At 42.3% G+C, this 576716-nt stretch overlaps 1 protein-coding gene, 1 non-coding gene and 1 pseudogene across 2 annotated transcripts; 2 read left to right on the top strand and 1 right to left on the bottom strand.

Moving 5' to 3' along the window:
* The first annotated feature begins 8416 nt into the window (after positions 1–8416).
* Positions 8417–8491, top strand: Trnas-cga. Its single transcript has one exon. It is a non-coding gene; the product is annotated as a tRNA-Ser (tRNA).
* Positions 8492–267029: 258538 nt separating this feature from the next.
* On the top strand, positions 267030–558126 carry LOC124779545 (Down syndrome cell adhesion molecule-like protein Dscam2). Its single transcript, XM_047253718.1, has 33 exons — positions 267030–267192; positions 289929–290049; positions 315933–316134; positions 332608–332839; positions 354678–354831; positions 371537–371688; positions 376043–376321; positions 379417–379562; positions 399861–399999; positions 400102–400221; positions 411124–411300; positions 418404–418545; positions 419975–420123; positions 426962–427172; positions 451587–451720; positions 451835–451905; positions 455784–455888; positions 455973–456111; positions 463165–463311; positions 472674–472835; positions 482049–482188; positions 494351–494501; positions 501454–501630; positions 505725–505913; positions 514627–514812; positions 520791–521081; positions 526245–526389; positions 526466–526638; positions 530879–531064; positions 537155–537328; positions 537761–537881; positions 547123–547263; positions 557579–558126. The coding sequence occupies exons 1-33, from the start codon at positions 267030–267032 to the stop codon at positions 557628–557630; spliced, it is 5271 nt and encodes a 1756-aa protein (XP_047109674.1). The 3' UTR covers positions 557631–558126.
* On the bottom strand, positions 349182–349299 carry LOC124722593 (annotated as a pseudogene).
* Positions 558127–576716: the final 18590 nt, after the last annotated feature.

The raw sequence follows: 576716 nt of genomic DNA, 5'->3' as shown, positions 1-576716 counted from the left end.
ATAATTCCAATCCCAAAGAAAGCAGGTGTTGACAGATGTGAAAATTACCGAACGATCAGTTTAATAAGTCACAGCTGCAAAATATTAACACGAACTCTTTACACACAAATGGAAAAACTAGTGGAAGCCAACCTCGGGGAAGATCAGTTTGGATTCCGTAGAAACACCGGAACACGTGAGGCAATACTCACCTTACGACTAATCTTAGAAGAAAGATTAAGGAAAGGCAAACCTAGGTTTCTAGCATTTGTAGACTTAGAGAAAGCTTTTGACAATGTTAACTGGAATACTCTCTTTCAAATTCTAAAGGTGGCAGGGGTAAAATACAGGGAGCGAAAGGCTATTTACAATTTGTACAGAAACCAGATGGCAGTTATAAGAGTCGAGGGACATGAAAGGGAAGCAGTGGTTGGGAAGGGAGTAAGACAGGGTTGTAGCCTCTCCCCGAAGTTGTTCAATCTGTATATTGAGCAAGCAGTAAAGGCAACAAAAGAAAAATTCGGAGTAGGTATTAAAATTCATGGAGAAGAAATAAAAACTTTGAGGTTCGCCGATGACACTGCAATTCTGTCAGAGACAGCAAAGGACTTGGAAGAGCAGTTGAATGGAATGGACAGGATATAAGATGAACATTCAACAAAAGCAAAACGAGGATAATGGAATGTAGTCTAATTAAGTCGGGTGATGCTGAGGGAATTAGATTAGGAAATGAGACTCTTAAAGTAGTAAAGGAGTTTTGCTATTTGGGGAGCAAAATAACTGATGATGGTCGAAGTAGAGAGGATATAAAATGTAGACTGGCAATGGCAAGGAAAGCGTTTCTGAAGAAGAGAAATTTGTTAACATCGAGTATAGATTTAAGTGTCAGGAAGTCATTTCTGAAAGTATTTGTATGGAGTGTAGCCATGTATGGAAGTGAAACATGGACGATAAATAGTTTGGACAAGAAGAGAATAGAAGCTTTCGAAATGTGGTGCTACAGAAGAATGCTGAAGATTAGATGGGTAGATCACATAACTAATGAGGAAGTATTGAATAGGATTTGGGAGAAGAGAAGTTTGTGGCACAACTTGACCAGAAGAAGGGATCGGTTGGTAGGACATGTTCTGAGGCATCAAGGGATCACCAATTTAGTATTGGAGGGCAGCGTGGAGGGTAAAAATTGTAGAGGGAGACCAAGAAATGAATAGACTAAGCAGATCCAGAAGGATGTAGGTTGCAGTAGGTACTGGGAGATGAAGAAGCTTGCACAGGATAGAGTAGCATGGAGAGCTGCATCAAACCAGTCTCAGGACTGAAGACCACAACAACAACAACAACAACAACAGTCCCGCAAGAATATAGTGTTTGTGAAGTGATAGAAAGTTCTGGCCCTAACCGGCAGACTTTACCAGAAATAGTTGATGATAATGGGGAGCACGAGCAAGATTCGTCACGTTTCGTCCCGCAGGAGTTGGATGTTGAAGTAGTAGCGGAAAGTTCTCGACCTGACTGGCAGACTTTACCGAAAGTTATAGTGATAGAAGTAGCCGACCCATCCGACGCAAAACTCCAGTTTAAACATTGCGAAAGTATTAAGGAGAAAGATCAAGGGAATTTTAGTGATAGCCGGACACGATTTGTAGAAAAGCACGTAGATTACAGCATGTATGAGGTTAGAGCTGACGTTACACGGTCAGACGGTAGCAGTGTGGGTTGCGCAGATGCAGAGGAAGTAATTGCACATACTACTGGGCACATTCCTCCAGGTAGATTGACAGATGAGATCAATCTGGCCAAAGAGGAATCAACGAAGGTGCCACTTAGTGAAGTGATAGCAAAGCAACACTCACTAGTTGACGAGTTACAGGAAAAGGTTTCGGTATTGGAGGCGAAACTACAGACTAAGCTTCAGGACAAACGTTTTGAAATTAAAACTGCATGTGAACAGAGGCTGAAAAAGCCGCCAGATAAGCCTGATTTAGGTTCAAAGCCGGATGTTTTTTCTGGAATGACTTGGATGTAGACGAGGATTTACTGTGGGAAAATAAAGAAACAATCGAGGACAAGTGTAGACAGATAGTAGTGCCTGTTAATAAGCACGACCTACAATTAAACGCATTGATTGACACCGGTGCAGAATTGAGTGCTGAATCTGGGAAAAATTATTGAGTTACTGATAGACAGACCTAGTATCGTAGTTATGCCAGGAACTGGAGTGAAAATTATCGGTGCTAATTGGAAGGCCAGTAAACCGGTCACAAACAGATTTTTGTCAACTTCGAGATATGTGGGGCACGATTTGAACAAGAGTTTGTCGTCGTGCCAGACTTAACTACGGAAGTAATTATCAGGTTAGATTGGCTATTAAAGTTCCGTGCAGTGATTAATTGCGGATGCAAAACTCTGACATGTACGTCACAAGATAAAACAATAGTAGTTAGTTCTGACGAGGCAGGAGACGGTGTGCATAGGCAATATCAGCCTATACACGTTGTTAACTGGCCGGATGCCACTGACGTAGGTGAATCTCGGCATTGACAGTAGTGTAGAAAGTGAATTGGAAAGTTTTGGTGTGAAAAAAGATCTTTTGCGAGAAATAATGAAGCTAAAAGCCGATGCTCGCATACGTCGTCATGACGCTAAAGCGCGTTTTGCTAAGTTTGCAGTTGGAGACTTACTACTTGTGAAAGCTCATGGGAAATCGAGCGAGACAGACAATGAAAATTCATGGAGAAGAAATAAAAACTTTGAGGTTCGCCGATGACATTGCAATTCTGTCAGAGACAGCAAAGGACTTGGAAGAGCAGTTGAATGGAATGGACAGGATATAAGATGAACATTCAACAAAAGGAAAACGAGGATAATGGAATGTAGTCTAATTAAGTCGGGTGATGCTGAGGGAATTAGATTAGGAAATGAGACTCTTAAAGTAGTAAAGGAGTTTTGCTATTTGGGGAGCAAAATAACTGATGATGGTCGAAGTAGAGAGGATATAAAATGTAGACTGGCAATGGCAAGGAAAGCGTTTCTGAAGAAGAGAAATTTGTTAACATCGAGTATAGATTTAAGTGTCAGGAAGTCATTTCTGAAAGTATTTGTATGGAGTGTAGCCATGTATGGAAGTGAAACATGGACGATAAATAGTTTGGACAAGAAGAGAATAGATGAGTAGATCACGTAACTAATGAGGAAGTATTGAATAGGATTGGGGAGAAGAAAACTTTGTGGCACAACTTGACCAGAAGAAGGGATCGGTTGGTAGGACATGTTCTGAGGCATCAAGGGATCACCAATTTAGTATTGGAGGGCAGCGTGGAGGGTAAAAATCGTAGAGGGAGACCAAGAGATGAATACACTAAGCAGATTCAGAAGGATGTAGGTTGCAGTAGGTACTGGGAGATGAAAAAGCTTGCACGGGATAGAGTAGCATGGAGAGCTGCATCAAACCAGTCTCAGGACTGAAGACCACAACAACAACAACATCATCGTCAAGCATCACAAACATGACGCTACGCTATACATGCATCCGTTATATTCTCCAACATCGCAGAGGTAAATATGCGTCATATCACTTCACTTATCCGCAGGGAGAGAGGTCACTGTGCACGAAGGAAGCTCATCCTTCCCGACAGGCAGCTGAATCCCTCCCAAGCATTTTACCAGGAAACTCTGTCATACGACATATATATTGTTCACTACACTTATGCATCTAGTTTCAGTCGTAGCATATCATGATCAGGTAGGAAACAATTTCATTGTCTGAACATCGTCGTAACTATGAATTAAAAAATTCACAATGGAAAGTCTAATAACTTTAAAAATAATCACAGTGTGATCCAAAAAGCTCCAGTGGGTCATCAGGTAGTTACGTTTTCAACAACTCTAGTCTTGCAACGGAACTGCTATATTTGAGTTACAAACCCTAGCTTTTGAAATATTAGTTGGACGGCCTCCTTTCTGTAATAGTTAAAAGACCTATAGTGTATAGAATTGTCTCTTGTATACAGGGTGGAGAAAAATTGTGTCACGAAATTTAAACCCTGGATAGCTGAACCAAAATTACTAATGTTGTGTAGGTTGACAACTCACCATTTTTAAACTGTGGAAACTTGGCGCCACGCGCTCCGATCGGCCGTGGGATTACCCTGTTGCCGTTCGTCGGTTGACAGGCAGCACTATGGTTCTCGGTTCACACATACAAACGTCCCTCGCCCCGTCACTGCCCCAACGTGATAAGCACACGTGTCGAACATGTCTTGCTGCTTCTCTCCATCTCACGTCAGAGGCATTCACACGTAAGCTCTGCTTCTGAGCACACACACACACACACACACACACCACTTGCAATTTGGTCATACAGTACACATGGCGGCACAGTACTCGTTTGAAGAAAATCGAAATATGGTTTTCGTTTATGGACTAGCGCGCATTAAGTTGGACGGTTGGATGAGGAACGGTACCCAGCAATACGCCCCCAACACCCACAAACGTTTATAGCAATTCACCGGTGACTTGGCGAAACAGCTTCGTTAGCAGGATATCATGGTGATGCTGGAAGACCTCAAACATGACGGGATGCTGCGTTTGAAGAGACCGTTCTAGAGCGCTTCGAGGAAGCACCTACAAGTACTAGAGCAGTTGGACACAACATGGGCGTCACTCATCACTTAGTCCAGAAGGTTTTGGGGGATGACGGCCAGTATCCTTTTAGTTTCCACCCTGTCCAAGACGTACAGCGTGGAAGAAGGGGCTCGTAAAACCATTACCTTCTGATTACAGGCCCATTTGCATTCTACCAGCACTGTCCAAGGCGCTAGAATACATAGTCCACGAACAGGTTGCCAATCATTTAACATTGAATAACCTCTTAGATGAATACCAGTCTGGTTTCCAGCAAAATCGCAGCACAACAACTGCTCTTATAAAAGTGACTGACGAATTAAAACACGCCATGGACAAACAACAGGCTACTATTATGTGCTTCCTGGACTTCAGCAAAGCTTTGGACACTGTTGACTTTGACATTCTGCTTACTAAAATGACCCGTCAAAATTTTTCTTCAAGTGCTGTACAGTGGTTACACTCATACCTTACATACCGCCAACAGTGTGTAATGGTAGGTACTAAAAGGTCTTAGTGGAAAGATGTTGTATCATGGGTCCCACAGGGATCAGTATTGGGCCCATTACTTTTCTCATTATATGTTAATGATGTGTCAACTATTCTCTCCCACTGTAGATACCACCTATACTCTGATGACCTTCAGTTATATCTCAGTGCAAGTCCAGCAAACTTACACACAGCCATCGATCATGTAAATGCTGAGTTACTTGCTTTGTCAGAATGGTCACAGAACTTAGGTCTGAAACTAAACCCTTTCTAAACGCAAGCTGTCTTAGTTGGCCACAAAAGACTTATTACAACTCAGCATAGAGAATCTCTTCCATGCTTGATTTTAAATGGCACCGAAATAACCTTTTCTCCTTCTGCAAAGAACTTGGGGATAATCGTGGACCATCTCTTAGACTGGGCTGAACACCCTGCAAGAAAGTTTCTGCATCCGTTCATTGTCCATAGAAATATAAAAAAGTAGTTCCATTAGAGCTTAAGAAGAAGCTCGCAGAATATCTATCACTCCCTATTCTCGACTATGGCGATGCTATTCTTCAAGGACTTTCGTACGAAAACTCTCGCAGGCTTGAGCTGACGATGAAACAGCCACTATTACTGTCATTCCAGTTTTCTTGTTCTTCATCCTTTCTTTTTCTGACAGTAATAAACATGATTTAAGTTGTTCCAAATTAGTCCATATTAATTTTAATGCACTTTGTTTTGTTATTACTGTTATTATTGCCATTTATCCCTACTTTCATTATAGCGAACTATTATTATTATTATTATTATTATTATTACTATTATTATCTCTAACATTATCATTTTTATGAATGTTTTGGTAATGCAGCGAGCACAGGACAATCAGCCTCATTTCACATGCAGCCAAAGTGATGTTAAGAATAATTAATAAAAGACTTGAAAAAGTAATAGAGGAGAATCTCAGCGAGGAGCAGTTTCGCTTTAGACGGAATACGGGCACCAGAGATGCAATAGGGCTCCTACGAATCTTGGGAGAAAGGTTTATTGAAAAAGGAAGAGACCTATATATGTGCTTCATCGATTTAGAAAAGGCATTTGACAATGTGGTTTGGGACAAGCTGGCGACTATTATGAGGGAAAAGAGAGTGGACTGGAAAACCAGAAGACTTATAAACTCATTGTATCTTAATCAAAAAGTTTCAGTTAAAGTGAGAGGAGAAAGTACAAACTGGATCAGACTAGGGAAAGGAGTAAGACAAGGATGTTGTTTATCACCTACTCTTTTCAACCTGTACTTGGAAAATATGATTGACCAATGCTCATTAGATGACAAAGGAGTAGAAATTGGAGGAAGAAGAGTAGGGTGCTTGAGATTTGCTGATGACATGGTCCTTCTAGCCACAGGGGAAAAAGAATTACAGGATTTGGTGGACACCATTGCAACTAACGGAAAAAAATATGGAATGAAAATTAACACAAATAAAACAAAAGTATTGGCAATAGGAGGAAATAAGGAACTAAAAATTGTGCTGAATGGAGAAAAACTAGAACAGGTGCAAAATTTTAAGTATCTTGGAAGCAGGATAGACACCGACGGGAAGTGCACCACAGAAATTAAAACGAGGATAGCAATGGCAAAAGAGGCGTTTTATAAGAAAAGGAGAATCTTCTGCAGCGGTATGGACAGGGAACTCAGAAAGAGACTCATAAAATGTCTTGTATGGAGTGTTCTTCTATATGGCGCTGAAACATGGACTATGAGGAAAAAAGACAGAGAAAGGCTGGAGGCTTTTGAGATCTGGACATGGCGGAAGATGGAAGGAATAAGTTGGATGGACAGAGTAAAAAATGAAGAGGTACTGAGAAGAGTGGGAGAGAAAAGGCAGTTACTAGATGTAATAAAGAGAAGAAAAAGAAATTGGATTGGGCATATATTAAGAAAGAATGACGGACTGATAAAAACAGTTTTAGCAGGTTATGTAGAAGGGAAAAGGAAGCGAGGAAGGAAGAGATTCGAGATACTGGATGACATGATGGACGGTACAACATACAGCAGCCTTAAGAAGGAAGCAATGCAGAAAATGGAGAGGCAAAGGACCTGCTAATATAGCAGATAACTGATGATGATGATGATCTGTATGTGTTGTTTCTGGTCAGATGTAAGAGAGGGCCTTAAGGCCCTAATCTGGTCAGGCTAAATAAGGAAATAAATAAATAAATCCTATGGTGAACTATGAACGCAGGCAGGGGTTTTCCCGATGGTTTCTGCAACGTGTTGCACGAGTTTCCGACTACCTCGCCATGTGTTTTTTACCGAAGAGTACATCTTTCATTGGGATGGGCTTTACAACACTCGAAACGTTCTTTATTGGGCAAGGAGAAATCCTCACGTCAGATACGTCCACAGACACCAGGAACGATTTTCGCTCAACATTGGGGGAGGCATTGTGGGTGACCATCGGATTGGACCCGTCCATCTACCTCCTCGCTTACTGGAGCAAATTACCTTCACTTTTTGCAAGGAACTCTACCTGGCCTGCTGAAAGATGTTCCACTGGACATACGGCTACGCATGTGGTTGCAGCACGAGGGGGCACTCGCGCATAACCGTCGGGCTGTGCGCGGATATTTAAATGAACTCTTCGACGGTCCTGTAATTGGCAGAGGTGTTCATAGGACATGGCCCCCGCGATTACCAGACCTCACACCACCGGACTTTTTCCTGTGGGAATCCTTCAATGTTCTAGTTCACCTATCTGGACGCGAACAACCTAGAAACGAAGAGGAATTAATGGATCGCATTCAGAATGCCGACAATCACATCAGGGCAATGCCAGGAATCTTTGAAAGAGTTCGGCAAAACACCTTTTGACGTTAGCAAGCTTGTGTCGCGTCCTGCTTTAAGTAAACAATGTCCTAGCTACAAAAAATGCCCTTTTTAGGTCCGACGCAATTTGTAAAAGACTTTCTGTACGTGAGCTGTTCCCAGTACGTCTTACGAAACTACAATGGATGTGAAACTTCCTGGCAGATTAAAACTGTGTGCCCGACCGAGACTCGAACTCGGGACCTTTGCCTTTCGCGGGCAAGTGCTCTACCAATTGAGCTACCGAAGCACGACTCACGCCCGGTACTCACAGCTTTACTTCTGCCAGTACCTCGTCTCCTACCTCTCATTCTGGAAACATCCCCCAGGCTGTGGCTAAGCCATGTCTCCGCAATATCCTTTCTTTCAGGAGTGCTAGTTCTGCAAGGTTCGCAGGAGAGCTTCTGTAAAGTTTGGAAGGTAGGAGACGAGGTACTGGCAGAAGTAAAGCTGTGAGTACCGGGCGTGAGTCGTGCTTCGGTAGCTCAGTTGGTAGAGCACTTGCCCGCGAAAGGCAAAGGTCCCGAGTTCGAGTCTCGGTCGGACACACAGTTTTAATCTGCCAGGAAGTTTCATAACAGCGTACACTCCGCTGCAGAGCGAAAATCTCATTCTGGGTACAATGGATGTGTTGTGACACCGGCGGATTCGCCCTCAGGCCTCCAGAGTGGAAGGCTGGTATGCTACCACCGAGCGTGCGGGCCACCTAGGATACATCGCGATCTCAGGCAAGCAAAGCATTCGCGGTCATGCGTTGTCCAGAACATCCGGCAACAGGGTAGTCGCGCGGCCAATCGGAGCGCGTGGCGCCAAGTTTCCATAGTTTAAAAATGGTGCGTTGTCGGCCCACACAACGTTAGTAATTTTGGTTCAGCTATCCAGGGTTTAAATTTCGTGACACAATTATCTCTGTCCTTATACTGCTATATTTTTCTGACGTTACGTGACCCAGTTGCTTCGTCTCGTAAGATCACCAGAGAGAGAGGAATCAAAAAATTAAAAAAATAGTATTTAGATAGCTACAGCTGTGTAAGAAAGGATGCTGTCAGTCAAGGTGTACGTTTTGCTCTTCCAGGCAGACCCTGAACAACGGCACGCTGTACTTCCCGCCGTTCCGCGCCGAAGACTACCGGGAGGAAGTGCACTCCGCCACATACCGCTGCAAGGCCTCCAACCAGGGCGGCGCGGTTCTCAGCAGGGACGTCATTGTCCGAGCCGGTGAGTAGCATGGTCCAGCTTCACACGAGTACAGATTCAGTGTAGCTGTTCGAAACCAGGCGCACACGATTCGAAGGAAGAAGAAAAGCAGATGACGTTTAAATTCTCATCGACAACGAAGTGGAAAACAATCTCGGAATGAGGGAAGAAATTTGTGGTGTCCTTTTAGGAGGAACCATGCTTGCCTTTGCCTTAAATGGTTTAGGTAAGCAAAGAAGAACCTAAGCCTAGATATGAACTCCTGTCCTCCTGAATACAAATCTAATCTCTTAGCCAGATAGGACGAGAGGAGAACACTACAGCCAAAGGTAATCACAAACCACCTAGTAGCTCTTAACATTTCACGGCGTGGTCTCCAAATTAATCTGTGTTTCTTCTACATCTAGCAGAATTGTATACAATTACAATGAAATGAACACCCTTAGTTGCTTACAGGCGTTGACATACGTCAACGGGGACAGATGAACATGTGTGCCCCGACCGGGACTCGAACCCGGGTTAATGGGTGGAGGCACTACGAATGTAGTGCGGGACAATACTTTGAGAATGTGGGTTTCGCGGGGGACGTGCCAGAGAAAAATCCCTGCAGTCGCGCTATCCTCTGTGTCCTCGGTGGCTCGGATGGATAGAACGTCTGCCATGTAAGCAGGAGATCCCTGGTTCGAGTCCCCGTCGGGGCACACATTTTCATCTGTCCCCGTTGACGTATGTCAACGCCTGTAAGTAGCTAAGTGTGTTAATTTCATTGTAATTTCATTCTAACGAGCTGCATGGTCACCGATGGTATCTGTTCTTTCGGACATGTCCGAAAGAACAGATACCATCTCAGTATATATAGAATTGTATATATTCTAGCTAACTTGGACATATTTAAACTGCATTCTTACATTTTAATACTTCATTACCAGCATTTGCCATTTTATATCCAAGGCCACTGGTCCATATTTTTCCACGTGTTGGTATCATCACTTTATGATGTACCTTTCGTTATACTCAATTTGTTTGGCAACTCGTACTTCTCTTCATTCTATTTTGTCGTAAAGAACTATGTTATTGGAATCGGAAAATTGATTTTACGGTCTTACACGAGGTTTCCGATTACTCTCATTGGTAATAACCTTTTACTGGTGCCGTTGGTTATTGCCATTGTAACTTAGCATCTTTGAGGATATAAGAAGAACATCAACAAAAGCAAAACGAGGATAATGTAACGTAGTCGAATTAAATTGGGTGATGCTGCGAAGTAGAGAGGATATAAAATGTAGACTGGAAATAGCGTGGAAAGCGTTTCTGAAGAAGAGAAATTTGTTAACATTGGGTATAGATTTGAGTGTCAGGTAGTCCTTTCTGAAAATATTTGTATGGAGTGTAGCCATGTATGGAAGCGAAACATGGACGATAAATAGTTTAGACAGGAAGAGAATAGGAGCTTTCGAAATGTGGTGCTACGGAAGAATTTTGCAAATTATATGGGTAGACAACGTAACTAATGGTTCTGAATAGAATTGGGGAGAAACGGAATTTGTGGCACAAGCTGACTAAAAGACGGGGTCGGTCGATAGGACACGCTCTGAGGCGTCAAGGGATCACCAGTTTAGTATTGGAAGGGAATGTGGAGGGTAAAATCCGTAGACGGAGACCCAGAGATGAATACACTAAGCAGATTCAGTAGTATGTAAGTTGCAGTAGTTGCTCGGAGATGAAGAAGCTTGCACACGAGAGAGTAGCATGGAGAGCTGCAGCAAACCAGTCTCTGGACTGAAGACGACAACAACGACAATCAAGCATCACTAAATACGATGCGCCACTGCTCTTAACTGAGCTGTATTATTAATTTTTTTAATGATACGCTGAAACGTTTCGGGCGATCAACATTCGTATCATCGAAAGACGAATAATTTCCAATTCTCGCGACCGACCTGTGTTACGACCGCTATGACCGCTCACTAACCTCTATGCCAACAGACACCTACTGCCGCGGCTCAAAGCAAAGGCCAAAGGCAACCCGCTCTTGTGATCAGAGAAATTGTTTTACTTACTCTCATAACTCACCGATGGTATCGCTCGCTATGCTAGAATGCACAAATCGATATTCAGACGAGCTGTAAGGCGGGTAACTTTAGAAGTTACATATGTGGCTGATGTTTCTTACGGACATAAACGTCTCCTATACATCTCCCATTCACAAAGCATTTCCTGCCTACATGTACTATCTGCCAGTATTTGTTACAGTAACTCGCAAGTTCCGATGCAGATTTGATATTTTTGAACCTGTCATCTAGCCAACGACCCACAGAATAGTACGGAAACACACAGTCGTCACCACACATCGTGCACAGTGACATCCTCAAAGGAAAGCAAAAAATTATGCTAGCAAACAATCTCTTGTTTATCACTGTTATTATTTAACTGGCTCCTTACATATTTTACCATTGTAAACAGGTCTGTTTCATAATATTTTTAGATAATCCGCTACGAATACAAATTTGTCACTACCCAACACCACAGAGCAATCAAAAATCATAAAATAAATCTTTGTTTGTATGCATTCTCGCGCGTAAAGCTGCCCAGCAACACGGAAAACAGGGAAAACTGTTATATGAAAACATATAAAATATTTTTTCATGAATTAATCTCCGACTTAAAGCGCGATGCTTCAACACAGATTTGGTATGGGCAGAGGCGCTTCATTACCTGCTCCTTTTTTTCTGGCAGTTAAAATGAAATACGTAAACCAAGATAAAATACATCTACAAAGCTGCACGCTTTCATAACTTCAGTTCTCAGATTGTATTTAGTTTCTTGGACGTTACCTAGACGATGATTCTGAAGAATCTTGTTATTATGATTTAAACCCGTAAAAATGAAATAATAAACATTCTTTGCTTGAAAATATTGAAACATAAATGTTCCATTTCTTCTAAATTACACATAATTTACTTCATTGTACACATTATCATTTCATTTGCAGTACAGGACGAATGGTGGGAATATCAGATTAAACAGTAATGCTATGAACAATATGTTCACGAAATTTCAAAAAAAATTAGTTATTCTTTTTTCAATTCTTGATGTCAATGATAGCTCAGTTATGCCTACGTTGTTCTGCCCAGAGCACTTTTTTTTTGTCATCAGGCTACTGACTGGTTTGATGTGGCCCGCCAAGAATTCCTTTCCTGTGCTAACCTCCTCATCTCAGAGTAGCACTTGCAACCTACGTCCTCAATTATTTGCTTGACGTATTCCAATCTCTGTCTTCCTCTACAGTTTTTGCCCTCTACAGCTCCCTCTAGTACCATGGAAGTCATTCCCTCATGTCTTAGCAGATGTCCTATCATCCTGTCCCTTCTCCTTATCAGTGTTTTCCACATATTCCTTTCCTCTCCGATTCTGCGTAGAACCTCCTCATTCTTTATCTTATCAGTCCACCTAATTTTCAACATTCGTCTGTAGCACCACATCTCAAATGCTTCGATTCTCTTCTGTTCCGGTTTTCCCACAGTCCATGTTTCACTACCATACAATGCTGTACTCCAGTCGTACATCCTCAGAAATTTCTCCCTCAAATTAAGGCCGGTATTTGATATTAGTAGACTTCTCTTGGCCAGAAATGCCTTTTTTGCCATAGCGAGAATGCTTTTGATGTCCTCCTTGCTCCGTCCGTCATTGATTATTTTACTGCCTAGGTAGTAGAATTCCTTAACTTCATTGACTTCGTGACCATCAATCCTGATGTTAAGTTTCTCGCTGTTCTCATTTCTACTACTTCTCATTACCTTCGTCTTTCTCCAACTTACTCTCAAACCATACTGTGTACTCATTAGACTGTTCATTCCGTTCAGCAGATCATTCAATTCTTCTTCACTTTCACTCAGCATAGCAATGTCATCAGAGAATCGTATCATTGATATCCTTTCACCTTGTATTTTAATTCCACTCCTGAACCTTTCTTTTATTTCCATCATTGCTTCCTCGATGTACAGATTGAAGAGTAGGGGCAAAAGGCTACAGCCTCCTCTTGTGATTCTTGAACAGGGTATTCGCTATTACTAGCTGAAACTTGTTACAGAACTCAATTAGTCTTTCTCCTCTTTCATTCCTTGTCCCAAGCCCATATTCTCCTGTAACCTTTTCTTCTACTCCTTCTTCTACAACTGCATTCCAGTCGCCCATGACTACTAGACTTTCGTCCCCCCTTACATACTGCATTACCCTTTCAATATCGTCATACACTTTCTCTATCTGTTCATCTTCAGCTTGCGACGTCGGCATGTATACCTGAACTATCGTTGTCGGTGTTGGTCTGCTGTCGATTCTGATTGGAACAACCCTGTCACTGAACTGTTCACAGTAACACACCCTCTGCCCTACCTTCCTATTCAGAGCACTATGGACGACAAACAACTAGAAATTTTCACAATACGCATCACTCACAGCCCAAACTTACTTCCTCTTACTAAGAATACTTGCAGTGCTTTACAATATTTCAATTAGTGCATGCAATTAAAATGGCATACTAACGATCCCTCTCCTTTTCCTTCGACATAACACACTACGCAACTACGAAATAATATTTTATAATATTAAATATACTCGTATATTTTACAATAAAACAAGGTAATTTTACTATTCAAATATGTTGATTTTGTTGATCAGTTCCTACTCATAATGGGTAAATTATGCAGTATTCTTTAAACATTTAGGAGATAATATTTTTTTCTGCTGGTTTACAGTCTTTTGAATTACAATAGTACACAGTCTTCTCATCTTTGTCAGTGAATTCCAATGTTCGCCGACATTACTGCCACTCGAGGCTACACCTCCCATTTCGTTCATCCAAAGGCAGGTTACACGGTGTTCATGTAAATAAACTGTGCACATATGAGCGTTTAGTCATATTACATTCAGTAGTATAGGTATGGACGTCCTGATCTTCATTGCCTACATATGTGAGGACACGTGACCTAGGTCATTGGCCTAGTGGCGTTATCTTCACAATCCGTGATATACTCTCTGCTACCAGTGATGTCATGCCCTCCTTATGTCCAGCCAATCACAGTACAGCATAAAAAATCAAGCTAGTGGAAATAGGGCAATTGCATTAGTGGAATGTTGTTGTTGTGGTCTTCAGTCCTGAGACTGGTTTGATGCAGCTCTCCATGCTACTCTATCCTGTGCAAGCTTTCTCATCTCCCAGTACCTACTGCAACCTACATCCTTCTGAATCTGCTTAGTGTATTCATCTCTTGGTCTCCCTCTACGATTTTTACCCTCCACGCTGCCCTCCAATACTAAATTGGTGATCCCTTGATGCCTCAGAACATGTCCTACCAACCGATCCCTTCTTCTGGTCAAGTTGTGCCACAAACTTCTCTTCTCCCCAATCCTATTCAATACTTCCTCATTAGTTATGTGATCTACCCATCTAACCTTCAGCATTCTTCTGTAGCACCACATTTCGAAAGCTTCTATTCTCTTCTTGTCCAAACTATTTATCGTCCATGTTTCACTTCCATACATGGCTGCACTCCATTCAAATACTTTCAGAAACGACTTCCTGACACTTAAATCAATACTGGATGTTAACAAATTTCTCTTCTTCAGAAACGCTTTCCTTGCCATTGCCAGTCTACATTTTATATCCTCTCTACTTCGACCATCATCAGTTATTTTGCTCCCCAAATAGCAAAACTCCTTTACTACTTTAAGTGCCTCATTTCCTAATCTAATTCCCTCAGCATCACCCGACTTAATTAGACTACATTCCATTATCCTTGTTTTGCATTTGTTGATGTTCATCTTATATCCTCCTTTCAAGACACTGTCCATTCCATTCAACTGCTCTTCCAAGTCCTTTGCTGTCTCTGACAGAATTACAATGTCATCGGCGAACCTCAAAGTTTTTATTTCTTCTCCACGAATTTTAATACCTACTCCGAATTTTTCTTTTGTTTCCTTTACTGCTTGCTCAATATACAGATTGAACAACATCGGAGAGAGGCTACAACCCTGTCTTACTCCCTTCCCAACCACTGCTTCCCTTTCATGTCCCTCGACTCTTATAACTGCCATTTGGTTTCTGTACAAATTGTAAATAGCCTTTCGCTCCCTATATTTTACCCCTGCCACCTTTAGAATTTGAAAGAGAGTATTCCAGTCAACATTGTCAAAAGCTTTCTCTAAGTCTACAAATGCTAGAAACGTAGGTTTGCCTTTCCTTAATCTTTCTTCTAAGATAAGTCGTAAGGTCAGTATTGCCTCACGTGTTCCAGTGTTTCTACGGAATCCAAACTGATCTTCCCCGAGGTTGGCTTCTACTAGTTTTTCCATTCGTCTGTAAAAAATTCGTGTTAGTATTTTGCAGCTGTGACTTATTAAGCTGATAGTTCGGTAATTTTCACATCTGTCAACACCTGCTTTCTTTGGGATTGGAATTATTATATTCTTCTTGAAGTCTGAGGGTATTTCGCCTGTTTCATACATCTTGCTCACCAGATGGTAGAGTTTTGTCAGGACTGGCTCTCCCACGGCCGTCAGTAGTTCCAATGGAATATTGTCTACTCCGGGGGCCTTGTTTCGACTCAGGTCTTTCAGTGCTCTGTCAAACTCTTCACGCAGTATCATATCTCCCGTTTCATCTTCATCTACATCCTCTTCCATTTCCATAATATTGTCCTCAAGTACATCGCCCTTGTATAGACCCTCTATATACTCCTTCCACCTTTCTGCTTTCCCTTCTTTGCTTAGAACTGGGTTTCCATCTGAGCTCTTGATATTTATACAAGTCGTTCTCTTATCTCCAAAGGTCTCTTTAATTTTCCTGTAGGCGGTATCTATCTTACCCCTAGTGAGATAGGCCTCTACATCCTTACATTTGTCCTCTAGCCATCCCTGCTTAGCCATTTTGCACTTCCTGTCGATCTCATTTTTGAGACGTTTGTATTCCTTTTTGCCTGTTTCACTTACTGCATTTTTATATTTTCTCCTTTCATCAATTAAATTCAATATTTATTCTGTTACCCAAGGATTTCTACTAGCCCTCGTCTTTTTACCTACTTGATCCTCTGCTGCCTTCACTACTTCATCCCTCAAGCCTACCCATTCTTCTTCTACTGTATTTATTTCCCCCATTCCTGTCAATTGCTCCCTTATGCTCTCCCTGAATCTCTGTACAACCTCTGGTTCTTTTAGTTTATCCAGGTCCCATCTCCTTAAATTCCCACCTTTTTGCAGTTTCTTCAGTTTTAATCTACAGGTCATAACCAATAGATTGTGGTCAGAGTCCACATCTGCCCCTGGAAATGTCTTACAATTTAAAAAATGGTTCCTAAATCTCTGTCTTACCATTATATAATCTATCTGATACCTTTTAGTATCTCCAGGGTTCTTCCATGTATACAACCTTCTTTCATGATTCTTAAACCAAGTGTTAGTTATGATTATGTTGTGCTCTGTGCAAAATTCGACCAGGCGGCTTCCTCTTTCATTTCTGTCCCCCAATCCATATTCACCTACTATGTTTCCTTCTCTCCCTTTTCCTACTGACGAATTCCAGTCACCCATGACTATTAAATTTTCGTCTCCCTTCACAATCTGAATAATTTCTTTTATTTCATCATACATTTCTTCAATTTCTTCGTCATCTGCAGAGCTAGTTGGCATATAAACTTGTACTACTGTAGTAGGCGTGGGCTTCGTTTCTATCTTGGCCACAATAATGCGTTCACTATGCTGTTTGTAGTAGCTTACCCGCATTCCTATTTTCCTATTCATTATTAAACCTACTCCTGCATTACCCCTATTTGATTTTGTGTTTATAACCCTGTAGTCACCTGACCAGAAGTCTTGTTCCTCCTGCCACCGAACTTCACTAATTCCCACTATATCTAACTTCAACCTATCCATTTCCCTTTTTAAATTTTCTAACCTACCTGCCCGATTAAGGGATCTGACATTCCACGCTCCGATCCGTAGAACGCCAGTTTTCTTTCTCCTGATAACGACATCCTCTTGAGTAGTCCCCGCCCGGAGATCCGAATGGGGGACTATTTTACCTCCGGAATATTTTACCAAGGGGACGTCATCATCATGTAATCATACAGTAAAGCTGCATGTCCTCGGGAAAAATTACGGCTGTAGTTTCCCCTTGCTTTCAGCCGTTCGCAGTACCAGCACAGCAAGGCCGTTCTGGTTATTGTTACAAGGCCAGATCAGTCAATCATCCAGACTGTTGCCCTTGCAACTACTGAAAAGGCTGCTGCCCCTCTTCAGGAACCACACGTTTGTCTGGCCTCTCAACATATACCCCTCCATTGTGGTTGCACTTACGGTATGGCTATCTGTATCGCTGAGGCACGCAAGCCTCCCCACCAACGGAAAGGTCCATGGTTCATGGGGGGGCATTAGTGGAAAAGAAAAAAAATCCTCTCCCATATCTGCCACCATTCACACATTGCAGTTCTCCTTATCTCCAACCAACTGTAACAATGTATTTAAAAAACCCAAGATGGTGGAAAAAGTTGCGTCACTGGAAAGAAATGAAAAAATCCCTTCCCTTATTTCCAAACAATCATACTGTGCAACACTCCTTATGCCCAGCCAATCTTAGGACAGTATTAAAAATCCAAGTTGATGGAAGTAGACCAGTTGTGTTTGTGTTATACACCATTCTTCCTCCTCTTTCCAACCAATCAGAGAGTAGTATTTAAATAATGTCAAATTACATTATTTCGAATTTACGCTTCCCTATCTCCAACGAGTCACAGAGTAGTATTGAAATAGTGCCAACTATGCAGTAAATGTTACCTATCTGTGTCACTAAAGTAAAAGATGTTCATTATCCCCAAAAGACATAAAAATACTGTTAAGTTACATTATACCTCTGTCACAGCTCCATCTGTGTGTTTTTAAAAGTATCTGAAATAATTTTCAGAAATATAGTAAAGTATCTGAATTAACTTAATACTGAATACGCTATCAACTATGTTTTCATTACTGATTTCCAAAACTTGGTTTATGGAGTGGCTCACCAGTCACACCAGTAAATTTCATTCGAAGGTACATATCATTCGCTATAGAATTTTAGAACAAGTATGCAACATATTTTCCGCAAATAAATTATTATAACATGTAAATAACGAATTAGGAATATTAAGTAGTTGAACATGAGTTTTACCTTATGTACTCCTCTGCAAACTGTGAAATCTGGAAAGAAAAATCAACTGCTCTTACAGATGGCTCCACTGTTCATAAGCGACAAAAGTTTGGTGACTGCATCACAAGTTGTTCTCACTTCACCAACAGGTGACTGTATTCACTAAAAACGATCATAGTTAGATCTATGAACTACACTTGGTTTAAGGCACATCTATCATGTCACAATATTTTAAAATGCTTGCAAAACATGTCGTAAATGCAAGAAGTACGTTGTTTACATCGTTAATCTGGGAATGCAGTTGGATTTAAGTACACGAAAAAACGCTTTAGGCTCAGATTAATTACTTTGCCTCTGTTATGATGTCACAATATATTCTAAAACGATTCAGAAAATGTAATGTGTAAATTGCAACAGTATGTACAGTGTGTTCAGCCTGGTAATGTGTGTGTGTGCGTGTATGTGTGTGTCTGTGTAGCATCATGATCTAACGTTTCTTTCTTTCAAAACCAGTTTAGGGACGTGGGTTAATGAAGCTAATACACCACAAGAAAACTTACAATCTATGACAAATATTACTAAAACAAACTGCTGCACCATCTTGGAATACTATAGATGTCTAAAATAAAACTTGTAGTCATCTGCACTAACATCTAATAAAAAGTACCACCACACATCAACATGATTTTCTTTAGGGAAGGAAGTAGCCACGTGATCGATTTTAGGAAGTTATCGGGTGTTTTATCACGATATATAACTTGAACTGTATAGCGATACGGGCTGTTTATAGTGACAATCATGAGTCAGATGACCGGAGATAATAAGAGCGAGAAATGTATCTCTAAACACAATGTGAGAGTCGATAGCCAGAAAATAAATAATATTATTTATCTTTTACTGTGAGATTTCTCTCGCTTTTAGCAATCATGAAATATTCACAAGTTGGTTATTAGCACTAGAGAGACGTGAAACTTGGTAGCCCAGTGTAGTGAGGACCTGAGTTTGTATGCACAGGCACTAGCAATGTTAACAGCTGTGAAGATGCAACAGAAATTATAGATCAAGTTAACACAGTTTTAATGGTATTTGATGCAATTTTGTATCACGGTGTTACAGTTCTTGGTCCTCCACTCTTATAATTCCATCTTGCCCCTTGTACATATGTATATTGCCAATCTCACCCTATAGCCTGCCCCTATTTTCCTCGGAACTTCGAACATCTTGCACCATTTTACATTGTCGGACACGTTTTCTGGGTCTGTAAATCCTATGAATGTGTTTTGATTTTTCTTTAGTCTTGCTTCCATTAGCAGCCGCAACAACAGAATTGCCACTCTGCTGCCATTTCTTTTCCTACAACCAAACAGATCGTCAACTAACATGTACTCGGTTTCCTTTTCCATTCTTCTGTATATCATTCTTGTTAGCAACTTGGATGCATGAGCTGTTAAGCTGACCATGCCATCATTCTCACGCTTGACAGCCTTTGCAATCCTCGGAATTGTGTGGATGATATTTCTCCGGAAGTCAGATGATATGTCGCCAGACACATTGTACACACCAACATGAATAGTCGTTTTTGTTATGACTTCCCCCAATGATTTTAGGAATTCTGATGTTATGTATCCCTTCTCCGTTATTTGGCCTTAAGTCCTTCAACGCTTTCTTAAATTCTAATACTGGATTCCTTACCTCCTCTAAATCGACTCTTGTGTCTTCTTCTGTCACGTCAGACATATCTTCCCCCTAATAGAGGTACTCAGTACCACCTATCGGCTCTCTCGTCTGCACTTAACGGTGGAATACCCATTGCAATTTTAATGTTACCATCCTTGTTCTTAACTTCACTAGATGTTGTTTTGACTTTCCTAAATGCTGAGTCCGCACCTCTGACATAATTTCTTTTCCGATTTTTTCACATTTTTTCATGCAGTCATTTCGCCTTAGCTTCCCGCACTACCTATTTATTTCATTCCACAGCGATTTGTATATCTGAGTTCCTGAGATTTCCTGAACATTTTTGTACTTCCTTCTTTCATCAGTCTATTGAAGTATTTGCTCCGTTACCCATGATTTCTTCGCTGTTACCTTCTTTGTACCTATATTTTTCTTTCCATCTTCCATGATTGTTCTTTTTAGAAATTTCCATTCCTCTTCAACTGTACAGCCTACTGAGCTACTCCTTATTGCTGTATCTATAGCCTTAGAGAACTTTAAGGGTCTCTCATCATTCCTTATCATTTCTGTATTCCACTAATTTGCATATTGATTCTTCCTGACTAGTCTCTTAAAGTTCAGCCTACTCTTCACCACCAGTACATTTTGATCAGAGTCTATATCTGCTACTGGGTACACCTTACAATCCAGTATCTGGTTTCGGAATCTCTGACTATGATATAATCTAACTGAAATCTTCCTGCATCACCCAGTACGTCCCATATATACCCCCTCCCCTCCTCCTGTGATTCTTGAACAGGGTATTTGCTGTTACCAGCTGAAATTTATTACAGAATTCAATGAGTCTTCCTCCACTATCATTCCTTGTCCGTATCCCATATTCTCCTGTAAACGTTTCTTCTACTCCTTCCCCTACAACTGTATTCCAGTACCCCATGGCTATTAGATTTTCGTCTCACTTTGGTACGGTATTACCCTTTCAATAACCTCATATACTTTCTCTATCTCTTCATCTTCAGCTTGCGATGTCGGTGTTGGTATGCTGTCGATTCTGATAAGAGCAACTCTATCACTGAACTGTTCACAGTGACACACTCTCTCTCCTAGATTCCTATTCATCCCAGTCCCGTTCTACCATTTTCTGCTGCTATTGATATTACCCTATAGTCATCTGACCCACTAACCCATACTATATCTAGATTTAGCCTTTCCATTTCACTTTTAAGATTTAATAGCTTCCTTACCATGTTCAAGCTTCTCACATTCCATACCCCGACTCGTAGAACCTTATTCTTTCGTTGGGTATTCAATCTTCTTCTCATGGTGACCTCCCCCTTGACAGTCCCCTGCTGGAGATAAGAATGGGGGACTATTCCAGAATATTTTGGCAATTTAGAGATCATCATGACACTTTTTCAGTTACACGCCACATATCTTGTGGAAACATATTACGTGTTTTTAATGCAGTGGTTTCCAATGCTTTCTGCGTCCTCATGCCGTCGATCATTGCTGGTTCTTCATCCTTTAGGGGCAGTTTCCCACCCCAAGGACAAGAGAGTGCCTTGACGCTCTGCTCGCTCCTCCGCCCTCTTTGAGAAGGCCGTCGACAGAATGAGGGTGACTTCTTATACCGGAAGTCTTCGGCAGCCTATGTTGATTATTAATCAAAATTAATCAGTAGCAGGTTTCAAACTCGGGACCGTGGACGTTTCAATTACGAATCAAAGACGCTGCCCCTAGACCATGCGTGAAAATCTGAATAGAGACAACTGATGTTTACTGATCAGCGGTGGTCAGTGGCCAATAACAGTCATCAATCAATGATGGTCAGTTGTCAATCATGTATTAGCCATTAGCCTTAAGGCAATAGTCATTAGGCGTTCAGGAGTAAGTATCAGCCATTAGGTGTCAGATATTAGCCATACTGCTTTACGACTTACACATTTCTATTATGTGTCAGGCATTAGGAGTTAGGCGTTGGGTGTTAAGTATTAGGCATTAGCCATTATACACTTTCCACATTAGGCATTAGACATTAAGCATCAGCAGTCAGCCATTAACGTTTAGGTATTAGGCCCTTAGCTATTAGGCGTTAGGTATACTGGAGGCCTCATTGTGCCTACAAAGAGTGAGAAATCTTTCATATCAAACAACTTCAGTTTCTCCAATTTTTGTAGAGGTCTGTCATATTATGATAAGCATTCAAGCTGTGTATATTGTAACAAGTTACATAGACAAGCGGAAAAGCTTTTAGTTTGAAGGTCCGTAGAGCCTGCAATTGTTGCCCATTTGTGTTGTATTGTCAATATGCAAGCTGTATTTATTGTAATGAGTAATACAGCAATTTGAAGCTACAGTGTGCTTGCTAAATTTCAGAAATCTCACATTAAACAGGAAATAATTTTATTTATTTCCGAAATATCGATTGTGGCACTGCCTTTGGAGATGTCAAATATCTAACTGTTACTGGCTTTGGTCGTCTTTGTTGTGAGTGCGTGGTCATTCTAAAGTTTAAAAGAAATAGCACAATAAAATACTTCATTACTTCCTAAAATCTAACATCTTATTCCTTCCTTCACTGCAAAAAATCATGCAGCGTTTTGATGGAACGTTTTATTAGATGTTGGTGATGTTTATTGTCGTATTCTTATTGTGGTGCATTATCTTCACTCTCTCTCCAAAACAGGTGATGAAAGGAGGAAATGTTTGGTTATGATAATACACACAAATTATCGGATTGAATACATGTTACTATTTAGATAGTGTTGCAACGTCTACATTGCACCATCTGCTACAATTTAAAATATATTATAACGTCATGGCTGTGATAAAGTAATTCATTTGAGCTTTATAGCCTTTTTTCTTGCACTTAAATTCAACTACATTTCCAAATAATCTATGTAAAGAAAGCACTTTTTGCAGTACCAACATATTTTGCGAAAAATTTAGGATTTTGTTTCATCATAGACGCGTAAAATAATTCTGACTGTGATATGTCTAAACGAAGTGTGGTTCCTGGATCGAAATACGAATTTTTATCCAGTACAGTCACCTGCTCGTAACAGAGAGAATGCTTTGTGGTACACAAACCAAATTTTGTCGCTTTTTAACAGTGGACGTATCTGTTGGTGACAGTAAGCAATGGCATCTGTTGGTGACAGCAAGCAATTGGGATGTGAGACTGGAGTTACTTATACTTCGAGTTTTCAGGGTTTACAGAACTGTATTTCAGTTAAAACTCATGTTCAACTACTATGTCTTCCTAATTCGTTAGTCATATATCATGAGAAAATTTGATGATTTATAGATATATGATTCAATATTCCATAGTGGATGATGTATACTGTAACTTAGAATGAAATTTAATGGTGAGACAGTCCATAAACTATATTTTGGAAGTAAAAAATGCAAACATGTTGATAACATTTTCGGCGTTTTACGCAATTCCCATACTTAATTATATTGTTTGATAATTATTTTGATACTTTAGAGAACATCCTAGATTGAGCTATGTCAGAGGTATATATACGTACATTGATAACATAATTTGACATTTTTATATCTTTCAGAAATAACGAAAATCTTTGACCTTAATGAAAGGGTTATGTAATTTTTACTGCATATTTGATAGTGTTTTTAATACCGCACCCTCTTTAGTTCGAGGTACGGCATTGTACCTCAGAAGTGATGTGAGCTTATGTTGTTTTTGAACTGCTCTCTGAGTGATTGGAAATAAGAAGAGGGGGGGGGGGAGGGTTTTAACAAGCAATATGTCTATTTCCATCAGCTTGGATTTTTAACACTGCACCAAGACTGGCTGGAGATAAGGAGTACTGCACTGTGTGATTTGTTGGAGATGTGGAGAGAAGAAGGTTTTTATAATTTTTTACGCTAATACAATTGACCTATTCCCTTATTAAAATTCAGCAAAACTTTTCGATCGCAACATATGGTTATTATGGTTGACAACTGGTTTCAGTCTGTGATTTAAATCATTTTTGAGCCATAAGCACCGTGATGGCTGGTGGTCGTGCTGGATGCAGCAAGAACCACAAGAACATGGACGATATCAACAGTTGTCATTCGTGTTCTTTGTTCATATTTATCTTATTTTATGCACCACAACCAGCCGCCATCATGGTGGTTATGGCTTGAAGATACTGTAAATTAGATACCGGAACTGGTTGTGAACTATAATAAACGTTTGTTGTGATGGAGATTGTTTTACTGAATTTTAATATTTTACGTCAATTGCTGTTAAAGCTCCTTTGAAAGAATGTTTTCTAAAACTTTAAGTGCCCTACTTCCTGTATCTCATATTTCTTTTTAATACTGCACTACGATTCGTTGAAGACAATAATACTGTATTATGTAACATGTTGGAGACTGAGGAAAGGTTTTTTTTGTAATTATTTCCACTAACATAATTGGACTACCTCCACCATCTTGAATTTTTTAATACTGTGCTATAATTGGTAGGGGATAAGGCAAACAGCACTGTGTGATTGGTTGGAGATAGGGGAAGGGGGAAGTTTCTTTTAATTTTCCACGAATGCAATTGGACTATCTCCTCTCTTGAATTTTTAACATTGCGCTATGATTGGCTGGAGATAAGTGATGGCTCTCGATCTTCCGCCATAATCGAGTCCATCAACATGAGGTGGCAAATATGAGGTAGCCAAGGAGGTGGAAACGTGTGTTCTACTATGCCAAGAATGCTTGGTAACTACAACAGGAAAACACAATTAATTAGCAGGGATACAAAATAAGAAAATACTTACTACTTAACTTTGCTGTAGTCCATGATCAGTTGGTTGACAATTATAGAAGACGCGACTACACTAAGCGTCTGTAGAATGACATAATGTACAAGTCACAAATCTTGCAGTGACGTAATCTTGAATGTCAAATCCGGTGAATTTGAAGACTAACTTGGAACGATGCTACAAAGACTTGATGGCGGCAATGACTGAGCTACAGACGATGACTAACATGGGCGCTTGCTGTCTACTGAGCGCGGCTACAAACTGTAGACTGGGACAACTGCACTACTCTCCGGCTGTACATGAAGTGGCCTAGCGGCGCCTCGCGGCGAGCGTAAGTACTGCGCCTGGCTGTGTACTCTTTGGCTAACACAGCCGTTCTTCTGTTCCGTTTATCGAGAGAATCGCATCCGGTGGATCGATCTCTCAGGCGGCGGTGTGGTCGTATGACTGAAGACATCACAATAAGGAGGGGCTTGGGCTTCCTACTGATTAGGATTAATACTGCACTATGAATGGCGGGAGACAAGGAGGGGGTTTGGCAGCCCACTGATAAGAACGATGACATCACTGAAAGTAGCAGTGACATCACTGATGGTATCACTGATAAGGATGATGATCCAACTAGATCAACGAAACAAAAGTGGGTATAAACATCAATATGCATGCTACTACATTCATTGTATAGGGTGTCCCAGATATCTTGCGACAGATTTCGAGGTGTTGTGGAGGGCGTCTTGAAGTACAAATCAAGGACAGGAACCCATGTCCAGAAATGTCGTTCAGTGACGCTACAGAGCGTTGAAGTTATAGGCGTCAGCGCCCGTCACTAGGCACCCCTTGGGCAGCAAATGTGACTGTACTCTGGCGTGCCATAGGTGGAACTTACCGCAACGTTGTTTGTTATTCATTGATCACAATCGATTGCCTTAACCGTCAGTGGAGAAGATGGAGCTAGCTGCTGAGGTGGAAAGACCTTGACTCCTGTGATTGCAAAATACTCTGTTGCCTGAGTGTCTGATGGTTTTCGACATTTGTTTCTATTTCAGGTTATTTTTCTCCTGTGTACCAAAAAGTATTCGTGATTTTACAGGGTTCCGGGAGAAAAAAAACACTGTGGGCGGAAGCCTGTGTCTAAAACCATCTACTGAGTTAACAGAGTATTACACTCATAGGAGACTAGGCATTTCCACACAGCAGCTAGTTCCTTTTCTCCAATGGCGATCATGGCAGTCAGTCGTGATCGAATAGGAAACAACATTGGAAAATGTTCCACCTGTGGTCCATCAGTGCACAAAGTCACATTTGCTGACGGATGGGTGGCGTAGTATCAGGAACCAGTGCTTATAACCTAGACGGTCTGTAGCTTCATTGGAATGACGTTTCCTTCTTATCAGCGAATAAGAGCATATGTATTATCCACAATATAAGAGAATAATGGCGGTCCCTTATATGTCCATTTGCCTGTCGACCTTCATTTCATTTTCATTGCTGTCGTAGTCATGTCTTCCTCGTGAGGCTGTTCCGTGACCCGTTTCCTTGTGTTATTTTCTCTTTTAGGTACAACGAAGAATTACCTCTCTGTTGCTCGCTGAATCACCATAGCTTTTTGAAAGGTTTCCTCATTGAAGTCCTTACCTGACTGCTGTAACTTATAACTGGAAGTACACACGTATTCCAAACTAATTGGAATCAGAGTTTTGAAAACAGGACTAAATATATCAAATAAATTTGGGGCTGTATCTTTACTCTTCAGTCGTTTTCTCTTTATAGAGACTTTTTTATTGTGAACGATGAATATTAGGTCGGTACATTAGTTCGGAACTGTTTTGTTTGCATGTTGGTATTCTGCTTGCTATGGATTTTTTTATCGAGTGTCATGTTTTAATTTTTTAGTTCACTGCTGCTATTTGATTTTACATGTTGTTATTTTGTCATATTCTTTAGAGTTCAATAGAGGCAACCAGCGGAGGCAACCACAAACATTTAGGCCGTGTATAGGGATAATGCCACTAGAAAGAGTGTAGCAAGTAAATGGGTCCCGCATTTTAAGGAGGACCGTTTTGTCGTTAGTGACTCTCCACGTTCCGGAAGATCTTCGGTTTAAACGCATTATTCCACAATGATCCGTGTCAGTTTACTCGAAAGCTGACAAACTTGATGAACTATGTTCATTCTACCATCGCGCGGCATTTTCAGGTACTGGGGAAGGTTCAAAAATCGGGTGTATTGGCACCGCATGCTCCTATCTAAATTTACAAAAATTAACGGCTGGCCATATGTGCATCTCTGCGGGGTCTTTAATTGACCTGTGACATACACCGTCCATCCTCACTCTTTATTGCTACTGGTGACGAGAAATTGCGTCTTTAGCTAACTTAAGGGAATGAATGAAATGATTTAGCCCAAACAAAGAACCAACTCCCTCTACAAAGACCTGCGCGTATCCACAGAACACAATGTTATGCGTCTGGTGGAACACCTACAGTGCGGTATCAACGAATTGCTTCCCCCAGGTGGCCCCATCAATGCTGTCACTTATTGTCAATGTGGTGTCACCGCCAGACACCACACTTGCTAGGTGGTAGTTTTTAAATCGGCCGCGGTCCGCTAGTATACGACGGACCTGCGTGTCGCCACTGTCAGTGATGGCAGACCGAGCGCCGCCACACTGCAGATCTAGAGAGACGTACTAGCACTCGCCCCAGTTGTACAGCCGACGTAGCTAGCAACAGACACTGACGAAGACTCTCTCATTTGCCGAGAAGATAGTTAGCATAGCCTTCAGCTAAGTCAATTGCTACGACCTAGCAAGGCGGCATCACCAAGTTATATTGAAATGATAATACTGTATCAACAAGACCAATGTTCCCCAATTGTGGATTAAAGTTAAGTATTCCAGCAGCTACGTACTATTCTTTATAGCATTCATTACGTATCCTGTTTCAGACCTCACGCCATCCTGCGTGAGCTTATAGCGTGCATTTCGGCTTCCTCTCATTGTGTCTAGACTGTCTTGTCTAGACACAACAGTCAACAACTGAGACGCCTTGTAGGAAGACTGCGTGAAGTGATGCTGCTGTACGATAATGCTCGCCCGCATTCTGCTAGACTGACAAAAACTCTATACAGGAGTTAGTTTGTGAAGTTGTTCCGCACCTACCTTATTCATGTGATCTGGCGCCCTCAGTTTTTCACCCTTCCCTCTATATCGAACAGCCTTCAAGGCACTTCCTCTCCGTATGAAAATGCGTCTCCAACATGGCTCTACGAGTTCTTCCCCCTCAAAACCGCGTGATTTCTACTGTTGCGGAATAGGTAAGTTGCCCCAGCAACGGCAGACTGTTGTAAATAGTGAAGGAGAATATATTATCGATAGCTAAAGTCTCTCTTATGTGTATCAGTTATGTTTGTTAAATTTATGGAAAGAGCTACGAACTTATTCACCAACCCAATAATTATCTTTCGCTAATTAGACACACCACATGGGTTGTACGTTATAATTCCGTATTCTAATTGTATGTAATGAAACGAAACGTTTTTGGAATAGAATATATGTGAATGGTTCGGTGTTATGAACAGAGAGATGGGTATACAACACAGCCCATCGTGATATTCGCACACAAGACAGCGAAGCAAGACACTACTGGCCTAACACCGTTCTTTCTGCTACACTGTATCGAGGCCGAACCGACAATGGGTACACTCCCATTTCAACCGGAAGATATTCAGAATGACTAAGTGAGACATCCCGTCACCAGGAGTGAAGAAGCAGGAAAACTGGACTCCCAGGAGAAAGACCAGAAACTCTATGACATCAGGCACCGGCCAGTGAGACAGGGCCTGGGAGACTTAATGTAGTTTTTTACGCCTATATGGAATGTGGTTCAGTCGGAAATGCACCAAAGATCTACTTTTTCACGTGTCGGATGTCACATATGAAGTCGAGCGCCATGATTATTACATGAAGGAGGCAAAAGCGGAGAGACGTCGTCCATGACCTTCACATGAAACCCTACTACAATCCAGACGTGCTGATCGACGATGGGAGGTTGAAGGAAACTGAAGACCCAGTCGACAGTAGCGAAGCTTCAACTGGAGGAGCTATCTTCGATGCTCATCATGGTGAAGAGGATGAAACAAAACGACCATAAAGTCATCGCCGCCATATGGAGAATTGACAAAGTCTAAATCTAGATGCTGCAGTTGGCTCCTAGGAGAAATTTTAAAACAGCGAGTGGGTATTTCTTCAAAAAAGAAGCAATGCCGCGAATTTTCGTGTCTGAAGCGTGGCGTATTGGATAGCGTCGCCGGTTGGCGTACTGCGCGTCGGCGGTTCTAACGAGACCACCAGCAATTAATTAATATTTCGTATTTATCACTTATGGAAGGTTCTTGAAGTATGTTACGTTTACAATGTTCGTATATTCTAGAGTATTCGATGTTTCTATAAATAGCTGCACTCTCCATGCTGGAGTTTGTTCTGTTGTGGCAGTAAGTTAGTGTTCATAATGAAAGTGCTTTCAGTTCTAAGTGTTGTACTTCATTGATCACTGTGCTTTCGGATTTGCACTTCAGTATGGTTGTAACGTGACAATATGGCCGGCCGGTGTGGCCGTGCGGTTAAAGGCGCTTCAGTCTGGAACCGCGTGACCGCTACGGTCGCAGGTTCGAATCCTGCCTCGGGCATGGATGTGTGTGATGTCCTTAGGTTAGTTAGGTTTAATTAGTTCTAAGTTCTAGGCGACTGATGACCTCAGAAGTTAAGTCGCATAGTGCTCAGAGCCATTTGAACCATTTTTGACAATATGTTTGACGCCATAGATTTTAATATCGACACATACAGAGGGATTTGACATTTTTGACTTACTACTAGTTGAAATGTATTGTATTTAAAACGTATGGAATGTCTGTGGCCTGTGGCGTGGAGTATTTGGATAGTTGGGCACATGGCATAATATCACTCATGTTGCAGATCGAGTCGTGAAAACTGTTGAACGATTAAATTTTCCACAGATTTTACAGCAATGAAACATTTCAGATTTGTGAGAAGGGATTTATTTATTGGATGAACAGCTGAGAACTACAAGGGTACGTATATTACAAGTTGTTTCTATGGGGCGCTTTGTACAGTATTGTCAAGATGCTTGAGATAAGATGGTCCGAGCAGAGACTGATTTCAGTTGTTACAATGAAAAACAGTACAGTTACGTGTTATATAACAAGTTTCAAAAATTAACGCAGTTGATACACAGAATGTTAAACACTATTACGCTTAATGATCTAAGAGGAATTCCATGCTGTAGAATGTCCAACTCGCAGAGTGACCACAATTCGTATGATGGAGTTTCACAAGTGATACTAGGGTGTAGCCATCTGTCAAACAACGCAGTAGGACTTAGGATGTGCACCGCAGAGTTGCATCGCACCCCTGCATCCGGGCCAAACCGTTCCTGCTTTGTGACGGCGTACCTCCATTGCTCCTGCTTACACTGTTGAATTATTCGCTCCCGCAGCCCGTTATACCGGCCAGTCCCATAATTCGAGCCTAATAGAAACGGCACTTAATGGTCCGCCGCAGAATCCTTTTATGAGCTATATTTCAGGAAAACAATAATAACAGTCCCATTGGCAAGCATTTATCGTAGGGACTCCGTTACTCTTCTTGCATTGTTTTCCTCTCTCCCTTCGATCCCGGCATCTCCTTGTATCGATCATTTTAGAGCGCGAATGGTGTACAATATATGGAGGTTGATGCTTTTGGTGAACCTATTTCTAATGAGACGACCTTACCGGATAGAATAAAGTACAACTTCCGGCTGTCCTTTCCAGCGAAAAGAAACAAAACTATTGGATACTCTCTGTGGAATGTACACTTAACTTTTCGACTATCGTTAAGTGAATTATTGATAAGGCCCATCTTTAAATTTTATTATCCAGAGTCCTAAACTCTTGCATACTTTTTTCATCAATATTATATTGTAATGCATCTGCCGCGATTTTATCTGCTATCGTTACCTCTTTATCTCAGAATAGCACACACAGTAAACTGCCTCAACTATTGGTTGTCATCCAAGTAGTCATTCTGCACCGATCTGTTTCTACACTTTACAGCTCACTCTATTATCATGGAATTCATTCCATTACATCTAAGTAAATGTTTCATCGTCTTATCCCTTATTTCAGTTGATGTTTTCCACATATTCTTTCGCTCACAGATTATGTGGCAAACCTCATTTCATCTTACTTGTAGCCTATATCTGTAACACCACACGCAGACTCTTTAATTCCGTTCTATTCCAGTTTTCTCGGTATCCATGATAGACATTTACACAGTTCTCTGTTACAGACCTTGCTTCTTAGTTTTTTCCCCAAATAAGCCGACGTTTGATAGTTTAGACCTCCTTCTGCTGGCTAATTCTCTCTTAGCTTGTGCTAGACTGCTTCTTAAGTCTTCCCTCCTTCGTCCATCATGTAGTATTTTGTTTCCATGGTAGGTGAAAGCCTTCACTTTGCCTGCAACGTAATACTCAGATTTAATAACTTTATCGTTCATTGCTGCTACTTCTCATTGTTTTCGTCTTTTTTTAGCTGTTCTCAGGCCATGTTCCGTGCTTATTAAATGGGCCATTGAACATTTCCAGTGCTTCTTCAGTTTCATTAACTCGAGCAATATTATCATAGAATCCTATTAGTGACGGACTTTCACTCTGAATTTTAATCATATTCCTCGATCTTTCTTTTATTTCCTTAATTAATCCTTCAATGTACAGCTTGAACAATATAGCACATACAATAGATACATATACTAACATCCATGTAATGGAAATCTGCTTATACTGCCACGCAGCATTACGTACCCTAAAATTAACATGCCTTTAGGTGCATTGAGAAATAACAACTAAGCAGCAAATATACATTATCAGACAAATAAGTCTGTTCCTTATACATATCATGGTATAACGTACGTAATTACTGATGGTGCATAAAACACAACGAGCTCTAACGAAAGTCAGCTGTCTTTTTAAGTGTATGTCAGTGCCACTAATGATGCTCCAGACGACACAAAAATATTCGAAAGTTTATAGGTCATGTCATAGCAAATCCTAAAAGCAATCCATGCATTTAATGTGAATTGAGAAAACATAGTATTCATTGATATGTAAGACAGAAAGCGAAAAGGGGCCTCTTCCCGAAAGTTTCGGATTTTGAGGCATTACAATTTTACGTCCAGCATTATTTTCTGAACAATTTTAAAAAGAAATAGATTTCCACCTGTAAATCTGAGTGAGTTATACAAGGTTTAATATTTGTGATGGAAAATAGGTATTTAATGTGTTTTAAAGTTTCATTTTATTGCCATTGTTTAACTGGACATACTTGAGAAACAGATTTTGCACACATATTCCACTTAAAATGTCTTTTTTTAAATGGTACGTAGTTTCTTAAGTGAACATTACATATTATGTATATGTAACGTACAGACATATAGTACATTGAAGTGTAAATAAATGTAAAAACCAGGTACTCCTAAATTGGAGCCAAATAGAGCGAAATTAGTGAATCCTGTGCTGCTTTCCATTGGCACAGTACTCTATGTTAATGGCAACTGCAAACTGACAATATCTGTAAGCATTTGTAACTCTAATGTAAAAGGGACCACTTTTCTTGTTTGGGGTTATTGTAATCAAAAAATGTTCGCCTTCTCTACGAAACCACTCTTATCTCCTTAAAAGCCTCTAAAATACAGGAGACGCTATTCTGTGAAGTACTGCATCCACAACTTCGAAATTTTGATAAACTACCTCTTATGGTGCCTATGTTTTTTCCCCTTAACGACAAGAGTTCCATTTTTAGAAGGTTGACATGCATTGCTTTTAACGATGTTATTGACTCCTGTTGGATTCAAACAACTGTTAAATTGACACAAGCTTCCACAAAATGAAGTAAATTATTATAATACACAAAAAAATCGAAAACGGTTATTTCAAACATTTTGCTTCTACTGAATATTTACTTCTACGATAAGAAGTCGGTTTTCGCTTTCCGTTTTACGTATATCGTTCCATAGAGACCATACTTGGCGACCAATTGAAACCTTGTGACTAACGTTTGATTCAAAACCAAAAAAATGTGCTTACTACATGCATTATAAATTACAAATTAAAATCATTAAAACATAACAGTTAGCAGGAGGTTAGGTTGATGGCTGCCTTTCCACAAGAACATCGCTAAAACAGGCCCTGAAAAACCTAGTGGAACTTAGGTGTTTCCGTTTAACAGGCGACAAGTTCATTCCTTAAACCGCAAAATATTTCTATTTCCTCTCAACTCGACAGCAACTAATAGTTTTCCTCTAAATGCAATATATTCAAGTTGTCCATGATGACCCCTAACGAGTGCTGCTATATTTTCACTATTACTTCTTTGAGCGTTATTTTAAAGTGTCTTCCTGTCAGACCCACGCAATTCATCTCACGACCTTGACATTTCATTTCATATACTTTCGCTTTTCCCATTTAGTTTTTACCTGTGCTTATGTTTCAGTTTTTCTTTGTTTTCTTTCCAGAGGGCATCTTTTACTTCTCTGCTGTTAAATAAGCTTGTCATTTTATATGAAGTAATTGCTCAAAATGGACGACACTGTATCTCTGCAGATTTCTCTCGTTGTGTCGGTTCCCATGTCCTGTCGTTGCATGAATAGTATGTACTACACCTCTGTCAGAACCATTTTCTACCACTATTCATCTACGTGTTTTCATAAAATTTTAAACATGGCTGCGTAGTCAGCGACCGTTTATAAATTAAAGTTAAAGCAATTACTGCCCTTGCTAACAAAATTTAAGTTTTTTGACCAGGTTTCGACACTTCTATCAGTGCCTTAATCAGAAATTATATATTCAAATTGGTCTACAATATAAATACAAAAGTTATGGGAATTTTTTTTATATAGAAGTGTAAGTACTGACTAACTGTACAGGAAAGGAACAGTACTTACATGTCACGTAGAAGATAAATACCAACCGAGAAAGGCTTTAGTCACAAAAATTTAAAAAAAGAATACATGAAGGCGAGCCACTATGGGCTGCCCATACATATAAAACCACAGGTAAAAACAGACTGAGGCACCCGCATCAGCAACTGCCCACAAAACAACCAACAGCAGTCAAACGTTCTGCCAGCCACTAAAAGGAAACAGGCAATCCCCGTCTTTGTTCTCTATACTACTTGTCAACGAGTCTGCTCTTTGCACCACATTTGGTGCAAGGTGCAATGGATGCTATTAAATACTTATACGTCTAAACTTTCTCTCTTATTTATCAAGGCACACATGACACTTCCGATGGTCTATCTCACAGGTTAAACTGCACTTGTCGACAAGCTTAGTTCGACCTTTGTACCACACTTGGTGTAAGACAGACTGGAGCCCAAAGTTAAACTGCATTTTTGTTGTGTAACAGTACACAGTAGACCCGTTGTCCACCAGTAGCGTCTCTGACAGATAATCAAAATGTCCTAGGTTCCAGGACAGAATCCATCTGCTGTTTAAATTTTGAATACTAATTCACCAGCGTTGTTGGCTGATGACTCTCGGTATAAGAAGTCACCCTGAACCTGCCAACGACATTGTCAAAGAAATCGGACGTGTGGATAAAGTTGAGGGCAACCTTTTGTCCTTTGAATGGGAAACTGCTACTAAGAAGTGAAATAATCGGCAAAGATCAGAGCCATGAGGATTCAGAAAGGAATGGAAATCACTCGATGAATTAAACGTAATGTGTATATTCACAACATGTATATGAAAATATGTTATGAGGATCCCTCCATAGGAAAAAGATTCCGCATTAGTCCCCTATTCCGATACCTGGAACGAGACTGTAAGGAAAATATGACCGTGGGGAAAAGTATAATCAACGAAAGGATAACATTCGAGTTGGAGGTTGGAGTATTAAATGTGCTAAAACGTGGAAGGCAAGCTAGAAAATTTGAAAAAGGAAATACAACGCCTCGGTCTGGATATAGCAGAGTCAGTGAAATGAAATGGAAAGAAGATAATGATTTCTGATGGGACGAATAGTGGATAATATCAACAGCAGCAGAAAATGGCATAACAGAAGTAAGATTCTGAAATAGTAGGGAGCCATTTGTTGAGATATTATGATCTGAATCGATTAACTGAAGCAATTTCAATTAATATAAATAGCAATGTAATCAAATATCAGAAACAACAAGAATTTTTAGCAAAGTCGAATACTTTAGAAAATCAGTTTTCACCCTGCTAACTTTTGCGCTCAGAATAATGAGAGCACAAGCAATAAAATATAAAAAAAAATTGCAACTATTATCCGTGTTTAAAGGCAAAGGAATAAAGAAAGACATTAATTAACTAAGAACCTTCAATGTGACCAATGTGCCTAAATGCAATTTTATAACAATCTCAGTTAACAGCTTGCCTAAGTCGGCAACCTAAGTCGGCAAACAAGATAAGCAAAATTTAAAAAAATAGCATTCACAACTAGCCGTTACAGCAGTCAGATTAAATCACCAGAACAAAGAACATCAGAATTTAACTATCTACATCAGGTGGAAAATTGACTTTCAGTTGACCTACCAAAGCATATGAAGCAGCTCGTGAATAGAAAACTTTTAGGAAGTGAGGCCCTCCATTGGGCTATCCTTTAATATTTTAAAATCTATACGATGTCAAGGTCCATAAACAGTAAGGGCTGCCTGAAATACACTAGAAGTGTTCCAGTTTTCGATACTAATACGACAAGCACAAAGCAGTTCAAATATTTAGTGTTTAGTGAGTAAAACAAAAAAAATAAGGAATGCACCAACAAGCAATCACCAAACGGCCAACAGCTTAGGAGGCCTCAAGAACCAAAACATATATACCAGTTAATGGCGAAACGGGACAGAAAAAGACAAAATTAAGCAATAATAAACGTGAGCAGTATATCTGTGTCACCTATTTCGTGCAATTTCATATATACCTAAACACAAATAAAATACAAGATTTTGAAGCCCTACATTGGACGGCTACTGCCTTTATATAATCTGTTTCAAATGGTGGTTCAGTGGATGACATCTACTAGACAGAGTCAACGTCTTCCACGTTGTCTGAAGGTAATGTTTTTTTGCCTACAATATTTTGCAAAGAAGGTGGTGTTAAAGGCGTCGAAACCGTGGGCAAGGTTTAATAAACCTGTACCTTGCAACTAGTTGGCTGTTATTTCTTATCCATTGAAACAAATAAAGTAGTTTACACCTGGACAATGTCCACCTGCCACCCTACTGCATTTACATTGACAAGGCAACCCACTGCCAAATGTGAGGCGGAACTGTATAAAAATTTAATGAGAAGTAACATACTTGCTTATTACTGGACCAGACCAGAACCAACGTGCTCACACAGGTCGTGACCACACAGTATTACAGCGGAACGTGTCTCGAATGAGAAAGAAGACTAAGTATCTGCTGGATGACGATTAGTTTGGCGTTCGGAAACGCAAGGGCCCAATAGAAGCAGTTCTGGAGCTGTAGTTGAAACAACACTTAAGAAAAACCATCACACATTTATGGAATTTGTCGAGCTCGAAGAGGCGTTCGACGTAAAATGTTCGAAATCCTGATCCAAATAGCAGAAGGCTATAGGGAAATACCGATAATATAGACTAAGTACAAGAACTAACAGGAAAGAATGAGAATGGTGACCGAGAAGGAAGTGATCGGAAGTAAAAAGAGTGTAAGACAGAAATGTAACCTGTTGCCCTCATTGTTCAATCTGTACATGGAAGAAGCAACAATGGAAATAAAAGGAAGGTTCAAGAGAGAGTTTAAAATCGAGGGCGAAAGTTATCAGTGACAAGATTCGCTCATGACGTTGCTATCCTTAGGAATGAAAAACCTAATGTCTACGGCAGGGCTGGCCAGAAACTCAGAACGCGAGCGGCTCTGTCTCTCGTCTCAGTGCACACTTCCCCCACCACCCCACGATGCTGTCTGAGCGGGAACTGCAAAGGCACTGCTCAGTTGGGGCAGCGCAGTCCCTCATGGGACACAGACCAGCTTGCGTGCGTCTTCGTTTCATACTGTGTTATATTAGGAAACTCGAAAAACAAACTTTGTAGAGTGAGGAACGGTTTGTAATGTAACTGACTGTTCGTACAAGAGACAATAAAAAATACAAATAAAATAGGGTTGAGTTTGTTGCTCCATTACACCAGTAATATTAGGCCAGCAACATTGTTCCATGTAAAATTGTTACAGTGTTTTATCTGAGGTATAGAAAAAGAGGCAAAAGCATATAGTCTCCATAGCAGGCCATTGAGAATGGAGTAAATTGTCATAGCTTCACGTGAAAGAAAAAAAAAATTATTATCTTGCACTTCTCTACTGACAGCGCCATGGCTACAGTTCTTAAGAAAATGTGTCACAAACAAAACAGTTTCATTATTGTATAATAACTTTTGGTTCACTGAAGATATAAAGTTGATATCTGGTTCAAACTGTTGGCACATTGACAGGCGCAAGCGTTTTATCAGACTGTCGTCACTGAGGCTGACTTGTAATCGTGACTTCTTTAGTTTCATTATCAGAAACAATCTTTCACAAATATAACTTGATCCAAGTATGAATTCACTTTTGCAGCCTTGTTATGCAGAGGTGGAAACTCTTCCCGTGGAAAAACTTGGTAGAACTCTTGGACAGACAGTGTCTTTTAATCTGGGGTTACACTGTAGCTCGATCAGTTCCATCTGCAAATGAATTGGGGCCCTTTAAAATGATACGACAAATGGATGCAAGTTTGGAAGTGTCCTGAAAACTATCTGAAAATTGTTCCTGTGTTTTTTTCCAACACCGAAATAAATTATTCAAAATTCATTTTCCTTAACACCAGAGAGCTTAGGGAAATGAGATTTTTATTTTAAATGCATCCACCTCTACCATTAAATCAGGTATTAACTGCTTCTCACCTTGCAACGTCTTAATGGGGATGTTTAAGTGAGCAGTTAAGTCATCTAAAAGTGCGAGGTCGGTAATCAATTCCGCATTCTTTAATGTTGATTCCTGTTTTCCTTTTTCCTTCGTAAACTGAACAATAGCAGGTCTTAGCTTGGCTGGTCGAAGTGGCCGAGCGGTTCTAGGCGCTACAGTCTGGAAGCAGGTTCGAATCCTGCCTCGGGCATGGATGTGTGTGATGTCCTTAGGTTAGTTAGGTTTAAGTAGTTCTAAGTTCTAGGGGACTGATGACCTCAGAAGTTAAGTCCCATAGTGCTCAGAGCCATTTGAACCATTTTCTTAGCTCGAAAAGTTGTTCCAGGCATGCCCCTCATCTTAACCTAACGTACTTCCCAGTAGTAAGCCACGTCTCCATACTGTTGCTGCAGTTCGATCAAAAACTGTTGACACTGACGATGTAATAACATATGTGACTTGTGAGTTTACTGCCAGTAGACGCCCTCTGTCAGCTATGCGGCGACTTATCGTTTGTCTTGAAACTTTAATTTTGGCAAACTTTGGTACTCCCAATGGTGTGACGAATTGCACTGCCTAAACAATGCACTTTTTAATGAACTCGCCACCGCTGAAATGCATCTGGGTATTTTGGACCCTATTTTGTAGCTTGCTTTTAATAACGGTACTCTACCGTTGGTTACTGGCTAAAAATAAGAAACAATAGAACAGACTGTAAACACACTGGACTTTTATAAGCAGATTTGCACGAGTAGGTACAAATAGAACAAATACAATGGTTTTCATGGAATACATACGCTGAGATCGCCTTGATGTACACCGCAACACCTTTTCAGGTCCCTCAACGGGGTTTTCCCTTTCATCGCCGACAAATTCATTAAATTCCTTGTGCGTTATGGTGTAACGCCGCTCTATAGCATATTTGTGGTGCCCGGCGATTATGCGAGTGCATAATAGACACTGAAAATTTTCATCCTTCTCGTCGAAAAACTGCTGTAATTCCCACTGATATTTGAATGGTCGTGACAATGCGTCGCTGCACTGCCTTTTGTTGAGTGTATGTGCCATTCCATCAACCACTGTTCTTTTACACTTCGCTTAAACCACAAGCAATTTTTGAGAAGAACCGACAAATCGGGGACGTACCGAGCCTTACCCGCACGTGGTCTGCACATCATGCACCCATACAGTTTTGCACCCCGTGGTTGCCCCTGGTCTACGAAATATTGGTTGAGAGTTAACCTAAGAATGAGGAGTATCAGGAATGACTTCAGCTGCAAACTTATCAATTTTAGGGACAACAAAGTAGGCTAAATGGCTCTGAGCACTATGAGACTTAACATCTGAGGTCATTAGTACCCTAGATCTTAGACCTACTTAAGCGTAAGTAACCTAAGGATATCACACACGTCCATGCCCGACGCAGGATTCGAACCCTCGACCGTAGCGGTTGCGCGGTTCCAGGCTGAAGCGCCTAGAGCGGCTCGGCCACACTGGCCGGCTCGACAAAGTAGACAAAGTTAAAGAAATCTGATAAATCGGAAAAAAGAACATACGGCGGAGGAAGCAAATAGGACATAAAACCAAAGAGTTTTAGAAGTGGTATTGCAGAAGTATGTTGAATATTAGGTGGGCTCACAAGACAACGAATGAGGTTCTCAACTCAACTGGCGAAGGAAGGAACAAAAGGAAACATTCAGATGAGGAAGGGACTGGATGATAGGATACCTATTAAGACATTATGGAATAGACATTATGATATAGCTTCCATGGTACTAGTGGGATCTGTAGAGGGTAAACACTATAGAGAAGACAGCAGCTGGAACGGATACAACGAATAATTAATGTAGCGTTGAGGGGCTGCTCCGATTGGATTGGATTGATTTAATGGAAGAGACCAAACAGGGAGGTCATCGGTCTCATCGTATTATTACCAAATCTTAATATCTGTTAGCAATACCTAATGGTGTTGACAATATTTAAAGAGTTTCCTAGTCTAAAATGTCTGTCTAAGAAATATAAGTACACACACAAGTTATTTACATGCCTAAAATGTCTGTCTAAAGTGCGTAAAGAGTGTAACTCACAGTATGTCCACCTGTGTACTAATTATCAGAAATACATACGCACAGTAGTTATGTAAATACTATTACCACACTTAAAAGGAATAATATCTCACCTATTCGTAGAGTGCAATTATTGTGAATCATCACTGTGCACTTTCAAATTAAATATTAGTATGGTATTTCCATCTGTAAGTTGTTCTATAACACTACAAACTACTTATGCCTAAGAGTAACATTTTAAAGAAGCAGTGCAGTAGTTATGTGGCAGCTCTTTCTAGGCATAAGTGAGACTAAGTCACTGGTAGTGTAGAAACGCTGGTCAAGCACAATTTTAAGGGTGGGTAGGAAGGAAGAAAATAATGTATAAAGGAAAACATAATTCATGTCACTGACTGTTTACTATATCTTCTGAATTTTAACTTAGTATGTTTATTCATTGATACATCATACCTATCATTTTGGTACAACAAACTGTACCAAAAATGGTGCGTTTCGACGAGACCATTAATGTGTTTTGTCACTTAAACTGCATGTTTTCATAATGCAGAGGAGAAACATCTTTTTTAAACCGCTAGTGCTTGGCGGCGAGTGGAGTTATTGACCTTTAGTGACAGTTGGCAGCCAGCTCAAATAACGCAGTTTCGGTCACTATGGAGCGTTGAACCGTAGAGCATCGTGTGTTTTCGGTCGAGTAATTCTTTGGAAACAACCCCTTTCCAATCGAATGTATCATATTGGACTTCTACGTGCAGCTCCAGATCGAAACACTACATCCCATTGTGTTGCAGCGTTTAGAAGCACTGGATCTGTGATGAAAAGAAACCACCTGGTCTTCCCAGTTCAGTTCGAACTTTGGAAAACGTAGACACTTTGACAATGGCAGTTCTTGCTAGTCAGAAACGATACACTAAGCGACAGGCTATGTCGCCGGTCGCCGGATATGTCAAGCCATGCAGTGCATCACATCTTACATGATTATCTCAAATTTCACTCGTACAAAATGCTTGTCCAGCAGCTACGTGAAACGTACTTTGTGCATCACAGAGAATTTTGTGACGTAATAGTTGCTTTTCTTCTGTAAGATGCAGATATCCTATTATTTATGAGTGATGCAGCTCATTTCCATCTGGATCGTCATAGTATTGTACAGAACTGTCGACAGCGGACGTTGGAGGACCCGCATGAATTACATGAAAAACCTCTTCCCACCTCAAATATAACAGTGCAGTACGGTATCTCCAAGACTAGGATTGTAGGACCTCAATTTTTGAAGAGGGAGGAAATCGCAGTTACTGTGACATCTGCTCATTCTTTTGAAATGTTAAACAGCTTTCCTCATCCAATACTCGGAAGGCGTCGAGTACACATGAGAGAAATGTGGTTCCAACAGGTGCCACAGCTCATTGAAGTGGTTCAACAAATATTTCCAGGACATGTCTTTCATGAAATGCTGATGTTCCTTATGTAAGTAGGCTGTTTATGTTTTCTCTATGTAAGTAGGCTGTTTATGTTTTCTCTATGTAAGTAGGCTGTTTATGTTTTCTTATTGGCAACGTTACGTAGCGCTCAATATGAAAATCACTGGCTGTGCTGTGTGCAGTCTGTGGCTGCTTTGCATTGTTGTAATACTCGCCATTGTAGTGTTAGGCAGCTGGTTGTGAACAGCGCGTAGCGTTGCGCAGTTGGAGGTGAGCCGCCAGCAGTGGTGGATGTGGGGAGAGAGATGGCGGAGATTTGTAATTTGTCATGAACTGGTATATTTATACATGATGATATCTAGGTAAATACATTGTTTGTTCTCTATTAATATCTTTCATTTGCTAACTATCCCTATCAGTAGTTAGTGCCTTCCATAGTTTGAATCTTTTATTTAGCTGGCAGTAGTGGCGCTCGCTGTATTGCAGTAGCTTGAGCAGCGAAGATTTTTGTGAGGTAAGTGATTTGTGAAACGTATAGTTTAATGTTAGTCAGGGCCATTCTTTAGTAGGGAATTTTGAAAGTCAGATACCTCACTGGAATCTTCTGATTTTTTTTCTTGTAGTTTGTGTAAGTAGTGTAGATTTTGTTTATTGATAGCGCGTAATCATAGAGAGAATTTCCTTTGTAGTTGTAGTTTTTCATTGTTGTACAGTAAAACAATTGTGGCATGCATGTAGATTTGCACCAAGTATTTCGCAGCTGCGCTGGCAATTAAGTAGACATTATTTCCATTGCTATGTTATTTTATTTTGCTCTTCAAATTGTGCTTTTCTGTGTTATCGTGTGAAATATTGTGACAATTATGGCGTGTGAAAAACGTAATACTAGGCTCCAAAGTAAACTGAGAAATGACAGTGAAGACGAAAGCAGTGTGTTAGCGCCGCAGAGTAATGAATTAACTGATGTTCAAAGTAGTAATTTGATAATTGTGCATAGGGAAATGGAGCGGGCGGCAAACAATGGCGTGGACAGTGAAACAATTAGTGAAGAGGGAAGCATATATGAAACGTCCCCTTTGAACAATTATACACGACTGTGCTTAAACTGACACACAATGTTTTTAGCGCAACGCAATCTGACTTTCAAAATTCCCTACTAAAGAATGGCCCCGACTAACATTAAACTATACGTTTCACAAATCACTTACCTCACAAAAATCTTCGCTGCTCAAGCTACTGCAATACAGCGAGCGCCACTACTGCCAGCTAAATAAAAGATTCAATCTATGGAAGGCACTAACTACTGATAGGGATAGTTAGCAAATGAAAGATATTAATAGAGAACAAACAATGTATTTACCTTGATATCATCATGTATAAATATACCAGTTCATGACAAATTACAAATCTCCGCCATCTCTCTCCCCACATCCACCACTGCTGGCGGCTCACCTCCAACTGCGCAACGCTACGCGCTGTTCACAACCAGCTGCCTAACACTACAATGGCGAGTATTACAACAATGCAAAGCAGCCACAGACTGCACACAGCACAGCCAGTGATTTTCATATTGAGCGCTACGTAACGTTGCCAATAAGAAAACATAAACAGCCTACTTACATAGAGAAAACATAAACAGCCTACTTACACTTTGGCCTCGACACTCATCCAATTTGTCGATCTGTAACTTCTTTCGTGGGGCTATTTTAAAGCAAGAGCGAACGTGAACAAGCTCCACACAACCGATGTCTTCATGATTTCCATTTGTCAGTAAACTGAAGATGTACCAAATGAAAATTTGGAGAGGGCCATGTGTAACTTTCAACAGAGGACCGAAATTTTTGTACCGATGTTATCTCAGTGACATTATTATCTCAACATAATTAAGGTATGTAGATTTCAAAACTGTAATAAAATACTATTATGGAAGGCAAGATGTTTTTAATAAAACCAGGTTTCAGTTATTCAGTAGCAAAAAATATACGTTTTCTCTGCTCTAACGTGTGACAAATATGACATGTAAACAGAACCTGGCTAAAGGCAATAAATGACAAAGTTCGAGAGAGGGAAGTTCAGTCTCTCAAACTTCAGTGTTTGCACCAAAGTAAAGACATTTATTGAAGTACATAAATATTTCTTCTATAACAGTACAAAACATGCACGTGTTGCTAATCATAATATGCAAGAGTAATTACGGATCTCTGATCATGAAAGAAATGTCAACGTCTTCCTGAACATAAAATCTTGTCTATTATTTATCAAGACATGTGGAGTTTTTTTCCGTAACAGTGTGAAACACATGTGACCTAAATGTTCTATAACAGTAAAAAATACTCATGCCTATTTGCACTACTGATCAGGTGCACTTGTCGAGAAGAAATTGCGAAATTTGAACCACACGTTAAAGGAACCAAAAATGGTGTCTATTATTTATCAATACATACACACATTTATTCTGTAAAATAACAAATCACATATAATGGTACTGATCTAACTTTCAGCTTAATGTGCACTTAGAGAGAACTGACTTTTCCTGTCGCACAGTGGAAACTACATGACTCTTCGACGAAACAGCATATTGGAAGTAGTAATATACATACATGTATGTATAAAATGAGGTTTGGGATGCTTTCAACTAGCCCGTTTCAATTATCTTTCAAATCCACTCCAACATTATAGTGACTCCAAGCCATGGTATTAACTATAGCCAGCAATGTTAAGCTGCGATCTTCTGCTGATACTGCTAAGTTACACCACTTCGTATTGGAGACTACATGACACTTCGCCATACTGTCAGTTGATGTGGTGACTGCCATGTTACTGCTCCAACCACTGCTCCAAATACATGATGAATACTATTGATGATATGATGGTCTTTTCACATGGTTACTGTCATTACCCATATCATGATGATTACCATTACCCCAAATGCATGATTTCATGAAAGAATTAAAAGGTAATTTGTTGACAGTCTATATCACCTAATGGATTTCAAATAGTATTCTAACCAGAAACTGGCAGTGTATGTGTCATAACCTGACAGTAAGTGAAGCTATGGGATCGTGAAACTATATAGTAACAGCAGAGGTTGAAAGTCTATGTGCCATAATCTGATTTTTAAAACAAATATTATCTCCATTATTTATCAAACTCTAGACTATGTGAAATTGTAACACCTTCTATGTGCATGTCCACATGTCAACAAATCTCGATTTGTCTGAGAAGTTGCTTGAGTATTTATCTTGACTAGAACATGACATGCCTGATGGCTGCATTAATGTGCATTTGTAGATGTTAGCATGTCTCATTGTGTCATCATTTCTGCTTACGCCTCCTAAATTTAGATCAGGCCTTGACTCATCTGAGAGCTCGCCGACGAAGCATACATATATATCCTAGCACGGTCCCCCTTGACGTCACGCTCATAATGAAAGATGGAGGGGATGTACACTAACGGGGAAAAAATCACAACATCAAAAAATAAGTAATGTAGGGTAATGAAATTTTGGAAGTACATTTGCCTAGGTAACATATTTAAGTGATTGACATTGTAAGATCATAAGTTAATGTAAGGAAATTTGAAATGCTGGTACATCAGTAACGGGTGTAGCTGCCAGAATATTAAATGTAAGCACGCAAATATGCATGCATTGCGTTGTACAGATTCCGGATGTCAGATTATGGGGTACAGTTCCATGCCTTTCGCACTTGTTGGTCAATAGTTGGACGGTTAATGCCGTTTGTAAATTACGCTGGAGTTTTTGTCCGATAATGTCCTGTATGTGCTCGATTGAAGACAGATATGGAGATCAGGCAGGCCAAGGCAACATTTCGTCACCCTGCGAAGTATGTAGAAATGAGAATAGCAAGAAACGTAACATCAAAATTAGACGAAGTTAAGAAATTCACGTACCTTGGAACCAAAATTAACCTATGATTGATGAAAGGAGGAGGACATAAGCAGCAGACTTGCACAGGCAAATAAGGCATTCCTGACCAATAGAAGCTTACTGGTATCAAACACAGGGCTTATTTTAAGGAAAAAAGCACATTTGAAGAACAATATTGTGGTAGTGAATCACAGGCAGTGTGAAAACCGGAACAGAAGAGAATCATAACGTTTGAAATGTAGTGTTTCAGAAGATTGTTGAAACTTTGGTAGTCTGATAACGAATGAGGAAGTTCTTCACATAATCGGTGAAGGAAGGAATACATGAAAAAAATTGCAAGATGAAGGGACAGGGTTGCAGACATGTGATAAGGTGTCAGGGAATAACTTCAATGGCCCTAGAGGGAGCTGAAGAGGGTAAATAATGTAGGTGCAGAAAAAGTTCGTAAGTATCCCTCAAATAAATGAGAAAGTAGCGTACAAATGCTGCTCTTAAATAAAGAGGGTGGTAGAGGGGAGAATTCATGCTAAGATACTACAATAACACATGGTTTTTTTACTGTTATAGAAGAAATCTGTGTGTATTTTGATAAATAATTTCATTTTGGTGCAAAAATCGAACTTTCGAGAGATCGAACTTTCCTCTCTCTGGAACTTTGTTCATCAATGGCTAATGACGTTGTGTTTACACATAGTATTTTGTGCATTTCGAAGCTGGACTTCCGTATTGCCAATAAATGCAGTTCAAGTGTTGAAAAACATTAAATAACTCACTAAAATGCAGTACTAGAGTGTTGGAAAACGCGCAGTTCATGAATAAACATCCCACCACAGGGATTCAAGTCCAAAGATATGTTAGGGAGTAGCAACATTATTCATACCTTTCTTGTTGTATTAATTTCCTTCCGAGCAAACATCGTGTTTGGTCAGTTCAGTTTATAATATCGGTACAGAGCATCATTTAGACATAGGAGGAGCATTTAAATATTATTATATTCCTTGCTTAACATCTTATTTTTAGCTACATGTGCGTAGTAATGTTATATAACGCTTTAGATGTGTAGATATCATTGTTTAACTTAATTTGAGATTATGCAGTGATGTTTTAGGTGTCAAGTGTAAGTGACATAAAAGTTGCAGTTTCCACTGATTGACAAATTATTTTAGCTAATCTGAGTTTCGTAGGACAATAACACAGATGTTTTTGACATGATATTACATTGCCATAACCACTGAGTGTGAGCTTATGTATTTTTGATAAATAATACAGAGGTGGAAATACTGTTAAGTTCCACCAGTATCGCCAATATACAATGCCTGGAAAAAATTAGTACACTCTTTTAGAAATATTCAATTCACTGAGAATTTACTCTTGCAGCTGTGCATTGATTACATTTACAGATCAATACCAGAAGCAGTCCTGAGGTACCAGGTATCGACCGAAGCTGAAACACCCATATAAGTACGTCGTGTAGCCTCCACGGGCGACGATTCAGGCACTGACTGGTATTCAGTCGATCGTACGAAAAATGGTTCAAATGGCTCTGACAAGGGAACCTCCCCATCGCACCCCCCTCAGATTTAGTTATAATTTGGCACAGTGGATAGGCCTTGAAAAACTGAACACAGATCAATCGAGGAAACAGGAAGAAGTTGTGTGGAACTATGAAAAAATAAGCAAAATATACAAACAGAATAGCCCATGCTCAAGATAAGCAACATCAAGGAAAGGGTGCATTCAGGAGCGCCGTGGTCCCGTGGGTAGCGTGAGCAGCTGCAGTACGGAAGGTCCTGGATTCAAGTCTTCCCTCGAGTGAAAATTTTACTTTCTTTATTTTCGCAAAGTTATGATTTGTCCGTTCGTTCATGGACGTCTCTGTTCACTGTAATAATTTTAGTGTCTGTGTTTTGCGACCGCACCGCAGTACTGTGCGATTAGTAGACGGAAGGACGTGCCTCTCCAATGGGAACGGAAAACATTTGATCTCAAGGTCATAGGTCAACCGATTCCTCCACAGGAAAACACGTCTGATATATTCTATACGACACTGGCGACGGCATGTGCGTCACATGACAGGAATATCTTGTCGACCCACCTAACTTATACACTTCACGAATGGGTAAAAAGATTCTTCTACCTTGCCCGATTTAGGTTTTCTTGTGGATGTGATAGTCACTCCCAAAAAAGTGATGAAAACATAAGGGTTTGTCATGTAAACCAGAAAATTAAAATTTTCGCACGAGGGAAGGCTTGAACCAAGGACCTCTCGCTCCGCAGCTGCTCACGCAAACCACGGGACCACAGCCCTCCTCTGTTCACATTTGCCTTGATATTGCCTATGTTGCACATGGACTACTCAGTTTGTATATTTTGCTTATTTTTTCATAGTTCCACACAACTTCTTCCTGTTTTCTCGATCGATTTGTGTTCAGTTTTTCAAGGCCTATCCACTGTGCCAAATTATAACTAAATCTGAGGGGGGTGCGATGGGGAGGTTCCCTTGTGAGCACTATGGGACTTCTGAGGCCATCAGTCCCCTAGAACTTAGAACTACTTAAACCTAACTAACCTAAGGGCGTCACACATATCCATGCCCGAGGCAGGATTCGAACCTGTGACCGTAGCGGTCGCGAGGTTCCAGACTGCAGCGCCTAGAACCGCTCGGCCACCCAGCCGGCAGTACTGTCCTGGGATACATTATTCCAAGCCCACTCGACCTCTTCACGTACTTCTGTAAGAGCTTTTGGCTGACGATCCGCACGAGGCACTTCTCGTCCCATCACGTCACCCACGTGCTCGTTTGCAGGCAAGTCGTAGGTCGTGCCGGCCAGGGAAGTTACTGCACGTTTTTCAGAGCACGTTGAGTTTCACGGACAGTGTGTGAGCGAGCATTATCCTTTTAGAACAACACATCAGCTTCCTGTTGCGAGAATGGCAAAAGAATGGGTCTAACAACATCCTGCAGGTACCTAGCGCTGGTTAGTATACCCTCCAGAAACACCAAAGGTGAACGAGGGTTGTAACTTATCGCACACTAGGTCACAAGGACTATGGTGGAGCGAGCGAGTCTTGGACGAATGCTCTTTATGAGACAGCGTTCACCTGGTCTACGTCATGCAGGCAGAATCTGCTTTCGGCGCTTAAGGTCATGGTGCGGCGTTCCATCTTCCAAGTAATCCTCTGACGCCATCAATCGAGCCGTTCACGTCGGTGGTGTGACGAGAGTGGAAGACGGGCTAGAGGTGTTCCTGCCTGCAGTCCCACTGCTAATAACTGATTCGCAACAGTTCCTGGTGATACATCTGGACTCACAAGCCCTCTTACCTATATTTATTTATTTATTTAACCGGGCAAGATTAGGGCCCTCAGGCCCTCTCTTACATCTAACCAGGCATTCAACTTATTTTACATTCATACGTTTTAGTAGGCATGTTAAACTACATCTAGTACAAAAAGTGAAATAAACAATTAGAAAGGTACACCTGGAAAAATACATACATATAGAGTTTATATTCGTAGATCATAAGTACTGTCATAATTAGACATTATTGAAGAGAGAAATTTTAGATAGGTGTGCTGGCAGCAGGGAGTATGAGGGAGACTCATGGTGAAGGGAGGAGAAGAATAGACATGATGAAACATAATTAAGGAAATATAAAGGAAAAGAAGATTGCCTGGCAAATAGAGATAGATGAATTGGAAGGCATCTCAGGAGCAAGATAGGAGACGCTAGCTTTGCTATTTGACAGATGAGGATTGGCCTGGTACATTAATTTTGTGGAGAACTTTATGAGGATGATAGAAGGAAATGCTTCAACTTCTTCTTAAAAGCAGCAGGAGACTGAATTTTGCGCAAGGTAAGGGGCAGTTTGTTCCAGAGGCGGACAGCGGCAACTGAGAAGGAGTTTGCAAAAGTTTTTGTTTTGTGAGTGGGCACAGTTAGGATACCAAATAAGAGTGACCTCGTGTTTCGATTATGATGGCATGACAGGTTTTTAACCTCTGAAGCAAGGTACTGGGGTGCTTGATCGACGAGGAGTCTGTGAAGTAGACATAGAGTGTGGTAGTCACGCAATTTGTCCGGCCGTAGCCACCCTAGCTCGGAGTATGAAGCACTAACATGATCATATCGGCGAATGTTGCAGGTGTAACGCACACAGGCATTCATGGTTAGCTCTAGCCGTCTTTTGTTTTCACTACTCGTGCCTTGTTGAATCACATCACAATAGTGGAGGTTCGGTAGAACGAGTGCTTGCACGAGCTGGCGTTTCAAGTCCTGTGGAAATATGTTCCGAAACTTTTTGAGAGCATAGAGACAAGCAGACGTCTTTCGGCACACTGCGACTGTATTCTCCGCCCAGTTGAGATGCTCATCCAAAGTTACACCCAAGTTCTTCACTGTTTTCTGATATGGTATTGGAGTACCGTCGAGCAGAATAGGAGGTAGCCGTTCGCGGAAATCTGAACTTATTAATTTCTGATGGGCTATTAAGATAACTTGCGTCTTTTTGCATTTAGTTTAAGCCCCAGGCTTTTCGCCCATGTCACTATCGAAGACAGATCATCATTCATATGAGCGATTGCAGTGTTTACGTCTTCATGTCTGACGCTTAGGTAGAGCTGGAGGTCGCCGGCATAGAAATGATATTTACAGGAGGACAGAACCGACGAAATATCGTTGACATATAAAGAAAACAAAAGTGGTCCTAAGACTGATCCTTGTGGCACACCTGAGGAAACATGTTTCCAGGAAGATTTTTCATTTACGCAGACAGCACATTGCTGTCTGTCTTTTAAGTAGCTTTCAAACCATCTCATTGCACTATCAGAGAAATTAAGCTGTTGCATTTTTCTGAGCAATATGTCAAAGTTAACAGTGTCAAAAGCTTTGCTGAAGTCCAGTAGCGTCAATATTGTTGCCTTTCGATTGTCGATGGCACATTTCAGGTCATCTGTTACTTTAATTAGAGCAGTGTTTGTGCTGTGATGTTTACGGAAACCGGATTGAAATTTGTCATATAGGCTGAATTCATGCAAGTGTTCAGTGATTTGGTCATGAGCAATATATTCGAGTGCTTTGGAAACAGCAGGCAGTATGATAATTGTTCGGTAATCACTAGGCAGTTGCGGGTTTTCGATCATAGGGATGGGTCGAATTATGCTTCTTTTCCATGCAGTGGGGTATATTCCGTTCACGAGGGAAAAATTAAATATGTCAGTTAAGACAGGTACCTATACTCTGGTAGCTGAACGACCTGCCACTACTAACCTTACTATACGACGATCCTGTCGGGCGTCTGTCCTAAGCTGACGTCCAGAACCTCGTCTACAGGTGTGAGGATCTCACGTGATCACTGATACCAGCACTGTGCACAACTACCGAGCATGTCCAATTTGTGTGGCATCACTCAGAAGATCTCCTTTCAAATTCGCTCAGTCGGCTGTAGGAAGCACGAGTGCCTTCTGGTTGTGAGCATTGCTTATTAATGGATTGACATAGACGGTGCTCTAGTAGCTTCGCCACTACGCTACCTGTTGGCGGACGACGCAGAAACCATTATCAGTACATCAACTCTAACATATGTTGCATATGCAGTCATCGGATCAAAATCGATGTCGTCTTTCCAGTTGAACTATTTTTTCCAGCGCTGTAGTTATGTATGGTACAATGATCGAACTATCGTCACTGGCAAGCGCAAAAAAAAAGGTTCAAATGGCTCTGAGCACTATGGGACTTAACATCCAAGGTCATGAGTCCCCTATAACTTAGAACCACTTAAACCTAACTAACCTAAGGACATCACACACATTCATGCCCGAGGCAGGATTCGAACCTGCGACCGTAGCGGCCGCGCGCTTCCAGACTGAAGCGCCTAGAACCGCTCGCCCACACCGGCCGGCACTGGCAAGTGCAGTTCAATCTTTAAGTTAGATTACTACTGCCTATAGGCGAGCTGTTTGGTGCGTGGTTAGATAATTCAGATGTGGAAATATTTAATCTAAAACTCCCTTGTTCATTACACCAGATGTGGTCGAACGATCAAATTAAGCTCCTCAACAATTGCAGCTTACTCTGTAAGTTAGATCAGTATCAGTGTCACATGTATTTTGATAAATAATACAGACATTTTAGACTTAAAATATATAATTTTAGCGTCCATTGTACTTTCTGCCAAGTGTGTTGAAAAGGTCGAACTATTGTCGTTGATAAATGAGAGATGCAGAGAAGAAACATGGGGGTTGGCTATTTTTCTTTATGGTCAGTAAAATACTTGGATTTAATTGGCTGTTTCAGTTTAGTGGCTGGTAAAATACTGCACTGTGACTGGGAAATCTAAAAATAGGTGTGTTGCCTTAGAAACTCTCTGATTGCTCTGTTTTCTACAGAGGGTTCGTGACTTAAGAAGATGGCATACTTCGGGTATGTGGCTAGAGGCACGGCTTAAGGGCATGGCTCCCCTCAGGTGCTGCTTACGTGGATTTACTACCAGCTGCCTGCTTCCCTCCTACTGAAGGTTCTTTTATTTATACTCTTCTAAACTTTACAGTCGAAGAATTAAATATAAATGTGCCTGAAATTAGATTACTGAACATGGAACAACGGCAGAAGTGTACGCTGCAGAATACCATTGATATTCTGTCCTCACACAGAACATTTTCAGTTTTCCTATAGTGCTCTTGAGTATGAAGAGATATGAAGATCTAGACAAAGTTGTAGGGAGAGCAATAGGAGGCTACTGTTCATTCGTAGGATACTGGGGATCTGTTGTTTGTCCACAGCCCGTTTACGGAACTCGTAATATGTATATCTACCATAGGATATAGAGCGCACCAAATATAAAGAAGGGTAGAGTCAAAAGGAAAGGCAAACCTACGTTTCTAGCATTTGTAGACCTAGAGAAAGCTTTTGACAATGTTGTCTGGTATTTTCTCTTTCAAATTATGAAGGTGGCAAGGATAAAATACAGGGAGCGAAAGGCTATTTACAATTTGTACAGAAACCAGGCGTCAATTATAAGAGTCGAGGGGCATGACAGGGAAGCAGTGGTTGGGAAGGGAGTGAGACAGGGTTGTAGCCTATCTCCAATGTTATTCAATATGTATATTGAGCAAGCAGTAAAGGAAATAAAAGTTCGGAGTAGGTACTAAAATCCATGGAGAAGAAATAAAAACTTTGAAGTTCGCCGATGACATTGTAATTCTGTCAGAGACAGCAAAGGACTTGGAAGAACAGTTGAACGGAATGGACAGTGTCTTGAAAGGAGGGTATAAGATGAACATCAACAAAAGCAAACGATGATAATGGAATGTAGTCGAATTAAGTCGGGTGATGCTGAGGGAATTAGATTAGGAAATGAGACAATTAAAGTAGTAAATGATTTTTGCTATTTGGGGAGCAAAATAACTGACGATGGTCGAAGTAGAGAGGATATAAAATGTAGACTGGCAATGGCAAGGAAAGCGTTTCTGAAGAAGAGAAATTTGTTAACATCGAATATAGATTTAAGTGTCAGGAAGTCCTTTCTGAAAGTATTTGTATGGAGTGTAGCCAGGTATGGAAGTGAAACGTGGACGATAAATAGTTTAGACAAGAAGAGAATAGAAGCTATCGAAATGTGGTGCTACAGAAGGATGCTGAAGATTAGATGGGTAGATCACATAACTAATGAGGAGGTATTGAATAGAACTGGGGAGAAGAGGAGCTTGTGGCACAACTTGACTAGAGGAAGGGATCGGTTGGTAGGACATATTCTGAGGCATCAAGGGATCACCAATTTAGTATTAGAGGGCAGCGTGGAGGGTAAAAATCGTAGAGGGAGACAAAGAGAAGAATACACTAAGAAGATTCAGAAGGATGTAGGCTGCAGTAGGTACTGGGAGATGAAGCAGCTTGCACCGGATAGAGTAGCATGGAGAGCTGCGTCAGACCAGTCTCTGGACTGAAGACCACAACAACAACAAACAGAGTCGAACGAAATTTCGAACCAGTTTCGTAACAACACTTGAAAAACCAAATGCAACATAATTGCATCGGCACAAAACTACGTAGTAGGTGCGTTACAGTTAGTCCACACTCTTTAGCGTTGAAACCCCAAATATTAGACGCTGTAACGAAGCCATACCGTGCTATGGGTTGATTTTGTGCCAACACCATGACATTAAGAAATACTTACTTCACGAACCGAATTCTACATTTACTAGATGATACATACGTTTAGCTTATAAACAAATAATTTGTTAAAAACTTCCTTAAAGACAATTTTTGAAGAAAACTTTCAGAACTGGCTCCGAATCACAACTATTTACGGTTCTCAACGAAGGATGGTGTGAATTGTCTCAGTCTTCTTCTTGACAGGAGACCCTGCAACAGAAATGTTACGAAATGTTGATAGGGATACACTCGTATAATGGTGTCGTATAGCTCGCGAGACCATGCGTCTAAAATATCGAGGTTCGTCTTTCACGATAGAAATTACGAATATTCTTCATTCCCTACGGATCTATCCGACAGACATGATCCAGATAAAACTTAGCAAGTAACAGCGTGGACAGAGACATACAGGCAGTCACTTTCCCTACTCACCAGCGGTGATAACGACAATAAACATTAACATGTGTTGCACTCAAATGGCACCCTCCGCACGCAGAGTAATGACGTAGATATAGACATACTGCGAACTGAGGACCCGAATTTCAGCTCGACACGTGAATAGTTTCCGCGTATGATGAGCCGCTCACACAGCTGTCCCTCTGACCGACCGGTCATAAATCACGGTCAGGGAGACAGAGACGCGGCACCGCCACACGCCAGTCACGCGCCGCGGATTTGACGAGCCTTCTGTCCGGGCTGACAGCCGGCCGCGTCACGCCGGAATTCCACCCACAGCAGCCCGGGTTACGGCGCTCCAAACCTGCCGCAGCTCGCCTCTTCGGGGCCGTAATCCCTCCTGGGAGGGATCAGCGACTCACCGCCATCACACTCAAGCTGCGAGGTCAGCCCGAGATAGGCTCATTTAAGCGAGAATCCCGACAGACGTGACTAGAGGAAAACCCAGCGTAAACATAAAAGGTCTGGTGGGAGTGGCCGACGAATCGCAGAGATGGGAATTCTGAGGAATACGAGCATTTGAAATGCAAATACAAAAGGCAAAATACCTATTTTTATTTTGCATTTGGAAAACGTTTTTTCGAATAGCACTTTCTACTTTATTTTAAATATTTAAAATGTATATATTTTGTATTTGTAATATGCAAAATGCTTCTCTTGAGTTTTTTTGTTTCATACTTCGTAATTTACATTCTGAAAAAGGTGGCAGGGGTAAAATACAGGGAGCGAAAAGGTATTTACAATTTGTACAGAAAACAGATTGCAGTTATAAGAGTCGAGGGCCATGAAAGGGAAGCAGTTGTTGGGAAGGGAGTAAGACAGGGTTGTAGCCTCTCCCCGATGTTATTCAATCTGTATATTGAGCAAGCGGTAAAGGAAACAAAAGAAAAATTCGGGGTAGGTATTAAAATCCATGGAGAAGAAATAAAAACTTTGATGTTCGCCGATGACATTGTAATTCTGTCAGAGACAGCAAAGGAATTGAAAGAGGAGTTGAACGGAATGGATAGCGTCTTGAAAGGAGGATATAAGATGAACATCAACAAAAGCAAAACGAGGACAATGGAATGTAGTCGAATTAAGTCGGGTGATGCTGAGGGAATTAGATTAGGAAATGAGACACTTAAAGTAGTAAAGGAGGTTTGCTATTTGCGGAGTAAAATAACTGATGATGGTCGAAGTAGAGAGGATATAAAATGTAGACTGGCAATGGCAAGGAAAGCGTCTCTGAAGAAGAGAAATTTGTTCACATCGAGTATAGATTTAAGTGTCAGGAAGTCTTTTCTGAAAGAATTTGTATGGAGTGTAGCCATGTATGGAAGTGAAACATGGACGATAAATAGTTTGCACAAGAAGAGAATAGAAGCATTCGAAATGTGGTCCTACAGAAGAATGCTGAAGATTAGATGGGTAGATCACATAACTAATGAGGAGGTATTGAATAGGATTGGGGAGAAGAGAAGTTTGTGGCACAACTTGACCAGAAGAAGGGATCGGTTGGTAGGACATGTTCTGAGGCACCAAGGGATCACCAATTTAGTATTGGAGGGCAGCGTGGAGGGTAAAAATCGTAGAGGGAGACCAAGAGATGAATACACTAATGAGATTCAGAAGGATGTAGGTTGCAGTGGGTACTGGGAGATGAAGAAGCTTGGACAGGATAGAGTAGCATGGAGAGCTGCATCAAACCAGTATCAGGACTGAAGACCACAACAACAATTTTCATTCATTTAATGAGCCACTTGTTTAAACAAAAATAGTTCCACAACGGATACAGATGGTTCAACAAGCGGCGATGGTATGCCGATACCTGTCAAGTAAATATCATCATGTCCTAATTCTTAGAAAAAGCAGTAAAACTTCGGTTTACCATTGTTATTTGCGTAATGTAAAATGTACCAGATGATCTGATAATGCCTATTAATGTCAGGAGGAAGTGAAGGAAGCTGGGAGCGAGGTCAATATAACATTTTTGTGAGGTCGCGAGTGTCCTCACGGGCAACACTAAAAGACTGCATTGAATACGGCAGTGACAGCTAGATCTTCGTCAACAGCGTATACATCTATGGAGTACTTCAAAAACTTTTTTTTTCTTTTCGCCTGTTAAATTAGAATAAGAAGTTATTCAATAAACATTACCTATCTAATCTAAAATAAAACTTCACCATTATAAATCTTCGTGCTTTACGTTTAAAATTACATTCAGAACTTTTTCATTTACGCAAGCTGGGGTCCCCAGAATTGCTCTTGAGTCTATGTTTTATGGACTTCATAACGTACCATATGAGTTTTTGAAGGTCAGTATTACAGCACCATCAGCTGTTTACAGTTCGCACGCGACAAGAAATCGCGTTGCCCCTAGTTCGTTTCGCTCCATGTCGGCACAGTTGGGAACATTTCTTCTGTTTTGAAGTTCTGCTCCTGTTGAACAAGTATTTTGTTAGGTGGAATGATCATGAGACCACATACGTTTGATATGAAAGATAAAATATGTGAATAATTATTGGTGTTAAAATCAGTGAAATAAAGGGAATATAAGACGTTCACTAATTGGAGGTGCTTTATTTGACTAAAGGTATTTTGAAAATGTGTATTTTGCATTTTTTATTCAAATGCTTTTAATTAAAACCATTTTGTATTTGCATTTCATATAGAATAAATAACCAAGAATTTGCGTTTCGTCTGCAAATACTTTTAATAAACTATTTAATCGCTGATGACTGAACTCCTTTCAAAGGCTCCTGTCATTCAAAATTGAAGGTAACTGATACATATCATGTTATCAACGAGTTATTACAACATCTTGAAATATCTAAACAGAGAAGGCAAGAGATGTGCAACGTTGAGTGTTATCGGACTGTTTCACCTTTCCTGTTCTTAAGCACGACGTGAGAATAAATCTATAAAAAGGACAATTTTCATTTCACAGACTGTGAATGCTCCAACTATGAACAATAATATTTGCAAATTCATACTATTAATTATCTACATTACACACTCATTATACAAACTTAGCTGATAATTTCGTTCGTCGAGAAATGTTGATGTTCCTAACTGATCGCTGCAGCGTTCTTGAGACCTTGCTCTATGAACGTGTTGGCATCTGATCTGCGATTCGAGTACGTTAACTTTTTAAATGAGAAGTCGAATTCAATGTAATAAATTATTTTATTTTAATCAACTTCGGAACTGCTCTTTAACGAAACTTCAGTGCGGCTGTCAGTCCCGAAATACAGAGACTACTTCCATTATGCAACTACCGTAATACAAATGCCGCTACTACTCCCTTATGGTCGCATCGAAAATTTTAACAATGTCATCAGCGTTAGACATTATTAGAAACAGAATTTTAATTAATTTACAATAACGAATGGCACATATAAATTTGTATACGCATAACATTGTGCTTAGTAGAAAATATATCTACAGGTTTAATAATCAATTTTATCAAATACAGATATATTCAATTCCAAAAATTATATTTTTAACAATTATCGCTGCAATACGTTAATTCCGAACAGAATTAAGCTAATCTTTCCGTTGTTTATAATTGAGGTAGCTCAATATGACAGTTCTTATAATTGTATACAAATTACTCAATTTAAAACTGTTGATTAGTACATGCCTACTTTTTATCAACAACTGTCTTTATCTTTTTGCATGTGCTTGTAGAGAATTTCTGTTAAAGTTGTGTCTCTATATTTCATTAAAATCCATTCAACAGTAACTGATTTTGGTAGAAAATAAAGGTCTGACCACAGATGTACATAAAGGAATTGTAGTGCATCGTGCTGTGTACTAGACAGGTGAATCGTCTGATTCGCGATCCACAGTCTGTTACATCACAACGGGAGAGACGGAAAAAATAGGTGGCGCATATACTGAGTTTTTCCTTTTTGCTTAAGAAGGGTGCGAAAATGTAACACGACATTGATAATGCTCCACTGAACTTTTTTTCAAGGGTAGGGAACCTGAGATCGGAGAAGGCAGCTTAAGGAAATGTGGAAATAAATTTGTCTACTGCTTTGTCTAACATTACTGTTTTCCAGCTAATTTACAGCTAACAGGCGCACACCTTTACACGTACTGCGATGTTCCTTTATGTTTACATTCTTCATTTCTCGCAATGAAACGAAGAGGACGAGTCCGATTACTAGAAAGTCATGACGCAGGTTTTGTTTACTTTACTAGATGGTGCACGGCCACACTTCAGTGTAAATGTCCGTAATAATATCAGTGCTGTATTTCCTGACCACTGAATTGGAAGGGAAAGTCCTATTCCATGGCCTGCAAGGTCACCTGACCTGAAATCCCCTTCATTATGTGCTATGGGGATATCTAAAGTCACTTGTGTATGAGACCCCAGTGGATATGGAGGTGGAATTAGTTGCCAGAATTGTATGTGCCTGTGATGTGATTCGAAAACACCAGGGATAATTGTCATGGTGCGTCAGAATCTTGTTCGCCGATGTCATGCTTGCATTGAGATTGATGGCTGCCAGTTTCAGCACATTTTGTAAGATACAGTACAAATAGTATGTTCGTTGTGTCAGAGATGGTATTTGCAGCAAACTGTAACTAATATAAATAAAAATGTACACAATAATGCGATTTTATTCCTGTTGTTGTTGTGGTCTTCAGTTCTGAGACAGGTTTGATGCAGTTCTCCATGTTTCTGAATCTGCTTAGTGTATTCATCTCTTGGTCTCCCTCTACGATTTTTACCCTCCACGCTGCCCTCCAATACTATATTGCTGATCCCTTGATGCATCAGAATATGTCCTACCAACCGATCCCTTCCTCTAGTCAGGTTGTGCCACAAGCTCCTCTTCTCCCCAGTTCTATTCAATACCTCTTCATTAGTTACGTGATCTGCCCATCTAATCTTCAGCTTTCTTCTGTAGCACCACATTTCGAAAGTTTCTATTCTCTTCTTGTCTAAACTATTTATCGCCCACGTTTCACTTCCATACCTGGCTATACTCCATACAAATACTTTCAGAAACGACTTCCTGACATTTAAATCTACACTCGATGTTAACAAATTTTTCTTCTTCAGAAACGCTTTCCTTGCCATTGCCAGTCTACATATTATATTCTCTCTACTTCGACCATCATCAGTTATTTTGCTACCCAAATAGCAACACTCCTTTACTACTTTAAGTGTGTCATTTCCCAATCTAATTCCCTCAGCATCACCCGACATAATTCGACTACATTCCATTATCCTCGTTTTGCTTTTGTTGATATTCATATTACATCCTCCTTTCAAGACACTGTCCATTCCGTTCAACTGCTCTTCCACGTCCTTTGCTGTCTGTGACAGAATTACAATGTCATCGGCGAACCTCAAAATTTTTATTTCTTCTCCATGGATTTTAGTACCTACTCCGAACTTTTCTTTTATTTCCTTTACTGCTCGCTCAATATACAGATTGAATAACATTGGAGATAGGCTACAACCCTGTCTCACTCCCGTCTCAACCACTGCTTCCCTTTCGTACCCCTCAACTCTTATAACTGCCATCTGCTTTCTGTACAAATTTTATTCCTATTATCTCCTTAAGCTGGCTTCTCGGGCTCCAGGTTCCCTACCTCAAATTGTTCAGTGGAGCATCCTCTACGTCCTGTTAAATTTTTACACGCTCTTCCGGAAGCACCCCGCTTACGGCCCTAGACACACATGGTTTTCTCTCAGCTACGCTAAAGAGAGACAGATGGCTGAAATAAAGCTGAGATCCTGTCAACAGGAGTGATGCCAGTCAGAGTTAACACTCACACTTTATCGCATTTATAGCTGATATCAAGCATCCATTTTAACAACTGAGCGACCTATTGCAGTAGTATTACATGCACAACATTAAATTAAGGTAATATATCTTCTGTACTCTTTTGTCTTCGAATTTTAGGCCGACGTTTGTATAATGATTTTTCTGACGTTTCACCACCACGAATAGCTGACATTGACAAATATTTATAGTGGCGGACTCGATCAGAGCGCGCGGCTGCAAATTGTGTGTATCTGTCGCTCTTATGTCTGAAGGCATTTCCCTTGTGCCCCCCTCCCTTGTTACTCGTAACTGTCATTCGCCGTAGCATGGGAATTCAGAATACATTTACCTTGAGGCTTTCTTCTTACTTGTAAACACTATTGTAATGTTTGTGAATTTTTATGGCTTTCCTGAACAATAGGGCTTGGTAGTTCTCTACAGCGAGAACTTAGATGTCGGTGGAGATTTTTTATATGGTCTGTTCAAACGGTACAGTAGTTTCCGCTCTATAAGCAGCAGGTTTCGCTGCTCGCTCGCACCGAGAAATACAAACAATTTTATTGCACGACTCGGTCGGCCGCGGGTGCAACAGAACCCATGTGGACGGGTGGAAAGAAATGTGTCTGGCTTCATAATACGTATTTATATGTGACGTGTATTATGCTTTTATTGTACGTGAATGTGAATCTGCACATGAACTTTCCTTATCCTCCTCACACCTTTCCGTAAAGCGTGGCCAAATCTTTGTTGGGAAGTAGTTCTGTAGTATAGTAGTGCCAACCTCACTACTGGGTAGGGGATCAGAGAGACAGCACAGGGAGGTAAAAGTCAAAGACGTTCCAGTGTCACAAGATTTGGGGTGGAGCGGTTGGTCACGGCCAAGTGGTTCGACCACCCCCTCCACCGGGGCCCAGGAAGACCTCCGGGTGCCCGCCATATTCTGGGAGTGTTACAGAAGACGGGTAAGTGAGCAGACGTGCCCTCAGTGCGTCTGTCTCAATGTTCACGCATGGAAGAGAGGTATTTGAATATTTGTACTAATTCTTTTATTTCCAGCTTCGGATTGTGTAAGGAAATGAATGTTCTCGTTTAATTTCGGAAATTTGACCCCCTGTGTTAATTTATCTGGTCCCCAGTTTGCCCGTTATCCTCCTCACGTAGTGGATGTCCTATGTAAAATATTTGGAGGTTTTGGTGGTATACATTTGGCCAACGCAATTCCGTCTTGCCCGTAGAAATATGCGTGCAGATTAGTATATAGTATACCCGAGCTATAAATTGTAAAATTGTAATATCTGTAAACTGGAACAATTGCTGCAGTCGCTGTAAAATCGAGTGATAATGTTTAAAATAAACAGGTAATCAGTTGTCGTCAATCTTTAACATACCTTAAAAATCACAAAGAAATCACGTTAAAAGAATTCATTTAAAATAAAAGATATAGAATGCAGGGACCCACATATCAGCGTGTGAGCCCCCCAGCCCCTTGCCTAGTATCATACAGAAAGGCCACACTGTCTAGGTAGCGCTCTCAAGCTCCCCTCCCCAGTTATCCGTTGCGCAATTTTCATCCAGGGCTCGACGACATCAACTTTCATCTGGCGTCCCTAGGCAAGGAGGGTAGGCGGTAAACATTCACTGTCCCACACAGTGCGTGCTCCGCCACAGCCGATTTTTCCATCTGTCCCAACATGCAATACCGTTTACGTTCGATGGTCCTGGCAATTTTATTCATAAATGTCCGTGAAGATCACATGTAACAATATAATAATGGCCCGTATTCTGAAGAACACTTTTAATGATCTGATAATGGCAGCAAGCCTAAATCATTGTGAATTATGTTGTTATACGTGATCAACACGGACATTTATGATTAATTATTAATTTCCCAAAGAAATATCTTCTAAGAGCCGCATATTTTCTGAAACTGTTTTATTTAAACTTTCAGTTTCGACATATCATAATGCCATCTTCAGGGTCCTATGCATTCCATCTATAGACAATCAGATGCATAGATGCATACATAACTGGAGGTATCAATATCTGGATTCCCTGAGTATTTTATGGTGTGTGTACTTGACAAGTCTTCGAAGTACACACTTCACAAAAAATTCACGGAATCCATATATTGATGCCTCCAGTTATGCATGCATCGATGTATCTGATTATCTATACATGGAGTGGATAGGGGCCTGAAGATGGCATTAATTAGATGCCGGAACTGTTCGTCTACATAAAATACGGCTGTTAGACGATTTTTCTTTGGTAAATATACTATGTGATCAAAAGTATCCGGACACACCCAGAACATAATTTTTCATATTAGGTGCATTGTGCTGCCACCTGCTGCCAGGTACTCCTTATCAGCGACCTCAGTAGTCATTAGACATCGTGAGAGAGCACAATGGGGCTCTCCGAGAACTCACGGACTTCGGACGTGGTCAGGTGATTGGGTGTCACTTGTGTCATACGTCTGTATGCGAGATTACCACACTCATAAACATATCTAGATCCACTGTTTCCAATGTGATAATGAAGTGGAAACGTGAAGGGACACGTATAGCACAAAAGCATACAGGCCGACCTCGTCTGTTGAGTTAAGGCTCACCGGCCATTTGATCATCTTATTCTATGCGGATGCACAAACAATGCCAGAACCCTTACGGGAATCGGCAGTTAAGCAGCGAGTAATGAGTATAATGGGCAGGGGCGCTATGAGCATAGTGCGGGACAATAAGTTGCGAATGTGGGTCTCACAGAAGGCGTGCCAGAGGTAAGTCCCAGCACTCGCACTATTCTCTGTGCCCTCGGTGGCTCAGATGGACAGAGCGTCTGCCATGTAAGCAGGAGATCTCGGGTTCTAGTGCCGGTCGGGGCACACTTTTAAACGGTTCCCGTTGAATTATATCAAAGCCTGTATACTGCTAGGGGTATTCATTTCATTGTAATTGCATTAGTATCCACTGCAAGTACTATGACAGTTAGGCGGGAGGTGAGAAAACTAGTTCATGGTCGAGCGCCTGCTAATTAGCCACACACCACGCCCGTAAATGCCAAGCGACGCCTCGCTTGGTGTAAGGAGCGTAAACATTGGACGATTGAACAGTTGTATAGATTGACGAATCACGGTACACAATGTGGCGATCCGATGGCAGGGTGTGGATATGGCGAATTCCGGGTGAACGTCATCTGCCAGCGTGTGCAGCACCAACAGTAAAAAATGGTTCAAATGGCTCTGAGCACTATGGGATTTAACTGCTGAGGTAATCAGTCCCCTAGAACTTAGAACTACTTAAACGTAACTAACGCAAGGACATCACACACATCCACGCCCAAGGCAGCATTCGAACCTGCGATCGTAGTGGTCGCGCGGTTCCAGACTGTAGCGCCTAGGACCGCTCGGCCACCCCGGCCGGAGCACCAACAGTAAAATCGGAGGTGGTGGTGTTATGGTGTGGTCTTGTTTTTCATGGAGAGGGCTTGCACCCCTTGTTGTTTTGCGTGGAACTATCACAGCTCAGGCCTATATTGATGTTTTAAGTACCTTCTTGCTTCTCACTGTTGAAGAGCAATTCGGGGATGGCGATTGCATCATTCAACACGATCAAGCACCTGTTCATAATGCACGGCCTGTGGGTGAGTGGTTACACAGCAATAACATCCCTGTAATGGACTGGCCTGCACAGAGTCCTGACATGAACCCTATAGAACACCTTTGGAATATTTTGGAACGCCGACTTCATGCCAGGCCTCAGCGACCGATATCGATACCTCTCCTCAGTGCAGCACTCCGGGAAGGACGGGCTGCCACTCACCAAGAAATCTTCCAGCAGCTGATTGAACGTATGTGTGCGAGAGTGGAAGCTGTCATCAAGGCTAAAGGTAGGCCAACACAATATTCAATTCCAGCATTACCGATGGAGGGCACCATGAACTTGTAAGTGATTTTCAGCCAGGTGTCCGAATACTTTTTATCACGTAGAGTATGTGACCGGCATCTGTCCCGTATCCACGATGGGCCAACGGAGATATATGAATAAAGAGTCAAACATGATCGCAGACTCTTTTACAGTTTTTACGTCTTTCATTGGTACATCTTAGTATTTATGGATCGTCCGACCTTTCCGACAGATAGGTTTCCACATGTACGCGGTATGTGGAACATTCCTGGCATTCTAAGTGGATTCAAATGGTTTAAATGGCTCTAAGCACTATGGAACTTAACATCTGAGGTCATCAGTCCCCTAGAACTTAGAACTACTTAAACCTAACTAACCTAAGAACTTCACACATATCCATGCCCGAGGCAGGATTCGATCCTGCGACCGTAGATGTCGCGCGGTTCCAGACTGTAGCCCCTAGAACCGCTCGGCCACATCAGCCGGCTCTCAGTGGATTAGTCTTGTCCTCTGCTGATCTAATCATCATGGTCGGTTTGTTCATAGTCTTTACACCGTGTTTTCTTAAGCCACTCATGCTGGCGAAACGCCAGCAAAATCATCATAAACTTCGGCAGAAGATCCTGAGACAAAAGTCAACAGACTCTACATTTTTATGGACAGCTGCATGCGTGTAGGCCGTGCAGCTGAGTCACTCTGGCACGCTAGGCCTTGTCCAGCAACTATTGTCCAGTTACTGTAGATACATAGCCCTAACTGAGTGGACCGAGCGAGGTGGCGCAGTAGTTAGACACTGGACTCGCATTCGGGAGGACGACGGTTCAATCCAGCGTCCGGCCATGCTGATTTAGGTCTTCCGTGATTTCCCTAAAATCGCTCCAGGCAAATGGCGGGATGGTTCCTTTCAAAGGGCACTGTCAACTTCCTTCCCCGTCCTTCCCTAATCCGGTGAGACCGATGACCTCGCTGTCTGGTCTCCTTGCCCAAACCAACCAACCCTAACTGAGTATCTTACTCCATTCCACAATCGATTTATGCTGAAATTGATGACTGACATCGGCTCAGATTGAGATGAACTTTAATTATGTTACGAACAACTCAACGAAATTTGATAACTATCGATTTGGTGCTTCATGGTGTAACACTTCCCATTTTGGTTAGTGTTTAGATGTTACTTTGTTACCACATACCCATGTATCTACATGTGCTATATCCAAAGCTTTTCCACAACAGTGTAGAGAGCGTGCAGTCACCGTACACCACCTCTTGCTTCTCCAGTGGACTGATGAAACAACCTTCTAACTCCCTCTCTATCCCTCTCTCTCTCACCTCGTCTTCCACCCCTCCTAGATCGGAGAGCGACGTGCGTGATTGGCAGTCAATTAACACGGGGCACACACCCCGGTGCAGGGCGCCTGTTGCCGTATCCGTCCGCTCGCCCCGAGCCTCTGCAGACGCCCTGCCTGGAGGGCAAAGAACAAGGGAGGAGGAAGAGCCATCAGTCTCGGCGCTGTTGACGCCTCTGGAGAACTGTTCCAACTTCGGCCGCCTCTCCGCCCGGTGTCCCCCGCCCTACAGCTCCTTCTAGGGTGCCACACCCTTGTTTTGGTGATGGATGACTGCAGCCGCTGCAAGATAGACGCATCTTCGTCGGACACGGTCCCGGTGCGACGTCTTCGATCACGCCGACATGTTACTCTGAGGTATTTATAGGCTGGCGAAGCACGCCACGCCGAGACAGCTAGGTACCTTCTAACACTAAAGAACAGCCGTGAGTTCTTTGAAAAGGGAGGGAGTGGGTTGGGAGAGTGATAAGTAACTGAGGCCAGGTAATATACACAATTTTAAACAAACAAACGTGATTACAGAACAATCCAGTAAGTAGCATGAAATAAAAATGCGATACAGGTAACACGTAAGACCCTCAACTACAGGTCAGTAGCACTAATAATCATTACTTACAGACAAGTAATCGTAGGAGCACATGTTAACATACTCTCAACCCCTGAATAGACACTTTAGTGTGTATAGGTAGATAAGGAAAAGCCCCGACACACTACGATAAAAGTTATTACCAATTGCGATAAATACTAGCGCGGCCACTGTAAGCGTCGGCAAAGAGATATTTTGCCACGCCGGAAGGTGAAGGACAAATGATGGAAAAATTTTTAATTTTTTTTTTTTTGGTGACTGTTATTATTGAGAGAAGGGATCGGTTGGTAGGACATGTTCTGAGGTATCAAGGGGTCACCAATTTAGTATTGGAGTGCAGCGTGGAGGGGAAAAATCGTAGAGGGAGACCAAGACATGAATACACCAAGCAGATTCAGGAGGATGTAGGCTGCAGTAGGTACTGGGAGATGAAGCAGGTTGCACAAGATAGAGTAGCATGGAGAACTGCATCAAACCAGTCTCAGGACTGAAGACCACAACAACAACAACATTATTGAGAGTCTGTCTTTAGTTCTCGTGGCGAGAAGACGTATTTCTTGTGGTACAGTATGGTGTCTCAATAATAATTTTATGAAAAATGAAGTCTGAGCGTTCGTTTTTGTGCAAAACCACGAAAGTTTTCTTTTCTTCCCCACATTATCCCAATGTCATGTCACTGTAGCTGCCTACATCAGAAGAGGAAGTCCCATTAAAAGTCAATATTGTACACACGATCAAGAACGAGAACTAGTTATGGCGGAAGGAGAACCACTTAACCAACTTCTGTAAAACTCAACAGCAAAACAAATACAGGAATCGATGTAATTTAAAAGTGAAAGACGCATTCGCTTAAAAATCTATATGGAATCAAAATGATAAAAGTGCGAAAAAATCTGTTTGTTTAATTAATTATTTTACATATTTTTATATAAATTTGCACAAGTGATAATGCAGAAAATGACAAAGCAACTGGACAAACATATCAACCTTCAAATGCATAACTTAACCTCTTCACTCCTGGGATTAAAAAAAAAATTCACAGGATTTTTTCTTTCAAAATTTTCCATTAAATTAATAAACAAGCATGATACAAATGCAAATCAAATACTTCTTTGATTATTCATAAGCTTTAATGGACCTAATCGTGAAAACGTACTAATCTTTACCATGTACTTTCTTCCCCATTGTTCAACACAAACATTTTATTCAAATATATATATATATATATATATATATATATATATATATAACGGTATTGTTAATATACAGAAAAAAGGGGATTCCAATATAAGGTTTTGTTTATGCCCTAAAGCAATTTCATGAATCCAAGTAGATAACAATCAGAGAGAATAATCAGACAACAATTTCTGGCAAGTAATAATTTGCTACTGCCAGTAAATGAATCTTTATGCTTCTTTTTATAATAGGCTTAAAAACAATTATTTTTCACAATACATAATTATGTTCCACATTTGACGCACATATCTCTCATCCTGGAATTGCAGCCAGGTTTTCTATATTTTAAGGACTTCTTCCCTCAACAAATTTTGGTAACTGGCCAACTTTGTAAAATCTAACTCCTGAAACTGGTTGCAACCCAGCTCTCCTTGGCTGTTTATTCTCATTTTCATCAATGTAGAGGAATTTATTGTACAAGGACTTCCTCTTCTCCTAACAACTGGCATGACATCTTATAGTTATTATTGTTTACCACTCAGTTTCTTCAAGCACAGCAAGACAATCTTCAGTCAAAAACTAGTATTCGTCAACTTCCCAATCAGATAATTCCATGTCGCTGTCGTTAAGAAGGGCTTCTAAGTGCTAATCATTTAACATATCATATATTGATGTAGAGTGTAGAGATAACGTTATTTCAGTTTCCATTATAGAAGTCCAAACTTAACTTGGCAAATTCTAAGATCCACGTACGAGGACATTCAGAAAATGGGTTATTTCATAGCAATGAACAAAATGTCTACAAACTAATTCTCATCATCTGGAACAGTTAGCAAATGTTTTCTAAAAGCACTGAATCTCAGCTGAATATTTAGGCCTAGTAATTATTTACATATCTTTCAATTTGTAGAAGTAATCATTTTCAACGTACGACTAGTTGTAAACAAACACACAAATCGTTCCTTGCACGGTATTGCGCCCTGGTTTTAAAACTAAGAATAATGACTGCAACGCTCGCGGACCGGTAGTCTGTAAGCGGAGAAATACTCGTATTTATGAAGAACAAAAATGATGAGCGAAAGTCCACTTGTGTGGACCGAGGGAACAAAGAAGTTAAACAAATGACGTGAGGCACCCAACACTGCCATTTATGGCAAAAGTGATTACAGTTTTTCACTTTTGAAGTTTGACTATAACTGTAAAGTACAAGGTACCAAATATAACGTGCAAGACGAGATTAAAATGAAAAGCTCCAAACATAGATTATTTGGACGTTCGTATTACCCGTAGTCCTTCAGATTACGCATCTGCATAATTTTCAATTTAACCACCACTATATTCAGCAGTTAAAGTTATTAACAACTTATTGACGACGATGAGATGCAAATACAAAATAAATCAATAAAGGCCAATTTGAATCCAAAATTTTCGCAGTAAATTGCAGTGCTGTAGAACAATAAATAAATAAAAACTTTCCATGAATAATAAAATTCATGAGACACTGACAACGTAATTAGACATAGTTAAGGTGAAACATCTCGTAACAATTTAATAAAAGAGTTAAATACTACTCGCGCACAAGCGTTTCTAGTCCATCGACAAGTAAAATTTTAAAGCCACAGTTTCAACGGCCAGCAAGTTCAGAATATTACAAATGGGAATGCTTAAAATCTTACCCCAAAAACAGACAAAACGGATAAACATGGTCATTTAACAACACAACTATCAACTCAAACAAAATGACTAAAACAATCACTTACCAAATTATAGTGGGACATGTCATTTTACTCAGCTGGCCATCTACACAAATCACTTAATAAATACGCCTAATGATCCAGTTCCTTCAAGTAATCAAAATGACTGTGAATATAGTTACTACTACCTGGATATAAACGATGTATAAATCACTCACACCGACTCATACTGGACTCGCATTTGGGAGGTCGACAATTCAAACCCACTTCCGGCCATCCTGATTTACGTTTTCCTTGATTTCCCTAAACCTCTTCAGAAAAATGCCGGAATGGTTCATTTGAAAGGGCCCATCCTTCCCTAATCACCGATGACCTCACTGTTTGGTCCCTTTCCCCAAATCAACCAACTAACCAAATCACTCGCAATAGTGATTCTAAGTACTGCATGCAACTCAATGAACTTCATTAACACATTTGCCATTCACAAAAGCTTGCGTGTTGCATACCTTAGAGAGCCTGTAAAAGAAGGGCAAACGAATGAACCGGACTCAGGGCATTACCTCAAAAGACTTGCACCAGGCGATCAGGTCTACCAGCCGGGAGGCCCTCACCACACGAATTTCATTTTACAGACCTACCATAGGGTATAACGGTCCTGGGAATCGTGCACTTCACAGATGATTTGAACAGGAAATTAAATACAAGTTGCTATCGGCTGGATCCATCACATAAACAGACATCAAGGAACAGCTTACGACGCCTATTTTCATTCATTGCCTGCATATGGCATCATATTTTGGGGTAATTCATCACTGAGGAATAAAGTATTCATTGCACAAAAGCGTGTAATCAGAATAATAGCTGAAGTCCACCCAAGATCATCCTGCAGACATTTATTTAAGGATCTAGGGATGTTCACAATAGCTTCTCAGTATATATTCTCTCTTATGAAATTTGTTATTAACAACCAAACCCAATTCAAAAGTAATAGCAGTGTACACAACTACAATACTAGGAGAAAGGATGATCTTCACTATTCAAGATTAAATCTAACTTTGGCACAGAAAGGGGTGAATTATACTGCCACTAAAGTCTTCGGTCACTTACCAAATAGTATCAAAAGTCTGACAGTAACCAACAAGTATTTAAGGAGAAATTAAAAGAATTTCTGAATGAGAACTCCTTCTACTCCATAGAGGAATTTTAACATATAAATTAATAAAAAAAAGGAAAAAAAACCAAACAAAATAATTATTAAAAAAACTTAAAAAATGTTGTTATATTTACTTAATATGTTGTTAAATTACCTTAATTATGTCATGTATTGGAAAATTTGGCTCGTTCCACATCATTACGAAATATCGTATTCATGATCCATGGAACTAGTATTAATCTAATCTAATCACATACATCGTGGTAACTGACTACTTAACATGACATGAACATTCTTGCACAGGCATACAAGTCTCATAATCGTGATTGCAGCTAGTACTTCAGAAAAACATTTAACAACTTTTGCAACCAAAAATTATGGACAGGTAACGCAAGGCGCATGCAACCAAGAATCCGGATAGCGAGAAACGTTGAGGAACAGACAGGAACTTTCAAATACTACTGACTCTCACCATTAACATTTGTACCGCTTTGAGAAAATTTCTGCCTCTGGATACGCCTTACAATACAGTATCTGATTTCTGAATCTCTTCCTGACCACGATGTAATCTAACTGAAATCTTCCAGTATCTCTCGCATTTTTCAAAGTGTACCTCTTCCTTTCACGGTCTTGAACAGAGCATCCACTATTACTAGCTGAAATTTATTGCATAACTTAGTCTTTCTCCTCTCTCTTTTCTACTACCGATCCCATAATCTCCCGTAACACTTTCTTTTATTCCTTCACTTACAACCATATTCCAGTTCCCCGTGACTATTAGATTTTCAACTCCCTTTACATCATGAATTACCTTTTCAATATCCCCATATATTTTCTCTATCTGTTCATCTTCTGCTTGCGACGTCAGGATTTATACCTGAATTATAGTTGTACGTCTACAGTACTATAGCTTAAATGCTAAAAAGGTTTTTGTTTCATTTTTTCCTATTAACCATGTTTCGCAGCCCTTAATCACCTTTTTCCGCGCCTCTCTGTGTCTAATCTTTACCCATGAACATTGGTTTTGCTTCTGTAGGTTTTACTTATTTACTTACTATTTTATTTTTATTTTTATTTTTATTTTATTTATTTATTTATTATTTCTTTTGTTTTTAGTTGACTCGCTTCCTTAATTCCTGTATCAAAGCATTCGTTTTATATCACTTCCCCTGATTTCAATGTTCATTTGTTCCTTCCTTGGAGCACAGGAATATTTTTGGCATTTTTCAGCTATTTTCCATTTTGTACTTATCGCTTAGTACTGTAAACATAGTTTCCAAGATGCTTTGCGATTTCTTCCATCTGGAACTACCACAGCAACGTCATCCGCAGACGTGAGTATTTGTATTCGCTCTCGATTTATTCTCGTAACAGTACAGCATCCTTTGCACTCTTTTATTGCACGTTCTGTGAAAGTGTTGTGTAAGGACGGGGATAGATTGCTTCCTTTCCTAGTCTGTTTAAGAATTGTAGCTTCTTTTTGTATTGTTCTTAGCTCCACTTCGGCTATTTGTTCTTTGTATAGTTCAGTAAGTACTCCCATGTCTCCGTATTCGAATCGTTTTTTTTAGAATTTCCATTAGTTTTTTCCAGGTGGCAGTGTCGAATGGTTTCCTGACATCTATAAAAGTTATACTTTTTTCAACTTACTCTAAAGCGTCGTTCGATTCTACTGTGTAGGCATGGAACAGCTTCTCCTGTGCCTCTGCCAACTCAGAAGCGAAATGGGTCTTCAACTAAACTGGCTTCGGTTTTGTTTTCAATGCTTCCGTGCACTGTTCTTGTTAACATTTTTGAAATGTGAGTTATGATGCTCATGGTCCCCTAGTCTCCACAAGTAACTGCTTTGTTGTTCTTTGGAATCGTCACCACGATACTCTTAAAATCGTCTAGGGTATTACCTCACCAGTGTTATATGAAATTGTATAAAATCTTACTGACAACAAATTTCGAGTACCCAAAGGGTACCTTGTGGCATATTAGGTTTGTTGTGTGTGTGTTTGTGTGTGTAGGTGTGTGTGTGTGTGTGTGTGTGTGTGTGTGTGTGTGTGTGTGTCCTACCGATAACTGTTAATTTTCTGTAGTTCAGTGTTTCTATTGCCGAAACTGTTACCGGTTTAGGAAGTCTCTGGTAAGCCATTAAGGAAAGTGGGACTGTTGCTGAGAGCGTAGTACTTGAATAAGGATAACACAACCAGCCGCTGTATTTGAATCTAACGTCGATTATTTTGTTAAACATGTGCTCCAGTTTCGACACCACTTGGTGTCATCTTCAGGCGCCGAATATAAACTGCCATCCGCAACCGTTTTCATGTGCAATGAATAGAATCACATGCAGCAGAGCAAAATTAACTGCATTCCGTACCTTCCGTGGCAACAAGCCCCTCTGCGTCTGATTTGGTTTTGGCTCTCTGTATATGATTCTGTTTATTGCACATGAAAACGGTTGTGGATGGCAGGTTACGTTCGGGGCCTGAAGATGGCACAATGTGGTGTTGAAACTGGTAGGGTCTTTTAAAAAGAATGAACGACGTTAGATTCGAATACAGTCGCTGGTTTTGCTGTCATTATTCAAGGGTTTAGTAAGTAGTTCAGCTTCGCAGCGCCCAGTTACTACGGCGCGTTATTCATGGAAAATAGGATTACGAGCGCCACAGAGACAGACACGCGGCGCGTGAAGCGCAGAATGCTTTGGTGTTAATCCAGCGGCGCCACAAAAGCAGAGCCGCGTGTAACGTGGAGCCCCCACACGCGGCTCCGCTGAAAAGCCGGCGCCCGGCCAGAGAATCTAATTACGCGGCGTGCTCCGCAAATTATGTGTCAGCCTCGGATCAGCTGGCACCTCGTTACACGCCGTGGCAATGCGCGGCCGCGGCGGCCGAGTTTCCGGCGGCGCGCAGGCGGGCGAGACAGGCAGCGCGTTACGGCCGCGACGGGCCGTCACTTCGTGGGGAAAAAGTAGCCAGTGGGACAGCTACCTGCGGTGCACCAGAACTGTGCCGTATATTACCAGAAATGTCGTAGGGACTTCCTGAGCCGTGGTAAAAATTGTTGTTTTGAAGTGCGCGCCGCAGCGCGTTGTGTGAAGCAGTCGCCCTCCGTTTCTGGCGGTGGCGCCGCTGTGGCAATCGCAGCTTTGGTGTCTCCCTCTGGTGGGAAAGGAGAATGGTTGCCTGTTCACGTGCATTTAAGGGGGCTATGAGCTCGCCAGTGGAGAACCTCCCCCTCCTGTTCATCTTCTCCAGTTCGCTGATGACACCGCCTTCCTAGCCCTTTATCCTACCCTTCAACGGTCCCAGCGTACCCTCCAAACCCACCTTGAGCAATTGACCGCTTGGTGCAACCAGTGGTTCCTCCGTGTCAATCCCTCCAAGACCCAGGCGATCATCATAGGCCACACCACCCGTTCCGCCTCCGTGATTTCTACCTCACCATTTATGGCCATCCTATCCACCTCACTCCTACCCTCGAATATCTTGGCCTCGCACTTGACCGCCACCTCACCTGGCCTGCACCACTCCTTACCATCCAAAACAAAGCTCACAACCGCCTCCGCCTCCTGAAACTCCTGTCCGGCCAGATGTGGGGTCCGCATCCTTCCACCATCCTTCACACCTACAAATCCTTGATCCGCCCCATCCTCTGTTATGCCAGCGTAGCTTGGATTTCCGCCACTCCCCGGTTCTATAACGCCCTCCAAATCCTCGAACGCCATGCGCTCCGCCTCGCCTTCCGCATCCGCCTTCCATCCCCCACATGCATCCTCTACGACCTCATCCCCTTCCCCCATATTCTCCTTTTCCTTGAACACATCCACACACTATATATTGCCCTCTGCCCTGATCCCCCTCAGCCCCTGGTGTCTCCCTTCCTCTCCACCCCCAATCCATTACCGCGCCTTTACCGCTCTGTCCCACCCTCTCTCCATCTCCACACCCTCCACCTCCTTTCCCAACACAACTTCCACCGTCTACCCCTCCCGGATGATGAGCTTCGCCCTGACATTTACCCTTCCTACCAACTCCAACCCCATCTTCCTGCCTCCTCCTCAGGGCTCCCTCTCCTCCCCCTCCCTTCTCCTGAGCAGCTTCTAGTCCCCCTCCCTCTCTTGTGCTTCAGTGTCTCTGCACTCCCACCTGCCCTGTCTTCCCTCTTCATCTCCCACCCCACGTATCTCCTGCCTCTTAGTGTACCTGCTGACGCCCCTCCTCTCTTCATCCCGCCGCTTCCCCTGCTGCCCCTTGCTCTCCCCATCCTTTTCCATCCTCTCTGCCCTTTCCCTCAGCAGGTCCCGCCTGGCAGTTCTATTCTTCATCGTGTGTGCTCCAAGTGGGTTTTAAGTGTGTTGTTCCAGAGTGTTTTTACTACTGTGGCCGACTTTTAATGTGTGCATGTCCATTTAGTGTCTTCTCTGGGTTTTGAAGAATCGCCAACTGTGTTTTTTAACTTTCAGGTGACTTTTTTCAACTGTCCTCCATGAATGTCTCCATGTTAGTCAATATTTTTTACCTATTTCTCCAATTATTCTGTTTTAAATTCCCCTTTATCGCCTTATGTATGTACCATTTTATTCTTATTTTAAGGGCATGTCACTCGGCTGAAGAGCGGTGGATGGTGCCGCTGACAGCCCTCCCATGCCCATATGGGGCAGAGGAATGAAATCACAATAAAGAAAAAAAAACAAAAATCGACAGTTGGTCAGTCTGGGTGAGCCTTGAGTCAGTTTGGGGTCAGTCTATCGTCCCCAACTTGCTAGTCTGTCTCTCGTCCGAATTTGTGAGGCAGTTAGTGTCTGTCGGTCGCCCGGAGTGTTAGTATGTCTTTCGTTCAGATCAATCGTTACAGCTGGATAAATGAGAGTCTTTCCACTCCGCCAGTAAGAGAACTCAGCGAGTGGTCGCCCAGTCAGGGCTTAGTTCCTGCATCTGAGTCTGCGCGTTAGGCCGCCAGTCTGCTCGAGTTGCTCAGGCAATAGTCATTGGCGGTTGGATCGATCGGTTGGTCGGTCGCCCACTGAGACGCAAGATGATTTGTCCGCCTTGAGCGTCGGCGCATGTGAGGTCGCCACCTGAGTCCTGTGGGCGGCGGCGTATAGCGAGGGGTAGTGGCTTTGCGGTCGACACGAGAGCAACGGGAGTCAACCCACGACATCGGTCTGGCCGGTGCGAGCTGCGACGCCGTGAGACGGGAGATCGGCGCGGTTTCTTGCGTTCGTTGAAGCGGCTGGCAGCGGACAGTTCAGGAGAGCGATTTGGGGGTGCTTGGCCAGGTCTCCTTGAGAAATCGCAGTTTACTAGAAGTTAAGTGATTGGTGATATGTTGTCTGATTTACTCTTGTTAAATTCTACCTGTTTTCTTGGTCAGTCTCTCGTCCCAAGCTTGCTCGTCTGTCTCTCGTCCGCATTTGTTAGGTAGTTAGTGTCCGTCTGTCTGTCGGTCTGCAGTTCATTAATAGCTGCCTCTGTCATGTTTGTCGGATTTGGCATGTTAACGAGTTAAATGCTTGGAGTGTAACGACCTAATTCCTGAAATATCGTTTGATCTTGCATATCATCTTGAGAGGCGGTATATGTGTACTGTAGAGCATGTTAACTCGTTTGACCAAACTTGTATAATTTTATATAAGATTGCATTTAATGGGCTTTTATTTAAATGGTCATTTTAGTATATAAAGTTGCCACCCACCATAAGACATTTCTTAGAAGTTAAAATCAAGTTGCACCTTCGGTGGCAAGTTAATATTTTAATTTTAGTGTTTTGTACCTTTCCCATCCCTCGTACAGGGTGCATAGTTTATGTGCTTGTGTGAATTGTTAAAACTTTTAGTTTTAAGTGATCTGGTGTGTTGTAGATTTGCACCAGTGTAGTCTTTCAAAGGTTGTTGTGAGTGGTCGTGACTACGGTCGTGTCGAAAGGGAGCGGCTAGGTTCTCAGCCCGAAAGCTCATACAGTCATAAATTTGTTCTTTCTGCCTCTGAATAAATTGTAACTTGATATTTAGAGCGTGCTTTCTGTTTATAATTTTAAATCTCTTCTTAAAAAAAACGCTTTTAGGAATAAAATTCCCATTTGTTAAAAGCAATTTGGTTATGATTTCCTCAGTTAATCCCTGGCAACTACTTCCACGCTCACATAGTGTGATTAAATGTGTTAATGCTCTTGATGAATCGCTAGTAAATAAAATAAATTTTTAAGAATATTCTTTGAAAATAAATTTCACGGTTCACTTCGGAGAAGCATAGCATGGACGCCTGCAAGTAAAATATGCTGGTGTCCAAAACTGAAGCAACAAACCGCTATTTCCTCGTCCTGTGTATAATTCACGATATAATCATACAAACTGTCAACAGATGTGCTTACGGTCGTGTCCTACACGGATTATGGCATTCCGGTCAAAGGACAACCATGCCAACGATGACGTCAGGGCACCTATCAAACGGGATAGGGTCTGTCGGGTAGTCCCACATACACAATCGCTGTGTACACTGTCACATACGGTATTGTGTGGCAGAGAGAAGAGGCCTACCACGCTCTCTGCTATGGAGGGCCTTGGCAAGAGTGACAGTAGGACAGTCGCAAACTGATGTGGCCCGATGGCTTAATGTGATTCGTTCTGTTTTTCGGATGTGGCGACAGTTATACACATCAGAGAATTATATCGAAGACCAGGGCGGGGCAGATCACATGTAACATCGGAAAGAAAGAACACTTAGGCCGACCGATGTGGCCGAGCGGTTCTAGGTGCATCAGTCTGGAACCGCGCGACCGCTACAGTCGCAGGTTCGAATCCTGCTTCGGGCATGGATGTGTGTGATGTCCTTAGGTTAGTGAGGTTTAAGTAGTTCTAAGTTCTGGGAGCTTAAGACCTTAGAAGTTAAGTCCCATAGTGCTCAGAGCCATTTGAACCATTTTGAAGAACATTTAATTGGATGTAAGGGCACGGTGGTACCGCCTTAGTCTTTTTTTTATTCCAGTTTTCTGACTGATTTGATGCGGCCAACCACGAATTCCTCCTCTGTGCCAAACTCTTCATCTCGGAGAGCACTTGCAACCTATGTCTTCAATTATTTGCTGAATGTATTCCAATCTCTGTCTTCCTCTACAGTTTTTGCCCTCCACAGCTCCCTCTAGTACCACTGAAGTCATTCACTGTTGTCTTAACAGATATCCTGTCATCCAGCGTCTTGTCCTTATATTCCTTTCCACTCCGATTCTGCGGAGAACCTCCACTACTCTTACCTAATCAGTCCAAATAATTTTCAACATTCGTCTGTAGCACCACAGCTCAAATGCTTCGCTTCTCTTCTGCGACGGTTTTCCCACAGTCTATGTTTCACAATCATCCAGTGTTGAGCTCCAAACGTACATTCTCAGAAACTTCTTCTTCAAATTAAGGCCTATTTTTGTTACTAGTAGACTTCGCTTGTCCAAGACTGCCCTTTCTGCCTTTGCTAGTCTGCTTTCCATGTCATCCTTGCTCCGTCCGCCATTGGTTATTTTACTGCCTAGGTACCTTAATTCCTTAACTTCATCTACTTTGTGACCACCAACCTTAATGTTAAACTTCTCGCTGTTCTTGTTTGTGCTACTTCTCGTTACTTTCGTCTTTCTTCGATTCACTCTCAATCGATATTTTGTATTCATTAGATTGTTCATTCCATTCGGCAGATCATGTAATTCTTCTTCACCTTCACTCAGGATAGCAATGTCATCAGCGAATCGTTTCATTGACATCCTTTCGCCTTGAATTTTAATTACAATCCTCAACCTGCTTTTATTTTACATCGTTGCTTCTTCGATGTAAAAATCATCAAAAGGGCGAAGGACTACATCCCTGTCTTAAACGCTTTTCAATCCAAACACTTCGTTCGTGGTAGTCCCATCTTATTATTCCCTCTTGGCTCTTTTATGTTTATTGTATATTACCCTTCTCTCCCTATAGCTCACCCCTATTTTGCTCAGAATTTCGAACATCTTGTACCATTGTACATTGTCGAACTTTTTTCCAGGCCGACAAATCCTATGAACGTGTTTTGAGTTTTCTGTAGTCTTGCTTCTATCATCAACCGGAACGTCAAAATTGCCTCTCTCGCAAGCCTCTCTCGCAAGCCAAACTGATCATCTAAAACATCCTCAATTTCCTTTTCCATTCTTCTGTACATTATTCTTGTCAGCAGCTTTGATGCATGAGCCGTTAAGCTGATTATGCGATAACTCTTGCAGTCTTCGGAATTGTGTGGATGATATTTTTCCGAAAGTCAGATGGGATGTCACTAGAATTATACACTCTACACACGAACGTGAACAGCCGTTTTGTTGCCACCGCCACCAACGACGTTAGACATTCTGATGGAATGTTATCACTTCTGCCTTTTTTGAACTTAAGTCCTCCAAAGCTCTTTTAAATTCTGGTTCTAATAATGGATTCCCTGTTGTTGTTGTTGTTGTGGTCTTCAGTCCTAAGACTGGTTTGATGCAGCTCTCCATGCTACTCTATCCTGTGCAAGCTTCTTCATCTCCCAGTACTTACTGCAACCTACATCCTTGTGAATCTGCTTAGTGTATTCATCTCTTGGTCTCCCTCTGCGATTTTTACCCTCCACACTGCCCTCCAATGCTAAATTGTTGATCCCTTGATGCCTCAGAACATGTCCTACCTATCTCTTCTAATTCGACTCCTGTTTCTTCCTGTATCACATAAGACAAATCTTCCCCTTCATAAAGGCTTTCAATGTATTCTTTCCACCTATCTGCTCTCTCCTCTGCATTTAACAGTGCAATTCTCGTTGCACTCTTAATGTTACCACCCTTGCTTTTAATTTCATCGAAGGTTGTTTTGACTTTCCTGTGCTTTCCTGTACTTTTCGGTTTCTTCACATTTTTCATGAAGCCATTTAGTCTTAGCTTCCCTGCACTCCCTGTTTCTTTCATTCCTCAGCGACTTGTATTTCTGTATTCCTGAGTTTCCCGGAACATTTTTGTGCTTCCTCCTTTCATCGATCAACTGAAGGATTTCTTGTGTTAGCCATGGTTTCTTCGCAGTTACCTTCTTTGTACCTATATTTTTCTTCCAACATCTGTGGTGGCCCTTTTTAGAGATATCTATTCCTCTTCAACTGTACTGCCTACTGAGCTATTCCTTATTGTTGTATCTGTAGCCTTAGAGAATTTCAAGCGTATCTCATCATTCACACTTATTTGCGTATTGATTTTTCCTGACTGATCTCTTAAACTTCAGCTTGCTCTTCATCACTACTATATTGTGATCTACATCTGCTCCTTGATACGCCTTACAATCCAATATCTGATTTCGGCATCAATACATGACTGAAAACTTCCTGTGTCACCTGGCCTTTCCCAGCTGTACCTGTTACTCTTGTGATTCTTGAACAGAATAATCGCTATTACTAGCTGAAATTTATTACAGTAATCAATTAGTCTCCGGCCACGGTGGTCGAGCGGTTCTAGGCGCTTCAGTCAGGAACCGCGCGACTGCTTGTGTCGCAGGTTCGAATCCTGCCTGGGGCATAGATGTGTGTGATCTCCTTAGGTTAGTTAGGTTTAAGTAGTTCTAAGTTCTAGATGACATCAGATGTTAAGTCCCAAAGTACCCAGAGCCATTTGAACCATCTTCATTTTCAGCTTGCGACGTCTGTATGTGTACCTGAACTAACGTTGTGCTTTTGGTTTGCTGTCGATTCTGATAAGAACAACCCTATTACTGAACTATTCACAATAACACTCTGTCCTATCTTCCTATTCATAACTGATCCTACACCCTTTATACCATTTTCTCCTGCTGTTGATGTTACCCGATGCTCGTCTGATCAGAAATCCGTGTATTCTTTCTATTTCACTTCACTGACTGAGTCTTTGCATTTCCCTTTCCAGTTTATCTAGTTTCCCTACCACTTTCAAGCTTCTGACATTCCACGCCCCGACTCGTAGAACGTTATCCTTTCGTTGATTATTCAATATTTTCTCATGGTCACTTCCCCCTTGGCAGTCCCCTCACAGAGATCCGAATGGGGGACTGTTCTGGAATCTTTTGCCAACTGTCATCACACTTTTTCAATTACAGGCCACATGTCCTGTGGATGCACGTTACGTCATTAATGCATTGGGTTCCATTGCCTTCTTATGCTGTTGATCATTACTGATTCTTCCACCTTTAGGGGCAGTTTCGCAACCCTGGGACAAGAGAGTGCCCTGAACCTCCGTCCGCTCATTCGTCCTCTTGACAAGGTCTTTGGCGTAATGAGGGCGACTCCTTATGCCGGATGTCTTCGGATACCAATCCTGATTATTAATCAAAATTTAAGCAGTGGCCGGATTGAAACCAGTGACCAAGGGCTTTTTGAATACTAATCAAAAATGCTATCCATAGACCACGGGGCGTAAGGTTTAGTACCGTACGGCAACAGAAGGCTTCGGCAGAGTGGCCTTTATTGTTGGAGACCTCCTGCATGTGTACTTCGCGTTTTCACAGAAGGGAGCGTACATAGTGGATCCGCCAACATGTCACCTGATCGGTCAAAAAGTGCGTCAATGTCCTTTTCACAGATGACTCCCGTTTTGGTTTGCACAGTGATTCTCGACGGATTGGCATCTGGAGGGAAAGTGAAACGCGGTTTCCGGACCCAACCATTACGGAACGGGACTGATATCGAGGAGAATCCCTAATGCTGTGGGCAGGAATTATGTTTACCACTCGAACACCTCTTCATGAAACTGTACGGTTAAATCGGCAAGGTTTAACTGTTACTTGTTGGAAACTGCAAGGTCTGCTGCAATTGGGCAGGGAAATTCCAATGTTGGCGGATACAGCTAAGAGTCAGAGAGTAAAGTAAGAGAACACGTGCTTCAATGGGGCCTGTCAAGTACACACCTGCTGCCGAGAGACTGAAGAAGACGCTTGCCTTAGGGGCGCTATCGATTACATCCTAGCTCCTGGGAGATAGAACAAAGCACTTTCTTCGAGGAGATCGATGAGTCATTGCAGACAACTGCACAGAGGAATGTCTCCAACTTAGAGCAGAGTACATAAGTTGTGACAGACTCACAACTTCCAATAGTTACTGCCGCTGTCTTCGACACTCACACCGTTTAAGAGTGGTAAGCATTACCTTGTGGGGAACTTCCCTTACCTGTGGACACCGGGGATTGCCCTAGCATGTTAGGGGTATGCTGAACAGCTCAACCAACATCTCACACATTTTGCATTCCATGTTGTCGTTCACGTTGTGACACCTCGTGCCACAAAGAATACGATCGTTAATCAAAGGTACATAACAGAACTGTTCCATTGTTTTGTCCGATTATAGCTTCCTCCTGCAGATCGCGTAATAAATACTTGTGACCATGTGGACGGCGTGCTTAACTACCCTAACTGACACCATCCAGACCCATTATCAATACCTTTGTGTCGAAATCGTAATATCCTGCAGAGCAGTGACACTCATTAAACCCTAATTTCTTTCATTAATTTGACCGTAATTGTCACCCGTAGTGATCTGGACTACAGAGTCTGTATAGAGAGTGTGTGACTCCTGACGCCGCCGCTAGTTGGTTGGCAGCTCACGACGCTGTGATTTACCGGTCTTGTGTTTATTTTAGCATCTGTACTACTTGTGGTACTGTTTTTAACGGGCCCAGTAGTTGTTCGGAGGTTAAGTGTGGTTGACTGTTGTGTGTCAAATTAACAGCAGTGATATCTGACTTACATTTTACAACAATTTTTGCGGACTAAATTGTAATTGAAGGTGAGTTCCTATATTTAACTAACATGTTACATGCCAGGTTATTCCGCACCGCTCTTCCCTTTGCACAGTATAGTTCTAAAATGAGTTGAAGCAGGAGGAAGTTATTCGACCCACAGTAAGCCATCTAAAATACACTGTCTGACAAAAAGAAACTGAACTCCCAGAGGACATGGTCGAATGACAATGTAACTTGGTACACGTAAACGTCTATGGCGGGTATGTAAATGATTAGTGTTACAATTCTATGTGACAGACTACATTGGTGTGCTTCATATTTAGTGCTATTACCAGGCCTGGTAGGGTGTATAACGGGCGTGAACAGTGTGAATTATTCAGTGATTGCTGTGAATGCCACGGAGATTTTGCGTACTCCCAGGAGACAGCATTATCAGTTTGAAAGACGCCTCATCATGTGCTTCCGTTTGTGGTGCATTCAGATGTGACAGTGGCCCGATGTTGGACCGCTTGGAAACGTGAAGGCAATACCCTAAGTTGTGATGTACCACATCAGATCACTACAAGAGAGCAACGTCGTACTGTGCAACAAGCCTATCGTTATCTCTTCACATTTGCTAATGTCGTCCGAGGACAAGTAATGGACTCCCTGCTACATTTTGTTTTATCCTGTATCACTGGTCGCAGACTAACAACTGCCGGTGTATGGAATCATCGTCCCTTTGGTAGGCTGCCACCACAACGCAAACCGCTGGGTTCGGTCTGGCGTCGTGACTGGGAAGCATGGACGGGTGATGAACGGCCTACTGTCATGGTTTCTTCGCAGTTACCTTGTGTGTACCTATGATTTTCTTTCCAAGCTCTGTGATTGCCCTTTCTCATTACTTGGTACTTCCGTATCGCACTTCTTTGCGCACTGTTTCTTCCTGACAAGTCCTTTAAACTTCACTCTACTCTTCATTACTACTAAACTGTCATCTGGATCTATGCCTGCTCCTGGGTACGCCTTACAGTATAGTATCTGATTTCGAATCTCTGTCTCATTATGATGTACACCTCCTCCTCTTGCAATTCTTGAGCAGAGTATTCGCAATTACTGGCTGAAATGGATTGCAGAACTCAATTAGTCTTTCTCCTCTCCCATTCCTAGTACCAAGCCCATAGTCTGCCATAACCATTTCTTCTGCTCCTTCCGCTACAACCTCATTCCAATCCCCCATCACTATTAAATTTTCATCTCTTTTTAGGTAATGAATTACCGTTCTATATCCTTGTTGTGTACATAGTCCCGGGTAGTCAGCGCGTACACAACTTTCCCACTAGAGAGCGCCCTGCTAAGCACAACAGCGCAGGCGCAGCGCTCGCCCATCTCCACACTACGAGATGGCGCTGTCTTAGAGACGGACCAAATTCTGCTTCCGCTGATCCGCGTATTAATATGTCACGCAGCCAATGAGATTGCTGTTGACGTAGAACCTTTTCTCCTCGTGGATCACACTCGCGCAGTGATACCTGAACGCTCGAGGTATTATAATGAGTGTGCAGACCTCCGATTAGTCAGTCTGCATTAGTCTGTAGTCAAGTTTCAGTCTGCGCCTAATAAAATTATCGTATTCCTGTACATAGCCATGAAGAGAAATGTATAGACACTTTGCCAAGTATCAGAGATGTGTGAGAATAAGATTAACGTACCAAGACCAAAGGAACTTCAGATTGTCAATTGTGAATAGCATCCAGAATCAAGTTACATAATGTCTATCCTTTTTATTATTTTAATAAATGTGTGTGAAAATTAATCAAGTTCTATTTAAAGTTGGTCACCGTCAATCGGCTACTCTAATCATGCAAGTGGCATTTCTATCGTCTGACCTAACGGCAGAAGATAAACACGCCACGATAAGACCACGAGACATGTTGCTGACACACGCGACAAATAATCTGATGGTGTGAATACTGAAGGTCTTACAGTACGCACACCACAATCCTCATATACTTTCTGTGTGACGTTGGCTTGTACACCTGAAATATAAATGTCGGTGTTGGTTTGCTGTCGAATCGGATGAGAACAGCCATATTACTGAACTGTTCACAGTAACTCTTTCTCCGCCTTACCTTCCAATTTATAAAGAGTGATACTCCCGTTATACCATTTTCTGCTGTTTATGTTAGCCTGTACTCATCTGACCATAAATTCTTTTCTTCTTTTCCACTTCACTAAACCCACTATATCTAGACTGAGCCTTTTTTTTGTCATCAGTCTACTGACTGGTTTGAAGCGCCCCGCCATTAATTCCTCTCTTGCGCCAACCTCTTCATCTCAGAGTAGCACTTGCAGCCCACATCCTCAAATACTTGCTTAATGTATTCCAATCTCTGTCTTCCTCTGCACTTTTGGCCTTCTACAGCTCCCTCTATTACCATGGAACTCATTCCCTCATTTCTTACCAGATGTCCTAACACCCTGTCCCTTCTCCTTATCAGTGGTTTCCACATATTCCTTTCCTCGCCGATTCTGCGTAGAACCTCCTCATTCCTTACCTTATCAGTCCACCTTGTTTTCAACATTCGTCTGCAGCATTCGACTGAACCTTACGGTTGCCATTTGCAGATTTTCTAACTTCCTGTCATCTTCAAACTTTTGACATTATATGTTTTTAAAGCAGCGGTTTCCATTGCCATCTGCGTCCTCATGCCGTTGATCATTGCTGGTTCTTCCGCCTCTAGGGGCAGTTTCCCACACCAAGGGCAAGCGAGTTCCCTGAACCCGTGTCCGCTCCTCCGCCCTCTTTTACAAGGCCATTGGTAGAACGAGAGTAACTTGTTACGCCGGAAGTCTTCGGCCGCCATTGCTGATGATCTTTATTCGAAAGTTAAACGGTGGTGGGGTTCGAACCCGGAACTGAGGAGGTTTAGATTATTAATCAGAGACTCGACCCGTAGACCATGGATACTAGCTGCTATGGAAGCTACAACAATAAATATCCCAGCATGGAATTCTGAAATTGCTTCAATCTCTGAAATAAAATATATAAAACTTAATTTTCCTCTTCGATTACCATTATTTTGTGAACGGCAAGAGCATCGAAATAAATGGCTAATTCATTATTATTCATGACTAACGGCTCTCATTTACTCGTTCATTAAAAACACGGTGTATAATAATTATCACAGAAAAGTAATACGGATGAAAGTACTCGTCCGCAGCTCGTGGTCGTGCGGTAGCGTTCTCGCTTCCCCCGCCCGGGTTCCCTGGTTCGTTTCCCGGCGGGGTCAGGGATTTTCTCTGCCTCGTGATGACTGGGTGTTGTGTGATGTCCTTAGGTTAGTTAGGTGTAAATAGTTCTAAGTTCTAGGGGACTTATGACCATAGATTTTGAGTCCCATAGTGCTCAGAGCCATTTGAACCATGAAAGTACTCGATAGTAGAAGCCATTTGCGAGATAGCTGCGAACGTGCGGCTATGAGGTGTCACTGGCTTCAGCCCTAGTTACTGCAGACGTAATTAAATTGTCAACTTATCGATTAATTCCCCAAACTAACTGGTCTCAAATTTCACTCACGGCCTACCGTAACAAGACATGCAGTGTACTCCAGCTTGTTACACATATTACACACTTGTACCTGTTAAAGGAATTATTCACCGAGTCGCTCTCTCATTCAAATGCAACACAGCTCTCCAGTTAGTTTCAAAAAATGGCAGGCCACCACGTAAATCTTGGCAGAACTGTACTGTTCGCTACAGAAATTCTCCAGCTGTATCGACAGGAGCGCTGTCATCTCCCACTTCTCCACTTTTGAAGTGATTACCACACAGAAAAATCTAGATGGCAGTTGATCTTGGAGGCCGAAGAAAAAGAAAGACCCTTCTCGACTTAAAATAAGCAGCATTACGTGTACCCTTTACATCAACAGTAAAATTTTGCGTGGCTCAAATATGTATCTACAGCTTTCTCCAAGCATGGGTCGTAGGTCAAATTTGAGATCAGTTAGAAAGCGACTTCATCGAAATGTTATCATTTCAAATATTTTTGCACTAAGTAAGACGAGAATATATACTGAAGACAATGGCGGCTCCTAACCACAATTTCGCAATTATCCTGTAAATAACTAGTTTGAGAATCTCTGTTAAGAGAACGTTTTTCCTTCTGGTAGTGCATATGTTCACCAGTGTCAGTTTTCTCTGTTTAATATGAAACATCAGTCTATAATATATAATAATGACAAACTGCTTAAACCACTTACCAAGTAAAAAACTCCTCTGGTGTTGTATGTCCAATCTATGCCTCTTTAGAGGTTTTTAGCGTTCCTTCCTCAGTCTGTAAAAACGGATTCTTTATAAGATCGCTTTGTTGTCGGTCTGTTCGTTTGACTGTGTCTGTCGGTCGGTCCGACTTTTCAAAACCGTTTTCTCAGGAACGGGTAGATGTATCGAGTTGAAATTTATGTCACATATTAAGATCTACGGTGTGAAATAGTGAAGCTTCAAAGTCACAACCAAAATAGTCATTTTTGTTACATATTTTGATACTCGCAAACTCACTCATCGAAACCTATAGGGTACTCCACACAGACCTTGAATCATGTAAACAACAACGCCTTGAAAGCGTCTACGACCAAGCTGGTCTACGACCCCTTTGCCCGACTCGATGGACTTTGTGAGCTTCTAGTATCTTGAGAATATTGAAAAACTTTGAAGAACTTCTAGAGTTTTTTGAAACATTTTCTGCAGGGGACAAAACAGAGGCAGGTTTCAAATGTGCAAGCTACCTTGAGTCAATGCTACAATTCAAGACTTATTTCTTTTTACGTCTTTATTGCCATGAACCCAGTAGAGAATGTCAATGAAACAATTCAGTGCCGCCGTCTAAGCGTTTCTGATCAGGAAAAAATATTTGAGGGCTTGATGTGAATATTGAATGGAAGGCGTAATAGTTTGAACACTTTAGGGAATTGTGTTTAAGAGAAAAACCTTCACAACTTGATGATCCTTCGCTTCCTCGGAATCGAAGTGTACCAGAGAAGTATGAAAACAACGAAGCCAGCTCACCGCACACTTTCAAACCCCCAAAGGAATACTACAAAGCTGTTTACATTTAAATTTGTGAAACGGTGCAATCTTGCATTTCTGAACAATTTCTTTCAACTGGACTAACACAGGTCATTTCAGTTGAACAGAAGTGCTTGATTTTGGTAAACAGAGGTGAAAAAAATTTGGAAAAATCAACTGAGTTTTTCAAAAATGACCTAGACAATGAGACTGCGCTTACACTTGAATAGGTAAGCCGATATCGATAATAAAAAACATCTGGTCTTAATGAAGCATGCGTGATGTAAGAAAGTACATTACACAAGAGCTTGCAGTTGGAGAAATGTTATGTGAAGTAGTGAAGTGCATTAAGCTTCTTCAAGAAGTTCCAATCACGACAGCAACAGCAGAACGGTCATTTTGCGCCCTTAGACGTCTGAAATCATATCTCTGATCAACAGTAGGACAGAAGCGATTGAACTACTTGGCTTTTCTTCATGTTTCGGATGAATTGGATATCCGACCAGTCATCAACAACTTCATATTCAGTAATCGAGTCAGACGGTCGACATTTGCGCCTTTATAAAGACACTCTAGCCCTAATAATGGCATTTAGAGCAATATTAAAAATATTTATAAAATAGAGAATTAAATACATACATAATGTTAATCTTTCAGTTTCGAAATATTAGTTCTGGTTTAATACTGTATTACTACGTTACCATAGCACTGTATTAGCTATTTTCAAATACTTCAATATTTTTAGGGTGTAAGACCCAATTAAAACCCGCTATTTACATACTTTTTGACTGAAAGTATTAGGCATACTGTATTAATTTCATTAACTGTTTTAAAGCGTTAACTTTGAGATATTGTTTTTATTTAATCAACCCTGAGCCTTATTCAAAGTAAGCTTAAATTAGCTATTTCACTTATTAATCAAAGTGCTATTACTGTGCGACAGCAATATTTTATGTTTTAATCTTTTAGTGATAGTTTAGGATTTATTTAAATATAATTTCAGTCTTTTCAGAGCTATACATTCACTGCTCCGTAATAGTCTATAACCATGATTATTACTGTAAATAAAAAATAGCTTTTTAAGAATATACCGTGCGTGTTTGTTTTGTTTCCTTTTTCAAAGCCAAAAATTGTCAGTCTTGTCGAGTTTCCCGGAGTGTCGAGTTATAGAGAGCCCAGTTTTCGAGGTTCTAATGTTGATCACATGACTCTAAAATGCTTTAGAAATCTTTAAAACTCACTATTTTTCATCCAAAATTTAGAAAATTTCCCGGGGCAAGACCCCAAGTATGCCCACCCCCCTCCCAATATTTTTTATGGCGTGTAGCCATGTATGGAGGTGAAACATGGACGAAAAATACTTGAGACAAGAACAGAATAGAAGCTTTCGAAATGTGGTGTTACAGAATAATGCCTAAGATTATATGGGTAAATCAGGTAACTAATGAGGGGGTACTGAATAGAAATGGGGAATTTTTGGCAAAACCTGATTAGAAGAATTGTAGGACACATTGTAAGTCATCAAGGGATCACCAATTTAGTACTACAGGGAAACGTGGGGGATAACAAAAAGAGAGGGAGGCGAAGAGATGAATACAGTAAGCAGATTCAAAAGGATGTAAGTTCCAATAGTTGCTCGGAGATTAATAGTTTTGCACAGGACATGGTAGGTGGAGAGCTGCATCAAACTAGTCTTTAGACTGAAGACCACAACAAGTTTGCCCAGTTTGTGTGTGTGTGTGTGTGTGTGTGTGTGTGTGTGTGTGTGTGTGTGTGTGTTTGTGTAAAGTTTATCATCACACATGAATGTAGTAATTGTCTGATCTCGTCGGTGGCTATTCCAGTTGTAGCATACCAGTGTCGTCACATGTAAAGCGTAAGTCGTGTGGTTCGGATAACTAATGAAGTGGTACTGAGCCGAACTAGAGAGAAGGAAACTTATGGCGTAAGTTGACTAAGAAGGTATAGCTTGATAAGGTACATTCTGTAGAGGAATAGTAAATTTGATTAAGGAGGGATAAAACTTCTCGACGCAGGCCAGGACAGGACTACGGCAAGCAGGTTAAAGTGGATATCGGTTGCAGTAGCTATGCACAGATGAAGAGGCTAGCACTGGACAGACTAGCATAGAGAACTGCATCAGATTAGTCTCTGAGCTACAGCCCACAACAAGAACAATGTCTGTACTGATTTACGATTTCAGAGTGGCATTACAAGTGCGTGCCGGTCTGGTACTTAACTCTTATGTATTTCAACTCACGCTTGGCGCGGCCTTCTCACATGTAAACATGATTAACCTGAAATGCTGTCAAAGCGACCAACTCTCAGCGAACGTAAGGACACTTAGATACGATACGATGGTATCAGACCGGCGTTCTGGCGCGTAGTAGTGATTAACCTGAAACGCTGGTACACCTGCAGGTTGAGTTGTACAGGGCCCTTCTGGCTGACCTGCTGTGTTCACTAACCGCGCAGCACTGTCCACCAACTCTCAGCGATCCGACGGCATCTGACCGGAATTCTGCAAGCACACTTGGACTGCGGTACAGAGAGATTTACACGAGCTAGACGCTTCTCCAGCGTTATCACCTTACAAAGGCTGCTCCTGAAGGACCATAGAGCATCCTGCAGTCCCGTTCGCCCTTCTGCCTTCTCACTACTCCCATCCAACGTTCGGCATCGCTTCCTGCGTCATCTTGGTGCTGCGAGGAGCCTGTATCGATTGCGCCTTCGATGGTGGGTAAAGTGCATTCCAGCCAATGAAATGATGTGAAAAATAAATTCTCTGACGATTTGAGGTACGTCTTGTGGAGTCAGTAACTGCAATGTGTTTTTCTCTTATCTCGCTTTTATAGCGTTTACTCGGGGCTTGCCTTCGTGACAAGAGACTTTATTACTACCCTCGTTGTTAATCTATATTATTAAACAGAGGGGTGTATTAAGATGAGACAGCAAGTTGTGTTTTTCAGTTGTTAATATATAATACTTTCATATGGAGCATTGGAACAGATACGTGATTTGATGGAGGATTACCCAACACCAAGAAGTCAATCGGTCGTTCTTAATGGGGAGGCATCGTCAGATGCGAAGGCAACCTCCAGCATACTTCATGGACGTTTCATATGATATGCTAGAACCGCTTCAGTTCACGAGGCATATAACTTGCCAAGCTGCAATCTGCACGAGACACAAAGGTGTAGAGAGAGGAAATCGTTACACACATTTCGTGTGAAGCAGAGAGACATGCAGATGGTCACTGTCTGTTGAAGAACTTCGAAGCTGATAGAGGAGGAGGAGGAGATTAGTGTTTAACGTCCCGTCGACAACGAGGTCATTAGAGACGGAGCGCAAGCTCGGGTGAGGGAAGGATGGGGAAGGAAATCGGCCGTGCCCTTTCAAAGGAACCATCCCGGCATTTGCCTGAAGCGATTTTTGGGAAATCACGGAAAACCTAAATCTGGATGGCCGGAGACGGGATTGAACCATCGTCCTCCCGAATGCGGGTCCAGTGTGCTAACCACTGCGCCACCTCGCTCGGTCGAAGCTGATAGAAAGAAAAGTAATGTAATGCGCTTAAATAGACGAAACGACAAAATGTTCCGATATCGTTTGACTAGTCTTTCGTGAATAAATCATTGGAATCAGCCGAGCCCTTCACGTTTCTTGCAGTACCAGTCCGGAATGATTTAAGGTGGAATCTCGACATAATCTTAACCAAGTAGTAGACAGACGGCAGTGTTCTGACTGGCTTGATGCAGTCCGCTACAGATTCCTGTCCTGTGCCAACCTTTCCAGCTCAAAGTAGCGCTTCAAACCTACTTCCTCAATTATTTACTCGACGTACTTCAGTCTCTGCCTTCCCCTACAGTTTCTGCTCTCTGCAGCTACCCCTTGTACTACGGAAATTTTTCCCTGGTACCTTCGCACATGTCCTACCATTGTCCCTTGTTATTGCCAGTGTTTCCTTTATATGCCTTTCGTCGCCGATTCTGCAGAGAACCTGCTCATTCCTCACCTTATCTTCTTCTGTAGTGGTCAATCCAAGGATTGGTTTGCAACAGCTACAGTGGCAGCTTGTCTCCATTCCATGCGTCTTTCAGCTTTTCTCTTCATTTCTTCATAGGTGTTACATCCCGCATCTTTCACGATTTGATCCATGTACCTCAGTTGTGGTCTTCCTCTTGGTTTTTTTCCGTCAACACATCCCTCTATGATTGTGTTCAGGACTCCTGTATGTCCTAATAGATGTCCTGTAAATTGCACTCTTCTTTTAACACTGAAACTCCAGAAGCTTCTCTTCTCACCTGCTCTTTCCAGAACCACGTCGTTTGTGACCCTGTCGATACATTTTATTTTGAGCATGCGTATATGGCACCACATTTCAAAAGAATTTAGCTTCTGGTCTTCCTCTGTCCCGAGAGTCCATGTTTCACACCCATAGCATGCCACGCTCCACACATATGATTTCAAAAATCTTTTCCTGATTTCAAGACTGATGCTCTTAGATGTTAAGATGTTTTTCTTCTTGTTAAAAGCAGCCTTTGCTTGAGCAATTCTACTTCTCACTTCTGCCTTACTCCTTCCATCCCTGGTAATATTACTGCCCAGATAAGTAAATTTATCAACTTGTTCAAGCAGTTCATTGCCTACATGAACTTGGACTTTCACTTGATCTTTTTTGTCGCATGACATTACTTATGTTCTTGCTTTATTAATTCTCATATTATATTCTTCCCCCATAACTTTATCCATTCTATTCAGTAGGACTACGAGATCTTTTTCACTTTCAACCAGGACAGCTATATCATCGGCATATCATATCTATTCGTTGGCCATGAATTACTACACCTGTCTGTGAATTTTCCCTTACTTTTTTCAGCGCCTCTTCAATGTATACGGTAAAGATAACAGGGGATAGTGCGTAACCTTGTCGGACACCTTTCCGTATCTGCACCTCTTCTTGTTTTGTCCGTCCACAGATAACTGCTGTCTCGTTTTTGTACAGGTTCCATATCATGTTTCTATCTTTATGGTCTATTCCTACTTTTTTGAGTACCTCAAACATCTTATACCATTTAACATCATCGAAGGCTTTCTCTACATCTACGAAAGCTATGTATGTTGTCAGGTTCTTATCTAGTCGTTTCTCTATTATTATTTTTAGAGCAAATATTGCTTCTCTGCTTCCTCTATCTTTCCGGAATCGAAACTGGTATTCGGAGAGTGTAGCTTCGACTTTTTGTTCTATGCGTTTTAGGATAATTGAGGCTACTATTTTAGAGGCACCTTACCACCTTATCAGTCCACCTAATTTTCAACGTCCTTCTGTAACACCATCTCCTTCGTATGAATTTACACTTTAGCGATACGTTATCTGATCAAAAGTATCCGAACACTCCTTGTAATGCGGACTTCACCATTAGATTTCCGGACACGCAGACCAGGTAGAGTAAAAGGAAACGGGAGAATTGTGTTGTGAGCTGAGAAAGCGGTAACAGCAGAATGTGCCCGTCACAAATGCGGACTACTCACTGGACGTCACGTAAGTAACAAATCCATCACATACAGTTCAGCTCTTCTAAAGCTGCCCTATTCGATTGTTGGTGATGTGATGGTGAAGTGGAAACCCGTCGAACATTGAGGTGGTGGCAGGGGGGGGGGGGGGGGGGGTTTGTAAAAAATCGCTTGAAATCAACAGAACGAATCACAAGTGGGTTCCGAAGTGTTACCAGCAGTCCAGCTAGAGCAATGGCTTTCATCTACATCTACGTGATTACTCTGCTATTCGCAATAAAGTGTCTGGCAGACGGTTCAATGAACCACCTTCCAGCTGTCTCTCTACCGTTCCACTCTCGAACGGCGTGCGGGACAAACGAGTACTTAAATTCTTCTGTACGAGCCCTGATTTCTCTTATTTTATCGTGATTATCATTTCTCTCCATGTAGGTGGGTGCCAACAGATTGTTTTCGCAATCGGAGGAGACAACTGCTGTTTGAAATTTCATAAGAAGTTCTCGTCGCAACGAAAAACGCCTTTGTTTTAATGATTGCCACTCCAATTCACGTATCGTGTCTGTGGCACTATCTCCCCTATTTCGTGATAGTACAAAATGACCCGCTCTTCTTTGAAATTTTTCGATGTCATCCGTCAGTCCCACCTGATGTTGATCCCACACCGCACAGAATTACTCCAGAATGGGGCGGAAAAGCGCGGTGTAACCAGTCTCTTTAGTAGACTTGTTGCACCTTCTAAGTGTTCTGCCAATGAATCGCAGTCTTTGGTTTGCTCTACCCACAACACTATGTTATCGTTCCAATTTAAGTTATTTGTAATTGTAATCCATAAGTATTTAGTTGAATTTACAGCCTTTAGATTCGTGTAACCCAGGGGGGCGCAGAAAGCTATGCGCAGAGAGCAACGTGTTTTTTCAGTTGTGCGCATGACGTCATCGTGGAAGCAGCTGTGCCAAACAGTACACAGTTCGAATTGTGTGTGATTGTTTTTCGTGCGTTGTTTTGTGTTTGAAGGAGTATTTTGATTGAGTTCTTTCTTCTGAGGTACTCAATCAACAGCGGAAACATTCGGAATTCGGGAGTGTTAACGGTTTTTGCTGTAATTGATATTTGATTCGGAACTGAAATAGTTATAGTGGACAGAGGGATCAACATTGTGTTCGCCAGCTCTATAGTTTATGGTTCGTCCTGTGAAATTCTTATTGGAGAATCTACAAGTGAGTGAGAAAATTAATTTTTACAATGCCAGGCTCTGCTTTTACGGGCTGTTTTTCCTACAACCGGAGCACAAACGGAACTGACTTAATGTGATACAGTTTCCTGCGTAATGAAACAGTACAAAAACTATGGTTGTCGAAATGTTGTAGGAAAGACAGTGTAAATGTTGCGCCTGCGCGAATATGTTCTCGCCATTTCGCAGAAACAGATTACTTAAGGGATTTACAGTCTGAGTTGCTTAATTTGCCCCGAAAAAGAATGCTCAAGCCAGATGCAGTTCCTTCGTGCAATTTGCCGTGCAGTAATGCGACTGTGAATGTGCCACCCGCAACAGAAGACGGAACCAAACGGTATAAGAGACATAATAAGAGCACATGTACAGATGACAGTTTTTTTTCCAGACTCGGATAAAGTTACTTTCATTAATACTATAGCGGCTTTAGAAAGAAGGAATGCTGTTCTTACAAACAAGTGTGTGCAACTTCGAGCTCTTAAGTAAATTCATTTCAATGCGATTAAACGAATAGTTTGTGATTTATTTGAGCCGAGGTTTCGAATTTCAAGTGTGTGTCAGTGTGGTTGTGATCTGATATTTTACCGATGTGTGAGGCATAAGGCCGGCCGCGGTGGTCTAGCGGTTCTAGACGCGCAGTCAGGAACCGCGCGACTGCTACGGTCGCAGGTTCGAATCCTGCCTCGGGCATGGATGTGTGTGACGTCCTTAGGTTAGTTAGGTTTAAGTAGTTCTACGTTCTAGGGGACTGATGACCACAGATGTTAAGTCCCATAGTGCTCAGAACCATTTGAACCACCATTTTTTTGAGGCATATGCTGAGAAAGAATATAACTCATTAGTTTTAACTGTGATAGTTTAGCAGCAGAAAAGCAGTTTAGACATCTCACTTCTGGTATAAACAAAATCTTCCGCCAAAAACTTGACGTAAACGCGCATGCCGTGTCGTCTGTTTGTGAGCGCTTGCTTCCACGCTGACGTCGCTAGGCCAGCCGATGGCAGAGCAGAGCGCTTACTGCCCAATCTTATTATTTATTAACCTTGGTGTAACCTATCGCGTAATGGAAATTTAGTGGATTTCTTTTAGTACTCATGTGAATAACTTCACAGTTTTCTTTATTCATAGTGAATTGCCAGTTTTCACACCATACAGATATCTTATCTAAAGGAGTTGTTTTGATTATCTTATGACTTTACAAGACGGTAAATGACAGCGTCATCTGCAAACAAGCTAAGAGGGCTACTGAGATTGTCTCCTATGTTGTTAATATAAATCAGGAACAATAGAGGGCCTGTAACACTTCCTTGGGGACCGCCGGATATTACTTCTGTTTTACTCGATGACTTTCCGTCTATAACGACGAACTGTGACTTTTCTGACAGGAAGTCATGAATCCAGTCGCACAACTGAGGCGATATTCCGTAGGCAGCAGTTTGATTAGGAGACTCTTGTGAGGAACAGTGTCGAAAGCCTTCTGGATATGTAACAATACAGAATCAGGTTCACATCCCCTGTCGATAGCACTCATTACTGTATGAATATAAAGAACTAGTTATGTTTCACAAGATCGATGTTTTCTGAATCCGTGCGTTTTCTTCGAGGTAATTCATAATGTTCGAACACTGTATATGTTCCTAAACGCTATTGCAAATCGACATTAGTGATATGGGCCTGTAATTCAGCGGATTACTCCTGTATTTGGCTATTGGTGTGACTTGAGCAATTTTCCAGTCTTTAGGCAAGAAACTTTCTGTGAGGGAACGATTGTATATAATTGCAAAATATGGAGCTATTGTATCAGCATACTCTGAGAGGAACCTGTTTGGTGTATAACATGGACTGGAGGCCTTGCCTTTATTAAGTGAGTTAAGCTGCTTTGCTACACCGAGGTTATCTACTTCTATGTTTCTCATCTTGGCGTTTGTTCTTGACTGGAATTCAGGAATATTTACTTTGCGAAGATAGTTTTAAAAAATGAGTTACTGTGGTCGACCAGCTCCCCTTAAGCTACACATTTCTGTTGTCAGCGTTAAGCGACGCTGGAAGTGGTGTAAAGAGTGACGCCTGTGGACAGTGGGTGACTGGAAACTATTGACTTAGGTGGATGTCTGGAGAACATTCCGTGCCGCCACGTGTAGTTCGGAGGGCGTGCTGTTATTGTGGTACGGAGCGTTTTCCATGGCCGGGGTGTCGTCCGCTTGTTACGCTTAATGAAACACAGTGCAGAAAGATATGAACACATTTTACATCTTTATGTACTGCGTACAGCAGGGGAACGATTTAGGATGTTGATTGTTTGTAGCAGTATTGAAGTGCACCCTGAAATGAAGCAGCATCTCTGAAACAGTGTTTTGTGGAGACTGAGTGTCTTGCCCAGAGTCCCGCCTGAACCCTGTGGAACACCTTTCGGGTGACTTAGACAGTGTAGACACTATCGTCCAGAGTGACTACCTTCTCTGGATTCCGCTCTTGAGGAAGAATGTGCTGCCATTCCTCCACAGACATTCAGATACCTCGCTGAAAATAGCCTTAAAGAAATTTAAGGCATCATAAAGGCGAAAGGTGGACGCACCTCAAGTTAATGTCCACCTACAGATGTCTGGATACTGCTGTACACATACTGTATTTAAAGATTTTGATTTATATGATCTCCTTCTGGGCACTACAGTACAATATCTTCAAGTCCTTCAATACAGCAAACTTCTTTGTCATATTCGTACGTAATGTGGTAAATCAAACTATATTTAATTACGCCTAAAGCTGATCACACAATAATTCCATTAAACATTGCATTGGGGCTTATTGAAATAAATACAATAAAAGTAATTTTAGTAGCTATCTGTCCGGTTACGAAGTCTCGTAACCGGTTGGCCCTGACTAGTATTAGTACGCAATCTGACTGCATAGAATAACAATAAAGAATGAAAGGAAATTTCCGTTAACACAATTGATTAATTAAGTCCCCAGCAACAATAAAAGCTACGAAACAACAAATCACAAGTGTAACTGTTCTGTGTGTGGTTGTGTGGTTCAACGTACATGTATCTGGCACGGTTCTTCCTCAATACGACAAGAAATTTTAAACAGCATTTACAATGAACTAATTGAAAAACTAGAAATTCTATAATTGCCCATAGAAACCAGAATTACAAGTCTAATGCATTAACACGAGCTAGGTGCTTGGCTGACTGAACCTGTGACCAAGATGCATTATTATTAAGGAGATTTGAAATAAAAAAAAAAATTTTTGTTAATTCCATATATATTGACGAAAAATACACTGTGATCATTGAAACATCTTCCATATACATATTACACCAATCGAACAGCATCTACTCTCTCGCCCAGCAGAACAACAACTGCACACGACATGCCCTCAACTAGTACTGCCCTCGACATTCTCTGAACTACTACTGCCCTCGTGGAGGCGGCGGAATAATACTCTTTGGCGCAATCTCTGGCGCTGTGACTCAGTATAGCCACCTTTCAACATAAAAAATAACTGTTTCCTTACCTACAATGTAATAAGGAAAGCGGTTAAAACTTAAATGAAGGGAATACTGCTGACTGATGTGTATAATATACTCTGACGCTCAGCTCCCCCCCCCCGCCCCTTCCATCAGAACCATCACCACGAATTCACCTCCTCTCGGAGTAGCAACTGAGGGCTACGTCCTCAATTACGAGCTATGTCGACAAAGTAAGTTCCGTTTAGTTATATAAAACAAAAGTGTACAGATACAGAAAAAATATTTATTGTGCGAAAATCTACAACTGTTAATCTTCATTTCTACATAGCTTCCGAAATTTTGTAGGCACTTGTCGTAGCGTGACACAAGTCTTTGTATGCCTTCTTCGTAGGTTGCCTCCTGCGTATTCAACCATGTCGTAACACGTTCTTTCAGCTCGTCATCATCGTTGAAGTGTTGACTACCGAGGACAGATTTTAGCTGTAAGAAGAGATGAAAGTCGCTAGGAGCGAGGTCCGGGCTGTACGGAGGATGATCAAACGCATCCCTGTGAAATTTCCGTAAGAGTTGTTTCGTCACATTCGCCGTGTGGGGTCGGGCATAATAGTGGAAAAAAAAATCTTTTGACAGTAATCCTAGGCGCTTGTTCTGTATTGCTCGGCGCAATTTCTTAATGGCCTCGCAGTAGCCATGTGCATTGTGTGGCCTCGTTGTAAGAAATCAATCAGCAAAATGCCTTTTCTGTCCCAAAAAAACGGTGTACATGACTTTTCGATGTGTCAAGATTTGCTTGGTCTTAACCTTCGTTGGGGATGAAGTGTGCTTCCATTCCATTGAGTACCGTTATGTTTCAGGGGTGTCGTACGATACCCAAGTTTCATTCTCCGTGACTATCAGAGAAAGAAAACCATCGCCTTCTTCAGTGTAGCGTGTCAGAAACTGAAGTGCACTGCCCATCCGTTTATTTTTGTGTGTGTCTGTTGTTAAGTAAGAATTTTGTGTACCCAACGTGAGCAGAGTTTTTCATAACAAGGGCACTAAGTGTACGCCTACACCGGCCGCTGTGGACGAGCGGTTCTAGGCGCTTCAGTCCGGCACCGCGCTGCTGCTACGGTCGCAGGTTCGAATCCTGCCTTGGGGATGGATGTGTGTGATGTCCTTAAGTTAGTTAGGTTTAACTAGTTCTAAGTCTAGGGAATTCATGGCCTCAGATGTTAAGTCCCATAGTGCTTAGAGACATTTGAATCATTTTTTTGTAAAAATTACGTTGTCCTTAATCTTCTCTTCGATTGTGTAAACCAGTTCCTGAGTAACCACAGACGGGCGTCCACTTCGTCCTTCATCGTGCACTCGATCACTTTTTGCATTGAACGGTCTGATCCATCTTCTAACCATTCAATCACACATAGCATTTTGTCCGTAAACTTTGCAGATTTGCCTATGAATTTCTTTTGGTTTAAGTTTCTTTGCATTTGGAAAACGAACCACAGATCTGATTTCACGCGCGAAGGCATTTTCAATTACGGCTGACATTATAAAGAAGCACTACAAAGCACACGTCGGCAGCAGCGATCTGGAAATTGCGTACGTGTCTTCTCCTTGGGTTACTGCCGCGCATGCTCGGAACTGAGATAGTAGCGCTGCCGCTGATAGAAATAGAAACGGAACTTACTTTGTGGACGACCCTCGTATTTGTCTGCTGTATTCCAGTTTCCATCTTCCTCTACAGTTTTTAGTCTCTAGCACCATGGAAGTTATTTACTTTGTCTTAACAAAGATCCTATCATCAAATGGTTCAAATGGCTCTGAGCACTATGGGACTTAACATCAGTCCCCTAGAACTTAGAAATACTTAAAACTAACAAACCTAAGGACATCACACACATCCATGCCCGAGGTAGGATTCGAACCTGCGACCGGAGCAGTCGCACGGTTCCGGACTGCAGCGCCTAGAACCGCTCGGCCACCGCGGCCGGCTGGTCCTATCGTCCGGCCACTTCTTCTTGTCAACGTTTTCCGCATATTCAGCTCCTCGCCGATTTTGCGGAGAACCAACGCGTTCCTCATCTTATCAGCCCACCTTATTTTCACATTCATCTCTAGCACCACATCTCAAATGCTTCTAATCTCCCCACTGTCCATGTTTCGATACCATAAAATGCTGTGCTCCAGATCTACATTCCCAGAAATTTCTTCCACACATTAAGACGTATGTTTGATACTAGTAGAATCCTCTTGACCAGAAAGTCCCTTTTTTCCATTGTTACTTTTCCTTACTCTGTCCATAATAGATTACTTTGTTACGTAGGTAGCCGAATTACTTAACTTTGCCTGCTTGGCTGTTCTCTTTTCTACTACTTCTCGTTACCTTCATCTTTCTTCGATTTACTCTCAATTCATATTCTCTTCTCAAAGGACTGTTCTTTCCAGTCAACAGATCCTGTAATTCTTTCGTTTTTGGTCTTCCTCTCTTATTGTTTCCTGTTGGTTCTTGTACATGTATATTACTCGTCTTTCCCTATAGCTTATCCCCTATTTTTCTCAGGATTGCGAACATCTTGCACCATTTGACATTGTCGGACGCTTTTTCCAAGTTGACGACTCCCATGAATATGTCTTGATTTTTCTTCAGTCTTGCTTCCATTATCAAATGCAACGCCAGAGATGCCTCTCTGGTGCCTTTACTTATCCTACAGCCAAACTGACCACCATCTAACAGATCCTCAATTTACATATATTTTCATAAAATCTATCGGCGTTGAAGAATAAATGTTATAGTAGTCGAAAGCAACGAGAAGGCACAAAGTATTAACGATCACTTTCTGAGCATTGCTGGTGAATTCAATAAAAATTTAGTCTATACAGGGAATCATATAACTCTCTTGGTAAATGACTTTCCGAGTTTGATGTTGGAAATACTCCTCTGTGATACAGACAAGGGGGAGATTGAGTCAGTAATTAAGTCACTGAAGACTACGGACTCTCATGGATATGATGGAGTGCCTAGCAGAATGTCAAAGTACTGTGCTGCACTGTACTTCGCCATATTTGTAATTATTCCTTTAGGAATGGTCAGATTCCTGAACTATTAAAGTACTCTGTAGTAAATCCGCTTTATAAAAAGGATGAAAGGGATCATGTAAACAATTTTAGATCTATTTCTATGCCATCAGTGTTTGCTAAATTTATTGAAAGGGGGCCGTGTATGTAAGGATACTTGATCATTTTATATCACATAATTTGCTATCAAAAGTACAGTTATGGTTAAGAAGTCCTTTAACAACTGAAAATATTATAGTCCCTTTTCCCTGTGAGATACTGGATGGGTTAAACAAAAGTTTCCGAACACTAGACAAATTTCTTGATTTAACTAAGATGTTTGGTTGTGTTGATCACAAAATATTGCTCCAGGAGTTGGGATTAGCTCACAACTGGTTCACCTCATACTTCAGCAACAGACAGCAAAAGGTCATTATTCGCAATGATGATAACAGCTGTGATGTGGGGTTTGAGTGGGGTACTGTCAAGTGGGGGGTCCCCAGGGATCAGTGTTGGGGCTAATTCTGCTCCTTACTTATAAAAATGATATACGCTCTAGTATAACAGGTGACTCTAAAATATTTCTGTCTGCTGATGACACTAGCTTGATAGTAAAGGATGTTGTGTGCAACATTGGCTCCGTTCCAAATAGTGCAGTTCATGACGTTCATAAACTAATGCTAAATCACAGTAAGACTGAGATTTTATACTTTCTAATACACAATTGAACAAAACGCGACGTTTTAATTTCACAGAATGGGCAAATGATTAGTGAAACTGAATAGTTCAAATTTGTAGGTCTTCAGCTAGATAGTAAACAGTGGTGGAAATAACACGTTCAGGATCTTATTCAAAAACTTAATGCTGCCATTTTTACTATTCGAACAATATCTGAAATAAGTGATCGACACGAAAAATGGTCTACTTTGCTTATTTCCATTAGCTTATGTCTTATGGTATTATATTTTGGAGTAACTCTTCCCATTCTAAAAGGATATTTTTGCTCATAAACGGGCGTTTCGGGCAATAAGTGGTGTAAGTTCGCGAACCTCTTGTCGACCCTGTTCACTATTATGGGTATTTTCACATTGCACTCTCAATATATATATATATATATATATATATATATATATATATATATACGGTCGTTTCTTGTTAGCAATACAGCTTATCCCCAAGAATACGCAACTTTCACTCAGTTAATACTCTGTAGAAATAGAACCTACATTTGAACGGACTTCCTTAACTCTTGTGCGGAAAGGTGTGCTGTATACTTCTCTATACTGACTTTTTCGGTTATAAAAGTTTTATTTTTCCCTTATTACTTTTATGTTGTAATTTCATGTTCTGACACGTTCCGTGGCCTTGGAGTTTTGCTCCTCAATTTGGTCCTACGGAACCTGACATGTAAATAAATAAATAAATGTACCAGGGTTTTAGTCGTAAGTGTTGAAGCAATGTTTATTGTGTTAGAATTCGAAAGTGAAGGTTAGAATTTTCTTGTGTCATTGTCAGAAACGGTACGTAAACGATGTGTCACGTAACAAGGCCTTACATGAGACTGTGTGTCAATGTATCACATGAACAGAAAATGCAACGTCTACCCTTAATAGTTAAGATATTTAATCACGCAGTAAATCATATAAAAGCAGGTCATAATCTTTTGAAAGGTTTCGCAAGGCTATTACGCGTTCCACCTAATTTTGCCTAAGCAATCCTGCATGCGAAGTATTAACTGGCATCAGTTAAAATACACTAAGGAAGCCCAATTCATTCACCAAAGAGGTTGCTTGGAAATCTCTTGTTCAAGCAATTCTTGAGTATTTAGTCGGTCTAGGATTCCTGCCGAGGTAGATTAACGAAAGAGGTATGAAAGAATCTATGAATCGCACGATTCGTCACGGGTTTGTTGAGCCTCCTTGCGACTATCTAATAAATCGTCTCACTAACTGTAATGAGAGATGATTCAAGAAAGACCTCTTGCATCGTGGTGAAGAATGCTCACAAAATTCCAAGGACCAAAGCTCCAAAATGTATCAAGGATACATCCTCCAGCATATGTCACGTGTAATGACCACAACGCCACAACTAGTGAAATTCAAGTTCATAAAAGATGTTAATGACAGTCTTTATATCAACCGCGAATAGAGTAGGAAGGCAGACAACGATCCGAATCATCCTGGAGCACTACATTCTCTCCACCACACCTCGCACCGTGTCTTGTGTAGTAGAGATGTATATGTTTCTGTCATCACAGTTACAGCCTGAGGAAGTGAAAACACACTAAATAAAGAATTTGACTTGTGAACTTATGTCAAAGTGGTAGGTGGATCAAAACAAAATGTCCAGACACTCTGTGACCAAAATGGTACTGAAACAGAGGATGACAGACTAAACGCCGAAATACTAAATGTCTTTTTCCAAAGCTGTTTCACAGAGGAAGACTGCACTGTAGTACCTTCTCTAGATTGTCGCACAGATGACAAAATAGTAGATATCGAAATAGACCACTGAGGGATAGAGAAACAAATAAAATCGCTCAAAAGAGGAAAGGCCGCTAGACCTGATGGGATACCAGTTCGATTTTACACAGAGTACGCGAAGGAACTTGCCCCCCTTCTTGCAGCGGTGTACCGTAGGTCTCTAGAAGAGCGTAGCGTTCCAAAGGATTGGAAAAGGGCACAAGTCATCCTCGTTTTCAAGAAGGGACGTGGAACAGATGTGCAGAACTATAGACCTATATCTCTAACGTCGATCAGTTGTAGAATTTTGGAACACGTATTATGTTCGAGTATAATGACTTTTCTGGAGACTAGAAATCTACTCTGTAGGAATCAGCATGGGTTTCGAGAAAGACGGTCGTGTGAAACCCAGCTCGCGCTGTTCGTCCACGAGACTCAGAGGGCCATAGACACGGGTTCACAGGTAGATGCCGTGTTTCTTGACTTCCGCAAGGCGTTCGATACAGTTCCCCACAGTCGTTTAATGAACAAAGTAAGAGCGTATGAACTGTCAGACCAATTGTGTGATTGGATTGAAGAGTTCCTAGATAACAGAACGCAGCATGTCATTCTTAATGGAGAGAAGTCTTCCGAAGTAAGAGTGATTTCAGGTGTGCCGCAGGGGAGTGTCATAGGACCGTTGCTATTCACAATATACATAAATGACCTTGTGGATGACATCGGAAGTTCACTGAGGCTTTTTGCAGATGATGCTGTGGTGTATCGGGAGGTTGTAACAATGGAAAATTGTACTGAAATGAAGGAGGATCTGCAGCGAATTGACGCATGGTGCAGGGAATGGCAATTGAATCTCAATGTAGACAAGTCTAATGTGCTGCGAATACATAGAAAGATAGATCCCTTATCATTCAGCTACAAAATAGGTCAGCATCTGGAAGCAGTTAATTCCATAAATTATCTGGGAGTAAGCATTAGTAGTGATTTAAAATGGAATGATCATATAAAGTTGATCGTCGGTAAAGCAGATGCCAGATTGAGATTCGTTGGAAGAATCCTAAGGAAATGCAATCCGAAATCAAAGGAAGTAGGTTACAGTACGCTTTTTCGCCCACTGCTTGAATACTGCTCAACAGTGTGGGATCTGTACCAGATAGGGTTGATAGATGAGAGAGAGAAGATCTAACGGAGAGCAGCGCGCTTCGTTACAGGATCATTTAGTGATCGCGAAAGCGTTACGGGGATGATAGATAAACTCCAGTGGAAGACTCTGCAGGAGAGACGCTCAGTAGCTCGGTACGGGCTTTTGTTAAAGTTTCGAGAATATACCTTCACCGAGGAGTCAAGCAGTATATTGCTCCCTCCTACGTATATCTTGCGAAGAGACCTTGAGGATAAAATCAGAGAGATTAGAACCCACACAGAAGCATACCGACAATCCTTCTTTCCACGAACAATACGAGACTGGAATAGAAGGGAGAACCGATAGAGGTACTCAAGGTACCCTCCGCCACACACCGTCAGGTGGCTTGCGGAGTATGGATATAGATGGAGATGTAGATGTAGAACTTCTGTACTCGGAACGTGAAACAGGTACGGCGCATTATATTTGTTCGAGTTAAGGTCTTAAAAGTCCTTAAAAGAGCACATTGGTCGCTTAGAACGATTGTAGATGAAGAACTGGTGAAATGAAATGATCGTGTGGCATTATTTTGGGCGAGAGACTCCTCCTGGTGTTTGGCCGCCAGGTGCAAGTCTTTCTATTTGAGCCTCTTCGCCAGTCTAGCGACGGCGACGATAACCACAAAACCAGGAGTAGCTGTCTGCAAAACTGATACCAGGTGGTTATGTGACCCACACGTAATTTATGGTACTGAAGTCGTGTGTATGTGCCGGGTAGTTTTACTGGATCTGTACAGTAAGATGGGAAAATGCGTAAGAGAGGCAGTTCTAACGTTGCGGTTGGTAATGAAAGCAAAACTGAAGAAAAATCGAGACACGCCCATAGGATTTGTCGGCCTTGAAAAACCGTTCGACACTGAGAAATGTAAATGTTCCAAATCCTGAGAAAAACAGAGGATAAGCTATAGGGAAAGACGGGTAATATGCAATACATACAGGAACACAGAGGGAATAATAAGACTGGAAGACTAAGAAGGAAGTGGACGTGTTAAAATGGGTGTAAGACAGGGATGTAGTCAGTCGCCGCAACTGTACAATCTATACATCGAAGAAGCAATGAAGGAAATAAAAGAAAAGCTCAAGAGTGAGATTAGAATTCAGAATGAAAGAATATCAGTCATAAGATTCGTTGGTGAATCTCAGTGAAAGTGATGAAGAATTACAGAAACTGTTGAACACAGTGAGTAATGAGTACGGAATATGGATTGGAAGTAAATCGAAGAAATTCGAAAGTAATTATAAGTAGCAGTGTGGTGTGCGTAATGTAAGACCTTCCGTACACACACCATCAGATTATTTGACTTGTCGCTCTAACGAAATAGGCGAGTGTCAGCAATATGTCTCGTGGTCTTATCGTGGCGTGTTTATCTTCTGCCGTTAGGTCAGACCATAGAAATGCCACTTGCACGCTTAGAGTAGCAGATTGACGGTGACCATCTTTAAACAGAACTTGATTAATTTTCACACACATTTATTAAAATAATAAAACGCATAGACATTACGTAACTTGGTTCTGGATGCTGTTTACAGTTGACAATCCGAAGTTCCTTTGGTCTTGGTACGTTAATCTTATTCTCACATATCTCTGATACTTGACAAAGTGTCTATTCATTTATCTTCAAGGCTATGTACAGGAATATGATAATCTTATTAGGTGCAGACTGAAACTTGACTATAGACTGGTACAGACTAATACAGAACTAGTACAGACTGGTACAGACTAATGTAGACTGGTGCAGACAAATGCTAACTGACTGATCGGAGGTCTGTACACTCGTTATAATACCTTGCGCGTTCAGGTATCACTGCGCGAGTGTGACCCGCGAGGAGAAAAGGTTCTACGTTAGCAGCAATCTCATTGGCTGCGTTTCATATTAATACGCGGATCAGCGGAAGCAAAATTTGGTCCGTCTCTGAGTGAGCGCCATCCCGTAGTGCGGAGACGGACGAGCGCTGCGCCTGCGCTGCTGTGCTTAGCGGGGCGCGCTCTAGTGGGAAAGTTGTGTACGCGCTGACTACGCGGAACTATGTACACAACAAGCAGCAATGAGAACAGCGAGAAACTTAACGTTAGAATTGGGGATCTCGAAGTAGATGAAACAAGGAATTCTGCTACCTGTGAGGCAAAATAATTACGGAGAAAGGACTTACAAAACTGACTAGCACTTGAAAAAAAGGGTATCCGTCCAAGAGAAGTCCATTGTTATCAGACATAGGTCTTAACTTGATGAAGAAATTTCTGAGAATATACGCCTTTAGCACAGCATTGTATGATAATGAGATATGGACAGAAGAGAATAGAAGCTTCTGAGATATGGTGTTACAAAAGAATGTTGAAAATCAGGTGGACTGATAAGGTAAGGAATGAGGAGGTTCTCTGCAGACTCAAAGAGGAAAGGAACATATGGAAAACACTGACAAGAAGAAGGGACAGGATGATAGAACATCTCTTGAAGACATCAGGGAATGACTTCTATCGTACAAGAGGAAGTTGCAGAGGGTAAAAACTGAAGAGGATGACAGAGATTGGGGTGCAACCAGCAAATAAATGAGGACGTAGGTGGCAAGTGCTACTCTGAGCTGAAAAGTTTGGTACGGGAGACGAATTCGTGAGGGTCCGCAGAACAGAAAAAAAAGAAGAGGACGACGTGGAGACGTTACAGAATGCAAGAAATGAAGTGTCGTATTTGAACGTGTCCAAGACCGCATTGTGAATAATGTTGCTTGATTTTTTGGTACACCAATTCGATCTGTCAAGCTTATCCCCACAGAATACCATACGATCCGAGGCCGTGTAACACCGCATAAGAGGAGTGGAAAAAATTTCCTAACCGGTAGAGTTAGGAGACAAATGTCACACCATTTCAATGGCAGGCTGTGTCCAACGACTGTGAAGTTATTATAATCAGGGATGAACACAGCAAACAGGCGCCTATCGATCTCTGTTTTCTTGCAAATCCAGCTGTTTCAGCTAGACCACAGTCATCATCAGTGCATTCAATAGTGAGTCATATATATCCAGAAGGCTTTTATACGCTTCTGCTGCTGAAACGACCTTAGACTCAAGGGTGTGAACTGAGCTATGAACAGCTTAAGGTCGTTTCAGCAACAGATGCGTATACAAGCCTTCTTCATATATATAAAGGGTGTTACAAAAAAATTCGGCCAATCTTTCAGGAAACATTCCTCAGACACAAATAAAGAAAAGATGTTATGTGGACATGTGTCCGGAAACGCTTAATTTACACGTTAGAGCTCATTTTAGTTTCGTCACCTACGCGTCCACCCACGCTCAGTGGAGCGCGTTATCATGATTTCATACGGGATACTCTACCTGTGCTGCTAGAACATGTGCCTTTACGACACAACATGTGATTCATGCCCCGATGGAGCTCCTGCACATTTCAGTCGAAGTCTTCGTACGCTTCTCAACAACAGATTCGGTGACCGATGGATTGGTAGAGGCGGACCAATTCCATGGCCTCCACGCTCTCCTGACCTCAACCCTCTTGACTTTCATTTATGGGGGCATTTGAAAGCTCTTGTTTACGCAACCCCGGTACCAAATGTAGAGACTCTGCGTCCTCGTATTGTGGACGGCTGTGATACAATACGCCATTCTCCAGGGCTGCATCAGCGCATCAGGGATTCCATGCGACGGAGGGTGGATGCATGTATCCTCGCTAACGGAGGTCATTTTGAACATTTCCTGTAACAAAGTGTTTGAAGTCACGCTGGTACGTTCTGTTGCTGTGTGTTTCCGTTCCATGATTAATGTGACTTGAAGAGAAGTAATAAAATGAGCTCTAACATGGAATGTAAGCGTTCCCGGACACATGTCCACATAACATATTTTCTTTCTTTGTACGTGAGAAATGTTTCCTGAAAGTTTGGCAGTACCTTTTTGTAACACCCTGTATATTTCTCACAACTAAATGGACTGATGATGGATGTGCTGTAAATGAAACTAGATCTGCAGTAAAATATTGACACGTGACCTTTGCAGCAGCCATACCCTAGTATTACGACAAGAATTACTGCTGCAGATCAATCTGAACCAGTTTCTCAAACGAAATTACGTGGAAACTGTATGTAATTGCCATTTGAAGTCGGGTGCCGTGCAATAGGTTGTTAATCACATGGGCAGATGGCGCTGCACGTCGTGAGCTGAAAAACGCAAGAACTGGATAATAGTTGAAAATAAGCACGAAGTGTGATCGAATGAGTCACCTAATTTCAAATGACACAACGCGTCGAGTACACCGATGCTGATTGGGGCGCTTTCAGCGCTGTTTGTGGAGATGTAGTTGAGCTTGAAGATGGTTCTGTGTTTTTTTGGGGTTGTTTTTGTCCCAACGATTCAGATTCGAGGGAAGATGAAGCAGATTGTTTAGCCGGCTGGAGGTGCCGAGCGGTTCTAGGCGCTACAGTCTGGAACCGCGCGACCGCTACGGTCGCAGGTTCGAATCCTGCGTCGGGCATGGATGTGTGTGATGTCCTTAGGTTAATTAGGTTTAAGTAGTTCTAGGTTCTAGGGGACTGATGACCTCAGAATTTAAATCCCATAGTGCTCAGAGCCAAGCAGACTGTTTATTTCAACATTGTAGGTCAGCAGATATCCGGTAGACACTCTCACGTACATTCTCTGGTTGGAAAACATTCAGGCTGCATGTTAAACTCTACTGGTCCGCTGAATCAGCCTATCATCATCCTATAGAAAACGTCTGTGACTATTTGGGAAAAAGCAGTCAACATACCCGTGATGACAACATTCCACTAGAACTACTGACCGTCTTGGGAGAGCCAGTCCTGACAAAACTCTACCATCTGATGAGCAAGATGTATGAGACAGGCGAAATACCCTCAGACTTCAAGAAGAATATAATAATTACAATCCCAAAGGAAACAGGTGTCAAGAGATTTGAAAATTACCGAACTATCATTTTAATACGTCACAGCTGCAAAATACTAACGCGAATTCTTTATAGACGAATGGAAAAACTGGTCGAAGTCGACCTCGGGGAAAATCAGTTTGGATTCCGTAGAAATGTTGGAACACGTGAAGCAATACTCACCTTACGCCTTATCTTAGAAGAAAGATTAAGGAAAGGCAAACCTACGTGTCTATCATTTGTAGACTTAGAGAAAGCTTTTGACAATGTTGACTGGAATACTCTCTTTAAAATTCTAAAGTTGGCAGGGGTAAAATACAGGGAAGCGAAAGGCTATTTACAATTTATACAGAAACCAGATGGCAGTTACAAGAGTCGAGGGGCATGAAAGGGGAGCAGTGGTTGGGAAGGGAGTGAGACAGGGTTGTAGCCTCTCCCCGATGCTGTTCAATCTGTATACTGAGCAAGCAGCAAAGGAAACAGAAGAAAAATTCGGTGTAGGTATTAAAATCCATGGAGAAGAAATAAAAACTTTGAGGTTCGCCGATCACATTGTCATTCTGTCAGACACACCAAAGAATTCGGAAGAGCAGTGAACGGAATGGAGAGTGTCTTGAAAGGCGGATATAAGATGAACATCAACAAAAGCAAAACGAGGATAATGAAATGTAGTCGAATTAAGTCGGATGATGCTGAGGGAATTAGATTAGGAAATGAGACACTTAATGTAGTAAAGGAGTTTTGCTATTTGGGGAGCAAAATAACTGATGATGGTCGAAGTAGGGAGGATATAAAATGTAGACTGGCAATGGCAAGGAAACCGTTTCTGAAGAAGAGAAATTTGTTAACATCGAATGTAGATTTAAGTGTCAGGAAGTCGTTTCTGAAAGTATTTGTGTGGAGTGTAGCCATGTATGGAAGTGAAACATGGACGATAAATAGTTTGGACAGGAAGAGAATAGAAGCCTTCGAAATGTGGTGCCACAGAAGAATGCTGAAGATTAGATGGGTAGATCACGTAAGTAATGAGGAGGTATTGAATAGAATAGGGGAGAAGAGGAGTTTGTGGCACAACTTGACAAGAAGAAGGGACCGATTGGTAGGACTTGTTCTGAGGCACCAAGGGATCACAAATTTAGCATTGGAGGGCAGCGTGGAGGCTAAACATCGTATAGGGAGACCAAGAGAAAATACATTAAGCAGATTCAGAAGTATGTAGGTTGCAGTAGTTACTGGGAGATGAAGAAGCTTGCACAGGACAGGGTAGCATGGAGAGCTGCATCAAACCAGTCTCAGGACTGAAGACCACAACAACAACAATACCCGTGATGCTGATGCTCCACCAGATCTAATCATCAGTGAATGGCTCCAGCTTGAAGAGACTTGTAGACTTTCCTCCTCTTCAAACTGAGGCCACTATCAAAACTAGGGGACGTGTTTCACGTTATTAGGGTTACGTTTCCTGGCTGTGAGTAACTATGACGCCGACCTCTCGGCAGTATAAAAGTGCAAGTGCTGGCAGAATCAAACTGGCACACATTTCATTCCATTTGCAGCAGTATTCATGGAAATCGAGGAACTCATTCACTCTTTAAGCAAAGAAATCAAAATGTCACTTCATCACATCGCTACCCGACAGTCTTGTGAATGTCGGCAGAGGATAGCGCAAATAAAATGAGATTCCGTAGAGTGTGAGGTAGAGGTCGGTGCTTGAGAACTTTGGACTCTGTGGAGGCAACGACCCTTTCATATTTGTCAAGCGTAGGGGATGGGTAAGAGAACATTAGTCAACAGTGTGTGTGTGTGTGTGTGTGTGTGTGTGTGTGTGTGTGTGTGTGTGTGTGTGTGAAGGTGGCTCAAATGGGAGACCGCCGGTGTTTGTCAGTGCGACGTTATGCCAGTAATTACAACGATGGCGGGAAGAACCGCGCTCGAGCCGCATTCGGAGGGCCGTGGCCTTTTTCACGACGACCCTGCTAGAGCGCCCGTGTCACAGCGCGCCACGCGCTCGAAAATACCCGCGGAGCCCTGTGTATAGATCTGCACACGTGCAATTACCGGCGCCTATGTCAGGCCCTAACAAGGTGTCAGCCCTAACAGGGATAACCGCGCCCACCACCCCGCAAGCAATTAGTCCGCAGCGGATCCCCGCCCACCGCCGGCGCTGACCGCCGCCTCATTACGACAAGTGCGCCGCGCTGTCTCTGCCCTCTGCTTAAAGACGCGGCGCCCGGCATTCCGACTCGCGGCACTTGCTCTCGTTTCTCATTCACCATCATTCCAAATTAAAAAAAAAAAAAATCACGCATCCAGGAGGAGGGATCGGGATCGCTTGTAACTCTACAGGGTTTCCCAACAGACGTTAGCATTATGAGATAAAATATCAATGATTCGAAATGAATATTTACTTATTTATTTACTCTACGTTAGAACCTAGTACACTCAGATGGGTCATATGTTCACAATCATACAGGGTGTTTCAAAAATGACCGGTATATTTGAAACGGCAATAAAAACTAAACGAGCAGCGATAGAAATACACCGTTTGTTGCAATATGCTTGGGACAACAGTACATTTTCAGGCAGACAAACTTTCGAAATTACAGTAGTTACAATTTTCAACAACAGATGGCGCTGCGGTCTGGGAAACTCTATAGTACGATATTTTCCACATATCCACCATGCGTAGCAATAATATGGCGTAGTCTCTGAATGAAATTACCCGAAACCTTTGACAACGTGTCTGGCGGAATGGCTTCACATGCAGATGAGATGTACTGCTTCAGCTGTTCAATTGTTTCTGGATTCTGGCGGTACACCTGGTCTTTCAAGTGTCCCCACAGAAAGAAGTCACAGGGGTTCATGTCTGGCGAATAGGGAGGCCAATCCACGCCGCCTCCTGTAGGTTTCGGATAGCCCAAAGCAATCACACGATCATCGAAATATTCATTCAGGAAATTAAAGACGTCGGCCGTGCGATGTGGCCGGGCACCATCTTGCATAAACCACGAGGTGTTCGCAGTGTCGTCTAAGGCAGTTTGTACCGCCACAAATTCACGAAGAATGTCCAGATAGCGTGATGCAGTAATCGTTTCGGATCTGAAAAATGGGCCAATGATTCCTTTGGAAGAAATGGCGGCCCAGACCAGTACTTTTTGAGGATGCAGGGACGATGGGACTGCAACATGGGGCTTTTCGGTTCCCCATATGCGCCAGTTCTGTTTATTGACGAAGCCGTCCAGGTAAAAATATGCTTCGTCATTAAACCAAATGCTACCCACATGCATATCGCCGTCATCAATCCTGTGCACTATATCGTTAGCGAATGTCTCTCATGCAGCAATGGTAGCGGCGCTGAGGGGTTGCCGCGTTTGAATTTTGTATGGATAGAGGTGTAAACTCTGGCGCATGAGACGATACATGGATGTTGGCGTCATTTGGACCGCAGCTGCGACACGGCGAACGGAAACCCGGGCCGCTGTTGGATCACCTGCTGCACTAGCTGCGCGTTGCCCTCTGTGGTTGCCGTACGCGGTCGCCCAACCTTTCCAGCGCGTTCATCCGTCACGTTCCCAGTCTGTTGAAATTTTTCAAACAGATCCTTCACGTATCGCTTTTCGGTCCTTTGGTTACATTAAACCTCCGTTGAAAACTTCGTCTTGTTGAAACAACACTGTGTTCTAGGCGGTGGAATTCCAACACCAGAAAAATCCTCTGTTCTAAGGAATAAACCATGTTGTCTACAGCACACTTGCACGTTGTGAACAGCACACGCTTACAGCAGAAAGACGACGTACAGAATGGCGCACCCACAGACTGTGTTGTCTTCTATATCTTTCACATCACTTGCAGCGCCATCTGTTGTTGAAAATTGTAACTACTGTAATTTCGAAAGTTTGTCTGCCTGAAAATGTACTGTTGTCCCAAGCATATTGCAACAAACGGTGTATTTCTATCGCTGCTCGTTTAGTTTTTATTGCCATTTCAAATATACCGGTCATTTTTTAAACACCCTGTATTTATACAGGGTGAGTCACTAACTATTGCCGCCTAGAATAACTCCGAAAGTATGATAGGAGCTGAAAAGTTTGTGGGACAAATGTTGCATGGGACAACGGGGACCATAATATGACGTTGGTTTTTTGTTGCTAGATGGGATCGCGTCAGAGATACGAAGGTCAACTTTGTTTTTTTTTTTTTTTTTAATGTGGTGCTAGAGTTTGGTAGCTATCTTCTGATAGCAGCTATCGAGACGAATCCAGTGATGTGCAACAGTAAGGTCTTTGAAGGTCAACGAAGGTCAAAAAGGTGGTATGTACTTCCAATTACAGAAGGTGTTCGAAGAGATGACCATCGGTTCAAAAAATGGTTCAAATGGCTCTGAGCACTATGCGACTTAACTTCTGAGGTCATCAGTCGCCTAGAACTTAGAACTAATTAAACCTAACTAACATAAGGACATCACACACATCCATGCCCGAGGCAGGATTCGAACCTGCGACCGTAGCGGTCGCTCGGCTTCGGACTGTAGCGCCCAGAACCGCACGGCCACTCCGGCCGGCTGACCATTGGTATCAATGCAGTGCTGCAATCTTCTTGTCATGGATTGAGTGGTATTCCTTATCACATCGGCACTTATCGAAGCACATGCTCTGACAATTCTCTCTCGTATATCGTGCAAATAGTAAATATTCGCCGAATACGGCGTATCCATCTAACGTGCCATTGACATGTAAACACCATGCGACGGTTCTGCAATGCAACACAAGTAGGACCGGTAAGACTAGTATCGTCGAATCAAGCGAATGTGAATGATGTATTCCTTCGAAGATCAGGTCGATATGCTTCTCATTTACGGAGAATTCTAACGAAATTCAGTGAGAGTTACCAACCCTACACGTCCTACATTTAAATACGTGTATGATATATTGAGAACAATTGGATCTTTAACGCATCGGAAGCAAATTCGGCAAAGGAAAGCTACTAACGAGGAAACGGAAACTGGTACTCTTGCCTCTGTTGTTCGCGGCCCTTGTGTTAGTTCAAGTCAAATCGCAAGTGAATCTGCCATGAACCAGAGTAGTGTTGTTCGTTTTCTGTATCACCTTACCATATCAGTCTTCACCAAGAAATAACTGGTATGGATTGTATGCGTCACAATGAATTCTGCCGATTGGCTCAACTTCAGAGTCAGAGGGATGTCACATTTATTAATTTCATTTTATTTACTGACGGGGCTACATTCACGAACCATGGAAATGTTAAGTTGCATAATATGCATTATTGGGCAACTGAAAATCCATGTTGGCTGCGGCAAGTTGTACACCAAAAAGCCGTGGTCGGTGAATGTGTGGTGTGGGATTCTGGAGGACAGAGAGGACAGAATACAGGCAAGCCACCTCTGCTAGGACCTTGCCTAGTGGGCGGTGCGGGTCTCCCTCATCGTACCCTACGCTCCTCTGAGTTGGAGACCTCATCATCATCATTTCATCGAAGGAAATCTTAATGGTAGGAATTACACCAGATTTCTGCAAGAAACATTAGGTCTGTTATTGGACGAAATACCTTTAGGAATAGGGAACAGAACGTGGTATCAACACGATGGGTGTCCGGCACATTTTTCTGTAGATGGACGTTCATCCCACCTTTGTGACCTTCGTTGACCTTCAAAGACCCTTACTGTTACACACCATTGGATTCGTCTGGATAGCCGCTATCAGAAAATAAGTACCAAACTATGGCATCCCATTTGAAGAAACAAAGCTTACCTTCATGTCTCTCAATCGACACCACCTAGCAACAAAAATCAACATCATATTATGGCCCCATCGTCCCATGCAATTTTGGTCCCATAAACTTTTCTGCTCCTATTATTCTCTCGGAGTTACTCTTGGTGGCAATAGTTAGTGACTCACCCTGTATATTCGCTTAAAAATTTAACCAGGCATTCTGCAGGGATATTATAAAATCCATGAATCTTTTTAAAAAAGTCGTTATACATCGCAAGTTGCTTCCTTTTTTTCTTTTTTTACTTGGTGACAACAAGTCTGGAAAACTGCTGACAGGAGCGCCACCTACTTTTGTTGCTGGAAATGGCTACGAATCAGGCAGAGAAAGCATTTTGTGTGCTAAAGTTCGTACTTTGCCAGTTGAATAGTGGGAGTGTATAGAGTTTTCTGTGCCAAGTTTGACAAGACACAACCAGTTTACAGCACCATACTGAAGTTCTTTTTACCTGTCTGATCAGCTCCTAGGATACCTCCCGTCCAACGTGTGTGTCATGTTCCGTTCTGTTTATAAATGTATCCCATAAGGATCTACATGCTTGTCTTACTATTTTTCTCCATTTCATTTCTGATTTCTTATATTTTATCTTAGCTTCAGCAGTTTCTTCTGTAAAAGCTCCCTATATGCTGGCCCTAATCACGCCGTAAACCTTTTCACATGAATCACCTGGGTGCAAATGGCAGCACTGCCAATGTACTGCCCTTTCCTATCTTATGTACGCGATGTCACCGCCATCTCCCTTATCCGAATTTCGCTATCTCGTGACTCTTGTCCTGTCAGGGTAAATACGAGTGTCTTGCGGCTGTACATGATGAAGAAACGCCAGTGCCACACTACGTGTCTGCGAATCCTTTTGCCATACGAAAGTTTGCTGAAGGTAAGTGAGTCGAAAGGTTCAGGCCTGTTGGCCACAGGTATACCAAATACGCTATTTTCACGAGTAGTTTCTCTGACTAGCAGCTCAACACAGTTTTTGAATAAGGCATTTAAAACAATTTCCTGAGTGTACTTCAAACTCAAGCAGGCCGACAGGAAATCAAGTGGGAGCACTGCACATAATTCACCATTGTTTATTAAAATATTTTTTTATTTAAAAATATATCTAAAATCAGGTAGAGCCAATTAAGGGCGTCACAAACGACACTCTGAACTTTTCAGATTTAAGAAATAACAGACATTAGTTTCATGGCAATTTAAGAAAGCCAATAGTTAAAGACAAAAAGCTGTGTCTGACAGCGCTTCTTAGATCCCAGACTTAATATTCCTACCGTTACGAACCACAATTCAGAAAATGCTTGAACGAATGAACAAATAATGTTTGGAAACAGATGGCTCCTTACGACAACATATAAGCACGTTGTTGTTGTGGTCTTCAGTCCAGAGCAACAACATGCTTATATGTTGTCTTAAGGAGCCATCTGTTTCCAAACATTATTTGTTCATTCGTTCAAGCATTTTCTGAGTTGTGGTTCGTAACGGTAGAAATGCTATACAGGAAGACAGAGTAACTTGCAGTTGCCTCGAAAAAAAATAATTGTTAAAATACACCTCCAAGGGCATCTAGATAACTTAATATAGTAAACAGGTGCACAAATTTATACAGCTCTCTTCACGCCGACAGGGTAAGTTTCCTTAAATATCACCCCAATGAACAGTTAAGCAGTTAGTAAGAGAACCAGTGTGCACACTTTGATAACACTGCCTTCAGACAGACGGTGAAAATTCTCGTAAGGTATACCCTAGGAAATACTGAAGTGATTCAGTAAGTGAACGTGTATGCATAGCTGCTCAAGAACGCCATTTAATAAGGAAAAGATCCGATAACTAGTACTCAGAACTAACTTGTAGCAAAAGGAAAATAAATAAAGGTGAGAAAAGGTCGCCACATGTAAACATTTACATAATAAATATTTGAAAAACTACATCTAGTAAACAGTAACTACTCCTGAGACAGCGAATAAATTTCATTTGCTCTTCAGCTCACAAATGGCCAGTGAACGAGCACATAAGTAGCCTTCAGAGCATAGTAACACTTAGTTGTTTTGTACCTTTTGCTTTTTACGCTTCACGAACCTCAAATGTGCCAGTTAATTGTTATCAATGGTTATATTTTCACAGGACCAGACGACATCTCAGTATGACATGTGCGATTCAAATACAACCGACCAACATGTCGCCGTCCTAACGGGGGCTGACACTATGTCCAACAAGAGCAATCAACTCAACAGCATCAAAATACACACAACTTTAAAACAAAATTTCGAACAATAATTTGTAACTTGAGTTAAGGCGGCCCAGACAGTCAAAGTGTGCCACAACAGCAGAGATCTAAAACAGAGCGTTTTAAGCCCATTGCCATTCGTATTTAATGCAACCCCGTGACCCCAGTACTTGTGGAGATCAAAGGACACTTCAGATGATCCTCTTCAATAACTTCGTCTAAGGCTAAACATAATCGCACTTAAAACAATGTACAGCATTACCAAACCATCGAATCCACTGCTGAATACAAGAAATTGATTTGCACTGACAAGTGTCTCCAGTTGCTACAATTTACCCTAACCCCTTCCAAGGCAATGCCGCAAGGTATTAAGCCGCCTAACACGACTCAAATTAGGCAGTTTATGGGATCAGAAAGCTTCATGCGTAAATTTACTTCCACTGATAAGAACCAACAGTAAATTCGGATAACCAAGACCACAGAAATGTCCCACTTTTAGACAGCCCCTGTTGTAACTGCGACCGGGACGGTCGTGGGGTAGCAATGAAACAACAAGATCGAACTACGGAGTCACAAGGAAACAAACACGTCCACTCGTACACAGAACAAGGAAGTAAACTGTCTAACGTGAAGCGAGGTATCAACCAACGTACGCGAGATTAGACTGGCTGGTTGAGCTTTTTTTTTATTTTTTCCTTTATTGTATTTCAATTCCCCATCGGGGCAGGCTGGCAGCAGCATATGCGCTGCTCTTCAGCCGAAAGACATAGAACAAACAATAGAAGACATTTAAAAACATACAAAGGAGAAAATGTGAAGAACATAGATTTAAAAAAGGGGGAACATCATGGAAGACAATAGACAAAAAAAGGGCGGTTGTAAAATGGAGACAAAAACCATAAAAAAGTAATGCACCCAAAAAACCACACACTGGGGCAATTAAAAGAACACAAGGCACAGTATGACCGGAGCGTAAAAGTATCGACGGATGACGTAGCACGTAACAAACACTGACAGTGAACCTCAAGGCAGCACACAATTAAAATCACACCTCTTGACGCACAGGAGAAACAGCACTAAACACAACACGGACATGACACACTGACAATGATCAAAACAGAGGATCTGCCAGGCGCAAGGATATGAGGGAGACCAGAAGAAGGGAGGGAGGGAGCAAGGGGAAGAGAGGGGGAAGATGGGTGGGGGGCGCGGTGAAGAGGGCCAGGTAGGGAGGGATGTGGGAGGGAAAGAGGCAAGGATGGGGTGCAGGGTCTCAGGGGGAAGGGGGGGGGAAGGAGGGAAATCCACTCTGGGAGAAGGAGGGGAGAGGAAAAAGGGGACCCTCGGGAGGGAGAGGGGAACAAGGCCAGGATATAGTTGGAAGGAAGTTAATCATCCGGGAGGGGGAGACGCTGGAAATTGCCCTGATGGAGTTGGAGGGTGTGGAGGTGGAGAGAGGGATGCATACAGCAATAGAGGCGCGGCAATGGACGGGGGGTGGAGAGGAAGGAGGAAACCAGAGGGTGGAGAGGATCAAGCCTGTGGACACTGTAAAGGATGCGGAGATGTTGGGGGAACAGGAGGAGATGGAAGAAGGGGATGAGTTCATACAGAAATGGTTCAAATGGCTCTGAGCACTATGGGACTCAACTGCAGAGGTCATTAGTCCCCTAGAACTTAGAACTAGTTAAACCTAACTAACCTAAGGACATCACAAACATCCATGCCCGAGGCAGGATTCGAACCTGCGACCGTAGCGGTCTTAGTTCATACAGGAGCCATGTGGCGGAAGGAAGGCAGATACGGAAGGCAAGGCGGAGTGCATGGCGTTCGAGGATTTGGAGGGCCTTGGAAAAGCGGGTGAGTGCAGAGATCCAGGCAATGCTGGCATAACAGAGGATAGGACGGATGAGGGATTTGTAGGTGTGGAGGATGGTAGAAGGACGCAATCCCCATGTATGGCTAGATAGGAGTTTCAGAAGGTGGAGGCGGGAATGAGCTTTCTGCTGGATGGTCTGGAGGTGAGGCTGACTGAGCTTTTTTTTCATTTATTGTTATTTTACTCACCTTATACAAAGGTGGGCTGTCAGCAGCATATTACGCTGCTCTTCAGACGCTAGTGGTACAATAAATATGACATAAGGGTGGTACAGAGAATACAAGAAAAATGGCGACCAAAAACTGTAGACACGAAAAACAACGCTGGACGAGAGAAAACACTAAAACCCGTTGACATGGAGCACAAAACACGGACGACTGCGATGGCACAGGTGAACAGTGGTGGCGTGACGGCGAAAGAGCACTAAACACAAAACGAAGGCACACACACAAGACACTGATGGCGATGATCTCCGGTGCACGAATGTCCACTGAGCATGTACGAGTCCGAGGACCTGCCAAGAGAGGAGGACGGGGGGGGGGGGGAGGGAGAGGGGAGAGCAGAGATGCCAAGGTCAGGGGAGATAGGGGGAAGGGAGGAAGAGGGAGGGGAAGCCTGGGGGAAGGGGGTGGAGGAAGGGGGGATGGGGGAAAAGGAGAGAGAAGGGAGGGAGGGTGCCCAAAGGAAAACACACAGGAAGTGGGAGGGGAGGTTCAAAGTGAATAGGAGGGGTAGATGGAGGGGAGGAGAACATCATCAGGGAGAAGGAGCTGGCGGAAGCCACCTTGGTAGAGGGTAAGGAGGGTGGAGAGATTGAGACCGGGTGGGACGTGGGAATACAGGCGCGGCAGTGGGCGGGGGTGGGTGAGGATGGGTGAAACAAGCGGGTGAGGGGGATCGAGTTTATGGGAGATGTACATGATCCGTATCCTTTCAAGGAATAGGAGGAGGTGGGGGAACAGAATGAGGTCATACAGGATCCGCGTGGGGGAGGGGAGACGGATGCGATAGGCAAGGCGTAGAGCATGGCGTTCAAGGATCTGAAGGGATTTATAAAAGGTAGGGGGGGGGGGCGGAGATCCAGGCCGGACAGGCCTAACAAAGGATAGGGTGGATGAGGGATTTGCAGGGTGTGGAGTATGGAGGAGGGGTCCAGACCCCACGTAAGGCAGGAAAGGAGCTTGAGGAGACAGTCGGGAGTGTGCCTTGGCTTGGATTGTCTGGAGATGGGGGGTCAAGGAGAGGCGACGGTCGAGGGTGACGCCAAGGTACTTAAGGGTGGGAGTGAGGGCGATAGGACGGCCATAGATGGTTAGATAGAAAAAGAGGCGGAAGGAAGGGGTGGTGTTGCCTACTATGATCATCTGGGTTTTGGAGGGATTGACCTTTAGCAACCACTGGTTGCACCAAGCGGTGAACCAGTCAAGATGGGATTGGAAAAGGTGTTGGCAACGCTGCAGGGTGGGGGCAAGGGCAAGGAAGGCGGTGTCATCGGCAAACTGGAGAAGGTGGACGGGGGTGACGGCGGCGTCATGTCCGCCGTATACAAAAGGTACAGAAGGGGGGAGAGGACGGAGCCTTGGTGGACACTGGCGGAGGGAAAAAAGGTGTAGGAATCCGTGTTATGGATGGTGACGTAGGAATGACGGTGGGAGAGAAAGGAGCCGATCCGACGGACGTAGTTAATGGGAAGGGCGACGGTTTGGAGCTTGAAGAGGAGATTGGAAATGCCATACGCGGTCGTAAGCACGTTCGAGGTCCAGGGAGAGGAAGATGGCGCAGCGATAATTCTGCCTCCAGCTGCATTTTTTAGCTGAATCAGAAATAGTAAATGTTTTTGACAATTGCTGTTTCGTTCTTTGATCATTTTTTATTAAATTCTGCAAGCAGCAGTTTAACCCACTATAGTAAACTCTGTAGGCAATGTTTGCTCAAATTGGTGTGGTGCCAATGGCTGCCATTCTGAAGTGTGATAGTAAATGTGGTTGGCCGTGCTACTTAATGTTGATGTCATTGAATTGCTGTTTTGATTTGTAGTACATTTCGCCACCTGATTCATTTTGTAAAGTGGTGTTAATTAATTCTGTTGGTATGCGCTGTTCTTATCTGATTTTATATTTGCGAAATTTCCTGCTTGTTTCAGTAAATTAGTTTCTTCAAATTTGAATGAACTTTTTCTGATCCAGCATCTTACAACTTAACGCCAGCTCCCTATTGCTTTAACTCCATCAAATTATTTCATATCGGAATCTCTTCTAACCCCACTAGGTATTATAGTATTCTTACGACAGTAGAAACGCCTCCATCACCACCATTCAACTTACCTTTGCACTACATATTCCACTCGAAATTCCTGATAACATATGGTTCCAGCCAGGTTTGTGTCCCCTGTACTATATGACCATTGTTACCGTTTACATGCGAAACTGGTTCTACAGACGCTCCTGCAGTTAACTAAACTATGCAGGGTGTCCCAGGAAGAATGGTCAGTATTCAGGGATGTGACACTAACGCTCATTTGAAGAAAAAACTTCATATTGACAATGGTTTTCGAGAGGGAAACATGTGGTATGGCTCATCAGTAACATGTTGTAGGTCCAGTCCTTTTGAGAAAAGTGAATGAAGGGGCAGAATTAGTTGCACTTTTTTGGAAATTTCGTTTGTTGAATACCTTTACACGTTACTTTGGTCACGCGGACTGCACTATACTTCCAGCGCGTCGGAGCGTCTTAGCAATTTATCAGACGTTTGAGTGAACATCTCAACTGTACTTACCCTAATCACTGGACTGGTCGTGGTAGTTCAGTTAACTGCCCTCCAAGATCGCCAGACATTAAGCCCTTAGAGTCTTGTCTATGGGACTGGATGACGTCTGAGGTGAATAACGAAAGGTGAATATGTGAGATGGACTGTCTGGTCGCACCATGGACCCTGCTGCCCTCAACAGGGATCGTGCGGGACACTCAGACAATCAACACAACACGTTCTCCTAGGGGTGCACAAATACAACGAAATTGATGTTGAAACGTTGTAGCATATATTGTGAACTGGACAACAGCTGTGGAAGTGACGTGTACGATAATGCTTAGAGATGAATGTGTCAAATATATCTATTTTTCATCTGATACTGTGTAAAAGGCATGTTTTAGTGTTTACTAAATATTGTACACATGTACACATGTAAGCCTGATAATATATTAATATACAAGGTAGGTCACTAACTATTGCCGCGCGGGATTAGCCGAGTGGTGTAAGGCGCTGCAGTCGTAGACAGTGCGGCTAGTTCCTGCGGAGGTTAGAGTCCTCCCTCCGGCATGGGTGTGAGTATTTGTCCTTAGGATAATTTAGGTTAAGTAGTGTGTAAGCTTAAGGACTGATGACCATAGCAGTTAAGTCTCATAAGATTTCACACACATTTGAACATTTTTGTCACTAACTACTGCCACCACGAATAACTCCGAAAGTATGATAGGGGCTGAAAAGTTTGTGGGACAAATGTTGCACGGGACAACGGGGGCGATAATATCATTGGTTTTTTGTTGCTAGGTGGAGTCGCGTCACAGATGTGAAGGTCAGCTTCGTTTTTTTTATGGGATGCTTTAGTTTGGTGCATATTTTCTGATAGCGGCTATCGAGACGAATCCAATGATGTGTAACACTAAGGCTTTTGAAGGACAGCGAAGTTTACAAAGGGAGGATGAACATCCATTTACAGAAGATGTTCGAAGTGATGACCATTGGTATCAATGCGGTGCTGCAATCTTCTCATCATGGGTTGAGTGGTATTCCTTATCGCTTCGGCACTTATCGAAGCACATGATCTGACAATTCTCTCTCGCATACCTTCATGTGTAGTTGGAATGTCTTTATAAACAATGTGTTTTACGAATATCGACAAGAAAAAATCCAGAGGCGTCAAGTCTGGCGAACGAGCCGGCCACGACCCATCTCCGCGTCCAATCCAATGATTCGGGAATTGTCTCTGCAGCTCATTTCTAGCCATCAGCGAATAATGTGCGTGACACCCATCGTGTTGGTACCACATTCTGTTCCTTGTTCCTAAAGGTATTTCTTCCAATAGCAGACCTAATGTTTCTTGCAGGAATGTGGTGTACTTTCTGCCATTAAGCTTTCCTTCGATGAAATAGGGGTCTATAATTCTGTCCTCCAGAATCCCACACCATACATTCGCCGACCATGGTTTTTGGAGTTCAACTTGGCGCAGCCAACATGAATTTTCAGTTGCCCAATAATGCGTGTTATGCAAATTAACGTTTCCATTGTTCGTGAATGTAGCCTCGCCAGTAAATAAAATCAAATTAATAAATGTGTCATACCTCTGAATCTGAAGTTGAGCCCATAGGCAGAATTAAATACGACGCATAAAATCCGTAGCAGTTGATTCTTGGTGGAGACTGATATGGTAAGTGTGATATTTGTGGCGATGCAGAACATGAACAACACTAGCCTGGCTCATGAGAATTTCCCTTGCGATTTGATGCAAACTAACACAAGGATCTCGAACCACAGTGGCCAATATCCGTTTCCTCGTTAGTAACTTTCCTTTGCCTCATATGTTTCCGATGCGTTAAAGATCCAGTTGTTGTCAATTTGTCATACTCATATTTAAATCTACGACGTGTGGGATGAGTGCGTTGAGGGTACTTTTCAGCGTATAAGTCTCTAGCTGTTAGTGAATTTCGTTGGCATTCTCCGTAAACGAGAAGCATATCGACTTGTTGTTCGAAGGAATACATCATTCACATTCGCTTGATTCGAAGATACTAGTCTTGCCGTTCCTATTAGTGTTACACTTCGAAACCGTGCAATGCTGTTTACATGTCACTGGCATGTTAGATGGATACGCTGTATTCGGCGAATATTTACTGTTTCCATGGTATACCAGAGAGAACTGTCAAAGTATGTGCTTCGATAAGTGCCGAAGTGATAAGGAATACCAATCAATCCATGATAAGCAGATTGCAGCAATGAATTGATACCAATGGTCATCACTTCGTACAACTTCTGTAAATGGATGTTCATGCCACCTATTTGACCTTCGTTGACCTTTAAAGATCTTACTGTTTCAAATCACTGGATTCGTCGCGATAGCCGCTATCGGAAAATAAGTACCAAACTCTAGCACCCCATTTACAAAAACAAAGTTGACCTTCGTATCTCTGACGTGACCCAACATCGCAACAAAAAACCAATGTCATATTATGGTCCAGTTGTCCCAAGCAACATTTGTCCCACAAACTCTTCAGCTCCTATCATACTTTCGGGGTTATTCTAGGTGGCAATAGTTAGTGGCTGGCCCTGTAGAAGGTAAATAGCATTGTACATTAAATGTGTTCTATCTTAGAAACTCTTCGGAATAGCGTAGACATGAAGCTTTTTGCTTCAAATGATTTTTCCTGTAAAATGTCTGAATATTGAACATTCCTCTATTAACACATACTTCCTCCGATCTTCTAATGCAACTAACTTTAATTGTTGGGGGTAGGATTCTTTCCTGTCTAATATCAGAACGTATCTTATCGTATTGATAAATCTCCATGTGTGACGTCACACGTATTCTGGCCGGCCATTGTGGCCGAGCGGTTCTAGGTGCCTCAGTCCGGATCCGCGCTGCTGCTACGGTCGCAGGTTCGAGTCCTGCCTCGGGCATGGATGTGTGATGTCCTTAGGTTAGTTAGGTTTAAGTAGTTCTAAGTCTAGGGGACTGATGACCTCAGATGTTAAGTCCCATAGTGCTCAGAGCCATTTGAACCATTTTTGAACGTATTCCCCTACCCTAGTAGCTACTTCCCGCGTATAGCGCATACGTGACCTATTAAGAGGTTCCTAAAATTCTCAATCCGATGGTGAACGTTGAGAAATCCACGAGCAAGACTGTTAAAGAATCTTCTGAGTGTCTGGTTTAAGCTTTCGACTCGCCTCGAAACCAGAGGATCGCCATCTGTTCTCATAGTGATGCTGAATACCTCTAGCATTAGTTCCATCCCGCGAGCGAGGCTAGCTGTCTTCATCAAATCAGTCAGCACCTGCAGAAAACGACAATGGTGTCCGGACCCAGGGGACAGGTCACTTTCGGGCATAATTGAATCTTGTTTTGCAGCTGGGTGCACACAATGCGTTCATTCGCAGCCAGTGGAACCTGCTCTACAACTTGGACGTTAATCCCAGCACGCAAACGGATTTGACACTGGCCTGCTTTCCTGGCCTACGTGCTATTTACTTTACTGCTTATTCCGACCTTCACGGAATGTCGGCGCGAGCCGATGAGGTATCCCATGCTGGCTCATATTTACTTTCGGCAGTGAGCAACACCTCAAACCTGGTTTTTAAGGTGTGACAGCAGTGCTGTCGATATCGACTTTCGTCTTCCTACCAAAGATCCGCAAGCCCGACACTGTTGCCACCTGAAAACAGACAGACGAAATCATCCGATCGTGGTATAGTTTACACCCTCTCCTTTTGTTTTACAAACCAACGATTGATAACAGCTGACATCAACGCTAAATCCCCCCTGTGGTACAGTCGCACAAGAGATGCGAACGGTGAAAAAGTAGAATAATTTATTATGGCATCGCAACTTGTGGTGACCAACAGGCCTGGCAATCCTCCTACCTACGCTGCAGGAGGAGGACAAGGAACAAATATAGACGTCGCTCTCGTAACACCGAACACAACTAATATTATTCAACACTGGAGAGTTACAGAAAACGCCACCACAAGCGACCACAACTTGATAACTTTCACCTTAGGAGAAAGAGAGTTCATTAGGCCATGGGGTGGGAGGTACAACCAAATTATAAAAGAACTGACTGAGAACGCCTAGCAAGGGAGTCCGACATTCCTCCATTACCGGAAGGTGACATGCATCGGGGCATGGACGTAGACCAGAGGGCGGAGGAACTGGTGAGTGCAGTGACCAGAGCGGTGAGGGCTGCTGCACCAACTGGGACACCCCTGCGGGTCCGGGGTAAGAATAGGCCCGAGGTATTCCTGCCTGTCGTAAGAGGCGACTAAAAGGAGTCCATCCCCCTCACGGGGGTAGTTAGCGCCTGCGTCCGGAGACAGACGGTTTCACGACCTATACTCGTGGTCTTTTTGGTTTTTCACTTCTCGTTTCTTCCTTCCTTTTGTTGGTTCCTTTCTTTGCTCTTCTCTACTTCACTGTCTTCCTTACTCTTTCCCTTGACTTCTCCTTGCCTTCTCATTGCCTTTTTCTCCTTGCCTTCTCATTGCCTTTTTCTCCTTGCCTTCTCATTGCCTTTTTCTCCTTGCCTTCTCATTGCCTTTTTTCCTTGCCTTCTCATTGCCTTTTTTTCCTTGCCTTCTCATTGCCTTTTTCTCCTTGCCTTCTCATTGCCTTCTTCTCCTTGCCTTCTCATTGCCTTCTTCTCCTTGCCTTCTCATTGCCTTCTTCTCCTTGCCTTCTCTGGTCTCCGCCTTGGCGTTTGAGACAGTCTGTCCTCTTTCTCCCTCTCTTTTTCCTCTTCTTCCTTCCTCCCTGTGCGTGCCTGAAGGCCGACCCACGCGTTCGCACGCGTAGCCGGTGACGGGGTAACGCGTAATTCCCCGCCCTGGGTAGACATGTAAGGCACGCGCGTACCCCCTGGTAAAGGCCAGGCCCGGGGAGGGGTGATTGCCTGAGCTGATACCTTCTGACCATGCCGATTGGTCCCTCCGTCTGTTTCTCGGGAGGTGTGACCTGAGGTGTAAACATTCACCTAAGGCGGGAGTGCCCTCTGAGAGGGTCCCCACAAGGAAGGAGCGCGCCATCGGAGACGCTGGCAATCATGGGGGATTCCTCCGCAATGGATTCTACTCCATCACTTTCGACTTTGACCCACAAACGGAAACGTGACCAGTCAACAGTGACAAAAGTACTACCGCCTGCCCCACAGTTCCTCGTAGTTTCTCGATCTGAGGACGGAAAGGATTTTTCCTCTGTCAACCCTTTCGTTATCCAGAAGGGCGTAGATGCCATAGCTGGATCTGTCAAATCTTGTACCAGGTTGCGTAACGGTACCTTATTACTAGAAACTGAGAGTGCCTTTCAGGCACAAAAACTGCTTCGGGCCACACTCCTGTACACGTTCCCTGTCCGGGTGGAGGCCCACCGAACTTTGATTTCGTCTCGTGGTGTAGTCTATAGTAGCTCTCTCGACGGATTGACTGACGAGGAGCTTCAATCTTTCCTCGCTGAGCAGGGCGTGACGGCTGTCCATCGGGTCATGAAAAAGGTCAACAATGACCTTGTACCGACCCGGACACTTTTCTTAACCTTCGAAAGTGTTAAGCTGCCATCGCGCATCAAGGCGGGCTACGAGGTTATTTCTGTTCGCCCCTATGTCCCGACCCCTACGCGCTGCTACCAGTGTCAGCGTTTCAATCACACTCGACAGTCTTGTTCCAATGCGGCTAAATGTGTCACTTGTGGCAGGGATGCCCATGAGGGTGACTGTCCACCTCCGTCTCCTCGTTGTGTGAACTGTCAGGGTGACCATGCCGCATCCTCCCGCGACTGTCCTGTCTATAAGGAAGAACGCTGTATCCAGGAAATTCGAGTCAAAGAGAAAGTGTCCACCTCGGCTGCTCGCAAGCTATTGGCTAGTAGGAAGCCCACGCTGCTCCCAGTGGGGAAATACAGCACTGTCCTCGCCTCTCCTCGGACTACCCGGGAGGTAGCAACCCAGACATGCGATCTGACCTTCAGCACCACGGTCGTCCGTTCGGCCAGTGCTAAGATCGCCCGGTCGACGTCTCCTCTTCCTCCCATCACCCCACAGACACCAGCCACTTCCTCAGCTTCTGCTCAGTCGAAGACCCCGAAGTCAGATGCACGGGCCTTCAAGAAGGAACCATCCCGTGCAGACTTCCTCCGTCCCTCGACCTCCCAGCCTTCGACCGGTACTTCCACCAAACGTCCTTCTAAAAAGGCGCATAGGAAGCACAGTTCTCCTTCTCCGCCGCGGCGCCTTTCTTCTCCTGCGCCACCCAGCGGTTGCCGCCCCAGGCCGTCATCCGTTTCGCCTGGCCGCACCGCTGGTAGCCGAACATCTGGCCGTTCACCGGCGGAGGAAGCTCCCCCTCCCGGCCATCCTCCCGAGATGGCCGATGACCCTATAGACCCCATGGACGATGACTGTCCGCCTCCTGCTAGCGGCGGCAGTGCTCGCTCGAAGCCAGGCCCTAAGCGGCCTTCGAGGTGACCCCTTCTCTCATCTTCCTTTTCTTACGATGGCACTTATTAACTGGAATATTCGCAGCATTCGCTCCAACCGAGAGGACTTGAAGTTGCTGCTCCGCTTGCATCGTCCGCTCGTCGTAGCCCTCCAGGAAACGAAGCTACGCCCATGCGATCAAATTGCCTTGGCACACTACACCTCTGTGCGTTTTGACCTACCCCCTGTGGTAGGTATCCCAGCTCATGGAGGGGTTATGTTGCTGGTCCGGGATGATATTTACTACGATCCCATCACGTTGCACACCGGCCTGCAGGCAGTTGCCATCCGCATTACTCTCCCCACTTTTACGTTTTCCTTTTGTACCGTTTACGCTCCATCGTCATCTGTCGTTACCAGGGCAGACATGACGCAACTTATTGCTCAGCTACCTGCACCATTTTTGTTAACTGGAGACTTCAATGCCCACCATCCTCTTTGGGGCTCCCCAGCATCCTGCCCGAGGGGCTCCTTGTTAGCAGACCTTTTCAACCAGCTCAATCTTGTCTGCCTCAATACTGGCGCCCCTACTTTTCTTTCGGACACATCTCATACCTATTCCCATTTAGACCTCTCTATATGTACTCCCCAACTTGCACGCCGATTTGAGTGGTATGCACTTGCTGATACATATTCGAGCGACCACTTCCCGTGTGTTATCCATCTCCTGCAGCATACTCCTTCTCCGTGCTCCTCTCGTTGGACCATCTCCAAGGCAGACTGGGGGCTCTTCTCTTCCAGGGCGACCTTTCAGGATCAAACCTTCACAAGCTGCGATCGTCAGGTCGCACACCTCACGGAAGTCATTCTCGCTGCTGCTGAATATTCCATCCCTCACCCTACTTCTTCTCCACGTCGCGTACCGGTCCCCTGGTGGACCGCAGCATGTAGAGACGCTTTACGTGCTCGTCGACGTGCTTTACGCACCTTTAAACGCCACCCTACAGTGGCTAATTGTATTAATTATAAACGATTACGTGCTCAGTGTCGTCGTATTATTAAAGAAAGCAAGAAAGCCAGCTGGGCTGCTTTCACAAGCACCTTCAACAGTTCTACTCCTTCTTCTGTTGTCTGGGGTAGCCTGCGCCGGCTATCTGGCACTAAGGTCCACTCCCCAGTTTCTGGCTTGAAGGTCGCGAATGAAGTCCTTGTGGCCCCTGAGGCTGTCTCCAATGCCTTCGGCCGCTTTTTCGCCGAGGTTTCGAGCTCCGCTCATTACCACCCTGCCTTCCTCCCCCGCAAACAGGCAGAGGAGGCTAGGCCACCTGACTTCCGCTCCTCGAATTGTGAAAGTTATAATGCCCCATTCACCATGCGGGAACTCGAAACCGCACTTGGCCGATCACGGTCCTCCGCTCCAGGGCCTGATTCTATTCATATTCAGATGCTGAAGAACCTTTCTCCTGCGGGTAAAGGTTTTCTTCTTCGTACATACAATCGCATCTGGATTGAGGGACATGTTCCCGCATGCTGGCGCGAGTCTATTGTTGTCCCGATTCCTAAGCCGGGGAAGGACAAGCACTTGCCTTCCAGTTATCGACCTATCTCGCTTACCAGCTGTGTCTGTAAAGTGATGGAGCGAATGGTTAACTCTCGATTGGTTTGGCTGCTAGAGTCTCGACGCCTACTTACCAATGTACAATGTGGATTTCGAAGGCGCCGCTCTGCTGTTGACCATCTGGTTACCTTGTCGACCTTCATAATGAATAACTTCTTGCGGAAGCGCCCGACCGCGGCTGTGTTCTTTGATTTGGAGAAGGCTTACGACACCTGTTGGAGGGCGGGCATTCTCCGCACCCTGCATACATGGGGCTTTCGCGGTCGCCTCCCTCTTTTTATTCGTTCCTTTTTAATGGATCGACAGTTTCGGGTACGTGTGGGTTCTGTCCCGTCCGACACCTTTCGCCAGGAGAATGGGGTGCCACAGGGCTCAGTTTTGAGCGTCGCTCTCTTCGCCATCGCGATCAATCCAATAATGGATTGCCTCCCAGCTGATGTATCAGGCTCCCTTTTCGTGGACGATTTTACCATCTATTGCAGCGCGCAGTGTCCACGTGTCCTGGAGCGCTGTCTTCAGCGTTCTCTTGACCGTCTTTACTCCTGGAGTGTCGCCAATGGCTTCCGTTTTTCTGCCGAGAAGACGGTCTGTATTAACTTCTGGCGCAACAAAGAGTTTCTCCCACCGTCCTTACGACTCGGTCCCGTTGCTCTCCCACTCGTGGAGACAATCAAATTTTTAGGCCTTACCTTTGACAGGAAACTTAGCTGGTCTCCACATGTGTCATATTTGGCCGCCCGTTGTACCCGTTCTTTAAATGTCCTCCGTGTTCTCAGTGGTATGTCGTGGGGAGCGGATCGAACCGTCCTACTTCGTCTATATCGGTCGATCGTCCGCTCCAAGCTGGATTATGGGAGCTTCGTATACTCCTCTGCACGGCCATCCATCTTACGCCGCCTCAACTCCATACAACATCGGGGTTTACGACTTGTGATCGGAGCATTTTATACCAGTCCCGTAGAGAGTCTTCATGCTGACGCTGGCGAATTGCCACTCACCTACCGGCGCGATATACTGCTTTGCCGGTATGCCTGTCGGCTACTGTCAATGACCGACCATCCATCTTATCGTTCCTTTTTTGACGACTCTCTTGACCTTCAATACGGGTTGTATGTCTCTGCCTTGCTACCCCCTGGAGTTCGCTTTCGTCGCCTCCTTCAACACCTTCATTTTTCACTCCCTGCAACCTTTCGAGTGGGCGAGAGCCGCACGCCACCTTGGCTCCAGGCTCAGGTCCGCGTTCACCTCGACCTCAGCTCGCTCCCAAAAGAGGTCACCCCCGGTTCGGTCTACCACTCCCGTTTTTTGGAACTTCGTTCGAAGTTCAACAACATGACTTTCATTTATACAGATGGCTCTAAGACCAATGACGGGGTCGGGTGTTCCTTTATTATCGGGGCACAAAGTTTCCAATACCGGCTCCATGGCCATTGTTCGGTCTTCACAGCTGAGCTCTTTGCCCTCTACCAGGCTGTTCTTTACATTTGCCGCCACCGACATTCTGCTTATGTCATCTGCTCAGATTCCCTGAGCGCCATCCAGAGCCTCAGTGATCCGTACCCGGTTCACCCTTTCGTACACCGGATCCAACGCTCTCTTCAGCAGCTGGTGGACGTCGGTACGCCGGTTAGCTTTATGTGGGTTCCTGGCCATGTCGGTATCCCTGGGAACGAAGCTGCAGATGCCGCGGCCAAGGCTGCGGTCCTCCAGCCTCGGACAGCTTCTTGTTGTGTCCCTTCGTCCGATTTTAGCAGGGTCATTTGTCGGCGCGTTGTGTCGCTGTGGCATGCCGATTGGGCTGCACTTACCGACAACAAGCTTCGGGCCTTAAAACCTCTTCCCGTGGCTTGGACGTCCTCCTCACGCCCTTCTCGGCGGGAGGAGGTCGTTTTAGCAAGGTTAAGAATTGGACACTGCCGGTTCAGCCATCGCCATCTGCTGACGGCTGCGCCGGCGCCGTTCTGCCCATGTGGGCACTTGCTGACGGTTAGACATATTTTAATGTCCTGTCCAGATCTTACCACACTGCGCCTCGATCTTAACCTGCCTAATAGTTTAGATGCCATTTTAGCGGATGACCCACGAGCAGCTGCTCGTGTTCTTTGTTTTATCAATTTGACAAACCTCGCTAAGGACATTTGATGATGATGTTTTAATCTTATGCCTGTCAGTCTGTCTTTTATTGTGTTTTCCCTTTTAGTTGTTGTTGTCAACTTGTGCCTCGCGGTGCATTCTTAGAGTAGTCAGGGCGCTAATGACCATTGACGTTGTGCGCCCGAAAACCACAAAAAAAAAAAAAAAAAAGCGCCAACTGGGAGGAGGGCCATGGCTGCCTCTCCATGGTCTGCCGAACTAGGAGAACTGCGTCAGTCTGTCAGAAGGCTGAGGAGGCACTACCAGCGCAGTGTAGTCTGGCAGGAACGACAAAGGTGGCAGTTGCTATATAGGGAGGAAAAGCAGAGGTTCCAAAAGGAACTGCGTGAAGTAAAGACGCGAAGCTGGGAAAAACTACGTGCTAAGCCAGCTAGTCATGGACCCATGGAGGCTTGCCGATAAGCTGGTAAGAGAGAATATCCTCTCTCCTATGGAGTTATCGACAGTCAGGCACGGGCACAGTATGACGGAATCTTGGCAGGAGACTGCAGAGGTCCTCCTCCGGTCTCTGCTACCTGACGACAATGCGGATGGGGAGACTGAAGGGCAGAAGCAACTGAGAAATGAAGACCGAGAAGTATACGACAATGAGACGGCTGTCTACTCCTTCTCTGAGGAGGAGGTAGCAGCCCATATAAAATCGTTACAAAGAGGAAAATCACCTGCGCCAGACGGCATTGTGGCGGAGGTGGTGCAGTTCCTGGCGCCCCAGCTGACTGCGCCGCTTACTCATCTTTACAAAGAATGCATCAGGCAAAGGAAGTTTCCGAAGAAATGGAAAACGGCAAACGCAGTTATAATAAAGAAAGGACCTGATAACGACCCTGCAGAAGTGAAGTCATACAGGTCGATTTTCCTGTTGCATCTATTCGGAAAGATACTGGAGAAACTGCTAGCTGACAGATTGGCGGCACACCGAGTGTTGTGCGGGATGAGCAGCAGGCAGTTCGGGTTCAGGCCGGGGCGGTCGGCATCTGATGCAAGCGCCCTGGCAGCTGAGGTCTGCGGCTCAACCCCGCACAAATACGTGGTTGGCATCACGGTGGATATCAGTGGCGCCTTCGACAACCTGTGGTGGCCATCGCTCTTCTCCTGCTTGCGGGAGAAAGAATGTCCAGGGCCGCTATACGGTTGCCTGAGCAGCTGTTGTAAGGATCGGGAGGTCTGGCTATCATTCCCTAGCGAAAGAGTTGGAAAAGCAATCACCAAAGGATGTCCCCAAGGATCCGTTTTAGGGCCCCTCTTCTGGGACATCCACATGGAGCCACTATTAGACAGGTTACAACAAAGTGATGAGGTGCTAGAGGTGATAGCCTACGCGGATGACCCCATCCTGTTGGTCGGTGGCAGTAGCCGGGAAGACATTGAACCGAAAATTGAGAGAGCCATAGATAAACTCTAACAATGGTGCCAGCCGGCCGGTGTGGCCGTTTGGTTCTAGGCGTTCCAGTCTGTAACCGCGTGACCGCTACGGTCGCAGGTTCGAATCCTGCCTCGGGCATGGATGTGTGTGATGTCCTTTGCTTAGTTAGGTTTAATTAGTTCTAAGTTCTAGGCGACTGATAACCTCAGAAGTTAAGTCGCATAGCGCTCAGAGCCATTTGAGCCAATGGTGTCAAACGACTAAAATGACGGTCTCACTCAGCAAATCCACATACCTGTTGCTAAGAGGACATCTAATCAGAAATCCCACTGTCAGAATTGACGGCTCACCAGTTCTCCGGCGACGTGAGACACGCTATCTAGGAGTTATCGTTGATGAGAGGTGGAGCTTCGGGAAACACATTGATACCGTTACCCAGAGAGCTCTCCAGATATTAAACAACCTCATCTCAATAGGCGATAAAAGATTCCATCTCCCACCACACCTGATTTAACTTTACCACAATAGCATCCTAACTTCAGTTGTGGGTTACGGCTCGGGAGTCTGGGCGCACAGGCTCACGAGGGTTGTGCCCGCCATGACAGTGAGAAGGGTCCAGAGAAGCATGATATTGAGATCTGTGGGGGCCTACAGAACATCTTCGGGGGGGGGGGGGGGGGGGGCTATTAGTCATAATGGGGCTCTGCCCACGGGACATCAAATTAAGGGAACAAGCGGCTTGGTACTGGGCCAAAAAGGGAAATCGTGAGAAGATTGCAGACTTCATGGGTGTAAGGGAGGGGGATAAAAGGGAAATAAGGAAAAGAGGGGAGGAACTTTGGCAGCAGTCTTGGGAGGTAGAAGAGGCTGGACGTAGAACTTTCCAGTTCATACCTGATGTAAGGGAACGCTTGGAAATGAAATACTTTGAGCCCACACGAGGACTGATCAGTTTTCTCACTGGCCATGGACCCTACCCGACATACTTATGTCGATTTGGGAAGAGGGCTACACCAGCGTGTGACTGTGGCAATTCGGAGGGTGCGCCCGACCATGTAGTTTACGAATGCCCCCTCTTCAATGATGTTGCGAACACACTTAGAGACAGACTACCAAACTATGACACATATCAACTACTTAGACGGGCGGACACTTTCCAGATCTTATACACATTGGCCAACCAAGTATCACGGAAAGTTTTAACTGAATATTTGAGGGACATAAACTAAATAACCAGGACAACCATCACAGATTGCGTCCAGAGCCCTATTCCCATACCGCCTGTGCGTGGACTGGCCGACTTTTCATCATAGTTGGAATCCGCCACGCGCGGGATTAGGGGCACGCACCTGAAATGACTTAGGATAAGTTAGTTTGTAGGACTTAGTTTTTAGGAACATTATGCTAGAGAACTGCAGCGAATCAACATCGTGGCCTGCCCAGTGGCAGGGGCACGCTCTTAGTGATTAGCTCGGTTTATATCTTTCAGTGGCACACATGTGACGCTGCAGGCGATAGGAGTTAGTTATAAGAACTAGATATAAGCTGTAGATATTAGAAATTAGATGCCCATTGTATGAAAAAAAATAACAGTAGCTCACTCAAAAACTGTAACTAGCTGCAAATTAAGTATAAAATGTATAAGTATTATGACCCACTAATGAAATAAGGAAGTGGGCTAACATTGTATAATTATAATGGTTTTGTTAATAAAGAATTTAAAATTTTTTTTAAAAAAACCAAAGACTCAACCAGGCGTGGATTTGATTCATACTTAGTCTGACCTTTGGTTGTAAGATACACAAGGATTATGATGGTCCTCAAAAAATATAACTGGTATCCAAAATGCGAGGAACAGCATTATGAATAACTGTACAAGTTTTGTTTCCTCAACAGCAAAAAATTCTTTCAAAATACTTCATATTTTTTGTACGTAACCTAAGGTTCCCACGTCATTTGGTAAGCTTCAGCTGCCGCTCCCTGCGGCAATGAAGAGCATATAAAGCAGAAGTCCACTTTTCGAACAGGTGCAGTGGCTTCTTGCCTCGTACGGCAGTGTCACACATACTCCCTAATTTGGAATGAATCTCATATCTAGTGACAAATAAGACTCGAAAACTGTACCTAAGACATTCTTTATTATGGTCTGTAACAACGTCCGCTACTGCGCAGAGAATTTTATCTTGGCCGCTTGCAGGATAAGTGCTCAGAGGAATAGAATTTAATTGCCTTTTACGAGATTTCCAGAACCTCTTTTATTGTTACTGTTAGCTTCCTCCAGAACAATCAAACTTTGCTCTTAACTTCCTGGAGGCGTCGGCCAGTAACGATGTCAGCGCACAATTGTTTCGAAACTTTCAGAACGAATATCAGCGGGTGATTGCGCGGCCAGCCAGATAGTCCAGTCAATGTGTATTCAAGAGGGTTGTAGATTGCATGGAACATGCGAGAACGTTTCAGTTCAGGACTTTGTTAGGTACAGTTACTTACTTTACTTTGCATGTGGCAAGGGCCTTATCGACCATACGCCTGCTGTATGAGCCTCTTCAACTTCTGTCTGTCCAGTGCGCTGTTTGTCCAGTTGCTGTTGCTGTTCATCCTAGTTGTGTTCTCCCGAATGTTATCCCGCCATCTGATTCTGGGTCTCCCTCTTCCTCCCGATCCATCTATTGTTCTGCTGAATGCCATGCTAGGTAGTGTATTCTCTGTCATTCTTGCTATATGGCCTGCCCAATTCAACCTTCTCTTCTTGAGCACTTCGACGATGTTGTGGTGTTTGTACAGCCCTCTTAATTATTAATTTCTTCTTATTCTCCATTCCATGTTATTTTCGTCGTGTACAGGTCCAAACCGTTTCCTTAGTACTTTTCTTTCGAATGTTAACAGTTTTCCTTCCTCTTTCTTTCTAAATATTGTTTCACATCCATATAACATCACAGGTATAATGGTCGATTGATATAAGTGGATTTTGAAGTTACTGCTAAGTGATCTTTTTCTTAGAATTTTCATGAAACTTAAGTGTCTTGTTTGCTCTTGATAAACGGGCATCTATTTCTATATCTGTTCTGTTCTTATTACTAAAAAGACTTCCTAGGTAGAGTTAGGAGGTTGTTGTTGTTGTGGTCTTCAGTCCTGAGACTGGTTTGATGCAGCTCTCCATGCTACTCTATCCTGTGCAAGCTTTTTCATCTCCCAGTACCTACTGCAACCTACATCCTTCTGAATCTGCTTAGTGTATTCATCTCTTGGTCTCCCTCTACGATTTTTACCCTCCACGCTGCCCTCCAATACTAAATTGGTGATCCCTTGATGCCTCAGAACATGTCCTACCAACCGATCCCTTCTTCTGGTCAAGTTGTGCCACAAACTTCTCTTCTCCCCAATCCTATTCAATACTTCCTCATTAGTTATGTGATCTACCCATCTAATCTTCAGCATTCTTCTGTAGCACCACATTTCGAAAGCTTCTATTCTCTTCTTGTCCAAACTATTTATCGTCCATGTTTCACTTCCATACATGGCTACACTCCATACGAATACTTTCAGAAATGACTTCCTGACACTTAAATCTATACTGGATGTTAACAAATTTCTCTTCTTCAGAAACGCTTTCCTTGCCATTGCCAGCCTACATTTTATATCCTCTCTACTTCGACCATCATCAGTTATTTTGCTCCCCAAATAGCAAAACTCCTTTACTACTTTAAGTGCCTCATTTCCTAATCTAATTCCCTCAGCATCACCCGAATTAATTAGACTACATTCCATTATCCTTGTTTTGCTTTTGTTGATGTTCATCTTATATCCTCCTTTCAAGACACTGTCCATTCCATTCAACTGCTCTTCCAAGTCCTTTGCTGTCTCTGACAGAATTACAATGTCATCGGCGAACCTCAAAGTTTTTATTTCTTCTCCATGAATTTTAATACCTACTCCGAATTTTTCTTTTGTTTCCTTTACTGCTTGCTCAATATACAGATTGAACAACATCGGGGAGAGGCTACAACCCTGTCTTACTCCCTTCCCAACCACTGCTTCCCTTTTATGTCCCTCGACTCTTATAACTGCCATCTGGTTTCTGTACAAATTCTAAATAGCCTTTCGCTCCCTGTATTTTACCCCTGCCACCTTTAGAATTTGAAAGAGAGTATTCCAGTCAACATTGTCAAAAGCTTTCTCTAAGTCTACAAATGCTAGAAACGTAGGTTTGCCTTCCTTTAATCTTTCTTCTAAGATAAGTCGTAAGGTCAGTATTGCCTCACGTGTTCCAGTGTTTCTACGGAATCCAACCTGATCTTCCCCGAGGTTGGCTTCTACTAGTTTTTCCATTCGTCTGTAAAGAATTCGTGTTAGTATTTTGCAGCTGTGACTTATTAAACTGATAGTTCGGTAATTTTCACATCTGTCAACACCTGCTTTCTTTGGGATTGGAATCATTATATTCTTCTTGAAGTCTGAGGGTATTTCGCCTGTTTCATACATCTTGCTCACCAGATGGTACAGTTTTGTCAGGACTGGCTCTCCCACGGCCGTCAGTAGTTCCAATGGAATATTGTCTACTCCGGGGACCTTGTTTCGACTCAGGTCTTTCAGTGCTCTGTCAAACTCTTCACGCAGTATCGTATCTCCCATTTCATCTTCATCTACATCCTCTTCTATTTCCATAATATTGTCCTCAAGTACATCGCCCTTGTATAGACCCTCTATATACTCCTTCCACCTTTCTGCTTTCCCTTCTTTGCTTAGAACTGGGTTTCGATCTGAGCTCTTGATATTCATACAAGTCGTTCTCTTATCTCCAAAGGTCTCTTTAATTTTCCTGTAGGCGGTATCTATCTTACCCCTAGTGAGATAGGCCTCTACATCCTTACATTTGTCCTCTAGCCATCCCTGTTTAGCCATTTTGCACTTCCTGTCGATCTCATTTTTGAGACGTTTGTATTCCTTTTTGCCTGTTTCACTTACTGCATTTTTATATTTTCTCCTTTCATCAATTAAATTCAATATTTCTTCTGTTACCCAAGGATTTCTACTAGCCCTCGTCTTTTTACCTACTTGATCCTCTGCCGCCTTCACTACTTCATCCCTCAAAGCTACCCATTCTTCTTCTACTGTATTTATTTCCCCCATTCCTGTCAATTGCTCCCTTATGCTCTCCCTGAATCTCTGTACAACCTCTGGTTCTTTTAGTTTATCCAGGTCCCATCTCCTTAAATTCCCACCTTTTTGCAGTTTCTTCAGTTTTAATCTACAGGTCATAACCAATAGATTGTGGTCAGAGTCCACATCTGCCCCTGGAAATGTCTTACAATTTAAAACCTGGTTCCTAAATCTCTGTCTTACCATTATATAATCTATCTGATACCTTTTAGTATCTCCAGGGTTCTTCCATGTATACAACCTTCTTTCATGATTCTTAAACCAAGTGTTAGTTATGATTATGTTGTGCTCTGTGCAAAATTCGACCAGGCGGCTTCCTCTTTCATTTCTGTCCCCCAATCCATATTCACCTACTATGTTTCCTTCTCTCCCTTTTCCTACACTCGAATTCCAGTCACCCATGACTATTAAATTTTCGTCTCCCTTCACAATCTGACTAATTTCTTTTATTTCATCATACATTTCTTCAATTTCTTCGTCATCTGCAGAGCTAGTTGGCATATAAACTTGTACTACTGTAGTAGGCGTGGGCTTCGTATCTATCTTGGCCACAATAATGCGTTCACTATGCTGTTTGTAGTAGCTTACCCGCATTCCTATTTTCCTATTCATTATTAAACCTACGCCTGCATTACCCCTATTTGATTTTGTGTTTATAACCCTGTAGTCACCTGACCAGAAGTCTTGTTCCTCCTGCCACCGAACTTCACTAATTCCCACTATATCTAACTTCAACCTATCCATTTCCCTTTTTAAATTTTCTAACCTACCTGCCCGATTAAGGGATCTGACATTCCACGCTCCGATCCGTAGAACGCCAGTTTTCTTTCTCCTGATAACGACATCCTCTTGAGTAGTCCCCGCCCGGAGATCCGAATGGGGGACTATTTTACCTCCGGAATATTTTACCCAAGAGGACGCCATCATCATGTAATCATACAGTAAAGCTGCATGCCCTCGGGAAAAATTACGGCTGTAGTTTCCCCTTGCTTTCAGCCGTTCGCAGTACCAGCACAGCAAGGCCGTTTTGGTTATTGTTACAAGGCCAGATCAGTCAATCATCCAGACTGTTGCCCTTGCAACTACTGAAAAGGCTGCTGCCCTTCTTCAGGAACCACACGTTTGTCTGGCCTCTCAACAGATACCCCTCCGTTGTGGTTGCACCTACGGTACGGCTATCTGTATCGCTGAGGCACGCAAGCCTCCCCACCAACGGCAAGGTCCATGGTTCATGGGGGGGAGGAGTTAGGAGGTATAAATACTAAAAGTAGCCGCTCCTGACAGGTAAGCTAAAGGCAGGAAGGGTACCTTATTTTGGTGTTTCGTTTATATCCTGCAAACCATACACTTTAGAAAAAAATGCTCCAAACAGAAATGAAACATAATTAAATTTCTTGTAAACGTTTCTCTGTATATATTTATCGAATTTCAATTTGAAGGTAGGGGGTGGGGGAATGAAATGGAAAGGAGGGAACTGTTGATATCAGTTTATTGGGACTTTATGCGGAATCAGCGGCGATGAGTTAGCATGTATGCCAGATCGGGACTCGAACGCAGGACCTGCTGCTTACTACGCAGTTGCGTTATCTGCTGCGCCATTCAGACACAGTGTTTGTAGCAAATGCGCGGATTATCTTATTACGCTCCCCGGCCGACTCACACTCCGACCTAGCAGCACCTATCAGCCGTCCCCATCCATGTCGTCCATACTCGATAATTCAGGACTCCCGTTGGAGGTCGAACTTAAATGTGGCCTTGCACTGATGCTTGTGGATTCGAACAGCAATCATCCATTCATATACAACTAATTCGTCTCCACGGGTAGTGAATCAACAATTTGCACCATATACAAAGGAACGAGCACCACACATTAGTATGCAATTGATTCACCTCGATGGGCAATGAAACCACAATCTTCAGCATGGATGCACATTTCCGTTCGACCTCCAGCGGGAACCTAAAATTACCGAACATCGAGGTCATGGGCGGCGAATGCATGTAGGTGACGCTCGGTGGGAGATGGAGTGGGCCAGGGAGTGTGCCGAGATAGTATGCACAACTGCGATGAACACTGTGGCCAGGTGGCGCAGTAGTCAACCACCGACACAGTGGCTTAGCGTGTTTGATCAGAAGGCTGGCTGCGCTCTGTAAGAAAATAACTGAAGGAAGCATTCAACGATGAATCTGAAGCGGCGTCATGTCACGTCTGCCCAGGTCAAATAACAAGAACAATGACGAACAAAAAACATAACTGCTGAGACCATCAGTCCCCTAGATCTCAGAACTACTTAAACCTAACTAACCTAAGGACAACACACACACATCCATGCCCGAGGCAGAATTCGAACCTGCGACCATAGCGGTCGCGCGACTCCAGACTGTAGCACCTAGAACCGCTCGGCCACTCCGGCCGGGCCAATGACGAACAAAATGAAGCGACAAAAAAAGCAACTCTCTAGTAAGTTGAAGATCTCGTGTTCGAGTCCTGGACTCGCACACTTTTTAACTTGTCGCCACTGATTCCGCATAAAATCCCGATGCAGCTGCTGTCATTACTTCCTTTCCTTTCTCCCCCCTCCATATTCGATTTTCACAATTCGTAAAAATTCGTTTTCGCCGCACTCTTTTTGTCAAACATTTGCATCCAATGCCTTCCACGATCCTTTCTCAGAAAGAATTGTCCAAAACAAATTGGTAGAATATTAACTTTCTGCCAACTTGATATTCACTTTTGTCACTTTATCTTCAACGAATCCGACTTTATCGAATTTTTAAAATGTATGCTCAGTATCGAAGTTCCTCTACATATGAATATGTTGAAAGCCTGTTGTGTTTTAGCGACTGTAACTTGCTATCATGATGGAATAACACTTTACCAGTAGATATACCGTAATTGAATTAGAAATACAACCCTTTTTTCATAATTACAGTTTTTATTATCTACATCTACATCCATACTCCGCAAGCCACCTGACGGTGTGTGGCGGAGGGTACCTTGAGTACCTCTATCGGTTCTCCATTTTATTCCAGTCTCGTATTGTTCGTGGAAAGGAGGATTGTCGGTATGCTTCTGTGTGGGCTCTAATCTCTCTGATTTTATCCTCATGGTCACTTCGCGAGACATACATAGGAGGGAGAAATATACTACTTCACTCCTCGGTGAAGGTATGTTCTCGAAACTTTAACAAAAGCCCGTACCGAGCTACTGAGCGTCTCTCCTGCAGAGTCTTCCACTGGAGTTTATCTATCATCCCCGTAACGCTTTCGCGATTACTAAATGATACTGTAACGAAGCGCGCTGCTCTCCGTTGGATCTTCTCTATCTCTTCTAACAACCCAATCTGTTACGTATACCACACTGCTGAGCAGTATTCAAGCAGTGGGCGAACGTGCGTACTGTAACCTACTTCCTTTGATTTCGGATTGCATTTCCTTAGGATTCTTCCAACGAATCTCAATCTGGCATCTGCTTTACCGACGATCAACTTTATATGATCATTCCATTTTAAATCACTACTAATGCCTACTACCAGATAATTTATGGAATTAACTGCTTCCAGTTGCTGACCTGCTATATTGTAGCTAAATGAAAAGGCATCTTTCTTTCTATGTATTCGCAGCCCATTACACTTGTCTTCATTGAGATTCATTTGCCATTCCCTGCACCATCCGTCACTTCGCTGCAGATCCTCCTGCACTTCAGTACAATTTTCCATTGTTACAACCTCTCGATATACCACAGCATCATCAGCAAAAAGCCTCAGTGACCTTCCGATGTCATCCACAAGGTCATTTATGTATATTGTGAATAGCAACGGTCCTATGACACTCCCCGGGGAACACCTGAAATCACTCTTACTTCGGAAGGCTTCTCTCCATTGAGAATGACATGCTGCGTTCTGTTATCTAGGAACTCAATACAATCACGCAATTGGTCTGATAGTCCATATGCTCTTACTTTGTTCATTAAACGACTGTGGGGAACTGTATCGAACGCCTTGCGGAAGTCAAGAAACACGGCATGTACCTGGGAACCCGTGTACATGGCCCTCAGAGTCTCGTGGGCGAATAGCGCGACCTAGGTTTCACACGACAGTCTTTTTCGAAACCCATGCTGATTCCTACAGAGTAGATTTCTAGTCTCCCGAAAAGTCATTATGGTTCAAATGGCTCTGAGCACTATGGGACTTAACATCTATGGTCATCAGTCCCCTAGAACTTAGAACTACTTAAACCTAACTAACCTAAGGACATCACACAACACCCAGTCATCACGAGGCAGAGAGAAAATCCCTGACTCCGCCGGGAATCGAACCCGGCAACCCGGGCGTGGGAAGCGAGAACGCTACCGCACGACCACAAGCTACGGACGGAAAGTCATTATACTCGAACATAATACGTGTCCCAAAATTCTACAACCGATCAACGTTAGAGAAATAGGTCTATAGTTCTGCACATCTGTTCGACGTCTCTTCTTGAAAACGGGGATGGCCTGTGCCCTTTTCCAATCCTTTGGAACGCTACGCTCTTCTAGAGACCTACGGTACACCGCTGCAACAAGGAGGCAAGTTCCTTCGTGTACTCTGTGTAAAATCGAACTGGTATCCCATCAGGTCCACCGGCCTTTCCTCTTTTGAGCGATTTTAATTGTTTCACACTGATTTTAATTGTTATACCCTGAAGAGCCAAAGATACTGGTACAGGCGTGTATATTCAAATACAGAGGTATGTAAACAGGCAGAATACGGCGCTGCGGTCGGCAACGTCTATATAACAACTGTCTGGCGATGTTGTTAGATCGGTTACTGCTCCTACAAAGGCAGGCTATCAAGACTTAAGTGAGTTTGAACGTGGTGTTATAGTCGGCGCACGAGCGATCGGACACAGCATCTCCGAGGCAGCGATGAAGTGGGAGTTTTCCCGTACGACCACTTCGCGAGTGTACCGTCAGTATCACGAATCCGGTGAAACATTAAATCTCCTGCATCGCTGCGGTGGGAAAAAGAGCCTGCAGGAACTAGATGCGCAGCTGTCAGTGTGTCTTCAACTACTACCACAGATCCCATGCAAGCGCTGGGAGTGTCTCCCGTAGCATAACATTGCTCCCACCCGCCTGCGTCCGTGGCGCGCTGCACGTTTTGATCCGCATTTCACCTCTATGGCGACGTTTGTGGAGACGATCCTCGCATTAGTGTAGCACAAATATGATTCACCCAAAGAGCCGACACGTCTCAATTGATCGACAGTCGAATCCCGATGGTCCCGTGCCCACTGCAATCACAATTATGATGTCGTTGGGTCAACATGTGAAAATATAGGGGTGGTCTGCAGTGCAGCACCATGTGTAACAACAACGCTGTACTATTGTACCTATAATATTTTTTTCTTCTGATTTTCGATAAATTAGTGTAATCGATGTTCTGAATTCATTTCTTTTCTTTTCATGTCATTATGTTAAAGAAACTGTAAACAATTTTCGATGTAAATATTAATGTTTATGTCAAATTGCAAGCAATATTATATCAAAACTGAAATGTAAGAAAGGTTGAAACTGTTGTAAGATGTTAAAGTTGTAATTGTGCGCCTCGTCCATACGTAGGCAATGTATTAGGATATGTAGAATGCAAAACCTCGGGTGAATACCCTTTCTGTAGGGGAGCGGTAAAAGGTGGATGGCAGGCGAGAGCGGGAAAATGCACACGGGCGCTGTACGGCATAACGGGCTCAGCAGCAGCAGTAGTCGGAGTTGGGCATCGGTCTGAGAAACACGTTCTGGATCGAGGAGGCTCTCCTGGAAAACGTGATTTCGTTGAGCCTCGGATGTGCCGTTTCCGACGCCTATACAGCATGGCAAAATTCCATAGGCACTAAATGGAAAAATATTGCGACGCTATGAAGAAGTAAAGCGCCGATACATCAAGAGCCATAGCTATGATTGTATGTGTGCTGTGCGCCTCGCCATCTCGCCGCCCGCCAACCGCCGCATCGATACGAACAGGTTGAAACTTTTAGTACTGTATTCGTGTGGACCAGTGTTACTTTTGTTCCTTACTGTTCAATAACAACTTAACTTTTACCAGAACTGTCCTATCATTTAATTATCCTCATCACTATACTAGACAGGGTCCTTTCCACATGTTGTGCAATCCGAGTGTCCCGAGATGAAGATTTAAAGTTTATGTTAATAATAATTACCTGCAGACCTATCTATGTTAGAATGATGTTTAAAGAACTTTGTTGTTAATGAATATATAGGTAAATAATATAGGTCTGACAAAGTTGGAAGATAATGTTGAAATTGGTTTAGTAATGAAGGCTAATTAATTTGAGACAAAAATTATGGTAGTTAAATGAGAAAGAAATAAGACAAAAAGAGTAGTAACTCACATATTGGAAATCTTGAGTGCTTAACGATTTCGATAATCAAAAATTTCAGTACAGTGATCATAACAGTTTCAGCGTCCCCCCCCCCCCCCCCCCCCCCGCTTTTCTTATCTATTCATTTAAATTCTGAAGTGTACTGAACTGATTTGACCAGCAAAGTTAAAGTCAATATAAAACCAAAATTTATTAGTGTTTTACCTTTTTCAAAATTGACATTGTATGTGTGTTTCGAAAGTGCTATTTCTAGGGTAACCTTTGCCCGATTTTAATCAGATCCATAGACAGTATGAAGTTTGTAGTAAACATTATAGTGTATTGTTGTGTATTTATGGCTTGTCCATATTAGTACAGAATGTGAAATTATTAGTTCAGTAGATTTTCAGGTTCTAAAATTTACCATATAATGCAGTGTTATTACGTGTTGTTTTGTATGAACGTGCATCAACTTGTACTGGGAAGAAACTCAGTTAATGCCTAATTAGGCTGGCGACCGTATTATCTTGTCCGTCCTAACGTGTAGTTGCACTTCAGACTTGCTTGACGTCTCATTGTTGTTACTGAGTGGGTGTAAGTCTGATTTTGCCTCCATTCAGGTACACGCGGTCAACATATATACCAAAATCCTTTCTTATAAGGTGAAGCCCGTCAACTTACCATAGTACAGGCTTTAAAGAGTATCGTGCGCCCGAGCGTAGGGTTACACATGTTCAACAATGTACGATGAACGGTGTACTCCGAATCACTTGAGCGTGCATTGTGCTCGTTTGGCTTGATGGCACGGATTACCATTTATCCTACTTTGCGGGCAGACAAGTTTCTGAACCCCACGTTCTATGAAGAGTCGTGGACGTCTAACCATTTAGCGCCTGGTTGTAGTTTTACTTGTACTTCTGCCTCTTTTCGTAGATGTTCACGACAGTAGCGCATGAAAATTCGACCAGCTTCGACGCTTTCGAGATACTCGTACACAGGCTCTGTGTAATAACAATCTGCGCTTTGTCATAGTCGCTTATCTTAATGGATTCCCCCATTTGGAGCCCGTATCTTCGCTGCGTTGTACCCTCTCCCGTTATCTGCTCCGCTTGCATAGTACTTCCGTTACTGCGTCACGTGCTCGCAAAGCCACCAGGCGGCATCCAACGTCACAGTCTGCAGTGCTCATAACACTTTCGCTGATCAGTGTATGTTTGTAGTTAACTGTCCCGTAAGCTTCGACGATGAGTCATTTAAACAATATGAGCCCCTCCTGCTCGATCTGCACAATTGTTTAAAGTGAGAACCTGCCCCCCCCCCCCCCTATCACTACTCCCAGCAGTGCTGGACCCTCATGACACCGACGTAGATGGATGGTATTACTTAAATAGCCCAACTGTTTAAATAAAGTGAAACCCTCTGCACAGTTGTTAAAAAATAAGAAAAGACGTGGCGGAACACTACTGCCAATTCATTTGCGACACCGCAAACACTCTCAGATACAATTGCAAAAGCTTAATTGACAATTTGTCACAGCCTCACCTAGAAATTGTGGGAAATGATGAAATTTAAGAATAATGAACATGCTCGGGTTGAACACAAAAACTCCCAACTCCAGAGACAAGTAATTCATTTGGGATTGGGTTTTGTGGAGAAATTGTGGGAAATAGATGAAATTTATGAATAATAAACATGCTCGGGTCGAACACATAACCTCCCAACTCCAGAGACAAGTGTTCATTTGGAATTGGGTTTTGTGGAGAGACATCATAGGTGAGGCTGTAATTAGGGGATGCTCTTGAGCAATTGTCGGATTCTTATTCGTCCAGTACGCCATGGTGTTATTTTGAGGGCGCTAATTGTCCAACCGAACTCATCAGTACGCACAGTCAACAACTCAGGACATTCTCCAGTCGAATAATTCCTATTTTCAATAATGAGAACATTAAGACCGGTTTTTGATTTGATATTCACATGATTCACAACTTTTTTTTCTTGTTGTCACATTGCTTGGCGAAACAGGTAATACCGGGTAATCAAAAAGTCAGTATAAATTTGAAAACTTAATAAACCACGGAATAATGTAGATAGAGAGGTAAAAATTGACGCACATGCTTTGAATGACATGGGATTTTATTAGAACAAAAAAAAAACAAATTTCACAAAATGTCCGACAGATGGCGCTGGACAGCAAAACGTCAGTGCTACCGTGACAGGTGAGAGATATGCCGATATGTTACAGAATCGCATCATCCCCAGCCTGGCTGTTAAACACCTGTTGGAACGTACGATGTTTATGCAGGATGGCGCTCCACCCCATATTGCTAGACGCGTTAAAGATCTCTTGCGCGCGTCGTTTGGTGATGATCGTGTGTTCAGCCGCCACTTTCGTCATAATCGGCCTCCTAGGTCCCAAGACCTCAGTCCGTCCGATTTTTGGCTTTGGAGTTACCTGCAGTCGCAAGTGTATCGTGATCGACCGACATCTCTAGGAATGCTGAAAGACAACATCCGACGCCAATGCCTCACCATAACTCCGCACATGCTTTACAGTGCTGTTCACAACATTATTCCTCGACTACAGCTATTGTTGAGGAATGATGGTGGACATATTGAGCATTTCCTGTAAAGTACATCATCTTTGTTTTGTCTTACTTTCTTATGCTAATTATTGCCATTCTGATCAGATGAAGCGCATCTGTCGGACATTGTTAGAACTTTTATATTTTTTTGGCTCTAATAAAACCCCATGTCATTCCAAGCATGTGTGTCAATTTGTACCTCTCTATCTACATTATTCCGTTATTTATTCAGTTTCCAAATTAATACTGACTTTTTTATCACCCGGTATTTGAACTGATAATCTGCCCCGTGGCTCCAGTAAACCGAGATTTCTGTCACGTGGACAGACGTGGTACTGGAGACGGCGCTCCGTAGCAGTTCACAGAGGAAGGAGTATCTCACTGAATAATGCATTTTCCGTAAACCAGTCTACACGGCAGACGACGGCGAGCGTTCGCCGTATCAGTTGGCTCCTGGTCATACGACACCGACGCCTGGAGCTTCCTCAGACTAGTTCCTGGAACTCGGCAGCTCCTGGAGAGCGGCAGCCGACGTGGCGAACTTTGAGAGTGGATGCAAACAGCACGCTTCGTATTCGGCAGCCGGCAGTTTCTTCATCTAGCGCCGCGTTATTACAAAGTCCGCAGCCAGTGGAGAGGTGCGGGAAAGGGGAACTTCTGCCGGCGAGTGTGGACAACCTGAGTGGCCCTGCTGCAAGTCAATGGCGGCCGGGCGGGGAATCCTCGAGCAGGGCTACCCACCGTGGCGCTTATATTATCCCAGGCAATTCCGCGAAAGTAGCCCCGTGACTCAGGACCTCATCTGGTGGCGACAGTAAATGTAGTGAGAGAGAACTGGGAGTAAAGGGTCAATATTTGCTATTTACTTTCAGTCAGCCGTATAAAGTGTCATTCTTGTACTTTAATATAATTCAAACCAGTGCTAATACGAAAGGAAGTACTTGAATCTATACTCACGTCTGAACGACATCTGGGATAGTGTTATAGCTACTGTAGCTGTTTCCTATGAAAATACAAAAACTTATTTATGGCTAAGATCTTGTTCATAATTTTCTCTGTTGATGTATGGCAGACAGTTGTCAAGCTATTACGGTATGCTGGAGACAATGCAATGTAACAGCAGTACAGACACATATTCAGAGCGTTTCAGGAGAAATGTGCAACGCCGCGATTAATTTTGCTAGTTCTACAGAAAGTGTCCACTCCCCTTGTTGTGAATATCTTCTTCTGCAGTGCGGTCCATACGCCTTTCCTGTTAAAAACAAATGATGCTCTTCTGCAGGAAAAGCTGTACTAGAACCAGTAGCATCATACGAATCCAGCGGGTGCTACAAATGCTTCTCAGTATCAGGTTAGCTGAGCGTTTAATTCAAAAGTAGTTTGCGTGTAAAAACTTCAACGTATTGTGATGTGTTTGACACAAATTACCGCCACGTCTGTGCTAATCTTAAGTTACTGTTTCGTCATTCACATGCAGTCACCCTCTCTCGTAATAGCCAGCTTATGATAATTAACAAAACCCGTTACCAAACGGAGTAACAAACGGATTGTCTGTGACAGAATACCCACTGAAATATTACACAATTTGCCAAATGCGAATGTTCAGTTTGCTGTCGCCCCTTGGGTAACACGTCACTCAGGTTTTGGGTTTTCAAATGTCACAGTCGACATATTAAAATCGGAATTTCACGTGTTCGTCTTTTTCACACGTTCGTGTCCACTTCACATCACTTCAGGGTCAAGTTTTAACCATTACTCCGTAAAACTTTCACGTCTATTCAGAGCTTCTTCTATCCAAGTCTGAACATGATCACGGCTGAACTCTGAACTGAACCTAGGCTTCTCAAAGCAATTCTTTTAAACCACAAAATAAATACGTGCGTACCGTCCTCTTATTGGCTGTTATGCATTGTAACCAATCCTGTATTAGTATTAAACTGCGCAATCCCGTGTCTGTTACTAATCACAACTCAATAGCTTTCACGAACAATTTATCAAAAGAACAAGTATATGTAATATACAAATATCAAAACAACTCCCTCTTCAAATCATCAAACGTATTCTCTCAGTCCCACAAACTGCCTAGCCGGACTATACTATTTCCCCAGAGTACGATTCACTTTCTCTGTACACAGTTCACACGATAACGTATACTCAGTTAAGAGACACAACAATATTCATTAATTATTATTATTATTGTTATTACTATCGTTAATTCCACATTTAGGAGAGCGGTAAAACACAATCAATTTCCATAGCACTTTTCTTGTCTCTTTCTTTTCTCTTCCCAGAAACTTCTCATATTTTCACTGTGTTTTTTCTTCCTCTCTTCTGTCCATGTCTTTCCTGGTTTCTTCTCTTTTGGTGTTTCCTCGAATTTCTGTTCCCTGATTTCTTTCTTTGTTTGTTATTTCTTGCGTGGAGATATTTAGTTTCTTGAGATCTTCCATGGTTTCCTTTGCAGAGTTAGTTTTCATCGTATTACTCATCACCATGTTAAAAATCTTCTTTATCAGCCTATTTTCGTTCATCCTATAAATGTGCCCATAGAATTTAGCCCTTCTTTTTTCTGATGTTGTCTGTAATTGTCTCCGTCTGTTTGTACAGTTCTTTTGCCGGTCTTTTTATGCAAATCCTCTGTCTCTAAACCGGCCCATAGGTCCTTCTCAGAATTTTTCTCTCTTGCTTTTCCATTTCTTTGATTTTCGTTCTTACCCTGATTACTGCTGTTTCTAAGGCATAGAAGGCTTCTGGTAGGACTACTGATTTTTAATGTCTTGATTTGGCATTAACGGAAATACTTCTTTCGTTGTAATGGTTCCATGTAAGTCTGTAAGCTTTTTGTAACTTTGCAACTATTTCTTCATTGGCTGTCGAGTTCTGTTTTCTGTATAATCTCTCCCAGGTATTTGAAACTTCCTACTTGTGCTATCTTTCCATACTTTGTTACCAATGGGTTTCTGTCTGCGGATTTTGTGTCCATGTACTTGATTTTTTCATACGAAATTTATAGTCCTGTTCAGGCTGCGATTTCATGTAATGTCTCTAGGGCTTCTTTGGCTTATTTTCTGTTATTTATTATGATGGCGATATCATCGGAAAACGCCAGACATTTTATGTTGATGGTTCTATTTTTGTGTCTCCCTATCTTTACCCCATTGACTCCTTTGTCCCATGACCTGATTATTTTATCTAAAAATAAAATGTTTGACAGGCCATCTCTCTGTCTCACTCCTATCTTGATTTATAACGGTTCCGAGATCTCCCCCGTGAACTTAACTTTGGATTTTGTATTTGTTGACTTTTCCTGGATTAGTTTTCTGGTCTTGTTGTCTACCTTCATTTCTTCCAGTGTATTGAAAAGTGATTCTCCGTCTATAGAATCGCAGGTCTCCCTGAAAGCAACAAATGTTATTGTTGTGTTTCTGGACTTTCTCGTTGTTAATATTGTTCTGACATCACATCTGTTCACTGCACGATCTTCCCTCCCCGAACTCTGCTTGGTACTCTCCGATTTGTGGATCTATTTGAGGTTCTAGGTGATTTAACAGAGCTTTGGATAGAATTTTGTATGTCACAGGCAGCAACGAAATCTCTCTATAGTTATTAGGGTCTGTTGTGTCTCCTTTCTTGTGGAGGGAGTTTACTTACATTCTTCTGGCACCTTTTCTGTTTGCCACACGCTTTTGATTATTCATTGTATTGTGGGTGTAATTTTTTCATAGTCTAGTTTCATATTTCTGCAATCGGTCCATCTTCTCCTGGTTCTGTTATTTTTCACTATTTCTTCGTGTGTTGGGGGTGAGGAGTCATGGTTAGGTTCTGGTTTTGCAAATTGTAATCTCTGTTTTTGTTCATCGCATCTCAGTAATGTGTCAAAGTATCGAGCTAATACTTCAGTTTTTCTCCGGAATTGTCTCCAGTGCTCCATCTTGTCTTTTCACGCATAAGCTTGGAGGTTGATATCCTGTTATATATTCTCGGAATATTTTGTACAAATTCCATGTGTTGCTTCTGGCGAAGTCCTCTTCTATCTCCTTCAACCTGCTGTTTTCGTAGCCTCTTTTTTCTCTGCGGATTATTTTTCAGGCGTTTTTCTGTATCCTGTGGAATTCTTCCCATTTTTCTCGTGTTCTAGGGCTGTTAAACTTTTTCCAGGCTTGTAATCTGTCTTCTATGGCTCTGTCGCATGTGATGTTCCATCATCGATGTTTCCTTTTCCTCGGTGATGGTCTCAATTTTGTCAGTTCTCTCATTTCTTATGACAGTTCTGTCCAGATGTTGCTGTTGATTTTCGTAATTTCTTCTATTAATTTCTTCCATTATTTCTTTCTTATTTAGTTGCAGGTACTCTGGAGCTGTTCTGAAAGGTCTTTTGGTTCTCTTGATCTGTCTGTCAGGTATAAATTTTGCTTTGATTTGTAGAAGATGATAATCAGACTCAAAAACTCATTTCCTAGTTCTGACGTTCCTTATTTCTCTAGCGTTTTTCATGGATATTGCTACATGGTCTATCTGAAATTCTCCTAGAGCATTGCTGGAGAATTTCCAAGTGACTAGTTTTCTGTTTGGTTTCTGGAATTGTATTGACATGATTTTCAGCTCAAAATTCCTGCAGAAATTTATCAAGTTCTCTCCATTTTTGTTTGTTCTCTTGCGGGCCGTGTGTTTCCCTGTCGTGTCTCGGAATTTTATTTCCTTACCTAAGAGGGCATTGAAATCGCCTAGTAACACTTTTATTCTTGGGGATTTTGCTGGTAGTTTCTTCCAGAGGGCATCGACCCCGTCTACCACAATGCTGGAAGCTCGCTTAGTAGATGACGGCTCCCTGTAAGGCGACGCAGTAACACAACAGGCCCAGTTCTGATTCTCGGTCGTAATACACCTCACATTTACAGCGAAGCATTCTTGAAAATATGTGTCCCCAAACATATACGTTTTTTCGTCGGGTCACCGACATGAGCTAAGACCGTTTGATACCTTCATGAGTGAAAGTGGATTCATAAATAAACGGTATTAACGGGATTAATTGGCGTCTTGCAATTAGCCAAAGACAAAATTTCGATCATTTACCAGCAGCTCCTTTTCGACGGTACTGCATGTGTTGTAAATTTAAAGGATAGAGTCAGTGTTGGGGCCACTCCTGCTACTAAGTAGTGCGAGCACAGATGTCCAAACATCCTAAAACAGCACAGTCTGTACATACACATGTTTGATGTATGTCATTTGCAATGACCGATCTGGTCATTGCGAATGACATAGAACCACAAAGACTCTCCTCAGTTGAAAATAAATTCCGTGACGATCCAGTTTAGAGCCAGTCGATCATCAGGACCGACGGCGTCCTTGTCGTTCGCACTAGGTTCTCTGATTATTATACTGTAATTTCCAGCATAACAAGTCAGCGTTAATCTTGGGAAAGGCCTTATAAAAGAGGGTGGAGGAGCGGGCAGAGGTTCAGGGCACTTTCTTGTCCTTAGTGTGGGAATCTGCTCTTAAGTAATTCCAGAATCGACAATGTCTAACAGCATGAGAACGCAGGAGCAATGGAAACCACTGCATTAGGGACACATAATATGTAGCAGCCTAAACTCTGGTAGCAAACTATCCTGTAATATCTTATAACAGTTTTCGGGTGGAGGGCGATTGCTTCGTCTCTTTAGAAAAACGTCAAAATTCCGCAACAAGTCCTTTATTTCATTATCTTCAAAGAATTAGCCATCAGCCCATATTTATTTGAACGACTAATATCAATGTCCTCAACTCACAGTTCATACAACCCAGTACACACGCGTGGCTGCCAGAAATGTACTGAAGTCCGACCCGAATTATTACGTGATTTACAGTCATTCTGTTACAATATACGAGTTTCACATTCGGTCGTTTTTCAGTGGATATCTAATAAAGAAATTTCTCACCAAATATTCCACAGACGAATATGAAACGTGCCACGGGGAATTTTACAAGGGCCGAAAGTTCACACGCGTTTCTCTTTCCAACAAGAAAATCCAAAAACTTCCAAACTTCACAAATTTGTCCGTAAATGCAACTGCTATTACGGCCACACTATCTGGACGCGAGAAGCCAATTATTTCTTCATTTTACACATAATGAAGACGGAAGCGTTCAACATGACCTGCACGTCCGACAGCTGACTACAGACTCCTGTTCATTCTGCTTCTCTCCAGGTATAAGTACCTAGCAGTGCGTGGGAACTGCTTAACTCTGATTAACCGATCATTTTGGCTGACCAATCAGAAGAATTATTCGAGATCATTCTGGCGCTAAGACTGTCTTACGCCAATCAACATTTGCAAATGCATTTACGTCACTTTATCATGCAAATATTAATAAAACGTTTAACAAAACCAAATGAAAAGAAAACTAATCTTGCAATAACTGTAGAAAACTATTACTCTGCAAATGGTTATTCTGGCTGCCTTCTTACAAAAGCAAGTACCCTTGGACATAAGTCATCAGCACGGTGGGGAAATTACGCTTTTCATTGCAACTTACTTTCTTAACACTTTCCTACAATAAAGTTATGTAATGTTTAACATGAGATAATATTGAATTTTTTCGTATGTCCCACATACACACTCCCACTCATTCAGCCGCCCTCGGTGGCAGAGTGGTTTTAGGCGCTTCAGTTCGGAACCGCGCGACTGCTACAGGCGCAGGTTCGAATCCTGCCTCGGGCATGGATGTGTGTGATGTCAGGTTAGTAAGGTTTAAGTAGTTCTAAGTTCTATGGGACTGATAACCTCAGATGTTAAGTCCCATAGTGCTCAAAGCCATTTTCTCACTCATTCTCATTTAGTCACACAACAACACATTAAATAAATACTGACCTTTTCTGAATTTTATATTACGAAATTGAAAAATAGTTAACGTTTTTAAGTATGAAAATTCAAACAAATTGACCTAACATTTTGTGGACTTAAGTAATGATTCCAGATGATACTAAAAGACCTACTGTTATGAATCCTAATTTTAATCTTGCAAGTGTTAGTTTGGGGTGTTTTAGCTAATTTTCTCTATCTCTGACAGTATGCGAGCTAGAAAGCTGAGATTCTTACACAATCTTCTTTTTAATAACAAAGGGCAGTATGTTTCCTTTAATTTACGTCTATGTTCACAAACGTTTTGTCAGTAGATTACCGGTTTCGATCTTTAATGACGATCATCAGATCGGTTTCATAAAAACAAAGTCCTAATGTACTGCAGGCTTTGTTTTAATGAAACAGATCTGATGATGGTCATTAAAGACCGAAACCGGTAATCTGTTAACAAAAAGTTTGTGACCATAGACGTAAATTAAAGGAAACTTATTACATATACGGGTAACTGTTTTCTCGCGACGGTGTAACAGCTTGTGAAAAGGGCAGTATATTGACTTTTAACTGCATTGAATAATATTTAATATAGTTTATTTAGATTCTTAGGGGCTTCAATATTCTGTCGATCGAATTAACACAGGTACCACTTCGCAAGGCTAGGCTAGCGACAGGTGCGAACGAGTCACGCTAAGATACAAGCGGCTGTTTCTACCACCGCCAAAGCTACGAGCCGCACTGCACAGTAGTGCAATAAATGCTACTGAGTATTGACTCGCGACGTTACAACCGTCAGGCAGAGATTCCGAAATCAGATATTGGCGTACCCATGAGCAGATATAAACTCAGATCACAGTTTAGTAATGATGATGGTCAGGCCGTAGTTGAAGAGACTAATCAGGAAGAATCAATGCGCAAAGAAGTGACATAAGGGTATATTGCGGAATGAAAAGACACGCTTCAAGTTCTCGGATGCTATAGATACTGCGATAACGAATAGTTAAGCAGACAGTTCAGTTGAAGAGCAATGGACATCTCTAAAATGTGCAGTCACGGAAGCTGGAGAGAAGAACGTTGGTACAAGGAAAGTTACTCAGATGAAAGCACGGGTAGCAGAATAAATACTGCAGCTGACCTATGAAAGAAGTAAGTACAAAAATGTTCAGGAAGATGCAGGAATACAGAAATAAGTCACTCAGTAATGAAATAAGTAAGATTTGCAGGAAAGCTAAGTCGAGACGGATGCATGAAGAACATGAATTAATCGAGAAAGAAAATATTGTCGGAAAGACTGACTCAGCATATACAAAAGCCTATACAACCTTCGATGAAATTAAAAGCAATGGAATTAACATTAAGAGTGCATTGAGAACTCCACCGTTAAACGCACATGAAAGAGCGCATAGGTGTACTGAATACCTTAAAGACCTACGTGATGGGAGGGATGTGATGACGTGACAAAAGAAGAAAGAAGAGTACAAAGGAAATAGGTTATTAGAAATAGAATATTAGAAGCGTAATTTAAAGCAGCTTTGGAAGACTTAAGATCAAACAAGGCAGAATGGATAGATAGTATTCCATCGGAAGTTCTAAAATCATTGGGGGAAGTGGCAAAAAAATGTCTGTTCGCGTTGGTGCGTAGAACATGTCAGACTGGTGATACATCATCAGACTTTCGCAGAAACATCATCCACACAATTTCTAAGGTAGCAAGAGCCGACAAGTGCGAGAATTATTGTACATTCAGCTTAACAGCCCATGCATCCAAATTGCTGACAAGAATAATATACAGAAAAGAAAACTGAAGATCAGTTAGATGACAATCCGTTTGGTTCTAGGAAGAGTAAAGGCACGAGTGAGGCAGTTCTGTCGTTGCGTCTGATGATGGAAGGAAGATCGAATACTAATCAAAATACATTCACAGGATTTATCGATCTGGGAAAGACGTTCGACAGTGTAAAATCGTGCAAAACGTTCGAAATTCTGAGACAAATAGGAATAGGAAAGACAGGTAATGTACAAACGATAAGACTGGAGAACCAAGAATGATGTGCTCGGATTAATAAGGGTATAAGACTGGGTATACACTGTAGAAGCGATGCCGAAAATAAAAGAATGGCTCAAAAGTTGGATTAAAATTCAAGGTCGAAGGATATCAATGGTAAGGTTTTCTGATGGCATTGCTATCCTCAGTGAAAGCGAAGAAGAATTACGAATTGCTGAATGGGATGAACAGTCAACTGGGTACAGAATATGGATTAAGAGTAAATCGAAAGAAACCGAAAGTAATGAGACGTAGCAGAAATTAGAACAGCGAGAAACTTAACATCGGAATTGGTGACCACGAAGTAGATGCTACCTAGGCAGCAAAATAACGCATGACGGACGGAGCAAGGAGGACGTAAAAAGCAGACTATTTCCGGCAACGAGGGGATTCCTGGTGAAGAGATGTTTACTAGTATCAAACATAGGCCTTAATTTGGGGGAAGAATTTCTGAGAACGTACGTTTGGAGCGCAGCTTTGTGTGGTAGTGAAACATGGACTGTGGAAAAACGGTAACAGAAGAGAATCGATGCATTGAGACGTGGTGCTGCAGAAGTATGTTGAAAAATAGATGGACTGATGAGATACAGAAGGAGGAGGTTCCCAGCAGAATCCTCGAGGATAGAATATATGGAAAACAATGCAAGGACACATGATAGATCATCTCTTAAGGCATCAGGGAATAACTTCGACGGTACTAAAAGGACATGTAGGGGGTAAAAACTGTGGAGGAGGACAGAGATTATCATACATTCAGAAAGTAATTGACGACATAGGTTACAAGAAAAACAGTTACCAGTCCATTCCTTTACAATATGGGAATACCAAACTTAGCTGAAGTTTCCCAATTTCATTCACTAGTGTATTACGGCATGATATTCTGGGCCAATTCTTCACTGAGCAAGGAAATGTTCGTTGCAGAGAAGTGGATAACAAGGATAATATATAGTGTCCTCTATAGAACATCTTGTAGAAGGCTCTTTCATCATTTGGGAATACTGACAACAGCCTCAGTCACATTTACTTCCTTACGAAGTATGTTCACAGCAGTCGTTCGTACTTTGAAAACAAGAGTAGCATTCATGATACATTGGCCTAAGCAGAAGTGACTAACACTACCATCATTCAGAGTATGTACGGCAACGAAATGAGTGAAGCATTTACCCACAAAAAATTTGTCCATTTGCCATGTTATAATAAAAATGGTAACGTTAAAAACAAATTGACATCATACTGGCTGTGCAATTCCTTCTGGATTTTCTGAATGTGTAATAATTTAATATTTTAGTGTGTACATTTGTGTGAATGTGTTAATGCACATACATTTCAGTACCAATTACCATGCGAAAAAAATTAAATATGCCTTAAAATTAATGTAGAAGTGAATCATGTAAAGTGATAATCTGGTTACCAAATTTTTCACACAGAAATTTCATTACACCTGCAAAATAACAGAAATTATCTAGATCATAGCGACGCAATTATTATCTACATAATACGCAAATAACTAAATCATTTAATAACATCGGGTAAATATTCAGAGTGACTAATTTGCCAGAGAACAAAACTACGTAGAAATCACGACTCATGCTCGAATTAATAGCGTAAGCAATATTTTTTTCTTTTGTAACATCGGAAGTACCTACCCCAGACATACGTTCCTATGTATCTGCTGCTGCTTTTGGATGGGTATTACACCCTAACTGAAGAAAACCCTGCATGTATCAGCTTACAGTAGAACTGGAGAGCCAGCTGCAGTCTCGATTCTGCCCCCTCTCCCCCCACTGCCGACCCCATCCCCTTTCACATCGCCGTCTCCTGGGCGACGTTCCGTGAGTTTATTGGGGATTCCGTTCCACGCTCTGCACTGAATATGAAGCGCGGCTCGAGAGACTTGAAACATCCCAACATTAAAGCGACGTGCAACCCCCTGCCTTTTCTTCAATTCTCCCCCTTCCCTTCTTTTTCTTGTACGCCACCCAGCTATGTCGCATGATTTGATGGGACGCGTGCTTGGAGAGACGAATAAAGTTCTTTCCTTTACACAGACCCCTAAGATATTTTTAAGAGATCTTTTTTAAGAAACGTGTGACTTGGACCTGTGACAGCAACGGTGAGACCACATCTTGTGAGCTGCATGCTCGGTAAGTAATAGCATGAATATCTCCATTTACATATTGGAAGAGATGTTGGACAAGGGTGTCGTCTGTCAACAACGCTTTTCAATATTTGTGCTAAGAAACTAAGAGGTAAAGCATACGAGAAACTAACAGCTAAAGAATACGTTAAGGTAAGAGATATAATCGTAAAAGGGGAAAGGATATAGAAATTAAATATGCAAATGATCAATGTTGGGTGAATCAGAGGTAGAATTTGCAGTTTCTGACTGAAAAGACGTAAAAGCAGGAAACCAGCACAGAATAAGGATAAGTATAGGAAAAACCGAAGTGATGGAAGTCATCGACGGCGGTGAAAAATATCATTGGAAGGAAAAACATTGGAACAAGTAAAATCTTTTAGATTCTTAAAAAGAGCTGCAAAATAAAGTGTGAGCTTTCTGGAGGAAATATTGTGCTGAATATGTACAAGTAAAAGAGTTTTTGAATAAGTGAAAGCTATGTTAACTACAAAAAAAGCGCTAACATTAAGAAGGAGATTCGCAAATGTAGCATTAATGACAATGGATTACAAACAGTTAAAACCTAATGTGAAAAACTACTTGGATAGTTTCGAAAAGTGGGTGTGGAGAAAAATGACAAAAGTGAAGTGGATAGCAGAATGTTAATGAAGAAGTACTTCTAATTATAGGGGAGGGAAAAAAACTGGTGAAAAATAAGAGGATGAGGAAAACATCAGGGCTGACGCACACACTGCAAAGAAATTGTCTAAAACGAATAGTCATTGAAGAAAAAATTTCAGGGAAGACAACAAAAAGTAAACGAAGGCTTTGAATGCTATGTGACATTAAATATGGACGAAGTTAGCAGCAGGATAGAGGCAAGTGGAAGGCGTCTAGCAGATACCTAGCGTACGACAGTCATACCAAATAAGAAATTTTTTAGGTTATAAGCTAAAATTCCTTTCTTTTTTCGTTTTTTTCTGGTAGGGGGATGGGTTCTTTCATCAGCCTTCAGACTGCTTTGATATGGCCCGCCACAACCTCCCTCCTTGCCAACCTCATCTTTTGATATATTCCAATCCCTTCCCATGCAATTTTTATCCTCCATTGGTCCGTCTAATACCGTGAAAGTTCTGCTATGTTACCTTAACAAATGTCCTGTCATCTTATTCCTTCACTTTGTCAATGTCCACCATTTGTTTCTCTCCTCGCACATTCTGCAGAGAAACTACTCATTTCTCATTTCATCAACCCATTTAATTTGGACCATCCTTCTGTTAAAGTACACCCCAAAAGCTTCAGTTCTCTTGTTTTCCAGTTTGTATGTCCTCCTTGCTTCATCCGACACGTGTTATTTTTCTCACAAGGTAGCAAAACTCCTTGACTTCATTTACTATCTGATACCCAAATGTGATGGTAAGTTCCTCTCTAATCTCTTGTCTACTACTCCTCATTATTTTCGTCTTCCTTCAGCTAGCTCTCAGTCCATATTATCTGTTCAGTAGAGTTTCCAGTTCATTCGTTACGCCTCGTAAGCCTTTCTCGCTTTCATTGGGAGTAGCATTACCATCAGCGAATCTTATCATTGATATTTCAACCTTAATTTTAATCTCAATCCTAAACCTTTCCTTCCTCTCGTCATTGTTTCTTCAGTGTATGGACTGAACCTTTTTACTGCTAGTACTTAGTTCTTGGTCTTCAGTTTTATTATCCCTTTATGGTTATTAAACATAGTGTAAGCTGTGGAGAAAGTTGAGTAATATATACTATGTCTTCCGAGAATGTCGAATATTTTGCACCATTTTACATTCTCGAACGTTTCTTCCACGTCAACAAATATTATGAACGTGTCTTCATTTTTCTTCAGTCTTCCTTCCATTATCAAGCACGACGTGAATATTGCTTCTCTCGTGCCTTTACTTTTCTAAATCCAAACTGATCCTCTTCTTTTCAATTCTTCTTACATTATTTTTGTCAACAGCTTCGATACATGAATTGTTAAGTTGTATGTGCGATGCTTTCCCACTTATCTGCCATTGCTCTCTTCGCCACGGTATAGTTGATAGTTTTCCGAAAGTCTGATAGAACTTCTTCAAACTCTTAGATTCTTGAATAGTTGATTGGTTACAACTTTCTGTAATGATTTTAGAAATTCGGAAGGAATATTATCTATGCCTTCCACCTAAATTGCTTTCGAGTCTTCCAAAGCTCTGTTTAACACTGATTCTAATACTAGATCTCCCATCTCTTCTGTATCTACTCCATTTCTTTTTCTATTACTTCATGAGACCGCTCCTTCCCCTCTTAAAAACTTTCAATGAATTATTTTTTCACCTAACTCCTCTCTCCTACGCGTTTAGCAGCCAAATTCTTATTGTACGCTTGATGCTGAAGACGTTACTTTTAATTTAACAAAAGGTTGTTTTGACTTTCTTATACGATGAATCATTTCATCCGTTGATCATTTCTCTCTCGGCTTCTTGTAATTTTTCCTGTAACCATTTCGCCTTGGGTTCCCTGCGCTTCCGGTTTACTTCATTTCCAAGTCACTTACATTGCTGTGCTCTTTTCCTGTCAAAACAGTTTTGTAATTCCTCCTTTTTCGATCATTTGACGTATTTCTTCGGTTAACCAAGCTGTCTACGCATTTATCTTCCTCATACTTATATTTGTCAATATAGCTTTCGTGATACACCTTTTTAGTGAAGTCCATTACTCTTTACCATCTACGGTGTTCATTACGTCAATATATACTGCCTAAGAGAATTTCAAACACACCTCCGTAATCCACAGTATCACAGTATTGTACTTCTTTGGGCGTGGATTTTTGCTGACGATTCTCACAAACTTCAATCTGCTCCGCATCACCGCTGAATTTTTATATAAATCTATATCTACTCCTGGGTACGCCTTACAATCTAATATCTGATTTCTGATTCTGTGTCTGATAACGATGATGTAATCTAGCTGGAAGTTTCCCGTGGCTTCGGGCCGTTTTCCACACCTCTTCCTCTGGTGTTGTCTGAACAGTGTATTCCCTTTTAGTAGATAAAGTTTATTTCACAACTCCATTAGTCTCTTTGTTCTCTCATTCCTACTACCGAGCCCACGATTGTAACATTGTCAACATCCTTTACAAACTGAATTACACTTTCAACATTTCATCTACATTATCTCCTCATCTTCCTCTTGTGATGTCGGAATATGTACCTGAACGATTGTCTTGGCATTGGTTTGCTGTCGATCTAATGCGAATAATCCCGTTCACAGTATCTCAGTCTCTGATCGATCCTCCTATTCAAGACGAACTCTACTCCAGTTCCATTGTTTTCTGCTACTATTAAAATTACCTTATATTAGTCTCAGCAGACGTCCTATGTTCTATACTAGTTCTGATGAAGATTTGTCATAAATAATCATCCTATTTCGAGGGGCAAATTACTTTTATATATAAGATTTTTATGCTGTCATAATCTACTGATTAAGAGGTATAGTCTTAACACAATGAACTGTGGTCTTGAGACAGCGTACCTCGTGGTGTGCAAATTACCCACACAGTATTCGTCCACTATTTGAGAATGAGAGCAATTAGCGACTTCCAACCAACTTTACAAAAGCATAAAAATTTCTCAGTTCACCTGCTGCATCAAATTCTGATAAAATTCCAGGCTTTCGGAGATATCCGTCACCATCTTCGTCATTGACTAAAATGTGATGGATGGCGCTGCAAGGAACGCAACATAGAGTGCGTAAGCAAAATCTGTGCATATGGAGCGTGCTGCGTTTGTCCGCGCCATCATGACGTAATCCAACAGTCGGATGCCGTTCTGTGGGTATGAAACAGAGTACATTGCCAGTTCACGACAGTCAGTTTTAGTCCCTGACGAAGGTGATGGTGGATATCGTAGACAGCTCGGAATTTTATCTAAATTTGTCGTGGCAAATGCACCGAGAAATTTTTGTGGAAGGACTCCGCCGCGCAAAACTTAGTAGCCAGCTTTACACGTAAGTTTAAACGTCTACGAAACATTTTCTCGCTGACATGCCTACTAAGAGGGTAATCCCAAAAGTAAGGTCTCCTATTTTTTTTATAAGTAAATAGACCTGTTTATTTCTACAATGGTTTACATCAGTTTACAGATTGAACATTTAGCCAGTTTTCGACATAATCACCATTTCTGTCGCATTTTTGTAGACGCTGTGGCAGTTTTTGTATGCCCATGTCATACCAGCTCGCCGCCATGCTGTTCAGAAAGTTATGAACCTCTTCTTTTACCTCGTCTTCGGAGCTGAATCGCTTTCCGGCCAAATGTTTTTTTTAACCTAGGGAACAGGTGATAGTCTGGGCGCCAAGTCAGGACTATAGGGTGGGTGGGTGATTATGTTCCACTGAAACTGTTGCAGGAGAGCAACGGTTTGCCGAGCGATGTGTGGGCGAGCGCTGTCATGGAGAATGTGTACGCCCTTGCTCAACATTACTCTTCTTCGGTTCTGAATTTCCCGTTTGAGTTTTTTCATCAGCGTTAATTGTGGTCCCAGAGATTCAGCTCCGACGACGAGGTGAAAGAAGAGGTTCATAACTTTCTAAACAGCATGGCGGCGAGCTGGTATGACATGGGTATACAAAAACTGCCACAGCGTCTACAAAAATGCATCGACAGAAATGGTGATTATGTCGAAAAATAGCTAAATGTTCAAGCTTTAAACTGAAGTAAAACAGGTCCATGTACTTATAAAAAAATAGGAGACCCTACTTTTTGGATTACCCTCGTACATTATGAAAGGAAAAATGTTTATTTTCGCTGCAGCATCACACACGAGGTTTTATTGTATAACTCCTTTGCTCTTTACTCTATTCGCAACACTTTGGCAAACAGTATCCACAATACCAATGAATGCACCTGCAAAAATATATCATGTTATAACACGTAGTTCCAAAAAATGACGTTTTTGTACATGCGGCTTCCATTTTTTTTAAAGAATCTGTGTCGGGTTTACTGGTATAACAGATTAATACGATAGAAACAACAAATCTAATTCGGAAAAAAAAACATTGGCAGACTGGCGATATGCGAGGTCAAGCCTATGGCGGATAGCTGGTGGCAGCTTGTGGTCAAGTCTATGAAGGACAAGCGGGTTTACAAAAATATTGATGCCACCACAGTTGGAGAGAACACAAAATTCAGCGTTACAAGTGGAAAGAGTATTCTTCTTTTGGAACTTGGTGCCAATGATAGGTAGGAAACACTACTCATTGTCATCTGTCAAATCCAAGACTCTGTTTTCCTCACAAAGTTGTGGTACCGAAAGCAGTACTTCTATAATGGCGAACGTACACTCTTGGCTAGGACCATATGTTGATAGCATGGCATTGCCATCTGTTGTCATATATAAAGGGTTCATTATCGATATTATCCCCCGGAGAGTACTAAATAAAGACAAACGTCGTTGCAGAATGTTAAGTCTCGCAATGAACTTGTCGAGTTGCAGATAATAGTTACAAGATTGGAGACTGGGTAAGGACCTAAAGTATTAATAAAATACTTTTAAAAAATTTAATTAAAACATCAAGTTTCAACTCATTTATCACGTGGCCATAATTTTAATTTTAGTAGCTTACAAAAGATTTATTGTATATATTAAAAGTTTTTCAAATACGTCTTTGAAAGTAAACGCCCTGATAAAAAAAATGAATCATAAGGAGATGTGATCTGACGTCAATGAATTATCGTATACCTACAGACCATCGTCGGGTATATAAGTGATTCGTCCCATTTGTGTGCATTTCCTGTACCTTTGTCACCAAACAAGCTTAATGATGAGGTGAATTTAATGAAAACTATTGCAGTTAATAAAGGTTACGATCGCTCGTTAGTTGAAAACATCTTCAAAGTGAAAACTCGTGCTAAGGTGATTGTTTTAGGAACCAGTGATGTTTCTGACGGTAACGTGTATAAAAAAAGTTTTTTCGGTTCTATTCTTTGGCCCTATTTCTTATAGACTTTGTCGTCTTCTAATTAAGAAATATGAATGCCAAGTTGCCTTTTCAACTAACAATACCGTACGGGAGAATCTCACTCACAATCGCAAGTCCACAGTTGCTCATATACAAAGTTCAGCGGTTTATAAAATCACTTATGAATACGTGTCATATTTATTATACAGGCCACGTATGTTTATTATACAGGACAAACTGAAAGATCTTCCAGTGTCAGGTATAAAGAACACTTATTGGGGAAAAGAGGCACTAATGTATATGATTCCAGTTTTGCTGATCATCTATTAATTTCCTGTCACAGACCGAAAAGTGTTGAAGAAATGTCAATTTTACTTAGGGAAAAGAAAGGTAAGACAAATGTTGATGGAGTTGGGACAGCAACCAGCCACAAATTTACTTTCAGTTCCTTTATTCAAAGGGTACCTTTACCGGTTTCGAATCGTTGTGATTCATCCTCAGACGGTCTACAAGCTTTCTTTATGACATGTGGTGTGCTTTTTACAGATTAATTGTCCTAAAATATACATAATACATAATTATAAACACGCCAAACACAGATGGTTGCGTTACAGATTTTCATTGCATGTGACTTACGTGAAATGTTGGTTTGGAGTGTTTGTTTTCATAACATTCGTCCAACAGATGTGAATACATTCTCACTGCATTCTTATTGTTGCACACATAAATTTTTCCTCACTGAACACTTGTCACTGAGAAGATTTCTAGTACGCACCACATGTTTTGATACATACAAAGAGCTTACAAACATATGAGTATCATAGATGCTATGATATATCGTAACATTTGACGATGTCCTATGTTTGGAAAGGATCATATATTCATTTAGGCAACTGTAATGCCTTTTACACTACTACAGAGACATGGTTTTTTGAGTTGATATTGTTACATTAATTATAAAGTTTTTTAATATATATATATATATATATATATATATATATATATTACTGTATAGGTAAAATAGTACATTAATTAATTACATTTAGCATCATGACAATTATAGTAACATATAAATTTGTTACTTGATCTGCAGATAGGTGTACTAATATTATTTGCTTTGGAGGTTGGAAAATAATTTTTGGAAATTTTTCAGGAAAGGGATGTTAGCTAACTCCGTTTGTTCATTAAGGATATAGTCTGGGGTGCTGTTTTTGTGTGTGTGTATTTCTATTCCTTCTAATGTATTCATAGTGGCTCCTTTTTCTGCTAGATGTAAAATTAAGTTGTCCTCAATGTCTCCCACTGAATGGTTTTCTTCGGCAATATGGGCTGCAAATGCGGATTTGTTCAAGTTACCAAGTCTTAAAGCATCAATGTGTTCTTTATATCTAATTTCAAAAGTTCTGCCTATCTGTCCAATGTAGAATTTTGGGCATGTATCGCATTTGTGTTTCTATATTCCTGATTTACAGAATCGACTCTTGGAGGTATTTACTCATGGATTACTTTTTGTTGTAATTTATTATTTGTGGAAAAGCTGATTGTGATATTTTTCTTTTTAAATAAGTTTGCTGTTTGGTATGAAAGTGGGCCTATGTATTGGAGAGTAGCATATTTAGGTTTGGCTTCTGTGGCACACAGATTTGGCTTGAAGTAACTGCTCTGAAGTGGATCTGTGGTTTCTGTCTGCATTTTGTTGTGGAGTTTTTCTATTATTGTGGGTTTATATCCATTATTATGAGCAACTGTTTTAATTATATTGATTTCATTTTGTTGGTCTGTGTCACTCATTGGTACTTTTTTAATTCGGTGTAGAATCATTCTGAAATATGCCGTTTTTTGTTGGCGGGGGTGGCAAGATGAGTTGTCATTACTGACATCTGTGGTGCTAGGTTTTCTGTAAATACTAAATTGATGTTTATTGCAAATTTCCAGGTCAAGATAGTTAATGCTTTTATTAGTTTCATATTTAACTGTGAATTTAATGTCTATAGCTACGAACTGTGACCTTTCTGACAGGAAATCACGAATCCAGTTGCACGGATAGGGTTGTTAAAGATTTCATTTTGATGAAGACATTCTTAGAGGTGTCAAAACCTAGGTGAAGAACTTTGCAAGCTGTTGGTTGTGTTATTTCTTCGCTTAAACTTATTTCAGGTTGTTTAAAGACAGCCATCTCCAAAACTGTAAATGATTAGAGGTTTAATTCTCGGTGATGGGCAGAACGATACTCAGAGTGTACGAGTGTTGTTCGTGGAGTCGTTACCAGGCCTGATAGGGTATGTAAGGAGCATGAACGGCATCAGACGTTGAGTGAGAACTGTGAGACAGCGTTTTTAGTACCCGACAGAGACTGAGTCGAATTGTGCAACATCCTGATTTGTGGGGCGTTCGGATGTCACAGTTGCCCGATGTTGGACTGCATGGGAATGTGAATGCAGACATACTCTCCATGAAATTACCAGAAGACCACATCTGGTGACGACAAGGGAGGATCGCCGAATTGTGGACCAAGCACACCGTTAATGCTTCATATCTGTGCCTGGCAACAAAATCATAGTGGACTCCCTGCAAAGTTCTGTGCCATCCTGCACCATTGGTCATAGACTAGCGGCAACCAGACCATGAAATCAGCTTCTTATGCGCAGCTGCCATTCACACAGTAAAAAGGGCACCATTTGGAGTGGTGCCGGAGCCGGGAAGCACGGGCTGGTGATGAATGCCGCCGCACTGTAGTCAGCGACGGGCCGCCGCTCTGTGCTACCATGAGGAGCATCGTTGGCGAGCATGGCGACAACCTGGTGAGAGCCCCCAGTGTTCCAGAGAGGCGCAGAAGTGTTGCTCCTGGCGTCGAGGTGTGAGGACCAATCTAGTGCGATTTCAATTCACGCCTGGTAGCGACTGAGGGAACATTTACGGCACAACGGCAGATAGCGGACATCGTGCATGCTCATGTGTTAGTTCCCATGTGACAGTGTGTTGGTGGCAGTTTTCTGTAGGGTTTTGCTCGTCCATACACGTCTCAATATAGTGCCTGCATAATGATGAGGTACTCCCATAGCCAGCAAGACCCCCCCCCCCTCTCCCCAGATGTGTCCCCGATAGAAGATATGTGGGACCCCAGTACCAGTATTCAGGACATGTAGGACCAGTCAGAAGACTATGTATCGGCATTGTGACAGCCTTCGAAACGGAATCAGTGCGTGGGTCCAGGCAACACCGACTCAAAGGAAGGCCTCGGCGCTTGTTGGTGACGTCACGTAAGCTAGGCACGGCGAACGCCAGGTATGTTGCAGGCAGAAACGCCTGGGCGTGCTTGTCACTATAAATCTCTTACTTTTGGACAAAATGTTTGGTATTGTTTTGGATTCTGCAGTTTTATTTAGATGAAAGATTTTCTCACTATCGTAAAGCTACAAATGAAGATCATAGTTCTGTATTACTGAATCCGGTCGAAAGAAACGTAGATCAATATAAGAAGACGCTTTGCCCCATTGCAAGCTTCGGAAATTTTACATTCAAGTAACTATATTTACTTGATCCATTTTGCTATCGAAACTTACCCCAACCCCCTTACAATGAACCCCTTTCATTTATTTATTTATTTATTTTCGTTTGACATCGTCAGTGGAAATGTGAACTAATTTACATGTGTAAATGTCCAACTGTCGCCAGTCATTAGATTACAGTCGTTTTCAACGAAAGGAATTCTAAACAGGAAACAAAATAGCTTCATACATCGAAAATACTGCTGAGCTTAAACTTTTTTAAACATGCACATTAGAAAAGATAAATATTCCCGTCTTGCAACTGAAAGGAGAAACTTTATAAGATAAAAAAATTTTATTTGATAAAACAAGTAACTCTCTTTTGCCTCTTCTTCCGTCCCCCACCCTCTCCCCCAACGTGTACAATCGCAAGATATTTCATTAACATTCAGTACTCCTCACCCCCATAGTCAACCAAGATACCTAAAGAAGAGCACCGATATGTTCACAGTTTCTTGTAAAAGCAACCCAGTACAAACTTAACTTCCTCAGATTTACAAATAAGATAAAGAAGCACGAATTCTCTTGCTGCTGGACCATGAAGTTGTTTTTGTATGTCAATCCTTAAAACAGGTGGACATCTAAGTTCAGAAGTACACTATTTATTAAGCAGTGTAATGAATTGCACAATTAATTGATTGCAGAAATCTCTCAGAACGATGTGTGTTGGTCAACTACCGCCAATAGTTTCACATTTTCCTGTGTCAGGGAGGGAGACACCACCATTATGAGTATGCCTGCAACAGACCTGGTGTTCGCCGTGCCTAGCTGACGTGACGTCACGAACAAGCCCCGAGGCCTCCCTTTGAGTCGGTGTTGGTCCAGGCAAAAGGAGGTGCAACGCCATAATCATGACCAGGTTACCGCCTGCTGCTTCACTCGCTAGACAGTATCGCCCGCAGAGATTTTTTTTCAATATAATTGGTGATGATGATGATGTTTAGATTCTGGCGCGCTCAACTGCACCGTTATCAGCGCCCCTAAGATGTCCCAATCTTCACACAGTCCAATCTCGCCACTTCCACGAATGCTAATGAAAATGATGAGGACAACACAAACATCCAGTCTCCGGGGGGAGAAAACCCCCAACTCGGCCGGGAATCGAACCCGGGACCCCGTGATACAGAGGCAGCAACGCTAGCTGCTAGACCACGCGCTGGGGTCTTTTCCGAACGTACTTCTAACCAAAAAGCGATTCTGCTAGCTGGAGTCCAACGTTTTTGTTAATCATGCCTTTTGCGTTCTTGTGGAGATATTCTCGTAGCAACTTTCCTCCCCTAACAAATATTTCTTTATATCTACCCGAGAAGTGAAATACCAGTTTTCTTAAATTTAGCTATAAATTTTTTTAATGTAACTAAATATTTTCTTAAAAATTTTCGACCCCTACTGCTTTCCCTCTGGGGTTGCATTTCCAGAGATACTGAAACACGTATGTTCTTTATTTCTAATAGAGAAGTCAAACACCAACTGTCACAGATGTAGCCTTAATATCATTTTAGTAGTTTCTTAGTAATTATTTACTTTCAAAAAAGTTTCACCCACCGTTTTGCCCCCTTAGTGCTTGAATTCCCACATATGCTGAAACACGTATTTTTTTTTATTTTCTAACAGAGTAACCAAATACCAGTTGCTGTAGTTCTAGCTTCAAAATTCCCTTAGTAGCGAATTACTTTCAAAAAGACTTTCACCCCTTATTTCACCCCCTTAGGAGTGGAACTCTGGCCAATCCCTTCTTATACGATGTCTACAGTATAAGATCCACGTCCTCTTCCAGCGTCAAGTTTCTGTCCTTAGCAGATTATGAATCAGTGAATCAGCCTGACCCCAGTTCATCCCCTTAGGCGTTGAATTTGCACAAACAGTGAAAACAGTATTTTTTTAATTATAACAGAGAAGCCAAATTTTATTTTTCATAGATTTAGCTTTAAAAATGCTTTCATAAAATAAAATTGTCATAAAACATCTCATCTGCTATTTCACACCCTTAGGGTTAGAATTTCGAAAAATGCCTCCCAAAACGACACCTACAGTATAAGATCAATACCTTCTTCAGATTTCAAGTTTCCATCGTTAGCGACTTGTGCTGGGCTATGGTGTCAGTCAGTCGGTCAGGATATTGCCTTTTCGTATATACAGATTGGCTCAGAATGCCAAGTTCTTTGTCAATTTCACTCAATTTGTAATCGCTGAAATAACACTGCTACCTTCTCAGCCCGTCAAGATTAATTTCTTTTGCTCCTACCCTTTTGGGTCTTTCACTTTCTTTGTCAGGGAGTGTACTAAGAACTGCCTCCTTATTTTGCCAAGTGTGTTCCGTTTTATTCATGAGAAACGTCATCAGTGGAAGCATTTGTGGTTTCATTTCCTCTTACATCTCGAAATATATTCAGCTTGCACATTGTCCATGTATTCCTGCGTTTGGCTTAATTTTACATTTGTCTTGCAGCACCAAACGTTTCTTTACATGAAAGGGAAAAATATTGCGCCACAAATATTTATATTCACACACGTATGTTTGCCGAGGAGTATGTAAATAAAAATTACAAGTAGCAATGCAATATTTTGTCGTGTTTTACGTCAAAAAATGTGCGGTGCTCCAGGTGAAAGTGAAATTAATCCAAAAACTATAGTGAGAAACGTAAAAAAATCTGGAAAATGAATACGTAGACGACGCTTGTAAATGTATGCAAAAAAAAAAACAAAAAAAATGCTGACTCGGACGTCGTTTTGAATGAATAGAACAAAACCCGATTACTAAAATAAATATGCAATTTTTAGAAGATGCTAAGACGGATTTGAAATACGTTTAGTAATTGAATAGCAACTGCGGATGCCACGGCTACGCAAATAATGAGCTTATCACCGCTCTGTTCATAGAATGACTTCTATCCATCATGCAGAATGGTACAGAAATAGCTTTTTCTTCCTGTTACTGGGCCGTTACAACTGCCGTTGCTTCCAGTGACTCTCCGTGCACTTCAGAAATAGTATAACACAAGTAATTCCTCTTTTTTTAAAGTAATGTAGTAGAATAACTAGTACTCCAAATTCTTCATTATGGCGATACTGGTACATTTGTGACATTTGTTTTTCCGTATATGTGTTTTCTCTCTTCGACCGATGATAATGATTGCGTGGAGGTAAGCGTAGAGACTGTTTAATTTGTTAGCTTTACCGTCTACTCAGTAACTGAACTCCCTCACAACAAGGTATAATCCTCTCTATACCACTACATAACGGGGCTATTTACTCAAAATATGTTTTTAGGTCAGAAACCCGACTTAGGAACGATATTCCAAAAAATCTCAGAAAAATTGTACACTTTTCCAGCTTCAAAACAGTTAAAGGAGCAGCTTCTACCCGAATAGCTGTCTCTTCTACAGAGGTCACTGCGCTATAACACCTCAGCCACCATCTCCTTAACATTCCCTCTAAAAAACTCGGCCCTAAACACCGATACCATTTTTTTACTTAGTAGCTCTTGCAACAGCTTTACAAAAAGATACCAGTATCAGTCCACACAGTGATAGGGGCAGATAAGGCATCCGAATGTTTAACCCGCAACAGGAAAACAGAAACCGAGTAAATGAGAACAATAGGGAGAAAATGTTGTGTAAGACATTGGAGAGACTAAATCAGAAAAAGAAGGGTGACTTTTCCGAGCACAGCTGATCGACAGTGGATTGGCCAGGAGTACAATAAGAACTGCTAAACTACCACGGCATAGATGACTGAAGTTAGCTGTATGAACTAGGCAAATCAGAGAAGACATGATTAATAAGGGCACGTACAGCAGAGTAATAAGACACATCCGAAAAGTTCAGGAAACGTGAGAAATAGCAGAAGACCCTAACTGACCGATTGAGGACGGCTACAACTCATAGTACGAAGAGATATTGGAAAAGGAATGAAACTGAAGAAGCATAAGCTATACCTGACCCACAGAAATTATCACAACTGTATTTCAGTTGTATCCATGACTGAGCCATAAGTACGCATGGAAATTGACAAGCTTGGTAAACAACGTACAGTAATAATTCTATAGTCTGTAGATCCTGATTCGATGTAACTGCACCTGAAGGTCCTAATAAAATAAGTAACTTCGGCTCGAAACATTTTTACGCTCTCCATTCCACCGCAGTTCCAAGAAATCCTTCCTCTTGTTGTACGCGGACCGCACAGGTGGAGTCACGGCCAGGTTTTATCGGGTTTCGCCAGGCAGCAGAAGCTTTTAGAGCCATCCTCCGCACTGGGACCGTTCTGAGCGGAGATCTGCCCTCCATCTGAGTGTTCCGCTGCTGTAGGGGCCACACGATGTTTACCTGCCGCGGGAAGCACTCCAGTTAAGCTCTGCTCGCCATTCGTCACAACACTTCTCTTCTGAGTACACACCGGCCACTGCCCAGCAGTTCGACGGTTTACACTCGCAAATTTTCATCCTGAGATTCTGGATTCCGATCACACATAAAAATGTAAAGCTGTGCAGCATCCGAAGGATTGTTGGATACACTGGACTCCTTTACTGCGTGTCATCCATAGGACCTTACAAATCTCTTAACCAGACAGTTATACGGACGCATATACCGGGTGATCAAAAAGTCAATATAAATTTGAAAACTGAATATATCACGGAATAATGCAGGTAGAGAGGTACAAATTGACATACATGCTTGGAATGACATGGGGTTTTATTAGAACCGAAAACAAATACAAAAGTTCACAAAATGTCCGACAGATGGCGCTTCATCTGATCAGAATAGCAATAATTAGCATAACAAAGTTAGACAAAACAAAGATGATGTTCTTTACAGGAAATGATCAATATGTCCACCATCATTCCTCAACAATACCTGTAGTCGAGGAATAATGTTGTGAACAGCACTCTAAAGCATGTCCAGAGTTATGGTGAGGTATTGGTGTTGGATGTTGTCTTTCAGCATCCCTAGAGATGTCGGTCGATCACGATACACTTGCGACTTCAGGTCACCCCAAAGACAATAATCGCACGGACTGAGGTCTGGGGACCTGGGAGGCCAAGCATGACGGAAGGGGCGGCTGAGCACACGATCATCACCAAACGACGCGCGCAAGAGATCTTACACGCGTCTAGCTATTTTTTTTTTTTTGTTCTAATAAAACCCCATGTCATGCCAAGCATGTGTGTCAATTTTTGCTTCTATATCTATATTACTCCGTGGTTTTCAAATTTAAACTGACTTTTTGATCACCCGGTAGTTTGACGTGGATCCCTAATCATAGTACAACTGACAATTTTACACACATACAGGCCAGTAACAGACGTGAAAGAAAAAAGTAACAACGAAGTGAACTCCGATAAAAACAGGAAGAGATTCGCCAAATGTAGGACGTTTTACGGCAAACAATCATAGACAATTACAAAAGAAAGAGGGAAAATGTCTGAATAATACGTGGTTGGGAGAGACGTTCTTAAAGTAAAACAAGCTCGCAGAATGATAAATGAAGACGTAAAACTGATAATAGGAGATGAAGGAAAAGAAGTGGAAATAATGTGAATGAAGAAAATATCTTTGCTGAGATGTTGCAAAAAAAGGACCTACAACAATGTATCACTGGCGATTCTAGGGAAGAGGAAACGAAGAAGAAGACGAGGAATGCTCGTTGAGATTAAATGTGGACAAAGTTCCAGCAGTTTAACGAGGATGCGCTGGATAGAGGATGTGGAAAGCATGCAGTCCTTTTGGAAGACAGATACACCAAAGAAAAAATTATTTCTTTTAGTAATCATTTTATTATAATTTCTTCCATTTCCTTACCATCTCTTATCTCTTGGAAACGATGTTCTTACAGTCTTAGAAAATCTTTTTGTCTGGAACGCTAATTTGCTTTTAATATTTAAGAAAATTAGTTTCTTAGTTTCTTCAAAATTATTTCTTCTTCTTCCAAGAAGTAGAAGTTCCCCCGCAATTTAAATAACTGTTTATGACCGAGAAGCAGCTGTACTCATTTTCCTATATACACTGATCACAATATCTTCTTCACACTTCTGAGTGTTCGAAAAAATTGTTCACATGTGTGTGAAATCTTGTGGGACATAACTGCTAAGGTCATCAGTCGCTAAGCTTACACACTACTTAACCTAAATTATCCTAAGGACAAACATACACACCGACGCCCGAGGGAGGATTCGAACCTCCGCCGGGACCAGCCGCACAGTCTGTGACAAAGTGTGTTACATTTGTTAAATTTTACAGTAAAATTTACTGCCGGGTAGGCAAAATAATAAGTCAACGCCCTTCCAGTCAGATCACCAAAGTTAAGCGGTGTCGGGTTCTGCTAGCTCTTGGATTGGTGACCATCCGGTCAGCCGAGCGCTGTTGAGGAGCAGGATGCCCTCAGCCCTTGTGAGATAAATTGAGGATCTACTTGGCTGCAAAGCAGAGACTCTGGCCTCGTAAACGGACAACGGCCGGGAGAGAGATGTGCTGATCACATGCCCCTCCATATTCGCATCCAGTGAAGCCTATAGTCTGAGGATGACACGACGGTCGGTCAGTACCGGTGGGTCTTTCGAGGCCTGTTCGGACGGAATGGGGTGGCGGCAGGAAGGGCATCTGGCAACCACTTAAAATTAACAATGCGAAATCCGATTTAACTGTGCCGACCCTGCGCAAAGGTACGGTACAAGTCCGCTAGCAAAAGAAGATGGTGACAGCAAGCTCTGCCAGGATTTAAACTATTGGCAGTGTGGTGTGCATAGTGTAAGACCTTCGGTACACACACCATCAGATTATTTGACTTGTCGCTCTAACGAAGTAGGCGAGTGTCAGCAATATGTCTCATGGTCTTATCGTGGCGTGTTTATCTTCTGCTGTTAGGTCAGACGATAGAAATGCCATTTGCACACTTAGAGTACCAGATTGACGGTGACCAAATTTAAACAGAACTTGATTAATTTTCACACATATTTATTAAAATAATAAAAATCATAGATATTATGTAACTTGATTCTGGATGCTGTTTCCAATTGACAATCTGAAGTTCCTTTGGTCTTGACACTTGACAAAGTGTCTACACATTTCTCTTCATGGCTATGTACAGGATTATGATAATCTTATTAGGCGCAGACTGAAACTTGACTATAGACTAATGCAGACTAATGCAGACTGACTAATCGGAGGTCTGTACACTCGTTTTAATACCTCGTGCGTTCAGGTATCACTGCACGAGTGTGATCCGCGAGGAGAAAAGGTTCTACGTTAGCAGCAATCTCATTGGCTGCGTTACTTATTAATACGCGGATCGGCGGAAGCAGAATTTGGTCCATCTCTAAGACAGCGCCATCTCGTAGTGCGGAGACAGACGAGCGCTGCGCCTGCGCTGCTGTGCTTAGCGGGGCGCGCTCTATTGGGAAAGTTGTGTACGCGCTGACTACGTGGAACTATGTACACAACAGTCAGCCATCTGTTCGTCAGAACCACTCGAACACCCTCATCGTCTTTTTGTGGTGTAGCCCTTCTCGAAAGAAACTTCTTCGCTCTTCTCATCACAATTTTATCCTAAGTTCAGGTTGCATTTTTAATGTAGTCTTTTTGCCTTAGATTCCCTGCAAATCCTGTGTATTTCATTCTTAAGTTACTTGTATTTCTGTAATCCTGAATTTCCCTGAATAATTTTGAACTTTCTCCTTTCGTCGATCAACTAAAGTATTTCTTCCATTACCCTTGGTTTCTTTGGAGTAAGCTTCCTTGTTTTTGTGTTTTTCTTTCCAACTTCTGTGACTGTCCTTTTTAGATTTGTCCATTCCTTCAACTGTACTGCCTACTGAGCTATTCCTTATTGCTGTGTCTATAGCTTCATAGAACTAAAAGCGTATCTCGTCATCCCTAGTGGTTCCGTCTCCCACTTCTCTGCCCATTGATTCTTCCTGACTGTTCTCTTAAACTTCCCCCTACTCTTCAGCATTACTAAATTGCGATCTATATCTGCTCCTTCGTATGTCTATCGTCCAATATCTGATTTCGCTCTATCTGTCCATGAAGTAATCTAACTGGAATCTTCGTAACTCGCGGCATTTTCCATTTATACCTCCACTTTTTGTGCTATTACTACCTGAAATTTATTACAGAACTCAATTAGTTTTTGCTCTCTCATTCATGCTGCCAAGCTCATATTCTCCCATAACCGTTTCTTCTACTCTCTCCCCTACACCGCGTTCTAATCTACCACGATTATTAGGTTTACATCTCCTTATCTCCCTTATGTACCGAATTATCCTTCAATATCCTCACGTACTTTATCCCCACCTTGTTCTTGCAACCTCGTCATGTATACCTGAACTATTGTTGTTGGTGTTGGTTCGCTGTAGATTCAAGTAAGAACAACCCTATCACTGAACTGTCCACAGTAACATAATTTCTGCACTACCTTCCTGTTCATAACGAATCCTACTCCTGTTATACTATTTTTTGCTGCTGTTCATGTTATCCTATACTGTTCTGACCAGAAATCTTTGTCTCCTTTCCGTTTCACTTCACTGATCACCATTCTATCTATATTGAGCTTTAGCATTTCGCTTTTTCAGATTTTCTAGCTTCCCTACCACGTTCAAACTTCTGACATTCCAAGTTCCGACTCGTAAAATGTTACCCTTTCATTGATATTCAGCTTTTCCCTCATGGTCTGCTCCTCCTAGGCAGTCCCCTCATGAAAATCAGAATGTGGGACTTCTGCTAATGGAGGTATCATCATGAGACTTTCTCAGTGACAGAGCACGTGTCCCATGTATACACATTATGTGTCTTTACCGTAGTGGTTTCAGTTGCTTTGTGCTTGCTCGTGCCATTGATCATTGGTGATTTTTCCGCTCTTTCCTTCATATGCAGGAAGTCTTCGGCGACCATTGGTGATGATTTTTACTCTAAATTTAAGCAGCTGTGAGGTTCGAATCCGGGACAGAGACCGTTGTGGTTACTAGGCAAAGATGCTACCGCTTCCTTTTTTATATTTTTATGCTACAGAAAATGCTTGTATTGGCAGAAAATAACGGACGCAGTCGGCTTCAGGCTGGGTGGAGAAAGGTAGGCCTGGGTCCAATCACAAGGTCTGGTTGCCCTGCCACTGTGCTGGTGCCTCGATAGTAATGGACTTTTCCTTTTACTTTTAATTAATTTTTTTTATTTTATTTTTTTATCCTTTGATCTTGGTATAAGAAAATGAAACAGAATCGCAGTTAACCCTACATGGCTTCTGCCAGTTAACAAAAGAAAAAAGTCACTTCCAGTCGTTGGGTGCAGCGATTTTTTGTTTATTTTGTTTATTAACTAAGAAAGGAGAAGGTGGCAAATGGGACCACAAAATTAAATAAACTCCTTAACAATACTTCTGCAAAGGGACGATGACGAGAATAACACAAGGACCGGTTAACTCAAACGGTACGTTGACGACAAAATACGAGTAAAAGGTTCGCAATACTGGCGGGTAAGTCATGATATCGTGGCAGGTGCAGGCGGTTCAAATATGACCGCTAGAGCACGGGTGCCGATATCCAATAACATTAGAGACAGACGACTGTAGCGGCCGCGATGGGTGGCTACTGCAGTGTGGAGCGTGTGTAACAACAACAACACTGTACTATTGTACCTACAATAATTTTTTCTGATTTTTCGATAAATTAGTGTAATCGATGTTCCGATTTAATTTTTTTTTCTTGTTTCATGCCATTATGTTAAAGAAACTATAAACAATTTTCAATGTGAATATTAATGTTTATGTCAAATTTCAAGCAATATTGTAATAGAATTGAAGTGTAACAAACGTTGAAGCTATTGTAACATGTTTAAAATTGTAATTGTGCGTCTGGTCCATACATAGGCAATGTATTAGGATATGTAGAATGCAAAACCTCTGGTGAATACCCTGTCTGTAGGGGAGCGGTAAAAGGTGGATGGCAGGTGAGCGCGGGAAAATGCACACGGGCGCTGCACGGCATAACGGGCTCAGCAGTAGTAGTCGGAGTTGGGCATTGGTCTGAGCAACACGTTATGGATCGAGGAGGCTCTCCTGGAAGACGTAGTTTCATTGAGCCTCGGATATGCCGTTCCGACGCCTATACAGCATGGCAAAATTTCATAGGCACTAAATGGAAAAATATTGCCGATACATCAAGAGCCATAGCTGTGATTGTATGTGTGCTCTGTGCCTCGCCATCTTGCCGCCTGCCGACCGCCGCATCGATACGAACAGGTTGAAACTTGTAGTACTGTATTCGTATGGACCAGTGTTACTTTTGTTCCATACTGTTCAATAACAACTTAAATTTTACCAGAACTGTCCTATCATTTAATTATCCTCACAACTAACCTAGCCAGGGTCCTTTCCAAATGTTGTGCAATCCGAGTGTCTCGAAATGAAGAATTAAAGTTTATGTTAATAATAATTACCTGCAGACCTAGCTATGTTAGAATGATGTTTAAAGAGCTTTTTTGTTAATGAACTAATAGACGAATAGCAAAGGTCTGACAAAGTTGGAAGATAATTTTGATATTGATTTAGTAGTGAAGTTTAATCATTTCGAGATAGATATAATGGTATTTAAATGAGCAGGAAATAAAATGAAAAGAGTAGTAACTAATATATTGGAAATCTTGAGCACATAATGATTTCAGTAATCGATTTTTTTTTATACAGTGATCTTAACAGTTTCAGGGTCCCCCCCCCCCCCCCCTCTTTTTTATTCATTTGAATTCTGAAGTGTTCTAGACTGATTTGATCAGCAAAGTTAAAGTTAATATAAAAAACCAAAATTTATCAGTGTTTTACCTTTATCATAATTGACATTGTGTGTGTGATTCGAAAGTGCTATTTCTAGGGTAACCTATGCCCGATTTTAATCAGATCAATAGACAGTACGAAGTTTTGTAGTAAACATTATAGTGTAGTGTTATGTATTAATGGTTTGTCCCTATCAGTACAGGAAGTGAAATTATCAGTTCAATAGGTTTTCTGGTTCTAAAATTTACCATATTATGCTGTGTTACTACGTGTTGTTTTGCTTGAACGTACATCAACTTGTACAGGGAAGAAACTCAGTTAATGCCTAATTAGGCTGGCGACCGTATTATTAACAAATTGGTAGCATCTTCTGTGTTGTTTCTTGTCCGTCCTTACGTGTAGTTGCATTTCGGACTTGCTTGACGTATCATTGTTATTACAGAGTGGGTGCAAGTCTGATTTGCCTCCATTCAGGTACACGCGGTGAATTTCTATACAAAAAAGCCTTTCTCATAAGGTGAAGCCCGTCAACTTACCATAGTACAGGCTTTAATGAGTATCGTGTGCCCCAAAGCGCAGTGTCACACGTGGATGATGACAGCTCACAGCAGTGTCGTGTGCCCACACAGGCGATGGCGAATAGGGACAGCACGTGCTCACACGGGGGAATTAACAGCGAGCGTGTTTGCCGGCTCGGACTGTGACGGCTGGGCAGCTGACTGGCTCGGGTCGAACCCTGGTCCACCACGATAGTCGCCGACAGCAGACGACCTAGCAGTCACATAGCAGGTATGCGGCCGATGGGAAGGCACTTGTTCGGCACCTAATGCTGCGGCGGTGGCAGCGTGCTGACTCATCTCAGTTCATTGACTAACGTACTTCCCCTATTGGATAACGGCAGGTGAAGACTCAGAGTACCTGTCTGGATATGGCGGTCTAATTGCAAACCTGATCCGCATAATGTTTTCGGAACTGCAGTGTTTCTGCTCTCTTTAAGGCGCTGTCATTGTCGGGCTGCCGCAAGATAATTTCGCCCGCTCTTCTGTAGTGTCAGCGACTTGACATCTACGGTGGTGCTGCAACAATGTAGCAATTCCTATTTTCAGATCACCGAGCAGTGTCTCCTGCAATCTCTGAGTATTGAATACTTACTTTACGTACTTACATATGCGTGGCTTGGGCCTTAGTGACCATACGCCTGCTCCAGACTCCTCCTCCATCGTTCCCGGTTGCGAGCCTCCCGCCGCCACTCGCCCGCTCCTAGTCCCATGTTCTCGGTGTCCTTGTCAATATTGTCCTTCCATCTTGTCCGCGGTCGTCCTCGGTACATCCTACCAACTACAGCTCCCAGAAACACATCGTGGGGCATCCTCCCTTCACTCGTCCTTGCTACATATCCAACCAGGTCAACCTTCTTCTTGTTATTCTTTTTATAATGTCAGGCTGTGCGTACTGAGGAGTACTGAAAAAAAATCTTTGAGCACCATGGGACTTAACTTCTAAGGCCATCAGTCCCTAGAACTTAGAAATACTTAAACCTAACTAACCTAAGGACATCACACACATCCATGCCCGAGGCAGGATTCGAACCTGCGACCGTAGCAGTCGCGCGGCTGCAGACTGTAGCGCCAAGAACCGCTCGCCCACTCCGGCCGGCGAAGAGTACTGAATACATGAAAGTAAAATATTCTGGGTTGTTAGGCCACGTCATATTTCTTCTATGCGGTCGAAGTTTCGACTGCTCTGCTGGAGTATTGTTCTTGTGGTGGCATCGAACAGTGTCAAACTTTGGCACCACGAGATCCCGAAGAACACCCCATCAGAGGGATCGAAACGTCGATAGTGTAGAAGAAATAAGATGCGGTTTAACTACCCACAAGATTTAACATTCTATGACACCAGGCCCGAAAGCCTGAACGCTTACCATCTTCTTGCGCGAGCACACCCAACTACTGAGGTGACTTGAGACACCTTCTTATGCCATCCTTTTGCTCAGACAGTCACAGAAGGCTTCTTCTTCACCATACGGAACAGAGGTGCAGCACAATAATCATCATACACTCATATCACTCTCCATATGTAGGGATGATTTTTTTCTACACTGAAAATATATAAAAGGATGAAATTGTAATCAACATGTCTCATGGGCTTCGAAATACTGGAGAATAATTTTCGTAGAATTTGGTCAAGGTCAGTGTACGAGTATCTTACGCCGTCGGGCAGTGCAAATTTATTGTGCGCTACTGCCACCAACTGCTGATCGACAACTCACAAAAGCACAGAGTAATCTAATGATTAGACCAAGATTAAAATATGCTATACTGTTGCGAACATTCGAAGTTAGATCTCTGAGAGGAAAATTGCTCCTGTGTTAGACACTGGCGTGTTCAAGGCAGGTGCGAATTTTGACTCACGCCGACATGAAGCACAATCCTAAAAACCAAATAATACGATTAGGCAACGAAAAAGGTTATTTCAGATGGCGTGAGGGGCTGACAGTGCTTCAAGAAGGATGTTAAGCCGCCTGTTTGCAAGTTCTTTCAATTGGACGCCATTTCGGCCTACACCAGTAATCCTACAGGAGAAAATGGACCTGCAGTTTAATGTGGAATCCGAAGAACGCATCGTTCCTGTCATACCCTCACATCATTGAGAGGTGAAGGCTAGCGTAAAGGCAGACTCAAAAATTTCATGATTGATACCATGGCTCAAAAACCATGGTCTCTTTTGTTGTAATTTATAAACTCTTTGTTACCGACTACAAGTTTCAGTCTGCGCTGCAGATCATCTTCAAATCTAAGCTGGAACATGAAAATAAGCAATAAAATTAGAAAAATATTGCTAACACTATGCCCAATGTTTGTAGAAATGACAACAAAATATTATGAATCCACATATACCAGACGCTGCAGAGTGCAGTTTGTCAAAATTGATGTAAAACTAACGTAAATAGAAGGATGGGTGAGGAAAAATATTTTCATACTCGTATGACATGTGCGTAATATATAAAGTATTACATTAAAACCGGATAAAAAAGATTCCTCCATCACAAAGCAAAATAAGAAATTAAAATAATTAATGATTACAAGACACAGAATTAAGAAATAGAAGACACATCAACGTAATACATTCCAGCATGTATGATTCGTTACACAATACATTAATACATAAGAAAAGGGTAATAAAAAGCCTCATAGCACATTGTGGATCCGAACATTTTTGTTCTTGTCTATATCTTTTAAAATATTTTGCAAAGTTAACAGACAAATTTAATTTGCATAGCTTTAATCGTCTAACCCTTAAAATAAAACTTTAAAGAATATTCCTTTATTTTACATTAAAATAAAATACACCACTCTTATTCTAAGTTAAAAAATAGGAGCAAAAGGAAACATAGTTACAAAACTAACTATAGCTTCGTGCAAACAATTACTACAAATTAACGAAGATCTTCAGTGGTAATAGTCTGAGAAACCAGAGTGGCCGCTGGAGGGCACCTCACACCACAGCAGTGACGAGCGATGCAATGCCGTGGTTATGCATGTCACAGGCTGCAATCCGCGCCGAACGCCTTCAATCACTGTCAACTATTATGTATTAGATTAAAGTGTCTTTCAACTCTCAATTTTTATTAATTATTTTATTTCATAGTGAAGGAATCTATTTTACACCGTTTTAATGAACTCATTTATGACACACACACATCTGAAGTGATTACGCAAAAATTTTCTCCCAGTCCTCCTTGTATTTTCCGTTAATTTTACAGCACTGTTGACAAACTGTTCTTTTCTGCGAAGGATATGTGCAGATTCGTAATGTTTTATTTTCATTTGTACGACCTTTGAACGTAGCGTGTGTAATAAAAAACTTCTATAATTCTTTATTGTCATTGCCTTTTTTTCCTGTTACAACTTAGAGATAAAGACGATCTGCAGCACAGAGTAAATCCGGTAGTCGTAGTAAAATGTTATGTCCGCAGAGTGTTTATTTATTATAAACTGAAGTGTTCTGGTATCTGACTGGGATTCGACTCCGCGACCTTAGATCTTCATGTTCGTACTTTACCACTTTACAACCAAGCCCGACGAGAAAAGTTATCTGGAATGCACTTCATGAGGAGAGGGGGGGGGGGGAGGGGAGGAGAGGAGAGGTGTTATATGGCCATTTGTACTCCTTGCTATTGTCTGCAGGATAGCTGCAAGGCCAGGAAATCGTAATGAAATGCAGGTAGACCTGCCATTTTCGACACTTGGTGGAGGTTTTGCCAGTTGAGTCTAAAAGTGAATAATTGTATCGATGTGCGCATAAATAAACGGGAATAAGCATTCCTGTTCGAATGTCTTTCTTGCGATAGCTGACCGTAAACAGTTACGACCATAAAATATCTAGGAATATCCATCCGAATCGTCCTAAATTGGGACAACCAAATTTGTTTCAGTGTGTAAAAACGCCAGGTGGATATTCATTGGGAACATTGTAAGGAACTGTTACCCATACACACAAGAAATAGCTTACCAAATACTCATTGGACAGTACAGATGGTGTTAATAGAGGAAATAGAAAAATATCCAAAGAAGAGCACTACATTTCGTCACAGGTTCATTTCGTAAGTTGATACTCATCAAACTCTAACTGTCCACTTCTCGTGGTCTAGTGGCTAGCGTTGCTGCCTCTGGATCACGGGGTGCCGGCTTCGATTCCCGGCCTGGTTGGGGATTTTCTCTGCCCGGGGACTGGGTGTTTTGTCTTGTCCTCATCATTTCATCATCATCATCATCATCCGTGACTGTGGATAGACTGGACTGTGAAATAAAATTGGTCTGTGTAACAATTGGGACTTTGTACAGGCGCTGATGACCGAGCTGTTGAGCGCCCCACGAACCAAACATCATCATCATCATCATCATCATCATCATCAAACTCTAGCTGCCGACGCTAAGAGAGGCAGGTTGTGCAACATGTCTAGATTTCTGTTAAAATTCAGAGATCGTATGCCGCAAGAAGTGGCAGCGACTGTATTACAGCCTCCCACATAGATCTCACGAAGTCACCACGAGTGGATAATCAGACAAATTATTGCACATGTGAAGCCTAACCGAATGTCGTTCTTCCGAAGCGCCATGAGCGAATGGAACAGGATAGGGGAAAAACGTTAGCGCAATGAGAAAAATACCTTCCGCAACAAGCTTGTGGAGCACAGTTGTAGAAGTTATAAAACAGCATCCAAAACCTCTACTGTGTCTGAATTATTTTCTCGAGCAATAACTAGCAAGACAGTATCACACATGTTGTTATTTTCGTGGAACGTTTCGACTGTAATGTTGGCTTCCGTCTTCTGTTGCAGTGGTGGTGCAGGACTACGAGGTACAGGTGTACCGCGCGCATGCGCTGCTGGGCAACACGGCGGTGCTGCGCTGCGTCATCCCGCCCTTCCTGAGGGACCACGTCTCCGTCTCCTCCTGGTTCCGGGACGACACCATCATCCTGCCGGGATCTCACGAAGCGGGTGAGTCCAGCTCTGTTCCCCAGCCATTCTGCAGCGGAGGTCTCTTGTACAGCACAACGGGCAGTCTTTAGGGTACTGAACTTCTGACTACGCACGTAATAAGTTACCGTATACTCCTCGCACTCCATGTGATACACCAGGTTAGATCCTGTTGCTGGAATTCGAGCTCTCATTATGACCACTCAAACAGTCCTTAACTCGTCCCAGTAATCTCACGTGTACTGCTGCAGTTCTGCTGCTGTCTTCGTTTGCACTTGTCCCTGGTAAAGTTTTTGAACTCTGGAGCCTTGTACCACGTTATTAAAAGAAACGTGTCATGATGGTATTTAAAACCATTACTTAATGAAAATCACTCATCGTTTCCAACTGACTAAATGCATGGAAACAGTACGTTGTCTTTCGCAGGTCTGCTTGGACGTATGAACACCTACAGCTTACTGTACATTGGTAACTGATCGACGTCGTCCAGCCATGAGGGGTTCGTTGTTATATTGCCACTTTCCATACAACTTTCCATTATACAAAACACAGAGGTTGTTTGTCGTAAGCACTTTTCATATTACTCCCACCTTGGCAAGCTGCTATATGCCAATAAGTTTCTGTTAGTTCCACTTTCAAAGCATATTTATCGAGTGACTCACTTTCATGTTTCCCTGCTTTATTATCTACGAAAATAGCAATTAATGAGTGGTATGACATTAATCCTCAAATACGATAGTGATGTATTTGTTACTCATTTTTCTTTTACGTATTTCTAACAAATGGAAGACTTTTGGCGTTTTAGATTCCACTTAATCTTTGAGTTGGTAGATAACAATCTAGCATCAGCTGCAGAGTAATTAGAAGTGGTTGTGTTTTTCACTAGCACCGGTTGCGTCCAAACACGTCTCCCACGATTGTCAGGCACATCCGACACTCGTCGGTGAAGAGAACGTGACTCCAATCCTGAGCGGTACATTCGGCATGCTATTGGGCCCATCTGTACAGCGCTGCACGGTGTCGTGGTTGCAAAGATGGACCCCGCCATGGACGCCGGGAGTGAAGTTGCGCATCATGCAGCCTATTGCGCACAGTTTGAGTCGTAACACGACGTCCTGGGCTGCACTAAAAGCATTATTCAACATGGTGGCGTTGCTCTCAGGATTCCTCCAAGCCGTAATCCGTAGGTAGCAGTCATCCACTGCAGTAGTAGCCCTTGGGCGGCCTGAGCGAGGCATGTCATCGACAGTTCCTGCATCTCTGTATCTCCGCCATGCCCAAACAACACTGGACTCGCATTCGGGAGGACGACGGTTCAATCCCGCGTCCGGCCATCCTGATTTAGGTTTTCCGTGATTTCCCTAAATCGCTCCAGGCAAATGCCGGGATGGTTCCTCTGAAAGGGCACGGCCGACTTCCTTCCCCATCCTTCCCTAATTCGATGAGACCGATGACCACGCTGTCTGGTCTCCTTCCCCAAACAACCAACCAACCAACCCAAACAACATCGCTTTGGTTCACTCCAAGGCGCCTGGACACTTCCCTTGTTGAGAGCCCTAAGGCCTTAGTCACACTGTCCAGCGAGTGCACCAAGGTGAAGGTTCCCTGCTGTTCTGCGGTGGCATGCAAGGCGCCGTAACTGCTGTACGATACCTGAATGTCATCTTCCGACCGATAGTGCAACCATATCGGCAGCATGTTGGCGAGGCATTCGTCTTCATGGACGACATTTCAAGCCGGACGTGTGGCCGAGCATTTCTAGGCGCTTCAGTCTGGAACCGCGCGACCGCTGCGGTCGCAGTTCGAATCCTGCAGCGGACATGGATGTGTATGATGTCCTTAGGTTAGTTAGGTTTAAGTAGTTCTGAGTTCTAGGGGACTGATGACCTCAGATGTTAAGTTCCATCGTGTTCAGAGCCATTTGAACCATTTGAACAGCGACAATTCGCGCCCCTATCGTCCACATCTTGTTAATGACTTCCTTCAGGATAACGACATCGCTCGACTAGTGGGCAGCATGTTCTCCAGACATGAACCCTGCCGAACATGCCTGGGATAGATTGAAAAGGGCTGTTTGTGGACGACGTGACCCGTCAAACACTCCGATGGATATACGCCGAATCCTCGTTGAGGAGTGCGTCAATCTGTGCCTTGATGAACTTGTGCATAGTATGCCACGACAAATACAGGCATGCATCAATGCAAGAAGACGTGCTACTGGGTATCAGAGGTACCGGTGTGTACAGCAATCTGGACCACCACCTCTGAAGGTCTCGCTGTATGGTGGTACAACATGCAATGTGTGGTTTTCATGAGCAGTAAAAAGGGAGGAAATGATGTTTATGTTGATCTCTATTCCAATATTCTATACAGGTTCCGGACCTCTCGGAACCAAGGTGATGGAAAACTTTTTATATGAGTGTATTTTGATAACTGGGTTATACAGTTTCCCAGTATAGTGTTCACAGGTAGTGCACATAGGTAAAGTACTGCATGGTTATCCACGCGCCAAAGACGCCTTTAGTAGTTTACCAACATTTAAAGCGAATAAAGGCTTTTACTGCCTTGAAGTAAATCTGTTTTTGACCGTATCAGTAGCGCCGCATTGGTTATCCGAGAAACATGTAATGAAAAATAACGGTACACAGGTGGTTGCTTCTGTTTCCCGTCACTGGTATTGTCTTCTGAAGGAATTCATCACAATAACTCTGAACGATTTCTTATTAATGGAGACAAGAACTTCCTTTTAAGCATGTCGTGGACCCCTGCACTGAGCAGCATTAAAACTAAACGTTCTTTGTCTCAATCAGCATAAGATTTTGACGATTAGTTACGGCAGTGACAGCTCGCTTTCGTTTGCCTTCAATAAGGGTTCACTGCTCGTATCGTAGCAGGTAGCACTCACAGCACTTGGCGCATGCGCAGAGTGAACCTACTCTCTGCTGGTCTGTAAAAGCAACCAGCTCCGACGTGGCATTAAAGGAGCACTCTAAGAAATTATATGACAAGTCGAGAAGCTCCGACGGAGAAATGAAAATACTGGCTACTTTAAACGATCCGTTGACTACTGAATTGTCAGTAGCACCGCCACAACATAATGACAAAGTCAAATTCCACCACGGCAACAAAAGGCCACGCATACACACTCTAAGCTAAAGACGCACAAAAATTAGCACTAGAATAGTATGCAATACCGCAAGGTACAATGCAACACCACACAGCAGCTAGCCGACAGAGAAGTACCTGATGGTAGACTCTTGGCATCGGTTGGCCGAGACTCGGCAACAGCAGCGCCTCTCCTGAAAATAACGACCAGCTGTACCGTCGAGATGGAGTATCAACTTCACTTGAAGATCTGGCTGCAAACCCGAGAAGAGTATCAAAACCTTTACGTTGCACAAGATTAACAAGACAACGGGACGACAAATATGTTAATGTGTCTAGGTGTTAGTTATTACTTTGTGACAAACGATAAATTAGCTGGAGAGAGTATAGAGGAGTACTTTGGTGCATGTCATTAGCAAGCAGTGACTGGTCTCAGATTTCTTGAACACCCTTGCTCCTTGTGGCAAATGTTGAAGATTCTCATCACACTTACTAGTTGAGAGACATTCTTTGACCCATTCGACCCACTAATTAAATTATTTGTTAACACGTTTCACTGCTTTTGAACGATGCGGTCTTTTCTCGCTCAAAACGAAACAGTTGCCCAGAATGTTCCTTTCTAAAAGCATTCCAGTCCGGAGTAATGTATGGTTCGCAGATATCTGCAGAGCAGTCTTGCAACAGAGTCCTCAGGATCATCCAGTGTGCTACCCACATGAAGCCTTCATAACACTCAGGCACAGTTGGTAAATAGTAGTGGCATTCAAAAATATATCAGTAGAAACAAAAACAGTCTTTACTCTCCACAGCTTAACATTATTCTCACGCAGAAAGGGGAATATTATGCACCCATAATAATCGTCCAAACATCGCTTGTCAGATAAGGTGCTGGTAGGTAAGGATAGTTTTAAAAACAAATTGAAATCTTAAGGTTTTTAACATGGCTGTCAATCAGCGACTGTTGTATAATACAAAATTTTGAAAAATACAGCCCTCAGTCGCGAATACAATTAATTTGTAACCTAGGTTTCGGTGTCACAAGGGACACCTTTTTCGGACTTTCTTACCATTCCATCACTCATAATGTTTTCTCCGTAAACTGCAATCGCTTTTAGGCCTTTAGCACTAAGAAATCTTATAGCAGCCCGTATTTCACAGTCGACGGGACTCACGACTATTGGAGGCATCTTAAACACTCTGTACACAACGTAAACAAGGAAGAATCACACTGTAATGACGTCAGTGAGTAGATTAAGGTACAGGCTTTCATGTAAAAATAAAATTACTGAGATATCTTAGCATGTCTTTTTTTTAATTTCGAAACGGTACTTACTTAAAAAAACACGCCTCGTATAATGTACAACGGAACTCGCTGGAAGAAATTAGTAAATTCTTTATGATATACCAACTGGTATCTACTTCATGGACTCAGAGTCCAAATTATTAAATAAAGGCCTGAAGTTCAACGTTGAACCAAAGTTCCAAAGTAGTGTTATCAAAAATAAGATTACAAACAAGAAGGTAGCCTTCGATACAGCCCAGTTGCCCACATAGAAATGTGATAAAATAACATGTAAGCTCACAGGAATAATTACAGAACTAATTAAACATAATAAGAGCAGAAATGGTGAGATTAATAATGAAAGAGATACAGTATATTAAGCTAGAAATAAATAAGGTAATAGTATGAAGGTCAATAAAGGGAATGCAATGGTAATTTTGAATGAGGATGACTATAATAGGAAGAACCTTAAGTTCTGTAAGAAAAATAGAATCACAGAAATGAAGTAAGACATGACCAATACATTTAATGACTTAATCAAAGGAAGTTTAAAAAGTGGAAATTTATTTTCTCCACTATGGATGCTTGAGTGTTTATAATAATGCTAGAGCCCCTGTAAGTGAGTCACCATCTGAAATACACAAAGAGGGTGCGAGGCACCGTCTAAAATGCATAAAGAGGTTGTGGCAGTTCGAACAATCATTAATTGTATCGTTAGAGTGGCGTATGAGCTCAGCAAAAAGCAAACATCGCATCGTACTCAGAGAGTTTTATACTTATAAGACGAAATGTAACGTTTGCAATGTGCAAGAGGTAATTCATCAATTTAAAGATTCATATCCTCCAGAACTTCCAATCTCTATGAAAACTGTGTATATCATAAAAAACAATTAAATTATATATTATGCGAGGTTGAAATATAAGAGCTGACGGAAATCTTAGAAATTATTGATTACTTGAAATCCTGTATAAATAAGAAATATGTTCCCAACCAAATGGGATTCCTATTGGGAGCTGCCTGGTAGGAAAATGTGGCAGATATATTCCTAAACTATCTGGAATAATTATTTTTAAATCAATGTAATCAGACACTGACAAAATACTGTATCACTACATAGGATGTCACATTGGTGGTGCTGGATGGAATCCAAAATTATGTTACGACCATACATGACCAGCTCAGTAGTTCACATGGTGGAGTGAAATTTGTAATGTAAAATGAGACCCACAAAATTATAAGCTTTATAAAACTACTATCGTTCAAAATTTACGGTAAAGATACAATACTAAATGTGAAAAATCATTGTTAAGTCATATTATACAAATATGCACAAAAATATGTATTTTGACTCCATACTGGCTCTCCAATACGTCATAAAGCGAGAAAAAAAGCGTTATGGATGCACTTTAGGAAGTAGATATATATTCACATGCTAAAAGGAAGTGGAACAATATGTCGAATGGACAAAAACAGAATCGCGCAGCCAACGTGTTTGTAATATTTTAGGGCAGTTTCTGTTGGAATGGAAGATTATAAGCGCTGCTTGTAGGTGCACAACAGTCTGGTCACATGTGTGCGATTATACGACAGCTTACAAACTCGTCAGACTTCTGTCATTTTTAAATACGAATGCCTGAAAAATGCTTGTTTTAAAATTAATAACTTCACTATATAGAATGACGTCAAGTAAGCATCAACATATTTTTGTGTGTTAAATGGAATACATATCGAATACCAATCCTAAATATAACAACGAAACATCTATAATAGCGAAGCACATGCCTCTGACATTTACCAGTAGATGCAATCGGATGAGCAGTCATGACTGTTTGTCGGTATGTGTTTCAACAGCTGTTTACTGTAAACAGTTTTTGAATAGTGTGGAATCAACTTCGGAAGAACAATGTTCTCTACAATATACGAGGGCAGTTCAATAAGTAATGCAACACATTTTTTTTCTGAAACAGGGGTTGTTTTATTCAGCATTGAAATACACCAGGTTATTCCCCAATCTTTTAGCTACACAACACTATTTTTCAACGTAATCTCCATTCAATGCTACGGCCTTACGCCACCTTGAAATGAGTTTCCAAGTTTACATACAATAGCCACTATAGCGATAATGTTATTTTAAGGTGTTGACGAATATAGAATGTCATTCTCGTGTTTACGACAGCAGTGGCGTATTAAAATGACAGATGCATATCTGTATACACCCAGAAAGGTTGACGGTGTAAATTTATGAGTATAGGAGCTTGTATTTCAGAAAAACGAACAATCGAAATCAACCTGATCGCGATACAAATGACAGTGATTGTTTATCAGCCAGAACGGAAAATGGAATTCTCTTTCTATAAATTTGTAGCACCCAAAATGAAAAAAAAAGTTTATTGTACTGAGTACTCTTGTATTGTTAGAGACTTTCAATAAATGATGATTCGAAGCAATATCTCTGAATTTTGTGAATGAGCGTCTACTGATCACTTCTTAGTCAATGAGCCTCATTTCAGAAGTTCTACCAGAAGTGGCAGCAGGGAAGTAGCATCATTGACTGCTGACCAGTCACATATTATTAAACATAAATAAATTATATATAAGTAAGAAAGAGGCGAACTACATAGTTCCGGGAGGAAAATGAGATCAACAACAAATAGAGCAGCTTGCCAAATCCAAATATTCTGGAATTAATATAACTGAGGATCTAAACCTGACACGTACATAACGTCGAGTTCATCCATCACCAACGAAGTGCTCTACAAAAAGAAGAAATCTCTTTGCAGGTGACTCAATAAAAATCTGACAATATGATTTGCCAACAGTTACGTTATTTTGTCTTATCGCAAAATAGGGGAGAGGGAGCCATGGATATGATTCGCAAATTGATGTGGTAGTCATTAAAACAGAGGCAGTTTTCCTTGCAGCAGAATCTTCTCACGAAATTTCAATCAACAACTTTCTCCTCAGAGTATGAAAATGTTTTGCTGCCGCCCGCCTACATACAGGGAAATTATCGTAATAAAATAAGAGAAATCAGAACTCGCACGGAAATCTTTAAGTGTTCTTTTTTCCCGCGTGCTGTTCGAGACTGGAACTGGAGAAAAATGCCTTGAAGGTGGTTCGATGAAGCGTCTGACAGACACTTAATTGGGAATAGCAGAGTAATCTTGTAAATGTAGATTTAGATGAAACATTGCTTTCTGTGGCTCTAAAACCTGGACTTTACGAAATGGTAAAAATATGTAGAGGATCTGGACAAATGGGTTTGTTGAATATCGGATAGTGGGAGTTGGGAATACACGGGAACGAGGTAGTGTTAGTAAAAATTGGCGAATCTTGGCGCTAGGATGGCAATTAAGATGAAAGCGCCCTCAGAACTCTGAGTGTGGCATATTCTGCAGCTCTTAAAAGTAAGCTGCGCGGGATAGCCGCACGGTCATAGGCGCCTTGCCACGGTTCGCGCGGCTCCCCCCGTCGGAGTATCGAGTCCTCCCTTGGACCTGGGTGTGTGTGTGTTGTCCTTAGCAGTTAGTTTAAGTTAGATTAAGTAGTGTGTAAGCCTAGGGACCGATGACCTCAACAGTTTGGTCCCATAGGAACTTACCACAAATTTTCAAATTCCTTAAAAGTCATAAGAGAAAGGAAGAATAATTTTATCGACCATACCTTTTAAGGACAATGCTTCAAGAAGGAACTGAAGGGACGACGAAGGAAAGTAGAGGAAGATGGAGATAACAACTAACTAACATCGTCAGGGAGGAACGCGATATTTACTTGGAACCAAAGAGCAAACTACAGGGCTATTACAAATAATTGAAGCGATTTCATAAATTCACTGTAGCTCCATTCATTGTCATATGGTCACGACACACTACAGATACGTAGAAAAACCCATAAAGTTTTTTTCGGCTGAAGCCGCATTCCCAGGTTTCTGCCGCCAGAGCGCTCGAGAGCGCAGTGAGACAAAATGGCGACAGGAGCCGAGAAAGCGTCTGTCGTGCTTGAAATGCACTCACATCAGTCAGTCATAACAGTGCAACGACACTTCAGGACGAAGTTCAACAAAGATCCACCAACTGCTAACTCCATTCGGCGATGGTATACGCAGCTTAAAGCTTCTGGATGCCTCTGTAAGGGGAAATCAACGGGGCGGCCTGCAGTGAGCGAAGAAACGGTTGAACGCGTGCGGGCAAGTTTCACGCGTAGCCCGCGGAAGTCGACGAATAAAGCAAGCAGGGAGCTAAACGTACCACAGCCGACGGTTTAGAAAATCTTACGGAAAAGGCTAAAGCAGAAGCCTTACCATTTACAATTGCTACAAGCCCTGACATCCGATGACAAAGTCAAACGCTTTGAATTTTCGGCGCGGTTGCAACAGCTCGTGGAAGAGGATGCGTTCAGTACGAAACTTGTTTTCAGTGATGAAGCAACATTTTTTCTTAATGGTGAACTGAACAGACACAATTTTCGAATCTGAGCGGTAGAGAATCTTAACGCATTCGTGCAGCAAATTCGCAATTCACCAAAAGTTAACGTGTTTTGTGCAATCTCACGGTTTAAAGTTTACGGCCCCTTTTTCTTCTGCGAAAAACACGTTACAGGACACGTGTATGTGGACATGCTGGAAAATTGGCTCATGCCACAACAGGAGACCGACAGCACCGACTTCATCTTTCAACAGGACGGTGCTCCACTGCACTTCCATCATGATGTTCGGCATTTCTTAAACAGGAGATTGGAAAACCGATGGATCGGACGTGGTGGAGATCATGATCAGCAATTCATGTCATGGCCTCCACGCTCTCCCGACTTAACCCCATGCGATTTCTTTCTGTGGGGTTATGTGAAAGATTCAGTGTTTAAACCTCCTCTACCAAGAAACGTGCCAGAACTGCGAGCTCGCATCAACGATGCTTTCGAACTCATTGATGGGGCCATGCTGCGCCGAGTGTGGGAGGAACTTGATTATCGGCTTGATGTCTGCCGAATCACTAAAGGGGCACATATCGAACATTTGTGAATGCCTAAAAAAACTTGTATGTGTGTGCAAAGCATTGTTAAAATAACTCAAATAATAAAGTTATTGTAGAGCTGTGAAATCGCTTCAATCATTTGTAATAACCCTGTACATGGCAGGGGCAGCTGGGTCTTCTCCAATGCAGAACAACTACAGGCAGCTATGATTCAACATTAACTTTCTGTTTATGGCTTTGTGAAACGGGTTCCAAACGATGTGGCGGTATGAATTATCTCACACGTCTTTTCGCTACATCACAGCCTAGAAGCTTCTTTAAATGATCTGTGTTAGCTCGACACCACAGAACAGGGACTCAAGGACCCAGCAGAATGTGGATGTCATGAAGGGCGCTTGTGGTGCTGGGCTGGCCGCAATTAATTTGAGAGCGTCCTCGGGGCACTGGGTGGTGGCAGAAACTGCAGCCGTTAATCAGATTGGGGTATCTGCCACAGGCGCGGTCGATGTCTGTGCGGGTGATGACCGACAAGTTCCAAGCATCCACACCTGCTGCTGGCACTTATCTGGAGCCACACGAAAGTCTTCTAATTTTAAGTGTCAGTCTCCACTGACAGAAGCTCCGTCTCTTGTCACACATCACCGCAGCGTAACAGCTTTCATATTATGGTGTTACAACACAGTTTCTGTATCAAAACGTCACATAATATCTGCCATCATACTATCTCTTAGTAAGAGAAGCAAGCGACGTCAAATGGACGCTTAATGGTTGAGTTTTGTTTTAATGAGTTTGCATATCCATTCTAAAAGTGATTAAAGTATGTGACGGAGGAGTAACTTTTGTTTTATAATACACTAAGATTTATTTCCGACACAGCGAACTTGCGTATATTGGAAATATGTAGTGTAGGTGGTGGTGGAGAGCTTTCAATATGGTAGGAACATCATCGTACAATTTACTATGCATCCTATAATATACAGGGTGATTCAAAAAGAATACCACAACTTTAGGAATTTAAAACTCTGCAACGACAAAAGGCAGAGCTAAGCACTATCTGTCGGCGAATTACAGCAGCTATAAAGTTTCATTTAGTTGTACATTTGTTCGCTTGAGGCGCTGTTGACTAGGCGTCAGCGTCAGTTGATGCTAAGATGGCGACCGCTCAACAGAAAGCTTTTTGTGTTATTGAGTACGGCAGAAGTGAATCGACGACAGTTGTTCAGCGTGCTTTTCGAACGAATGTTGGTGTTAAACCTCCTGATAGGTGGTGTATTAAACGTTGGTATAAACAGTTTACAGAGAATGGGTGTTTGTGCAAAGGGAAAAGTTCTGGACGGCCGAGAAGGAGTGATGAAAATGTAGCACGCATCCAGCAAGCATTTGTTCGCACCTCAGGAAAATCGACTCGCAGAGCTAGCAGAGAGCTGCAAATTCCACAATCAACTGTGTGGAGAGTCCTACGAAACAGGTTAGTTATGAAACCTTATCGTCTGAAATTGGTTCAAGCACTGTCTGCAGCTGATAAGATTAAAAGAATCGATTTCTGTGATTTTATCCTTGCTCAAATGGAAACAGATGAATCTTTCGTTTCAAAGATTGTGTTTAGTGATGAAGCAACTTTCCACACTAACGGGAAAGTCAACCGTCACAATGTCTGTATATGGGGCACTGAGAATCCGCGGGAAACAACTCAGTATGAACGTGACTCGCCTAAGGTGAACGTTTTCTGTGCCATTTCAGCCAATAAAGTTTTTGGTCCCTTTTTCTTCGAAGGTGCTACTGTAACTGGACTACAGTATCTGGAGATGTTAGAGAATTGGCTGTTCCCTCAGCTCGAACAAGAAGCACAACAATTCATATTTCAGCAGGATGGAGCGCCACCACATTGGCACTTATCTGTCCGTAACTACCTGAACGTCAACTGCCCGAGGCGATGGATCGGCCGCCAGGCACCCCTTGACAGAGCACTTCATCACTGGCCTCCAAGAAGCCCTGATCTTACCCCCTGCGATTTTTTCTTATGGGGGTATGGTAAGGATATGGTGTTTCGGCCACCTCTCCCAGCCACCATTGATGATTTGAAACGAGAAATAACAGCAGCTATCCAAACTGTTACGCCTGATATGCTACAGAGAGTGTGGAACGAGTTGGAGTATCGGGTTGATATTGCTCGTGTGTCTGGAGGGGGCCATATTGAACATCTCTGAACTTGTTTTTGAGTGAAAAATAAAACCTTTTTACATACTCTTTGTAATGATGTATAACAGAAGGCTATATTATGTTTCTTTCATTAAATACACATTTTAAAAGGTGTGGTATTCTTTTTGAATCTCCCTGTACTATGGATTTCTGTTAAATTCTGATCCTTTTCGGGTCATCTGTATCAGACAATGAAGTAACACGTTTGTTTTCATGGCCATCTTCCCAACAGCTGTTAAAATCAGTTATTATTGGTTTTTCCGTCTTGAGCTTAATGCAATTTAATTAAAGATAATTTTACACCAGAAGCGGTTAGGTTTTCCTTATGAAGTATCTTCCGTGGTCATTCTGCAAACCGATCGAGGTGGCGCAGTGGTAGCACACTGGACTCGCATTCGGGAGGACGACGGTTCAATCCCCCGTCCGACCATCCTGATTTAGGTTTTCCGTGATTTCTCTAAATCGCTCCAGGCAAATGCTGGGATGGTTCCTTTGAAAGGGCACGGCCGACTTCCTTCCCTGTCCTTCCTTAATCTGATGAGACAGATGACCTCGCTGTTTGGTCTCTTCCCCCAAACAATCCAATCCAATCCTATTCTGCAAATTCCTTGGCCCTCTCTCTGTCTCTCATTCCCCGCTTATACACACACGCGCTCGTGCGCATTAAATGAAAATAAAAATGCATTTTCACAGGTTGGAAACGCTCACAACCTGCATGAAAACAAACGGACATAACTTTAGTATGATTTAGAGGTGAAGTGTAATTATTCTAAATGCAGCGCAAGAAATACTGCAGAATGGCAAAAACTGACAAGTGTATACTTATGTGAAACGAAGTCTTTCGACGTCAACCACTGCTAGTAAAGAGGGAAGAAACAGTGATTTGGAGAATATGTAAAGAAGCACCGTAATTAACTTACAGTCCAACTTTATAAACAAAACGCCGTTTTCAACCAAAGAACAGACATAGGTACAAACAAAATTACAAACATATGTATCCAATTTGCAGAACAACCACGCAAGATGTTTTGCAGTAAACTCAAGACTGAAAAACCAATAATAACTGATGACACACATAAAGTGCATACAGTGATTGCGCATAGTGACTCAAAAACGTTTTTCATGCATACATCGTACATGCTTCAAGCACATTGTGTCACATAATTACACAAATAACTGAATGTCACAGTTGTCATTCGGAACCTACAACGAACGTTATAACAAACGTGTTCTCCGTCTTACAAGGTTAGAATCTTTGGACAATAGTAGCAATAGACGAGATACTAAAGTTTGTTCCAGGTACACTAATATTTACATTGAAAGACAGAGGACATGTTTCTTACAACACTCGCTACATGTAAACAGAATATTTAAGAACGATTAGTCATTACAATCATGCTACATGTACAGTTGAACAGATTACGTCAGCGTATTTTTTGTACAATTATGACACACTGCGCATCGTTTAAGTATAATGTATCCATGAAAAATGTTTTATTCTTCATTGATACAAATGACCCGAAGATTATCTGAATTTGACATAAATCGGTAGTTACACAAAATAATAAAGACAACTGTAGTTTATACAATGCAGTTCCTTAACATTTAGATATGTTAGTCAGCGATGTGTCTGTGCGAGCTATTGCTGATCTGATTTTACCTTCACGATCCCCACCGGGGTGACGTGGAGGTCTTACAAGAATATTCCTAGATTCCCGTCGGAAACTGATTCTTTGATTTTTATAATTAGACACAATTCTTAAAATGTCTGCCATGTCAGCTGCTGGAGAATTACATTACAGTCTCACGCGGCGAAAACAAACCTATGAAAGTAGCGCCACGTTTTAGTCTGTATATTTGATGTCCATTGTAGATCCAACGTCGTATTTACTCCGACACACCTGACGCTATGTCCGTTGTTGTTCCAAAATTTACTTGCGATGACTGGCGAGATGTCATTCTCTAGTAGTTATAAAGATGGAATGATTATCGCCAAAAAGAAGTTTTTTTGCATTTCATTTACTGTTCCATAGAGCAGAGCTGTCTGACGTCAGAGTCATTACACAGTCTGGTTTTCTCAGCCAAACCCCGGTGAAGCAGGATGCGAGGAAGAGAGTTTCCAATCAGGATGAAGAGTAGCTACTGAATAACGCTGAGGAGACACCATTCGAAACGACCTAAAGTGTAATGATGACATAAAAAAAATTATAGAAAAATCGGATGACATGCTGATTTATTGGAAAAATTTTAAAGAAGTGTAAGTCATCCACCAAAGATGTGGCTTAAAAAACAATTTTTCTACCGATTCTCGACTACCGCGCATCAGACTGGAAGCCTTATGGCTGCCCACTTCGTCACGGTGTTCCGGAAATGTTCAACTACAAAAGAGAGGTGGTGTTCAGCACGGAGAGCCTTATAGTTGAAATTCCGGGAACATACTTACCAAGAACAGTCGGGCAGCATACTACTTCCTCCCACACACGTCTAGCGAAATCAGAGAAATTGGAACACACAGAACTTTATCGACAACCTTTCTTCCCATGCGCCATTCGTGAGTGGAACTAGAAAGAGGGAAAGACATAATGAAACCAAAAATGCTGTCCGCCACACAGCATCACGTGGCTTCTGCAGCATAGGTATAAATGCAGATGTCGAATATTTGCGAGGAGGGTACACTTTCCGGTAATTATCTTCCAATCAAGGGACATCTCTCGAAAAGCTGGGTTGGACCAGGGGGAGTAGAGCTACACTGGTGTCCAGAATTGCAGTAACAAACGGAAACTTTGCAAGACTGCGTTTATTTTGCCACAAAATAGTATAACCAGGTGACAGTAAAGTAGAAACAATGTAAAAAGTATAGAACGTAATCAAGTGCAATATGCATAATGATAGACAAAAATGTTCTTCGTTTTTTCCATGTATGAAACAGGCGAAATACCCTCAGACTTCAAGAAGAATATAATAATTCCAATCCCAAAGAAAGCAGGTGTTGACAGATGTGAAAATTACCGAACAATCAGTTTAATAACCCACAGTTGCAAAATACTAACACGAATTCTTTACAGACGAATGGAAAAACTAGCAGAAGCCAACCTCGAGGAAGATCAGTTTGGATTCCGTAGAAACATTGGAACACGTGAGGCAATACTCACCTTACGACTTATCTTAGAAGAAAGATTAAGGAAAGGCAAACCTACGTTTCTAGCATTTGTAGAGTTAGAGAAAGCGTTTGACAATGTTGACTGGAATACTCTCCTTCAAATTCTAAAGGTGGCAGGGGTAAAATACAGGGAGCGAAAGGCTATTTACAATTTGTACAGAAACCAGATGGCAGTTATAAGAGTCGAGGGACATGAAAGGGAAGCAGTGGTTGGGAAGGGAGTAAGACAGGGTAGTAGCCTCTCCCCGATGTTATTCAATCTGTATATTGAGCAAGCAGTAAAGGAAACAAAAGAAAAATTCAGAGTAGGTATTAAAGTCCACGGAGAAGAAATAAAAACTTTGAGGTTCGCCGATGACATTGTAATTCTGTCAGAGACAGCAAAGGACTCAGAAGAGCAGTTGAATGGAACGGACAGTGTCTTGAAAGGAGGGTATAAGATGAACATCAACAAAAGCTAAACGAGGATAATGGAATGTGGTCTAATTAAGTCGGGTGATGCTGAGAGAATTAGATTAGGAAATGAGACACTTAAAGTAGTAAAGGAGTTTTGCTATTTGGGGAGCAAAATAACTGATGATGGTCGAAGTAGAGAGGATATAAAATGTAGACTGGCAATGGCAAGGAAAGCGTTTCTGAAGAAGAGATATTTGTTAACATCGAGTATAGATTTAAGTGTCAGGAAGTCGTTCCTGAAAGTATTTGTATGGAGTGTAGCCATGTATGGAAGTGAAACATGAACGATAAATAGTTTGGACAAGAAGAGAATAGAAGCTTTCGAAATGTGGTGCTGCAGAAGAATGCTGAAGATTAGATGGGTAGATCACATAACTAATGAGGAAGTATTGAATAGGATTGGGGAGAAGAGAAGTTTGTGGAACAACTTGAACATTAGAAGGGACCGGTTGGTAGGACATATTGTGAGGCATCAAGGGACCACCAATTTAGTATTGGAGGGCAGCGTGGAGGGTAAAAATCGTAGAGGAGACCAAGAGATGAATGCACTAAGCAGATTCAGAAGGATGTAGGTTGCAGTAGGTACTGGGAGATGAAGAGGCTTGCACAGAGTAGCATGGAGAGCTGCATCAAACCAGTCTCAGGACTGAAGACCACAACAACAACGGATTTTCACACACATTCTGTTAATTCTGGCACCAATACAGGCCTGAAAACGACGGGACAAGCTGCGGATGATGTCATCAATCCCATGTTGAGGCAGTAACACCCATTCTTCCTGCAGATCTGCTCACAAGTCTTGGAGCGTGCTTGGTGGATGCTGACGTGTTGCAACTCGTCTGCCTAATGCATCCCAGACATGCCCTGCTGGATTCAAATCGGGAGAGCGAACAGGCCACACCATCTGTGCAATATCTTCCGTTCCAAAAAAAAAAGAAAGCATCACCTACCCGTGCTCTATGAAAGCGAGCATTATCTTCCATCAATATGGAGTTTGGGCACACAGCACCTTGCAACAATCACGCATGAGATGCTCATGGTACCTGACAACAGTTAAATCTCTTTGATTCATCCGCATAATTTCATGAAGAGGTGTTCCAATGGTCAACATAGTCCCTTCCAACACCATTAGGGATCCTCCTCGATATCGATCTCTGTCGACAACATTTGGGTCCGGAAAGAGTGCTCCACTTACGCTCTAGATGCAAATCCGTCGAGAATCACTCTCCAGACAAAATCGGGACTCACCATTATATCGTGCAGGTGGCATGTTGACGGCTCCACTCTAGGGTTCCCTTCTGTAAAGACACGCCAGAGGTAAACAGGCAGCAGGTCTTAAATAATACAGGCCAGTCTGCTGAAGCCTTCTGTACACCGATTGCTTGGATACGACACGTCCAGGGAATGGTGCCAGATCAGACGCCAATTGCAGTGCAGTAGTAAGGCGGTATCGTCCTGCCCTTACAGCCAAATAACGGTCCATTCTTTCTCATATCCCACGCAGTCAGCCGTGTCCTGGTCTATATAAACTGTCGCTTCATCCGAGAAGCGAGAGAACGATTCACATTAAGCCATCAAGCAACATCAGTCTGCGACTCTACTGCTACCATTCTTCCTATGGTCCTCCACAGCAGAGAGTCTGTAGGAGTCTTCCCTGGGCCATACTGCACAGTCTGTGACTGTGTACACAGCGATTGTGGATGTGGGACTACCCTCCAAACACTACCCCGTTTGATAGATGCCCTGACGTCACTGCTGGCGTGGTTGTCCGTTGATCAGAATGCCATCCTCCGTGCAGAACATGATCATCTGTTGACAGTATGTATGATTATATCGTGAATTAGACACAGGACGAGCAAATACCAGTTTATTGCTTTAATTTCGGACACCAGTGCACTTTATATTTGGTTCTAGGTCGATAGCTCCCGAAGCACATATGGAGCAAGAAATCCACTTAACGCCGTTGCAAATACTAACAGATACACATTAATTAAATCTTCGTAGCGCCCTATATAAAATGGTAATTGCCAGCACTGGTAATACTCTCCCAAACAGTGGCATCTGGAAGCCGCCTTGCGCCACTTCAATGCTCAGGCATTTTCATTTATATTACAGTTCACCCATATACAGGGTTATTACAAATGATTGAAGCGATTTAACAGCTCTATAATAACTTTATTATTTGAGATATTTTCACAATGCTTTGCACACACATACAAAAACTCAAAAAGTTTTTTTAGGCATTCACAAATGTTCGATATGTGCTCCTTCAGTGATTCGACAGACATCAAGCCGATAATCAAGTTCCTCCCACACTCGGAGCAGCATGTCCCCATCAATGAGTTCGAAACGGTAAGGCTTCGGCTTTAGCCTTTTCCGTAAGATTTTCCAAACCGTCGGCTGTGGTACGTTTAGCTCCCTGCTTGCTTTATTCGTCGACTTCCGCGGGCTACGCGTGAAACTTGCCCGCACGCGTTCAACCGTTTCCTCGCTCACTGCAGGCCGACCCGTTGATTTCCCCTTACAGAGGCATCCAGAAGCTTTAAACTGCGCATACCATCGCCGAATGGAGTTGGCAGTTGGTGGATCTTTGTTGAACTTCGTCCTGAAGTGTCGTTGCACTGTTATGACTGACTGATGTGAGTGCATTTCAAGCACGACATACGCTTTCTCGTCTCCTGTCGCCATTTTGTCTCACTGCGCTCTCGAGCGCTCTGGCGGCAGAAAGCTGAAGTGCGGCTTCAGCCGAACAAAACTTTATGAGTTTTTAAACGTATCTGTAGCGTGTCGTGACCATATGTCAATGAATGGAGCTACAGTGAATTTATGAAATCGCTTCAATCATTTGTAATAGCCCTGTATTTAAAACACCAACACAACTGTAAATTTTGAACTAATATGGCTTTTTCTTATGTTAAGGCACAGTGCCACAGGTTATTGGAAAACTCGCACATACCGTATTGGTGTAAGCTACACCTGATAATGTACGTGTAAAAATCCGAAACGTGTAGTGGAAAATATAATATATGGGACTGGTTACACAACTGTGTATTTTCAAGTTACGTTCTTTTTCATATCAATAAATAGCACTTGTTTGCTCTTAGATCTGCACGGCATAATATTTTTAAGCAAAAGTTTTGAAACTGTTTGCGCATACACTAAATTCAGGTAAGTTTGAAAATCTATAGAAACAAATGGAGAAAAAAATGAATCGGAATGAAATAAAGGTTACCGTGATGTTAAAATCAATCAATTATACATAGCCTCAATAACTACTCGACGTACCCCCTCACACTAGTCAGGCATTTGGGATGAAATAAAGCTCACGTGATCCAAATGACACCGATATAGTGCTATTACACGTCGGGGAAGCGGAACATAACTAACTTTTCTTTGATACGTACTACAGATCTGTCGTTAAATGTGATCCACTTTTTATCCCTTTCCAAACGTGATATTTTTGAAAGACTTCGAAAGTACTGTAAATAAAATAGCAAAATTGATTACTAGTTAACATCATTCCAAGGTTTCCGTAAAACAAATTGACGTCTAACTGCCAAAAAAAGTATTTGAAACTTCCTGGCAGCTAAGTTGTCTGTCGGACCGAGACTAGAAATCGTGCCCTTTGATTTTCCCAGGAAACTGCCCCACCAACGAATTACTCTCGTAAGTGCTTGCGTAGCTGAGATGATAAAGGACTTGCCCTCGAAAGGCGAAGGTCCCTAGTTCGAGTCTTGGTCCGACACAGCTTTAATCTGCCACGAAGTTTCATATCAGAGCCCACTCCACCGTAGAGTGAAAAATTTCCTTCTGAAATATACATTTGCTTTATGGCTCACAACTTTTGTAAAAGTGAAAGTTTGTTTTTCGTTAAGTCGCATAATCAACGATAACGGTTTCAATTCCTACGGCTGGAGATACAACAAAAGCTCTCTTCGAACTATTACATTATGAATCATGTGCAGAAGCTGAATGCAGCTACATTCACGAAAATCTCCACTCTCCCTCTCTGTGAGACGCGAAAGTTTACTCACCTTACTACCACTCTGTTGGCTGCTAAGGAACCATAGTTTCGGGTAATTCTGTACAATCACAGCGGACGAGAAAGGCAGAGTGAGTGGTCAGATATATCTGCGGCCTCAAATAACGAATTTGTGAGGCTCTGAATTCTGCCTCTGACATTCGTCCAAACTTACTCACTCATGGGCTTGGAGGTTAATGGTACTGTAAAGTCATACAAAAGGAATGACTACATTCGTTCTCTCACTGAAAAATCAATAGATAACGATTTACGCTTGATTAACACTTTCGTTTTGCCGTACCTAAACATGAGCACAATAAATCTGATTTCACTTTTATAGGCTTCCTGCAATTCTAGATTTTCTGTTTCAGATTGGAAGTACAGTTGATTAACACTTTCGTTTTGCCGTACCTAAACATGAGCCCAATAAAGCAGATTTCATTTTTATAGGCTTCCTGCAATTCTAGATTTTCTGTTTCAGATTGGAAGTACAGTCGATTAGCACTTTCGTTTTGCCGTGCCTAAACATGAGCACAATAAAGAAGATTTCATTTTTATAGGCTTCCTGCAATTCTAGATTTTCTGTTTTAGATTGGAAGTATTCCTTGTGGCACACCCTATCAATTCTGCATCGTAGACTTTCGTGGTAGTTTTATTGCAGCATGTTAGACATTTTTAGATGTTATAACATTTTGTTACTATTTTAAATTTTAAATTCTTGTCAGCATTCTGTGAATTACACTGAGGTGACAAAAGTCATGGGATAGCGATATGCACGTGTACAGAGGGCATTAGTATCGTGTACACGTGGTATAAGACAACAGTGCGTTCGCGGAGCTGTCATTTGTAATTAGATGATTCAAGTGGAAGGGTTTCCGACATGATTAAGGCTGCGCGACGGAGAATTAACAGACTCTGAACACGGAATGATAGTTGGAGCTAGACGCATGCTACATTCCATTCCGGAAATCGTTGGGATATTAAACATTCCAAGACCCACATTTTCAAGAGTGTGCCGAGAATTCCTAATTTCAGATATTATCCCTCACAACGGACAACGTAGTGGACGCTGACCTTAACTTAACGACCGAGAGCAGCGGCGTTTACGTAGAGTTTTCAGTGCTAACATACAACCAATACTGCGTAATCTGGAACGCACGACGAACGAATCTGTGAGCACAGTGCTGCGAAATGTAGTGTTAGTGGGCTTCGGCAGGGACAACAGGCGCGAGTGCCTTTGCTCGACACCGCTTGCAGCACTTCTCCTGGGTTCGCGACCATGTACAGGGTGTTTCAAAAATGACCGGTATATTTGAAACAGCAATAAAAACTAAACGAGCACCGATAGAAATACACCGTTTGTTGCAATATGCTTGGGACAACAGTACATTTTCAGGCAGACAAACTTTCTAAATTACAGTAGTTACAATTTTCAACAACAGATGGCGCTGCGGTCTGGGAAACTCTATAGTACGATATTTTCCACATATCCACCATGCGTAGCAATAATATGGCGTAGTCTCTGAATGAAATTACCCGAAACCTTTGACAACGTGTCTGGCGGAATGGCTTCACATGCAGATGAGATGTACTGCTTCAGCTGTTCAGTTGTTTCTGGATTCTGGCGGTACACCTGGTCTTTCAAGTGTCCCCACAGAAAGAAGTCACAGGGGTTCATGTCTGGCGAATAGGGAGGCCAATCCACGCCGCCTCCTGTATGTTTCGGATAGCCCAAAGCAATCACACGATCATCGAAATATTCATTCAGGAAATTAAAGACGTCGGCCGTGCGATGTGGCCGGGCACCATCTTGCATAAACCACGAGGTGTTCGCAGTGTCGTCTAAGGCAGTTTGTACCGCCACAAATTCACGAAGAATGTCCAGATAGCGTGATGCAGTAATCGTTTCGGATCTGAAAAATGGGCCAATGATTCCTTTGGAAGAAATGGCGGCCCAGACCAGTACTTTTTGAGGATGCAGGGATGATGGGACTGCAACATGGGGCTTTTCGGTTCCCCATATGCGCCAGTTCTGTTTATTGACGAAGCCGTCCAGGTAAAAATAAGCGTCGTCAGTAAACCAAATGCTGCCCACATGCATATCGCCGTCATCAATCCTGTGCACTATATCGTTAGCGAATGTCTCTCGTGCAGCAATGGTAGCGGCGCTGAGGGGTTGCCGCGTTTGAATTTTGTACGGATAGAGGTGTAAACTCTGGCGCATGAGACGATACGTGGACGTTGGCGTCATTTGGACTGCAGCTGCAACATGGCGAACGGAAACCCGAGGCCGCTGTTGGATCACCTGCTGCACTAGCTGCGCATTGCCCTCTATGGTTGGCGTACGCGGTCACCCTACCTTTCCAGCACGTTCATCCGTCACGTTCCCAGTCCATTGAAATTTTTCAAACAGATCCTTTATTGTATCGCTTTTCGGTCCGTTGGTTACATTAAACCTCCGTTGAAAACTTCGTCTTGTTGCAACAACACTGTGTTCTAGGCGGTGGAATTCCAACACCAGAAAAAATCCTCTGTTCTAAGGAATAAACCATGTTGTCTACAGCACACTTGCACGTTGTGAACAGCACACGCTTACAGCAGAAAGACGACGTACAGAATGGCGCACCCACAGACTGCGTTGTCTTCTATATCTTTCACATCACTTGCAGCGTCATCAGTTGTTGAAAGTTGTAACTACTGTAATTTCGAAAGTTTGTCCGCCTGAAAATGTACTGTTGTCCCAAGCATATGGCAACAAACGGTGTATTTCTATCGCTGCTCGTTTAGTTTTTATTGCCGTTTCAAATATACCGGTCATTTTTGAAACACCCGGTAGGTTGGGCCATAGACGACTGGAAAACCGTGGCCTGGTCAGTATGAGTCCGGATTTGAGTTAGTAAGAGTTGATGGTATGGTTCGCGTGTGAGGCAGCTATGGACTCAAGACACTTCGCAAGCTGGTGGTGGCTCCATAATGGTGCTGGCTGTGTTTACATCGAATGGGCTAGATCCTCTGGTCCAGCTGAACAGATCACTGACTGGAAATGCTTATGGTCGGCTACTTGGAGACCATGTGCAATTATCCGTGAATTTCATGTTCCCAAACAGGGATGGAATGTTTATGGATGGCAATGCAGGGTATCACAGGGCCAGAATTGTTACAAATTGATTTGCGGAGCATTGTGGACACTTCGAGCGAATGATTTGGCCATCCAGATCGAGAGACATAAATCCCATGGACTGATTATGGGACATAATCGAGAGAGCACTTGGTGCACAAAATGCTGCACCGGCAACACTTTCGGATCTGTGGATGGGTACAGAGGCAGCATGGTTCAGTTGTTCTATAGGGGAATTCCAAGGACTTGTTGAGTCCATGCCACGTCGATTCACTGAACTACAGCTTCAAAAAGGAGGTCCGACACGATATTCGGAGGTATTCCATGACTTCTGTAGTGACACGTCTGAAGAGCGAGTGGATTTGTCTCACACGGGGAACATTAAATTAATAACCAAAGTACACTAGTGTTCAGTGGAAGAGTCCATTTTTAATTTCTAACTGTAATGTATTGCATCCAGACTTCCCCGTTATAAATAAGCGTAATATTTTTTTTTGTTTCACAGAAGAAGCCAAAATATTGCGTAATACATATTAAAAATGCCCTGCTGACGCATGCCTATGCAGAGACGTTTTACATGAAACGTAAATCTACATCTACACCTACATCTACATGGATACTCTGCAAATCACATTTAAGTGCCTGGCAGAGGGTTCATCAATCCACGTTCACAATTCTCTATTATTACAATCTCGTATAGCGCACGGAAAGAATGAACACCTATATGTTTCTGTACGAGCTCGGATTTCCCTTATTTTATCTATGTGATCATTCCTCCCTATGTAAGTCGGTTTAGACAAAATATTTTCGCATTCGGAGGAGAAAATTGGTGATTGGAATTTCGTGAGAAGATTTCGTCGCAACGAAAAACGCCATTCTTTTACTGATTTCCATCCCAAATCCTGTATCATTTCTGTGACACCCTCTCCCATATTTCGCGATAATACAAAACGTGCTGCCTTTCTTTGAACTTTTTCGATTATACTCAGTCAGTCCCACATGGTAAGGATCCCACACCGCGCAACAGTATTCTAAAAGAGGACGGACAACCGTAGTGTAGGCAGTCTCCTTAGTAGGTCTGTTGCATTTTCTAAGTGTCCTGCCAATAAAACGCGGCCTTTGGTTAGCCTTCCCCACAACATTTTCCATGTGTTCCTTTCAATTTAAATTGTTCGTAATTGTAATACCTAGGTATTTACTTGAATTTACGGCTTTTAGATTAGACTGATTTATCGTGTAACCGAAGTTTAACACGTTCCTTTTAGCACTCATGTGGATGACCTCACACTTTTCGTTATTTAAGGTCAACTGCCACCTTTCACACCATTCAGATATTGTTTCTAAATCGTTTTGCAGTTTGTTTTGATCTTCTGATGACTTTGTTAGTCGATAAACGACAGCGTCCTCTGCAAACAACCGAAGACGGCTGCTTAGATTGTCTCCCAAATCGTTTATATAGATAAGGAACAGCAAAGGGCCTATAACACTACCTTGGGGAACGCCACAAATCACTTCTGTTTTACTCGATGACTTTCCGTCAATTACAACGAACTGTGACCTCTCTGACAGGAAATCACAGATCCAATCACATAACTGAGACGATATTCCATAAGCACGCAATTTCACTAAGAGCCGTTTGTCTGGTACATTGTCAAAAGCCTTCCGGAAATCCAAAAATACGGAATCGATCTGAAATCCCTTGTTAATATCACTCAGCACTTCATATGAATAAAGAGCTAGTTGTGTTTCACAGGAACGATGTTTTCTAGACCGTTTTCTTAGAGGTAATTCATTACGTTCGAACACAATATATGTTCTAAAATCCTACTGCATATCGACGTTAACGATATGATCCTGTAATTTAGTGGATTACTCCTACTACCTTTCTTGAATATTGGTGTTACCTGTGCAACTTTCCAGTCTTTGGGTACGGATCTTTCGTCGAGCGAACGGTTGTATATGATTTTTAAGTATGGAGGTAATGCATCAGCAAACTCTGAAAGGAACCTAATTGGTATACAGTCTGCACCAGAAGACTTGCTTTTATTAAGTGATTTAAGTTGCTCCAAGGATATTTACTTCTACGTTACTCATGTTGGCAGCTGTTCTCGATTCGAATTCTGGAACATTTACTTCGTCTTCTTTTGCGAAGGCATCTCGGAAGGCTGTGTTTAGTAATTCTGCTTTGGAAGCACTGTCTTCGATAGTATCTCCTGAAACGTCCCCTTTAAAGAATTATACACGACTGTCCTTAACCTGACACACAATATTTTGTTAGCGCAACGCAATCTGACTTTCAGAATTCCCTACAAAAGAATGGCCCTGACTAACATTAAACTATACCTTTCACAAATCACTAAATCACTTACCTCACAAAAATCTTCGTTACTCCCACTACTGCAATACAGCTAGCGCCACTACTGCCAGCTAAATAAAAGATTCAAACTATGGAAGGCACTAACTACTGATAGGGATAGTTAGCAAATGAAAGATATTAATAGAGAACAAACAATGTATTTACCTTGATATCATCATATATAAATATAGCAGTTCATGACAAATTTCAAAACTCCGCCATCTCTCTCCCCACATCCACCACTGCTGGCGGTTCACCTCCAATTGCGCAACGCTACGCGCTGTTCACATCCAGCTGCCGCTGCCCAACACTACAATGGCGAGTATTACAACAATGCAAAGCAGCCGCAGACTGCACACAGCACAGCCAGTGATTTTCATACAGAGGTGGCGTTACCAATAAAAAAACCTAAACAGCCTACTGCGAGAATTGATGGAGCCATGCTTGTGGATGAATGTCGTTGCCAGAATTCTTAAATGTTTTGAATTTACGTGTAGTAATGAACAGCTTATAGTCAAAATCATCATGTCGGCGAGTCGCATATCGGTCATTGTTAGGTCGTGTCGGCCGTTCCATCTCAAAATTCGGTGCACATTGCCAATTTTTTTCATAACTTCCGAAATGCCCTGTGTTATTATTTTGTGGCTGTTCCGTATTTCTGTGTCCCTCTTCCCGTATTGGGGCGCGAGTATCCTCTGAAATACGTAATTCTTGAATTACCTGTGTCAGCTGATCTTGTACTTCCCGGATTTCTCTTTTGTACTGTGTATTGATTTGATTTTGATTTTGTTTGAATTTTCTTATTTGTTCATACTCTTCTGTGTCAGTGAAGGCTACAGGTCTTGTGTCATTCAGATCATCATCTACCTTTGTTGATAAGTTAGTGACCTGATCCGAAAGTTCGGCTACTTTCTCCGATAGTGAACACATTTCCTCAGTGTGTTTTTCTGAACCAAGTTTCAGAGTGTCCATTTGTGTTGAAATCGAATCTACTGTGTCCTTTAAGTTTTCCTGAGTTATTGCAAGTTTCGTAACCGAATCGGTAGATGCAACTGAGTCAATTTTAGCCCACAAGGTCTCATGATTTTCATGAACAATGGCTTGCAGTTCTTTTATGGCTGCTTCATGATTCTGTAATGCATTTTCATGCCGCGAAAAAATAGGTTGAAAATGCTCACAAATTTGTGTTTTTACGTCATTACAGACTTTTTGACATTTCGATTCAATGTTATGTAACACAGTAGTTAAATCCTCACGTGTTTGTTCAAGCGTGGTGTCTAACTTTTTAAGATTTTGTTCCACTGTGTCTAACTTTTTAAGATTTTGTTCCACTGTATCTAACTTTCGAAGATTTTGTTCCATTGTGTCTAACTTTTGAAGCTTTTGCTGTGTTTGTCCCATTTGCTGTATTAATTGTAATAACAATGCACTGGTGTCTGGAACATGTTCCTCAGTGCTTTTCAGCAGTGAATTTGCACCGGAAACATTCACATTTTGACAAGCAGAAAATGTGTCTTGACTTATTTGAGAAAACGGTGAGGATCCAAAACCTGAATCTACAGTATTTGCGAGATTGTTTCCTGTCATTTCGGATTCCTGAGGCGAGCTGTTGCCGACCGATCGATCGATAATGCTTCCCTGTTCTCTAATTGTTTCACTGTCTACACCATTGTTTGCCGCCCGCTCCATTTCCCTAAGCACAATTACCAAATTACTACTTTGAACATTAGTTAATTCATTACTCTGCGGCGCTAACACACTGCTTTCGTCTTCACTGTCATTTCTCAATTTACTTTGGAGCCTAGTATTACGTTTTTCACACGCCATTATTGTCACAATATTTCACACGACAACACAGAAAAACACAATTTGAAGATCAAAAATAAGAGAACACATTAACATAGCACTGAAAATAATATCTAGTTAATTGCAGCTGCGAAATACTTGGTGTATATCTACATGCATGCCACAACTGTTTTACTGTACAACAATGAAAGACTGCAACTACAAAGGAGATTTTCTCTACAATTACGCGCTAGCAATAAACAAAAGCTACACTAATTACACAAACTACAGGAAAAAAAAATCAGAAGATTCCAGTGAGGTATCCTGGCAGGGTCGCCATATGAAACGTCCCCTTTAAAGAATTATACACGACTGTCCTTAACCTGACACACAATATTTTGTTAGCGCAACGCAATCTGACTTTCAGAATTCCCTACAAAAGAATGGCCCTGACTAACATTAAACTATACCTTTCACAAATCACTAAATCACTTACCTCACAAAAATCTTCGTTACTCCCACTACTGCAATACAGCTAGCGCCACTACTGCCAGCTAAATAAAAGATTCAAACTATGGAAGGCACTAACTACTGATAGGGATAGTTAGCAAATGAAAGATATTAATAGAGAACAAACAATGTATTTACCTTGATATCATCATATATAAATATAGCAGTTCATGACAAATTTCAAAACTCCGCCATCTCTCTCCCCACATCCACCACTGCTGGCGGGTCACCTCCAACTGCGCAACGCTACGCGCTGTTCACATCCAGCTGCCGCTGCCCAACACTACAATGGCGAGTATTACAACACTGCAAAGCAGCCGCAGACTGCACACAGCACAGCCAGTGATTTTCATACAGAGGTGGCGTTACCAATAAAAAAACCTAAACAGCCTACTTACACTCCATTGCTATCGCGCATAAAAGGCATTTATTGTTTCTTGCCGCTAACATACTTCACATACGACCAGAATCGCTTTGGATTTTCTGCCAGGTTTCGAGACATAGTTTCGTTGTGGAATCTGTTATAAGCATCTCGCATTGAAGTCCGCGCTAAATTTCGAGCTTCTGTAAAATATCTCCAATCCTGGGGATTTTGCGTCTGTTTGGCATGTTTGTTTCGTTGTTTCTGCAACAGTGTTGTAACCCGTTTTGTGCACCGAGGAGGAAGGTAGGCGGTTCAATTTCTGGTGATGGATGAAATTTTCACCGCCAGTATTTGGACACGAGGGCAGGATAGGTGATGGTGTACATTTCTTGCTCACGCAAGTTTGCGTCAATGTTCTGTATTAAATTTCATGAAGTGAGGTCATGTGATAATCTTGATGTGATCCATATGACGGATTGTGACTTTGAGCTCAGCGGACCCCTTGGTGCCATTCTAGGGGAGCAGGCTGTGCGCCGCCATTAGGTGTGATCCTCTCGCTTTTCCAGTCGTTAGACAATACAGACATGACAATGCAGGCATCAGTTACAATCACCTGCACTCGCTACCTCGGGGCCTCTGTGCCAGTGATTCTATATGATTCTTATTTTTTTCTTATTTTTCAAAAAACATTTGCAACAAAAGTTTCTTTTGCAGTCCACCACAGTCGCACCAATCACCTTGAGTCCGTTTAAGACTCCACCGGTCCTGCTTGGCTGGAAAGGAATTTTATTGGTCATCAGGAGGAGTCTGTCCGCAGACAAAAATAGAAAAAGCAATAAAACATAAAGGTTTGTGTCATGGTCACCGAAGCTAACCACAATCATGAAGTTGTAGATTTTGTTTCATTTCATAGCAGGCGTGTAGGGAATCGTTCGAAAAGAGGGATAACAGACTAACGAAAATCGTGTTGACCAGCGTTGCATGTATTGTCGAATATGAATCAAGTGCTAGTGCTCAAATGGAACTTTTGCAGAAGGTTCACAACTGCAGCTTCAATAAAGTACGAATTTTGGAATGTAAAATGAATCACAGCAATAACGTCTGCTGGGTGAACAGGCAGTCCATGCCGAGGTTAGCCAGTCTCGCATTAACGGTCTGCCCTTCTCGCAGGAAACAGCAGATAAAGCTGGCTGTCTCTCGCCTGAGGCAGAACGCTGTGCTCGACCGCACGAAGAATTCACGCTGGTTCTCCTCTCTAACTGCCCCCCCCCCCCATGCTCCAGCAGACCGGATGCGGTGAACTCTTCCAGAATCCCGTCGGACTGTTGCTGCGGCCGCAGAAGGATTTCCGCACACCTCATTGGCCACTAAGCAGAGCAGAAGACACCTTTCAGAAAGTTTTCGCTCCTCCCTCGAAAACACGCAGCCAAAACAAAACTTTCGCCAACTCCCACTTTTCTTACGTAGCCTCAAGCCGTTTCCGAAACAAAGATACCGCAAACAAATTACTGTGAGGTCTACGCCATGCGGCCGGTCCGTGATCTGCTGCAGCAATGAAACAGAGAACGTCTTTCGGAAGTTGGTGATTACATATTCCCGGTATATTTATTTCTGTGCCTGCGATGGTACGGCAAGAGATATTCGTGGCCAGACTTACACGTTCGAAAAAATCGTCGCAGTGTTGTGTGCACGATAGTGTTTCGCTAAACAGTCGCACCTAAATTAATGATAATGATCATAATGTCAGTGTGGATGAAAATAACCCTATTGAGACACTTTTGGCCATCACTTACTTGTTTCGTATTTGCTGCTGAGTCCTCTGAAGGAAGAGAAGATTAATTCTTTTTTTCAGTTTATTTGTGTTTGGCTTTAAGCAGCAAAGATCATACAGTTAACAGTAGATACAAAAGTGTCATGTTAGCATAATTGCAGTTACATGGTAGAAGAATAAAAAGAGTTCGAAGGACAAAAAAATGGCTCTGAGCACTATGCGACTTAACTTCTGAGGTCATCAGTCGCCTAGAAATTAGAACTAATTAAACCTAACTAACGTAACGACATAACACACATCAATACCCGAGGCAGGATTCGAACCTGCGACCGTAGCGGTCGCTCGGTTCCAGACTGTAGCGCCTAGAACCGCACGGTCAATCCGGCCGGCTTCGAAGGACAAATACAACTTCTGAATGTAAAATAAAAACACTCCAAGACGAACAGATTACAGTCAGCAGGAGTGACGATAGTGCCTAGTTAACATTGGTGCAATTTTCAAAATAGAATAGTAATGTGAGTATGAAGCACAAATATAAGTTCTTAATGTAAATGAGAAACAAAATTACGAGCTGAGTTTCGAACCGGAACAGTTCCACAGCAGAATGACATTCACAGCAACTTAGAATAGAAATCTGGACATCGGCGTCGTTTACAAAACAAAGAGCTGAAAGCATAGTAAAAACACAAACGGCCGACCCAGTTTTCGAATCGGGCTGGTTCCATGGCGGGAAAAGATCCACAAAACTGAATACCAGAGTCTTATGTCAACCGAAAACCTTGTGACATATCTGTACAATACAAGAAGTACACCGAGCGAGGTGGCGCAGTGGTTAGCACACTGGACTCGCATTCGGGAGGACGACGGTTCAATCGCGTCTCCAACCATCCTGATTTAGGTTTTCCGTGATTTCCCTAAATCGTTTCAGGCAAATGCCGGGATGGTTCCTTTGAAAGGGCACGGCCGATTTCCTTCCCAATCCTTCCCTAACCCGAGCTTGCGCTCCGTCTCTAATGACCTCGTTGTCGACGGGACGTTAAACACTAACTACCTACTACAAGAAGTACACGGGTTAAGTGACAAACCAAATTAAGATTATTGTGTTTCCTGGTCTTAAACAGTTTATTATACACATTTGTAGGGAGGGGGTAGCCTCTCGCAACCAATTTCTTGCCGACTATTTGGTACATGCCAGTATGACGTGGTTCATATCCCCCATCGCTGGTGTCTCCTGATCACAGCGTAGGTCGGCGGGGTAGCACCCGGGTCCCACCCTCATGCGGATAAGAGAGGTCGCATGACATCTTCTGAACTTCACCGACTCGAATCATCGCTGACAAGACACGTTCGGTTGTGTGGTAGCCAGGCCTTATGGTGCTAGGGGGCGTGCCATTCACAATTCTAAGAAGGGAGGCAAGATGTTACTAAGAGCGCAGCACGAGGCTGCTGCGTCCTTTCGAAGGAACCATCCCAGCATTCGCCTTAAGCAGTTGAGGGAAATCACGGAAAACCTAAATCTAGTTGGTCAGACGGGGCGTTGAAAGATGTCCTCCCTAATACATGTCTATCGTATTTCCACTGTACCTCTGCACTGCTGAGTGGTCAGCGTGACAGACTGTCAATCCAAAGGGCCCGGGTTCGATTCCCGGCTGGGTCGGAAATTTTCTCCGCTCAGGGACTGGGTGTTGTCCTAATCATCATCATTTCATCCCCATCGACACGCAGGTCGCCGAAGTGGCGTCAAATCGAAAGACCTGCACCAGGCGAACGGTCTACCCGACGGGAGGCCCTAGCCACACGACATTTCCATTTATACTGCACTCGGTTGTGTCCTTCAAGCTCTGTTGGTTGGCCATCCACGGAGTCTGGTATTACAGTGTGTAATACATGTTTTCCTTTCAGCAGTATCTGCTCTAGTCATGCGTATTTATTTTACATGATATACGCAGTAATTCAAAAAATTTATTTCAGTTACCAGGTGCAGAGAAGCAAGACATGTCATCACCTCTCCAGACCATGAAGCCGCTAATTCTCATTCAGATAGCTGCTCAATTGGCCTCACGAGGCTGAATGCAGCGGTACCAGTCCTCCCACCAAAGAACACTCCCTCGTCGTATAGGGAATTGAATCCCTTGTCCTCCACTCCGCAGTCAGAGATGTGGACAACTCAGCTACTTTTTGTTAACTTCAACCAAATAAAAATATTTTAAATTTTGGTTATCCACACGAAGTAGCTGTTTGTAGTAGATACAACACGATGGACTATTAGCAAGTCATAACGCAATCACCATTGCCACAACCATGGTTATTAATGAAAGTGTGACCAAATAGGATATCAAACGAAATTTGTGACCTTTAACTCACCTTGATGAGAAGTGGTGAGTTAAATTCACGAAAGGTCTACGAATTTAAAGATACTAGAATACAAAATACTGTTCTATCGGAATGAGTGGCTTGGCTTCGCATTTTCACAACAGTGTGAATTTAGAACGTTTCAAATGGGATAGCCTCATTCGCTCTGGACAATCAGAAATACGTTTAATTAAATGAAGAGCAGGTTCCAAACAATTACTACGGGTACAATTGGTAGTTATTCGTAGTTATCTTGGTGAGATGGCCGCAATTGCGGCTATCAAAACTTTGTCCAAGCCGATTATTGTGGTTTATACAACAACACTCATAAACTCTTCCACATTGTGAGGCGGCGGGTTAGTAATAAGAAATAAGATACATTGTTCGCCGTCTTCTACGAGCTCCTGAATTTTTTGTAGTCAGCGATGGAAATATACTGACCATAGTTTCCAGTCTGCAAGTCCACATTCTTCTTTTGTTCCCCGAAAGAAATGTTTCTACTCTCTGTTTTCTCAGCGGGATCAGGAACTATGATTATAAATGAGAGATATAAGCTCTAACAGACTGATATATTTGATAAACTTTCATACGCATAACATAGTAATATCCCTGATAGTAACAATAATAATAATGATATCTCTATCATAAACAGCACTATGAGCATATCAGAGGAGATCTCTACGGTAAGTTCCCAATAAATGGTCTTTCGCCCTGACTTAATAATCTGATTATTCGTCATAAAAGTGGAAAATAATCTCACCACTTGCCACGCGGTTTTGTTAACATTACAGGCGGCACACAAACATTTACTTCCGTGAAATCTGAGCGATTCAGAACGGAGTACAGTCCTCATGAGTTCGCTTCCTATTATTACTAAAAACATGCGTTTAGTAGCGGCCAGATTTCGACGTCACCCGAGGCAGCGCCTATGCCGGCGTTTGACTAACGTGGACCGTATGATAGCTGGGTGCGTATTGAAGTCTAGTTAGTCCCTGCCTCTCAGGCAGTGTTTATTTAGGGGCGCAACGGACGGCCTAAGAGCACATGCCGTCATCCGCTCTATACCCCGGTAGCAACCTCTAAATAGCCGCTTTCTTTGACACATATTATGTTATAATACTGTCATGAATCAATTTAGAATCTTCGTAATTTTTGTATGGATGGAGTTAAGTTTGCTTTAATCAAAGAAAAAGTAATAGCTCGCATGCATATAAATTTTACCGGCTTCAATTTTTAGAACGGAACCGACAGTAGAACATGACCTCTGAACTACATCTTTAAGAGATCTTGTATAATTGTTATTTACATCAAAGTATTGAAACTTTTTATAACTTTATTATTTAATGGGTTTAATCACATGATGTAATCAGAACTTTCTAGCACTACCACAAATAAGGATGATTTTGTTCCAAATTTAGTTTTCAGTAAATTACTCGAAAACTATTAGAGGTAACTTAATAAGGTCACATAGTTAAGGTTTTTATATCAAACAGGCGCTTTATACCAATTTTTTAATTTCTAGCTTTATTATTTAGCACCACCAATTTTTTAGTTAAAACGAGGCATTTGGGGAAACATATTCATATGATCACTTTGAGATTTAACAATTTGAATATGTTGACAAAGTTTGGAAAAATTACTTTAATTTTTAATTTTATCATTAGATTAAATGCACAGACACGTTATGATGTCGTGGTGCTAGTAGCAGTTATCTGGGTTAAGTCCCGGCACACCCGCTCGCCTTTGCATCTCTCAAATGATACAGCACTTGTTTCGCCACACCACCCCTATTTTTTCTGTGAAAACATTTATTTTTTAATAAAACATACAGCTGACCTCTTTCAAATAAAATTGATTTTAGCCAATGTTTCATGTTTCTATGTAATTTATGTACATAGAATAATTACATAGAAACATGAAATAATACTTTTTATTATTAAAAAATTGCTTTTTTTAAATAAATTTTTCAGTCCTTACGTGAAAGAGAAGCACGCAAAAATTTCGCTTTTCAGTACTCACTTATTCAATCACAATCGCAGGTAGCAATGTGAGCATCCTTACGAATCACATTTTAGAAAACATTATAGATGAAGGGTGGGAGATCACTTCTCCATTATATTTTATTACAAAAAGGAAATGGGAGGATTCACTGTAGATCGTGTCGTACTCGCTTCCTTCTCCACTACAGCTTGTAGGCTGCCTTTCATGAAGCCTCCATGTCCCTGAGAAATAGATAACATAGCCTAAGCTTCTCAACCTACATCCAAGGGAGGACAAAACACACTCTATACTCTATTTTCCTTCTATGGTTCAAATAAATAACTGAGAAGTTACCAGAAAGAATTTCTTTTCTCTCTTTTTCTTTTTTTAATTTAGTATCGAGAAAATTGTTATTAAATTTTTCAGAATGATTATTGCGAATACGTTACACCATAAAATCGTAACATTACACTTCATTATTAAGCGTGAATCACAAAATTTGCAGTTCTCTTTTCTTTTATGCTTAAACCATAGCTATTATGCACTGAAGATCAATTAATGTTCTTAAATAGTAACGTTTTGGGCTTGTTTGTAATTTATTTAATTACCTTAGGTGTTGCTTTACTTAGAAAAACAAGTAACCTGTGTATATGGCTCAGTTATCTTATGGATTAGTATGCTAAAGAAGTCATTTGTTCGACAGCAGTTACTCCGCTTTGCTACACGCATCATTAGAAAGTTGTTTTTACTATAACATATAAATACTTTACAATCTGCATTTCTTAATACAGTTGTTTAATTGTATTTTGTTGTCTGCATTTATCTGTTAACTGACCACCTGCTTTAAGCAAGATCATGCGGTTCTCAAACCTTTCTACGAGACGTGTGAGAGTTACTCATCAATTTTCCACCATTTAACGATATACGTCAGCCCCCTGACCGCATTTCTCCTGTTTGTCCCCGTTTTCATTTATACATATATTTCAACGTTTCTGTGACCATTTGCTCTCCACCGAAAACTATTAATTTATGCAGATTTTGTGGTTTCAGATTTTAGGAATTTCCAGCTTCAATAACTTAACACAAAGTGTTCCGTATTTTTTTAGTTACTAACTCCTTTTATGGATCTTATTCATTATTTATTTACTTGAGCCATGATTTTTCTACTATTAGTACTGAAAAGTTAGCCACTGTTATTTTAACATTTAGAATTTACTATTTCAAACTATCTCCCACGCTCTTTTGTAAGTCATCATCCGGATATAGTCATTTTCGGGAATAATTCTTATTTACCAGGAAGGCATTACAAATTGATAGCGTATATATAACATGAAGACATATATTCCTTACTTACTATGATAGGACAGAAGAAGGGAATGAGTCTTGAACGGGAAATAAAGTTTCATCCATCTGGGAGCGCACAGAATGCCAAACAGCGTATCCGCCAAAGAATGGCAGACTTCCTACAGAAACTAGTTACTGTTGCTTCTAAATCGCTTACGTGTCATCCTGAATGATCCTTGATGCACTTGCACAAACTTCGTGATTTCTGCAGAAATTTCCTTAGATCTTTCTTTAGTTTTGACTAATACTAGTTTACCGCTGCCAAAACTAGTGGGGGAAGCTTTTGCGTCAATCCTCCTCTTTCTGTGCAAAGCCCTTTTTGCCCGAAATTTGATTTGTTAGCCATACCTTAGCCTTTACCTCTTTTAGGATCAGTAATCTTCCGCATTTACTTCTTGTACCTTCTTACCAAATGCAGTATCTTCCTGCAAATATTCGTTATTTCTCATTACTCTAATAGGCAGTTCCCACGATTTGTTATTACTGCCTCTTTGTTCAGCAGAAATTATGTCTATTGTTATGTTTTCTATATCAACTGGTATCAAAGGCTCGTGCTGCACTGGTTTAGAAACTTTTCCAGTAGCATCTATTATTGTTAAACCACTTCCTTTCATGACAGTCAGTTCACTATCATCAGCAATAGCATCAAAGATTGCTTGGGATAAGGCACTTGCTTCACTGCCACTATCAAGAATACAATGCTGAGTTACTTCTGAGATGTCAGTTTTTGTAACAGGGTGAATTATTTTAGTCTGAACAGATTCCTCGTTAAATTCTTCTACAAAATCCTCCTCAATCTGTTTCCAGCTAAAGTAGTTTTGTTCAGTTGCAAGCACATTCAGATTCCACAGACTCTCCAACGTCAGAGGAACAAAATTAACCTTGTTATAGACCTGTAATATGTATCCTGAATTGTTACCCGACTATGGGCTGTGACACGAAACGCGTGGCGAACTGTTTTACTTAATACCAATATACACATTCAATGAAGTAATCGTTGCTCTGTGGCTGTTATCGACACTGTAAAACTCCAGGTTGTCTGTTACCTAACATGACATCATTTTTATTTCTATTTGTTGGCTTTTTGCCTATTGACCATTCATCTGCCAGGGTATTGGAGATTTTCCGGTAATCTGCATGTAACCTACACGTGAAGACATCGTAATTTCTGTGTCCTAGTTTTAGTTGCACAATAAATTACCCAAATAGATTAAGGGTATTGCAAAAAGACACTTATTTGAAAGGCAGCTAAAGAGTACCTGTTATACTACATTTTATACATTGAAGGATTACTTAGATGAAACAGAGTAGGAGCATGGTAGAAAAAATAGTTATACAAATAAATAATAATAATGATTATAAAACGTCCAACATTCCACATAACACCTTCACACTATGTTTTTTCCTTCTTTTTTCTTTTTCTAGAAAAACTTACCCCCAAGATATGCATAGCACAGTACTAACATTTCTTCCTCTTTCTGTGCTCAACATCTCAATCATTATATCACTGCGCGATAACAACGGTGAAGTCACTGATGACAGTGCCACTACAGCAGAGTTATTAAACACGGTTTTCTGACACTCCTTCACCAAACAAGACGAAGTAAATATTCCTGAATTCCAATCAAAAACAACTGCCAAGATGAGAAACATAGAATTAGATATCCTCGGTGTCGCAAAGCAGCTTAAATCACTTAATAAAGGCAAGGCTTCTATTCCAGATTGTATACCAGTCAGGTTCCTTTCAGAATATGCTGATACAATAGCTCCATATTTAGCAAATATATGCAACTAACTTAGATTTGCAGTAAGGTTTTGGAACGTATATGTATTCGAACATTATGAAGTACCTCGAAGAAAACGATTTATTGACACATAGCCAGTACGAATTCAGAAAATATCGTCCTTTTGAAACACAACTAGCTCTTTATACTCATGAAGTAATGAGTGCTATCGACAGGGTATGTCAAATTGATTCCATATTCTTAGATTCCGGAAGGCTTTCGACACCGTTCCTCTCAAGCGTCTTCTAACCAAACTGCGTGCCTATGGAATGTCGCCTCAGTTGTGCGACTGGATTCGTGATTTCCTGTCAGAAAGGTCATAGTTGGTAGCAGTAGACAGAAAGTCATCAAGTGAAACAGAAGTAATATCCGGCGTTCCCCAAGGAAGTTTTATAGGCCCTGTTTTGTTTCTGATCTATATTAACGACATAGGAGACAATATGAGTAGCCCTCTTAGATTATTTGCAGATGATGCTGTCATTTACCGTCTTGTAAAGTCATCAGATGACCAAAGCGGATTACAAAATGATTTAGATAAGATATCTGTATGGTGCAAAAAGTGGAAATTGACCACGAATAAAGAATAGTGTGAAGTTATTCACATGAGTACTAAAAGAAATCCACTAAATTTCGATTACGCGATAAGTTACACAAATCTGAAGGCTGTAAATTCAACTAAATACTTAGGGATTATAATTAAAAATAATCTAAATTGGAACTATCGCATAGATAATGTTGTGGGTAGAGCAAACCAAAGACTGCGATTCATTGGCAGAACACTTAGAAGGTGCAACAGGTCTACTAAAGAGACCGCTTACACCACGCTTGTCCGCCCTGTTCTGGAGTATTGCTATGCGGTGTGGGATCCGCATCAGGTGGGACTGACGGATGACATCGAAAAAGTTCAAATAAGGGTGGCTTGTTTTGTACAATCGCGAAATAAGTGAGATAGTGCCACAGATGCGATACGTGAATTTTAGTGGCAATCATAAAAGCAAAGGCGTTTTTCGTTGCGACGGAATCTTCTCATGAATTTTCAATCGCCACTTTTCCCCTCCGATTGCAGAAACATTCTGTTCGCACCCACCTACATAGGGAGAAATGATCGTCACGATAAAATAAGATAAATCAGGGCTCGCGCAGACAAATTCAAGTGCTCGTTTTTCCCGCGCGCCATTCGAGAGTGGAACGGCAGAGAGATAGCTTGAAGGTGGTTCACTGTAGCCTCTGCCAGGCACTTTATTGCGAATAGGAAAGTAATCACGTAGATGTAGATGTAGGTAGAGGGATGCTGACTCAGTTTTTCAGGACAGCAAATGGGAAGTTGCGGTACAGAAAATGGCCCAGAGATCACCAGTGGGTGTGTGTTTGTGTGTATAGTGAGTGAAGTGTTATGAAACAATGTGAGCATAGCATGTGCGGTGACTGATAGTGATATATGAGTGAACGCTGGGCCATTACATTATTTAGTAAGTTATTTCTAAAAAAAGTATTGTATGCCAGGAGTAAATCTAATGATTGCCTCTAAGTGGTAAATATCTGTAAGTATACGAATCAGTTTATTTTAAATTGGTCTAAACTTGTAAATACTTTGACATGTCCTACATCCTTGTAAAAAGAGATCTACGGATGAATAAAGCTACTACTACTATTACTACCACTACTACTACTACTCCTTCACAGTAAGGATTCGGTGGAGCTAAATACACGATTAAATATCATGCTGATTATGGAAATTTTAATTTTTTATTACCTTAATATTTCTTCTCAGTATTTCGTATTACTGCGTTTCGATATTTGATATTGTTCTTTCTATTAGCCTCATGCCGTTTTACACTCTCTGATCAAAAGTAGACGGACATCTCTTTGTAATGTGGAATTGACCTACAGAAGCCAGGAAGCAGTAACAGCAGAATGGATTGGTCAGGACAGTTCAGCAACTGACCGTCACGTGAGTAAAAAGTCCATCAGCGGCTGTGCAGCCCTGCTAATGCTGCCCACTTCCACTGTTGTGGTTGTGAAGTGCAAAAGTGAAGCGACAGCCAGAGCTAAACCAAGGCCTGCCAGACCTCCCGTAATGACGGACAGTGACCGCCTCGCATTGCGGAGAGCGGTTGTAATAAGTCATTTGCGTTCAGTAGAAGGAAATGCTGGTGTGTTCCAGAGTGCTACCAGTAGTTCAGCTAGCACACTGACTGTTCATAGGAAGCTAAAACGAATCGGGTCTGATGGTCGAGCAGCTCCTCATGGGTCACAGTTTCCGATGCCAGTGCTAAGCGACACTTCAAGTCGTGGACAGTGGATGATTGAAGTGGCGACGCTGTGGCAGGAGGATGGAAGTGTTTGGGTATGGAATTTGACTGGAGAACTTTGTCTCCCAGAACGTGTAGTGCCAGCAGTGAAGTGTGGATGAGGTGGTGTTATGGTATGTGGGCGTTTTGCTTGATCTTCGATGCGAGCTTACTTCAATGCTTTCAATGTAACATTTTCAGTCATTGGTGGGCTCGTTACTGGAAGTTAAGGCATACAGTTGATTTTGGGCCCCACTGCACTCCGCTTGGTAGGTAGCACATGCTGGCCTAACATGCTGAATAAGTCGTCCTGTTTCCGTTTGAAGACTCCGTTGGTTTTTGTCATTGTGGTTTGTACGTCGATGGCAGATTACGCTAGGGGCCTGAAGATGGCGCTTTTTCGCGCAGAAACTGTAGCACATTTTGAAACGACATTAGAATTGCAATACAGCTGTTGGTTTCAATTCTAATCATTCAAGTATTTCGTGTCTTGCTGCTGTCCCACTGTCCTCCGTGGATTGGCGGGCACCTCTCTGACGTAGTCTCTTGTGGCAAAATGTGCTCCATTCCTCCACGGACATTCAGACACCTCGTGGAATGTGTCCCCAAAAACGTCTTAAGAGGAGTTTAATGTTTTTATATCTGCCACATATGATTACTAATCGACATTTTCAAAATAATTGAAATGGCTGCAAGCACTATGGGACTTAACTGCTGAGGTCATCAGTCCCCTAGACTTAGAACTACTTAAATCTAACTAACCTAACGACATCACACACATCTATGCCCGAGGCAGGCAGGATTCGAACCTGCGACCGTAGCAGCAGCACGGTTCTGGACTGAAGCGCCTAGAAGCGCTCGGCCACAGCGGCCGGCCGACATTTTCATTTTCTACCTTATTTCTGAAATTTTTAACTTCAGTGGTGGTTTTCAGATATATAAAATTAGTTTATTACATTTGTTTGTAAGCGCTGCGGGTCTGCATATCTTCGAGCAAACTTCTACAGTGCGAAATAATTATATTGTTTGTTGCGTTGTTCAGCATGCTCTGTAAACCTGCAAGTATAGATGACTCTTCTGCACGTAAACTGTAAGTCAGAGTGGGTAACGGGATCGGTCGTTCGTAAGCACAGTACACTGTCACCTTAGAATATACTGGAAGCCACTAGTGGCAAATTCGTAAAAGAAACAGGTCCCCATGACAGTGCCGAAGTACGATACGCACTCAGCAGACAACAATTAAAACCATATTTTCCCTGCACTGGGTGGGACCCACTGGAAGCGAGCGTAATTCCCGAGGTGTTTCGCCCACATTATCCTTTATCAGAAGGCAGTTGTGTAATGTGTCCGGACGCAGCGGTGCCCTCGGACATATCGCGGGCCTGCACAGACGGTCCGGTCGTTCGCAGTTACTGTCTGCAAGTGCGGCAGACGGGCCCTTATCGCTTAAGCCGCCGTGCTAAACGGCCGCAGATTAGCGCCGGGGCAGAATTACAGGGAGAAACCGGCCGCCACTGCAGCTCGCAACTCTGGCCGCTCGGCGAGGTCGAAGCGTTCCCATTCCTGGCCGCAGTCCTCTCGCGACGATACGTCAGCGTAGTTTCAGAAATTTCAACCGCATGCTTTACACGTACCTAGGCAGTGAAATGGAAGATTAGGATGATACACAAGACATAAAATCCCGTCTGAGGCCTGCGATCATTTTTATGTTAATAATTGGCAACCAATGCTGTACAATCGCAATAAAGTCATGAGATGTTCAACTGACTCTTTTATTAGAACATGTTACGCGGTTCGGGACTACACCCATCTTCAGACATATGTTGCAAAAAAAGTACAAAACATAAGTGAACACACACTCAACACGTCTCAGCGTTGCAGAAAATGACATCTGGTCATATGAGTTACATACCACAAACTTCAGCTCTTTCCTAACCAACCAAGCGTACAGCCTTGACAACTCAAAGAAAGTGTCCAATAACATATGACTGCGACACAAGCAGTCTTGAAGCAGAGCGTATACTGACGCTAAACAAGTCAACTAGCAGCCAAGCGCCCTCGGTAGGGGGCGCTGCATGGTCATGTGCTCCATGCGTTCACATGTAATTTAATAATAATACACTCAGCATATAACATCTAACAGGATGTAATTACCACTAGCAGTCGGAATAGTACTTCCGTACACGTTAACACTAAAGGGTTTTTTATTTAATATTTTAAAAACTTAATTTGTTTTTACATTGCCATACTATGTCTACAGCCAGTAGTGGCACTGAGCACAACTCAAACCATATGTCAATATAAGATAAATAACTGGGGGGGGGAGTTCCTTCATGAATAAACCTTTCAACCTTTCAAACTTTCAAATTTCTAAAAGAATACCACCAAATTAAATATAACCAACATTATCCGTCGTAATCTAAAACCCTGTGATCAGCTCGCGTACGCAAATGTCTTAGGCGCTATCTGTTAAAGCCAACGGCAACCACATCGGCGGCAGCCATCCGCCTATCGAATTATAGCCAAGTGATATTCATGGGCCATGATTGCCCAAATAGAAGCCTTCAAACAACAAGAAAGGATCCGCCTGTTCGGAAATTTGAAGTTTTTACTGAAAAAGTGTTTAGAAGTTTACTTCTGTCCTTTGGTCTATCGGTGTCTGACCTCATCTTAGGTACTAACGTTCATTCAAGCTTTCATCCACTAAAAAAATTTAAAACTCATTTCCTTAGGATTCTTACTAACCCTAGTAGTGTACACCTCTGAAACTGTCACACGAACTGTACACCAGCGTCACAGTGACTCTCCAGTATTTACTGGAGAAATTTCCTGAATGTAGCACATTTGATAATGAAATTGGACTCTCACATACTAAACGCAATTTTGCTTCAACTCTATGATGAACTTTTTCAATTAATATTTGTGCTAGCACAGCCAAAATTCGGACAAAGTAAAAACTACCTTGAAGACTTTTCAGTGATGAAACTTGTGAGTGATCCGGATCTAAGGACTTTATTTGCCATTTTCTTAGATGAAGAAACTATTCGTTTAGTACAATGGACATATCACGCAAATATTTTGAAATGTTCTCCGTTTTTCAAAAATCTGTTCATTCCTTATTTCGACATTCTTGTAATGTGGACTACAGTGCTATAGACAGCCGCCAGACTTCTAATAATGACAGCTGTGTTTCTCAATGACCGTTGTTACCGTGGATGGTTGTATTTTCTTCATTACTACTTGAAATTCGGCTGACTGGCTCAGTTTCGTCATTGTCCGTAACTGTTGCAGGAGCATCAGATCCAGAATCACTTTAATCACAAAAGTCTCTTACGTCACATTCGTAATTGGGTTCTTTTAACAGTGCTTTCCGTATAACTTCTTCCGTTAGAAAATGTCATTTCTATGTGCCATTTCCGCATAAATGTACTTCACACTCGGCGGCTATGTACACTCCAGAGTCACAGTGACGCCCCAAAAAATATTTCTGTAAAATTAATTAAACAACAATGTCTCACAATTTTGAAAGTCCGTCTTCTACCAGGTATTACTGAATGCTGAATTTACATTGGTGGCAAAGGGCTGGGTATGTGCAGTGCAGCATACACAGTAACGAACAGAAGACTCCAGGGTCAGAATGACCTTGGTGAACACTTCTAGGATTAAAACCATTCCACACTACAGTATCACACTTCCTTACTATAATCCTGCTTCTGTAGTGCTTCTTCTCATCTTATTATCTTAAGAAACTAACTGCAATGCGATTATAGCAAAGTAGTTAACGTAGCATTCAAACTTCACCCAATAAACATACAGTAAAATCGCCTAGCTTTGGCTAATGAGTTTAAATAATTGACTAGAGCCAATTGAACATAAACTGCGCTCTTAAACATAACAGTTATTAAATGGGGAAAGTTACGTTAAACGCACACACTCACGCGATTGTCACTGATTGACAGACGTTTTAAGGTCACACTTTCTTTTCTTGCCTACTATCACTGGGAAAACTTTTCCATAGGCAGTGGCTCCTACCATGGTCTCACGTTATACTTAGGTTTTTTAGAACTGTGTACATCTTATTGTTATAGTGTTTTAACGAGTAATAATATTAATAGCAAATGAATATAAACATTTTATAATCAATATTACGAGAGATTACTTGCAAAATTTGTGTTGTATAGAATTAGAAAACACACCTGAAGTTATTTAGTACTTTTTCTTGCTCCTGTGTTTTTTCTTGCGTTATTCGTCCATCCTGCCTCATGTACCGCAAGATTCTAGCAGTTATTTTTTGTCCTTCCTGACTTAGGATTTCGGATATTGCTACACCATGAAAGAGTCCTTCATGAATACGCATTTCCTTTAGGTTTCAATTTTAATTCAGAAGGCAAGATTAAGAATGTTAATCCACAGTCTGTTCTCAACTGTAACTACCGCAAATGTTTAGTCACCATTTCCATACAGCATTAGTGGTTTCAAATCGGCAGACTAATTTTGATAGTTTCAGATAAGTAAAATGAAAGCATTTCTATAATTGTGTTGTTATGAACCAGTTTTGCTTGATTTTATAAACACGTTGTATTTCTTCTCCTAGGCGACACATTCAGTCTTTGTAGTTTTGCAATAATTTTCTTGTTATTTTGTTGAACTTATAATGATGTTTCGAAAATTCTACCTCAATACACCATTCTGATCACTTAGTACCTACTTACGAATTTGGAACGAAAGGCTGATTGACGAATATTTATATCGTTCATTCCAAAAAATTGATCCTACGCATAGGCAACGTGGATTCGGGTTTAGATGATGTGCAGGATGATTTATTGATCCCTTTGAGTGAAATCATCTATATTTATAACCTGAAAGCGGTGTGAAACACGTGACATGGTGTACTTCCCATTGTACCAGGTATCATGACGTCTTCCCGTTCTACTAGTGTACTGAGCGCAAGAAGAAAATGTGCTAAAATGGCTGTCTGGGCGCTGTAATTAGTCTAACATACTCTTCGCGATCTCTAAGGGTGTGATACGTAGGGGGTTACAGTATATGCCTCATGTTCTCACCCTGTACTGATTCCAGAAAATTTGGAAATAAGTTTTCATTGAACAGCTGACGTCTACATTCAAGAGTATGTGAGTTCAGGTTCTGTAGCATTTCCGCAACGCTTTCCCGTTAGGCAAGAAGACCTGAGACCATTTGTGCTGCCATTCTTTGAATGCGTTCAGTATCCTCTTTTAATACTACTTGGTACGGATCACACACGCTTCCGCAGTAGTCTAGAATGGGTTGTATGCGTATTTTGTGCGCGATCTCCTTAGTAGAGTGATGATACTTTTCCAGTATAATACCAATGAACCGACTTCTGTCACATAGTTGACCTATGTCTGAGAGTACCTGATCATTCCATTTCAGATCCTCAAAAATCTTTACGCACAGGCATTTGGATGAACTGACTGATCACAGTTGTGATTCATTGCTATTTTTATCGATACCGTCATTTTATTTTCGCACCGGTTACAATTTTAAATTTTTGAATATTTTGTGCACTTTACATAAATTTGCATTACTTTCAAATTTTACCAGGTTCAGCTTGAATATTTGCGCCGCTTCATTCAAGCTGCATTTCGTTACAAACAACTGCAACATATTGCCAAAATCAAAGGTTATTATCAACATTGCCATGTCATTAATCTACAACATGAACTGAAGTTTCCCAGCACATTTCCATGGGACACGCGTATATCGATGACATCATCCAAATTAACATGCTTTCTCTATTCCACGAAGATACCACCAATATGATAGCACTACCGAGACAAGAACTTTTCGGAAGTCAAGAAACACTGCAACTGTTTGACTGGTTTTTGTGTGAAAGCTGTTGCCGCAACCCGAGGTCGTCATAGTACAGGTGTCCCCGTTCGTACCTGAATCTTCACAATGAGTAGGCTGTAAAGAAATCACGGACAAAGGAATTAAAGTTAATGCAGAAGAAATTGTGCGACGGGCGTTCAGTAAGTAAAGCAACACATTTATTTGATCGGCTAGTTTCGGGTGAAAAAATGCGGAATTTGTTGTGGGGCATCGTGAAATATTCCCATTTCAGCCCAAACAGGTATTAAGTGCCGAAAGGTAGCGGCGCTACACGAAACCTTCAAAATGGCGTCTGTAATGGAGGTGCGTTCGAAACAGTGAGCTCTCACTGAGTTTCTTTTGGTGGAAAACCGGAGCATCACAGACATTCATAGTCACTTCCAGAATATCTACAGAGACCTAGCAGTGAACAAAAACACGGTGAGTCGCTGTCATCAAAGTGAGAAGGTCATGCAAGCCTCAACTATCTCCCGCGTGCCGGCTGGCCGCACACAGTTGTGACTCCCGCGATGTCGGAACGTGCAGACCCTCTCAGTCTATATGGCGAACAGATCACAATCAAACATATCGCTGCTCAACTGGACGTCCCTTTTGGTAGCACAGAGACACTTGTCGACCATTTGGGATGGTCAGAGATATGTGCCCGCTCGTTTCCTCGCTGCCTAACAGAAGACTCCGATCTGTTTGACCCACTGAATGATGCACTCCGCGAGAAGCAGTACGCAGCTGATGGAGACGTTACTGGTGCAGCTGATGGAGAGGTTATTGGTGCAACAAGAGGTTGGTTCCGACGTTGACCAGTACAATGGTACCACGCGGCCATACAAGGCCTCCCTGCGAGGTGGTGCAAGGCCATCTTATTCATCGGAGATAATGTTGAAAAATATGGTTTGGTAGCCAAGAGAATGGGGAATAATATGGTATATTGGAATCCTGTATGAAACCAACCTGCTTCCAGAAAAAAAGTGTTACATTACTTATTGAACGCCTCACGTATTTTTACGTTTCGCAATGACATAGTAATTCTGTCAGAGAGCCAACGACTTGGAAGTCCAGCTGAGCGTAGTGGGTACTGTCTGGAAGTGAGCAAATAAAGTGAACATCAGCAAAAGTGAAACAAGGGTAATGGACTGTAGTCGAACACGATGTTGAGTGATTTATATAAGAAGAGGAGACCTAATAACAGTACATGAGGTTTGCTATATGGGCACCAAAATAACTCACGCCCGCGGGAATTAAAAAAGATCAAAAATGTAGACTAGCAATAGGAAGAAAGGGTTTCCTAAACAGAGAAATACGTTAACATATAAATTTAAATGTTAGAAAATCGAACTGGGGAAAAAAGTAGTTTACTTCAAACTAGTCTGCGGACTGAAGAACAAAACAAGTATAGATAAATGAACATTTCAAACATTAACATAAAAATTTTCTGGGCTTAGTACAATGTCAAGTACTAAAATGTCAGTGAATGAAAGAAATTTCTGCCACGACTACAGTGGCCGAAACGTCAGTTTTGTTCAGTGACAGTAATTTCACTATGTGGCTTGTTAGCACACACAGAAAACTTACGTCAACCAATCCCGACAGCGAAAACCTAAGCAGGGTTGTGCAACAGCTATGCTTCAGTGAGCAGTATTGCAAACAGTTCCAGTCATTTAACGTTAGATCATAGTCGAAAGTGTCCGCCCCGATAGCCGAGTGGTCAGAATGACGGACTGCCGTCCTACCGGCCCGGGTTCGATTCCCGGCTGGGTTGTGGAATTTTCTCCGCTCAGGGACTGGGTGTTGTTCTGTCTTCCTCATCATTTCATAACCATCCGGCGCGCAGGTCGCCCAATGTGGCGTCGAATGTAATAAGACCTGCACCAAGGCGGCCGGACCTGCCCCGCAAGGGGCCTCCCGGCCAATCACGCCAAAAGCTCATTTCCATTTTTTTCCATAGTCAAAAGTGATAGTCCGGTAGGGCAGATGATGAGGCTTCACAGCCCCTTGACGAAGAGTTCGTTACGGACGGGTCACGGATTCGAGTTGGGGATTGTTGTTGGCGGGGGAGGGGAGGAGGAAATCGGTGGAATCCTTTAGTGGGGAATTACCCCAGTATTTGCTTTACGCGATTTCGGGAAACAAACTTACGTCTGGACGACCGGTTGGGATCTCACTTCTTTTCTCCCGAATGCGAGTCTCTTGCATGATCACGTTCAGTGATAAGTACACGGACGGAGAAAGAATCGCAGTACCTAAAACAAATTAATGAATAGTAATGATATTTAGGGAATACATTTGTCTAGGTAAATTGATTAACATTGCAAGATCGCAGGTTAATGTAAGCGTGAGAAAAGTCATCGCTAATATGAAATACTGATATAGTAATGACCTGTGTAACAGCCAGAACGTTGAATGCAAGCATGAAAACATGCATGCATCGTCTTACACAGTTATCGGATGTGAGTTTGTGGACTGGAGTTCCAAGGTTATTACACTTGGTCGGTCAATACAGGGGCGGTTAATGCTGTTTGTGGATAACGCTGGAGTTGTCTTCCAATGATGTCCAACGATGTGCTCGGTTGGGGACAGATCTGGTGATCGAGCAGACGAAAGCAATATTTCGATACTCTGTAGAGCGGTAGGTGGGCGAGCATTATCTTGTTGGAAAACACCCTGTGGAACGCTGTTCATGAATGCCAGCAGTACAGTTCGAATCACCAGACTGACATATAAATTTGCAGTCATAGTTTGTGGGATAACCACGAGAGTGCTCCCGCTGTCAGACGACATGGCACCCCAGAGTATAACTCCAAGTGTAGCGCCAGTGTGTCTAGCACGCAGACAGATTGGTTTCAGGTCCACAACTGGCCGCCTTGTAACCAGCACACAGCCATCACTGACACAGAAGGAGAAGCAGCTTTCATCACAACAGACCTCTACCCTGCCCTCCTATGAGCTTTCATTGACACCATTTAAGGCGCAAATGGCGGTGGTTTGGCGTCAGTGGAACGTGCGCAGCAGGAGGTCTGGTTCGGGGCTGTCCTTGAAGCATTCGATTTGTGACAGCTCGTTTTGCCAGTGTGGTTCCAACTGCTGCTCAAATTGCTGCTGCAGACGCAATACGATGCGCAAGAGCCATACGCTGAACACGATAGCCTTTCCTCTCGGTAGTGACACGTGGTAGTAATATTTTAAGGAAAGTCATTAAGAATTCGAGAAGCTTATGTATTCTGACATGTGTTGTTCAGGTGAATGACCTCCCACTTAACATTCAGCAAGCGTAACTAGTACTTTTTGCAGATGACACGATTATTATAATAAATCCCATTCCAGAAAAAGCAGCTGAAGGTATTGTTAAGGATGTCTTTCAAAGAATTATTAAGTGGTTCTCAGAAAATGGACTCTTCCTTAATTTTGAAAAAACTCACTGTATCCAGTTCTGTACACCAAAGAGAGTCAAACTGACAGTTGATGTAGCATATCAACATGGTAGATTTCTCCAAATTTTTGGGTGATCACATTGATGATAACTTGAACTGGAAGAATCATATCACTGAGCTTCTCAAATAACTAAGTTCAGCTTCTTTCGCTCTTCGTATAATCGCTAGTCTTGGAAATAAATACATCAGCCTCCTAACGTACTTTGCATATTTCCACTCAGTATTGTCTTATGGAATAGTTTTCGGGGGTAACTCGCCACTAGACATAAAGTATTGATTGCACAAAAGAGAGCCGTGAGAATAATTAGTAGTGTTCACCCAAGGACGTCATGTAGGCACCTTTTCAAGGAGTTAGATATTTTTATTGCACCATCAGAGTACATATATTCGCTAATGAAATTCGTTACAAATGATCCATCTCAATTCGCCAAGAAATGATGTTCATACTTACAACACTAGTGGGAAAACTGAACTTTCCTATCCGTTATTGAAGCTGTCAGTTGCTCAAAAAGGAGTACATCATTCAGCAAAAAAAATCTTTTATCATTTGCCCAACAACAACATAAAGTGCCTGGCAGATAGCAGACCAAGTATTAAATATAGCTTAAAATGATTTCTTTTAGACAACTACTTCTACTCCATGGACGAGTTTCTGCCGGTTAGCCCAGTGTATGAGGCCAGAGGAGGTCACTGACACACACACACACACACACACACACACACACACACACACACACACACACACAAAAGATAGGGGAAAAGAGAGGAATGCGTTGCTTCAAAAAGGTATAGGAACGCTACCTTTGTTCTCATCCCTGCGTATGAACCGTAATTAAGCGGCATTCGAGCGTCCGTGATCCTGTTAAGATAAATAGCAGCCCCTTGAAACCCTTTCCGTGGCTGGCTACATCCCGAGATGGCTGAGCGACACGGATAGAAGGATTAATTCGCTGAAACGCCGCCCCATCTCCACGGACATCCCGACCGAACTTAAAACGAGATCATCAGTTTTACGTCGCTCTCGTCCTCTTTCTGCAATATATTCGCCGCCGTCTACGCCTTTGTCCTGGGGCATTGGGGTGAGCCTCGTATGAGAGGAAATTCCCTCTGAGCTACTGCACTGCCTTTCGGAGCAAAAATGGGGGCTGGCCAGTGCTATGACGACTTTGTGAATTGATATCCAGGACATATTTAATAATAGACAAAACTGAATATAATATATGACCGGTATCTTATCCGCATGGCTGTAACGGATCGTGCAGCCACGTCTCGATCCCTGTGCCAACAGATGGGGACGTTTGCAAGGCAACAACCATCCATCTGCACGAACAGTTCGACGACGTTTGCAGCAGTATGGACTATCAGCTCGGACACCATGGCTGCGGTTACCCTTGACGCTGCATCACAGACAGGAGCGCCTGCGATGGTGTACTCAACGACGAACCTGGGTGCACGAATGGCAAAACGTCATATTTTTCGTATGAATCCAGGTTCTGTTTACAGCATTATGATGGTCGCATCCGTGTTTGGCGACATCGCGGTGAACGCACGTTGGAAGCGTGTATTCGTCATCGCCATACTGGCGTATCACCCGGCGTGATGGTATGGGGTGACATTGGTTACACGTCTCGGTCACCTCTTATTCGCAATGACGGCACTTTGAACAGTGGACGTTACATTTCAGATGTGTTACGACCCGTGGCTCTACCCTTAATTCGATCCCTACAAAAACCCTACATTTCAGAAGGATAATGCACGACCGCATGTTGCAGGTCCTGTACGGGACTTTCTGGATACAGAAAATGTCCGACTGCTGCCCTGGCCAGCACATTCTCCAGATCTCTCACCAATTGAAAGCGTCTGGTCAATGGTGGCCGAGCAACTGGCTCGTCACAAGACGCCAGTCACTACTCTTGACGAACTGTGGTATCGTGTTGAAGCTGCATGAGCAGCTGTACCTGTACACGCCATCCAAGTTCTGTTTGACTCAATGCCCAGGCGTATCAAGGCCGTTATTACGGCCAGAGGTGGTTGTTCTGGGCACTAATTTCTCAAGATTTATGCACCCAAATTGTGTGTAAATGTAATCACATATCAGTTCTAGTATAATATATTTGTCCAATGAATACCCGTTTATCATCTGCGTTTCTTCATGGTGTAGCAATTTTAATGGCCAGTAGTGTACAAAACGTATATACATTGGACATTTGGCTCATAACTGAGAAGAGTCAGATCTCTGTATTGGAAAAGTTGTCCCGTTTCGTCCCCCTTTCGGAACTCCGGGAGGCGGTTGCCATGGGAATGGTGATAATGAAATGAAAGTTGCATAATCAATGAAACGATAATATTCTGTGAGAAGAAACTTGGCTTGTCAGGAGTCTAAATGTGGTGGGGAAGCTATAAAATGTGTAACCAAATATTCACAGTCTGAATCTGGATATAGTAGGCGTCCTTAAAGTTACATGGCAAGAAGATAAAAATTTCTAGTCAGAGGAATATAGGGTAATATCGACAGGAGCATAAGAAAATGGTGTAACGGAAGTAGGATTCATTATGAGTGGGAATAATTTGTAAAATTTAAATGGTCAACGGTCAAATTACCAAAGATATGTATATTATCTTATCGATAATTATTGCAACAATATCGATTGCATATTAGTTTAAGTAAACGTGAGCCAACAGAAGGTTTACGCACACGTAACCAACATAACTGGGTATAAGGGAAAAGTGAGTAAATGTTATTAATTGTTTTAACACCTTCAAAAAGTCAGATTTGTTGTTTAGATTAATAAGAAAATTATCATTGCCCGGCCGGTTAGCCGTACGGTCTAGCGCACTGCTTTCCGTGCGGGAAGGCGTGCCGATCCCCGGCACGCATCCTCCCGGTGGATTAGTGTCGAGGTTCGGTGTGCCGGCCAGTCTGTGGATGGTTTTTAAGACGGTTTTCCATATGCCTCGGCAATGCGCGAAGGCTCCCCTTATTCCGCCTCAGTTACAGTATGTCGGCGATTGCACCAGAATTACTCTACCACGCAAACATTGGGGTGACACTCGTCTCGTGTGTGACGTTCCCGGGAGGGGGGGGGGGGGGGGGGGGGGGTCCACTGGGGACCGAACCGCACAATAACCCTGGGTTCGGTGTGAGGCGGCGGTAGGTTGAGTGGACTACTGTAGCCTGTTGTGGGGTTATGTCCCCACTGAGGGCTATGGCGGGGACGAAGCTCTCCGTCGTTTCTAGGTCCCCAGTTCCATACAATACAATACAAATGATCATTATTGAAATGACTGACCGGTAACAACATTCTGTTATAACAAGAATATCGTTGCCTCACAGTAATTTTTACGTACATCCACAAAAGTCATAAAATTTGCTAATTAAGTTCTTTAAAATATCTTAAGTAATTGATTAGTTACTGATGTGATCAAATAACAATAAATCTTCAGAATTATTGCGACGCCAGAACACGTACCAATTAAGCCACCGTGAACGAGCACCCTGACAAATAGCATGAAATAAAATGTGCACGATTTGCACATCTTTAGCCATAATTGTAATTCGCCAGTATTACTTAAATTAAATTTACTTTGCTGTAAGTTCAGTCAAGAACATTATCTCAGTTTCTTAAGCAATAGAACAGTTGACTTACTGAAGCAATAAATGTCAATCATTTTTTACGAAGAAAAGAAAACTGGCAGTATTATTCTCATTTTGATGTTATTCCTTTTGTTTAAATGAATTAACAACACTCGGTTTGTCTCTAGTGGTAAATGTACACGATGCTAGCCAAGATAACAATAACACAGGTGAATGGTGAGACCTTTGACATACAACTGTTACTGTTTAAAAACTCATCAAAGTCACAGGGTATGCCTCGCTATATTTCTAATGTAAACGAAAATTGAACAAACTTGTATTTCGTCGGAGATCAAATAATGTCCACAATATTTGCGACAATTCTCCTTTAACTTCATTTGTTAAAGGCACACTTTAATTAGCTATTATTGAGCAAGATCTTGATGTTTGTGGACCCTTACACACCTTCCCACACTTCTTACACCCGTGTGCCTGGTAATTAGCTATATGGTCTCTCATGGACCTAACGTTTCACTCTGCACGCACAGGCACATTGACACCATCATGTGTCTAACAGTGGAGTGCCACGCACTCGCTCTGACGTCACACAGCAGCGTCCAGAGATAGTGCTTTCACTTCGTTTTACCCTTTGACAAGCTATACGAAGTTCCTTATCAGCTCCCTACAGGCACTGACCAACTATAATCATAATACACACTCAATTACAAAGCTAATTTACATTATTTTCATAAAATTTGCGTTAATTACAAAAGCATACTCCAGTTTCAGTCACAAGCTCAATTTCAAAATTTACAGAAGAATTTATGTTAACAATAAACCAATGAAAAAAATTTAGGTAGCACATTTCTACAAGAAAAAGTGTAACACCTGCAGCAGTGTAACGCTGTGTAGCAACAGAGATCGTAACATTTACCTAAGGAGTGCCACGCCTTATCAATGACAATTGGATTCAACCCAGTCAGATACTGCTGAATGCAGCTCTATCTCAATCAGTTTCCGAGCGAACACCGTGAGTGATACTCTATGCGATGGGCATCTGGATCCATGTAGCTCGCTCCGATCGGCACATAAAGCTGCACATCTCCGATGAGTCAACAGCACACAAAGTGACTAGCGGCGTGTGTCATCCGATTGGTCCCGATTTTACTTCTTTTTTAATTTCAACTGATGGAAGGCGTCAAGTGTACTGCCGACCCAAGGACTCCATCAATCCGCAATGTGTGAAGGGTTTAATTCAGACCACAGGTGGTTCTGTGCTGTTTTGACGGTGTTTTTCGTTTCATGACTTGGCTGCACTAATTCAGGTCACCATGAAGGTGAAATAAAAAATTTATTCCAGTAAGTGATGCTCTTTCTCCAATTTTTTCTTAATGGCTGTAGTAGAGACATTCCCGTCTTACAAGGCGAGAACAATCGTTTTTACAGGTCTGTACGTCCCTGATTTGACGAATACTAGAGCACGGTATCGCGCCTTGAACTTAGCCTCTAAATGACCGATCTTAATCCTGCAGAAAACGTCTGGGACTGTCTGCAAAGTGGGAGAAACGTATCAGTCAGTATTCTCCCAATTTGGTACCTATGCAGGATCTAATAGTGATCAGTTTGTGACTGTAGATGAATTTGTCATACCTAAATAAACTTGTGGATTTCCTTCCTCTCCAGACTTCGCACATTATCAGGGATAAATGCAGTAGTACACTGTATTAGCGTGATTAATTTTTTGTACGACATGTTTATCTGTGTTTCGAATAGCAACTGCTCCCAAACATTACCCAGAGGGACACTACAAACAGCAGAGGTGGACGAAATTTTCGATTTTTTTTCTAGTGTAGCTTTCCGAATGGAGGATTATATGTTCTTATAGTCTTTCTCTACCCGCCTACGTAGCCGACATCACTAATGCACGCCTGTGCTGCGGTAAGCGCTCGACTCGGAGGTAAGCCGGTTCGAATCCGGCAGTGGTAAATTTTCGCTGCCATTATATAGCCGGCCGGTAATGCGTGCAAAAGTGGTGGCTTAACCTTCGTGATCACCAGTCTTTGCCCTCGATTAAATTCCAAACCTCTCTGCAGCGTCTCTTTCGAGTGAGGGTATGTGACTTTGTCTATGATGATCCGTCCGTCGGCTGAGATCGTTAAGTCCGGCAGCCCCCTTAGTTCTATTCGAGACGAGCAGGCTGCCAAGTTTCCCTATCTCCCTCCTCTTCATCCATAATAACACAAACCTAACACAGCACAATACAAGCACTCAACACAGTCATCGACACAACACTTATACACATCGACACTTCGTAATACATCGGAGGAATGCAACCTCAAACCACCTCCACTAGAGCTTTCCATGAGCCGCGATGCAAGAGACCTGCTTCTACTCCCCTGCACTCAGTGCCTAAGAAATGGTACTACCTCCATTTTGAAGCAGCAAACAAACACTACTTCATTTTTTACTTTCACGTTTGTCCAAAAACGAAACCACAGTAGTCAACATTTTATTTCCTTTGAAACAACTGACGGCATTAGTAAAGCGAGCCTCAAGAACACAGCAGTTAAACGGAAGCAGTGAAGTTAATTAAGGTATCGATATATGAACGCTCATTTGTGTTGGTAACAGCAGAGAGTACAAAGAGAATGAGCTAACATAAATACTGTGTCCTAGGGAGACATCAATGAAAGAGGTTACAGGTTATATACCACTTGAAGAAAGACAATTCTATATTTCGTATCGCAACTGGTTAGTGATCACAACCAAATCTTTCTCCGGTATCCTGCTTAGCTTTTCACGTGTTCTCGTATTTCAAGCTTGTAGCAATCTACAGACACTAAGAACATGCCTATGAACAACTAAACAGCATTAATAAGTAATTATTTCATTCAAACTTCACCATATATCTTCTTGCAAATTAGAAATGTAACTACTTTATTACTAGCAACGCAAATCGGTAGTGATGATTTTCTCCACTTTACAAACGTCAAAAGCTGAGTTAAATTGTCTCTTGTTACAGCGTTTCCTTTTATGTTCATAGCCGCTGGTAGAAACAGTAGTAGCATAGGTTTTGTTATCTAAAAACAAACACGAACATACTGAAATCTGCGGCACCGCAGAGAAACATTTGACGTAAACGTCAAACAAAAACACAAAATCTGCGCGTATTCGCTCTAGTGGACACATTTCTTTACATTCGTAAGGCCTCAACAACTGCCATTTCTACAGTGATATCATAATTAATTTAAAATACAGCGGGGTTTCGGAACAAGTTTATCAAGAACTACGGGCATGTTTTGCAGGCGGTGTGTAAAATGTACACAAAACTAAGTAGGCTACATATCCTCCTGGATATGGATTACGTATCCCCCATAGTTCGTCCGCAGAATGCTCGGCCTGGTATTTTTCTGCTTCATGAGGCGTTTGCTTTTACTTGATAACATTTCTGTTGTTATTTTAGTCATTATTAATTTTTGTACACTCACGATGATTTTAAACTCTCAGTGCTAACTGATCGAAATACTCACTGACACCTGATAGAGATTTCCGAGATGTGCTGCTTGTTTGACGTTTAAGACTACAGTATCAATACGAAAGAATGGTTTGCACTACATCTAATTTAATACAAAACTATCTCGAAACTGGGAGAGGTACGTGAATGTAAAATTTTGATGATCTACGCACGGATAAAAGTGTGACAAATAACGGGATACATTTCAATGCGGAGTAAAGTACGTTCACTCTCTTTTTGATAAATACATTCATGAACAGAAACATCTGTCCGTATATACAGAGCTTTCCATATCAGCATGGGGTCTTAAAGTAATAAAAACAATTTATGGCAGCCATATGTAGAGTGAGACAAAATTCTTCGAAATATATGACCCACCTTTATCAACACACAGCTGCTACTGCTTTTTCCAGCATTCTGTCATTCCATGGAAGTCGCCAACAATAATTATATCTGCACGAGCTGCCACTCTCGTGTTGCCCGTGTAACATTCTTACCCTGTGAATTTACACATTGCCTACTAAAAAAGTGAAGCACTCGGAAGACATGGTCGGATGTGAGTGTAACTTTCGACACGTACACATTTATGGTGGTTTTGTAAATGATTAGAGTTGAAATTCTCTGTGAGAGGTATAAAGGGCAACAGAGTACATTACTCGTTCGCGTTTTGCGTTATTACGGTATATAACGGAATGGACAGTGTCAGATTGTAAATGATCACTTTGAAGGGCAGCATTATCAACACCTCAAATTGGGTTGTGGGCCACCATTTGGCTGACTGGCCGAATTGTACTATTTCCAAATTCGGGAGCAATTATAGGTGACAGTGGTACAATGTTGGACTCTATGAGAACTTGAGGGCAAGCATACTTGTCGTCAAGGTTGTCGTGATAGACATGTGACCACCACAAGGGAGCATCGCTGTACTGTGCTCCAGGACCGTCGTACTTCCTCCACATTTGCTTCAGGCTCCGAGAACAAGTAATCCACCTTCTGCGACATTCTGTGTCATTCTGTACCACTTGCTGGAGATTAGCGGCATACAGACTGTAGAATTACCGTTCCACTCATCGGCTGCCGAAAACACCACATAACGAATGGTTGCGTTTGGGCCGATGCTTTGACCAGGAAGAAGGGACTGCTCATAAATGTCGTTGCATGATGTCCAGCGATGAGTTGCAGCTCTTCACTAACCTGGATGACCATCGTCGGCAAGTAAGGCCGCGAACTGGAGGGTAATCCCATTCTTCCTGGTTTTAGGGAGGCCCAGCGGTGTTTTTCTACTCTCACGGTGTGGGGACCTATCGGGTAACCTGAGGTCACGGCTGGTAGTGATCGAGAGATCACACAGCAGTACATCACGAACCTCTCTTGCGGGAATATCATGATGCAATTTTTCAAGAGGACAATGTTTGACCACATGAGTATCTGTGACTCTCTGAATTGTCTGTGAGATTTTGAGCTATTCCCATGGCCAGCAAGACTGCCAGATATGTCCCCGACAGAACGTGTGTGCGACCAGCTCGGGTGTCAAATCAATTCCAGTGCCAATATACGCTATATTAAGGACCAGCTGCAGCAGTTGTGGGTCTGCTTGCTTGACGAGACACTACTATGCCTTTATGACACCCTTCCCAATCTAATCAGTGCATGTATCCAGACCAGAGGAGGTGCAGCTTCTTGCTTACAAGTGAAGCTGCGAAGTAGTCTAACTCAATTTTGTAATCACTGACATCACTGCAACTCTCAACCTGTCAAGTTTCCTCCTACGCTGATTTTTAAATAAATTACTGAAAAAACTGTAGTTCAACTATTCTGTCTTCCTGCAGAAGAAAATTTTTTTTAAAATTGGATACTCGTGACTATCAGTAAATTCGGTATAGAATTTCCTCCCCACACTGATTGCTACTTGCCACTACATGTTCATCATCGCGCGAATAAAGCGTGCAGGCAGAATTAAAATTCGAAGCAGCGAGGCCGGTAAGCGGTCCCCGCATACTCCACCTCCTGTAACCTCGACCCCTTATCGCAGCTGGGCAGTGCGCCGGTTATCGGATTCCGATGTGGCGGTGTGGCAGCTCACGCGGCCTGCCCTACACCGATATTCGAGGGCGCTCCACTCATTAAGAGGCTTTTTACACTAATTACTCACTCACCCTGGTCGCAACCGCCCTCTCCTGTTTTTCATGTACCAAACTTCACTTTGAAATACTTGCTGCAACCAACGCCCTCATTATATAGCGATACTTTCTATATTCTGTGTCGATCTGCATGTTATTTCTTTTTATGCTGCTGGCGTCGTTCCAGAAGTGCCTTCGCTGATGCTTTTAAAGAGAAACGTTAAGTAAAATGCGTTGGATCTATAGAAAAAACAATCTATGGATTAAAAAGGAAAGGAAAGGCCGCTGGACCTGATGGGATACCAGTTCGATTTCACACAGAGCAGGCGAAGGACCTTCTTGTAGCGGTGTACCGTAGTTCTCTAGAAGAGCGTAGCGTTCCAAAGGTTGAAAAAGGGCACAGGACATCCCCGTTTTCAAGAAAGAACGTCGAACGGATGTGCAGAACTATAGACCTATATCTCTAACGTCGATCAGTTGTAGAATTTTGGAACACGTATTATGTTCGAGTATAATGACTTTTCTGGAGACTAGAAATCTACTCTGTAGGAATCAGCATGGGTTTCGAAAAAGAGGATAGTGTGAAACCCAGCTCGCGCTATTCGTCCACGAGACTCTGAGAGCCTTAGACACGGGTTCCCAGGTAGATGCCGTGATTCTTGACTTCCGCAAGGTGTTTGATACAGTTCCCCTCAGTCGTTTAATGAACAAAGTAACAGCATATGGACCATCAGACCAATTGTTTCATTGGATTGAAGAGTTCCTAGTTACCAAAACGCAGCATGTCGTTCTCAATGGAGAGAAGTCTTCCGAATTTTGATTTCAAGTGTGCCGCGGGGGAGTGTCGTAGGACCCTTGCTATTCACAATATATATAAATGACCTTGTGCATAACATCGGAAGTTCACCGAGGCTTTTTGTGGATGATGCTGTAGTATATCGAGAGGTTGTAACAATGGAAAATTGTACTGAAATGCAGGAGGATCTGCAACGAATTGACGCTTGGTGGAGGGAATGGCAATTGAATCTCAATGTAGACAAATGTAATGTGTTGCGGATACATAGAAAGAAAGATCCTTTATCATTTAGCTACAATATAGCAGGTCAGAAACTGGAAGCAGGTTTTTTTTTTTTTTTTTTTTTTTTTCTAAAGTTCAGTCTTGATCACACCACTTATGTTTCAATGATATAGGTAACCGGTTTCGGTTATTTTCACATAACCATCATCAGACTCATGGCTCCCTTATGATGGTAGGCGGAGCTCTCCTCAGCTGCTACGAAGGGTAGAGCCACGTGTCGTAACACATCTGAAATGTAACGTCCACTGTTCAAAGTGCCGTCATTGCGAACAAGAGGTGACAGAGACGTGTAACCAAAGACACTCCATACCATCACGCCGGGTGATACGCCAGTATGGCGATGACGAATACACGCTTCCAATGTGAGTTCACCGCGATGTCGTCAAACACGGATGCGACCATTATGATGATGTAAACAGAACCTGGATTCATCCGAAAAAATGACGTTTCGCCATCCGTGCACCCATGTTCGTTGAGTACACCATCTCCTGTCTGTGATGCAGCGTCAAGGGTAACCGCAGCCATGGTCTCCGAGCTGATAGTTCATGCTGTTGCAAACGTCGTCGAACTGTTCGTGCACATGTTTGTTGTCTTGCAAACGTCCCCACCTGTTGACTCAGGGATCGAGACGTGGCTGCACGATCCGTTACAGCGATGCGGATAAGATGCCTGTCATCTCGACTGCTAGTGATACGAGGCCGTTGGGATCCAGCACGGCATTCCGTATTACCCTCCTGAACCCATCGATTCCATATTCTGCTAACAGTCATTGGATCTCGACCAACGAGAGCAGCAATGTCGCGATACGATAAACTGCAATCTCGATAGGCTACAATCCGACCTTTTTGAAAGTCGGAAACGTGATGGTACGCATTTCTCCTCCTTACACGAGGCATCACAACAACGTTTCACCAGGCAACGCCGGTCAACTGCTGTTTGTGTATGAGAAATCGGTTGGGAACTTCCCTCATGTCAGCACGTTGTAGGTGTCGGCACCGGCGCCAACCTTGTGTGAATGCTCTGAAAAGCTAATCATTTGTACATCACAACATCGTCTTCCTGTCGGTTAAATTTCGGAGCTGTAGCACGTCATCTTCGTGGTGTAGCAATTTTAATGGCAAGTAGTGTACATAAACGTAACTAACCTAAGGACATCACACACATCCATGCCCGAGGCAGGATTCGAACCTGCGACCGTAGCAGTCGCGCGGTTCCAGACTGTAGCGCCTAGAACCGCTCCGCCACACCGGCCGCCGAAGCATTACCGTCTCAAGGTAATGTATCATATTCGAATCGGGAATATGTTCGAGAATTCTGCAGCAAATCGACGTTAAGGATATTATTGGTTTTTATCCTGTGGAACAATTATTTTACCCTTCGTGTGTAAAGCAGTCATCTGGGTTTTTATACCAGTGATTTGGTAGTTTGCGCTGGGCGAGATATTCGCTTTTAATGCAAGCGTAGTAAGGGGCCAGTGACGAGTAAGTCCGAATTGGGATTCCATCCGAACCTGGCGACTTGTTTATTTTCAACTCTTTCAGTAGTTTCTGTGCGTCACGGATGTCTGTTACTATGGACTTCATACAGGATATCGTGCGATCGTCAAGTGACTGTATGTTTGTACGATTCCCCTGCGTGAACGACAAAAACACGAAATTTAAAACTTCAGCTTTCCTTTTGCTGCAGCCACGCCAAATTGGTCAACGAATGACCATTTGGAAGCCTTAGACCCACTTAGCGACTTTACGTAGGACCAGAATTTTCTCGGGTTCTCAGCAAGACTTTTTTGATAAGGTTCGACCTTAGTTGTAGTATGCTTCGCGTACTGATCTTTGAATTTTATCCAACATCGGAGTTCATGCTTGGTAGTGTTAATATCTTAAGTGCTTTAAATGCTGGTCTATATGTTTCTCCTCATTTGTGGTTGGCTTTCTTATTACTATTTTCTGTATTTTGAATAATCTATTAGTACATCTTTTACAGGTACCTCCGAACAAAATTACCATGGCGTGCTGGAAAGGAATTTTTTTTATGTGAAAGCTTTTGAAGATTTTTAAATAAAACAAAATGTATTAACACTCTACATCTTTTTTCTTCAACTATACGTATTTATTTCCTGACATAATATAAAATCACTCAGCCATCTTCACTTACTGTTATTTGTATTTTGCCTATAGTGAGCCTTTTATACTGAGATGTTTCCCACGCCACCTTGTGTTGTGGCTTTATATACGTGAGTGATTGTCTGTTGTAGTGAATACGTACACCGTTGGTGGGACACACGGCGATGGGTGAAACTGATTTCACACTATTCGGTTCCGTTGTTATAGCGATCTGCTCCAACTGCTGCAGAGCTGTATTGAAGCTGAAAGTGTTAATCAAAGTTGTGGAGGAATATTCGCTGGGGCTCTGTTGCATAGAAATCAGATTTGCCTTTAGTTCTTAGAAAAATTAGTGGCAAAAAAAAAAATCCGTGAAATCACTTCTTTTCCGAAGAAAGCAGCCGGCCGCTGTGGCCGAGCGGTGCTATGGTCGCAGGTTTGAGTCCTGCCTCGGGCATGGATGTGTGTGATGTCCTTAGGTTAGTTAGGTTTAAGTAGTTCTACGTTCTAGGGAACTGATGACCTCAGATGTTGAGTTCCATAGTGCTTAGAGCCGAAGAAAGCATCAAATTATTTAATTAGAACGGAGTGTGTTCTCGAGCTGGTTTTCATTAATAGATCACAGTTGAGTATACGTCCTTTGCGGAAATAACAGCCGCGCGGGATTAGCCGAGCGGTCTTAGGCGCTGCAGTCATGGATTGTGCGGCTGGTCCCGGCGGAGGTTCGAGTCCTCCCTCGGCCATGGGGGTGTGTGCTTGTCCTTAGGATAATTTAGGTTAAGTAGTGTGTAAGCTTAGGGACTGATGACCTTAGCAGTCAAGTCCCATAAGATCTCACACACATTTGAACATTTGATTTGGAAATAACACGCACCTTCTTGAAATGAACGAAGTTTTAATGACCTTAGTCTCAATGAAATTCTTCTCGCACATGAATTAGCGATTCTCTATCACATATATATAGATGTATATACAAATTTCCTTTAATATCTCCTAATGGCGTCGATTTATACTATACAGTAAAGAACAGACTCCTCTCTCATGAAATTAAACCTTAACAAGAATAAAATCTTACTATATAAGAATAATTATCTAAGCGCACTACGCCACAGAGTAATAAACAATGTCTTTGTCTCTCTTCCTCGTACTGTCACATTAATGCATAGTAATCTTATAACATGATACATCATAAAAGTCACCCTGGTGAACAACACAACGAGACACCAGTTTGCTGACACTGTCACTAACCTCTGCTTCATCACTATGGAAGTGAAATCCCCGAAGGTGTTCTTTTAAGTTCTAGAAACGGATTAAAACCGCATGAGACCAAGTCGAGACTGTATGGAGAATGATCGATGACAGGGAACTCAAGGCGTCGGATTGCTGGAGACGTGGCAGCGCTCGTGTGTGTGGTCCGGCTCTGTCACGCTGCAGAAGAGGGCGCTCCGCACGTGAACGAACTCTTCTGCGGTTAGAAACTCGGTTACAGAACGCTGTTTCTCACGCAGCAACCTAGTTACGTTAAAAACCGCCACATTACACGCTGCAGTTGGGATCCCTCTAGCGGCTGTGTTTTGCAGCTTGCATCAGCGAAGCTGTCACTCGACCAAGTAATAGGCGTGACGTGTAACACCTCACCCGATATTGAAAACAGAATAAAAAATTCGGAGGCATTGCTTTCAAGTACGCCCTCGTAAGCCATGACTTAAAATAGAGCGAATCAACGCACAGTATGTCACTTTCTAGTATTTTTTCCTTTTAGCTAGCAAAGTTTGTGCAGAATTATTGTGAGTAAATTCGATCTCTGAACTGAGTTTTCCTTTTCACTCTCATATATTGTGTGTGATTACCTGAATATACTTTTTTGTCGATTACTATCCCAAGTAATTTTATGTATGTGATGTTTTCTGATATGGAAAATGTTGATATCTTCATTGCCTTACCTTTTTAGTCTACGTTGGAACAAAGTTTTTCCGGCAATGATCTCATGCAAATTTATTTCAACAAACTTTGATGTAATTATAGCTGTGGACTTCATAGCTTGTATATTTTTTTCACTCAGCCTCCATACCACGTTTGACCTACCATCCCGATATGTATATTTCTGTATTTCCTCCGATAAAAGGCTTTCAATGTGATCGTTTTTCTAAATTTTACTGTTTGGGTTTCGCTCCGCTATCTATACGTAAACTATTCTACATAAAGTATGGGAAAACACTTTCTCCCCTTACAGAAAGAGTGTACCGTAATCACTGGAGGACCGAACCGTTCCCATTGGTTCGAAAACTGCGCGGATCATTTCCGTGTTCGATAAGGGTCGTCAAACAGACGCGCAAAACAATACATCTACATCGCTGACGCCAGTATGTTCAAATTCAGAACACGTTTTTTCCTCTCATATTCAGACATTTCTGCAGACTGAAAATCTCTTCTTTAGTACTCAATACGGATTGAACAATCTTCAGACGTGAAATTACGTGCGGGAACACCCAAAGGGAGTGAGTGCTATACGACCATTACTTCTCACAGTATATACAAATGAGGTAGCGGATAAAGTGGGATTTTCCGTCACACTTTTCGCGGAAAATGCTGTTATGTACAGAGAAGTCGCAACGCTATAAATTTTTAGCAAAATGCAGGAAGACGTCCTGACGATCGACGCTTCATGTTGAGACTAGCAGTTCACCTACAAAGCGTTCACATCATCATTGTAGGGTACTGAACATAAATTTGAAGAAAGGCCCATTATTTTACGCCTACGCAATTGCTAGACACTCACTGGAGGCAGTCACATCCCTTAAATAATGGAAGTATCCGTACTAATCGCAGGTGAGATGGATGCCCCGTCAGGAAATATTACAGCGACGAAAGAGGTATGTTACACAACCCACATCACACCAATACTTAAACGTTGTCCCAGAGATCCGTCCCAGTAGCTTCGATAGAATAAATAGAAAAGATACAACGAAGAACAACAGGTTTAGTCACAGGTTGGTTTAGTAACCGCGAAAGCATGACGGAGGTGCTCATCCATCTCCAGTGGCAGATGCTACAAGAGAGCAGTTGTAGATCACGATGTCGTTTACTGTTGAAATTCCAAAAGCGTGAGTATCAAAATATCCACGGGTATGCTGCCGGTCTATAGTGTCCAACGGGCACAATATTTCGGCGATCATACATGTCGCCATCATCAGGTGAACTGACGGACTGAGCTCCTGTGAACGTGCCGGCACGGAGATCCGTACGCTATGACTGCTAAGAGGGAACTGGGTTCGGTCGCGGCGGCGGCTGATTTAAATACCCTCCGCCCGCGGCGCGCTCCCTCCGCCGTCCGCGCCCCGCGCCACGGTCGCGCGGTGGAACAGATTGCGACGGCGTCTGAGATGACGTCGGTGTGATGGCTCTGTCCGCCGTGGTCGTCACAACTATACGTTTGCTCGATTTCCTCTTGATTAACCCGATCGCTGGTTCCCAAGCCTTGCTAAGATTATAGCCACAGTCACGGTTTATGAGGTCGTCATTGGTGCGAATTTCGATGGCCTCTCTAACAACGCTGTCCCAGTATCTCGACGTCTGTACCAGAATCCTCGTGCGGTCATACTCCATGGCGTGATTTTCCGTCAAACAATGTTCAGCGACCGCCGACTTGCTCGGATACATCAGTCGAGTGTGCCTCTGGTGTTCACGGCATCGATCCTCGACGGTACGCATCGTCTGACCAATATACGACTTGCCACATTGACACGGAATCTGGTACACGCCGGCCTTCCTCAAACCGAGGTCCTCTTTGGCGTTCCCCACCAGTGCACGAGTTTTATTTGGAGGACAAAACACAGTTCCGACCCGGTGTTTCTTCAGAATGCGGGAGATTTTCCCCGAGAGTGCGCCTGCGTATGGAATAAATGCAGTGCCTACCTCCTCCCTCGTGACTTCATCCATCTCAACAGGTTGTGCTGCAGTGGTTGGGCGGAGAACACGTTGAATCTGCCACTCTGAGTACCCATTTTTTCGAAATACAGTTCTCAGATGTTCCAATTCCTGGGGTAGACACTCTGCGTTAGAGATAGTGCGCGCCCTATGTACTAGAGTTTTAAGTACCCCATTCCTCTGTGAAGGGTGGTGGCAGCTGTCTGCGTGCAAATACAGATCAGCGTGCGTAGTCTTCCGATACACCCCATGACCTAGGGTGCCGTCAGCCCTTCTCTTGACCAAGACGTCAAGGAAAGGTAATTTATCCTCCGTTTCAGTCTCCATAGTGAATTTGATGTTGGGGAACCAGCGATCTGGTTAATCAAGAGTAAATCGAGCAAACGTATAGTTGTGACGACCACGGCGGACAGAGCCATTACACCGACGTCATCTCAGACGCCGTCGCAATCTGTTCCACCGCGCGACCGTGGCACGGGGCGCGGACGGCGGAGGGAGCGCGCCCCGGGCGGAGGGTATTTAAATCGGCCGCCGCCGCGACCGAACCCAGTTCCCTCTGTGCAGCCACAGCGTACGGATCTCCGTGCCGGCACGTTCACAGGAGCTCAGTCCGTCAGTTCACCTGATGATGGCGACATGTATGATCGCCGAAATATTGTGCCCGTTGGACACTATAGACCGGCAGCATACCCGTGGATATTTTGATTAAGTAAAATATTAGTTCCTTATATTTATATTTCGAGAAAAGACAATGACCGTGAAATTAAAGAGATTAGGGCTAGTAAAAAGACTTACCAGCAATCTCTCTTCTCGCTGACCAGGACTGGAACGGGAAAGGGGGAAGTTGACATTGGTACACAAAATACCCCCTGCCACACACCGTACGGTATCTTGCAGAGTGTAGATGTAGATTTAGTATGCTGTCGCTGAAATGTGCAGAACGTGCTTCTAAAGAGTTCTACATTTGCTTAAACACACCCCAAGCCACAGCAGCGCATAGCGAATGGGAGGAGAACAATTGTCTGCCCTATACGCTTTTGTAGTAGCGATAATCTCTCTTATCTTGTCCTGGAGGCTCCTGCGCAAGTTACATGATGGTGGTAGCAAAATTGTACCCTCTTCCTTGCATTCCGGTTCGTTTAAATCTGCCTGGATGTTTCAGAACAGCGCAGACTTTACCGCAGGTTAACAGATACGTACTTTTCCAGGACTTCTTGCCCCGCTAGGTACGCAGGACAACTTCTGTGGTGTTGGGGAAGTGGGAGATGGAGGGGAGACGGAGGTACAGGCAAGGTTCCGGGTTCGAATTCTAGTAAGAGCGACACACCTCCCACACATGTGTACAACATGTGCAGTAATCCGAGTTCGAATCTCGGTTCAGCACACAGTTCTAATCTGCCAGGAACTTTCATATCAGCTCACACTCCACTGCAGAGTGAAAATCTCATTCTGAATCCGTGGATATATCTATCGAGGCTCCCTGAGGTGCACAATGTGATCCTGTTCAAACGACATACATTTTTGTACCCTATAATGAATGTTTCAAACACTGTTCACCTCTAAACTCGGCCAATTTACTGCCGGCAGAGTCGAAACAGAGGACCCATAGATAGGCCTCCTGAGAGCCATCAGATATCTAATGATCGTGACAAATAAATCACTAACATTATAATCCCTCAGTGTGCACATATAAGCTGGTGCCACTGAACACAGTCCTTGAACGTGATGCGTTTCTTTTTCTAGTAATGTATGTCGATAAAATTTACGAAACACCAATAGTTTTTCACTTGTGTACAGTACTTGCAAGCAGTATGAAATAAAAAAACTAGGTGCACCACGTGCACGATGTAAACAAAGCGTTGTTTTCCACGAACTAATGTCAGGGACGAAACTATGGTGATTGTAGTTAGCATTTACAAATCTTTTTGGGCACAGTTAATGTATTTCCATTGCATAAAACAGCTGTCTCGGGGTAAGTTTCCTAGGTTTCCGTCCCTACTTCAAGCCAAACAGAGCACGGGCATGCAGACTTTTGTAGTAATGCAGTAGGCGGATCGTTGTTGTAGGGGACGCTGGCTGACTGCATGTGTCAGTTGCAGAGGGCGAAATAGTTTTCGCTATAGTCTGACCGGCCGCTGTGGCCGAGCTGTTCTAGGGGCTTCTGTCCAAAACCACACGGCTGCTACGGTCGCAGGTTCAAATCCTGCCTCGGGTATTGATGTGTGTGATGTCCTTAGGTTACTTAGTAGTTCTAAGTCTAGGGGACTGATGACCTCAGATGTTAAGTCTCATTGAGCTTAGAGCCATTTGAACCATTTGAAGCTATAGCCTGCAATGTGATTTCCTTTCAGAACAACGCAAATTCCGAGAATGCTTACAGATAATGCTAATCTTCCTTTCGCCTTCCCTACTACTGATTTTTGTGTTTGCTCCCTGACGAGCTGACGTGCTCCAGGTGTTTATCCTAATTTTGTAATTGGGCTCCGTCAGATTGTTGTTGTTGTTGTTGTTGTCGTTATGGTGTTCAGTTTGAAGACTACACTCACGCTCATAAATTAAGGATAATTTCAGAGTGTGGTGCCACACAACGCGGCACTACACAAAACTGGCGCTAACAACATAGGCACGTAGGGAACACACACGACACAGGTCTGTAAGTCCACGGTATTGGTGACAAGTTGAGAAAAGCATCCCGAAGCACATGTGCTTCAAAACGCCACTGTTTCCTGCGCATGTACCCTGACATCAATATGGGATTAGATCACTATGCACACGTACACAGTCCGCACAAAGGGTTGGCATACTCTGGATCAGGTGCTCGAGCAGCAGCTGGGGTATAGCCTCCCATTCTTGCACGAGTGCCTGTCGGAGGTCCTGAAGTGTCCTAGGGGTGTGAAGACGTGCAGCGATATATCGACCGAGATCATCACAGACGTGCTCGATGGGGTTTAGGTCTGGAGAACAGGCAGGCTACTCCATTCGCCTGGTATCTTCTGTTTCAAGGCACTCCTCCACGATGACAGCTCAGTGGGGCCGTGCGTTATCATCCATCAGGAGGAAGGTGGGACCCACTGCACCCCTGAAAAGGCGGACATACTGGTGCAAAATGACGTCCAGATACACCTGACCTGTTACAGTTCCTCTGTCAAAGACATGCAGCGGTGTACGTGCACCAATCATAATCCCACCCCACACTATCAAACCACGACCTCCATACAGGTCCCTTTCAAGGACATTAAGGGGTTGGTATCTGGTTCCTGGTTCACGCCAGATGAAACCCGGCGAGAATCACTGTTCAGACTATACCTGCACTCGTCCGTGAACATAACCTGGGACCACTGTTCCAATGACCATGTACTGTGTTCTTGACACGGGCTCTCCTGTGACAAGGGTTCAGTGGAATGCACCTTGCAGGTCTCCGGGCGAATAAACCATGTCTGTTCATTCGTCTGAAGACAGTGTGTCTGGAGACAACTTTTCCAGTGGCTGCGGTAAGGTGCCGAGCAAGGCTACCTCCAGTACTCCGTGGTCGTCTGCGGGCACTGATGGTGAGATATCGCTTTTCTTGTGGTGTTTTACACTGTGGACGTTCCGTACTGTAGCATCTGGAGACGTTTCCTGTCTGCTGGAATCTTGAGATCACACTTTGTGGCACACGGAGGGCCCGTGCTACGACCTGCTGTGTTTGACCAGCCTCCAGTCACCACTCGTAACGTCATCAATATCTGTTCTTTGAACCATTTTCAAACCACAGTGACCATTAGCACGTCTGAAAACATCTGCACGCTTACTCGCTGCACCGTACTCTGACATGCACCAACACACCTCTGCGTATTTGGACTGCTGCCAGCGCCACCATGCGACGACCGCAGGTCAAATGCACCACATGGTCATATCCATAGGTGATTTAAACCCGCAAACCGCCTACCAGAGCGTTGTTTCACCATGTATCAGCATTATCCATAATTTATGATCATGAGTGTAGATTGATGCAGCTCACCACACTATTCTATCCTGTGCTAGCCTCTTCAGCACTGCGTAACTACTGCAACCAACATCCACTGGAAGTCTGCTAACAAAAGCACAGTTCTTTCTCTCCCGATCGAGCGGGGTGCCGCAGTGGTTAGCACATTCCACTCGCATTCGGGAGGACTACGGTTCAAAGTCGCGTCCGGTCATCCTGATTTAGGTATTCCGTGATTTCCCCAAATGCCTGGATGGTTCCGTTGGAAGGGTACGGCCTCTTCCCCATCCTTCTCTAATCCGAGCTTGTGCTCCGCCTCCAATAACATCGGTAGGTTAAACATTAATCTCCTCCTCACTTTCTTTCCCATTTTCACCCTCCCCACTACCCTCTACCACCAAACTGATGCTTCAGGATATATTTTCAACCGATTCTGTCTTTTAGTCGTGATGTACTATATGATTTCGTTTTTCCCTAGTTCGACTCAGCACTTTCTCATCAGTTATTAAATCCACCCATCTAATCTTCAGAGAACCACATTTCAAAAGTTTCGACTTTCTTGTTCTCTGAACGTTTCATTTCCGTACGTGGGTACTACATTTTTCCATAGACAAATACCTTCAGGAAAGATTGCTAACAAATTTATTTTTAATGTCAGCAAATTTGTCTTTTTCGTATTTTTTTTCTTCCTATTGTCGGTCTGCATTTTATACCCTCTGTATTTTGGCTACCATCAGTTATTTTACTGCCAAATCTGTTATCTATTGTGTTGTCTTTGATTTATCTATACCTAAAGGGAGCTGCCCTTCTTTACTCCAAGCAGAAACTTCGTGCAAATCTTTTTGTATTGCTTTACAATCATTCATTGACGATGTTTTCCTGTAGACAAAAACACAATCGGTGATTGATATCATGGGGCTGATGGTCCTATCTAGTAAATGTATATAAATGTATGCCGAGTACACTATAGTCCTGGTGCACATCATTTGGCCACACCTACTCTTTAGTGAATAAAACGATATCCCAACGAAAACGTGTTGAAAACACGTGCATGCACTTGTGTATGAATAGTGATGTCTGCCGCGTAGCATCAGACACAGTAACAAGAAGCAGGTTTGTCTGCTGCCGGCAGCTGAAGGCAGAAAGTGAAGAGATTTGTGTCAGTGAGACCCGTACTGGTCGTGAAGACCGCACTAGACTAAAATTATGCTCGTCTGTCTTTCCTGTTTGTGCCAAAAGCAAGGCTCGAGACAGAACTAAGCCCAGATAACATTATGACTCCTCTTACAGTGTAGTCGTCTTCCGCCGATCTGAATTCCACCTCTGTGTGAACCTAACCTCTTACGCTCACATAATAACACTCCCTACTGTTCGCTCTCTGTATGGCATAGATGTTCTATCTCTAGGAACCGTAGTAGAAATAGGCAACAGAAGGAGTTTCTTTGGCCTGCAAGCAACTACAGAATCAAGTATGATACGAAAACAGTTTATTATTAAGACGCGGCCTTTTTCTAGATAAAAATAATAGTTTAGTTACAGCTTGTGCTTGGCACTATAACGGAAAGAGCCGTCACCATAAAGTTACAATAAGACTTTCGTATGGGTTTTGTTGTGGCTTGGCAAGACAGCCAAGCCACTATGAGGAAGCCGAAAGGCACGCGTTTAAGCTCACGCAGGCTGGCGTGAGGTCTGAAACAGGATACGTAATTAATGCTATAAAGAAAAGTACGTAGCTGCTGGAATACTTAACTTTAATCCATAATTGGTGAACATCGCTCTTGACAGTACATGTTTTACAGCATCAATAGCAACTGATAATGGCGCCTTGCTAGGTCGTAGCAAATGACGTAGCTGAAGGCTATGCTAACTATCGTCTCGGCAAATGAGAGCGTAATTTGTCAGTGAACCATCGCTAGCAAAGTCGCCTGTACAACTGGGGCGAGTGCTAGGAAGTCTCTCTAGACCTGCCGTGTGGCGGCGCTCGGTCTGCAATCACTGACAGTGGCGACACGCGGGTCCGACGTATACTAACGGACCGCGGCCGATTTAAAGGCTACCACCTAGCAAGTGTGGTGTCTGGCAGTGACACCACAGGTTTTATGCTATGTTATGCGATCCATGGTGCGTATGACATTTACAGCAGTGAACATTAAAACACGCTGACGAAATTATGACCCTGTAAATATTTTTCCTGTAGTGCATGCTTTAAGTAAAAACGAACAAGCTTTTGACCATTGCTCCTATGGGGAGTTGTAAAACTACCTTACGCTTCCGTCTATTGCCACAAATAAGCGACACTACGGTAGTTTTCATAGTAGCTTTGGTCACACTCGCATTACCTGTATGTTGCATACCTGTCGAGCATTACCCCATAACGATAGATTTCTTCACACATGCGTTCAGTGCCTTACTAGATTCCCCTAAAAACCGGAAGCTATGAACCGTCAGGAATCTGAGTGAGTATATCTAAAGGACCAGTTGTACCCTAAGGAACACTTTTGTTCTACATACATATCCTCCTGTCGGTTACTTACGAATAAACAGTATTTATAACAAACCTGTAATTGTCAGTGTTTAATACAGGTTTTACTCGAAAATAGTTGGTCTTTAACGTGAAACATAGGAATGTTGCGGGAAAAATAAAGAAAACAATACGGATTTATTATGTAGTGCTAGAAAATGCCATTTCTTCAACAAAATGGTAAAATAAAAAATACAAGAAACATCGCCTCAGTACTTCGTCGAAACTGTATGAAACGTGTGTCTGTTATTCATAAACAACTTTCGTATTCATCAGTAACAACAGGAAACTCTTACCTTTGATCACGATGAAGAACGTTCCATTGAGTACAAAATAACAACAATAATTATGTAATTATTTTTAAAGTTTGTGCATGTTAAGGGTACTTGTACCAAAAGTTATTGCTTTTGTTACATAAAAGCGCAGAAGTTACTTGATCAACTAATTGTTATTACTTATAAAATGCAATTTACACTTGGTAAGGGTATAAAATACAAAGCTTAGTATTTAAAAGAGGATGTAGGTTCTCCCTCCACATTACACATTCACACTTTATAGCAACCATGTGGTCATTGAGAAACAAGAATGTCGCAATCAAAGTACACAACGTAGGCACAGCACTCGGTTTGAAAAGAAGCGAAAGCAATTTCCATTATTCACCGTTGAAATTTCACTTAACCAACTAAAACGTTTATGTCTCCGTCCCAGACTACCGTAGTGTCTGCTGCGTTAGTCTGTTGTCAGTCTCCGCTCAAGAGGCTGTGACCTCTATCTGTTACCTCTGGGCAGCCCTTGAGACGTGTTCCCACTTTACAGCGTCTGAGATTAACTTACGTATCACGAAACATCTCTTCGGCCTTAAACTTCTTTGGTGTGACGTCATAAGCGAGTGACTGCGTGTGAAATCGCTCTCTAAGTTTTTATATATTTTTAGGTTTCAGATACATATTTTAACGGTTTTTGTGATGATATTTACTATATAAGTGACTTATTAGTGGTTTCTTCATTCACCTCTGCCTTTGTTGTGTTGTGACCTTATATCTGTGAGTGTTTCATATCGAGCAACGTAACCTCTTACCTGTGTTTATATTCCGCGCTGATTAGTTGCAGCTGTAGCGGCGCACCGAAAGCTATGTACTAATTAATTGTTTGTGTATAGTGGTTTATTTATGAACTTTAGTAGTCTTCAACCGGTGTTTTTTGTGTTTTCTGGTGAAATAATTTCAGAAGAACCTTATAGGAACCGTTTTCAGCTTCGTTACTGTGTCATTAGACGTTTGATTCTCTTTCTGTATTAGTCTTTTGTTATATTCACATTTGTTATTTATTACTACTGTTAATAATAGTAGTTACTTCCCTTGTAGAGTAAGTTTGTGATTATTGTAGTAGCAGAACTTAGAAAAAGTAAAATTTTACCATAAGTGAGAAGTGTGGGCTTTGCCATAGGTTCGTGAGTAGTCGATTGCGGTGTGAGACTTGTTCGAAGTATTTTCACTGGGGGGAATGCAGTGGGGAAGCCAGTAGGCATTCTGGTGAGATCCTCTCCTGGAACTGCAGGTTATGTAGCAAGAGTAAGTTGATAGAAGAGCAGGAGCATAAGATCTGTGCCCTTCAGGTGCAGTTGAAAAACGCACAGGAGGAGCTGGATAGGATGAGGAGGGAGAACTGGGTTGGGGAATGGGCACTGGCTGTTGGCAAGAGACCTGCTAGGAGAAGAAGATTTTCAGATAATTTTACTATTGGTGTTTACAATAGATATGACCAACTGTCAGAGTCCAGTGGAGAGGAATCTCTAGTAGTTGTAGATGTAGGAAGTATGCAGCAGATCTCAGTAGTTACGGTGGCTAGAACAGTTGCAAAGTCGAAGAGGAAGAAGAAGGTTCTGCTGTTAGGTAGTTCTCATGGCAGGGGTGTAGGCCAGCAGTTGCAGGAAGTGCTGGGGAGTGAGTACCAGGTCACCAGCATTGTGAAGCCTAATCCAGGATTGGCTCAGGTGACTGTTAACACAGGGATGGGGAGTATGACATAGATGGTGACCTGGAAAAGATAGCCACTCAGACTGGCAACACGAATGTGCATTTTGTGGAACTGTTTCAGCGTCACGATCGGCCTCATCTTAATACAGCCGTCAGGCGTAATAACATGAGACTTGGGGGTGCGCTGATGACAGAAAGCATGGGTCACATTTCAGTGGTGTCGATGGAGTCTATCAGCAGGACAGGTTTCAATAGACATGGCCTGCACCTCAACAGGTATGGGAAGGGGAGGTTGGCAAAGCTTATTGGTGACAGCATAGGTGGGGTTGGTGGGATCAATCATGGGAAAATTCCTGCAGTAGTAGGTGTTAGTGAGCTGCACCTTTTTTAGATTGAAGTCAGCTGATAGGTATTCCTGCTTAAGGGAAGTCTCTCTAACAAAGTAACCACTTTTGACAAAGCTTAGGTATCCGAGTAATGAAGGAATTAGTATATTTCATCAATATATATAAGGTATTAGAGACAAAGTTAGTGAACTGCTTATAGATGTTGATTCTGAAATTATTGGTATATCTGAACACTTCTTAAATAAGGAGATAATTCAGAGGCTTCCTTTACCAGGATACAGGTTGGCTGGCAGCTTTTCGAGGAGCTCTTTGCTGTGTGGCGGAGTAGCCATGTATGTGAAAAACGGCATCCCATTTGGGCCAATTGATGTTTCAAAGTACTGTACTGAAAATGTGTTTGAATGTTGTGCAGGTGTGGTTAAATTTAATGAAGCTAAACTTCTAACTGTTGTTATCTATAGATCTCCAGACTCAGATTTCACAACATTTTTGCTAAAGCTAGAGGAGGTCTTGGTTCACTTTATGTTGTTGTTGTTGTTGTTGTTGTTGTCTTCAGTCCTGAGACTGGTTTGATGCAGCTCTCCAAGCTACTCTATACTGTGCAAGCTTCTTCATCTCCCAGTACCTACTGCAACCTAAATCCTTCTGAATCTGCTTAGTGTATTCATCTCTTGGTCTCCCTCTACGATTTTTACCCTCCACGGTGCCCTCCAATACTAAATTGGTGATCCCTCGATGTCTCAGAGCATGTCCTACCAACCGATCCCTTCTTCTAGTCAAGTTGTGCCACAAGCTTCTCTTCTCCCCAATTCTATTCAATACTTCCTCATTAGTTATGTGAACTACCCATCTAATCTTCACCATTCTTCTGTAGCACCACATTTCGAAAGCTTCTATTCTCTTCTTGTCTAAACTATTAATCGTCCTCGTTTTACTTCCATACATGGCTACACTCCATACAAATACTTTCAGAAACGACTTCCTGGTATTTAAATCTATACTCGATGTTAACAAATTTTTCTTCTTCAGAAACGCTTTCCTTGCCATTGCCAGTCTACATTTTATATCCTCTCTACTGCGACCATCATCAGTTATTTTGCTTCCCAAATAGTAAAACTCTTTTACTACTTTAAGTGTCTCATTTCCTAATCTAATTCCCTCAGCATCACCCGACTTAATTCGACTACATTCTGTTATCCTCGTTTTGCTTTTGTTGATGTTCGTCTTATACCCTCCTTTCAAGACACTGTCCATTCCGTTCAACTGCTCTTCCAAGTCCTTTGCTGCCTCTGACAGAATTACAATGTCATCGGCGAACCTCATAGTTTTTATTTCTTCTCCATGGATTTTAATACCTACTCCGAACTTTTCTTTTGTTTCCTTTATTGCTTGCTCAATATACAGATTGAATAACATTGGGGATACGCTACAATCCTGTCTCACTCCCTTCCCAACCACTGCTTCCCTTTCATACCCCTCGATTGTTATAACTGCCATCTGCTTTCTGTACAAATTGTAAATAGCCTATCGCTCTCTGTATTTTATCCCTGCCACCTTCAGAATTTGAAAGAGAGTATTCCAGTCAACAATGTCAAAAGCTTTCTCTAAGTCTACAAATGCTAGAGACGTAGGTTTGCCTTTCCTTAATCTTTCTTCTAAGATAAGTCGTAGGGTCAGTATTGCCTCACGTGTTCCAATAATTCTACGGAATGCAAACTGATCTTCCCCAACGTCGGCTTCCATCAGTTTTTCCATTCGTCTGTAAAGAATTCGCGTTATTATTTTGCAGCTGTGACTTATTAAACTGATAGTTCGGTAATTTTCACATCTGTCAACACCTGCTTTCTTTGGGATTGGAATTATTATATTCTTCTTGAAGTCTGAGGGTATTTCGCCTGTCTCATACACCTTGCTCACCAGATGATAGAGTTTTGTCAGGACTGGCTCTCCCAAGGCTGTCAGTAGTTCTAATGGAATGTTGTCTACTCCAGGGGCCTTGTTTCGACTCAGGTCTTGTTCACTTTATAGGAAATACAAAAAGTTAGTTATATGTGGTGACTTCAACATTAATTGTATAAGTGATTGTGCAAGGAAGTGGATGCTGGTAGACCTCCTTAATTCATATAATCTTATGCAAACCGTATTCTTTCCAACGAGAGTGCAAGGGAACAGTAGGACAACCACAGACAACATTTTTGTTCATTCCTCATTACTAGAAGGGCATTCTGTTAGCAAAAAGGTGAATGGCCTATCAGGTCATGATGCACAAATTTTAACTCTAAAAGATTTTTGTGCTGCAACACGTGTTAAATATAGTCATCAGCTGTTTAGGAAAGCTGATCCAGTTGCTGTAGAGACCTTTGTAAACCTTATCAAGGAACAACAGTGGCAAGATGTTTATAGCGCTGATACAGTAGACGATAAATATAATGCTTTTCTCAAGACTTTTCTCGTGCTCTCTGAAAGTTGCTTTCCATTAGAACGTTCAAAACAGGGTACTAGCACAAACAGGCAGCCTGGGTGGTTGACTAGAGGGATAAGAATATCTTGTAGAACAAAGTGGCAATTATATCAAAACGTTAGAAACAGTCAAAATCTAAATGCGTCAGCTCATTACAAACAGTATTGTAAGGTGCTTAAAAATGTTGTTAGGAAGGCAAAAAGTATGTGGTATGCAGATAGAATAGCTAAGTCTCAGGATAAAATTAAAACCATACGGTCAGTCGTAAAGGAAGTGGCTGGTCTGCAGAGACAGGTCGAGGACATAGTTGTGTAGGGGGAATGTCCGTGTTACTGATAAGTCGCATATATGTACAGTATTTAATAATCACTTTCTGAATATAGCAGGTGAACTAAATAGAAACCTAGTCCCAACAGGGAATCATATAGCGCTCTTAGAAAAAAAAATCACTAAAGACCAAGAACTCTTATGGATATGACAGGGTATCTAGCAGAATACTGAAATACTGCTCTATGTATGTTAGCCCAGTACTTAGCCATATCTGTAACTTTTCCTTTAGGAGTGGTCGGTTTCCTGACCGATTAAAGTACTTGGTACTGAAACCACTTTATAAAAAGGGAGACATTGATAATGTTGACAATTTTAGACCTATTTCTATGCCATCGGTGTTTGCTAAAGTTATCGATAAGGTTGTATATACAAGGTTACTGGAGCATTTAAATTCACATAATTTGCTGCCAAATGTTCAGTTTGGTTTTAGAAATGGTTTAACAACTGAAAATGCTATATTCTCGTTTCTCTGTGAGGTTTTGGACGGATTAAACAAAAGGTGTTTTCTTTGATTTAACGAAGGCTTTTCACTGTGTTGACCATAAAATATTACTGCAGAAGTTGGAGCATTATGGAGTAAGGGGAATAGCTTACAACTGGTTCGCCTCTTACTTTAAGAACAGAAACCAGAAGGTAATTATCCTCAATATTGAGAGTGGTAGTGATGTTCAATCCCAATGGGGCACTGTTAAGTGGGGCGTTCCCCAAGGGTCGGTGCTGGGGCCACTGCTGTTTCTTATTTATATAAATGATATGCCTTCTAGTATTACAGGTGATTCAAAAATATTTCTGTTTGCTGATGACACCAGCTTGATAGTGAAGGATCTTGTGTGTAATATTGAAACAGTACCAAATACTGTAGTTCATGAAATAAGTTTGTGGCTTGTGGAAAATAATTTGATGCTAAATAACAGTAAGACTCAGTTTTTACAGTTTCTAACTCACAATTCAACAAGAACGGATATTTTGATCAGACAGAATGGGCATATTATAAACGAGACGGAACAGTTCAAGTTCCTAGGCGTTCAGATAGATAGTAAGCTGTTGTGGAAAGCCCATGTCCAGGATCTTGTTCAGAAACTAAATGCTGCTTTATTTACCATTAGAACAGTATCTGAAATATGTGACACTTCAACACGAAAAGTAGTCTACTTCGCATATTTTCATACGCTTATGTCGTATGGTATTATTTTTTGGGGTAATTCTTCTGATTCAAAAAGGGTATTTTTGGCTCAAAAACGAGCTGTTCGAGCTATATGTGGTGTAAGTTCGAGAACCTCTTGTCGACCCCTATTCAGTGGTCTGGAAATTCTGACATTGCCCTCACAGTATATATTTTCTTTAATGTCGTTTGTTGTTAGCAATATTAGCCTATTCCCAAGAGTTAGCAGCTTTCACTCTGTTAATACTGGGGAGAAATCCAATCTGCATGTGGAATGCACTTCCTTGACTCTTGTGAAGAAAGGAGTGCACTATTCTGCTGCATCCATTTTCAATAAGCTACCACAAGAACTCAAAAATCTTAGCAGTAGCCCAAACTCTTTTAAGTCTAAACTGAAGACTTTCCTCATGGCTCACTCCTTCTATTCTCTCGAGGAGCTCCTGGAAGAGCTAAAAAATTAAGCAAATTCCAGTGTTATAGTGTTGATTTTCTTTATTTAAACTTACGACTTGTCACCTGAATATGTTTTTTTTATATTTCATTTTATCTGTTTCTAATATCGTGTTATAATTTCATGTATTGACTCGTCCCATGACCATAGAGACTTCTCCTTAATTTGGTCCCACGGAACAATACATAAATAAATCAATATGTTACTGGATCCGTTCTTATTTTTCTTTTTCTATCAAACTGTTGTTCATACCGCTCCATTTTCCTTCCATCCACACTCAACTCCTATTTACGAATCCAATTGTAAGCTTGATGCCCATCTGCGCCAGTATTCTGGAATATTATTAGAGATCCTCTAAACCAGCTTTGTCTTTATTTCTCCGTCACACGCCAAGGCCGCGCCTCTTAACTCATCCCTTGCCACGCCATCAATACGGTGCTCTACTAAAGGCGATAGCAAAACGGGTTGCCTCCCCCCCCCCCCAAAAAAGAAAACCTCGTCGGCTCTATCCCCCTCTCTCTCTCACTCATACACACACACAGTGTAAACATCAAAAATAGAATTTGGTCTCGAACATATACTTCGTTAGATTGGCAACAAATAGGTAAACATACCAAACAAGATGAAACACGTAATGGAGTCACAGAATTTACGTTGTGAAACACAGTGTACGACGAAATAGTTGTATCGAGTGACAAAAGAATAATAGTCCACCACAAAAAAGGGTGAGAAACATGGTGAACAGTGTGTGGAAGGCGAGAACACAAAGATGTGATTATATGGCAGTGATAAAAGTGGTAATATGACCTCCAGGCCAGATGTGAGGAAACACAGATCAGCAAGTCGTAAGTAATTACTTTTTTAACAAAAAAATCATTAAGTGAACTTTTAAATAATCTAAAACGAACAAAACTGTATCTTTATAGATCCCACTAATGATGCCTTTGGACAGGAGAAGACGAACCGCATATGGGATAAACAAAGTAACTAGAAGCAGGAAAATGCAGTTTTATTTACAAAAGAAGTGTAGTCAATACATTCCATCTATGTGATGAACTACCCCAGAAAATTATTCCCAAAGACATTAATGAGTATATTCTCATTCATATTCTTTATGTAGTTGTAAATACACATCAGTGGAGTAATGGCAGTATTTTCTAATGTCAATTTGATACTAAACAATGCATTTTCAAAAAAGATTAATTATATCCATACCTGCAGCAGAACAGGAATTCACACTGTGCATTGTCCTCTTTGTTACAGCTTACTTTTTTCGTTTTTTCGTATTTATGGTCTGCCCAAAAGTATCAACACAGTCCCCGTTAATGCACCAAAATCTTTCATTGTACAGATCATACTGTTTAAAGACATTAATTATATTACTTTAAACAGATAAATAAATTACTGACATTTACAAAATAATATTAATAATAATAATAATATAAAAATATTTCTCCGCTGTACCGGTCCCAAGCCCGGGGCCTCGTTATGCAAGTGATGAGGAAGGAGGAGGGGAAGGAGTAACAACCTCGTTTAAAAAACCAGAGCTCACCTGGCCCGGGTGATAGTACTCTGTCAGGGCCCCTTTGCTAGGGTTACAGCGAAGACCTCAACGGTAGTGAAGGCGGAGAGAACAAATCTCGGTACGGTGGAACTAGCGGAAGAGGCACATAATACAATAAATCCACCTTGCGTCTGACTTGTAACAAGCGGCACTGTGGTCGGCGTCTGTTCACCAGAGGTGCGGCCGTAATACAAATTCTGGAACTAACCACTCCAGTCTTAACCACTGAGCTTTTCTGAGCTCAACCCTTTGATTCTAAGTACTATTATGGAGCGTTTTAGTAATTACAAAATTACCCCAGGTGGTAACAAATCCTCCGCCATCAGTGGCGCAACTAGTCTATCGGATTCTGGGGAGACTAGGCTGAAACGCTATATCCCAAACCAGAGGAAATCGAAGTCTTTTGACCGACTCATGCCCAAGGTCGAAACATTTTTTGGAACTATCTCTCTTGACACCAGGAAAACTCTATAAATTAGGAGACACACTAAAAGAACAAAATATCAAAATTTTAGCCCTGCAAGAAACAAGGTTGCCTGATGAGAATACCATGGATTTTGGAAACTACCGATTGTTTAAAAGTAAAACAGACAAAAGAATTCTTAAAAACACTCCGCATCTGGGTGTTGCATTCGCAATTTCGCAAGACATTCTTGGCTCCGTAATCGAAGTAAATCCAGTAAACAACAGACTAATGACAATTTCCATGAAATGTGCAAATAAAATGTACTGTTTAATTAACGCACACATGCCTATCAACCAGGAGAATAAAACAAATCCAGAAAAAGTAAATAAGTCATGGGAAGTGTTAGAGAATACAGTCTCCAAAATTCCTCAAAATTATGTAAAGATTTTAATGGGTGATTTTAATGCACAGTTAAGGAAAGAGAGAAAATTTAGAAAAACGGTCGGTGAATTCCCTGCACATAAATGGACCAATCAAAATGGAAAGAGGCTGGTAGAATTTTGCAGAAATTTCAATCTCAAAATTATGTCAAGTCATTTTAAGAAAAAACCTTCAAAACAAAAGACATGGCGATCACCTAACAAGGACATAGGTGAATTCCAAATTGACCATATTGCAATCTCGTATCCATGTCACAAAGAAATTTTAAATGTTCAAGTTCGTAAAGGCGCCAATATTGACTCAGACCATTACTTAACCCGTGTGAAACTAAAGCTAAAACCCCAAAATTTCAACAAAAGGACACCATTAATCCCCAAATTTGACACCAGTAAAATCCAACCATCATTATTAGCAGACGAATTTGACAAAACAAGTGCACAAAATTGGGAACAACTCAAACACAAGATTATCAAAACAGCTCATGATCAAATTCCTTTACGAAAACACAAGAAACATGCTTGGTGGAATGAAAACTGTGATCATGCAATCAAAGCCAGACAAGAGATATTTAAAGCATGGAATAGCAACAAGACAGAAGACACATATGATACATTCCTGAAAACTAGAAAAGACACTTCAAAACTAATTAGACAAACAAAAAGACAATATGAGAATAGTCAACTCTTAGAAATTGAAGAAGATTTTCAGAAATACAATACCAGAAATTTTTATAAAACCTTTAAAACCAAAATAAAGGGGTACCAACCCCAGAATCTTTGCTTCAAGAAGGAAAATGGACAGTTGGCTCTTAACAACCAAGAAAATTGCAAAGAACTTTCTAAATATTTTAAGAATCTTCTAAATTGCCCCGAGCCCACAGAAAGATTTCCACCGAAAATTCCCCAACAATGCAATCCAGTTTCACTTGCACCAAATGAAGAGGAAATCATTAAAGAAATTCATAGGTTGAAAAACAACAAAGCATCTGGTGAAGATGGAATTGTTGCAGAACTTTTAAAGGCAGCTGGTCCAAAAACCGTTAAAGAAATTACTTCAATCATGCAAAACATTTGGCAAACTGAAAAAATTCCTGATGAATGGAAAACCGCCTTGATTCACCCACTTCATAAGAGGGGAGACAAAACTGATGTTAATAATTACAGAGGAATTTCTCTTCTTCCAGTCACATACAAAATCCTCTCTCAATGTCTTCTGAACCGAGCACAACAACAACTTGAATGGAAAATTGGCGAATATCAAGCAGGTTTCAGGCCAAATAGATCTTGCCCAGAACAGATTTTAGTCCTCAAACTAATTCTCAGACAACAAAAAATTTACAATAAAAAACTAGTTTGTACCTTTGTAGATTTTAGAAAGGCTTATGACTCAGTGGATCGTGAATCTCTTTTCCAAATTGTGAAAGAACAAGGCCTGGATCCTAAAACCACGGCAATTATCAGAGACACGCTAACTGGTACAAAATCAAAAGTAAAGTTCAGAGGAGAAATTTCAGAATCCTTTGAAATAAAAACAGGCGTGAGGCAAGGTGATGGACTCTCTCCATTGCTATTTAACTGCGTTCTAGAAAAAGTAATACAAGAGTGGCGCGAACAAAAATTGGAGTTCAAAATTGACCAACCAGTGAAATTAGGACGAACAAATATTCGAATAGACTGTTTGGCCTTTGCAGACGACTTGGTTATTCTAACGCAGGACATCCAAATTGCTCAGAAACAAATAGAAATTCTTAAAGAAACAGCAGAAAGAGTAGGTCTCCAAATCTCATTTGAAAAAACACAGTATATGACTAGCAACAAACTGGCACCCAAACTTTTGGAAACTAAGTATGGAAAAATCAAAAGAGTTTCACAATTCAAATATTTAGGTGAAACAATCTCAGAGACTGGTCTAGAAAAAATTGGAAATGAAATTCGTTGTCAAAAGATGGAGACAGCTTTTAGACTTACAAAAGACATCTACAACAAAAAATGTCTCTCGAGGTACTCTAAATTGAGACATTACAACACGGTCATAAAACCAGAGTGTCTTTATGGGGCTGAAACGCTAATTTTAAACAGAAAGAAGGACATTCAAGAAATCCAAAAAAGAGAAAGAAAAGTAATCAGAAAAATTCTAGGTCCAAAATATACTGAAGAAGGAACATACAGGCTAAGAGCAAATAGTGAAATTCAACAATACACCAGCATATATTCGGATATGAAAAAAACGCAGATTAAAATTTTATGGGCATATTAAAAGAATGGATGCTACCAGACTAACTAAACAAGTAGTGGAATTCTACGAAAATCGAAGTAAAGCTAAATTTGAGACAATAAAATGGATTGCTGCTATAAAAGAGGACATGAAAGAGGCAGATATAAAACAAGATGAAATTCAAGACAGAAAATTATTTGGGCAAAAAATTCATGACTAGGTAGTTGGTCAAGCTGAAAAACCAAAGAAAACTGGAACCACATGGTCTGATGAAAGGAAAAGAGCTCATTCCGAGAGAATGAAAACAATTTGGGCAGAGAGAAAGTCTAAAAGAAAATAACTGAATGCCCCGTGATTGTACTTCGCGTGGTCCAGTAGGGCCCAAACGTGAATAATAATAATAAAAATATTTCTACCAGTAGTAATACACTACTGGCCATTAAAATTGATACACCGTGAAGAACTGCAGATGATAAACGGGTATTCATTGGACAAATATATTATACTAAAACTGACATGTGATTACATTTTCACACAATTTGGGTGCATAGATCCTGAGAAATCAGTACCCTGAACAACCACCTCTGGCCGTAAAAATGGCCTTAATACGCCTGGGCATTGAGTCAAACAGAGCTTGGATGGCGTGTACAGGTACAGCTGCCAATGCAGCTTCGACACGATACCACAGTTCATCAAGAGTAGTGACTGGCGTATTGTGATGAGCCAGTTGCTCGGCCACCATTGACCAGACGTTTCCAATTGGTGAGAGATCTGGAGAATGTGCTGGCCAGGCAGCAGACGAACATTTTCTGTATCCAGAAAGGCCCGTACAGGACCTGCAACATGAGGTCGTGCATTATCCTGCTGAAATGTAGGGTTTCGCAGGGATCGAATGAAGGGTAGAGCCACGGGTCGCAACACATCTTAATTGTAACGTCCACTGTTCAAAGTGCCGTCAATGCGAACAAGAGATGACCGAGATGTGTAACCAATGGCACCCCATACCATCACGCAGGGTGATACGCCAGTATGGCGATGACGAATACACGCTTCCAATGTGCGTTCACCGCGATGTCGCCAAACACGGATGAGACCATCATGATGATGTAAACAGAACCTGGATTCATCCGAAAAAATGACGTTTTACCATTCGTGGACCCAGGTTCATCGTTGAGTACACCATCGCAGGCGCTCCTGTCTGTGACGCAGCGTCAAGAGTAACCGCAGCCGTGGTCTCCGAGCTGATAGTCCACGCTGCTGCAAACGTCGTCAAACTGTTCGTGCAGATGGTTGTCGTCTTACAATCCGACCTTTATCAAAGTCGGAAACGTGATGGTACGCATTTCTCCTACTTACACGAGGATTCACAACAACGTTTCACCAGGCAACGCCGGTCAACTGCTGTTTGTGTATGAGAAATCGGTTCGAAACTTTCCTCATGTCAGCACGTTGTAGGTGTCGCCACGGGCGCCAACCTTGCGTGAATGCTCTGAAAAGCTAATCATTTGCATATGACAGCATCTTCTTCCTGTCGGTTAAATTTCGCGTCTGTAGCTCGTCATCTTCGTGGTGTAGCAATTTTAATGGCCAGTAGTGTAGAATTTTACAATTTGTCGCATATATTCCCCGCGTTGTATTGAGTTTCTCTGATTACAAGAGCTCACTAACACCACAGTACCAGACAACAAGTGATGTTCCAACTACCACTCAGTACGTATTACGTATACAGGGGCACTTACTTAGAGTTAAGAAGTTTCCTAAGCACGAGATACCTTTTGATGAGACAAATGCCGTTCGCATGTTGACAGGTGGCAGCCGCTTCGTGGTGACGAGCACCGGGGACCTGCTGGTGAGGCGGGCCACGGCGGCGGACGCCTCCTCCCGCTACAGCTGCCTCACGCTGCACGCACTGACCGGGGAGCGCCGCAGAAGCACCCCGGCACAGCTGCTCACCGTCACAGGTAGGGGATGCACGACCAGCACACAATCTGAAGTACGCCATTGCCTGACACACAGCAGGTCTGTACAGGTCGTAGAGGAGCAGAGAATAGAGGCACAAACACAGCTTATTAGTCCGTCTCAACAAGTGGTCCATTGACACAGCAGGATCCAGAGCGCGAGACTGCAACACTGCGAGTAGGATTTCAGCCAATTTAAGCGTGAGGTGGGAAGCAGCTGTCTACCGTCGAAAGAATTCCAGCTTACAATCATCTTACAAGGGAACCTCCACATCGCACCCCCTCAGATTTAGTTACAAGTTGGCACAGTGGATAGGCCTTGAAAAACTGAACACAGATCAATCGAGAAAACAGGAAGAAGTTGTGTGGATCTATGAAAAAATAAGAAAAATATACAAACTGAGTAGTCCATGCGCAATATAGGCAACATCAAGGAGAGTGCGAGCTAAGGAGCGCCGTGGTCCCGCGGTTGGCGTGAGAAACTGCGGGACGAGAGGCCCTTTGTTCAAGTCTTCCCTCGAGTGACAAGTTTAATTTTTTATTTTCAGACAATTATCAAAGTTCAGGCACTCACATATAATCAACTTCGCTCTCCAAAATTCCAGGACAAGTTGAGATTTGCTTGGACGTATGCAGGATTTGACGGTCTACACACCGAAAAATTTGGAAACGTTAAAAACATATGTTTTGACAGAGCACAGGGAAAACTGTGCGACTGTGAAACTGTTGCAGTCATTAGTTGCAGTTTATGTCACAAACTCTTATGTTTTCATCACTTTTTTGGGAGAGATTATCACATCCACAAGAAAACCTAAAACTGGCAAGGTAGAAGAATCTTTTTAACCATTTGCCAAGTGTACAGGTTAGGTTGGTCGACAACATATTCCTGTCATGTGACGCACATGCCGTCACCAGTGTCGTATAGAGTAAATCAGACGTGTTTTCCTGTGGAGGAATCGGTTGACCTATGACCTTGCCATCAAATGCTTTCGGTTCCCATTGGAGAGGCACGTCCTTTCGTCTACTAATCGCACGGTTTTGCGGTGCGGTCGCAAAACACAGACACTAAATTTATTACAGCGAAAGGAGACGTCAATGGACGAACGGACAGATCATAACTTTGCGAAAATAAAGAAAGCAAACTTTTCACTCGAGGGAAGACTTGAACCAAAGACCTCTAGTTCCGCAGTTGCTCACTATAACCACGGGACCACGGCGCTCCTGAGCTCACACTTTCCTTTATGTTGCTTATCTTGGACTAATAATACAGTCAAATGGTTCACACTGGAATTCTATATTTACATCTACATACAGACTTCGCAATCTATCAGATGGTGCATGGAGGAGGCCACATTCTTCCACTACAACACATTCCCTCTCCTGTCCCAGTGGAAAGTTGAGCGAGAGAAAAACGAACACCAGTTTCTCTTATCTTCGCTGCTCTTACATGATATGTACGTTGGTAGCAGTAGAATCGTCCTCTAATCAAACGAAAATTCCGGCTGTCTTAATTTTCTCAATAGAGTTTCGCGAAAATAACGTCGTCTTCTCTCCGGGGTTTCCCATTTGAGTTCACGTAGACTCGCCGTAATACTCGCGTGTTGATCGAACCTTCCGGCAACTAATCCGGCAGCACGCCTCTGAATTTCTTCGATGTTTTCCTTTAATCTAACCGGAGGAGCATGGCAAACACTCGAGTAGAACTGAAAGAATGGGTCGCACAAGTTTTCTCTTCGCCGTCTCCGTTATAGATGAGCTACACTTTCCTAGAACCATCCCAGTAAACCGAAGTCGACATTCGCCTCACCTTCTACCGCCCTTAATGTGCTCGTCCCATGTCATATCGCTTTGCAACGCTACGCCCATTGGTTTTCCTACGTACCTTGAGCGCCACAGTTCACAAATAATTTAATTCTTACAATTCTGGCTCTCTGAATTTCCCATCAACAAGGGACCTAACACAAAAATCCCTGATTATGGACAGCGGGAAAGTCATATCTACTTGGTAAGGAAAACCTGTCTCTGATTGCCTACACATGCGTAATTCCTACAATGGTAAAAGCTCCGCCATTCCAAACGAATATCAGTTACACGGCACAAATCACTATGAGCAAAGAATAATTATCTCTACCTTAAAAACTGAATATTCATTAAATGATTTGAAATTTTCCCTGCAGTAGGTGGAAAGTCAAGTCACTAGCATTTACTCAGATACCCTCTACGTTTGAAGGAAAACAGTGAATTGCTTAACAAACAAATCTTGACTATATTCTGAAAAACACACGTACACTCAGTGCACCTAGTGATATCTGTAGTATCTAGCTATCCATTCTTTAATTGAGATCCAATAAATATCAAATTCAACCAATTAAACTGGCCTGGTGCAACAAAAAATATTGCGTCGGTCTGACCCGAATGTGAAACTGCAGCTGCCGATAGCAAACTGTTTGAAAATTTTGATCTCTTCCTGGAGAGCTTCTTCACTTTCTGTGATGAACGAGTAATGGTTGCCTCCTCTAGCCAGGTTCTTCATCCCCTGGCGGGTTTCTGTCTTGCATGGTGTTCCGCTACTCCCATGAAACATGTTTACAGAAACATTATTACCATGCTTATCCCGCGATTCCAGCCCTAAATCGATCACTCACCATATATTTTTACATCCTCGACCTAACATTGCCAGCTTTCTCGGGGATTAAAAAAGCGCACCTGAGGCCCATGTAGCAGGACCGTTTATTAGCATATTAAATAAAATCACAAAGGACAAAATACATATAAAAGTAAAAGTCACCATGCTGCTACGTCGTTGAAGGTGGTAGTACACTTACAGATAATGTATTCATACAAAAAGTGAAAGTTCAAGAGATTCATTTTTATCCTGTAGTAAGCGGAATGGCAGTTCACGATGCATATCACATTATGTAGCTTAGTTCAGAAAACTCTAGAAAACAATGAGAATGATTAATCCCAAAGAGGCTTGTACGAAATAACCAGAACAAGTAGCGCTACAGCCATACATTCATCTCATACGATGGAGAAAAACTGCAGCACCAAAAAATAATTAATGTAGAATAATGAAATTTCGGGAATACATTTTTCTGTGTAAGATATTTCTGAGATTAACATTGCGAGATCACAGCTTACCTGATTGAATTACTAAAGAAATTACTACGGCGAAAATGACTATTTTTCAATACTTTTGCGTGACAGATACTATTTCATGATAGCCCTTAGAATGAAATTGAAAAAACAAGCAAAGACGCTAGATTTTTAATCCTTAGTGCTAACCTCCACCCCAAACCTTGCCTTTGGTGCGGAGACTTGCGCGCCTCAGCGATACAGATAACCATACCGTAGGTGCAATTACAATGGAGTGGTATCTGTTGAAAAGCCAGACAAAATTGTGGTTCCTGAAGAAGGGTAGCAGCCTTCTCAGTAGTTGCAGGGGCAACAGTCTGGATGGTTGACTGATCTGGCCCTGTAACACTAACCAAAACGGCCTTGATGTGCTGGTACTGCGAACGGCTGAAAGTAAGGGGAAACTACAGCCGTAACTTTTCCCGAGGGCATGCAGCTTTACTGTACAGTTAAATGATAATGGCGTCCTCTTGGGTAAAATATTCCGGAAGTAAAATAGTTTCCCATTCGGATCTCCGGGCGGGGACTACTCAAGAGAAAGAAGACTGGGCGTTCTGCGGATTGAAACGTGGAATGTCAGATCCCTTAATTGGGCAGGTAGGTTAGAAAATTTAAAAAGGAAAATGAATAGATTAAAGTTAGATATAGTGGGAATTAATGAAGTTCGGTGGCAGGGGGTACAAGACTTCTGGTCAGGTGAGTACAGTGTTATAAATACAAAATCAAATAGGGGTAATACAAGAGTAGGTTTAGTAATAAATAAAAAAATGGAAGCGCGGGTATGCTACTACGAAAAGTATAGTGAACACATTATTTTTGCCTACCACAATAGTCCAAGTTTATATGCCAACCAGCTCCTCAGATGAAGGGACTGAAGAAAGGTTTGATGAGATAAAAGAAATTATTCAGATAGTGAAAGGAGACGAAAATTTAGTAGTCATGGGGAGACTGGAATCAAACAGTAGGAAAAGGAAGAGAGGGAAGATTAGTAGTCCACACATGTGGACTCTGACCACAGTTTATTGGTTATGAACTGTAGTCTAAAACCGAAGAAACTGCAAAAAGGTGGGAATTTAAGGAGATGGGACCTGGTTAAACTGAAAATACTTGAGGTTGCAGAGAGTTTCAGAGAGAGTATTACGGAACTACTGACAAGAACGGTGTCAAGAAATACAGTAGAAGAAGTATGGGTAGCTTTGAGAGACGGAATAGAGAAGGCAGCAGAGGATCAAGTAGGTAAAAAAACGAGGGCTAGTAGAAATCCTTGGGTAACATAAAAGGTACTGAATTTAACTGGTGGAAGAAGAAAATATAAAAATGCAGTAAACGAAGCAGGAGAAAACTAATACAAACGTCTCCAAAATGAGATCGAAAGGAAGTGCAAAATGGCTAAGCATGGATGGCTAGAAGATAAAAGTAAGGATGTAGAGGCATATATCACTAGGGGTAAGCTAGATACTGACTACAGCAAAATTAAAGGCACCTTTGGAGAAATAAGAACCGTATGTATGAATATCAAGAGCTCAGATAGAAAATCAGTTCTAAGCAAAGGAGGGAAAGCAGTAAGGTGAAAGCAGTATGTAGAGCATCTATACAAGGGCGATGTAGTTGAAGGCAATATTGTGGAAATGGAAGAGGACGTAGATGAAGATGAAATGGGAGATCTGTTACTGCGTGAAGAGCTTGGCAGAGCACTGAAAGACCTAAATCGGAACAAGGCCCCAGGAGTAGACAACATTCCATTAGAACTACTGACGGCCTTGGGAGAGCCAGTCCTAGCAAAACTCTACAATCTGGTGAGCGAGATGTATGAGACAGACAAAACAATCTGTATATTGAGCAAGCAGAAAATGAAACAAAATAAAAATTCGGAGTAGGAATTAAAATCAATGGAGAAGAAATAAAAACTTTGAGGTTTGCCGATGACATTGTAATTCTGTCAACGACGGCAAAGGACTTAGAAGAGTAGCTGAAAGGAATGGACAGTGTCTTGAAAGGAAGATATAAGATGAACATTCAACAAAAGCAAAACGAAGATAATGGAATGCAGCCGAATTAAATTAGGTGATGCTGAGGGAATTAGTTTAGGAAATGAGACAGTTAAAGTAACAGATACGTTTTGCTATTTTGGAACCCAAATAACTGATGATGGCGAAGTAGAGGGCATATAAAATGTAGACTGGCAGTGGCAAGGAAAGCGTTTCTGAAGAAGAGAAATTTGTTAACATCAGTATAGGTTTAAGTTTCTGGAAATTCTTTCTGAAAGTACTTGTAGGGAGTGTAGCCATGTATGGAAGTGAAATGTGGACGATAAATAATTTGGACGAGAAGAGAATAGAACCTTTCGAAATGTGGTGCTATAGAAGAATGCTGAAGATTAGATGGGTAGATCACATAACTAATGAGGAAGAACTGAACAGAATTGGAGAGAAGAGGAATTTGTGGCAAAACGTGACTAGAAGAGGGGATCGGTTGGTAGAACAGATTCTGGGGCTTCAACGGATAATCAATTTAGTATTGGAGGAAAGCGTGGAGGGTAAATATCGTAGAGGGAGACCAGGAGATGAATACACTAAGCAGATTAAGAAGGATGTAGGTTGCAGTAGTTACTCGTAGATGAAGAAGCTTGCACAGGGAAGCTGCATCAAACCATCCTCTGGACTGAAGACCGCAGCAACAACAACAACAACAGCGCCACACTCCCTGGTCGAAACAAGAGTAACGTTGCGAGTTTAGGAGTCACGCATAAAATTTCGATTTCCTTGGAAACTAATGGCCATCGCATAAAAAACTGCTAGCCAGTTACTCAGGACAGTTCCCTGTACAAGATACGTAAAGATCATCTACATCCATACTCCGCAAGCCACCTGACGGTGTGTGTCGGAGGGTACTTTAAGAACCTCTATCGGTTCTCATCGAAATCCACGGGATGGTGACCTTGTAAGATAAGTCGCGGGGTCATTACGGCCTTCGGTGTTCCTACATTTTGCCGTAACTCAGACTAGCCTTGCCCGACGTCGACTTCTGCCAGCTTTCTTTGTTTCAGTGTTTTGCAATCAGGACATAAAATGATGGTTCTGCAATATTCACACTTCTCAGCGGCTGCCTTACATGGAATTGATATTATAATTTGTTCTTGGAGTCTGATAACATTTAGTCAGTCTCACACACCGTGCATCTAAACCTTTTAACATCAATTTTATCTCTGGTGTATAAGCGACAGCAGCACACTAACAGTAATGGCACTTTGATCTGACACCTGTGAACAAAAGATGTGTGTTCGAGCAATCAGTTGTGAGCAGGCAGTGTTAAGTAGTGCACGTTTGGGCAGTATTGGATCAACGTTGAAGTGCCACAAATCACAGTGGGACAATGTCTCTAAATCAAATGTTCAAGACGTTCTCCAGAATGTTCTGAACGTGTGTGCAAAGTTTGTAACATACTAAGACAAAGACACATGGACCTCTGCCACAACTTGGTTGATATGCCAAACGCAGACAGTTCTTTTTCTGAAAAATTCAACACTGGAGACGAATTTACTACAAAGCGAGAAAGTGCAAAAAATTCACATGAACGGTCCACACTTCGACGACTTAACTGACATTCAAGTTAATGAAAGTTGGAAAAAAAACTGTTCTGGCATTTTCACATGATAGTGCGAACGTTCCGTGCATTGCACTCATGTGTTGGCTGGTGCGGAGGGGGGGTTGGGGGGGGGGAGGAGGGACGATGCTGAGGACCGTATAACAGCATCATATCTCTCCTCTATTTTTCTTTTAAATTGGTCTGACAGGCTATCGAATAGATGGAATAAGTGAAACAGTTTTGTCACGACTGGTTCTTCCAGTGACCTCAATAACTTTGAGGGCTAGTCGTCTACTCAAGTCCTCTTGTTTCGACTTTCAGTGCTCTGTCAAATTCTTCTCCCAGTATAATACCTCCTATCTCAGTTCCATACACTTGTTCTTCCATTTCCACAATGTTGTCTTGAACTTAATTTCGTATCATATATTCCTTCCAATTTTAAATTTTTATCTTCTTTTCTTAGCATTAGATTGTCATCTGAGTTCTAGATATTCGTACATGAGCTGCTTTTGTCCAAAAGTTTCTTGCTGACACTGAAGGGAAGCAGACAGTCGTTTGGATGTGTGTTTATGTGTGCGTGTAGTGTATTTTGCTGCAGAACCCGCTGGTCTCAGCCCTCCAGTGTATTCTGAGAGCTCGACTCGTAAATCCCCCACCACCGCCTCTCGTTCCAAACTCTGCCACCAGGGAGCAGAGCGCAGCACGGCACAGCACGCGCTTCCGCCACGACCGCACCACCATTGGGTTCGGCGCGCCCTCAGTGACCGTCACACAGCGTGATTTATGGCGCCAGTGAGGTGGGCCGGCACCGACACAGAGGTATATCTCTCTCTCTGTGGCGCCACAGGGATGCTGGACGCATTCGCTGCTCCCTCGCGGCCGGCAGGAACGAGAAAGCAAAAACATCAAACAGGAACCCCCTTTTTTTGGGGGGAGGGCGGAGGGGTGAGGGAGACCGATGCCATCTCTCTCGCCAATTCATATCCATTTCCAGTCACTCGGCAGGTATTTCATAAAGGCTGAAAAGGGAGCGGAGGTGAGGGAGGCTTTAAAGCGCAATGTTTCCGGCACTGCTGGTGATGATGAATGTCGTTTGACTTTTCACGAGAGTATCAGGCGCTCGAAGATGGCTCCATGGATAAAACTTCTTCCAGCGCGATACAAAACTTAGACGTCTCTTATAGAGAAGTCACCCTCCCTCCCCTAGACAACAGCAGAATCTAACAACGAGAAGGCGCACCGTACTTTATTCCTGCATGTCAGTCTGCAAACAATAGAGGCTGGTGCAAACTCCACCTTTCTAGTTTTCTGAAATAGATCACCACGACGTCACCTAGTAACCAAAGTACCATCCTGTGAAGTATCTTTACAAATATGCAAAAGGCTCGACGAATTTTTTATTAATAGAGCCCAGTGCGTTGCACCGGGCGACGAATATCCTTCAGAAAATGCAGTATCATCGAATAAACACCAGCGAAGTATAAATGGTCCTCTGACGGTGTTCATACAGGCAATCGATTTATCAGATGGGATCAGCAGTGCAACCTGATTGCTCGCTGACGTTTCTGCAGTATGCAGAACTTCTTTGTAGCATCATTAGGAAATCTAAAATGCCTTGTACAGAATTTCCACTTGGTGAGTCTACGACTGCTTTCACATACAAATTCTGTAAATCATAGGAAAGTGCATGGCAGAGTGTATTTCCCATTGTTATTAGGTCTTCTTCCAGTACCATACACTCATCGGGAAAAATAATTGCTTAGAATCCTCTGTGCGCTTGCAATTAGTCGCGATCCCCACGGGGGTGATGTATATAGGCACTTGTAGTATATCCCTAGATTAATCACTTACAGATGGTTCTTGAATCTTTGTAAGTGGAATTTCACGCGAGATTTTGTATCTATCTTCAAGAGTCTACAAGTTCAGCTTCAAGAGAATCTGTGTTACGCTCTCCCACGGGTACAGCAAACCTTTCACCATTTGTCTTATCCTTTTTTGTGCACGTTAAGTATCTCCTGTTAGGCCTATTTGGTACGAGTCTTGCACATTTGAACAATGTTCTACTTAAATTTTTTTTCTTTTTTGTGTGTGTATATGTGTGTGTGTGTGTGTGTGTGTGTGTGTGTACAAGTTTCTCCTAAGCACTCACCTTTATAGACTAACCTTTAGACTAACTCCATTTCCCTAGTATTCTATCAATGTCTGTCAAATGCCTCACGTACGACTAAGCCTATGTGGTCATTCCATTTCAAAGCACTACGAACCTGTCAGACCAAGCTACTTATACAAGTTGAACGAATCATTTTGTGACCAATGTAGGATACAACGTTTATTCGTTTTGTGAAAAGCAAAGTTTTATATTTATGAACATTTGAAGCAAGCTGCTACTCTTACAAGCACAGAAAACTTTCTAAGATATGACTGAATATTTGTGTACCTTTTTTGCAGACAGTACATCGTTATAGATAATCACGTCATCTGCAGAATTTCTGACGTTATTTTTTAACAATGTCTGCAAGGTCATAAATATACAATATGAACAGCAAGGGTCCCAACAAGCTTCCCTCCGTCAGACCTAAAGTTACACCTACTTTTGTCGATGATTCTCAATCCAACATAACATGCTGCCACCTTCATACCAAAAAATATTCAATACAGTTACAAAACTTGCAAGATAACTTGCGTCGGATACTGTGTCGAGTGCGTTTTGCAAGTCAAACAATAATACATCTAACTGACTGCCTTGAACCATGGCTTTCAGGATGTCAAGTGAGAAAATCGGTATTTGACTTTACATGATCGATGTTTTCGGAATTAATGATGGCAGGAAATCATTCTGTTCGATATACATCATTATATCTGATCTCAGAGTATATTCTTAGATTTTACAATGAATTAATGTCAAAATTATTGTACTCTAGTTTTGTTCATCATTAATGCTACCTTTCTTGTAGACGGGTATGACCTTTGCTTTCTTCTAGCCAGTGGGCACGGTTTTCTGTTCGAGGCACTACGATATTCCATGGTTAAAAGATGGGCTAATTTAGCTTCAAATTCGGTGTAGAAAATCTTTAAAGAGTCCTTCGGGTCATGGAGCTTTGTTCATTCTTAGCGACTTCAGCTGTTTCTCTACGCCACTGAAACTAATATCTGTTTCACCTTATCTTCGTAATGGTGTGAGAATTAAATTGAGACAACACTCAAGGATTTTGTTTTGAAAGTAAAATTTGAAAACTAATAACTATCTTTAAATGTGGATGGCTGAAATTTGTTGCCTTTAACCAAGATATTGTCCGATTACAAGATCACTGGTGAACACATCGGTAAGTTACATCTTTAATTACTTGGTGATAATACTAAGTGGCGACTTCAGGAATCTGTATCAGTTCATTTTCACTTTATTATGTACAAAACAAGCAAACTGTTGGGATGTGGCTGAAAGGTTTTCGTGCTAGGAGGCAGATTCCGGGACATTCCATGTCTAATGTGGAAATGCAGCAGGAAAGCTTACCTCAAATTGGCTGAAATTGTGGGGTGGTTCCCGGAGCCTTCTTAACGTATTCTGTGGCCTCCAGGAGTTAACCCCCTACATGCCGTAGCAATGGTACCATGGCGCCAAAAAGCCCATTTGAGATTTAGCAAATATTTATTCAGCGTGTATGCCGATTAGAATTCCGCCTTTCCACTCCCGCGAAATATAAGAAATTTCGCACAATCTCAACAGTATTTCTGTTCATGACAATCCTGCACATTGATTCCCCTACTAGACACTGTGTTTGCTACATCAAGCAAAAGTAAAAATCCGTTCAAACTCGATACCAACCTTGTAAATTGTTTATGTGTATTTGTACGCCATGTCCGGAATATTTTTGTAGCGTTCCATTCCATGTCCATGCTTCGAGCCACTTCCTCGTTCGTCACATTGGCTACATACATGATGTCACCGCTCAAACGGAGCTTGGGTTTAGAACAGAGAACTTTGTTTTCTGATCATTCGCTTCCTGGCAGTCTTCCAGCTTTGTCTCTGCAGTGTGAAGGTGTAAGTGTCACTTCTACTATAGCATGAGGTGTTCGTTTCACATTTTTGGGGCCATCCTCTGAGCATCTCGCATTTATATGATCGTTTATGCATCCTGGATGCATCCTGAATTGCGTTATTTCTCTTGTTAATTGTAAATGAAAGTTGTACAGATGAATTCTAATTTTCTTCTTCTTTCAGTCTTCCTAACGATGTCAATCAAAGTTCTGCTTAATTAACTTCAGTATTTCATGTTAGTTTTCTGTATTTTTTTCGTGTCGTACATTTCAACAAGATCCTATGTTCGTTTTTAATAAATGTTTGATAATTGTGATATCAACTTCCATTTATGAACCCTACTATCTTCAAGTCCTTCCATGATCAGGCAACCTTTATTGAAAGAATACAGGTTGTAACGGGTATGAATGCGAATATTTTTATATCTAGCATATTACAGGTAGTATTAGTATATTGGTAGTTTTTTCTCTGTGTGGAACGGTTAACTTTACGACCTCATGTTTTCTCCACAGTTGCACTGCACCAATAAGTCGGCTATGCGTGTCAGTATAGGCTACCCCCCACGCTCTTACACTTCCAACTCCTGACCTTCTGTGCACGGGAAAATAAGCTTTAATGGTTTGCTCTTCCCACGTGTACTTGGAGGTACTAACCAATCTAAAAACATACGACTTGCAAAGGCTACAATTATTAGCCTTAAAATGATGTAAATACTGCTGTAATGCTGTGCAGTACACCGTTCTCTGTCATCTGTAGAAGTATCTGCACCCATAGCCGTTACTTCCTTTACAATCAGCAATACACAAGGGTTTGGTGTTTTCGTTGTGAGCATTGGGCAAGTTATTAACGGCATTTTGCCTAACATGTGAAGCAGTTTATTCGGTGACGAGTCAGTAGTGCTCTCAGGTTTTTACTTCAGAGCTTAAACTGTTACAAATGCAGATTAGTTTCAGAATGAAAATCTAAATGTTCAAATGTGTGTGAAATCGTATGGGAATTAACTGCTAAGGTCATCAGTCCCTAAGCTTACACACTACTTAACCTAAATTATCCTAAGGACAAATACACACACCCATGCCCAAGGGAGGACTCGAACCTCCGCCGGGACCAGCCGCACAGTCCATGACTGCAGAGCCCTAGACCGCTCGGCTAATCCCGCGCGGCCGAAAATCTAAAATAAGAAGTATGGAGTATGAATGGAAGACACAGATTTGTTGGAAGAGTTCTGGAAATGTTGGCTACATTCATGAAATACATAGCATGAAGACTTCGATTTGTTGGAACAGTTCTGGGAAAGTTCATCACATCCATAAAGACATCGCATAAAATATCCTAGAATACTGATCAAATGTTTGGATGCCTTCAGACTTAGATAATAACTGATCGGTGTATCCTACAGGAAACTGAAACAGATGTTCAAGGAAATTATATGGAAATCTTTCGAAGTAGAAGATGCTCTTCTCGCAAAAGCCTGTTGAGTGAATTTATAGAATCGTTATTTGAGAAAATTGCTCGAAGATTCTGCTGCCACCATCTCGTATCTGGTGTAGTAGTCGTGTGAGAAAGACTACAGCGCGAACAGACACATATAGTAGATAGTCACTTCTCCCTCGCTCAGTACGATAATGGAAAAAGAAAAATTTGCTAATGCTAGAACAAGATAACATCCGGCAAGGACTGTACAACTAACTGTTCTCTTCAGTATCTTTGTACATGGTAAAGTTACCTGTAATGCATTTTTCAGTGAAGGAATAACCAACGACAGAGATTAAGATTTCAACTTTTCTTAACGGAACTCATTCCAGAACTCTACATCATAATGAGTCAAATCGGGGGAAATATAGAAATTGTGCAACATCTGGGCCTGACATTACACTGTGTGTGTCTGTGACTATCCATCATGTTCCGGCGTAAGGTTAAGCGCCGGTACGTCGGCCAGGAACGTTACAGCAGAGAGGGCTGCGAGACGACGTCAGAAAATAGTACGCTCACGGACTCCTCTCTAGGGCGACACGGAGACAGGAGCTGCCGCTGCACGAAGAGAAAACAACGCCGAGGCCCAGTTGAAGTCTAGACAATCTACGAACGGTACAGCAATGACTTAGAAACTAAATTGTTTCGCTTGTGTTACGAATTGTATATACTGAAGAGACTGCTTATGTTTTGTGTCACCCTTTGCTTGCGACATCCCATTGTAAATTTCTCAAAGTGTTGTCATTTATCTTACTGTAATAAAAGTCTATTAATGCAATTTGCTTGAATTGTTGTTAGCGATCCGAGAAAGCAAGTTTCCTAGGCACCCTGTATTATACGAGTTGGCAGAACACAACACATCAGAACAGCTGTTCTAAAAATGGGAGTCATTTTGAAAGCTTTATTCAAAACAAGCGCCACCGCTGTACACCTGCAGCTAATTTCTTTTTATCCTAAACCCCACCACAACCGGTTCATTAAATAACCGAACACCCGTGTACGAAACGGTTTGAACAGCGTGATTACAAATGAGTTAATGTGTTCAATGTCTGATGTTAAGCATGTAAAATCTTCATGCTTGAAGAGACATAACGCTAATTGTATTGGTTTTTATTAGGAGGAGCGTCAAACACGTAATGCAACACTTTTTTCCTGATATCATGTTAGTTTTATTCAGCATTACAATAGACCATTTTATTCCCCACTATTATGGTTACAAAACTGTATTTTTCGACGTAGTCTCCGTTCACTACGACGGTCTTAGGCTGCCTTACTGGAAGCGCCTCTATGCCCGCATGCTGCCAATCTCTTGGTCGACGTCTGAGCTAACATCTTGGTGCATCGATAGCCTCCCCAACAGCCACGTACTGCTTCCCGAGGAGTGTATCCTTCATTAGGACTAACAGATGGAATGCTTGATCCGGGCCGGAGGATGGCTGAGGAAGAACCGTTCAGTGAAGTTTTGTGGGCTCCTGTAAGGTGGGCAAACTTATGTGAGGCCTTGCGTTGTTGTGGGGAAGGAGAAGTTTGTTTGCATTTTTGTGGCGACGAACACATCGCAGGACTCTCAGCTGTGTCCAGTCGACCACAATGTGGCACGTCGGACAGCTTTGGGCGACATTGTTGCGATGATGAGAGAGCATCGTCGAACGACTCACCGTGCTTTTGTTCACTGCCAGGTCTCCGAAGACATTCCGCAAGCCCCTATGAATATCTGCGACGTCCTTGTTGCTCGCCACGAGAAGCTCAATGAGAACTCCGTGCTTGGAACGACCTTCAGTTCCAGACTCCATTTTGAAGGCTGCGTATAGCGGCGACACCTATCGTAACTTCATAAAACTACAGGGGCTGAAGCGGGAAAACCGAAACTGGCAGAGAAGAAAATGTGTTACATTATTCATTGAACGCCGCTCGCAGTTTTGGATTTTTCAGCCAGAGACTACTGAAAAACTCGAAACAAAAACTCACTGAAAGTCGCTAAATGCTCTCATTACCAAACAGTGGATGAGTATAGTCTGGATAATTTGAGCTCCGTTTTAAGAAAAATTAGTTTCTGTTGCATCTCAGTCTTTACCACATCATATCTCATGGACTAGGAGTATGTATGGTACAGCGATATAAATGAACAGGTACACTCTGCGGTGCATGTGGATACTTTCTATAAAGTGTGGTGCGAATACAGTTACCAGTTAAGAAATACTTAAAGAAGTACTTTAAGTGTCATAACTGATACGGCGGTTTTACTGTATGAACAACCAAAATGTAAACAATAACATTTTCTTCCTTTTATTATTTTGTGCTGAGTTCTTAGCGAGAAAATTTTTCGAATAGATGTGAAATTAAGTGTAAAGTCTGTCATAAACCATTATGTCCTATAATTCCGCAACACTCGATATATGCAGTGTGGGAAATTTATACGTCATAAACTATACTGTTTCAAGACGTAGACAGGTTATGAGTTTAATAGCTGACTTACTATGTTACATCTACATCTACATTTATACTCCGCAAGCCACCCAACGGTATGTGGCAGAGGGCACTTTACGTGCCACTGTCATTACCTCCCTTTCCTGTTCCAGTCGCGTATGGTTCGCGGGAAGAACGACTGTCTGAAAGCCTCCGTGCGCGCTCGACTCTAATTTTAAATTCGTGATCTCCTCGGGAGCTATAAGTAAGGGGGAAGCAATATATTCGACACCTCATCCAGAAACACACCCTCTCGAAACCTGGCGAGCAAGCTACACCGCGATGCAGAGCGCCTCTCTTGCAGAGTCTGCCACGTGAGTTTGTTAAACATCTCCGTAACGCTATCACGGTTACCAAATAACCCTGTGACGAAACGCGCCGCTCTTCTTTGGATCTTCTCTATCTCCTCCGTCAACCCGATCTGGTACGGATCCCACACTGATGAGCAATACTCAAGTATAGGTCGAACGAGTGTTTTGTAAGCCACCTCCTTTGTTGATGGACTCTCCCAATGAATCTCAACCTGGTACCCGCCTTACCAACAATTGATTTTATATGATCATTCCACTTCAAATCGTTCCGCACGCATTCTCCCAGATATTTTACAGAATTAACTGCTACCAGTGTTTGTTCCGCTATCATATAATCATACAATAAAGGATCCTTCTTTCTATGTATTCGCAATACATTACATTTGTCTATGTTAAGGGTCAGTTGCCACTCCCTGCACCAAGTGCCTATCCGCTGCAGATCTTCCTGCATTTCGCTACAATTTTCTAATGCTGCAACTTCTCCGTATACCACAGCATCATCCGCGAAAAGCCGCATGGGACTTCCGACACTATCTACTAGGTCATTTATATATATTGTGAAAAGCAATGGTCCCATAACACTCCCCTGTGGCACGCCAGAGGTTACTTTAACGTCTGTAGACGTCTCTCCATTGATAACAACATGCTGTGTTCTGTTTGCTAAAAACTCTTCAATCCAGCCACACAGCTGGTCTGATATTCCGTAGGCTCTTACTTTGTTTATCAGGCGACAGTGCGGAACTGTATCGAACGCCTTCCGGAAGTCAAGAAAAATAGCATCTACCTGGGAGCCTGTATCGAATACTTTCTGGGTCTCATGAACAAATAAAGCGAGTTGGGTCTCACACGATCGCTGTTTCCGGAATCCATGTTGATTCCTACATAGTAGATTCTGGGTTTCCAAAAACGACATGATACTCGAGCAAAAAACATGCTCTAAAATTCTACAACAGATCGACGTCAGAGATATAGGTCTATAGTTTTGTGCATCTGCTCGACGACCTTTCTTGAAGACTGGGACTACCTGTGCTCTTTTCCAATCATTTGGAACCGTCCGTTCCTCTAGAGACTTGGGGTACACGGCTGTTAGAAGGGGGGCAAGTTCTTTCGCGTACTCTGTGTAGAATCGAATTGGTATCCCGTCAGGTCCAGTGGACTTTCCTCTGTTGAGTGATTCCAGTTGCTTTTCTATTCCTTGGACACTTATTTCGATGTCAGCCATTTTATCGTTTGTGCGAGGATTTAGAGAAGGAACTGCAGTGCGGTCTTCCTCTGTGAAACAGCTTTGGAAAAAGGTGTTTAGTATTTCAGCTTTCCGCGTGTCATCCTCTGTTTCAATGCCATCATCATCCCGGAGTTTCTGGATATGCTGTTTCGAGCCACTTACTGATTTAACGTAAGACCAGAACTTCCTAGGATTTTCTGTCAAGTCTGTACATAGAATTTTACTTTCGAATTCACTGAACGCTTCACGCATAGCCCTCCTTACGCTAACTTTGACATCGTTTAGCTTCTGTTTGTCTGAGAGGTTTTGGCTGCGTTTAATCTTAGAGTGAAGCTCTCTTTGCTTTCGCAGTAGTTTCCTAACTTTGTTGTTGTACCACGGTGGGTTTTTCCCGTCCCTCACAGTTTTACTCGGCACGTACCTGTCTAAAACGCATTTTACGATTGCCTTGAACTTTTTCCATAAACACTCAACATTGTCAGTGTTGGAACAGAAATTTTCGTTTTGATCTGTTAGGTAGTCTGAAATCTGCCTTCTATTACTCTTGCTAAATCTTCCTCCCTTTTTTTATATTCCTATTAACTTCCATATTCAGGGATGCTGCAACGGCCTTATGATCACTGATTCCCTGTTCTGCATTTACAGAGTCGAAAAGTTCGGGTCTGTTTGTTATCAGTAGGTCCAAGATGTTATCTTCACGAGTCGGTTCTCTGTTTAATTGCTCGAGGTAATTTTCGGATAGTGCACTCAGTATAATGTCACTCGATGCTCTGTCCCTACCACCCGTCCTAAACATCTGAGTGTCCCAGTCTATATCTGGTAAATTGAAATCTCCACCTAAGTCTATAACATGCTGAGAAAATTTATGTGAAATGTATTCCAAATTTTCTCTCAGTTGTTCTGCCACTAATGCTGCTGAGTCGGGAGGTCGGTAAAAGGAGCCAATTATTAATCTAGCTTGGTTGTTGAGTGTAACCTCCACCCATAATAATTCACAGGAACTATCCACTTCTATTTCACTACAGGATAAACTACTACTAACAGCGACGAACACTCCACCACCGGTTGCATGCAATCTATCCTTTCTAAACACCGTCTGTACCTTTGTAAAAATTTCGGCAGAATTTATCTCTGGCTTCAACCAGCTTTCTGTACCTATAACGATTTCGGCTTCGGTGCTTTCTATCAGCGCTTGAAGTTCCGGTACTTTACCAACGCAGCTTCGACAGTTTACAATTACAATACCGATTGCTGCTTGGTCCCCGCATGTCCTGACTTTGCCCTGCATCCGTTGAGGCTGTTGCCCTTTCTGTACTTGCCCAAGGCCATCTAACCTAAAAAACCGCCCAGCCCACGCCACACAACCCCTGCTACCCGTGTAGCCGCTTGTTGCGTGTAATGGACTCCTGACCTGTCCAGCGGAACCCGAAACCCCACCACCCAATGGCGCAAGTCGAGGAATCTGCAGCCGACACGGTCGCAGAACCGTCTCAGCCTCTGATTCAGACCCTCCACTCGGCTCTGTACCAAAGGTCCGCAGTCAGTCCTGTCGACGATGCTGCAGATGGTGAGCTCTGCTTTCATCCCGCTAGCGAGACTGGCAGTCTTCACCAAATCAGATAGCCGCCGGAAGCCAGAGAGGATTTCCTCCGATCCATAGCGACACACATCATTGGTGCCGACATGAGCGACCACCTGCAGATGGGTGCACCCTGTACCCTTCATGGCATCCGGAAGGACCCTTTCCACATCTGGAATGACTCCCCCCGGTAAGCACACTGAGTGCACATTGGTTTTCTTCCCCTCTCTGGCTGCCATATCCCTAAGGGGCCCCATTACGCGCCTGACGTTGGAGCTCCCAACTACCAGTAAGCCCACCCTCTGCGACCGCCCGGATCTTGCAGACTGAGGGGCAACCTCTGGAACAGGACAAGCAGCCATGTCAGGCTGAAGATCAGTATCAGCCTGAGACAGAGCCTGAAACCGGTTCGTCAGACAAACTGGAGAGGCCTTCCGTTCAGCCCTCCGGAATGTCTTTCGCCCCCTGCCACACCTTGAGATGACCTCCCACTCTACCACAGGTGAGGGATCAGCCTCAATGCGGGCAATATCCCGCGCAGCCACAGTCGTAGTCCGATCGGGGGATGCGTGGGACGAGCTGGCCGTCCCCGACAAACCCCCATCCGGAACCCCACAGTGATGCCCATTGGCAACAGCCTCAAGCTGTGTGCCGAAGCCAAACTGCCTGAAGCTGGGAGCGAAGGGATGCCAACTAAGCCTGCATCCGAACACAGCAGTTGCAGTCCCTATCCATGCTAAAAATTGTTGTGCAAAGAACGTCTGAACTAATCTACAGAGAGCGCAAACAAATCGACACAAAATTTAAACGGTTATTAAAATACAAGACTGCCTAGTAAATGCAGTAATGCTACTACTTGCGCACTGCTGACACACTGCTCGGCGGCGGAAGGAGACTACGCGATTTTACTCTATTCAGGTACTAAAACGCGATGCTACAACTCTCAAATACTATAATACGCCAGAAATTTATGAACTAAACAATGCAAGTACCAAAAACACGCAAAGAAATTAAGAATTAAACTATGTAACAAATGAGAGAGCTAGGAGTGTACGACTTGCTGCTGCAGCTGCTTATCCAACGACGGCAGGGAGCACACTGACTGTGACCAACCGACACTGGCCGTTCAAAACAAAAACAGAAGACAAACGACTACGCGAATTTACACTATTCAGGTACTAAAACGAGATGCTACAACTCTCAAATACTATAATACGCCAGAAATTTATGAATTAAACAATCTGTAACGTACTACATACATCAAAAAATGTTTTACATCACCCTGGTTCCCAGAACTCCTGAAGATAGACGTTGACTGTGGACATTGTATCACAGACACAGCCCCTTTGACTGTTCAGATATGTCACTAAACCCGCCCAAAGATGTAAACAACCATGCATAAGAAGTGCCTATTAGACGGAGGGGTCCCACAGCCGATCAGTTCCGCTCATTCCACTAGGAAGGAGGTAAACGGCTCGTGTTGTCTGTAGTTCAACCATGCCTAGGCGCTCAATACCGCGGTTCGATGGCGTCCGCACCGTTACTTGGTTCCAGGAAGGGCTCTCAACAAGGGAAGTGTCCAGGCGTCTCGGAGTGAGCCAAAGCGATGTTGTTCGGACATGGAGGACATACAGAGAGACAGGAACTGCCGATGACATGCCTAGCTCAGGCCGCCCAAGGGCTACTACTGCAGTGGATGACCGCTACCTACGGATTATGGCTCGGAGGAACCCTGGACGGCAGCGCCACAATGTTGAATAATGCTTTCCGTCAAGCCACAGAACGTCGTGTTACGACTCCAACAGTGCGTAACAGGCTGCAAGATGCGCAACTTCACTCCTAACGTCCATGTCGAGGTCTATCTTTGCAACTACGACACCATGCTGCGCGGTACAGATGGGCCCAAAAACATGCCGAATGGACCGCTCAGGATTGGCATCACGTTCTCTTCACCGATGAGTGTCGCATATGCCTTCAACCAGAGAATCGTCGGAGAAGTGTTTGGAGGCACCCCGGTCAGGCTGAACGTGTAAGACACACTGTACAGCGAGCGCAGAAAGGTGGAGATCCCCTGCTGTTTTGAGCTGGCAATATCTGGGGGCGACGTACGCCGCTGGTGGTCGCGGAACGACCGATAGTGCAACCATATCGGCAGCATATTGGCGAGGCATTCGTCTTCATGGACTTCAATTCGCGCTGCCATCGTGCACATCTTGTGAACGACTTCCTTCAGGATAACGACATCGCTCGACCAGCATGTTCTCCAGACATAAACACTATCGAATATGCCTGGGATGGATTGAAAAGGGCTGTTAACAGACGACGTGACCCAACAACCACTCTGAGGTATCTACGCTGAATCGCCGTTGAGGAGTGGGACAATCTGGACCAACAGTGTCTTGATGAACTTGTGGATAGTAAGCCACGACGAATACAGGCATGCATCAATGGAAGAGGACGTGCTACTGGGTATTAGAGGTACCGGTGTGTACAGCAATCTGGACCCCTACTTCTGAAGGTCTAGTATGTAGATGCCAGCAAAATATCCAATAAATACTGGATAATTTTACATCACATAAATCCGTGTTATTCTAACTAAACACAAAATCTTGCTCCTCTAGTTCCACTTTGTTTTGAATTAAATTGTGTATCAGATTAGTGATTTAAACGATTTCTTAGGTAGCTCTGTGCGTGGTAACTTTGGTCTTCAGTGAGCATATCAAAAAATGTGGATCCAAGAGTCAGAAATCTTCAACTATGGTCACATAATGCTTCGTCAATTGTTATATTCTTTCTGACTAAGAAATATCACTTGCGACAGTGAAGATATGCATTTTGTGGCTATCATTTGTAAATACAGTATGTACCTGAACTCCACCGATGAGAGTAGAATATTTTTTGAGTATTTAAGAACATCCAACGGTAGTTCCGGTTGGTTCGTTACAGAGTAAATGCATTTCTTTTGATTTCTAATCGTGTTTATCTTAGTATCTGTGTTGCACTGAAAATATCTACACAAGACGGCAAATGCCGAAAGTATGTCGTTATGTTTTGTCTCCAATCTTGTTCCAATCACTCCTGTTAGTTGCATTTCAAAACATTAGTTCCCACTTTACTCGTCGCCCTAAACCTTGCATTCAGTACTGCTCCGCTCTGACTCGGGGCTGGTTTTCCGGCACTATCAGTTGTACAGTACCAGTGATGTACTGCAGTGTGGATACGTATTGATGCCGAGTTGGCCGGTTTCCAATCTCGTGAGTGGAAAAAGCGGCACAATGACGTTATACTGAGGTCTTCCCGCAGTGACGGCAGTTCCACAAGAGTGCACAGTTTTCGTCTGTAAGATATTTGCATTACTATATGTTTTTTTTTTCTTGAGCTTTTTGGCGATCGCATATTCCAGGCTTTTGGGCTGCTGTGTACGTTCTTTCACACAAGCAAATTTGGTCATAAGCTGACTAAGTCACAATTACATTATTACTCTGCCTCTGGATACAATGGACCCCTTATACCTAAATACTTAGAAAATAAACCTGAATATCCTCCGAAACTTTGTCAGTAGAGTTACGAATACACTCTATTTTTGCACCTCACGTGTTCACGTTGGACACCGACTTCAAATTTCTCTTTTTTCCTCAAAGGCAATGTAGCAGCTCTTTTTTTGTTTTCGCTTTTTAGTCTAATAGGTGAAAGTTTGATTTCATTTTTTACACATTGACTGTCGTTGAAGGGTTTTACTTTTACTTAATATTGTCCCTGCAAAGTATTAGTTTGATTACTTTTAAAACCCAATGTTAAACGTGGATCACTACACGTATAGTCCTCCAAACTCTGAGAGAAAAAATCGTTAGTAGCTTTAATACCAATGTTTACAGATGACGATACTTTAACCTTTCGTTCAATTGTTTTAGATACGAATCGCTAGTTTGTTCTTGGCATAGATCACGTAAGCTTAACGTTTGTTAATCTAAGTTAAATTAATGTTCAAGACTTGTATTATGTTTCAAATTAACAACGTCAGTTTATTGACAAGAATTATTAGTAAATAGGTTCACTCATACGATCTCATTCAATGAAGTTCTTTAATTAGATGTCTAAGTAGGATTCCCGCTAGCATCACAGATGTTAGATGATATCCTGTCACTTTCGGTAAATAAATTATTTCTATTTAATATCCGCAAACTATCATTAACTATGATCACTAGTCGCGTGAAGTTAAAATTTCCCACTATCACAATTCAATGTCCGAATCCGGTTAAAATTCTCAATTCAGTAAAGCGTTTAAATATTCATGCGAACTGACATTAAAGCCAAAGAGATTACTATTCACCTTCCCGTTTATCTAACCTGATAAATGTCCAAATTAAAGTCTTGAATTGACAATCCACAAAAACAATCTCGTCGCGATCTATTCTTGATACCCGTTTAATAAAGTCCCAATTGTTGTTCTCTAAAGCTGTACGTCCTAAAGAACTTCCGAACTAGAACAGACTAGAGACTGGAGTATCGTAATTACAACGTATGGCTATCTATACTTTAATAAACACTTTCTTTGGTGTCCAAGACCTACGTTCTATGACTATAATATTGATTTTCTTACGTATTGGAATAACTAATATTTTAATATTTTCTACTGTTTTTCCGCCTTCCCATGTTCCTAAAATTTATAATTAAATTTTCCTTTTCCTTTGCTTTCTATACTAGATATTTCCCTCTATTTGTTTTTTATTTATTTTTCGTAATTACTACTTGTGGAGGGACTTGGGTCATTTTGTGAATTGATATTTTAAGGACATGGGAGCTAATTTGGGAGCTATTTTTGTTTTTTCAACACCGAGAGGCGCTCTAGGTGTTGTAGCAACCGGCGTCTCCCGATGCACGAATTGTGTCTGGTGTTCACGGCAGATGTCGTTTCGCTTTTGTTTACAGAGGCGACAGGCGGGATGCCGCCACGGCTGACGCAGCGCTCGATGACGTCACTGACGGTGGAGCAGGGGCAGCACGTGACGCTGGGCTGCGCTGCCCAGGGGCACCCACCGCCCACCTTCTCGTGAGTACTCTCCAAGATATTTGTACGTGATACCGCCGAAAGGTAGGCAGACTGCGAGACGGAAAGGCGAACCAGACTGGTATCGGATCTGCACTAACTGAGTGAACATCAGCCCACTAAACTACCGTCTCAGAATGATACTAGGCCGTTTCCCAGTCCCGCTAATATTGCATTCAATTCCCCTGTCCTCTCTTCAGGCACAAGACAACCAAAGAAAATTTACACAGTTCGCCTACAGATGACTACACGGCGATCGCTGGCCGTCTTGGTGATGTGGAAGTTTCAACGACGTGTCCCAGTATTTCTGTACAGAATCATAATTCCAGAAGAGATTTCACTTTTTTTTATTTGGACATCAATCTTCTGGCTGGTTTTAAGTAGTGCGCCATGTTCTCCTGGGCCAACCTACTCATCTCAAGTTAACACTTGCACCCACATCCTCAGTTACTTGTTGCATAGGTATATCACAATCTCTTCTGCTCCGACTTTCCCAACCATTATTCACAACGATCCAACGCTGTGCTCTGAACGTACATTCTCGGAAACTTCTTCCTCAAATTAAGGCTATGTCATACTAGAAGAACTCCTTTGGCCAGAAAATCCCTCCTTGCCTGTTCTTGTCTGCTTTTTTTTACGTGCTCCTTGCTTCGTCTGTCACGTATTATTTTGCTTCCAAGATAGCAAGATTCCTTCACTTCATCTACCTTGTAGCCACGGATTATGACAAGTTTATAGCTGATCACATTTCTGATGCTCCTCATTATTCTCGTCATTCTTCGCTTTACCATCAGTCCGCGGTCGTTACTCCAGACTGTTTATCCCTGCCATAGGTCCTGTAATTCTTCTTCACTTTCACTAAGGGAAGTTATATCAGCGAATCTCGTAATCGATATCATTTCACCCTAAATTTTAATATCACTCGTAAAGCTTTGTTTTATTTCCCTCATAGTTTCTTCGATGAACAGATTGAGCAGTACGCACGAAAGACAGCATCCTTGTCTTCTGGTCATTTAATCCAAGCACTTCCTTCTTGGTCTCCATTCTTATTAGCCCCCCTCGGGTTTTCCACATATTGTATTTCCCCGTTTTCCCTTCAGCTTACTCCTACTTTTCTGATATTTGAATATCTTGCACCATTTTACATGGTCGAACACTTTTTATAGGCCGATAAATCCTATGAAAGTGCCTTGATTTTCATTAAATCATGTACTCATTATTCAGCACAACGTCTGAAATGCCTCTGTCGTGCTTTTACCTTTCCTGAGACCAAGGTGATCGTCGTCCAACATGTCTTCAGTTTTCTTTTCCATTCTTCTTTATATGATTCTTGTCAGCAACTTTGATGCGTGAGTTGTTAAGCTAACTGTACGGCAGTTTTGCCCTTGCGGTCTTCGGGATGATATTTTTCCGAAAGTGTGTTCTTATGTTTGGACTCTCACATTCTGCAAAACGACGTGAGTAGTTGTTTCTTTAGCATATGCTTCAACGATTTTAGACCTTTCGAAAGAAAGTTACTTGCGCCTTCCTTTTTATTTGATCGAAAGTCTTCCAAAATTCTGTTATACTTTGGCTCCACTGGCCCGTATGTCTTCCACATGGACTGCCATTTCTTGTTGAGTCACGTCATCAGACAGTTACTTGTAGAGGCCTTAAGTGTATTGCTCCATCTATTCGCTCTATCCTCTGAGTTTAACAGTGAAATTCCTTTTGCACTCATAATGGTGTCGCCCTTGCTTTTAATTTCATCAAACGTTATTTAAACTCGCCTGTGTGTTGAATCTGTTTTCAATAAGACCATTTCTTCTTCATTTTTTCTTCACACTTTTTCACCAAGCAATATCGCTTAATCGTCCCTACACTTCCTATTTATTTCACTCCTGGCTTTTTCTGAGCACTTTTAGACTTCCTTCATCCGTCGATCATACTACTACAATGCCGTTTTGCATGAATAGACATCAAGACACCTGCTTTCGACAAGGCAGCCATAACATTATGGTTCATCAACAAATCATTGTGCATCAGTTTTGCTTTTCCGATACCTACCTACACACACGACGTTCTGTTGCCAAGAACAGTTTCTTGCATTGCTTGCCCTTTGCGAATGCTTTTAGAGTGAGCAGAAATAACGACAATAGTTGCCTTGTGATCCACTGAAAGTCTAGTCCTGGACACAGCCCAAGTTCATTGCATGAGAGATTATCGTTCATGGCATCCGATGGGAACCACCTAAAGTGTGTTTTTAAGAGACCATGTTTAGTTCGGAGAAAACTGACGCTTCTCGTAATAGCCCTTCTCGTCAATGAAATAATTGATTTGGAACAAGAAATATTATTCTCTGGTTAAAAGTGTGGGCGCCACCACAAGTCAATGTAACTTTTTCTTTATTTCACATGTTTCACTCGGTCAACGCGAGCAGCTTCAGTACTGTGCATATACGATGTGTTACACTACCACAAAATAAGATAAGTTCGCAGATTCAACTTACAAGTTTATAACTTACATTATGTAGCCAAGGGGTACACGTTACACATATCGGGATTTGTATAACATAGCAGTCACACTTTAAAATAGAACAAGTTGGTTGCGTTCAGATGAAGTGAACTATCTGGCGGTGTATAGCGCAACCATCATACGTAAAATGGAGTACGATCGTTGTATACAGCCAAAGTAAACTCTCTGCTTAACTGTACACAACCAATGTACCCAGTTTTATGTATGGAGGCGCAGCTGTACACAGCCCGATATTTGTAACCTGAGGCCCTCGCCTACTAACGTAATATATCACTTTGTAAGTTGAATCTGTGAATTTATCTTATTTTCAAATTCAAATGGCTCTAAGTACTATGGGACTTAATATCTGAGGTCATCAGCCCCCTAGACTTAGAACTACGTACACCTAACGAACCTAAGGACATCACACACATCCATGCCCGACGCAGGATTCGAACCTGCGACTGTAGCAGCAGCGCGGTTCCGGACTGAAGCGCCTAGAACCGCTCGGCCACAGCGGCCGGCTATCTTATTTTATGGTGGTGTCACACATTGTATTTCCACAGTAACACATCGTATTTCCACAGTTTTGAAGGTACTCGTGCTGGTCAAGTGAAACTTGTAAAATAAAGAAAAAGCTACATGGGACTTGCGGCGTCTCCAAAACTTTAATTTCTAACGGTCGCTATTCCTCCACAGGAATTGAAAATCTATCAATTAATCGTAGTAATTTGATAATATTCACAGATAAAATTTTGTTTTTTTATGTTCTCAAATCCTCCATATCCTTTTGCTAGTCTCCAGAAATTGTTCAAACTCATGTACATATATTAATCCTACAAGCTGGAGCCACAGAGTTAGCGTCAATTCGGATGGGAAGAATATCGTATTTAGCGCAATGCACGAAAATTTGATGGCTAATAGCTAGCAAAGTTATAACGAATTTTTAATCTAATAAAATTTACCCGAAGCAGGACTCTGTGTTGCCTCACCGTGGACCAAAAAATCCTCCGAGTCGTGAGTTCAGGATAATTTCATGGAAAATTAAATAATCTGTGAAAGTTCCTTTCCTAATAACCTATTACATGAGTTATTATTGGCGAATAAATAAAACAGTGGGCTCTCTGGCACTTAATGTCCCAATGCAGATTTATTCAAATAAGCAGTGCACAATAAATTTGATAATTCAATCACGTACAACTATTTTCCATCAAACCTGGGAAGAGTGATTTTTACACACGTCTGATCTCTATCGAATATCACAATAGAAGCAACTTTTCTTTCTCTATTTCGGAAGTCATGAATAATAGTCGCACATTACAGATAATTCTGTGGACAATGCCTCTGAAATACACTTTGTGATCACCACCATCTCCGGGGCATAGCGAATACGACCGATACGCTACACAATGGAAGAAAAATTAAGGGTATATGATATCACACAAGATACATATGAACTAAACTTAACTCAGACCGAACATGCCATGAAGGCCGAACGGTACCGACCGGCCACCTTGTCATCCTCAGCCCCCAGGCGTCTCTGGATGCGGATATGGATGGGCATGTGGTCAGCACACCGCTCTCCCAGCCGTATGTCAGTTTACGAGACCGGAGCTCCTACTTCTCAAACAAGTAACTCCTCAGTTTGCCTCACAAGGGCTGAGTGCACCCCGCTTGCCAACAGTGCTCGGCAGACCGGATGGTTACCCATCCAAGTGATAGCCAAGCCCGACAGCCCTTAACTTCGGTGATCTGACGGGAATCGGTGTTACCGCTGCGGAAAGGCCTTTGGCAGGTACGTGTGAAGGGAGAATAATTAAAAGGGACTGCTCAAGCAATATTTTTATTATGATGTCATTCCTTATAGCTCTGTGATTCATTCTGAAACGGTCACTTAGAAAAATTAATGAATTACTGTGCTAGTAAACCCCTTCCGTTAGTTGATTTTCAAACTGCTGAGCAAAACTGAACGTACTCAGACATTTCTCTCTTTACTTATTCTGATCGTCGCTAAACTGACACATAATATTGTCAGCGCAACGCAATCTGACTTTTAATAATCGCTACAAAAGAATGGCCCTGACTAACAATAACCTATACCTTTCATGAATCACTTACCTCACAAAAATCTTCATTACTCGAACTACTGCAATACAGCGAGCGCCAATACTGCCAGCTAAATAAAAGATTCTAACTACTGAAGTCACTAACTACTAATAGGCATAGTTAGTAAATGAAAGATTTTGATAAAGAACAAACAATGTATTTACCTTAATACTGTTCAAAAGTCATAATATATATAGCAGTTCATGACATCCATTCTTACAAATTTACTGTCTCTGATGGACACACGTCCAGATCATCCGCTCTCAAAACTCCGCCATTTCTCTCCCCACATTCACCACTGCTGGCGGCTCACCTCCAACTGCGCAACGCTACGCGCTGTTAACAGCCAACTGCCCAACACTACAATAGCGAATATTACAACAATGCCAACCAGCCACAGACTCCACACAGCACAGCCAATGATTTTTATACAGAGCGCTAAGTGGCGTTACCAACATAAAAACCTAAACAACCCACTTACAATTCAAAAGTTCAAATGTGTGTGAATTTCTAAGGGACCAAACTCCTGAGGTCATAGGTCCCTAGACTTACACACTACTTAAACTAACTTATGCTAAGAACAACACACACACCTATGCCTGAGGAAGGACTCGAACCTCCGTCGAGACGGGCCGCGCAGTCCGTGACATGGCGCCTCAAACCGCGTGGCCACTCCGCACGCCTATGACTCATTCCGTCGCCTAACTATCTATAATATGTGCATACGTATTCGCCCAATGACGGACCTTGTCAGCACAATGAGATGTCGTGGGGCATGCTGTCCGTTGGCTCACATACCTACAACCTATGTGAGGCAGGCAACGCAGACTGCCACTTCACACTACAGAAGTGACTCACCATCTGATGTGCCTTACTCGCTCCAAGGCAACCACAGAAGTCGCATTTTTCACTGAAGTGCTAGCTCATTCAGCTGCCTGGTTTATATTTGTAATTTATCATGCCTCTGTAGCCAGAGGCACATGTAGACTAATTAATTTACAATTGTTGATCTTCCGCCCACGCCAGATGACTTCTAGACAGTTTTAACAATTGTTTAATACCCTCGTTTCCTGGAAAATACAAATTAAACATGCATTTTTATTCACTATAGTTTGATGGGGTTCACTATTGGACACTTTTCTTCGTATAGTCTGTACCAAGTCTATAAATTTTTATGTTGTAGGTGTAGTCATATAGCCAACAATCATTAAACGTGTCACAGAGCACAGGAGGGTCCGTACATAATGTGGAATCCAGCATGGGCCTAGAGAAAGTAAAAATTACTTTTCTTTGAAAGTTCATTCAGTATAAGTTTAGTTTATGTCTTTCATTATGAAAAAAACCACTCTTTGGATATTCTCCAGTATTAATCACTGTTCCCTTGATTCTTTTTACTTTATGTCATCAATTAGTTATTGTTCTAATTTTGAAGATTTTGTACATTTGCACTGCAGTACATCGTAAAAATCCATACTTTACTCAGAAGTAATGAACATGATAGTAATATTGAATAGCACTGACTTTATATAAACACAGCACGGAAATGGAAATGAACGCTTGGCGTCATTGGCCGGGATGCCCCCTATGGGGCAGGTCCGGCTGGCCGGGATGCCCCCTATGGGGCAGGTCCGGCCGCCTTGGTGCAGGTCTTACTACAGTCGACGCCACATTGGGCAACCCGCGCACGGATGGTGATGAAATGATGATGAAGACAACTCAGCTCCCAGTCCCTGGGCGGAGAAAACCCACTACCCAGCCGGGAATCGAACCCGGGCCCCTTAGGAGGGCAGTCCGTCACGTTGACCATTCAGCTATCTGGGCAGACAACACAGCACGGAACAATGATTTGAGTGAAAGTAGAAAACCGATTTGAACAATGTGACAAGTAGGAGTTTGAACAAATTTAAATAGGAATTATAAATTTCAGCACGTTAATAATATGAACCGTGACCAAAAAATTTGATAGATGCTATCATCTATTAAACCAGAATCAGGCGAAACTTGATTTACTTCTTGCTAGCTAAAAATCCTTGCCAATAATAAACGAAGACCAATTTTGCGATTCTCTTTCCTTTAATATAGCTGCAGTCAGATACTTAATCAGCATCATAAAAAAGCAGTTCACTAGCCCAGCATCCTCCAAAAACAACAGGGAAATTACGAGAAAGCAAACAGTGATAAAATATATTAGCAGTCGAAACCTCAAAGCAGAGCAAATGCTCAGTGCATTAAACAACTTCGGGATATCTTACTGTGAAAGTTCAGAGTAAATACCGAGTCTTGCCCTGAAGTTTTGCTTGTATTTCCCACCACTTTCTCCCTCGTAGCTCTCTCTCTCCCAGCCGGCGGCAGGACTTTTACAGACTTGAGTAGGGCAATAAAAGCGGCGCGGTCGGCAGCCTTGCTCGGGGATTTCCCGCTGGCGCGCCTTTGACTTGCAGCGGGCGCACTCAGGCTGTGCACACTGCGCGGCGCAAGTTCCCCTTTCTCCACTGCCCGCTGCGCCGGCCCCGTAATGACCGGCTGCGAGGTGAGATGAGGTAAGGGGACGGAGGCCCGCGGAATACAAGGCGCCCTGCTCCGCTTATTGCTGCCCTGCAGACGCCTCACCACATGCGGCGCTTCTTCTGGAAAGGAGAACAGCTATGAACGGCAGCGGCGGGAGGAATACGACGGCTCAGAACAGACGCAGCCAGCGTCCTTTGAGTTATTCGAAGCCATAGAAAGACACAGAAATCGCGAAATTGCTTGTTCAGAAATATTCGTTTTCCTACAGTACTCTCTATTTTAAAAGCTAATGTTCTAGAAATTAAGCCTACGTGTCTGTAAAATACGGGCTTGTTCATTAAAATTCCGTAAGCACAGTGAGATGCCCAACTTTTTAACTTCAAATAGGTTTTGCTTTGTTAAAGGCATTTGCAATAGCTTCCCATCTAGACGAGCAGTCAGCAGGGCACAGTGATCTTTATCTTAACAATATATCAAACTCCAAAAAATACTTTTGTCAGAACACTGCAATACAAAAGAAAATGCATTCCGATTTCGCGTTCACGTGAGCCTATTACATTACATTTTCCGGATTTCTGGAGAAGAACAATATGAACTATTTCATGACTAGTGCTAACGACAATGATGATTCTGCTGCATCATTTCAGAACTCTCATGTGTTCCAGACATTGTCGGGATGATAAGATAATTGTTTCTGCTTTATTTCATTTGTGCTTTACTCATACGTTACTTTGTCTTGAAGAATAGCACAGGGGATGCAGGAGAAATCAATAAATTAGTTACTATATTATCCAAACCTTTAAATACGTGCAGCTCGTGAAATCAAGTGTCTGGAAATAAAGCAGAGGCGACATGACCATCTAAGACGCCAATTGAGCTAGCAAGCCTTCTGGCCGCTTTGACGATCTCTAGCGGTTGAGCCGACCGGAAGACAGAACCCATGAACGCAGATACTGGAATGAATCCGTAGTGCAACAGATTGAACTATATGAATTGAGTGGCCCTCGTAAATGAGCTCCAGGAATTGGTTCTCAAAAAAAAAACATTAAGTATTTAGCTGTGGATGTGCACATTTTAAAATTTGTTGCAATTAGAACATTGGTTTTACTGGATCATACTCGTTGGAGCTCACGGCTTTCCCGAGTACGAATGCTGGGAGCGGGCAGGCTGAGGTCACACGAGGCATCTCGCCGTGGCGAGGATAGAGGCCGCCCGGTCTGGCGGGCATGCCGCGCAGCCGATGCGACAGCCCCATAGTAGTAGCAGCGGCTGTCTGTGTCTGTCGGCTCGTGTCGCTTCTGATATACTCCCTCCAGCTGATGAACCCACTCTCACATCAGTACAGTCATGCTTAAGACTTTTACTTCTATGCGGTAATGTCTAAAGCGACGTCATTCTGATCCGTAAGGGAGATATAGCTTGTTTTGTACGGCAACGAAAAGTAGCAAAGAGTTTGGAAATTCACAGGAAAACTGTGTAACTTTTGTCGGTCTCGTAATGAATAATCACATTGCTGTAAGACTTTTTAACATGTTGCAGCCCTGTCAGCAACTGTGATGAATTATTACCTCGAAAATCCGCCTCAGCTGCAAAATGTTACTGGTCTTTACCCAGGTTTCAGCTAGAGCAATCTAGCCTACATTCTGGCATGTATTAGCTTATTTTATGCTTCTGAAGAAGGCTAGATTGCTCTAGCTGAAACCTGGGTAAAGACCAGTAACATTTTGCAACTGAGGCGGATTTTTGACATATAAATCACATTAATTGTAGATTAAAAGTGAAGAAACTGCAAAAAGGTGGGAATTTAAGGAGATGCGACCTGAATAAACTGACTAAACCATAGGTTGTATAGAGTTTCAGGAAGAGCATTAGGGAGCAATTGACACGAATGGGGCTAAGAAACACAGTAGAAGAAGCATCCCAGGGCTAGTAGAAATCCCTTGGTAACAGAAGAAATATTAAATTTAATTGATGAAAGAAGAAGATACAAAAGTGCAGTAAATGAAGCAGTCAAAAAGGAATATTAACGTCTCAAAAATGAGATCGACAGGAAGCGCAAAATGGCTAAGCAGGGATGGCTAGAGGACAAATGTAAGGATGTAGAGGCTTATCTCACTAGGGGTAAGATAGATACTGCCTACAGGGAAGTTAAAGAGACCTTTGGAGAAAAGAGAGCCACCTCTATCAATATCAAAATCTCATGTGGGAAACCAGTTCTAAGCAAAGAAGGGAAAACAGGAAGGTGGAAGGAGTATATAGAGGGTCTATACAAGGGCGATGTTCTTGAGAACAATATTATAGAAATGGAAGAGAATGTGGATGAAGATGAAATAGGAGACATGATACTGTGTGAAGAGTTTGACGGAGCACTGAAAGACCTGAGTCGAAACAAGGCCCTGGGAGTAGACAACATTCCATTAGAACTAATGACAGCGTTGGGAGAGCCAGCCCTGGCAAAACTCTACCATCTGGTGAGAAAGATGTATGAAACAGGCGAAATACCCTCAGACTTCAAGAATAATATAATAATTCATATCACAAAGAAATCAGGTGTTGACAGATGTGAAAATTACCGATCTATCAGTTCAATAAGTCACGGCTGCAAAAGACTAACGTGAATTCTTCACAGTCGGATGGAAAAACTAGTAGAAGCCAACCTCGGGGAAGATCAGTTTGGATTCCGTAGAAATATCGGAACACGTGAGGCAATACTGACCCTACGACTTATCTTAGAAAATAGATTAAGAAAAGGCAAACTTACGTTTCTACCATTTGTAGACTTAGAGAAAGCTTTTGACAGTGTTGATTGGAATACTCTCTTTGAAATTCTAAAGGTGGCAGGAGTAAAATACAGGAAGCGATAGGCTATTTACAATTTGTACAGAAACCATATGACAGTTACAAGAGTCGTGGGACATGAAATGGAAGCAGTGGTTGGGAAGGGAGTGAGACAGGGTTGTAGCCTCTCCCCAATGTTATTCAATCAGTAAAGGAAACAAAAGAAAAATTCGTAGTAGGTATTAAAATCCATGGAGAAGAAATAAAAACTTTGAGGTTCGCCGATGACATTGTAATTCTGTCAGAGACAGCAAAGGACTTGGAAGAGCAGTTGAACGGAATGGACAGTGTCTTGAAAGGAGGGTATAAGATGAACATCAACAAAAGCAAAAGGAGGATAATGGAATGTAGTCGAATTCAGTCGGCCGATGCTGAGGGAATTAGATGAGGAAATGAGACACTTAAAGTACTACAGGAGTTTTGTTATTTGGGGAGCAAAATAACTGATGATGGTCGAAGTAGAGAGGATATAAAATGTAGTGTGGCAATGGCAAGGAATGCGTTTCTGAAGAAGAGAAATTTCTTGACGTCGAGTATAGATTTAAGTGTCAGGAAGTCGTTTCTGAAAGTGTTTCTATGGAGTGTAGCCATGTATGGAAGTGAAACATAGACGATAAATAGTTTGGACTAGAAGAGAATAGAAGCTTTCGAAATGTGGTGCTACAGAAGAATGCTGAAGATTAGATGGGTAGATCACGTAACTAATGAGGAGGTATTAAATGGAGAGAAGAGAAATTTGTGGCACAACTTGACTAGAAGAAGGGATCGGTTGGTAGGACATGTTCTGAGGCATCAAGGGATCACCAATTTAGTATTGGTGGGCAGTGTGGAAGTTAAAAATCGTAGAAGGAGACCAAGAGATGGATACACTAAGCAGATTCAGAAGGATGTAGGTTGCAGTAGTTACTGTGAGATGAAGAAGCTTGCACAGGATAGAGTAGCATGGAGAGCTGCATCAAACCAGTCTCAGGACTGAAGACCACAACAACAACAACAATCACATTGCTGGTTTTTTATAGCACCATTAAGTCTACATTCAAACCTACAAATATTTACCTGACCACCTAGGAAATTAGAAAGCTAGCAGGAACAAAATTGCCTACAAATTATTCCCTGTTGGCGTAACTGCAACGAATCAACTCGTTGCGGATCAAATTTCCTTCGTCCGTCTGAGGTCCGTACCGCACTGAAATTTCTTCCCTTGGTTACATTTGACAATACAACCCAAAACATTCTTCTCTGTGAATCGGATAGCCTGGGAAACAGATTACGGTTGCGCTTTCACCTCCCAAGCGGATGTTCGGCGTCACCACAATGCACTCGTGTTAAATGCAACTCAGTCTAGTCGTTAGACTTCGAATGACGTGGCCCACACGCTAGTCAGACTGAAAACGGCACCTTCAGTTTTTTGGCTACTAAATGTGGCTGACATTCTCTCAACGGCCACAAATAAATATTTACAGACATCACCAAAACGGAGTATGATTTTGCTGCTGCGTTATAACATTGTTCTAGCTTATCGGTTACTGATATCTAATCACATATTTGACATATTTAAAGTCACGTTTCTGTCAGAATCAGGCATTTTCAATAGTCGGAAGGGCGACCACAGAAATTGTTACTGTTCCACAACCTTCTCATGTGTGAGACGAAGACAGCGAACATTCATCACTCACACTATTTACAGATAATAGACGATAATACCGCAGTGGTAATGTACTTCCAAAATACCGGTGACACAGTTAAGCGCACTTTTCATTTGCTAGACACACAGCACACATTGAACAATAAAACTGGGTCTGCAGTAATTAAAACGTACCTCTCTATCTTAAGACACTGTATTTCAATGACTTTGCAGTTTGTGCACCAGTAACAAAAAAAAAAAAAAAAAAAAAAAAACTGAATTGTTGGAAACTTCTCGCCTTTCAGCACTCGTATTGCATCTTTGAATGGATCTATAAATGTCACAAGTTCTTGTTTTTGTTGTAGACGACTAGTGTTTGAAAGAATCACTCCGGAAGCATTTCCGTGATTGGAACAGACAGACTCTTTGGCGGCATAAGTGGCGGTATAAATCATTCTAACCTCATTTACAAAATAACCGTCATCCAACGTCTATTTCACGACTGTTCAAAGCATGCGTAATGTATAGATAATGATGCTGCAAGGATTACAATGACTTTCGCATGTTATCGCATTGGTTAGAGACAAGCTAAATCTTAGAAAAATACCGGGAATTTATTTCTAACAATTGGAATTTTTCCTGCATGTATTCACAGACTTTTTCTTCTTTGAAAAATGAGTTTTCACCAATACCATATTTCGCAGTGCCTAATTTTGATAAGCAAAGTGCATAGTAATAGACAGATAACACATCTTCCGAAATGTATCGGTCCATATTTCCGCTGTACATTTACATGCATTCATACCTTTTCACTGGATGATGCTGGGCGTCATATTCGATCCTATTTCATCGACTTGTTTTTCAGTGTTTCGTCCTGCTGACACAGATTGAATCAAAATGTTGGAGACGTGCACACGTCCCAGTTCTGAACTGACGTTTTCAAGTTAATGATGTAAAGCTTGAAATCCTACACGTAATGTTAATGTAAATGGATGAAGACCTCTGGCACACATTTCTACGCAGCTGTTTGTACTCTAGTTTACACTGAAATTGATAGTGCTTCAAAATTTCCCTTCGTTGTGGTCTGCACACATATGCCTTCATATACGTGGTGGCGGATCTGTAAGACTGGAGAACAGAGCGCTTATCATGTTACATGTGGCCGACATCCTCATCAGACCCTAATCGAAATCTCTCCCAAACATTATGACCAATGTCTTTCACACTCAGGGTATATTGTTTCGAACCAAATTTTGTTTTTACACTGTCTTTCATCTCATCTTGAAGCACGTCATGATCCTCCAGTAGGAACCCCCATTTTTATTACAAAAAATGGTTCAGATGGCTCTGAGCACTATGTGACTTAACTTCTGAAGTCATCAGTCCCCTAGAACTTACAACTACTCAAACCTAACTAACCTAAGGACGTCACACACATCCATGCCCGAGGCAGGATTCGAACCTGCGACCGTAGCGGTCGCGCGGTTACAGACTGTAGTGCCTAGAACCGCTCGGCCACCCCGGCCGGCTTTTATTACATATGCGTGTAGTACGTAAAGAAATATGAATGTTTTAGTTGGACCACTTTTTTCGCTTTGTGATAGATGGCGCTGTAATAGTCACAAACGTAAAAGTATGTGGTATCACGTAATATTCCGCCAGTACGAGCGGTATTTGCTTCGTGATACATAAGCCGTGTTAAAATGGACCGTTTACCAATTGCGGAAAAGGTCTATGTCTACCTCGTAAAAACGAGTTAAGCGTCAGATGTAACATTTGACGTATGACATAGATATTGAGACGACAGAATGTTAATATCTAGCTCAATACAAGAGTTTGTAATTAACGCTTTCTAGTATATAATGCTTCTTATCTTGACATCGTTTCGGTATCTGTAATTGAATAAGCTAAAGTCATAAAAATTAAACGCTTATTTGATGTAAAAATTGGACATTACTTACAGAAACAGACGTCATTTGTAATAAAAGCATAATAAAAAAATTTAAAAGTGTAGTCGAAGAATCGTCAAAAAATTAAATGCTTCCTGAAGTTAAAATGTTCTGAGTTGTTATGCCGCGTCATATTTCCTTCGAAAAAAAAACGACGTTTCGACCCAGAAGGTTTTAACTTTAGTAAACGCTTCCTGCCAAAATGATATTTTGTCATCTATTCCTGTTGAGGCATTGAGTTTAATGACTGCAAAGCGTAACAAATACAGAAATTCACTGAAGAAATGTGTTGCTCGTAAAAAGAAAGCATTGTCGAAACAACGTATCAAACTGTTTTTAACCTTTTCACCGGGCCAAATATTTCAACGATCGCCATCTCATTAATATTGGGAATTCCCGAGAAATTAGGTTAACTGTACTATTGCGTGCGTAATACTAATTAAACAAGTAATTCATTTGTTAAAATCAGTACTCGATTTCAGCTACGAATGAGAAAATCTATAACCGTCTGCCATATTTCGCATGGTGAGAAATAACGAGGGAAATGGCTTTTCGCCCTCCAGTACGTGACTATGATGTTGGTTTCAAACTTCGACGAATCAGAAATATGAGCGTGCAAGGTCTATCTGTATCTATGGTCTAATATTGTTGTGCACGTTGTTGAGGAATTCTGTGACACAGGCTGGCCAGCTACATCAAGTGACGTCACGTCACTTGAGGTCACGTGACGGTCTCCGGCCTTAATGCATTCCGCTACGGGCGGGAGCGACGTAATGCGCGCCGGTAATGGACGCGCCGCTTTCAGCTTATTGCCGGCTGCAGAACGGAAGCAGAATATTCGCCGGGGCGCGCTCTCCGATAAGCGTTCGTCAAACTTAATTTCTTTAATGCACCCACTAACTGTGCTTTCCATCAGCGACATAAATGCTCAACTCGTAAATGGATAAAAGTCGTAGTACTCAGTAAAAGACAGCACTGCCATTAATACCGGCAGTCGTTCGTAACTCAGGAACTCGCATCGCGAGCGATTCGTTCGCCGCGCTGTCACAGCCTGTGGACGGCGACGCAATCACAGCCACACAATTAGATCCGTTGTAACAAAAAGGGTGGAACGATCAGTGGTACTGACAGTGTTGGAGATATCCCCCCATGCTCGTTGACAACTTAGGAAACCCGGAGAGAACTGAATCAACAGGAATACAACGTAATTCGATACATTAGTAGACAACACCACTATCTAGGCGTTTTCTCATTACGTTAGCTATAGACAGAGCAATATTTACTTTTCGACCATTTTACGAACTGATACCAAAACTCCCATGTACACGGAAAGACATTCGCATCTTCAATTCTGTTGTCGTGATCATGAATCGGAATATTGTTTTTATGCAGCTCTCGCGCTAATCTAAACTGAGATTGGAATGTATACCGCAGAGACAGGCTGGACAATGAAGGGGGCGGCGTGTTTATAGCCATAAAAAGTGCAATAATATCGAAGGAAATTGACGTAGATCCGAAATGCGAAATAATTTGTGTGAAGGTCACGGTTAAAGCAGGCTCAAACATGGTGACTAAATGTCTCTATAGGCCCCCTGGCTCAGCAGCTGTTGTGGCAGAGCACCTGAAGGAAAATTTGGAAAATATTTCGAGTAGATTTCCCCACCATGTTATAGTTCTGGGTGGAGATTTTAATTTACCAGATACAGACTGGGAGAGTCAAACGTTTATAACGGATGGCAGGGATAAAAGATTCCAGTCAATTTTTTTTAAGTGCATTATCTGAAAACTACCTTGAGCAGTTAAACAGAGAACCTACTCGTGGCGATAACATATTAGACCTTCTGGTGACAAACAGACCAGAACTATTTGAAACAGTTAACGCAGAACAGAGAATCAGCGATCATAAAGCGGTTACTGCATCGATGATTTCAGCCGTAAATAGAAATATTTAAAAAGGTAGGAAGATTTTTCTGTTTAGCAAAAGTGACAAAACACAGATTTCAGAGTACTTTTGTCTCAAGTACAGATAGTGTTGAGAATCAGTGGACAAAGTTCAAAACCATCGTACAATATTCGTTAGATGAGTATGTGCCAAGCAAGATCGTAAGAGATGGAAAAGAGCCACCGTGGAGTTAGAAAACTGGTGCGGAAGCAAAGGGAACTTCACAGGAAACATAAACGTAGCCAAAGCCTTGCAGACAAACAAAAATTACGCGAAGCGAAATGTAGTGTGAGGAGGTCTATGCCAGAGGCGTTCAATGAATTTACCGTACTGAAATCTCTTCTGGAAAAGCATTACGCTATGGAGGATCCTGTCGCCTTATTTTAGCTGAAGACGAGACTGTCGCTAGCATCTGTTAAAATAGATGAAAGATCAGCTCATGATATCCAGTGCTCCTTTTGTCTGAATATAAAATGCAATCATTTAAGATTTACCGTACTGAATTATCTTCAGGACAAGCATTACGGAATGGAGAATCCTGTCGCTTTATTTTAGCTGAAGACGAGACCACTGTCGTTAGGGTTTCAAAGTTTTGTGAAGCTTTTAGCCTAGATATTTTGATGTGTTACAGACTGGTGGCTTAATTCCATCCACTATTACTTTCTCTTTTTTAACCAAAGTTTTATACCTGCGGCAACGTGTGTACATACGTTCTGTCACAATTTTACTGTCTTGAACGTTAGTTGAAGTTTCATATCGTGTGAACTGTATATTATCGATAGTCATCTGAAAACATTTTCTTGCTGTCGCGCACCCTTAACACCATATTATCATCATCATCATCATCGCCATCGGCATATCATTTGATGGGCGGCCACGGTGACATTTTCTGGAAAGTCTTAGGATCTCCGATGACAGGTCGCTGCTGTCGATATCGGTCTTAATCAGCAGTACTAAAACTACCTAATAGGATTAGCGCATTAATTGGTCTTCGGGCACACCCTGGCCCTTCCTGGCTTTAGATCCTCCTAACCGTGTAATGTTGGAATACGGTTGCTGTGGCGTCATATACAAGAGGCGCCAATGCAATCACTTAAGGTTTAGCATTCTGAAATCTCTTCAGGACAAGCATTACGCATTGCACGGCGACCGCACTCCAGTCCGCTTATGGCGCAAATTGAACTCGGCGAGCTCACCAGCGGTTCAACGGACAACGACACTAGAGGCCGGGCCAAGACATGTGCGCAGGCGGCCGAAGTGGCCGTGCGGTTAAAGGCGCTGCAGTCTGGAACCGCAAGACCGCTACGGTCGCAGGTTCGAATCCTGCCTCGGGCATGGATGTTTGTGATGTCCTTAGGTTAGTTAGGTTTAACTAGTTCTAAGTTCTAGGGGACTAATGACCTCAGCAGTTGAGTCCCATAGTGCTCAGAGCCATGTGCGCAGGCGGTGCTATTTTCTGCTTTCACCGAAACTAAGTTTGAACCAATCAGACAGAAGTATGACTCTGTGAGACGGCTGTTTACGCCCGCACCGCGTTGGCATTGGGGAGACCTCGCCTGGACTACGTGCTGCCAGCATCAGCTCGTCCATATATCGCAGTTACTGTGAAGTAGGACTTCGCCAATGAGACGCCGCTGAGAGGACTTGCCATTTTGTTTTTGCTATATCTCCCACAGTTCAAAAAATTGGACTTTAATGCTATTATAACAAACTTCATTCACAGGGACTCGGCCTCTGACTGTAACTTTCGTAATTCAATTATTTGAACATTCAGTCAGTCATTAAACGTTTTTTGTGTTTCGTTTTTCTTCAGAAGTCAGTTATTAATACCAAATCTGTGAAGTTATTACTTTTCTTCCAAATAAAACTTATTAATGGTAGGCTTAAATCTGGTGACTTGACCGGAGTAAGGGAAATATCAACGCTATTAGTGGTTTGCTGCTTACGTCGATTAAATATCCTGACGTAAGGCAAAGCGATATGAAATGGAACAAGCACATACAGGGAAGGTAGTAGGAAAGGCGAATAGTCGATTTAGTTTATTGAGAGAATTTTAAGAAAGTGTGGTTCATCTGTAAAGGAGACCGCGTCTGCAACACCAGTGCAACTCGTTCTTAAGTACTCCTATAGTCTTTCGGAAACCCACCAGGGCGGGTTAAAAGAAGATATCGAAGCAATGCAAAGACGTGCTGCTAGATATGTTAACGTTAGGTTCGAACAAGATGCGAGTATTACGGAGATGCTTCGAGAACTCAAATGGGAATACTTGGAGGGAAGGAGACGTTTCTTAGGCAAAATACTAACGAGAAAACTTAGAGAACAGGTGTTTTTGGCTGACTGCAGAACGATTCTGTTTCCGCCAACATACATCCTCCGTAAGGATCGAGAAGATAAGATAAATTAGGGTTCGTGCAGTGACATGTAGATAGTCGCTTTTTTTCCCCTTTATTCCGTTTGCGAGTGAACAGGAAAGGTGTACCCCCCCCCCCCCCCCCTCACTTATCGACCTTAATGACAGTGAAAAATTAAACCGCGTGTACCTGATGGAAATTTGGCAAAAGCAATCGTCACCGAAGTTAATCTGTCGGTAAAGAGGGAGGAAAGGGTTACATCTAAATGAAAGGAAAAATGCAAATGAAACTGGTGGAAATTAATTTTGAAAGGGGGTAAAGTTAATAAAGAAAGTAAATGTGCGGCCGTTACGTTAACAATTGACTAGCGGTAATTAGATATTTGAGATTTGGGGGAAATTACGGTCGCCAGTGCTAAGGACAATTACTATAGTAACTGAAAAAGAAAGGTTATTACACATATAATTAGCACTAGAAGCGTGGCAACTGAAGGTTGACACGTGTAGTGTGAAAACTGAAAGTTTGTCAGAAGTAATAAATTTCGCTACACTCTGACTTAATTTAGCAAAAGAATTAATAAAACCGGAAAATCGGAAGTTAATTTAGTGACTGAAGTTAATAGTGAGCTTTCTTTCTGAAGCACATCGAAATTCAGTAAAATACGGTTAGTCTTGGACTACCTCAACAATCATTTCAAAAGCTACTTGAATCTACGCAATTTAGAAATAAGAGATTTAAGTTTGAACTTGAATTAAATGATTCTGAACAATTAACAGTAGTAAAATTTAGTACGTACCAAGCTGAGCTGCAGTCACAGGTAACTAAAATACGGTAACAAAACTCGCACTCTTAATTTGTGCTTGTGCAATCTAAATATTGTAGCCAGCTATGAATACCTTAACTGAACTTTGAAATTAAAGCAGTGAAATCGAATGATGCTGGCGTTTGAATTTCAATGACACTCGGGCTTATTTCGGAAAAGGAAGGGACCCTGCTTGGCAATGCAATTGGGACAATGAGTAACAAAGGTTCATGCTAAGTTGCTGTAATTTCTGATGCAACAATTTTAAAAGTTTGAAAAGCTGAGTCTGCCATACAGTTCTAAAACTTTACGTGCTTCCAGTCTTCCTTGTTGGCTGATTGAAGGTTTGAAGCCGTCGATCGAGGAGGTGGCGACAGTCACTCATTGTCGGCCGTCGCTGTTGCAGAAGCTGGATGTTGGCGCGCCTTCTTCTCGACACGGTAACCAGACGAAACGGGCTCTTGATGTGCGCCAGCTAATGCTTCCCGTCCGCGACACCATGTCAGAAACTATCATCGCAAGTCGAGCGCAATTACATGCTGCCAAACCCCGAAAGCGCGGCAACTCGCGGGAACTTCACACAACACACCTGCTCCACTGCACCACCCCAGCCAGACTCTCTGCTCTGCCCGCGCTCCACGCGGCATAGTTAACACTACCAAAGATCCTAAACACTTTGGTTCTCCACACGACCTATCGATGTAATGGTTCGATAGCATAGTTTCCCTAGGCCAGACCCAGTGTAAAAATACAAATAATCTTTACACAACAAACCAATTCTACATCTACATAAATGCATATATATTCAAACAGTAAAACAATTACAATATACAAAGACACAGAAACGTCATATATTCAGGTAAAAAAATAAGGAAAAAAATTATAGTATAATAGATGGAAATACGAGCATATGCATTTCCGGCGTTACAAAGGGATTGACTAGTAGTGCTACAAAGTACCCTCCGCCATGTACCTTCTGCAGCTTGCAGAGAATATGTACAGGGGTAGAGGTAGATATACGAGGGTGAGTCAAATGAAAACCTTAAACTTGTAATAACAAATCGAAATTTTGCGCCGTTATCCTGTAAGTTGGTAAGCGTGCTACAAACAGTGTGCAGAATGGCCTATAGGTGGCAGCATAGTGCAGATGCACACATACCATCACAGTATCAGTATAAATATGTCGGCCCCACTTGCGACTTGCACCAGGGAAGAACAGCGTTCTGTTATTCAGTTTTTGCGTAGTGAAGGTGTGAAACCTATTGAAATTCATCGACGAATGAAGGTTCAGTACGGTGATGCATGTTTGTCACAGCTGCAAGTCTACGAATGGAGTAGGAAGTTCGCAAATAGTGTGACTTCAGTGGAAGATGCTCCTCGTCCAGGTCAGGCACAACGAGTTGTGACTCCACAGAACATTGCAGCAGTTGAAGGCATAGTGAACGGAAACCGTCGAGTGACACTGAATGACATTGCAGCATGAAAAATGAAGATGAAGATGTACGGCACGCGGTGCATGAGTGGTTGCGCGGACTACCAAAAGAATTTTTTTCTAAAGGAACTTATGCACTTTGTAAGCGCTGGAGGACTTGCATTCAGTGTGGGGGAGATTATGTTGAAAAGTGATACAGCTTTGTACCACTCCTGCACAATAAATAATATTTAAAAATATATTTAAGGTTTTCATTTGACTCACCCTCGTAGATATCTGAAGTGGTGAGAAAATGTACAGGCTAGGGTGAGACGTTACCCCGGCTACGTGCCATCTTGTTAGAGCCCCCACACCTCGCTAAGCAGATAACCGACTGGGTCATCCGCAAGCCCTCTTCCCAGTTTGTCTGCGACTTCATGGCATCTGCTCATGATGCCCATGCCATCTGGTCTTCTCTTCCCGTCGGTGTTTTCACTCAAAATTCCCGAAGTACCTGTTGTTTTGCAAACAACTTTCTTGGGAGGGAAAATACAGCTCAGAGACATTACGAATAACAATAACAATACTCAATAACCATTCAAATTATCATAAAAATTATGACAATTGGAAAGTTAAGGATGATGAGGTGTTTCCAAAAGCCGTATATCTGTATGAAAGTGCTTCATTCGCAACTACCCATTTTATAATGGTATGTAAATGTAACCATCATAAACCTGAAGACGTGTCAATACTGACTTGAAATAGGTATTGCCAATAAAGCAACTTCATACAGAGACATGATTTTTGGAAACACTTCATCGTTCTTGACTTTCTAATTGTTATAATTTTTATATTAATATCTATGGTTGTTGCTTTCACCTGTTGTTTTTATTTTCCGTATAATAAAATTTTCGTTTCACACCTGTAGCTGTATTTTCGCAGGTAAAAATGTATGATAACACGCAAATCTCTAAAGTAAACCGAACAGTGAAATAAACAATCTGCAGCTATCTAATCAGCTACATTTTTTTCTCCATCAAAAACGCTGCAAGACTGTCACAAACACAGAGTATTCCATCATATTTCGCGTCTGCATGCGACACAGTATTATTTCCTCTTGCTGTATTTTGGCTGATAACAGTAAAGTCATCTTCAACTTAAGTAGATGCAGAATTGAAACGTCTTGACACAATATTGCATGCACATGCGTCAGAGATACAGGGTTATTACAAATGTTTGAAGCAATTTCACAGCTCTACAATAACTTTATTATTTGAGATATTTTCACAATGCTTTGCACACACATACAAAAACTCAAAAAGTTTTTTTAGGCATTCACAAATGTTCGATATGTGCCCCTTTAGTGATTCGGCAGACATCAAGCCGATAATCAAGTTCCTCCCACACTCGGCGCAGCATGTCCCCATCAATGAGTTCGAAAGCATCTTTGATGCGAGGTCACAGTTCTGGCACGTTTCTTGGTAGAGGAGGTTTAAACACTGAATCTTTCACATAACCCCACAGAAAGAAATCGCATGGGGTTAAGTCGGGAGAGTGTGGAGGCCATGACATGAATTGCTGATCATGATCTCCACCACGACCGATCCATCGGTTTTCCAATCTCTTGTTTAAGAAATGCCGAACATCATGATGGAAGTGCGGTGGAGCACCATCCTGTTGAACGATGAAGTCGGCGCTGTCGGTCTCCATTTGTGGCATGAGCCAATTTTCCAGCATGTCCAGATACACGTGTCCTGTAACGTTTTTTTCGCAGAAGAAAAAGGGGCCGTAAACTTTAAACCGTGAGATTGCACAAAACGAGTTAACTTTTGGTGAATTGCGAATTTGCTGCACGAATGCGTGAGGATTCTCTACCGCCCAGATTCGCACATTGTGTCTGTTCACTTCCTCTTCCATGATCTGTTGCAACCACGCCGAAAATTCAAAGCGTTTGACTTTGTCATCGGGTGTCAGGGCTTGTAGCAATTGTAAACGGTAAGGCTTCTGCTTTAGCCTTTTCCGTAAGATTTTCCAAACCGTCGGCTGTGGTACGTTTAGCTCCCTGCTTGCTTTATTGGTCGGCTTCCGCGGGCTACGCGTGAAACTTGCCCGCACGCGTTCAACCATTTCTTCGCTCACTGCTGGTCGACCCGTTGATTTCCCTTTACAGAGGCATCCAGAAGCTTTGAACTGCGCATACCATCGCCGAATGGAGTTAGCAGTTGGTGGATCTTTGTTGAACTTCGTCCTGAAGTGTCGTTGCACTGTTATGACTGACTGATGTGAGTGCATTTCAAGCACGACATACGCTTTCTCGGCTCCTGTCGCCATTTTGTCTCACTGCGCTCTCGAGCGCTCTGGCGGCAGAAACCTGAAGTGCGGCTTCAGCCGAACAAAACTTTATGAGTTTTCCTACGTATCTGTAGTGTGTCGTGACCATATGTCAATGAATGGAGCTACAGTGAATTTATGAAATCGCTTCAATCATTTGTAATAGCCCTGTACATGCAGTCGGCGACTAGAGCATCAGTCACAGATAAAACTTCATGCATCTTACAATAAACCGTAGCAAGCACCCAGTCAGCATATCCCCAGTACTTACGAATCACGTAATTAATATTTAACTCAACCGAGACGACGGTTTCCAGCTCAGCAAATAATGAAAACTGTTCATTTCATGTCTGTTCACTCAGAGGAATTATTGTTCTGTGCCCATTCTGCCTGTCATTCTGACACAAGGCATCAGTTTTAACAATTGACGACATAATTCGTAGGTTCAAATAGTTCAAATGGCTCTAAGCACTACGGGACTTAACATCTGATGTCATCAGTCCCCTAGACTTAGAGCTAATTAAACCTAAATAACCTAAGGACATAACACACATCCATGCAAGAGGCAGGGTTCGAACCTGCGACCGTAGCAGCGGCGCGATACCGGACTGAAGCGCTTAGAACCGCTCGGCCACAGCGGCCAGCTAATTCGTAGGCATTGTGTATTTTATGACCGGTGCTTACTATGGTTGACACCTAGAAGTGTAAAATTTCATCTATGACTAATTCTTTTATTGCCATCTGCCATATCCCTAATGCACGCACATATTCTCCTTAGTTATAAGTCAAGATTTTGAAGTCACCTTGAAGATGGCTGCATTCTTGTCAGTCAAAATGTCGGAAGAAGAAGTAATATTGTACCGGCTGCATGTTCAGAAGATGGTGGAATAAAAAAATGGTTCAAATGGCTCTGAGCACTATGGGACTTAACATCTATGGTCACCAGTCCCCTAGAACTTAGAACTACTTAAACCTAACTAACCTAAGGGCAGCACACAACACCCAGCCATCACGAGGCAGAGAAAATCCCTGACCCCGCCGGGAATCGAACCCGGGAACCCGGGCGTGGGAGATGGTGGAATACCGCATATTAAATGACCCTTGGACTGTCAACTGCGGAGAGTGAAATGAGGCGTCAGAACGTCAGTAGATTTGTTCTCAATTTCTTTATTCCGGCCCTGCGCTGTAGTACATCACAAAGAGCTTGGTGGAGGCGTCCAGTTGCCTCTCATGTAAAATAATAGGCGTCTAGCATTCCTGACAGCGCTCGAATTCACCTGTCAGATATGTTTCCGGCCGTGACCATGATGACAGCGTGGAGGCGTGGCTGACGATGGCCGTGGACTCCCTCCAGCATGTGGGCAGCTCTCTTGTGACGCGGGGCAGGCTGCCCTGTCTCGTGATCAAATAGCAGACCCTGTACTGCATTCCGGGATGTTGCACCGGATGTCACAGGCTGGTGGTGTAAGCTATGATAAAGAAGCGAGAATGGTTTGGTACATGAATGGCTGAGTATTTATATGCTCCAGATTATGTTTGTTTAGGGCTCTAGGCAGGTACTCTAAACACTTCCATGGTGGCAAGTGAGGAAGGTTTCCGTCCTTCCGCTAGCATATTGCAGCGTTAGCTGTTGCTGTACCATGCCCAGCTGGCTCCGCTTCACAACGCCAGTCGGCTATGTTTTGTGAGCCGTGGTAAAAAATTGCTGCTTTGAAGAGCGCGCCGCAGCGCGTTGTGTGAAGCAGTCGCCCTCCGCTTCTGGCGGTGGCGCCGCTGTGGCAATCGCAGCTTTGGTGTCTCCCTCTGGTGGGAAAGCGGAAAGGTTGCCTGTTCACGTGCATTTAATGGGCGCTATCAGCTCGGCGGTATCAGTTGGAATGAGGCTAGGTCAGTCTCGCGTCACCAGTTGCTAGTCTGTCTCTCGTTTGCATTTGTGCGGCAGTTAGTGTCTGCCTGTCGTCGGAGTGCTAGTATGTCTGTCCTTTGGATCAACTTTAAGGCCAGAAAATGAGAGTCTTGCCACTCCGCCAGTAACAGAACTCAGCTAGTGGTCGCCCGGTCGGGGCTGAGTTCCTGCATCTGAGTCTGCGCGTTAGGCCGCCAGTCTGCTCGAGTTGTTCGGGCAACGGTCATCGGCGGTTGGATCGGTCGGTTGGTTGGTCGCGCACTGAGGCCTGAGAATCGGCGCGTGTGAGATCCCCACCTGAGTCCAGTGGGCAGCGCCGTATAGAAAGGGGTAGTGGCTTCGCGGTTCACACGAGAGCAACAGGAGCGAAACCACGACATCGGACTGGCCGGGGGGAGCTACAACGCCGTGAGACGGGAGATCGGCGCGCCTTCCTGCGTCCGTTGAAGCGGCTGGCAGCGGACGGTTCGGGAGAGCGTTGGGGGTGCTGCGCCAGGTCTTCGCCAGAAATCGCAGTTTATTAGAAGTTAAGTGGTTGAAGATATGTTGTTTCATTTACTTGTTAAATTCTACTTGTTTTCTTGGTGAGGTCACCAGCCGCTTTGTTTTGAGGCCATCCCACCATTCTTCTCCGTTTGCCCACCCGCGGGAAGGTGGTTATTTGTGAATTGGGTGGTCCGTTTTTCCCTTGTGGAATTGGGGAGGTTTAGAGCAATGTGCGGTTAGGGTTGTTTAGTAACACCTCCCCACCCCCACCCCCACCCCCCCCACCCCCCGTCAATCTGCCGTACGTTAATAGCTGCCTCTGTCATGTTTGTCGCATTCGGTGTTAACGAATTTATAGAATGAAGGTAAAGGCCGAATTCCAGAAATATGTTTTTATCTTGCCTATCATCTTGCGAGGCGATATACGTGTAATGTAGTACATTTTATGTAAGTCTGAATTTCATGGGTTTTATTTAAATAGTCATTTTTATAAAGTTGCCACCCTTCCACCGTAAGAGCCCTTTTAAAAACAAATTGCACTTTTGGTGGCAATTAATTTCTTAGTATGAGTGTTTGTACCATTTCCATCCCTCTTACAGGGTGCATAGTTAATGTGTTTGTGTGAGTTGTTAAAATTTTTAGTTTAAAGTAATCTGATGTGTTGCAGATTTGCACCAGTGTAGTTTTTCAGAGGTCGTCGTGAGCGGTCGTGACTTTTCCATCAGTTACTTCCTGGCAACTACTTCCACGCTCACCTAGTGTGATTAAACGTGTAAATGTTGATGGTGAATCGCGAGTAAATAAAGTAAATTCTTTAAGAAAAGATTTTGAAAGTAAAGTTACGGTTCATTTTGCTTTTACAGTTCATAACACTCTCCCTCGCTTGCAGCTGACTCTGCTGTAACTCACATTTTTTGACCGAATACGATCGATACACTACGCTCACACGCAGTTACGATTTGACTGTTACCTTACGCTTGCCCTGTAAGCTGATAATGTGTAAGTCCCCCACAGTGTTTTGCCGTGAAACAGTTCCTGCAAGTCTGTCTGAATTTCGTTGCGTCCACTCTCGGATGCAGCGACGTCTACATCGTGTCCTTCACAACTGGTGATTACAGCTGCGGCGGTGCTCGTTGCAGGTGGTGGTACGAGTCCGGGACGCCGGTGGCTTCTTCTGGGCGCGTGTGGGCGTCGCAGGAGGCGCTGCACATCCTGGGGGCGCGGCCGGAGGACGCCGGCAGGTGGGAGTGTCGCGTGCACAACGCCTTCGGAGAGCAGCGGGTGCACGCCTCGCTGCAGGTCACCGCGCCGCTCGCCGTCCACGTCACGCCACACCTGCTGGTAAGGCACACCGTGACGTCTTCTACCTACATACACATATCCCAAGATAAGTATTTTTATCATCTCTCTGTAGTGATATGGGTGAATTCAGTGTAGTGATATTAATACATCCGCCGTCCGCGGATAGGAAAATCTCAGAGTGTGAGTTTTAGCGTTTTTATTTAAACTGAAGTCTTTCTTCAAAATTTACAAACAATATTCGTGAGGTGGGACTGATCCTCCAAGCCTACCAATAACTAAATCAGAGATGCTTCCGAACATAAACTGTCTGTAGTAACCGTACAACTTCACCAAAGTGAAGCCTCCTGAGACGCCCACACGCGGCCAGAAGAAGCCACCGGCGTCCCGGACTCTTACCACCACCTGCAACAAGCACCGGGCCAGCTTGAATCGCCAGTTGTGAAGGACACGAAAGTATACAGAGAAGTTGCAGCATTAGAAAATTGTAGCGAAATGCAGGAAGATCTGCAGCGGATAGGCACTTGGTGCAGGCAGTGGCAACTGACCATTAACATAGACAAATGTAATGTATTGCGAATACACAGAAAGAAGGATCCTTTATTGTATGATTATGTGATAGCGGAACAAACACTGGTAGCAGTTACTTCTGTAAAATATCTGGGAGTATGCGTGCGGACCGATTTGAAGTGGAATGATCATATAAAATTAATTGTTGGTAAGACAGGTACCCGGTTGAGATTCAATGGGAGAGTTCTTTGAAAATGTAGTCCATCAACAAAGGAGGTGGCTTACAAAACACTCGTTCGACCTATACTTGAGTATTGCTCATCAATGTGGGATCCGTACCAGATCGGGTTGACGGAGGACATAGAGAAGATCCAAAGAAGAGCGGCGCGTTTCGTCACAGGGTTATTTGGTAACCGTGATAGTGTTACGGAGATGTTTAACAAACTCAAGTGGCAGACTCTGCAAGAGAGGCGCTCTGCATCGAGGTGTAGCTTGCTCGCCAGGTTTCGAGAGGGTGCGTTTCTGGATGAGGTATCGAATATATTGCTTCCCCCTACTTATACCTCCCGAGGAGATCACGAATGTAAAATTAGAGAGATTAGAGCGCGCACGGAGGCTTCCAGACAGTCGTTCTTCCCGCGAACCATACGCGACTGGAACAGAAAAGGGAGGTAACGACAGTGGCACGTAAAGTGCCCTCCGCCACGCACCGTTGGGTGGCTTGCGGAGTATAAATGTAGATGTAGATGTAGAAACCGAGCCCCGGGCGTTTCGTGAAGAGCGGCGCGGAGTCCACGTTGCCGTCACCTGAGGACGAGGACGAGTAGAGGCCCTGCGAGGATGGCTCCGGTACGCTGGCGGCGGTGGGTGATGACGCGGCGGCTACGATGACACCAGTGGGCTCGCTCGGCGTGAACTGCCTCTTCAGAATTTTTTTTTTCTTTTTTTTTTCTTTATTGATTTTCAATTCCACCCGAAGGGGGCGGGCTGGCAGCAGCTTAGTATGCCGCTCTTCAGCCTACAGAATTTGTTAAAAAGATGAAGAGAATAAATTATAAAACAGGTGATAAAATTGGAGACTTAAAGAGTAACATGGCGAAAAAAAATCGTGGAACTTAAAACAAAGAACAGAGGGATGATGATGCTAATAAAATACATACGAAGCAGACAGGTAAAACAATAGACAGACAAATAAAAAAACCACGGCGACAGTCTGGTTTCTGTTCGCAAAAGACATAAAATTCACACCTAGCGACAGCATGGTTTCTGTTCGCAACACGAGAAAGACGAACAACACTGAACAGTCACTGGAACACTGTACTAAAAAGTTGGCAAATGTGACATACCACAGCCGAGAGCAGATGGGGGGAAACTGGACAGATGATGGGAAAATAAAAAGGAGGGGGGGAAGAAGAGGAAAAGCGAAGGGGGGGAGGCGGGAAAGGAGCCGATGGAGGATGAGGACCCATAAGAGGGGTGGGGGGTGCTGGACAGACGCGACAGGGATTGGGGAAGGCAGAGGAGGGGAATACAAAAGGACCTCTTCAGGCTTTTTTTTTCCTTTATTGAGTTTCGATTCCCCCTAAAGGGGGCGGGCTGGCAGCAGCTTATTACGCCGCTCTTCAGCCTACAGAATTTGTTTTAAAAAGATGAAGTTAAGAAAAAATAATAACAGTTGGCGATAAAATCGTGTGACCTACAGGTAAAATGGCAGAAAATGCTGGAGCTTAAAACATAAAACACAGGGTTGATGATGCTAATAAAATACACAGGAAGCAGAAAAATAATAGGCAGACAATTAAAAAACACGGCGACAGTCTGGGTTCTGTTCGCAAGAGATATAAATTGCACACCCAGCGACAGCATGATTTCTGTTCGCAACGCTGTGGAAAGACGCACAACACTGAACACTCACTGAAACACTGCACTAAAAAGTTGGCACAAATATGACATACCACACCCGAGAGCAGGTGGGGAAACTGGTCATATGACGGGAAAAAAAGGGGGGGGGGAAGGAGAGGAAAAGTGAAGTGGGAGGGGGGAAAGGAGCCAATGGAAGAGAAGGATCCATAAGAGGGGTGAGGGGTGCTGAGCAGACGTTCCAGGGAGTGGGGAAGGCAGAGGATGGGAGACAAAAGGACTTGGGGGAGGGGGGGGATGATAAAGGGAGAGGGTAGGCGGGGAGAAAACACAGGATGGAAGGGGGCAGGAAGAGGGAGCCCAGGGAAAGGACGGAGGAACGGAGGGGGGTGAGGATCAGAGTTGATAGGAGGGATAAATGGAGGGAGAGAGAGCACCAGCCGGGAGGGGGAGTTGATGGAAGCCACCTTGGGAAAGGAGATGTAGGGTTTAGAGATGGAGGGTAGGGGGGATACAACAGTGAAGACGTGGCAGCGGGGTGGGGATCGGAGAGGAGAGGAGCAACCAGGGGGTGAGGGGGTTCAAGGCGGCGGGAGGTGTAGAGGATGCGGATATGTTCGAGGAAGAGGAGCAGATGGGGGAGACCTCTTCAGGCTCCTGCGCCAGCCTAAATACTGTTCGGCGCATGGATATGGCTGCCTCTATTTGCAGTCACGTGTCAAGCGGAAGGAAAGAGGTCCGCGGCTGTAGCGACCTCTTGCGGCGCCCTGAACACCTCCTGGTGGTCTCTGGGAAGTGTCTATGTTTCCGGGACGACTGGCCAGGCTGACCCCTACTCGGTCCGGGACCCGCTTTACCGGTCTGCTTCACGGGAAGCGAGAGTTGCAGGCGCTTAGTCTGGACACAGTAGATATTTTGTGTTCCACATGCATCGGTACTAAGTCATTTACTCTTCTTACTGTCCCTACAGCATGTTAATGAAATGATTGCTGATCTGCCTCATTCCAACCATCACGGACACAATGTGCGTCCAGTTCCTAAGGTTTCTGATTCTCTTTCTCAGAACTAGAAGTATCTAAAAATATGCAATTTTGCTTAAAACACACAGGCAGTACTTGTGTGTGTGTGACACAGATGGTAGTGTTGTGCAGCACACAATGACTGCGGAGAGAGAGAGAGAATTATTTTGATAGTCGTTTTCGTAACAAGAACGGCGAGTAGTCGTTCGTTTTGTAAACTTACGCGGTGTGACACTTACTGAGATTCGTGAGTGAGACAGTTCAAAAGAGGTCACACAGTCGTGTGACGATGAACCAAAACAATCGTTGCCTCGTACCACCCACTGAATTTCGGTAGTTTTTCTTACGCATTACAAGGTATTAGTGCTGCAGACTTATTCGAAATCTGTTCACAATTTTTTTATACTATGCTGTTGATGAGCTTCCGTGTAAGTAATTATGTTTAGTGCCCGCTCCCTCTACAATGATTGTCATGTTCTACGTTTCACTGCAGACGTGATTTGTGACTCCCTGTCCAAAAGGGATGGTGAACTACGTGGTTCGAGACCTGTTGCAATATCACTTTCACTTATTACGCACGTATCGTCCTCATTGTACTCCCCATGAACATTGTCCGCACAGTCGAGTACCACACATTCCACTGACTCATTTTGCAGAAACGCTAATATTTCATCTGCCACTCTGCGAAATTCCTTGGGTTCCTTTCTGACGAAATGTCAACTTCGGCACTTGTTGCTGTAGATATAATGCAATGTCTGCTTTGGTTATCGTTGCCATTGCTCTGTTTTGTTTCAGAACCACTGGCACAGTTGTGGGTTACTCGTCGACTAAGCGGTTAAACTACACTCATCCTGTGCTCACCATTGGATACCTCTAATCCCACCCCCTTGTAGGCATTGCCAAAACATGATCACACGATTTGCTTTGCAACATCGACGATTGAATGTGGAAGATATTTCCTCCACACTACCCTGCATGTTGACGTAACGGTGTGGAAAGTGTTCTGCAGGTGATCGCCACGGATGCTGGCGGGCGACCTTAAGGGTGCGGACGCGGCATTACGCTAGGCGACGCTGTCACGTGACGGGAGCATTAAGGGGGCATTCTTATCAACAGTTATTACAGTAAATATGACAGGGAATCTATTTTTTTCTTTTTTTTCTCAGTCTTTAAAGGAAGCTCCAGTTATCTCATTGGAAGTTCACGAACTTACCGCCCTCAACATATTTCGAATAAGAGGCAGTGCTGTAAAATTCATGGTCACTATGTTTTGAGAGCCCGCAGCTCGTGGTCGTGTGGTAGCGTTCTCGCTTCCCGCGCCCGGGTTCCCGGGTTCGATTCCCGGCGGGGTCAGGGATTTTCTCTGCCTCGTGATGGCTGGGTGTTGTGTGATGTCCTTAGGTTAGTTAGGTTTAAGTAGTTCTAAGTTCTAGGGGACTGATGGCCATAGATGTTAAGTCCCATAGTGCTCAGAGCCATTTGAACCATTTTTATGTTTTGAGACGTCGATGCCGTATTCCTAATTAATTGTAGTCGAAATGGCACTACGGTATCAGATGCGAGCTACAAAGATGTTTTAAAGTACAAGTTTTTTACAACAGTGCGACAAAAACAGTCGGAAAAGGCTGAAATGTGCTCTTTCACTAAGTCAAAGCACCAGCGCATTGGGCAAAAGTGACACAGAAAGTTTCGTCTTGACATTAACCTCGAGGAAAACTTCCTGGGAGTTGAAAGCTGTGTGCCGTACCACGACTTGAATCCTGAACCTTTGTTCTTAACGAGCAAACGCTCTATCGATTGCGACCAGTCACTCATGAGTCGACCTCACAACTTTACTTCCGTATCTCTTAATTCCCAGCTTCACAGAATTTCTCCTGCATACCTTCTGGTATTTGAATTGGTGGAAAGAAATAAAGGAGAAATGGCTTGGGCACAGTCTAGGGAACGGATTCCATAAAGATTTTTCACCCTGCAGCGTAGGGACTTCGAGTTGAACCTTCTTGGCAGACAAAAACTGCGCATCAGACTAGGACAACAACACGGAAGAGCCGGCCGAAGTGGCCGAGCGGTTCTAGGCGCTTCAGTCTGGAACCGTGCGACTGCTACGGTCGCAGGTTCGAATCCTCTCTCGGGCATGGATGTGTGTGATGTCCTTAGGTTAGTTAGGTTTAAGTAGTTCTAGGGGACTGTTAAGTCCCATAGTGCTCAGAGCCAACACGGAAGTGGTTTCCGATATACCTTATTTATGGCCGAAGTGGCCGAGCGGTTCTAGGCGCTTCAGTCTGGAACCGTGCGACTGCTACGGTCGCAGGTTCGAATCCTCTCTCGGGCATGGATGTGTGTGATGTCCTTAGGTTAGTTAGGTTTAAGTAGTTCTAGGGGACTGTTAAGTCCCATAGTGCTCAGAGCCAACACGGAAGTGGTTTCCGATATACCTTATTTATGGCTCCTAGCGATTTTGGTTTTTTCCCAGTTGCGAAAAACGCACTCTGTGCTCACACATTCTACAGGCGTGTCACCATTGCATCAGCATTTTTTTCAGTGGTGAGAACAGAATCCCAAGAAACTTTCTCAGCGTCGACGTGGTGGTAAGTGTGTAGGGCTGCAGGGAGATGCCGCTGATCAAAAACAGAACATTCAATTTTTGTGGCTGCCTTATGTAAAAGTTAATCGCAAAGCTGGAAAGCACCCCATGCACTCGTGACACCCAGTTCTACCTATGTACGACTTTGCTTCAAATTACTGATCACAGCGAGCATGGAGCATAGATCAGGAACTCACGTCAGTCTGTATGTAAAGCAGTTTTAGTTGCTCATATTAGGGGATCTCTGGCACCTCAGCTTTCCAAATGCACAAAAACATAATAATAAAACGCATGCAGGGTACAATAAACGCGGCAGTTTGTTGCAAAAAAGTATTCTTTTCTATCTAAAAGTGGCCGTAGCATCGTGCTCTTTAGTTTTCAGTTTTATTTCATCGAGAGGAACAAGAAAAGTATAATAACCAAAAAAGGGTGACTAGGGTTTAACGTCCCATTGATGTCGAGTTCACTAGACGGAAAAGTATAACAACATTTTATTCTATAAAAAGTGTGTGTCGTTGTTGCTAACCTAGCCATAAGCGTCGCTCTAACCGTGCGGTAAGCGACCCGCCCTCTCAAGCGACATAGTAATTATGTATTCAAATACGAGTTACTTTTTTTTTGCACAAAAAGTTTATGATGCAGTAATTAGCCTTCTTTTCAGTCTGACACTTCGTTATGCTTCCGGTCAAACAGGAACTTCATTTAGTTGAGCCAATAGAAGCAAAATAGCCGCGTAACTAAATGGACTATGAATATAACTTGTTTCTAATAGAGTGCCATCATACTTTTTATTTTAATTTACCGAAAGTTCGGTGTGCACAGGGCAGTTATGACATCTGAGTTTATCTTTTCATAGACTGACATTCAAGAGACTCACCCATGAAATTGACTGTCCACGTCCCCTTCTGTTATCGTGTATGTCTTTAAAATAAGGCTTCTGATCATCGAATCGTTTAGTACTTGCTTGCGCAAAGTTGGAAGACAGATGAGGATAAAACCCGGTTTCGCAAGGGAAATAAATCCTGTTTCTACATTCAGAACGAAATTTTACACTCCATAGCTATGTGTGCTTCAAAGGAAAAGCTTCCTTACAGATTAAAGTTGTGTGAGACACATACACTCGAAATTTTCCCTATATTTAGCGGTCACTCTTCCGTCCACACATCATATCCGATGTGAAAATTAGTTCTATGACTGACTGTTTTCTAGTACAAGGCACAACGACAGTCCTGGTAACATAGTACCACTCCAGTCAGGAACTACAGCGAGGTAAAAACGTTACAACGTGACTACGAACGATTGGGATTTATAAGTCCAAAACACTAACTCTATAACATAGCCTTTTATAGATCAAAGCACTTAACTCTCCCTGGTGAGTATGAAATGGCTGCACATTGTAATGGTGATGTTTGGTTTGTGGGACGCTGAACTGCGCGGTCACCAGCGCCCATACAAAGCCCCAATTTTTTTCACTGTCCAATTTTTTACACAGCCCAATCGAGCTACCGTCACCAATGATGATGAAATGATGAGGACAACACAAACACCCAGTACCCGGCAAGAGAAAATCGGGCTGCACATTGTGGTCTCCGCTTCGTTCTGTGGCTGATGATACACACTGAATTGTGCCACAACTTGTGGTGAACTCTGAAGGCGTAACAACTGCTCAGAGCTGACAGTACAATTCGGAGTCTCTGCTTTTCTGAGTGGTGGCACAGTTAGTTTATCTGTCGCGGCAGATGGTGAACACTGATGGTGCGGCAATGTTTTACAGCTGACAGCTGCATTCCCTTCTGGGCTATATACACTGGCTGCACAGTTCAGAGCTCTGCGTTGGTGTATGTTTGATGGTACACTTCGACGTGGCAATGTTCAGCTACTCAGTGTTGCATGCCTTTGAGGGCGATGTGAAGTGACTATATATTGTGGAATGAATGTCATTGTTGGTTGTCTCCTGATTACTCAGGTGTCTTTTCTGTGTGTATTTCTGGAGAGACAATAGTATTCAGCTACTTGGTGTTCGATCCCCCAGCGAATAATGAAGACTGGTTGCAATAGTGGGAGTATTTCCTTGTCACAACAAGTTTATCTGCCGCTGTGGAGAAGCAGCAACATTCATTTTCTGGGTGTAACGTCACCCAATGGACAACATGAAGTGGTCTCACAGTGTGGAATCTGTGTCTCTTGTGCACGTTTCTGATGTTTTTCTGTTACGGTAGTCTGTCAGAAGATGGGTTTGATGCAGCTCTCCACGCTAGCCTATTCTGTATAAGCTTCTTCATCTCCAAACAACTACTGCAAGCAATACTCGTTTGAACCTGCTTACTCTATTCATCTCTTACTTTCCCTCCACAATTTTTACCGTCTCACTTCCTTCCGCTACCAAATTTATAATTCCTTCGTGTCTCAGGATATACCCTATTACCCGATCACTTATAACAGTAAAATTGTACCATAAATTTCTTTCCACGCAGTTCGAATCGGTACCTCCTCATTAGTTACTAGATCAACCCATCTAATTCTTGGCACTCTTCTGTAGCATCACATTTCAAAATCTTGTATTTTGTTCTTATCTTAACTGTGCGGCTGGTCCCGCCGGAGGGTCGAGTCCTCCCTTGGGCATGGGTGTGTGTGTTTGTCCGTAGGATAATTTAGATTAAGTAGTGTGTCCAGTTAAGTCCGATAAGATTTCACACACATTTGAACAGTTTTTCTTATCTTAACTGCTTACCGTCCACGTTTCCCTTCTGTACAAGACTACACTCAGTGCATATATCTTCGGAAAAAGCGTCTTTCAGAAATGATTTTCGTGCTTTATCGACTCTGCATTTTATGTTCTCTAGACTTAGACAACGTCTAAGTAGTAAAAGTCATCTATTCCTTTCAGTGTCTCTTCTCCTAATCTAATTTCTTAAAAATGAGATTTTCACTCTGCAGCGGAGTGTGTGCTGATATGAAACTTCCTGGCAGATTAAAACTGTGTGTCCGACCGAGACTCGAACTTGGGACCTTTGCCTTTCGCGGGCAAGTGCTCTACCAACTGAGCTACCGAAGCACGACTCACGCCCGGTACTCACAGCTTTACTTCTGCCAGTACCTCGTCTCCTACCTTCCAAACGTTACAGAAGCTCTTCTGCGAACCTTGCAGAACTAGCACTCCTGAAAGAAAGGATATTGCGGAGACATGGCTTAGCCACAGCCTGGGGGATGTTTCCAGAATGAGATTTTCACTCTGCAGCGGAGTGTGCACTTATATGAAACTTCCTGGCAGATTAAAACTGTGTGCCCGACCGAGACTCGAACTCGGGACCTTTGCCTTTCGCGGGCAAGTGCTCTACCACTGAGCTACCGAAGCACGACTCACGCCCGGTACTCACAGCTGTACTTCTGCCAGTACCTCGTCTCCTACCTTCCAGACTTTGCAGAAGCTGTTCTGCGAACCTTGCAGAACTAGCACTCATGAAAGAAAGAATATTGCGGAGACATGGCTTAGCCACAGCCTGGGGGATGTTTCCAGAATGAGATTTTCACTCTGCAGCGGAGTGTGCGATGATATGAAACTTCCTGGCAGATTAAAACTGTGTGCCCGACCGAGACTCGAACTCGGGACCTTTGCCTTTCGCGGGCACGTGCTCTACCAACTGAGCTACCGAAGCACGACTCACGCCCGGTACTCACAGCTGTACTTCTGCCAGTACCTCGTCTCCTACCTTCCAAACGTTACAGAAGCTGTTCTGCGAACCTTGCAGAACTAGCACTCCTGAAAGAAAGGATATTGCCGAGACATGGCTTAGCCACAGCCTGGGGGATGTTTCCAGAATGAGATTTTCACTCTGCAGCGGAGTTTCATATCAGCGCACACTCCGCTGCAGAGTGAAAATCTCATTCTGGAAACATCCCCCAGGCTGTGGCTAAGCCATGTCTCCGCAATATCCTTTCTTTCAGGAGTCCTAGTTCTGCAAGGTTCGCAGAAGAGCTTCTGTAAAGTTTGGAAAGTAGGAGACGAGGTACTGGCAGAAGTAAAGCTGTGAGGACCGGGCGTGGGTTTAATTTCTTAAGCATCACATGATTTAATTCGACTTTTTTTCCATTACCCTTGTTTTACTTTTAGTGATGCTCAGCTCTCAACCTGTTGCAACGTACCATCCATCCCACTGAACTGTTCTTTCAAGTCCTTTGCTCTGCCTGACAGAATTACAAGGTCATCGGCAAATCTCAAAGTTTTTATTTCTTCTGCCTGAACTCTATTTCCCTCTATTTCAAGATAAGCCCAGCTTATTTATTGACAGATTGTGAACTTAGTAGAAGCGTCGACTTTCAACAGGTCGGAGCAGGGTTCCAAATGTGGCAGTATGGACTGTCTGTACCGTTCAAAGTCTCTGGTTTTCTTCATGTTCGGTGATACGCTTAGTTTACCTACAGGGTGGTTATAATTAAACTTTCAGTACTTGAGAGCGCTCCAATGAAAACTTTGTGCAAACATTTGTAAGGACATGTGGAAGAGAATAACTAACAAACCTTTGAAAGGAACACATTTTTATTTCCATATGAGGGAGTACCATTTGTTAATTGCGTACTGTGTTTATGTTCCAGCTTACAAACGTTGTTCAGTGTGACGACCGTCTGCATCCACGACAGACTCGAACCGCACTAGACACACCGTTTCACAATAATGGTTCGCAACACTTTTCGAAAGGTGGATCACGGAGTGTCCAGCTGTAGTGACACAGCTCGTTCATTGCTTAAGTATTGAAAGTTGTGTCCAGCATTCTCAGCCATAGAAGCAATAACTTCTTCAAGAATTTGTGTCGCAATTGACCGTCGGCCTCTCCCAGGAGCAATTCCCATGTTGCCAGTTAATTCGAACTTTGGAATCATGCTCTTCATCACCGGCGTGGAAGGTCGATTACGCCGTGTTCCTTGAAATGCGCCGATACGCGATAAGTGCGGTAGCAACATTGTTGTCGTTTTGATAAAACAGCTTTACGAATGAAGCGGTGCTCGCCTCGTTCAGACCTGTGTTGACGGTCTGCAACTGCAGTGCAGACTGCTGCCTGTGTTTCAACACTACGTCCCCGCAACAGTACCGGCGCCTGACCGGAAGTTATGACACTGACACCACTAAAAACGCGTACACTGCAGCGCACAGTCTGAACATCATTCCTATAAATTTGTGTACCCATGCGGTAAATAGTTTTCCATCTACACTGGCTCAAGAAGCGAAAGTGTGACTATAGCGAACCTGCATTACTACAGCAGTGAACTCCAGATAAGGAAGGAAGAAAGATTGGGTTTAACGTCCCATCGGCACGGAGGTCATTAGAGCCGGTGCTTGTAACACGTATGCAACCAATATGTAACGTAACTTCAACAAATATGTAACGTAGCTACAAACAATATTGCCTGTGCTCGTCTGTGAAAATAGGGCTCGATAAGCAACCCGAGTTATCAGTAAACGTGTAACGCCGGAAATGCATATCCTCCTATTTCCATCTATTGTACCATAATTTTTTCCTTATTTTGTTACCTGAAGATATAACATTTCTGTGTCTTTATATATTGTAATTGTTTTAATATTTGTATATATATATATATATATATATATATATATATATATATATTTATGCATTTATGTCGATGTAAAATTGGTTTGTTTTGTAAATATTATTTGTATTTTACGCTGGGTCTTGCCTAGGGAAAACTATGCTATCGAACGTATACATCGATAGGTCGTGTGAAGAATCAAAGTGTGTAGGATCTTTGGGAGTGTTAACTCTGCCGCGTGGAGCGCGGGCAGACAGAGAGAGTCTGGTTGGAGTAGTGCGATTGAGCAGGTGTTTTGTGTGACGCTCCCGCAAGTTGCCGGGCTTTCGGGGTTTGGCAGCATGTAATTGCGATCGACTGGCAGTTTCTAGCACGGTGTCGCGGACGGGAAGCATTAGCTGGCACACATCAAGAGCCCGTTTCGCCTGGTTACCGTGTCGAGAAGAAGGCGCGCCAGCATCCAGCTTCTGCAACAGCGACGGCCGACAATGAGGGACTGTCGCCACCTCCTCGATCGGCGACTTCAAACCTTCAATCAACCAACAAGGAAGACTAAAAGCACGTAATGCTTCAGAACTGTATGGCAGACCTCAGCTTTTCAAACTGTTCGAATCACAAAATTACAGCAACGTAGCATGGACCTTTGTTGCTCATTGTCCCAATTGCATTGCCATGCAGGGTCCCTTCCTTTTCCGAAATGAATCTGAGTGTCGTTGAAATTCAAACGCCAGCATTAAAATAATATAATTCAATTTCACTGCTTTAATTTCAAAGTTCAGTTAAAGTATTCATAGCTGGCTACAATATTTAGATTACACGAGCACAAATTAAGAGTGCGAGTTTTGTTACCGTATTTTAGTTACCTGTGACTGCAGCTCAGCTTGGTACGTACTAAATTTTACTATTGTTAATTGTTCAGAATCATTTAATTCAAGTTCAAACTTAAATCTCTTATTTCTAAATTGCGTAGATTCAAGTAGCTTTTGAAATGATTGCTGAGGTAGTCCAAGACTAACCGTATTTTACTGAATTTCGATGTGCTTCAGAAAGAAAGCTCACTATTAACTTCAGTCACTAAATTAACTTTCGATTTTCCGATTTTATTAATTCTTTTGCTAAATTAAGTCAGAGTGCAGCGAAATTTATTACTTCTGACAAACTTTCAGTTTTCACACTACACGTGTCAACCTTCAGTTGCCACGCTTCTAGTGCTAATTATATGTGTAATAACCTTTCTTTTTCAGTTACTATAGTAATTGTCCTCAGGACTGGCGACCGTAATTTCCCCAAATCTCAAATATCTAATTACCGCTAGTTAATTGTTAACGTAACGGCCGCACATTTACTTTCTTTATTAACTTTACCCCTTTTCAAAATTAATTTCCACCAGTTTCATTTGCATTTTTCCTTTCATTTAGATGTAACTCTTTCCTCCTTCTTTACCGACGGATTAACTTCGGTGACGATTGCTTTCCCAAATTTCCATTAGGTACACGCGGTTTAATTTTTCACTGTCATTACGGTCGATAAGTGAGGGGGAGGTTACAAACGGAATCTGGGTAAACGGAATCTGGTCAACATAACACTGTGTGCGTGTTGTATGAGTCTCAGTTTCACTGTCCAGTAACCCTCAACAGATCGTTACACGAAAAACTTAAAACTAACATTTGGATAAGCTATCAGACTGCGTATTTGAATAGGAAAAACTACAGAAACTAATGAACCTGTAACAATGAATACCTAAGCTATCTGACTACGTTTTTGAATAAGAATTTACAAGTGATACAGAGTCTGACTTGCGCAACGGAATTTACTGGATTAGAGTACATGACATTTATGGTGTATCAGCTGTTTTGGCCCTAAGTTTTGGACTCACCTCTTCAGAGGGCTGCCTTTTTCCATGTGGTTTACAGCAATTCGCACCATCAGTGTGACTAAGAATGAATTTAATAAAAAGGAGTTCGCTTCGTCCTGTTAATTACTAAATAACTTGTGAGAAGGAATTTCGTAGATTAAGTCTATTTAAAATCTTCAGAATCATCATAGCCCATAACCAATAACAGACCATGGCAATTACAATGACATTGGTATCAATAATGGCTGAGTGCCAGATTAACAAATAATTTCGTATGTGGCTGACTACCTCCGACATCTCGCAATACAATAAATAACTTTCACCCAATTTATAATGCACCTTCACTGTCGACATAATTGTACACGAATGAGTCTTGGCATTGATGTTAATTGATCTTGATACAACTATCTAGGTAGCTTTAATTTCCAAGGCTCCTTTCGTATGAACTTCCTCTTGAAATCCCGATTGGTCGGAGTTAAAAAGAAATTCATTACTGAACGATGGGATAAGTTTGTTTATCTCATCTACAGATTTTTGGGCCCAATCATCAGTTTTCTGTGCATCGTCAAGTTGAAGCTGTGTTTGAAATTTCGTTATCTTACACCTTCCAATTCTGTAGGACTGTTTGAAGTTATGCAAACATCCACTGTTTCCCTTGATATAACTGTAATCTAAGTTGCGCGCAATCTGATGTGCATAACGTAGCAGGTTACTGTCATGCATACCATGTCAATTGTAGCGAACATCCTTGAAACGCGCAAACACCAGTTTTTGTAACAATTGCGCCTCGTTCCCCCTCGAATATCAGTAGTTTTTCTTATGTACTACAAGGTATCAGTGCTGCAGATTTATCCGAACTCTGTTCATAATTTTTTTTATACTATGCTGCTGATGAACTTCCGTGTAAGTAGTAATATTTAGTGCCCGCTCCCTGTAAATGACTGTGATTTGTGGTTCCCTGTCCAAAAGGGATGGTGAACTATGTGGTACGAGACCTCTTGCAGTATCACATTCACTTATCACGCACGTATCGTCATCATTGTACTCCTCATGTACATTGTCCGCACAGTCGAGCACCACACATTCCAGTAACTCATTTTACAGAAACGCTAATACACTACTGTCCATTAAAATTGCTACTCCACGAAGTTGACGTGCTACCGACGTGATATTTAACCGACGGGAAGAAGATGCTCTGATATCCAAATGATTAGCTTTTCAGAGCACTCACACAACGTTCGCGCCGGTGGCGACACCTACAACGTGCTGACATGAGAACAGTTTCCAACCGATTTCTCATACACGAACAGTAGTTGACCGGTGTTGCCTGGTGAAACGTTGTCGTGATGCCTCGTGTAAGGAAGAGAAATGCGTACCATCACGTTTCCGACTTTGATAAAGGTTGGATTGTAGCCTATCGCGATTGCGGTTTACCATAGCGCGACACTGCTGCTCGCGTTCGTCGAGATCCAATGATTGTTAGCGCAATATGGTGAGTTCAGGAGGGTAATACGGAACGCCGTGCTGGATCCCAACGGCCTCCTATCACTAGCAGTCGAGATGACAGGCATCTTATCCGTATGGCTGTAACGCATCGTGCAGCCACGTCTCAATCCCTGAGTCAACAGATGGGGACGTTTGCAAGACGAGAACCATCTGCACGAACAGCTCGACGACGTTTGCAGCAGCATGGACTATCAGCTCGGAGACCATGGCTGCGGTTACCCTTGACGCTGCATTACAGACAGGAGCGCCTGCGATGGTGTACTCAACGACGAACCTGGGTGCACGAATGACAAAACGTCATTTTTTCGGATGAATCCAGGTTCTGTTTACATCATCATGATGGTCGCATGTTTGGCGACATCGCGGCGAACGCACATTGGAAGCGTGTATTCGTCATCGCCACACTGGCGTATCACCCGGCGTGATGGTATCGGGTGCCACTGGTTACACGTCTCGGTCACCTCTTGTTCGCATTGACGGCACTTTGAACAGTGGACGTTACATTTCAGATGTGTTACGACCACTGGCTCTACCCTTCATTCGATCCCTGCGAAACCCTACATTTCAGCAGGATAATGCACGACCGCATGTTGTAGGTCATGTACGGGCCTTTCTGGATACAGAAAATGTTCTTCTGCTGCCCTGGCCAGCACATTCTGCAGATCTCTCACCAATTGAAAAAGTTTGGTCAATCCTGGCCGAGCAACTGTCTCGTCACAATACGCCAGTCACTGCTCTTGAACTGTGGTATCGTGTTGAAGCTGCATGGGCAGCTGTACCTGTACACGCCATCCAAGCTCTGTTTGACTCAATGCCGAGGCGTATCAAGGCCGTTATTATGGTCAGAGGTGGTTGTTCTGGGTACTGATTTCTCAGGATCTATGCACCCAAATTGCGAGAAAATGTAATCACATGTCAGTTCTAGTATATTATAATTGTCCAATGAGTACCCGTTTATCATCTGCATTTCTTCTTGGTGTAGCAATTTTAATGGCCAGTAGTGTATTTCATCTGCCACTCTGCGAAATTTCTTTGGGTTCCTTTCTCACGAAATGTCAACTTCGACACCTGTTGCTGCAGATATAATGCAATGTTTGCTTAGTTTATCGTTGCCATTGCTCTGCTTCGTTTCAGAACCACCAGTGATGTAGCACAGTTGTCAGTTACTCGTCGATTCAGCAGTTCAACTATGCTAACGCTGTGCTCACCATTGGATACCTCTAATACCGCCCCCTGTAACCATTGCCTTTAGCAACCAACATTGTGGTTGCAGCAGCTCGTGGTCGTGTGGTAGCGTTCTCGCTCCCCACGCCCGGGTTCCCGGGTTCGATTCCCGGCGGGGTCAGGGATTTTCTCTGCCTCGTGATGACTGGGTGTTGTGTGCTGTCCTTAGGTTGGTTAGGTTTAAGGAGTTCTAACTTCTAGGGGACTGATGACCGTAGATGTTAAGTCCCATAGTTCTCAGAGCCATTTGAACCATTGTGGTTGCATGGTAGTCAAAGTATTGGGTGTGGAATGCCGTAAACATCTTTGGCCTTTTGCGACGTCGCACACAAGGGGTTCGTTGTGAGAGTTGGGTTCGCCAGCGGGCAGTATTGTACACCTGGTGACGCACTCTGTTTATCTGTGGTCGGCAGGTGGTGAACTCCGGCGAGTCGGCGACGTTCAACTGCTCGGTGTCCGGCTCGCCCGTGGGCAGCGTGGAGTGGCTGCACAACGGGGAACCCCTCGCCGCCGGCCGCGCTCGCCTTTTGTCGCCGCTAGTTCTGCACGTGGCCGCTGCGACGCGCGCCCACCGCGGCGTCTACCAGTGCGTGGCCCACGGCGAGGCTGACAGCGCGCAGGCGTCGGCGGAGCTCCGGCTCGGAGGTCAGTCGCGCCACTGTGCAGTCTACAACTGTGTCGCACTCACCGCTTACTCTTCATCTCACAAGCCGTAGGGGCGTTATTTACAGATACTGAATGATTCCTCCAAAGACGGACATCATCTCAAACTGAGCGCCAGCGATCATGGTGCTGTTTTTACTACAGTTATTTTCACACACGCACCTTATTATGGTTACCCGTTCCGCTAATACCCAATCTTCAGATTTAGTATTGAAAATTTAACTGAAAATTACGGTTACCGACTGCATCACCCCAAGCGTAATAAACAAACTGTCCCCAGAATGAAATTTTCACTCTGCAGTGGAGTGTGCGCTGATATGAAACTTCCTGGCAGACTAAAAGGGTGTGCCAGACCGAGACTCGAACTCGGGACCTTTGCCTCTCGCGGGCAAGTGCTCTACCAGGAGACGAGGTACTGGCGGGGAATTAAAGCTGCGAGGACGGGGCGTGAGTCATGTTTGGGTAGCTCAGTAGGTAGAGCACTTGCCCGCACAAGGCAAAAGGTCCCGAGTTCGAGTCTCGGTCTGGCACACAGTTTTAGTCTGCCAGGAAGTTTCAACAAACTGTTTGTTGGCTTGTGGCTACGATTCTTCGGTAGACGTTTGTTTAACGATTTTTCAGACGTTTCGCCAGCACGAGTGGCTGGCACCGTCAAAGCTTCACCCTCCTGCGAAACGTGAGAAAAATCGTCGAACAACTTCGGCAGAAGAATTAGAGACACAAGCCAACAGGCAGTTTGTCAACAAGTGGCCGCGAAAGCCTTAACAATCATAATAAACTACAACTGATATTTAATTAGCCTCTACAATGAAGTGGATATAACTTGCACGTATTTATTTGAACAAGTTTTTCTGCATGTCCTTCCTTCGCAGAACGCATAGAAATATTTGTTTTGTAAATAAAACCAGCTGTTCTTGCTGCAACTGTAATTTTTTCCTGCCAGCCGTGTTTCGCCTTTCTTTCTCTGAGGAATCTTCAGTGGGGTCTAGAATAATAAAGTTTTGTTTTGACATGTGTTACTTTTAGGTTATCAAACCGCTCACCTCCTGTTTCTTTAAGTAAATAAGTAATTACTTGCAGTTCATTGGCATCTGCGTTTCCTCTCATTTGGTCGGGAGGTCGCACTACGAATTCATTTCGGAAACATTTGCATATTTTTATATTGCTAATTTTTTCTTTCACACTTTTCACCATGTTTACATTTATTTTTATGGTTCATTGTTACTCCTTTTCCACTAGTTATAGTTATTTGTTCAAGAACTGTGCGTTTAAAGACGTAAAAAATGTGAGTTCGTGTTTCCTCCTGTTTGTCAACATGCAGGTAAACAAACCAAACAAGGGGAAACACATGATGTACTCAAAACATTTACACCATTAAAAGCACAGTTTCGAAAAAATATCTATAACTAATGGCAAAGGAGTAACGATGCAGCATAAAAATAAGCGTGGTGAACAGTGCGAAAGAAAAAATTCGTAATGTAGAACTATGCTTATGTCTCGGAAATGAAGTGGTTGTGCTACCTCTAGCCCAGATGAGAGGAAAAACATATGCCGACAAACTGTAGATAATTAGTTATTTACTTAAAAAACGCTACGTGAACGATTTAATAAGCTAAAAATAATACATATCAAAACAAAACTGTGTCGTTCTAGATACCACTGAAGATGACTTAGAATAAAAAAAAAAAGCGAAACGCGTCTGGGAGAAATAAATTACAGTTGCAGCAAGAATAAGCGGTTTTATTTACAAAACATGTATTTCTTTTAGCCCATTGCTTAAAACATAACGTATTTTCTCGTTACCTTTTTTTGCGTCTGATTTTTCTGTTAGAGATATCATTAGTCAGGTGTACGTAGTGATAATGATACAAGTTGAGACAAGTTGTGTCAGTATTACTGCAGTGTATGCGATTCTGAATCGCTGCTTTCCACCGAAGCCTAATTGTATTTACCCTGGCGGCGTGGCGGCTGCGTCCATTCTACGGAAAGCTAGCGCTGTTGAATTTCCGCCAAATCGGCTCTCCTTTTCATCGAAAACGAGTGTACACGTCACGATTTAGAAGTGCTGCAGGCGGACTGTATTGGCGCCTTTACATCATTACAAATAGACGAAGTAGGTGGCGTGCTTCTACAGACTGGTGTAGGCCTACCTATAATGCTACATATTTTTTGTTCATTGTACAAAAAGTAGATGTTTCATGAAAAGCAGAAAATGTTACAAATATAGCAAAACCAATGTAAATAAAAGATACGCCACCAATAATGGGAGAACTTCTACAAAAATGCAAGGAGTTTCATGAACACTAATTGAATTTTCCAGGCAGGTCAACGTGAATCAGTTACAGGCGTCGACTCGCCTTGAAAGCAACTGGAAAGTTCTGAGTTAAATTACGGGAAATGGTGAAGATGTAAGGTGCGATAATTTTTGTGGGAAAACTTCAACAAACTTTCCAGTGTTCTTTCTGATATTTTGTTTGTTCTTTTGTTTTGTAACAATTTTCTAAGGCACGAAATTTCAAACCCTTCATTTCCTTCAACTCCTATTTTTCACTACAAAGCTAATACAACATGCACTCGCGGTTGGGGGTGGGGTAACCATTGTAATGGCGCAGTGAGGCGAGGAAAGGAGAGAGCGAGGGGGAGCTATACTTGACTGAACAATGCCTACGTACAGTAACCCACTCTTAACTCGATTTTCTACAGTGTTCAACCATATGCATGTCTCTTCACATCCTTGTCTGCAGTGTAATGCTCATTGGGACTGGCCATGCAAATGCTGTTGTGCCTGTTTTGCAATATGGTTTTGTAAATGGTTCATAAACAAAATAATCATTGGAATGCCGGTGCATTTCGGACACATAGCACACCTACGTTGATCTTTCATGGAAATTTTTAACACAAAAATTAATTGTAGAAATGAAAATAGAAAAACTGATCTGCAAAATTGCAGATAATATTATGTTGATCATCAAATAATTACCGAGCGAGGTGGTGCAGTGGTTAGCACACTGGACTCGCATTCGGGAGGACGACGGTTCACTCCCGCGTCCGGCCATCCTGAGTTAGGTTTTCCGTGATTTCCCTAAATCGCTCCAGGCAAGTGCCGGGATGGTTCCTTTCAAAGGGCACGGCCGACTTCCTTCCCTGTCCTTCCCTAATCCGATGAGACCGATGACCTCGCTGTCTGGTCTCCTTCCCCAAACCAACCAATCAAATAATTATTACAAATAATTCATACAATTCTGTGCATCACAGACAATTTCGCGTATGCAGTGCAAGTCACGAACAGTTTCTGCTGTGATTCTCAAGTGCCAAGATATGGCCTGATCAGAATACCGCAACTTTCGCCATTATCACATGAAATAATTTTTATAGTCATATGTTATATTGCTGTATATATAAATATTATCTCAATTTGCGTGATAACATCACCAGTAACCAATGAAGAAGCAGTGGTGTGCATTTCCTGATTGCAAGATCATCCACTAATGTCATTCATTAAACCACAGCCCCTCTGGACTGTGTCATGGGACGAAGATATGTCGCAATTTCAGATTAGGACATTAATCTACTCATATTTGCTAGTGCAATTTGACAACAGTAGACTACGTGCATGTAAAAAAAAATTAGCCTCCTCCTTTTCTCTTTACCTGTCATCACTGACAAACTCTACCCTCATTTTGGTTGCATTCACTGTAATGACCTACAGCAAACAGTTAGACTTAAAACACAATACTCACACTTCACAAAGAAATTGTGCGGCAAGTGGGTTTGAATGAAGAAACCTCTCCTATACATGCAGCTGAACCCTGAGGAGTTACCAGCCCTCATTGCTATAAAATCTGTACGTAGTATATTTCTCGATGAAGTAATATTTTATTCCAATGTCCAATCAAGATAGAGCAAATTCACAAATAGCTGCTTTCAGACATTGCTCATCATCAGTGGAGGCTGCTGTGTAAGAGCACAAGAGCAAGTGAGCACTGTAACTTTGCACACCTTGCCGATTTATTGGCTATTTTTCTTTGAATGCTGTTAACATGGACGCTTCAGTATAAAAGGTACAGCTATTAAATCTACCGCGCTACTGCTCCTTTAGAGTACGCAAAACTTGGCATCAGGGTCACGAGCACAGCGTCAGTTGTGCACGTTTTAAAGAGCATTTGCGCATGCGCAACTCGCTTGACTTAATCCCCTTACGGGCCGAATACAAATGGATTCGATCAACAACGTGGATTCGATCAACAATGTTCACGGTTCACGATGTGAGCCATTGCCACTCAACTAGAAGTTTACGTCCATGCCTCTAGGTGTTAGCACACTATGCCAAACTTTTATCCCTGTTTAGTCGGCATGTGAGGAATGTGATGAAACTGAAGAACTGGACAGAAAGGGAAGATACGACTTACTATACAACAGAGTAAAGACTATGACATGGGAACAAAACAGAGCAGGAAGTGCTACTATGGAAATTTTGAGTAAAGACGAAGAGGTAGTGTACAAAGATCGTGACGATGTCCTCCAGAGATGGGAAGAATATATAAAAGAGCTATATGACACAAATAGCAAACCAGAAACTCTGGAACTTGAATCACACAACAGTGTAAGAGATGAAGAGAAAGGACCGACCATCATAATGGAAGAAGTAAAGTCTGCCATTGCTGCAATGAGAAATGGCAAAGCAGTAGGTACAGATACAATACCGGGAAAAATACTAAAATGCTTGAACCAGAATGGAATAAGAGAAATATTGAGGTTATGTAATAAAATATATGACAGTGGTGAATGGCCTGAGGACTTTTTGACAACAGTAATGATTCCATTACCGAAAAAACAAGGAACCAAGAAATGCAGCGAGCACAGGACAATCAGCCTCATTTCACATGCAGCCAAAGTGATGTTAAGAATAACCAATAAAAGACTTGAGAAAGTAATAGAGGAGAATCTCGGCGAGGAGCAGTTTGGCTTTAGACGGAATACGGGCACCATAGATGCAATAGGGCTCCTACGAATCTTGGGAGAAAGGTTTATTGAAAAAGGAAGAGACCTATATATGTGCTTCATCGATTTAGAAAAGGCATTTGACAATGTGGTTTGGGACAAGCTGGTGACTATTATGAGGGAAAAGAGAGTGGACTGGAAAACCAGTAGACTTATAAACTCATTGTACCTTAATCAAAAAGTTTCAGTTAAAGTGAGAGGAGAAAGTACAAACTGGATCAGACTAGGGAAAGGAGTAAGGCAAGGATGCTGTTTATCACCTACTCTTTTCAACCTGTACTTGGAAAATATGATTGACCAATGCTCATTAGATGACAAAGGAGTAGAAATTGGAGGAAGAAGAGTATGGTGCTTGAGATTTGCTGATGACCTGGTCCTTCTAGCCACAGGGGAAAAAGAATTACAGGATTTGGTGGACAACATTGCAACTAACGGAAAAAAATATGGAATGAAAATTAACACAAATAAAACAAAAGTATTGGCAATAGGAGGAAATAAGGAAATAAAAATTGTGCTGAATGGAGAAACACTAGAACAGGTGCAAAATTTTAAGTATCTTGGAAGCGGGATAGACACCGACTGCAAGTGCACCACAGAAATTAAAACAAGGATAGCAATGGCAAAAGAGGCGTTTTATAAGAAAAGGAGAATCGTCTGCAGCGGTCTGGACAGAGAACTCAGAAAGAGACTCATAAAATATCTTGTATGGAGTGTTCTTCTATATGGCGCTGAAACATGGACTATGAGGAAAAAAGACAGAGAAAGGCTGGAGGTTTTTGAGATCTGGACATGGCGGAAGAGGGAAAGAATAATAAGTTGGATGGACAGAGTAAAAAATGAAGAGGTACTGAGAAGAGTGGGAGAGAAAAGACAGTTACTAGATATAATAAAGAGAAGAAAAAGAAATTGGATTGGGCATATATTAAGAAAGAATGACGGACTGATAAAAACAGTTTTAGAAGGTTATGTAGAAGGGAAAAGGAAGCGAGGAAGGAAGAGATTCCAGATACTGGATGACATGATGGACGGTACAACATACAGCAGCCTTAAGAAGGAAGCAATGGATCGCAGAAAATGGAGAGGCACAGGACCTGCTAATATAGCAGAAAACTGATGATGATGATTCGGCATGCCGGCCGAGGTGGCCGAGCGGTTCTAGGCGCTTCAGTCCGGAACCACGCGACTGCTACGGTCGCAGGTTCGAATCCTGCCTCGGGCATCGATGTGTGTGATGTCCTTAGGTTAGTTAGGTTTAAGTAGTTCTAAGTTCTAGGGGACTGACGACCTCAGATGTTAAGTCCCATAGTGCTCAGAGCCATTTCAGTCGGCATAAATTCTGCTTGATGATAACATACTCCTCGCATATGCTAATTGACTCACTATATACTGTGGTAAAATTAGAACGGAGTCAGTATATGTTTAAGTTGTACTGACAGTAAATCTATTTGTGGGTATCTGAGTTAGTTATGGTATACTGAGTTATGAATTTTATCATACAATAATCCATTTGAGGCGCTGAGAATCATAACGGCATAAAGCACATCACGGACACTTGTAAGATTGTTCCTATTATTCATATTTCTCAAATCTGTTGATCTTGTGGTCAGTCAGATTTATCTTTGCTGTAGGCCCACGTCATACATATGAAGATTCAAAAAAGCCGTATCACTTGTTCAGTTGATATTCATTTACATGTGGGATTACGGATCTCAGTGTCTCACTTGCATTCTAGTCAAGTTATCATGTTGGTAGACACAACTACTTCAGTTTAATGATTTCCTCAAACGGCACTTCCTGTTCGGAGTTGGTTGTTAAGTTTGCGGGAATCGGCTTTGGTGTGCAGTATAAATATGAACTACGTTGAATCTATTTTAAATGCTAACAGAAAAGTAAAGCTGTGAGGACGGCTCGTGAGTCGTGCTTGGGTAGCTCAGAGCACTTGCGCGCGAAACGCAAAGTCTCAAGTTCATGTTCGGTCCGGTACAGAGCTTTTATCTGCCAAAAAATTCCATGTCAGAGAACACTGCAATGCGGAGTGAAAATCTCATTCTGGGAATAGAAAAGTAAATTATCAGGAAAAGTTAGCGCAAAGGGACCAGGGCCTCTGGGAACAGATCCTTTGAATGAAAGAGTCACGAAATCTAAGAAGCGTGACTGCAAGCGAACATTTAATAAGGAAGTGTACACCTAGCACAAGTTGTTGTGTGGGAGCAGCGTAAGAATATCAGTTTTCAGCCTGGAAGTAAATTTGCGAACTAATACATCTGTTAAGGACCTTTTACATCAGTCAGAGAAAACGGGAAAACACGAAAACTCCCACTTATGCTAAAATGCGAAATTGAGAGTTGCAGAAGCTTACATATTATTTCGTTGTTGCTCTGAAGTGTACTCAGTTGTGGACAAAACAACAAAACTGCACAAAAACAATTCGTTCTTTTATCAGATAAGTTATGCATCATATTATTATTACTATTGTTATTATTACCGTTGTTGTTATTGTTGGCAGTGGTTGCAGTAGTATAAACTTGTTGATAAGCATAACTGTTATGCTATTAATTACACACTCTCAAATTAATCTGAATCTAAAAATTTGTGAATACCCAGAATGTATACTCACGATGGATCGGCTGGTAGGACATGTTCTGAAGCATCAAGGGATCACCAATTTACTATTGGAGGGCAGCGTGGAGGGTAAGAATCGTGGAGGGAGACCAAGAGATGAATACACTAAGCAGATTCAGAAGGATGAAGGATGCAGTACGTAGTGGGAGATGAAGCATCTTGCACAGGATAGAGTAGCATGGAGAGTTGCATCAAACCAGTCTCAGGACTGAAGACCACAACAACAACAACATACTCACGAGTCACCGCTGCTCATTATCAAGACATCTTGGTGCAAATCATCTGGTATGAAGTATCTTCTCACAGTTACAGCTCACAGAAGTTGAAATGAGCTCTTGTCTGTTGCCACCTACATCTTACGTAATGTGCAATTGTGATTACACACTGCGTATTAGATAGTTAGTGTGAAGACGAACTGATGATGACCAGCATCTGGAATTTGTCACTTGGGATGGATGAAAAAGTATTAGCGAACTAGACTCAGCATTTTAATGTTAATAATATCTTCTAGAAAATGTGGTAAATGTTGTCCATCTAAGTAAAGGGCTGCCTTATATCCCGTATGCGATTTACTTTTTTTATTTACATAGCATCCTCAGTGGAAATAATTATGAAAAATCCGCCTCGATTGCACAAACTACCTGCTGTTTACCTAGGTTTCAGTGTGGGTAACCACGCCTTCTTCGGAACAAATATAAAACAGCTTGCCTAAATAGGCATAGTCAAAGGCTATTGTTGACTTGGTACATATGTATCGTGTATTTGTAAAAAAATTTTATGGGGTCTTGCCGCTGTAGGTGTTGATTTTAGCCTTTGACTATGCCTATTTAGGCAAGCTGTTTTTTATTTGCTCTGAAGAAGGCGTGGTTACCCACACTGAAACTTAGGTAAACACCAGATAGTTTGTGCAATTGAGGCGGATTTTTCATAATTATTTCGATACTTATGATTGCTGATGCGCTGCTGTATGCCAGTGAGGACGCTTCAAAAGTAAAAAAAGCTAAATGCATATGGCATAAAAACAAACAGCCTTTTATTTACTTACTTGCATAGATCGGCTACATCTCCAAGAAGATATTAATAATAATATGAGTAATAGTAATAATACAGAACTAACAAAGTAACGGCAGAAAACATAAAAGTAACTTGTAATAACACATTTTCCATCGATCATCACAGTAAATCTGCGCCTGCTTTTTGTTCTAGATGATGTATAAGTCAGACTTTATTGTACGATAATAATTCCGCTGTTGTATGGTCCCCTCCTCTCGGTCCACGCGGGCACCGGGCACTGTGTAGCGGTGAGCTGGTGAGCGCGACACTAGCGCCACATTCATCACACGCCGGAAGCGGAAGCTAGACGGCCCCGGCAGCCATGCATAATGCAGGGCTGCCAACAGCGCCGGCGCAGGGAATGGACGCCACCGAGGCACACCCTGCAACACCACGTACGGCTGCCCTACAGGGGCGCGAAGACCGCCGGCCGTTCGGCTGAATGGCTGAGTGTGCAGTGGCCTCCCTTTGTTTCTCAATGCCCTTTTGCCCAGCCCTGTTGGACTGCTGAATTCGTAAAACATTAGACGGTCTGACTCATAACCAGCTGTGGTCACAGAAGGGCCACACTGGGAATAGCAGGGAGGGAGGAACGAACTTCTAAGTGAAAAGATTAAAGTTTCAAGACATGCAAAGGAGGCCCCTGGGCTTCTGCGAATGTTGACTTTACTAGTGTACACAGAAAACTCCTCAAGCAATAGAGAAATATGGATAAAGGAGCTCCATAGAAACATTTCTGCATGTGCCTGTTTAGTTGTCAACAACATGTTCATGCACAGGGGCATGAAAATGGAGAGGGCGCCATCAACCCTAGCTAAGGAAAAACTTAGAATAATTAGGTGTTTTTCTTTCAACAAAATAATTTAAAAGTTTGTATTGCGCATATTTTTAACAGGGTTGGAACAGGAACATTTTTATGGTTACTTAAAGGTCGCCAATCATCTAAAATACTAAAACTGCTCCATACCCCAGGTCTAGCTCCTCCCCCACAAACTATGCTATGGCATCCTTGGTTGCCAACACTGAGAAACTAAAAAAAAGTGGAAAATATAACTGCACTGTTTTAATTTTATATACTGTATGCTGTAGGTTAATTACAGCCCATTACCTACATCTAATACATGTGGCACACGTATCAGATATCATATTTGACCAGCTTCACCTCCAAAATAGCAAGTATCGTTCATATTATGGAAAACAGTAGCTTTTTAAATACGATGTTACAGAAAAATGCTGAAAATTCTTTTGTAGATAGGAGTAAAAACGATAAGGTCCTTAATCGTAATGAGGAGAAAAGTGTTTTCTACCACAACTTCATTCTGTTAGATTAGATTAGATTTACTATCATTCCAATTGCTCCGTAGTGAGCAGGTCCTCTAGGGTGTAGAAAAGTCAGAAAAACAATAATACATGACAAATATTTACAACTAAAAGAAATAAGCTAATGTACCTTCCAAAGGTTCCAAGTGGAATGATCGTCATTTCCTTTTATTGAATACTCATTTACTGTTGTTGTTGTTGTGGTCTTCAGTCCTGAGACTGGTTTGATGCAGCTCTCCATGCTACTCTATTCTGTGCAAGCTTCTTCATCTCCCAGTACCTACTGCAACCTACATCCTTCTGAATCTGCTTAGTGTATTGATCTCTTGGTCTCCCTCTACGATTTTTACCCTCCACGCTGCCCTCCAATGCTAAATTTGTGATCCCTTGATGCCTCAAAACATGTCCTACCAACCGATCCCTTCTTCTAGTCAAGTTGTGCCACAAACTTCTCTTCTCCCCAATCCTATTCAATACCTCCTCATTAGTTACGTGATCTACCCACCTTATCTTCAGCATTCTTCTGTAGCACCACATTTCGAAAGCTTCTATTCTCTTCTTGTCCAAACTGGTTATCGTCCATGTTTCACATCCATACATGGCTACACTCCATACAAATACTTTCAGAAACGACTTCCTGACAATTAAATCTATACTCGATGTTAACAAATTTCTCTTCTTCAGAAACGATTTCCTTGCCATTGCTAGTCTACATTTTATATCCTCTCTAAATCGACCATCATCAGTTATTTTACTCCCTAAATAGCAAAACTCCTTTACTACTTTTAAGTGTCTCATTACCTAATCTAATCCCCTCAGCATCACCCGATTTAATTTGATTACATTCCATTATCTTCGTTTTGCTTTTGTTGATGTTCATCTTATATCCTCCTTTCAAGACACTGTCCATTCCGTTCAACTGCTCTTCCAAGTCCTTTGCTGTCTCTGACAGAATTACAATGTCATCGGCGAACCTCAAAGTTTTTACTTCTTCTCCATGAATTTTAATACCTACTCCGAATTTTTCTTTTGTTTCCTTTACTGCTTGCTCAATATACAGATTGAATAACATCGGGGACAGGCTACAATCCTGTCTCACTCCTTTCCCAACCACTGCTTCCCTTTCATGCCCCTCGACTCTTATAACTGCCATCTGGTTTCTGTACAAATTGTAAATAGCCTTTCGCTCCCTGTATTTTACCCCTGCCACCTTCTGAATTTGAAAGAGAGTATTCCAGTTAACGTTGTCAAAAGCTTTCTCTAAGTCTACAAATGCTAGAAACGTAGGTTTGCCTTTTCTTAATCTTTCTTCTAAGATAAGTCGTAAGGTTAGTATTGCCTCACGTGTTCCAACATTTCTACGGAATCCAAACTGATCTTCCCCGAGGTCCGCTTCTACTAGTTTTTCCATTCGTCTGTAAAGAATTCGCGTTAGTATTTTGCAGCTGTGACTTATTAAACTGATAGTTCGGTAATTTTCACATCTGTCAACACCTGCTTTCTTTGGGATTGGAATTATTATATTCTTCTTGAAGTCTGTGGGTATTTCGCCTGTCTCATACATCTTGCTCACCAGATTGTAGAGTTTTGTCATGACTGGCTCTCCCAAGGCCATCAGTAGTTCTAATGGAATGTTGTCTACTCCCGGGGCCTTGTTTCGACTCAGGTCTTTCAGTGCTCTGTCAAACTCTTCACGCAGTATCTTATCTCCCATTTCATCTTCATCTACATCCTCTTCCATTTCCATAATGTTGTCCTCAAGTACATCGCCCCTGTATAAACCCTCGATATACTCCTTCCACCTTTCTGCCTTCCCTTCTTTGCTTAGAACTGGGTTGCCATCTGAGTTCTTGATATTCATACAAGTGGTTCTCTTCTCTCCAAAGGTCTCTTTAATTTTCCTGTAGGCAGTATCTATCTTACCTCTAGTGAGACAAGCCTCTACATCCTTACATTTGTCCTCTAGCCATCCCTGCTTAGCCATTTTGCACTTTCTGTCGATCTCATTTTTGAGACGTTTGTATTCCTTTTTGCCTGTTTCATTTACTGCATTTTTATATTTTCTCCTTTCATCAATTAAATTCAATATTTCTTCTGTTACCCAAGGATTTCTATTAGCCCTCGTCTTTTTACCTACTTGATCCTCTGCTGCCTTCACTACTTCATCCCTCAGACATACCCATTCCTCTTCTACTGTGTTTCTTTCCCCCATTCCTGTCAATTGTTCCCTTATGCTCTCCCTGAAACTCTGTACAACCTCTGGTTCTTTCAGTTTATCCAGGTCCCATCTCCTTAAATTCCCACCTTTTTGCTGTTTCTTCAGTTTCAATCTGCAGTTCATAACCAATAGATTGTGGTCAGAATCCACATCTGCCCCTGGAAATGTCTTACAGTTTAAAACCTGGCTCCTAAATCTCTGTCTTACCATTATATAATCTATCTGATACCTACTAGTATCTCCAGGATTCTTCCAGGTATACAATCTTCTTTTATGATTCTTGAACCAGGTGTTAGCTATGATTATGCTCTGTGCAAAATTCTACAAGGCGGCTCCCTCTTTCATTTCTTCCCCCCAATCCATATTCACCTACTATGTTTCCTTCTCTCCCTTTTCCTACTGACGAATTCCAGTCACCCATGACTATTAAATTTTCGTCTCCCGTCACTACCTGAATAATTTCTTTTATCTCGTCATACATTTCATCAATTTCTTCATCATCTGCAGAGCTAGTTGGCATATAAACTTGTACTACTGTAGTAGGCATGGGCTTTGTGTCTATCTTGGCCACAATAATGCGTTCACTATGCTGTTTGTAGTAGCTAACCCGCACTCCTATTTTTTTATTCGTTATTAAACCTACTCCTGCATTACCCCTATTTGATTTTGTATTTATAACCCTGCAATCACCTGACCAAAAGTCTTGTTCCTCCTGCCACCGAACTTCACTAATTCCCACTATATCTAACTTTAACCTATCTATTTCCCTTTTTAAATTTTCTAACCTACCTGCCCGATTAAGGGATCTGACATTCCACGCTCCGATCCGTAGAACGCCAGTTTTCTTTCTCCTGATAACGACGTCCTCTTGAGTAGTCCCCGCCCGGAGATCCGAATGGGGGACTATTTTACCTCCGGAATATTTTACCCAAGAGGACGCCATCATCATTTAATCATACAGTAAAGCTGCATGTCCTCGGGAAAAATTACGGCTGTAGTTTCCCCTTGCTTTCAGCCGTTCGCAGTACCAGCACAGCAAGGCCGTTTTGGTTAATGTTACAAGGCCAGATCAGTCAATCATCCAGACTGTTGCCCCTGCAACTACTGAAAAGGCTGCTGCCCCTCTTCAGGAACCACATGTTTGTCTGGCCTCTCAACAGATACCCCTCCGTTGTGGTTGCACCTACGGTACGGCCATCTGTATCGCTGAGGCACGCAAGCCTCCCCACCAACGGCAAGGTCCATGGTTCATAGGGGGACTCATTTACTAAGATCGCATTAATGCACTGAATTTAAAATTTGAAATTTTTTATTATTTATAAAGTAATAAACATGTAATAGAACTACTATAATCCTTATTTACAATGAACACATTACTGCATAGAAATGGTGCAGAAGTTGCACCACACCAGTGTGTGATCCTGCATCCGACATAAGCAGCCGTTTTAACTCCTGACAGAAGAGTTCAAATGGCGTTGGTCATGGTGCATAAGAACAGATACAAACTCAACAGTAGTATGCTTCGATGCTGGTGCAATCTTTGCCAGGTCACACTCTATACTGTACCCAGGATCTCTGACAATACTATTACCTCGCCCACCCACTATAACCATGGTGTCTTCCTTAGTGAAATCTTTACAAAGTGATCCTAAATTATCTGTCACCTACTCAAGACCAGCACTAGGTTTCATGAAATTGGTGACGTGGAATTCTGATCCTAGTTCATCCTGCAAAAGTTGGACAACACCTCTTCCATGGAAACTACCTAATAACAACACTTTCTTCCTCTTTACTGACTTCCCTACATTCTTACTTTTCAATTTGCTGCTGAAAGTTTGTTGTGCTCTATCTACATTTGCAACTGCTTGAGGCTCACCAGCTTCTAACTGAAGAAACAGGTCAAATCTATTTTCCACATTCACCACGAAGCTGTCAGACTTAATTCTAGGCCTGTTCCTCCTGTTGGCTGTTGCCACTTCCCATCTCTCTTTACCTTTCTCCCTCCTTAACCTGTCAAGATCTCCCCTGGTCTTGTCTAACTTGTCATTAAGGGCGGGAATATTCCCCTCCTATTCTAGTATCTTCCCATCTCTACTACATATCTACAAAACCACTGACGCTTCTCATTTACTTCCCCTACTCCCACGGCACTACAGTCGCCCACATGGAAACAACTACAGCACCCGTCACACCAAAACCCCGAACTAACAATTGTACAGTAAGTCAAGCAGTTTTCACTCATGATAAACGTAACGGTTTATTAAGAATAAGTCAGTTAAATTACAGATAAACATGAAAACATGATTCCACAAAATTGGCCTACACGCAACTGCATGTAAACAAAAACAACAGTGAAAAGTTTCTGAAACAACAACTCAAATTTTACGCTACTTTCTGGAAATGGGAGTTAAATAATCAAGAGGTGGTATGTATCCAAGGTTCTCGGGTATCTAGCCGGATCCGATCGTCGAAGTTCCACGATATTTCAGCGAATAACCGTTCCGCCATCATCAGGTGGTGGTGATGGAATGATCTGTCTGCGCTGTGTCCGTGGTATTTATGTCCGCGGGGTCCCGAGTCGTACCCCGGCGCGGGCGGCCGGCGGGGCGCCGCGTGGTGGGAGGGGTGGGGGTAGCTGCAGCCACGCCCGGTGGTAGGCGCAGTCCATCCCCGTCCGCCGTGGCGGAAGGATCTCGCGTCCGCTCGCGCCGTTGCTCTTTGGTGGTGTTTAATAATGGTTTCCAGGCCTTGCTAAGTTGAAACTCGGTGTCCCTGTTGATGAGGTTATCTGTTACTCGAATTTCTATGGCCTCCTTGTAGATACTGTCCCAGTAGGCACTTGTGGCCGTCAGGATTTTTCTCTCTTCGAATTTCGCTGGTGGCCCGAAGACTGTGTCAATCTCGTGTCGCCTTAAGAGTCTCCCTATTTTTGACGGCTTCCAGTGCTTCCTCTTCGAAACTCTCCATGAACAGGTTGGCCACCAGCAAAGATTCGTGACCTACTAGGAACGGCAAAAGATGACGTAGGCCTTAAGAAAGCGGGCGTATACAAAATCACGTGCGGCTGTGGCAAATCCTATATCGGGTAAACGGTTCGCACGGTCGAGGACCGATGCAAGGAACACGGACGTCACACCCGCTTACGCCAACCCAGCCATTCGGCCCTAGCAGAACACTGCATTGAAACCGGACACACAGCGAAATTCGAAGAGACAAAAATCCTGACGGCCACAAGTGCCTACTGGGACAGTATCTACAAGGACGCCATAGAAATTCGAGTAACAGATAACCTCATCAACAGGGACACCGAGTTTCAACTTAGCAACGCCTGGAAACCATTATTAAACACCATCAAAGAGCAACGGCGCGAGCGGACGCGAGATCCTTCCGCCACGGCGGACAGGGATGGACTGCGCCTACCACCGGGCGTGGCTGCAGCTACCCCCACCCCTCCCACCACGCGGCGCCCCGCCGGCCGCCCGCGCTAGGGTACGACTCGGGACCCCGCGGACATAAATACCACGGACACAGCGCAGACAGATCATTCCATCACCACCAACTGATGATGGCGGAACGGTTATTCACCGAAATATCGTGGAAATTCGACGATCGGATCCGGCTGGAAACCCGGGAACCTTGGATACAGCACATTCGCCGGGAAAGCCTCAGATCAGAAATGAAGAGGCACGCTGCAATTAAATTTCTGGAGAGAGCAAAGAACAATTAAACGAAATTCTATAGATTTGCTACGGCAAAACGTAAACAGAAAATAGGACTATAACCAGACGGCAAAACGTAAACAGGCTGTACGATGTTTTCGCGTTTTCTGCTATATTACGTAAAGAAAAATGAAACCTTTAATGGTGCGCTTAAAAAGCACACTAATACACCTATTTACCACGTAATCAGTAGCACTCCATCTTCAGGCCACGAGTGGCCTACCGGGACCATCCGACCGCCATGTCATCCTCGGTGGAGAATGCGGCTAGGAGGGGCGTGGGGTCAGCACACCGCTCTCCCGGTCGTAAGATGGTATTCTTGACCGAAGCCGCTACCATTCGGTCGAGTAGCTCCTCAGTTGGCATCACGAGGCTGAGTGACCCCGAAAAATGGCAACAGCGCATGGCGTCCTGAATGGTCACCCATCCAAGTGCCGACCGCGGCCGACAGTGCTTAACGGCGGTGATCTTACGGGAACCGGTGTATGCATTGCGGCAAGGCCGTTGCCAACACGTAATCAGTACTAAATTAAATGTTATTATAATGTAAAATGGCTTATCTTTATGAGAAAACCAAATCTCGCGGTAGTCGCCTGGCTGCAGTGCCTGAGAACAAAAGGAATATTAGTTTGGTAATGAAGGGAAATATAAGGTGAAAACTGTAGAGAAAGAACAAGAGTAGAATACGGTAAACAGGCACAAATATTGCAGAAGATCGGTTATCATGTAGAGCTGCATCAAGCCAGTTTTCAGATTGAAGACTACAATGGTATTCGTCTAGTGCAAGAAGTAAATCAGAAACAAACTGTATTTTCGTGCCTCATTGAACGGTGGAGGCCGTCGAATTTCTTCCCAGTCTCTTTTTGAAAATTAGTCACATGGGGAGTCGATCCTCTACTTTTGTGTCAGCTGACTATTTTCAGTTTAGTATGCTTTAAAGTTTTTGGAATCTTCGTAGTCACCCACATCGCTGCTAAGTTCTATGGTTCACTCCAGTTACTTCAGTATTGCATTATCCTCTTGTTTTGATGTTATCCATCATACAAATTAGAATGTACTCTAAGAACAATAAGTTCTACTGCGTGTGACACACAATTTTATACGTATTATACATCAAAGCGTACTAATTTTAGTGACAAAATCAGTCAAATAAATAAAAAATATTTCTTCAACAGGCCCTCAGCTTTATAATTGATAATGGTGTCGTAGACATGTCCAACATAACAAATGCTAAAAAAAGAACAATAGTTGCCCAGCACATTGGTTGACACTCCTTCGAAATTTCTATCGGTGGAAGCCCAGCGGCCTCACATCATAATTAACGGTTTAAGTATTTGGCCATTTTTACCGGGAATTTTTTTACTTGGAAAAAATTTACGTTTGTATGTGTATTTTAACGAAGATGCTATTTTATTGTTTTTATGAATGTAACTACACTGCCTGACGAAAAAGGCAAAGCACCCAGAAGACTTGGTGGAATTTCAGTGTAATTTCGTACAGGTACACATGGTCGGCGCGTATGCAACTGATTAGTTGCAACTCTCTGTAACATGTAGAGCGGCCACCTGTTGTTGGTGTTTAGTGTTGTTCCCAGCTCTGGTAGCGTATATAATGGGCGTGAAGAGGGTAAGATGTTAAGTGATCACTGTGAAGGACAGGCTAATGCAGTGTGAGACAGCGTTATCAACACCTGAGAGAGTCTGAAACGGGCCTCCTTATGGGTCTCCACCTGGCCAACTGGTCGAATTGTGCAGTAACCATGTCTGTGGAGCGTTCGGATGTAACAGAGGACTGATGCTGGAGTGTGAGGGCAGGCGTACTAGTCGTCAAGATTCCGGTAGACCACGTCTAACCATCACGAGGGAAGATCGCCGTAATGTGCACGAAACACATCGTAATCCCTTCACTTATGCGACTGCCATCCGAGAACGGGTAATGGACTCCCTGCAAGGTTCTGTACCATCCCACACCAGCGGTGGAAGACTGACAGTAGCCAGACTAGGGAATTACGGTCCCAAGCGCAGACTGCACAACACAAACAGCAGAGTTTTAGTGATGTCGCGACCGGGAATCACGAATGGCAGAGGGACAGATGGCGTCGCATTGTGTTCAGCCATGACCAGCGTCCGCGAGTAAGGTCGCAATCTGTGGAGAGGTCTTGTTCTTGGAGAGGTACAGCTATTCAGTCCTGGCGTTATGCTGTGTGGAGCCATCCGTTCGAGGTCATGGCTCTTAGTGATGAAGGGAAGTCTGACAGTTCGACGGTGCATCACGGTCAACCTGTGTGCTCATGTGTTTCTCTCATGCGAGAGTTTCTTGGTGCTATTTTTCAACGGGACAATACTGTCCGCACGTGGCACGTGTCTCAGTGAACTGCCTGAGGGATGTCGAAGTGCTTCTGTGGGCAGCAAGGTCCTCAGACGTGTCTCCGGTACAACACGCCGGGGACCAGCTCAGACGCCAGCAGTGCTGTGTGCCAGTATTCCGGTTGTCAAGGATCAGTTATACCGTTTGTGGGCCATCTTGCCTCAGGAGAGGATATAACGGATTCGAGGCACTTTCTCCAACTGAATCATTGCACACAACCAAATCAGAGGGGCTGCAACGACGTACAAACAAGTGTGCTCATTCAGACACGTTCTTTGTAAATTTAGCTCGATTTTGTAATCAGTGAAATAACATAACATGCCTTCTCGACCTGTCAACTTTCTTTTCCTCCTTCCCTTCTGGGTGCTTCAATTTTTTGTTAGGTTTTGTATTTCCAGATGCTTCAGATTCCTGGCCCTCTGCTTTATCATGCCTATATTTGGTGAGGAAGAACAGACACTCCTTGAGAAGTGTTTGGAGTAACGCTAATGGTTTTAAATTTTCTTCCAGCAAATCAAGATCGAGAAGTTTCAGGATAAGTTGTTTCCTAATATTACAATCAGTGTTGTTGAGATTGAAAATTGTGTTTGCATTAGATAGAAAATATAAAGTACGCCCATAAGAGAAAAAGTGCAAAAGTACAAAACGTACCTGCACCACAAGCACACCTCAGCAGTGACTGAACTGTTGCCATTAGCAACGCAGAAATATTGTACTAGATGACACATACTATGAGGAAGGATAAGTATTTTGATGTGCTTCCCAGGATTACTGCTACCTGTATTACATGGCAGGAACCAATTCGTGCGGCTAACGAAGTGGGGGCATTAAACAATGGAAGGTTGTGTGTTGTGGGTTATATCTCCAATGAAATAACGTTTTTCCCTCTTCGTCTGTAATAGTCTTGCAACGCAAAAGAACAGTGTGATTTGTGACTTGGTCCTTAATTCCATGCGTAACGTCGTATTTCCTACCGTTTAACCAGCGTGCGTACGTCCAACGCAGGTTTCTGAGGTGGTATTCGACATGTAAGGAAGCCGCTTAGAATCACTTCCACCACCAGCATTTATTTGTACGAAAAGAGGAGGACAGGTGGTGGCGCAATATTTGTGATCGGCAGCTAATGTCTTTGATGATACGGCAGACCTGTCCACCGTGTATTGCGGACTGAGGGCACGTAACACTGTTCTACATCTACATCCATACTCCGCAAGCCACCTGGCGGTGTGTGGTGGAGAGTACTTTGAGTACCTCTATCGGTTCTCCATTCTATTTCAGTCTCGTATTGTTCGTGGAAAGAAAGATTGTCGGGATGCCTCTGTGTGGGCTCTAATCTCTCTGGTTTTATCCTCATGGTGTCTTCGCGAGATATACATAGGAGGGAGCAATATACTGCTTGACTCTTCGGTGAAGGTATGTTCTCGAAACTTCAACAAAAGCCCGTACCCAGGTACTAAGCGTCTCTCCTGCAGAGTCTTCCACAGGAGTTTATCTATCATCTCCGTAACGCTTTCTCGATTACTAAATGATCCTCTAACGAAGCGCGCTGCTCTCCGTTGGATCTTCTCTGTCTCTTCTATCAACCCTATCTGGTACGGCTCCCACACTGCTGAGCAGTATTCAAGCAGTGGGCGAACAAGTGTAGTGTAACCTACTTCCTTTGTCTTCGCATTGCATTTCCTTAGGATTCTTCCACTGAATCTCAGTCTGGCATCTGCTTTACCGACGATCAACGTTATATGATCATTCCATTTTAAATCACTCCTAATGCCTACTCCCAGATAATATATGGAATTAGCTGCTTCCAGTTGCTGACCTGCTATATTGTAGCTAAATGATAAAGGATCTTTCTTTCTATGTATTCGCAGCACATTTCACTTGTCTACATTGAGAGTCAATTGCCATTCCCTGCACCATGCGTCAATTCGGTGCAGATCCTCCTGCATTTCAGTACAATTTTCCATTGTTAAAACCTCTCGATACACTACAGCATCATCCGCAAAAAGCCTCGGTGAACTTCCGATGTTATCCACAAGGTCATTTATATATACTGTAAATGGCAAGGGTCCTACGACACTCCCCTGCGGCACACTTGAAATCACAATTCGGAAAACTTCTCCCCATTGAGAATGACATGCTGCGTTTCGGTAACTAGGAACTCTTCAATCGAACCAAACAATTGGTCTGATGGTCCATATGCTCTTACTTTGTTCATTAAACGACTGAGCGGAACTGTATCAAACACCTTGCGGAAGTCAAGAAACACGGCATCTACCTGGGAACTCCTGTCTATGGCTCTCTGAGTCTCGTGGACGAATAGCGCGAACTGGGTTTCACACGGTCGTCTTTTTCGAAACCCATGCTAATGCCTACAGAGTAGATTTCCAGTCTCCAGAAAAGTCATTATACTCGAACATAATACGTGTTCCAAAATTCTACAACTGATCGCCGTTAGAGATATAGGTCTATAGTTCTGCACATCTGTTGGACGTCCCTTCTTCAAAAAGGGGATGACCTGTGCCCTTTTCCAATCCTTTGGAACGCTACGCTCTTCTAGAGACCTACGGTACTCCGCTGCAAGAAGGGGGGCAAGTTGCTTCGCGTACTCTGTGTAAAACCGAACTGGTACCCCATCAGGTCTAGCGGCCTATCCTGTTTTGAGCGATTTTGATTGTTTCTATCCATCTGTCATCTGTTTCGATATCTGTCATTTTTTCATGTGTGCGACAATCTAGAGAAGGAACTACAGTGCAGGGTTCCTCTGTGAAACAGCTTTGGAAAAGGACATTTAGTATTTCGGCCTATAGTCTGTCATCCTCTGTTTCAGTACCATTTTGTCCACACAGTGTCTGGATATTTTGTTTTGATCCACCTACCGCTTTGGCATAAGACCCAAATTTCTTAGGATTTTCGGCCAAGTCAGTACATAGAACTTTACTTTCGAATTCATTGAACGCCTCTCGCATGGCCCACCTCACACTACATTTCGCTTCGTGTAATTTTTGTTTCTCTACAAGGTTTTGGCTATGTTTATGTTTGCTGTGGAGTTTTCAAACTCGGTTGTTGTACCACGGTGGCTTTTTTCCACCTCTTACGATCTTGCTTGGCACATACTCATGTAATGCATATTGTACGATGGTTTTGACCTTTGTCCACTGATGGCGATCTGTTCGTCGCAGGCAGGCGTAAACTCTACGGCCCACTTGCTGCTATTTAAAAGCCTCAGGCTACATACTGGCACTTAGTTTCACCTTATTCCTTCTCTGATCATTTGACGATACAAACATGACACAATGTACAGACCGATTACGGTCATATACGCTCAAACGATACCTTTAAGACTCGATCACACACAATGAATGTAGAGGCCGTTGTGCGCGGAGGAAGAGAGCCCCTTTTAGGTGGCTGATCCTACACATATGGGTCTCCCAGCTATAGCGTCTCATGACCCTTTCTCTCTTTAGATCCGTTGACTTTCACTGCTATAGCGAGACTCCAGCGCGTGCCTCTCTGCCGGCAGACACGGTGCCGGAGCTGCAGTCGACGTTCATCGAGCAGGCGCTGAGCCCGGGACCCCCCGTGTCGCTGCGCTGCTCGGCCGCCGGCAGCCCGCCCCCGCAGTTCACCTGGAGGCTGGACGGGCAGGCGCTCACCGCCGCCAGGCTGGGCCACAGGTGAGCGCGAGTCAGCGGGCACCGCTGGCAGGCGGAACGGGTACTCCACTGGGCAGACGGGTGGCGCCTGCGGTAACGAAATTTGTCGTCATCGTGTTGGTATGTTTTCCACAATCCACAGGATGTACACACACAGTTTACTATCACGGTTTTACGTGAAGCTTTCCGTTGTTGTTGTTGTTGTTGTCTTCAGTCCTGAGACTGGTTTGATGCAGCTCTCCATGCTACTCTATCCTGTGCAAGCCTCTTCATCTCCCAGTACCTACTGCAACCTACATCCTTCTGAATCTGCTTAGTGTATTCATCTCTTGGCCTCCCTCTACGATTTTTACCCTCCACGCTGCCCTCCAATACTAAATTGGTGATCCCTTGATGCCTCAGAACATGTCCTACCAACCGGTCCCTTCTTCTTGTCAACTTGTGCCACAAACTCTTCTTCTCCCCAATTCTATTCAGTACGTCCTCATTACTTTCGTGATCTACCCATCTAATCTTCAGCATTTCGAAAGCTTCTATTCTCTTCTTGTCCAAAATATTCATCGTCCATGTTTCACTTCCATACATGGCTACACTCCATACAAATACTTTCAGAAACGACTTCCTGACATTTAAATCTATACTCCATATTAACAATTTTTTCTTCTTCAGAAACGCTTTCCTTGCCATTGCCAGTCCACATTTAATATCCTCTCTACTTCGACCATCATCAATTATTTTGCTCCCCAAATAGAAAAACTCCTTTACTACTTTAAGTGTCTCATTTCCCAATCTAATTCCCTCAACATCACCTGACTTAATTACACTACATTCCATTATCCTCGTTTTGCTTTTGTTGATGTTCATCCTATAGCCTCCTTTCAAGACTGCCCATTCCGTTCAGCTGCTCTTCCAGGTCCTTAGCTGTCTCTGACAGAATTGCAATGTCATCGGAAAACTTCAAAGTTTTTATTTCTTCTCCATGGATTTTAATACCTGCTCCGAACTTTTATTTTGTTTCCTTTACTGCTTGCTCAGTATACACATTGAATAACATCGGGGATAGGCTACAACCCTGTCTCACTCCCTTCCCAACCACTGCTTCCCTTTCATACCCCTCGACTCTTATAACTGCCATCTGCTTTCTGTACAAATTGTAAATAGCCTTTCGCTCCCTGTGTTTTACCCCTGCCACCTTCCGTAGTATTACCAATAAGATAAACTGTACTCACATCATCTACTCGTAATAGCTTAAGCTTCTGCGGCGTTAGTCAGTTCACATAAGTTTCCTGGATACCGCACCGCATCATATTCTAAAATAACTATCGATGTAGAAAACTGACGTTTCGCTCAATGTCACAAAGGCCTTTCCTAGGCCTGTGCAAGACCAGAAGAAGGCCAAAGAAGGCCACTGTAACCGTGTTTTAAACGTCGGTTTTACCAAAGATGTGGTAGCAAATAAGAAAAATTTTACTTTACTCATGAGATACTTGTCGTATATAGGGTTGTAACCGATACAAGGCGTGTTTTTTTTAAGTAAGTAGCGTTTTGAAATTTAAAAAAAAGTGCTAAGATATCTCAATAACTTTATTTTTACATGAAAGCCTGTACCTTAATTTACGCACTGACGTCATTACAGTCTGATTCTTCCTTGTTTACGTTGTGTACTGAGTGTTTTAAGATGCCTCCAATAATCCCCGCCGACTGTGAAGTACGGGCTGTTATAAGATTCCGGCCGTCTTGCCTTTCAATTTCGGCACATTTGTTGGATAAATTTTGATAAAATTTCACCACCGGCATTTATATACGTTACTACACTGTTGCTTTCAAACATTTTCGAATTCCTTCAAAAAAGTGTACCAATTCATTTAAAAAATCCGTCCACGCTTCGGTATCCCAGTTGATACCAGAGCTAAAAGTACTAATAAATCACATGCTCCTCTGCATATTATCACTCATCCAAAAACCGTCGTTTCGGTATCTTAACCTGTTCAGCCAATCCATGGTGGGCCAAAAGCCATAAAGAGGTTACATGTCTGAATAACTTTATATTTATCGTTAGTTTCCATTTTGGTTTATTGAACAAAGCTGAATTTTTCCATGGTAATTCTCCTATCCTTACTCTGTCAGATTCTGAAACAAAGGAAAGGAGAAAATAAAAAATAAGCTATTGACAGTTATAATCCCTTCATGACTTACACATTCTGCTTGTTTTCTGAGGGTACGCCCCGATACCCCATATCGGCACCTCTGACGAAACAAAATCAGAACTGCAGATTTTAAGATGCAAGATTGAACTATATTTTTTACCAGTACAAATGTAGTATTCACACTCGTAAAATGCTCAGAAAAGAGTTAAAAATAATGTCTTATGAAGTCCACATTTCAGAAACAACCCCCAGAAGGTCACAGTCCAAGCAAATGAAGTCCTGTGTGTGTGTGTGTGTGTGTGTGTGTGTGTGTGTGTGTGTGTTTGTTTCGGTCAGGCTCAGAAGTGATTTGTTGTATGTGGGTGTTAGTCGATCAATCCATAACACCTTCAACAGTCTCCTGCAGCAAATCATTTCAGAGACAGCTAATCTGTCATTCTACATGTTATGCAGAGTTATGCTACAAAAACAGATTTTCCTTAACATTTCTCTGGTGCGACCACCCTAAGAGTGGACTTTATTAACAACGACGAGCGAGGCTTCACTCCTCTGGAGATTATTTGCTCATAGTACACCGTATGGTGGTGCAGAACGATCGTAGAAGCAAGTTACAAAGTCGTGCTTGTTCTTAACGTTTCTCTCTGTAGTAGATCACAGTAAACAGTTGGGAATATTAACGTACCATAGGAACTTTGGCCAGCATACATGTGAACCAGCGGCGGCTGGTGGTTACCGTACTGAGGTAGGAACTATGGTGCCAAAGCTCTCCTTTCCGTAATCAACTAATAAATAATACGAAAAGTGACATGCAAGGTAAGATCTGCAGGCAGCCGTACATTATGACAACAAAGCGTACTAAAGATGATGCGTTTGGAGAGATCTTTAAGGCGGTATACGTTAACTTCGCTGGATGCGTAATGTTTTCTTTGTGTTCTAATTTCCGAGCTAGAGAGGTTTAATGTTTTCCGTCTATGGCCCGTAGACCATAGGTGATACTGTTCAATCAGCAGCGGTTACGAGTTTGCACGGCGAGGTATTCATGTTCCGAGACGTTACGGCTCTTTTGTACCTAGTAGCTGACTGAAGCAAACCTAACAGTCCCCGTGATGTTCGTTTTCGAATTTATATTCGCAATTTACGAAGATAAGCAGATTAAGTGATGGTCCTCAGCCGGCCGCTGTGGCCGAGCGGTTCTAGGCGCTTCAGTCGGAACCACGCTGCTGCTGTTCGTAGATTCGAATCCTGCCTCGGGCATGGATGTGTGTGATGTCCTTAGGTTAGTTAGGTTTAAGTAGGGGACTGATGACCTCAGATGTGTTAAATCCCATAGTGCTTAGAGCCATTTGAGCCATTTTGATGGACTATATTAGAGATGTCTCCAAAACGCTCCATTATTACTTTGGTTTGTTGTGCTAAAGTGTAGGGAAATGTGACGTCGATAGTTAAACTTTTTTCCCGTACTGGTACAACGCTCCGTTGATATTATGTATTTACCCTCGCCTGAACTTGTACTGTTTTCGTTCTTGATTTATGTTTAGATCGGGTCTGGGAGCACCAAGTTCCTTACCTTTCACCTTAAGCTCACAATCCAAATTTTTGCCTAATAAACTGCACACTCTACTTGTATTCTGTCGTTTTCGGACTCGCGGTATGCTAGAGTTGTTCACAGCAAAATGAAACACACAAGAACCCAGACACAACATATTCATACAAATAAACGTGCTGATAAAGCAAACGCTGTCAGCAAGCAAGGAAACTCTGAACAACAAAAGGTAACGGGACGTTTTTGGTGCGCTAATTTCCTGTAATCGTTTTGAAATCCTAGCTAGATGATGCCACGTATACTACGATATTGTGGAGCTGTCTAGCAAGAAATGTGTAAACAGAGATTGTCTTTCCTACAGCGGATAGAATTTCCACTGACAGAAACAAAAAGCTATTATATTCATTACTATCCAAATATTAACGACGCGTCGAAGCCCAATAGAGAACGTACAGAGCCAGGGCTTCGATAACGAAGGTTCAGCCACTCTGTTGATACCCTTTCGTTCTAAGCCCCGAAATTTGATAATCGTATGGAGCTTGGTAGGACACCCCCGTGCTAAACGAACTGATCCTTGGGAGGCCCATAAGAGCTGTACTCCGTAGAAGCCACGCTTTCGAACCTCTGCTAAATGGAGGTAACCAGGATTTCGAGGTGCATCCCTACGACTAGCCACTATCTGTTCGAAAAACATCACTCGACTAGCCACTATCTGTTCGAGTAACATCACTCGATATCAACAGTTCGAGAAAAATTATAAGTATTTAAATCCATGTGCGAAATATTAGAAATACTTCTGGTATTTTAATTCTATAATCCTTAACTGATAAGTGTATTTTAATATATATTTTCGGGCGGCTTTGTCTCAGAGCCTTTAAGTACGACCTGCGCCTTATGTGAACCAAAGAGCTCGATCGGGTAGTACGGCTTCTGAGAAATCAACTGAATGATAAATAACATCACCACTATTGCAAATCACCGTGAAATTGTGAAATTCATAGCAGTGACAATGGACGTACATTCATAAACTTGTCTGATTATGAGACAGCAAACAAACGAATGGAAGAACTGTAGCTCAAGCTGTTTCAGTTTAGTTATTTAATTCTGATGAATTTAAAGTTTCACTTGGATCCTACGACACACTCATATGGTGTGACCGAAAGCTGCTCTCGAAAGATGAAAACCTGCTCTCGAAAGGTGAAAACGCCAGCCCATGTCAGTGTCCAGCTTACAACCTTTAACGAAATTGCTTTTATTTTCGTTAAAGATAGTATAATAATTATTGCTTTTAGTTAATTAATTTGCCTCTCTTTAACTGTCTTCTGTAAGTACGAACTTTGTTGTAAAACCTCTCTCTTATTTACGTGTGGTAATAATAAAAATTCACTTTCAAAAGAATTACGTACATTTAAGAATTACGTGAACTCATATTAACTGATTAAGAATATTTAGTTGAGAATTAAATCCTTTACATAATTCGGCCTTGGCAAACATTTTCTAAATGCAGTGGTTTTTTTTTTTTTTTGTTAAATATTTACTGAATTCTATCCCGGCGTTAGCTATGGAACACAAGATTATCTCTATTAGCAGAAAATGGTTAATTATTGCCAAGCTGACATTTAATTATCACTGATCAAACCTACTTCGCTATACATTTAAGTTATTTGAAAGAACCAAAATTGTTAAATTTCAATGTTATTAACATTAACTATCCGCCTACGAATGCACAAACGTATAATTAGTTTAAAATTCATCAGTCTCAGGATCACTGTAAAAGAAGAACAATTTCTTAATTCACTGTTAATTTTTATCTATCTGTTCCAGATTTACGGGTTTGGTTGATTTTTCCTTTAGCGGAACAATTTTTTAAATGTGCCGCCGCTGCAAATCGATCGGTCGCGGCACAGCCCAGCAACACCGCTAAAAATGCTGAAAATTCTTTAAAGAAATTTTATAGATGACATGGGCAAGCTAATTTACATTAATAATACACACTTTTGATAAATTCTGATATATTTAGATCAAACAATAATTGAACTCACATTAATTTGTAACGCCTCCTCTAATGGCGGCTAAATCTAGACAGAGACAAAAGAAGTCTACCCATTCATAAATCGCTTCGACACAGCTTCCTCTCGCATTCAGCTCTACACAGAGAAGACCAAAGAATACGCTGTACATGGTTCTTTTATACTACTGCTGACTATTAACATTTCTTTATAATTTGACAATATTATTCTCCTCTGGCTAAGTTTCACATCTCTGTTATCGCAGATACTGACACATTTCACAATCACATAATAAATATAGAAAAAATTACTATCCTAAATACAGAGAGAATATTACTACAAAAAATATTACGATAATAACAAACGTCTTTTACACAAAATTCAATAATATTTTTTGTTCAATAATTACGGTATATACAACTTGCTCAGAGCGGCTTATATGGTACAAATAAACTCTTGTTCATTAATAGCGTGAGTTTGACAGGGAACGTTACATTGCCCCCTGGCCGCATTTGGCAAAGAGTTTCTATACTTTGACACAATGGTGCCAGTAACGTTCTTTACAATTCTGTATTTTTTATGGAATGGCTCTTTTAATTAGTCCCAGGGTTATATATGTTCATGGCTCCCCCATTTGGGCGAAGGCAGACATGAAACCTGGGCAAAACTGTGCCGGAGCCCAGCCATCCCAGTTGGTTCATGATTAATATTGTCTCTTTAACAGTCATTCATTTGAATTAATTTAGCAGTTTGTCACCAACGGTTACATAATATCACAGTCACATACAGTTCAACGAAAGTTTTTTTTTGTGTGTGATTAACTACTCGTTATTATTAATTTTGGGATATACTGCAAGGTCACTTGTCCTAGGATATATCACTTAGTTTTTTTTTTTAAAAATCACTTAGCACAGGATCACTTTTCATAATGTTTCCACTACCTACGTGTTACAAATTCATCTCTTACACTTGTTAGTGTTCATTTTCTCTTATCAGTTTACGGACATACATAATAAATGTTCAATGTTTATCAAAATGGAGTCATTGGCATGTTATGCAGTTTATGTAAATATTTTGGAAAAAGTCAATAATGCTGTAGTTGGTGAGCGGTGCGGAGTGATTGTTGAGCGGCGCTCGGCGCGGCGCGTCGGTTCCGTGTAGGTCACCGCCCCCGGTGTTGACAGCTACGCCGCGGAGAGGTCTGGTCTGCTACGGGCTGCTGCGGCCGCTGCATGGCTGATGTAGCCGGATGCGCGTTGTATATCAGCTCGCCCGTGTGACATCTTCTTGCAGTGCTCCAGCAAACATGCAACAAGTTCACAAACAGTGTACTATCCTTATGGGCATTTTTCCTGCTGTGGGAAAAAAACGCACACAGTTATTGGCAGTTATTATTCAGTAGGCCTTCACTAGTCTGGTTTGCACAATGTTTCGTTGTCACAGTAACACGTTTTATGGGCACACAATATTTTTCACCATGTCATGACTTGTCATTAGTCACACGCAAGTTTTCACCTTAGGACAAAATGTATCTCTGTAGTCAATGCGCTTTCCTAGCGTCCCTTGACACACAAAGAATTAAAGTTTGACACTAACTTGGTCCACCGTCCGTTATCGGCTCACTGTTCGTGTCGTGCTAGTTCCTTGTCCACTTGCACGCACGGCGATGATACAGTTTTTTATTACTTATACACAACAACTTCGTGACGTATTGCTGCATGTTTAACAGTCACTGTCTGTCTCTGCCACACAATACTGCACTTTTGTTTAAGTTCCTTTATTTTTATTTACAATGTCCGTTGTGCAATTTTTGTAACAGCACATTCGTAACTACTTACCAAGGTGTGTGATATTTGCGTACATGGTAGCAAATATTAAAATTTCGTATTAGTTTGCCCAAAAATCATCTATATTCGTGTTCGAGTAGATTTTATATGTGCATTCCAGCCGGATTCAGGCATATTGTTCAATAACTCCTTTGAAATTATGTCTTACTTCACTTGCAAGGTCCTACGTAACTACAGTGTAGTCTCTGTAGGCTAAAATTGACTTGGACTGTATCAGGCTAGCTCCTTTTTTACTGACTGAATCTGCACATGCTTCAATTGAAGCTTCTTTGTGCGTAACTTTGCGCTACTTACATTTGCAATAAGTTTGCCTCCCATGGTGCCCTCGGGTCACTACTGGGTGCATTATTCTCTCTGATAACATTGGTTAGATAATAAAGTTCTCAGGGCCTCATATTATTGATATTATTCTGGGTTCGAATCTGTCAATCTGACAGCTACACATATATACATATATACACATATAATAGAAAAGATTGTACAAGAAATACTTCAAGTTTGACACACATATAGAATATTATGCAGTACACAAACTAATCATTACTAAAATGTTCCTCCTGACTGATCTCTGTCACAATTTAACACTATAAATAATTGCACTAATCAGGTTATCTGTGCAGACATTTAGAGCATGTTTAAGCTAACATTAATTAAAAGAAGACATAACACAAATATTCATAAACAAAAGAGAAAGTCAATCATATTCTTATAACTAAATACTTCTACACTAGTACATTATGTCTACAGATCACACATCATTAATGTTCATTCATTTACAAAAGAATGGTGTCCACATAGGACTATTAGTCTTTTACTATAGGAATATTTTTACATCCTTACGCGGATACAGTCCCCGTACTCTCCCTGAGTGGGGATCTGCTAAGAGATAGCTACACTCATGTGGCACACTTACTACTCTAAAAGGTCCATTGTACACCAATTGCCACTTGCTATTCTGTTTCAAGGATGCCGAGGACTTAGGATGATTGCGTAAGAGTACCAAGTCCCCAACAATAAATTTTTGGTTATCTGTCACATGTCGATTATATTTTTCTTTCCTTTTCTGAGCGCACCTGGTAAGGTTGCACCCTGCTTTTCTTATCTTCTCTTCCTTAGGCTCAGGAATGACTGGGACCTTAGGCAAAGGTGCCAGCCACTCATTCAGAACTCTATTATTATTCATTATAGTCTCGTTTGGTGGATACCCCGTAGAAGCATGCGGGGTTGCGTTGTGAATTTCCAAAAACTTAGGTATCAGATCTGGCCATCTTGTGTGCTTATATGCAATGTATAGCCTGAAAAATTTATTTAACTCTCCAAATGTTCTCTTTACTAAACTTGCTTGTGGGTGAAAACGGGATATTAGTATGTGCTTTATATCTTGTTCATGTAAATAGTTTTTCCAGGTATGGCCTGTAAAATAGGAAGCATTATCAGATATTATCGCTTCAGGCTTACCCACTTGTGTAAAATATTCTTTCCCTAACCATTTAACTATTCCACGAGCAGTGGCTGATTTAAGGCAGTATACTTTTAAGTATTTAGAGAAAAGGTCATACACCGCTAAAATGTACTTTAATCCACCCCTGGCTCGTGGGTAGTGTCCTGCTATGTCTATAGATACTAACTGAAGTGGCCGATGAGGCACTGTAGGATGCAGTTCAAACCTTGTGGACTTATTTTGAAACTTAGCTTTTTGGCACAGAGGACAAGTCCTGATAATGATGCGAGTCTGCTGGCTTATTCCCTTAAAGTAACAGAATCTGGATAAAATCCTTATTGTTTTGCCTATCCCAGAGTGACCCCATGCTAAATGCGTGTGCCACACTACAGCTGGGATAGCCTGTTGCGGTATACACACGACTCCATGGTCATTTGACAGACCTGTTTTATAATACAGAATATTATTTACTATTTTGAAATTCTGAACACTTTTAAGATTGGTTCCTTCTTTAATTTTGCTGATGATATCTCGCCAAATCGGATCAGTTTCCTGCAATATAGACATATTCTTACACATGTGTAAAAGGTCCCTCCTATGTACCTTATCTTGTACTAAGAGTATTCGATATTCCCCCGATTGTTCCAAAATCTTTGACACTGAGGATTGCCCTAGTGGGAGCCTCGACAAGGCGTCAGCTACAACATTATCTTGTCCTTTTAGGTACATAATCTTAATTTTATATTCCTGCAATGCTAACCTCCATCTTAGCAAGCGGGTATGGTATAATTTGCAAGACTTTAAATAGCTCAGAGCCTGGTGGTCACTGAATACTTTGACTTCTTTACCATAGATGTAATAGTTGAATTTCTTTACCGCCCAAACCACTCCAAGAGCCTCTAATTCGGTAGCGGAATATGCTCTCTCACAGCTGTTTAGTGTGCGCTGGCAAATCCGATTACATTGATTGTTGTGGGGTCGTTGCTCCTGTCCCACTGAAATAAACAAGCGCCCAGACCGTAGTATGAACACGAATCTGTCGCTATGCAAAAATCTTTTGTCATGTCTGGGTGTCGCAGTATGTTTGCATTCACCAAGGCGTTTTTGATAGCGCCAAATGCTAATTGACATTCTTCTGTCCACACCCAGTGCGCATTTTTACGCAACAGGCTCAATAAAGATTCGTTATTCATTAATTGGTTTGGAACAAACCGTCTAAAACAGGATGCAAGACCTATAAACGCTTTGAGTTCTCTCTTAGTTCTCGGACTAGGAAACCCACGAATTGCGTCAAGTTTTTTGCTGTCAGGTTTGATGCCTTGTGGTGTTATTATGTGACCTAGAAATTCAATCTGATTACGTCCAAATTTGGATTTCTCGAGATTCGCTGTTACTCCCGCTTGCTTAAACCTTTCTAAGACTCTACTCAGTAGTTCTACCTGCTCCTCCCAGGTGGCAGTGGCAGTCACCAGATCGTCTACATACACTGTTACCCTTTGCAGCAAATCCGGACCTAAAACCGCGTCGAGGGCTGTTATGAAAACTCCTGCACTTACATTTAAGCCGAAAGGTAGTACCCTAAATTGGTAGCTCCTTCCCCCAAATATAAATGCAGTATATTTCCTCGACTCGGGTGTGAGCAGGATTTGGCAGAATGAACTTCTCATATCAATGGATGTCAAATATTGCACTCCATGGAATTTTTGAATTTGCTCATCTAAGTTTTCCGGATGAGTCCTGACAGGTACAATAATTTCGTTTATGTCTCTCGCATCTAATACTAACCGTACCTGTCCGTCTGCTTTTGCTACCGCCACCAAAGGACTACTATAAGGGGACAAAGACGGTTCTATTATTCCCCACTCGATCAGTTTTCTTATTTCTTTAGCTACTATTTCCTTCTTGGACCAAGGAATGGAGTATGAGGCTCGACAGTAGGTTTTGTGAGGCTTCACCTCGATATTGTACTGATATCCCTTAACAATTCCTGGTCGTTCTGAAGATACATCTGCATAGTTAGTTAATAACTGTACCAAATCCTGCTGTTGCATTGAGTTCAAATTTTCGGACTGTGATACTTTGTTCACTAGTGCGTCCACATTTGCTTTTAATTGATCACTTTGTACGTCTGGATAATAGAGATTTTGTCCTTGACAATGATTGTCTAAATGTAGTATCCACTGATTCCTACACTTTATGTTAATAGCATTACAATTAGGCACAGGTACCTCTTCAGATCTGAGCATGGACAATTCTATCCTCCTACCAGCGTTCATCAAACTTAATTTTCCCCGAGAAAGGTCGATTACTGCGTCCCTTTCTCTCAAAAAATCTACACCCAAAATACAGGCTACCCTTAAACCCTTTACTACCAGGCATGAGCACGCTATGGCTTCTTCCCCTATATACATCTCTACCCGCACTTGGAGTTTAATTATTTGTCGCTGTGCACTTATGGCTCCAGTGACTTTACAATTGTTCACAGGAAAAGTCAGCATACGCCTTTCTTTCCCCAGTACTTTGAATAAGTCCATACTCATGACACTGACAGTAGCACCTGTATCTACGATCGCTTGCACATCAATATTGTTAATTTTGATCTCTATTATCGCTTGTACTTTGTCTTTGTGCTCCTTTATGCACGTGGATGGTTCAGTTATCAGTTCATGTCCCATCTGTACCCCGTCATTATACCTGAGGATACAGATTCCCACTGTTTTGTTCGGTGTCGGGCTGCTCTCAATCCAAACCTCAGCCGACGATGGAGAGCGTATCTCGGCTGAATCTAGTTTGTTGAATTATTACAGGTGGATGGGTGTGGCTGCTCTGTGTCACTGACCTCCACTATGTGTAAGTTGTGTTGCGTCGGCCGCCACGGTTGCGCAATTGGCGAATTTTGTGGTGGCGGTCGGTTATTGTCATATCCTTCACTGTTTGGCCGGTCCGTACTGGGCCTCTGGTTCTGTGGCCAAGTTCGGTTTGCATCATTATAGGTATTAGTGTTCCACGGCCCCCTGGCATTTTTCCATCTACTATTGCTTGGTGGGCCTGTTTCATATCGGTCATCAGACCTCCTTTTCCGGTCATTATTCACCGGCGGACCATTGCCGTTCCGGTCTCTACCTCTATTCCCGTTTTGTACATAATCTTGTCCCCTATTGTTACCTCCGCCGTTTCCATTATTTGGTGGAGGCGTGTTATTTCGACCATTTCTGTAACCGTTTCGTTACTTCTAGCCTGTTCAGAGGCTGCCTTAACGTCCTCCTGAATTAGGTCAATTGAGTCCAGAACAGACAAGAAATGTTCCATGTCATTTTCGGGCACGTGTATAAGTTTTTCCTTTACGTGTATCGGCAAGTGTGATTTCAAAAGTCTAATCAAATCCCGGGATGAAATCTGCTCGTCCCAATAACGGGTCTTATTAATGTACTTCTCAAAATATTTTCGCAAATTGCCTAATCGTGGAGAATACGGCTCTGGATTATATACCTCCTTCCGTAATCTCTCCTGAATACTTGTTGACCAATATTTGGCCAAGAATGCCTTTTCAAATTGCTCATATGTATCGCAACTGTCAGCTGCTTCGGTTGCCCATAATGCAGCATCTCCTTGTATGTAAGACATAACGAACTGTATTTTCTGTGTATGACTCCAAACGCTAGGCAAAATGTTTCTAAATCCCTTGATAAACACTACAGGGTGAACAGATTTCTTCTCCGTTGTAAAGATCTGAAACTGTCGGTTTCTAATCAGGCTTTCTTCAATCACTATTTTGGAATGGCATTTATTTGTTTCGCTTACATTGGTTGCCTGTTCTGTCTCGCAGTCGCAATTTTTTACTGCTGTATTTATATGCCTATCATTGTTGGACCTGGCTGGCGTGACATACGCCTGTGCCTCGTCATGCCGCAAGCTGATTTCTATTTCGGGAAGACGACGGTTGACATTCCGCTGCCACAGCGGAATGTCAGTGTGTACCACCTTTTTCAGGCTCTGCACTTCCGCATTTGAGCCCACATCTTTGGCTTCAATCGCGGCGTGCACTTTCTCGTCTATTTCCTTTATAAATTCGCTTTCCATTTTGTGCACTTGTTCGGACACTTTGTGCTCAATTACTTGATTTGTGTCAATCTCTAATTGTTCCACCCTGTTGGTCAGTACACTGATTTCATCTACGATACTGGCGTTAGCCACTTGGATACTATCTACTCTTTCGCTTAGTTCTTGCACCGTTTTAGGTATGGTTTCATAGTTTTGTTTCAAACTAACAATCTCACTTTGCATAGCTTCCAAAGATTGCATTAACTGCAAGTCTCTCTCATGCAGGCGTCGATCACGCTCTGCTTGTTTAGCATCACGTTCTCTATCACGCTCTGCTTGTTTAGCATCACGTTCTCTATCGCGTTCTGCTTGCATACATGCAAATTCAGCTACCATTCTCTGGTCACGCTCTGCTTGTTCAGCATCACGTTCTCTTTCGCGTTCTGCTTGCATACGTACAAATTCAGCTTGGAAATTGAGCATGCGCTCGAACATAACTCTTAATGATTGCACTTCTGACACCTCACCACTCTCTGGTCCGTGTCCAGTGCTTGCGGGTGGCACAGTATTTCCGCTATCAACTGAATCACTGGCTGGCAGTGGCAACATTTCTTGCCCTTCTGCCCCCAGATTCTCACATTGTACTTCCTGAACTACGCCACTAACATTACTTTGTGTCCCACTTTCTAACTCGGTATCACTACTTACTAATTGTTGTTCATTATCCATGTTGATATCTTTCTGACTACGCAACATAACCATAGTCAACAAAAGAAACAAAATCTGAACTAAATATCCTAACACTCAGGTTTCACTGACATAATCACACAAGAAATGGTCATTTGTTAAAACACACTTATTATATACTACAGTGACTAACTACTCAAATGTCCTGTTATTTAAAAAAAAAACACTAACAACAAGCACACCACTAATGATCTGAGAACACTGCACTTTACTACCCACAGGACAACTACACTGTAGCTTTACCTTTTGGTGATCTATCTTGGGTGCAGCTGCCCCCTGATATTGTGGTAGGTAATTAATTTTTCGCTATAATGAGCTCTCTTCTTCAGCTTGCCTCTGGGTATATAGTGTTCTCATGCAAAAAATCATATACAGGTATTACCACACAATATTGGTTATGCAATACATACAATACATGGAAAAATTATTAAATGTTCTCCAACAAAGTTCGACTATAATAATTCCCTAGTTATCTCATGGGTATTTAGTGGCCACTGCATATTCGAGCCCCACGTTGGGCGCCAATTTAACGAAATTGCTTTTATTTTCGTTAAAGATAGTATAACAGTATAATAATTAGTATAATAATTATTGCTTTTAGTTAATTAATTTGCCTCTCTTTAACTGTCTTCTGTAAGTACGAACTTTGTTGTAGAACCTCTATCTTATTTACGTGTGCTAATAAAAAAAATTCACTTTCAAAAGAATTACGTACATTTAAGAATTACGTGAACTCATATTAACTGATTAAGAATATTTAGTTGAGAATTAAATCCTTTACATAATTCGGCCTTGGCACACATTTTCTAAATGCAGTAGGTTTTTTTTTTTTTTTTGTTAAATATTTACTGAATTCTATCCCGGCGTTAGCTATGGAACACAAGATTATCTCTATTAGCAGAAAATGGTTAATTATTTCCAAGCCGACATTTAATTATCACTGATCAAACCTACTTCGCTATACATTTGAGTTATTTGAAAGAACCAAAATTGTTAAATTTCAATGTTAACTAACATTAACTATCCGCCTACGAATGCACAAACGTATAATTAGTTTAAAATTCATCAGTCTCAGGATCACCGTAAAAGAAGAACAATTTCTTAATTCACTGTTAATTTTTATCTATCTGTTCCCGATTTACGGGTTTGGTTGATTTTTCCTTTAGCGGAACAATTTTTTAAATGTGCCGCCGCTGCAAATCGATCGGTCGCGGCACAGCCCAGCAACACCGCTAAAAATGCTGAAAATTCTTTAAAGAAATTTTATAGATGACATAGGCAAGCTAATTTACATTAATAATACACACTTTTGATAAATTCTGATATATTTAGATCAAACAATAATTGACCTCACATTAATTTGTAACGCCTCCTCTAATGGCGGCTAAATCTAGACAGAGACAAAAGAAGTCTACCCATTCATAAATCGCTTCGACACAGCTTCCTCTCGCATTCAGCTCTACACAGAGAAGACCAAAGAATACGCTGTACATGGTTCTTTTATACTACTGCTGACTATTAACATTTCTTTGTAACTTGACAATATTATTCTCCTCTGGCTAAATTTCACATCTCTGTTATCGCAGATACTGACACATTTCACAATCACATAATAAATATAGAAAAAATTACTATCCTAAATACAGAGAGAATATTACTACAAAAAATATTACGATAATAACAAATGTCTTTTACACAAAATTCAATAATATTTTTTGTTCAATAATTACGGTATATACAACTTGCTCAGAGCGGCGTATATGGTACAAATAAACTCTTGTTCATTAATAGCGTGAGTTTGCCAGGGAACGTTACAAACCTTAACCCCCCAACCCCCAGCTAAGTCAATTTTTCGGATCCGTTACTTTAGTAATGTACTGAGCTCATTTACAGAACAGAATAGGTACTCAACAACAACAAACAAATGCAGTGGTATTTTCACATCGTAAACAACATCTCATTGGCAACAGAGTAATGCTGAGTCAGTTTTTCAGGTTATCAGATGGGAAGATGCGGTGCACAAAATGGACCTGACATCAACTGATAGTATGTGTAGTGTTATGACACAAAGTGTGTATAGTGTGTGCGGTGACTGGCAGTGAGAAATGAATGAAAAACGTAGCATTAGCCTTCGATTATTATTAACTATCTTATTTTTAGAGCATTATTGTGCACTGGGGGTAAAACAAATGAGGTAGCACTGTTTCAGAGTGCCCTTGCATTCGGGAGGGTGGAGCTTCCAGTCTTCATCTAGCCATCCTGATTAAGGTTCTCCGTGGTCTCCCTAAATTAAGTTAGGCAAATGACGAGATCGTTCTTACTATAAGACCATGGTCGATTACGTGCCCCATCCTTATCATTCTAGATCTGTAAGTCTTAAATATCCGTACACGTGGATTACTTTAATTTTATTGTTCGTAAATTGTAATACCAAGACATGTCAAACAACCTTGCAAAAGAGATTGGCTGATAAATACGAGTAAAACTACTACTACTACTACCACTATTATTACCATTACCACATTAAGATATTTGTCCGCAGCTCGTGGTCTAGTGGCTAGAGTTGCTGTCTCTGGATCACGGGGTCCCGGGTTCGATTCGCGGCCGGTTGGGGATTTTCTCTGCCTGGGGCCTGTGTTTTTGTGTTCACCTCATCATTTCATCATCATCATCGTCATCATCGTCATTCGTGACAATGGCTAGACTTAATTGTGTAAGATTTTGACTTTGTACAGGTGCTGATCACCATGCAGTTGAGCCTCCCAGAAACCAAACATCATCGTCGTTAAGATATTTGTTCCATTATTAAATGTTTGTGACGTAGACGACATTTGCGCTAGGTCAGTCCATTAGAAAGCTCATTTTATCATCTGTGGAGAAATTATGATATTGACTGGCTGTAAGCGATGTTAAACACCGAACGCCAATGTTTCACAGATATCTGTTTACAGGTACACAATTGGTCAGTACGTGGACCAAGCTGGCGACGTCATCAGTCACGTGAACATCTCCTCCGTTCGTGTGCAAGATGGCGGCCTGTATAGCTGCAGTGCTGCCAATGCAATGGGCTCCGTCCATTACGAAGCCAGGCTCAACATCTACGGTAAGTGACGGGCAATCTCTCATACACCTCGCAAGTGTTTGGCTGCACTGGTCCCTAATTAAATTCCATAGCTTCTGTACGATGACAACGGTAGTTTCGTTGAGACTTCATAGGCTGGCAGTGGATTGAAAAGACACCCAACGATGAAGAAACATGTTATCTGAAGCCATTTTCGAGAAAGAATAAATAGAAAACACAGCTTTCCTGAACCATAATTAACCTAAATAATGCAATCCCGTTCATCTTTATGGGAAAATAGAAAATGTGGCAAATTCTGATTTCAAACATCTTAGTATTTATGATACTTACTGCTATTACGTTGGAATATATTTAATTCAATATATCAAGTGACGTGTCTAAGAAATTCAGTATGACAGTTGCACCTTAGTGAAAACTGAAAGAAATCTAAACTGCACATGCATTACTATTAATGAATGCTCTAACACTTTTAGTGATGCGCGTAGATATATGCAGCTTAGAGATGAACCAAAACATGGTAACAAGTTAATTATTACAGCTATCGACACCTAGTGTAGATCTGTTTGTGGCTAAGATATGGAGAATTAACATACCTTTTGAGGAGCTAAGACTGTAAGGTAGTGCTATATATTGTTATCATCGCGTGTAAGCAGTAAGAGCGGCACAAAAGTCATACGTGCAAGTTCGTTACTTGAACTGTCTTATCTACTACTAGAAGCGGCTGCGGTGTTTACAAAATTTTTCTAAAAGTGGGTTACTCTAGAGTTCCCATCTCAGCTACATAACTCAGAGGGAAATTTCAACATTCTAACAGTAATTTATATCACCTTAACATTCTTTAAAATATTAATCATTTCCAGAAATAAGTAATCGATTGTTACCAGAGTTCAATGTAAAATTAAGTTCACTGCTTTCTTTCAAATAGTGCAATTACGTAATTAATTTTTGTTCGTTCACAGTTGTACAGAATTGTTGGGTAGGCTTAAGACTTCCTCATGCTTAGAGTGTGAGGAGTTCGAGTTGTGTGACGTCATATCGTGGAATTCCAAGTTGCGGTGCATTTATGAAAATGAAAAAGAGAATGAGTCACATCCGATTTTCTCACTGTACTGTGAAATACGAACCAACGCTGTGTAAGAACGCTTTTTACATCACAAGGCAAACCGAAAAAATGTCATAATCGAATGGAGGATTATTCCGAAGCTTGAGCCGTGTATAATCTTTTTGTGGTGTTTCAAGGCACCGGTGCACCAAAAATCTATCAAAAACGCGCCATTTTAAACGATTTCTTGCAGTACAGTGTTGGAAAACGGAACACCAGTGTTTCAAGGCACTGTTGTGTTTGTAAGTGCCAAGATATGGTTGACATATAAACCTCTCCAGATGTTTTACTGTTCCTGTAGCTGTGTGTATTTGCTCCGATTACGCATAAGCGGAAATGTAGTTATATGAATAAGCACGATATGAAGAACAAACAAATTAGAAACACAAATTTGAGCTCGTTAATGAGGCATGCAAAAACAGCGTCCATGGTAGATCACTGTTTAGACATTTTGTTCGGTTCGTAATCGGGTATTTAATTAATTTCTCCCAAATGTTTGAAAATTGCTTTATTTATCCAGTTGTCTACCAAGAACTGAAATACTTTTAATATTTATATTTCACAGTACTAAGCTCGCTGGAAACCACTGGTGTCTCCACAGCGTTCTCCAAGTTGCCTTTTCCAGTCTAATACAATTGATAACTAAAATAGCGCATGTGTTTGACGAATTTCCACTTTTGGAAATAAAATCTACGTATACGGCGAGTCAGTCGAAGCTGATACTGTCATCGTCGTGTAGTCTGGTGTCTCTACAGTTGAGGGCCGTTAAGTTTAATTCAGGGGTCTCCAAACTACGGCCCGCGGGCCGAAACCGGCCCGCGAGAGCCGGCAATCCTTCCCGCATTATCTGGCCGGACATCCCCGGTGTCCGGCCCGCCAAATATTTGAGGTGGTACCTATACTGCCAACAATTGAGTTTCGAGGCCTATCGCGACCAATACACCGCGACATTGGCTCTACTACTCGCTACAAGACTACATAACTAAAGTAATTGTTGCGCCGCTTGAAATAACAATGCGTTGACATACTCTACCTCTGTTATGTCTTACAGTAATAGTGTTGCTAACAATGATTTTGAGATTTCGTTAACTTTGCAGGGCGCTTTCGTGAAGAATGTGCAGTGACATACCCTTTTGTCCGTGAAATTCGTCAGAATAAAATGATGATGATGATGAAATCCCATACTCCTTGACAGAGTAGAGGGGAACGATGCGGGAGATCCACACCGCCATACTAGTCCTAGTGGAGGTGGTTTGCCATTTCCTTCCTCCGACCATAATGGGGATGAATGATGATGATGAAGACGACAACAACAACCCCCAGTCATCTAAAGGCAGGTGAAAATCCTTGACCCGGGAATCGAATCCGGGACGCCGCGCTCGAGAAGCGAGAACGCTACCGCGAGACTACGAGCCGCCGACATTCTGCTGAAGATGAAATAATTTAAACCTCACTGCTGCGACATGGACCTGACTATCGAAATGTTCGTCAAGCAGTTTAATGAGGTCACTGTACTTGACTGGCTTGGGACTAGAGCCTGTATAGAGTTTCATATTCAGCTAATAAATGTCGGATCCCTTCCCCATCGCCAGTTTCTTGTACCTGATGAAAATACAGTTGTCAGTACAATGACACTCATTCTACACTAGTCTCCGAGAGGAGAATGAGTGGAAACTAGAACATATAAATTATTAGTTCACTTTATTAAAAGATAGGTATGAAGTTTTACTTGACTTTGTATAATCTATTTCCACAGAATGATCTGAGTATTTACAACTGTCTCTGAATAAGTATCATTGGATATAGACAAATTTACAGGACTCTTCACTTGGAGTTCAAAGACATAATGTTCACAGTTAAAGTTCAGCATAAGACACAAAATACATTGGTGTCCTATCTCAGATACTGCTTCATCTTAATCGTCATGAAGTGTAGGTGAGTTTTTCTGTGCTCGGCTGTATATCAACACCTCAGTGCAGTGCCACTGTGCAGCTTAGAGACAGGGCATGTCTTCACGAGCGCCTCCCATTCGTCACAGTGGCATGGACACCATTACCTCCTGCGCTATTGATGTGAGGTGACACCTTCGTAACAGCCGCGCGATCTTTGGATAGTACCATATTAACAAACTTCGGGCATTACTAATAAGATATAATAAAACGAAATGAATCTCTCAATTGAATGAGTAACAAAACTATTATTTGTGTATGCAGCCCAATGAAGGAGAATAGCCACAGTTAAGAGTCCCATCTCAGAATTGTCGCTTTTCTATGGAACAAAAAAAGTTACTCTCCCAGTTCCAGTCATACATGCACACATCCACATCTTAATAAACTTCAAATGGCTATTGCCCTTGCAGACCAGGGAATGGTGTAAATTATCCAGGCTGTCATCGATATGGCATGACAGTAACTAATTAGTGATTTCTGATTGGTGAGATAATGATTTTAATGAGATAATGATTTTAGTGTGATAGATTTAAATGATAATAACTTGGAAATGATTGAGCTCAGTCTCTTAGAAGCCACAAAGTTTGCCTGTGTTTCCAGGTTTAATCCTATCATAGGTCCGAAGATCTGAGGCATACAATAGGAAAGATAAAAACTGGTTGTCGGCATCTTTCATCACTAGTGTAGTGGTGGGACGTCAGGTTTGTGGGCAACTCAACAACCTGAATGAAGTTCAGACTGTGTAATGCTCTCTGCAAGCTTCGGTCAGGTACGTCAACCAATCAAAATTATGTAATTAAATAAAACTCGTAGTTCCTTTCAGTGCTAGCTATTCCCACAACCTTAGACTTTTGCCATTTCATCTTTCTTTTAGCCTTACATTACGGTGATCGTGGAGTGCTAGGGTGCTTTAATCTCACTAGGTAGATCTTGGCCCTTATGACTTCGTGGAGGAGTTAATGTGGCCTGCGGACTAAAAAGTTTGGAGACCCCTGGTTTAATTCATGGAGAAAGTCTGACAATGAGTCTTCCTACTGTTCGATTACTGTCGAAAGTAAGAAATTGCTATTCACAGTCTGTGGATATTTTCGTTAGACTGCAATGTCAGCATGGAATCCCCGAGCGTGTGCCTGTTTGTGGAGACAACTACTAGAAGAAAATTTGTTTGTCTTTTGTGAACGTTATAAAAGAGAATACAGCATGGTGATGTGAGTGTTCTATATTGATACTGTGACCTGACGTTGTCAGAAGAAAATGTTCATGTAATAACCGGTACCCTATTTCCGCACGAAAGTCGTGAAACATCTTTCCTCTTCGCCTGTAGGACCACCGTACGTGCGCCCTCTACCGGGCCCGGTGCGCGCCGTGGAGTCCGGACAGGTGACGCTGCGCTGCCCGTACGCCGGATACCCAATCAGCGGCGTCTCCTGGGAGCGCCGGGGAGTCCCCCTGACAAGTGACTTGCGGCGCGAGCTGCGCGACGGTGGCGCCGCCCTCCACATCCTGCGAGTCGACCCGGCCGCCGACGCGGGCGTCTACGTCTGCACAGTGAGGGGCTCCCAGGGGGACGTCGCCAGGGGAGAAGTGGCGCTGGCTGTCGACAGTGAGTATACCAGGCCACGCTCCGTCACAAAATACTCTGGTTGCAGTACTAGGCCGAACTGAAGGCGAAGACATCATAAAAGTTGTAGGTTCTGTAGACATAACAAGTCCAACCTGATCCTACAAGTCGCTTTGGTCTGGCTCCTTGAAAGTGTTCTTAATAAAAATTCTCTATTTAAACTCGACTGAACTGCATGTGACTGCTTTAGTCTTAAATAAAACTTGCATCTGACTGCGTATTTAACTGAACTGAACTTTATCTGACTGCATGAAAATATTGTTGGAAAATTAATAATCAAAATACACATCTGACTGCGTGAAAGTTTAGTGGTAAAAATTAATGAAAGTCACCAACCTGCATCTGACTGCGTCTGTGGACTTATCTCTTGCACTCCTTCCAGTTTAGTCGATAATAAAACATATATTCAACTCAGCTGTAGTGTAATGGCATAAAATTGTCATTCTAGATAACTTTACTCATTTTGGCCCTGTTTGTTACTAAATAAAAATTCTGTCCTGATCTGTATCATTTGCCAACCGTGCAATGGCATATAGATTATTTTACTCTGATAAATGAAATTATTAGCTTTACTCATGGGAACTTTACTTTAATGTACCTTTTGGTTCAATGCAAGCACAGGATGCGGAGAACGACATAAGGTGTGGGATGAAACTCTGATTTTATCTAAAAAATATTTATTGTTCAAACTTTTAAGGCACATGTGAAAAACTAAAAAAAACTTCTATAGCGTTGATTTACGAGAAAGTTTCACAAAACGCTTATTGCATCAACAATGGGATTTCTATCTAGCTTTTAGACATTATTTAACCAAAGAAAACCTATTTTATTAATTATTCTTTCTAGTTTCCCCAGCTATGTGCCGAGTTTCGCTCAATATATAGCTTATTACGTGCGTAGCGCCAATTCTTACTTTGATGCTGTCACGACCCGGCTGCATCCTGCAGGCATCTAGCTCCACTCGAAACACATCTGCTGTCTCTGCGCATCTCCTCACCGCTACTCAAACGTTTACCGCGTGCACCTAGCTCTGTTAGCTGTCAAAGATCTTACTACTCGAAGATGTACTACTCGTCCAACCTTGCGGTTGGGAACTATCGACATTTTTCACTGGCTCTATCCTGATCGAATCTCAGCACATACCTTTCATCCTGTAGTTGCGTGCTATGCTAATGTGTACCAGCACCGCAGACACGCGCCTCGCAACGAACCAAAGCTTATGTACGTAACATTACAGTTTGGAACTTGGTGTCTTCCCCTTGTGTAGTACTGTTTCGATTCTTCTTATTCTTCAATCGACTTACGTTTCAGGGTGTGGTGATTGGTACCTGGGTACTCCTAGGTACAGTTCCTGGTGTAGCTTAACGCGCAGAGCGCTAGCGTGTGAGGGAGGCGAGCCATACATGGATCACTCCACTCGGCGGACCGTTGGCTGATGCATCTGACCGTGGTTTTTGAGTTCTTTTCCGCAATCGTGCAAGAAAAGCGTAGATGGACCCCAAACTCCAACTCGAAAACACGGTACAGAAACAATTGAAATATAGTAACAATCAGAACGAAGTTTGCATGACAGACACACAAGGCACAAATACGTTCCTCCCGTAAGTTTAACTGTTGATTCTGGCGACAGGTAGGGGATCTGGCCACAAAGTCAAAATAAATTTGCCAAACCACGAAACAAATGTACCCTAAACGACAGAATAAGCTATAGGAAAGAGAGAGAAGTATTCTTGAGTAGCTTTCATTGCCAGTGACTAAGCATTGTATAACGCAGAACTGGCAAACAGCCTTGTCGATACCTGAATGCTAGGCCAGTTTTCAGACTGGAGGAAGGAAGCGGTAAACTACTTCTGGCAGCACTTAACGAATGTTATCTGTTTAATTTGGTGACCGTTTTGCACTGCCTAAGAGAATGGATGTACAACGAATGGAGAAACTGAAAGAAAGAGTGAAGGCAGGATTTTATCTTGTTAGAAGATGTCAGTCTGACTACCAACGTCAGCTCCTGCGTGCACTACGCAAATCTGAATCAGCAACCAAGTGTGCATTCAGACCTATGACCAGTGCTACCGATGGCCCAGCATCCTCAAATTCAGTCCTTCACTCAAAGCAGTAATACATAAAATTAAACTGCGCTACACACTTCTCAGATGTGGTTAATTCACGTTGATGTATCATTTTCTCGTCTAGTGTTGTTTCATTTGCAATAAAGACGAAATATTTTAAATATTCGAAAAATCTCAAACTTCATTTTACAAAATTACTATATCTTTTGAGATCATCATCGTACTGTTACGCTGTAGTCTCCGATAGCCACAACTATCTGGTGATGAATCTACTTTTACTAAAAAGCTAGTTAATCGGCGAGTATATCTGTTTAGAACGGCGTATCCGGAATTAATAATCGTTTAATAATGGTTACTACAAACTTCATAGTATTCTGTCCGTAATAAAATTTTTTCATTGAATACCGATCAGTCTTAAAAATCGAATTTACTGTTTGCAGGTGTTCACAGATAACTGCGAAAATTTATTTTTAACTTCATCTCATAAAAGGGGAGTTTTTGAGATACACAATTAAAAAAATTGATGATCGTTGATTAACAAATCATGAAGTGTCATTAAGAGGATATTATCAAGTAACAAGCAAATTGTGGGTGAATAACCGAATGTGTAAAACCGTCGTACCGTGTAGATGGAGTAGTCCATTAATGTTTTAACTGTCGTGAAGCTAGAATTAAATTTGATGAAATGCAGTTGGATATAAAAGAATCAAGAAATGACAGAAAGAGAACTATGGTTTTTTTTTCCGGACCGAGACTCGAACTCGAGACCTTTGCTTTTCGCGGGCAAGAGCTTGGGTAGCTCAGTTGGTAAAGCACTTGCTCGCGAAAGGCAGAGGTCCCGAGTTCGAGTCTCGGTCCGGCACACAGTTTTAATCTGCCAGGAAGTTTCATATGTTTTTTTATGTATTTGTTACTTTTTTAATCACCTGGAACGCCCTTAATAACATATTACAGGAAGGGCGAAGTTTGTGTTGTGATGATAAGTTTGCAGTATGTCTCGTTGTTTGGCAGGTCCGCCGGTCGTGGTGCCCTTCTTCATCCCAACCAACCTGCGGGAAGGAGCCAGGGCGCAGGTCAGCTGCGGCGTGTCCTCTGGAGACCTGCCTATTCGTTTCGCCTGGCTCAAAGATGGCGCGCCAGTGCCCAAATCTCTGCAGGTACTTTGCTTACAGTTCATCCAGCTCCTTCTCGGAAATCTCCTTTGAAGCACATTGTGTCATCAAAGTTTAAGTCCTTTCCAGTGGTTCGAGATACAGTGTTCATCTCTGCAAGCAGCTGGAAAATGGTTCACTGGTGCTGTTGACATCACACTCGAACACTGAACTGGAGCAAGACTTTTGAGAATGAAATATATCTGAAAACTGAACACTGCATATTTGATAATTAAGTTCGTGCAGGGAAAGAAGTCCCCAGATCACACTTTATTTATCAAATGGTTCAAATGGCTCTGAGCACTATGGGACTTAACTGCTGAGGTCATTAGTCCCCTAGAACTTAGAACTAGTTAAACCTAACTAACCTAAGGACATCACAAACATCCATGCCCGAGGCAGGATTCGAACCTGCGACCGTAGCGGTCTTGCGGTTCCAGACTGCAGCGCCTTTAACCGCACGGCCACTTCGGCCGGCTACACTTTATTTATCAACATCAGCTGCAAATTACACGTTTAGGCAGACTACCATCTCAAATTTTGCCGTAAAAATTTTATAAAGCCATATTTTACATATCATCACAGGCTGTCAGATAACAAACAAACTATACACATGAAGAAGAAAGAAATAATCAGTTGAAAATTGTGTGTTCTTGTTTTAATATGTAAACAGATTTCTAATTTGCTGATATAGAGCCTGTGTAAGTTATACATAAAGCCTGCAGAATGCTCCTACATGAAATGCATGATACAATTATTGAGAATAGTGAGTCAATTAACAGATCTGAGAGAGGTCGAAATAAGGCTCAATAGCTTAAGGATCAACTACTCCTGCTATAAAAGTCTGTGGGCGTTTGACACTCGTTAAAAGGTCTGAATTTCTTACATCCTCAAAGATAGTGCTTGGTCACTGCACGAAGAAAACATCCTAGACATATAGTTGGTCGTATTTATCATTTAAGGGTCACCTAATCATGGGGAAGTTGTACAACATACAGAACCTCAATTTTACGTCAAAGTGAGAATAAAAAACTTTAATTTGATCTAATAAAGTCAACAACTGAAAATGACTAGCACAGAGCAAAGATCTGAACATTTTTGCAAGCTCTGTGGAACACACATTTAACTGGAAGACAGCAGGAAGTGAAATCTATAAGAATTCCATAATTGAGCAGGTCTCAAAATCAAGATATTGAGACAAATATTCGACACAGATCACTGAGCGTACAAGATACATAACCAAATAAGTTAAATACGAGCTGCTCAGAAGATGGATTGTGCTACTGCCTTATTGAAACGTACATTCTTCAAGTACAGCACGAGATAGAGCCACACAACTCTAGACGACAGCCAGAAATTGAATAACTCTCTCCAAAAAAAAGGACGCTCCAGAAACCTTACCATCTACAAGCTCCAGGAGACTGTATGCTGTCATCACTCTGACGAATATGTTCGCTTTTCTACGTAAAAACCAAGCAAGTATACATCCCAAAACTGAGAAAAAAACAGACATATACCAGAAATCAGGTATATATATCAACGACAGTGTAACACTTTTGACATAACATACTTAGGACAAACAGGCAGAGAATTTGGTCACAGAGACAAAGAACACTTGAGAGCCCGTAAGTATGGGACAAACCACTTCACATTTGCAGAACTCCTAAGAGAACATAGTCACAAACCAACGGCCATAGAAGAAGACATGAAAACAATTAGAAACAACAATAAAAATCACCTGCTAAGCCTGCAAGAAAATTACTACCTACAGAAAACCCAAGCAGAAAAGAAAACCCTGCTGAATGATCGAGTACACGTGCCAAACAATTCATTGTTACCCTAACAGATAATAGTGTGTTTACATTTTGCGGCATGCAGTGCAGCTGTAGCGGCTATAAAGCTAAGCACTGACAAACTTATTTGTCCACTGTTATACAGTTATTAAATTTAATACTTTTCAGCGTTGTTTCGTGCTGTTTATGGCGAAATAACGATTTAATAAACTTTTGAAAACGTTTGCTCCCAGTGTTTTTTAGAGTTTTCTGTGTGTTGAAGTCCTTTCGTAAATTTAATGCTTTAGCTTTCAGCTGACGTTTCTTATTGCTTGTAATAAAACATTTCAGTAAAATTTTCATTCAGTATTTTAACTTCGTTGAGTGTTCCAGTGGTCGTTTGAATTTTTGGTTTTAGATAATAATTTTCTGAAGTTCGTTGGTGTTGGTATTAGCTGTGATGTAGTAGTATTAATACAAGTAGTTGCTTTCTTAGTAGACAGAGAGTTCGAGATCACTATTGTTAGTTCAAAAATAGTTCTGCTGGTGTAACTAAACTTTGGGAAACGTAGACGTATAGTATTTTTTCCGTAACTGTAAAATTTTACCATGAGTAAGAAGTGTGGGCTCTGTCGTAGGTTTGTGAGTAGTCGGTTACGGTGTGGGATATGTTGAAAGTATTTTCATTGGGGGGGAATGCAGTGAGGAAGCCAGTGAACATTCTAGGGAGATCCTGTCCTGGGAATGCAGAATCTGTAATAGAAATAAATTGATAGGGGAGCAGGAGCGTAAGATCAGCGCCCTTCAGGGGCAGTTACAACGCGAAAAGGAGGAACTAGATCGGCTGAGGGGGGTCAGGGGTGGTGAGGAATGGGAACTGGCAGTTGGAAAGAAGGCAGCTAGGAAGAGGAGGTATTCAGAGAGTTTTTTTTTTTTTTTTTTTTTTTTTTTGGTCATCAGTCTACTGACTGGTTTGATGCGGCCCGCCAAGAATTCCTTTCCTGTGCTAACCTCTTCATCTCAGAGTAGCACTTGCAACCTACGTCCTCAATTATTTGCTTGACGTATTCCAATCTCTGTCTTCCTCTACAGTTTTTGCCCTCTACAGCTCCCTCTAGTACCATGGAAGTCATTCCCTCATGTCTTGTCCTATCATCCTGTCCCTTCTCCTTATCAGTGTTTTCTACATATTCCTTTCCTCTCCGATTCTGCCTAGAACCTCCTCCTTCCTTACCTTATCAGTCTACCTAATTTTCAACATTCGTCTATAGCACCACATCTCAAATGCTTCGATTCTCTTCTGTTCCAGTTTTCCCACAGTCCATGTTTCACTACCATACAATGCTGTACTCCAGACGTACATCCTCAGAAATTTCTTCCTCAAATTAAGGCCGGCATTTGATATTAGTAGACTTCTCTTGGCCAGAAATGCCTTTTTGCCATAGCGAGTCTGCTTTTGATGTCCTCCTTGCTCCGTCCGTCATTGGTTATTTTACTGCCTAGGTAGCAGAATTCCTTAACTTCATTGACTTCGTGACCATCAATCCTGATATTAAGTTTCTCGCTGTTCTCATTTCTACTACTTCTCATTACCTTCGTCTTTCTCCGATTTACTCTCAAACCATACTGTGTACTCATTAGACTATTCATTCCGTTCAGCAGATCATTTAATTCTTCTTCACTTTCACTCAGGATAGCAATGTCATCAGCGAATCGTATCATTGATATCCTTTCACCTTGTATTTTAACTCCACTCCTGAACCTTTCTTTTAATTCCATCATTGCTTCCTCGATGTACAGATTGAAGAGTAGGGGCGAAAGGTTACAGCCTTGTCTTACACCCTTCTTAACACGAGCACTTCGTTCTTGATCGTCCACTCTTATTATTCCATCTTGGTTGTTGTACATATTGTATATGACCAGTCTCTCCCTATAGCTTACCCATCTTTTTTCAGAATCTCGAACAGCTTGCACCATTTTATATTGTCGAACGCTTTTTCCAGGTTGACAAATCCTATGAAAGTGTCTTGATTTTTCTTTAGCCTTGCTTCCATTATTGGCCGTAACGTCAGAATTGCCTCTCTCGTCCCTTTACTTTTCCTAAAGCCAAACTGATCGTTACCTAGCGCATTCTCAATTTTCTTTTCCATTCTTCTGTATATTATTCTTGTAAGCAGCTTCGATGCATGAGCTGTTAAGCTGATTGTGCGATAATTCTCGCACTTGTCAGCTCTTGCCGTCTTCGGAATTGTGTGGATGATGCATTTCCGAAAGTCAGATGGTATGTCGCCAGACTTATATATTCTACACACCAACGTGAATAGCCGTTTTCTTGCCACTTCCCCCAATGATTTTAGAACTTCTGATGGAATGTTATCTATCCTTTCTGCCTTATTTGACCGTAAGTCCTCCAAAGCTCTTTTAAATTCCGATTCTAATACTGGATCCCCTATCTCTTCTAAATCGAATCCTGTTTCTTCTTCTATCACATCAGACAAATCTTCACCCTCATAGAGGCTTTCAATGTATTCTTTCCACCTATCTGCTCTCTCCTCTGCATTTAACAGTGAAATTCCCGTTGCATCCTTAATGTTACCACCGTTGCTTTTAATGTCACCAAAGGTTGTTTTGACTTTCCTGTATGCTGAGTCTGTCCTTCCGACAATCATATCTTTTTCGATGTCTTCACATTTTTCCTGCAGCGATTTCGTCTTAGCTTCCCTGCACTTCCTATTTATTTCATTCCTCAGCGACTTGTATTTCTGTATTCCTGATTTTCGCGGAACATGTTTGTACTTCCTCCTTTCATCAATCAACTGAAGTATTTCTTCTGTTACCCATGGTTTCTTCGCAGCTACCTTCTTTGAACATATGTTTTCCTTCCCAACTTCTGTGATGGCCCTTTTCAGAGATGTCCATTCCTCTTCAACTATACTGCCTACTGCGCTATTCCTCATTGCTGTATCTATAGCGTTAGAGAACTTCAAACGTATCTCGTCATTCCTTAGTACTTCCGTATCCCACTTCTTTGCGTATTGATTCTTCCTGACTAATGTCTTGAATTTCAGCCTACTCTTCATCACTACTATATTGTGATCTGAGTCTATATCTGCTCCTGGGTACGCCTTACAGTCTAGTATCTGATTTCGGAATCTCTGTCTGACCATGATGTAATCTAATTGAAATCTTCCCGTATCTCCCGGCCTTTTCCAAGTATACCTCCTCCTCTTGTGATTCTTGAACAGGGTATTCGCTATTACTATCTGAAACTTGTTACAGAACTCAATTAGTCTTTCTCCTCTTTCATTCCTCGTCCCAAGCCCATGTTCTCCTGTAACCTTTTCTTCTACTCCTTCCCCTACAACTGCATTCCAGTCGCCCATGACTATTAGATTTTCGTCCCCCTTTACACACTGCATTACCCTTTCAATATCCTCATACACTTTCTCTATCTGTTCGTCTTCAGCTTGCGACGCCGGCATGGATACCTGAACTATCGTTGTCGGTGTTGGTCTGTTGTCGATTCTGATTAGAACAACCCGGTCACTGAACTGTTCACAGTAACACACCCTCTGCCCTACCTTCCTATTCATAACGAATCCTACACCTGTTATACCATTTTCTGATACTGTTGATATTACCCGATGCTCATCAGACCATAAATCCTTGTCTTTCTTCCACTTCACTTCACTGACCCCTAATATATCTAGATTGAGCCTTTGCATTTCCCTTTTCAGATTTTCTAGTTTCCCTACCACGTTCAAGCTTCTGACATTCCACGCCCCGACTCGTAGAACGTTATCCTTTCGTTGATTATTCAATCTTTTTCTCATGGTAACCTCCCCCTTGGCAGTCCCCTCCCGGAGATCCGAATGGGGGACTATTCCGGAGTCTTTTGCCAATGGAGAGATCATCATGACACTTCTTCAATCACAGGCCACATGCCCTGTGGATACACGTTACGTGTCTTTAATGCAGTGGTTTCCATTGCCTTCTCCATCCTCATGTCGTTGATCATTGCTGATTCTTCCGCCCTTAGGGGCAATTTCCCACCCCTAGGACAAGAGAGTGCCCTGAACCTCTATCCGCTCCTCCGCCCTCTTTGACAAGGCCGTTGGCAGAATGAGGCTGACTTCTTATGCCGGAAGTCTTCGGCCGCCAATGCTGATTATTTATCAAAATTTAGGCAGTGGCGGGGATCGAACCCGGGACCGAAGACGTTTTGATTATGAATCAAAGACGCTACCCCTAGACCACGGTGATACTAGACAGTTATACGTTGCATATATGCCATAGATTTGACCAACTGTCAGAGTTGAGTGGAGAGGAGCCTCATGCAGCTGTACATGTAGGGAACATGTAGCAGTCCTCAGCAGTTAGGATGGTTAGGTCAGTTTCAAAGCCTAACAGAAAGAAGGTTCTGCTGCTAGGTAGTTCGCACAATAGAAGTGTGGGCCAGCAGTTGCAGGAAGTGTTGGGGAGTAGTTACCAGGTAACAATCATTGTGAAGCCTAGTGCAGGGTTGGCTCAAACGACTGGCAGCATAGGAGAATTATGTAGGAATGTTATGAAAGAGGATCAGGTAGTGATAGTTGGTGTTAGAGCTGCACCTTGTTTAGATTGAAGTCAGCTGATAGGTATACCTTCTTAAAGGAAGTCCCTCTAACTAAGGGCTCACCTTCCAATTGCAGATGGAATTAGCATATTCCATCAAAATATAAGAGGCATTAGAGATGAAGTTAGTGAACTGCTTACAGATATTGACTCTGAAATTATTGATATATCATAGCACCACTGAAACAATTTGACAGTTCATTGGTTTCCATTACCAGGATACAGATTAGCTCACTGCTATTCAATGAGTTTCCTCTGTGGTGGGGAATTGGCTATGTCAACAGAAAACAGAATTCCATTTTAGTCCATAGACGTATCACAGCACTGCATTGAACAGATATTTCAATGTTGTGCAGGGGCAGTTGAATTTAGTGAAACTATACTTCTAATTGTTGTTTATAGGTCCCCTAACTCTGACTTCAGTGCATTTCTATTCAAGCTAGAGAGGGTCCTTGATTCACTTTGTAGGATGTACCAGAAATAAGTTATATGAGGCGACTTCAATACAAATTTTGTATATGATGGTGCAAGAAAAATGATGATGGTAGATTTCCTAAATTCATATTATCTGATGCAGATTGTGTCTTTTCCAACTAGGGTGCAGGGGAAGAGTAGCATAGCCATAGACAATATTTTTATTCATTCTTCATTACTAGATGGGCAGTCTTTTAGTAAAAGGGTGAATGGCCTTTCAGACCATCATGCACAAATTTTATCATTAAAAGACTTTTGTACTCAAACAAATGTCACAAATAAATACAAACTATGTAGGAAAGTTAATCCAACAGCAATAGAGAGTTTTTCTAAAACCTTATCAAGGAACAAGAGTGGCAGGATGTTTATAGTTCTGATAATAAAAATAATAAACATAATGCTTTCCTTAACACATTTCTCATGCTCTTTGAGAGTTGCTTTCTATTTGAACATTCTAAACGGGGCACTAGCAGTAATAGGCAGCCCAGGAGGCTGACTAGCGTGATAAGGACATCATGTAGAACAAAGTGGGAATTGTATCAAAATGTTAGAAGTAGTCACAATCAAGCTACACTAACCCATTACAAACAGTACTGTAAGGTTCCTAAAATATTATTAGGAAGGCAAAGAGTATGTGGTATGCAAATAGAAAAGCTCATTCACAGGATAAAATTAAAACAATGTAGTCAGTTGTGAAGGAAGTGTCTGGTCAGCAGTACAAGGTCAACGATATAAAGTCAGCTTGCAGTAAAAATATTTCTTTTACTGATAAATCAGATATATGTACAGTATTTAATAATAATTTTCTGAGTATTGCTCATGAATTAAATACAAATTTAGTTTGTAGAGGGAATCATCTAACATTCTTGGCAAATGACTTTCCTAGATTGATGTCTGAAATACTTGGCTGAGATACAGACAAGAGGGAGATTGAGTCTATAATTAAATCATGGAAGTCTAAGGACTCTCATGGTTATGATGGAGTGCCTAGAAGAATATTAAAGTACTGTAATGCACGTGTTAGCACTGCATTTAGCCAAATTTGTAATTTTTCTTTTAGGGATGGTCAATTTCCTGAGCGATTAAAGTACTCAGTAGTAAAGCTGCTTTATAACAAGGGAGAAAGGGATAATACAGATAATTTTAGACCTATTTCTGTGCCATCAGTGTTTGCTAAAGTTATTGAAAAGGCTGTGTATCTAAGGATAATTGATCGTTTTATATCATATGATTTGCTATCAAATGTACAGTTCGGCTTTAGAAATCGTTTAACTACTGAAAATGCTATATTTTATTTTCTGTGTGGGGTACTGGATGAGTTAAACAAGAGGTTTAGAATGTTAGGCATATTTTTTGATTTAACTAAATCATTTGATTGTGTTGATCACAAAATATTGCTCCAGAAGTTGGACCATTACTGAATACAGGGAGTAGATCACAATTTGATCAGAACAGACAGCAGAAGGTCATTAATCACAATGTTGAGAATGGCCATGATGATTCAGTGGGGTACAGTCAAGTAGAGGGGTGCCACAGGGATCAGTGTTGGGGCCACTCCTGTTCCTTATTTATATAAATTATATGCCCTCTAGTATTATAGGTAAATCTAAAATATTTCTGTTTGCTGTAGACACTAGCTTGGTAGTAAAGGATGTTGTGAAACATTGGCTCGGTTTCAGATAGTGCAGTTCATGACCTAAGTTCATTCATTGTAGAAAATAAACTAGCACTAAATCACAGTTTTTACAGTTTCTAACACACAGTTGAACAACACCTGACGTTTTAATTTCACATAATGGGCATATCTTGCCGTTGGTGGGGAGGCTTGCGTGCCTCAACGATGCAGATAGTCGTACCGTAGATGCAACCACAACGGAGGGGTATCTGTTGAGAGACCAGACAAACGTGTGGTTCCTGAAGAGGGGCAGCAGCCTTTTCAGCAGTTGCAGGGGCAACAGTCTGGATGATTGACTGATCTGGCCTTGTAACACTAACCAAAATGGCCTTGTTGTTGTGGTACTGCGATAGGCTGAAAGCAAGGGGAAACTACAGCCGTAATTTTTCCCAAGGGCATGCAGCTTTACTGTATGATTAAATGATGATGGCGTCCTCTTGGGTAAAATATTCCGGAGGTAAAATAGTCTCCCATTCGGATCTCTGGGCGGGGACTACTCAAGAGGACATCGTTATCAGGAGAAAGAAAACTGGCGTTCTACGGATTGGAGCGTGGAATGTCAGATCCCTTAATCGGGCAGGTAGGTTAGAAAATTTAAAAAGGGAAATGGATAGGTTAAAGTTGCATATAGTGGGAATTAGTGAAGTTCGGTAGCAGGAGGAACAAGACTTTTGCTCAGGTGAATACAGGGTTATAAATACAAAATCAAATAGGGGTAATGCAGGAGTAGGTTTAATAATGAATAAAAAAATTGGGGTACAGGTAAGCTACTACAAACAGCATAGTGAACGCATTATTGTGGCCAAGATAGACACGAAGTCCACGCCTACTACAGTAGTACAAGTTTATACGCCAACTAGCTCTGCACATGACGAAGAAATTGAAGAAATGTATGATGAAATAAAAGAAATTATTCAGATAGTGAAGGGAGATGAAAATTTAATAATCATGGGTGACTGGAATTTGAGTGTAGGAAAAGGGAGAGAAGGAAACGTAGTATGGATGGGGGCTAAGAAATGAAAGAGGAAGCCACCTCATAGAATTTTGCACAGAGCACAACTTAATCATAGCTAACACTTGGTTCAAGAATCATGAAAGAAGGTTGTATACATGGAAGAACCCTGGAGATACTAAAACGTATCAGAGAGACTATATAATGGTAAGACAGAGATTTAGGAACCAGGTTTTGAATTTTAAGACATTTCCAGGGCAGATGTGGATTCTGACCACAATCTAATTGGTTATGAACTGTAGATTAAAACTGAAGAAACTGCAAAAAGGTGAGAATTTAAGGAGATGGGACCTGGATAAACTGAAAGAACCAGAGGTTGTACAGAGTTTCAGGGAGAGCATAAGGGAACAGTTGACAGGAATCGGGGAAATAAATACAGTAGAAAAAGAATGGGTAGCTTTGAGGGATGAAATAGTGAAGGCAGCAGAGGATCAAATAGGTAAAAAGATGGGGGCTAGCAGAAATCCTTGCGTAACAGAAGAAATATTGAATTTAATTGATGAAAGGAGAAGATATAAAAATGCAGTAAATGAAGTAGGCAAAAAGGAATACAAACGTCTCAAAAATGATATCGACAGGAAGTGCAAAATGGCTAAGCAGCGATGGCTAGAGGACAAATGTGAGGATATAGAGGCTTATCTCACAGGGGTAAGATAGATACTGCGTACAGGAAAATTAAAGAGACCTTTGGAGAAAAGAGAACTACTTGTATGAATATCAAAGGCTCAGATGGAAACCCAGTTCTAACCAAAGAAGGGAAAGCAGAAAGTTGTAAGGAGTATATAGAGGGACTATACAAGGGCGATGTTCTTGAGGACAATATTATGGAAATGGAAGAGGATGTAGATGAAGATGAAATGGGAGATATGATACTGCGTGAAGAATTTGACAGAGCACTGAAAGACCTAAGTCGAAACAAGGCCCCGGGAGTAGACAACATTCCATTGGAACTATTGACGGCCTTGGGAGAGCCAGTCCTGACAAAACTCTACCATCTGGTGAGCAAGATGTATGAGACAGGCGAAATACACTCAGACGTCAAGAAGAATATTATAATTCCAATCCCAAAGAAAGCAGGTGTGACAGATGTGAAAATTACCTAACTATCAGTTTAATAAGTCACAGCTGCAAAATACTAACGCGAATTCTTTACAAACGAATGGAAAAACTGATAGAAGCCGACCTCGGGGAACATCGGTTTGGATTCTGTAGAAATGTTGGAACACTTGAGGCAATACTGACCTTGCGACTTATCTTAGAAGAAAGATTAAGGAAAGGCAAACCAACGTTTCTAGAATTTGTAGACTTAGAAAAAGCTTTTGACAATGTTGACTGGAATACTCTCTTTCAAATTCTGAAGGTGGCAAGGGTAAAATACAGGGAGCGAAAGGCTATTTAAATTTGTACAGAAAGCAGATGGCAGTTATAAGAGTCGAGGGGCATGAAAGGGAAGCAGTGGTTGGGAAGGGCGTGAGACAGGGTTGTAGGCTATCCCCGATGTTATTGAGCAAGCAATAAAGGAAACAAAAGAAAAGTTCAGAGTAGGTATTAAAATCCATGGAGAAGAAATAAAAACTTTGAGGTTCGCTGATGACATTGTAATTCTGTCATAGACAGCAAAGGACTTGGAAGAGCAGCTGAACGGAATGGACAGTGTCTTGAAAGGAGGATATAAAATCAACAAAAGCAAAACGAGGATAATGGAAAGTAGTCGAATTAAGTCGGGTGATGCTGAGGGAGTTAGATTAGGAAATGAGACACTTACAGTAGTAAAGGAGTTTTGCTATTTGGGGAGCAAAATAACCGATGATGATCGAAGTAGAGAGGATATAAAATGTAGACTGGCAATGGCAAGCAAAGCGTTTCTGAAGAAGAAAAATTTGTTAACATCGAGTATAGATTTAAGTGTCAGGAAGTCGTTTCTGCAAGTTTTTGCATGGAGTGTAGCCATGTATGGAAGTGAAACGTGGACGATAAATAGTTTAGACAAGAAGAGAATAGAAACTTTCGAAATGTGGTGCCACAGAAGAATGCTGAAGATTAGATGGGTAGATCACATAACTAATGAGGAGGTATTGAATAGAATTGGGGAGAAGAGAAGTTTGTGGCACAACTTGACTAGAAGAAGGGATCGGTTGGTAGGACATGTTCTGAGACATCAAGGGATCACCAATTTAGTATTTGAGGGCAGCGTGGAGGGTAAAAATCGTAGAGGGAGACCAAGAGATGAATACACTAAGCAGATTCAGAAGAATGTAGGCTGCAGTAGGTACTGGGAGATGAAGAAGCTTGCACAGGATAGAGTAGCATGGAGAGCTGCATCATACCAGTCTCAGGACTGAAGACCACAACAACAACAACAGAGGACATATGATTAGTGAAACTGACCAGTTCAGATTTCTAGGTGTTCAGATAGATAGTAAACTGTCGTGGAAAGCCCACGTTCATTATCTTGTTCAAAGACTTATTGCTGCATTATTTACTATTTGAATGGCATCTGAGGTGAGTGATCGTTCGGCACAGAAATTAGTCTACTTTGCTTATTTTCATTCTCTTATGTCATATGGTATTATATTTTGGGGTAACTCTTCCCATTCTAGAAGGATATTTTTTGCTCAGAAAGGGGCAGTTTGGGCAATATGTGGTGTAAGTTCATGAACCTTCTGTCGACTCCTGTTCACGAGTCTGGGTATTTTGGCATTGGCCTCTCAATACATATATTCCTTACTATCATTTCTTTTTGAGAATATTAGCTTATTTCCAAGAAACAGCAGCTTTCACTCAGTTAATACTCTGCAGAAATCAAACATGCATTTGGATCGGACCTGCTTAACTCTTGTGCAGAAAGGTGTGCAGTATACTGTTGAATCCATTTCAATAAGCTACCACTCTAATTCAAAAATCTTAGCAATAATCGTCACGCTTTCAAATCGAAATTGAAGAGTTTCCTCATGGGTCACTGCTTCTATTCTGTTGAGGAGTTCCTTGAAAAATTAAGCTGATTATTGTTGTATTGTTAATTGCGTTTACTTAAACTTATGGATTAACTTTTTTCAGGTTAATAATCATTTTATTTTTATCTGTTATTACTTACATGTTGTAATTTCGTGTACTGACACGTTCCATGACCTTGGAGGTTTGCTCCTCTATTTGGTCCTATGGAACTTGACTTGTAAATAAATAAATAAAAAACAATAGACTAACATTCCAAAAAAGGATTTTATCATACTAATAATAATAATAATAATAATAATAATAATACCACCCAACACCTTTTCACTCACTTGTCCATGAAACCCTCCACAGAACATTTGAACCAAAACTCAAATCAGGTGATCACCAAAGCTTTCAACCACTCTCTAACAGCTATTATATTTATATTCAACATTCTACAACTCAAACAGCCCACTCTCTACACATACACACACACACATACACACAATATAGGTAATGAACAGAAGTTAGTTTTCAACATGTATTTCATTTGGTTGGCAACACGTAGGTAAACAAACCAAACCAGAGGAAACACATAATGAATTCACAATACTTACGCCTTTAAAAGCACAGTTTTCGAACAAATATGTATAACTAGTGGCAAAAGAATAATAGTACACCACAAAAATAAAGTTAAATATGGTGAACAGTGTGAAGAATCACTTGTTTGGCTTAATAGCCAAAGAAATTGCTCTTGTACTCGTTTACGGGTTCTCTTCAGTGTGATGCAGTACGGCTTTTCGGTACCAGGCTTCTGAACCTCCAGCCAAATACTACAACAAGGCTTTTCAAAATTTCAATTAAATCCCCTTTGAGCACCTGCTGGAGTCCTTTTCGACAGACTTGCTCTGAGACCAGGTACCTGGGTAGAAATGTTGACGATATACTTGATGTGTAACTATTTCTATCTTGTTTTCATGAACTTTAATTATCACATGCTTCTCCTCAAAGACTCTCTCGTAATAACTCAATAAGTTATTCCTAGTCATATTCGATTAGATTTTCTAGTTCTTGCAATTTTTTTCGATAACGTCGGATTTCTCCGTAAAACCGATTTGAAAAATTGTGAGAGACCAGATTCATATCCTCCTCTTCACAATTAGACTGGTCGGTATGGATCTACAATATCTCCTGTGTTTCTCTTCTTCTTTCAATATTGACACCATTACTATTGCCCCTCGAACCAGCAAAGAGAGTAGGCTCGTCCAGAATTTGATCTTCACATCCCTCTCATCAAATATGTCCATTACCAAGATACTGTCACTCTCAAATCTTTTACAACAAAAAAATTGGTCTTTGTCGCTTCATTTCCAATGTCCAAGTGTAACTGAAGCTGTAATCTTACATTCCCGAAAAGTGCACCCACATCACCCATTATTATGCAGTTTTGTATGGGAAGAACCATCAGCTTGATCCCGTCTGTTAATTGATTAATCAAGGATATGTACTATACACTCACTGACGCACCGGCGTCGAGAGTTGCTTCAGTCAGAATTCCAGTAACATGTACTGCGACAACTGATAAAGACACTTTGAGATGCATCTTTCCACAGTTATGAATATTGAGTCCAAGATTCTCCGTTGTATCCATACTGTTCTCGTATTGGAAGAAAAAAAAATGGCTCTGAGCACTATAGGACTTAACTTCTGAGGTCATCAGTCCCCTAAAACTTAGAACTACTTAAACCTAACTAACCTAAGGACATCACACATATCCATGCCCGAGGCAAGATTCGAACCTGCGACCGTAGTGGTCGCGCTGTTCCAGGCTGTTGCGCCTAGAACCACTCTGCCACAACGGCCGGCCTAACGGAAAAAATTTAGCTCATTATGTTGGCCTTATCCCTCATAAGCCATAGACCTTACCGTTGGTGGGGAGGCTTGCGTGCCTCAACGTTACAGATAGCTATACTGTAGGTGCAACCACAATGGAGGGGTAACTGTTGAGAGGCCAGACAAACGTGTGGTTCCTAAAGAGGGGCAGCAGCCTTTTCAGTAGTTGCAGGGGCAACAGTCTGGTTGATTGACTGATCCGGCCCTGTAACACTAACCGAAACGGCCTTGTTGTTGTGGTACTGCGAACGGATGAAAGCAAGGGGAAACTACAGCTGTAATTTTTCCCGAGGGCATGCAGCTTTACTGTATGATGATGATGGCGTCCTCTTGGGTATAATATTCTGGAGTAAAATAGTCCCCCATTCGGATCTCCGGGCAGGGACTACTCAAGAGGACGTCGTTATCAGGAGAGAGATTACTGGAGGGCAGTGTGGAGGGTAAAAATCGTAGAGGGAGACCAAGAGATGAATACACTAGGCTGCAGTAGGTACTGGGAGATGAAGAAGCTTGCACAGGATAGAGTAGCATGGAGAGCTGCATCAAACCAGTCTCAGGACTGAAGACCAGAATAACAACATGTTGGCCCTAGTCTCTTCGGTCAACTGCAGTCTTGGATCTAAATCCAGTTACTTTTGCTTTAAAACAGAGGTACTATCTCCCCTGTCGTATCAGAGAATGTCTGTTCTCTCCGTGGACTATTCATCTGCTGATAAGGCATGTTTCATACATTATTTGGCCCATATTATGATTCTAATCACAATAATCTGGATGGTTTTTCCTTTCAGTATGATTCCACCGACCACAGTTCATATAGAATGCATACGGACCACCATTTGCTTTAAAAATTTTCATAGTACCTCATGTATCAAGCCAAGATTCGGTGACGGCTTATTCAAATCCTCGTGCTGGGCTGACTCCTTAACTCCATTCATATCGGTTCCTCGGGCACCTCCAGTTTGTCAATATGTGCCGTTATATCTTAACCTAGCCTCTTCGTGGACAAGATCTATAAATTCGAGGACAAAGTTTCTAAGTTCAGACACATGGAGCAATTTATCTTTTATGTCAAGTGGAAATTTAGCCTTTATGATTCTATTAATATCCACATGTGCTATCGGAGCAGTCCAACATTTCCCTTGTTGAGATATTTCTCAACGTATCTTCATAGCATCCCACTACGGAATGAAAACGGCTCTCGGTTCGAAACTTATATGATAACGTGTTTCACTCGTCGCTCTTGATTCCGCGTAATGTTCCACTGCGACTGACAGCAATAATTCCCTTCATTTTATATATAAGGTTCTACAATTTTTTGTACTTTGTGTAGCTGCTCCTGAGTCCGTTTAGGCCAAGTCTTACCTAAGAATGGTTTTTCAAACGCTTCATGACTTGCACAAGATTCTATGACATCAGTTTGCGTAACGAGCCTTCTCCTTGGATGTATCCAGACACATCACTTATCTTTTGGCGTTCGGACCATAAACGAGGCACTACATTTCTAAATTCTTCTATAAAGACAACAGGATTCATTCTTCGTCGTTCTGGGATAAGGGGCTGAATCTGTCTATTTACTACAGTCTTTTCCAGATTCTTCTTCCAGTAACAAATATTCGGACCAGTTTGATGTTTCATCTGTTCTATTTCCCGTTTTAATCCATTGTCAGGGTGCAGGATAAGTTTTGGAAGTTTTTCTACAGTAGATTTAATGCTTTGAAAAATATGAGCAGAGCTCTGTTCGTTTTTGGTCTCAACCCATTCATTGAGCTTGACTGAGTCAATTCTCGTGCTCTCTTCGAGCTTTCACGTGATGGCCAGAGTTTATCTGAGCCATCTTATCTGCTAATTCTTCTACAGTTTGTTCGATCTTTCCCTGATGCGTTTGGTACATCAGCAGAAAGTTTTCTCATTTTTGAGGAAAAGTACCTCTTTGGACTTTTGCATCTCTTTTACCTATCGGTTGGTTGCTAAGCCTTTCACTCGTTCTAACTCTTCAGGTTGCTGTTTAGCTATATCACCTATTTCACTGACTTTTGCAGACATACCGGGTTGCTGAGCGGCTATTCAATTACTTTTACGTAGTTTAGTACTTATATTTGCCAGTATACCTATCAGTTGGGACCCACTGTTAAAATCTAATTCTTGTATCTGGAATTTCCTGTATATCATCACTCGGTGGCGTTCTTAAGGATTTTTTTTTTTAGTTGGTGGTAAGGTCTCATGAGACAAAGCTGCTGAGGTCATCGGTTTCTAAGCTTACGTACTACTTAATCTATCCTAAAGTAACGCTAAGGACAGCACGCACACCTATGCCCAAGGGAGGACTCGAACCTCCAACTGGGGAAACATCATGGACCGGACTTTCTACATCACTATCAGTCACCGTGGAATCGGATCTCTTTTGATTTGCAGACACAGGACTGGCTTCTACATTGCTTAAAAATTCCATTTGACATTTCCTGGGTATTCATTTTTAATTGAGAGTGAGTGAGTACCATGAAGTTTCCCTTCTGCACTATTCAACTATGTCACTACACTCAAAAAATACCATAAAATAATACAAGAATGCGTACACAATATGTTGTGGCACTGATGAAGAGTGTAGTTCTATCTAAAAATCAGGAAGAGAATACTCAAGTGACGATAGGTCTAATTATACTAACAGAAATTATTCAGTCAAATCTCTGCCAGTGAACTTAGCTACGGTCTAATGGTAATGTTGTGATAAGGTATTCACAAACTGACACAGCTGAAAGCGGTAATAGTAAATACAAGCGCTTGCCTTTAATCAACTTTATGGCTGCGAAGAGTAGGCTGCGAAGCAAATGCACGTCTCCCGTCTGCTTCAGTAGTCATTCTCACAGTTACTTTCAAGAGCATCCAACAGAAACATTTACAAGATTATATACTAAGTATCCTTTACAGTGTACAACAATGAAGAGAATGATAATAGTTTATTAAAAAGTATCTTCATTTGTTACACACATTGACTCATCACATTCGTCCTGTTTTCTGTCGCCACGTGCGTTAGCTCTCCCTTTACCGAAATACGTATGTATATATGTGTCTATTTGTGTGTTGGTTTGCTATTTGGCAACTAAACTGTATGTATCTACAACAAAGAACATGTGATGCATAAGGCCAAGTGGATTGACTAGCAAGTCAGTCAGGCTACACAGCACACTCTCACAAACCCCACACCATTTAATGCTGAGAAAATTATAAAATTCGAAGTAACTCGACATTTCAACTGTTGAATCAATAGTTGACTAAATCTTTCGTATTCTACTGTTCAGGTGCGCGTTAGACATTAGCACGAAATGCACAACTCAACACCGACAAATCGCAGCTTGATACAGCGTCATTTGCACTTGCCATGTATGAAATAAAAGGAGACTGCACGCTGTACCCCAAGTTCTTTCCTTAGTTCTGCATTTCCTATTTTATCTTTCCTTGTACAGCCTTTCACCTATGTGGGGAACTTAAATTCTGCTGTTTTAAGTTGTCTTAGGTATTTTTAATCTAATGTCCAACTATCTGGTCCATGTAGTACTGTTGTTCATGCCATGAATCTATTAAATTTCATTTATTACTTATTGTTCCCATTATCGCTCCGAAAGGTGTTGATTTTCTCATTTACGTCTTTCTCTTCATCGAAAGCTGTGTCACATAGTAGACTCTGGAAATGGGACACCTGTTTCATTATTATTCTATTTTATTGACGATTGTCTTAGAGGATATTTTCCTGAAAAAGGCTATTGTTTTCGTTTTTGTCGTTGATATCTTCAGGTTATAATTTAGGCTTACATTGTTTGTATATATAACACTGCTAATAATTTGTCTTCATGGTCCTATGTGATTACCTGGTTGTTGATAAATAGCACCCAATTCAGAAATTTATGTGTTGCACTTTTTACACCTTGAGGTATGTGTGTGTGAATTTCTAAGGGACCAAACTGCTGAGGTCATCGGTCCCTAGACTTAAACACTACTGAAACTAAATTAAACTAACTTATGCTAAGAACGACACACACACACACATGCCCGAGGGAGGACTCGAACCTCCGGCGGGAGGGGTCGCGCAGTCCGTGACATGGCGCCCCAGACCGATCGGCCACTCCGCACGGCCCTTGAGGTATTCTGTCCTTCATCCATTCCCTGACTAGGTCGCCGATAATGAACAGTGTTGGTGACATACAACAACCTTGTCTTACTGCCCGCTTTATCTCTATTTCTGGTATCAGCTCTTTGCCAATATCTATTCTTATTTTGATGTTTTTGTATAAATCCTAACATATTTTTAATCTCCTAGCTGAGGAAACGTCTTTTCTCCAATATTGATCAGAATTTTTCGGTGAAGATATTTCTTTCATAGCTCCTGGATTTCACACCTACAGGAAATAGGCTGCCAGGGAGACCCAAGAAGCGTTGGAGGGATGGACTCCATGAAGATTTAAATCAAGTGTCAATAGATGTGAACGGATGGCGGATAGTAGAAATGGACAGAATACAGTGGAGGAGGAAACTAGTAGATGCGTGCGGTCCACTGGGCCTGATCACGTAGTAGTAGTAGTAGTAGTAGTAGTAGTAGTAGCCCTACAGTGTTAGATGCGTTTCGAAACTGAGTTCTCGTATGGCTTGCATACTTTGTTTCAAAGTGAAAACATTAACGTCACGGGATCTTCCTTTACAGAAGTTTCCTTCCTGTTCTAATAACACTGAATCAGAGATGTTTAGAAGACTTTTAGTTATTATTCATTACTGAAATTTCTTTGCAAGTCGTTATTATCAGACTAAGATGTAAAAGCTTACTCTTGATCGTACGATTGATTGCATTCGATGTCGCTTCTAGGTGTTTCCTTAAACCGTGTCCTGATTTCCATTATGACATTGTCTCGGTCTTTTCTTATCTCTTGAGGTCCATAAACATACCCCGTTGATCCAGCTATCATCCGTTCGCCAGACTACATGTCACAGCCACACATTTTCATTACATTAATATATGTGTCTTCCACACCATCTGTTGCTTAATCCTTTTGTTCGATTCTGTCTGTTACTCACTGAGAAGCTTACGATTTTGAAGGGCATTATTCACTTCGATAAATCATTGTCAGAGGTGAAAGAGACATAAGAAACAAAAAATAATCACTGGACTGTCGGGATCAGTCCTCTGCCCTTTGTGTTTGTAGTCTGTCTCTTATCCACTGACGCACGTGTACGTAAAATGGAACGTGAAATTATTAAGGTACTGGACTCGTGTTTACTGTCCCCATCGGTCTGTCTCGCTTCGTCTGGACAAAGGCGTATACGCACACGACCATCGACCTGGTGTAACAAGACACGTGTTTCATCCACCTGCTTCATCCGACCACACAACCCCTTTCTACTGTTCCATGGTCCAATCTCGAGGATCCCGTGCGTACTGAAATCGCAAAAGACGATACCGTTTGGTCAATATTGAAATTGGTCTCCGGCGGAGCACCATGTAGAAAAATATGCTCTGAACGGAGTGCTCCGAAACACTTGTGCCACCACCAGCACTGTGTTCTATCGTCAGACAGACCACGGATGCTTTACTGAGGGGCAACCCTCCGATTTTAGTTTTCTGTGATGATATGAGGACGTTTACCCCTTGACATCTGTTCGCGCATTCACCGTCCTTCAATCACCTTTCATAGGCGTTAAGGAGAACAGCACTGGAAAAGCTTATCAGCTTCTCTGTTGTCCCAGTCGCCGCACCTGCTCTCTATCAAACTCCCTTTCGTCAGTGAATGTCCTCATTTTTTCGTCATTTGTGGGCCTTATCGTCACTAGAATGATTCCCCATTCATCTACGCTGCAGTCGTGTACTTTCCCTGCTGCAACATGTCTCAGTAACGCTCTTTCACGGAGGACAGAGACTCATCGGTGAATATAACTGTGTTTTGCAGGTTACTGAGAAACAAGTGAGTGAGTTCCTCAGCGTGTTGCTGTTCAACAAAGTCTCCTCACACCACAGTGGGACGTACACTTGCGTCGCGTCCAATAATGCAGCGAGCGCCAACCACTCTGCGCAACTGCAGGTCAATGGTAAGTCTGAAGATTAAGCTGTAAATCCAGATATTTATGGAACAGCACATGTTTAATGAAAACTAGCAGTACATCAGCCCGTGTGTTGTTACTCTGTTGCAGTGTCCCCTCAGTGGCTGGTGGAGCCCCACGACTCGTCCGCCCTCTCTGGGAGTCCACTGTCCGTCCACTGCCAAGCTCAGGGCTTCCCCCAGCCAGTCACCTCCTGGTTGCGCGGACAAGGTGAGAACACAAATGCTTCGTGCACAGATTAGATTAGATTAGTTTTTCGTTCCATAGATCCGTGCTGAGGAGATCCTCGTGGATGTGGAACAAGTCAAATTTATTTATTTATTTCTTTAAGCTGAAATAACAATACTAATAGTATGAATATATACAATACCACATCATTTGTTTCTATTAAAAAATTCGTCAATGGAGTTCAAGGAGTTGGCCACTAGTAAGTCTTTCAGGCTCCTTTTAAACCGATCTTTATTTGTAACTAAATTTTTTTTATATTTGCTGGCAAATTATTTAAGATGAGTGCTCCTGAGTAGTGGACCCCTATTTGAACTAAAGTAAGTGCTTTTAAGTCGTTGTGCAGATCATTTTTTTTCTGGTATTGTGTGTATGAACTGAGCTGTTTGTTGGAAAAAGAGATATGTTATTTAGGACAAATTTCATTAAGGAGTAAATATACTGAGAGGCAGTAGTTAGTATACCCAGTTCTTTGAAGAGGTTTCTACAGGACATCCGTAAATTTACTCCACAAATAATACGTATTACACGCTTTTGGACTCTGAAAACTTTTGTTTGACTTGAAGAGTTACCCCAAAATATTATACCATATGACATTATGGAATGAAAGGAGGCAAAGTATGGAAGCTTTTACATTTTTATGTCGCCTATGTCTGCTAACACTCGAATTGTAAATACAGATTTGTTAAGGCGTTTCTGCAGTTCTGTGGTGTGCTCCTAACAACTGAATTTATTATCAAGTTATAATCCCAGGAATTTCAGACTGTCAACCTCTTCTACCTGCTCTTCTTCATACTTTATGCATATGCTGGGTGGAAACCTCTTACAGGTTCTGAATTGCATATAGTGAGTCTTTTCGAAGTTTAATGTCAGTGAACTGGCTTTAAACCATCTATTAATATGCATGAAAATATCATTAGCAGATCTTTCTAGAACTACACTCGACATATTATTTATTGCAATACTTGTGTCGTCTGCAAACAAAACGAACTCTGCTTCTGGCAGTGTAACTGATGAGAGGTCATTAATGTAAACAAGAAAAGCAACGGCTCTGAGATGGATCCTTGTGGGCCACCACATGTAATTTCTTCCCATTCTGATGATGACTGATGACTTAATTCACTAGTCCCTCGCACTGACACCCTTCGTTTCCTGTTAGCGACGTATGACTTCAACCATTTTGCAGCACTGCCCGTGACACCATAGAATTCTAAGTTATTTAAGAGGATGTTCTGGTTCACACAGTCGAATGCCTTTGACAACTCACAGAAAACACCTGCTGCTTGTAACTTGTTATTTAATGAATTTAGTACATTTTCACTGTAGGTGTAAATAGCCTTCTCGACATCAGAACCCCTCAGAAATCCAAACTGTGTTCTTAATATGTTATTTGTGGTCAGATGGTTGAGAAGCTGCCTGTACATTACTTTTTCTAAAATTTTTGAGAATGCTGGAAAAAGTGAAATCGGTCTGTAGTTTGATGGCATCTCTTTATCCCCTTCCTTGAATAGAGGCTTAACATCTGCATATTTTAGCCAGTCCGGAAATGTCCCAGTTATAATTGACTGGTTACACAAGTAACTCAGAACTGTACTAAACTCACAAGAACATACCTTAATTAACTTTGTTGATATTTCATCGTAACCACTAGAATGCTTTGTTTTTAAAGATTTTACTGTGGAAGTTTTTTTTCTTTTGGTGAAGTGAGTGACATATTCATGTACCTGAAGCTATTTGTAAAGGCTAGTTTCAGATATTCAAGGGCATTATTTACTGATCCTGACACTATCAGAATGGAGCAATCATCATCTTCTCCTTCAGCTCCTTCTGCTTCATCAACCTCCTCATTTTTTTTCATGGCTTTATGCTTCCAAATCTTCACAGTAGTCTTTGTACTCTTATCATATTCTTCATCGTCATCATCTTCCACTTTTTTTTCTTAGTTGATCCTGAGATCCATTCTGTTCAAATACGAATTCTAAAAGCATCCTCAGTAGTCGAATAGTAACTGATCCGTCGATTTGTAGAGAAAAGTCAGTTTCGCAGCCCTTTTCTCTTTCATACGTCTTTTCATTTCTTATATCTAAGGGCATACCCAGCCGTCCTTTCGGGAATTTCATTTCACTGTTTCAGTATCTCTTTTGACCTCTTTCCTCGAAGTAAAATTCCCACAAGCATGCAATAGCACATGGTCTGATATCAGTTAAGAGAATTTCTTTTGTGTGTCCTCTCCGATTGTCTAAGTGTGGTGGAGAGGTTCTTGCGTGCTCTTTTATGACCGAGTGCTACGCTCGCTCCTGAAAGTGCCACCGAAGGCAGACACGTCAAGGGGCAGAAGCGAGACAGGAAATAGCGTGCAACGTAGGGTGGGAGAACAACAGTAAAGTGAACTCCATAGGTGGGGCGAAACCAGTCCCTCTAGGAGAATCAACTGTGATACGAGACGCAGATAAAGACGACTCATTACTCACACTGAAAGCAGCTGCTTATCACGGACTAGGAAACATCACAATTCCCAAGTCCTCCATAGTTCAGGTTTCGCATCGGATTAACCCCATAATTGAATTTTTGTATGAAAATTTTTTGCATGCGAGAGGGAGGGGTCAGTAAAGAACCTGTATACACAAAAGTCAAATAAACGGATAAATTTATAACAAAATGAGGCAACTGTCATGAGATTAACGATTTGCCGACTTTATTACATCTACATCTTTGTGGATACTCTGCAAATCACATTTAAGTGCCTAACAGAGGGCTCATCGAACCAGCTTCACAATGCTCTATTATTCCAATCTCGAATAGCGGTCGGAAAGAACGAACACCTATATCTTTCCGTGCAAGCTCTGATTTCCGTTATTTTATCGCGGTGATCGTTTCTTCCCGTGTCGGTCGGCGTCAACAAAATATTTTTCACATTCGGAAGAAAAAGTTCGTGATTGGAATTTTATGAGAAAACTCCGTCGCAACGAAAAACCCTTTGCTTTAATGATGTCCAACCCAAATCCTGTAACATTTCAATGACACTCTCTCCCGTATTTAGCGATTATACAAAACATGCTGCCTTCTTTGAACTTTGTCGATGTACTCCGTCAATCCTACCTGGTAAGGATCCCACACTGCGCAGCAGTATTCTAAAAGAGGTCGGACAAGGGTAGTGTAGGCAGTCTCCTTAGAAGATCGGTTATATTTTCTACGTGTCTTGCCAGTAAAACGCAGTCTTTGGTTAGCCTTCCCCAGAACGTTTTCTGTGTGTTCCTTCCAATTTAAGTTGTTCGTAATTGTAGTTCCTAAGTATTCCGCCGATTTTAAGGCCTTTAGATTTGACTGCTTTACCGTGTAACCGAAGTTTGTGTTCCTTTTAGCACTCGTGAGGATGACGTCACACTTTTCGTTATTTAGGGTCAACTGCCAATTTTCGGACCATTCAGATATCTTTTCTAAATTGTTTTGCAATTTGTTTTGCTCTTCTAATGACTTCATTAGTCGAGAAACGACAGCTTCATCTGCAAACAACCTAAGACGGCTGCTCAGATTGTCTCCCAAATCGTTTATATGGATAAGGAACAGAAAAGGGCCTACACACTACCTTAGAGATCGCCAGGAATCACTTCTGTTTTACTCGATTCCTTTTCGTCAATTACTTCGAACATGACCTCTCTGGCAGGAAATCACGAATCCAGTCACATAACTGAGACGATATCCCATAAGCATGCAATTTCACTACAACCCGCTTGTGTGGTACAGTGTCAAAAGCCTTCCGGAAAGCCTGAAATACGGAATCGATCTGAAATCCCTTGTCAATACCACTCAGCACTTAATGTGAATAAAGACCTAGTTGTGTTTCACAAGACGATGTTTTCTAAAACCTTGTTGACTGTGTGTCAATAGATCGTTTTCTTCGAGGTAACGCATAATTTTCGAATACAGTATATGTTCCAAAATCCTGCTGCATATCGACGTTAATGATACGCGCCTGTAATTTACTGGATTACTGCTACTACCTTTCTTGAATATTTGTGTGACCTGTGCAACTTTGTAGTCTTTGGGTACGGATCTTTCGTCGAGCGAACGGTTGTATGTGATTTTTAAGTATGGAGCTAATGCATCAGCAAACTCTGAAAGGAACCTAATTGGTATACAGTCTGTACCAGAAGACTTGCTTTTATTAAGTGATTTAAGCATCTTCAATACTCTGAGGATGTTTACTTCTACTTTACTCATGTTGGCAGCTGTTCATGATTCGAATTCTGGAATATTTACTTCGTCTTCTCTTGTGAAGGCATTTCGGAAGGCTGTGTTTAGTAACTCTGCTTTGGCAGCACTGTCTTCGATAGTATCTCCATTGCTGTTGCGCAGAGAAGGTATTGCTTCTTTCTTGCCGCTAACATTCTTTACATACGATCAGATTCTCCTTGGATTTTCTGCCAGGTATCGAGACAACATTTCGTTGTGGAAACTGTTATAAGCTAAATTTCGAGCTTCTGTAAAAGATCGCCAACCTTGGGGATTTTGCGTTTGTTTAAATTTGTCATGTTTGTTTCGTTGTTTCTGCAGCAGTCTTGTGACCCGTTTTGTGTACCAAGGAGGACCAGCTCCGTCGTTTGTTAATTAATTCGGTATAAATCTCTCAATTGCTGCCGATACTGTTTTGAATTTATGCCACATCTGGTCTCCTCTTATATTATTAATTTGGAATGAGTGGAGATTGTCTCTCAGGAAGGCGTCAAGTGAATTTTTATCTGCTTTTGAGAATAGTATATTTTTCGTTTATTTTTGGAGGATTTGGGGGGTTACAATATTCAATGTCGCTTCGACCACCCTATTTCCACTAATCCCTGTATCCGTTTTGATGCCCGTAGGGTAGAAATTCCAAAAAATACCAAATTATAGTCAAAAACAGAATTTAGTAGGTGACTACAAGGAACAGCAAAACGATTTAGATCAAAATTTCCTCTAGGTTTATTGATTGGAATCTCTAACTGAACGTGCATAAATGCTATACAATTCCCGTAAGCAAGAGGAAGAGCAACGCATTATAGCGAAAGTGGTAAATTTTCTGTTGTCTGTCACATCTCGTAAATGGCTGTGGGTAGTACTATGGAGCATTAATTAATAGAAAATAACGCGCCGCACCCTACCCCCGTCACTGTTTTTCTGCACTGATCCTTACATCGTTATTCGGACTATAAATAGAGTACGGCTATATCGTTATCCACATATGGCTACTTAAATTGACCAGATACACTAAACCAGCAATTATCGTGCATATAACTATGACGGTATTATTCGTCCGAATGATCGAAAGTTACTAGGCTCATATTTGGCCCTTAATAGTCCATTAATCTTGTCAGAGTTACATGTACACCAGCTCTCACTTACTCACTGTTGCTGATGTTTCAAGATTCATTCGTGAACGAGTCATAATTTTAATACACGTTTTATACAGACCATAGCTATCATACCGTCTTGTAGTTAATTTAAATATCCTGTTTCCCAAAATTATTAAATTTTCAATCCGGTGCTTTACTAAGCACGTGACGTGTAATCTTCTGCACATTATCCATGTCTGAAAGTTAATGGAATTCAGCTCCGACAGTTGCCTGCGTAGATGAAGTAACAGATAAGCATATCAGAACTACTAAAATATAAGTAACCGTAATATTAGCGGTCTTGGCAAAATGTTTACCCGGCACAGCTAACACTAGCACATGTCATAATCGATCTTGGACACGAAATACAACGGATTATCCTTGCGGAAGGATGTTATTCCCGCATTACCAACCTGGCTCATTGTTGACCGGGTTTCAACGATGCATCTTGTGGCTAGGAAAGATAGTGTACCGGCGGTAGAGGGTATAATTCAATCTTTTGATCCCTTTCAAACAAATTCGTGAAATCAGAAGCGCAAAACATTCAGTCGAAGGCTTAGACTGTCTGAGATTACGGTCAAGTGCGGTGCAGCCGGTAAGGAAACAAGATTAGAGTCTGATATAATCGATATAGTTTCAGAATTCGGAGACGTATTTCTAAGATCGTGATATTTCGAAAGTGCAGAGGAGAGTCACTCTGAACTTACGAGTGCCGTTTGCTAATACGAGGGTTGGAACTTTAATAGTGGCAACTATTTATTTATAACTCGTACAAAATAGATACGTCTTTCAAAGTTTTACTGACCTTCAAAGTAGTCACCAGCATTGTGTATAAAGCGTTGCCAGCGATGTGGAAGTCGTAGGATACTCTTAGCAGTGCCAGTTGTGTTAACATTTCGAGCGGCGCAGTCTATTGCCCGACGAATTTGTAGCAATTGTGAAGCGAATGCCGTGAAGTGTTTCCCTCAGTTAGAAATCGAGTTGAACTTACAAATGCTTAAGTCAGGGAAGTACAGCAGGTGGTATAGCACTTAGCAGCCCCATCAGTCAAACAAATCAATAACAGCTTGCACTGTACGTGCTTGAGCGTTGTCCTGCAAAATGATGGTCAGGTCGTGCAGAAAGTCTCATCACTTCTGTGTCTAAAGTGGTCGTCGGTTGTGTCCCAAAAATGAACAGCGTTTCACTGGCACTGCTAAGAGTATCCTACGACTTCCACATCGCTGGTAACTGGTTATACACTGTGCTGCTGACTACATTGAAGATCAGTGCCGTAAATAAATAGTTGCCACTATTAAAGTTCCAACCCTCATAAAACCGGCTTTGTTCTCCAGAAATCCAGTCGGTTAAGTTTAAAGAATTGACATTCAAGGACCAAGAATTCAGGTATTCTCGTTGTATATACTAAGTGATCAAAAGTATCCGGACATTAATACAGGGTGTGTTCGTCCCTTGCCTTTATGACGGCTTGAACTCTGTTAGCTACATACATTTTTAGTATTGTGTCTGAATGTGTGTGAAGTAATAGCAGGCCTATCTTCCTCAGGGGTCGAAATCAGGAAAGGCAGTGATGTTTGCCGCTGGGGTCTGGAGCGAAGTACACTTCTAACGCATCCCAGAGGTGATCCACTGGATTCAGGTGGGGACTTTGGACAGGCCAGTCCATTGCAGGAATGTTATTGTCCACAAACCATTACCTCACAGGCTCTGCTTTACGACAGGCTGCGCCGTCAAACAGATACAAACTGCCATCGTTTCTGATTTGTTCCTCTACTGTAGCTGTACACAGTGGTATAAAATGTGATGATATTGTGTCACAGGAAGCGTTTTCGTAAGCTTAATAAGGGGAGCACAACCTAACAATCAAAAACACCCCTTCACCATAACACCACATCCTCCGTACTTCACTATTGACATGACTCATGTTGGCAAGTAATGTAATCCAGCTGTCTCTAATAACCTCGTTGTCGACGGAACGTTAGACCCCAATCTTCTTTTCTTCCTTCGTTCTCCAGGCATTTTCCAAACCGATCGGATTGCCAAATAGCAGAGCGTGATTCATCACTCCAAATCTCACGTTTCCAGTCATTCACTGTCCTGTGACGTATCTCTACACACCACCTCAAGTGTCGCTTACCATTGACAACACAAATTTCGGATTATAAGGAACTGCTCGACCACTCTACCCTACAGCCCGCCCGGCTAGCCGTGCGGTCTAACGCGCTGCTTCCCGAGCGGGAATGCGTGCCTGTCCCCTGCACGAATTCGCCCGGCGGATTAGTGTCGGGGTCCAGAGTGCTGGCCAGCCAGTGGATGGTTTTTAAGGCGGTTTTCCATTTACCTCGGCGAAAGCGGGCTCGTTCCCCTTATTCCACCTCACACTGTGCCGGTGATTGCTGTGCAACCACTGTCTCCACGTACGCGTACACCATCATTACTCTACCACGGAATCATTTGGGGTTACACTCGTTTGGCATGAGACGTTCCCGGGTCGAACTACTGGGGGTCGAACTGCACAATAACTGTGGGTTCGGTGTGGGGCGGCGGTGGGGTGGGTGGACTGCTGTGGCCTGTTGTGGGGTTGTGAACCACTGAAGGCACGGGTTGGAAGAAGCCTCTCCATCGTTACTAGGTCCCCGGTTCAGTACAATACAATACAAATGTACCCTATTCTTTTTAACTCCCTACGTACAGTCACTCTGCTAGCTGGACTACTTGTAGCACTTTGGAACTCACTAGTAACTCCTTCCGCTGATTTCATACCATTTTTACAACCATATTCTGCAGTTACCGACGGTCCCTGTCCGTTCAAAATGGTTCAAATGGCTCTAAGCACTATTGGACTTAACATCAGAGGTCATCAGTCCCCTACACTTAGACCTTCTTAAACCTATGCCCGAGGCAGGATTCGAATCTGCGACCGTAGCAGCAGAGCGGTTCCGGACTGAAGCGCCTAGAACCACTCGGCCACAGCGGCCGGCTCCTTGTCCATCAGTACATGAGATCTGCCTGGACTTGCTTCAGCATTGGATGTTCTTTCGTGTGTCCACTTCTGCATCATATAACCAACAATCGATTTGGGCAGCTTTAGAAGGATAGAAACGTCGCAGATGGATTTGTTACTGAGGTGACACCCAGTGACTAGTTCACGTTCTGCTGTTACTGCTGAAATATTGTGGTGACCTGAAATTGTTGTAACACGTAAGTAACAGTTCATTTTTTGTTAAACCTGTTATGTTCTCAACTTTTACTTGCCCTAAATTGGTATTTATCGAAAATGAAAGGAAATGACTCGTAGATAGAATGATTAAGAGAGCTGGAGCACCACCTGAGTTGCTAAAGCATGGAGGACAAGAACATCTGCCACAGCGGTCCTCGGAGATAGCTCCCAGTTATTTATAAAAAGCGAATAAACAATGGTAGGTGAATTGAGATGTGCAATCCACTACTCCTAAATACGAATACAGTGGCTTAATCATTTCACTTCCTCTTACGGATACGTGTGGCTCAGTGGTAAAGCACCAGAGTGGAAATCAGAAGGATAGGAGATCGATCTCCAGACGGTCCACTCACCTTTTTCCTGTCGTCTGTCACCTGTCACACTTCTGGCAATGATTGATCAGTTGAAAAATCTCAAGCCTCACCGTGGTTCGGCGTTCACGTTAAACCCGAAGTTCCTGTGCAAGTGGCATTTACAATCAGTTGAAACGTTGTAGGAACATAGTAGCATAGCATGTCCAGACACCTCCACTAGCACAATGCCTAGAGAAGCACTCTCGCTTTAATATCAGCGTTCAGGTTGCTGGTATCTTAAACCATTTTTTATAGATGTATAAGTTTATAGCTTTCTCAGAGAAGAAAAATTCCATATACAGGGTGAGTCACCTAACATTACCGCTGGATGTATTTCGTAAACCACATCAAATACTGACGAATCGATTCCACAGACCGAACGTGAGGAGAGGGGCTAGTGTAATTGGTTAATACAAACCATAAAAAAATGCACGGAAGTATGTTTTTTAAGACAAACCTACGTTTTTATAAATAGAGCCCCGTTAGTTTTGTTAGCACATCTGAACATATAAACAAATACGTAATCAGTGCCGTTTGTTGCATTGTAAAATGTTAATTACATCCGGAGATATTGTAACCTAAAGTTGCCGCTTGAGTATCACTCCTCCGCTGTTCGATCGTGTGTATCGGAGAGCACCGAATTACGTAGGGATCCAAAGGGAACGGTGATGGACCTTAGGTACAGAAGAGACTGAAACAGCACATTACGCCCACATGCTAACACCTTTTTATTGGTCTTTTTCACTGACGCACATGTACATTACCATGAGGGGTGAGGTACACGTTCGACGGGCGTTTCATAGGACGTGGAGGACGCATAAATTGGCCAGCCCGTTCTCCTGATCTTATATCTCTGGACTTCTTTCTGTGGGGTACGTTAAAGGAGAATGTGTACCGTGATGTGCCTACAACCCCAGAGGATATGAAACAACGTATTGTGGCAGCCTGCGGCGACATTACACCAGATGTACTGCGGCGTGTACGACATTCATTACGCCAGAGATTGCAATTGTGTGCAGCAAATGATGGCCACCACATTGAACATCTATTGGCCTGACATGTCGGGACACACTCTATTCCACTCCGTAATTGAAAACGGAAACCACGTGTGTACGTGTACCTCACCCCTCATGGTAATGAGCATGTGCGTCAGTGAAAAAGACCAATAAAAAGGTGTTAGCATGTGGACGTAAAGTGCTGTTCCAGTCTCTTCTGTACCTAAGGTCCATCACCGTTCCCTTTGGATCCCTACGTAATTCGGCGCTCCGATACACATGATCGAACAGCGGAGGAGTGGTACTCAAGCGTCAACTTTAGGTTACAATATCTCCGGATGTAATTAACATTTTACAATGCAACAAACGGCACTGATTACGTATTTGTTTATATGTTCAGATGTGCTAACAAAACTAACGGGGTTCCATTTAAAAGAAGGTAGGTTTGTGTTAAAAAACATACTTCCGTGCATTTTTGTATGGTTTGTATTAACCAGTTACACTAGCCCCTCTCCTCACGTTCGGTCTGTGGTATCGGTTCGGCAGTATTTGATGTGGTTTACGAAATATATCCAGCGGTAACGTTAGGTGACTCACCCTGTATATTTTCTGCAACAGTTTTACTTTAGAAAGGTTATTCTCTTGTGCTGTAGCTGCTTCATACATCGCCATTTTACATTTATAGAATCTGTTTTTAGGTCATTTCTAATCGAAATTATCACTTTGTCTTTATAATTTGCCATAGTCTTTAAACGAACGCTGAGTATTTCCTTTATTAATGAAAATAAGGCGCTTTCGCCTCATCTGTTCCTCGTAAATGTTTAAAATACTCTGATAGCATCTATACGTCGTCATAACTACCCACGTAAGAATTTTGTGAAACTGCATGTTGACATCAGATTCGTCAATAATTTTTCCCTAATATGCAATGTTTTGTTCTTTGCGTTTAGGAGGAAAACCGAACGACTTCCAGCCCTTGGAGCCTTCAGAACCTCACATGCTGGTGATGGCGAACGGGACTCTAGCGATTCCGTCTGCTTCTGCAGAGGACGAGGGCTTCTACCTGTGTCGTGCTGATAACGGCATTGGTGCCGGGCTCAGCAAGGTGGTCGAGATAGCTGTCAATGGTAATTTCGATAACAAATCACACACAAATGCTAAAACATTATCTCAATATTGTCTGCTCATGTTATATATACATTATGTAACCCGCGCCATACACCTTACGGTCGCGTGCGAAATACGAATGTATCTAACAGATACAGAATTAAAAATCTCCCACTGCCACTTTTCCGTCTAAATCCCCACCTTTTATCGTCACAAGTAAACTATAGTACTGCTATGTGAATAAAATCACTGCCGGTGTATGATACTATCGTCAGGTTTTTCCTGTTAATAATGTCCTTACATACACGTAGGAGAGAAGGAAATTAGTTTTGTTTAAAGAATGTGATATTTCCAAAGCTAAACTGTTGATTGAACACACAACATTACTTGCTACTACTTTTAGCCGCACAGATTCATCATCAACTATCGTCAAATGTAAATCTGGAATATTTGCCATACGTAATATTGCAGTTATATGACTTCGGTGACAAGTAGGTCGTGATTATAATAGAATATTGCTGGACTGATTGTTTATGATTAATGATAATCTCTACCACCGAAACGGATTGTACATAAATTATGTCTTTACTCAGCAGTTTATCTTCGTGAAAGTGACGTTTAAATTTTGTTTTACGGGTGCTATTACAAATATGGCGTAGTTGTAGATGTAGTTCTATTTTAGTGAATCTGTATTACAACAAGAAATGACACCAGTGGTAGCTCTAGTTACTTTAAAATGTTTACATATAACTTTACCCGAAATTTGTTGTAACTGCGTGGAGCGCTAGTAGAGACAGTAAATACTTGTATCGACCCATGTAGCAAATGGCCTTAAGCAACCTCTCAACAATTTGTTGGAAGAGTTTCTATCCACCCCCAGTATTAATGGGTTCTATTATTCGGATATCACGGGTACTTATGATAAGATGGTCATGCTATCGAGTGCAATCTCGACAGCATTTTAATCTAATGTAAATTGCAGAAAAACGAAAGGCGGAGAAACTAACTAAAACTCACTACAAGAAAGGATTAATATGTTTTGATAACACAGTTAGACACATAATCGCACCATAGTCAATCAACAAAGAGCTCATTTCTCTCCTCAAACAACGTAAAGCATTCATAACCAGAGTTCCATCATTTCAACCATACATTATCAGATTAACCATTGACACAATGCACTCTACGATGACTACCTACTCTTTGGTCCGTATACGAAAGAGTACGTCAATTACATTACCTTTTACATAACGTCTATTGCTGATACAAGTTCCTTGGTTATTCCTTAGTGGTGAGCCATCATAACACCTTCCATCAGCGGTTGCACAGAATAACACGGCCACACAAGTGACAACATCCGTTCATCACTCATACCCACGGGAGGTGCAGCTCCTACACATATTCTTGGCTCTGGATAAACAGAAGCCTAGCGACAGTGTTGTGCTCCACTCTACCTCAGTTGAAATAACAGTTCTTCTCTCTACATTCACGTGAATATCTTTCGTTTGTCGAAGAAATTTCCTAACTAAATGCCATGTTGTGCCAGATAGAGACTAATTATAATTTGAACTGAGAGGGATGAGAATTTATTGTCCCGTTCTTCGTTTGCGACGGCAACGTTATAAAGCTCAGTACGTTGAACATATGAGACCTGTCGACTGAAGTAGGCCTTTTCCCCAGATGTAGATTTACGATACTACCAGACTTCGAAAGGCTGCAGTGGGTGCCTTGAGGAACAAACTGCAAACGAAGCCCGGAAACGTCATTCAACGATGCATCTCTCTCTCTTTTTTAACAGTGGTGGAGCCCCTCCACGCCCACATCGGCATAAGAGCCAACTCAAATGTCTACTGCCATCCCTGCATAAGGGTTAGTTTTCACTAAAGTGAGGTGTAGCAGGATGTGGTTACTGCGATGTTTGCGTAGTTCTGGTTAAGGTTAACCATTAATGCGAGCTCATCTGGAAATAGATTGGATAGAAGTCGAACGAAGGGTAGCGTTTTGAAGGGCAGAGGAAAAAAAGTGCCAAGGCAAGAGCTAAGGGAAAACAACCTCTGCGATAGTTAGGTCGGGTGGTAAGAGCAGTAGGGGATGTCTTGCTGCCTGCGATAGGTCGTGGAAGGGTAGGCTTTGTTAGTAGTGGGTATCATGCATGTCGATACCTTTGACGTTGTGCGGTGGTGTTGCTCGGCGGCTGCCGCTGGGTGCCGGTGTTTAGCTCTCGTTCAGCGTCAGCAACCTGCAACAGTTAGGTTTACTATCGTTTTTGTGTCCGATAGGTCATATATCGGATGCACAGTGTAGGGTGATGTGGGCGAATTGTTTTATGTGTCTGTGGGCGAGCTCGTCGGTTTCCCTGCTGTGGCCTGTTGGTCGGCTCTAATAGCAGCTGGTAATTACCAGTCAGTGTTGCTGATACGTAGGGGCTTGCCGACGTTTGTCGCTTGTCGGTGTGTGTTAGTTTACCATAGGTGGCTATGCCCTAGCTAGTAGTCCAAGTTACTGAATGATACCAGACGCCTCGCGAGGATTTACGCTTCCCTTACGTCAGCGTACAAACCGACCTCGGCTGGGCTACGGGTGGCCTAGCATCAGCCCTATAAATACGGCTGATTGTCGCAACAACACAGCAGCAGCGTAGAAACATGTTTTCCGCCCGGTCTAAGGGCAGGCGTTAACTCCCGTAACTTCGATAGAAGGATCTTCTCCACCGGCTGATTTACGGGGAGTTCACAGCCCATAGGACTTTGCCCTCTAGAATTTTCAATATATGGGAAGAACCTCTTTGTTGACCTTTCTTTATCCCTTTTCAGTGTTCATTGTCTTCCGTTGCTAGCAGCACATCTGTCAGCATTTGTGGGTCAGTGGGTCGGTTTATCGGTTCTGCTCCGCGCACGGACCGCCTCTGGAGCGTGGTTAAGGCGCCGGCTGTGGCACAGCCGGTGTGGCTGCTTGCGAAGCGCTCGTCGTGGCGTCGGTCGCCTGCAGCAGCGCCTCTGCGAGGTGCGAGGCCTTGCCGAGTACTACAGTCAGGAAGGCGATCGACAGTGGCCGTTGCAGCGAGCGTACTGTGGTGCTGTCATGGTGCGAACGTTGGTTGCAGCGTTTCTACTGCTGCTGCATGTGCTGGTGATCTGCTAGGCGGCGCATTTTCACCCTACTGAAGGGGTGGGGGAGGGGGATTGGGGGGGGGGGGGGGGGGAGGGTCATCTCGCTATTCAGTTTTCTGCGAATGGGCTTGCTCTGAACTTTGAAAAAACACAGTACATCCAATTTTCTGCTGCAAGAAGTATAACTAGTTCAATAAACATAAAACATCAAAAGAAGTCAGTAGCCAGGATAGAGCATACTAACTTTTTGGGTGTACATATAGATGAGAATCGTAATTGGAAAATTGATATTTTGGACCTACTAAAGCGACTAGGTTCAGCAATTTTTGCAATCAGAATAATTGCCAATTTTGAGCATGTATAAATTAGTAAGTTAACATACTTTGCATATTTCCACTCTCTGATGTCATACGGAATAATATTCTGGGGCAACTCAACACTCAGGCAAAAGGTATTCAATGCTCGAAAGAAAGTAGTTCGAATAATGTGTGGGTTCATAGTCGTATATCTTGTAGGCACCTGTCTGTAAGGTTAGGAATTCTTACAACTGCTTCACAGTACATTTACTCAGTAATGAAATTTTTTCTCAACAACATGGACCAGTTTAAAATCAACAGCGACATTCATGATTACAATACCAGAAAAAAGAAAGACCTACACTATGCTTTAGTTAACCTGTCTTTGATACAGAAAGTGGTAAAATATGCTGCTATAAAACTTTTCGATAAATTACCAGATGGAATAAAATGTCTGACAGCAGTAATAGTTTCAAAAACAAATTGAAATCATGCCTCGTTGACAACTCCCTCTATACCATAGATGAATTCTTGAATATGAGTAAATAAATCTGGAGATATATTATATGCATTTTGCGCCATTTAAGGGAATGGGATAGATAATAGAAATGTATAGGTATAACACTATAATGTAAACAGAAAAAAACTTGTTTCCTGTGCACATTTGTTGTGCATGTGACACGTTCCACATCATAACGGTTTTCCGTGCTATTGATCAATGCAACAAGTAACTAACTAACTAACTAACCAACTGACCTCTGTTTGTTCTGACACGCTTTCGAAACCTCGCCCGCCAGGTTCAGTGGCCTCATGGAGTGGAGGCGGTTGTGGCGTCGTCATTGGCTGGCATCGGTAGCGTGCCAGCAGTGTTGGCCGGTCTCCAGCACTGACAGCGTCCCTTCCGTCGGGCGTAGGGCGGAGTCTACAGCCTCCCTCTCCAGCGGCACCTCGGGTATGCAAGCTGCCACAAACATCTTCCAGCCACAGATGCTCGCAACGTGGTTACCCTGCAGTTTTCGCATCTCGGCGGACGCGTCTTCAGCAGCGAGCATTTCGACGTCGGGTGTTCGCCCGTTCATTTCACGCATCCCTCGAGGAAAGGGCGGCGGCGTGCTCATGCCCCACCCTTTGGCAGCGGAAGCACTGAGGCGAGCCCCTCTTGTGCTTCAGCAGCTCGACTGTGGCAGCTGTGTTGGCCTCCTACCTTACCCAGCACAGCCTCCGGTTCCCCTCACTAACTAGGGCGAGATGCGAGCTTTGTGCTTCTTGGGTGACTTGATGCGTGTCACCGAACACACACCAGACCCAAGATGTGTTCAACAGCCGCGCGGTGGGGGAAGCCGCTGCACACTGCCTTGGTCACTTTTTCCGGAATGGTGGCACGCGTTTACGATGGCAGCGAGAGTGCTACCGCCCGCTCGACCCTTTCTGCACATCTCTCCATACCCTTTCCTGCATACCTCACGGTGTGCATCGCTATTCCCATTCTTTGACACGCTACATGGAGGCTTTATAAACGACCCTTACTGCAATGACGGCTGGAGGTGGCTGTAGTTAGATCGCTTGGCGACAGGCAAATGACGGGTCTTGTCTCTTCGTGTGTTGTACCTGGATTTGCGGCCGTTGGTCCGGCCGGTCTCTGTTCCTCTGCCACGGATTGGAGTCTGTCCACGATGGACATTGTGGCTGCTGCAGGAGTTCGCGCCGGGCGAAACGCGCCCTCAGACAAGGTCGTCCCAGCACTGGTGTTTTCCACAGCGCGCTTCTGACCGCCTTTACTTGAAACAGCAACCTGTCCCTTCACCTTTGGCGAGCATTTGCTGCTCACATGTTGCCTTGCGATTCGCGAACGCTTTCGCCGCTCGTTGTCCATGCCGGGACCACCTCATCTCGGAGTAGGAGTCGATCTCTTGCATCGAGTGCTCCACTCGAAATTGGCCTATAGCTTCGACACTGCGTAGTGCCATTGGATGACGTTTATGGACATCCTGTACAACTCGTCAAAGTTTGTCAGTGTCGTTTAGTTAGGTCCTGAACATGTCGACGTTGCCGAAGAAAGATGAAAAGCCTTTAACCGTATACACTTCACCTAAAACATGAAAACTGTACTGTTTATTCATCTTTTTCAGTAGATGCAATAAGATCTAACAAAGCCTCAAAGTGCTCATACATAATAGCTCCAATAGGTACAGGAAGACCTTGTGGTACACTATCTGGTCAAACGTTCCCGCACAATATGAGTAATACGTAATTGACCGGTAGATGACACAGGAGGTGTACCCGTGAGTGTAAAGGGGGGCGGGGGTAGGACGTGGTGTAATTGGTAGAGAAAGTAGTCGAACACTGGCTTAGCCTGGAGAGCTCAGTGACTTCGAACATGGACTAGTCATTAGATGTCATCGGAGTAAAAAATGCATCAGGAATATTTCAACCCTTCTGAAACGGCCCAAATCGACTGTTGGTGGTGGGAAAGTGAAGATGAAACGTGAAACATCAATCGCAGCCAAACCAGAACCACGCAGACCTCACCAACTTACGGACAGGGATCGCCGAGCATTGCGGACAGTGATCGTGAGACATCGAATAAAATCAGCGGAAGGATCACTCGTGTGCTACCAGCAGTCGAGGTAGCACGATGCGCGTAGGGTGTCAAAAAGAGGCGAGCAGAATGGTCGAGCTGCTCCTTACAAGCCACACATTTCTATGTTCATTGCCAAACGGAGCTTGAATTGGTGTAGCGTGCTACGAAACCGGACAGTGGACGGTTGGAAACCAGTGATTCGGATTGACGAATCACGCTGTAACCTGTATCGATGCGAAGGAAGAGTTTGGGTTCGGCGAACACCTGGACACCGGTACTGGCATGATGTGCAGTGTCAACACTGAAATACAGAAGAGTTGGTACTACGGTATGGAAGTGTTAGTTGTGATCACGGTGATCATGATGATGAAGCCCCATACTCCTTGAAAGAGCGTAGGGGAATGATACGGAAGACCCGCACCGCCGTACTAGGCAAGGTCCTAGTGGAGATGGTTTGCCATTGCCTTCCTCAGACCGTAATGGGGATGAATGATGATGAAGAAGACGACACAACAATACCCAGTCATCTCAAGGCAGGTGAAAATCCCAGACCCCGCCGGGAATCGAACCCGGGACCCCGTGCTCGGGAAGCGAGAATGCTACCACGAGCTGCGGTGTGGTCCCCTTATTGCGCATAAGAAAATGCTGAATGCGGGATGAAATGCACACATTTTACGGCATTGTGTTCTGCGCAGAGCAGAGGAACAATTCAGAGACAACTGTTGTTTGTATATGCTTGACAATGTAGCACTTCACAATGGAGCGCTTGTTACGCAAGTGTTCCTGGAGAATAAGATTCCTGAAATGTAATTTCTTTACCAGACCTCTGCCCAATCGAACACCTTCGAAATGAATTTGAACTTCGTCTTCGACCGATACCGCAGTGTCCGATATAACTGCCTCGTCTGGTTTCGGCTCTTAAGGAAGAGTGGGCTGCAAAACCTCCGCAGACATTCCGATACCTCACTGAAAGTGCCCCAGTAGAGTTCAAGACGATATAGAGGTGAAGGGTGGACGCACCGTATAAGAGTGTGCACTATAAGATGTCCGGTCACTTCCTTGTCAGCTACTGTATTACTCGTATAGAAGTTAGTCTGTAATTATTGTGTCTGTAACACGAATGCTTTCCTGTCCAGAACCGGTGAGGTTTGACGTGATGGAGAAGAATGTGACAGCCCGCCGCGGTCAGCAGGTGACACTGAAATGTGACGTCAGAGGAGACCACCCCATACAAGTCAACTGGTTGTTCAGGGGGCAGCGACTGCACCACAGTTACAGGTAAGTGCATGTGCAAAGACGTACTAAATCTTTATGACGGGCTAGACTCGCATAACTGTAATTTAATTATGTAAAAAACGATCATCTATGTTGTTTATCCTTTTTGTATCAAAATACACATACACGCTTGCACTCACAAATATACACAGATTGAGACAGCTACTGCAGGCCCAACAAAAATATTTATAACAGTTAAATATATGGAGGTCCGTCTTTTCTCAAGTTATAGAGGGTAATGTGGAAGGGGCAGGCGTTTGTAGTTCACTTCTCCCGAAGGCGAGACATTGTTAAGCAGCGCTGTTATCTTGTTACTACTTGATCAAATTTCACGCATATTATTTCGCTGAAGTCCTCTTTGAAGGCTTTTTCCAGTACCACAGAAAGATCTTACAGTACCATTTAAATAAAAAAATGCCGCTGACATAATTCAGCTGCTAGAAGGCAGTAAAAATTATGTGTCAGTCAGAAAATTTGCTATATTGGCCGCTGTGAAACAGCGAAATTCATACTTTGATTTATTCACTCATTATGGATACTTTTGGTTCCCCTGTCTTAGCTGCCTCACAGTCTGTATTGAATATATTCTATAAACCAATACCACTAACTTTGTTATCATAATTTTAAACTATTCTAAACCAGATAATAAAACGTAAATATAATTAAAATTATATATTCTTTCATGTTTGCTATTAATAAAATTGTACTACAGTTAGCTACAAAGGTACACATAAACTGTGAAATAACAACTGGAAAGAGAAATTAAACATAGTGATAATTAAAGGAAACCTCCATCGTCAAGTCACCTTCTGATTATTTAAACATCATGTAGACTGGGCTTAAATTGATAACTGATTACCTTCTGAAAAACCTAATATTACGACCATGAGCTACTGGTAAAATTCTTTGCTTGCACAACCAGTTTCAGTCGTCTGGCGCTTATCAGGTTCATAAAAACATTCACAGTGTCATGTCAGACGAAATATAAAATCATTATCGTCAGATGTGGTATGAATCTGTTCACAGCGTTGACGCTGATTCCAGTTATAATATGAATGAGTACACTACCTAGTTTTTATAGATAGACGATGCAGTTTGTGTCACCGTATGATCGTGGTTTTATTATCTAACCACAATGATTTTATATTTCACTTAACGTGGTGCTGTGAATACTTTTATGAACCTGATAATGGTTAGACTAAACTGGTTCTGCAAGTGAAGAATTTTAACAGCAGCTCAAGGTGGTAGTATGATATTTTCAAATGTTTATTAGAGCTGTGGGGCTTCACTTCTTGAAAATATATTAATTACCTCCAATTCCATATGTTTCATTTTGTTGCTTGGTTAGCCTGAAAAACAGATTACTGGGAAAACATGTACAAAGTTTCCTCAGTGCTTGGACACTGATAACATTCGTTTGGACTGCTGGCAGACTCAGCATGTCAGAAATGAAGACGGCTACGGGACTGCAGGCTCAGCTGGTGATCGACCAGGCTGACAGGCAGGACTCCGGTCTCTACGTGTGTGAAGCGGGGAACGTCTTTGGCCACAGCGAGCTGCTGGTCCGCTTGGCTGTCCAAGGTAACGGCTGCCACATCCATGCATCCTCAGCTACTTACTATTACAGGCCAGACTTCTTAAATGTTATGAAATATTTCACACAGAACTTTTATATAGGTAAAGACTTCACTGACTCAGACATTGTCAACAGCTTCATAGCACTATAATGGTTTCGGTTCTAATGGAAAGGTTCTGAACTTTCCAAAAGGAGATCCATTAAACATCTCATCCAGACGCTTGTGAGCAGTAGCTGTTACAGTGTGACTTATTTGAATACACCAGCTTTTGACAAATCTGGAGGTCAAGTTAAAATTAAAATTATGAAAGATTCTTTTAGTCAGTGTAATTTAAAGGGATATTTACCACCTTTCTCATGGATCCATAATGTTGTTGTTGTTGTGGTCTTCAGTCCTGAGACTGGTTTGATGCAGCTCTCCATGCTACTCTATCCTGTGCAAGCTTTTTCATCTCCCAGTACCTACTGCAACCTACATCCTTCTGAATCTGCTTAGTGTATTCATCTCTTGGTCTCCCTCTACGATTTTTACCCTCCACGCTGCCCTCCAATAACAAATTGGTATCCCTTGATGCCTCAGAACATGTCCTACCAACCGATCCCTTCTTCTGGTCAAGTTGTGCCACAAACTTCTCTTCTCCCCAATCCTATTCAATACTTCCTCATTAGTTATGTGATCTACCCACCTAATCTTCAGCATTCTTCTGTAGCACCACATTTCGAAAGCTTTTATTCTCTTCTTGTCCAAACTATTTATCGTCCATTTTTCACTTCCATACATGGCTACACTCCATACAAATACTTTCAGAAATGACTTCCTGACACTTAAATCAATACTGGATGTTAACAAATTTCTCTTCTTCAGAAACGCTTTCCTTGCCATTGCCAGCCTACATTTTATATCCTCTCTACTTCGACCATCATCAGTTATTTTGCTCCCCAAATAGCAAAACTCCTTTACTACTTTAAGTGCCTCATTTCCTAATCTAATTCCCTCAGCATCACCCGACTTAATTAGACTACATTCCATTATCCTTGTTTTGCTTTTGTTGATGTTCATCTTATATCCTCCTTTCAAGACACTGTCCATTCCATTCAACTGCTCTTCCAAGTCCTTTGCTGTCTCTGACAGAATTACAATGTCATCGGCGAACCTCAAAGTTTTTATTTCTTCTCCATGAATTTTAATACCTACTCCGAACTTTTCTTTTGTTTCCTTTACTGCTTGCTCAATATACAGATTGAACAACATCGGGGAGAGGCTACAACCCTGTCTTACTCCCTTCCCAACCACGGCTTCCCTTTCATGTCCCTCGACTCTTATAACTGCCATCTGGTTTCTGTACAAATTGTAAATAGCCTTTCGCTCCCTGTATTTTACCCCTGCCACCTTTAGAATTTGAAAGAGATTATTCCAGTCAACATTGTCAAAAGCTTTCTCTAAGTCTACAAATGCTAGAAACGTAGGTTTGCCTTTCCTTAATCTTTCTTCTAAGATAAGTCGTAAGGTCAGTATTGCCTCAAGTGTTCCAGTGTTTCTACGGAATCCAAACTGATCTTCCCCGAGGTTGGTTTCTACTAGTTTTTCCATTCGTCTGTAAAGAATTCGCGTTAGTATTTTGCAGTTGTGACTTATTAAACTGATAGTTTGGTAATTTTCACATCTGTCAACACCTGATTTCTTTGGGATTGGAATTATTATATTCTTCTTGAAGTCTGAGGGTATTTCGCCTGTTTCATACATCTGGATCCATAATACCACAATAATAGCGATTTGCCTTTACATAATAACATACACTCAGGTATTCAGTCAACGGTACACGTCAGTTATTGGTAAGTCTCTCTCTTACATTGTAGTACAAACGAGTCAAATACCTACTATTAGCACAAAGATCGTCTCACTGATCCTTACACGTAACTGATTGCACACACTCAGCTGATTGCACTATGGCAGGTGGTGGGTGATCTGTTTCTGCTAGAGAACACTATCATTCTGGCATTAGTCATTCGCCGGCCGAAGTGGCCGTGCGGTTCTAGGTGCTGCAGTCTGGGACCGATACGGTCGCAGGTTCAAATCCTGCCTCCGGAATGGATGTGTGTGATGTCCTTAGGTTATTTAGGTTTCATTAGTTCTAAGTTCTAGGTGACTGATGACCTCAGAAGTTAAGTCGCATAGTGCTCAGAGCCATTTGAACCATTTGAACCATTAGTCATTCATCATGTTACCAACATAATTTCGTAGGGTTTCGCGGTCAGTCAGTTGACATAAAAGTTTTTTGAGCATCGTGTCGCGTCGAACTGCAAAAACAATATTTTTAATTTAAAAAAATAAAAACTATGCACGAGCAACCAACGTTTCGGCAACGTTTACCGTGGCCTTCTCCTCGGTCTACTGATGATCACTATATACAGAAAGCGGCCGCTGTAACCGTAGCCGAGGCGTTCGTTGATCCAGCATGGGTCCTTTTTCTTTGCGTTATGACGTGGTACGATAGAAAACTTCCATGTAAATGTTGCCAACAGATATGTATGGATTGACCTGCGAGCTGAAGTCGCTACATACACATTAGATAATGAACACATGAGTTTTCTACGTTGCTACCTCTTTATGATGATAGTAGCTAAGTGCACATCAAATCTGATATTAAGGAATAAAACTATAGGCTTAGCTAATTTTTTGCCACTGACACAACAAAATTATAATTAAATTTTAAGACAGAAAACACAATTCCAGGAATTCTTTCTAATGCCTCATTGATCATGGTATCGGTTTATTTACGAGGGTTTAAACTTTAATAGTGGCAAATAGTTATTTACAACTTACACAATGCAGACACATGTTTTGAAGTTTTCTCATCCTTGAGAGTAGTCACCAGCATTGTGTATAACCCCTTGCAGCCATCCGCTGTGACAGAGCGGTTCTAGGCGCTTCAGTCCGGAACCGCGCTGCTGCTATGGTCGCAGGTTCGAGTCATGCCTCGGGCATGGATGTGTGTGATGTCCTTAGGTTAGTTATATTTAAGTAGTTCTAAGTCTAGGGGACTGATGACCTCAGATGTTAGATCCCATATGGTTTAGAGCCATTTTATAACCCCTTGCCAGCAATGTGGAAGTCGTAGGACACATTTAGCAGTGCCAGATGTGTTGATACATCGAGTGGAGCGGTCTACTGCCTGACAAATCTCTGGACAGTTCTGAAACGAATGCCAAAAAGTGGTTCCTTCACCTCAGGAATCAAGCCCCATCGACCGACCAAATCAGTCGCAAGTTGGTGCCACACGAGACCCGGCATTGTCCTATAAAATGATGGGCTGATCGTGCAGAAAGTGTCAGCGTTTCTTTTTGGAACACTGCCTGCAATCCACCACAGTCCCAGGGCTTAAGTCCTTGTGATTTGAAGTTGATTCCTAAGATGAGGGAAGCACTTCTTGGCATTCGTTTCAGAACTGTTACAGAGATTCGGGGAATAGACCGCTCCTCTCGAACTATCAACACAACTATCCTACGAGTTCCATATCACTGACAACTGGTTATGCACAATCTGTTGACTGCTCTGAAGGACAGTAAAATTGAAACATTTATCTATTTTCTATAAGTTGTACATAAACATTAACCACTATTAAAGTTCCAGTCCTCGTACATAGCGAAAATCAGTCAACAGCATATACTCCTAAAAGCTCTAGTATCCAGTATAGCCATTCTTCCTCCATCACTGTATGCTTCACATTTCGTCCACTTCCACTGGATTGTAATTTGTTACGTTATTATAATAACTGTTTTACGTTGGTTAGTTTTATATAGTGATATGGCATATGTGCATTACAGCAGTACAGAAATATCTGAATAAAGGTGAATATTAGTTTTAAATGCGTAAATATGTATCTGTACTTCATAGTTAGAGAACACTACATGCAGTTTTTCTATTTTTTATACTGATCTTGTATGGGTCGTATCCATCAATATTGGTTTCTTCACATTTAATTTACTTACTATTATTGTGATAATATTTGCCACTTGACTTATTGTAACTACTGCATGGGGGCTTAATTAAATACAATGCAAATAATTTTAATTTTAGTAGCTGACTGTCCGGTTACGAAGTCTCGTAACCGGTTGGCCCTGACTAGTATTAGTAAGCAATCTGACTGCATAGAATAACAACAAAGAATGAAACGAAATTTCCGTTAACACAATTAATTAATTAAGTCCCCAGCAACTATGAAAGCTACGAAACAACAAGGCACAAGTGTAGCTGTTCTGTGTGTGGAAGTGTGATTCAACGTACACATCTGGCACGGTTCTTCCTCAATACGACAAGATGCTTTAAACACCATTTACACTGAAGTAATTAAAAAAAACAGAAATACAATAATTGCATATAGAAACCAGAATTACAGTCTAATACAAGAACACGAGCCAGATGCTTTGTTGACTGAACCTGTGACCAAGAGGCATTATTATTTAAGACATTTGAAATAAAAAATTTTCTTTACCTTCATATATATTGACTAAAATACACTCTGATCATTACAACATCTCCATTCGAACAACATCTGCTGTCTAGCCCATCAAAACAACTGCACACGACATGGCCTCAAAAAGTACAGCTATCAACATCCTCTCAGCAAAGCACTAACCACCACCACTTCTGAACAAGCACTGCCAGTGGAGGCGGCGGAATAAAACTCTTTGGCGCAATCTCTGGCGCTGTGACCCAGTGTAGCCACCTTTCACTACATACATCTATTTTTTAAAATATGAGAAGCTTTTCACTATAAATATTTAAGTAATTGATGTACCACTTTCCAAGAAAGACAATTAGATAGCAGAAATTGAATACTTTTTATATCAGCTTGTTTTTGTGTGTCTCTCATTTCCTCAACCAATTTCGTGTGTAACGATGCTTGTCATCCACACACTTTAACATTAATATTTCGTAATGAAACCAGAAGCAGTAGAAACTGATGATTTATCGGAACATTTTAGTAAAGACTACAACATGAAAATGTATCACTGCTTTTCAATTTTTTTAAATCTTTAATTTTAATTTCATTCTGCTGATGGTACCGATGGGCAACGACCTTGCTGTAGTGGATACACCGGTTCCCGTGATATCACCGAATTTAAGCGCTGTCGGGCGTGGTCGGCACTTAGATGGGTGACCATCCAGGTCGCCATGCGCTGTTGCCATTTTTCGGGGTGCACTCAGCCTCGAGATGCCCATTGAGGAGCTACTCGACCGAATAGTAGCGCTCAAGAATACCATCATAAGGACTGGAAGAGCGGTGTGCTGACCCCACGCCCCTCCTATCCGCATCCGCCTTGAGGATGACACGGCGGTCGGATGGTCCCGATGGGCCACTTGTGGCCTGTAGACAGAGTGTTTTTTTTTAATATACTGACGATTATTTTAGGTGCATACAGCATTTTTTTATGTAGGGCCTTTTCATGTACTTGACTTTAAAGACCATTTCTATTTCTAATGATGAACTTGGGTCCATATGGAGTTTTGAAATGCCATTTCAGAAACAGTACACTAGTTAACTGGATAACTCATCATTTTAAATTCATTAAAAACTGCTTTTCATGACTGTCTATATGCAAATAAATTTCATGTATTTTTACAGTTTTTATTTTAAACAATACTTTTTTGTAGAAACCAAAATTCTCTAAATTGCACATCATATTCTGCATATTTGGGTAGTAACCACATAATAGTGTTTCAAGATCATACTCTTAATCATGATATTTGTAGAATATGCATTTCAATAGTTCCAAATGTTTTCTCAACTTAGATGGCCATTTGTCCATACTTCCAACACCTTTGTTGCTCAATGCAATAGCCACTTGTTTCTAAGTTTATATTGTACATTGTTATTGTTCTTGTATCTCTAGAGCCACACATCATGCCAACTTGGCATTTATTACCAATCCACCAACATTGCTGCTTCTGTAATCAAAGAGATTGTTCATCCTAAATTACTTGTATTGTGTACTTTAATAAAATGACAAGTATTATATGTGATCAGAGGCTTTCTCAGCGTATGTGTTGTTGCTCAATGAGCAGACAGACCATTCATTCAGAACCACCTAATGGTGGCGGAAAGGTTATTCGCCGAAATAGCGTGGGACATCGATGATAATATCCGGCTGTACACCCGAGAGCCCTGGAAACATGACCAATATGATTTAAAATCAACCCTGAAAGTGCCTCAGATTCTTGATCTGATACTCTGGGAGTTTTATAAATAATAGACGATATAGGAATGACCCCTGAGAGGCCCAATACTTATTTTACTATGTGAGGAAACGTAATTTTCATGACTTTTTACACTCTATTGCCTGGTAAAAACATATGGAATCAACTAGTTGTGCACAACTAATGGAACAACTTAACAATTCACTTTCACACAAGAGATCATAGACAACCAAATCAAAAACGTAAGATAAATTTAGCAATACCCCTTATTTTAGGTTTTCATGATGTTTAACAATAAGGACTTGCTCTGGGATGTCAGAAACAAGTTGATCTTTTTTCCTCTCCCTAGAATCCACTGATCAGATTCACATAAATCATATTCTTTCTGAAGGAGTTACATTACGTTTCCTGAATTCTCTTTCTGTAAGCTAAGAGGAACTGAGTAACTATGTTACTAGTTTATTATTTTCTTTGTGAAGCATCATCCTATTTATGATATGCTTTTACTTTTCATTTGTTTGATGCCTGTTGAAAATATCACTGAACTGAAAGAAATATTACTGATATGATTTAAGATACCGTCTTTGTTGCTTTAAGTCTGTTAAATTAATGATTGTTGACAAGCTTATTATTCTGTTTTGTAGAACCTCCTGATCCACCATTGGACGTTGAAGTGGTTGAAGTGAACAGTAGGTCAGTTCGCCTGTCCTGGCACCCTCCTTTCGATGGGCACAGCACCTTAATGGGATACCTTATACAGTATAAGAAAGCTACCAGCCTCATGGATGATTGGCAACATGCTGGAACCGTTAACATCTCCATCCCATCGTCAGGTGCTGATTTAACAAGTAAGAAGTGAGTACTTATAACACAGTGATAAGCGACGACCCAGACAACCTATGAAATCCAATAAATAAAAAGAATAACAACTAAAGCCCACATAATCAAATATTGACAATGCCTTGGTCGTTGCAATAGAATTATTAAAATCTGTAATAGACGATGTTAAGCTACTTAATTTCATCTGATACAAGCTTTCTGTTTCTGAACCTACATATTTTATAAAAAAAATTGTCACAAAAATAACAATAACTCAAAAAATAATGCATCATTAATTATCTTCTTAGTTGAAGTATGGAGGACATAACACAATACAAACAAAACCTGAAACTCCGGTTTCAAATTTTTAAATGCACATTAAATATAAAAACTGACTGTCTCTTTAGTGTTGTTCAAAAAACGTCATTACTGAGTGTGATTACCACAGGCAGAAAATAAAACATGAGAGTAATGTTCGATGTTGTTATTGTTGGTGCTAATGACCTTCTTACAAAATGAATGCCATGTTGATGCTCTGTTATTGAGATTGGGATGCTCCAATGGCTCATTTTCTTGAAGTGGGAGATATTCTTCAAAAACACGACTCTTTCATGATCAAGCATCATTGTCTTGTCTAAGAAAAACATCACTCATTCTACTACGAAAATTATGTAAATAAGTATCAAGGACATCATGTGTATAGTGCAGACATGCACCCAAAGATATTCAAGATCGTGCTTGCACCTGGGTAGTACCACCCAACAACATCACATACTACCACCAAGGGCGCCGAAATGATAGTTTGTGTTGGGGGGGGGGGCGGGGAGGGGGGAGCAAGGTGGTGAGGAACCAAAGGGTATGGAGTATATTGAATATACTGGAAGACGAATGGCGACATGTAAGTAGCCTTAAAGGTTTCAGTTCTGACCCTGTTAAAAACTTTGTCCTCTTACTAAAAAACTAGGCCATGTTCATACTAGGCGCTTCAGTCTGGAGCCGCGCGACCGCTACGGTCGCAGGTTCGAATCCTGCCTCAGGCAACGATGTGTGTGACGTCCTTAGGTTAGTTAGGTTTAAGTAGTTCTTAAGTTCTAGGGGACTAATGACCTCAGATGTTAAGTCTCATAGTGCTCAGAGCCATGTTCGTACTAAATAAAAAAATACACATTACTAAAAGAAAAACGCCTGACTACACTGTTTTTTCTCCTTTCCCTGAGAGCGGAGAAGGGGTTACTCTCATAATCAATATACTGCAAATATACACAACATATAAGGAGCTATAAATTAATGTACAGGTACAGTTACAACGAATTTCCGACGTTATGATCCTGTAAGTATTGCAAGGACTTCGTTCCTGTTACAATAAAATACAAAAAAATGCATTAATAATTGTTATATAATAGCTGCTGAGTATTATTGCCAAGCAAAGAAAAACTTAAATACGAATATTGTGCTTATGACGGGGAAGGCAAAGAACAGTGAGAGGAAGTGATGTGTATAGCCCACAAAGTATCACCGAAAACCCAAAAAGTTTTGACTTGTAATTTGTCGAAATATTACGATCTCCTTTAGATATGTGCAGCGGTAAAAGTTTACACAGTGGCACCAGAAACCATGAATGACCGTTATACATGAACATATACACAAAAAATGAAAGATTTTTTGGTGCTGACACGTCTATTAAAGAGTTGTTAATACAAATAGTACACGTAACTATACTTTTTAGGTGCAATTTATCAGGGTCTCATCATCCATAACGACAGGTGCATCAACTCTGAATAGCACTTAAATTTATTGACATCTTTTCTCTGTGCTATGTAACATGTTAGTTAACTCAATGTCGCAGTGAGAAACATGGGAAAATGCAGGCTACATGATCTCTCTCTCTCTCTCTCTCTCTCTCTCTCTCTCTCTCTCTCTCTCCTCTCTCTCTCTTGTCTCTCTCTCTCTCTCTCTCTCTCTCTCTCACACACACACACACACACACACACACACACACACACATTACGGTATTACACATTCAGAATTCTTCCATGTAACAAAAGGAGTTGTCAAGTATATATGATTTTGTGTTTGAAATTTATTTTATTGTTGATTTTCTTTGGCACGCCATTAGGTAAGTGGTTAAAGATTTTTATGACTGAATACTTCATTCCTTTCTATGACACACTAAAGTTGAGTAGTTCCTCCTTATAGTTTCACTTTTAATGACTACTTGTGTGGTTTACCACTACCTACTCCACAACAGAGTATGTGTACCCAAGTCACTGTTGGCAGTCAGGCCAGATATTTAAAGAGCTGTCGACTAAAGATTCTGTACTCGCCAGTATATATTGTTCTTATTACACATTTTTGTCAAATGAACACTATCTTTCTCAATGAAGTGTTGTGTGAATAACATGCCGTAAGACCTAAGTAACGGAAAACAGGAAACTGACTGAATTATTGGACATTTTCATCTACAAGTCTGCTTTTTCCCGAAGTTGCGTAGATTTCATGGTTAAAATCTATTACATGTGGCTTAAAGTTCAGATTCTTACGAGTTTAAACTCCTCATAATTTAGAATATTGGGTTCTACTGAATTTTCTTTATACACTGTTTCTAGCGGTGTGGTCAGTACTTGTGCAGTACAGAACATTTGAAGTTCCATTTAGAGAAATTCATTTCATAATTTGCAAGAAATTGTTATTTGCAGTTTCAAATGTTTAACTTTCTCTGTTGGATTCGATTACAATACTCTCATCATCAGTAACAAGTAACTATAAACAGCTAGCACAGTCCTCGACATATACAATTATCTCAACAACAAGCTCAGTTTAGGATCATTTACAGTCTGCATAATCGTGTCCTTAAATTTTTGAAAGACTTTAGTCGTCCATGATTTATTCATACTGTGTTTCTGGGTATTCAATCGTGTTGTTGTTTCCATCTCACGCACAATATTTCGACAACCGACCTGGACGACTTCTTGAGATGCTGTGAGTATTGCTGTTATGTTTATTTTCTACCTAAACTCCAACCGCACTGTGAACTACTGTTCGTCTCACGCCGCTGTCTATTGCCGAATTCATTGTCTCTTCACGACCACTACGCCCTTTGATGCTCCTTTGTTTTCCAGAGGCCTCACTTACTTTCTGTGAAACTCATATTGTCTCAGCGTATCCCAGCTCTGATGAGTCCAGTATCATGATGAAAACACCAATTTTATGGGACAACGTAATTAAGGAGTCTGTTGAAATAAAAATGTCGGGAAAGTTAATAAACCGGGACGGAGTTTTCAATTTAAAGAAGACTTGGGGCACGGCATTCAATTTATTGCGATCTCGTCGGTCATGACATCCACCAGAGCTCGGAAACGCTGAGAGAATGTGCTTTTCAAGCAATATCTGTGCGAGCTTTGAAAAATAAAAGAACATCAAAAGGCAAAATGGGCGTCAAGAAATGAACCCAGTTATAAACAGCGGTGCAAGACCGATGGATCATATTCTGGTTGGAGGTAAGTCAGCGAGTACACATAACAGCACAACATGCAGCCCCCGAAGAATACGGCTGGGAATAAATAAAATGTAACTACAACACGCAGTACATGCGGAAGTACACCACTAATCAATCGAGGAAACCTGACACAACACGACTATGTTTTGATTAATCAGAGGACGTCGAGTGATGAAATGGCTGCAGTAATTGTGACTTTCCATTGCTTTCGATTATTTTGCTGTTTCTATTTTTTGTGTTTCTCAAGTACAGAAATTGTCACTCAAGCCACAAATTAGACTATATATTTAACAAATTCACTTCCTCATAACGGAAATTCCACAGTTAATCCTTTACTATTTGATCTGACAGTGGCCCAACCGCAAGCAAAGAAAATATTCATGTGAGGCGAACGGAGGGAGGATAATCAGCAGCCGGTCTTCATGCATCATTTTCTATCGAGTTTAATCCGCGAATGTGTGCCGTGTAGCCTCGGTTGTGTATGAATGCTTCTTTTGCTGGTACCTGTTGGTGGTCTTTGTTGCGTGTATATATATATAAAATATTATATATTTTTTTTATTTTTAATTTATCAGCATGATTCTTTCTCTCAGGGATATTATTTTTTCTTATCACATTTAGTTACGTGCGTAAGTAAATACGAAAAGCGTTCTTGAAGGACCGCTGTTATTCATGTACCAACTTTAGATTTTTAATGTGATGACTAAAATATAGTTGCCATTTACTGAATTGAATGCAATTTTGTTAATTTCTATTTATTGATTGCAAAGCAAGGCTCGAGAAAATTTCGATTGTTGCCATGGAGCAGCCAAGATAAAACTTAACTGAACTCATGGAATCTGTATTATTTAAAAATGAACTTTGACGTTAAATTAATTATCTGTTGCAATTTAGAAAGGTTCTTACAACTAAATCTCTCGCATTTACAGTTACTGTTAACACTTTGAAAAATAGATTAATACTTCGGTGCGTAATGGCCGACCAGAGGCTGCATCGGAAGATGAGCTTCCCGCAGCGCAAATTACTGAAAAAATGCTTATTAAAAATAATTAGCCGCTGAGGTGACAACTATCACAAAGAAATTCATTTTGTGATAACAGTAATTAGTTTATTTTAGCGGAATACAGAATAACTTATGTGTATCCGCTCAATGGCTGCCTTCCGTATTGCGAAACAAAACAGTGTGTGTACCATAAAGTACGTCCGTCCTCCTCGGCCGTACAATCGCGTCTCTTAGCGACCCTTTTTTATTTTGATAGACACATTTTAAATAAAGATGCTACTTTTAAATCATCGCTGCATATCAGTTTTTTTTTTCAAGAACATTAACTGTGTCTTATATACTAATTACATTCATAAAATACGTTAAGTGTTTACAAATAATTTTTAGTTCACCCTTAACACTTCCCAATATTGTTCACTGCTTACAACCGATAAAAATGTCAGCATTTGTGACGTACCGTCACATCTTCTAGCTGATCCAATTCGTGGTAAAAACCTTTAGGTACTAATTGGCGTCGCCAAGCATCAGATCTAGACATCTTCTGGTTGGCATGTGTTGCAGTCTTCCTCTGAGCCCCTTTAACTTCATATTCTCTGAAGTCAGCGTTTTTCTGTGAAAGAACCATGTAGTCTCGCCGAAGCGTTCCTGTAAATTTGGTACTCCTACTACCTGAGGTATGATCTCCATTTCTACACTTATACTCTGCAAGCCTCCTTACGGTGTTTGGCGGAGAGTACTTCTAGTACCACTAACTACTCCCCCTTCCGTGACCCATTCGCAAAATGTGCTCAGGAAGAACGACTGCTGTCGACAACATAAGCTCTTTATGTGTCTGATTTTCTCGTCATAATTTCCCCGAGATGTGCGTGGGAGGAAGTAAGACGTCGCTTGACTCCCCTTGGAAACCACGCTCTCAGAATTTGAACAGTAAAGCTCTCCACGATAAACAATGCCTGCCACTGGAGTTTGAGCTTATCCATTAGGCTCTCGCGCTTACTGAGCGAAACCGCGACGAAATGCGCCGCTAGCAATTAAACCTACTCAGTCTCTTGCATTAATACATTATGGTAATGGCTCCAGAATAACTAACAAATTAAAGAATTTGTAATACAAGCTTTTGTAAGCCGCTTCTTTCTTTTGTGAGTGACTTACATTTTCTTAAGATTCTTCCAAAAAATCTCAGCTGGCATCTGCTATTCCTAGAATTTGTTTTATGTGGTCATAACTACGTCCCCCTGCACGATAATTCCTAGGTATCCTGCCGCTGTAACCATTTCCGTTTGTCTCTAGTAGCGTGACCGATCGAGGTGATGCAGTAGTTAGCACACTGAACTCGCCTTCGGTAGGACGACGGTTCAAAACCGCGTCCGGCCATCCAGAGTTAGGTTTTCCGTGATATCCCAAAATCGCTCCGGGTAAATGCCGGGATGGTTCTTTTGAAAGGGTACGGCCGATTTCGTTCCTCTCCATCTCTAATGATCTCGATGTCGACGGGACGTTAACCCAACCTTCCTTCCTTCCTTTCCTTCCACTAGCGTAACCAAACATCAGTGACCCTCATCGGCTATTTATGCACAATACGTTTCATCTATTGGTGTTCATGGTCAACTGCCAGTCCTAACACCAGTCCTATATGCCCCGAAAGTCTTTCCGCATTTCATTGCACTGTTCCGGTGTAATTTGCTTCCTTTTGACAGGCTATAGGGGAATGCTCAGCCAGCAAAAGGGACGCATTACCTACTTGTAGTGATTGGGCAAATGTATAACCTTAACTAATGTTTGCTTTTATCTGTCGCAGGGGTGAGTCGCACACCGTAACATTTGTGCCCTACAGTTACGGCATATAATAGCAAATACACTATTGGACCAAAAGTACCCGGATACCGGTTAGTGGACATTAAAATGGGGTGTGTCAGCTCTTCGCCTTTATGCCTGCCTCAACTCTGCTGGGCACACTTTCAATGACTGTGGAGGAATGGCAGCTCACTCTTCTTCAAGGGGCGAAACCAGGGAAGGTAGTGATGTTGAACAGAAGGGACCGTTCCATTAGGTTCAGGTTTGGACTCTGGGAAGGACAGCCCATTTTACGAATGTTACTGTCTACAAACAATTGCCTTTCAGACGCTGACAAAATGCATTCGCAAATAATAAAATATTCTGGGCTAGTCAGTAGGGAGCCAGGGTGTGCAATGGACATTTAACAAAGTTACGAAACTCCTTGAAAATGTCCTCCGCAGATGGTGACGAAACGTCGGATTTTAAAGTGAAATCCCTTCGACCACGACATATTAGCCCGGAATATTTTATTAATTGTGACCATTCCGGCCGTGAAAGTTTACATTTTACAATACGACAGAATGCATTCTCACACTAATACAGTCGACGTAACGACAGAATGCATTCTCACATTAATACAGTCAACGTCTCGGAACTGTTTCTCTACTACACGCAGCACATAATTCTGCAAAATGTCTTCATATCCCTCCACATTTAACTTTTCGTTAATCACAATAAGGGGACCACACACTAAACACGAGAAACAACTCTCACCCTAACACCATCTCTTTCAAACTTTACTATTGGCACTGAACATGATGGCAGGTAATCTTCTCCAGGCATTCGTCACCCCAAAAACCTTACATCGATTCACCATGGGGTATAGTGACAATCACCACTTGCAGGCTTTCCAACGACTACCCACCCTCAGACTCAAGGGTGAAATATGAAAAGTTTTGGCTGGTTTCGTTGTCTAGGGGCTGGGATACGTAGCTGCCGCATTACAGGCCAAATACTGCTGAGTCTACAGTATACAATAAGAATACGTACATGAATCGAATGGTCAAAGGTTTCTATCACTGGGCAATTGCGAATTATGAAAGTAGCATATAAATTTATAATTGAAAGATTGCAATTAAATAAAATCTGCAGGTACCATCTTAACGACTTTAAAGAAGAAGTACTTTTGAGAATGCGGTATATTTCTGCAAAACATAAAATATAAGTTGGATAACAGGGAAACGATAGATTCCTACAGCACGTAATTAGTTATGAACAACAGCACAGCTCGTGAGATATTCATTTCTAAACACACACTACGTATTCACTGTAAAAGCCACGGAAATCTCACAAGTGCACAAGTCGGCACTCCAAAGTGTTTCTATCTGCCGCAACAACGTGCAAAACCGCTTCACACTCTCCAAGTCTCTCCCGCGACTGTGCGTCCGTCGCGCCGTCGCTTCCAGCACTTCCAGTGTCCTGTGCCCGTACTCTCCAGGACTGCCGCACTGCCAGAACTCCCTTGTGTCCTCTCCGGAAACTCGCTTCCATCCAGTCTCCCCATTCACGAGCACTGTCATTGGCTAGAGCGCTTGCGCCATGTCTTAATGCCAACGCACAGTCACAATCATAATGAAACATATTGTAAGCAAATACGAAATGCTGGATTTACATTTAACTTCTTGAAATTAAATGAATATTCCGACGGCTGGGCCATAAAAACACTCAACACACACTATTAAATTCATAAACAATTAAATAAACATATATAAAAAGAAAAGAAGCAAAAGGTAGGCCAGGAGTCTAATGTCTCTGTGCTTTCTAAAACACAGTAAATAACTGACCAGTTTCTTCATCAATAGCATATATCGGATATTAAGAAAGACATAGATGAATCAATATACCGAGTGATCAAAAAGTCAGTATAAATTTGAAAACTTAATAAACCACGGAATAATGTAGATAGAGAGGTAAAAATTGACACACATGCTTGGAATGACATGGGGTTTTATTTGAAAAAAAAAAAAAAAAAAAACAAATATTGCTAGACGCGTGAAAGATCTCTTGCGCGCGTCGTTTGGTGGTGATCGTGTGCTCAGCCGCCACTTTCGTCATGTTTGGCCTTCCTGGTCCCCAGACCTCAGTCCGTGCGATTATTGTCTTTGGGGTTACCTGAAGTCGCAAGTGTATCGTGATCGACCTACATCTCTAGGGATGCTGAAAGACAACATCCGACGCCAATGCCTCACCATAACTTCGGACATGCTTTACAGTGCTGTTCACAATATTATTCCTTGACTACAGCTATTGTTGAGGAATGATGGAAATATTGAGCATTTCCTGTAAAGAACATCATCTTTGCTTTGTCTTACTTTGTTATGCTAATTATTGCGACTCTGATCAGATGAAGCGCCATCTGTCGGACATTTTTGAACTTCTGTATTTTTTTTTTCGTAGTAAAACCCCATGTCATTCCAAGCATGTGTGTCAATTTGTACCTCTCTATCTACATTATTCCGTGATTTATTCAGCTTTTAAATTTATACAGACTTTTTGATCACCCGGTATATATAAGCATGCTGTTACTGTTTTTTCGTGTAACTGTGGAGTACTCATAGCCTGACGCGATCGATAGTAATCGGCCACTTTGACCTCCAATAACTCATGTACTATTCAAGTTACATGCCTGTAATTCATACCAATTTAGGTTTACACTAATAGCTCTCTAAAGACACGGCGATCGACAAAATCGGATGAAGCCTTTATATTTTGAAAATTCGTTGCTGGGTGTTACTTGTATAATTTACCATCAGATACTAAAGTTTAAACTAATAAAGATATTGTAAATCTGATTACACCATCAGAATCGTCGTGCAAATAATAGTAAGGTACATGTTTCTTTTTGAGGTACTGGTTACTATTAATTTCATTATGAACTGCGAAATGTCTGCCATTATGGTTTCACGAAGTCCGCCATCTTTAGCGCTCTCGGCATACAGCGGCACCAAGGAATTCCCAGCCACGCAGCTGGACCGGCCGTTGCGCGGCACCACGCGGTCGCTAAGCTAACGTCCGGGACCACGTGATCGCTGCCGAGAGGCCTGCACCCGCTGACCGGCGCGTATGACCACTGCTTCCTCAGAACTCAGCATATTTCCAGGGCGCTGCAACTCGCCCGTTACCTCACACACCTCCACTGGCTTGCCAGAACGTTCAGAAGTAGCACCCTTCAGTTCATACAACTACATACGAAACAAATTTCAAAGAAATTTTCCCCGTTACCTCACACACACTCCAAATCACTGGTTTCCATTCATCCACTGTCCAGTGGTGTCACCCTTTGCGTAACGTCTAGCGTTGCTTTGCAATGAGTACAGAAATCCGTGGCTTATAAGGAGTTGCTCGACCATTATACTCCATTGTTATTAACCCCATTTGCACAGTTACTGTGCTATATGGACTACTGGTAGCGCTTTAGAACTCATGAGAAATACCTTCTGCTGATTTTAGGCGATTTTTTACATCCACCCTCCGCAATGCTTTATGGTCTCTGGTCTTGCTTTATCTGTACTTCATTTCTTCGCCTGTCCAGTTCACAGCCACATTAACAACAGTCAGCGTGGGCTGTTCCAGAAGGTTTGAAATGTCCGAGATGGAATTCTTAGTTGGGTGACATCCAATGACCAGTACAAGTTCGAAGTCACTGAGCTCTCCCGAGTAATTCATTCTGCTGTTACTGCACAATATTACCCCATATCCTTTTACAATTGGGATGATGCCTCGCGTGAGCCGTGCGGGGTAGCTGTGCAGTCTAGAACACCTTGTCATGGTTCGCGCGGCTCCCCCCGTCGGTGGTTCGAGTCGTCCCTCGCGCATGGGTGTGTGTGTGTGTGTGTGTGTGTGTGTTGTCCTTAGCGCAAGTCAGTTTAAGTAGCGTGTAAGCCTAGCGACCGATGACCTCAGCAGTTTGTTCCCATAGTAACTTACCATAAATTTTCAGTTTTGCCTCTCGTCACATCTACTGGTAAATTCCTCATTACATAGGTGTATGCGGATACTTTGGAACAGACTGTGTAGGTTACATAAGTGATCCTACATTTTCCTTATCAAACATAAATAAAACTGATTGTTAATAAATAATTGTGCCACATCCCTTACGATCAATAATTGCAGGCAACAACAGTTATGTGAGTTTTGATTAATTGATTCATTAATGATGAACACAATAGAAGTAAAGCAAAGCTCTGCCGCTCTGGCTACAGATGGGTGAATCGCGACCGACCGATCGCCATATCTTCCTCGCCAATGCCCTCATTTGCAAGTGGTATGGAGGGTCGTGGGGACAGCACACCGCTCTCCCGGTTGTCGGCGGCTTTGCAGACCTTCGAGCGGCTACTTCCCATTCGAGTAGCACTTGAAATGCCATGACAAGTGTGAGTGAACTACGCTCCAATCTTCCCACCGAGGAAAAATTCGTTGGAGTACCGGGATCCTCCGAATCGTAACCATCTAAGCTGACCACTCAGCTACGAAAGCGGACAAAAGAATTAACACAGATATACGGATTATGTGGGTGCAGACTCAAATAAACTGACGATAATAACATACGTGCTGTGAAGCTTCGTGTGTACCTACGATTCAAGTGCAGCCAGTTTTTCTCAATCATGTGTTATTGCAAACGCGTACAATATAAAGTGCCATAGCGTATTAACTATTCATGTAAATGTCGTGTGACCAGGGCCTCCCGTCAGGTAGACCGTTCGCCTGGTGCAAGTCTTTCGATTTGACGCCACTTCGGCGACTTGTGCGTCGATGGGGATGAAATGATGATGATTAGGATAACGCAACCTCCAGTCCCTGAGCGGAGAAAATCTCCGACCCAGCCGGGAATCGAACCTGGGCCCTTGGGATTGACATTCTGTCTCGCCGGCCACTCAGCTACCGGGAGCGGACATAAACTATTAGTTAACCCACACACAGTTAAAGTTCAAAAGGCTCGTTAAAGAAACAATCAATTTTCTCGAAGCATTAATAAAATATTTCAGTCTCACCAGAGTCACTTATCAAAAGCAGCGGAAATAATCATGGTGTTCCTGTGTCCGTTACGGGCTCCAACCTCTCGCCATATGAGGGTCCGTTCAGTACAGGGAACACAACCGTTTTGGTGGTCCAGGTGTTACGGTTTAAGAGGCATAATGTTGCATTGGCGTAGTGACCTCCAAATCTTTCAGTACACTAGCCCGTCACCGTTATTGTGACACTGTACCCTTTCCCCATGTACGTCGTCTTTTCATTGGTGCATTCGACCCTGAGTTCATTTTTATGGATGACAGTGCAATCGAACAGTGTGTAACCTCCCCCCTCACTTATCGACCTAAATGACAGTGAGAAATTAAACCGCGTGTACCTAATGGAAATTTGGGAAAAGCAATCGTCACCGAAGTTAATCTATCGGTAAAGAGGGAGGAAAGGGTTACATCTAAATGAAAGGAAAAATGCAAATGAAACTGGTGGAAATCAATTTTGAAAAGGGGTAAAGTTAATAAAGAAAGTAAATGTGCGGCCGTTACGTTAACAATTAACTAGCGGTAATTAGATATTTGAGATTTGGGGGAAATCACGGTCGCCAGTCCTAAGGACAATTACTATAGTAACTGAAAAAGAAAGGTTATTACACATATAATTAGCACTAGAAGCGTGGCAACTGAAGGTTGACACGTGTAGTGTGAAAACTGAAAGTTTGTCAGAAGTAATAAATTTCGATACACTCTGACTTAATTTAGCTAAAGAATTAATAAAACCGGAAAATCGAAAATTAATTTAGTGACTGAAGTTAATAGTGAGCTTTCTTTCTGAAGCACATCGAAATCCAGTAAAATACGGTTAGTCTTGGACTACCTCAACAATCATTTCAAAAGCAACTTGACTCTACGCAATTTAGAAACAAGATATTTAACTTTGAACTTGAATTAAATGATTCTGAACTATTAACAATAGTAAAATTTAGTACGTACCAAGCTGAGCTGCAGTCACAGGTAAGCTAAAATATGCTAACAAAACTCGCACTCTAAATTTGTGCTCGTGTAACCTAAATATTGTAGCCAGCTACTGAACTTTGAAATTAAAGCAGTGAAATCTAATCATATTATTTTAATGCTGGCGTTTGAATTTCAACGACACTCGGGTTCATTTCGGAAAAGGAAGGGACCCTGCTTGGCAATGCAATTGGGACAATGAGCAACAAAGGTTCATGCTAAGTTGCTGTAATATTGCGAGGCAAATGGAACAATTTGAAAAGCTGAGGTCTGCCATACAGTTCTGAAACTTTACGTGCTTTTAGTCTTCCTTGTTGGTTGATTGAAGGTTTGAAGCCGTCGATCGAGGAGGTGGCGACAGTCACTCATTGTCGGCCGTCGCTGTTGCAGAAGCTGGATGTTGGCGCGCCTTCTTCTCGACACGGTCACCAGGCGAAATGGCTCTTGATGTGCGCCAGCTAATGCTTCCCGTCCGCGACACCATGTCAGAAACAATCATCGCGAGTCGAGCGCAATTACATGCTGCCAAACCCCGAAAGCGCGGCAACTCGCGGGAGCGTCACACAACACCTGCTCCACTCGCTACTCCCGCCAGACTCTCACTGCCCTGCCCGCGCTTCACGCGGCAGAGTTAACACTACCAAAGATCCTACACACTTTGATTCGTCACACGACCTATCGACGTAATCGTTCGATAGCAGTTTTCCCTAGGCAAGACCCAGCGTAAAAATACAAATAATATTTACGAAACAAACCAATTATACATCGACATGAGTCCATAAATATATATATACAAACAGTAAAACAATTACAATATATAAAGAGACAGAAATGTCATATCTTGAGGTAACAAAACAAGGAAAAAAAATAATAGTACAATAGATGGAAATAGGAGTATATGCATTTCCGGCGTTACACGTGCCCCACATTGTCTGAGGATGTTCGTGTAACGTAAACAGACTCAGAAAATGTCCCAAAAAAGAAACAGCGGAAATGCATATGCTCAAAACATCAACAAAATTTAGCATTCGTCTAATTAATCATAAATCAATTTTTAGACCATAATAATTGAGTGGGGACACTCCTAATCTTATTCCACTCTGTCATCTTGCACAAAATAAAACAGGTTGACAACATATTAAAATTCATAGAAGATATAGAAAATGGTTTAGCTATTCCAAAATCATTAAAATTCGTAACACTATGAGAAATGGAATACTATTTGCAAAATTAATCAGAGTACATGGTCATAAAAACAGGTAGATCAAAATATGCAAATTAATAATTAATTACATAGAATACACATTTTTACATAACCTTTTCATAATTAATATCTCGTCATGAGATTCCACTTAACGCTAAACAAGAAAATAATATTCAGTAGATCGAAAAAAACATAAATATTGACAGCAGAATTCTTTCACATCAGCTGTCCGGGAAGAAAAACTATTCCGCCTTCAGTACTCGCAAGTACAAAGAATGCCGACAGCGGCACAAGAGCCGACAGCGGCACCGCCTCGCCAGTATTGTTGCGCCCGCCTGTGCGGCACGCTTGATCTCTCTCGCCCTTGTAACGGCATTTCCAGAACGTCCGTTTCACTGAATTCTTTCGGTAAAACTCACTCCCGAGTAATCTCAAGGAGTCCCTTAATACTATCACAGTGGATAACTCAACACTGTCCATCATCACACGCATGTACTAGCCTGAAACTTAAAACAGCGTCTAAGTACATCGGCAATGACTAGTAAATCACATATTTATGGAATCTTACAGCTATTTACAAAATCATATTTACATTCCTTAATCTACTGTGACTCAGCTGAAAACTTAAACTAGCAGCTTGGATTTTTCAATTGATAAATAATCACTCTCTCTTAAATCATTTAGTCAAAATTAATTACTTATTAATTACAACTTCTTTAATGACCTTGGTCAGTCAAAAGCATGGCAATCTAGCAAATCGTTAAATTATACACTCTATATTTACATACTGTATAAATTACCCATTGTGTGGTATTAATCGATCCTAGGTTGGTACAATTTCAAGTCTACAATATTCCGCAAGCATTTGTGTGAAGTATACCAATGACTTTATATGGTCCATTATAAACAAACTTAAAATTAGAGATTTCATGGTCTATCTCGCTCGATTTCTCATGAGCTATTACAAGTACTAAGTCTCCGATTGCAAACTTAGCAAAACGCACTTTAGCGTCATGACGACGTGTGCGAGAATCAGTTTTAAGCTTCGTTACTTCTCGCAAACGATCTTTTTTCACACCAATACTAATGTCAATCCGTGGAGGGAATTTGATTATCTCTTCCAATTCACTTTCTACACTTTTGTCAATGTCGAAATTCCTCATGTTAGGGCAGTTCAAACTCATTCCTACGTCAATGTCATCCGGCCAGTTAACAATGTGTATAGGCTGGTATTGCCTATGCACACCGTCTCCTGCCTCGTCAAAACTAACTACTATTGTTTTATCTTGGGACGTACATGTCAAAGTTTTGCTTTCGCAATTAATCACTGCACGGTACTTTAATAGCCAATCTAACCCGATAATTACTTCCGCAGTTAAGTCTGGCACGACGACAAACTCTTGTTCAAATCGTGCCCCACATATCTCGAAGTTGACAAAAATCTGTTTTGTGACCGGTTTACTGGCCTTCCCAGTAGCACCGATAATTTTCACTCCTGTTACTGGCATAACTACGATGCCAGGTCTGTCCTTCAGTAACTCAAATATTTTCCCAGATACAGCACTCAATTCTGCACCGGTGTCAATCAACACGTTTAGTTGTAGGTCGTGCGTATTAACAGACACTACTATCTGTCTACACTTGTCCTCGACTGTTTCTTTATTTTCCCACAGTAAATCCTCGTCTATATCCAGGTCATTCCAGAAAAAACCATCCGGCTTTGATCCTAAATCCGGTTTATCTGGCGGCTTTTTCAGCCTCTGTTCACATACAGTTTTAATTTCAACACGTTTGTCCTGAGGCTTAGTCTCTAGCTTCGCCTCCAATACCGAAACCTTTTCCTGTAACTCGTCAACTAGCGAGTGTTGCTTTGCTATCAATTCACTAATTGTCACCTTCGTTGATTCCTCTTTAGCCAGATTGATCTCATCTGCCAATCTACCTGGAGACATGTGCCCAGTAGTATCTGCAATTACTTCCTCTAGATCTGCGCAACCCACACTGTTATCGTCTGACCGTATAACGTCAGCTCTAACCTCATACACGCTGTAATCTACGTGCTTTTCTACCAATCGTGTTCGGCTATCACTAAAATTTTCGTAATCTTTCTCCTTAATACTCTCGCAATGTTTAAACTGGATATTCGCGTCGGATGGGTCGGCTACTTCTACCATTACAACTTTCGGTAAAGTCTGCCGGTTAGGGCCAGAACTTTCCGCTACTACTTCAACATTCAACTCCTGCGGGACGAAACACGACGCATCTTGCTCGTGCTCCCCATTAACATCAACTATTTCTAGTAAAGTCTGCCGGTTAGGGCCAGAACTTTCTATCACTTCACAATCACTATCTTCCTGCGGGACGAGACGCGGCAAATCCTGCCCGCGCTCCCCATAAACACTTCTCCCGTACAGGCCCCTATAATCTCTTAGTTCGTCGTATAAGCGACCGAACTGCCTTAACCTGACCTCATCCCTCTCTGCATCTCCTCGCTCGATGACGGACGTTTTATCCGACATCTGACTTCTTTCAACACTTGCGAATCATTCTTAAACTCAATCTCCAGTTCCGCTGTGGGTATTACAGCTGCCACTTTATAATCGATTTCCGGAACACTACCTAAATTGTTCTCACTGACAGTGAATGTACTTCCTACTGCCGTGTCTACAGCTGATCTACTACTTGTGGGCGCACTCCTTTCTCCTAACACTGGCACACTCTCCCGCCGTTGATTATTCCATACGGAATTTTCATAACGACGACACCTGGGTTTTCTCCTGTTATTGGGCCGCCAAAATTTCTCCACGCCCGGTCGGCCCCTCACCGGCGCGGCTAATGGTTTCCCTGTCTCGTCCCAGCAGATACGCTCCCCGAATGCTGCTGAGGCGGCTTATCGCACCCTCTGGCGTTATTACTACCCTGTGAAGCCCGTATCACGTTAGTATGATACTGGTTTCCGTCATTCCTGTTATTATTTGCATTGTACCGATTGTTATTACGGTCCGAACCATTATTGTTATTGCTGCCATGGTTGCGGTATGCATTATTCCCATGGTTATCGTTGGTGTGGTTGCTGTGGTACCCGTTGTTGTTACCACGGCCTCTACCACTGTCGCGATTATTGCGCCAATTGTCCTCGTCCTCCACTCTTTCCAGGAAATCATTTATTGTCCTGTAATTGCTTCCTACGTAGCGTTTTGTATCATCTGGAAGCTTTTTGTAGAGTTCCCAGACTATTTCGGATTCCGTGCGGCGATCACGCAAATATTCCAACTTGCGGATCCAGCCCTCACAAAACTCCTTCATCGAGCCGCGCGAATTCGCATCGAAAGGCCTCGATACGACAAATTCGCGCCAGACACTTTGCTGTTTTTGCTCTGACCAGTATTCAGCCAGAAACAAATTTTTAAACTCGTCAAAAGTCAGGTTCGTAATGTTGAGGTTTAGGCCCCAACGCTTGGCATCACCAGCCAACACATCAATAACCGCATTAATTTTTCTCTCATTAGTCCATGATCTGGGTAAAACTCTTTCACAATTTTTAATGAAATCCGTCGGGTGTATACCGCCTTTTTTCAAGGGGTCGAACCGCTCCTCTTTCGTCAACAACTCCGAACTATGTGCACAGATTGGCACATAGCTCTGTTTTTCGTCAAGTTTCTTTTCTAATTCCGACACTCTCGTAATTACTTGGCAAGTGGTTGTCGCAAGCGTTTCCACTTCCCTCTTTTTCTCTTCGCAGGTGTTAGCCTGCTTCGTCACTTTGGTATCTACTTCGGATACTAAAGCCTTTAAAGTTTCCACCTTCTGTTGATCCTCTTTTCTCACTAATTGAATTTGTTCCGTCACCTTATTCTCGATGATCGGAGCAACTGCGTCTCCTACACTTTTCTCGATTCTGCTAATTTCGGAATCAAAACGAGTATTTATGCTCGCAATTTCCGCCTGAACGCCTATCATTTCCTGTTTAAGGTTACCGATTTCGGTATTAATCACGACAATATCGTCTTTGATTTTATCAACTTTTGTGTTAACAACTTCAACATTGTTGTTAACAACATTAATAGCTTTGTTCTGATTGTCTAGCATTCGTTCAATTTTATCAGACAGAGCTACTTGCTTGGCAGCCTGAGCTGCTTGCTCGGCAGCCTGAGCTTCTTGCTTGGCAGCCTGATCTTTAATTTCTGCCGATTGACTCTTGATTTCGTTAATCAAAACATTCAATAAATCAGTTAAATTCCCGGAAACCACCGGTTTTACTTCCGTAGCGGCTTCCTCTTTCATTGTCCCCCCGTATTCGTCATCAAGGGATTCAGATTTGATTTTCACTTCCGATTCCGAAACATTTTCTAAAGTCTGGAATTCCATTTCTGCTCTTTGTTGCGTTTCGGCGGTCGCATCTTTCATGCTAGCCGCCTGCCCCGGAACAATGGGTACCGCTGTGCGCGTTTCCCACTGTTCGACCGATTGTTCCGTATCTAAGTCTACCAAATTTTGGTAATTGTTGCCTTCACTCATTTTAATAATTTTCAATATAAATGCAAAATCTCAACTCTAATTAGGATTCCTCACACGAATATTCTCGCTGACGTATCGACCATTTCGTAACCAGTACTTTGTTACGAGATTTGCACAATGCAAAATTCGTGTCCAGAACAACCTCAAATTTGAAGATTGTCCTGTCACGAGGTCGCCACGTGTAACCTCCCCCCTCACTTATCGACCTAAATGACAGTGAGAAATTAAACCGCGTGTACCTAATGGAAATTTGGGAAAAGCAATCGTCACCGAAGTTAATCTATCGGTAAAGAGGGAGGAAAGGGTTACATCTAAATGAAAGGAAAAATGCAAATGAAACTGGTGGAAATCAATTTTGAAAAGGGGTAAAGTTAATAAAGAAAGTAAATGTGCGGCCGTTACGTTAACAATTAACTAGCGGTAATTAGATATTTGAGATTTGGGGGAAATCACGGTCGCCAGTCCTAAGGACAATTACTATAGTAACTGAAAAAGAAAGGTTATTACACATATAATTAGCACTAGAAGCGTGGCAACTGAAGGTTGACACGTGTAGTGTGAAAACTGAAAGTTTGTCAGAAGTAATAAATTTCGCTACACTCTGACTTAATTTAGCAAAAGAATTAATAAAACCGGAAAATCGAAAGTTAATTTAGTGACTGAAGTTAATAGTGAGCTTTCTTTCTGAAGCACATCGAAATCCAGTAAAATACGGTTAGTCTTGGACTACCTCAACAATCATTTCAAAAGCAACTTGACTCTACGCAATTTAGAAACAAGATATTTAACTTTGAACTTGAATTAAATGATTCTGAACTATTAACAATAGTAAAATTTAGTACGTACCAAGCTGAGCTGCAGTCACAGGTAAGCTAAAATATGCTAACAAAACTCGCACTCTAAATTTGTGCACGTGTAACCTAAATATTGTAGCCAGCTACTGAACTTTGAAATTAAAGCAGTGAAATCTAATCATATTATTTTAATGCTGGCGTTTGAATTTCAACGACACTCGGGTTCATTTCGGAAAAGGAAGGGACCCTGCTTGGCAATGCAATTGGGACAATGAGCAACAAAGGTTCATGCTAAGTTGCTGTAATATTGCGAGGCAAATGGAACAATTTGAAAAGCTGAGGTCTGCCATACAGTTCTGAAACTTTACGTGCTTTTAGTCTTCCTTGTTGGTTGATTGAAGGTTTGAAGCCGTCGATCGAGGAGGTGGCGACAGTCACTCATTGTCGGCCGTCGCTGTTGCAGAAGCTGGATGTTGGCGCGCCTTCTTCTCGACACGGTCACCAGGCGAAATGGCTCTTGATGTGCGCCAGCTAATGCTTCCCGTCCGCGACACCATGTCAGAAACAATCATCGCGAGTCGAGCGCAATTACATGCTGCCAAACCCCGAAAGCGCGGCAACTCGCGGGAGCGTCACACAACACCTGCTCCACTCGCTACTCCCGCCAGACTCTCACTGCCCTGCCCGCGCTTCACGCGGCAGAGTTAACACTACCAAAGATCCTACACACTTTGATTCGTCACACGACCTATCGACGTAATCGTTCGATAGCAGTTTTCCCTAGGCAAGACCCAGCGTAAAAATACAAATAATATTTACGAAACAAACCAATTATACATCGACATGAGTCCATAAATACACTCCTGGAAATGGAAAAAAGAACACATTGACACCGGTGTGTCAGACCCACCATACTTGCTCCGGACACTGCGAGAGGGCTGTACAAGCAATGATCACACGCACGGCACAGCGGACACACCAGGAACCGCGGTGTTGGCCGTCGAATGGCGCTAGCTGCGCAGCATTTGTGCACCGCCGCCGTCAGTGTCAGCCAGTTTGCCGTGGCATACGGAGCTCCATCGCAGTCTTTAACACTGGTAGCATGCCGCGACAGCGTGGACGTGAACCGTATGTGCAGTTGACGGACTTTGAGCGAGGGCGTATAGTGGGCATGCGGGAGGCCGGGTGGACGTACCGCCGAATTGCTCAACACGTGGGGCGTGAGGTCTCCACAGTACATCGATGTTGTCGCCAGTGGTCGGCGGAAGGTGCACGTGCCCGTCGACCTGGGACCGGACCGCAGCGACGCACGGATGCACGCCAAGACCGTAGGACCCTACGCAGTGCCGTAGGGGACCGCACCGCCACTTCCCAGCAAATTAGGGACACTGTTGCTCCTGGGGTATCGGCGAGGACCATTCGCAACCGTCTCCATGAAGCTGGGCTACGGTCCCGCACGCCGTTAGGCCGTCTTCCGCTCACGCCCCAACATCGTGCAGCCCGCCTCCAGTGGTGTCGCGACAGGCGTGAATGGAGGGACGAATGGAGACATGTCGTCTTCAGCGATGAGAGTCGCTTCTGCCTTGGTGCCAATGATGGTCGTATGCGTGTTTGGCGCCGTGCAGGTGAGCGCCACAATCAGGACTGCATACGACCGAGGCACACAGGGCCAACACCCGGCATAATCGTGTGGGGAGCGATCTCCTACACTGGCCGTACACCACTGGTGATCGTCGAGGGGACACTGAATAGTGCACGGTACATCCAAACCGTCATCGAACCCATCGTTCTACCATTCCTAGACCGCAAGGGAACTTGCTGTTCCAACAGGACAATTCACGTCCGCATGTATCCCGTGCCACCCAACGTGCTCTAGAAGGTGTAAGTCAACTACCCTGGCCAGCAAGATCTCCGGATCTGTCCCCCATTGAGCATGTTTGGGACTGGATGAAGCGTCGTCTCACGCGGTCTGCACGTCCAGCACGAACGCTGGTCCAACTGAGGCGCCAGGTGGAAATGACATGGCAAGCCGTTCCACAGGACTACATCCAGCATCTCTACGATCGTCTCCATGGGAGAATAGCAGCCTGCATTGCTGCGAAAGGTGGATATACACTGTACTAGTGCCGACATTGTGCATGCTCTGTTGCCTGTGTCTATGTGCCTGTGGTTCTGTCAGTGTTATCATGTGATGTATCTGACCCCAGGAATGTGTCAATAAAGTTTCCCCTTCCTGGGACAATGAATTTACGGTGTTCTTATTTCCATTTCCAGGAGTGTATATATATACAAACAGTAAAACAATTACAATATATAAAGAGACAGAAATGTCATATCTTGAGGTAACAAAACAAGGAAAAAAAATAATAGTACAATAGATGGAAATAGGAGTATATGCATTTCCGGCGTTACAAGTGCAATTGGAGGAGCTCTTCCCATGAGCGGATATTCGGCGAATGGACAGGTCTCCTCGTTCCCCCCATTTAAATCCGATGGAGCACGTGTGGGATGCGTTTGGGAAGCGCGTTGAAGCACAATTACACGCACCATCAGCGTTTGTCAAGCGCTACCACCACAACTCCTTACCAACCTTTTGGCCAGCATGGGAGCGCTTTCCAGAACATGCATTTGCCGTCCGTGGAGATCACACACCCAATTAAGAACCACGTCATTCCGTTTGTAATGTGCAGGGGACCATCACAAATTGAGATAAGATCAGTGTAATTACAGTACTGGCCATTAATATTGCTACACCAAGAAGAAATGCAGATGACAAACGGGTATTCATTGGACAAATATATTATAGTAGAATTGACATGTGATTACATTTTCACGAAATTTAGGTGCATAGATCCTCAGAAATCAGTACCCAGAACAACCACGTGTGGCCGTAATAACGGCCTCGATACGCATGGGCATTGAGTCAAACAGAGCTTGGATGATGTGTACAGGTACAGCTGCCAATGCAGCTTCAACCCGATACCACAGTTCTTCAAGAGTAGTGACTGGCGTATTGTGACGAGCCAGTTGCTCGGCCACCATTGACCAGACGTTTTCAGTTGGCGAGAGATCTGGAGAATGTGCTGGCCAGGGCAGCAGTCGAACATTTTCTGTATCCAGAAAGACCCGTACAGGACCTGCAACATGCGGTCGTGCATTATCCTGCTGAAATGTAGGGTTTCGCAGGGATCGAATGAAGGGTAGAGTCACGGGTCGTAACACATCTGAAATGTAATGTCCACTGTTCAAACTGCCGTCAGTGCGAACAAGAGGTGATCGACACGTGTAACCAATGACACCCCATATCATCACGCCCGGTGTTAACGCCAATATGGCGATAACGAATATGACGAATACACGCTTCCAATGTGCGTTCACCGCGATGTCGCCAAACACGGATGCGACCGTCATGATGCTGTAAGCAGAACCTGGATTCATCCGAGAAAATGACGTTTTGCCATTCGTGCACCCAGGTTGGTCGTTGAGTACACCATCGCAGGCGGTCCTGTCTGTGATGCAGCGTCAAGGGTAACCGCAGCCATGGTCTCCGAGCTGATAGTCCACGCTGCTGCAAACGTCGTCGAACTGTTCGTGCAGATGGTTGTTGTCTTGCAAACGTCCCCATCTTTTGACTCAGGGATCGAAACGTGGTTGCACGATCCGTTACAGCCATGTGGATAAGATGCCTGTCATCTCGACTGCTAGTGATACCAGGCCGTTGGGATCCAGCACGGCGTTCCGTATTACCCTCCTGAACACACCGATTCCATATCCTGCTAACAGTCATTGGATCTCGGCCAACGCGAGCAGCAATGTCGCGATACGATAAACCGAAATCGCGATAGGCTACAATCCGACCTTTATCAAAGTCGGAAACGTGATGGTACGCATATCTCCTCCTTACACGAGGCATCAAAACAACGTTTCACCAGGCAACACCGGTCAACTGCTGTTTGTGTATGAGAAATCGGTTGGAAACTTTCCTCATGTCAGCACGTCGTAGGTGTCGCCGCCAGCGCCAACCTTATGTGAATGCTCTGAAAAGCTAATCCTTTGGATATCACAGCATCTTCTTCCTGTCGATTAAATTTCGCGTCTGTATCACGTCATCTTCGTGATGTAGCAATTTTAACGGCCAGTAGTGTATTATCTTTGAATAAAAGTATCATTTCTGTTCGCCATATAGCTTATTTCTTTCATTTACCATCTGTACTACACCGCAGCATTTCTTTCTTTACATGATCCAAGTTTCATCGAGCTACGTTTGTTGGCTGTGACACATCATGCAAAGCTACTTTCATCCATAACCTTTGCGCACCATTGTACAAAGATTTTGCCATGAAGTGTTTTCAAGTTTTTCCCGTTACTGCGCAGCGCCAACAGGAAAACCATACCGCATCTCAGAATCCGACACCGTCGAATGCCCTTCTTCCATAAGAGCAATTACGGGTCACAATTAGCCTTTTGACGCCGAGCCATGGCTCATGAATAAAGTGGTTGCACTTAGTGCTAGGTTCTTCAGGTATCTTACCTTGAATCGTGTACTGCGAGTGATTATAATAGAACGACTGGAGTGACGACAAATGTAACTTGCAGCATTAAACTGTCAGTCAATGAAGCAGAATACTGCCTCCACATGCGAGGGATATTTAACATAATAAGTTACTCCAGAATGATGTTGCCGTAAGTGGGTCTTACAAGGAACGTAAGTAGTTTGATGTCTCTAAACGTGTCCACATATGATTTAGGTCACTAGGTCTTAGTTTTCAATTAAAATCGAACTCAACTGACATCATGTTTGAGCGATTTACGATTGTCAGCTGGAGTACTGGAGCAGCGATGATAGCAAATACGTCGTGGATTAAAATCTTCGTTCTTTTTTTTAATTTTTCACATGGATAGTTAAATTTAAACATAAAAGGGAAGAGTTATTTTACTTTGTGGAATAAATACATACCCAATAATTATTTTATTTGCAGAAAAGTTTTGTTTCTTCTTGAAAAGTATGTAGAATAAAGAAATATTTTACGTAATATTTGAAGTAATCATTCCTCTTCCGCGTGTTTCAAGGTAATCTGGAAAATGGTTTGATGCATTATTGCTATACCGGGCTCTGTCTGACATTTTTTGTGATTTCAAGCGTACATTCTACGCAGCCGAAGTGCAACTTTTACAAAATTTATTTGTATAATACAATTTATACTCCGATCTGTGGTATATGTAGACCCTAAAACAGCTACATAATTTTACCATTATTTTCAGTGTTCTGATGAGATGCAACTATGTGATGGTGGATATATGTGTATTTTAGTAGTGTGATTTCATTCAGTTATATATAATGACTTTAGAGAGATAATTATTATTGTGAATGACGTGTTAGACTATAGCACCAATTTGAGCCTGTCGCTTAATTAATTCCTGAGACTAAAATTACCAGTTAGAGGAACAGTTTGGTTATGCGTTTCATGTAACAATGCTTTCCTTTCCTATACGTTAAATTCATTATTTTATAAATTAGGTTACAAACAATACAATTAATTTAATCAGCTACAGCAATAGCACTCGACATTTGCCATTGCTCACACTTATTATTTTAGATAAAAAAATAATTTTGAATGTTGCAGAATTGACTCTAAAAAGAATGCTATGATAACAGACCTGCATCCAGCCACTACCTACCACATCAGGATCCTTGCAGTTAATGCTATTGAGGCCAGCATCTTCACAGATCCACTTACTGTAAAGACGCAAGAAGAAGGTAATGACAAGGCAGTAAAAATATTCAGTTTGAAAATAACGTAGATTCTCTTTGTACATAGTTAACTTTGTTACTTTGTCACCGCAAATAACGAAGCAATCAATCTAATAACAGCTCCAACGGGGACCCCCCAGGATGTGCGCGCGGTAAACATCGACCCTGATGAGCTTCTTGTGACATGGAAGGTATGTCCATCTGCTGTTAATTAAAAGCATTTTCTCTTACATCAGCACCTTAAAAAGAGTGCCAGTAATCACTGTTCTAGCAATAAGAGGTACCTGCTAGTACAACAATAATGATAGTTCACAATTTAACGTGATCACCCTCTAACTACTTGTAATAAATATTTTCTCTAGAGTTTAGAATGTAGTGCCATAATTTCGAAAGGTTTTCTTGTTATAATTCGCGATGGAGTTCTTATTTTCATTATTGTTTACTACACGGAAGTCTTGATAGTAACTTGATGACTGAAAGTCAGTCATAAAATGTAGATTCCCAGAAAAGTTTTAGACACAGTGGCTACTAACTGATTACTCAAACCTGATGTCTGCTGTAACTGAGTAAGACTGGAATCCGTGAAATTACTTAGTGAAATGTTCTCGGGCTTCCAGCTGTGTCAAGTGGTTATGACGCCATAGGCTTTCTATAAAGTTCTCCTTTAACACTGTTAACTGGAGTGAGTGTTGATGGGCGCCCTTACATCCTCTAGCTGTCGCCTATGACGTCATGGTTCTCCACAGTATCGCCATACGTGGGCAAACGTTGCCTTCGCCTTCGGTTTTGCAGCCTCAGTCTGCATCCCATGTCGCACTAAGTCGTAGGCCACCGTCTCTATGAACGATTGTTCTCTGTGATTTTTATTTGAGTGGCATCTTTAATTAAGTTGCCCCGAAAGCTATCACTGCGAACAAAGACGGTGCTATCGTCAAACTAGATTCGGTGTCCGTTTTCCATAGCATTCTCAGCTATAGCAGGTCTTTTGAAGTAGCTTATCCGATAGCAGCCTCTCATGCTCATTCCTAACCTGTTCCACACTGCGTACACTTTTTGTCTCACGTAAGACTGTCCGCACTCACAGAGTACTCTGTAAGCCCGATGTGTTCTTATACCTCTTACAAAACTCGTTAGAGGCGGATTTTTGAGGGGAGTTTGAAGATTGCTTTCACTTTTTCTCTCTTTAGAAGGTAGAGACATAAAATTAAATCGCTCGTCAGGCCTCTCGCAGCTAATGAGGCCGTTAAAAGTACGGCAGGTCAAACGGCGCTTGGAGTTTACCAAATATTTGTCTGACATTTAAGATGATAGACTTGTGGATGAAGGCTCAAATATTTTATCCAGAGTAAAAGCAGATGGAGAGGGATCGAAAGTATTAAATATGCAGATGATCAAACTGTCTTAGCAGAAAGTGAAAAATACCTCCAGGAAATGAAGAATGAAATAATAACAACACAGTATTAAAAAGACGCAAGAAGAGTAAATAAGAAAGTTAGGAAGACCAGCAGAAACAAAACTCCAATAACTAAAGTACGTCACTTACTTAGGAAGAACGCTTTATGCACATGGAAGACACAGGATAGCAGATTAAATGGAAGCATTTACGAAAACACAGAGATTCCTCACAACAATAACAACAACAATTGATCAACACAAGAGATTTACAAAATACTTTAGCTGGAGTGTAGTTCCATTTGACTAAGAAACTTGTCAATTAAAGAAGGAAGAGGAAAAATATTAAGAAAGCTGTGAAATCTGGCTATGGAGAAGTAAGGAGATATCTAAATGGGTGGACAGAAGCGGTAGCAATGACTTAAACGAAGGTGGCATTTTTCCTCCGAGGTTGTAATTTTATTAAGACCTTTTCGTCACTTCTTTTACAAGCCACTATTGTGGACTTCTACAGCCTATTTCATAAGTAAACCAAGAAATCTACAAGCACACTGTAAGCAATGTACCTATTGATGATGAGATTACCAAAAAGATGTAATAAAATTGCAGTCTCGGTGGAAATATGTCAACATCATTTAACAAATATGTGAGGTATGTGGAAGATGAATGACGAAGTGTTCCAAAGAGTAGAGGAAATAAAGACTCTCCCGACACATTTCATATAGAGGAGAGCGAACCGAGTTGGACAAATTTAAGGAAGAACAGTTTGCAAAAGGAGAATCATTGAGGCAGAGAAAGAGGGGGGAAAAGCGGTTATTTAAGAATGTATCACATGCTTCCAGATTACGAGGAAGGAGTTTTCTACGAAGGACAAAAGGAAACAACATGGAGTATGACACTATTAAGGACAAAGTTCAACGGAAAACTGTATTTTAACAACTTATATATTCAGAATTAATCTTTCCGTCAGCAGAGGAGTGTGCAGATCAGAACCTTTGTCCTGAAGTGCTTATCCTAAAAGGTATGTGGAGCGCTGCTGTGAAGCTTGGAACGTAGGAGACATGTAGCTACAGAACTGAAATTATGAGGGAGGGTGATGGGGGTGGGGATGGGTGGCGGGAGGGTCGCGAGTCGTGCTGGATTTCTCAGCCGGTAAGAATGTGCCTCTTAACGTCAAATATCCGGATTCGAGACCAGATCTGATATAAAGTTTTAATCCACTAGGAAGTTTCAAATCTGATGACGAAGATAAAATATGGTTTATGTGAAAATTATTCGGTACGACGACTACAACAGCTCTTCCTATAACAGGATGATTTTAGAATTTAGTTTTAAAATGTTAATAATGCTATTGTGTAGCAGATATTTTGATTACGTGGGCACAGAAAGAGAAAGCTCTCTGAGATAAATAAGTAAAAATAAAAAAATACTAATGCACTAATCGCGATTTCGAAAATGTAATAAAGGTCTAAGACTCTGATTACAGGTGAAAGTGCTCACGCGCGAGTCACAGAAAACTAAAATGATTATCTTCTTTTTTTTAAGTAGCTTATATCAATCATCATCAACAAAAGCAAAACAAGGATAATGGAATGTAGTCGAATTAAAAACGAGGATAATGGAATGTAGTCCAATTAAGTCGGGTGATGCTGAGCGAATTGGATTAGGAAATGAGACACTTAAAGTAGTAAAGGAGTTTTGCTATTTGGGGAGCAAAATAGCTGATGATGGTCGAAGTAGAGAAGATATAAAATGTAGACTGGCAATGGCAAGGAAAGCGTTTCTGAAGAAGAGAAATTTGTTAACAGCGAGTATAGAATTAAATGTCAGGAAGTCATTTCTGAAAGTATTTGTATGGAGTGTAGCCATGTATGGAAGTGAAACGTGGACGATAAATAGTTTAGACAAGAATAGAAGCTTTCGAAATGTGGTGCTACAGAAGAATGCTGAAGATTAGATGGGTAGATCACATAACTAATGAGGAGGTATTGAATAGAATTGGAGAGAAGAGGAGCCTTTGGCACAACTCGACTAGAAGAAGGGATCGGTTGGTAGGACATGTTCTGAGGCATCGAGGGATCACCAATTTCGTATTGGAGGGCAGCGTGGAGGGTAAAAATCGCAGAGGGAGACCAAGAGATGAATACACTAAGCAGATTCAGAAGGATGTAGGCTGCAGTAGGTACTGGGAGATGAAGAGGCTTGCACAGGATAAAGCATCATGGAGAGCTGCATCAAACCAGTCTCAAGACTGAAGACCACAACAACAACAACATATCAATCATGAACGAGGTGGTAGAAATTTAACAAGCCCCCATGCTGCTTGTGACCCTTTTTCCACTCGTAGCTTTCGACATTGGATTCCTTGGTTCTGTACATTTGACGTGACACACTGTGCTTAATGTTCCAATCTGAATTACTTTCACATAATAATTCAGAATGCACAGCTAAATTCATTACCTTTATTACCATACATTTTTCTTCTCTTTACGTACTTTTTGCTACTGAAACACAGTATTACGCCGTCATCGTGAAGACACTATACTGATCTATATTTTCTAATTTTAACACAATCTAGATCAAAATCTATAAACATTGTTTATTATTCAATTACTTTTTATTAGCATGCTAAGGAGGGACACCTGTGACGATGAATGATCAAATAGAAATCTTACAGGCACCACTGGCGGATACCTGGAACGGAGAGATACTGGGATACACAATATACTGGAATCCTCACAGAACTGTGTTTGATGAGACTAACAGTACAAATAAGCAAGAGGTTAGTCCATTTGTGCTTCAGAAACGTCAACAACATGCGCTTTAATTTTGTACTTGTCTTACCGCCCGTTTTGTTGATTTACAGGTACGAGGATCGTCTACTACGGAACTCAGATTAAGACAACTGAAGAAATTCACAAAATATGATGTTTACGTACAGGCTTTCAACAGCATGGGAAGTGGACCGCTATCGTCAGCAGTCACTATTACTACGCGAGAAGGAGGTAACGTCCGCCAACATAGAACTTGTATCTGGATAATATCTAAACGTTTCCACAACCGGAGTTTTTAATGTATTCATAGTAGTACATTTATCAGAGTTAACTAGGATACGTGCAACTCAGCAGGCAAATACTTTTATCAGCGATTGGTATTCCACTGGTACCAACATAGTCGATTAGTTACCTCCCTTTTAGATTTCATTTTGAAAGTGCACGAAAATGGAGACAAATCTGACACACTGGTATATAGCGAGATAACACTTGCGAAAGTTGAGTCTACGAAGCGGGAGTCCCATCCCAGGCGAAGCCGTTACACGCAGCGAGACGATATGAGGTATTTGCACAGCAAATGCGAATTCCATTTGACTTCCATCTCAGTTTTAACTAATTACTCAGGAACCTTTGCGAAAAGTTCCAGCGGCAGTATTAACAAGCGTTATGTCAATGAACTCGTATATTCAAGAGATTTCTAATGTCATTAAAAGCAGTGTACCGTTCCATTAAAGAAATTACGTATTTGTTTCAGTATCTCGGTTGAGACAAGATTGAAAAATACTGGACACTTCAAATAGATTCGTGCTCTGTCACAAGGCTATATATTCTACATATATGAAGATTGAAATCTAGGGTGAATTTAAACTTGCGCATAACACGCCCGCCCGGTTAGCCGTGCGGTTAACGCACTGCTTCCCGAGCGGGAATGCGTGCCTGTCCCCTGCACGAACGCGCCTGGCGGATTAGTGTCGAGGTCCGATGCGCCGGCCAGCCTGTGGACGGTTTTAAGGCGGTTTTCCATCTGCCTCGGCGAATGCAGGCTGGTTCCCCTTATTCCATCTCAGTTACACTGTGTCGGCGATTGCTGCGCAAACCTTGTCTCCACTTGTGCGTACCCCAAAATTACTCTACCACGCAAACATTGGGGTTACGCTTTTCTGGAATGAGACGTTCCCAATGGGTCCACTGGGGCCGAACAGCACAATAACCCTGAGTTCGGTGTGGGGCGGCGGTGGGGTGAGTGGACTGCTGTAGCCTGTTGTGGGGATGTGTACCACTGAGGGATACGGCGGGGACGAAGCCTCTCCGCCGTTTCTAGGTCTCCAGTTACATAGATGCATACATACGCATACCGCAAGAAAGGTTTTATTTTCAAAAGAACCAGCCAATTACACAGTAATATAATTTTTACATGAATGCACATTCAGCCTTAGGGCACTTTTTACATTTACGTTTGGGATCAAAGTTTACAATTACCTTACATAACTGTTCAATCTGCCTTCCAACGGACGCACGACAAACACCCAGAGTAAAATAAAACTCCCTCCATATTTTTGTAATCACATCTGGAGTGACAGACTGCTTTCGCTGCCGTTGTTATGTGTCGTTGCAGTTCGCGTTAATTCGAAGTTGTTAGGAGGGGAGCACATTAGACAAAGTAATTCACAATTTCCCACAAAATAAAACCACATACACTGAGGTCAGGTGACGTTGGAGCCTACTGGTGCAGTGCAAGATCCCTACTCAACTTACGCTTGATCCATCACCTGGGCAATTCATTGTCAACAGATAGTCTTACTGATGGATGACTTTTTGTAATTAGAGATGCCACAACTATCTAATGTAACCACCGCCATTTGCGACTTTAGTGGTGTAATGCGAGAGCTCATTGGAGGCCAGGATGGAGGTCTGTTGTGTTTTCTGACGAAAGCCGGTTCTGCCTCACTGCCAGTGATGGCCGCGTGTTCGTTAGAAAGTGTTAGTCACACTTCATAACTAGTTTCGATCACGTTCAATGATCACGTTCAGATCGGATTAATAGCGAGTTGTGAGGAGTCAAATTTCGCATAACAGAACGTAATAATAAGCTGTAAAACAAAAGGAACAGCACTACAGAACGCTTGCAAGAACATTTTGCTGCAGCAAAATGCTGAAGTCGACTGAAGGTTGTCAAAAGTGTGCTGTACTATTGTTCCTTTTATTTTGCAACTTAATACTGTCTATTTGAATATTCACAACTCGCTATTAATCAGATCTGAAGTTGATCATTAAATTTGATTTAAATTCATATCATATATGACTAATAGCAGCTGACAAAACGTACACTTCGATTCTTGAGCCAGTGGGTTGGTTCTCGGTCCTGTTGAAATTCCTGGCATGTTCTCTAAATTCTGTAACATATCCGTGTGCGTTATTGCTGCAACTACCTCTCCCAAAAAAAAGAGAAAGAGTCGTAAACCTTTTCTCAGCAAATGGTGAAAACATCTTAAGACTCTCTCGCGCTCGACTGTGGTATATGCCCACGTTCTTACATTGTGGCAGTTCACTTTTGCACTTAAATAGAATGTGAACTGTGGTTTTACCTGTCACTGGATGTCTAAATTCAATTCAACTCTGAGTTCCCATAAATTAAATGACACCCAATATCCATATAATGGATCTCATTGATTATAACGTCTAACACCCTACCACAAGAAAGGTCAAAAATTAATTATGATTGTAGTGTTGCTCACGCTGCTAAATATTGCATTTTCGGGAAACAACAAAGTTATATTATGTGGCAGGTGTCATTAGCGCACAGTTAATAAAGTCATTTCTTGAAATAATGGATAAACTAGGCACTCATCTTTTCGTGTTTCCCACGCTGGTCCCGTTGTGAACTCATGACTCAATCGTCGAAAATCTAGGTAGTGATGATTCCAAGTTCGGATGCAAAGAGGCCTAGATGTTATTCTGCGATATTCAAAAGTTTTATAGATGTGTTTCATAAACCATTCTTGAAGATTAAACTTTTGCAAGTAATCAGCACTCCGAATTTAAGTTACACTTCTTTTTTATTACTTTTGTTGCAATATCACGTAACTCGTTCCAAAACATCACTTCACAATATAAAACATACTTGAAAATATCTTCCTCACTGTTAAAGTTCACATTTCATAAACTGACTACAATTTGCGTCTTTTTAACATGACGACCAAAGCTTGACTCTCTAATAACGGCTTACGCGCCCAAAAATCAGAGTTACAAGTACGTCAATGATCATAGTGACAAAAGAAAGAATACACATAAGAATAATATCATTGAAATATATACATATCGATGTATCGAAGTACCTCTACATTAATGAAATCATATCTGAATGTTGTCACAGAAATATGTTAACTATTTTACAGAAACACAGTAGAATATTGCTGGTATCGAGAGGTTGAGGTGAGGTGCCGTAATGGTTACGTAATTCAAGTACCATTACAAACGATAAATTACACCTATTTCGGGTGCAGACCGTTAAAGGAATTTGGTCGCTTGGTTCACCTGTGCTATCGGTGTTACGTTCCACGTTTTTAAATAAGCAGAAAAATTCATTCATAGTACGTGGTTTATTAGAAGACACAGTTTACAGAAATTACTCCACAAGATCCACAGTGACAAACATAGGCCATGTTATTTCACGGATCCAAATTAATATTGGCAGACAGTCACAAAAAATTCACTAATTGTAGATATTAGCACCTAAGTAAATTTAATTTCACCCTGAACCACCGTTGGAATCTATTTATAGACCTGCTCTCCCCACCAATTTGGGGAATGTGCGGTCACAAAAATAAACTATAAATACACTGACGGAAAAAATCCGAACAAATAGTCAGTGTAGAGTAATGAAGTTTCGGGACTACGTTTGTCTAGGAAGTGATTAATGATACAAGATCACAGGTTAACGTAAGTGCGAGAAAAGCCATTTCAAATGTGAAATACTCTTAAAGTAATAACGGGGTAACCGGTAGAATATTGAATGCAAACGTGCATATGTGGATGCATTGCGTCGTACAGATGTCCGATGTCAGTGTGTGGGGTAGAGTTCCACGCCTGTTGCACTTAGTCGGTCAGTATAGGGGCCGTTAATGTTGGTTGGATGACACTGGAGTTGTCGTCCGATGACGGAGATGATAGATAAACTCCAGTGGAAGACTCAGCAAGAGAGATGTTCAGTAGCTCGGTACGGGCTTTTGTTGAAGCGTCGAGAACATACCTTCACCGAGGAGTCAAGCATCATATTGCTCCCTCCTGCGTATATCTCGCGAAGAGACCATGAGGATAAAATCAGAGAGATTAAAGCCCGCACAGAGGCATACCGACAATCTTTCTTTCCACGAACAATACGAGACTGGAATAGAAGGGAGAACCGATAGACGTACTCAAGGTACCCTCCGCCACACACCGTCAGGTGGCTTGCGGAGTATGGATGTAGATGCAGATGTAGACGACATCCCATACGTGCTTGACTGGCGACAGATTTGGTAATCGAGCAGGCCAAGGCAATCTGTCGACACTCTGTAGAGCATGTTGGGTTACAACAGCGGTATGTGGGCGAGCGTTATCCTATTGGAAAACACTCTCTGGAAGACTGTGCACGAATGGCAGCACAGAAGGTCGAATCACCAGATTGGCATACAGATTCTCAGGCAGGGTGAGTGGGATAACCATGAGAGTGCTCCTGCTGTCATCCGAAATGGCACCCCAGGCCATAACTCCAGGTGTGGGTCCAGTGCGTCTAGCACGCAGACAGATTGGCTGCAGGCGCTCACCTGACCTCCTCCCAACCAACACACGGTCATCACTGGCACCGAGGCAGAACCAACTTTCGTTAGGGAACACAACAGACCTCCGTCCTTTCCCTCGATGAGCTCTCGCATTACATTACTCAAGTCACAACTGGCGGTGGTTTGGGGTCAGTGGAGTGCACAGTACACGGTCTCTGGCTCGGAGCTATCCTTGAAGTAACCGGTTTGTAACAGCTCGTTGTCTCAATGTTGTGCCAAATGCAGCTCGGTAGTGCCAAGTGGCTGCTCCGTCCCGTCTTCTTGCGACCGTACCTCCCCGTGACCACCGCTGCCAGCCAAGTCTTTGAGCAACATCGCGGAAGAAACATCCAGCTTCTCTTAATCCTTTCAGGACATCATTCAAACTCAGTGTGGTGCTGATAATGGCGTCTTTGCCGCCTTAAAGGCATTCTTGACTAGCGTCAAACAACCTCATCTAATAATCTCAAAGGTAACTACAGCTCACGACCATTACAGTGTGTATTTAAAACAAACCTGATGTGTAACCTCATACCGCCACTCTTAAGCAGTTGGCGTGAAATTTGAACAGGTGTCATCTTTCAGAGGTGGCAACAAGCCTACCAAATTTCGTTTATCTCACACAACTGATTCTTGCTGGTGGGACTTTTTTCCGTCAGTGTATGTACATCATATTACAAGTGAGCTCCCTTATGGCTAGCACTGTTTAAATTTACATTAGTTTTTACGTAAAAGAGTTTATGGTGTGTATATTGCAGGAATCGTACTGTACACTAATGTGATAGCAACCATATTTGAGTCATCTATTATTTTCCTAAATCGGTCACCAGCTTAGTGAAATAAAACGATTGTAATTTTTAGGAAATGCAAAAAGGACTGTAAAATGTTGTTTAAAGTTTCTCATCTTAAAGTATTTATTGCACTTATTCCAGAAATGGTCTTAGATTTAAGACAGCCAAATTTCCAAATTCATCGATTATTTAATATTGATATTATTTTTAATGTCGATTCACCTGACACGCTTGGTATCCAGTTGTAGGTGTAAAACAGTATCCTTTGTCCTTTAACATAAGTTGAATGACGTATGTATTTGTAAACATCGTTTAATTGGATTTTAATATTTCATAGCACATTCCAGTGTCTTTAAATGATATTATTTTCTAATCTGGTTAAAGATATTATCCTACAGTTACCTTTAGTTGCTATAGAGCTTCGATTTAGCGTAGTAAGATATGACGATACGGAATCAGCTGGTTTCAATATCAGAAATGCAGATTTCTTACAAGGATCTGAAAACACAATTCCAGAAGGTTTCTATGGTATCTACGGAATCACCGATAAGTCAGCAATGTTGTGTTGATATTAGAAACAAGTCTTGCGTGTAATAGAAACAAAATTTACGAAGGTTAGGATCAAAGAGCCTCTTGCAAAGTGTTGCCATCAACTTTGTTTCGATAATCGATAACCGATTACTTATATTACATATCAAGTCTCATGCCTTAAAACTAAACGTGAATGGAAACTTATGTTCCATCTCCTTGTCCCGAATGAGTTTTCAGAACTCTATACGTTGTTATGTATCACCATCATGAACTGCTTGTAGCAGCTGAATCCTGTGAGAATCGAAGAATAAACATTGACACAAAACAAGCGAAATATACTCATGAGGAATGAGCTGCCACGACAAGTAGACTGCTGTGGACTAGGTGCAAAATGGCGACCTGTTGAGTTCTCCCTATAGAAACAAACAATCTTGAAACTGCTGGCGCTGTCGCCGAATGCTTTGAGCCGCAAGAGGTGCAATGCTGCACCCTCGACGGAAACGGCGTCGCACATTTGCAACTGAATCACACCTGTTGAAACAGAGTGTGCAAAACGTCTCTTCTTACTGTGTTTTCGTCGTCTCGACTCAACGCATATTGGTTAATGAACCAGAAAGCAAGCGAGGTAGTTGCACGGGAGGCCTCTATCGTCATCCAGACGAACCGGAAATCTAAAACTCGCGCCAAGTTAAGTCTTTGTTTTCGAAACTTAAGAAACAATTCCATTATTACTTGGACGTATTAAAAATTACAATCATTTGCTTCCCATGGTGAAAATGGAGCTGCCTTTCAATAAATTTGTGTATGTGGCACCCGCTGCGCAAAAACTTATTCGAACTTCAATTTCAAATTTATGTCAAGTTTCTATATTTATTCATGTGAAAAATGGGAAATCGTATGAAAGTTTTTGATAACACCTTCTATTAACCAGCTTGTATTAACCATGTAATAAAATCACGTGTGGCTCTGCGCTTTGTTATCTTGTGCTGCTCTCGGCTTCCAAGTCTCACTCTTTACAGAGATATTACTCAAGTACGTCTTACTGGTACCACTTGCTCTTGTGAAATTACTGTTAAGTTGTGCTTTCAGGATTTTTGTTACATGTCATACCGTGAAAATCGATCTAGGAGATTATGACAGGAGTATCTCCATCCATCTTCTAGTTCCAGAAGCTTCCCCGGAGAACATAACCTGTTCTGCGCTCTCGTCACAAAGCGTCAAGGTCAGCTGGTCACCACCACCTCCCCAAAATCATGGCGGCATCATACGTGGATACAAAGTCATATACAGGCCTGTTGTTACCGATCACAGTAAGTTACACTGTATGTCACCTGTGTCTAATACTGCTTCTACAATTATTTATCAATGTATTGCGATTGCTGACATGATATATTAAATGTATTCAGTACTTACGTAACCTTCACTACAGAAACGTTATAGCAAGCTTTTACATTTATGAAATATATATCAAAAACATTATACCTCTCAATATTTACGTCAACTACTTCTACCACCACGTGTGGTATTTATTTTCTATTGTGAACAGTTACAGGAGTTCCGTTTCGTAGTAATATATGTACAAAATGTTCCAAATTAACTGTTGTTACTCATGTACTCACAACACTACTAATTTATCGTGTGTCATAGTCTTTCAAAACCACTTGCTTTCTTTATGGAGGTTCCTTGTTACTTGTTAATCATTCATTGTTGTCATAACTTTTTATTTATATTTACAGGTACTGAATGAAGACTGTTACTTTTGTCAGTTTTCTGAATATTTCGAGCTGCTCATAAAACCTCAGTGTTTTCAGTTCTCTTGGGATATTGCAAGTCACTTTTTCATTTTGTTTCACCTTCGCCGTTTTCAGACGAGCTGTTTCGTTTTCCCGACTGAGTAGTGTCCTGTATAGGGCACTGTTATTCCATTGCTTCCTGAATTACCACCGCAATAACATTCTGGCCTAAAGATGGCACAGATGTAACCGATTATAAGAAAGAATAATAATAAACAAGTGTTTTGGACTAAGTCAGTATTAATGAATCTTTTCAGTCGCTGAAATTCCGAGGAAAATAAGAGCTAAAATTAAATTTTGTGTTTCTTTCCTCGTAATTATGTATGTTGGGTTTCACTTCTAAAATAAAATCCTTTCTTTTGGGTTTATCATTGAACCCAAACAATAAATCTAGCAATATGAGTTTGAAACGTTAATGCCTAAACACTGCAGAGCCAAAACATTTTGACGACCTGCTTCACAGCTCTCAATACAGCAGCGATTTTGCGTGATGTGGATTCGACAGTTCCTTGATAGCTTCCCGAAGGTTTCTTGCAACAAATGACAAATCACGAAATTCCAGGAAGTTATACAGGGTGTTCCATTGACCGTGACCGGGCGAAATATCTCACGAAATGAGAGTCAAACGAAAAAACTACAAAGAACGAAACTTGTCTAGCTTAAAGGGGGAAACCAGATGGCGCTATTGTTGGCCTGCTAGATGGCACTGCCATAGGTCAAACGGATATCAACTGCGCTTTTTTTAAAATAGGAACCCCCATTTTTTAATATATATTCGTGTAGTACGCAAAAAAATTTGAATGTTTTAGTTGGACCAGTTTTTTCGCTTTGTGATAGATGGCGCTGTAATAGTCACAAACATATGGCTCACAATTTTAGACGAACAGTTGGTAACAGGTAGGTTTTATAAATTAAAATACAGAACGTAGATACGTTTGAACATTTTATTTCGGTTGTTCTAATGTGATAAATGTACCTTTGTGAACTTATCATTTCTGAGAACGCATGCTGGTTACCTGTAAATACCACATTAATACAATAAATGCTCAAAATGATGTCCGTCAACATCAGTGCACTTGGCAATACGGGTAACTACATTCCTCTCAACAGCGAGTAGTTCACCTTCCGAAACGTTCGCACATGCATTGATAATACGCCGACGCATGTTGTCAGGCGTTGTAGGTCGATCACGATAGCAAATATCCTTCAACTTCCCCCACAGAAAGAAATCCGGGGACGTCAGATCTGGTGACGGTGCGGGCCATGGTATGGTGTTTCGACGACCAATCCACCTGTCATGAAATATGTTCTTCAATACCGCTTCAACCACACGCGATTTATGAGCTGGACATCCATCATGTTGGAAGTACATCGCCATTCTGTCATGCAGTGAAACATCTTGTAGTAACATCGGTAGAACATTAAGTAGGAAATCAGCCTATATTGCACCATTTAGATTGCCATCGATAAAATGGGAGCCAATTATCCTTCCTCCCATAATGCCGCGCCATACATTAACCCACCAAGTTCACTGATGTTCCACTTGTCGCAGCCATCGTGGATTTTCCGTTGCCCAATACCGTTGTTGGTGAATGACGCTTCGTCGCTAAATAGAACGCGTGCAAAAAATCTTTCATCGTCCCGTAATTTCTCTTGTGCCCAGTGGGAGAACTGTATACGACGTTCAAAGCCGTCGCCATGCAATTCCTGGTGCTTAGAAAGATGGTACGGGTGCAATCGATGTTGATGTAGCATTCTCAACACCGACGTTTTTGAGATTCCCGATTCTCGCGCAGTTTGTCTGCTACTGATGTGCGGATTAGCCGCGACAGCAGCTAAAACACCTACTTGGGCATCATCATTTGTTGCAGGTCGTGGCTGACGTTTCACATGTGGCTGAACACTTCCTGTTTCCTTAAATATCGTAACTATCCGGCGAACGGTCCGGACCCTTGGATGATGTCGTCCAGGATACCGAGCAGCATACATAGCACACGCCCGTTGGACACTTTCATCACAATAGCCATACATCAACACGATATCGACCTTTTCCGCAATGGGTAAACGGTTCATTTTAACACGGGTAATGTATCACGAAGCAAATACAGTCCGTGTTACGTGATACCACGTACATATACGTTTATGACTATTACAGCGCCATCTATCACAAAGCGAAAAGAGTGGTCCAACTAAAACATTCATATTTCTTTACGTACTGCACGAATATGTAATAAAAAATGGGGGTTGCTATTTAAAAAGACGCAGTTGACATCCGTTTGACCTATGGCAGCGCCATTTAGCGGACGGACGATAGCGCCATCTGGTTTCCCCCTTCAAGCTAGACGAGCTTCGTTCTTTGTAGTTTTTCCGTTTGATGCTTATTTCGTGAGATATTTGGCCCGGTGACTGTCAATGGACCACCCTGTATACACTGATATGCCAAAACATTATGACCACAGCCCACCGTGACGTTGATGCCGCTTGTTGGCATTGAGGGCACGTGACACGGTAACAAAAGTATCTAGGTCGAGCAGACACGAAGGAGGTATCACTCTAGCGAAGATATGGGTCGCAAATGTGGAAATCCGTTGAGATAAGCGACTTTGACAAAGGGTAGATTATTATTACACGAAGTCTGTGAACGAGTAGTTCGAAAACCGTAGGAAGCATCTACGGAAAGAGGCAGAAGGACAGTGAAACTATCACTAGGCGCTAAATGATTGGACGTCCACGACCCTTCACACGAAGTGGGTTCAAATGGTTCAAATGGCTCTGAGCACTATGGGACTTAACTTCTAAGGTCATCAGTCCCCTAGAACTGAGAACTACTTAAACCTAACTAACCTAAGGACATCACACACATCCATGCCCAAGGCATGATTCGAACCTGCGACCGTAGCGGTCGTGCGGTTCCAGTCTGTAGCGCCTAGAACCGCTCGGCCACAACGGCCGGCCACGACATGGGGTTCGGAGACTTGTCTGCTCTGTAAAATAGGACAAGTGGTGATCCGTGGCATCTCTGCTGAAAGAGCGGAATGCTGGTGCACGCACAAGTGTTTCAGATCACCACGTTCATCGTACACTGTTGAACATGGAGCTCCGCAGCAGACTACCCCCACTGTTCATATATTGACCCACTGACATCGTCAATTACGATTGCAGTGGGCATGGGACCGTCGGGATTCGACCGTCGATCATTGGAAACGTGTCGGTTATTCGGATGAATCACATTTTTGCTACACTAGTTCGATGGTCGTCTCCATAAACACCGTCACCGAAGTGTGCGACGGCTCGAAACGTGCAGCGCGCTGCTACGCATGCTGGTGGGAGCAGCATTATTCTATGGGAGACTTTCTCCTACGCTTGCATGGGACCTGACTTAGTAATCGAAGACGCGCTGACGGCTGCGAACCTCCTGCATCCCTTCATGGTTTGTTTTGGGGGTGGAGACCAGACAGCGAGGTCATCGGTCTCATCGGAATAGGGAAGGATGGGGAAGGAATTCGCCCGTGCCCTTTGAAAGGAACCTGGAGCAATTTAGGGAAATCACTGGAAACCTAAATCAGCATGACCCGACGGGGTATTGAACCGTTGTCTTCCCGCATGTGAGTCATCCCTTCATCTTCATGCCTTCCCCGAGGGTGGTGTCTCGGAGCCAGAAACATGTTGCAGTGGTTTGAGAAGCATTTTAATTAACTTCCGATGATGTCCCGGTGACCAAATTCGCCGTATGTAAATCCTGTGGAACCTGTATGGGTCACTGTCGTGCGACATCACGCTAATCAGCGGCCCATTATTTACGCGAATTACATGGTCATATACCTCCACAAATTTACCAGCAAACCGTCAGATCCCTCAAATACAGAAACAGTTATGTACTTCGTCTCAAAAACGGACAAACAACCAGCTAAGAAGTTGGTCATAATGTTTTGTATCATGAGTGTAGAGTGATTACAGGGCTATTACAAATGATTGAAACGATTTCATAAATTCACGGTAGCTCCATTCATTGACATATGGTTACGACACACTACAGATACGTAGAAAAACTCGTAAAGTTTTGTTCGGCTGAAGCCGCACTTCAGGTTTCTGCCGCCAGAGCGCTCGAGAGCGCAGTGAGACAAAATGGCGACAGGAGCCGAGAAAGCGTATGTCGTGCTTGAAATGCACTCACATCAGTCAGTCATAACAGTTCAACGACACTTCAGGACGAAGTTCAAGAAAGATCCACCAACTGCTAACTCCATTCGGCGATGGTATGCGCAGTTTAAAGCTTCTGGATGCCTCTGTAAGGGGAAATCAACGGGTCGGCCTGCAGTGAGCGAAGAAACGGTTGAACGCGTGCGGGCAAGTTTCACGCGTAGCCCGCGGAAGTCGACGAATAAAAGCAAGCAGGGAGCTAAACGTACCACAGCCGACGGTTTGGAAAATCTTACGGAAAACGCTAAAGCAGAAGCCTTACCGTTTACAATTGCTACAAGCCCTGACACCCGGTGACAAAGTCAAACGCTTTGAATTTTCGGCGCTGTTGCAACAGCTCATGGAAGAGGATGCGTTCAGTGCAAAACTTGTTTTCAGTGATGAAGCAACATTTTTTCTTAATGGTGAAGTGAACAGACACAATGTGCGAATCTGGGCGGTAGAGAATCCTCACGCATTCGTGCAGCAAATTCGCAATTCACCAAAAGTTTACGTGTTTTGTGCAATCTCACGGCTTAAAGTTTACGGCCCCTTTTTCTTCTGCGAAAAAAAACGTTACAGGACACGTGTATCTGGACATGCTGGAAAATTGGCTCATGCCACAACTGGAGGCCGACAGCGCCGACTTCATCTTTCAACAGGATGGGGCACCAACGCACTTCCATCATGATGTTCGGCATTTCTTAAACAGGAGATTGGAAAACCGATGGATCGGTCGTGGTGGAGATCATGATCAGCAATTCATGTCATGGCCTCCACGCTCTTCCGACTTAACCCCATGCGATTTCTTTCTGTGGGGTTATGTGAAAGATTCAGTGTTTAAACCTCCTCTACCAAGAAACGTGCCAGAACTGCGAGCTCGCATCAATGATGCTTTCGAGCTCATTGATGGGGACATGCTGCGCCGAGTGTGGGAGGAACTTGATTATCGGCTTGATGTCTGCCGAATCACTAAAGGGGCACATATCGAACATTTGTGAATGCCTAAAAAAAGTTTTTGAGTTTTTGTATGTGTGTGCAAAGCATTGTGAAAATATCTCAAATAATAAAGTTATTGTAGAGCTGTGAAATCGCTTCAATCATTTGTAATAACCCTGTATAATTAAACTTTCGCTACTTGAGAGGTACCACATGAAAAACGTTTGATCGTAGGACAATGATGCTTTGTGGAAACGTTTTCAAGGGCATGCGCAAGAGGAAAGACAAATAAACCACTGAAATAATTCATTTTAATTTCCACATGTGAGAGTAACATATGTTAATCGCATACTGAATTCACGTTCCGGGTTACAAACGTTGCTCAATGTGACAATCATGAGCATCGACGACTGCTGCCCGAAACACCTTGGATGGGATGCTAGCCACCTCCCTCCCTATGCTCATCTTCAACCTTCAACACGTGTTAGTGTCCTGTTGACAAACCCTGTCCTTCAGGTAACCACACACCCAGAAATCACACGGGTTCAGATCTGATGATCTCGGTGGGCACGCTCTATTAGATTAAATTAGATTAGATTAATACTAGTTCCATGGATCATGAATACGATATTTCGTAATGATGTGGAACGAGTCAAATTTTCCAATACATGACATAATTAAGTTAATTTAACAACATACTTAAGTTAATATAACACCTTTTTTATTTTTTGTGGTTTTTATTTTTTTATTTTTTATTTTTAATATTTTTTGTTTTTTTTTCTTAATTGATATCTAAAATTTCCTCTATGGAGTAGAAGGAGTTGTCATTCAGAAATTCTTTTAATTTCTTCTTAAATACTTGTTGGTTATCTGTCAGACTTTTGATACTATTTGGTAAGTGACCAAAGACTTTAGTGCCAGTATAATTCACCCCTTTCTGTGTCAAAGTTAGATTTAATCTTGAATAGTGAAGATCATCCTTTCTCCTAGTGTTGTAGTTACGCACACTGCTATTACTTTTGAATTGGGTTTGGTTGTTAATAACAAATTTCATAAGAGAGTATATATACTGAGAAGCTACTGTGAATATCCCTAGATCCTTAAATAAATGTCTGCAGGATGATCTTGGGGGACTCCAGCTATTATTCTGATTACACGCTTTTGTGCAATAAATACTTTATTCCTCAGTGATGAATTACCCCAAAATATGATGCCATATGAAAGCTATGGAACGATCAGCCAATGTTCGCTTTTCCACAAATGTGTTACGGAGTGACTAAGCGAGCAACGTGAAGTGGAGCTCCATCATGCAGCAAAACGGTTGAGCAATTGAGTCCAAAGCTCCCCTTTCCGTAGAGCAGGGATCACATGTTGCAGAAGCACCTCACAGCACCTTGTGACATTCACACAGCATACCTTTGGTTCAAATGGTTCAAATGACTCTGAGCACTATGCGACTTAACTTCTGAGGTCATCAGTCGCCTAGAACTTAGAACTACTTAAACCTAACTAACCTAAGGACAGGCAGGATTCGAACCTGCGACCGTAGCGGTCGCTCGGCTCCAGACTGTAGCGGCTAGAACCGCACGGCCACTCCGGCCGGGCCATTCCTTTGGTCCACGGAGACCGAGTTTTACGTTGCCATACCAGTACGGGCGCCTAACGGCAAGACGTGACACTAACACTACTAACAATGTTAATCCTGCAACGCACAGTATGAACACCATTCCTACAAAGTTGGATACATTCTACACTGTCTCTTGCAGCGAAAGTTTAATTATAACCACCCTGTACAACATACGTAGTAGTGTGCTCCCTGCCGCCGTTGGATAAGCACCTGCCAGCAGCAAGTCGTATACTCTTAGCTCACTTATTTGTTACATAGTTTAATTCTTAATTTCTTTGCGTGTTTTTGGGTACTTGTATTGTTTAATTCATAAATTTCGGGCGTATTATAGTATTTGAGAGTTGTAGCATCGCGCTTTAGTACCTGAATAGTGTAAAATCGCGTAGTCTCCTTCTGCCGCCGAGCAGTGTGTCAGCAGTGCGCAAGTAGCAGCATTACTGCATTTACTAGGCAATCTTGTATTTTAATAACCGTTTAAATTTTGTGTCGAATTGTTTGTGCTCTCCGTAGATTATTTCAGACGTTCTTTGCACAACAGTTTTTAGCATGGATAGGGACTGTGACTGCTGTGTTCGAATGCGGGCTGAGTTGGCGTCCCTTCGCTCCCAGCTTCAGGCAGTGTTGGCTTCGGTCACACAGCTTGAGGCTGTTGCCAATGGGCATCACTGTGGGCGTCCGGATGGGGGTTTGTCGGGGACGGCCAGCTCGTCCCACGCATCCCCCGATCGGACTACGGCTGTGGCTGCCCGGGATATTGCCCACGTTGAGGCTGACCCCTCACCCGTGGTAGAGTGGGAGGTCGTCTCGAGGTGTGGCAGGGGGCGAAAGACATTCTGGAGGGCTGAACAGAACGCCTATCCAGTTTGTCTGACGAACCGGTTTCAGGTTCTGTCTCCGGTTGATACTGATCTTTGGCCGGACGTGGCTGCTTGTCCTGTTCCAGAGGTTTCCCCTCAGTCTGCAAGATCCGGGCAGTCGCAGAGGGTGGGCTTACTGGTAGTTGGGAGCTCCAATGTCAGGCGCGTAAGGGGGCCCCTTAAGGATATGGCAGCAAAAGAGGGGAAGAAAACCAATGTGCACTCCGTGTGCATACCGGGGGGAGTCATTCCAGATGTGAAAAGGGTCCTTCCAGATGCCATGAAGGGTACTGGGTGCACCCATCTGCAGGGGGTCGCTCATGTCGGCACCAATGATGTGTGTCGCTATGGATCAGAGGAAATCCTCTCTGGCTTCTGGCGGCTATCTGATTTGGTGAAGACTGCCAGTCTCGCTAGCGGGATGAAAGCAGAGCTCACCATCTGCAGCATCGTCGACAGGACTGACTGCAGACCTTTGGTACTGACCCTTAACATAGAAAAATGTAATGTATTGCGAATACATAGAAAGAAGGGTCGTCTATTGTATGATTATGTGAAAGCGGAACAAACACTGGTAGCAGTTACTTCTGTAAAATATCTGGGAGTATGAGTGAGGAATGATTTGAAGTGGAATGATCATATAAAATTAATTGTTGATAAGGCGGGTACCAGGTTGAGATTCATTGGGAGAGTCCTTAGAAAATGTAGTCCATCAACAAAGGAGGTGGCTTACAAAACACTCGTTCGACCTATACATGCGTATTGCTCATCAGTGTGGGATCCGTACCAGGTCGGGTTGACAGAGGAAATAGAGAAGATCCAAAGAAGAGCGGAGCGTCTTGTCACAGGGTTATTTGGTAAGCGTGATAGCGTTACGGAGATGTTTAGCAAACTCAAGTGGCAGACTCTGCAGGAGAGGCGCTCTGCATCGCGGTGTTGCTTGCTGTCCAGGTTTCGAGAGGGTGTGTTTCTGGATGAGGTATCGAATATATTGTTTCCCCCTACTTATACCTCCCGAGGATATTACGAATGTAAAATTAGAGAGATTCGAGCGCGCACGGAGGCTTTCCTGCAGTCGTTCTTCCCGCGAACCATACGCGACTGGAACAGGTAAGGGAGGTAATGACAGTGGCACGTAAAGTGCCCTCCGCCACACACCATTGGGTGGTTTGCGGAGTATAAATGTAGATGTAGATGTATTATCTCAAATGCTGTCCTGCATCAACAATTCTACTGGAGTACATCCCAATACCTGAATTCCAATTAAATACTTTCAGATCTTCGAACGGTAGGAAGTGAAGTGAAGAGGACGCCCAATTTGGAAACCTACCTGCATGGCCTTCTCAAGTTCACAAATTACTCCCTGAGGTTGTTGGCTTTCACAAATGTTGGAGACGGAGTCATGAGCCACGCTGTCTTCTGCTCAACAGAACAGGATGGTAGGTTAACATCTCAATAATTCTCCTTATATTTAATAGTTTTGTATTCAATAGTTAAAAAGTAGAAAGTAATTATTTAAATAAAAATTCATTCTTGATTTGTTGTTGTTGTGGTCTTCAGTCCAGAGACTGGTTTGATGCAGCTCTCCATGCTACTCTATCCTGTGCAAGCTTCTTCATCTCCCAGTACCTAATGCAACCTACATCTTCTGAATCTGCTCAGTGTATTCATCTCTTGGTCTCCCTCTACGGTTTTTACCCTCCATGCTGCCCTCCAATACTAAATGTCCTACTAAATGTCCTACCAACCGATCCCTTCTTCTAGTCAAGTTGTGCCACAAATTTCTCTTCTCCCAAATTCTATTCAATACCTCGTCATTAGTTACGCGATCAATTCTCAACTGGTGACAGATTCGGCGACCTTTTTATGGTTAGCCAAGCACGAAGACAATCAGTAGAAACTGGCACCATGTGCGGGAGAGCGTTATCTTGCTGAAATGTAAGCTCATGATGACTTGCCAAGAAGGGAAACAAAACGTGGCTTGCAATATCGTCGACGTACCACTGTGTTATAAGGAAGCCGTGGATGACAACCAGAAGGGTCCCACTATGAAAAGAAACCGCACCCCAGACCACCACTCCTGGTTCTCAGCCGTATGGTGGGCGACAGTCAGCCAGGAATCTCACCGACTGGAATAGCATCGCCTTCAGTGATTAGCTATGCTTCAGTTTTTTTTTTATTTAAAAATTTCAAATGAGAAGTCTGAACACACATTCGATATATTTCGTAAACGAACGACAACAGGCATAATTACCCACGACCAATCATGCCATCCTGGTGCACACAGACTCGTATATTTTCATTCTATGATAAACGCATTGATCAACTTACCGCTGGAAAAGAAAAAGTTTGAGAAAGAACTAGATCTTCTCCGAAACATGGCTAAAAATAGCGGTTATCCTAAAAACTAGGGGATACTTTATTCGAAAAGAAAACCGATCAAACACATGCCAATCCCTAGATGAAACAACTTTAACCAGTGACACAAATGAAGAACAGAAAAATAAAGTTCTTGTATGGCTATATCTAGCTATTGTTCCAGACAAAATTACTGGATGTTTCAAGAACACAAAATTATACAGTAGGTACAGGAGCACTGACAATCTACAACCATTAATGAGACACATACCAACTAAGTCAGATCATTTTCGCAGCCAGAAATCAACAATATTAACTGCGAACACTTCTCATATTTTTATATCGGACAAACAGGAAGGAGAGTTAGTACACAGTTTAAACAACACACGACAATAAGCGATAGTAACCCGTCCACCTTTGCTGCACACGCCAGACACAGGGTACCTAATACAGATGAAGCGCTTCAAATATTACGTAAGTTATAGAAAGGAAAAATCATGGACGTAGTGGAAGAAATTGAAATTTACGTCCATCTGAAAGGCAGTCGGACAGAGTTTTTAATGAACAAAAATACCTGCGAAATGGAAAATTCATAGACAAATTTTTACCAGTTCTACGACGAAGCATTATGGAACCATAGAATGTATAATTATCGCTCATTAATAAACATGATTGTAATCTGCAATCATAAAGCAGTTTTTACTCATCTGTCATATTTTCCGTACTGTTTCATTACATTATTGCGATCGACGTGTTATATACAGATTTTTATAACAACTATTCAAAAATGATTTGCTTCCACAGTAACAGAAAAAACGTTAAAAGTTATTTTCAAGAAATTTCATACAGTCATATTTACGCCAATGATGCACGATAATTAAATATAACTGAGAACAAAGAAACATATAGGTTAATTATTAAATCACTGTAAAATAATTACACACATCAAAATAAAGTTTTGCATCACCTCGGTTCCGAGAGTTCCGGAGTCAGTACAGAAAATTCGAATGCAGATCAACATAAACATCATTTCCGCCTTTTTTATTGCTCATGAAAACCACTCATTGCGTGTTGTATCACCATACAGCGATATCTTCAGAGGTGATGGTACAGATTGGTGTACACACCGCTACCTCTAATACCCAGTAGCACGTCTTCATGCATTAATGCATGCCTGTATTCGTCGTGGCATACTATCCACAAGGGACTGTTGGTCCATATTGTCCCACTCCTCAACGGCGATTCGACGTAGATCCCTCAGAGTGGTTGGTGGGTCACGTCATCCATAAACAGTCTTTTCAATCTATCCCAGGCATGTTCGATAGGGCTCATGTCTGGAGAACATGCTGGCCACTCTAGTCGCGCGATGTCGTTACCCTGAAGGAAATCATTCACAAGATGTTCACGATGGGGCCGTGAATTGTCGTCCATGAAGACGAATGCTTCGGCAATATGCTGCCAATATGGTTGCACTATCGGTCGGAGGATGGTATTCACGTATCGCATAGCCGTTACGGCGCCTTTCATGACCACCAGCGGCGTATGTCGGCCCCACATAATGCCACCCCAAAACAGCAGTGAACCTGCACCTTGCTGCACTCGCTGGACAGTGTGTCTAAGGCGTTCAGCCTGGCAGGGTTGCTTCCAAACACGTCTCCGACGATTGTCTGGTGGGAGGCAAACGCGCCACTCATCGCTGGAGAGAACATGATGACAATCCTGAGCGGTCCACTCGGCATGTTGTTGGGCCCATCTGTACCGCGCTGCATGGTGTCGTGGTTGCAAAGATGAACTTCGTCATGGACGTCGGGAGTGAAGTTCCGCATCATGCAGCCTATTACGCAGAGTTTGAGTCGTAACACCACGTCCTGTGGCTGGATGAAAAACAATATTCAATTATGGTGGCGTTGCTGTCAGGGTTCCTCCGAACCATAATCCGTAGGTAGCGGCACTCCGAGACGCCTGGACACTTCCCTTTTTGAGAGCCCTTCCTGGCACGAAGTAACAATGCGGACGAATCGCGGTATTGACCGTCTTGGCACGGTTGAACTACAGACAACACGAGCCGCGTACCTCCTTCCTGTTGGAATTACTGGAACTGATCGGCTGTCGGACCCTCTCCGTCTAATAGACGCTGCTCATACATGGTGTTTGGGCGAGTTTAGTGGCATCTCTGAACAGTCAAAGGCACTGTGTCTGTAATACAATATCCACAGTCAACGTCTATCTTCAGGAATTCTGGTAACAAGAGGTGATGCAAAACTTTTTTTGATGTGTATGTAATCTTCCTAGCGTAAGAACGTTAACAACATCGACCTTATGTATAAGAATAAGACCTTATGTGTAAGAGCTTAGCAACAATTGCTCGAAAGTAACATGCTCCTATAATAGCGAAAAACCTTTTCTAATTTATTTTATGACTACTACGTGCAGTCATAGGAACAGAGACTTACATGGCATAATATATTACTAAAGAATCGTTTATAAAGTAAGTTATAATGCGCCTAGTGTATCTAGAAACATGACTTACTCCTATGTTAAAAACCATAAACCACACTAATATATCCAGTGTATAATGCTTCCGTTAAATGGCCTAAGGATGAAAATGTACAATCATACATGAAATAAAGAGAATGGCAGCTGAAGGCATCATGAAATCACTGAAAAAATTCCACGCCTCGTTTTGTTGCCCTTCACGGCAAGCCACCCAGGTCTTATATTTCAGCCAGATAATGCCCATGTGCATACGGCGTGAGTTTGTGTTGTCTGTCGTCGTGCTTGCCAAACCCTAAGTTGGCCAACGATATCGACGGATCCCTCCCCAACTCAGAACGTATGGAGCTTTATGGGCAGGACCCTCCAACCAGGTTGGAATTTTGAATGTGCCAATTGGATATAATGTGCCCTCAGGTCGAAATCTAAAAACTCTGTCAGTCAAATCCAAACCTAGTAATTGCTTTTATATGGGCCAGAGGTGAACCAACGCGTTATTGACCAACTCAATTTGTGCTGCTCTTTCTCTTATTAAAATTATCCAATTTCTTTGAAATTGTAATCATTTGTTTGTCTGTGTGTGTGTGTGTGTGTGTGTGTGTGTGTGTGTGTGTGCATTACTTCTACCTATTTCCGTCCCTTTCAGATAACTCCTTCTTGGGCGTCATATTTTTTTATTTTATTATTATGGTCTATTGTTGTCAAACTGAGAAGCTAGCTATCACCGTCTTTTATTAAAAGTGCAGTTTCTTTCTGCAGCCTTGGAAAGAGCCTTTGATGAGTTCTTCAGTATCACAACATGTGTGTAACTTGATCAAATAGTGACAATATAGCAGCGTCGCAAACCAATGTCGCGCTGTCTGGACAAGAGTTCATCAAACGCCTGCAGTGTGCCAGATGTTACCAAACGCGCGATTCCGATCCATTTCGTGTGTTCACCTGCGAGCAAGAAGCCCTTTAGTTTGTGCTCTGCTGCTGCGATCAACCTACTTGCTCCTAACGCTATTCGTACTACACTGCATATGCGACAGTCGAAGAAATAGTGGAGAATGTCACCGAACTGTCATAGTAGCGCTGCAATTGTATGCTCAAAGGCTCCTGTTCGTGCAAATCCATTATGACCTGTATTAGCAACCGTTATTAAACTTTTTTTAAGAATCTGCAAGTGGAAGAGTAAAGTACGCCAACGAAAAAGATGAGAGATGCAACTAAAATTTTAGCAGTAATAAAGTAGAATCCACATGTGGGATCAACCAAGTAAGCGTTCTGCGAAATCGTAATTCCTATGTATTTAATCCTAGACAGACGTAACATCCTCAAAAGCAAATGGCAAAGATTTTGTATATCGATTGGAACTCTCCGGATGGGATCTACCCAAACTGCAAGGGGATGTGGGCGCTCCTATGCAACACAAAATGGCCCACAGGCTACCAGACTAAATATGTCTGGACTCTCCTCTGAGGGGAAAAATTAAATGTTTACAAGGGAAAACCGACGACTCCCTATGTGACGAGGCTGTTCTACGATAAGTCCAAATGCAGTTCAATGCAAAGTGTAGAGTTACTCATCCAGGACCGCTTTCTAACATATATCAGTTTTCAGGGTCAAACTTTTGAGTTCTTAACGTAATAGTCGTAATAATCAACACACGCAACTTACCCTAGTTACATCTTTGCTTACATTTCACACAGAAGCGGTGACGGTTGTGGAACCTCTTCTTTTGATGCTGGGTCGGTGGTTTGCGAGCTCTTATCTTTGTGCTATTTAATGTTTCACACATACTATCTCACTGAAGTCCTCTTCGAACGCTTTTTCCAGTGCCACGGAAAAGGTATATCATATGGTTCCTTTGAAAGTGCACGATGACAACAAACAGTAAGGTGCAGCTGGCCCGCCCGGTTAGCCGTGCGGTCTGCCGCACTGCTTTCCGGGAGGGAAGGCGTGCGGGTCCCCGGCACGAATCCGCCTGGTGGAGTAGTGTCGAGGTCCGGTGTGCCGGCCAGTCTGTGGATGGCTTTTAGGGTGGTTTTCCATCTGCCTCGGCGAATGCAGGCTGGTTCCCCTTATTCCACCTCAGTTACACTATGTCGGTGATCTGCGCAAACACTGTCTCCACGTACGCTTACGCAATAATTACTCTATCACGCAAAGAATGGAGTTACACTCGTCTAGAATGAGACGTTCCCGATGGGTCCACTGGGGGCCGAACCGCACAGTAACCATGGGTTCGGTGTGGGGCGGCGATGGGGTGAGTGGACTGCTTTAGCCTGTTTTGGGCTACGGCGGGAGCGAGGCCTAGGTCCCCAGTTCAATATCATACAATACAATACAAGGTGCAGCTGACGTCAGTGTTGATAGGGGCTCTGCTCCCAACCAAATTTCAGAGTTGCATACATGCAAGCACAACTACTGGAATGACTACAACTCATTTGTTCGATAACATACAAATATTCAGTTTTAAGAGATCATGTTACAATATACTATCCAGTGACAGAACCGCTCTGAGAAAAAGTCCAACTGGTGACCTTTACAGTCTTCTGTCCGCCATAAGCATTGCGTGGCAGTGTTATGAGTGGTGGAACTGCAGCGGGACCTTCTTCGGACAGGTAAACTACGATGAACTGGAAGAGTAGTGGCGACGGCGACTGGAACTGGAACAACGACAGGCTGTCGCTGGAACTGTAGCAGGAACGCACTCTTGAACACATTCTGACAGTAAATCAGCAAAGCGCGACTTACAGGGGGTAAAATAAATACGAAAACGCCCGAAACACAACACATTAAAACGGTGTGATATTCCCGTTGGCGTTCAAAATAGCTACCAGCCGTCCTAGAATGGATAAATACAGGTCTTTTATGGTTTTAAAGGTACTCGCATACCATTCTTCTTTCTAAATAGTGCTAAGTTCAGGTAACGATGAGGGAAGTGGGTAGCGATAATGCACCCATCTGTCCGAAGTAGACAACAAAGGCTCAATAACACTGAGATGTGGTGACTATGACGGCCACGTGTTCACAAAACCAGTTGTGGAAGACACGAGCTGTGTGAACGGGGCACTATCGTCTTGGAAAACAGCATCACATTGCATCTGATCAGCCAAACCGGCCAATTAATCTTTGGCACCGGAGTAACTATGGGGTTCATCGAATACCCCGGTATGGCTGTTCAAATCATCACCAAACCCCACTCACGTTTCGCTCTTGAGATGTTAACACGGCCTGAAGTTGAAAATAAGGTGAAACAAGACTCATCCGACCAAATGACAATCTCCCATTGCTCTGTATTCCAAATTTTCGTGTTGCGGGTTTATGCATCACTGATGAGTAGTTCTGGAATTCCAGCTCACCCTTAAATTCTCTGCTTATAATGCTAACTTCCGGTTGTTTTAGTGCTCATAGGGTTTGCAAGGGAGCACCATCCAGTTGTGCATTGACTTTTTCAGCTGCCGTGCTCTTAGTTTCCGTCACAATCCTCTTCAATGAACGTCCTTCACGTCTCATTACACACTTTAGTCCGCCCTGTACTTAACGGGCGATGTTTTTCCGCTTTCGGTGTATGCTATACCTCTTGAAACACCAAACATTTCGGCTACTTGGTTAGGTAAGCACCCACTATGGGAGCACACGCAATTTACCCACAATCGAATTCACTGAGTTCCTACATAATGCACTCAGAAGTGCACAGAACACTGTCGGGAATACGACAGACACTTTCAACGCCTTGAGGACATTGCACACGTGCCGCTCGTGGTTAAATACGACAGCACCGCCTACAGCCTTGCCTAATATCTGCATTTATGTTCAAGCACGCACTTCTCGCGGTGTTCCTGTATTTTCGTCCCTATTGCCCCGCTCTGCTGGCGACCTCTGCCGTGAGCCGCTAGGATTTGCTGGCCGACTCGCTTCGCCTGGCGCATAGGCCATGCGGCGTAACTTACTCTGTCTGAGGGAAGTCTACCGTCTAGGGGCAGCGACTCACGATCACAACAGAAAGAAAATAATTCGATGTCATTTACGGAAGCCACAATTGTTAAAAACTACGCAGAATATTCACTACATTGCCCGCTACATATTTGCTGTGATTCTTCAGTTTCTATCGGCACAGTTTCTCCAGGGGACATATTTGCTCTTTCTGGACACACTCGTATTTCCAGCGGACTGTCGGAGCTGCCTCAACTTGTATTCATCACACTGGTTAAGCAGCACACTCAAATTCTCACTTCTTGTCTACAAGAAGGGGCCGTCGGTGGAATTTTATAAAGAAACAAAGAAAGGCTTAGTCAATGATTCCACGTCGTGTACTGACTGCTAGATGTCTTACGTGTTGATAAATGCGAGTCAGTGCTTGTAGCAACGGGAAAGAACCCGACTTCATCTGATCGTAAGATTTATCGGAAAGTTCTAGATCCTGGCATACCGCTTAAATCATCAGCAGCCGTTCGACATTCTTTCCTGGACAAATCCCTTATTCGGATTTCTCCAATCAAACCGTGTGACTAAATAAAAACTTCCTCACCCACTCTTCACATCTTACCACCGTAGTGGTTACACCCCCAACCTCCACACCCCACCCTCTCCTCAACTTGCCATTCTCATTCTCAACACCTTAATTTTGACGTATTTTACTGTTGTTCCATTATACGATACTGTTAATTTAAATTTTACAGTTTTACCGAAATTTATTAATAGTATCTGTTGGAATACAATTTAAAGACCGTAAAGTGCTTAACTATCTGGTTACACTATTTTCATAACAGCTTGTTTTCAAAATATTTTAGCTGCTGGCAATTTTCATTATCATTTTAACAAGCGAGGTGGTAAGAGGCGTAGTGGTAAAGATAATGAAATCGTGTACGATAGTAGCAGTGTTCAGTTTTCCGTAAATACCCGCAGATTTAAGTTTTCCATTATGTTCTTAGCTCCATGGTGGCAAACGTTGCGTTGATTTCATTGAAAAGGGGGAGATCGATTTCTTTCCCCAATATTTCTCTATCAGAAGGTCTGCTAAACCATAATCTTCTCTTTTGAACAATTATTTTTCAACGACGCTGCCCGCTGCCAGAATTTAAATAGTAAGTAGCAGCAAGAACCAAACGGAAACGAGTGTACATCCGTGAACCGAAAAGTATTGCTTTTTTCTCGTGATAACAGTTACCGTTCAGTTGTCGAGTGCCGCAGACACTTATAGGGCCATAATGGGAAATGAGAGGTCTCAAGTGCAGTACTCGAACAATCGGCCTACGTTTCCGAGAACACGGTTCACAATTGTCGCAACCACTTCCGTACTATCGCCGACGCTAAAGCCTAAACTACCCGCAATGGCCCATTAATCACGCTGTCAATGAGTCGCCTCGTGTTTACCGCTGGGACTTAGGTATTCGCGCACAGGACGCTTCTTTCTGTTACGGGCCTCGTGTAGTGGCTGTCATGGCCTTGCGCACTCTCCTGCTGATTTACCCCCTTTTCGGGATAGTTTCCCACCCCAAAGCCAAGATTGTGTTCCTTTGCCTTCTTTCGCAAGTACTAGGGTCTCTCCTTATTCCGGAAGTCTTGGATAACCATTTTTATTAAAAATTTAAACAGTGGCTGGGTTCGAACTAGTGACCTATGAAACTTTGAATATCAGAGGAAGTAATAGTATACACTGACGGAGAAATGTTTGTCTGAAGGTCTTAACTTTCTACGCTCGTCACATGATCCTTTTATTATCATCCAGCTCTCTTAAGAGTGCCTGTATTAATATCCTAATACTCACTACGGCAGCTGTTGATTTAGTAACGTTTTCTTCTCGTCCCTTGCAGTTCCCGGACCACCGGCTGCTGTGAAGGCCCTGACGCTGACTTCAGACTCCATCCTCGTGTCGTGGCTGCCTCCTGAGCAGCCCAACGGCCTCATCACGCAGTACACCGTTTACTGCAGCAGGAAGAACCACCCCTCCAAGGTACACTTCCGTTTCACGACGTGTACTCAGATTTGATTGTACCTGTCTTGATAAACACTGTCTGGAATAATCCAAGGACGCAGGGACGCAGTTGAAAGCCTAAATGACTAATCACATGGTGACTGAGGTTTTTGTGCTTCACATCGCTGCCTCCTGCACACCGTCCGCCGTAATGTGCTGGTTACAGTCACTGGCTGGCGTCGGCTGGGTTACCGAGCTGACTTGCGCATACATTTGTAATTTCTGGAAAGTTTTGGCTGTAACTCATGCAATATTCAAATTTGCTAGAAGCCAGTAGGAATCAGCATGGGTTTCGAAAAAGACGGTCATGTGAAACCCAGCTCGCGCTATTCGTCCACGAGACTCAGAGGGCCATAGATACGGGTTCACAGGTAGATGCCGTGTTTCTTGACTTCCGCAAGGCGTTCGATACAGTTCCCCACAGTCGTTTAGTGAACAAAGTAAGAGCATATGGACTATCAGACCAATTGTGTGATTGGATTGAGGAGTTCCTAGATAACAGGACGCAGCATGTCATTCTCAATGGAGAGAAGTCTTCCGAAGTAAGAGTGATTTCAGGTGTGCCGCAGGGGAGTGTCATAGGACCGTTGCTATTCACAATATACATAAATGACCTTGTGGATGACATCGGAAGTTCACTGAGGCTTTTTGCGGATGATGCTGTGGTGTATCGAGAGGTTGTAACAATGGAAAATTGTACTGAAATGCAGGAGGATCTGCAGCGAATTGACGCATGGTGCAGGGAATGGCAATTGAATCTCAATGTAGACAAGTGTAATGTGCTGCGAATACACAGAAAGATAGATCCTTTATCATTTAGCTACAAAATAGCAGGTCAGCAACTGGAAGCAGTTAATACCATAAAATATCTGGGAGTACGCATTAGGAGTGATTTAAAATGGAATGATCATATAATGTTGATCGTCGGTAAAGCAGATGCCAGACTGAGATTCATTGGAAGAATCCTAAGGAAATGCAATCCGAAAACAAAGGAAGTAGGTTACAGTACGCTTGTTCGCCCACTGCTTGAATACTGCTCAGCAGTGTGGGATCCGTACCAGATAGGGTTGATAGAAGATATAGAGAAGATCCAACGGAGAGCAGCGCGCTTCGTTACAGGATCATTTAGTAATCGCGAAAGCGTTACGGAGATGATAGATAAACTCCAGTGGAAGACTCTGCAGGAGAGACGCTCAGTAGCTCGGTACGGGCTTTTGTCAAAGTTTCGAGAACTTACCTTCACCGAAGAGTCAAGCAGTATATTGCTCCCTCCTACGTATATCTCGCGAAGAGACCATGAGGATAAAATCAGAGAGATTAGAGCCCACACAGAGGCATACCGACAATCCTTCTTTCCACGAACAATACGAGAATGGAATAGAAGGGAGAACCGATAGAGGTACTCAAGGTACCCTCCGCCACACACCGTCAGGTGGCTTGCGGAGTATGGATGTAGATGTAGATGTTCTATGTATGTATAAATAAGAGCACTCTCTGCTGAGGTAGGCAGTTCAGCTCTGTCCGTATTTATAGCAGTAATTAGGAGTGGTGGTGCCAGATTGAGAGGTGTGCAACAACATTTAGGAAGCATCTACAGTAATAGCATTAATTCGTATCAAATCCAATTCAAGAAGGGGCGCCCTACTTATAATTTACATTTTATTAGCACAGGAAAGGACTCCTTAGTTATAATTTACATTTTATTAGCACAGCCTACAATAACCGCATTGAGCAATCATGAACAAAGAAAATAAAGAATACTATGACTTTTACAGAATTTTCACTCTCGCAGAACCTTGCTACACCGAGGCTTAACGTCTGCAGTGTCATAAACCAAAATCAGATCAGTGCTTCGAAGATGTATAACTAACTGGACAGTTTTTCTGAAGACAGACGGCCATGTACGGACCGTCCACTAGGAGGCGACCCAAACACCGCCAGAGGTCGTGAGCTGCAAGGACGTGGACGTTTTCTCTTCCGAAAGACACGAGATCGAAAATAAGTCCAGCTGTATACAAGCACCGAGTAGTGTTTATCGCAGTGCTGAGTCCAGACCAGTTCGCTCTGATTGGGTTTTCCTGGGCCAGGAGCCGATTATGTAAGGATTCCATCAGTCAGGATTCTCACTCGAGAATGCCTTCACGATGTCTGACTTCTTGAGCATGGAGTTGCCAGCTGTGAACATGGAGTGTTCGTGGCCTCCTCGCCAGAGAAGACGGGGGCTTCGTCGACGTGGCGTTTAGTGGACTTGTAAATTTATTCCTGTTCAACTTTTAAACGGCTGGATGTCCTGCGGGACTTAAACTTCGTCCATTCAGATGGTACTTTAGTATTGAGTATCCTACAGGACTTTGAGATTCATAAAGTGCTTTTTAACGAGCTTAGTGACAATCTAACCAGTCCTCAGCTGCTAGAAGTATTAGTATTCTGTTTACAGAACTGACTTATTTTATGTTTCGTTTGCCGGCCGGGGTGGCCGATTGGTTCTAGGTGCTTCAGTCTGGAACCGCGCGACCTCTACGGTCGCAGGTTCGTATCCTGCCTCGGGCATGCATGTGTGTGATGTCCTTAGGTTAGTTAGGTTTAAGTAGTTCTAAGTTCTAGGGGACTGATGACCTCACAAGGGAACCTCCCCATCGCACCCCCCTCAGATTTAATTACTAGTTGGCACAGTGGATAGGCCTTGAAAAACTGAACACAGATCAATCGAGAAAACAGGAAGAAGTTGTGTGGAACTATGAAAAAAATAATCAAAATATACAAACTGAGTAGTCCATGTGCAAGATAGGCAGCATCAACGGCACCGTGAACTCTGAAGCGCCATGGTCCCGTGGTTAGCGTGAGCAGCTGCTAAAGGGAAGGTCTTTGGTTCAAACCTGCCTCGAGTGAATATTTTTTTATTTTCAGACTATTATCAAAGTTAAGGCACTCAAACATAATCAACTTCGCTCTCCAAAATTCCAGGACATGTTCAGATTTGCTTGGACACATGCGGGATTTGACGGTCTACACACGGAAAAATTTGAAAACGTTAAAAACATATGTTTTGACAGAGCACAGGGAAAACTGTGCGACTATGAAACTGTTGCAGTCATTTGTTGCAGTTCATGTGACAAACTCTTATGTTTTCATCACTTTTTTGGGAGTGATTATCACATCCACAAGAAAACCTAAATCGGCAAGGTAAAAGAATCTTTTTACCCATTCGCCAAGTGTACAAGTTAGATGGGTCGACAACATATTCCTGTCAGGTGACGCACATGCCGTTACCAGTGTCGTATAGAATATATCAGACGTGTTGTCCTGTGGACGAATCGGTTGACCTATGACCTTGCGAGCAAATGTTTTCGGTTCCCATTGGAGAGGCACGTCCTTTCGTCTACTAATCGCACGGTTTTGCGGTGCGGTCGCTAAACACAGACACTAAACTTATTACAGTGAACAGAGACGTCAATGAACGAACGGACAGATCATAACTTTGCGAAAATAAAGAAAATAAATAAATTTTTCACTCGAAGGGAAGACTTGAACCAAGGAACTCTCACCCCGGAGCAGCTCACCCTAACCACGGGACCACGGCGCTCCTGAGCTCACAATATCCTTAATGTTGCATATGTTGCGCATGGACTACTCAGTTCATATATTTTGCTTATTTTTTTCGTAGTTCCACACAACTTCTTCGTGTTTTCTCGATTGATCTGTGTCCAGTTTTTCAAGGCCTATCCACTGTGCCAACTTATAACAAAATCTGAGGGGGTGCGATGGGGAGGTTCCCTTGTCAGAAGTTAAGTTCCATAGTGCTCAGAGCCATTTGAACCAATTTTTAATGTTTCGTTTCAATCCATATCTGGGTAGACATCCTGTAAATCTTTAATAACTGAATTTACTCAGTTATTGCTACCTATCATACCCAACTGCCAACTACTCCATAAAAAAATATATACTCTTGAGATCTCAAATCTATGACGCCATTTACATTTCATTTAAAACAACATTTTCTCAAAACAATCACATATGATAATTTGTAATCCAGACTGGCCCTTCCTAAACAATCATCTCCAAACAGTAACCACAATAGATTTGAGGGAACACGTGCAGGCTTATCTAAAGGAACAGAAATTGTAAAAAAAAGAATTGTAGCGTAGTTGGGAAAACGACAATAATAATACTAACGCTAAATATATTTCTCTCATTAAACCTAATGCGGGAACCCAATTAATATTCCACAAGCAATAGTGGCATAGACAGTGTACTAGAATGAGATTTTCACTCTGCAGCGGAGTGTGCGCTGATATGAAACCTCCTGACAGATTAAAATTGTGTGCCTGACCGAGACTCGAGCTCGGGACCTTTGCCTTTCGCGGGCAAGTGCTTTACCAACTGAGCTACCCAAGCACGACTCACGACCCATCCCCACAGCTCGAAAGGCAAAGTTCCCGAGCTCGAGTCTCGGTCCGGCACGCAGTTTTAATCTGTCAGGAAGTTTCATAGACAGTGTAGTTTAAGAACGTTTGGATCGGTCCCAGGAAGCGTGCATGGATAGCTGAGGTGGTTAAGGCGACTGGCCGCGATAAGCGGGAAATTCGAGTCCCGGTGCAGCAAAAATTTTCGTATGTCGCCTATGATGTATGTCAATGTCACCAATTGGTAATATCTCTGTACCTAATACAGCTGATGCCAAAGAATTCGCAATTGTGAACAAATTTCAGAATATTAATACAGCCGCAAATCGTCCCCACTGTCTGTACTTTCAGACCTGCATACGTGTCTGAGGGAACAGCCACTGTAAAAATAGTAATTCAAAACTGTGATCTGATGGTATAAAATAACTAATTACTGTTAAATAAAGTGGATTAAGAACAAATATTACGTGCAATACAACCGTATTAAGGGGTAAATTATGTTCTGGTGGTGTAATAGTGTGGCGAGTGCGGTATATGTGCCAGAAGTGCGAGGGAAAGTAGGTCGTTAGATTGGGGTAATCCACTTGCGCCCTTCATTGGCCCGCAGGTGATTGCCCACTTATCTACACCACCACGTCACAAGAGGCAACCACACGATGTTTCACAAAATTACATCGATCTTCTGCATCACGCCTTATGGATAACTGGCGACGTACGCGGGGAGGCAGCGGAGGCGGTGGCGAGATGTCTATTTTCCAGTAATTGCGACAACACTGCTTGGAATACAGACATAAGTCTCTAATAACGTAACGCAAGAAACGTGTATGGGCGTGATCTGTGTAAACCTCTGTCCACTGTCCTGCACTGATTAATCATCCTGGACAGCAGCTGTAGCGTTCTCCATGTACAAGCAACTTCCTCCACCGCGAGCGCTGCTCGCTTTTCGGTTTACAAACAGACCATATCTCCCCAGATTTCCTGTCCAGTTATCTTATGTGAGCAGACAAAATGACTTCATTGAACTGGTGTTTGCGTACTGGACTTATTTTCAGTGTATTAAACGAGTACTTATTTGCAATTGTCGTATAAAATAGCCGGCCGCGGTAGCCGAGCGGTTCTAGGCGCTTCAGTCCGGGACCGCGCGACTGCTACGGTCGCAGGTTCGAATCCTCCCTCGGGCATGGATGTGTGTGATGTCCTTAGATTAGTTAGGTTTAAGTAGTTCTAAGTTCTAGGGGACTGATAACCTTAGATGTTAAGTCCCATAGTGCTCAGAGCCATTTGAACCTATAAAATACGTCATATGAATGACCAGTGGCTGTTCCGTTTGACATGTCTGAAAGAACAGACGCCACGCAGAATCTGGGACTGCGGATGGGTGGCGCTCGGTAAGAATGTTTGTCGGTCGTTAGACGTGCCGAGATAGTCCACGCAGATGCGATAAACACTGTGACCCGGGTGGTGCGGTGGTTAATCCACTTCCCTAGTAGCACGAGATCCTGAGCTTCAATCCCTGCAGATTCTGTTATGATACATTAGCTGTAAGTAGAAGATGGAAGGAGAAGAAAGGAAAGGGATTACTGACGTCAGCTACAATAGGACATTACATGGAATCACAGGAGACGAGTGAAAATATGTGCCGGACCGGGATTCAAGCCCAGGATCTACTGGGCAGGTGCGTTAACCACCGCACCACCCGGGACAGAGTGTTATCGCATCTGCGTGGACTATCTCGGCACGTCTAACGACCGTCCAACATTCTCACCGAGCGCAACCTATCAGCAGTCCCCGTCCACTTCCTCCATGCTCGCTGCTCTGGGATTGGCTGGTTCAAATGGCTCTGAGCACTATGGGACTCAACTGCTGTGGTCATCAGTCCCCTAGAACTTAGAACTACTTGAACCTAAGTAACCTAAGGACATCACACACACCCATGCCCGAGGCAGGATTCGAACCTGCGACCCTAGCAGCAGCGCGGCTCCGGACTGGAGCGCCTAGAACCGCACGGCCACCACGGCCGGTTGCTCTGGATTCCCGCAGGACGTCGGACATACTCGGGCATCTGCACTGAAGAAGGTGGACCCATTGTCCATTTAGGCGGATCAGTTACATGAACGCATGGTGTCTGTTCTTTCGGGCATGTCCAAAACGTATCTTGTCGTTATGGGTGCAGAGGAGTAAAGGGTACAGGCGTTTGGAGTGTGAGAGGTGCTTCATACAAGCTGCTGGAGCGTAGGGCGTGGGGGTAGTGGTGCTCGTGACTGGATGCAGATGTGAGCCAAATATGAAATGTATGCAAACTGCATTTGAATCTTACCCCCACAAATGCAGAGCGGGGGCACGCAGGCCGGGGGTGCTTCATGCAAAAATTTGCTAAAGTACAAAGGGAGTGTGGGGACTCTCCCTCCTTGACCTTGATACGTGAGGTTCCCGCTATTGCCATGGAGATAAGGAAGTGCTGATCCTGCTACCAGCAAAATACAACAAATGCAACTGTCTCAACTGTAATATGATACCACAGATAAAAATGCGCTATCAGATAATGAGTCACCGTTTTTCCCCAGAACATACACTGCCAACCTACTGATACTAGCTAGAATAATGGAATAATGTCACGCAAGACTCTCATCCCAAGAAACCTAAACAGCTAAACGCTAACCTCTCACACAAATTCCCAGGACGTGCACGTGAAAACAATACTGTCCAATAAATAAATGTGTGACTAGGGCCCCCCATCGGGTAGAACGTACGCCGGGTGCAAGTCTTTCGATTTGACGCCACTTCGGCGACTTGCGCGTCGATGCGGATGAAATAATTATGATTAGGACGACATAACACCCAGTCCCTGAGAGGAGAAAATCTCTGACGTACTCGGCAATCGAACCTGGGCCCTTAGGATTGACGTTCTGTCGCGCTGACCACTCAGCTACCGCGGGTGGACGTGCTGCCCCAAGCGACCTCCATAATTCTGTCAGCACAAGTGCCGGTGTCCACCTCCATGAGTCAGTGGTCAGTATGTAGCGCTGGTATGAGGAAGACCCAGGTTCGAGTCCTGGCACTGCCAGACACTCTTCGTTCATTCGTGGACTCATATGGGAGGTGCTCAGCTTCGTGAAGCCATTCTAACCAGCCACTACTAGATTTTCGTCGTTAAGGTCGGCAATTGTGACTAGGTGAATGGCTGTATGCACTGACTGTCTCAGCCGCCATGCTGTCACCAAGACAACTGACGAGGCACCGTAAATGGTGAAGTTTCCTGTAGAGGACATAATTTTAAATCATGGACTATGTGCAATGATCTATGAGCTTGAAAATTGTTTCAGACAAGTTTGGTATCAGAAGACGGAAAAATATATCGCCTTAGTTTTTTCACAGCCCAATATACGGAACCTGTGTCCTTCATGCAATTTCCAAAAAGCATCAGTTTACTCTGAAGTCTTGACTGAAATATAGAAGAAGACACAGGAGCGTAGCTGGCACACCGCCTTTCGAGGCTGTGTTTGTCTGTAGCCATCCCACAGCCCCGAAAATGAGTCACGCAGTGGCCTCTAAATACATGGGGAAATCAGTCATTTGTACAAAAGTGGGTAACAATCTATAAATTCGGTAAAAACCGTGAATGATTTTGCGGAACATGGCCCATTTGGTAAATTGAATCCAAAAGTGTAAAAGATGATTACTAAGCTTTTCGTGAAAGCCATTCTTCACATTACATCAAGCGAAAGCAAAATTCACTTTTCAAACAGCAGTTAACACAAATTCGACACATTTGGAGGTCTCTTCCAAATGAGTCGGCGAAAATTTGGTTTCAGACATGCCTCGGAGACGCCAAGAATTATCGAAGCTGCCGGTGACTGGAGGTATTGTTAATTGTAATTGCATTTTTCTTTTGTTCGTGTATGATGTCTATATATGTTTTAGTTTGTTGTCAGATACGTTTTTCTACTGATTAACCCGACCACGGTCTTTTTTAACAGACTGTACTTACCACACACAGACAGATTACCGCGTGGAACATCTTAATTAGACGTAGGCAGATATCTTTTTGTTTTCATTGGCGTCGAGTACAGAGACTGTACCTTGGACGCCAGAGCTAATGGACAATTAACAATTATAGTGTCAAACATTGATTTGTAAGACACAGCCCGGCCGACCTGCTACTGATTTGTACGGGTGTGTGCAAAGTAGGGCTATCATAAAAATCATTAAATTTCTACTTTTGTCACTACCGAATACTGCTTTCCTTGTTAGACATTAACTACAAATACGAGGCTGATGATCTCACAACACGAAGACAAAAACTCACAGACTTAGAGCACGGCCATAGTATGAAGCCGAACCACTACCCCGAGGCGCAGATCGACGATAGTCTTCCGATTTCTACATCCACTATATAGGAATAAGCTACTTAGGAGAAGCCACACTGAAGCAGTCCTCCACAAGAGTCTAGCAACAATTAATACAACGCGCTCCTGAACGCCCTGTAGCAGTCAAACATCTAATTCAAATTGATCACAAGTTTGGAGAAATGTCCAGGCAAAGATTTTACCCACAAATATTAGAGATATGTGGCTTGATGTCATCATCGAAATCCACCCAACCCATCCTAAGAAATGTAAAACAAACTGACGCCTCAGCTTAATGCGAAGTATGTACCTTTGAAGCGAACATCGGACACACATATCTAGACAAGAAAACGATTAGTATTTAGATCTGGCTAAGAAAAAAGCTCTCTATTATCAAGAAAACTGTTGTGGATTGGCAAGACAGCCAACCCACTATGAGAGGAAGCCGAAAGGCACGCGTTTTAGCTCACGCAGGCTGGCGTGAGGTCTGGAACAGGACAAGGAAATGAGACTAGCAAAAAAGGACGTAGCTGTGGAATACTTAACTTTAATCCAAATAAATGGTGAACATCGCTCTTGAAGGTACATGTTTTACAGCATCAATAGTAACTGGTAATAGCGCGTTGCTAGGTCGTAGCAAATGACGTAGCTGAAGGCTATGCTAACTATTGTCTCGGCAAATGAGAGCGTAATTTGTCAGTGAACCATCGCTAGCAAAGTCGGCTGTACAACTGGGGCGAGTGCTACGAAGTCTCTCTAGACCTGCCGTGTGGCGGCGCTCGGTCTGCAATCACTGATAGTAGCGACACGCGGGTCCGACGTATACTAACGGACCGCGGCCGATTTAAAGTCTACCATCTAGCAAGTGTGGTGTCTGGCGGTGACACCACAAAAACCACCGTAAATAAGATAAACGTTCACCTGGTTTTGTGACCAGATTGAAAATTTTTCGCTGACGCTAAACACGATGTACTTGCTTGGTTTGTTCGACACTTGGCATTTTTCCCGCCATCTCAGTGGCACTGATGCTCAAATGGTTCAAATGGCTCTGAGCACTATGGGACTTAACATCTGAGGTCATCAGTCCCCTAGAACTTAGAACTACTTAAACCTAACTAACCTAAGGACATCACACACATCCATGCCCGAGGCAGGATTCGAACCTGCGACCGTAGCGGTCACGCGGTTCCAGACTGAAGCGCCTAGAACCGCACGGCCACACCGGTCGGCGGCACTGATGTAAGGAATTTACAAAGTATTTGTCATTTCAACATCGGAGCTTTCAATCTAATCTGGGAATCAAATTTGGACAGTCAGTGTAAAATTATATGTGTGTAAATCACGAGATAGGTTAAGAAAGGAAAATGAGCATGGAGAGTATGCATTAGTCAGTTACATAATCAACTGATGGAATATAGCACATTTGAGAAAATCTGTTTTATTTACAAAGACACAGACTGAAAATGGAGACTGATTTGAGACTACATACGCAAATACATCAGAGAGAAATCACAGCCTGGTGTAAATTTGTGATTTATTTTAATTTTAATTTTATTATTATTATTATTATTATTATTGTATTTATTTTAAGTGTAAGGGAAGGAAATGATATGTTTTGCATATGGATTAATAGACATAAAAATTTGTAAGAGCTTACAGTTCTTATATCAGGTCAGTAAAAGCTTTAACTAAAAAAGCAAGAAGGCTAAATCATCTGTGCAGATTTTTAAAAAATACAAGTAACGTGAATATCTACGATACGATCACGGTGCCTCGTCACAGTGAATATGAGGACTTGAGAACACGACAAGAACCACCACCTCTGCCAAACAAAGGGATGCGGACCAGATCCACAGATCCATATCTGGGAAGCCATAGTCCATTCCAAAATGGCAAGTCACCGTTTTGCGAGAGAGGGGAGGGGGGGGGAGCCATTCATTACGTTGTACGTGGTTGGTCGTTGTTTATTAGCTATAATCGCAGGGTGGTGATGTTTGGGTCGCATGTTCAATTTCCACCTCCAATGATTATATTTTGATTTTTGGAAGGCCCTAGTGCTTACTTAACGAGTACTGGAACTTACCACAACGTTCTATGTCTGTATAAATTTGAGCACCCTCTGATGATGCAGGCAGTTGAGCTCTGCCTTTATGGTTAACAAATGTATTTTCAGTGTGAAGTGTCTGTTGTTGACAACTCTACTCTTGCAGCTGCTATTTGTTTCCTGATTCTGCCTTACAATCTATCACTTTTTTTTTAAATTAATTCAAGAAGTAAGACTATAAACTCTGCAACGAAGCTGAAAATAATGAAAGACCTTTGTTTCAAAATATGGAAGTTTTGCCTGCTCTGCAAAAGGGTGTGTAACACACGGTGTCGTCGTCTGTAGTCGGCAGAACAGTGATTCATGATTCCACTTTCCTCACAACTAATCAGCATAAGATGTTAACCCATTAAGTGCGGCTAAGAAACGATGTATATGCAAACAATACAAAATAAAGTCATTTTAATAACAATATAATTACAGTAGATTATATAGTTCTATTTGTTGTAAGGTGTGTAGTCTAGTAGAATTTTTTAAAAAGATTCATGCTCGCCATGGCTGTACATCTATTCCAGTACCCAGTATTGCAGTTTCGAACTTTCGGTCGTTTTCAGGTAGCTACAGGTGCTGAAATCAAAGCATTAACCAATGTTAATAAAGGGAACAAAAATGATACGAAAATCTACGGCTCATGTTACTATTTGTCATATATCATAACGATATGTGACGGATGTGATGCTATCCGTCGCATAACGATACTATATATAACAAAGGTTCACATGAACCATATATACTTATATTGTTTCTATTGTTTTTATTAACGTTGACTACTGCTGTAGTTTTAGCAGCTGTAACCGCTTAAAAACGATGAAAAGGTCGAAATTGCAGTACAGATATTGTAAAAAATATTCATGGTGAATTTGAAGTTGGACAATCAATGGACAGCCCACGACTTAATGAGTATTAATAACGGATATTAAGTATTTCAAAAAACAATAATTTATGCTGCGGACCGCTAAAGATGTCAAAATGTTGCTAAATGTATTAGTATAGAAAAGAAAAGAAAGCCAGTTCCAAAAGACAAGTAAAACTGTTCCTATTTTGTTGCATAATATTTTTTTTGTAATGAAATAGTTTAATGCTATAATTCCACTAGTGAAGTAATCTATCACTTGAGGAAATGCAAATCGTTCTTTTCACTGGTATCTATTACTTCTTTCTGTTCTACACTCCATTCTAGCGTGTACGTCTGTAAGTTACAGATACACCTTTATGTGATCGATCGGCTTACTCCACACGCTTCTTACTGTATATCTAAGCTTTTTCTTGTATTTTTCCATTTTTCCAGACGAGTAGTTTCCGAGTCGGTCCCACATCAAGCTCACTTGAAATTCGAGGACTAAAGGAACTGGAGCCATATGAGTCGTGGGTCACAGCCTCTACTATTGTAGGAGAAGGAGAGAGAACCAAGTCAATCACACAAGCACCCAATTCAAGAGGTAAGGTGGGAACTACAACACTACTAGCGAGAGGTGATTTTCAACTATTAATCGATCCAACGTTTCCAGTGTAAAAGATAGCAGAGGAATTTCGAACTTTAAACCTGGATTGCAGGACAGTCATTGTCACAATATATGTAGAGAACTGCTCTAGTCACGTTATGAGGTCCACAGCTTGAACCAAAAAAAAAATGGGATAATCTGAGATCAGTTCTTATTTTACATGCTGAGAATCACACATAGGCACACAAATACATAAATTAAAAAAGGAAATAAAGATACACAGAATGTTTCAGATAACTGATGTAGAGTACAATGTAACTTCTCTGTTGTGTGACACAAGACAATACATGGAAAGAAGAGTGAGAAGGAACGAAATGACACATAGGCAGTCAGTAACATTAACATGTAACACACTCTTCCTAGAAGATCGGGATTCCTGGTTTCGACCTGAGGTAGAACGAATTACTAAGGATGCCCTTACAGCATGGAGAGATCCCAAGTCAACTTGACAGGATAGATATCAGAGATTCTCCAAATAGTTCGCGAGATTTAGGATCAAAAGACGCTTTGAATCACATATTCAGCAACATCACCACTGACCTAGCATCATGAGATGTAACAACCTCCAGCAGCATCATGAGCATGTCTGTACCATACAGTGGACTGTCACAGGGTGATAGTGCCTTATTTATCTATTCCTCTGTCTGTATCTACAAAAATTTATTTTAATAATGACTAAACCAGAGGTTGTACAGAGTTTCAGGGAGAGCATAAGGGAACAATTGACAGGAATGGGGGAAAGAAATACAGTAGAAGAAGAATGGGTAGCTCTGAGGGATGAAGTAGTGAAGGCAGCAGAGGATCAAGTAGGCAAAAAATTGGAGGGTTAATAGAAATCCTTGGGTAACAGAAGAAATATTGAATTTAATTGATGAAAGGAGAAAATATAAAAATGCAGTAAATGAAGCAGGCAAAAAGGAATACACATGTCTCAAAAATGAGATTGACAGGAAGTGCAAAATGGGTAAGCAGGGATGGCTAGAGGACAAATGTAAGGATGTAGAGGCTTATCTCACTAGGGGTAAGATAGATACTGCCTACAGGAAAATTAAAGAGACCTTTGGAGAAAAGAAAATCACTTGCATTAATATCAAGAGCTCAGATGGAAACCCAGTTCTAAGCAAAGAAGGGAAAGCAGAAAGATGGAAGGAGTATATAGAGGGCCTATAGAAGGGCAATGTACTCGTACATGAGGACAATATTATGGAAATTGAAGAGGATGTAGATGAATATGAAATGGGAGATGCGATACTGCGTGAAGAGTTTGACAGAGCACTGAAAGACCTGAGTCGAAACAAGGCCCCGGGAGTAGACAACATTCCATTAGAACTACTGACGGCCTTGGGAGAGCCAGTCCTGTCAAAACTCTACCATCTGGTGAGCAAGATGTGTGAGACAGGCGAAATACTCTCAGACTTCAAGAAGAATATAATAATTCCAATCCCAAAGAAAGCAGGTGTTGACAGATGTGAAAATTACCGAACTATCAGTTTAATAAGTCACGGATGCAAAATACTAATGCGAATTCTTTACAGACGAATGGAAAAACTGGTAGAAGCCGACCTCGGGGAAGATCAGTTTGGATTCCGTAGAAATATTGGAACACGTGAGGCAATACTGACCCTACGACTTATCCTAGAAGCTAGATTAAGGAAAGGCAAACCTACATTTCTAGCATTTGTAGACTTAGAGAAAGCTTTTGACAATGTTGACTGGAATGCTCTCTTTCAAATTCTGAAGGTGGCAGGGGTAAAATACAGGGAGCGAAAGGCTATTTACAATGTGTACAGAAACCAGATGGCAGTTATAAGAGTCGAGGGACATGAAAGGGAAGCAGTGGTTGGGAAGGGAGTGAGGCAGGGTTGTAGTCTCTCGCCGATGTTATTCAATCTGTATATAGAGCAAGCAGTGAAGGAAACAAAAGAAAAATTCGGAGTAGGTATTAAAATCCATGGAGAAGAAATAAAAACGTTGAGGTTCGCCGATGACATTGTAATTCTGTCAGAGACAGCAAAGGACTTGGAAGAGCAGTTGAACGGAATGGACAGTGTCATGAAAGAAGGGTATAAGATGAACATCAACAAAAGCAAAACGAGGATAATGGAATGTAGTCGAATGAAATCGGGTGATGCTGAGGGAATTAGATTAGGAAATGAGGCACTTAAGGTAGTAAAGGAGTTTTGCTATTTGGGGAGCAAAATAACTGGTGATGGTCGAAGTATTTGTATGGAGCGTAGCCATGTATGGAAGTGAAACATGGATGATAACTAGTTTAGACAAGAAGAGAATAGAAGCCTTCGAAATGTGGTGCTACAGAAGAATGCTGAAGATTAGATGGGTAGATCATATAACTAATGAGGAGGTATTGAATTGGATTGGGGAGAAGAGAAGTTTGTGGCACAACTTGATTAGAAGAAGGGATCGGTTGGTAGGACATGTTCTGAGGCATCAAGGGATCACAAATTTAGCATTGGAGGGCAGTGTGGAGGGTAAAAATCGTAGAGGGAGACCAAGAGATGAATACACTAAACAGATTGAGAAGGATGTAGGCTGCAGTAGGTACTGGGAGATGAAGAAGCATGCACAGGATAGAGTAGCATGGAGAGCTGCATCAAACCAGTCTCAGGACTGAAGACCACAACAACAACAATGATGTGTACCACTTAAGTTGTACGAGGCTCAGTGCACGATATAACCAGCAAATACGAATATATAGGGTGATTCACCTATCCCTAGCGATGGCTTTTATGCAACCTGCAACACCTTCAAAAACCACATGCGAGAATTTCGTATTTTCTCCCTCGCCTTTTTCATACTTAACAATGCCTGCAGTGTCAAACCGATAGTACCTTCTCTATGCGGCGCGCAGCACGTCGTATTGCTCACAATCATGTTGTCGCAACTCTGAGACTGCGACTATATGCACAGAGGCTTTGATTGTTACTGTGTTCATCTGATTATAAGGCGTTTGACGACAAAGTTTGAAAAGATGATATTTATGTAGATATCATATATTTCCACAACTTCTGTCTACAGCTTCCTATCGATGTCAGTAAATTTACTAAAGCTGACAGTTGCAGTACGACAACTTTTTAATTAATCTCATCCTAGTTACACTCTGGTCTTGTCAGTAGAGGTCAATAGATATCGTGTCTTTTCTCGTTGCTGCCTGCACTTAACGATATAAGCATATAACTGTCTGTGGCAGTTAGGTATGATATATACGCCAACTGCGATACTAATAATGTATACAAAAAATTAAAACTAGAAATTGGTGAAAATATTGAAGAAATTGGATGCCCTGCTCATATATTACTCCAAATAAATAAGAAACTGCATCTGAATGATTAAATGACTCAAAAACTATTTAATAATTTCACTGCATACGCTGACAGGACAGAAAAGCTAAAATATTTCTGTCAGTTTGTTGCTGCGGAATATAGTACTCTGTTTCCACAATCTAAAACGAGAAGGATGTTATTGTACCAGCTATTGAACGTACTATAAAGTTATCTGATGCTTTAAAATCTTTTTTTATCAGGAGAAAAAGCACCCAAAATTCTACTTGATTTTTACACAAATCCTCTCACTGAAGTCTACCTTTGGTTTCTTGATGGGTATTATACCACTTCCCACTTCCAAGTATTAAAAATTGATACATTATTAGTACCACTATTGGTGGACGTATCATATCCCACCGCCAGAATGAAAAGGTGTGAAAATAGGCAGTGGAATATTTGAAAACAGAAAATATTAATTTAAATTACACATTTTTAGTTTTCCAAAACACCACAGTAGAAACTGTGAAATTCAATCTCCAGATTGGAAGAACAAAACACCTTCCAAGAAACGTGTAATTGCAGTTTATAAATTCGAAACAGAATTTCACGAGCAATATAGAAATTAATATCACATGTGTAAGTACCGTTTTTCCATACCAGTCCACAACAGTAACGTAGAAAGAATATATTCTTTGATAGAAATGCAGTGGATAGATGAGATATCGATAACGTTGAAAGCATTCCTCTATGATTGGAATATTACTCCATTTTGGTTGTTCCAGCATTCATGATTATTTATTAAATTTTAATGCCTATTAAAAATGCATGGTACAAATAAAATGACAAATACAGATTACAAAGAAAAGGAACATAAACTCAGGTTTATTTCTGTGATATTGTAGTTAGGATGTGAAGTAACTGAGATTATTTCGTGCTCATTGTTTTTGTTCTTAAACACATATAACTTACAAAGTCACAAATATAATTCTCATATATGTTCATACATACATATGTATTGATTTTGTTAGCATTTTTCGTCTTTATTCTTAATAAACGTATGTTACTGTCTGAGATACTTTTTTTTTTCATTGTGTTCCGATTTGACAACCGAAAAATCGGACTTTCCCGGTTGAATGACCAAGAGATGTGGCATTCCTATCCAGGTAGCATGTTTGCTGTGGTACCCATTCACCCGACGTTTGAAATGCTACAGTTCCAAAGCGAAGTGGTAGCAAAAACTCCACTGTTGAACATGAGCTGTGCAGGCGACAGTTGTCTCAACCAAGCACACATACTGGCGACAGGCGTTTGCTCATTTGTTTGTACTTGAACAGTATGATGCAGTGGCACAGTAGTAATGTGTATTTCCTGTTGTAAACCAATAGAAAGGTCTTTTCTCGTAGGCAGAAGATAAGAGCATGAGTGGAGGGGAACTCATGTACTTCTCCGGGTCAATTTAAAATCCTCTTTTGTTCCCTTTTTGCAGAGAATTTTTGCGCCCTTGGTGGGGGCCTGTCTCGCCATGGGTACGGTCCTGTATGTTAGGCCCAGAGTTCTAAACTATCTTTGGCTGCCATAGACCATAAGTAAGCATAAACTACAGTACTTTTCTTTAGCAGCTTTCGTTAACTGTCATACCCGCAATAGCTGTAAGATGGTTGTGTTGCATACCTATCAGGCGTTTCCTCATGATGTCTGCTTTCCTTCCGTATGCGATCTGTGTCTTACTAGATTCCCCTAAAAACCAGAAGTGGTCAACTGTCTAGTAACTGAGTGAGAATATCCTCCTGTCTGTTAAATGAGAATAAATCAATATTTATAGCGAAACTGAAATTGTCAATGTTTAATTCAGGTTGATTTGTGACGTGAAGCAGACGGATGTTGTAGTAAAAATAAATGAAACAATACAGATTTATCATATAGCACTAGAAAAATTCATTTCCTAACTACAAAGGTAAAAAAGCGCAAAAGAAAAATATATCAAATGTCGCTTCAGTAGAATCAAATTTCCACGCTGCAGTGGAGTGTGCGCTGATATGAAAATTTCTGGAATATTAAAACTGTGTGCCGGACCGGGACTCGAACCCAGGACCTTTGCCTTTCGTGGGCAAGTGCTCTACGACCTTCTGCGAGAGGTTCTGTGAAGTTTCGAAGGTAGGAGATGTGGTACCAGGCGGAAGTAAAGCTGTGAGGTCGTAAGTCGTGCTTGGGTGCCTCAGATGGTAGAGCACTTGTCCGCGAAAGGGAAAGGTCTTGAGCTTGAGTGTCGGTACAGGGCACAGTTTTAATCTGTCATGAAGTTTCGTCGCTTCAATACTTCCTCGAACTTACATATAGTCTTTCTGTTATTCAGAAACAACTTTCAATAATAACAGGAAACTCTTGCCTTTGATCATGTTGAAGAACGTTTTATTGAGTGCAAAATATCAACTATAATTATATATTATGTTCGCGCCTGTAAACTGGACTTGCACCAAAAGTAATTGCTTCGGTTACATGAAAGTGCAGAAGTTACGCGATCAACCAATTTTCATTATTTATAAAACGCAATTTATATTCTGTAAGGATATGCAATACACAATGGAATAACGCTGAATGTTGTGCAGTTCTAATTATGTGCAAAACTAACAACCAAAGAAACCAAAAAACAAATAGAAGTTGTCGGCTGCCATTTTCTCTCCTACACTTTCATTTACGTTTCTTTCCCCGCCAGGTCTACCAATACTGCCGGTAATCCCACCACTTACTAATCATTCATATGGTGTACCAAAACAACCGAACCATAGTTTTGGTAGAGCACAACTCCAGTTAGGCGCAAAGAGTGTAAAGAATTAGGCTGTCTCAGCCATATATTATATAATTGTTTATAGGTAAATTAGGTCGCCTGGCCCAGCAGACGAAGCCGGTGACTTTCCTAACAGATGAAATTACAGATATCAGTGGCTTGGCAACATATTTGTCTATTGAAATGCATGATGTTTTGACTACGTGCCAACGTGTCGATGCTGTACTTGTTGGATCTGACGATGGTTACAAAGCTGCTGCAGGTCATGAATTTTGACAAACTAATATGTGACCAAGACACTGATTCCTGTAATTTAATATTTATAATGTCTATTGCATCAGTTAATTTCACAAAGTAAAACGAAACATTTTATAAATATTGTTTCCTAAAGTAATGAGCCTGTTAAGTAATTTAGTGATGCCTGGAGAACATGAAAGCCAAAAGTACCCTGGAAGCAAGGTTTTCCTCACCGATGAGCCTTCCGCAGAGAGAAGAACTTTCTTTCGACGCATTCCAGTTGCTGCAGAGGAAAGCCGTAAATGAAAGTCGTAAATGAGAAACTCAGAATAAAGTAGAATTATTTCCAGCTTTTAAGCGTATATCAGGGGCTACAGTGGGAAGTCGTAAATGACAAACGCAGGATAACATAGAGTTATTTCCAACTTTTTAGCGTATTTCAAGGGACTAGTCTTAACGGAGGAAACCGAGTATAACGTAGAGTTATTTCCAGCTTTTCTGCTCAAAGTTTGCCATTCTCTTTGAAAAATGAAAGACATAAAAAATACAGATACTTTTAAACTGTTGTTTATGTTTTCATTTTCAGCTCCGGCGCGCATTGCGTCCTTTTCTCAAGTTCTACGCGAAGCCTTGGACACCAGTGTGACGCTGGAGTGTACGGCAGTGGGAAACCCCACCCCAAACGTGTCGTGGCAACACAGGAAGGAGAACCTCAAAGCCGACCCCAGATTCAGCATCTCACAGAGCTCTCTTCTTATCACCAGTAAGTCATCTAATTGTGATTCTTGAGTTTCTCCCGGCGTATTTGATAATCAAAATATCCACGGGTGTGCTGCCGGTCTATAGTGTCCAACGGGCACAATATTTCGGCGATCATACATGTCGCCATCATCAGGTGAACTGACGGACTGAGCTCCTGTGAACGTGCCGGCACGGAGATCCGTACGCTATGGCTGCTCAGAGGGAACTGGGTTTGGTCGCGGCGGCGGCCGCTTTAAATACCCTCCGCGCCACGGTCGCGCGGTGGAACAGATTGCGACGGCGTCTGAGATGATGTCGGTGTGATGGCTCTGTCCGCCGTGGTCGTCACAACTATACGTTTGCTCGATTTACTCTTGATTAACCCAATCGAGCAAACGTATAGTTGTGACGACCACGGCGGACAGAGTCATCACACCGACGTCATCTCAGACGCCGTCGCAATCTGTTCCACCGCGCGACCGTGGCGCGGGACGCGGACGGCGGTGGGAGAGCGCCGCGGGCGGAGGGTATTTAAAGCGGCCGCCGCCGCGACCAAACCCAGTTCCCTCTGAGCAGCCATAGCGTACGGATCTCCGTGCCGGGACGTTCACAGGAGCTCAGTCCGTCATTTCACCTGATGATGGCGACATGTATGATCGCCGAAATATTGTGCCCGTTGGACACTATAAACCGGCAGCACACCCGTGGATATTTTGACTTTTGTTACATTGTTTGTTCGCTCTTCCTCTTTTTTTTTTCTAGTATATCCCTGCGAGAGGCTCTCGTATGCCACTCTACACGGTGAGAAAGAAACTGAAGTTACCGATGTAAACGCTAACGTGACAAAAGTCATGAGATACATCCTAATATCGTGTCGATCGAATATTCAAATGTGTGTAAAATCTTACGGGACTTAACTGCTAAGGTCATCAGTCCCTAAGCTTACACACTAATTAACCTAAATTATCCTAAGGACAAACACACACAACCATGCCCGAGGGAGGACTCGAACCCCCGCCGGGACTAGCCGTACAGTCCATGACTCGTATCGAACCTCCTTTTGCCCATCGCAGTACAGCAAATCGACGTCACGTGGACTCAATAAGTCGTTGGAAATGCGTAGAAATACTGAACCATGCTGCCTCTATAGCCCCCCATAATTGTGAAAATGTTGTCGGTGCAGTATCTTGTGCACGAACAGACCTTTCGATTCTGTCCCATATATCTTCGATGGAATTCATATCGGGAAATCCAGTTGGCCAAACCATTCGCTCGAACTGTCAGTATATTCTTCAAACCAATCGCGAACTATTGTGGCTCGCTGACATGACATCGTTGTTTGCAAATATGAAGTCCATGAGTGGCTGAAAATGGTCTCCAGGTAGCCGAACGTAATCATCTCTAGTCAATGATCCGTTCAGTTGGACCAGAGGACCCAGTCCATTCCGTGCAAAGACAGCCGACGCCCTTACGGAGGCACCACCAGCTTGCACAGTGCTTTGTTGACAGCTTAGGTCGCAGACTTCGTGGGGTCTGCGCCATATTCGAAGCCTACCATCAGCTCTCACCAACCGAAATCGGGTCTCATCTGACCAGGCCGCGACTTTCCGGTCGTCTAGCGTCCAGTCGATATAGTCAGGGGCCCAGGAGAGGAGCTGCAGGCGATATCGTGCTGTTAGCAAAGGCACTCGTGTCGGTCATCTGCTGCCATAGCCCATTAATGCCAAATTTCGCCCCGCTGTCCTAACGGATACGTTCGTCGTACGTCGCACAGTGATTTCTACGACTGTTTCACGCAGTGACGCTTGTCTATTAGCACTCACAACCCTACGTATGCACCGCTGCTATCGGTCGTTAAGTGGAGTTCAAAAATGCTTCAAATGGCTCTGAGCACTATGGGGCTTAATTTCTGAGGTCATCAGTCCCCTAGAACTTAGAACTACTTAAACCTAACTAACCTAAGGACATCACACACATCCATGCGCGAGGCAGGATTCGAACCTGCGACCGTAGCGGTCGCGCAGTTCCAGACTCTAGCGCCTAGTACCGCTCGGCCACCCCTGCCGGCGTTAAGTGGAGTCCGTCGGCCACTGCGTTGTCCGTGGTGAGAAGTAATGCCTGAAATTTGATATTCTCGGCACAGTCTTTCCACTGTGGGACGCAAAATAATGAAATTCCAAACGATTTCCGAAATTGTATGTCCCATGCGTCTAGCTCCAACTTCCGTTCTGCGTTCAAAGTCTGTTATCTGCCGTCTTGCAGTCATAATCAGATCGGAAACGTTTTCACATGAATCACCTGAGCCCAAATGACAGCTCCGCGAATGCAATACCTATGGAATACCACCATGTGGTAGGTGAAATCTTCATCGAACGGTCGCCATATATCACTCTTGGGACGTAAACTTGACCAGAAATTTGAAACAGTGTGAAACGATTCATCCGACCAAACGACTTTCCTCCATTGCTCCGTAGTCCAGAATTTCGTATCACAGGCATTTGCATCACTTTTGATTTACTTTTGAATTCTAGGCTTACTTACAGTTTCCTGCTCCGTTGGCGTTGTTTTGGTGCTCAAAATACTCGCGAATGCGCCATCCAGTTCTACAGTGATGTTACCAGTTCCCGTCCTCTTATATTTCGTCACAATCCTCTTTAATGACCGTCCGTCATGATTACTTAACACACACTTCCATCCACGTTGTGACTTAGCGAATGATGCTTTTCCGCTTGCCCCGTATGCTGTATAAAACTTCGATAATATGCTCATTTAACATCAAATACTTCGGCTACCTTAGTTACAGAGGCACTCACAAAGAAAAAACCAACAATTTTCTCACATAGGGGCGGAAATAACAAAAGTCTACACAAGGCAAACACAGAGATTGAAGGAACGTTATGTGAACGCTACGTATTTTCGTGCCTACATTCTGGATGAGTACTCGTCGTTGGTCATCAATCTGAGATGATGACGCGTTATCAGCAGGTGCTCTATACCGCGCACAACCCAAGTTCATGGAAGACCCTCAATAACTCTAACAGAGACTGTCACAAGTTGGCTATCGTGACAAACACAGATTTCTAAGACGTAACTATGAGACTATCAGCTAAGCAGCGAGTTGTACAACAATATGGTGGAAATCATGTGTACTTGTGCCACTCCCCTACTCCAGTAAGGACACTAGTGTTTGTTGACACAGAACTGGCTCTACCATTGATGGAAGGCTGTACGTGCAGTTTTGTTTATTCTACACCAGAAACTACCATGTACATTCTATCATTAGAAGTTGCTAGAGGCAATGCACTAGTTGTTAAACATCCTTATAATTGGACATTATGAGCACTAGACAACCGAATAATAAATAATAATTCTATACGAAGGCGGATCATATCAAGACCTGCAGGCTGTACATGACAATTTGCAGATTCAGCTGGCAACACTAACATTTGTGACGATCTATCGAATCACACATACTTGGACGTACAGTAAACACTAGTGCTGTTGATATTTGTATGGTTTTACGTTGGGTTTGAAAAAACTTTCAGAATTATCTTGCTATGTTATTCTCGAAACGCCACAGCAGGACTTAACTTCTCTGAAGTTCTGCTACCCGTCATGCATTTTCCTTTCAAACATTCTAAAAATTATTGTGTTGATACACTTTTATTATGCTATGAACATTATTTCTAGTCTTCAAGCCAGCTTTAAACTTTACCCTAGCAAATACCTTTGCAAGCAATCCATATAAACAACTGCTACGGCCGCAGGTTCGAATCCTGCCTCGGGCATGGATGTGTGTGATGTCCTTAGGTTAGTTAGGTTTAATTAGTTCTAAGTTATAGGGGACTGATGACCATAGATGTTAAGTCCCATAGTGCTTAGAGCCATTTGAACCATTTGAACCATATAAACAATAAATGGTAACGCATTTGTCAGAAATGTTCACTACAAAAAGACAATTGGCTTTCATTGGTTACGAGTTCTTTTGTTGCAGTTGATGTTACTTTTTCACTCTCTTCCTCTAAATGTTAACGTAAATACTTTTTTATTTTCATTTTATCATGCGCCCAAGTGTCGATGTTAGATTAAAGTATAGCTTCCTATCCACTTTTTCAGAGCTGAAGAAAGAGTACGAAGGAAACTACTCTTGTATTGCAAAAAATCTGTTTGGAGAAGACAGAATAAACTACAAGATCATTGTAATTTTGCCTCCTGAAGCTCCTTTACTTGAAGTTGTGGGTTCAGACCATCACAGCATTAAACTGCAATGGACAGCTCGTATGGATGGAGGTGCACCCATTTTAGGTACGTACTTCTTCAAATGAATGTATACAGGTGATAAATTATAACGTTGAATGATCACCTTTCCCTCAGAAAGTAATTGTAATGTAAGAATGTGTAGTTGTTCGAATGCAGATATAGACACCAGATTAGACAACAATTCATTTCCGGCCGGGTTGGGGGTTTTCTCCGTTCGAGATATGGGTGTTTTGTTATCCTTATCATCACTTCATGATCGCCAACACGCAAGTCGCCTAAAAGAAGTCAACTAAAAGGATCTGCACCTGACGGTGACGGAAGCGCCACACGAAAGAGAGATTAAGACACATCAAATCCTCTTCTTCAGATAAATAAAAACCTGTGTATTCTCTAATAGATCAACATAAGCCATAATTACACCATCCATAATAATAAAGTCAAATACATTACATACAAGTAACGATTCATCTTTAAATGCCAGTTCTTCAAAATTTTCCTTAAGATATGTTTGATGGCACTACAGTCCACGTTTCATTGATTAGTAGAGTTTTGTAAGGTATAGCCTGCAGAAAATATTGTATCTAGATCGACTAGTAAATATTAAACCAAAAATCAAAGTGTAAGCTTTCAAATATACTTCCACAGAGGAAGAATCCTTGCTGTAGCAGAGTAAAGTTTAACAAGATAGTAATTAAAGTCAGTAGCATTAAAAAACAACTCAAAGTTAACAATGCTGCAAACCGATACGTAACAACCCTTTTATTTCGTGAACGATTATACATATTGAAACTACAATATTTAATGTCTGAATGTTAGAAGGAAGATGTGACCTATTTTTTTCTTGTACGTGGCTGTATGCTTCTTAGAAGAGAAACTCCCTATCGAACTTCCTTCATATTTAGTGGTAAGATGGCCCAGTGTATAGTCAGTCAAAAACTGAACCCAGATCAAGCATGAAAACAGGAAGAAGGTGTACTGAACTGTGAAGAAAGAAGCAAAAGACAAACAGTGAGTGACCTAATCGTAAGATGTGCAACCTCGAGTGACACGGAAGAAGGAAGCATCGTGGTCCATAGTCACTGTCTTGGCTACCAAATAGGAGGCCCGTGTTCAAATCTCCCTCATGTGCATTTTTTTTTCACAAAATTATGAACTTTCCATCTGGTCATGGACATGTCCTTTTTTCTTTCTTTAGTCTTGGTAATTATCATAATACACATTGGTTACAGAATAGAAGTCATGTGGTAAAAATATATTACTGTCACAAGTAAATGTGATGAATAGTGAAAGCAGGCGAGATGCCCCACTGGCATCTCACAGAAATGGAAACAACAAATAAACGGGTATGAACTATGTTACAACAAAGGAATTTGAGAGTCAAAAATCCCAAAACGGAACTCAAGTGTTATAAAATGTGGTACTTGTGTAGAACAAATAGGAGGTACGTACGTCCGAAGGTCCCTTCCTTACGTCACGGTGTTTCAAACGGACTTGCACCGCGACACAGACACAAATTTGAATACAGCGAAGAGACACGTCAGTGGCCGGACGGACAGTTCATAATTTTGTAAGGAAAAAGAAAAGTGGGCACGAGGGACACTCGAACACGAATCTCCAGCTTTGCAGTTCCTCACCTTGACCACTGAACCACAACGCCGTGGGCCGGCAAATTTGCTCAACGTTACACTTCTTGAGCTTGAGCTTGCACCGTTCACTGTTCCGATTTTGCTTCTTTTTTCAAATTTCAGTATACCTTCTTCCTGTTTTATTGCTTGATCTGTGTTCAGTTTTTGACGGCCATCTAACTACTAAATCTGAGGGTCGCGCGAAGAGGAGTTTCCCTTGTTAGAGGTAAAATACATGCTGTCGGACAACGGTCTCTACTATGACGCTCTAAATTATATCATGTGGGATACGTTCGTGCCAGCCGCGGTGGCCGTGCGGTTCTGGCGCTGCAGTCCGGAACCGCGGGACTGCTACGGTCGCAGGTTCGAATCCTGCTTCAGGCATGGGTGTTTGTGGTGTCCTTAGGTTAGTTAGGTTTAAGCAGTTCTAAGTTCTAGGGGACTTATGACCTAAGATATTGAGTCCCATAGTGCTCAGAGCCATTTCAACCATTTGAATTTGATACGTTCGTTGAATTGCCTTGGACGTCGGAAGTTGGCTATCCCGATAGATAGCCCTAGACCCCTGTACTGTTTTTTACGGCATTTCTTTTGCAGTCATCATATAAAAGTACTATATCCAACTTCTCCTCATTGGTGTACATATCTGCACGCAACGTATTTTGAAGTAGAAATGAGGGGCCTACATTTCAGACATGTAAACAGGCAAATGTGTTGACATTCTGACACGGTGTAGCACGAGAGCTCTGCTTGGCGGTGTTTACACCGCTAGTGCCGATACCGGCCACTTTGCTATCAAATTCTATTAAATTTCTCGAATTTTTTACAACAAAAAATGGTTCAAATGGCTCTGAGCACTATGGGACTTAACTTCCGTGGTCATCAGTCCCCTAGAACTTAGAACTACTTAAACCTAACTAGCCTAAGGACATCACACACATCCATGCCCAAGGCAGGATTCGAACCTGCGACCGTAGCGGTCTCGCGGTTCCAGACTGTAGCGCCTAGAACCGCTCGGCCACTGCGGCCGGCTTTTTACAACAGGTTTCAACGTCAACATTAACAAACGCTGTATCACTTTAATTGCCTTGTCAAGCGCTATCGAAACCAGTTATAAAACGTACACGGTTCCGTTTAAAAAAGCTTCAGTATCGCTGTTTATACCAGCGTTAAAAACATTAACACACAAAAAATACGCATTTTTGACGCACCCAAGGAATTTCACAGAATTAGAAGAAGTGGCAGATGAAATATTAGCTTTTCTGCAACATTAGTCAGTGAAATGTATCGTGTCGTATACACGCGACATGAGGAGCACAATGATGACGACATCTGCTTAACAAGTGAAAGTAAAACTGAAACAGGTGTTTAGCCATACGTTGCATCATTCTTGACGGACAGGGAGCCACAAATGCCGCCTCCAGTGAAACGAAGTGAAGAACAACCATTGTGCAAGGACCGAGTACTAAACAAAACTCCTTACATGGAAGATCATCCGCCAAATAGTAAAAAAAAGAAAATTATGAACAGTTTTCGAATAAGTGTGCAGCAATATGACCGTGTAGAGCATAACAAAAACTACGGATATTCAAGGGAGGACAAGGAGTGCTTGTTACAAAAACTATTGTTTGTGAGTTTCAAGGATACTCAATACAATTTTCGGGACGCGCATGATTGTGACTTACTACGTTATTCACATCAAATTGCGTTTGACACAGATTATAGTGATTGCAAGGGAAGCAGTGGATGGCTGCGTAACTTCAAACATTGCTACAGAATTGAAATTTAAAACAAAATGTCAACTTGACGGTGCACAGTAAACTGCAGAATCGACCCGAAAATTTATAGATAGGATAAACAAACTTATCCCATCATTCAGTAAGGAGTTTGTTTTCGGTTCCGAGCAATCGGGATTTGAAGAGGATATCCACATGAAAGGAACCCTGGAAATTAAATGTATCAAGAGAGTTGTATCAATATCAACGAACATCAATGCCTTAACGCACTCGTATACCATTATGACGACTATTAATCTAGATGGTACACTGGCTGGAAAGTTATTTATTGTGCTGCGAGAAGCTGGAGGTGCTCCGCCCCTACGATTCTTTCTCGTTAGCGGGACAGTAGAGAATATTCACGTCACAGCAAGCAAGAGTGGGAAAATGGCCGTAAGAGATCGACAATTATGGAGCGCTGCTTTTGGGCAATAGCTGGTCAAAATAACTTTCTTTTGCTTGATTCCTGTTCTACGTGTAAAAATCGTACTGCTTTAGAGCAAATTATTCCTTCTGATGAAAGTTAGACATTACGATTCACAATATTTGGAACCACTGGACAAATTCAACCCCTAGATGTTTGTTTTTTCCGTACCTATAAACCACATTATCGCCCTATCTGCAGCTAAGCCTTAGAGCATAGCCAGTTTCACTATAAGCTCCACGACAGGCTGTTTCGTATTCGGTTGCACGTCATCACGTTCCATCAGTTCTCATCATCTTGTTACACCAATATGGTTCTACATGCATTCTTGAAGAGTGGATACCTAGCTGGACGTCCTGCACGGTTTGCAACTCGTAAGGAGTCCGTCTTCGATCTTGATTCAAATGGTTGAGATAGCTCTGAGCACTACGGGACTTAAAATCTGAGGTCATCAGTCCCCTACACTTGATGATGTAAACCTTTGTGATCACTGTGGCGCACCGTTTTTCATTCGGTGCTTATGGTCCAAATTGATGGTTTGTTTCGAAAATTTCTTGAATGTCGACGATATCCATTTTATTAAATAAAATTTTTTTAAAGTAAAAAGCTTTTAATGCTTACACCACAATTTTCCTATTACAATTAAAGTTCGATAGTTAGTTTCGGTTGCTATCGGCAACCATCTTCTGATCTATAACACATTTAGGAAACATAACCTAAGGAAATTATAAGAAGGCGAGAGCAATGCTGAAAGTCTCAAGTGCCTAAATTTCATTCTAATTTTAATTCATTAAGTTCCAGGGGCGATCAGAGAGAAAGGTACTTGCTCATGGAACAAGTCACTACATAATTCACAGAAAACTTATGATAAAATTAAAAGCTAAAAACAACATTGCAAAAATGTAAATTTTTTGTAATAGCGTGTGCCGTCAAGAATACATTACCATGAAACGCTCTAAACTACTGCAAGGAATTACTGTACGTAATAAGAGGCTCGCGTAGAAAGGAACCTTCAGCTTAGGTTTCAAATTCTGGGACTTAACACTCTAAATTTTTAATTCTACTAGGAAGCTAATAAAACTGCATAGCAATGCGCGCCATCCAATACGGTGCTTAAAGATGTGTTATCCAAGTGTAACTCGAAGAAAGACGCTTAATATCTCACAAAACTAACACAAAAGTTTTCATTGAACAGAATCTATGTTGTTTTGCTGTCGATGGCATTAAAACAAAAATCAGTTTACAAGACCCTGCACAGACTGACACAGGGAGGTATTTTTTCTCACTCCATTACAGCTTTTCAACTGTAAATTTCGCTAGGACGTACCTCTAGAAGCACACAGAACATGTCTGAAAAATCTTGGCATTTATTCTTTTGATTGTCTTATTTATTAACAGACTAGCTGTTCCCGACTACGAGTTGTATTGCTCAGTTTGGTTAAATGGTAAAGAAATTAAAGAGAAAGCACAGTTTCTAATACGTTTGGCAACTGAATATATGTCCTAATCACCTTCTTTCCCCCTTCTCTGTTAATCTCCTCCTCCTGTCCCCACCCTCTATCCATCATCTCCTCCCCATCTCCTCCTACTCCTATCTCTTCCGTTCTCTCTGCCCATCCCCTCCTCCCTGTTTCTCTGTCAATGTTATTCTCCGTTCTCTCTCTCCATTCTCTCTTGCCCCCTCTCTCTCCCCATCTTTCCAACCGCGACCTCAGCCCTATTTCCTCTGTCCACCTTCTCCTCCTGCAGCGTCTTTCTCCCGCTCTCTCTCTTAATCATCGGCCCCCTTTCTATGCCCATCTTCTCTTTCCGCATCTCTCCGTCTCATCCTGCCTGCTCTCTCTGTATGTCTCCTCCTTTTTTAATCCCCCTGCCTATGACCTTGAGCCTTGCTTATTGTTATTGCAAATTCAGATTCTATAGTAGTATTCTAATCATAAGCCGAATCATTTCACTATTATATGTTGCCTCTATGTGTCCAAATGTTCATTACAGTTAGATGTAAAAACATAAAGTAATTCGGACAAGTACCTTTTGAGACTTTTGTAATATTGTTTCCCCTTTAGATTTACATATGTATTTTCCGATGGCTTTGAAATATTGACACGAAGTTGCATTCGAATATGCGAATGTTTTTATGTACCTATAAATATTTATTATATATAATAAATAAAAATTATATATATATATATATATATATATATATATATATATACAGGGTGTTTCAAAAATGACCGGTATATTTGAAACGGCAATACAAACTAAACGAGCAGTGATAGAAATACACCGTTTGTTGCAATATGCTTGGGACAACAGTACATTTTCAGGCGGACAAACTTTCGAAATTACAGTAGTTACAATTTTCAACAACAAATGGCGCTGCAAGTGATGTGAAAGATATAGAAGACAACGCAGTCTGTGGGTGCACCATTCTGTACGTCGTCTTTCTGCTGTAAGCGTGTGCTGTTCACAACGTGCAAGTGTGCTGTGGACAACATGGTTTATTCCTTAGAACAGAGGATTTTTCTGGTGTTGGAATTCCACCGCCTAGAACACAGTGTTGTTGCAACGAGATGAAGTTTTCAACGGAGGTTTAATGTAACTAAAGGACCGAAAAGCGATACAATAAAGGATCTGTTTGAAAAATCTCAACGGACTGGGAACGTGACGGATGAACGTGCTGGAAAGGTAGGTTCAAAAAAATGGCTCTGAGCACTATGGGACTCAACTGCTGAGGTCATCAGTCCCCTAGAACTTAGAACTAGTTAAACCTAACTAACCTAAGGACATCACAAACATCCATGCCCGAGGCAGGATTCGAACCTGCGACCGTAGCGGTCTTGCGGTTCCAGACTGCAGCGCCTTTAACCGCACGGCCACTTTGGCCGGCTGGAAAGGTAGGGCGACTGCGTACGGCAACCACAGAGGACAACGCGCAGCTAGTGCAGCAGGTGATCCAACAGCGGCCTCGGGTTTCCGTTCGCCGTGTTGCAGCTGCGGTCCAAATGACGCCAACGTCCACGTATCGTCTCATGCGCCAGAGTTTACACCTCTATCCATACAAAATTCAAACGCGGCAACCCCTCAGCGCCACTACCATTGCTGCACGAGAGACATTCGCTAACGATATAGTGCACAGGATTGATGACGGCGATATGCATGTGGGTAGCATTTGGTTTACTGACGAAGCTTATTTTTACCTGGACGGCTTTGTCAATAAACAGAACTGGCGCATATGGGGAACCGAAAAGCCCCACGTTGCAGTCCCATCGTCCCTGCATCCTCAAAAAGTACTGGTCTGGGCCGCCATTTCTTCCAAAGGAATCATTGGCCCATTTTGCAGATCCGAAACGATTACTGCATCACGCTATCTGGACAGTCTTCGTGAATTTGTGGCGGTACAAACTGCCTTAGACGACACTGTGAACACCTCGTGGTTTATGCAAGATGGTGCCCGGCCACATCGCACGGCCGACGTCTTTAATTTCCTGAATGAATATTTCGATGATCGTGTGATTGCTTTGGGCTATCTGAAACATACAGGAGGCGGCGTGGATTGGCCTCCCTATTCGCCAGACATGAACCCCTGTGACTTCTTTCTGTGGGGACACTTGAAAGACCAGGTGTACCGCCAGAATCCAGAAACAATTGAACAGCTGAAGCAGTGCATCTCATCTGCATGTGAAGCCATTCCGCCAGACACGTTGTCATAGGTTTCGGGTAATTTCATTCAGAGACTACGCCATATTATTGCTACGCATGGTGGATATGTGGAAAATATCGTACTATAGAGTTTCCCAGACTGCAGCGCCATCTGTTGTTGACAATTGTAACTACTGTAATTTCGGAAGTTTGTCTGCCTGAAAATGTACTGTTGTCCCAAGCATATTGCAACAAATGGTGTATTTCTATCGCTGCTCGTTTAGTTTTTATTACCGTTTCAAATATACCGGTCATTTTTGAAACACCCTGTATTACGATATATTACGATGCGATATATATTACGATATATACGACATATTACGATATATATATATATATATATATATATATATATATATATATATATATATGCACATATTCGAATGCAACGTTGTGTCAAAATTTCAAAGGTTTCAGTGAAGAAATTTCGGAGATTTAAGATTTTGAACAAACGAATATTATACGATAGTTCAGTGCCTGCGTTATTCGGATTACGATGGAAAGTTCTTTGACACATACATGTCCAAAGGAACTTTGCATTGTAATCAGAATAACAAAAGTCACTACAATATCGTATTTACCTGCCAATACCGGGGAAGCGACTTTCAAATACAACGTCTGACCTGTACGGGAATATACATAACGGACGCACGAGTACAGGTCGCAGACATATAGTTGAGACATATGGAAGTTTGGATCTGGCCGTGAGTCGTGCACGGATAACCAAATGGTAAGGCGACCGCTCGGATAAGAGGGAAATCTGGGTACGATCCTCAATCCGGCACAAATTTCCATTGTCGTCATTCCATTCTATAGCTGATGGTTGTGATTCGAAATTGCGAATTCATTTCATGTAAACGAATACGAGGTTTCTGGTAACAACGTTCTCCTACATGATTCTGAACCAATGAACATTTGCTTTTCATTTATATAGATATAGCTCTGTATGTGCATTGGTGTTTTGTGAATCCATTTGCGTGTGTGTGTGTGTGTGTGTGTGTGTCTGTGTGTGTGTGTGAGAGAGACAGAGAGAGAGAGAGAGAGAGAGAGAGAGAGAGAGAGAGAGAGAGAGTGAGTGTATGTGTGTGTGCATGCTGGTGACGAGTGTGTGTGTGTGTGTGTGTGTGTGTGTGTGTTTGTGTATGTGTGTTATATACCAGTATATGTAATAAAATAGGTATAGCGCTATAGAATTTTCTGAATTTCAAAAAATTTTAACAATTACTGTCCAGGTTATGTATTAAACTACAAAAGAGACCACGGAAACTTGGAAGAAGTGCATCTGGAAGCTGAAAAGGCATTTCACACGCTGGAGAATCTCAGCTGTGGCTCTACATATCACATATTTATTTCTGCACACAACAGAATTGGGGACAGCCCACGCAGTGCTATTCTGACGGCTAAGACAAAGGGAACAGGTTAGTCACATTTTATGCCTCGTCATTGTTATTTTGCACTGTTAATGTGTTACAGTTCAAGTAACGAACGATGACGGTTGAGTTGAGGCTACGTCACACGTTCTCCGACAGTTCAATAGAGTTACAGTTCTGTAGAGTTCTGAGCGCTCTGTGTGACTACCGAAACCTATCTCCGTTGGCACCTGTTTATTGTATTCAAGTCTTGCACTCCTACAACATTTACTGCCCTCACTTCCATTACCAAACTGACATTCATTCATGACTCAGGATGTATTGTATCAATCGATTCCGTCTTTTAGTCAAGTTGAGCCATAAATTTCATTTTTCCCCACTTCGCTTCATTACCTCCTCATTTGTTATTCGACACTCATCATTCTTCTATAGCACCACATTTCAAAAGCTTCTATCTTCTTCTATCTTATGTGAAATGGCTATCGTCCACATTTCACTACCATACAAGGCACACTCCACACAAACACTTACAAAAATAGACTTCTTAGTGCTTGAATTTGTGTTACATTCAACAGTTCCTCTTTTTCAGAAATATTTTTCTTAATTCTTTTCCTCTTATTACCAGTCTGCCCTTCATATCCTCCCTACTTCGGCCGTCATTAGCTATTCTGCTGTCCAAATAACGAAGCTCTTCTACTGCTTTCAGTGTCTCATTTCCTAATCTAATTCCCTCAGTGTCAGTACTGGCTTGCGGTCTGAACTCATATTCGTACAGCTACTGCTCTTCCCTGCAGACGTCCCTTTAGTTTTCGTACATGCAGCATCTATCTTTCCTCTCGTTATTCATGCTTCTACATTCTTGCATTTCTCCTCCATCTATTCCTTCTCAGCCATTTTGCACGTTCCGTCAGTTTCATTTTTCGGTCACCTGTATTCCCTTTCGCCTGCTTCATTTGCTGCATTTTTACATTTTTTTTCCTTTTTCCAATCAAAGTCAATATCTCCGGAACTATCCCAGGATATCTACTAGGTCTTCACGTTTTACCTATGTGATCCCGTATTGACTTCCCTATTTCATCTCTCAAACTCAGTCCAATATTGCCAAATGTTCTCTCTGAAACTCTCGACTGTATCTGGTTCTTTCAGTTTATCCAGATCCCATCTCATTAATTTCATACCTCTTCGCGGTTTCTTCAGTTTTTGTCTGCAGTTCATAAATAATAATGGTCGATGTCCACATCTGTCCCTGGAAAGCCTTATAATTTAAAATCTGCTTTCTAAAGCTCTGTCCTACCGTTACATAAACAAATTTAAATCCTCTAGTGTCCCCACTTCTCTGCCACACGAACAATCTTCTTTTATGATTCTTAGACCACGTGTTTGCGACGTTCACGTTATGCCCTGTGAAAATGTCTACCAGGCAGCTTCATCTTTGATTCCTTTGCCCCAGTCCATGTTCTCTTACTGTTTTTCCTTCTCTTCCTATCCCAACTACCGGAACCCCGTCACGCATTATAATTAAATTTTCATCTCCTTTAACTATCTGAATAACATCCTTTATCTCATCATACTTTCTTTCAATCTCTTCATCGCCGGGGGAGCTAGGTGGCATATAAAAGTCGCTACAGTGGTTGATGATGGCTTCGTGTCTATCTTGGCTACGATAATACATTGACTATGCTGTTCTCTGTGGCTCAACTGCATTCTTGTTTTCTTATGCGTTTAGGCTTTACTTAGCATTAACCCTATCTGATTTTGTGTTGATAACTCTGTACTAACCTGACAGAAAGTCCTATTCTGCCTACCACCACACTTCACTAATTCCCACTGTATCTAAATTCAAGCTATCCATTTCCCTTTTCAAATTCTCTAACCTATCTACCCGATTAACGCATCTAACATTCCACGCTGCGACCCACAGGGTACCAGTCTCGTTTTTCCTGATGACGACAACAGAGAAAACCTCTGAATTTCTCGCCTCATAGTTTGCCTTTACTTGTAAGTCTATTCCTGGTAATCAGTGACGTGTAAAAATCGGTATTATTAAAACTATGATTCTAGCTCCATATTTTCATTTGTATTAAAGTCAAATTCTAATTAATTTTACAGATAGTTTCTTCATATATGTACAGGGCTATTACAAATGATTGAAGCGATTTCATAAATTCACTGTAGCTCCATTCATCGACATATGGTCACGACACACTACAGATACGTAGAAAAACTCATAAAGTTTTGTTCGGCTGAAGCCGCACTTCAGGTTTCTGCCGCCAGAGCGCTCGAGAGCGCAGTGAGACAAAATGGCGACAGGAGCCGAGAAAGCGTATGCCGTGCTTGAAATGCACTCACATCAGTCAGTCATAACAGTGCAACGACACTTCAGGACGAAGTTCAAGAAAGATCCACCAACTGCTAACTCCATTCGGCGATGGTGTGCGCAGTTTAAAGCTTCTGGATGCCTCTGTAAGGGGAAATCAACGGGTCGGCCTGCAGTGAGCGAAGAAACGGTTGAACGCGTGCGGGCAAGTTTCACGCGTAGCCCGCGGAAGTCGACGAATAAAGCAAGCAGGGAGCTAAACGTACCGCAGCCGACAGTTTGGAAAATCGTACGGAAAAGGCTAAAGCAAAAGCCTTACCGTTTACAATTGCTACAAGCCCTGACACCCGATGACAAAGTCAAACGCTTTGAATTTTTGGGCGCTGTTGCAACAGCTCATGGAAGAGGATGCGTTCAGTGCGAAACTTGTTTTCATTGATGAAGCAACATTTTTTCTTAATGGTGAAGTGAACAGACACAATGTGCGAATCTGGGCGGTAGAGAATCCTCAAGCATTCGTGCAGCAAATTCGCAATTCACCAAAAGTTAACGTGTTTTGTGCAATCTCACGGTTTAAAGTTTACGGCCCCATTTTCTTCTGCGAAAAAGACGTTACAGGACACGTGTATCTGGACATGCTGGAAAATTGGCTCATGCCACAAATGGAGACCGACAGCGCCGACTTCATCTTTCAACAGGATGGTGCTCCACCGCACTTCCATCGTGATGTTCGGCATTTCTTAGATTGGAAAACCGATGGATCGGTCGTGGTGGAGATCATGATCAGCAATTCATGTCATGGCCTCCACGCTGTCCCGACTTAACCCCATGCGATTTCTTTCTGTGGGGTTATGTGAAAGATTCAGTGTTTAAACCTCCTCTACCAAGAAATTTGCCAGAACTGCGAGCTCGCATCAATGATTCTTTCGAACTCATTGATGGGGACATGCTGCATCGAGTGTGGGAGGAACTTGATTATCGGCTTGATGTCTGCCGAATCACTAAAGGGGCACATATCGAACATTTGTGAATGCCTAAAAAAACTTTTTGAGTTTTTGTATGTGTGTGCAAAGTATTGTGAAAATATCTCAAATAATATAGTTATTGTAGAGCTGTGAAATCGCTTCAATCATTTGTAATAACCCTGTATATAAGCTCTGAAAGAAAGAAAAAACGATGCGCCACTAAGGAATTATTCGAAAGACCAGAAATCAGTAGATGTCATGTATATCTACATAAACAAATGATAACAATTTCAGAAAAATTGAAAGATTTATTCAACGGAGAAAGCTTCACAAACTAAGCAAATTAATAACGAATTGGTCCACCTCTAGCCCTTATGCAAACAGTTATTCAGCTTGGTATTGATTTATAGGGTTGTTGGACGTCCTCCTGAGCGATGTCATGCCAAATTCTGTCCAACCGACACGTTAGACCGTCAAAGTCCCCAGCTGTTTTCAGGAACCTGCTAAAAATGCCTCAAATGTTCTCAATTGCGGACAGATCTGGCGACCTTGCTGGTCAAGGTAGGGTTTGGCAAGCACGAAGACAAGCATTAGAAACTCTCGCCGCCTACGGCTGCGCACTATCTTGCTGAAATGTAAGGCCAGGGTATCTTTCTATATGAAAGTCAACAAAACGGTGGGTAGAATATCGTCGACGTACCGCTGTGCTGTAAGGGTGCTATGAAAAGAAATGGCACCTCAGACCATCACTCCTGGTTGTCGGGCAGTATGGCGGGTCAGTTCGGTATCCCATCGCCGTCCGGGGCGTCTCCAGACACGTCTCCGCTGGTCATTGGGAATCAATTCAAAGCAAGATTCATCGCTGGAGACAATTCTACTCCAGTCAATGAGATTCCAGGCTGAATGTGGCAGACACCATTGCAAATGGATTTGTTGGTGTACAGGGGCCAATGGTAGTCGGCATAGGGGGCGTCGTGAGTTCGGTCTCTTTTACGTGAGCCGCCTACTAATGGCGCTTGTGGTCACTGAAGCACCAGTTGCACGTCATATCGATCTTAATGATGAACCCGGCGCTCTGGGTGCCTCTCTGATTACTGTCCGGTCCTCACGTTCTGGTGTCTCTCTCTAGAACGGCGGGTCTCTTCTTGACGCTGTGTTCGGGCGTGGCTCACCCATTGCTGCCAACATCGTCGGATAGTGGCATCGCTCCTATTCAAATGCGAGTGATTCACCAATTACTCTAACCAGCTTCTTTGAGCCCAACTGATCGTCCTCCCTCTAATGCTAAAATCTTTAAATCTGTGTGCATTGCTCACAGGCATAGTTGTATTGTATTGTATCGTATGCAACTGGGGGCATAGAAACGACGGAGAGGCTTCGTTCCCGCCGTAGCCCTCAGTGGTTCAGAACCCCACAACAGGCTACAGCAGTCCTCTCACCCCACCGCTGCCCCGCACCGAACCTAGAGTTATTGCACGGTTCAGCCCCCAGTGTACCCCCCCCCCCCCCCCCCACCGGGACACCGGGAAAGTCTCACACCAGACGAGTGTAACCCCAAATGTTTGCGTGGTAGAGTAATTATGGTGTGTGCATACATGGAGACAGTGTTTGCGCAGCATAGTGTAACTGGGGCAGAAAAAGGGCAACCAGCCCGCATTCGTCGAGGCAGATGGAAAACTGCCTTAAAAACCATCCACAGGCTGGCCATAACACCCGGAAAGCAGTGCGTTAGACTGCACGGTCAACCAGGCGGGCGAGGCATAGTTACTGTCCAACTGGCCAACCCGGTTAGCCGTGCGATCTAACGCACGGCGTTTCCGAATTGGGAAGGAGCAACTCGTTCCCGGCACGAATCCACCCGGTGGACTTTTGTCGAGGTCCTGTGAGCCGGACAGTCTGTGGATGGTTTTTAGGCGGTTTTCCATCTGCCTCAGCCAATGCGGGCTGGTTCCCCTTATTCCGCCTCAGCTACATTATGTCGGCGATTGCTGCGCAAACAAGTTCTCCACGTTCGCGTACACCACCATTACTCTACCAAGCAAACATAGGGGCTACACTCATCTGGTGTGAGACGTTCCCCGGGAGGGTCCACTGGGGGCAGAACCGCACAATAACCCTGAAAGAGTGGTTCGGTGTGGGTGGCTGAGGGGTGAAGTGGACTGCGGTAGTCGCCGTGGGGTTGTGGACCACTGCGGCTGCGGCGAGGACGGAGCCCCGCCGTCGTTTCTAGGTCCCCGGTTAACATACAATGCAATACAATACTGTCCAACCGAGTACATGAGATGAAACTCGCAAGGTCTTTATGACCTGGTATCAACATGTCGCCTATTTACTATCCTTGTCAGCTATGCACTGAAATTCCGCTGCAGCGTCGCACTTTCATCCGTCGACCGCCAAAGCTTACAGTTTGGCATTTTCCGCCGAAAACTGTATGCCTGTCAGTTTGAGGCCGATTTGTATAACTTCTTCGTGGTGAGTCTTTTTTTTTAGTATAATTTAACTTCACTTTATTCTACATTTAATATCTGACCAACAGCTCTTGTTTTGTTTTTTTAAATTATATATATTTTTTTATTGTCACTGTGCACAGTAACCATAATGCAGATATACATATGACAAATTAAATCATTATAAACACTAATTTATTTCTTGTGTCCTTGAAAACACAAATAAATTTGTGTAGTTTTCTGTCTAAAAATGTATGTGCTCCATATTTGTTACTAATTTAGATAAACGTCTCTTAGAACCGCAGGTACCGAACTCAGATATACTTGTCTCAGCAAATGCAACGTCTCTGTGTTTGCATTTGCACTCTTGGCCAGATGGTGAATGCTCCATGTTGTACTTTGTTGTGGAGTATCGAATTCTCGGAGACGAAAATGAGTGGATACTGATTGACAACAACGCACCACCAAAGACTCTGCTAATAGGGGACCTGCAACCGGCCACGTGGTACCAGCTGAGACTCACCGCCCACAACAGCGCCGGTTCCACAAGGGTGCACTTCAACATCGCCACAACAACAGTCGCTGGCGGTAGGTATCACCTAATCAACGAACTTTATTAAATACAGTACATTCAAATGAAATATTTGAGGCAGAAGACAGGTGTTTGCTTGTGAACTGCCCATACAGGAAACAATGGCAGTGGACTTATAGACTCACAAATCAGAAAAAGACGACTGAACCTCTGCATTTTGTAAGTTTTAACTTCACTCTTACCAGTGACAGTTGCCAATGAAATTTCCTATATGTTCTCTGTATGTGTAATGCCTAGGCGATATTATTTGAAACGACTTATTATATTTGTTCGAAAATGTCTCGTACCATGCCGAAGTTTATTTCTGTGTTAGACTGTAATGGAATACTGACAGTTTCAAGGCATAAATATGAAACAACAACAAAAAAACAATTAATTATGCTATGTATCCAGAAATTTTTTGTAATATGTAAAAAATCTATTTCGAAAAGCTACTTCATTGGGAGGAAACGAAAGACAAAAAATGATGAAATACTTGGGCAGGTATACTAATACTGTGAATGAGGCCCATATCACGATAAAATGACAGGAGGTATGATGGCTGTTCTAAGAACTGGACTCCCAGTAGTTACAGGCTTGCATGTCTTGCGGGAAACTGTAACAGAAATGTCGGAATATACTATATGCACGAACGCTCAAGAAATCTTCAGGACAAAAATTTAGCTTATTCTTCAGCTTCGAACACAGAGCGCCGGAGTAATCATCAGGACATAATTTGACTTGCAAGACGACATATAGCCAAAAATACTACCCAGCTTCATAGATGAATGCAACACAAAGAAACCTTAATGCATGACAATATGTAAAGTATTCTCTTCCGTGCATTTTGCATAGTTCATTTGTAGACATACAATGATGAGTCAACATGTTATGGCCACATGCTTAACAGGGCATGGTCCACGTCTGAAACGAAATACAGTGGTGATTCTGTAACTCATGGGTTCCAAAATTCCTTGGTAGGCTTCCAAAAGTACAGGGTGTTTCAAAAAGAACGTATGTATTTCTAAAACGTATATTTGTTAAACTGTAAGAAATAAACTATGAAACTTGGGACTCATATTTACGAATCTCTCGAGTTTACATTACAGATGTTCAGTATGTCCTCCGCCAGCGACACGAACATCGCATCGATGCTCGAATTCCTCCCACACTCGGGTAAGTAAGTACATCGTCCCTGGTATAATGTCACTATGGCTCCAGTTCCTCAACTTTTTTAGGTTCAAAAATTGGCTCTAAGCACTATGGGACTTAACATCTGAGGTCATCAGAACTACTTACACCTAAGGACATCACACACATCCATGCCCGAGGCAGGATTCGAACCTGAGACCGTAGCAGCAGCGCGGTTCCGGACTGAAGCGCCTAGAATCGCTCGGCCACAGCGGCCGGCTTTCTAGGTTCTGTGGCAGTGTTTGTACATGAACGTTGTCCTTAATGAAAGCCCACAAGACGTCATAGGATGACTGGAGGCCGGCTGAGAAGTGCTAAACCGCCAGCTGTTTGACGATCAGTACAACTGCTCGGATATTAACGTACTTGGTGACTTCAATGAGGGAGTGCCCCGTCTTGCTGACAAATAAAGTTGTCCTCGTAAAGCCTGGGAAACACCGATTTTGAAACATAGTATGACACCGCTGACCGTTAATAGTGTTTCCATCAAGGAACAGATGAATGGGATATCGCATTAAACACATTCACTTTTGACTAATCTCGTGCGTCCATGTGGGTTCTGTTGGCCCCAAAATTCGAATATTGTCTTTGTTTACCTTCCCAGCAAGGCGGAAAGTCGCTTCATCCCTGAGCACGAAGCAAGCATTCTGAAGCTCGTCATAAAATGCCACACATTTGCTTTTGTTGTCATGACGTAGAGCCTGTAACAGCTCTAACTTGTACACCTTCAGAATCAACCGACGTCTCAAAACACGTCAAACTGTTGTTGTAAGCAGTTGTAGCTCCCAAACGACACGACGAATTAATTTTGTGAGACTACGTTTAAAAAGCAGTTTCAGTTCGTGCGACTTACCATCAGAAACACGAGCGCGGCCAGGTCTCTTTCCTTTACATAGATATCCTGTGTCTACAAACTGTCGATACCATCTGTAAATACTCCATCCCTTTGGAGAATCAGTTTTGTGCCTCAACCTGAAATGTCTTTGCACTATAATAACGGAATTTCACTTCGCAAACTCGAGAACGAAAAACAGTTTCTGCTGCAGGGTAGCCATTTTGCAACAAGTGACAGTAACCAAGCAAATAGGAGACAACTGACATTTAGCGGCAATGGACATAAACTATACAACTTGTTCAGCTTCCAATAGCCGAGCCGTAGCGCAACGGCCGATAGTTTTGTCGAGACAATACTTTGTATACGTACATTCTTTCTGAAACACGCTGTATGACGCACCAGATGTCTAGGCACAGGTCTGTGAGCACGGAGCTAGAGCCCCAAATGTGATCTGTCAGCTTCATGTCAGCTGGATTTGGTCACCAAGATATGAGCATGAGTTCACTAATAAGTTCCTCAAAACTGTAGCACGTTTCTGACTTTTTGACACTTATAATTATCCTACTTGGAGTTGCCATCGCCATTGCGAAAGATAACAAACATGAAGTGCTCAGTACTATCGTGGTGCCGTCAGTTGTTATCAAACTTCCAGTCGAAGCAAAGATGAATGGCCCCCTAGGCATAACACTGGCCCCTACCCGCCAACGTCTGCGGTGCGGTTTCAGGCAGCGGTTCGCTTGGATTGCATTTATCCGGACATGACAATGGAACCGGAGTAACAAGAAACTGACGACACGTTGAGATCGATCAACAGTCCAATTATGAAATCCCGAACCCACTGAAACCGTAATTGACGATGTCGTTAGGTCAGCATGGGTTCAAAATGTGTGTGAAATCTTATGGGACTTAACTGCTAAGGTCATCAGTCCCTAAGCTTACACACTACTTAACCTAAATTATCCTAAGGACAAACACACACCCATGCCCGAGGGAGGACTCTAACCTCCGCCGGGACCAGCCGCAAAGTCTATGACTGCAGCGCCCCAGACCGCTCGGCTAATCCCGCGCGGCCCGTCATCATGGGAATACTAAAGTGTCGTCTGCTGCACAGTCCAATTTTCAATAATGTGCACTGTACACTGTGCTCCGAAACGGCTCTTCCTGCATCAGCATTGTATTTTGCCGTCACATCTGTCACATATCGCCACCTATCCTGCTTTACAGTGCAGGCAAGTCACTGACCTCCACGTCCTGATACGAGGTGTTGATGCTGGGATGTAACCTGTCATTCGTAGAATGAAATGTTCCACGTCCTTCACCTCCATTGGGCGACGAAAGACGTTCGTAGGTTAAGGTAGTTAGTAATTAGGAAACATCCCACTTCCGAGAGGTTTTTGATTATTTGTTGCAGATCAAAGCTCTACCCATCCTGTGCTATTGGCGATGAGGGCCGTGGACTGGCACTTCTGCCTGCTGGGTGGAATCTTTAGTTCAGTACGGTCGCGAGTGAAGGGCATGGAGTGCACATTACCTTCATGACGCCAAAGAAATCGCCGAAAAGACAAATGATGTTCAGATTTTATTGTAAAAAATTGTTCAGAGTCTCTCGTGAGACGCATTCATGCAAACACCTACCCGAAATTTTATGACTATGTAGTCGATCACTTAGAAGAAGTTAGGATTTTATGTTATAGGAAATACACTGAGTTCCACTTATCTGGGTGTGTTATTCCACTAGACTGGAGAAAATATCTCTTTCACCATCATCGATGCTGCGAATCGAAGTCCACTGGAGAGAAGGCGGTTCACGGTTCAAGAGCACTGCCTAGCAGGACCCTTGCAGCATTGATATTGTATGGCGACCGACAGAAAACGTAAGTGGACTGGAAAATCCATCAATATACGAGATCGACTACTGGACTGTTTCAACGGCCAATTCCTATTATCTTCAATAGGAAAATAAACCACGAAACATTCCAACGCCGAACACCTTGTCGCTAGTCGTTGTTTCACCGTCTTCAAGCCACCTTCCGTAGGTGCTCACGACAGTAGTAGGCGAACAGCCGACTCTTTTCGTAGTTTCTGAGATGCTCCTTCCTAGACGCCGCACCATTACAGTAGCTCCTTTGTCAAATTCGCTTATGTCAGTGGACTTACCCTTTGCAGTCCGTGTCGTCGCTAGACTGATTCCCCACCTTTTTCTTTATTGCCATTTCATTCCCATGTCCCAGAGCGGCGAAAATGGGCTGGCAGTGAAACAATACTCCACTCTTCAGCCAATGGGGTTAAAAAAAAATGAAAGATTTTCAGAAAGATGAACTGCATATAAGTGTTCTGAAATACATGAAAGACGCTTTTCATTTATGATATTTAGAACACAACTCAGAAAAACATAGGTGGATATTTAAACACGATGAGTTGCGAACAGGTTAAAAATAGAAGCTGCACTGTATTACATTACACTATCACTTTATGAGAGGAGCGTACCTTAGAGGAGAGGTAAGGTGGATTAGTTCTTTACGGTAGATAAGGGGTCTATAGGGCTGTTTAGTTCGAGTGGGTTGCGTTGTGGAGATGGATATCAAGTGGGAGGATGGCTGGTAGGAAAACAGGGGATTCGGGGAACAGTTAGCTAGGACTGGGTCCAGGCGAATGTCAAGAGGGAGGAAAAAAAGTTTAGGATGGAGAGGGACTGAAGCCCTGAAATCGAAAATGGATATGGAGGAGCAGACTGAATCTGATAAGAAGGATGGATGTCAGGGTGGACTTCGCTGTCAGGGAGTGGGGGTCTGTTAAAACTGCGCTCCAGTCATTCCTCATTCGTCTCTACTCTGCTTATATATTTTCCTTACCGCGTCATATGTGTCCACGTCACCACCAGGCGTCATTCAGCATCACGTCGGGCAGTGGTCGTAATGTTTTGGCTCAACATTGTAAGAAAGGAAATGCGAGAGTTAAAGATGACGAATGAAAGAGAAGAGATCTCTTGGGTCACTAAAAATACATATTGTAAGAAAAAGTCGCAAATAAAAACGGACGCATTTCTTCTCGTTTAAATAGTGTTCAACAACAAATCTATTGACAGAGCGTAAGCAGAAGCTATATAGATATAATGTAATACCTAATGTACTGATTGTTACATTTCTGTCTTCAGCAACAGTTGGTCCAATACAAGAAAACCGAAGCCCGACAGATACAGCTCGGTTCTATGAGGACATTCACGTAATAGTGCCTACGGTTTGCTCGGCAATATTCTTGTTGTCAGCTGGCCTGTTAGTGTATGTGGCCATTCACAGGAGGTAAGCAAGTAAACTCCAGTAACTATCAAATCCGTGCTGTGTATTTATGTTAATGAATACATGAAACTCTTCTCAGACAGTGTCAGCGAGATGCGCAGTACAAAAGTAACAGGGGAGTTCCCGAAAGCCCGAGTGCTTGCAAGGCCGCCGCTGAAATGGACAACAAGAGGAACTTCCAGCAGATATACTCAGCGTCCCCCACCAAAATGGACGACCATCAACTAGTTAAGCAGTCAGATGCTTCTTCCGGTGAGAAACAAATTGTAATATTAGCAACTGAACGTGATCTCTTTTTACATACGTAATACAACTTGAAACTAATCTTTATACTTTAAATACATTAATCGCCATTTCATTACCTCAAACCACGCTTTAATGATGGATGAATTTCTAAATACGATTCTCCTTACTGGACTTTATTCTATTTTCTGAGATCAACGTAACAAATCTCCCGATATTTCCTCATTACTTTTCCTTCGAAAATGTTTTTAAGAAATGTATTATCGCTAAGAGCAAAGTCAACCATTTTTGCTCCCCTTCGCTTTATTTCTTTCAGGAACTGTCTTCTTTCAACTACCTGTAACAGAACCATTTCATTTGTTTTCTTTTGACCCTTGCTCGTTTTTGTTACTTTCCTCCCTTCCCTGCAGATGGTCCTTGTCTTTCTTCTCTATTCATCTTTCACTTACTTTCGGCAGTATGCTCCATTCGTAACCCGTGGTGAAAGCATTCCTTATTTTGATGTTCCTGTTCTTGTCTGTTACTAAAGTTAACGAAATTCTGTTGTTATGAAAAGTTTTAATTGGTAAAGACTGCTCTTCTAATTTCTAAATATCATTTCTTATTATATCAACTGATTCTTCCTAACCAACAAAATTGTTTCACTTGACTGATCCTTTAGTTACCGAGTTTTACATTTGTTGGTGCTGTTAGGTGGCTGTTGCTTATTTCCGTTAGTTTTGTCTTCTTTGTATTTATTTTTAGCTTATATTGGTGATAGAAACTGTTAGTAATTTCGACATTTTTTCATGTCCTTTTCTGAGTCTACAACTAGAGTAATGTCCTCGGCGAATAATATGCAGTAATTCACGTAACTTTACGTCTTTGGTTTTCTGTTTTCATGTGTTATTTCCTTCTTAAATAAACACATTGTGACCAGATGAAACTACTTTCGTTCGACCATTACTTTGGGTTCTTTGGTTGCTCTGGGAGAAGGCTCATCAATCTAGAAACACGAAATATTAGTTCACTTTATTACAGAAATGAATCAAATATTTACTTAATATTGACTCACTTCTTTACCACAGGAGTACCGGATAATTTAAAACTGTCATTCACTAGTAAAGCATCACATGATGCACTGGTTAACAAACTGTTCTCTTGAGGTACGAAATGCAACATTTATGAAAGTACATTTCATAAGAAATTTAACAACTCGTTGGTCCTACACTATGATGTTGACTCCTTCAGATGAGGTCACGAACTAGGCTGAGCTCTTGCATGGTCGACCCTACAGAGGGATCCATAAAAATGTAGACACTCTTTGATAGTTAATAACTTTGGAATAAAATTATATACCGTTGCAGTTCTGCCCGGCAGCATAGTCCATTGTTTTCTCAACACGTCTTGGCGCACGTTTTCCAGCAGATGACAGTGCAGCAATGAATTAAGTAAGATTGTCGTTGAAGTGGTACTGGAAGTACGAAATCATGATGGAAGTACAACAGCAATGGCGTAATGTGTTTGTAACACAGCCATCAACACGTACAACAATTTATCGTATTCGGGATAAATTTAAAGCCCATGGTACCGTTCAGGATGTGCATAAGGAAAGATCTGGACGGCCAAAAACATCAAATAGTCCACTTTCCAGCACTACTGTGTTGCAACATTTTACTAGGTCACCTAAGAAATCTGTGTAGCGGGGTGCACGTCAAAGAGGGGGTAAACCGATCAAGCGTACGACGAATTCTGAAGGCTGCAAAGTGGAAAATGTACATTCCAAGATCACTACACACTATGAACGATAACGACGCGGATCTAAGGATGGACGACTGCGAGTGGTCTGAAGGCATGCTTCGCGAAGATGAAAGGTTTGCAGGGATGGTTATTTGGTCTGACGAGGCTCAGTTCAAACTGAACGGTACTGTAAACCGCCACAGCTGTGCGTAGTGGGCTCCTGAAAATCTTCACATTGACGTGGACAAACATGGTAATCTACCGGGGTTAACGTGTGGTGTGACCTGTCATCGGGTGATGTGATTGCCCATTCTTCTTTGAAGGTACCATAACTGGTGAGGCGCTGCAAAAATCGGTTTTACCTGTCATCCGAGATGTGTTTGGAAACGATAGATTTTACCTACAAGATGACGCTCCGCTTCCCTAACACAGAGGTGTCAAAGCGTACTTGTATGAAAATCTAATTGGACGATGGACAGGTCGAAGAGGAGCTGTTGGCTATCCACTACGGTCTCCAGACTTCACGCCTCTTGACTTCTACCTATGGGACGGCCTTGAAAAATGAAGTTTATCAACAGAAGCCAGATACACTGAACGAGCTACGAGAAACAATTGAGGCGTCCTGTGCCGCTGTCACACGACAGCACCATTTCGGTCATCAATAGCTCAACGGCATCGATATTGTTTGGCTGCTGATGGGGGTCACTTTGAACACATAATAGATCCTTCTCCCCCCCCCCCCCTGCATGAACTGTAATGGTATGTCATTTTGTTCCATTAATATTGACTATCAAAAACTGTCTACATTTTTCTGGACGCCTCTGTAAATTAAGCTCAGCGCGAGGGCGCTGATGTGTTGAGAGGGAGGAGTGGTCTTCTGGGGTTTCTCCCATTGGTTGTTGCGAATTGCAGGGAGGCCTCGCTAATGTCTCTGGTATGGATTCGCGTTGCCGACTTTGGTGTGAGGCTCTGCCTCAAATTTCTTCTGATTTTTTGCTGTTCTTTCACACGCATGTATGGCTATTTGCGTGGACTGATGCTAATAGAAATTCCTTACAACCTTCTAATCCTTCCAGTCAATACCTATACTCTACATAAACTCAAAAACATACAGTTTGCCATGTCAAAAGCCATTGAAATATATGCAAGCAACTGAGGTATTTAGGTCGTTATCGACTATCTTTGTATCACCATTCGCAAGGATAAAATTGCTTACGTAATTACTCTTCCTGATCCATACTCAAACTCATCTTCCTTTATTTCATATTTCTTATTCTACTCCTTATCATGTTACTAATATTTACAATCTGTGCGACAAAATAGGCGTAGTTCTGTGATTACAACATCCCACGACATTTGTCTTTTTTGTTACTGTACTTGTTCTATTTCTGTTGAAGATATGAAGTTTTCAGGAATTTCTCCAGCCTTCTGTCATTCTGTAATGATCCTTCATATTCACCGGAATGTCGTTAAGAATTCTGACAGTATGCCAGAAATCCTTGTTGCTTTTCAATTGCAGGGCTCATTCAGATTCGTCTACGATTAACGGTATTCAAGATTTGACGTGATGGGCGTCAATTTTAATCGCGAAACATTTGCCACGTTGATTTACTGTGGTATAAATAACAGTATAACACATTTCTATAACGTTATTGAACCATATGACAAAGACACGTAAAAGAGCTAATGGTCAGACACACAATCGTCTCCAGTGTAGCATCAAAGCTGTATGGGCAGGAGTCCAGTTTCCCTTCCACAGTTAACTGCTACACTGAGATTTTATATGCATGATTATGTTCCTTATTTTAGAGATTTCAATTAATTAAGTGATAAATAATAAAAATAACCAATTCTTACACATTCTTGTAAACGTATTGCAGATGTGATTTTCCATTACGTCCTGTCGGTCTTAGAAACTAAATAAAATGTTTTTAGGTGTTGGCCATAGGCATTTCCCTTCATTTATTTTCAAAGCCTCTTCAGCGGCCTGTAATAAATGAACGGAATTAGTACACACGACAACATAGTGGAAACATTACTTTGAAACAACTTCTACACCCAAATTTTTCGCGTTAATTTTTTTTTTTTTTACTTTGAAAACAACTATTGGCGTGCATGTGTTCCTGTTTTTAGGTCTTATTGCTTTCTCTTACGATTTTTTACAATATTTTGTCGTATATTTGCTGTACTGAACTTTTTTCTTGAGCTGGCAGTTCACTGCAATAGTTATGCAAGCATTTTTATAAAATCCTGTTTTTAAAATCTGCCACTTTACAATTTCTGTAATATTTTCTCATTTTTATTGAAAATGAAATAAATAATAAGGTGACATTTCTACTGTTGTCCAGTTTGCTAAAAAAGATTTTGTTAGCCACTGAATCATATTTGCCACAGAGATTTAAAACTTTTCGTACTGCATACAACCCAGATTTTAATGTCACGTATCAGTAAAAAGCATCTAGTAACGCTATTATCACATTTTACTGAAAATACCTGTGCACTGTTATTTCAATAAGTTTTACTATTTCAGATCTGTACGAGATGAGTCCGTATGCTACATTTCCTGTGTCATCTGATCCTCCTAGGACAATAAATGCACGGACAATGGACTACGCCATGCAGTTTAAAACATTTGGACATTTGGAAAATGACTGTGGCGTGCAACACGGATTTACTCGAACGGTCAACAAAAAATTTCAGCATATACATCCCGCTGGTAATATAGGATACTAATTTTTGCATTAAATTTCAATTAAAAAATTAGGAGTATGATATTTACCTCTACTTGTGTGTGTAGATATTAATTTCTATGGTTTCTGTTATTTTTCTTGTTCTTGAAATCTAGTTCATTGACATTTCAATGCTGCTATAATAGTTAGTTCTTTAGGGGTGACGGTGTTACATGAAACTTATACATAATTTTTCTAGAGTATCAAGAGTTCATTTTTAAGTGGTGTTAAAAGTAGTAACTAACTATACCAGATTAAGAAACAGTCTATACATTTCACACTATTTAGCTCTACTATCTATTTGCCCTTAAGTTTCTTTCTCACATACTGTTTGATTATGGCTCTGTTCACTTCCTGATGATTTTGTTTCTGAGCTTCATAAGCTGCTTGCTTCTTACCCCCTTCTTTTCGGTGATAAGCACGTGTGTTTCTTCTTTAGATCTACTGTTGCTCGAACATTGGTGGATTTTTATTATTTTCCTCTGTATTATATTCTACAACTGTTCTACTCAACTGTCCTCCATCAGTCGAGGTGACATGTTGTTTCAAGCAATTCAGAAAGAGCAGGAATTGTGCTCCACCTTTTAATCATCTCGTATTAGACAGGACATTAAGCCCAAATGTTCCTTCCTTCTTCAAACTATCCTCCACTTCATTAGGCGGCCCTTTCTTAAGCGTGTTGAAGAATTTCCATTTCTTTTTAGTCTTTCTTAATTTTGCGTCATTGTTGGGCTATCTCCACATCTAAATATGTTTTACACAGCGGCAACCTGGTTCCTGAGTCTTTGTCTAATCCTGGTGTAATACAGGTGGTATCTTACTGAGTTTTACAGTCTTTAACATGCATACATTCTCCCTTTTAAATTTCTAAAGATATCTTCTTAACTTCGAAATAATAATACTATACAGTCTGATACATAGAGATACTGATAACTTAAAACTTCATCCTTTGTGCGCTAGAAAGTATGTATCTTTAGTTCTATTTCTGTATTGTCGTAACAGTCATTTATTTTACAGTCTAAGAGTCCTTGTTACATTATAAAATTGTCTTTGGCGTTTTTAAGAATAAGTAGTTTGCAGTAGCACTGCGTTCAAGACAGATATCTGTTACAGCAACCTGCAGAAATACGGCTCTACTATAAATGATTCATTCATCTTGAAAGTTCTGTAGTTTCCAAAGTATTACATGTACAAAGATGATCCATGCTTGAATGGAACGACAAACTCGCTGAGTTTGCATTGTGCCCACCAGCTGGCGTTAAGTGTTCAGTGCCTTAAGAAAATGGCGACAAAGAAAAGAGTTTTTGTTTGTTGGAATATACGAGGTGTTTATCTGTTACAACAGTGCTGCGTGCATTCCGAAGGAACTATGGAAAATAACTGCCATGTGAACAGAGCAAGGCGAGACAATGGAGCATCGTTGTTCGTCGCTAACGAAACGACGAACTTTGACATCACTGGAGTGGGCGCAGTGGTGAATAAGACGCGGCTCTGTTAACTTGGCTCCTGAGGCCTTCTGACCTAATACCTTGTACCTTTTTCCTTTTGCGACATATTAAAGACCGTACTTACATATCCCTACTGCCCGGAACTCCGGAATAGGTCAGAGAATGCTTCACTATGACCATTCATAGGATGTTGCTACGTAACGTATGGAACAAACTCGGCTACCGTTTGTACGTGTGTCGTGCCACCAGAGGGACTCTCACAAAAAATTTATAGAGTGAAAAATGCAAACTTGATGAGTTCATAGTTCTAGTCAAGCGTCAATCGTATTTTTATATGTTATACTTCGGAAAATAAAGAGCTTTGAAAACGAATGTGTCATTTATAGTAGCTCTGTACTTTACACGAATAAAATATTCATACCGACTCTCTAGTAGTCAAATAAGATACATAGGAGAGTAATAATAACTTTGGAAGTAAGATATAATACTCGACTAGAGATTTAAGTATACAAATTATCTAACAGCATATCCCCAGTTCCTTCTCTTATACGTGATGCAGAAAAAAGCCGATAAGGTCAGAGCAGGAAAGGGGAAATGGAATCGCGCACAACCGTTGTGGAACAAAGGGCATAAAACAGTAGCCAATCGTTGACGAGTGTAGGAAAGAGTGAACTTCTAGCATAATGTGCCAAAACAGAAGCCGTTATGCTAAAAGGTATGCTTACTTGTTATATCAGCTCAAAATAATTGTTTGCAGTAGTCAAGGAAAAGGAAGGAAGGAAAACTTTAAAGTCTTCCCCACGGCTGCTTAAGTCAGACCTGATTTTTTCTGATGTTAACTGAGTAAACCTTGGTTTTTAAATCTATTACACTAGGAGTATCACAATGTCATTAATTTGTTACGGGAATATGCTGCACTGTAGAAACAGCACGGCTACATGCAGTGCTGTAAGGTGCAATGTTTCTTATAATGAAGTCTAAAGAGCAGGTGTAGCAATTTTTGCAAAGAACAGTATCAATTTTTATTCTAACAGGTAGATTATCAACTGTAAAATAAGTAACTTTCAATAAATAAATTTTAAACACTCATTTTTTCTCAAGTACCATTTTTATGTGGTAATTGTGGTGCCGCATCATTTTTTAAATAGGTTACGGCACCAGTTTCTTCTATAGTAATGAACACTGTCGATCTTATGTGGAAAATACTAAAACTTGAATTTAACAGACTTCTTTTTCAGCGGGGACCCACAACGGAAGTTTTGTTAACTCACAAAGATTGTTTTGATTACCTTTCTGCTACTTCGGAATTTGAAAATGTCGAAGAGTCAGTTTTGTGCAACGCCTTGGTCTTTCCCAAATTGCGCCAGTTGCCTAATATCTCTGCTGGCAACTCTCAATAAATCGATCGGTACCTCACTTTCATATTCAGTGACCTTCTAAAAATACATCAGTGAAATTCGGTTCTCGTATCAATTATCACTTTTCGACGACAGACTAAAGAAATTCATAGTCATTTTTATCATATTCAAACATAACAATATTCTTAATTAAGAAACACGTCAACTTTCACAGTTATCGATGTAGTCTACGTTTTGACATCAGAAATCATACACTAACATAGGTGTTCTTAGTATCAAGTCTAAACAAGATCTGACCTTAAACATGCAACTTTTCCATTCCAGACATAGCTCCCCATTATTACAACACATTTCAACAACTAGTTTGATTCATTAATTTGATTTAAGTAAAAGGTGATAACACGTGCCGACAGGACTTCTCTGAACATTGACTCTGCTGCCAACTGCGCGTTAGGACATGCTGTAACGTCTGGACCTTCTTGTCACACCACAGAGGCTAATGCTTGAACTTTCTGCCTCCTGTATCACTACAAAGTTGAGTCTGCACGAAACGATTCGCTCATCGTCTCATAAAGTACCTGGTGTGTTTCGAATGAGTTTCTTGGTCTCAAAACTCTTCCTAGCAGCACTTCATTGTGAATTTTAAAATTTTCCCGGCGAATTTCGGGCTTGCAGCCGGTCGTCGTTCAATACCTCGCACGATACTTTGGTGGCCAACCTTTTTATGGAGGATTTTGAGGAGAGAGCGCTTGAACCAGCTGCCCTGAAACCAACAGGTTTTTGGAGGTATGTGGATGACACTTTCATAGTGTGGCCTCATGGAGAAGACAAATTAATGGAGTTTCTACATCACCTCAACTCCATTCACAGCAACATCCTGTTCACCATGGAAATAGAGAAAATGGTTGTTTGCCTTTCTCGGATGTCCTGGTTCGAAGGAAGAATGATGGTTCTCTAGGGCATTCACTTTACCGGAAGCCCACTCATACTGATTTTTACCTGCAAGCATCGAGTTGCCATTACCCGTCACAAACCATGAATGCGCTTAAAATACTTATTCATAGAGATCACACTGTCTCAGATCTAGATAGCTTACCTCAAGAACTAGCCCATCTAAAGACAGTCTTCAGCGAAAATGTGTATTCCATCCGGCAGATTAACAGGGCACTAACAGTTAAAACTAAGAAGCAGGAAGTGGATAAAGAGGAGAACACGCTGGAAAAACCTTTAGCTTTTCTTCCTTTCGTTGGCAACATTAAGTTTAAAATGGCAAGGATACTCCGAAAATTTTAGGTACAAATGGTTTTCCGCCCACCATCGAAGTTTGCGGACCTTGTGGGATCAGTTAAGGACAATCTGTTACTACGAAAGGCCGGATATTACAAGATACCGTGCCAATGTGGTATGGTTTACATAGGTCAAACCACACGCACCGTGAAAGAACGCTGCGCTGAACATTAAACTTATATTTACCTGCAAACTGAGCTGATCCTTGTGGATGGGTGACGCTTTAATTCGCGTCCCATTACAACATTCAATGCAGCATGAGAAAACAATGATTTTGTCCGCAGAAACGTCTTTCTGGGACTCCATTATTAAATAATCCGTAGAAATACGACTGGCGGAAAACCTGTTGAACCGTGACAGCGGCTACCAGCTGGACAGTGCATGGAATCCCATCATCTCCATGATTTGCTCAAATCGAAGACGACAGAGTGCGTCGACGGCCGTGGCAAACAGCAACGCCGAGGGCGACTGAGTTCCGCTATTCCACCAGCGAGGGCGCTGCCGGCAGGCAGTGTGGTTCATCTATCAAGTTTTCGACGCATGCGCAGAATAGTTACAACGGGCTATATATTGCGGAACGGAAGACGTTTTCGCCTCCGCCTCCTGAAACTCCTGTCCGGCCGGACGTGGGGTCTGCATCCTTCCACCATCCTTCACACCTACAAATCCGTGATCCGCCCCATCCTCTGTTATGCCAGCGTAGCTTGGATTTCCGCCCCTCCCCGGTTCTATAACGCCCTCCAAACTCGAACTCCATGCGCTCCGCCTCGCCTTCCGCATCCGCCTTCCGTCCCCCATGCGCATCCTCTACGACCTCATCCCCTTCCCCCACCTTCTCCTTTTCCTTGAACACATCCACACACTATATATTGTCCGTCGCCTTGATCCCCCTCACCCCCTGGTGTCTCCCTTCCTCTCCACCCCCACCAGTTGCCGCGCCTTTACCGTTGTGTCCCACCCTCTTTCCATCTCCACACCCTCCATCTCCTTTCCCAACGCAACATCCACCGTCTACCCCTGCCGGATGATGAGCTTCGCCCTAACATCTACCCTTCCTACCAACTCTAACCCCATCTTCCTGCCTCCTCCCCAGGGCTCCCTCTCCTCCCCCTCCCACCTCCTGAGTGGCTTCCCCCTCCTACTCCCCCTCCCTCTCCTGTCCTCCCCTTCAGTGTCTCGGCACTTCCTCCTGCCTTGTCTTCCCTCTTCCTCTCCCACCCCACATGTCTCCTGCCTCTTTGTGAACCCACTGATGCCCCTCCTCTCTTCATCCCGCCACTTCCCCTGCTGCCCCTTGCTCTACCCTCCTTTTCCATCCTCTCTGCCCTTTCCGTCGGCAGGTCCCGCCTGGCAGTTTTATTCTTTGTCGTGTGTGCTCCAAGTGGGTTTTAAGTGTGTTGTTCCAGAGTGTTTTTACTACTGTGGCCGCCTTTTATTGTGTGCATGTTTTGAAGAATCGCTAACTGTGTTTTTTAACTTTCTGGTGACTTTTTTTTAACTGTCCTCCATGAATGTCCCCATGTTAGTCTATTTTTTACCTCCATTTCTTCCCATTATTCTGTTTTAAGTTCCCCTTTATCGCCTTATGTATGTAACATTTTATTCTTATTTTAAGTTGTCATGTCACTCGGCTGAAGGGTGGCGGATTGTGCCGCTGACAGCCCTCCCCTGCCCATATGGGGCAGGGTAATGAAATCACAATAAAGAAAAAAAAAGACGTTTTCACCAGTCTGCGACGGTTCACCTGAAGATGACTGGCAGGTGCGCAGTTGAAATACTGTGCGAGGTATTGAACGACGACTGGCTGCAAGCCCGAAATTTGTTTGAACAGCTCTTCATTGTTTACTTCTGCGCACACGTCACAGATTGGCTGCCGTTTTGAGGGCGTATCATCACGGTGATACATTTCCGACCTGTAGGTATCTGGAAACTGTGACAACGTAATATCGCTAAAGCACATAACCGTTCCCTTCTCTGCCTGCAGGGAGTGACATGCAGCAGTCGATGACGTCGTCCAGCCTGCACAGGCACAGCAACGGCGAACACGGCCTCAAGAGGGCCGACGCCGGCCACAACTCGGAGTCGGACACGAGCGGCAGCCCCTCGGCAGCGAGCAGGTACCGGATGCCCCTGAAGCAGGCCACGGCGAGGAGCCTAGGTACGCTGGCCGGCGAGTACTGCCACTTGGCGGCTCACCACACTGCTACACAGCGCAAAATCTGCTTCAGAGCTTTCTGTCACACTACGAAACAAACTGCGTCCTGTTCTGCATGTCGATTTACCTAACACGTGGCAAACCAAAAAAAAATATTAGCTGCTTTTGCATAAAGTTTACAAAGGGCACAGATTTTGCTAAAGAAACTGTCACCGCACAACCTGCAGAGTCTGGTACTTAAATATACAAAATTAGTTTTACAGTTATTTCGAGAAACATATAAACAAATGACATTCCAGTAAAAAAGAAATATGTCTTGCATAACTTGCAGTACAAAGTACGCCCATGCGATAGGTGCGCTACCACAAATTACACAACGCAAACGGTGTGCCCATCCTGCAGTTTTTACTTTGCACGTGTATGTGTGTGTTGCAGAAATTTATCACCTTGACTCTAGTACTGAGTCCAATGAGATGTCTCCCATCCCTCAAAGGAGACGGACACCGCGGCATTATCCTGCCTGCAGTGGTGATAAAAGAGTGACGTCACACGACAGGTAGTCAAGGTTTGTTTCTACAGACTAATTATACTTTCATTTCTTCTGAATCTTTTACTTACTATTTTCGATGATAAAATGGATGATTAACATCATCTGTGGCCGGAAAATATTAAACCACAGGCAGCTTTAGCTTACAATATAAAATCCATGTATGGAGAATCTGCTCATCATATTTATGCATCCCAGTGCAGAAACATTTTCCATATTTAAATAATGCTTCCAAATCTCTTCAAATGATTCAAGTGGCTCTGAGCACTATGGGACTTAACATTTGAGGTCATCAGTTCCCTAGACTTAGAACTACTTAAACCTAACGAATCTAACGACATCACACACATCCATGCCCGAGGCAGGATTCAAACCTGCTACCGTAGCAGCAGCGCGGTTCCGGACTGAAGCGCCTAGAACCGCTCGGTCACAACGGCTGGCCCAAATCTCTTCCTTCAGATAGTTCATTAATGGTGGCCTCAGCCATTGCTAGAAGCATAAAACAATGTTTCATCAATTCTCTGAATTTCTACTTTCATACATATACACTTCGTGATTGTGTATGTAAGTAACACGACAGGAAGCTTAGCCTGTGAACCCTGGAGGCAATGTCACGTTTAACTCCACAGTCGTAACGCAACACAAGACATACCTTAATAGTCCATATAAATCCACCAGGTGAAGAAGAATACATAGTGACCGGTAACAGCAATCATGTTGTTTTATTCAAAGGAAACAGTTTTGATTCGTGGTAGTGAGGCAACGCTTTGTAATGTGAAAATTATTCAAAAACCACGGATCTCTTCGTGAGAAATGGAGATATGCTTGTTGACATTCACTGGAAGAGACAGGAAAATAAGAAATTGAGTCAGAAAATAGACTGGAATAGAGGATGCTTTTGTCACTGTAATGACAAAAACAGGAAGATGGGCGAGACCCCGAGCCACGTGAATGGATGCTACTTGAACCAAGGAAGATCTTTGCTGGGTTTCAAAAGGTAATAAATGATCGGATCGGAATAGCAACATAGTGGAAGGTGGGAGGGTGATTCTAGGAACATCAGGTCTGTGTACAGCTGAAGATGATAATGCATGGAAAAGAGGAGGGTTTTACTACCCAGCATAGAAAGTCACAGGGCTCCTGCTGCTTCTGCATCTTCACTGCTGCTGCTGCTGGTGCTGCTTTTGATGATGATGACGATGATGATGACGATGGTGAGGATGATATATTACTCAGTAGAACTCACGCAAGGTAACTTGGACAGAAGTTCTCAATGTACGAACTAGAACAAGTTGAACTACAAAATAGCGAAGTGGCACAAAAATCTACCTGAATTCCACCACCAACCAAAAAGCGGATCAAGTACAGTATACGTCGGCAGATATACAATGTGATAAATGTGACACTTGTTGTGGTTTCCACTGTCATTCAGAGCTATTTGACAATCTAGGAAAGCGTTTTTCTCTTCCGTGGCGCTACTGAGACCAAGCCCTACTGTTGGTGGCTGATTAGGTAGAAAGGACAGACACACAACCAAATTTCTAACAATTTATTTTTAAAGAACAGCGAAATTTTCTTTGTATCAACATAACATCTTCTTGCCATCACAAATTTAAGAGAATTAATTTTAAAATTACCAGGAACTCTCTTGAAATTTAGTCTGTTTCATTAACAAACGAGATCTCTATAATCAACAGTTTACCAGAAATTGTTTTTAAAAACAAAGGAAACAAGGTAAGTCTTCCATACACGAGCTATACAGTCAAGATATTTATGCTGACCAATGCCTTCAAATTACCTTTTAATTAAAACTGAAAATCATGCAAAGGAACAAAAAGCAGGGTGGTAGAGTACAATACGCAAAAGGATTATCCACATCAGCAACGAATTCATAGTCGCGTCCTTGGCCATACCCCTTATATGAATGAACATTGTTTCCTTACTTCAGTACATAGCGTTCAGAACGGTCACTGGAATATAAGTACTTTAGGGAGAATTCAAATGATTGATTTACATACACCTGTAACACTGTTTCACCGGTCAGTACTCTCAAAGAAGATACCATACCTCACTAACTGTTCGCCATTGCGAGAGCAAAGCCAGAAGGAAAGTCATGAGACAATCAGACGTAACTGATAATTATTCCAGTCTAATTAGGTAGCATCTATATGGGAAGAATCGACAACTTACACTATCCTACGCACACACTTCAAATGGGACCGATGCTTAACATGGAGAACGTACCATGAAAATATGAAGTCACAATAAATCCACTTCACCATAACATGTGTCGGTAGGAAGTGAATCGTACATCCGAATCTGTCACACGACTCTGAACACACAAATTATGCTCGATAGAGGCCCCCCAACGCTCCGCTTAAAGCCAACACGCTTAGCACTCGCGCCGTTTCATGTGTCTGCTGTCCGCCCCGATAGCTGAATGGACAGCCGGCACTGTAGCTCAGCGTGTTCGGTCAGAGGGTTTAGCTACCCTCTGTAATTAAAAAAAAACTGAGTGAACGGATCAACGAACAATCTGAACGAGTGCCATCGGACGTCCGCCACGAACAAATCAACGAACAATATAGAACAAAATGAGATCAAACAAAAAAAAAAAGGTCAGCGTGACGGACTGCCATCCTAAGGGTCCCGAGTTCGATTCCCGGCTGGGTCGGGGATTTTCTCCGCTCAGGGACTGGGTGTTGTGTTACCTTCATCATCACATCCCCATACGCTACGCAGATCGCCCAATGTGGCGTCGAATGTAATAAGACCTGTACCAAGGCGGCCGGACCTGCCCCGTAAGGGGCCTCCTGGCGAATGACGCCAAACGCTCATTTCCATTTCCATGTGTCTGCTTTCACCTGGAAGAACTCACAGAGTACCATACTGTCACGTCTGAAACATAGCCGATTCATATCAAGAACTGCCCAGCCTCCACAGTCGAGAGCGTCATTCGTAACGTCCGATTGCCCAGACTTTCTACTTACCCCACACACACTCTCTCTCTCGGTCTCTCTCACACACACACACGCACACACACACACAAACAAACAAACAAACACGTTTGTACTGGTCATATGACCCACTCCGTGTCTCTGCTTCAGCGACACTTCTCATTGATGGTGCCTAACTTCGGCACACTTTAAAATCTGTATAATTGCCTTGGATTACTATTTAGTGCTATTATTTACTTTTGACCACATGAGTATATAGAGGGAGTGGATGAGAAGAGAGAAAATTCAGCAACATTAAAGCTCCTATGATACATCACTTAAGAAGCAACCTCTGATCTCGGAATGTTTACCACGCGGCTGCTACGGTCGCAGGTTCGAATCCTGCCTCGAGCATGGATATGTGTGATGTCCTTAGGTTAGTTCGGTTTATGTAGTTCTAAGTCTAGGGGAATGTTTAGATTGGATGTTTGTTCAAATGTAAAAATGTGTGTGAAATCTCATGGGACATAACTGCTAAGGCCATCAGTCCCTAAGCTTACACACTACTTAACCTAAATTATCCTAAAGACAAACACACACACCCATGCCCGAGGGAGGACTCGAACCTCCGACGGCATCATCCGCACAGTCCATGACTGCAGCGCCTTAGATTTATTTATTTATTTATTTATTGTTCCGTGGGACCACATTAAGGAGAAGTCTCCATGGTCATGGAACGAGTTAATACATGAAATTACAACACGATTGTAGAAACAGATAAAATGAAATATAAGAAACATATTCAGGCAACACGTCGTTAGTTTAAATAAAGAAAATCAAGACTGTAACACGGGAATTTGCTTAATTTTTTAACTCTTCCAGGAGCTCCTCGACAGAGTAGAAGGAGTGAGCCATGAGGAAACTCTTCAGTTTAGACTTAAAAGCGTTTGGGCTACTGCTAAGATTTTTGAGTTCTTGTGGTAGCTTATTGAAAATGGATGCAGCAGAATACTGCACTCCTTTCTGCACAAGTGTCAAGGAAGTGCATTCCACATGCAGATTTGATTTCTGCCTAGTATTAACTGAGTGAAAGCTGCTAACTCTTGGGAATAAGCTAATATTGCTAACAACAAACGACATTAAAGAAAATATATACTGTGAGGCAATGTCAAAATTCCCAGACTATTGAATAGGGGTCGACAAGAGGTTTTCGAACTTACACCACACATAGCTCGAACAGCCCGTTTTTGAGCCAAAAATACCCTTTTTGAATCAGAAGAATTACCCCAGAAAATAATACCATATGACATAAGCGTATGAAAATATGCGAAGTAGACTACTTTTCGTGTTGAAATCTCACTTATTTCAGATACTGTTCTAATGGTAAATAAAGCGGCATTTAGTTTATGAACAAGATCCTGAACATGGGCTTTCCACAACAGCTTACTATCTATCCGTACGCCTAGGAACTTGAACTGTTCCGTCTCGTTTATAACATGCCCATTCTGTCTGATTAAAATATCAGTTCTTGTTGAATTGTGAGTTAGAAACTGTAAAAACTGAGTCTTACTGTGATTTAGCATCAAATTATTTTCCACAAGCCACGAACTTATTTCATGAACTACATTATTTGATAATGCTTCAATATTACACACAAGATCCTTCACTACCAAGCTGGTGTCATCAGCAAACAGAAATATTTTTGAATCACCTGTAATACTAGAAGGCATATCATTTATATAAATAAGAAATAGCAGTGGCCCCAGCACCGATCCTTGGGGAATGCCTCATTTAACAGTGCCCCATTGGGACTGAACATCATTACCACTCTCAATATTGCGGAGAATTACCTTCTGCTTTCTGTTCTTAAAGTAAGAGGCGAACCAATTGTAAGCTACTACCCTTACTCCATAATGTTCCAACTTCTGCAGTAACATTTTGTGGTCAACACAGTCAAAAGCCTTCGTTAAATCAAAGAAAACACCTGAAGTTCGCAACCTTTTATTTAATCCGTCCAAAACCTCACAGAGAAAAGAGACTATAGCATTTTCAGTTGTTAAGCTATTTCTAAAACCAAACTGTACATTTGACAGCAAATTATGTGAATTTAAATGCTGCAGTAACCTTGTATATACAACCCTCTCGATAACTTTAGCAAACACCGATGGCATAGAAATAGGTCTATAATTATCAACATTATCCCTGTCTCCCTTAAGTGGCTTCACTACCCAGTACTTTAATCGGTCAGGAAACCGACCACTCCTAAAGGAAAAGTTACAGATATGGCTAAGTACTGGGCTAACATACTGTTGGATGTTTGCCTTTCATATGCACTCTAAGACAAAAAAAGAAAACGACCCACTACAAAGGAATTATTCGGATTAGACGGACATCGATACGTGCGATGTACATGTACAGACAAACAAATTATTACAATTACAAAAAATTTGGGTGATTTGTTCAAGAGAAGGAGTCTGACAAGCTGAGCAGATCAGTAACGCGTTGTTCCACCTCTGGCCATTACGCAAGCAGTTATTAAGCTTGGCATTGATTTATAAAGTTGTTGGATGTACTCCTGAGGTATATCGCGTCAAATTCTGTCCAATTGTCGCGTTACATGGTCAAAACTCCAAGCCGGTTGGAGGCCCCTGCCGATAATACTCCTACGACGACCTTGTTGACCAAGATAAGGTTTGCCAAGCACAATGACAAGCAGTAGAAACTCCCGTCATGTGCCGAAGTGCGTTATCTTGCTGGAATGTAACCCCAGGATGGCTTACCACCAAGAAAACGAGGCACAAAATATGGTCGATGTACCGCCGTGATGTAAGGGTACCACGGCTGACAACCAAAGCGGTCTGGCTCTGAAAAGAAATGCCACCCCAGGCTATCACTCCTGACTATCGGATCGTATGGTGAGCGACAGTTACGTTGACGTCCCTCCTCTGACAGCAGCGTCTCCAGACAGGCGCTCGGCCTGGAATCTCGTTGACTGCAAAATAATTGTCTCCAGTAAAGAGTCCCGCTTCGAACGAAGCTCCGACGACCAGCGAGGAGGTGTCTGGAGATGCCGTGGACGGCAGTGGGATCATAACCTGACTGTTGCCCGCAATACAACCCAACAAGAATCTGGGGTGCCATTTCTTTTGACAGCTAGACCCGTTTCGTTGTCATCAGCTGCAGTCTTACAGCTCAGCGGTATGTCGACGACACTCTACACCCCGTGTTGTTGCCCTTCATGCCAAACCATCCTCGGCTTACAGTTCTGCAATGTAATGCCCGCCCGCACACAGCGAAACTTTCTACTGCTTCTCATCGTGCTTGCCAAATGCTTGCTTGCTTTGTGTCATCTCGAAGCTGCAGCTTCGTTAGGTTGAAGGGTTAGCAGGTCCAGCTGCTTTTCCTTCTTCTTCCTCTGGCTCATTTTCAGTTCATCGCGTCTTGGTTTATTTCTCCTGGTTTGACACCCTTCCTTTTCCTTCCTCTTGCTGCCTGAGCAGCGTTGCTACTCTCGTAGCAAGTCTGGCCATCTCGTTGTCTCTCGCCAGTGAATCTGGTTTCCCAGATTCCTGATGAGAGGATTCGTAGATCTTCTCGTGTCGGCATAGAAGAGTCTGGCCGACTGCTTGAAGCTGTCCTCCAGCATCTGCACGCCCGTTAGCCGATGTAGTTCGGCCGTGCTGAAGTCACGCGGAATATGTGGTGCCAGTCTCAGCCACCTGTTCTGGATCTTATGGAGACTGCTGATATGAGTCTTGGCAACATTCCCCCATAACAGGGCGGCGTATTCCACAACGGGTCTGATAATTGCCACATACAGCGTCTTTCCGCAGTGTGGAGACAGTGTGGTCTTGGGATTCAGGAAGGGGTAGAGGAGGCGCATTCTGCCAAGTTCCTTACCCGTGCTTGCCAAATCCTGTCGTGGCCCGACAAGGCCGCCGGGTCTTTTCTCTCCCAGTTGAGAACGTTTGGAGCGGCATGGGCGGGGCCCTCCAGCCAGATCGGGATTTTGACGATCTAAAGCGCGAATTGTACAGAATCTACATCTACGTCTACATCCATACTCCGCAAGCTACCCGACGGTGCCTGGCGGAGGGCACCTTGAGTACCTCTATCGGCTCTCCCTTCTATTCCAGTCTCGTATTGTTCGTGGAACGAAAGCTTGTCGGTATGCCTCTGTGTGGGTTCTAATCTCTCTGATTTTATCCTCATGGTCTCTTCGCGAGGTATACGTAGGAGGGAGCAATATATTGCTTGACTCCTCGGTGAAAGTATGTTCTCGAAACTTCAACAAAAGCCCGTACCGAGCTACTGAGAGTCTCTCCTGCAGTCTTCCACTGGAGTCTATCTATCATCTCCGTAACGCTTTCGTGATTAGTAAATCCTGTAACGAAGCGCGCTGCTCTCTGTTGGATCTTCTCTATCTCTTCTATCAACCCTGTCTGGTACGGATCCCATACCGGTGAGCAGTATTCAAGCAGTGGACGAACAAGTGTACTGTAACCTACTTCCTTTGTTTTCGGATTGCATTTCCTTAGGATTCTTCCAATGAATCTCAGTCTGGCATCTGCTTTACCGACGATTAATTTTATATGGTCATTCCATTTTAAATCACTACTAATGCCTCCTTCCAAATAATTTATGGAATTAACTGCTTCCAGTTGCTGACCTGCTATATTGTAGCCAAATGATAAACGATCTTTCTTTCTATGTGTTTGCAGCACATTACACTTGTCTACATTGAGATTCAATTGCCATTCCCTGCACCATGCGTCAATTCGCTGCAGATCCTCCTGCATTTCAGTACAATTTTCCATTGTTACAACCTCTCTATACACCACAGCATCCTCTGCAAAAAGCCTCAGTGAACTTCCGATGTCATCCACAAGGTTATTTATGTATATTGTGAATAGCAACGGTCCTATGACACTCCCCTGCGGCACACCTGAAATCACTCTTACTTCGGAAGACTTCTCTCCATTGAGAATGACATGCTGCGTTCTGTTATCTAGGAACTCTTCAATCCAATCACACAATTTGTCTGATAGTCCATATGCTCTTACTTTGTTCATTAAACGACTGTGGGGAACTGCATCAAAACCTTTGCGGAAGTCAAGAAACACGGCATCTACCTGGGAACCCGTATCTATGACCCTTTGAGTCTCGTGGGCGAATAGCGCGAGCTCATTCCTACAGAGCAGATTTCTAGTCTCCAGAAAAGTCATTATACTCGAACATAATACGTGTTCCAAAATTCTACAACTGATCGACGTTAGAGACGTAGGTCTATAGTTCTGCACATCTGTTCGACGTCCCTTCTTGAAAACGGGGATGACCTGTGCCCTTTTCCAATCTTTTGGACGCTACGCTCTTCTACAATTTGACACGATATTCCTCAGGGGGACAATCAACAGCGCTTGCATTAAGGTCAGAGGTATAACAAGGCGTTATTGATCTGCTGAATTGTTGAAGCTCTCTCTCTCTCTCTCTCTCTCTCTCTCTCTCCCTCTCCCTCTCCCTCTCCCCCTCTCTCCCCATCCCTCCCCCTCCCTCCTTTTTTACCCCACACAAAAATATGATTTCTCGTTGGATATATATGTGAACGTATTTCATACTTACTTTAATATGTGCCATGTTTGATGGCTCTTTTACTTGCTGATTTATTTTTACTGTTAGTTAAGTACTGCAAGTGAAAACATTCAGTTTTAAGTGTTTGTTAAGATTTACACTCTTACATATACAGGGTGTACATAAAGTCCGGGAACACTTACAATTATTTTTTTTTTTTTTACAAACATTCGATACGCGAACCATGAGTGACCCGGCAGACGTCAATACGGTAATCAAATTCTTGGCATACCCGTCCCAGCATGACATCGTCGACTGTGGCAGTGGCTTCCCGTATTCTCTCGCGGAGCTCTGCTACATCACGCGGTAGAGGCGCTACATACACTAGATCTTTATGTGTCCCCACAGAAAAAAGTCACACATCCGTTGAACAGCTGTAGCACACTTGTTTCTGTCGAACTCCAACGCACAGAAAGCTCGCTCCGCACCTGAACTCGTCATGTTTGCGACTAGCGCTGACTATCGGCAAATTAGCAAACTACGCTGTGGCGGGTTACATGAAAAACCCTTTCAGGGTTTCTCTTCAAAATGACATATGTATGATATCTGTACAATGTTTGGCTCCTGTACAATAAATAACTGAAAGTGTACCCGGACTTTACGCACTCCCTGTATATTCTAATAGCTAATACTGAGTTATTACAGTACTAGTAATTACAAATACAACGAAGCTCCTTTTTTTTCAGCTCGGAAACAAGCTCCGCTGAAGGTGATGCCAGTTTCTCCAGTTATCATCTCCAGCCACCTTCTGGATTCTCAGACAGTCGAGAACTAAGTGAAGCTGAATGTGACCATGACACCATCCAATTTAACAAGTTAATCAGTAGGTATGTAAACGACACATGACATTAAGATACTGCCGTACCAAGCCAGGTGTGCACTCGAGACAAAGAGACTGTGTGTACTCGTAGTAGTGGACACGGGGCCTGTATTCCAAATGATAGCATTGCAAATTTGCGTCCGACAGTGCAGATTTAGGTAAATTCCCGGATGGTTCCTTTGAAAGGAAATGGCTGATTTTCTTCCCCACCCTCCCACAATCTGTTGGTCTGTTCCATCTTTAACGATCTCAACGTCGATGAGAAGGTAAAACCTAATATTATGTTCATAACTGTAACGTTTGGATTGCGTAGAAATGTTGGAACACGTGAGGCAATACTGACCCTACGACTTCTCTTAGAAGCTAGATTAAGGATAGGCTAACCTACGTTTCTAGCATTTGTAGACTTAGAGAAAGCTTTTGACAACGTTGACTGGAATACTCTCTTTCAAATTCTAAAGGTGGCAGGGGTAAAATACAGGGAGCGAAAGGCTATTTACAATTTTTACAGAAACCAGATGGCAGTTATAAGAATCGAGGGACATGAAAGGGAAGCAGTAGTTGGGAAGGGAGTGAGGCAGGGTTGTAGCCTCTCCCCGATGTTATTCAATCTGTATATTGAGCAAGCAGTAAAGGAAACAAAAGAAAAATTCGGAGTAGGTATTAAGGTCCATGGAGAAGAAATAAAAACGTTGAGGATCGCCGATGACATTGTAATTCTGTCAGAGACAGCAAAGGACTTGGAAGAGTAGTTGAACGGAATGGACAGTGTCTTGAAAAGAGCATGTAAGATGAACATCAACAAAAGCAAAACGAGGATAATGGAATGTAGTCGAATTAAGTCAGGTGATGATGAGGGAATTAGATTAGGTAATGACACATTTAAAGTAGTAAAGGAGTTTTGCTGTTTGGGGAGCAACTGACGATGGTCCAAGTAGAGAGGATATAAAATGTAGACTGGCAATGGCAAGGAAAGCGTTTCTGAAGAAGAAAAATTTGTGAACATAGAGTATAGATTTAAGTGTCAGGAAGTCGTTTCTGAAAGTATTTGTATGGAGTGTAGCCATGTATGGAAGTGAAACATGGACGATAAATAGTTTGGACAAGAAGAGAATAGAAGTGGCGCTACATAAGAATGCTGAAGATTAGATGGGTAGATCACATACCTAATGAGGAGGTATTGGTTGGTTCAAATGGCTCTGAGCACTATGGGACTCAACTGCTGAGGTTATTAGTCCCCTAGAACTTAGAACTAGTGAAACCTAACTAACCTAAGGACATCACAAATATCCATGCCCGAGGCAGGATTCGAACCTGCGACCGTAGCGGTCTTGCGGTTCCAGACTGCAGCGCCTTTAACCGCACGGCCACTTCGGCCGGCGAGGAGGTATTGAATAGAATTGGGGAGAAGAGGAGTTTATGGCACAACTTGACAAGAAGAAGGGACCGGTTGGTAGGACATGTTCTGAGGCATCGAAGGATCACAAATTTAGCGTTGGAGGGCACCGTGAAGGTTAAAAATCGTAGAGGGAGACCAAGAGATGAATACACTAAGCAGATTCAGAAGGATGTAGGTTGCAGCAAGTACTGGGAGATGAAGAAGCTTGCACTTGTAACCTCCCCCTCACTTACCGTCCTTAATGAAAGAGAAAAATTAAACCGCGTGTACCTAATGGAAATTTGGGAAAATCAATCGTCACCGAAGTTAATCTGTCGATAAAGAGGGAGGAAAGGGTTACATCTAAATGAAAGGAAAAATGCAAATGAAACTGGTGGAAATTAATTTTGAAAAGGGGTAAAGTTAATATAGAAAGTAAATGTGCGGCCGTTACGTTAACAATTAACTAGCGGTAATTAGATATTGAGATTTGGGGAAAATTACGGTCGCCAGTCCTATGGACAATTACTATAGTAACTGAAAGAGAAAGGTTATTGCCCATATAATTAGCACTAGAAGCGTGGCAACTGAAGGTTGACACGTGTAGTGTGAAAACTGAAAGTTTGTCAGAAGTAATAAATTTCGCTACACTCTGACTTAATTTAGCAAAAGAATTAATAAAACCGGAAAACTGAAAGTTAATTTAGTGACTGAAATGAATAGTGAGCTTTGTTTCTGAAGCACTACGAAATTCAGTAAAATAAGGTTAGTCTTGGGCTACCTCAACAATCATTTCAAAAGCTACTTGAATCTACGCAATTTAGAAATAAGAGATTTAACTTAGAACTTGAATTTATTGATTCTGGACAATTAACAATAGTAAAATTTAGTATGTACCAAGGTGAGCTATAGTCACAGGTACGCTAAACCATGGTAACAAAACTCGCACTCATAATTTGTGCTTGTGTAATCTAAATATCGTAGCCAGCTATGAATACTTTAACTGAACTTTGAAATTAAAGCAGTGAAATGGAATAATATTACTTTAATGCTGGCGTTTGAATTTCAACGACACTCGGGTTCATTCCGGAAAAGGAAGGGACCCTGCTTGGTAATGCAGTTGGGACAATGAGCAACAAATGTTCATGCTAAGTTGCTGTAATTATAGTTACGAAAATGGAACAGTTTGAAAAGCTGAGGTCTGCCATACAGTTGTAAATCTTTACGTGCTTCCAGTCTTCCTCGTTGGTTGATTGAAGGTTTGAAGCCGTCGATCGAGGAGGTGGCGACAGTCACTCATTGTCGGCCGTCGCTGTTGCAGAAGCTGGATGTTGGCGCGCCTTCTTCTCGACACGGTCACCAGGCGAAACGGGCTCTTGATGTGCGCCAGCTAATGCTTCCCGTCCACGACACCGTGTCAGAAACTATCATAGCAATTCGAGCGCAATTACATGCTGCCAAACCCCGAAAGCGCGGCAACTCGCGGGAGCGTCACAGAACACACCTGCTCCACTGCACTACTCCAGCCAGACTCCCCTCTGCCCGCGCTCCACGCGACGGAGTTAACACTACCAAATATCCTAAATACTTTGGTTCTCCACACGACCTATCGATGTATTCGTTTGATAGCATAGTTTTCCCTAGGCCAGACCCAGCGTATAAATACAAATAATATTCACAAAACCAATTATACATCGACATAAATGCATATATTTACAAATAGTAAAACAATTACGATATACAAAGACACAGAAATGTTATATCTTCAGGTAACAAAATAAGGAAAAAAATTTGCAGTGCAGTAGATGGAAATAGGAGGATATGCATTTCCGGCGTTACACACTGAATAGAGTAGCATGGAGAGCTGCATCAAGCCAGTCTCAGGACTGAAGACGACAACAACAACAACTGTAATGTACACCGATGAGCCGAAACATTATGACCATCTGCTTAAAAGTGTGTTGGACCACCTCTGGAACCCGGCTAAGCAGTGATTCTGCGTGCTTGTATGTGACAAATACTTGATAGGTTTCGAAATATTTGTGGCACCAGGTGCCTACGCACAGGTCACACACTTCCCGTATTTTACGGCACGTCCGTTTTCAGGCTCTGAGCTGGCGCCCGATAGAGTCACAGTTGAGTTTCATCGGACTCAGATAAGCCGAATATGATGGCCAAGTCATCAATGTGAGTTCACAATCACACTCCTCAAACCATTGCAGCACAGTTCTGGCCTCCCGATAGGGACAGTTGTCCTGCTGCAAGATGCCACCGCTGTTGGGGAAGACGTCAAGCATAAAGGCTCAGAAGTGGTGCCTTCCATTACTACCGCAGATCCCATGGGAGCAACAAGTGAATCTCCCCTATAACATAACACTGTTCCCACCTGCCTGCGTCCGTGGAGCGCTGGAAGTTTCGAGTAGCCGTTCGGGACACGACCATCAACCTGATTTAAGAATGAACGGGATTCATCCGACCAGGCGACACAATTCCATTGATCAGCGGTCCAATCTCGATGATTCCGTGCCCACTGTAATCATAATTGACGTTGTTGTTGGATCAACATGAGAACCCTTTGGGTCCTCTGCTGCAGAACACCAACTTCGACACCGTGCGCTGGACGGCGTGCTCCAAAAACAACTGAGCCTGCGCCAGCACTATCATCAGGTCTCCACAGAACGACGCTTATCTTGCTAAAGTGCAGGCAAGCTCCCGATCCCTATGTTCTGTGATGAGGAATGGACACCAAACTTATGGTCGCCTACTAGTAGTTCCAGCATTCTTCAACCACTTTCCACACAGCACAGTTGCACGCGAGCACCTTCACCGTTTTCCAGACTCTCGCTCCCAGGCACTGGGGCACAACAATATGGCTTTTGTCAAAGTCGCTTAAGGGGAGTAGGACGTCAAACGGACCGACTTGGAGCAGGAGAGACACCACAGGACATTTTAATTCCCACTGTCTATACTTTTACAAACAAATTCATACAACTTTCTCAGCATGACCAGGAAGGAATCAGGATTAATCTGCCAGGAAGTTTCATATCAGCGCACACTCCGCTGCAGAGTGAAAATCTCATTCTGGAAACATCCCCCAGGCTGTGGCTAAGCCATGTCTCCACAGTATCCTTTCTTTCAGGAGTGCTAGTTCTGCAAGGTTCGCAGACGAGCTTCTGTGCAGTTTGGAAGGTAGGAGACGAGATACTGGCAGAAGTAAAGCTGTGAGTACCGGGTGTGAGTCGTGCTTCGGTAGCTCAGATGGTAGAGCACTTGCCCGCGAAAGGCAAGGGTTCCCGAGTTCGAGTCTCGGTCGGGCATACAGTTTTAATCTGCCAGGAAGTTTCATATCAGCGCACACTCCGCTGCAGAGTGAAAATCTCATTCTGGAATCAGGATTCACTCTCACAGCAGTGGAAGTTCGAAAGCATAACAAACCAAATATTTTTTACATGTGAAATTTTATCATTTTTCCACTTACTATTGACTGCATTTGTCGCTATGGGTACACTTCTCTTCATAAGTAAGAGAAATTCTTCCATGAATTTTGCACAGCATACAAACCACACTTACAGATGTATGAAACTCTACAATTTATTTAATTTATGAAAAAATGAATGAGATGTTACATTTAAACTTTATGTTTAGAAAAAACTCAAATTTTATGGTTAAATATCTCAGTGTTTACCACAGTTTTTAAATAAATTTAGAAAATTCTAGAGTTTCATGCACCTGTAAGTAGGGTTCGCATGCTGTGCCAAATTCATCGAAGAATCTCTCTGACTGATGAAGAGAGGTGTTCGTATAGCAACAAATGCAAAGTAAAAAAAATGATAAAATTTCACATTTAAAAATTTTTATTTTGTTTTGTTTTTGAACTTCCTCTGCTACGAGTGTGAATCCTGAATCCTTCTTGGTCATGCTCACAAAGTTTTATGAATATATTTGTAAAAGTATAGACAGCGGAAATTAAAATGTCCTGTGGCACCTCTCCCGCTCCAAGTCGGCCCGTTTCATACCCTACCCCCCTTAACCGGCGGGATTCTGCATTTACACCACATATCGTCGCTAGAATGATTCCCTATTCGTCTCTGCTCCGCTCCTATACTTCTCTTACCACGTCACGTGCGTGTCCTCAACGGCACCAGGTAGCATACAACCTCCCGGTGGACAGTGGTCATCATGTTTTGGCAGTGTATGTGTATGTGTGTGTGCGTCTATATGAAACTGAACAAAACCAATTTCATTATGCTATAAGCGTTTTCCCTTTATTTTTAGAAACATCATCTGATCTGAAATACACTCCTGGAAACTGAAATAAGAACACCGTGAATTCATTGTCCCAGGAAGGGGAAACTTTATTGACACATTCCTGGGGTCAGAAACATCACATGATCACACTGACAGAACCACAGGCACATAGACACAGGCAACAGAGCATGCACAATGTCGACACTAGTACAGTGTATATCCACCTTTCGCAGCAATGCTGGCTGCTATTCTCCCATGGCGACGATCGTAGAGATGCTGGATGTAGTCGTGTGGAACGGCTTGCCATGCCATTTCCACCTGGCGCCTCAGTCGGACCAGCGTTCGTGCTGGACGTGCAGACCGCGTGAGACGACGCTTCATCCAGTCCCAAACATGCTCAATGGGGGACAGATCCGGAGATCTTGCTGGCCAGGGTAGTTGACTTACACCTTCTAGAGCACGTTGGGTGGCACGGGATACATGCGGACGTGCATTGTCCTGTTGGAACAGCAAGTTCCCTTGCCGGTCTAGGAATGGTAGAACGATGGGTTCGATGACGGTTTGGATGTACCGTGCACTATTCAGTGTCCCCTCGACGATCACCAGTGGTGTACGGCCAGTGTAGGAGATCGCTCCCCACACCATGATGCCGGGTGTGGGCCCTGTGTGCCTCGGTCGTATGCAGTCCTGATTGTGGCGCTCACCTGCACGGCGTCAAACACGCATACGACCATCATTGGCACCAAGGCAGAAGCGACTCTCATCGCTGAAGACGACACGTCTCCATTCGTCCCTCCATTCACGCCTGTCGCGACACCACTGGAGGCGGGCTGCACGATGTTGGGGCGTGAGCGGAAGACGGCCTAACGGTGTGCGGGACCGTAGCCCAGCTTCATGGAGACGGTTGCGAATGGTCCTCGCCGATACCCCAGGAGCAACAGTGTCCCTAATTTGCTGGGAAGTGGCGGTGTGGTCCCCTACGGCACTGCGTAGGATCCTACGGTCTTGGCGTGCACCCGTACGTCGCTGCGGTCCGGTCCCAGGTCGACGGGCACGTGCACCTTCCGCCGACCACTGGCGACAACATCGATGTACTGTGGAGACCTCACGCCCCACGTGTTGAGCAATTCGGCGGTACGTCCACCCGGCCTCCCGCATGCCCACTATATGCCCTCGCTCAAAGTCCGTCAACTGCACATACGGTTCACGTCCACGCTGTCGCGGCGTGCTACCAGTATTAAAGACTGCGATGGAGCTCCGTATGCCACGGCAAACTGGCTGACACTGACGGCGGCGGTGCACAAATGCTGCGCAGCTAGCGCCATTCGACGGCCAACACCGCGGTTCCTGGTGTGTCCGCTGTGCCGTGCGTGTGATCATTGCTTGTACAGCCCTCTCGCAGTGTCCGGAGCAAGTATGGTGGGTCTGACACACCGGCGTCAATGTGTTCTTTTTTCCATTTCCAGGAGTGTATATACGAATTTACACTACTGGCCATTAAAATTGCTACACTACGAAGATGACGTGCTACAGAGGCAAAATTTAACCGACAGGAAGAAGATGCTGTGATATGCAAATGATTAGCTTTTCAGAGCATTCACACAAGGTTGGCGCCGGTAACGACACTTACAACGTGCTGACGCGAGGAAAGTTTCCAACCGATTTCTCATACACAACAGCAGTTGACCAGCGTTACCTGGTGAAGCGTTGTTGTGATGCCTCGTGTAAGGAGCAGAAATGCGTACCATCACGTTTCCGACTTTGATAAAGGTCGGATTGTAGCCTATCACGATTGCGGTTTATCGTATCGCGACATTGCTGCTCGTGTTGTTCGAGATCCAATGATCCATGACAGAATATGGAATCGGTGGGTTCAGGAGGGTAATACGGAACGCCGTGCTGGATCCCAATGGCCTCGTATCGCTAGCAGTCGGGATGACACGCATCTTATCCGCATGGCTGTAACGGATCGTGCAGCCACGTCTCGATCCCTGAGTCAACAGATGGGGACGTTTGCAAGACAACAACCATCTGCACGAACAGTTCGACGAGGTTTGCAGGAGCGTGGCTGCGGTTACCCCTGACGCACATCACAGACAGGAGCGCCTGCGATGGTGTACTCAACGACGAACCTGGGTGCACGAATGGCAAAACGTCATTTTTTCGGATGAATCCAGGTTCTGTTTAGAGCATCATGATGGTCGCATCTGTGTTTGGCGACATCGCGGTGAACGCACGTTGGAAGCGTGTATTCGTCATCGCCATACTGGCGTATCACCTGGCGTGATGGTATGGGGTGCCATTGGTTACACGTCCCGGTCACCTCTTGTTCGCATTGACGGCACTCTTAACAGTGGACTTTACTTTTCAGATGTGTTACAACCCGTGGCTCTACCCTTCATTCGACCCCTGCGAAACCCTACATTTCAGCAGGATAATGTACGACCGCACGTTGGAGGTCCTGTACGGACCTTTCTGGATACAGAAAATGTTCGACTGCTGCCCTGGCCAGCACATTCTCCAGATCTCTCACCAACTGAAAACGTCTGGTCAATGGTGGCCGAGCAACTGGCTCGTCACAATACGCCAGTCACTACTCTTGATGAACTGTGGTATCGTATTAAAGCTGCATGGGCAGCTGTACCTGTACACGCCATCCAATCTCTGTCTGACACAATGCCCAGGCGTATCAAGGCCGTTATTACGGCCAGTGGTGGTTGTTCTGGGTACTGATTTCTCTGGTTCTATGCACCCAAATTGCGTGAAAATGTAATCACATGTCAATTCTAGTATAATATATTTGTCCAATCAATACCCGTTTATCATCTGCATTTCTTCTTGGTGTAGCAATTTTAATGGCTAGTAATGTATGTGTATAGCTTTTGCGTTACATACTACACTGTACTTTCAGATTAGTAATAGCTTTGTATCTTTCTGACTTTTTATAACGTAACAGTGATCTAAATATGTACCTACAAGGTATTTAGATGCTACTTTGTATGTGTACTTACTTTACAAAGCCATTTTTTTCCAACAACATCTGTTGAAATCTAACTTGGATTATCTACAGCCACATAAGCATTATGCAAAATACTGTGGAGCGCACGGTAGAAGGAGCTTACCATCTGGCCGTGCATTAAGGCTTCTTCCCGTTCTATTCACGTATGGGCCTGGGGAAGAATTATTGCGGAAATGCTCCTGCAAGTCCCCTTAGGTTTTCTTCGCTTTCCAGTTGCTTGTGCAGCACGGAAAAAATGAATGACAAAAATTTATTTGTGTACCCTTTAAATAGACTAATGTTGTCTTCTCGATCCCTACGGGTGCTAGACATAAGGAGCTGTAGTATTTCCTAGATACCTCACTTAATACTCGTTCTTGAAACTTTGTAAGTAATGCTTCGTGAAATAAATGACTTCGATCTTAAAGCGTCTGCTATTTCAGAGTCTTCAACATTTCAGTGACGCTCTTGCATGAGTGAAACAAACCTGTCACTATTCGTGCTGCTCTTCTTTCTATATATTCAGTGTCCCTTAATTAGTTTGTCTTATTTGCTATTGGTTCCCCACACATGAACAATGCTCTAAGATGCGACTCACAAGTGTTTTATAACCAGGTTCCTTTGTAGAGTGACTCTTCCTGTTGTCCAACCAACGAAGTGAGGTGTGGCACAATCGAGCCTATATGATCAGTCCATTTCATATCGCCACATATTGTCACATTCGGAGATTTGCATGAGTTGTCTGATTCCACCTGGACTCACTGATATTGCAGGCATAGGAGGGTTGTGAAGTGGACGTTTTTCTTTCCTCTTCGTTTAAATCAAGTTGACAATTTTTGGATCGTTTTGAAATCTTATCAAGATTTGGTTAAGTATTTATGCAGCTTTTCTCAGGTAGTATTTCGTTATAAATAACTGTATCATCCGTGAAAAATCCTTAGTTCAGTATTAATATTGTCTACCAGATCATTAGTGTAGAACATGGACAGCAAGGGTCTAAATACACTGCCCCATTGCCTTGATCCATGATATTCAGGATGTCACGTAAGAAAATCGCGTGTTGGATTTTGCCATTACTGATGTTTTTGGAGGCCTTACTGCTTGGCGTGGACGAGGTTACATCCAAAAATAAATACCTGAATCGCTATATTTTTTGATCGCTTTGTCGTTCATCAGGTACTTTGGCAAAGAAGAAGTGCGTCTTTTTAATCTGTGGTGACCCTTCAGACACTTCCATTGCTTAAGATAAAAATCATCCATTTCATCTTAGGGAAAGTTGAATTGTTACTTCATATTTCATTTTCAAATTGGGGCTTGAATCTTTGCTAATTTCTATTGCCTCGTCTTGTGTTCTTGGAAAGGGATACCATCAAACACAGCAGTGGATGTTACTTAGAAATCTACAGGGGCGATAAAAGAAAAAGCACTTACTGCTAAAAAATAAATAGAATGTTTCATTGTATTTCTTTAAACACACATATTTCTTTCACATCGCTTTTGTTTCGTTATCTCCAACTTCACCTGTTTTGAGACTATGTGTTTCTTTAAACACAAATATTTCTTCAACACAACTTATGTTCCTTTAGTCTAACTTTAACTATTTTGCGTCTGTTGCTCTGGCAGCTGATAGTTTTAAGACAGTCACTACATTACTGTTGTTAACAGTTCAGAATAATCGGATCTTTCTCTTTATTTCAGGTTTCGTCAACAAAAACTGGAAGAAAGAAGACAATATACAATTCATGTATGACTTTACTAACTGTTTGGTGACACATGCAGATAGCGTCGTGTGGATACAGCGCAATTTCATCAAGACACACTTTTCTTTCCGTGTGTGCTCTTCTTTGTGACTGTGTTTGACATTTATTCTTGATTATAATGTGAAAAGATTGGTAGCTCACAAGATTTTCGCCCACTATCAAAGACGTTTCAGAACTATGTGGACACGTTTCTTATTGCTTAAACATATTCCAGGAAATTTATGAATACATTTTTATTGTTCAAACTTTTAAACTGTTTTCTGTGTAAAGTGTTTGAATTTTAGAGCGGAGTTAAAAACTCTTATATACTATTTCCGTATCCAAATGCGCTAGCCACGTTATTTTTGATACAATACTGTAAAACAGTTTACGTGCAAGGACAGTAACGACGGATTCTAAAATTATTAGGTGTCAGTTTTATCAACCATTACGTACCTACAACAAGACTGACCAAATGTACAGAAAAAAGGAATTGTTATGTGTTCAGTGTCGTGGAAATTTTAATAAACAAATTACTTTAATAACGCATAAGTGTAATCAATCCACTAAAATATGATTCTTTTCGTTGTTTTCCTTCCACCTGTTGTCTAGTTAAGGGATAAATTAGATAATACACATTATGAAATAGTTTTCCTTTTCATTCTGACACAAATATCAACATGCCGCAATCCTAAGTTTGCTCAATAAGAATATTTTAAAAAATAAAATAAAAAAGCGTTGATAGACGTTCACTTTTTAAAAACACAACTAGCTTAGCAGCCATTGCTTCGCTCGTGTAGACTATATGGCCTGCAGAGACTTTTTTATTTTTACTTAATCGAATGTTTATGTTGTTCACGCATTGCAGTGGCTTCTAGGCTTCTCTCGCCAATTACGGCCTTTTAAGCATGGTCTCCTCCGAATGTATGTCTGATAAAAGTGCAATTCTGGTAGCTAGAGTTTTTGATAAACATACCTTTTGCGTTCTTGTAGAGGTATTTCCACAGCAACTTTCATCTCCTAAAAAACATTTCCGTATATCGAGCCGAGATGTGAAATACCTATTTTCATAAATTTAGCTTTAAAATTTTGTAATGTAACGAAACATTTTCTTAAAAATTTTCATCCCCTTAGGGATTGAATTTCCAAAAACAGTGAAATATGTATTTTTCATTTCTAACCAAGTAGTGAAATACAAGTTGTCATGGATGTAGCCTTAAAAATCCTTTAGTAGTTATTTATTTTAAAAAAAATTAATCCATTATTTTACCCACTTAGAGGCTGAATTTTCAAAATGTTGGAACACGTACTTTTTTATCTCCTGACTGAGAAATCAAATTCTAATTTTCGTAGCTCCAGCTTCAAACTTCCCTTAATAGTGATAACTTTCAAAAAGTCTTTCATCCGCTATTTTATCCCTTAAGGGTAGAATTTCAGACAATTCCTTCGTAAACGATGCCTACAATATAAGATCCACATCCTCTACAAACTTCGTGTTTCTGTTCTTAGCGGTTTGAGCTGAGCGATGAGAAGTCAGTTAGTTAGTCAGTCGGGACATTGCCTTTTACGTATACACATCATTCCCTCCCACATATTCCCGCGAAATTATCAGACTGTAAAATCAGAGAAATTTGAGCTCATTTAGAGACTTAGTGACAGTCTTTCTTCTAGGCCGCTGTTCGTGAATGGTATAGAAAATGGAGGAAAATGGTAAGTGGTGCACGACGCTCGCTTAAACATGCATTGTAAGGATGTTTGCACAGTATTCGAATGTTACTGTGCGCCGTGTTTTCACACAATTACAGCATCCGCCGACGCAGCTCTTTTTACAGTTAACTGATGCAATTCGACAAGTTGTTGTGCGTGATATGCTTTTGTCACGCAACAATTAATGGGCAAGTATTCACATTGTGAAATAAAAAAATGTCCATTGAGGGTGCTGCAGTTATATAGCAACATGTTCGGGGCACAATAAAATATACTAAAGGTTGTTTCTTGCAAAGACACACCACCAAGGAACGATTTCCCCGTTTTTGTGGCCCTGCGAATTTCATAGACTGTAATTTTGCTACATCCATTAATCCGTAAGGCCAAGGAAAATACGAGTAACATCTGGGAAGCAGAATTCTTCAGGTTTTAAATAAGAAACTGGAATAATTAAAGAAATTTTATACAAACATCTCTAATCCAAACCTTTTAATTGTTTTTCTTCATAACCTCAACTCATTTTAAGTATTTGCCGTAAGTCATAACTAACTGACAAATTCACTGTGCGTAATACCCTGTCACCTGCGATTGCAGACAGCTCATGGCACCTTCATGAAGTTCTTCATCAGAGTCAAGAAACTGAAAGCTAAGCCACATTTTTTATGAGTATGAAGAGATTGGAGACCTCTTAGAATCCAGTTCATGTCTTGTAACCATCCCAGCCGGCAACAGGCGCTCTCCCATAAGGCTCTCTGTAGGGAAAGTACGGTCGGCCATATTGGCACTGCCCGCCATTCTGGGCTCATCGCATTGGTGCCCGCGCACTGACAGCCACCGAGCATTTAGCCGATTCTGTTAAAGAAGTTACCCCAACTAGCTCATGTATTCCTAAGTTGGAGCACTAGCTTCAAACTGAACAGCTCGAATCCTCAGCAACGGACAATCTACCAAAATGTGTCAAAAATTTCTTTCGTGTGAAAGTTCTACCAGTTTTCACCATGCTACCATTTATTTATTTATTTATTTATTTATTTACACGTCAAGTTCCGTAGGACTAAATTGAGTAGCAAATCTCCAAGGTCATGGAACGTGTCAGTACATGAACTTACAACATAAAAGTAATAACAGATAGAAATAAATGTTCATTTACCTGAAAAAAGTCAGTCCATAAGTTTAGATAAACGCTATCAGCAATACAATAAGAATCAGCTTAATTTTTCAAGGAACTCCTCGACAGAATAGAAGGAGAAACCCATGAGGAAACTCTTCAGTTTCGATTTGAAAGCGCGTGGATTACTGCTAAGATTTTTGAATTCGAGTGGCAGCTTATTGTAAATTGATGCAACAGTATACTGCACACCTTTTTGCACAAGAGTTAAGGAAGTCCGATCCAAATGGAGGTTTGATTTCTGCCGAGTATTAACCGAGTGAAAGCTGCTTATTCTTGGAAATAAACTAATATTGGTAACAAGAAACGACAATATGGAATACACGTAATGAGAGGCCAATGTCAAAATACCCAGACTCGTGAACAGATGTCGACAAGAGGTTCGTGAAATCACACCACTTATTGCCCGAACCGCCTGTTTCTGAGCCAAAAATATCCTTCTAGAATGGGAAGAGTTACCCCAAAACATAATACCATACGACATAAGTGAATGAAAATAAGCAAAGTAGACTAATTTACGTGTCGAAGTACCACTCACTTTTGATACCGTTCGAATAGTGAAAATGGCAGTATTAAGTCTTTGAACGTGATCCTGAATGTAGGTTTTCCACGACAGCTTACTATCTATATGAACACCTAGAAATTTGAACTGTTCAGTTTCACTAATCATATGCCCATTCTGTGAGATTAAAACGTCAGGTTTTGTTGAATTGTGTGTTAGAAACTGTAAAAACTGAGTCATACTGTGATTTAACGGTAGTTTATTTTCTACAAGCCACGAACTGATGCCATGTACTGCACTACTTGAAACCGAGTCGATGTTGCACACAACATCCTTTATTGCCAAGCTAGTGTCATCAGCAAACAGAAATATTTTAGAGTTGCCCATAATACTAGAGGGCATATCATTGATATAAATAAGGAACAGGAGCGGCCCCAACACTGATCCCTGGAGCACCCCTCACTTGACAATACCCCACTCAGATCCCACGTCATAGCCGTTATCAACATTGTTAATAACGACCTGCCTGTTGCTAAAGTAAGAGGTGAACCGATTGTGAGCTACTCCACTTATTCTGTAATGGTCCAACTTCTGGAGCAATATTGTGAGATCAACACAGTCAAATGCCTTTGTTAAATCAAAAAATACGCCAAGCGTTCGAAACTTTTTGTTTAGCCCATCCAGTACCTCACAGAGAAAATAGAATATAGCATTTTCAGTTGTCAAACGACTTCTAAAGCCGAACTGTACATTTGATAGCAAATCGTGTGATATAAAATGATCAATTAACCTTACATACACAGCCTTTCGATAACTTTTGCAAACACTGATGGCATAGAAATTGGTCTAAAATTATCTACATTATTCCTTTCTCCCTTTTTATAAAGGGGTTTTACTACTGAGTACTTTAATTGCTCAGGAAACTGACCATTCCTAAATGAAAAATTACAAATATGGCTAAATACAGGGCTAACATGTGCAGCACGGTACTGTAATATTCTGCTAGACACTCCATCATAACCATGAGAGTCCTTAGTCTTCAGTGATTTAATTATTGACTCAATCTCCTTCTTGTCTGTATCACAGAGGAGTATTTCAGACGTCAATCTCGGAAAGGCATTTGCTAAGAAATTTATATGATTTTCTGTAGAAATTAAATTTTTATTTAATTCACCAGCAATGCTCAGAAAATGGTTGTTAAATACTGTACATGTATCTGATTTATCAGTAACAGAAATTTTATTACTGCAAACTGACTTTATATCATCGACCTTGTGGTGCTGACCAGACACTTCCTTCACAACTGACCATATGGCTTTAATTTTATCCTGTGAATTAGCTATTCTATTTGCATACCACATACTTTTTGCCTTGCTAATAACATTTTAAGCACCTTACAATACTGTTTGTAATGGGCTACTGTAGCTTTATTGTGACTACTTCTAACATTTTGATGTAATTCCCGCTTTGTTCTACATGATATCCTTATCCCACTAGTCAGCCAACCGGGCTGTCCATTACTGCTAGTACCCCATTTAGAATGTTCTAATGGAAAGCAACTTTCAAAGAGCATGAGAAATGTGTTATGGAAAGCATTGTATTTATCATCTACATTATCGGCACTATAAACATCTTGCCACTCTTGTTTCTTGACAAGTTTTGAATAACTCTCTACAGCTGTTGGATTAACTTTCCTACGTAGTTTGTAATTAAATATGACACTGGTTTGAGTAAAAAACCTTTTAGTCTTAAAATTTGTGCATCATGGTCTGAAAGGCCATTCATTCTTTTACTAACAGAATGCTCATCTAGAAATGAAGAATGAATAAAAGTATTGTCTATGACTGTGCTACTGTTCTCCTGCACACTAGTTGAAAAAACACAGTTTGCATAAGATCATATGAATTTAGGAGATCTACCAACATCCTTTTTCTTGCACAATCATATACAAAATTAATATTGAAGTCACCACATATAACTACTTTCTGGTACTTCCTACAAAGTGAATCAAGAACCCTCTCTAGCTTAAGCAAAAATGCTCTGAAGTCAGAGTTATTGGACCTACAAACATCAGCAATTAGAAGTTTAGTTTCACTAAATTCAGCTAATGCTGCACAACTTTCAAATATCTGTTCAGTGCAGTGTCGTGATACGTCTATGGACTCTGTTTTTTACGTACAGAGCCACTCCCCCACCCCGCAAGGAACTCCTTGAGAAACAGCCAGCTAATCTGTAGCCTGGTAAAGGAAGCCTCTGAATTATCAAATTATTTAAGTGGTGCTCTGATATACCAATAATTTCAGAGTTAACATCTATTAGCAGTTCACTAACTTTATCTCTAATACCTCTTATATTTTGATTAAATATGCTAATTCCTTCTCTACATGGAAACATCACATCCTCTGGATTTTAAAAACGAGACCAGCAGATTTCATCGTTACTGTTACGGCAGTGAACCAGAGACCCACTATTGTTGTGAGTAGCTTCAAACTAGTCATCTCGAATCCTCGGCAACAGCAGTCAGGAAAAGGTACCTACAATTAGACTGTAAAACATCGTTTTTGTTAGAATAGGACAAAAATCAGAATTCTGGAGCTGTTTTCGTTAAAGAAATTTTTTTTTTAAATGACTAAAACTAACCACTTGCTAGTAATGAAACCACGTTCCTTCCATAGCATGGTGCATTTAAGAAATCTGATTATAAGATTTTTTTCCTGCTTGTGTAGTTTAGCAATTCTTTCATATGTCTTTATTTGTTACCGAGACAGAATCACATTATATTATGTACTAACGGTATATGATAGCTAGAACTTTGTATTTTTGACAAGGCATTTTTACTGAAGCAAAGTATTGTGCAAAGCATAAATGACTTGGGGAACATGCACTGAATTGTATCCCCTGTACAGAGAGGTACTACACAAGCCTGAACCATTCACAATACCCTTGCTCTATAGCTAAGAGTCCACATATGCTTATCTCAACTATTTAGATTCTGAGCTTTCTGCAAAAATGTAGAACAAATATTTATTGAAACACATATTGCACCTAGAACTTTCTTTTGAAATTATTTAGTCCAGTTTAGAAACACCTGTAAAACACAGAGAATAAAATAATCAGCTAAGATAACTCGATTACATCCGCCCGTATTTCTTCGTTTGGTATAACAATTTACTAAGTGCAAGTAAACGAAAGAGATGAGACTGCACCAATCTTCACGGATTAAACTTAACCATACAACAATAATCAAACGTCTTAAGTCAGATATGTGTCATCTTTACTTTAGTGTTTCAGTCATCTGCAAACAACGAGCATCCAAACGTCAAGAATTTAACCTGTCATTATGCATTATGTAGATGCAGCTCCTTGTTACATGACACAATCTTCGGTGAATCTTGAGTCCAAAAGCCGGCCGAAGTGGCCGTGCGGTTAAAGGCGCTGCAGTCTGGAACCGCAAGACCGCTCCGGTCGCAGGTTCGAATCCTGCCTCGGGCATGGTTGTTTGTGGTGTCCTTGGGTTAGTTAGGTTTAACTAGTTCTAAGTTCTAGGGGACTAATGACCTCAGCAGTTGAGTCCCATAGTGCTCAGAGCCATTTGAACCATTTTTTGAGTCCAAAAATGATTTACGTACCTATATTTCTCGCTGCTGCATATCTCTGTAGCAGCAGTCGTATAAAATTGCCCTCCCTTAAAGCCACGAAAAGTAGAGTCGAAAGCTCCGCACATTACTTACATGGAAACATTCGAAAATAACACATACTACGCTACACACACACTTTACACAGCTGAGAAGAATATGCTTCGTAGAAACGCAGCGGTGGGTTTCTTGAAGCGCTCTAAAAACATTTTCATGAATATAAATTCTTCGAAATTATAACTATGACTAACTTGAAGATGTTTGAGTGTTGCAAATATATACATTGTCCGTCCAAAACGTTCCGAGACTGATTTTATTCCTTGTGTGTTAGCGACGTCAGAACAGTAACTTCAAACAGATGTGCATTCGTCACTTGTGAGCAGGCAATGTTAAGCAGTGGGCGTGTGGCCGTAGTACGTCATGGTTGTTGTGTCACAGACTGCAACGGAGCAACGTCTCTAAATCAAGTGCTCAAGACATTCTCCAGAACGTTTTCAAGAAGAGAAAACAGTATGCAAATTTCATACCGCCCAACTTGACTATCGAACAAAGACAGCGATATGTGGACGCCTGCCGGGACTTGATTGGACTGCAAACCACAGAAGTACTTTTCTTTCATCATGGATGACAAGACTTGGCGTTGTCAGTATGAGCCTACTACAAAACGACGACGTGCAGAAATTCGAATGAAGGATCAACGCTTTAACGACACAACGCCCGATTTAAATAACATTCATTAGAAAGATGCTTGTGACTGGTTCACGTGCTTGCATGAACGTTCTGTGCGTGATTCAAATAGGGGGAGCGGGGGGAGGTAGAACATCTCAAATATTAAAGCCACTTGAAACTTTTTGGACTGATGAGGTTCAAACGTTGGACTGAGTTTTCATCTTTCTCGCTGGTGCTGCATGTGTAAAATATGGGCAAGTAGGAGAACACAAACGAGGAGCAATGAAACGCAACAATGCTTTTTGGACAGTCAACAACATAGGCAGCCAAGGAGAGGAAAAGAGCAAGGGGGATGGGCTTTTTCTCTGCTCCCCACCCCTTCCCATACAGAAATTCCAGATGTTTAGTGTAAGGAGAGGGCTCAGTATGGTCGGAGAGCCACATGACACGTCTTACCTAATTACGAAATGCAGTCGGTGATGGAAAAAGGGTGCCCATACTTTCTCTGTATAGAGCTCTAATCACACGACGTATGTCACGCAGGTAAAGGTGAAGTCAGCCAGCAGACTGCTCCACTCGGGGCGGTACCGAGCTTGAATTGGTCCACCGACTCGCATACAAATCTACACCACAACTGAGCTACTTCGTCGGATTTTGACACGCTACCGGACAACCTTCGTACTTGAGTAGATACGGTATTTACGCCGCCTCTGTCTACCCACAAACTATTCTGGTCAACCAACAACCTGTCGTGATGTATGCGTGATGACTACTTATCCATTCGACAGAATTGACTGTGTAACCGTCCAATGATTTTATTCATTGTTCTGTGTAAATAAACCACTGTGTTTCAGGATCCAGCAAACTGTATGCTAAAAAATTCCCATTTTAATTCATACTGTGGTTTTTATCTTTTCTGAGCATACCAGTCTGAGAATTTTCATGTAAAAACAGAACACTTTCGGTCAGGAGACATAGACTTGTTGTGAATGGCTCGTCTTAGTAGCACACTGAACTGATTGTTGTTGTTGTTGTTGTTGTTGTTGTGGTCTTCAGTCCAGAGACTGGTTTGATGCAGCTCTCCATGCTACTCTATCCTGTGCAAGGTTCTTCATCTCCCAGTACCTACTGCAACCTATATCCTTCTGAATCTGTTTAGTGTATCTCTTGGTCTCCCTCTACGATTTTTACTCTCCACGCTGCCCTCCAATACTAAATTGGTGATCCCTTGATGCCTCAGAACATGTCCTACCAACCGATCCCTTCTTCTAGTCAAGTTGTGCCACAAACTTCTCCCCAATCCTATTCAATACCTTCTCGTTAGTTATGTGATCTATCCATCTAATCTTCAGTGTTCTTCTGTAGCAGCACATTTCAAAAGCCTCTATTCTCTTTTTGTCTAAACTATTTATCGTCCACTTTTCACTGTAACGGACTGGCCTGCACAGAGTCCTGATCTGAATTCTATAGAACACCTTTGGGATGTTTTGGAACGCCGATTTCGTGCAAGGCCTCACAGACCGACATCGATACATCTCCCCAGTGGAGCTCTCCATGAAGAAAGGGTTGCCATTCCCCAAGAAATCTTCCAGCACATGATTGAACGTATACTTGCAATGGTGGAAGCTGTCATCGAGGCTAATGGTGGACTAACACCATATTTAATTCCAGCATTAACGATGGAGGGCGCCACTAACTTGTAAGTCATTTTCAGCCAGGTGTCCTAATACTTTTGATCACAGAATATCTTCAGCACACTCTCCTCAACCGAATCAGTGCATGTATCCTGACCATCCCACATTACTTAGTTAAACAAGACGTCACAAGTATTGTACACCGATGTGACGGAAGTCATGTCACACCTCCTCGTATCGTGCCGGACCTCCTTCTGCCCGGTATAGTGCACCAGCTCGACGTGGCGGGGACCTAACAAGGCGTTGCAGAGATATTGAGCCACGCTGCCTCTATAGCCGTCCGTAATTGCGAAATTGCGTGGCGGAAGGTGTTACTCATTTCCTTTCCTGTTCCACTCTCCAACAGAACGAGAATAAAACGACTGTCTGTATGGCTCCGTATGAACCCTCATTTCTCGTACCTTATCTTTGTTTGTAGTCCTTATGCGCAATGTACACGACTGGCCATTAAAATTGCTACACCACGAAGAAGACGTGCTACAGACGCGAAATTTAACCGACAGGAAGAAGATGTTGTGATATGCAAATGATTAGCTTTTCAGAGCATTCACACAAGGTTGGCGCCGGTGGCGACACCTACAGCGTGCTGACGTTAGGAAAGTGTCCAACCGATTTCTCATACACAAACACCAGTTGACCAGCGTTGCTTGCTGAAACGTTGTTGTGATGCCTTGTGTAAGAAGGAGAAATGCGTACCATCACGTTTCCGACTTTCATAAAGGTCGGATTGCAGCCGATCGCGATTGCGGTTTATCGTATCGCGACATTGCTGCTCGCGTTGCTCGAGATCCAATGACTGTTAGCAGAATATGGAATTGGTGTGTTCAGGAAGGTAATACGGAACGCCGTGCTGGATCCCAACGGCCTCGTATCACTAGCAGTCGAGATGACAGGCGTCTTATCCGCATGGCTGTAGTGCATCGTGCAGCCACGTCTCGATCGCTGAGTCAACACATGGGGACGTTTCCAAGACAACAACCATCTGCACGAACAGTTCGACGAGGTTTGCAGCAGCATGGACTATCAGCTCGGAGACCGTGGCTGCGGTTACCCTTGACGCTGCATCACAGACAGGAGCGCCTGCGATGGTTTACTCAACGACGAACCTGGGTGCACGAATGGCAAAACGTCATTTTTTCGTATGAATCCAGGTTCTGTTTACAGCATCATGATGGTCGCATCCGTGTTTGGCGACATCGCGGTGAACGCACATTGGAAGCGTGTATTCGTCATCGCCATACTGACGTATCACCCGGCGTGATGGTATGGGGTGCCATTGGTTACACGTCCCGGTCACCTCTTGTTCGCATTGACGGCACTCTGAACAGTGGACGTTACATTTCAGATGTGTTACAACCCGTGGCTCTACCCTTCATTCGACCCCTGCGAAACCCTACATTTCAGCAGGCTAATGCACGACCGCATGTTGCAGGTCCTGTACGGGCTTTTCTGGATACAGAAAATGTTCGTCTGCTGCCCTGGCCAGCACATTCTCCAGATCTCTCACCAACTGAAAACGTCTGGTCAATGGTGGCCGAGCAACTGGCTCGTTACAATACGCCAGTCACTACTCTTGATGAACTGTGGTATGGTGTTGAAGCTGCATGGGCAGCTGTACCTGTACACGCCATCCAAGCTCTGTTTGACTCAATGCCCAGGCGTATCAAGGCCGTTATTACGGCCAGAGGTGGTTGTTCTGGGTACTAATTTCTCAGGATCTATGAAACCAAATTGCGTGAAAGTGTAATCACATGTCAGTTCTAGTATAATATATTCGCCCAATGAATGCCCGTTTATCATCTGCATTTCTTCTTGGTGTAGCAGTTTTAATGGCCAGTAGTGCATATTGAGTGCAATAGAACCGTTCTGCAGTCAGCTTCAAATGGTGGTTTGGGAAGTGAAATGGGAATCCCTGGAGGGAAGGCGACGTTCTTTTCGAGGAACACTATTGAGAAAATCCTGGTTATTTTGCATTGTGAGTAGCATGGCTCCTTACAGTTGAATAAAGATAGCGCAGCCGCATAGTCTGTGCACTAATGTGACTGTTGTCCATTGAAACCGTTTAAGGACTAAAATATGCTTTCTAGAGAAAAAGTTTGAATATCATATAACAGGTAGATATGATACGATGCTCATTCGGCTGTTAACAATGTGTCTAATGTGGTTTTCCATTTGATTTGCAATTAATGGGTAAATGGACACCAGAGCTTAGTTGATATTGTATTTTAAGTGATTACAAAGAATTGTAATCAACCCTAGTGCCAGTTTATTTGGTTGTCGGTGGTTTACATGGCAACTGAATTACTATAAGTTCGTCGTTATTTCGTTCTTCGTACGTGTTTGTGAACACTGCGGTATGCGATGCCGTAGTAATGGAACTGTAAAGATTTTTACTCGTTGGAAGAATGAATGTAAACGTCGTCATTACTATGGTTTGTAAGTTTTAACTGCCAACACCTCTTTATCTCAGGCATTAGAGAACTGCATCTAAATTAATAACTGCTGAGACGATTTCTCACGGGTAACCTTCGTTTCATTAGGCACTACATTTTACTTAAGTGCAATGTACAGATGTATGATTGCTGAGTGTACTCTGCGGTACGGTAGTGTTAACAATATGAAGCGTCACTATCTGACGCAACGCAAGAGTACTTCGGTATAGCCGCTTGTGGCTAATGTATAGTCATGGCTTTTTTTTATATTGCAGAATGAGTAAGTGCCATCGTTTACGCCATGTACACAGCAGTTCGGGTGGGCCCATAAATGCCTTTACTGTACGCGAACGAGGCAGTACAATTTATGCGTGGTAACGCGCCGCTTCTATGCAGGAGATTAGTCACATAATATGAAGTTTAATCTGCAATAAGAAAAGGTTTGTTATTTTTTATGATATACATTAAAACTTTTTTTTAAAAATGCATTTTTCTAATTTGCATCTTTTGATCGCCAAGGCGGTGCTTAACGTTTCAATATTGAATGTGCTTTCGCTCAGGGTGCGCTATATTCATCTTGAAAAAAAAAAAAAAAAATGGTTTTTGCTTATGGGAGCGCAGCATACGGAATCATGTAAATTCGTTGTAAATGACTTATCGTTTCAATACTAAATGTCTTGTCGCACTGGTAGCGCTAAGGATCTAATATGTAACACAAACAGATGTAATTTTTACTGATCAGAGCATGTCTAAGGGTGATCTACTATATGCTGGTCATTTGCGTACACTCTTATAGCTCTGAGCGTGATGCCGCACGCTGTGGCTTCAGCTTATTACAATCAATATGACACTTTCCTTCTCCGTTAGAGGACTGAATATAAATTAATGAATTACTATGGCGATGATCTGCTTAAGGGGTAGTCTTCTTGTAAATAGGCTTGTTAATTTATTTACTTTTGGACTTGGGGATGCCGCACTTTTTGGTTTTGAGTTGTAGTACAGATACGTGCCCGCCGGTTTGGCCGAGCGGTTCTAGGCGCTACAGTCTGGAACCGCGCGACCGCTACAGTCGCAGGTTCGCATCCTGCCCCGGGCATGGATGTGTGTGATGTCCTTAGGTTAGTTAGGTTTAAGTCGTTCTAAGTTCTAGGGGACTGATGACCTCAGAAGTTGAGTCCCATAGTGCTTTGAACCATTTGAACAGATACGTAATTTTTTTATGCACACGACACATCATGTGTAACGCATAACAGTATAACTAATAAGCTCACGCAACTGCAGCATGTTCTGGAGGTGACGTCATGTAATGACGTAACGCATAGCAGTTTGATGTATTTCGACCCTCTGGAGGCCAATGAGTGGTCTTAGAAAAAGAGAATTTTTGGCATTGTAGGATCTTTAAATATATAATACGCTCCCAGAATGAGATTTTCACTCTGCAGCGGAGTGTGCGCTGATATGAAACTTCCTGGCGGATTAAAACTGTGTGCCGGACCGAGACTCGAACTCGGGACCTTTGCCTTTCGTGGGCTAGTGCTCTACCAACTGAGCTACCCAAGCACGACTCACGCCCCGTCCTCACAGCTTTACTTCTGCCAGTACCTCGTCTCCTACCTTCCAAACTTTGCAGAAGCTATCCTGCGAACCTTGCAGAACTAGCATTCCTGAAAGAAAGGATTTTACGGAGACACGGATTAGCCACAGCCTTGGGGATGTTTCCAGAATGAGATTTTCACTCTGCAGCCGAATGTGCGCTGATATTACGTTAATAAAAAGCACGAATTTATTGCTTAGATAGTAAACATTTTATCATCGACACGCTGCTGTCAGCAGCCTCTTGGTGATTACTGCAGGGGCAGTCACTGTACATGGGATATTACCTGTATTTGTCACACTTACGGCACGGTATATAACCAGTAAGGCAACTTGTAAAATAGAACCAAGATAAATTTGTGGATCTTACACATATATTGCTGAAGTACAATTGTATTATTAATATGTGCCTTATTTGTATAAAATTGTTTTTAAACTGTAATCTTCTTTGTAGGATGGATTTAAAATGGACACAGGTGTCCGAAACTAGTCACCATCAAGAAATAAAAAATAAATACTTCGTAATGCAACTTACTACTGAGCTACAACAATTTATTTCAATTACAACATCTTTTTGTGATCTATTTTTCACCTGCAGCACGCTGCAAGTTCTTGTATAGCATTTTAATATACTCGTACTTCAACAGTTCACATTTATATATGTAATCTTAATATATTCAATTTAATTACGATTACAACCCTTATAAGTCAAAGGACTATAGGTCACCACATTGTGACACAGTGTTAAAATTTGCGCGAACCATCACTGGGTGTCGGCAGCAGTGAAGAAGTGATTCAACCACAGTGATTGAAGTTAAGTCGTGAAAAAGTGGAAAACCAAGAGTGTACATTGAAAGTCCATGCTTGAGCATCACAATAATGGTACAGTGTACATAATGTAATACACTGCTGGCCATTAAAATTGCTACACCAAGAAGAAATGCAGATGATAAACGGGTATTCATTGGACAAATATATTATACTAGAATTGACATGTGACTACATTTTCACGCAATTTGGGTGCATAGCTCCTGAGAAATCAGTACCCAGAACAACCACCTCTGCGCCAGCCGGAGTGGCCGAGCGGTTCTAGGCGCTTCAGTCTGGCCCCGCGCGACCGCTACGGTCGCAGGTTCGAATCCTGCGTCGGGCATGGATGTGTGTAATGTCCTTAGGTTAGTTAGGTTTAAGTAGTGCTCGGCCACCATTGACCAGACTTTTTCAGTTGGTGAGAGATCTGCAGAATGTGGTCGCCAGGGCAGCAGTCGAACATTTTCTGTATGCAGAAAGGCTCGTACAGGACCTGCAACATGCGGTCGTGAATTATCCTGCTGAAATGTAGGGTTTCGCAGGGATCGAATGAAGGGTAGAGCCAAGGGTCGTAACACAAGTAAAATGTAACGTCCACTGTTCAAACTGCCGTCAGTCGGAAAAAGAGGTAACCGAGGCGTGTAACCAATGGCACCCCATACCATCACGATGGGTGATACGCCAGTATGGCGACGACGAATACACGCTTCCAATGTGCGTTCAGCGCGATGTCGCCAAACACGAATGCGACCATCATGATGGTGTAAACAGAACCTGAATTCATCCGAAAAAATGACGTTTTGCCATTCGTGCACCCAGGTTTGTCGTTGAGTACACCATCGCAGACGCTCCTGTCTGTGTTGCAGCGTCAAGGGTAACCGCAGCCATGGTCTCCGAGCTGATAGTCCATGCTGCTGCAAACGTCGTCGAATTGTTTGTGCAGATGGTTGTTGTCTTGCAAACGTCCCCATCTGTTGACTCAGGGATCGAGACGTGGCTGCACGATCCGTTACAGCCGTGCGAATAAGACGCCTTTCATCTCGACTGCTAGTGATACGTGGCCATTGGGATGCGGCACGGCGTTCCGTATTACCCTCCTGAAACCACCGATTCCGCATTCTGCTAACAGTCATTGGATCTCGACCAACGCGAGCAGCAATGTCGCGATGCGATAAACCGCAATCGCGATAGGTTAAAATCCGACCTTTATCAAAGTCGGAAACGTGATGGTACGCATTTCTCCTCCTTACACGAGGCATCACAACAACGTTACACCAGGCAACGCCGGTCAACTGTTGTTTGTGTATGAGAAATCGGTTGAAAACTTCCCTCATGTCAGCACGTTGTAGGCGTCGCCACCGGCGCCAACCTTGTGTGAATGCTCTGAAAAGCTAATGATTTCATATCACAGCATCTTTTTCCTGTCGGTTAAATTTCGGGTCTGTAGCACGTCATCTTCGTGGTGTAGCAATTTTAATGGCCAGTAGTGTATAAGAAAGGAAGAAGGCAAACAATCATAACCAGGTTGCAGCGACAGACTGACCACCAGACAACACATTTGCAGACGCTACCACTTCCGTGCTGAGGCACCCATGTCTCACAATCTGGGAGTGGAACACCCTTCAGGAAACTTCAGCAGTTTCATCGACTGCCGCATTAACAACAGCCGGACCCTGGTCATTGGCCTCCCCTCTAGAAGTTTCCCGGCGCCCCCTGCGCAGACTTTGGCGCTGGCCCGCAGTATTAAAACCCACAGGTCCAGCCTGTGCCAGTCGTCGCCGTGACTGTCACCGCCTCCTTGTCCAAGCCGATCCGCGACTTCCGCCGCTGCCCGCCGCCCTCTTCAGCCTGCAGTTCCTGTTCTTCGTCCACGTAGTCCTGCTAAGTTCGACTGCCAACTGGCTTGTCGCCACCCATCGCTCTGTTGGTTGCGTGCAGCAGATGCATTGACCTGTAGTTCATTCTGGAGGCGAGACAGCAGAGGTAAACAGTCTGAATCACGTGCTACGGACACCATATTAGCAGCTGTTGCCAATGGTAGACACAAGAGCGCGATTCTTTGAGTACACTGTGCGGCGGCGCGGTTCTTTCCGTCCCTTTACGACGAACCTGCAGCTACCTGTGAACGTTGTCTCAGCAGATCATCAGTAGGAAAGCCGAGTGAAACCTACTGCACTTCGACGTGAACCAGGCTGCAATTAAAGTCACTAATCTACGTTTCGGGAGAAACACGAAATGAAAGGTTGGAAATTTTGTCCTCAATTAATATATTCTGAAACTTAGGTGAACAAGTATCACTGCCAAGCCCGTGCTAGTCTTAACACAGTCACTCATAATCCCTTTCACTGCCCGCATCTCGTGGTCATGCGGTAGCGTTCTCGCTTCCCACGCCCGGGTTCCCGGGTTCGATTCCCGGCGGGGTCAGGGATTTTCTCTGCCTCGTGATGGCTGGGTGTTGTGTGCTGTCCTTAGGTTAGTTAGGTTTAAGTAGTTCTAGGGGACTTATGACCACAGCAGTTGAGTCCCATAGTGCTCAGAGCCATTTGAACCATTTTTTCCCTTTCACTCACGTTAGCAAGTTTATGGTGTTTCATTTCTACGAAAATACTGATTGTTTTTGATAGAGAATGCTTGCCAAATATTAAATCTGTCGGTACCAAATGCAGTCAGTTTTTAGCCACCAACCTGCTCAATACGCCACGCGGAATATATGTCTTTTCTCGTCACAAAATTCACTTAAAAATTCCGAAATTTCTACACACCCATCGGAATAATTATGCCGTCACTTTCCATCACTTTTGATGTATGAAACACTGATAAATCCGGCAACTTATCATTTCCATCGGAACTACTACTGCACACGTACGATCTCTTTCATGGCTAGGCTTCGACTCCTCTCTAGAACACTCTTAAGTCTTCTCTACCTGCAGAGAAAGGCGTGCGAAGAATATTGATTTACCATTGGTTAGTTTACTCAACAGCCAGTAGCAAAACAATATTCTCCCGCGTCAGTCCGCGCTTTTCATCCATAACCAACCGCAAAATAGTAAACCTAATGACTGCACTTTTTATCGACGTAATTATCTAATATGCTGAAGTTTTGTTTATTCATAAAGTTATTTACTATTGTTATTTATACCTGAATTACCTTTCCCTTTGCCATAAACTTACTTTACAAATCTATTCTACAAAACTCGCCTTTGTCCATATCCATACATCGAAATGTTCCCACACTAAATCCTACTACATAACTCGTTAAACGATTATCTTCATACTAGAACAGTTTATGAAAAACAATCAATTACTTTAGTGCACTCTAGTGGGCACAATCGAAACTAAAATCACAGTCCCCCTATCCAATACTGTCCTCTATCGGCTAATACACAAACTACGTGCGCGTCCAGTCTCGCGTCACCATCTGTCACTATCCAGTTCTGAGACACAGCACTTAACCGCCTCCAAGGCAGGATCGTTTTACGGCGCTACGCCTCAACTGCACGCAGCATAAATTGGCAGCAGTGTTGCCAATTTAGCGACTTTGTCGCTAGAAATGGCGACTTTTTGCCTTCGTCTTAGCGACAAAAAAAACTTTTTAGCGACAAAAATTATTTAGCGACTTATCTGGCGACTTTTGGAGTACTGACGACTTTTGAAGTACAAATCAAAACTATTTTGGGCCGGTATTTTCATTAACAAAACTAAGATTTTAACTATAGAATGGGTACTACAGTGACTTTGTTTTAGATTTACCAAGTTAAATTAAGTTTTTAGCAGATCATGTAGCATTGTTCAGCATTTGGTAAACCTGAATGTGGGAATTGCCTACAGAGTAAGAAAACCTTGACTATATAACAATTCATTATTCATTACTCACTAGCCTGTTATCACAATAGCGTATTGATCTATAATTCTTCAGCTATTGAACTCCTTTTATTTTTCGAATTGACAAAAAACTTACGTAAAAGTATAATAAAATACATTTCTCTCCAGCAACCTCTAATTTTTCGAAATGTTAACTCGCAGTCAAATTATTAACACATGCACAGTGGTAACGCAAGAACAATTCGGTGGGGGTACCTCAGACATTATTACGTTTTAAACAATGAACAATAGGACCGATATCGAGTTACCGAGTGAGTAGATTGTTTCATGACCTCTAGTTTGCCTGAGTTTTAATGTATTTTCAGTGATTATAAATTGGTGAAACTTATGTTGTGGTGGCTTACATAATGGATTTACCGCAGAAGAAGAAGCAGTACGCTAAAAAATATCGGGATGCGTGGGAAGCAGAACCTGAATTCAATGGGTGGTTGAAACCAGTCGTTGGAGACTTATCCAAGGCAAGATGTCAAGTATGTGCAACAGAGTTTTATGCTAAATTGTGTGATATTAGAAAGCATTCGAAAACTATTAAGCATAAACAAAAAAATTGATTAAAAAAACGCAAACCACCTTACATGTGAAAATTGTTCCGAAAACTACAGTTAGAATAGCAAGCAGAGAGGAAGGCACCCTTTCTTTATTTTTCGGTGATGAGGACGCTAAAAACACGCAATTACATCGTACAAAGTGCACTAACATTATAACTGAAGTTTTGGCTCAATATTTTACACAATAATTGGTTGAAGATATAGGTAACCAAAAATACAGTGTACTAATAGATGAATCCACAGATGTATCAATATCTAAAATGCTAGGTATCGTTATACGGTACTATGGTGTAAACAACCAACCCATTAGATCAGCATTTCTCAAACTCGCTGTAGTAGAAACTGCAGATGCAAGAAATCTGACTGCTGTTCTTGTGAATTCTTTGAAAGATCTCAAACTTCCAGTCGCTAATATGGTAGGAATTGGCACAGATAATGCTTCTGCAATAGTTGGAAT

This window comes from Schistocerca piceifrons, chromosome 1 (genome assembly GCF_021461385.2).
Source record: "Schistocerca piceifrons isolate TAMUIC-IGC-003096 chromosome 1, iqSchPice1.1, whole genome shotgun sequence".
In the NCBI taxonomy this organism is placed as follows: Eukaryota; Metazoa; Arthropoda; class Insecta; order Orthoptera; family Acrididae; genus Schistocerca; species Schistocerca piceifrons.
Note: the sequence above shows the minus strand (reverse complement) of the source record. Positions and strands in the feature narration are given on the sequence as shown.

What these genes read in the sequence shown, in the direction of transcription:
- LOC124779545 (XM_047253718.1), top strand. Translation starts at nt 267,030, where the DNA reads ATGTTGACAGGTGGCAGCCGCTTCGTGGTGACGAGCACCGGGGACCTG. An exon ending in GGCGGAGCTCCGGCTCGGAG is followed by an intron (nt 332,840 to 354,677) that starts GTCAGTCGCGCC and finishes CTCTGCCGGCAG; the next exon opens with ACACGGTGCCGGAGCTGCAG. An exon ending in TGTAAAGACGCAAGAAGAAG is followed by an intron (nt 451,721 to 451,834) that starts GTAATGACAAGG and finishes ATCTAATAACAG; the next exon opens with CTCCAACGGGGACCCCCCAG.